Source organism: Theropithecus gelada, chromosome 4, assembly GCF_003255815.1.
Source record: "Theropithecus gelada isolate Dixy chromosome 4, Tgel_1.0, whole genome shotgun sequence".
In the NCBI taxonomy this organism is placed as follows: Eukaryota; Metazoa; Chordata; class Mammalia; order Primates; family Cercopithecidae; genus Theropithecus; species Theropithecus gelada.
In genome coordinates, this window is record NC_037671.1 from 95,843,066 (window position 1) to 96,419,781 (window position 576,716).

Sequence of the window (576,716 nt, forward strand, 5' to 3'; positions counted from 1 at the left end):
CCTGATGCTGCTTGCGTTTCTGCCTTGGTTATTCTTCCTCATTTCCAACACAATCATGAGGGTCTCATCTAGGCGCCCAGAAGACTGAAATAACTAAAAGCCAGCTGGGGCCCCTAGACCGACCCCTGAAGGTGTCCGTGATGTGTGGCAGGGGAGACTTGCCAGGTATCCTTCTTTCTCTGGTGCTCTGTTCTCTTCCAATGGCCAGTTGCCAGCTGGCCTCCCACTGGATTTCTAAAACTATTCACTTTCATCAACAGATGGGCTGTAAAGATGCCAAACAATTCATGAAGACCCCCTAGAAAAAATACCGCCTTGAGACAGTGGGAAATGCTGCTTTCAGTGACAAGTGATATTTTCAGCTATTACCAACATATGTGATCATTACTGAGGCCACAGCCTCCGGTGGTGATGCCCAGGAGGCTCCCAGCATCAGCAGCTATCATCACCCTAGGAAGAGACCACAGCAGCAGTGGGCATGAGCAGCAGAGGGTTGCTACTATCCACGTACTTGTTTTTCTACCTCATGGTTCCAACCCTTGCTTCTTGGACCTATGGGTCTTCAGCATAGTGTTGTGCCGTTTGTACTCTGCACTATGTCTCCTGGCTCAGGAGGTGGGCAGGCAATTTGGGGTTAAGATCTAGCTTGGGTTCCAGAGCACCAGTCCTAGCACAAAGCTCAGAGAGTGGCATTTCTTCATTCACACAAAGGCACTTGCATGGGCCATCACTACCCTGAGACTGGACTAGAACATCTCAGTTCTTTGTCTCCTGCCACCTACAGCTGTGAAACAAGCACTTGTGTTGAACTTGAAGAAGAAGGCAAGAAGAGACTATGCAAAAGGTTGGAGAAACTTCTGTAACCAGATGGAGAGGAAATAAGCCCTGGGCTCTAGAAAAGCAGGAGACATGATCTTGCCTGCACCAAACTTTTAAGATGGAAAAAGAGATTATCAGTGAGAAAAAGTGAAGTCAGGATAGTTGGATGTGCCCGGCACACAACCCAAACTGAGTTAGCAAAACCTACAGCAAAGGGTATTGGAATTTATTGGCTCATATGTTTATAAATCTCACAAGTAGAACTGGCAAACACACACACACAAACACACACACAAACATGTTCTTAGAAATCATTTTTTCTCCTCCAGATGCTCAAAAAGCGTCAGGACTCAATTTCTCTCCCTGTCGTCATTGTGCTTTCATTGCACTGGTTTTATTTTCTCTAAACAGAGGGAAGACCTACATCTCCCGTCTTAACATCCAACCTCCTTAGCAATTAGTTGCATCAGAAAGAGAGCAAGCTGAAGAATGTTTCACCAGACCCATGTGGATCCTGCGCTCATCTCTGAACTAACCATTGTAACTATGGGACGGAATGCACACTGCCAGGCTGGGGTCATTTGCCTGTAGCTACAAAAAGGTCAAGGGAAATAGCTGTATGTACCCCTCATATATACCCAAACCACAGGGACCGAGTAGAAAGAAAAAGGTTTCCCAAAGGAAAATTAAAGTGTTGTTAATAAAGAAGGAAAGAGAATGTTGAGTAGATAAAGACTATAAATGCCCACTACAATCCCCATTCCCCAGTATACACACATCACCACCACTGTCACAAAGGGGACTGACAACCTCTTTGGCTCCTTTACCATAGTCTCAGAATCAGAAGAATGAGAATGCAGATGGTCATGGAGGTGCTAGTGATCGAGCCAACCAGCCTCCAGAGCCACTGAAAAGATCCTAAGTGATTTTTGTGACATTTCACAAACTACCTGTAAACAAACAAACGATACATAAACCATAATTGTATTCAATTATTTTTGTCCCTAAATAATAACCCTGCCTCCATGTACCTCAAGCCCACATTCATTGTTAGGCCTTTTTTAGTTCTGCAATCAACTCAGTTTGATAAGAGCTCATAGAAATTCCCTGATACATATACACACACATACCATATGTATACACACACTGTATATATATACACACACACTGTATATATACACACACACATATATGTATATATATTCTTTCAACTTAGGGGGGAAAAAGTGGCCTACAAATAATCACATTTCAGTATCCAAGTGCCAAAGAACCCAGCTACGTTTTTAAACTTCAGTAACTTTATTTTTTCGGAGATAAAGATGTTGTCTTTATCTCTGAAAAGGTGTTTATATTTTGCCTACCAAAAAGTGACAAAAAGTTTCGGACGTTTTTTGTCTCATACAAGAACTTTTCTTTTACAGTAGTTGCTAATAAAAAAAAAGTTTTGTATTTTTTCTTCATTTGTGCATTTTATAGAAGTCCTCATATATCATAGAAATATAGACTAATAAACTGGAAGAGACTTTAGAATAATAGAACATTTCAGAGCTGAAGAAACGAAAGCTCAGAGGTTGACTTGTGTAGGGTACATAGCTGTTTTTTAGTATCTGTGATGTGTCTAACACACATGTGCTTTTGTTAGACATTTCAAAGGATATAGAAGCAAAAACATAGAATGTAGTCACTGTCAAAGAGACATAACTATCTAAGATATAAGACAATTATAGAACATCACAATATATCATATAATTTAGTATAAAAAATGTGTGATGATCTCTTATGTGTTAAAAATAGACATCAGAAGAGGAGACACCATGGACTGGAATAGTCTTGGAAACACTTTCTAGCGAGGAAGCAATTAGATGGTCTTTTTTAAATGCAGAGAAAAAAGGAAAGATTTTTCCAAGCAAGAAAGCAAACAAAATGAGAAGGCATTGATGGGAAAAAGATCTTGCCACTTGCAGGAACAGAAATGAAACCTGTACTGTCATGGTTTAGAAGAGTGTTTCAAACTCCAAGTTATGAAGTCATGTTACTGGGTTTTGAGTATTATTATTATTATTTTTGTTTAATTAATATTATACTTTAAGTTCTAGGGTACATGTGCACAACGTGGAGGTTTGTTACATATGTACACATGTGCCATGTTGGTGTGCTACACCCATTAACTTGTCATTTACATTAGGTATATCCCCTAATGCTATCCCTCCCCCCACCTCCACCCCATGACAGGCCCCGGTGTGTGTGATGTGCCCCATCCTGTGTCCACGTGTTCTCATTGTTCAGTTCCCACCTATGAGTGAGAACATACAGTGTTTGGTTTTCTATCCTTGTGGTAGTTTGCAGAGGATGATGGTTTCTAGCTGCATCCATGTCCCTACAAAGGACATGAATTCATCCTTTTTTATGGCTGCATAGTATTCCATAGTGTATATGTGCCAAATTTTCTTAATCCAGTCTATCATTGATGGACATTTGGGTTGGTTCTAAGTCTTCGCTATTGTGAATAGTGCCGCAATAAACATATGTGTGCGTGTGTCTTTATAGCAGCATGATTTCTAATCCTTTGGGTATGTACCCAGTAGTGGGCTGGCTGGGTCAAATGGTATTTATAGTTCTAGATCCTTGAGGAATTGCCACACTGTCTTCCACAATGGTTGACCTAGTTTACAGTCCCACCAACAATGTAAAAGTATTCCTATTTCTCCACATCATCTCCAGCACCTCTTGTTTCTTGACTTTTTAATGATTGCCATTCTAACTGGTGTGAGATGGTATCTCATTGTGGTTTTGATTTGCATTTCTCTGATGGCCAGTGATGATGAGTATTTTTTCATGTGTCGGCTGCATAAATGTCTTCTTTTGAAAAGTGTCTGTTCATATAGTTTGGCCACTTTTTGATGGGGTTACTTGATTTTTTCTTGTAAATTTGTTTAAGTTCCTTGTAGATTCGGAATATTAGCCCTTTGTCAGATGGGTAGATTGCAAACATTTTCTCCCATTCTGTAGGTTTCCTGTTCACTCTGATGGACGTTTCTTTTGCTGTGCAGAAGCTCTTTAGTTTAATTAGATCCCGTTTGTCAATTTTGGCTTTTGTTGTCATTGCTTTTGGTGTTTTAGACATGAAGTCCTTGCCCATGCCTATGTCCTGAATGGTATTGCCTAGGTATACTTCTAGGGTTTTTATGATTTTAGGTCTAACATTTAAGTCTTTAATCCATCTTGAATTAATTTTTGTATAAGGTGTTAGGAAGGGATCCATTTTCAGCTTTCTACATATGGCTAGCCAGTTTTCCCAGCACCATTTATTAAACAGGGAATCCTTTCCCCATTTCTTGTTTTTCTGAGGTTTGTCAAAGATCAGATGGCTGTAGATGTGTGGTATTATTTCTGAGGACTCTGTTCTGTTCCATTAGTCTATATCTCTGTTATGGTACCAGTACCATGCTGTTTTGGTTACTGTAGCCTTGTAGTATAGTTTGGAGTCAGTAGCATGATGCCTCCAGCTTTATTCTTTTGGCTTAGGATTGTCTTGGCAATGCGGGCTCTTTTTTGGTTCCATATGAACTTTAAAGTAGTTTTTTTCCAATTCTGTGAAGAAAGTCATTGGTAGCTTAATGGAGATGGCATTGAATCTATAAATTACCTTGGGTAGTATGACCATTTTCACAATATTGATTCTTCCTATCCATGAGCAAGGAATGTTCTTCCATTTGTTGGTGTCCTCTTTTATTTCTTTGAGCAGTGGTTTGTAGTTCCCCTTGAAGAGGTCCTTCATGTCCGTTGTAAGTTGGAGTCCTAGGTATTTTATTCTCTTTGAAGCAATTGTGAATGGGAGTTCAATCATGATTTGGCTCTCTGTTTGTCTGTTATTGGTGTATAGGAATGCTTGTGATTTTTGCCCATTAATTTTGTATCCTGAGACTTTGCTGAAGTTGCTTGTCAGCTTAAGGAGATTTTGGGCTGAGATGATGGGGTTTTCTAAATATACAATCATGTCATCTGCAAACAGGGACAATTTGACTTCTTCTTTTCCTAACTGAATACCCTTTATTTCTTTCTCTTGCCTGATTGCCCTAGCCAGAACTTCCAACAGTATGTTGAATAGGAGTGGTGCAAGAGGGCATCCCTGTCTTGTGCCAGTTTTCAAAGGGAATGCTTCCAGTTTTTGCCCATTCAGTATGATATTGGCTGTGGGTTTGTCATAAATAGCTCTTATTATTTTGAGATACGTCCCATCAATACCTAATTTATTGAGAGTTTTTAGCATGAAGGCCTGTTGAATTTTGTTGAAGGTCTTTTCTGCATCTATTGAGATAATCATGTGATTTTTGTCTTTGGTTCTGTTTAAATGATGGATTACATTTATTGATTTGCATGTGTTGAACCAGCCTTGCATCCCAGGGATGAAGCTCACTTGATCATGGTGGATAAGCTTTTTGATGTGCTGCTGGATTCAGTTTGCCAGTATTTTATTGAGGATTTTTGCATAGATATTCATCAGGGATATTGATCTAAAATTCTCTTTTTTTTGTTGTGTCTCTGCCAGGCTTTGGTATCAGGATGATGCTGGTCTCAAATAACTAGTTAGGGAAGATTTCCTCTTTTTCTATTGATTGGAATAGTTTCAGAAGGAATGGTACCAGCTCCTCCTTGTACCTCTGGTAGAATTCGGCTGTGAATCTGTCTGGTCCTGAACTTTTTTTCGTTGGTAGGCTATTAATTATTGTCTCAATTTCAGAGCCTGTTATTGGTCTATTCAGGAATTCAAATTCCTCCTGGTTTAGTCTTGGGAGGGTGTATGTGTCCAGAAATTTATCCATTTCTTCTAGATTTTCTAGTTTATTTGTATAGAGGTGTTTATAGTATTCTCTGATGGTAGTTTGTATTTCTGTGGGATCGATGGTGGTATCCCCTTTATCATTTTTTATTGCATCTATTTGATTCTTCTCTCTTTTCTTTATTAGTCTTGCTAGCGGTCTATCAATTTTGTTGATCTTTTCAAAAAATCAACTCCTGGATACATTGATTTTTTGAAGGGATTTGTGTCTCTATCTCCTTCAGTTCTGCTCTCGTCTTAGTTATTTCTTCCCTTCTGCTAGCTTTTGAATGTGTTTGCTCTTGCTTCTCTAGTTCTTTTAATTGTGATGTTAGAGTGTCAATTTTAGATCTTTCTTGCTTTCTCTTGGGGCATTTAGTGCTGTAAATTTCCCTCTACACACTGCTTTAAATGTGTCCCAGAGATTCTGGTATGTTGTATCTGTTCTCATTGGTTTCAAAGAACATCTTTATTTCTGCCTTCATTTCATTATGTACCCAGCAGTCATTCAGAAGCAGGTTGTTCAGTTTCCGTGTAGTTGAGCGGTTTTGAGTGAGTTTCTTAATCCTGAGTTCTAGTTTGATTGCCCTGTGGTCTGAGAGACAGTTTGTTATAATTTCTGTTCTTGTACATCTGCTGAGGAGTGCTTTACTTCCGACTATGTGGTCAATTTTTGAATAAGTGTGATGTGGTGCTGAGAAGAATGTATATTCTGTTGTTTTGGGGTGGAGAGTTCTGTACATGTCTATTAGGTCCTCTTGGTGCAGAGCTGAGTTCAATTCCTGGATATCCTTGTTAACTTTCTGTCTCGATCTGTCTAATGTTGACAGTGGGGTGTTGAAGTCTCCCATTATTATTGTATGGGAGTCTAAGTCTCTTTGTAGGTCTCTAAGGACTTGCTTTATGAATCTGGGTGCTCCTGTGTTGGGTGCATATATATTTAGGATAGTTAGCTCTTCTTGTTGAATTGATTCCTTTACCATTATGTAATGGCCTTCTTTGTCTCTTTTGATCTTTGTTGGTTTAAAGTCTTGTTTATCAGAGACTAGGATTGCAACCGCTGCTTTTTTTTGTTTTGTTTTCTATTTGCTTGGTAGATCTTCCTCCATCCCTTTATTTTGAGCCTATGTGTGTCTCTGCATGTGAGATGGGTCTTCTAAATACAGTACACTCATGGGTCTTGACTCTTTAACCAATTTGCCAAACAGTGTCTTTTAATTGGAGCATTTAGCCCATTTACATTTAAGGTTAATATTGTTATATGTGAATTTGATCCTGTCATTATGATGTTAGCTGGTTATTTTGCTCCCTAGTTGATGCAGTTTCTTCCTAGCATTGATGGTCTTTACAGTTTGGCATGTTTTTGCAGTGGCTGGTACCGGTTGTTCCTTTCCATGTTTAGTGCTTCCTTCAGGCACTCTTGTAAGGCAGGCCTGGTGGCGACAAAATCTCTCAGCATTTGCTTGTCTGTAAAGGATTTTATTTCTCCTTCACTTACGAAGCTTAGTTTGACTGGATATGAAATTCTGGGTTGAAAATTCTTTTCTTTAAGAATGTTGAATATTGGCCCCCACTCTCTTCTGGCTTGGAGAGTTTCTGCTGAGAGATCCGCTGTTAGTCTGATAGGCTTCCCTTTGTGGATAACCTGACCTTTCTCTCTGGCTGCCCTTAACATTCTTTCCTTCATTTCAACTTTGGTGAATCTGACAATTATGTGTCTTGGAGTTGCTCTTCTTGAGGAATGTCTTTGTGGTGGTCTCCGTATTTCCTGAATTTGAATGTTGGCCTGCCTTGCTAGGTTTGGGAAGTTCTCCTAGATAATATCCTGAAGAGTGTTTTCCAGCTTGGTTCGTTTTTCCACATCACTTTCAGGCACACCAATCAGACATAGATTTGGTCTTTTCACATAGTCCCATATTTCTTGGAGGCTTTGTTCATTTCTTTTTACTCTTTTTTCTCTAAACTTATCACTTCATTTCATTCATTTGATCTTCAGTCACTGATACCCTTTCTTCCAGTTGATCGAATCGGCTACTGAAGCTTGTGTGTACGTCACATAGTTCTCATGCCATTATTTTCATCTCCATTAGGTCATTTAAGGTCTTCTCTATGCTGGTTATTCTAGTTAGTCATTTGTCTAATATTTTTTCAAGGTTGTTAGTTTCTTTGCAATGGGTTCGAACATCCTCCTTTAGCTCTGAGAAGTTTGATCAACTGAAGCCTTTTCTCAACTCGTCAAAGTTATTTTCTGTCCAGCTTTGTTCCGTTGCTGGTGAGGAGCTGCGTTCCTTTGGAGGAGAAGAGGCACTCTGATTTTTAGAATTTTCAGCTTTTCTGCTCTGGTTTCTCCCCACCTTTGTGGTTTTATCTACCTTTGGTCTTTGATGATGGTAATGTACAGATGGGGTTTTGGTGTGAATGTCCTTTCTGTTTGTTAGTTTTCCTTCTAACAGTCAGGACCCTGAGCTACAGGTCTGTTGGAGTTTGCTGGAGGTCCACTCCAGATCCTGTTCGCCTAAGTATCACCAGCGGAGGCTGCCGAACAGCGAATATTGCAGAACAGCAAATGTTGCTGCCTGAATATTCCTCTGGAAGCTTTGTCTCACAGGGACACCCGGCTGTGTGAGATGTCAGTCAGCCTGTACTGGGAGATGCCTCCCAGCTAGGCTACTCGGGGGTCAGGGACCCGCCTGAGGAGGCAGTCTGTCCGTTTTCAGATCTCAAACTCTGTGCTGCGAGAACCACTACTCTCTTCAAAGCTCAGTTGGAAATGCAGAAATCACCCATTTTCTGTGTCGCTCACGCTGGGAGCTGTAGACTGGAGCTCTTCCTATTCAGCCATCTTAGAACCTCCTTTCTAGCACTAGTATTATTTTAATTAAACAAAATAATATATCAGCATGCATCATACTTAATAAGTATTATTTGTTAAACTTGTGTTTCATTATCATGCATGTTCTGAGTTATGACATGAATTCAATGTCTTACTTTGGTTAATGTTCACAGTAAGCTCAAAAGCCTCTGGTTCTAAAGCTAAATAGATGGTGTGAAACTGTTTTGAGGCAAGACATTGAGCAAATAACATCTCTCCAAGCATCAATTTCTTTATGTGCAAGACATTTTCTGCACAGTCCTCTTCACACAGTAAGATTTGTAAATGCTATGTCTTATTGACTAGATTTGGTATTTTCAACCCTGACTGCACATTAGAATCACCTGAGAGGTTATTTTTTAAAAATACCAAAGCCTGGAGTGCATCCTCAGAGACCCAGATTCAATTTTGGGGTTGACTGTGGGCATCAGTGAGATTAAAAGCTGCCCAAGTGATTCCAATGTACAATCATGGCTGAGAACCCCTGGGTTGGACCCATAGAACACATCTAGCACCTGAGGAGTGTGTCTCTTTGTTCAGTGAGTAAATTGACTTTCATAAGTTACATTTCTGTTTCTTCCTATAGATAGCATGCCAGATAGTCGGCAGAATTCTAACTAATTTCTAATCTGCCTTTGCCCCTGAAAAATCTTCAACTGTGGTGCAAACTGCTCATGGTTCATCTCAGTCAGTAACACAGCATGAATCCTGAGTCATAATCTCTCATGTGTCTCTCCACATGTACATTTTATGGTCAGTTATCAGCATACAGTCATTTCTGGAGGTGTTAAAAGGCAGTAAAAATACCACCAAAAACTCCCTAAGGTAAAGGAGAAAGACTAGAAGAGGCATTAGAAATCCATAAGCTGAATAATTAGCAAATGACTCATTAAATTCCAGCTATTTTCATCCTAACTTTTAAAAGTGTAGTTTCTAAACATAGTAATTAGTGATGTGCTTTTTGTAATTTTACATTCAGTAATCCCACTTAAGTGTTCATAACTTATAAACTTTTTCCCCCTATTAAGTCAATCCCTTTGAGTATGAAAGAGTAAACATTTTCAAATATAACTTGTCCAAGAAATTCAGAATCCAGACCACTAGTATTTTGACTGATTGTTTTGTCTGTGTAAATCCAGACTTTTCTGAACTATGGCTAGAGAAAGATAATAAAGGTAGTATAAATTTAAATTCCCCCAAAGAGACATAGCAATGAAGATTGAGGGGAGAAAACACTATAAACTACAAGTCTGATAAGCAGATACCATGTACTTCATGATATGACAAGAACTGAAGAACCTGGAACCACTGAGAGGTTTTATTGCCTAAGCAATGGAATCTGAGTCTAATCAAGCCTCTAGACCTAACAGGAAATACAGGGGACAGAGGATCAAGTTAGAAATCATCTGAAGGAAGCAATCCATCAAATCCAGAATGTCAAACATTCAATAAGCAAAATGACCTGATTTCCATATGGAATCAATGACATGAAAAAACAGGGGTCAGACTATAAAAGAGTAAAAGAGATTTAAGGATCATAATTAAATGCAACGTGTGAACTCTATGTCCTGTTTGACACAAACAACCTGTGAAGATAACCCTTGAAATAATCAGGGAAATCAGATTATTGACTGAGTATTAGATACTGTAAATGAATTATTGTTAATTTTGTTAGATGTGGTAATGGCATGACAGTTATGTATAAAACAAATATGTCATCGGGGTGTAGATTGAAGACTTTTATAATCCTCCAAAAATAATGTAAGGAGAAACAGGTGAAAAAATGACTAATAATTTTTGAAGCTGGTGGATGGAGATTTATTACCTTATACTTATTATTATTGAGTATAATTTGGAAAGCTCCATAATGAAAATTTTTAAAATTTCTATTTGATGTTGAGCTAACCTTTTATTCAAATCTTTCTCTAGGTGTTGCTAATAGAACAGTGATAAACATGTGGGTCTAGGCCTGGTTGATGTCCAGTATCCTGAGAAACAAGCTTTAAGTTTCAGAACTCTTTCATTATAATATTTTTGGCCAATATTTACTGGTTACATTCAAACATCTTTCAACTCACTGTACACTGTTAGAGGACAAGGCTCTGTACACTTGTTAGAGGACAAGGCTCTAATGCCAGTCTCTTTGCTAAAGGAACCCTCAGTGGCATAGGATTGGGCCAAAAGAGTGACCAGTGAGGGACTCTGTAAGGAGCGCACACTCCATCCCACACAGCTGCCTCTCTGCACTGCAGTTGCTTACTCTCCAAGTATCTCTGGGCTCCCATCTTTCTCAGGTGGCTGGTATCCAGTGACTAGCTCTGGCTGCCTCCACCTTGGGATGTCCATGGCGAAGTCTGTGGTTAAGTTCATAGGGACTAACTGGTTGATGTTTCTGTTCTTTTTGTAAGCCTTAGTAGAGACATGGTCTCTTGGCCAAAAACCTTTCCCTCATCCTACTACATCGCACTATTTTCTACCCCTCAAAGAAGACACACAAGTGTGTACGTGCACACGCACTCCCTTGCACACACACTCCAAGAAAACACTGCAGTGGTAAATAAGATCCAGGAGGCCAAGACCAATGAAGGAAGACAGAGAGCAGCCATTCAGCCTGCTTTTAGTCTATGCCTTAGTCTGTTGTTTTTCCAACACTGGTATCTGAACCATTATTGGCACATGATTAAATTTTAGGGTAGGGTAACTTTTAATATGTCTATTTAATTTATCAGGAATTAGAAAAATAACATATCAATCTTATTTCATGGATATTACTTCATAGGATGACGCTAGATTTTTTTTTTAATGAGTTCATTTTTGGCTGGGAGCATTGGCTCATGCCTATAATCCCAACATTTTAGGAGGACAAGGCAGGAGATCACTTGAGGCCAGGAGTTTGAGACCAGGCTGGGCAACATAATGAGACTCTGTCTCTACTGAAAAGTAATTAATTCAAATGAGTCAATTTAATAAAAATGTTAAGTTTATAAAAGTGCAGCTATTTTGAGGATATGCAAAATTCAAGAAGGTTTTTATATATAACTGAGGGTTTTGAAACTCTGCTTTTATCTACAGAAGCAGAAGGAGTCTTCATAGCTCACACACTGCCAGCCCAATTCTGAAGGGGCTTAACTAGAAAGGCAAGATAGTTAAGTGAACGCTTTGGCATATAAAAATCACAAATTATACTTCTAGTTCCACCATGACATAGGGAACTTCCATTCCTTCTTGAGAAAAATTCTGATGGTGGTTGTTCAGCTAATCATCCCTTTTCTCTCCCTCAACCGTTTCTCATACAAGTTAGAAACAGTTCTTTATTTTTCCCTTCCTCTAGTGGGCATTGTTATTATCTTTTTGACTTACCAAAACAGGGATTCCCAAATTAATTTTTTATGTTTCATAATTTTATTCTCTTTTCTTTCTTTCTCTATGTGGCTAATACCTTTAGTCCTCTCTTATAGGCAGTCCTTTCTGCTGGTCTCTGCCTTGCTGTAACCATGCATGCCTTTCTTAAAGTTGCAGATGGCTTCTCACTGTCCTGCAGGTACTGTACATGATGATCCTGTAAAGAAGCCTACCTGATTTGCGAAAAAGAATTACACATTAACTCCTTGTGGCTTCCCTTGACTGGCTATGCTATAATCTCAGAGCTTGAAGACCGGTTCTTTGAATCAACTCAGTCAGACAAAAATAAAGAAGAAAGAGTAAAGAATAATGAACAAAACCTCCAAAAAATGATATTATGTAAAGAGACTGAATTTATGACTCATTGTTATTCCTGAAAGGGCAAATAAGCAAGCAACTTGGAAATACATACTAGAGGATATTGTCCACAAAAATTTCCCCAACCTTGCTAGAGAGCCCAACATTCAAAATCACAAAATGCAGAGAACCCCTGAGAGATACTATATAAGATGACCATCCCTAAGACATATAATCATCAGGTTTCCCAAGGTCAACATGAAAGAAAAAATATTACAGGCAGCAGAGAAGAGGCTGCTCACCTACGAAGAGAACCCCAATAGGCCAACAGCAGATCTTTCAGCAGAAACCCTATAATCCAGAAGAGATTGGAGGCCTATATTCAGCATTCTTTAAAAAAAAAAAAAAAAGAATTCCAACCAAGAATTTTATGTCCAGCCAAACTAAGTTTCATAAGCAAAGGAAAAATAAGATCCTCTTCAGACAAGCAAATGCTACAGGAATTTACCACCAGACCTGCCCTACAAGAGGTCCTTAAGGGAGTGCTAAATATGGAAATAAAAGACCATTACCAGCCACCACAAAAACATACTTAAGTACATAGACTACTGACACTATAAAGCAACTACACAGTGAATTCTGCATAATAACCAGCTAACATCACGATAACAAGATCAAATCCATACATATCAGTATCAACCTTGGATGTAAATGGGCTAAAGGCCCAAATAAAAAGATACAGAGTGGCAAGTTGGATAAAGAAGCAAGATCTAACTGTATGTGGTCTTCAAGAGACCTATCTCAGAATGCAGTGACACCCATAGACTCAAAGTAAAGGGATGGAGAAAAATCTCCCAAGCAAACAGAAAACAGTAAAAGCAGGGGTTACTATTCTAATTTTGGGAAAAAAACAGGCTTTAAATCAACAACAATCAAAAAAGACCAAGAAGGGCATTGCATAATGCTACAGGGTTCAATTCAACAAGAAAATGTAACTATCTTGTTGTTATAAATATATATGCACCCAACCACAGGAGCACTCAGATTTATAAAGCGTGTTCTTAGAGACCTATGAAAAAACTTAGATAACTACACAGTAATAGTGGGAGACTTCAACACCCCACTGACAGCATTAGATCATCAAGGTAGAAAATTAGGCCGGGCGCGGTGGCTCAAGCCTGTAATCCCAGCACTTTGGGAGGCCGAGACGGGTGGATCACGAGGTCAGGAGATCGAGACCATCCTGGCTAACACAGTGAAACCCCGTCTCTACTAAAAAAATACAAAAAAAAAAAACTAGCCGGGCGAGGTGGCGGGCGCCTGTAATCCCAGCTACTCCGGAGGCTGAGGCAGGAGAATGGCGAGAACCCGGGAGGCGGAGCTTGCAGTGAGCTGAGATCCAGCCACTGCACTCCAGCCCAGGCTACAGAGCAAAACTCCGTCTCAAAAAAAAAAAAGAAAAAAAAAAAAAAGAAAATTAACAAAGATATTTAGGACTTGAACTTGACACTTGACCAAATAAACCTAACAGACATCTACAGAACTATCCACCCAAAAACAACAGAATATATCTTCTACTCATGTGCACATGGCACATACTCAAATCAACCACACAATTAGCCATAAAAGAATTCTTGACAAATTCACAAAAACCAAAATCATACCAACTGCTCTCTTGGACCACAGCACTATAAAAATAGAATCAATACTAAGAAAATAACTCAAAACCATACAATTGCATGGAAATTAAACAACCTGCTCCTGAATTACTTTTGGGTAAACAAGAAAATTAAAGCAGAAATCAATAAATTCTTTGAAACTAATAAAAACAAATACCAGACTCTCAGGGACACAACTAAAGCAGTGTTAACAGAAAAGTCTGTAGCACTAAAGGCCCACATTAAAAACATGGAAAAATCTCAAATTGACAATCTAACATTCCACCTAAAGGAACTAGAAAAACAAGAGCAAACCAACCCCAAAGCTAGCAGAAGACAAGAAATAACCAAAAATAGAGCTAAACTGAATGAAATATAGAGATGTGAAAAACATTCAAAAGATCAATGAAAGTAGAGATTTGTTCTTGGAAAGAATACATAAGATTGATAGACTGCTAGCTAGACCAGTAAAGAAAAAAGATCCAAACAAACACAATGAGAAATGACAAAGGGGACATTACCACTGACCCCACAGAAATACAGAAAGCTCTCAAAGACTGTTACAAACACCTCTATGTAAAAAAAAAGAAAAAAAAAAACTTAAAAAACCTACAAGAAATTGATAGATTTCTGGAAAGATACAACTGCCCAAGATTGAACCAGGAAGAAACTGAAACCCTGAACAGACCAATAACAAGATCTGACAAGAATTTGTATTTCTGGTTGGTAGTAATAAAAAGCCTACCCTACCAACCAGAAAAAGCCCAGGACCAGGGAGATTCACAGCCAAATTCTACCAGCTATATGAAGAGCTGGTACAATTCCTACTGAAATTATTCCAAAATATTGAGGAAGAGGGACTCCTCTCTAACTCATTCTATGAAGCCAACATCATCCTGATACCAAAAACTGGTAGAAACACACACACAAAAAAGAAAATTTCAGTTCAATATTCTTGATAAGTATAGATGCAAAAATCCTCAACAAAATACTAGCAAACCAAATCTAGCACCACATCAAAAAGTTAATCCACCACAATCCAAGTAGGCTTTATCCCTGGTATGCAAGGTTGGTTCAACATATGCAAATCAATAAGTGTGATTTATCATGTAAAGAAAACTAAAAGCAAAAACTACGTGATCATCTCAATAGATGCAGAAAAGGGTTTCAATAACATTCAACATTCCTTCATGTTAAAAACCCTCAACAAGCTAGGCATTGAAGGAACATACCTCAAAATAAAAATAACCATCTATGACAGACCCACACCCAACATCATACTGAATGGGCAAAAGCTGGAAGCATTCCCCTTGAGAACTGGAACAAGACAAGGATGCCCACTCTCACCACTCCTATTCAACAGAATACTTGAAGTCCTAGCCAGAGCAGTCAGGCAACAGAAAGAAATAAAAGGTATCTAAATAGGAAGAAAAGAAGTCTCCATTTGCAAATTGATATGATTATATATCTAGTAAACCCCACATGGTCTCTGCCCAAAATCTCCTAGATCTGATAAACAACTTCAGCAGTTTCAGGATGCAAAATCAATGTACAAAAATCAGTAGCATTTCTATACACGAACGATACCCAAGCTGATAGCCAAATCAAGAATGCAATCCCATTCACGTGAACCACAAAAAGAATAAAACACCTAGGAATACAGCTAACCAGGGAGGTGAAAGATCTCTACAATGAGAATTTAAAAACACTGCTGAAGGAAATCAGAGACAACAAACAAATGGAAAAACATTCCATGTTCATGGATAGGAAGAGTCAATATCGTAAAAATGGCCATACTTCTCAAAGCAATTTATGCTATTTCTATCAAACTACCAATAACATTTTGCACAGAATTAGAAAAAAATTACTCTAAAATTCATATGGAACCATAAAAGGGCCTGAATAGCCAAAGCAATCCTAAGCAAAAGGAACAAAGCTGGAGGCATCACATTACATGACTTTATACTACAAAGCTACAGTAACCAAAACAGCATGGTACTGGTAGAAAAACAGACATTAGACCAATGGAACAGAATAGAGAGGCCAGAAATAATGCCACACACCTAAGACATCTGATCTTTGACAAAGCTGACCAAAAAAAAAATTGGAAAAAAAAAAAAAAAAAAAGCCCTTATTCAATAAATGGTGCTGGGATAACCAGCTAACTACATGCAGAAGATTGCCACTGGACCCCTTCCTTACACTATATACAAACATCAACTCAAGATGGCTTAAAGACTTACATGTAAAACTTAAAACTATAGAAACTCTAGAAGATAGCCTAGGAAATACCATTCTCAACATAGGTCCTGGCAAACATTTCATGTCAAAGACGGGCCAAATGCAATTGGAACAAAAGCAAAAACTGACAAATGGGACCTAATTAAATTAAAGTGCTTCTGCACAGAAAAAGAAGCTATCAACATAGTAAATAGACAACCTGTAGAATGGAAGAAAATATTTTCAAACTATGCATCCCACAAAGGTCTAATATCCACAATCTATAAGAAACTTAAAGTAACAAGCAAAAAAAAACCCCATTAAAATGTGGGCAAAGGACATGAACAGACATGAACACCTTTCAAAAGAAGACATGCATGCGACCAAGAAGCATATGAAAAAAGGTGGCTGGGCACGGTGGCTCATGCCTATAATCCTAGCACTGTGGGAGGCTGAGGCGGATGGAATGCTTGAGCTCAGAAGTTTATGACCAGCCTGGGCAACATGATGAAAGTCCATCTCTAGAAAAAAATACAAAAAGTAGCTGGGGACTGGGTGCGGTGACTCACGCCTGTAATTCTAACACTTTGGGAGGCCGAGGCGGGTGTATTGCCTGAGCTCAGGGATTGGAGACCAGCCTGGGCGACACAGTGAAACCCCGTCTCTATTAAAAATACAAAAAATTATCATGCGCCTGTAATCCCAGCTACACGGGAGGCTGAGGTAGGAGAATTGCTAGAACCCAGGAGGCGGAGGTTGCAGTGAGCCTGAGCGGAGATTGTGCCACTGCACTCCAGCCTGGGCGACAGAGTGAGATTCAGTGTCTTAAAAAAAAAAAAAAAAAAAAAAAAAAAGTTTAGCTGGGCATGGTGGTGCATGCCTGTAGTCCTAGCTAGTCTGGAGGCTGAAGTGGAAGGATCAGCTGAGACCAGGAAGCAGAGGTTGCAGTGAGCCAAAATCATGTCGCTGCACTGTAGCCTGGGTGACAGAGCCAGTTCCTATATAAAAAATATATAAATAAATAGTATAAAAAGAAAACATGCTCGACATCACTAATTATTGGAGAAATACAAATCAAAACTACAATGAGGTACCATGTTATACTAGTCAGAATGGCTGTTATTAAAAAGTCAGAAAATAACAGATCCTAGTGAGGCTGCAGGGGAAAAGGAATGCTTATTCACTGCTGCTGGTAATGTAAATTAGTTCAGCCACTGTGGAAAGCCGTTTGGTTATTTCTCAAAGAACTTAAGACAGAGAAATCTCGTTATTGAATATATACCCAAAGAAATATAAATCATTCTACCATAAAGACATATGCACGTGTGTGTTCATCACAGCACTATTCATGATAGCAAAGACATGGAATCAATCTAAATGCCCATCAACAGTAGACTGGATATAGAAAAGGTGGTGTATATAAACCATGGAATACTATGAAAAAGAATGAGATCATGTTCTTTGCAGCAACCATGGATGAAGCTGGAGGCCATATCCTAAGCAAACTAACACAGGAACAGAAAATCAAATACCACATTGTTTTCACTTATAAGTGGGAGGTAAACATTGAGTATACATGGGCACAAAGTAGGGAACAATAGCCACTGGGACCTACTTCAGGGTTGAGGTTGGGAGGAGGGTGAAGATCGGAAAACTACCTGTCAGGTATCATGCTTATCACCTGTGTGATGAAATAATCTGCACACCAAACCCCCGTGACATTCAATTAGCATATGAAACAAACCTGCATGTGTACCCCTGAATCTAAAATAAAAGGTTTTTTTTTTTTTTTTTAACAGATCGAAACTAAAAGTTCTTCTTAGGTTTTTCTCTGGATACATTATACGTATCTTTTCTTTTTGAAGTAGAGCCTTATAGCTTTGAAAAGTAACTTTAAAGCCAGATCTACTTACTTTCATCTACCCCAACCTCTCCACTATCAACAAGCAGAATCTTGGTGAGGTAAGTTTTAGAATTAAACGGTAATTTTTCTTTTTCATATATTTTCTTTTCATATATTCAGGGCTAAGCACCACTGGAATTCAGCGGTCAAAACTCCTGCCTTCAGGAGCTTACTTTCAGATATACACAAAATAAATAAGTAAAATATATGGTACATTGGGGGATGAAAATTACTGTGAAGAAAAAGAAAGTAGGGAAAAGAGAGCAAGAATTTTGGAGGAGAATTTAACAATAAAATCACCAGAGTCATCAGGGAAATGCATTTCTGGGGGAAAGTGCCCCAGGCAGGAGGAACAGCAAAGACAAAAGCCTCTGGGCTGTGAGCCTGGAATAAAGAACAGCAGAGAGACCCGTGTGGCTGGAGAAAGGGGAAGAGGAGTAGATGAGGGCAATGTTTCTTAAAGTGAGTTCCAATGGAACCTTATTCCTGTTCTTACTTTGGGAAATGATGTACTCTGTTGCCCTTGGAGAATTACAATATCATTCGCACATTAAATGTTCTAAGAAATCCTGCCAAAGGCAACCTATTTGATGTTTATATCCCAACATTTCCCAGTTTTTCCTGACCACAAATCTCTTATGCACAGATCACCTGTTTTTTGGAATACACAGTTTGAGAAAGATGCTTCTGGCTTATGAAATCTTAGAAGGGAATACACAGTTTGAGAAAGATGCTTCTGGCTTACTCTTCTTTGTATCTGGTTAAAAACATTCTCAGTAAATATTTGTGGAATGGATCAACCTCATTAAGCCACAATTATCTAATGCACACCGTCCTTGTACCTTAAAGGAAGAAATCAAACCAATTATTTCTGGTAGGTTGTGTTCCTGTGGGCAGTGGGTACACCTTCAGCCTTCTGTGTAAACCTGGACATTCTCCTCTGCTCATGTCTGTGTCCTCTACTGGGTAAGTTAGGAAGCCCAGCAACCTAAATATACTAAGTTCAAGTACTTAGCAGATTCCGCTCTCACTTAGCCAATTCTATTTTTACTGTAGTCTTGACCTGAAGTATAATACATGCTCCTAATTATTAATAAATGAATCCATCATCATTTCCTGATTGGGTTAGCCCCTCTATATACCACTCTATGAACAAGGGGACCCCAAAGGTGAGAGGGATAAGTAGTGGAACTTGGGGAAACTTCACACAAACAACAGTCATCCCTCATTCATTTAAAACATGGGTAATAGTTAACTTACTTACACAATATATCTACATATTAAATATTACTAATTTATAATAAAACAAGCAGTGTTTTCAAATAGCCTATGGAGTATATGTACTGTTTTTATTTCTAAAGATACTACCATAGCATTTGTTCCTGAATATTTAAGAAATCCATAAAATAACAGAAAATAAGTCCTGAAGAATGATCTGTGTTAAGATAGTGCTGTGGCTTGGATATCGTTTGTCCCCACCAAAACTCATGTTAAGTTTGACCCCCAGTGTAGGGAGGTGGGACCTAATGGAAGTGTTGAGTCATGGGGGCAGATCTTTTATAAATGGTTTGATGCCATTCTCTCTCTGGCAAGACTTGATTAGTTCTCACAGGAATAAATGACTACGTTGAAAGCAGGTTGTTATAAAGCCAGGGCACACCTCAGGTTTTACCTCTTCACGTGTGTCTGCTTTCTTTTTAACTTTTGCTATGTCATGAGGCAGCACAGAAGCCCTCACCAGAAGCTTAGTAGATGCTGGCACCATGCCCCTTGAACTTCCCAGCCTCTGGAACTGTGAGCTAAATAAACCTCTTTTCTTTACAAACTACCTAGTGTCAATATTCTGTTCTAGCAACAAAAAACTAAGACAGACAGCCATTAACTCCATGAACATTCTTAAAGCATCTAGGGCTAGACCATGGCTCCTTAACTAACAACTGGTAATTATTTACTAAGACTATACTATTGTCAACTACCTAGGGAATCCATGTTCCCACAGGGAACTGCACTCTTCAGCTGGTGTCATATATACATAGCTTATAAGAAAAGCATCAATTAGTACAAACTTCAGTAGAAAATGTCATAGATATTAACAAATTATCACTTACATGAGTATTCTGTTTGTTTCAATGCCAAAACTAAAACTATGAAGAATAAAAGGTTGAGAAAAAAATAAATAATTTAAATGGTAGAGAGAAATTCTACCTTATTTAATTTTCGTCTTCCCTAAAATAAATTTGCCTTTGTAATTTTGTTTTTCCACCCCTCAAGAATACAGCAGACACATAACCCTATGGCAATTCTTTCTTTGACATTTAACGTTTGATTCTAATATCTCTTCTTCAGTTGAGAATATACTCAAATTTGTCAGGTAAATAGAAAAATTTCAAGAATTTTAGTGCTTGTAAAATGGAAGCTGAAAATAATTGATGAGGAAAGAAATTCACTAAAGTTGAAAAGTAAGAAAATTGCTACAATAAAACAGATTATGTGATCATATTTTTGACAAATCTTTACCATTATTATACTACTGTCCATTTTCAGATGTATAGTTTAAATGATAATCAGATATCTATATCTCTGCATTTTTGACAAAATAAGACTCAATTTCAGAACTGCAGACTTAGTATTGGTTACACTAATACTGGTTATAATTTTGTTAGATACTGTGCATGAGTATGTGTGTGTGTTTGTGTATAAAAGAGAAAGTGACAGAGACAGAGAGAGATGCAGGCAGACAAATGCATAATTTTAAAGTGAAATAAAATCTATTCAAAAATTAGCTGTTTCATTAATATTTGTATTCTGGTAAGATTAAGAATCCTATTTTAAATTCACCTGCATATATGTTCATACATTTATACATGAAAATATGCTCCTATGATATACCCTGAGCACTCAAAATGCACAGAAATTTTAATGCTTACGCCATTGTGTGGATTGCTGGAAGCCAGTGGGTATAATTTTTTAAATTCCCAGAAAGCATTCATAGGTAAATTGTCAGCCTCTTTTCTCTTGTCAGCCACTGCTAGACTTCTGAATTTTAGAACATACCATACAAAAGTGATTTAATATCAGGCTTTTCACTTAATAAAATACATAAACGAGAGAACTATTTGGAATATGTAGGCCCACTCAGAAGGTAAGCTCTTAAAAAGTCTAACCATGAAATGAATAACAATGTAAAAATAAATTCCAAATGGACTAACAATCTTAAAGTTAAAAAACACTATAGACATGATAAAATAAAATTTAGGAAAATGTCCATATAGCTTTGGTGGGAGAGGCTTCCTTAAGAAAGAAAATATGAAAGCCTGAAAGATTGATAGTCTTTTTACATAACATAAAAATGTATGGGGAGCACCGCTCCCCACTCCTTGTGTGTGGGCTGCACATAGTACTTCCTTCCAAAGAGTACAGGATGTAAAGAGATAGAAAAAGAGTAACTTTACATTGAAGAAACCTGACCAATACCACTTCGGCCAGGTGATCAAGGTTAAAATCAACAGTCATAAGTCATGTTGATAATATGTACCCTCTATATGATGTGATAAGAATGGCACTTTATGTCTGTGGTAAACAAAGACAAATTCCAATAGAACTAGGAAAAACCTGACTAATACTCTTCAAAACTATCAAGGTCATCAAAAGCAAGGAAAGTCTGAGAAACTCTCACAGCCAAGACAAAGATAGAAGACATTGATGATTACATCTAATGAGGTAATGTGTACAGGGCCCTCAGAAAAAGGATGTTAGATTAAAAACTAAGGATATCTGAATAAAGTGTAAACTTAATATGATATCAGTATTTGTTAATGAGCATGGCAAAGGTACTATACTAATATAAAGTGCTAATAAAAGGGAAGATAGGTGTGGGTTATATGGAAACTCTGTTTTATCATCTCAATTTTTCTGTAAATTTAGAACTGTCCTAAAAACTAAAGCATATTAAAAATATGCTTTATATGGTAAGTGTCTTAGTTCATTTTCTGTTGCTATAACATAATACCACAGACTGGGTAATTTATAAGGAAAAGACAGTTATTTCTCACAGTACTAGAAGCTGGAAGTCCAAGAGTATGGTGCTTGCGTCTGGGAAGGAACTTCATGTTCCATTATAATATGGCAAAAGGTCAGAAACACAAGTGAGCACTTGAGACATAAAGAAGGGAAATTGGGCCAAACTCATCCTCTTTATCACAAGCTCATTCTCAAAGTAACTAAACCACTTCCACAATAATGGTATTAATCTATTCATAAGAGTGGAGACTTGATGACCTAATTACCTCCTATTGGTTCCCCCCTCCCGACACTGTTGCTTTGAGGATTAAGTTTCCAACACATGAACTTTTGGGGACACATTCAAACCATAGCAATACACGAAGTCAAATTACAGAAAAAGTACTTGAATTTGACGGAAATTATTTGAATACAAATGAAGAAAATGTCTGGATATTATTAACGTTCCAGTTATCTTTGCTATGTAACAACCCATCCAAAAATGTACTGCTTAACACAATAACATTTTAATTTTACTTTCTTTCACAGCTATGAACATAGACTGGGCTCAGCTAGGTGTTCTCACGCAGGGCCTCTCACATGTTTGGCTCACTCTCCTGTCTGGTGGATGGACAAGAAAGCCTCAACCAGCTGAGGGCTGGAACATCTGGGAGTCACCAGGCAAAGCTCCATGTTTCTCTCTGTATCTATTTTTCTCCCTCCTCTCTCTCTGTTTTTCCTGTACTCAGTCTCTCTAGTCTCGTAATTTCAGGGGAACTGGACTTTCTATGTGATGGGTTAGAGCTCCAAAGGCACATGTCCCAAGAATGAGATAGCCAGAATCACCTTCTATGAGCTTATTGTCTTTATGAGCTAACCTGAAATCATGCAGCATCATTCCCCTGCATTCTATGCATCTTGGCAGTCTTCAAGGCAAGAGAAGGGGGAATAGGTTTAAGGGGAGTGGCGAAGTTCTGGATGAGTGTGTGGGTCCAGAAATATATTGCCATGACATTTTTGAAAAATATAATCTGTCCCAATTAATACACATAAACCTACAAATTGAAAAAAGTAGGCAAATATACATATACATATATATGTGTGTGTGCATATATACATACTAGTAAAATAAACAATATAATTATGCATTTCACTGAAGTTGATATAAAAAGGCAATCAACATACAAAAAGAGATTCTACCTCACTGCATTTGAAAAAAATCACATTAAAATTATTTTTATACCTTACACTGGAAAACATAAACAGAGCATCAAGACTGGAGAGGGTATAGAAAAATGGGTGATTTTAATGCAATTGTAATGAAAATATATCTCATTGGTCACCTCTATCAACAAGATAGGCTGGAAATGTAGTTTTTTCAACTGGGCACATGGCCCAGCGTCTATTCCTGAGAAAAGAGGTGAGAAGCTTATTGTTTTCAGGAAGTTGGATTTGCTACCATAATCACTAAAAATATACTTGTTTAAATGTATTGCTGTAGCTATAGTAAATTAAGTTCACTCACCTAAGGTTGTATTGCACATAGCAGCATTGTGAGAATTAACTCATCAGCTGTGATTTTACTGACTTCATTTTGTAACTTTACTAGTATGTTTATATGTGTGTTTGTATGTGTGACATATAAATATATATATACACACACACACACACACATATATGTATGAAAACATCAAGACTCTTTATTAACTTTCTGATGGAAAAGCCTTTGCCTCTAAGATAATTACTTATAAATAAAAACGGGAATTTGAGGTTTTCTCCATCCATAAATCCTTGATAGAAATTTTCATAGGTTCATGGAAGGCGTATATGAGGATGCTGATCATCGGTTATGGTAGCAGGAAGTCGAAGGCCACCAGGTTACCATGATTTGGCCAATGGATGAGTTAAATGTAGTCAATACATGCAATGAATTACCATGCAATGGTGATAAATATATGAAAATATACTGTTAAGTGAAAAACAGTAGAAATAAGTGTCAGACAGGGATCGGATCCACTGGGGGTCCTCAGGCACCTTTCTTTATGTAGTCTCTCTACATAGTCTATTCAGCATGGTGACATCAGGATGGCCAGATTTCTTACACAGAGTGCTTTCGGAGGCTTGCTCTGGGTCTCTCCTGCCATATTAAACATCATTTGATGAGTCAGAGAATGAATGTAAAGATGCTACCATTTTCTGAATGTACAGCATACACCCACCCCCACTTCTATGCAGTTTTGCTTTCTGTGGTTTCTGTTACCTGTAGTCAACTGTGGTTTGAAAATATTAAATGAAGAATTCTAGAAATAAACAATGTATGGGTCTTACGTTGCAAGCTGTTCTGAGTATTGTAATGAAATCTTGCACCATCTGCTCCATCCCACCTAGGACGTGAATAATTTCTTTGTCCAGTGTATCCGCACTGTCTATACTATCTGCCCACTAGTCACTTAGAAGCCATATTGGTTATTAGATCAACTGTGGTGGTATTGCAGTGCTTGTGTTCAAGTAATTCTTATTTTACTTAATAACAATGGCCCCAAATGGGCAAGAGGAGTGATGCTGGTATATTGTTATAATTATTATTAGTTACTGTTGTTAACCTCTTACTGTGCCTAATTTATAAATTAAACTTTATAACAGGTATATATGCATAGGAAAAAACATAGTATATATAGGGTTCAATACTATCTACAGTTTCAGACATCCACTGGGGGTCTTGGAACATACCTCCTACAGATAAAGGGAATTACTATATCTGTTTTCACTACACTTAATAGGATTGGGAAAATAAACAAAGAATGGCTCCACAGTCCTCCTGTACACTTTTGAAATGAGACATGATTGACCCAAGATTTTATCTACCATCCGGTCTTCATAAACAACTCCTCTTATTGGTGGGACACTCTGGCATTTGGAGTCTCCAGGAATTAAGAACCATTATTCAATAACCCTCAGCAGGTCTGAATATTTACTTCCTCATTGTATAGTCACACGTTTAAATAGACAAGTTCCCTTAGGGAAAGCTTTCAGGAAGCTTCACAGTACCAACATATACCTGTGTACATAGTGCAGAGTCTTTAGAACCTGGCTATTCCCTCTTCGAAGGTGAAAGGTCTATGAACTATCTTAAACCTGAAAACTGGGAATGATCATGCATCTCTAACACAATGACTGAAGTTGAGTCTCTGCCACCAAGCCTGAATTTTTTTGCCTATATTTTTCAAGCAGTGCCTTAGAGGTTGTCCATTTGTTTTATTTCTAGAAAATCCATGATCCATTAGTCATCACTGTAGAATTTTGTAGATAAAAATACTGTAATCACTATTCTGTTCTTATAGCTTATTGTGGTATTTGTTTCCATCTTGTCCCTAAAGCTTAAATTCCACCACCCAGTTTCTACCCCTCTGGGATTCTATTTTTGTCACTGATATCAGGGAACCCAATTCCAGTGCAGCACCTTCTACCATTGTTTGTGGCTTACTAAGGACAACCACCAGAGAGCTTATGAAGGATGACAATACACCCTGATCCATGCATTTCTTAATGCCATGGTGACAAAAAAAAATCCTGCAGGCCCAGAAGTAGATGGTAACAAGTGGAAATTTTGGACATACACCTTTTGTTGATACTGAAGCACACATTACAGGAAAGAGCTGAACTTTCTCTTAGCCCAGAGCAACAAACACATGAAAGTCAGAAGTCTCATTAACATAACATTAATCTTTTTTTCCAGTGAGGTAAAATAAGACATAAATGCACATAATTATTACCAGCTGATCTAAAGTCAATAAAACATTCTGCTTAAGTGTTTTTCTTACAGAAAAAAAATCCTCCAGGCCCCATGGAAGGATATGGTTAGGGGATAGCTGAGAATATTGCATACACCAGAAGCATTTCACTAATTCCATCTCACTTAGCCTTCAGAATCCTTTCCTCCATAGCTCTAGTTTTCGAAGTGTAGTTCTAGGACCAGCAATGTTGGCATCACCTGGGCACTTGTTAGAAATTCAGCTTCTTGAACCTCAGTTTGACCTACTGAATCAGAAACTCTAGGGTTGATTCTAGAAATCTGGATTTTTAAGAAGCTTTCCCAAGATTCTGTTGCATACCAAAGTTTGAGAACCAGTACTATACAGTATGACAGGGAAAATCTATCGTTTATACTTCATTAATAGTAGGCTTTTGTTGAATCCAGGCTTTCACTGGCCAGTATAGCTGGCTATCAATGCCATTATAAGTATTTGAACCAACACATTAAATTCAAAATTCCATGTGAGCACACCCATGAAGTAATTTTAATTCAATCAACCCTTATAGTTCATCCTCTTTGAATCAGACCATTAGAATTCTCTCCCATACATGTTTCTTACACTTCTGACAATATTTGGTGCTGTCTTGTAACTCTTTTAGCGTAAAGACTATGTCCTGACATTTTTGAAATCTAGATCCTGTTAGGATATAAATCGTAAATTAATCCAGAGGCAATAAAATGTAGTGAGAAGATAGGTACTGAGAAAAATCAGTATCAGCTTGTGAGATCGCTGCCCAAGGTATACTTGTGGAAAGTCTTCAATTCACAGGAAAGCTGACTTCCTGAGGGCAGGAGAGGGTTCCTTGGACAAGAGAGATCCTCATCATTTGGGATATCAAATTTCTCAGCTTCACACATGTCTGCCCAAATATCTTCATTCACTCCCTTCCAGCAGTGCCTTTAATTCACTATAAGAGCTCAGTAGAAAAGAGCATTTCATTGATGTTCCAGTTCTGAAGAACTTCCAGTCAGGCCATAGGCTTGGGGCTCAGCCATATCTACCTTGCAACTTACAGGAGAGGAGGGACTCTTTCAAAGCTGCCATGGAGGCTCTTTTGATTTTCCATGTGTGTTCTTAACTAAACATTGATAGTTTTCATTTCTTCTTTCTCTTGTTGTAGATCATTTAAATCAGAAGCCAGCTGATGTCCCTATATTTCCATTCTTGTTTCTTTTTGTTTGTGTAAACATGGCTTTATTTCACTGTTATCCTTGAAGGATATTTTCCTCAAATATCCTTGATAGTATATAATTCTTTTTTTAAATTTTAATAGTTACTGGGGTACAGGTGTTTTTGGTTACCTGGATAAGTTATTTAGTGGTGATTTCTGAGATTTTGTTGCACCCATCACCCAAGCAGTGTACACTCTACCCAATATGTAGTCTTTTATCCCTCACCTCCCTCCCACCCTTCCCTCCCAAGTCCCCAAAGTTCACTATATCATTATTATTCCTTTGTGTCCTCATAGCTTAGCTCCCACTTGTAAGTGAGAATGTACAATATTTGGTTTTTCATTCCTGAGTTACTTCATGTAGAATAATGGCCTCCAGCTCCATCCAAGTTGCTGCAAAGGCCATTATTTCATTCCATTTTATGGCTGAGTAGTATTCCATAGCGTATATATACACCACATTTTCTCTTTTTTTTTTTTAATTATACTTTAAGTTCTAGGGTACATGTACACAACGTGCAGGTTTGTTACATATGTATACATGTGCCGTGTTGGTGTACTGCACCCATCAACTTGTCAGCACCCATCAACTCATCATTTATATCAGTTATAACTCCCAATGCCATCCTTCCCCCTGCCCCCCTCCCCATAATAGGCCCATGATGTTCCCCTTCCCATGTCCAAGTGATCTCATTGTTCAATTCCCACCTATGAGTGAGAACATGTGTACACCACATTTTCTTTATTCACACAGTGGGTGATGGGCATTAGGTTGGTTCCATATTTTTGCAATTGCAAATTGTGCTGCTATAAACATGCATGTGCATGTATGTCTTTTTCATATACTGACTTTTCCTTTGGATAGATACTCAGAAGTGGGATTGCTTGATCAAATGGTAGTTCTCCTTTTAGTTCTTTAAGGAATCTCCATACTGTTTTCCATAGTGGTTTTACTAGTTTATATTCCAGCAGTGTAAAAGTGTTCCCTTTTCACCACATCCATGGCAGCATCTATTTTTTTATTTTATTTTTTTACTTTTTAATTGTAGCCATTCTTGCAGGAGTAAGGTGGTATCTCATTGTAGTTTTAATTTGCATTTTCCTGATAATTTGTGATGCTGAACATTTTTTCATATGTTTGTTGGCTGTTTGTCTATATTCTTTTCAGAACTGTCTGTTCATGTCCTTTGTCCACTTTTTGATGGGAATGTTTGTTTTTTTTTCTTGCTGGTTTGTTTTCCTTGTAGATTCTGGATGTTAGTCCTTTGTCAGAAGCATAGTTTGTGAATATTTTCTCCCATTCTCTGGGTTGTCTGTTTACTCTGCTGATTCTTTCTTTTGCTGCACAGAAGCTTTTTAGTTTAATTAGGTCTCATTTATTTATTTTTGTTTTTGTTGCATTTGGGATCTTAGTCATGAATTCATTGGGGTCTTAGTCATGAATTCATTGCCTAAGCCAATGTCTAGAAGAGTGTTTCCATTGTTATCTTCTAGAATGTTTATGATTTCAGGTCTTATTGTCTTTGATCCATCTTGAGTTGATTTTTGTATAAGGTGAAAGATGAGGATATCCTTCTTCATGTAGAGAAATTTCATTCTCCTACATGTGGCTTGCCAGTTTTCCCAGCACCATTTATTGACTAGGGTGTCCTTTCCCCACTTTATGTTTTTGTATCCTTTGTCAAAGACCAGTTGGCTGTATTTGGCTTTATTTCTGGGCTGTCTATTCTGTTCTATTGGCCTACACACCTATTTTTATATCAATACCATGCTGTTTTGGTAACTATAGCCTTGTAGTATAATTTGAAGTTTGGTAATGTGATGCGTCTGGATTTGTTCTTTTTGCTTAGTATTGCTTTAGTTATGCAGGCTCCTTTTTGGTTCCATATGAATTTTAGGGATTTTTTTTGTTAGTTCTGTGATGAATGATGATGGTATTTTGATGGGAATTGCATTAAATCTGTAGATTGCTCTGGGCAATATGGTCACTTTCACAATATTGATTCTACCCAACCATGAGCATGGGATGTTCTTTATTATCATTGTTGATCATACATAATAACATTGTCTTCATATTGATTAATCACTACAATATTCATAGCAGGAGAAAAACTAACAAAGCAAACAGCAAATGTCTATGGAGGCAAGAGGAGAATGGATGAATAAATTTTGGTATATTCATATAATGGAATATCACACAGATTTTAAAATTCAGCATTAATTTTTCTTGGAAACGTTGTATTGAGCACAGAAAGAAAGTCCAAGAAGACTACTTACAATATGATACTGTATTTCAGGGCTCAAAAACAAGCAAAATGGAACAATATATTTAAAATATTAGATTTAGATGAGTTAAAACTGTATTAAGAATTATACAATTCACATATTTTTACATATATAATAACACCTTTTTAGAAACAATAAAGGGAAAAGACTTGTAACAATGTTCTGTGGAGATCTGTGATGCTTCCTAGTAGCTAAGGAGAATGAGTCACCCAGTGCTTTGCATGGAAAAGTAAAGAAAGTCAGTGGAAAAATGGTAATGGATTGTGTGGGGGATGGAAGAAAAGGAGGTGGGTATGTATTGAACTAAATTCTCTCTATCAAGTCCATGGGTAAAATCTAAAATTGATAAATTAAGTAATAAACATGCCAATATTTTACTTTGAGAGAAAGACTAAAGAGAATACAAGAAAAACAGCTCAAAGTTAACATAGTTGTATTTGTAGTGTGGGCTAGAAGAAATCTGGATCAAAGACTTACTGCTTTTCTTTCTAATCCTTTTTTTGTATTGTTTTAATAACTTTATTTGTAATGTACCTTAATAAATATTTTAATTATGTAAAAAATTATAAACTGCAAAGTTATCAAAGGAATGTTTGGACTCACAGTTTAAAAACCCTCAAGACAATTGGGAGTTACTAGAGAACAGGAGGACCCAGGCAATAGAAAGCTTGGAGGTTAATCTAATCTTGACTCTGCCACCAAGGAGCTGGGTTATTTTGAGTAAGTATGTAAACTATTCGGTCAGACTACCTCATCTGGAGTTTGACGAGGTCACCATAAAGTGCTTTCCAGCTCTAAAGTTTAAATTTTCTACTATTATTACAGTGTGGTATTAACTTGTGATTATAATTATTAACTCTTAGCACTCATTCAGGCCCATTATCCCTTTGCCACCATCTCTGTTAAACATCCATGCCTAGTGGCACTGGGACATCTGCTGGGGAAAAGTTCCCTTTACACTGAAATATCCCGAGTATTAAGGAAAGGCTCTCCTGTGTCCCCTGCTCTATCCCCCCTCAAAAACTGTTTGTTTCTGAGAGGGAAGGACAGGGTTGCAGAGACAGAATGCTGCACAGAACTCTATTTCTCTCCCATTTCTATGACTCAATATTAGAACTCTTTTATCTTGTTGGCAGAACAATTTATGTGCCTGTTCCAGACCTTCATGCCAAGACTGTACACTTCAAACTTCAAAGCTTAAAAAAAAAAAAAAAATAGCACATCCTACATAAAGAATTTTCTTCGTTCTGCCTTCCAATTTCTGGAAGATCTGCTTACTCTGATTTCCCACACAAAAGCATTGGTATCAGCCTCAGGGGGGTAGATTCTGACAGCCTAGATCAGTGAGCACACCCAGACACCACGTGAAACCTTGTTGAGCCAAGAAAGCCTGGGCCACAATTTATCCTGTTATTAACTGGCTCCTTACCACCCTCATGCTCCACTTGTAACCCATCTTCAAGACCTACATTCACATGAATTTTCCTAAAAAACAGGACATCAACTCTTCTCAAAGAAAATTGAGGGCTTGAGTTTTAAAACTAAGCAGTCAAAGCCTTTTATAACTGTATTCCTCATGAAGAGTCTGCTGTTAAACCATGTACTGTCCTGTTTATTGGTTATGTGTATCACTCTAATCGGTATCCTTACCCTGGGTACCAATAAAACAAAATTGTTTCATTCAGAATCACTCCTGGCAATTTTAACTCAGCCTCCTTGGATATTTTGTTGTTTTGGTGGTTGTCTTCGTATTTCTAATCCCATTAGAGGTTATGATTAAGTGTGCCTGTCTAGCTTCTATTTCTCTTTTTTTATAACCATGTCACTTAGAGTGGTTTTACTGATATATTTCTCCCAGTGAAATTTAATTATATGGACTCAAGATTACAGTTTAGAAAAAGCTCATCTGAGTGGCTAACTTCAGCCAAACTACCTTGGGAGTCATAAATCCCTACAGCCTGTGCTAAAATCCTTAGGTTAGCAGGGGGGAAAAATCATTGGTTCCATTTTTATTCATGCAGTTTGTACCTCATTGTGTCAAGTCTACAATACTTACAATTGCAAGATAGTAGGGATCTATTGTGTTTGAACATTAAGCTGTAATGATTTTGACTTTGTTTCATTTAACACAACAAGCATTTATTTGACACTTGTACTCTAAAGGATATCAAAGTGAGTAGAGCAGGATGGATGCTCTTCCAAGAGGGAAGTTTTCTTTTAAAGCAGATAGAAGCAAGTACTATAGAGTAATAAAACCAAACACGGTGGCAGGGTGGAAGAGGAAAAGCTTCATTTCACTTCAGGGGTCTTAGAAGGCTTTTAGGAGGAAAGAAGATTTGACCTGGCCCTTAAAGAATTGACAAGCAGCCGGGCGGGGTGGCTCACGCCTGTAATCCCAGCACTTTGGGAGGCCGAGGCGGGCGGATCACAAGGTCAGGAGATCGAGACCACGGTGAAACCCCGTCGCTACTAAAAATACAAAAAATTAGCCGGGCGCGATTGTGGGCGCCTTTAGTCCCAGCTACTCGGGAGGCTGAGCCAGGAGAATGGCGGGAACCCGGGAGGCGGAGCTTGCAGTGAGCCGAGATCGCGCCACTGCACTCCAGCCTGGGCGACAGAGCGAGACTCCGTCTCAAAAAAAAAAAAAAAAGAATTGACAAGCACTTCAAAGGAAGATATGGACCTGGGACAAAAATATACTTAAACAAAGACAAAGAGTTAATATTCTTAATATAGCAGCACATATATACAAGGCAAGTCATAATATATGTCAAAAATATAATAAAGTATCAATGTCTTTAATATATAGTAAGGTTATATGATGTGTTTAAAAAACACTAAAACCTCCAATAGAAAAATGAATAAAAATATTTACAGAAGAAATGTATGTGCCTACTAAACATGAAATATGTTCAAGCTCATAAGTCATCAGAGAAATACAAATTCAAACAATTGCAATTTTTAAACCATATGAAATCTAGGAATCTGTTATGAGGAAATAATTGAAGTACAGCTAAGGTTTATGTGCAATGATTTTCAACATAAAACATTCTTTAAAAAGCAGATTGGTTAAATAAGTTATGGTATGTACTTCTGATAGAATATGCAGTTGATATGGTTTGGCTGTGCCCCCACCAAATCTCATCTTGAATTCCCATGTGTGGTAAGTGGGACCTGGTGGGAAGTAATTGAATCATGAGGACGGGTCTTTCCCATGCTAATCTCGTGATAATGAGTAAGTCTCATGAGATCTGATGTTTTAAAAATGGGAGTTTCTGGCTGGGCGTGGTGGCTCACGCCTGTAATCCCAACACTGTGGGAGGCCGAGGGGGGCAGATCATGAGGTCAGGAGATCAAGACCATCCTGGCCAACATGGTGAAACCCCATCTCTACTAAAAACACAAAAATTAGCTGGGCTTGGTGGTGCATGCCTGTAATCCCAGCTACCTGGGAGGCTGAGGCAGGAGAATCACTTGAACCAGAGTCAGAGGTCACAGTGAGCAGAGATTGTGCCACTGCACTTCAGCCTGGTGACAGAGCGAGACTCCATCTCAAAAAAAAATAATAAAAATGAAAAAGGGAGTTTCCCTGCACAAGCTCTCTTCTCTTGTCTGCCACCATGTGAGATGTGCCTTTCACCTTCCACCATGATTGTGAAGCCCCCTAGACACGTGGAACTGTGAGTGCATTAAACCTCTTTCTTTTATAAGTTGCCCGGTCTTGGTTATGTCTTTATGAGCAGCATGAAAACAGACTAATACAGCAAATGGGTACCAGTAGAGTGGGGTGTTGCTGAAAACATACCAAAAATGTGGAAACAACTTTGGAACTGGGTAACAGACAGAGGTTGGAACAGTTCAGAAGGCTCAGAAGAAAACAGGAAAATGTGGGTAAGTTTGGACCTTCCTAGAGACCTGTAGAATGACTTTGACAAAAGTGCTGATAGTAATATAATTAAGATCTAAGCTGAGGTGGTCTCAGATGGACATGAGGAACTTGTTGGGAGCTGGAGCAAAGGTGCCTCTTGTTATGTTTTAGCAAAGAGACTGATGGCATTTCTCCCCTGCCCTAGAGATTTGTGGAACTTCGAACTTGAGAAAAATGATGTAGGGTATCTGGTAGAAGAAATTTCTAAGCAGCAAAGCATTCAAGAGGTGACTTGGGTGCTATTTAAGGCATTCAGTTTCAAAAGGGAAACAGATCATAAAAGTTTGGAAAATCTGCAGTCTGACAATGCAATAGAAAAGAAAATCCCACTTTCTGAGGAGAAATTCAAGCCAGCTGCAGAAATCTGCATAAGAAAGGAGGAGCCGAATATTAATCACCAAGACAATGAGGAAAATTTCTCCAGAGCATCTCAGAGACTTTGTGGCAGCCCCTTCCATCACAGGCCCAGAGGTGTAGGAGGAAAAAGAGGTTTCATGAACTGGGCTCAGGACCCCATGCTGTGTGCAGCCTAGGGACTTGGTGCCCTGCATCCCAGCCAATCCAGCAGTGGCTGAAAGGGACCAACGGAGAGCTCGGGCCATGGCTTCAGAGGGTGCAAGCTTCAAGCCATGGCAACTTCTACATGGTGTTGAGCCTGTGAGTGCACAGAAGTCAAGAATTGAGGTTTGGGAACTTCTGCCTAGATTTCAGATGATGTATGGAAATGCCTGGATGCCCTGGCAGAAATTTGCTGCAGGGGTGGTGCCCTCATGGAGAACCTCTGCTAGGTCAGTGAAGAAGGGAAATGTGGGGTTGGAGCCCCCACACAGAATCCCTACTGGGGTACTGCCTAGTGGGGCTGTGAGAAGAGGGCCACTGTCCTCCATACCCCAAAATGGTAGATCCACTGTCAGCTTGCACCATGTTCCTGGAAAAGCTGCAGATACTCAATGCCAGTCCGTGAAAGCAGCCAGAAGGAGGGAGGCTGTACCCTGCAAAGCCATAGGGGTGGAGCTGCCCAAAACCATGGTAACCCACTTCTTGCATCAGTGTGACCTGGATGTGAGACATGGAGTCAAAGGAGATCATTTTGGAGTGTTAGGATTTAACTGCCCCACTGGATTTTGACTCGCGTGGGTCCTTTAGCCCCTTTGTTTTGGCCAATTTGTCCCATTTGGAATGGCTGTATTTACCCAATGCCTGTACCCCAATTGTATTTAGGAAGTAACTAACTTGCTTTTGATTTTACAGGTGCATAGGTGGAAGGGACTTGCCTTGTCTCAGATGAGATGTTGGATGGTGGACTTTTGAGTTAATGCTGAAATAAGTTAAGACTTTGGGGGACTGTTGGGAAGGCATGATTAATTTTGAAATGTGAGGACATGAGGTTTGGGAGGGGACAGGGGCAGAATGATATGGTTTGGCTGTGTTCCTACCCACATCTCATCTTGAATTCCCACGTGTTGTGGGAGGTACCTGATGGGAGGTAACTGAATCATGAGGGTGCGTCCTTCCCGTAATATTCTTATGATAGTTAATAAGTCTCATGAGATCTGATGATTTTAAAAATGGGAGGTTCCCTGCACAAGCCCTCTTCTCTTGTCTGTCACCATGTGAGATGTGCTTTTCATCTTCTGCCATGATTGTGAGGCCTCCCAGTCACATGGAACTGTGAGTGCATTAAACTTCTTTCTTTTGTAAATTGCCCAGGCTTGGTTATGTCTCTATCAGCAGTGTGAAAACAGACTAATTCAGCAGTCATTCAAAGTATCTGTGAAAAACTTTTAAAGACATGGCTAATGATTCACTTTTGAGTGAATAAAACGGAATATAAAACAGTATCTACAGTATATTCCAGTATATATCTGGATATATATTTATATGTATGTGTGTGTATGCATATGTGTATACAGAAAGACTTGTAGAAATGCACCAAAATGTGTATAGTAGTTTTTTCTGGATGGAACTATGGTTAATTTTTTTCTTTATGTTTCAATTTTTTATTTCTTCAATTGATCATGTACTACTTTTATCATTAGGAAAAAATAAGCCTTCAAACAAATTTGGTAACTTCTGTCCTTCCCCCATCCACATCTGAGTCAACAAATGTTAGGAACAGAACTGCATATCTGCAACAGTTCTGGGCTCCACCCTGGAATCTGCTCTTCCTTTGGAAAGCTTTTAGCACTCTGTGGCACTTGCCCAGATCAAATTCATATCTGCTCTCTGCTGCTTCTTACTTGATAGACATTTCTCTCAAGGCAAGACCCCTGAATTATCACAGATTTAAGACTTTACTCCTCCACATCGTGAGCCTTTTATCTGAGCATTAACACAAAGCAGAGAAAAATCAGGCTTTGACATTACTTTATAATCAGGAAGTACCTCAGCCGAAACTTTTTCCTTTAAATTCCAGGTTTCTGTTTATGCAAAACAAATCCATTGCTTGTATAAATCTGAGTTCCACATATCCAGACTACTTAGAAGGAGAGACATCTAAAATTTGTGAGTAAATGCACTGAAGTCTGACCCTATCAAATAAATTTATCATATATATCAACACCTAACCCTTTTGAACCAGAATTAAAGAAATGATATGTAGGGGTACTTCCATCTATTTGGGGGAAACATGATATCTTGCAAATCAAGGCTAATTTTACTCACTCTCAGTACAGCTGCTTGATTCCATAAAGGGGGGAAAAAAGCAGATGTTGAATTCCAAAGGGAAGAAAACACACTTCCTACAGAAGGGTGCACCTAAATTATATTACCTTCACAGAAAACAAGAGCAGATGCATTGTTAGCATTTGAACAGAGGCCAATATTGGGAAAAACTGTGTAGCTGGTAAGAAAGTCAGTATACAACCTCAAGCATAGAAGAAAAATCACTTAATTTACTTTATTTCAACCAAGTTCTGCCTTAGATTCTATCCCACTGGAATTAAATTCTATGTGGGTCATTATTAGGCTCTTAGTCCCATCCCAGAAACCAGAAGGCATCCGTGGTGGCTGAAGAAAGAGAAAGATGTCTTATATCTCTTTTGTCATGGGTGCAGCAGGCATTTTCACTAATTAAGCCTGACATGGTCTCCTAAACTCTCTGCTTGCATGCCTTGAGTAGGACATGGGGATCTCCCAGGAGGTTGGCAACTCTGGTATCCAGGATCTCACCTCTCTTGGCTCATTTTCATGTCAGGCTAGAGAAGTCCCTCCTTGTCTCACCTTATCTGTGCTATTCTGCTTCTTTCCACAAACCCTATACTCCCTCTCATTCTTTCACAATGAACTGTGAAGGCCCATTATAGACAAGAGCTGAAATCTTAAAACTAGGCTTCCCTTTCCTTGAGGTCAGGAAGGGTTGACTCTTCAAAGTCTCCTGGATGGTGAGAAAATTATTTCAATTTCTATTTCTATGGCAGCAAGTAGAAGATAAAACAAAGCATGAGGTGTCTAAATTGAACAAGTCAGATCGTTCACATTCTGTTCTGTCCACTTTATTTTGTTCAATCTTATGTTTTTACATACTTCACAAGCACACTAGTTCCATGTTATCTATATCCACACATTCATTTGCCTTCCTTAAACCATTTGCAGGTGTCTGAAGTATACATACCTTCATGCCCCTTCTTTGCTTAACAGTTGAAGCAACTTCAAAAAGAGATATTATTTTATATTTTATCCATATAAATTTCACATTATTTTTGTTATTCTAAAATCTTGATTTCTCACTCCTTCCATTCTCTACTTTCTCTTTTCTTTTTCTAAAAATTGTATATATTTATGGTGTACAACATGATGTTTGGATTATATGTATTAATTAACTCTGGCTTCTTTTGAGCATCTTATGGAAGTAGGAAGTGCTGTCAGGGTAAGAGATCTGGTTAGGCAGATGTCTCCCTGCCAGTATTTGTGTCCCAGAATCTTTCCAAAATGCCCCAGAATTCTTCTGTTGTACTCATGGGATCAACTCCCTCGATCTAAGGTAGCAATCAATGGGCCAACAGAGATATGTGCCTTCTCTTACCCTGACTGTACTGTGCCTTCCTGTAGTAACCCGCTGACCTCTCCCTACTCTTAGAATGTTCTCCTTCACTCCTGGGTATACAGGTCTGGGCTGAAAATGCTACAGCTGAGTATTAGCTCCCCTCCCACAAAACAATTCTCTGCTCAGCCTCAAAAGGCAAACAAATCTCAGCGCTTGAGTGTTTCCAATACACTACTGTCTGCAAAAAGGATGTCATAAATTACATGTTTAAGACTTTGTTGTTTTTCATATTATTTATAACACTAGTTAAGACTACTTTAGCTGCAAGTAACAGAAACCAACTAAAAGCCAGGTGTAGTGGCTCACAGCTGTATTCCCAGCATTTTGGAAGGCCCAGGAAGGAGGATTGCTTGAGGCCAGGAGTTTGAGATCAACCTGAGCAACATAGTGAAACATCACCTCTACAAAAAATTCTTTCAGAAAAATTAGCCAGGCTTGGTGGTGTGTGCCTGCAATCGTAGCTACTTGGGAGGCTGAGGCAGGAGGATCACTTGAAGTCAGGACGTTGAGGCTGCACAGAACCACAATCACGTTACTGCCCTCCAGACTGGGTGACAGAAGGAGACCCCACATTAAAAAAAAAAAAAAAATAGTGTGGGGACAGGTGAAGACAGAAGCCAAGAATCAGCAAACACCCATTAATCTCTTTCATTCCCTTCTCGGCTTTGTCAGTGTATCTAATGACTTCTTGTGTCTTGGCACAGCTTGTTTTTCACTTTTTCACTCACAGAAGCTCTTATTTACAGAAGTTGTGGGGTTTTTTTCTTCTGTTTTTGGCTGCTGTTGTTTGTATTAACAGAATCTAAATAGTAATTTTTAAAGATTCTTGCTTAAATACCACATTATTCAGAAGCATTTGATGTGCTGAATCAAGAAGAGTTCAAATTTGGAATCTTAAATAATTTGTTCCATTTTTCACCAAAACTTTTAGAAATGAAAACGGAAAAAACAAACAAATCCTCAAATGCAGCAGCAATAGGCTTGCATTTGTTTCTTCCACCCATACTGAATTCTGAACAAAGAACACGCGATTATACAGGCCAACTCCACAGTGCTTTCATATAGATGACCGATTTCACCATTATTAAATGGCATAAAGAAGTGAAATGATCTAACTAAACAGGGGAAACATAGCTTTGATTGGCACCTCTTATTAGTTCAAGAAATCCAAACAGCGGAATCAGAGGGAAGCCAGCTCTCCATTAAAAGCAAGTCTTCTCCCTCCCAGCTGTTGCCAAGAGAAGAGGAAGATGCCCAGAGCAGGAGGGAGCAGCCTGTTGAGCACTGGAAAAAATCTTCGGGAGGATTATTTTTCTTCCTCACATTCAATTACTGTGTTCCCAGGCCTCTTTTTGTTTCTTTACACAACCATCTCAGAACGTGAAATTTGCTTAGGGGTCTGGAATTTAAATATACCCCTGAATATCCCAATAAGCTCTTCCTGGGCTGAGCTGTAGAGAGCCTGCTGCAGCACAGGGCTTGGTGCAAAGCAATAATGAGGATGCATCTTATGAACATTAATTGGAGGAAAACACAGAGTAAGATGATTTATGTGAACAGAGAAGACAAGGAGAGAGAATCTACACTGTGCTATTGTGTGAAGAGACCAAGGGCATGATTTAGAAACCAAGGTTGAAATGCAGCCTGAAAGGGCTTTCACCCAAACTCCTGAGGGCAGCTTTAAGGCCACATCATTCGTCCTTTTCCACTTGAGTGTCACATTCAAGCAGTTTCTTTGCATCCTGTGCAATGTTATGAAATAGAAAAGGCTATATTTCACAAATTTAAACTTCAAATACCTTTTGAAAGATTCTAAACTAATGTATATTAGATGTTTCTATCAACTCCCATTTTCTATTCATGCACTCGAGGTTTCCATGGCAAGTGCTTACAGACTTCTCAACATACAAGCTGTTCTCTCTGAGCCACGTTGCAGGTGGGAGGCTGCTTAGCCAGTGGTTAGATCTGTAGGCTCTGCAACAGGACTGCCTGATTCACCCGCCCAGATCCTTCATTTAACCAAGGTAATATATCTGAACTTTCTGTGTGATAGTCATGTCATCTTAAAAGTGGGAACAATAGTAGTGCCCAATTCACAGGATCAAATGAATGAAACAATAATTTCTTAGACAAGTACCTAGCTAGCATACTAAAAGCTTGTGATGATCTTGGATAGTGCTATTATAATGCTTATAAGATTAATGGGAGTTTGACATCTCTGAGGAAAATTTAAAGCCTAGATAGTGCAGAAAAAAAAATTGGATCTTGATTTTGAAGCTAAAGATGGCCTTTCACAAGTTACTCTGCAGCACAACCTGGTCAGATTAATATTTGAACTACCTTCAGGGCCATCTTAAAGAAAGCAGGAACTCTTGTCCTGCTTTCAAGGTCACTGTATTTTAGCAAAACAAACATCTTGGCTTTCTGCCTTCCATGGCCCCTACTTCTTGTAGCCTTGAAAGACAGGAGGAAGCATGCCTTTCACCAAGTCATCTTGGGTCTCTTGCCTCAACAACTCAGTTCTGCAGCTGGTCACAAGCCTACTATTTTTTTCCTCGCTTTCTTAGCGAAAAGGTATCTGCTGTGCTGATAGCGTATAAAATTTCAATTTCCTTCAGTATTCAAATACTTCAGGCTTGCAAGAATATAAATGACATGTTTTTAAAAACAGAAATTCAGAAAGCATCAAGTTACTGTATCCAAAAAGAAGGAGCTCCAAACACCCGTAGTTATCCAAAAACCAATAGATTCTAGATTTGAAAGGTCTCTTGCCTTTTACAGCATAGAATTAATGAAGGAGTATTTTCATGAGTTAGGAAGCCATGTGACATGTAAATTCAGTAAGAGTAAATACCAGAGAAGGAATTTGGAGTAAATCCACAGAATCTCCACATGAAAAACCTGAAACCATGAGAGAAAATGATATTTATTAAGATTTGCATCTTGGTCATGAAATATGAAATTTAATTTCTAACATAATAAAATAAACTATTTTTTACATTATACTAAAATTTTTTAAAATTTCAGTTATGCACAGGCAAGAACTTAAAGAGAACAGATAAAAGTGAAAACATTAATATTTTCGAGGGAAAGTTTTAAGAGGACAGTTTTCTGCTTTTTGTTAGATTTTGTCAGATTTGGACAATAAATTTTAAAAACAAAACTATAGGAAAATATTGTTTTCTTCTTATTAAGTTGAATGTTGCCTAAGGCATTCCATTATAAAGAATTGAATTTACCTTTAATTATAAACATTTTAATGACGATCATTAAAACCATTCTAATTGAAAACAGAACTAAGAACTTGAAATAGTACTGAAGAGTTCAAAAAGTACCCTCATAAGAGTTAAATTTAGCTCATTATTTTAGTGGGATTTTTTTTAGGCTGCAAGTACCTCCAGGACTCTAGCCATTCGAGAAAAAAAGTGGCCTGTCAAAAGTAGAAGTGCATCTTAATTGCTTCAGGAATAGAAATAACTTATAAAATAAACATCTTTGGTTCCCAGCTATTAACATTGAAACATCTATTTTAAATGCTCTAAATTGCCATGTCATTGGTCAAAGCTGTTATTGTCAGTAAATAAACATTGAGAATAAATACAATACATTAAGACTTCAGAAATATCAATCCACTCAAAAGCATGGGAAACAGCCAAGAGATAAATCATACATCCGTAAAGAAAAGTGATTTTGTCTCTTTCTCTTACATTGAAATGAGCCTTCAGCCCTGGACTTCTTTCTCAACCACATAGTAATGTCTTATATCAGAGTCTTCAAGCCTGCCAAGGATGAATGGGAAGATTAGTGAAAATATATGATTACTAAATAAATTAGAATGAGTGCTATCCATTGAATATTATCAGCATGTTATTGCCATAACTGCAATTGTCAGTGTTGCACTGCAAAGACAGTACCAGCTCTATCTGGGGACTCAGGTAGACCTCAGAGCTGAGTTGGAAAATGGGTTTCTTCCCATATACCAGTACCCCAGATGATGGTTGCTGGAGGACTCTGTTGAGAGGAATTGTGAGGTCACCTCCATAATTAATTGGTGATGCTTGCCGTGAGCATGAGGTAGCTGTGTATATGTAGTGGAGGGAGGTGTAACTATGGCTTAAGGGCACATAAGGAGAAGGCGACATCTCCTTCAACCAATGCCTACCTACAGTTCCCCCAATGTACCCTGTTCTTTATCATCTTTGTGCCTTCGCTTGTGCTATTTCCTTTGCCTGATACATCCTCCTGGGTCTGGCTTCACTGCTGAGTAGCTCTGTGAGTTCCAGGTAAAAATGGAAATGTGAGTAGAGACACACAATTCTCCCATTTCTGATCCAGTTCAAAACATTTAAGGAAATGAAAACACAGGGACAAAGCATATATCAGCACTGGAAATGAGACTTTGAATGACCAGGAATTTCATCTGGTATATAACTGTCAGATACAAAAGTAAGATGGGTCCAGATTGAAGGACAGCACAGAGTCTGAATATGCAACTCATCACACTACTTAGTGTGATTTTTCAGATGATTAGTTAGAAAAAAGCCTTACATGTCACTCCTTGGTTGGAAAGGCAAAAGCAGGCTATGCAAGAGATGAGAGAGGTTGGAGAGACATTTCAGTCTGTCTTGTTTATAGTGTTGCATGAGTGGGTGGTTGCAGGGTGGTGGAGGTAACCCAGGCTAAGGGCAGCTCTACTGAGCAAAGAGCCAGCAGTGGAAACGGTTGCACAAAGCAACTAAAGCATAGCTATTATTTGGGCCAAGCTATGTTGAGGGGCTAGGAGCCAAGCAGACTGGATCTGTATCAAACTGTGACACTTGTTTATTTTTCCCCACAGAAAACTTCTTGTTTAAAAATAAAAGTACTATTAAAGTTAAGGAAAAGCAGAAGTGCATAAAATAGAAAGCCCCTCCCATTCCTTGTTTAGCATACACATGTACCTATGCAATAAACTTTCCAAAGATCATTTTTTCATTGTCTTATATTACTCCAGATGTTTTGTGAATATGCAAATCTATACTTACATATTTATTTATTTTTCCTTCATGTGGTGTAATATATTCACGTATTTAATAGATGGGTTCATACTATTTTGGAATCTGGTGCTTTTACTCAAAATATTCTTTGGAGAGCTTCCCTTGACAGCACATTTGGATCCTTTTCATGACTGTAGAGTATTTCATTGCATGAATGTGCCATGATATAACTAATTTCTTTTTTTTGTTTGTTTGTTTTTGTTTGTTTTTTTGAGACAGGGTCTCACTCTACTGCCTGGGCTGGAATGCAGTGGCGCAATCTCAGCTCACCACCATCTTGACCTCCATGCTCAGATGATCCTCCCACCTCAGCCTCCCAAGTAGCTGGGACTACAGGCACAAGCCACCATCCCCAGCTAATTTTTTTTTTTTTTTTTTCATAGAGACAGGGTTTCGCTATGTTGCCCAGGATGGTCTCAAACTCCCAGACTCAAACAATCTGACCACCTTGACCTCCCAAATTATTGGAATTACAGGCATGAGCCACCATGCCTGGTCAATCTAAGTAATTTCTAGTTTTTGTATGTTTAAGCTGTTCCCAATGTTTCCTCAAATGTCAACAATGCTGCTGTTGTATGTGTGTGATTATTTCTAATACATGTATACCTAAAAGTAGAGTCGTTTGCTCAAAGAGCATGCACATTTTAAATTGTAATTGATATTGTCAAATTTGTATCCTCATTCACAATATACACAATATAGGAGAGACCTTTTCCCACACCATTGGCAATACAGGAATATCATCAACCTAAATGTTTAATAGCAGAATACTGCTTAAGGTAACTGTCATACCTGTGTGAGGAAATACATGCAGCTATCTAAAATTATGATGTAAAAAATACTAATACAAGAATACACTAATGATGGATTAAGGAAAATAGAAAGATGCAAACAATAATATGTGGTATAATACTGTTATTATAAAAGCTTTCTGAACTTTTGTTTCTTCATTAAGAAAATTAGGATAGTAATGCCCATCCTAATTTGATAAGAACAAAATAAGATCGGCCGGGAGTGGTGGCTCATGCCTGTAATCCCAGCACTTTGGGAGGCAGAGGTGGGCGGATCACAAGGTCAGGAGATCGAGACCATCCTGGCTAACATGGTGAAAACCCATCTCTGCTAAAAATACAAAAAAATTAGCGGGGCGTGGTGGCGGGTGCCTGTAGTCCCAGCTACTTGGGAGGCCGAGGCAGGAGAATGGCCTGAATCCGGGAGGCGGAGCTTGCAGTGAGTTGAGATAGCGCCACTGCACTCCAGCCTAAGCGACAGCAAGACTCCGTCTCAAGAACAAAATAAGATCATTTTCATGAAAATAGGTAAACTGTAAAATGTTTGACAAGTATAGAATGCCCTAATTGAAACTAATGCTGCCATTTTCCCAAAAGCTCTATGTCAATGGCATAGCTCAGACCAAACCCACTGGGCTTTGAACATATAAGACCACCCAGAGGCTCAGTCAGTGGAACACAGTTTTCACTCTGTGCACAGGCTGCCTGACAATACTGGCAAATGTGGGGACCCTGAGCACTTCCAGCCACCATATGGAACAATCTGCACAGATTTGCATATGGTGTGAATTTTTTTCCCAAGAGCTCTCAAAGCCGCCTTTTCCTCTCATTTTCAACATACCACTTCTACCTGCTCACCTTTTCCATAGAACTTACCCCTGACAATCCAAATCTGGAATTGTTTTCTCTTTTCTAGCATTCATCTATACACCTGAACTCTCAGTCACCCAATGCTTTGCACAATTATGTTAACACAGGATGCAAATATGTCAGCTTTGAGTAAGAGAGAGTCAGTCAAAATCTCTGTCCTTCCGGGGTCCCATTTAACCTTTGTAATCTTAGGCTATTTAACCTCTCTGGGTCTTGATCTCTTCATCTGAAAAATGGGGATAATTGAATTTATCTTAGAAGATAATGAATGTAAAATACTTTACAGTGTCTGACACAGTGTAAGATTGCAATGTGGTGACATTGTTATTATTATTATTTCTACTAGAATATATGCTTCTTATAGGCATTGACTAGATCTTATCCTCACAAGATTCCATACATAATAGTTATTTCTAAATAAATTTATCTAGATTGATATGTCTTTTATAACTTGACCAAGCATTATTTTATTCAGACAGCAACTTTCTGTGTAGGTTCATAAACTCACAGTAATATGATAAAACATAAAAGATTACAAACGAGAAAGCAAATATTTCTTTGGGGCTACATGGTAGGAGGTGGAAAGTTGAAGTAGGAGGGAACATGTAAAAGGAAAAGAATACATATGCTTCTCAAGAAAAACATGCCCAGACTTAAGACATCATTATCCAGGCTACAGAGTATAAGACAGAGAAAAAAATAACATTTTTACAGCAGAACATAAAACATCAAGGGCTGATATATTTTACATATATCATAATCATATGTACATATTTAACTTCACAGGAAAAAAAACTCAAGTTGAACACTTTGACATTTGTATCATATTATGAATATTTCCCAGATATTGTTCTTCCCTCTCAATCAACTGAGCAAGTGTCATTCAGAGTTTAGGTCTGAACAAAATGTCTGGACTAAAATTTAACTTAATGGTGTCCTCGAGTCTCAAAGCAGTTTGCACTGAGTGAAGCAAAACACCACCTCCGGTCTCCAGGGTTTTAATACTCAGAGGAGAAGTACTGAAGCACACAGTAAAATTTGCGATGGAGGTTCTCAGTTTACAATTAACCCCAAAGACATCCTTTGTTTCATACAGTTCTACTTACATGTTTTTAGCCCAATCACAGAAGAGACAAGTTGCCTGTTATAAAATAACATTCCTCCTTTGTGGCTGGTAACAAGCTGCATCTGGGCAAGGCTGTTAATTGGCAATTTTAAAAACATGTGGGGCCAACAAGGTCTCCTAAGCAGTGATCAACAGACATGATGTATAATGGGAAAGAGAACATTGGGGATTAATAATAGAATGTGTCTATCTTATCATATTTTTAATGAGATGCATTTAAGAGAGTAAACAACATAAACATTTCGTCTCCTTACTCACAAAAAGCACAAACTATGTTGTAATGCTCTGTACTTAATGTGAAATAAGTTTTGGAATATATAGCATATTAAGTTATTTTAATCCCACTAAATACTTTGATATGAAACTACTCAAGGAATTTAAATTCATTAAGCTTATTGATTTTTTTAGTTTTCTTAGTTAAATGATGTTTTAGATGTAGGAAAAACTAAATTTACAAGTGACTTATAACAGGATTTCAACACCACGTTGGGTAGGGACTCAATATTTGAGTCCCTAGTTACTAGCCAATAATCAACTGTAAAGAATACAGATGATGCACTCTGGTTACACTCAAAAGCTTCATTCTTCCTAGTAAGGGCTGATAACCTTATGGGGAAGGAGCAGCAGAAAAAAGGAAAGCAGAACCCTTCCACTCCATAAGGAGTCAGTGGTGACACGCAGGCTTAGCGTTCCTCATACCACAGTATGCCTGGGTTCAGCTGCTTGGTAACACTGCTGCCAAAAATTTCACAGCCTGAACATGATAATGCCTAGAAAAGTCATAGGATAGGAAAGGTTATACACCCACCATTCAGAGCCATTCTGGCTTACCGAAGGTGTTTGAGTAGATTCTCCTTTCATAGAAAACTCTTGGGAGACAATTATAAAGGAGGAGCCATCTTTGCAGCTAGGATCCTTTTGAACATCTGAATCTATAAAACCTCAGCAGTGGAAGCAAAACACTATCCATTGCCTGAGGGGAAAATTTGGGGTAAGGATGCATTTTTATTTACATTAAACATTTTGAAATTTAAAAATTCATTTCAAATGCATCTAAGATTTTCATAATTGATCCACATAAACTTCATTTTGTTCTAAAATTTTTAATGGTAATTTTGAAGGCACATTATACACAAAGCATTTATTTGTGCTAAAATATCTAAAGGAAAATAGATTCAAATCAGAGATCACTATTTTTACACTTATCTATTTCCTGTAGGTTTATTGCTCTACAAGTGAAATTTTATGAAATCACATTTAATATTCATATTTTAAAACTATGCATCACATTAACTTGCAGGATTACAATTTTGTATAGTCAAGATTTAGAGAATAAACATCTTTACTTTGTAAATTCACTGCTTTCTGCTCTCATTTTCTTATCACCTAAATATTGAATATAATTATGTTTCAAGGTTAACAAAGTTGAAGTTGAAATTGAGCTATTTCAAACATAACTAAATTACGAATTAAGTCTACCCATGAAGTAACATTTGGCAGAGACTGTACTTGATAAAATATTTCCATAGTCTGCACTTTAGAAAGTTTCAAGAGAATTCATGGCTATCCTAGAGAGTTCAACAATTTGTCTGCCTGTATGTATAGAATCCTGTGGGAAGTCCTTTAAGGATCCTTTTGAGCATCTGAATCTATAAAACCTCAGGAGTGGAAGCAAACCATGAATTTCTCACATCTATTGGGATCACATAGCACAGCCCATGTGTTAATTAATACATTCAATCTGGCCTTCTCATCATAATGGGGAAGTCTCTGAAAAAGCCAGAAGCTTTCAAAACCTATTAATAAATTAGTATTTGATGAGTTATATGAAGATAGTATGATGCTATGTACACAAGGTATGATGTTAGGTGCCAGAGGGCAGGAAAGATGGATACAATTGTCATCCTGAAAAAGCACAGATAGTGGAAAAAAGATTAATAAGTACCTCTTTCAGATTTGCTACAAGAAGCAAAGAGCTACACAAAAGGTATCAATATAAAACAAGCAAATTTTCTCTTTATACACATATGCATACAATATATGTGTATGATAGATCTCCAATCTATCATAGGAGAAAATTGAGTTGAAACTACAAAAATAAACAGCTACATGGATCACACACACACATATTTATATGTGCGCAAACACACACGTGTAGAAAACACAACAAGAAGGCCATATGTTCCCAGTAGAAATATAAAGTTGCTTTTTCTTTATATTGCCATACTTTATAAATATTCAAAATTGGCTATTAGTCTATATTGGAAAAATCATTATTAAAATATAAAATAATCTTAAATCTGGACTTCAAAATTTTTTCATATTTTTAAAAGTTCATCTGTCATTAAGGGATTAGAAAGCACATTTCTAGTCTAGCAATCAAACAAAAATGTGTAGCTAGTAGAATAGATCCTGCATTTTTAGACATCATATTTAATCTATCATATTAACATGATAGAAGGAAAACAGAAGATAATGTTACAATTTGTATTCTAGCCTAAAAACTTTCTGGGCTTCCAGACACTATGATAATGAATACTTTAAATGCATGAATGAATCAAAATTTAACGTAAAATCACAAGTGCTTCTATCACAAATACAACCAGCTGTGTTTAGAATTTATGCCTTGATATTTTCAAAAACCAACAAATTTAAATGTACTATAGGAACTAATTACTTCCACAACCCATTTCCCATGGCCAGTGACAAAGAAACATTTGCAAATAAAGCCAGTTTTATTTACTCTTATTGTCTTATTCAACAAACCTTTAAAAATAGTTGTTAATTGCCAGTCACTATGCTGAACATTGGGTATTCAAAATGTTAAATTAATGACAAGTTAATTCAAAATGGTAAATTAATAAGAAAAGAATCTAATTTTTTAAATATACAAAACATTTCAAGAGACACTTTGCAAAAGTTATCCAAATGGCCAACGAGCAAACGAATAGGTGTTCAGCATCATTCTTCATCAGATAAATACAAATTAAAACTACAGTCCAAATCTATCCAAATGGCTAAAATAAGATTGGCCATACTAAGAATAGGTGCAGCTGTGGAGCAACTGCAACACTCATTAATGGTGAGAGGGAGAGTAAAATGCTGCAACAACCTTGGAAAACTATTAAACTTTTTTTTTCCTTTTCTTCTTCTTCTTTTTTTTTTTTTTTTTAAATAGAGACAGGGTCTTGCTATGTTGACTGGTGTGGTCTTGAACTCCTGGCCTCAAGCAATCCTCCTGCCTCGGCCTCCCAAAGTATTGTGATTACAAGTGTGAAGCACCACGCCCAGCCAGCAGTTTATAATAATGTAAAAACTGTGCACACTTATGACTCAGCAACTTCACTTCTAGGTATACACCCAAGAGAAATGAATGTATGTGTCCACAGAAAGACACATATAAGACTGTTCCATTTACATGAAGTTCACAGGCAAAATTAATCTACCCAATAGAAGTTAGAAGAGTGGTTGCCTGGGGCGGGGCTGAGGCATTACTGACTGCAAATTAGCATGAGGGAATGTTCTGAGATGATTGAAATGTTCAACACCTTGCTTTAGGTAGTGATTACATGGGTATATACATAAGTAGGAAGTAACTAAGGTGTACACTTGTAGCTTATGTATTTTTCTGAATGATAATAATACCTCAATTTTTAAAAAATAACATGGTTAGGTCCCTACCTTCAAGAAGTTATAATACGAGTGAATTAACAGCCATACAATGTGATATGAGCAATGATATACTTAGTGAACAGTGTCCATGAAGCTCAGAGGAGGAAACAAAGAATTCCATCTGGAGAATGCTCAAAGGCACCATAAGTAAGTGTGGAATTGGTGTTTAATTATGACCTTTATGCCAGGAAAGTCTCTCAAGAATATCACCATTTTCCTATTCACTGGTATATTGGAATCATTTAAAAATATTAACTGAATATTCATTCTAAGCAGCCCACCATTGGCATTGTAGGCATTATTGCTAAATATTTAATCTTCACTCACTGTGTCCTGTCACACAGTCCAATTTACTCCAACATATGTCTATCAGGTTCTTAGCACCCCTGACTTTGGGGTGATAGGACAGGCACAGAGAGAAGTAAAACAAAATTCTGGCCTTCAAGGAATTTGTAATTTTTCAAAATACCTCTAATATCCATCTTTTCTCCATTTCTACTGACACCATTTAAGACCAGTTCTTGTTCCTGCAACAACTGAACGAGTCAAAATAAATTACTACCCCATCTTCCTGCTTTCCAGCACTTTCCCAGCCCCAATTATCCCATGCATACTATTCTCATCAATTATTTTCGATGTTCAGAATGGCTCAGGAGCTTCCTGGGGCCTAATGCATCAATTGTAAACTGTTCAGCATGGCTTATCAAGTCCTGCACAATTTGGTTCCCCCAATATTGCTCCAGAAAGAGTAACATCTACTGAGTAGCAGTGACACTGTAAAGACACTTGAGAGAAAAACAATTCTTAGCTTACATGTGCTTTGAACCACTTCATTTTTAATGGGACACCTTGAATTTATTATTTAAAATGTGTTATATTAATTGTAGTATGATACAGGCTGGATTCTGTCTATGTGGATCTGCCATGATCTGGAGTGTTCATTTATTCATTCATTCATTCAAAAATCATTTACTGAGCCGGGCGCCATGGCTCATGCCTGTAATCCCAGCAATTTTGGAGACCGAGGCAGGCAGATCACAAGGTCAGGAGTTCGAGACCAACCTGGCCAATATGGTGAAACCCTGTCTCTACTAAAAAGTACAAAAATTAGCCAGGTGTGGTGGCTGGCTCCTGTAATACCAGCTACTTAGGAGGCTGAGGCAGGAGAATTGCTTGAATCCGGGAGGCAGAGGTTGCAGTGAGCCGAGCTTGCACCACTGAACTCCAGCCTGGGTGACAGAGCAAGACTCCAACTCAAAAAAAAAAAAAAAAAAAAAATCATTTACTGATCAATTTCTCTGTGTTCTATATTAATGAAATACAGAAATATAAAAGACTAATGTATTGTCAAAGAGGGAAATACGAAGATCAAAAACATATACATAGAGTTTTTCCTTTTTTTACTCTTCATAAAATCCTTCTTCCCTACAGGGGTACCCACAATAGCATTCCCTGGGGCAGCTGCAATTTCTCAAAAGAGATACATACAGTGGGATGCTGAAAAGTGTCCTGAAACAAAATGTCCTTGCATTATAAAATGCTAAGAGAAAAAATAAGGCAAAAACTGGAGTCAGTCTGGTGCTTTCCTCTGTAGGGCCTGTGAGGATACATGTTTCTTTCCTCATTGAGTCAGATTTTATGATCATAGTGCCCTCAGATACAAGAATCAAATCATTTTTAAGAGCCTAACATCATTATTTTAAAACAAGGCATTGCCATTTTAAGCAAAACAGCTTATGTAAATGTCAGTATATTTAAAAATAATCTAATTTCTCTTTAGCTAGGAACCATTCTGTAAGAGTCTTTTTTCAGCATCTAAGGTTGGTATTGTTGTATACTAGAGAAGCCAAAATACAGTGACCAGGTTTACTTTTCTGCTAAAAAGGCTGATTATTTTTATACATTCCTGATCGACATTTTGCATCTCTTTTTCTACTCTGCATTTGAGTTGCAGCCTTCTGGCAATGTGAAGATGTTTTCCAGCACAGATTCGATATGTATAAGCCATCCGTTTTTCTGAAGATTTATAATCGGTAATTTTAGAAGGATTCCGTTCTTTATCACATCTTAGGTTAATGAAACATCTATGCTAGTATTTTCTAAAGTTCTTTTGGAAACAAAATCTCCTGAAAGATTTTCCAGCCTGTGAAAATGAAAAACTCATTTAAATAATCAGTTCAGAACAACATTTCTGTTTATGTTAAGAATGCTGCTCTGATATTTAAAGTGGTTTAAGAAATCCAACCAGTGAATATAAAATTAAGCATAATTTTCTCTCCTCTAAGAGAGCACGGAAGCTCCAGAGAAACTGGCAACTCAGAAGATGTGTGGCACTGTGCCTGCTCCAAGGAGTAATGCTGAATGCTTTTGCATTCAGGTTTTGCAAAAACTTCATGCACTTCATAGCCCATGCTTACTAACTGAATTTTCAAGCTTCTCTTTTCCCCTTTCTTGTGGAAGCCCAACTTCCTGTGCCATCATTGATCATACTGAGAGGCTCCTTGATCTTTCCCGAAATTCTACTAATAAGCCAAATACACAATTTCAAACAAAGAAAGCCATTTTCTGGTCCCAAGGTTAGAGCTTTGAAAGTACGGAAAGTTCAAAAGCTTAAGTTGTGTATTTTGACTCATTTTGGCTCAAATGTTGAATGTTCATTTAATTATTTAAGAAAAATGTATCTTGTGATTTCAGGGGGTAAAAAGGGAACTTCATGTGAGACTCAGGAAGACAATACCCAAGCAAATGCCTGGGCATTAAAGGTTGGATACAGAGAAGGATCTTTCAGAACACCTAGAAAAGCTCTTAATTTACTGATGCTCTGGTTTCACTCACCAAAGTACCATTTTCTGGGTCTCAAAGGGAAGTGCAGGTTGGAGAGGATGTGGGCCCAGGCCTCGCTGATACAGGGATCACCTTCCTTGGGTTGCTCTACTTCCAGGCTAAAACTCCCATCATCTTCGAGGGTGGAAGGGTTTGGGACAGGGTGGATCCTGCGGGGTCAGCTCCTGGGTTAAAATGTAGGCTCTGCTTTGGGGCATCCAACCTCATCTTTATGACAGGTTTTCTTACTATGGAGTAGGAGATCTCATACCAGCAAGGACAGAAGTTTTGCTTGTTTCTTTCACAGAGGAGTATAGTAGGGTAACATCAATGTTTTTCAGCTGTTTTTCCACATTTTTTAAAAACCACAGTCATCTTTTTGTCTTACATCTTTTTGCTTCACCCACATTTGTTGAAAAACTTTAATGGTTGGCCAGTACAGCTATAAATTACTCTGTTTCTTAATTCCATTTTCTTCATAAAATTCAACAATGACTCATTATGGTTTGAAATGTTTATTCAGGACTGGTGAGAAATTACAGCTGGTTGGACAGCCAGAGGGCGTTTTTCATTACAATGAGACATAAACATTGAATTCTGAGAGTAACAAGCCATGTACTGCCTTGAAACAGGCATGGCATGAATCTGATTTCAGCAAACTCTGAAGCCCGTATTCAGGTTAAAGTGAACCAAAAATGTAGCAGCTCAGGGCTGTGTGCAATTTTAGATCGAGTGTCCTCATTATAGGGTAAAAATAGAAATATCTAGGTAATATTACTGTGTTGTTCTGAGGTAAAGCAAGGAAATGAGCCTCTGTGACTTCAGTTTCTTCTGGAATCCTTCTGAGAATAAGATGTTTATTAAGCTAAGTATACAAAATGATGAATGAGGAAGGATAAATGATCGGCTAAATTGTATACTACATTAAAAAAAATAAACACAAAGTTGGAATTTCGAAAAAGGAAAATTAGATTGCTGGGAAAGGGAGGAGTTTGAGTCCTGGAGGAGGAAAATAGCTTTACCTCCTTTCTCCATCCTCTCTGCCATATCAATGAAAGTAAATCAAGACTGCTGCAGATATTTGCATTATTTTAAAACCTTTTTAGCTGTGTCTTCATCCCTGGCTTACCCTGCCTCAAAATTATCATTTTCCTCTTTTATTTTTAGAATAAGTAAAAGTATTAATATATGCAAATAGGATTCTTGAAAATCCAAGGAAAATTCAAACCACCTTCCTCAAATTCTTGACAACGTTTTATGTCATCCTTTTCAAAAAGAAACCTACCTTCCTTCTCTCTGTGACAATGGAGAAGGACCATTGTCAGAAGATAAAGGATAAACTTTTGCTGCTCCACCTTCACCTTTTGACCAAAGATGTTTTTAATATTGCTGTGTCCAATTGCTTTGCCTCATTCTTTGATGTTTCAAGTAGGCCAGCACAAAATCTAGGCCAACCCCTCCCAGCTTCCTTCCAAATCCTAAATTAATATAGCAGGGAGTGTGGGGGAAGCTATTTTTCATTTTTCATACCCATAATTGTTTGAAGGGGCACTGTATGGCCTCCAAGTTCTGACGGATAGGGTATCTGTTTAAAAAGACATTCTATCAGACCGGGCGCGATGGCTCACGACTGTAATCTCAGCACTTTGGGAGGCCAAGGCAGGTGGATCACCTGAGGTCAGGAGTTTGAGACCAGCCTGACCAACATGGTAAAAACCTGTCTCTACTAAAAGTCAAAAATTAGCCAGGTGTGATGGCCAGTGCCTGTAATCCCAGCTACTCGGGAGGCTGAGGCAGGAGAATTGCTTGAACACGGGAGGCAGAGGTGGCAGTGACCTGAGACCCTACCATTGCACTCCAGCCTGGGCAACAAGAGCAAAACAACATCTAAAAAAAAAAAAAAAAAGACATTCTATCACAATCAGCTGGGAAGGAGAGAGTTCAGGAAAGCCCCTATATGACGTCTGGTCACTAAAACCCTCTCACTCAAAACTGTTAGGTATGGGGTTGGGGTAGCATGTACATTTGCTGGAATCTTAGGTCTCTCTATGAGACCAAACCATTAGGATTAGTTAATTCTGCTTGAAGTCAAAGTCAGTAGAAACAATATTTGAACTGACATTTAAGAATAATAAGGGTTAAATATGATTAAATATTTACTCATGTTTTAATTATTATTGTTAAAACCAGACATGTAAGTGATAGAACTGGAGAAATAGTTTTGAAAACTTTAAGTGCTGTTAACAAAGAGTAGAATAGAGGTAATGTACCAATATGGCCTCCAGGATGGGACTATAAATGCAAGTTAAGAGGTTTAAGTGATGGCAGGGGCTAGTTAGATGGAACAAAACAAGCACAGATGTCACATTCCTTTTCTTATGTTTTGAGGATTCTTGGGTGTATTTATTGTGTACAGAACATGTACCAGCATCATAGATATAGGTGGCATGATAGCCAAGACCATTTAATGAGAGTGGACTTTGGTATAAGATGCCAGAGCCTACTACTTCCCTCTTCTTAAAGCAAAACCTCCATTGCACCATACATGCTCAGCCTCCTCTCCTTTGCTATCACCATAACAACAACAACCAACATGCCATGAGAAATATAATAAGATGTTGTCCAGAGAAGTGAGAGCTTTCAGTGCCTGACTTTAGGAGCCTCCTATAGGGGCTGACCTTCTTTCTCTGAGTCAGTGAAATGCCTAAATTATGAAGGTCTAATTAATCTGCATTTGAAAGCTTCCATCAGCATCCCATCACCAAGGACACCTCAGAGAACCATGAGTGTGCCCCTCAAGGGCCAGCACTGATTCACCAAAGATGAGGCAAACAGCAAGACTGCATAAGAGTCTGGAAATGGAAAGATACTCCCCAGCAATACTAGATAGTCTAGGTGTTTGAAGCCTGTGAAAGTAATCAAACACACAGTCCTTGGTAAGGAGCAGAATAATGTGGGACGAAAGAAGGCAAGGCACACCACTGACCCAGATTTGGGTAAAATAACTGGTCATTCCCACATTCTCTGTCTCATCTCTACACATTGCCACATGCATCCCCTTTAAACTAACGTTTCCTCCACAGTGAATTCCATTTCTCCTTTTATGCCATACCCAATGACCACTTCCTCGGTAAGATTCACTGTGATATATCATATTCCTTTGAAATTTATCTCTCTGGGAATCTTTGATTGGTCATATTCATTCCTGGTCTCAAAGTTAAAAAGAGTCTCCCTTGCTAGAAATTGAGAATTACCAGTAGAATACAGGTGTAGTAGTTGTGAGGCAGCCCCACCTCCTACTGTGGTCAAGATCAGGACTTTGGAGAGGAACCATACCTGGGATAGCCCCTCCCCCACTGACTTCCAATGCAGCCTTGGGTCAGATAAGTACTTAGCACTCTAATATTCAGTTTCCTCATCTGTAAGGTGGAGATAATAGAAGAAACCACCATATAGAATAATTTTGAGGATAAAATGAAATAAGGAAAGTACTTAGCATGATGCTAACAAACACTGTAAATATGCACCGTGGTAATATTGTTATCACCATTATCATTATAAACCCAATGGTTCATATACTGATACTATCCTACAAAGGAATAAAAGGTTTCACTCCTGGGTTTCCTACAGATTATTAGTTTCATTAAAAACTTACCATCACTGAAGTAAAATTTGTCATAATTGATTTGAAATCAAGCTAGCAAAAGGGAAAACTGCACTAATGACAAGTCTCTGAGCTATAGCATACTTTTAAAGGCATGCAGTTTTATCCATTGTAAATTCACAGGACAAACAAGGATGTATAAACTGGACTTTCTAAATAGAAGTCCAGTTGAGGAAATAATAATCATGGCATTTGTAATTAGCATAATTTCCTCAAATACATAGCAATATACTAAATTCTTTAACTTGTTGTGGAGAATAAGTTGCTTTTAAAAACTCAAAGCAATTTGAGTTTTTAAACTCAAAATAATTGCTTTCTTAGAGATCACTTTTTAAAATGATCTGCTTCTGTCCAGTACAAGCAAAAAAAAAAAAATTCCAAGTGATGGAGTCTGACTATATTACACTATGTGTCAAGTTAAATAATTATGAATTAATCTTCTCTTCAATGTCTTATATCTCATACTCTCATGATCTATTATCACAAGTCAAGTTTGACATTTCTTTTAAATTAAAATATTATGTTACAGAATTCTGCTCTTTCCTTCTAATTAATTAAATTCTTACACGGTAAAATCACTTTATTTTATACTGATAAAGCATACTATGGTTTCTGAAAAAAATTCAAAATTGTAATACAAGTTTACAAACTGGGGGCATACCTGAAATAGAGAGGATTAAGTTTACAAAGCCATGAAGATAATAATAGCTACAGAAGATAATTCTATACATCCAGAAATCAAATTTTTATCATTATCGCAATTATGGTAGGGCAATTTCATTGTTATAATAATGTAGGTTGTGTTTTATTCTGCAGATCGTGAAGTTCATACACTTATTTCTGGTTAGTTTGATATATCATCACAGCTATATAAATAGTGGGTGACCTTTGTTGGTGGGAGAATGAACTTGAGAGTGTTTAAATAACTTCCCAGTAGTGGGAAAGCTGATATCTGAACACAGATGTGCCTTGCTAACATGCTCTAAAACCTCTAATTCACTTATGTAAATACTATAAATATTAAATATGAGTTGCAAATATATTCTAAGCACCAGAACACAATTAGAACTCTTACACCAAAAGCTATACCTACTATTGATTTTATTTCTGACGACAAGAAAGAAACTCTGAAGTCATCCAGCATCTCCAGATCATATTCAGGAAATTAAGTGTTATTACAAGGTAGGTGAAACATTGCATGGTGGATCAGGGAACAGGATGCTGTATTCTAGACTCTGCTTTTAACTGTTTGAATTTAGACACCATACCTGACCCTGCAAAATGAGGGAACTAGACTTGATTTTGATTAAGATACCATCCAATGCTATACAATGCTTCAATGAGCAGATGTCCCAATTATCATTAACAGAAATATTGAGTCTCAATTGCAGCATAAACTAACCCGAAGTTTTTGCAATGAAAAAATGGACCAAGATCAACTTGTGCCCTTAAATAAACATATGCAGCTAAAATCTGACACAAGTTGGTGTTATGGGCTGAATTGTGTCCCTAACTCCTCAAATTCATCTGTTGAAATCTGAAACTCTAATTCCTTAGAATGTGCCTATATGTGGGGATAGGGCCTTTAAAGAGTTAATTAAGGTTAAGTGAGGCCATTAGGGTAGGCTTTAATCCAATATGACTGGTGTTCTTATAAGAAGAGGAGATTAGGATATAAGCAGGCACAAAGGAAAGACCTGTAAAACACAGGGAGAAAAAAACGGCCATCTACAAACAAAGGAGAGAGGCCTCAGAAGAAATCAACCCTGCCAACTCCTTGATCTCAAACTTTCAGCCTCCAGAGCTGTGAGGAAATAAATTGCTGTTGTTTGTTTAATTTACCCAGTCTGTGATATTTTATTCTGCAGTCTGAGCAAGTTAATGCAGTTAGCTCTTCTATAGCAGCTACATAGTCAAAGGATTCCAATGCACATAAATATAAATAGTAGGTATTAAAAGAACATTAGGTGTCTAATAAAATGTGAAGCTCTGAGATTTTGCTAGAGGTCACACCTTCTCTGTAAACGTTAAAGAGGGCTGTTTCAGGATAACAGACTCTGCACAAAAGCCCCACAGTGAGCATCAAGGTGGAGTGCCAGCCTCCACTGTACCAGCCACAGCAGTGCTCTGCAAGAAGAAAATCAAAATGCTAACAATATCCACCAGCATAGGAAAATCAAAACCACACAAAGGATGAATACTTACAATAGCCTCTCAAGAACTGGAGTATATTCACAGGGAGTGGAAGACCTTCCGCACGCATAGTCACCAAATACACCAGCCACACAAAGGGACTAGGCTTGCCGGGAACCTGAATTCTTTGGTGAAGTAATTACTTTTGTATTCTTTTTCCCCTTAAATAGCAGCTCCATTCATTTTTTTCTTGGGACAGTTCCATTAATTCAGGCAAATAAGTCATGCTCAACAGGGCTTTCATCTCTCACACCTTTGATTCCCCATCGCATTGTGTTTATACTTACAGCACTTACTAAATTTTGCCCTGTAATGGGGTAATCTGCACACTTCTCTTGTCCCAACTAGCAAGCAGGGACTATGTTTATTCTTTATCATGACTCTTACATAGTTCAGAGCCTTACACCGAATTAACACTCAGTAATATTCACTAGCTAGAATTGAACTAAACTGCCATTCAATAAACCTCTGAAGTATTATTTTGCATTTTAGTCATAGGTAAATACATATCTTGGTAGGAAACTTAGGAAAGCTGGAGTTCACATTGAGAAAGTCGTGAGAGATGAGTTTGGAGAGATTAAGCAGGCACGGAGTTCCTTATAACGTAAAGAACTTGGATTTCATCCTAAAATGATAGAATGAATTTATCACAAAGGAGCAGCATTTTCATATTTGTGTTTTTGGAAAAATTAGCCTGAGTGCTAGTTGAAAACTGAATTATAGAGCGTCATTACTGAAGCAGGAAGCTGGTGGCGGGGGCAAATTAGAGAACAGTCAGGGTGTCTGAGTTTTGCAGTCTTTGTAATTGGGAGATTAGTGGGATCACTGTCCAAACAACCTAAGGACGTACAACAGGGCAAGGTATGAAAGTAAAAATGGTGAATTTAATTTTTTAATTTTTTTCTTTTTTATTAAAGTATTAAGCACAATATACTAAAGTATATAAAATGCTTTATTCTGAAATGTACAGCTTGATGTATTTGCACTAATGCAATGGCTACCAAGATCAAGATTGAGAACACTTCCAGAGCTTCTCATGCCTTTTCCTAAGCAATAATTTATTAACTACAAAAAATAGTAATTTTATAGTGAAAATCTGACAGACACTACCTTAGCCAAGCTATCAAAGTTAACATCATCAAAATGAGACAAATTGACTTCATGTGTTTCCCGATATGATGCACTGCAAAGGGCAAAGATGGCCTCAAGTTCTTTGAAACGTTTCCCATAGTGTGGTTTATGTTCCCTACACTTGAATCAAGGCAGACTTTGTGACTACTCTGACAAATGGAATAAACAAGTGATGCTCTGCCAATGTCAAAGTCCAGGCCTGAAGAAGCTGACAGGCTGGGCGCAGTGGCTCATGCCTATAATCCCAGCACTTTGGGAGACAGAGGTAGGTGGATCACCGGAGGTCAGGAGTTTGAGACCAGCCTGGCCAACATGGTGAAACCCTGTCTTTACTAAAAATACGAAAAATTAGCCAGGTGTGGTGGTGGGCACCTGTAATCCCAGCTACTTGGGAGGTTGAGACAGGAGAGTCACTTGAACCTGGGACGCAGAGGTTGCAGTGAGCCGAGATTGCACCATTGCACTCTAGCCTGGGCAACAAGAGCGAAACTGCATCTCAAAAAAAAAAATAAATAAATAAAAGCAGCAGCAGCAGCGGCAACTGACCTACCTGACAGTTTCACTTTCTTTGTTCTGCAGTGTTTGTTTTTGAACCCAGCCAATCACCATGCTATAAGAAACCCATGCCATATAAACAGACTGCCTATAGATGCTCCAGTCTATAGCCTTAGCCGAACTCTCAGCCAACAAACTGTATCAAATGCTGCCGTAAGAGTAGGCTATCTCGAATGTCCCACCCAGGTGAACCTTCAGATGACAACAGTCCCAGCTGCAACTACATGAGAGATGCCAAGGGAAAACCATCTAGCGGAGCTTCAATGGTTCTTCAATCTGCAGAATCATGAGAGATAATAATAAATTGTTTTAAGTTGCTAGGTTTTGAGATGGCTTATTATGGAGAAATAAATAACTGAACAGCAGCTAACAGTATAAAACTTAAGCTCCATGAGACTTGGAACTTTGTTATCTTCCTTGCAGTATCCCCAGCCTCTAGATAAGTGCCTGACACATAATACTTATATCAATAAATATTTGTGATGAAGGAACAACTGGTAATATTACTGATTTGAGAAAAGAATTTGAGAAGCCACTTATCTTTTAAACAGCTATTAAGCAAAGTTGAAATGTTTGTCTTCTTTTTGCTTAAAAACTTGTGCAAGCAGAGACAAGTTTTACAAAATGCTATTAATCTTAAATCTACATACAGAAGTAGATTGCACATTTGACCTACCTAGAAGTGGGTCTCTGAAAAAAATAGAATGTGGTGACCTAAATATTTAAAGGCTTCATTACGAATGTTGTTTCGAGGCTTTACAATCTCTTAAATTGGGTCTTTAAAAAATATTCTGTCTTACCTTTTATTATTCCTCCAGAAATATCAGGGTTGGTGATGAAAGAAAAAGATGCAACAAAAGAACAATTTAAGAAGAGACAAGGTACTCTTTTGCTTTGGTGGTATTGTAGGATTTCTGAGATATTTGTAAAGCAAAATATAATAAAACAATTCTCTCTCTCTGTCCCCCTTTCTTTCTACAAGATGCATTTTAAGTGGCTTTTCCCCATTTCTATGCTCCTTATCTGAAGCCAAAGCATCAGTTCTGAGCCAGCACCAGAAGGAGAAAGACTGATACAGAAATGAATGAATAATGAATGCATAATGGCCTAAGGAGCAATAAGTAAAGTCAATCAGAGTTGAATACTCTATGACTCTATGCAAGGATTTCCCTACACCTAAAAATAATGTGAATAATAAATAAGAGCTCATTTGTATTGTTTCTTACATGGGTAATTAAAAAACAGCATCTGTTTCGATACTCGCCAAACCATATAAAGATATGTCAAGTCATAATGCCATATACTGAAAACAATGAAAAGTAAAAAGTAAAATTTAAATATTACACAAAAATATACTGGTATGTTACACACAAACATACAAATCACCTGGTTGTATAACAGGATCATTGAGAAATGAAAGGAAATTAAAACTAATTCTAAAATAAATGTAGTAATCATTATATAGTTCAGTTAAAGTATTAGGTGATTTGTGTTAATGCTTACCCTGAAATGCAGGAAGACATTCAGAGAAAATTTTGGCTATGATATTTCCCATACAAAATGCTATCAAGCAGACAAACATGGCAAAATTACTCAAATATCATTAGCTCTAAATGGAATTTTTACTACCAAATATGTATGTATTAATCAATATTTATTCTTCTGGAAATAAAAAAGGCCCAAGGCTTACTTTAGAAACTGATCTATTTTTCCTCAGTGGCCCCTTGTATTTCCACACATGGATGTCAATAATCCTACAAATAAATTATTACTTTGCTTGCATTTGAACCATAACCAGAGTTGATTGTCAGTCAGGTAACTTTTCTGTTTAAGACTTACATAACCTTTCCAAAGGTTATTATCTCATGTAACTGAGGAATTTTCCTGCTCATCAATTGTACTGTTATCCATTTCATCTCAGGGATTACTTCTCAATTCCCAGGTACTGGCTTATCCCATTTTAACTAAATTCTTATTCCCAAATTATTCATCTTTACAATGACCTCCTTGTTACCTTTTTCATCACAGGCAGCAGAGAAGGAACTAATTTTGATGTTACCTACTATATACTTTACAATATCAATACACTGAAAAATCACAGAACTCCAGTTCTGCTCAGGATTCTACTCTTCTAACTAGTGAGCCACTCTTCTACAATTCTATTCACAAGTGCTCCCAAGATTTAGGTTTTTTTGTTGGGGCGTTCACAGTGGCAAAAAAAGCAAACAAAACAAAACAAAACAAACAAACAAAAAAAAAAACCCATGGGAGTACATGGAATTCGTGACCCAAAAGCTCTGAATTTAAAGCATAGGAATTTATACCTAATACATAGGGATTTTTACATAGGAATTTATACCTAATAAGTGCTTCTGATTTTCACCATTTCTCTAATAAGCAATCCAGTCCTATTACTCCTGAAGCAGAAGAAATGGAGCATCCAGGCTATTAAAAAAAAAAAAAAAAAAAAAAAAAAAAAGACATTCCTTCTCTCAAACTGTTTCATAGATTGGTCTTTGTCAGGACAAGACAGAGTAGTTATCAAACAATGAGTGATGGCTATTTGAGGTGCATAAAACCATTTTAATCCTTTATACTTGTTCTTTTCTTGTATGTTTTCAACTTGTACCCAACAGGCTATCTTCAAGCACAGCCCCAATTCAGGGTGCTTTGAGCCCTTCAGTTCAATCACTTCAAGTATGGGTACAGAAGCCTCCTCACACTAAATGCTCAGGGCTCCACTCTCCTTTTCTTGAGATTATGGGTGTTTTAAGGGCATTGAGTGAATACAGAAGAGGGAATGTCCATGCACGAGTATTTGGGGACGAAGCAAAGCCCTCTGGCACAGACAGGAATCGTTCCTGAGTGATGGTGAGATGCTAAATGTTGGCAAGTTGGAGCTAAGATGGTTACATCCAGCTCAGAGGTGACCTTTAAATCCTCCAACAGTGGCTCTTGTAGTTAGGATTATCAAACCTTCTAATTTGTCCAGGACATTCCAGTTGATGCCTATTGTCCCTATTATCGTGATATAATTGGTGTCCCTTTTCAAGTATCTTAGTTTGGGCAAAAAATTATATGGTCACCCTATTTATTTATGGTAGAATTTTCCCAAATCCACCCACTTTTCTGCAGAAGGGGTCTCCCTTCTTGGGGGCTTTTCCTCTATCAGCTCCCTGGATCCTGGCTCTCCTGCCCAGCCCATTAACCTCCTTCCTTCCTCTCCTGACCCTATCCCCAAATATTTGAATCTCCTGAAATTTTCCTTCTCCCTTCCATCGTCTGGAAAGCTTCCTTTCTCCAAACTCCTTTAAGGCCACCCTTCTGTCTATTCCCTGATCCTTATCTTCTTTCACAATAAACTTTAGACCAGAGAATGCTATTTCACCTGTACTAGTGATCAGCAATTTTGAACATGCCGGTGGCACTGGTCATAGATATTTTTTAAACACCCCTTATCCAGAATCCATGAACCCAGGAGTCTCCCAGACTTACTACACCAGCCTCTCATAGCAGACATCTGTATTGTCCCAGAATTCTACAGGTGATTCTCATATACAGTGGGCACTGAGTAGTCTTGGCCTCATATGTCCCAGGCACTTTGCATGACACCTCATTAATTCTCATAATCTTACAAAGGCAACATAGTGTATCAGTTAGAAGCACATGGTTCTGAAAACAACCTAACAGGACTAAATCCAGGCTTCAACACTTACTAAAGTAATCTTTGCAGTTACTGAAGCTCTCTGTGCTTCTAAAATGTGGCTACTTATCCTTGTACCTATGGTAAATATTAAGCAAGTTAATACATGCAAAGCACCTCCATCAGACCCTAGTACAGTAATTACTTTTAAAATGCTAGATGGCATGGCTAGTGGTGATCCTGATGTCTAAACTCACGTTTTCTGAATCTAAATTCCATGCACTTTCTGACATCACTGCTACCAAGTGCTCTCCTATATATAATAAAAGGCAGTATACTAGGACTGATGAATGGTATGGGAAGAAGTCCTTTATTTTATCATGTCACACCACATAACAGCTGCCTAACCACACAATGTAGATATGAATAGAGAAGATGGCTCAGAAACAGTGTACTAGTATTAGTGACTCAGCTAATGACCATTACAAAAATAAAATTTTGAGTTAGTTTTAAAACGCATTTTATATTGAGTAGTTATTTCATGTTTTCATAAAACAATTACTGAACTAAACTAGGTAGTTCATTCACATAACAAATCTACATTTAAAGACATGCTTACAAATTTCCACTTAGTCCATTTTTCCGTTCTTAGCATTATTACAAATGCCTCATTCCGTCATCATGTTGAATTCTTCAACATCTTCTATATCATTTCCAGGGGCATCTCTGGGAAGTAGTGATGCCTATCTTCCCTCAGAAGCACTGATAACCCTGATATACCCACAATTCACACCTTTTCCCTTCTCTGAGGTATGCTGCTTTAAGACAGAAAAAACACACTACTAGGATTTGAAAAACTAAATTCTGGGACTGGTTAGGTCATAAACTACAGAAACTTAGGTCATATATTCTCCCCAGGCACTTGTTTCTCCACTACAAAAATAATTCCCATTTGCTTGGTCCTTTGTAGTCCTTTATTATTTATCTTCATGATAACCCTTACATTTAAGGTAGCATTATGTTCATTTTATAGAAGAAATTCAATCTCAAAGAGAATATAGTCTCCCAAAGATCCCACAAGTAGTAATATATTAAGCAGAGCTAAACTCACACACTCTCACTCAAGATCCTAGTACTGGTACACGCTATGCTAATAAGTTTGCTAAAATGGATGAAGCGGCAATTTCTAAGGTCCCTTCCAATGATCCTGTTCTCTGCTTCTACTTTCTATTTTTTTCTCTTCTCTCAACTAGCATTAACATCCGAAACTGTATGTAATCACCAAATTTCATTTACCATGGTTTTTTGATTTAATTATTCTTTAAATTTTTCTCTATTTCCACATTAAGTCCAGAGAAATGTTACTTTTTTGAAAGTTTCTACTGCTGCCTGCCTCTCTGAAGGCCATGGGACTTACCTATTTGTCAAAGCAGAAATTCCCAACATTGTGCAAACACCCCTAATTACTTTTTATAGCTGTAAAGACAATTATTCCATACTTAAAATCAAGTAGTAATTTTAATTAGATTCTATTGATTTGTTTTCTCCTGTGTGCCTTTATTTGGGAAATACTGTTAGTCTACCTTGCTATCGAGTCTCTTTCCCTAACAAGAAAATGTCAGTCTTAAGGGTCAGGAAAGCTTTTACTTTCACTATCACATATGAAGAATGAACTAAACACCTAACTTGGAAAGTAAAACTCAATTGAGGGATTGAGGACATTTCCCAAGGGGTAATAAGACCAATTTAAAAGTTGGCATATGTGCCTAAAATAACAAATTAACTCTTTCACCATAATAAAGGTACAGATGTGCCGATTAGTCATGCTGACATGCACATATGAAATATGCCTAAACCAAATTAAAATAAAACAAAATACATTCTATGGCAATCTTGAAAAGTCAGGGAGCTCAATAAATATTAAGAATATGGCCTCATGATGAGAGCATTAAATATTTGGTAATTAACATAATTTAATATGCAAAAACCGAGAAAATATACAGGATGAGGGATGAGGAGTACACATAGGAAATTTTTGTGATTTTCTTCATTTTGATTGTATTGCCTTCTTGTCTTCAGGAGTGAAGATTTTGACTTCAAAAGTAACAAAATACTTAAGAAGAGAATTCACATCTTTCTTTTCTAACTGGTATTCTTGCACTATTTTCTCAGCAGTCCAGGTTTCTGGATAAAGTTTATGATTATTGAGAAGTGTCAATGCTTCTACAACGGAAATTTTGCCTTTGGGAATGCTCTTCATATTTATCATATCAAACTGATGGCCTTTCGGTAATCTGAATTCCTTTGGCTCTTGACATGTTTCAGCAGCTTTTACCTAGTATCAAAGAAAAAAAAAGGTTTTAGGATGAGAGAAAAGATTTGACATCTACTTTCATACTTCTCAAATCTATACTATTCCTCTGATATGGTTTGGATCTGTGTCCCCACCCAAATCTCATGTCACCAAATTGTAATCCCCAATGTTGGACGTAGGGCATGGTGGGAAGTGACTAGATCATGGGAGCGGATTTCTCCCTTTGGTGCTGTTCTCACGATAGAGTTCTCACCATATATGGTTGTTTACAAGTCTGTAGCACCTCCCCCACACCCCACTTCTTCTTGCTCTGGCAATATAAGCCATGCCTGCTTCCCCTTCCACCATGATTATAAGTTTCCTGAGGCCTCCCCAGAAGCAGAAGCTGCTATTCTTCCTGTATGGCCTGCAGAATCGTTAGCCAATTAAACCTCTTTTCTTTATAAACTACCCAGTCTCATGCATTTCTTAATAGCAGTGCAAGAATGGACTAACACAAATTCTATACACGATTTTCCAAACTTCATTTTCTTATTATAATGAGCTATAGTTTAATAGTACTTTTGCCACACTGCCCTTTCATAACTATAGCGCTATCGTTATTAAGAAATGTAGGTAGCTCTAGAAAATAATAATCAAATGTATACCATCCACTCACCACATTATTTCATGTGTTTTAAAAGAACAATGAAAATAATTGATTAAAAACTACACCTGTTTTTAAAGGGCAGGATTCCGATGCCACCCTAACAGCTGGCTTGATAACATCTATTCTGTTTCCCATCTTTGTTGTATTTCATATCAGCGCTCCCAAACACCTTGAATGAATTCAAATATTGCTAGTGATCTTGTCTCCCCTGAGAAAATAAACTAATGCCTCCAATACACTCCAGCATAAATAAAACAACCTATGCACACCCATCCTTCCATCTAGCCGTCCTATCCCAGCTTAATCCTGGCGTGTGTGCTCTGCATTCCATTCTCGTTTCCCAGCTATGCCTAACATTCTTTCTTTTCTTTTCCTTTTTTTACTGCACCGTGCCTACTGCTGCTTTTTGGTCAAACATATAAATGCTATAGTTACTACCTTTTTTAACATGCCCACCAAACCCGAAGCCAACACCTCTTTTATGACCAGTTTCCTTCTCTTCAGGTAATGTTTAAAAGAAATAATGCTTGCTATCTCTAATGACTGCCTAGTTGCTTAATTCAGAGGACACATTTTAGACCTCATTTGGACTCACTACAGTATCTCACTATATCTGATACTACTGACCACTCCAATGTACCTATAACTATCTTCCCCCTTGGTTTCTATGCCACCCCCTCAGTTTTCCATCAGTTTTTTCAGTGGGTCCTTCGGGGTTTTTTTCATGGACCCTTTTCCTTTCGCTTACCCTTAAATGTCAATGTGTGACATTTAAGAGTGCCCAGGCCTTCTTTTCACTCTACACATTCCTCCAAAGTAATCCCGCACACTCCTCTAACTTCCATTACTGCCTACAAGTTAATTACTTCCAAAGCTGTGATGATAAACCAAGACCTTTTCTTGATTTCCCAATCCAAATGCTTAACAGGTATCTCCACTTAAATGACCGACATGCTCCTCAAATTCAATATTATCTGAAACTAAACCTATCACCAGTTCTACTCCCATATCCTCAATCTCAATGACCAACACTGCCCACCTCTCATGCCAAAAACGAGATTATACCTGCACCGCCCTCTCCCTCACTCATTACACCAATCAATGACCAAATCCTGTTGATAATGTATCATATGTCTCTCTCGAACTCACTCACTTCTCCCCCATACTGCTAAATCACCCTAGTCCAAGTCAATGTCTCTTGCAGAAATGACTGCAAATACCTCCTATCTGGTCTCTTCTAATTAGATAAAATGTACTCTGTTCCCCCCCACCAGGCTACTTTCAAATCTAACATCACTTTTTGACCATTAACTCTTTAATAACTTCCCATTGTCTTCAGAATAAAACAAAACTCCTTAGCAAGAAAAATAAGGGCCTTTATGATCTGACCCCTATCACTCTCCATCCCAACTCACTTCTCCCAAATCCACACTGCACATTTTCCCATAACTGCAGTGAACTCTAACCATTCTTCAAAGGCATCACACACTCTTGTATCTTTATATTGCAAACTAGGCCTGAAACACTCTTCTCAATTTCTTCACTTTCCAAATCTCAAAGCTTCTCTCATTTTCCTATTCCCAGGTAAGGAAGATCTTCCTTCTACTCCAAGCACGTCTGTATTTAGATTTCCTTTCTAATTAATAGTAAATATTAAAATTAATAATTATTTGACACAAAAAAAATCTAAGAAGATTCAAAAACCTCTCGACTGGAAAAAAACAAACAAAAAAAAACCTTAGGAAACTAAAAATAGAAGAAGATGTCCCAAATGTGATGATATAAGTATTTTTTCATAGAAAACAAGTATCATTCTACTATAATTAATGCTGAAACATTTGAGACATCCTATGGAAGGAACAGGTGAGAATGCCTACTTTCACTGGCATGTTAATATATACAACACAATAAAAAAATTAAGTATAAATACTAGAAAGAGAAGTTTTTAATTCTACATAGATATGAGAATATATTTAGAAAAGAGAATCAACTGAAAGCCTAACAGAAATAATAACCTAGCAATATGGGTAGTTACACTATAAAAACCACTCACTTTCTGATATATAGTAGTCCCAGGCTTTATCTACAGTTATCTGAAGTCAACCACAGACCAAAAATATTAAATGAAAAACCCCAGAAGTAAACAATCCATAAGGCTCAAACTGCAAACCACTCTGAGCAGCATAATGAATTCTTATGCTATCCATTGCATTCTGTCCAGGATGTTAATCCTCCCTTTGTACAGTGTATCCACACTGTACAGGCTACCTGCCTGTTAGTCACTTAGTAGCCACTCTGGTTATCAGACTGTGTGGCATCACTGTGCTTGTGTGCAAGTAACCCTTACCTTACCAAGAATAGCCCCAAAGCACAAGAGCCGTGGTGCTGGCAACTCAGTTATGCCAAAGAGAAGCCATAAAGTGCTTCCTTCAAGTGAGAAAGTAAAAGTCATTGACTTAATGAGGAAAAAAAATCATATGGTGAGAGTGCTAACATGGATAATAAGAATGAATCTTCTAATCCTGAAATTGTTGCAACTGTTCCATTTTATTAGTTGTTAATTAAACTTTATCACAGTATAGATTTATAGGAAAAAGCAGTATATATAGGGTTCGGTACCACCCTCAGTTTCAGGCATCTACTGAGGGTCTTGGAACCTACCTGCTGATAAGGGAAGACTACTGTATTAGCAATAAACAGTTCAAATTTAAAGTGAAAAAAGCTCTCATCACAGTAACAACATTCCCTTTACCCCTCAAAGACTTTTATTAAAGAACCTGACAATTTCATCTGGAAAAATATTAATGTGTGAAAAGAGACAAGAAACTTTTTAAAACAATGAGAGAAGACTGTAAGAGATATCAACATACATTATAAAGCTCTATTAATTAAAACTATGGTTCTAGTGTAAAAATAGAAAAATAAGTAAAACTGATGAGTCCATAAATAGACCCATATGTGTATCTAGAGATGTGTATCTAGAGATTTTAAGTAAGTGGAAAAAGGTCTGGGCTATTCAACAAATTACATTTAGACAACTAGCCATCTGTTTGAAAAGAGTTCAACTCATCTATTCCACACATCAAAAACCACATTTAATGCCAGATAAAGATTTTAATATAAAATGTAGTTATAAAACTACTAGAAGAAAACACAGAAGAGTTTATTTGATGGTAGAGTGGGCCCAGTATTCCTTTATCACAAAAGACAAAAAGACTGAAATATTTGACAGAATTTTGAATAAATATGTTAAAAAGTGAGACAACAAATAAATAATTTGCCATATGAAAGGCAGAGTATCAACGATGTCTAGAGGCACCACAACTATGAACTGCCAGAAGGAAAAAAAGGAACAAAGAACATAAACAAAAGGCAATTCCAGTTTTCATTATCACTCTCCCTAAGGAATCTATTTAGACTTTTCCTAATGTCCCCCTGAAATTTTAGTATCACTATATACATATCTCTTTATGCATTCATTATATGTATAACTGAGTCTTCTACATACAAAGCATTAATTTTTTTTTGCTCCCAAGAGTGAATTTGCAGATGCATAATTAAGTAACACGAGAGAAAGAATACTTGGGGAGTATTACTCAACACCTATTTTAAAATAACATAAAGAACACAGACATTAACCCTATACCTTTTTAATGTGAGCATTTGGTGATAACTGAACCCTACAATTAGTATGCACAGCGATTTACAAATCATTTTATTTCTCCTCTGTAGTGAAAATTATATTAATAATTGTATTTGTGCAAATATCCAGAGACAGAGAGACAGTATTAGAATATTTTAGAGTGAAAAAAAAAAAATCTGGAAGTTGTTGGCACTTCCTTGTCCTTTAATCAAACTTTTATCCCTAACTAGAATCTTCCTGCCCCCCAAAACTCATCTGGTTAACTCCAATTGATCCCTCAGGCCTGAGCATTTAACTATCACTTCCTCAGAAACCATCCGTGATCCTCCAATTTCAAAGAGGTCCCTCCAATATACTCAAAAGTGCCCATACTTTTCCCATAATTACGGTCACATCGTTGCTCATCTGTTCAATGTCTGTGTCCTTCACAGCATCATAAGCCCTGTGAGAGCAAGGACTAGTTTTGTTCATCACTATATACAAAGCACTTGTGCCCAGGACTTACATAATACAGCATATGGATTTACACATAGGTTCCCATTCCCAATGTATTCTTTGATCCTTCTCCTAATTTTAAATATCCTATCTGAATATATCCTTAAAAAAACAAACAGAACACCCCAAAAAACCAACCACACTATTGGAGTCTCTGAGATTAGATCATACCTCAATCCACAGAAGAATGAGAAAAAAATATTAAAGCTCTGCTTTTGTCACTCAAATGACAACCACTGGAAGTAATGCCTGACAAATTCTGAAATACTATGAATAATTCACACAGTTGCTCTGTATCAATACTTTAACAAGTTATTTTAGAATTCTGGTAAATATCCAATGAACCAAGGCATAAGTGTCTTACTGTCTTAGACCACTGTGCTTAAACTTTGCCAAGGCGTGTAGACCGATCACAACACACACTTGCAGAGCACTCTTTTTACGACTTGCCACACTTAATCATTTTCCTGAAGCCCCAAAATAAGTAAATTGTGTGTTCACTTAACTAAACACACATCTACCTGCAAGGAAGACACAGGATCTTTGGAATCAACATACACATCTTTTAGAAATGACAGCAGCTTGTCATCTTTACGAGCAATCTCTCCCTTAATTTCTGGATAGTCTAAGGAAAGGGAAAAAAGTCACAATATTAAAATCAAGGAAAATTTCCTGTAATATCCTAAACGCTTAACACAAACCCTTTCTTTTTTTTCTTTTCTTTTTTGAGACGGAGTCTCGCTCTGTCGTCCAGGCTGGAGTGCAGTCGCGTGATCTCGGCTCCCTGCAACCTCCGCTTCCTGGGTTCCAGAGATTCTCCCACCTCAGCCTTCCGACTAGCTGAGATTACAGGCGCGCGCCACCACGCCCGGTTAATTTTTGTATTTTTTGTAGACACGGGGTTTTGCCATGTTGGCCAGGCTGGTCTCAAACTCCTGACCTCAGGTCATCTGCCCGCCTCGGTCTCCCAAGGTGCTGGGATTACAGGCTTGAGCCACCGCGCCCGGCCTAACCGCTTTAATTTTTTTAAAAAATAAACATAATCATTTGGACTGTTTGGAAAATACTTTAAATGGACATCAAAATTCCAGGTCAGGCTCGGCGTCCATCGTCCAGTGAAGACCCCTAGAGAAAGCTCTGTGACCCTCTCGGATTTTGACGCCCGGTATCAAGTCCCTCACAGGAGCCGGCGAGGGCCGCGTTAGCGGGGACACAGGCCGCTGCCTCTGGGACTCGGAAGTAGGCGGCGCGGCCGACCTCACCGCGGGCGCGGAGGACAGTCTCAATGTCACCGGCCTAGCGGCTCCCCCTTCCAGCGCTCAGCCAACACGAGCGGCTGCGGCCGAGCAGACTGAAGCCGGTCCCCCGGCCTCCGGGCCCACAGTAGGCACAACCTGTGGGCAGCCCCGGGAGTGGGCAGCCCCGGGAGTCCGCGCCCCCGCGCCCCGAAACGCCCTCGCACCACTCACGACTAATCTGCTCTTGCAGGAGGTTGCTGGTAGAGGGGTGCCTGGGAGCGACAGAGGGCTTTATCTTGCTGATTTCCCTTTCCGCTCGGTTCTCTACGTTGAAATTTCTGATACCGCGAATCACTAGGGCCCCCATCTCCTCATAGCATTATGTCCGCAGGTTCAGGCCGCACGTGGGAACACCGGCTCAGGAAACCTCCGGGACGACCGGAGGATGCGCACATGTGAGGGGAAGCACGGCCGCGGGCGCTTAAATGCGTGCCCGTCGCCCACTAGCGGTCGGGAGGCCACACATCGCTTCTCTGCCCAGGGAATTTAAAAGGGAGCCCCTCCCTTCGGGGCGAGCGACCGCTCCCACCGGGGCTGCTTCCGGTGGGAGGCGGCGGGACTTAAGTCCCCAGACACACGGTTGCTGTCAACCGTGGAACTCCGAGGGAGTCACCCAGGAAGCTCTGCAAAGTTCCGTGCCGGGCCCTACCCCAGACTTTCTGATTTAATTCTTGTGGAGTGAGGCCCAGCATTGGATAAGACTTCACACGTGATTCCAAAGTGTCAGTGAAGAGTTGAAAATCAAAGTCGTAAGGAAATTGACCTTGAAGTTGTTTCATAGGGCAGTGCCACCAAAGAGCTAGCCGATAAAAATGGAACTTATTGCACCAGGGTCAAACTGGGCTCTCAAGTTGCCCTTTCCTGCTTTTTAAAAAGGAAAATAATGAAAGGATGTTCATTGTCGATGAATATTTGTTCTCAGCCGCTCTAATTTAAATGCCTCTTATTTTCCTGTCCCCCCACCTGATGCATTTTCAAGCCACTGTGTTCTCTTTTTCCATTATTTGTTACATCCCGTTCTCACTTGACCTAATGGTATCGATTTTAGTTATACTTTCCCTTATCTTATTTTTGCTACTAATTTGCTTCTCCATTCTACTAAATGCTGAGTCATTCCCTCTCCTATTTCTCTTCTCTCTTGTCTTCATTCTTTTTAAGCCTCTGTGTAATTTAATGAAAGGAACAGCCAATAAGAGATCAGAAAAAGAAAACAACAACAAAAAACGAGTGTTACATTCACCTTCTCTCTGTCTCTCTTCATTTCCTGAATAGGTTACTGTAGTGCTGCTTTTATTTAAGACCCTTTAGAAATATTGTTATTAATCTATAATAAACCCACCAGGAAGGAAGTAGTAGGATTTCCGAAGTTACAGTATTTCTCTTACTGTGGTTGCAAAATCTATTTTTAGTGTCCTGATCTTTGCTTAGCAAAATGAAGTAGAGTGGTTGTTTTTAACCAGTTTAAAGTAAAAAAATATTGATGTAAAGATAATCGAATAGAAAAAATAATAATAATAAAACAAGAATCAGAGAACCAAAATGAAGAAAGGGAAATGTAATCATTAAATATAATGCTTAATCAGAGCAAAAGCACTGCAAGGAAGACGTCTTCAGCCACTCTAATTTAAATGCCCTTTATTTAATTATACTCAACATTTTTACATGGATTGGTATTTGAAATTTGTAGAAGCTGAAATCAGTGATCTCTGATAGCGTTAACTGGGAAGTTATCCTGAAGGTGGCAGGCTGCTCCAAGATTTCTATCTTTGATATTTTTAAGGGCTTGTGATTCAGGGCTTTTTAGCCACGGTATTTCTATTTCTATGGGTGCTAAGAAATTTTAATCTGCTTCATTATATCTACGTGCTTTAATCATGGTAGAAATTCGACTCACTGCCTGTTAAAATATTTTAAAAGTGAAAATCTTATTTTCATAGAAATTCCACCGAACTTCGGGCAGCATGAAAAAGTAATGTTAGAAGTTACTATCGGGGCAGTAAGGATTACAATATGAAATAATTCTTTGAATTCACACATTCCAATAGAGCTTGGATTCAACATTGAAAGAGCTTCCAGCATGTGTCAGCTGCTTTGCCTGATACTGGCCCAGTGCTGCTCAGACCCTCAAATTGCAAAACAGAAGGCAGATGCAGTCCATCAGAAACTCACAATTGGCTGTCATCCTTTGGGAATCATGGAAATAAAACCTGAACCATAAGTGCATAATTCCAGCTCTTCTTGTCAAAACATATAAGTTAACAGGAACTCTAAACTTAAGAACTCCTGTTGGGCTTATGTTAAGGATTGAAGTCAGATCCCCAAGGAAAGTATAACTAGGATGCTGCTTAGAATGAAGCTTCCATCTGAGTGGAGTATTATGATGCATGTGTATGGCTGAATATCTTAAGATACTAATAAAATAAACCCAGGGTCTTGACAACACACTAGAATGTAAATTCTGAGGACAGAACTTTTGTCTGTTTTGTTCACTGCTGTATCCAACGCATTTAACAGAGCTAGTAAACAGTAGGTACTAAACAAAATATCAAATAAAGGTCAAATGAACTGAAAGACAAGTAGGATCCCTGAGCTGGCGTCCAGACTCTGGGCAAGCTCTCTCTGCCTGAATACTAGCCCTGCTTCCAGAAGTGAGTCCTTATGCAAGTAACTTAATGTGGTTGAACACACTTTGCTCATCTTAAAATTGGGATAATAGTAATCACCTAAGAGGTTTTACACAGAATAAAAATATCTAGTACAATGTCTAGCACAATGCCCAGTCTAGTACAATGTCCAGTACAAATGTCTCATACCAATGTCTAGTACAATGCCCAGCTCAGAATCTGATGTTCAATATTTGCATTGTTTTTCATTTTTCAGAGCAGAAGGGAGCAGTTTGGAAAAGGACACATTTTCTGAAGCTCTGGTGAATAGATGAATGAAAGTGATAAAAAAACAATTTGAGATTACAGTAAGACTCATGTTCTTCAATAATTTAATTTTTAAAAAGTAAGTATGCTAAATTTGATTTTTATTTGCTGGTTAGCGTGCTCAGCACACATGGTGGCATTGTTGGATTTCTTAAGGTTGGAATATGGGTGGGAATCATTAGCTCTGGGGCATAAAATGCCACCTGCCTGTGTCTGGCATTGGCCACAGAAATAGTCCCCACTTTGTATCCCTCTGCCCTCATGTCTTTCTCTCTGCCTAGACTTTTACCATTGGGCACTCCTTCTTTTGAACACAATTCAACAGCATTCTGCGTTCTCCAAAGGATTTCAGTAGCTAAACCCAGATGACAGTTGGCTCAAAGGGCCCAGGACAGCCCTCAGAGGTTTCATCAATCGAATCTCAACCACTAGGGAGGAGCACCACAGATTTATGGAGGAATGACTTATTCTGGCAGAGGTTCTGGTGTTCAGGCAGAGAGAACCTCTCCAGGGCCTGGATTCCAGATTAGGAACCAGAGAATTTGTAGGAGTCCAAATGAGGTAATTTACAAGGTCCCCAAGCTTGGCCAGTTTCATAGTGATGCCGTGTTGTGGGTCTGTAAAACCTAGAATACTGGGAGTGGGGGATAGTGCCCCAAACACAAAACCAAAACAAACTAGGCTTTGTGCAGATCCGGTATTCATATTGGGGAACACTGGGTCTCAGGTTAGAGATTAGAATGATCAACCAGCAATTATGCCCAGATGCCTGCTTTGTGGTTACTGCACTTATGACTTTTGTCATTGTATTCATTTCCCATTGCTGCTAGCAAATTACTGCAAATGGCTTAAAACAATTTATTATCTTACAGTTCTGGAGGTCAGGAGTCCAAAATAAGTTTTTAAAGGATAAAATCAAGGTGTCAGCAGAGATATATTCCTCCTGGATGCTCTGGAGGAGAATCTTTTTCCTTACCCCCTCCTTTTTTTTTTTTTTCTCATGGGGAAGAGGTTCTTCTAGAGACTTCCCTCATTTCTTGGCAGCCAGCAGTTGCATCACTTCATTGTCACATCTCCTTCTCTGTGACTTTCCTACTTCCCTCTTTCCATTGTAACACCCTTATGATTACATTGGACCTACGTGGATAATCCAGGATAATCTCTCCATCTCAAGATCCTTGATTTAGTCACATTTGTAAAGTGCATTTTTGCTACGTAAGGTAGCATTAGAAGGTTTAGGGATTAAGAGACAGAGATTTTTGGAAGGCTGTTTTGTTGACTACAGTCATCAACTTTAGATGATGGTTTGCTGCACAGATCATCCCATCACCCAGGTATTAAGCCCAGTATCCATTAGCTCTTCTGCCTGATTCACTCCCTCCTCCCACCCTCCGACCTCCAACAGGCTCCAGTGTTTGTTATTCCCCCTCCATGTGTATATGAGTTCTCATCATTTAGCTCCCACTTATAAGTGAGAACATGTGGTATTTGGTTTTCTGTTCCTGTGTTAGTTTGCTGAGGATAATGGCCTCCAGCTCCATCCATGTCCCTGCAAAGGACATGATCTTGTTCCTTTTTATGGCTGCATAGTATTCCGTGGTGTATGTGTTCCACATTTTCTTTATCCAGTCTATCATTGATGGACAGTTAGGTTGATTCCATGTCTTTGCTATTGTGAATAGTGATGCAATGAACATACACATGCATATGTCTTTTTATTAATAATAGAACAATTTATATTCCTTTGAGTATATACCCAGTAATGGGATTTCAGGCTTGAATGGTATTTCTGCCTCTAGGTTTCTGGGGAATCGCCACACTATCTTCCACAATGGTTGAACTAATTTACACTCCCACCAACAGTGTAAAAGTGTTCTTTTTTCTCCCCAACCTTGCCAGCATCTGTTGTTTTTCTGACATTTTAAGAATAGCCATTCTGGCCGGGCGCGGTGGCTCAAGCCTGTGGTCCCAGCGCTTTGGGAGGCCGAGATGGGCGGATCGCGAGGTCAAGAGATCGAGACCATCCTGGCTAACATGGTGAAACCCCGTCTCTACTAAAAAATACAAAAAAAAACTAGCCGGGCGAGGTGGCGGGCGCCTGTAGTCCCAGCTACTCGGGAGGCTGAGGCAGGAGAATGGCGTGAACCCGGGAGGCGGAGCTTGCAGTGAGCTGAGATCCGGCCACTGCACTCCAGCCCAGGTGACAGAGCGAGACTCCGTCTCAAAAAAAAAAAAAAAAAAGAATAGCCATTCTGACTGGTGTGGGATGGTATCTCATTGTGGTTTTGATTTGCATTTCTCTAAGGATCAGTGATATTGAGCTTTTTTTCATATGTTTGTTGGCTGCATGTATGTTTTATTTTGAGAAGTGTCTGGGCATGTCCTTTGGCTATTTTATAAGGGGATTGTTTATTTCTTGTAAATTTATTTATAGATGTTGGATATTGGACCTTTGTCAGATGCATGGATTACAAAAATTCTCTCCCATTCTGTAGGTTGTCTGTTTACTCTGTTGATAGTTTCTTTTGTGTGCAGAGCTCTTTAGTTTAATTAGATTCAATTTGTCAATTTTTGTTTTTGTTGCAATTGCTTTTGGTGTCTTTGTCATGAAATCTTTACCATGCCTATGTCCTGAATGGTGTTGCCTAGGTTTTCTTCTAGGGTTTTCATAGTTTTGGGTTTTACATTTCAGTCTTTAATCCATCTTGAGTTGATTTTTGTATATGGTGTAAGGAAGGGGTCCAGTTTTAATTTTCTGCATATTCTAGCCAGTTCTCCCAGCAATATTTATTAAATAGGGAATCCTTTTCCCCATTGCTTGTTTTTGTCAGGTTTGTCAGAGATCAAATGATCATAGGTGTATGGTCTTATTTCTGGGTTCTCTATTCTGTCCCATTGGCCTATGTCTCTGTTCTTGGACCAGTACATGCTGTTTTGGTTACTGTAGCCCTGTAGTATAGTTTGAAGTCGGGTAGCATGTTGCCTCCAGCTTTGTTCTTTCCATTTAGATAAATAAAACAATGTATTTAAAGGACTGAAGGTAAAGCAGAAATCAATTACATAGAAAACAAACAACAACAACAACAAAAAGTTGGTTCTTTGAGAATGTAAAATCTGACAAATTCAAGTGAAAATAAAAGAACAAATAAAATATATGAAGAATTTTTTGGAAAGAATGTGATCATAAATATAAAGAAATTTTTTAAAATTGAAAGAAAATATATATAAACTTATATACAATTATAATACTTAGTCTCATTCCCTTGTGTGACATGCTTCTAGCAAATACAAATATAACACAATAGAATAGAAACGAATAGAATAAGGCATAGATACAGAATAGAATAGATTATGGTCACTCTCATGATTACTTTACATTGTATAAGGCTTCACCTTAGGAGATAAGGGTGAGGGATTCTCCTGTTGGCTTTGAAGAAGCAAGCTGCCATGTTGTTAGAGGGTCTTTGAGAGAACCTGCAAGGAAGCCACATGGCAAGAACTTCAGGACTTTTGGGAGGTAAGAGGAGGCCCCATGTGACAGCCCACACGAAACAGATATCTCAATCCTACCAGCATAAGAAACTTAATTTTGCTAATGGCCTAGTAAGTCTGGAAGAGTACCCCTGAGCTCCAGAAATTAAGGCAGTTCAGTCAATCCTATGTAATCATTTCAGTGGATTCCCAGTACAGATTTGGTTAAATTCAACACCCATTACTAATAATACATTTAGCTAGCATGGAATAGAAGAAAACTGCCTTTACTTTACAAAGGGTACAATTCAGAAAATTATGGCAAGTATTGTATTGATGGGCTAACAAAGAACAAGAAAAGAAAATAAGAATTATAAATGTTATGTTATTTGTTCCTTTGCAAAATCAGTACTTCTGTCTGCCTAGAAAATTAGAGAGAATCAGGCAAAGACTATTAGATCTAATAAATAAATTTAATAGGTAGCTGAATAGCTAGCTATCCTACCCATCAGTTAGAAAACATAATGGCCAAGGCCCAGGGCAATGGCTCACCCTGTAATCCTAGCACTTTTGGGAGCCTGAGGCAGGCAGATTACCTGAGGTCAGGAGTTCAAGACCAGCCTGGCCAACACGGTAAAACCGCATCTCTACTACAAATACAAAAATTATCGAAGCATGATGGTGCACATTGGTAATCCCAGCTGCTTGGGAGGCTGAGGCACGAGAATAGCTTGAACCCAGGAGGCGGAGGTTACAGTGAGCTGATATCAGGCCACTGTACTCTAGCCTGGGAAACAGCAAGACTTTGCCCCCCTCCCCGAAAGAAAATATAATGGTCAGAAAGTTTCATGGATGATGACCACAAAAATTATTATGCATCTCGAAATAAACTTAGAACTATGTGTAAAACTCAAACTTAGTAAACCACAAAAATTATGAAAGAACATAAAGAAACACATATGGCTAGACATAGCAGGTTCCTTGATGCAAAGTCTGAATAGTGTAAAAATGTCAATTGTTCAAAAAAAATCAATTAATTTGATACACTTCAATTTCAATTAAAATTGTAATCGCATTTTTAATGAAGCTCGATCACTGATAAAGTTCATCCAGAAAAGAAAATATGAAAAAATAGCCAATAGATTTTAGAAAAACAGCAGTTAGTTAGGACTTACCCTATATCAGAATGTGATACAAAACTTTATGGTATGGTATTGATACCGGAATAGGCAAATAAGCCAGTAAATATAATAGTGACAAGACAGATGTAATTATGTACAGGACAACATTTAAAATCACTCTGTGATGTAAGGATATAATTCCTTCCCCATAAACAACTGAATTTCCAACATCATTTATCTGTTTGCCTTTTCCCCTTGCTCTCCATTCCCATTTATAATGATTCCCTGTCTTCTTTCTTCGCTCCAGCTTTCCCTGCTGCATCAGTTTCCTTTCATAGTGTATCTGTCCCTCCATGTCCCCATGGACTTGCTTTATATGGAAGTAAGGAACACCTCATCATAGCGGTTTTGGTTTGATTCCAATGAGATCTTTTTTTTTCCATCCATAGCAATTTAATGAATATAACAGTTGTCCGCCTTGGCCCCAGCTACAGAAGGTACTCTTGAGAATTTGGCATAGGGAGAAAAAATAAAGTGGAAAGCTGAAAAGAACAAGCAAATACTCAAGCAATCATTTTCATTTCAAAGATTATGAAAGATTATGAAAACAAAGAATATAGAACAGGGAATTCCAGAAGGACCCCAGAAAATATGTGAAAAGCAAGTTGTCACCAGGGCATTTTACCTTAACTGGTAAACCCAACTCAGTAATTCCAGAGTAGGGTCTGTGTTTGTTCTCTCCATGTGTCTGTTCCTTTCTCCCTTTGTAACTGTCTCTGATTCTTTTCTTAGCAGCCATGGTGTAACATAATGATTACTAACAGGCTTGGCATCAGACAAACCTGCATCTGAATCTGGGTTCTATCACTTCCTGACTGCATAATTTTGTGGTAAGCTCTTTAAATTTTCTGATATTCAGTTTCTTTATCTGTAAAATGGAAATATAACAAAACTACTTATTTCATAGGGTTGTTGTGAGATATGATCCATTTGAAAGCATAAAGCTTGTCATACAGTAAACATTCAAAAACTATTAGCTATTATTCTTTTATGTAACAAAATACTAATATAATAGGAAATATTTTAATAATTATAGCTTAAGTTTGATTGACACTTTATGGCTTAGAAGTTAGTATCTTCAGATTCCTTATTTCATTAATACATTATTGCAATACTCTGTAGTATTATACCCGACTACATATGTTTAAGAAAACCATTTAGCTGCCTGAGGCTATTTGTAAAATGGTGAAGGATACTCTGGGAAGTATATGAGGTGTCCTTGTTCATAGGCTTTTTGGGTTAGTTTCTTATTGTCAGTCCATGACCTTGTGGGCACAGCTCTGCCTTTTCATTCCGGTAGTCCCACCTTTTGTTGGCTTCTGTCTCCATTGTCTCTAGAAATTGTACACCGTCACCCCTAAGCATCAGTGCACACAACCCTCTGCTGAGTTTCATTTCTGTTGGATGTGACACTGTTAGGTAAGGCAGGGAGGCAGGTGTGGTAGACAGAAGTCTATGAACCCCAATGGCCCTAAACAGGGAACCCAGTTAAGCCTGCTTTGAACTTCTAACCTACAGAACCATAGAATAATAAGTAGATATTGTTTCAAGCCTCTAAGTTTGTAGTGATTCGTTGTGAAGCAATAGAAAATGAATACAGCAAGTAGTGTGAGAATAAGGTTGGGGATTAAGAGGGTGGTGGAATGAAGAGGGATGGGTAAAGAGATCGGGAGAATGGGATGTAGCTATTATAGAAGTCATTGCAGGTCAGGTGGAAGTAAAGGTCTTAAAATGATGGGACAGAGTCTGGTTTTTATTTTCTATGAGTGAAGGCCCCTTGAGTGGAAATTAGAGAGTCATAGGTCTCTCTTAGAAAGATGATTGACAGCTACATAAAGGATGATTTAGAAGAAAAAGAGACACTAGGTAAGATACTGTTATTCTCATCCATGTGGGAGTTTAAATTTTTTGGTCCAATTTTCTTAGGGATTCTATTTGATAAGAGGTCTTTGTAGTGGCACTGCTTAGATATGACTTCCACTTGAGTTGGACAGATAGACAGCAACAGTAACCTAAATAGTGGGACTTGAGATTCAGAGGCTGAATAAGTATAGTCATTTATTTTAATATTCTTATTCCACTCTTGGTGTAATTAATCATTTTTAGAGCTTTTGATTCCATAGAAGCTCAGGATGTACGGATGCAATCTTGTTCACTTAGAGGTTCCCAACCCACAACCATGGGTACAGTAGCTCTTATACGTCCAGAGAAGGCTTCCAGAGAAGTCTTCAGAGAAGGCTAAAAATATGAGGTCTGTCTACAGCTCTCAGCAGTGTGATCTAGTAAAAGAGTATGTGAAGTTCCCATTTTTATCAAAAAGATAATTCATGTACCTAGCTAGCTGCCTTTTGATAAGCAGTTTTAATATATTTACTGTAAGAAATTGTAAGTATTTATGTAAGTCGGAGAGAATCTTGTTATTTAGCAGTGTAGCTTTGTTAGAAATCTAATGGTAGTCTTTCTAAAAAATAACTTTTGATTATGAAAATTTCAAACACATTTAAATGGGTAGAGTTTAGTACAACAAATCTCCATGTACTCTTCATCCAATATCTGTAATTACCAATTTATGGCAAATCTAATTTCTTCTATATACTTTCCCATTTTCTACCTCCCTAGTCATTATTTTTAAAATATCCTTCTTTTAGTGATAAATATTATTATTCTAAGGACATCTTACCAAAGACAAGGACTGCTCTTTTAAAACGTAACCCACAAAATAACATTAGCCTTGTTCAAAGAGCTGTGAATGAGAAAAAGGTACAGATTTTTGGATGGGTTCACACTCAGAAATTTTTTTATTTGTTTTCAGTGAATTTGAGCAATAAAGCCATAATGTAAATGCTAAACACTTTATGTATAGGAAGCTCTTGAAACTGTATTTGACCCTATTCAGCACACTGCCTGTGGGCTTCCCTTTCACCAGTTTCTCACCCCTAAAAGGCCACATTGTTTGCTGCTCATCAGAAGAGTGACTCTGTGATCTTAGGATGCCAAAACTTAACTCGCCCAGCTCATTTCTGCATCAATTCCTGCTAAAAGGTCATTTTTGTTTTAACTGGCTGGTTGAGTCAGATAAGTGACATATGATTCATGTGTATAACAGCTTCCCATCCCTGCTCCCTGGCCAGCCCCTACCTCCACCCCTGAAATCAAAGATTTGCTTAGCGCTCAAGATGTACAGCTAATATCTCTTCTTTGTATGTGAATGACTAATTAATTCTCCATCTTCTAACTCAGAGACCAATAGAACGGACCAAAGATACATGGACTCATAAATAGTGGACACCTGGGGGAAACAGTTCTAGGCCAAGAAACTACAAAGTCTCTGAGGCAGAAGCGTGCTTGACATTGTACTCATGTGCACTGGTGTGCCTTCCATAACAACTAAACCAGAAAACCCCAAAAGGATCACAGGGCAGAAAACCTACCAATGGTAGAGTTGTGTATCTGAGACTCAGAAAATATACTCCTTAGTAGTGTACAAGGGAAATAGGAGGAAATATCAAGATGAGTGAAAGGTTTCTTATGTCATGGTAGCCCAGGGTACGAAAGTACAAGCTGATGTTAACATCAAGAAATATTCCTGGAAAAGAAGTATATCAAAACCTTGCCACACACAGAGGTGTTCAAGAATAAATGTATACTTATAATGATAAAACTGGGCTCGCCTAATGATTTGGCAGGATTCATTTGTGAGGCACATAAAAAAATGTCACATGAATGTTATTAACAGGGTTCTGCCACATGCACACCCCTCTGCATTTATAGTAGTGAATCAGAACGCTTGGAGTCATACATCATCCTACACTTCTGGATATTCCCATCCACTAGATTCTTACCAAAAAGCAAGACCAAAAGAGAAAAAGACCAAAGTTTCTTCCTCTATCTCACTTAAAACATGGTAATAATAAATTGGGCCATGGAGTTGATCACTTTGAATTATAGGATGCTAATTAGAACTTAGACATCATCTGGGATAATCAGCTCATTTTTCAATGAACAACTGTCCACTGTCCGCACCCCCCTCCCTTTACTGCCCTATCCTCTCGCCACTGTCCTGCCCCCTCCCCTTCACCAGTTTCTGGTGCTGACTCTAACATGCCTCCTGCTTGCTCCTAGCCAGCTCTCCCGGGATGCATTCTGCTGCACAAGAAGACCAAAGCTTCATACTTGTGCCTATTTGAATTCTAGCGTTTGGGGATATGCTTTGTTCTTTTGTTGAAACCAGGAGAAACTGAATGAACACTGCAGCAAAAAAAGAACGTCCATTTCAAGGGTACAGAGACCTTAATAAGGAAGTCCTGACCTTTTACAAGGGCAGCTCCAGGGATCTAAGCAGCAAAAGGGCTAAGATGCTACCATTCAAGCACTGAAGACCAGCTGACTTCTGCTGCTGGATTTTTTTTCTGCTCCAGATTTAAATTATCAGACAAGAGGGATACCAATTGACCTGCATTGGGTCAAGTACCCATCCTTTGGTAGGGATAGAGAATTCGGCATCCCTATCAGAACCTCATGGAAGTGAGGATGGTAAAGATAGACAGAAAAAAGATAGAAGATAGAAGAGAAAAACACTTCTGTCAACTCCTAAAATTAACTGCTCTGTTCTGGAATTTTGCATGTGTGTCACGAAGGCTTATTTTTGGACCTTCTTTCTGTCTTGGGACCCAGTTTTTAGACTCAACAATCTTGTGTGATTGGTCTTGATTTTGGTTCTGGACTACGCTTTGCAACCCTGCTTATCCCACAGTTTTAGAAAGAGCAAATCTACTGCTACTCTGCTCACACTGTTGCGGGTTACTCTTTAGCAAAGGCAGTCAAAGGCAGTCCCATCTCTTAGCTCCATAATGGACGAGCTGAGCAGAAACAGACTCAGCAGACATAGGGGTAACTTTGCCTAAGATGCCTAAGATGCTACAGATGGCTACAGGCAGGTTCAGGACTAGAACTCAGGTATACTGATTTCCCATACGTTGCTCTTTCTTTCTGTAGTAATTATTTCCTGTCCAGCATTTGAGAGCTAACCAGAAAAGGAGAATATAGTTATTGCCAGAACATCAGCACATTCAGAAGAGTTAGAAAGTGTGTGCCTTTTTGTGTGCAGGGATTGTGATTTGAACACATTAAAAATTAGAATGTCAGCAGTGATGTCCTGCTGGTATTGTAAAAAATCTTAAGAAGACAGATGGTAGTTTTGAAATAGAAGATTTAAAGAACTTTGTACTTTGCACTTTTCCATACATGTGACAGGTGGGAAAGGAGAAGTGGCAGGAGGAAGACTGTCATGTGTTCAGAGACAAGGTTTGCACAGCTAGCTTTGGAGTTGAGCCAGGTTACTGGACTGCAGCTCTATTGTGAGATGTCACTTTCTCTAGACCCATAACAATGCCTTTCACTTTGGGAGTGGGTGATGTAGCTGGCTCCCACATTTACCATTGACTGCTCCACTATCTGCAACGCACCCTATTGTGGAATCTCCTTTATTTGGAACCAGGGAGTGGCACAGGGAAGTCCCACATATGACCTCCCTGTTTTTAATAACCCCGTCCCCAGGGAAAAAGAATGAGAAACATTCCAACAGAAGATAAAGCAAAAAAAGAAAAAAAAATAGACAAAATTTACCTCTCTCTGTGGCTATGTCAGAGAGGACGCACAAAGGGAAAGATGTGTTTACGTGATGGAGGAAAGAAGGGCTTGCTCCCTTGTTTATGAGAGAAAATAGTATCTGCAGCATTGTGTATGAGCACTCTAATTTGTGTTTATTATTTTTACATTTTCAGTCTTCCCAACTACATTGTAAGAACCTGTGGAGCAGTATCCTTATCACTTGCCTCCACATATCTACAGCACTTCATATGATGATTGGCAAACTGTATATGCTTAATTGTACTTAATTTGCAAACTGTACATGCCTGTTGCTGAGAATAAAATACAAGTTTAAAATTTTTGTTGATTTTTAAAATCAGTTGTATCTTATTTTTATTTTTATTTTTTTTTTTGAGACAGAGTCTCGCTCTGTCGCCCAGGCTGGAGTGCAGTGGCCGGATCTCGGCTCACTGCAAGCTCCGCCTCCCGGGTTTACGCCATTCTCCTGCCTCAGCCTCCCGAGTAGCTGGGACTACAGGCGCCCGCCACCTCGCCGGGCTAGTTTTTTGTATTTTTTAGTAGAGACGGGGTTTCACCGTGTTAGCCAGGATGGTCTCGATCTCCTGACCTCGTGATCCGCCCGTGTCGGCCTCCCAAAGCGCTGGTATTACAGCCTTGAGCCACCGCGCCCGGCCAATCAGTTGTATCTTAATGGAAGTTACTGAGTTACTCCTCAATTTCTGTTGCATTTCCACACATAATCCCTTAAGCCTTTTAGGTAAATCCTCAGTATTAATAAGAATATGATTTAAATCTGGATTACCATGAGGCAATTAGATTTGGCATGCAGTTTGTTGATAAAATCAGAGAATCATAAAACTAGAAGAAGCACAAGCTTTGACCCTCAAGGGAGTATTTTCCAGGATAATTAATTGCCAATTTTATTTTAAATACCATTATTTACCAAAGTTATAGTTATATTCAGTATATATGGTAAATTCTATGTGAAGATGTATTGTAAAATGAATATAGTTAATTGTGTAAATAACATAATACATATCTATATTTTAAGTATCTTTTTAAAACTGTGCAACTAGTGCTTTGATATTCTGAATTAGTTTTCTAGTGTTGCTGTAACAAAGTACCACAAACTGGGGGGTTTAAACAACAGTGAGAGAATAAACTCACAGTTCTGGAGGCTGGGAGTTCAAGATCCGGCTGCCAGGATGGCACAGTTCTGGAGTGGGCCCTCTTCGGAGTTGCTAACTGCAAATTCTCTTTGTATCTTCCACTTTCCTGAGAGAAAATCTTGACGTCTCTTGTGTAGAAAAAGAACTCTGTGCACATACAGGTTACTGCATCCTGCACTACACTCAGTCCTGCAGCCTGACGCATTCCACTTCCTGAGGGACCTAGAACCAACTCAATCATTTTCAACTTCCCCCCATGGTTCTCACTGGTTTTAGCTCTTTACAAACAATAAGCTTCTCAATCAGTTGTCTATTCTTTGACCTTTTATTCCACAGTTTTTGCCCACCAGCACTTAAGTGTGGTAAAACCTTCTTCAGTGCTGTCTCCTCTACCTTCTACCCTGAATCTCTTCTCCTGTCAAAGTCAAACTTCTTGAAATAATTAATTATTATTTCCACTTCCCTGCCTCCTATTTACTCCTCACCCTGGGGAAAATAGCTTTTGATTTCTACCACTTTAAAGAAAGTACTGCAAAGCACAACACAAAGCTCACACTGCTAAATCCAATAAACATTTTTTTTTTGGTATTTTTCTTACTTACTACTCAGCAGTATTTGATAATATTGGCCATGCCCTTCTTTTTGAAATGTTCTTTTCCCATATATCTCTCTGGTCGGTCCTTCATTTTTTTTTTGTGACTGCCACTCCTCCATTTGCCCCTTAAATACACGCTTTCCTAGCATATATTTCCTCCACGCTTTGTCCTAGGCTCTTGGCTTTCCTCACTCTGCACCCTTCCTCTGAGTAATCTCTTCCTGTTGCTGGCTTCAATTTTCATCTTATTTTGATGATTCCCAAATCTATCACTCCAGCCATCTGCTTTATAGACATGTCCTCCCACGCGTCCTACAGGCCTTTCAGATGTAATGTTCTGAACCTGAACTCATCATCTTCCCCCCACAAACCTGCTCTTTCTCCTGTGTCCCTTAGCTCAGTGGTGGCCATCACCTCCTCCCTAGGTGTCCAAGGCAGAAACCTGGCAGCATCCTGAACTCTTAACCCCTTCCCATTCCTGACTCTCATCTCCTTCCTGGATTTTATCCTCCTCACTGGCTTTCCTCCCTCTGCTCCCATAAGGAGGCTGCAGTGGTGCTTTAAAGTAAGCCAACTTGTTCATCACCCTGATTAATGACCAAACAAATAAACCCTGCTTCTCAGTTCGTGCTTTCTCTGTAGCTTCCATATTTCATCACTCTCCCCTTGCATCTTTAGTCAATAAGTTTCCTCTTTTTCTAGGACCCATTGTGATTTTTCCTGTGTTGCTCCCTTTACTGGAATCCTCTTTTCTCCATTATCCCTTAAAATGGCAAACTCCTACTCTCTCAGCTCTTCCCCTGGCTGTGAGACTTGGGGTAAGTTAACTTAGCTATGCTTCAGTTTCCTCTTATGTAAAATAGGAATAATACTAATAATATTTGCTCCATGGGTGTTAGAAAAACCAAATGAAAGAAAATATGCTTAGGACTTAAACTGAAACATACAAGGTACTCAATAAGTATTAGCTATTATTATTATTATTACTTATTGGACTCTGTTTATATGTCACTTTATCCAGGACTCCTTGCCTGACCTGGGAAATCTCAGTGAGGAGACCCTCCTAACTACTTCCATGATCCAGTTCCTCTGCATTGTAATTGCTGCTTGTTTGTCTGTCTGCTCCTCTCCCTACTACCTGCACGTACACCCTTCTCACCAAGGTAGCCTGTAAGCCCTGTGGGAGAAGGAACCGTAACTATCAGTTTTACTGTGGTATTTGTATTCCTAGGAGAAGCTCACAATTTTTTGTTGTCTGAATGAATATAGATGCAAAATTATTTCAACGTTTGATTGCTGTCTGTTTCTGCTAAGTCACCACTTTCTGAACCAGCTCTGAAGTGCCTGAACTCTTATCAAGCATGGAATTTGTGGCTATCTATAATCTTGCTAAGATTAGAAAGAACTACTAATGAGGTATAGCCTTTTGAGACTACTGTCCAGTTTAGGTATATCATAACTCCAATTAACCTTGGCAACACCCCAGCGACTAATAAACTGAATTCTGCATCTCCTACTGAAGAGCAGAGGCTAATTAGACAAATTATGGTCTATCTGGTATTGGCATTTGTCTGGGAGACCCAGACTAACTGCAATAACCAGTCACTGTCTTTGAAACATAATGTAGGTCGCAGCTTGATTGTTGGCAGCACTCACTTTAAACTCATACATACCAAGTGGTTTGCTGGCACATATTTAATACCTGGCTCTCAGGGGAAAAGCCCTAATTTTAGTGTTTGCTCATTTTCATGGTGTAAAGAGTCCTGCCTTGACTGATGTCAATGTGACATTGACAAATTCCTGAAATTTTACCAATAACTTTTTGCAAGTGGTGCAAGCAGGCTCCAGCACCCTGCAGTCTAGATGGGTTGGTAGGGAGACTAGGTGAGCTTTACTTTCACGAATAAGAAATTATCTTAAGAACATGAGAGTTAACTGTTCATAGTCGGAGAACAATTTTGAAAGAAAGTAATGATTCTGAGAGTGGCCTGGATCAGAATATTGCCAGGCCTTCCCTTAATGTATGTGCACCTCAATAACTAGGGCTCTCCTCCTGCAAGCCAGGCTGGCACTGTCGCCTCCGTCATGTGGGAAGGGTGTAGTAGGCAGATGTCCATGTCCTAATTCTTAAAGTCTATGGATAGATTATATTACCTGACAAAGGAGAATTAAGGCTGCAGATGGAATTAATGTTGTAAATCAGCTGGCTTTAAAGTAGAGAGGTTATCCTGGATTATCCAGCAGATTCAATGTAATGAGAAGCATCCTTAAAAGTGGAAGAGAGAGGCAGAAAAGGGAGAACAGATAAATGGCAGCATGAGAAGGATTTAGCCTAATGATTCTGGCTTTGAAGAAAGAGGGGTAACCCACAAGCAAAAAGTGTGGATGACCTCTAGAAGCTGGCAGGCAGCACAGAAACAGGGTCACTAGAGCCATCCCAAAGAAAATGAGCCTGGCTGACATCCTGATATTAGCCCAGTGAGACCCATGCTGGATTTCTAACTACAGAACTTTAATATAATACATTTGTATTTGTCTTGTTTCAAGACTCTGTATTTGAGATAATTTGTTATGACAGGAAACTAATACAAAATGGTATCACTATTGACCAATACCAAAAATCCTCTGTACTTGTTAAGTTCTTGTTTAACTTTGACTTTTTATCTAGTGAGCTCCACATCATTGGCTCTGAAGCCTTAACTATAATTCTGCCTCTGGTCCTTTGGTCTTAGTAATTGCATTTGATGTTGCTGGCATTTGAAACGTAGCTTTACCAAACAGATTATGCTTTGTCTACCTCCCTGTACTATTGCCCTTTTAGCAGATCCCCAGACAAGTCACCCTTCATTGTCATGAGGGAGAAGGGGATTTAGCTGGGCATAGCCGCAACACTGTTCCTCTCCTTTCCATTTCCATGGCCCTCACTGTATGCCATGTTCCCAGCACTTAAATCCTAGACAATTTCTTTTTCTTTTATTGTTTTTTTGGAGACAGGGTCTCACTGTGTTGCCCAGGCTGGAGTGCAGTGGCTATTTATAGATGCGATCCCACAACTGATCAGCATGGGAGTTTTTACCTGTTCCATTTCTGACCTGGGCTGGTTCACCCCTCCTAGGCAACCTGGTGGTTCCCTGTTCCCAGGAGGTGACCATATTGATGCTGAACTTAGTGCAGACACCCAATCTGCATAGCACACTACAACCCAGAAACCCTGGGCTCAAGCCATCCTTCCACCTCAGTCTCCGAGTAGCTAGGACTATAGGCACATACCATTGAGCCCAGCAATCCTGGACAATTTCAATGACCCTTCCTCCAACCCATTAAGAAGGTCAACCCTCCTAAAGAGAAACAACAAGCATCACTTGTGCCTCCTGACTTAAGTATGAATACTTTGGATTAGCATTTACAGCTTCCCATTATTTTGCCCCAGCTTCTTTTTCTGAAGGTATTTCTCCAAATTCTTCTACTGAAATTTATAATTCAATCTCAATGGTACCTACAGCTGTTTTGTATCTTCCTGCTTCTTAACTCATATCCACTCACTACCCACCATCCAACAAATATTTAGTGAGTGGTTGCTGTTTTCTAATAGCTGTTCTGGGCATGGTAAAAGGCACAAAAAAGGATAAGACCCTCCAAATGGGCAAGGCAATGGCTATGCTATTGCAGATCTCACAACCTAATGAAAGACACTGACATATGAACACAAAAGTTCAGTAAAACATGGCAACAGATGATAGCAACACAAGCCAGGTGCCCAAGAGCTCAGTAGAAGGAATGGTGTGGCTGTCTTCTTTGTGATTCCCTCCTCAACTTAGAAGCAGCTGTGAGTTAGAGGAAAGAGCACTGATCTTGGGAGATAAAAAGCTGGATTTCAGCCAATTAATTTCTGCAATTAATTTATTGGCAAATTCAATAAATTGATAAGGTTCTATTCATGAAGAAAAAAAAGAATGGATAATACTCATAGAATTGTATTAAGATTGAGAATTAATAATGTTCTGTAATTGAAAAAGTACTATGTATATAGGATTCCATGTTCACCTATGAAAAAAGTTAGAATGTGCCACCCCAAAATATGCCACTTTGGCATAAGGATTATTTTGAGCTTAAGGCAATTAAAAGCAGAAAACACAGAAAAAACTCTTTGCCCTCCCCCATCGGCTTAAAAGCAGGACATAAATTTCCCTTTGTAAAGGTGTTCCCCTTTCCTTTCCCCAAAAAGAAAGAGATCAACTATTATCATTAGAGACAGAAAGTGTTAAAAGAAAAACTTCAGCTGAATTAAATTAAAAGGAGTTTAATTGAGCAATGAATGATTCACAAATTGTGCAGCCTCCAGAATCACCGCAGATTCAGAGAGACTCCAGAGGTGCCTTGTGGTCAGAACAAATTTATAGACAAAAAAGTAGAGGGACGCACAGGAATCAGAAATGAGGTACAGAAACAGCTGGATTGGTTACAGGTTGGCATATGCTTTATTTGAACACAGGTTGAACACTCAGCAGTGTATGAGTGGTTGAAAATGGCTGCTGGGACTGGCCAAGACTCAGCTATTGTTACAGGCACATACTCCTAAGTTAGGTTTTCAATCTTGTCTACCTATTAAGTTAGGTCGCAGTTCATCCACAAGGACTCAAATATAGAAGTACAGAGTCTTTCTCAGGACATATTTAGTTAGCTTTAACAAAAGTCAGCACCAAGATGAGTCTGTATGAACAAACCTTACTAAAGTAACCCTTACTTTCCATTAGTTTCCCTTGTATGTTACCATCCCACAATTTACTGTCTCTTGAAGCTCAAACCTATATTTCTTTGTCTTGTCACTTTCTCATAATTTATCACCCTCTGTTAAAATGGTACATGAGTCCTTGGGTCAAACTGCTTCATTGGTTCTTCCATTCTTTTCTATGAAGCCTTCTATATACACAAAAATTAGAATGTTAACACAAAAGTGTTCATATGCCTCTTCTCCTGTTAATCTGTATTTTGTCCATTTAATTCAAAGGCCCCAGTGAAAACATAAGAGAATAGAAGAAATGTTTTTTCCTCCTCTACCCTTATTTAGTTATTTAACTAACCCTTATTAGTTATTTAACTAAAACATATGATTTATGACCCAGATTATATACTATTTATTCTTTCCTTCCTATGCATGTTTATAGTGCTATTTTTTGGTGCTCATCATAAAGGAACTGTTTTTCCATCTAAAATAATGTGTGGTGAAATATAATCAACCTATGAAAAAATGTATAAAACACAAATATACAACCTAATAAACTACTGTAATAGGACCAACCCTGAATCCTTTCTAGAGTCAAAAACATAACAAGAAACTTAGGAAAACCCTATGTACACTTTATATAAGCACTTTTCACATGCTGTTTTATCTGCCTTATTAAATTGCAAGGATTTTGAAGAAAGGCATATTAGCCAAGATTCTTGTGTTGGAAATGGTAAAACCCAAATTAACCAAACTTAAACAGAAAATGAGAAATTTATTGCACACAAAATTAAATGCCGGGAAGTATGCAGTGGAGCTGGACTTAGGATAACCTAGGATGCAAGCACTATTACTTCCTCCTTGTCACTTCCTCTTTTCTCCTTGCTTTCCATCTTTCATGCTGCTCTCTGCATGATAGCCTCACTGTCACAAAATGGTTCCCCTGGAGACTCATACCCTGTAGTTCTCAGACCAGAAAAGAGATTCTCTTTACTCAGCTTGAGTTTAGAAGTAAAACATCCTGGGAAAGGTCTATTGTCTGTCTGACCTGAGGTCCATTCCCCAATCTGTTATCAGAAGGAGGATGAGGTCAGAGAGAGATGCTGGCAACAGAAAACAACAGCTATGACAGAGGCACCATCTCTTGTTCAATGCCCCAAATGATCATTACATTCTTCACAGAGGAGGCAATCCTATCTTTAATATTGCAAGGAACTTCAGCAATATTAAGCAGGAACTTCAACTGGGCCTCCTCTGGTATTCAGGCATGTTTGGGTTTGTCAGGAAGACTGCAGTGTGTGGTTCTCCATGTGTCAGGGATCAATTCCTGTGACAGGCTTAAGAGACTTCAGGGAAAAGAACATCATCCTAAGTGAAGTCAGAGACGAGGAGTATCTTTGGTGTAAGAACATCAAAGGACTGTTGACTTTTGAGGACAGAACATGTTTTTTACTCAAACTGTCCCCTAAGCTACCTCTTTGAGACTGAGGTCTGTGCCTTAAAAAGGGTTTTTAACAGTTTGGGATCAGATAATTTGTTGTTGCAGGGGCTGTCCCGTTCATTATAGGATGTTTAGCAGCATCCCTGGATTTACCCTCTAGATGCCAGTAGCATTCTTCTTTTCTAGGCATGCAAAACAGTAATGAATCCAGACATTATGTCCCCTGAGGAACAAAATCACCTTTTCTTGAGAACCACTGGAATCACTGGCCTAGAAGGAAGAAACTATAAAAAGGAGGAAAAGGAGTAAATAAAAACGGAAAGAGCTGCTGTCCAAGGCAGCCAGGTAGTCTCACTTGCAGTATCTACAAAGGGCTATTTCTTGTGCTAGCAAGGATGAGCAGGGTGAGTTAACAGAGCTCACAGGTAAAATACCTTTGAGAGAACTTGAAATAAAATTTGGGGAAGCCAGGGATGCTAGTTTCTGTTAATCAGACAGACTAAAGCTGTAGAAATATTTTTGTGTTATTTTTGACAGTTCTTATGACCTATTTTTACCTTCAGGCTGATATGGCTTGGGAAACATTAAATTTGAACGAATGGATGATTTTAATGAATGAGGTTAACAATTTTTTTTTCTTAATGGCATACTTAAATTCACACATTACTACTGTGGGGTTAGAATTTTAGAAGTGTCGGGTACATTAATCTACATTATACTACTGTAAAATAGTGATGAACTTTCTGTGAAAACTGATCCCACACAGAGTTCTAAGATTAGAAACTAAAAATTTGATGTATCACCAAGTGTTCAATTTAAATTCCATGATAAGTGGCCTAAACATGAAAGAAAATTTTCAAAATAGGCTACTGTGAGACATCTTCACATTCAGTGGGTTACTCATCACTTTTTAAACGAGAATTTATATCTTTAAAACTTGCATTAATTTGTTTTAAAATATCAATTCTGATTCTACTTGAAATGTGTTTTGAAGCAGTAATGGGGCAGGAGAGGATATAATAAAAGAAAATATTAAAAGGAAGTAATAAAATTCCTCAATTAAGTCTACTTTTAAAAAATGGAGAAAATGAAGAGCCATCACTCTGCCTGTGCAGTGTAGCATCCCTTTCCCCTGTGGAGGTAAGAGAACTTCACTCTTCCCTGGGGAAGTCTTCCTTCCCCATTTCACATATCCTGTCCTCCCCATCTCTCTTCTCGCTGTCTCAGCACAGTGAGAGGTTCATGACCTAGACTTGACCAATTAGATTCTCCTGGGAATTTGAATCTTGGATGGAGTGGAGTTATTTGGGTTCCTCGTTTTACTAAAAGCTTGGATATTCAGGTTTTCCCTCCCAGTCCCTCAATTCTATGAGCCACTAGTATCCTTCCAATTAAGTATCTCTTCACTGTATTTCCAGTAAAGTAATCAGGTTATCAAGAATCAATTTCAGTTGCTTAAAACAGAAGCAAAGAACTGTAACTGATACAGGAAACTCTGATTAAAAAGTATTGTGACTCATTTGTCACTATGATTAAAGAGAACAGGAAACGGTCAGGAAAGAATATGGAATTAGAACTGAAAAGTAGATTTCTTGAGTCTATGCAGACCAAACGTTGAAAGTATGGGATCTATTCATATGTGTTTCATTTGTTTGTTTTTTAATCTTCTACTTCTACCAGGTTTATATATAGGTGTAGTTACGTAGTTGCCAATGTTGCTTGATTAATTTTAGGATTTCCAGAGTATTTAAGCAATTTTTTTTTCTGACTGTGATGCTTACTATTTTCCAGTAATGCAATTAAAAGTGTTTTAATAGCCACTTTTATAAATTGATTCTAAAAAGTAATGCTTTAAATTTACAAATGCATTTTAATATAAATATTACTCATGCTCATCATAAAAATAATAAACAGTACAGAAAGGTAGAAAATGAAAAAGAAAAGAGCCACATCATCCCCTTTTTCAGAGAGAAGCAAATTTTCTTACTTCAGATATTTCTAGCTATAACTGATATGCCTTTGGTTCCTGGTGTTTTCTCATACTTGGGCTCTTGCCCATTCAACCAAGTAGGCATTTTACGAAACTTGCCTCAGTGGAGAGATAACATTAGAGACCACAGGTTAAGAAAACCAATCAACCAACCAAATTTGCTTCTTTATTTAATGAGTTTCAAAAGACCAGTCCTCAGAAGAAAGGCAGGGTCTATTCACACAGGAACAGAAACAGTTTCAGGGAAAAAAAACACGGTGACGAAGAGTGAATCTTGCTAATTGGGAGGACTGGATAGGGTTCCCTGGGCTGGGATGATGGGAAGATCATGACTACTCAGTAAGGGAGCATGGTCTTTCGGCTCAGGGAAAGGGGCCTGGTTAAGGGAAATCCTTGGAGAGTAGAGTCGGCATCACAGACACCATCCTCTAACACTATGAGCACTGCTGGTCACCTCCAGCACCTGTTGACAGCCAGTCTTCATTCAACTAAGACCAATACAACTGTTAGTTTTCCTTTCCATGGTATCCCACCTTCCAAAATCCAGGAGGAGAGAATATGTGCCCTAAGAGGGGCCTATCCTGACCTTTCAGATGGCCTAGGACATGTGTGAGTTCCCCGGGTTACAGAGTGACACAGAACATCGATGGTACTGAGGTGACATGGAAGGTCCAGCACCTTGATGTCTATGGCACTGAACAGAGCCAGCTTCAGATTCACGCCTCTCCTCCTGAGCCAGTAAAATGTAAAAACACACAGTTAAACACACATCTCCCTCCTTCTCTTCCTCTACTTTTACACAAACTACATCACAGTATACCTATTGATCTTCCACTTGCATTTTTCACTTAGTGATATAGCTTTGATATCAGTCTGCAAGGATCTACTCTGTTTTTTAAATGGCTACTTGGTATCTTCATAATTTGACTGGTCCCCAAATGATGGACCTTTAGTTCTCTCTGTCCCTCTCTCTCTCTCTCTCTTCCCCCTTCTCCCTCCCCTTTTCTCTCTCAAATATTACCAAGCTATCATGAGTATCCTTTCACATAAGGCTTTGAACTTTTGTGTGAGGTAACCCTAGGATGAATTCTTAGAATTGGAATTGCTGGACCAAAAAGTATGAGCTTTTAAGAAAAAAATAATGAATGTAAATATTGACAAGTTGTTTTCCAAAGTGTTTGTATTGACTTAAATTCTCATAAGCTCTTCTTTATCCATATTCTCTGAAGCACTAGGTATTATAATCTTTTTACGTCTTTGCCAATCTGATACATGAAAATTACAATTTATTTTTAAATCTGCCTTATCTTAATGATGACTAAGAATCCTCTTTATATTTTGTCGAACCTATTTAATTGTGCAATTACAATATTCTTTCTTATAGGTAGGGGCTATTTTCTATTCAGCACTGTATATTTTTACAAAGCTCCCATTATGTGTCTAGTTGATTATGTTGAATTAGACTGAAAACAACAACAGCATTTGATATCAAAGAATGTGGCACAGAAAATGTAAACATGAAATATTTTAACAGTAAAAAATTTCCTGTGGCACTAGTTTTGAGTTACACTGGCACTGGCTCCTGATGAATAGGATGAATTAGCTACAAAATGTACCCATAGGTAACTGAGTAAAGTGAAGTGTTAGCTAGAGTTGTTTTGTGTTATCCACTTGAAAACTAGAGAATACCAGCCAAAAATCAATTTTGCTTTGGGATAATTAATATTGATCTGTTCTCTCGAGTAGTACTGTAATTAGAAATATGGCTCAGTGATTCCTCAATGTCACTACTGGTTTGTGACAGAAAACCACGACAGTGGCATTAAGAATGACAATTTCCTCCTTATTTGCTTCGGGAGGAGGCAGCTATCAGGAATTTAACAAAGAACTATGACATAGCTCTCTTTCAGGATGTAGTTTTAGCTAGAAATCTGATCTGTCTAGAGACAGTTTCAAATCTGATTCTCCCAGAGCTGTTAGAATACAGACTTTATAAAAACTCACAGCACTAGATTTATGCTACCCTCCTATATCTTGGCTCATGGACAAGTTGATGATAGATGAAAATAATGCTGCAAAAATTTGTGTTCCAAGATGCTTTCCAAAGTATATTAAGAGGCAAGCTGAAAAAAAAGAAAAAAGTGTTACATACTCAGCCAAACTCTAGGATACTTGTTTAAGAAAGTGAAAGAGGTTTCTTTTATGTAAGGCCTCAGTCTTTAATATACCAATGTGACAGGAACCTACTTTTCAGTGTTTCCCCAAATTATCTGACCTGGCACCCTATTTCCTATAGTGAGTATATGCTATTTTCCAGCCACCCGGTGTCCACTCTTCTTTTTAAATCTAGTGGGGCTATAAGCAGGGGTCCCACACTACCACAACTGAGGGACAGACCAATGCTCCAGGCTAGGACAACTAGAAGCTGCAGACTACAACTGGGAGTACAAAGAGCAAGCCATTGGGGCTCACCCATTTCAGCAATGGAAGACACCATCTTACAACATTCCTGTCCTGACATTATCCTGTTGTCACTGCTTCTGTGCCCTTTGGAATTCTCCTGCTGGCTTTCTATTCCGGGTATCCAGCTAGGCTTTCCATCAATTCTTAGAGCTCCTGATATCCTTCTATTAAGTTCCTTCTTGCCTAAATTGGGCAGAGGGTTTTCAGTTGCAACCAAAGACTCACATTTTAAAAAAAAAAAACTTCTTCAGTTCATCTCCCATAACATCACTAGATTGAAACAGGAACAATGTATATTTATTGACAAAAGATCTACATGGATTACACCACCTAACACATTTTAGGAGCTCAAAAAATTGCTGAACAAATAATGAGCATTCCAGAAAACAGCTTTTGGGGAGTATAATTTTAAGTCGTTTTCTTAATAAGGAGAAAGACTATATATAATGGTACCTAAGAGAGAAATGGTGCCTAATACCTAGTTGCTCCTCTAGGAGTGGAGTAAACTGCAAAATATTTCTGTTGAATTTTGGTGGCTATTGAATAAATTAGTGTCTCTTATTTTAGAGAAATAAAAGACTTAAGACAAAACATAAACTTTAAATCAATACTAAGGAACCATTTAGGAAAAGCTTGCCCTCTCTGAACTAGACGTTTTACTAGGCATTTGACATCCAAACCTCAACTCCATGTGTCAATGAACAATATTTAGTGAGCTGATACTATGTGGCAGACATTGTGCTAGGGCCAGGAGACACCATGACACACCCAGCTTGGGCAGTAAGATATTCTTCTACAGTCACACAGATGGTGAGTTGGTGGTGTAAATATTCTTTCCCTGTGTAAATGCAATTATAGTCTTTGCTCTATTTAATTATACTAAATAAATAGCTTCTATTTATTCTAAACAAACAGATAACCCAATCGACATAGATGGGCTTAAAATTTTAAGTATCCTCACTTTAGTGACAAACACCTTGGGAATCTTAAAGGAGTGTTTTATTTATTGATACCCGTCACCGTCAATAATTTTGGTTCAAAGACGCTTTCATATTTGATTTTCTGATAGAAGACAACACAATCAAAACTTTCAAGTTGCTTATGAAAAATTCTTAGGATGACACTGCACCTAATGTTTGTAGTCAGTTGTTTGTCATTCTTTCCTCTGTATCTATGCTGTGTCCAGCACTGCTAGAGAAGTAGGTACCCAACATCCTAAGGTCCAAATATCAGGACCATGAAAATGAAGCACTAGAAGCCAGACAGATAACCCCCAGAGGGAGCAAACGAAAAAAACCCCAAATCTTGTGGATCTAGAAGTAGAAAATAATCGCTGAACCACTGATTTGAGAACATTAAGGACACCTCAAAATAGATCAGGGCAGTGTTCCTAGCCCAACTCTGTGGCACAACATAAACCTGCAAGAAATAGGATTAACATACTATCTCTGCAGTAAGTTAAATCCTGAACTTCTACAAAATACCGTTTACTCCAATTTAGTTACATTCTTCCTGCTTCCGGTGTCTTACCTCCACGTTGGACTGAGGTTTTCAATTCAATGCTGAAATATTTACCTATTAAAATTACCCATTTTGCTTCAGTGTGAGTTTCTCAGCATGTTTTACACAGGAGTGACCTGAATGACTCGCAAGTGGCACTAGAGTGTGCCAGGCCCTGGAATTTAATGGTATGCTTCTGCCGGGCGCGATGGCTCAAGCCTGTAATCCCAGCACTTTGGGAGGCCGAGACGGGCGGATCACGAGGTCAGGAGATCGAGACCATCCTGGCTAACATGGTGAAAACCCATCTCTACTAAAAAATACAAAAAACTAGCCGGGCGAGGTGGCGGGCGCCTGTAGTCCCAGCTACTCGGGAGGCTGAGGCAGGAGAATGGCGTGAACCCGGGCGGCGGAGCTTGCAGTGAGCTGAGATCCGGCCACTGCACTCCAGCCCGGGAAACAGAGGGAGACTCCGTCTCAAAAAAAAAAAAAAAAAAAAAAGGTATGGTTCTGTGGTGGTTGTCTGTTTGCGGTTTTATTGCTGAATTAGCAGTAACCACAGTAATCATACCCTTTCTCATTTCTTAGGCTTGGGAATTTCATCCACCTCTAGGGGTTTGGTCCCCCGTCATTTCTCAAAGTTACTGTGAATTTGTTCTGGTCAGTACCATAGAGTGTATTATCCTGAGGAGGGCTACTGTAGGGCCGCTAGGACTAGAAGCAACTTGAACTTCACAAGTTAGCAGAGGAAGGACTCCCTGGCACACCGACTTAGGGCCACGGCATCTGTTCGCTCAAGTTGCCCGCCAGCCCTGGGAAGACAGTCTGGGGGCAAGCAGGCTGGGTTCCGGGTCTCAGTCGCCTCAGTGGTGGCTACAGACTGCGCATGTGACCCACGGGCCGGCGGCGCAGGTGCTGGAGAGCGAGGAGGAAGGCGGCGTGGAGGAGGGGACTTCCGGGACCAGCGAGAGCGCGCTGGCTGCTCGCCGACGGCGGGGGCGGGGGGCGGCGGGGGAGCGAGCTTGCTGGCGGCTGGCGGCGGCGTTGAGCGCCGGGCAGGGAAGGGATATGCGCGGGATCGCAGGGAAGGGGGAGGGGAAGCGAGCGCGCGGGCTCGCTGAAGGCGGGAGGAGGCGGAGCCCTGTGGCGTCTGAACCCGCCCCGGGGGTGCCAAGGTGCGTCTCCAGTCTGACGCGACCGCCTGGGGCGGAGCTAGCGGGACGTGCCACCTGCAGTGCTGGCTAGGGCTTTTTATTTACTAGGGAGCAGTTTCCCCGCGCGACAGTCCGGGAGCGCGCAGGCACTCGCGCGCACACATATGCACGCAGGCACACACACACACTTTTGCACACACAAACACTGTAGGACGCTCGTCTTCACTACTGCATCCCTGAACCAGCAGAGCGAAGCTACTGCGGGTTCTCTTAACCTCAGCATCGTGGGGCGAAGCAGAGCCATTGTGCATCAAGGAGAGGCCGGTGCCTGCGCTGCCGTCTTGGGCACCTAACCCAGCAGACCGCTCACCCCATCGGGTAAGCCAGTCTCTCTCCTTGTAACCTGTTCTGCAGACCCGAGGAAGAGGGTGGGAGGCTGCTGGTGCGCCAGTGGGGGCAGACCCGGAGTTGACATTTCAGGGGCTTGCAGCCCATGCAGCCTCTGCCCGTGTCGTCTAACGGGAGCAGCCACTACTCAGATTACTTATGCTGCCAGCCCTGGAGTCGCTCCCCACTTCTTCCCTTCCCCCGCCCCCCCCCCCCCCACAGCCCAATATGTACTGTGCTCCTTGGTTGCCAAGGAGACTTGCTTAAACATCAGCCCTGGGACATCTATTGAAAGAACTGGTTTCTTAAATGATGCTGTTATTTATTTTGATATTTAAAATAAAATATATACTGAGGACCTTGTGGTAATTTGGCATTCGTTAATCTGTATTCAGGTGGAGGTTTCATTCAACTTCAAGAAAAGCCGTAATTGCACTATATGGTATGCTTTAAAAAGGATTCGTCAGATGAATTTTTCAACGGATTGTGTCTTGAATCATAATTTACTCCCATTTTGGTGATCTTATAAAGAAAGCTGACTCCGGTTTAGATCCCTTCTTCCCCTCTATTTCCAGTTTTATTTTGCAATTCACTTAGTCGTGGTTATTTTAAGTTAAAAGCAGATGTTTTAATTGTGGTTCCCCACACAAGGATGAGCTTCTGTTGTGAATTAAGCAGAACAGGAATACATGTTTGTGAATTTGTAATGTAAGAAGGTAGCATTCATGACATACATCTTTGCTAGCATTTTTATATCCCCTGCATCAGTATTGAAGCGCAGTTTTCTGCACCTCTGCTCATTTCTGAGAAGATTCTGTTTTCTTTAAAATCTCTTATTGATTTTTTTAAAGATCTGTCTTATCTCTATACATGTACAGAGATAGATATAAAATATGTGCCATGGCTTACGAGAGCTTATATGAAAGTGCAGTTGTTTTTGTTTTGTGTTTTTTTCTGATGGGACTGGGTCCTCTACTAGAACACTGATAGGCCCATGGAAGAGGTCAGTGCTTCTCTTTCACAGAAGCCCCTAATACCTGGGCTACCAGTTTTGTTTTGTTTTGAGGCCTCAGGTGTCTATTGGGTGAACTTGTAACACAGTACTTGAAGGCATCAGCAATCCAGTAATTACATTTTGCACGAATTTCATGCCTCCCTCACAAACAAATGGCCCAGTAAAGATCCACTGGTATTCAAGAATTCATTTTGTTTTCCTTGGATCTTTGTTCATCTTTTCTACTTCTTGTTAAATGACACAAGAAAATAAGTCAAATTCTTCTAATGTAGATTTTAAACTCTGTCATAGGAAGTGTAATAAATAATGTGAGGAGCAAGTAAGCCAAATAATGACTGAGGTAGATAGAGGGGATTTATGCAACTCACAGAGCATTGGGAGGTGAATGATGACGACAAACATTTTACATTACAGTGTAAAAAGCACTTCTCATATACTTCTTTTTTTAATCCTCACAACAACCCTTTGAGGCCAATAAATTACCTTCCATTTAAAGCTGAGGAACCCAAGACTCAAACCTTGCTGAAGGTCACAGCTAGTGAATAGGGAAGCCCTTTCTAGATCCAGTCTCCTTGCCCTTAAAAAAAGTTGTGTGTGCGTTTCAGATGTGTGCAGGGATCTGGCAAGTGATATAAAGGAGTGGGGCAGGCCTAGAGAAGACACGTGGGAGAGAGGGTAGGGAGTGGAGCGTGAACTGTGGCCTCTGGAACTTGCAAACCACTGTAAAGGAGGCAGCTCCCACTCCACTGTAGCTGATTGTTATTGTCCAGGCTCTAAAACATGACAGGTTTTTAAGGAAAACAGAAGCGTCTAGATTTTTTATATGAGGTATCCTTAATTTTAAAAACTGTAAGGACCACATTAAAAAATGTATCTGGGTCGTATCTGGCCTGTGGCCTGCTAGTTAGCAACCCATAACTACTGAGGTCTCACTCAATTTTAAGTTTTTATTCTCTAACAAAATACTGATGTGAACAAATACATCCATCACTGCGAATGATCAGTTTTTTATTTCAATATTGAAGTCTAATAAATGCTCTACCTTTGTTCTTCAATAAACTAGTTCAAAAATTTTTTGAGGTTTCCTAGATCTCTCTCTTATATCTCAGAAAATAAAAGAGCATGAAGTGCTCCAAAATAGGAATTTTTGCATCTGGTGAAACAAAAGCATTTATAGTTTAGAACTTATGTTCCTGGCTTAATGTTTTTTTTCTTGCCGTAAAAAAAGTTGAGTGCTTGTTATAGGAAGACGTAGGATTGGTCAGCAAATGGAGCATCCTGAGCCTTTAATGAAAACGTCTGATTAAAGTGTTACGTAATTAGTTAAAACCCACCACTGAATACTGCAAGATGCCAAAGGAGCAAAAACATAAGTGGGAACTCAGAGACATTAAATCCCAGCACACTGGTATATAAAATGTTTACTCCTTAAATAACTATCTTGTAGTGAGGTAAATACATTTTAAGAAGCTGCCATTTTCTCCCGTTTCTCCTAGAGCTACAGAGATGCTAGTGGACTTCACTGAAGTAGGTAAGTAGTCAGAAAGGAGTGTCATTTTATTTACATTGTCTCTTTGGTGGATCCAGAGAGGGTGTAGTTAAAAGGAAAAGCCAAAAAATTTGAACAGTGACTTCTAAAATCCCCCTCTGGAAAGATGCTTTAACAGTAAATAAAGCCATTTCAGTTTTCCTTTTGTGGAAATATGTTGCACCCCTAGTAAGGAGCTATGCAGGTGTGTGTTAGTAATGTTCTAACAAAGTCCTGGCTGAGTGCTGTGGAGATACCGTCTCTGCCCTCAAGGATTCAGAGCAAACACACTGCTCCTGGCAGTGTCTACTTTTCGAGCTCTTCTGTGAGCAAGCTACTTCCATATTGGCTTCACAGTGACTCTATAAACTGGGCATCTTATTTCCATTTTACAGATGGAGAATCTAACACTGCGAAGTCCAATTGGACCAATGAAAGAAATCTTGCAACCTCAGCTGCTCTTCTCTCTTCACATTCCTTCTTCTCAACTGTTATCTAATGCAGGTTATAGACATGTACATAATTGTGATTTTGAGGGAGTTATGTGTTAAATGTTACAATGGAAATATAAGATTCCGTAGAAGCTCAGACACAGGGAAAAATTTTTAAGTGTTCTGATTGTGGAGATCAGGTCAGTCCCTATGTAGCAGGGGAATTAGTGATGGAACTTGACGGCTGGGTGTGATTATATTAAATGAAAATCCTTATAGCTGTTGAAAGATGGGAGTCTCCACCAGACAGTCTGTTGGAAATGTGGGTTAAGAGGATGATGCTAGTGATACCTGATATTGATGAGCTTATTGTAGCTGAGCGGGTGATGAAAGCTTTGGAAGAACTATGGTCTCGAAGACGGAGTGCAGCAGAAGATGCAACTGCGGATGGGTGGGAGGGGATGGAGGAAGACAAATTCGGGAGGGAGACTAGGAGAAGAGTTGTAGCCATAGAGGAGAATCTGGAGAATGTAGTACTGATTCTTCTAAAAGACTGAACATAAAGGCAAGGGACAAACCAATATTATATTCTCTATACAGAGACTGGCACGTGATAAATACCCATAAACCGTGATGACGTGTCTATATTTTTAATGTTCGGTGGCTGGTACATAATTTCTTCTCATGATATCACTTTTCTATAGAAAAAGCATACACATATTTTATATAAATTCATTTGGAGTGGATAAATATATGGATTTTCAATAATGGGAAAAGATTCTGGCAAATTAGATGATAAAAGATGTAATCTTATTTTTTTCTAGAAGAGTCATAGACTTGGAGGCTAAGGAAGCTCTTACAGATACAGATTTTAAGGTTGCATATACTTTTGATGAAGTCTCGTATGTTTGGGACAAGTAAAGGAAAAATGTGGGGTGTATGTTAACCATTTGAAAAGCTATACTCAAATGCAGACAGAAGGCTTTGGTGACAGATAAATGTACTATAATCTTGATCCTGGTTGGGTCAATGTTTTTATTACATCAGTATAGATATGAAAGAAATGTGACAAGCAAGTGGGAGCGAGACTTGCATTTAAGTACTAGATCTTTGGTGACTGGGTGGGAGAGCTACCTGTTAGAATGTTCAGCACAAGGTAACAGGATGAAATAAAATCGAAGGCGACATAGCTAGAGTCTAGCACTGGGGATATTTGTCATGATAGAAATTTACTTTAAAGTTGGAGGGATTTTAATTCCTATCAAGTACAATATAAGCCAATTATGATGATTTGCTCTTCACAGATACATTTGGCAAGTAATGGAAAATATTACGAAAAAATGATACTGTAAGGAGCCCATCTTTCTTAATAAACAAGGGGCGTTTTGGTGACAGCAGAGATAGATGTGGCTATGTCTCTGTGTCAGGCAGTGTCTTACTTCCCTTCTCTGCTTATATGACTGCTTATTATTTCGGAATTGTTTTCCAATTTGTAGAGTAGAACTTAAGACTTTATCCTAGAACATTTTACTTTCTGTCTTGTTGGGAATTAGTAAATGGAATTCATTTTGTTCACCTTTTTCCTGGCATTTCTAATCAGAACCTTCATTCCCAGGCCCTTCTTGTCAAGATCTTTACCTAAGAGGAGCTGAGCAATGTGAAGTGCTCAACTTTCTTCATATTTCTTTTGTTCTTTCCCTATTTCATATGCACATTGCAATGCATTAATGTATTTAATTTAACTTGATTTTGACATATGGCACTATAAGTTTTGGTGAGATTTTTAAACGAACTATGTAGAAAAAAAGTTTTGCAGACTTGACTTGGAGTCAGATTAGTTCCACATATGGCAAAAAGCATTGAAAGCTATAAATTTGTCTAAAATAGCTTCTTCCCTTGCAAGGTTGAAGTCACCAACCTGGTAAGATAATTTGTAAGTGAAGAAGAAATGTCTTTGGCAGTTTTCATGGACTCTTGACAACATTTTCCTACATGTTTATTTGAGGCATAATGTATTCTGCTTTCCATGCCAGATGAGCCAGTTCCAGTTACTTAGAAGCAGGGCTACCCCCTCCCTTCCCCACCCAGATGATACAACCAGTTTGTTATACAAGATATTGATGGAAAAAGAAGTCCCATCTAGCTGATTGCTTCAGTGAGAACATATTTGATGCTAATGGCACAGACAATAGAGCAGTGGAGGAGGCATTTTGCAATTTTTTATGACACAAATTCTGATACCTCATTTAAAATCATTACTTAGAAACCTTATTATTTATGATTTTTAGTTCTACAATTGAAAGTGCAAGGTAGCATGGCACAACCAGAAGAACCTGAGCCTTGGAGCCTGGATTTGAATACTAAATCTGATACTTCTTGGTTCTGTGACTCACAGTGCAGTTACATATCCCCTCTAGCTCTCATTTTCCTCATCTGTAAAATGGGAATTCTGTTACCTAGATTATGGAGTTGTTTTAAGATTAAATAAGATATGCATGGAAACATCTAGTACAATGTTGGTGTATAATAAAATCTCAGTACTTATTAATTCCTTCCCTTTGCCTCTCCTTTCCCCACTCCTTTGCCTTCCTCAAAATGATGGTGGAATTCATTTAAATTTCCTGAGCCATGTAAAATGTCTTAATCTGGTGTGCAGACCTTGGAGTAGAGCTACCCTAGTTATGCTATGGAGCTTTTAGTGATGCAGTATGCTGCTTACGTGGGCTCTCCCAGGGAGAGGGATGCATAGCTTGGACTCAATGATGTCTTTTCTCTCTGACAAGCCACTCTTCCCTCTTTTATGCAGCTCCTGGAGCATCAGCCTGGTCACAAGGAAAAGGAGGAAGGGTCAGTCAGTTTCCTTCTACCCAGGCAGCTCTCTGGGGTCTATCATAGGATCTCTTCAGGGGTCCACATCTGCAAAAAGCACAGAGCTGCCCCTTGTGTTCTCTATAGAATTAATAGTGGCAGCATCAAGTACCTGGCGGGTACAGACCTCTTAGCCTTTCTGTAAGGTCAATTTCTAGAGCCCACATCTTTCTTGACAACTAGAAGTTTCCCTTCATGCTGAATTATGTAAATTTTATGGAAAGGTCAAAAGCTCACCAGGATTAAAAAAAAAAAACCACTCCTCAAATTTCAAGTCAGATACGATTAAAATCTTCCCAAACAGAATACTTTCTAGTTAAATCTATTTTTTTCTTTTTCTCTGCACCACGACCTCACTCATTCCCTGTTCCCACCAGCAACTCCTTCTCCTGTGTTGAAATATCATGTGGGTTTCAGATGACCCAGGAGTGCACATGAGATTAGTACGACTTGACTCTTTTCAAAGTCACCCCCAGCCCATGGGCTTAGGGAGAACCTAGACAGCAGAAGGAACTGCTAGCAGCCTACCACACTTGTAGGAAGTTAGCCTGAGCAGTATATTGTAGGATCCCATAGACCAAGCTAAACTCTGTTTTCATCATACAATGGATTATAAAGCATGTCCTTAAATAAAATACTTTTTCTTGTGCTAAATGTGCTCTGCTTATACCTGGTATGCATGTAAGCATATATTTATATATTTCAGTATTTATAAAGATATAGTGCAATTTCATAATTCAGATGCATTTTTACTAGTTGGTAACATTACTTGAGATGCCTCAAATAAGAAAGACAAGTTTTGTGATTGTTAAAGACAGAAAATCCTTTACTCATTTCTTTATGGCTCCAGAAAAGAATATGGTAAAAAATGTTTTGTAATGGAGATTGATTATAGTCAGGTGTAGATTCTCAGCTGAAAAATATGGTAGCCGATATGACATCAGTGCCAGGTCTTGTGTCTGCATCACATTCGCAGACCAGCACAGTTACAAAATCATTACAAAAAAAAAGCCTACTCTAAATGTGAAGATACCGGTTTATTCTAAACCACTCCCCAAGCAATAGTTATGGTTATTATTTTGGAAATTTAGGTTCATAATTGATATAGATGTCTGAGTGGAGGAGATTTATTTTGATAGAGTCTCTCATTCACTTGCTTCGTCATCTACTCTGCTTGACATTTTCTGAAAGGAGACTTTCTTTTTAAACAAAATGTTGTTTTTGTGATAGGCAGTGGTGTAGATGTAATCAGATGCCCCTTTGGCTGCGTAAAGCTTCATTAGTCTTTCCTAGCTTGATGTCCTTGAGCTGATAGAACTGACTGGGTTGTTTTTTTTTGTTTTTTGTTTTTTTTTTTTTAAGACTTCAAAGCCTAAAGAAATATGAAATCAATGTTTTGTTTTTTCTTCCACGAAAACATTAATTACCTACACTCTGATTTAATTTTGCTGTAGCTTATCTTCTTTAGCTTTAGGCCAAAGCCATTTATCATTTCTTGGAGGTATTCCAGATCACCTACAGATGGGACCTTCTAATACAGCAAAAGTCATTTAAGAAACTCATGCACAGCCCTTAGGCCTTTCTATACAGCATTTAACTTGACTTTTTTTCTGAAATCCCTAAGATTTGTGAATCTTAGTGTCATCTATAGGGTTTTCTGATGTTTCCCTTCTCTCACCTTGTACTGTTTCACAAAGTTGTCATTTTTTTTCCTTTTTTTTGAGACAGATTCTCGCTCTGTCACTCAGGCTGGAGTGCAGTGGTATCGTCACAGCTCATTGCAGCCTTAATCTTCTGGGCTCAAGCGATCCTACCACTTCAGTCTCCCTTGTAGTTGGGACTATAGCTGTGTATCACCACACCCAGCTCATTTTTAAAAATTTTCTTTGTAGAGATGGGTGTCTCACTATGTTTCCCTGGCTGGTCTCGAACTCCTGGGCTCAAGTAATTCTTCCACCTTGGCCTTCCAAAGTGCTGGAATTATAGATCTGAGCCACTGTACCTTACCAAGTTGCCAATTTTTGATTTCTGTGTTTCATGCTGTTTTTATCAATGTTACCCATCAGAAGCCTGCAATTAATTATTGTCATTACATTTTGTTAATTGCTTTAACATCGAATATTAATATATTCTGTATATGTAACTGCCAAGGGGTTTGCAGATGTGGGTGGAATTCTTTGGGCAGCACATTATTTTCCTAGTGGCTAAGGGTTTAGTGGTTAAGGATTTCACTAGTGTGGAATTAGGACAGGAGGAATTAGTTACATGGTTTATCTGTGCAGGAGCATCACCCCTACATAAAGCCTTTGAAAATAACGACATATTTTACTCCTGGACCTAATGAGGGATGAAATTCCCATACCCCTCAAAACATGTGCCTTGATTGCTGAATTTTTCCTTTTGGGCATTGTATTCTTGGAATTCTGCTTCCTCTACTTTGACCTCTTTCAGGAAATTTATATCCTGTGATTGCTTCAGAATTCTGTTGCCATCCATTCTTTGTTCATGTGGAAACTTGGAGTGCCTCAGTCAGCAGCTATCGGTGTATGACTCCTTTGTTGGATGCAGGGACAAGGCAAGTTCGGAAAGAGGACTTCTTGCCTCTCAGCATTAAGTGAGCCCTTCACATCAGTGGCCAACTGTTGGCCAAGATGTTTAAGAAACACAGGTTATCATTACTCTCAAGAACTTCCTTAGTTCTTAGATGTAATGCATCTCCCCTTTGTATCTGGAGCTCCACGGTTGAGCTCAGGGATGGAAGCATATTGACAGTTTCAGGAGAGAGTCTTTCTATGTGGTGGTGTAGTACCCACCATTATCTCAGCTGGGACAGAGGGTCATCTCCCAGGAACCAGCCACATGTCCCTCTTTGGCCAGTTTTGAGGCCTCCTAAGAACAGTGCCAGGGTTAATAAGGCCTTTTCTTTAGGCAGCACTCACTTATGGTGGCTCAAGTCACACATCAGTATTGAAAATGTCTCACTCTTACTGTTTCTGTGGATTACGGTTAGGCTAGTGGTCGACACAGTAAGTGGATTGGGAGAGCAAAGGCAGGCAGAATCAGTTTCCTTGAGTTTTCACTCTGTAGGGAGTTACCTTGACTTCAGAACTCTGTGCCTAAGTCTCTTTCTATATAAATTGGGATAACACAAAGAATCTCACTTTTCTCACATTGTCATCCATGAGATAAAATTAGATACGTTAAGTACTTTATTTGTATTAAGAGTGCTCTGGTATTGGTTTTGATTGGGCATTGTAGGACTTTGCATCAGAAAATCATATATTTACCACTGTCCTGCAAATATGTGCACTCTAGAGGTTTGCAACCAGGCTGGTCCTCAGAATGACCTGAGATTGTTTCAAAAATATAGATTACTGGATCTTCTATACTTACTGTGTGAGAATCTGCATTAGTACCGAGACATTTGTGTATTAAGAAACTCCTGTTGACTGATTATGGTGACAGGTCTACTTTGGGAGATGTGGTCTAGAGTGCAGTGAACTGCTCACACTCTGCTTCTTATTCCCACCTTCCAAGGACCAGCCAGACCGTCTGGATCTGGGCCTCAGCTTTCTTGTCATTCACACTTAACAACAACAAAAAATAGCAGGTTAAATCAGTTCTGAGGTCACTGCTCTCCAGATACTCAGTGGACATTTAAACAACACAGACAATTCTCTACCAACCAGGTGCCCTGTCTGGGTAGAAGTCTTGATGTGTGATTAACATCTTTACTACCAAAACGGAAGTTATCATTTTCTTCTAAAATTTGTGTACAACTAATTAGGCAGATTGCTGCAGAGAGCAGCTAATATCCTCATAGTTGTCCATATGGCACTTTGGTTGATTAATAACATACGTTTCTGCGTAAGATAAAACTAGGTGTGTTTTTATTTTATATCTTTTTAGATTTAGAGCATTGATAGTGATTACATGGCATTATGTAAGCCAACTGGAGAATGCCATTTCCACCGTGGATGACATCTTATGAGTCATTGATTAACAGGTTTGTAGTGAACTGCTGTAGGGTAGTATGGATATAGCAGGATTTGAGGAGCAGAGAGGCTACAGTTTCAAATTGTAGCTTGATCTTTATTTTTGGGAAGGCTCAAAATGTGCTTTTGAATATTAGGTATTTTGAGGAGATATGCAATTGTTAAGCACCAGTATACAGAGAAGAAGAAAAAAAACCTTGCCATTAGACAACTTGAAAGGCATAAATGAATTGCCGACATCTACAAAAATGATCAAGGTTATGCCTGATTGGATGTGCTTAATTGTAATTTTAAGATAATTCATTTTGTGGAGTGTGACTAGCTGAGAGAAAGGCAGACCTCATACTTAGGTTTACCTGTCTGTGGCAATTTAATTATTATTGACTATTGTGATGGTTTTCTGATACTGAGTTAGGTACAAGCCTGCTTAATTCCTATTGCAGGAAACTTTTTAATGCTTAATAATATTTTTGACTTGAAGAAAAAGTCTTTTGACCTGAAGAATGACCATTTCAGGACTAGAATTGTTTTATCAAGTTACCTTTTCACCCCTATAAAGTAAGGTAAATGCTGTCTGTGGAACTTTGGCAAATTAGATTTTGGTTGGACTCTTCTGCCTTTTTTGTCAAGGAAAAGAGGAGGGGTCCAGGAGGAAAGAGGGAACATTAACTGTGAAACCACGTCTATCATCAATTGATTTTGAAGTTGCAGCCTCATTGGGTGGTTAGTATTGGACCATCCTGCCAAAATCATCTCTTTGGCCATCTGTGCCAAATTATAGGGAGTAATAGCCTTGGGCACAGCTGCTGAGTCTAATGTGTATTTCTAACTTGTATATTAATGATAATGACTGCATAGAGAAGTCCAGTGACCAAATGTGCAGAATAAATAAGAAGGAACCAAATCTATGTAAATGTAGAATTCAAACAAAGAAAAATCTCTGTTTTACATCAGGAAATGACAGTACATATTTATTTAAATCTCTATACAAGAATATGACCTTTTCCTACTCCATCTCTTCACAGTTTCTCCTAAGGAGAAATAAATCTCAGACTGGCCTCGAATTTTGGTCCTTCTATGTGGTGCTTCTTGAATTTGCTCTGAGATAGGACGTGGATTTTATTACTGTATCCCAACATTGATAGGGCCTTTTCTCAGCTCAGCCTGTCCCTTTAAGGGAATCACTCAGGAGTGACTGACTGCCTTTGGTGTCACTGTACTTTTTGTTGGTTGGCTGGGGCCAGCAGTAGGACCTTTATAGGCAGGCTAAGTGTAATGTCACTAGGAATATAATTAAGAAATTATTTAAGAAATGAGATATTCTGCAATCCAATGACTAAGGATAAAGAATGCTAAGAATCAGGATTTTAAATAGACATGTCTACATTTGCATGACCATTCATTTCTCTAAAGTATCTTAACTAATCAATGTATTGGAAGGACACCTACCTTATAGTGAAGGAAGCCTTTAAAAAAGTCACCCAAAGAATGTGAAATGATTTGGCACATAGAACTTAGTAGCATAGTTCCCTATACATGCTTTACAATTATTTTTCCTTCAAGCCTACCTCATTCAGAGCCTTCTCATTTTTGGTTGTTCAGCACCCAAACCTTGGAAACATCCTTAGCGTCTTTCTCTCACAACTTACATCCAAACAGTCAGGAAATTCTGTTGGCTCTACCTTCAAAGTATACCCAGAATCTGACCATATGTCACCACTTCCCACTACCATTCTCGTCCCAGTCAACATTACCTGTTGTTTAAATCATTGCAGCAGATCCCCAGAAGGTCTTCTTTGCCTCCTATAGACTGTTCTCAACACAGCAGCCAAAGTTTTTATTTTAAAACCTGAATGAGGCTATATTTCTTTGCCCAAAACTGCAGCAGCTTCCATCCCAAGAACCAGACCCTGTATACCATCTACCCCCTCTTATCTCCCATTGCCTTGCCCATTCCTGCCTTAGAACTGGTGTCTCACAGTTGGTAATACCCTCGACCTGGAATGCCCTGCCACCTGCCTACCCGCAGGCGCACTGTCTTACCTCCTTCAGGTCTTTGCTCAAATGTCACTTTCTTAATGAAGCCCACTGTGATCACTGTGCTTAAAATTGCAACAACCCCTTCACTCTCAATTCATCTTAACCTGTATTTTTTTTCCCCCATAGCTCTTACCAATTAAAAACAAACAAACAAAAAAAAAAAGTTTTTACTGAGGGAAAACTGACATATCATTAAAGTTCACCCATTGTAAGTATGTACAGTTCAGTAGTTTGTAGCAAATGTATAGCGTTCTGTAGCCACCAACACAATCCAGTTTTAGAACATTTCTGTCACCCCACAATGTTCCCTCATGCCCATTTGCAGTTATTCCCCACCCCCTCTCCATCATAGGTAACCTCTGGTGTGCTTCTACACCTATACATTTGCTTTTTCTAGACTTTGATGTATTTGTCTTATTTGCTTAGTGTTTAGCATGTGTGGTCCAAAAGATGAAGGAGCTGCATATTTGTGTAAAATTTGGATATTATCCTATTTCTTGTGTATGTGCACTTATTTGCAGATAACCAGTGTCAGGACATGGGGAAGTTGGACAGAAATGGGAGAGAGATGTAGGGGTGCCTGTGCTCCATCTGTGTATGTCTGTCGGGCAACAATCCTGAGGTTCTCTGGGTGCGCCTCCACTGCCCCGTCCTCCTCAGGGAGATGAGCTGACTCCTCACACGTTTTCTATTAATGAATGATTCCGTGATTTCTTCATTCAGTTATGGAGGAGAACATGGAATCAATGTGTACTCCTGCCTCAATATTCGGTTATCAGGGGCTCTCAGCCTCTCCTTCCACTTCCTCAGGTGTCCTCCTCTACCCTCTGTCCTCACAGCTGCTCTTCTGCCTTCAGCTTCCTTACAGCTTCCCTGTGCCACTTTCTTTATCCTTCTGTCACTTCCTAGGGACTGCTGTCACTAGTATCTTTAGAGATGTGGCTTCCATCGTGTCACTCTCCTTTCTAAAAACTTCTGGCAACCTTTGAAGGCCCGTGGCTTGATTGGTCTCAAAAAGCATTTCTCCACCTGCCTTCTAATTCTTCCCAATGTGAACCGTGTCTCTTTCTCAGACTCTGTAAATAAACACACTCTCAGGAAATATCGATTCCTTGACAACCTTTAGTGTTATGTATTTCTGATTCCTAAGCCTCTTTGTCAAGTAATGAATAATTTAAAACAAACAAACAAACAAACAGAAAAACCCTTAAGGCCCCTAAGAGTTGATTATTTGAAGAAATCTGGTAACTTATCTGTGTATGTTTTCCTAAATCTGTTATTCTCAAAGCATCACAGCTCCAAATTTGCTGTATATTTACCAAGGGTGTCTCTGGCCACCAGTGTTGTGAAGTTATAGTTACAAGATAATTCCATAGTAGAAAATAAAACAAAACATGTATGGTTCAGGTGCACCAGCATCAGGACCAGACTTCACTTCCACTAGGTCCACTGTTGTTCCCTGCTGGAGGGTCCTGGCGGCGCTGGTACTGGGGCAGGGCTGGGCCCCACAGTGGACACCTTCGCTTCTGGGCTCCAGCCTTCCCACATGCTTCTCGTGTCCTGCTGATACCTCATCGGCATTCTCTGTGCTGCTATTGCTGCTTCTGTTTGCTCTGGTCCTCCCTGATGACCAGTGGTGTTAAGGCTGCCTGTGGACCACACTGTTCACTAGCCGCTGGCCTCCTCCACAGCCAGTGGGCTTTGGCTGCTTGTAGCTTCCTTTCTTTCTTCCTGCAGCAGGAGCAGCACCAGGGAATACATAGATGGAATGGATTTGGAAATAGACAGGCCTAAGCTTGAATCCCGGTTCTTTCATATACGAGTTATTTAGTCTTAGGAAAGTTACTTATTTCTTTGAACCCCAGTATTGTGCTCTAGGGACAGTTACACCCACCCTGCAGTATAATCATGTGACCCACATGCAATGATGTATGTAAGTTTCATTGTCCAGTGCCTGACACAGAGTCAGCACCCAGTACGTTTTTGTTATTGATTGTTACGATTATTCTAAAGTGAACTTCAAGGGCCCGGGAAGCTAATGGTTGCTCCCCTTTCTCTGAGGACAGCAGGCCTTTCTTCCCAGGATTACTGCTCTATGGGTGTAGGGTAATGTGAATGTAGGCAGTCTTTTTTGACCACCGTCTACATTTTCCAGTACTCAGTCTCTAAAGCTAGCAAACAGCTGTGAGACATGGGCCACACCTTATTGGCTTGTGTGACCCGCCCCTCCCCTTTTCCTGCCATGCTGTCATTGCAAGATGAAAGTTAGAAAACACCGGAGTCTTCCGTGTTGTTATTGCTTCTTACAGCTGCCGTTGGTGTTTTTGCTTATAAAAGCATTGCCAGTTTTCTCAGGAATACTGTTTTACTCTGTAAAGAATGCTCATTCGGCACACAGTTACTGGGCATCTGTCAAGTGTCAGGCATTATGCCAACGGCTGATGAGTCAGTGGCGAGGAAGACAGTCAGGAACTTGTCATCTCTGAGCTGACACTCTATTGGAAGCATTCATCTCATGGTCTCACAAATGAAAGTGAGATTACAATAGAACTAAGTGCTGAGGAGGAGAGGTTCATGGCATTGTGAAAAGTATAAAGTGGGGAGCTTTGACCTGCTCTGGAGGCTGATGAGGAAGCCTTCCCTAAGGGGGTTTGAAGGACATGAGGCATCAGTGAGGCGAAAGGGAGGGGTTGGAGAGTGTTTCAAGTAATGGGAAAAAATCCTAGGAGGAAACACGGTGTCAACAAGGTAGAGTGGGGTGCAGAGAGCCAAGGGCAGTGAAGGGGGAAATGTGCTGGAGGACAGTAAGAGAAGGACCGCATGCGGGCCTATAAATATATCTATCTTTATCAGAAATGCCGAGAAGCCATTGAGGAACAATTGTAATGATGGAGTGGCAGGAAGTGGAAGGCTAAGATGAGATCTGATTACAGGGGAACAGTAATCAGAATAGGAGGGCACTGGAGTCCATTGATCTGATTCCGATCAAAAGTAGCTTAGCCTAGGGAGGTGGGAATAGAGAAGGAGATAAATTGACTAAGGACAACTCAGGAGGTAAAATTTTCAGGGCCTGCTGCTGGATCGAATATTGAGGGTAAGGGAAGAGAAACCTGATGACTCCTACATGTGCGCAGGTGGAGGTGTCATTCTATACAACTGCAAGTGCGAAGGTAACATTCCACGCAACTGCATTAATGTTGGTGCCGTTTGTATGGGTTATAGTACTAATCCATACAGCTGTGTGGTTATGGCAATATTAAATTTGAGCTGTCTTTAGGATGTTGAAATGAAGATATTACATAGGTTCTTATACGTTTGGAGCTCATAGAAAACATTGGACCCATAATATGATTTTTGATTGAGATTGAAATTGCCTAGGGATAGAGTAGATCAATTAAATCTCAAGGAACTGTAACTCTTAATGATTAGGTAGAGAGGGATAAGCAAAAAGGAAGGAAAAAAAAAAACAAGTGTAGCCAGAGAGGAAGGAAGAAAACCAGGAGAGACTGGAATCGTAGAAGCCAATGCAGTGGTGTGATTGAAGGAGAGAGCATTTACTGATGTGGAATGCTGCTGATATCCAAAAAGTAGAGGAGTGAAAGTGACAACTGAATTTGATGTTGGTCAAGATAAAGCATGCATGGTGACTCAGAGACCAAAGGCAGCCTGCAGCCCAGACCTCATTACTATGCCACTGCACTAAATCCCAGAACCATACTATAGCCCTGCTTAAGCAGCCCCAAGAAGGCAGAGCTTCCCAACTGGTAGAACAGATAATAAGCCGAGTTACAGAAAAAAGGCAAATGAACAGTTTCTTGCACACCAGACTTTGTAGTAAGATTCGTGCTTACTCTCTAAATGCTGTATACTCATTCATTTAGCAGACTTTATTGGATGCTGTATATAGAAGTGAGGTGAGAGGCACTCCATGCCCTGAATACATTCGCAGAACAGCAGAGAGGAAAAATACAACAACAATACACCCATAATTGTGATGTAGGCATAAGGTAAGCATCACTAACACAGGTACAAATTGTTGGAATTCAGAGAATGGAAAGCGTAATAGATGATGTGAAATGTACAGATCAAAAATAGAAACTTGAAGTGCATAGTCATTCAAAAATCAAGCATACCTCAGGGTAAGAAGCCTCCTGGAAATCAGATAATTAACACCTTAGGATTTACTGTAGAGTGGCACTGATAGCTCATTAGTCTTTCTGAGCCATTATTTCTTCCTTTGTACTTTTGTAAACAAATTTTCAAGTCTTTTCAAGGGTTTACAAGGTTGAAATTTTAAAAAATAAATTTCCTTGAAAATGCTTTAAAAGGTGTAACTTCTATGATTTGCATGTTCAAGTCAGCACTACTTTAATAAAGATAGTGAAAAAGGAATTTTTTTTTTCTTTTTTATACTTTAAGTTCTACGGTACATGTGCATAACGTGCAGGTTTGTTACATATGTATACTTGTGCCATGTTGGTGTGCTGCACCCAATAACTCGTCAGCACCCATCAACTCGTCATTTACATCAGGTATAACTCCCAATGCAATCCATCCCCCTTCCCCCCTCCCCATAATAGGCCCCGGTGTGTGATGTTCCCCTTCCTGAGTCCAAGTGATCTCATTGTTCAGTTCCCACCTATGAGTAAGAACATGTGGTGTTTGGTTTTCTGTTCTTGCGATAGTTTGCTGAGAATGATGGTTTCCAGCTGCATCCGTGTCCCTACAAAGGACACAAACTCATCCTGAAAAAGGAATATTTTGTTCTTTCCACCTGGGTTGGCACTAGTTTCAAAAATGTTAACTTTGAGAAATATTCCTAACAAATTCCTACAAATACTAAGACTTCTCTCTAGGAAGTGGTGAAACAAACATGCATTTTGATATTTGATTTAAGAGATATCATGATTCTTACTTATCATGTATTTTCTGAAAACCTGTTGTTATTCCCATTAAGAATTAGCCATACTTAATCTGATTTAATTCTTTTTTTTTTTTTTTTTTTTTGAGACGGAGTCTCGCTCTGTCACCCAGGCTGGAGTGCAGTGGCCGCATCTCAGCTCACTGCAAGCTCCGCCTCCCGGGTTCACGCCATTCTCCGGCCTCAGCCTCCCGAGTAGCTGGGACTACAGGCGCCCGCCACCTCGCCCGGCTAGTTTTTTGTATTTCTTAATAGAGACGGGGTTTCACCGTGTTAGCCAGGATGGTCTCGATCTCCTGACCTCGTGATCCGCCCGTCTCGGCCTCCCAAAGTGCTGGGATTACAGGCTTGAGCCACCGCGCCCGGCCCTTAATCTGATTTAATTCTTAAATAAGTTTCCTGAGTGACTTACATTTTAGTCAAATGAAATAATAGCTCTGAGAAGCATTGGTTTTATTAAGCAGAAGAGGTTTGATATGATTCAGGTAAGACTAGATGTTGTAGTCAACTTCACGTAATCCACGAAAGCCCCTCTTACACCACTCTTGAAAAAGTGAGCCTGAGAAAGTATCCTCTCAAGCTTCCCCTCTTGAGCCTCTGCTGCACAAGAGGTTCCCTGCTGCACAAGGATCACCTTGTTTGGTGTCACGTAGCTGCTTTTTTTCTGTGATTTATCCTTTACTGATCTGTTCCATCTAAGCAATGAGAAGACCCCCAAGAACAATTTGGAATACTTTCTTCTGAACTCTTACATTTTCTCTGTTGTGTGTAATTGGGATGACGAGTCAGGTGCAGAAATTGGTTGTCTCATAACTTTTTGAGAATAGAATAAATGGTCCAGATCCTTATTCCTGTGCAAAAGGCATGTATGAATATGGTCTCAGAGAAAGAATGCAGAAAAAGATTGGCATATGTACTGTATATATAGTAACTTAGGTAAGGTCTGTTTGTGGAACCCCGTTAAAACCCTCTGTTCTTAACTATCCTGGGCTGTGATCTGAAAGAGTTCCCTGAAGCACATGTGTTGCTCAAACATTCTTCTGCTTTACAGCCAGCGGTTACTCCACAGTCACTGTTTGTTAGCTTAGGCTTCGCTGCCTTTTGCAGCCCAAGATCTGCTGGCCCCACTTGTCTGGGTCAGCCTAGTCTGCTGCTGCCCCCGTACTACTGCTGATCCCCTCACCATCCTTTCCAGCTACTCCTGCCACCTCACACCTGCCAGATCCCCAGCATGCTTCTTCACCTCGATCTCAGTCCAAAATCTGTGCATCAAGCCGTCTGTGCTCAATACCCATTTCCTCCATGAAACTGTTCCTGATTAGCTCTACCATACAATAATTTCCCTTGTTCTAGACATCTTCATCTACTCTCTCATTTAGCTGTGGAGAGTTGCCTTTTGTTGTTCTCTGGTTATTTTATGTGTGTTTTCTTAATTTGAAAGTATATGAATGATAGAAGCTGTGTCTTAAAGTGTAAGGGCTGGAAAGGACATTAGCATTGAAATCCTCTATCTTTTATCCCACTTCAGGAAATCAATAGCAGTGACTTGCTGCAGCTGTGGGGTGTGTGTGTGTGTGTGTGTGTGTGTGTGTGTGTGTGTGTGTGTGATTCAGAATATCCCTTCAGGGTCATATTAGATTCTCAAGGAAGAAGAGAGAGGGGAGAAAGCATAGAGAGATTGAAAAAGACTTTCCCCAGGTTATTCTGATGCCACCACCTCCCTTTCTGCCTCCATCTCTAGTTTTTATTGTCCTCATTCTGCAAAGAATCACCCCTTGTGGCAGAGTGGCTTGCCATCAAGCCTGAGTAATGTGTAGACAACCTGTTTCACCTCTCTCTTGCCCACATGCCATGGTTAAAAATTAAATTAAGCGTTCAGGGCTACAGATTTAGAGGAGGGACTGTAGGCTAAAAGGGAAAGAGAAATGAGATGGATGGTTCACGCTCCCTCTACACACACACACACACACCCCCTATCTGTATGTATACACATATATGCACATACATATACACACATACACACACCAGGACGTAGACACATATGCACACACATATATACACATACATCCACACACATGCCTATGCATACACACATACATTCTCACAACACCTATCCTGGGGTAAAGGACTGTGATAGGGCCATTATTCTTTTCCTCAAAATGGATTTGGCTTATGGTAAATGCAGAGTTCATATTCCTCTAGAACCAGCTCTTAAAGGGTTGGTCTCTTGGTGTCATTCACTCAAGACCTGTGCGGTAATATATTTACTTCTATTTCCAAGAAGAAGTGAAAAAAACTATACTGTTCTACCAAGGAGATTTCTCACCCACACATAGGCTGACACCTGTTTTACTTATTACTGCTGACCCCCGATGTTGGATAACTTCACATCAGCTGCAAAGGACTCTCCCACAAACTGATTTAGTTGGATTCCTCCGCATTTTGTATGAGAAAGCAGAAGCCCAGGGAAACAAACTGGCTTGGCCAGCAAAAACCTTAGTAGCAGAGCCGCGACCAGGACCCAGGTCTCTGAGGTCTTGTCTTTACTAGTTGCTCTTCTTTGTCTTTATGGCCCCTATAGTGCCTCGCACAAACACATTTCATAAGCCTTCACTGCTTCCTTTTCCAGTTAAACACTTTGAGCTTCCTGCTTTTTTCTTTTGCCATATGCACAGACACTTGCCCCAGCCATCTGGGGAAGGGAAAAGTCATATCTGGCAGGGGAACGAGTGTGCAGATGCATTCTTTTTATAATTACTGAAAAGAAGGTTGTTGGAGGTATGATTTATTTAGCCAGCTTCTTCAGATCTAGATTCAAAAGCTGTTCTCATGTTCAGAAAATATTTTATTTTGTACAAAACTCTCAGGACATTAATTCCTTCTCAACCCGCGGTCTCATTTTTCAGCATGTGCCTCTCACTGAAAGCTAGTTCACCGCCAGCATTAATTTGACCCCCAGCTGTATTCGTTCCCTGTCAGTTCTTGTCCTCCAGGCTGTTGCTCATCGTTATATCAAAGATGGGAGCAGCTGGAATTAGATGCCTGTGATTATTAAGACGGTAATTACTGATTGTACTGACACCAGTAATATTAACTTGTGTTTAAATAATTTAAAATGTTACCTATGAGGCATGCATGAATTCAAGGTATCAGAATAAAAGGCAGTATCTAAAATAGCCCGGGCAAGAATAAAATATTTGTTTTTGCTTTATTCAGATATTCTGGCTTAAAATACTATGCAAGGATGATGGACTTTCTCTAGTTTAAACAGTTGTTTTTAAGTTTCTTTACAATAGACCTAGGTAATATGATCCTAAGGAGTGCTGTTTGCAGGAAACAAATTAGTTTTATTAGATTTCTCAAGTTTTTAACATAACTTAATAACTTAATATTCTACTACCATGGCCCCATCTGCCATGGTAGTAGAAAGAGTTTGATGATGCTATATGTTCATATTGTACTTCATAGTTTAGGAAGTACTTGCAAACTCATCATGTCATTTAGTCTTAACAAAAGTATTGTGGAGGATGTAGGTTTACCCCTGTCTTAATGGAGAAATAAATGTTGGCTCAGAAAGGCTGTATTACTTGCTCAGATTACATGAGTGATAAGTTGTGAGGTTAGAAGAAGAGATTTGTCGGTGACTTCACAACACTTTCCAAATCTGTGAAGTGGCAGTAAACTATACACCATAGCCTTGCTGTACTTGGGAAAATAAAAGAAATACTGTCTTCTTTGGTGGAATCTTCTGAATCCACTCTTCATTGAAGAACAAACAGTTGTAGGAAGGAAAAGAGCTTTTCATGGACTTACAGAGCTTTTCTTTATTGGAAGAATGATCATCTTTACTCTTAAATTTATGATTCTAAGAGTATACCATGACTTTGACAACTCTTTATTTTTATAGATGATTGAAGTGTGTGACTTCTGCCATTTATGAGATAATTCCAATGTGCTGTGCTGAATTTCTAGGTCTCTTGTCATGAACTACTTAAAATATTTTTGTTTTAATTTGAGAAGCATTTCCTTGAGAGGTTGGATGCAGCTTCCGTTACTTCGTTTTTATTTATTGTTGTTTTTAAACATCATCATTTAATCCTAGGACATGACTGTGCCAGCCCTTCATGCTAATTGTGGATAGTGCATGGCAGGGCTAATACTAACACTTTCTGTTGCTTACCATGATGCCACATAACTCACAACCATGCTTCTTTTGAAGAGTTGGAAAACCACATCCAACTCCCTTAGAGCAGAAATCCCAGCCTGGATCCTAAGATTGGGGCATGCCTGTGGGGTAAGCCCTTTCAGAGATCACAGACCTTGTGGAGAGAATAAAGGTGCACACACTTAGTTCTAGCCCAGTGGGCCAGCATCAGAGCAAAGGTTTTATTTCCAAGTGCAGCACAGTGTCTACCACTCAATCGTCCCTTTGCCCAGGTCCACTCAGACTCAAGACCAAGCCCTAGAAAGAGAGAGGTACTTCAAAAACAGTAGGGAAAAAAATGTTAAGCATTGTTTTCCTCAAACCCCTACGGGATCCTGAGTGCACAACGTTGGTGACTTGGGCAGCACTGGCACTTCAAATTTTGGTCATTGTAGGAAATGGCATTCTTGGACAGTGTCTTCTTCAGAGAAGTGGTTGGTGGCTTTCTGGGGGAGTTACAGGCTTTAGAGCCAGGTTCAGTGCTTTTGGCATGAACCTGGGCCCCTTTGGTGTCTACATCAGTAGATTCAGAGGCTGGCATTGTTGTACAGAGTGAAATAACGATAATGTGGAGGCTGACAGGGTGATTATGGTTTTGAGAGTCAGTGAGACAAACCCTGGAACTGAGGAGCTGGTCTTCCTTGTGTAGTTGAAGTTTCTGCAGTTATGGGTGTGGGGTGTAAGGCCAGATAAGGAATGGTTTTTAACGTTTTCTGGGGTCTTAGCTTTCACTTAAATGGCTGGAATATAAGGGTTTACGTGAATGATAAGATGAGATTCATCTTGTTTCATGGAAAATTATTCATTTTACCAAAGACGTATCAACAGGATTAGTAAGCTTTTGGATATTTAAAATATGAGTTTATTTAGAACAAAAATATTTTAAATGTTTTGTTTTAAGTGATATCTGCTTTTAGACCAATCTAACCATTCAGAATAGATATGTAATATCTATTTTCAGTTTCTGGTAAAAGAATTTTTTAACATGAATCCTTCATCTGGATCCCATTTATGTTGCTCAGTGTTTTAAAGCACTTATTATCTCATGGCACACCATATCACTTACTTATTTGCCACGTTTATTGTTTATCTGTCTTCTTGTGTAGAAAGTTAACTCCACAGGGCAGGCATTTTATCTGTTCTGTTCACTGATATGTCCCAATAACCTAGAAGTGCCCGGATATGGTGACCACTAAATAATGACTTGTTGATTCTTTAGTCAAGAATCTGTCACTTCACTGCTGTGAGCTAGGAATTATTGTAATTGTTTCGTGAGGAATAGGTACTGAGGAACAGGGATCTGGATAATTATTTTATAATATTGATAATTGGACAAAGTATGGGAGAAACTATGGTAGTGGCAGGCCACTTCTGAATTTGTAATTTTCACCTTATGTTTTTGCCGTTTGTGCCAATCCTGCTCCAACTAGTCCCTAAAGTAGATCCTAATGAGATAACAGCTCATATATTCCCATCTTTCCCTTTTCTATTCCTCTAGATTGGCTGATTGTTTTATACTCTGGTTACTTAGCGGAAAAAAAGTGTAAGGGTTAACAAATGAGAAATGACTGGTAAAAGAAAAAAAGGGAATGGCCATAAAATGAGCTGTGAATAGTAGAAAAATGTTGAGTTCTATATACTTAAGAGTGGGTGCATATTTAATTCTAAACTTCCTTAGTAGTCATTGTGAAAAAAGCAGCTTGGTTAGTTTCTTGATTTAAAGCATTTATAAATGTTAAAAGAAATTTATTTGGGAGGCCATTAGGCTGAGATGGCTCTAGCACCTTGGGTTCCTACCTAAGTAAACGAAGTTTACCAGTGTTAATAGTAAAATGAAACAAACATAATCAGCTGAAATCATCAACTAACCACTAACTAGGGACCTTCCACCAATCGTATCCAATAAGGCAAACACCCAACTGTAGCCAATCAAGTAATTTCTTAGTTTTGCTTCTGCATTCAGCCTATGTGAGCCTGCAGCTCACATTGCACAGCTGAGTTCTCTGAACCTCCTCTGGTTCCAAGTGATGCCCAATTCATGAATTGTTCATTGCTCAAATAAACTGTTATATTTAATTTGTCTAAAGTTTTTATTTTAACATAAATAAGATACAACCACATGTTAGGAGCATAAATACAATTTATTTCTTTATACTAGGACCAAAAATAAATCCCTCTCAAGGATTCTCATGAAAAAGACACTGTGATAGATATCATGAGCAATGTCTTCTAAGCATCTTTACAGGGTTATCACATCACTTCTCTGATGCTTTCATTGATGGTAAACCTCAGTATATACAGAGATGGTAATTTGGGAGTACAGATGGGAAGGTATATTGCCTTTTGTACTCTGGAATAATAATGATTAAAACTTTCATGGATTTTATGCTCTTTGCATTGTTCTTAGTAATTATATTGACTCATTAAACTCTTATAAACATGCTGTGAGGTAAATAGTATTATATTAATCACATTTTATAGAATGAAGAAACTGAGGCAGAGAGGAATTAAGTACTTGTCACACTGGTAGTCGGTGGGGATTTGAAACTAGGCAATTTGATTACAAAGTTTGCACTCTTATCTTATGCCAAAAGGATACTACACAGTGTCCTTTTCATGAAAATCCTTGAGAGGGACTTCTTTCTGGTCCTTGCATAAATAAATGAATTGTATGATGCTCCTAAATGTTTGGTTTTGCTAGATGCCTTTCTGGAATCCAAGGCTAGATTTTAGAGGATCCAGAAGAGAAATGAACATTTTTTCCAGAAAATTGTCTGTTGTAGGTTACTTAGAAGTTATTGGGCAATTGTGAGAGTTTTTGCCCTCTAGAAAATCCCTGAAGTCTAGCTATTCTGTGTTACTAATGCTAGAGGCAGCACAGTGTACAATGAGGGGTGTGAATTTCAGTCAGACTTGCCTGGATTCTAATTCTACTTACTAGATTGGTGATCTTGGGAAAGTTACTTCACCTTGTACGTCAAACTTGAGGTTTGGTTCGTATCCTCTGCTTGGTACATCATCATAGTTGGTATTCCTAGACATTTCTCCAGAGAGACCAAATATTTTGTTTTTAATAATGTGGTGAAAAAATTCAACCAAGACATCAGATGATTCCTGAGACCTACAGAAAACTTTTGTGATGTAGGTGTGTCCTTATGTGGGCAAGTCTATTTTTTTTGTGTGTGATATAGTTATTGAAATCATAAGATATACTTTGGGTCTGTTTCTTCATGAAATAAACATGATAGTTTTACTTTCACTAATAGTATTTAGCAGTTTTAAGTACAGGATATAACAAAGGGCAATAATATCTCGGTTAGAGAATATACTTTTTTAAAAAACATTATGTGATCATAGATTTTGTGCATTGGGAAAATTAGGATTTATGAAGGAAGGATTTGACTTCAGTCACTGAGATGGATTTGACAGCCTTTTTCCCCTCCACCTCCCCCACGCAATTCTCTCTGAGATTTATCCTCCCACTTGTCAGGCTCACCCAAGCCTATTGACTGAGCCAAGAAAACATACTCCACTCTCCTCCTCCTTTTCTGACTCATGCCAAAAAGTCATGTAGCAATTCAAACATCTCTGAAATTACAAAACATAATGTAGAAAACTTTCTTATCTCCGACTTTAAAATCTTTTTTATTATTTTGATATTTGCATAAGATTTTAGATTAATTTCATTTCTTCAGAGACTCTCCCTGACAACTCAATAAACACCTGTTGACTTAATCACATCACAATGTTTTATGCATTTTAGCAGTGTTTGTCTATTTACTGTTTATTCTTCTTAGAATGTAAGTTCTGTGAAAATAGGGACATTACATGCCCCTTTTTTTTTTGAGACCGAATCTCACTCTGTTCCCCAGGTTGGAATGCAGTGACTGGATCTCGGCTCACTGCAAGCTCTGCCTTCCAGGTTCACACCATTCTCCTGCCTCAGCCTCCCAAGTAGCTGGGACTACAGGCGCCCGCCACCACACCTGGCTAATTTTTTGTACTTTTAGTAGAGACAGGGTTTCACCGTGTTAGCCAGGATGGTCTCAATCTCCTGACCTCGTGATCCGCCCGCCTTGGCCTCCCAAAGTGCTGGGATTACAGGCGTGAGCCACCACGCCCGGCCGAATGTCTTGTTTTAAACTGTGTCTCCTAAAGGTAATGGCACATAGTAGGAATTAATAACTATTTTCAAATGCATGAGGCTTTCTAAAATCCTCATGCATTTTACTTCATTTAAATTGAGTCTTCTTAGTTCCAGCTCTGATATTCTAGTTAGTCAGTTTTCTCTTTGTGCCATTCTTTTTGCCATCCTTCACATTTGCTCACATGTTATCATTGTTCATTTACCCAGATCCAGTGTCTCTGGGTTCATTTCTAATGTTGCCACCATCTTCCCCCACCAGTCTTTCTTTCCACAGGTGTAGACTTGCCACCATCTTTTTGTGTAATGTTGACTGAGTTAGTATTTGATAATCTTATTTTTATTTTCTTTAAATTGTGAATATTTTCCATTTGACTGACTCATAGTGGGGTTGTACAGATTATTAATGACATCTCTTATTTATTTTCATAAGATCATATCTTCAGAGTTCCCTGTTGAGATTAATGATTTCGCATTGTTTAAATATTCATAGTGTCATTGGTACTGTGATTCAGAAAACATAACTTTTTTTCTCTTTTTTTCCCTCCTAAATTTTAGTATTTCACAAAGGTATTCAGTGGTAGTAGAACTAAGGAAAGGAAATTCAGTAGGTAAATGGTTTGCCACTAATAATTGGAATTAAATATACTGACTTTAAAGTTTTTTACTTAAATCAATATTGTTTTTCTTTTTTAATAGTAAAATTATGACTAGTATTTTGAGTGCTCATTATATTTTCAAAGTGCCTCATCTTGCTGTTCAGTTACTCTGTAAAAAGCAGGACAATGTAATATTGTCTTAAAACTGAGCCACAGTGTATTTTTCAAAGCCAAGGTTTTAAAGTGATATTAATTTAAAAATTAAAGGGAAACTTTGATTTATTTTGGGTCTTGATATCTCAAAGTTTTTAGAATTATGTGCATATTCTGTAAAAGACTTAGAAGCACATTTTCAATGACAGAGGCAAGTGTTTTTGGAGGTGTCTGAAATTTCTACATTTGTGGTTTAAAAAAAGACCATTAGCTCTGTAAACAAGAACAATGTATAAACAATACATTTATTAGTAAGTGTTCCAGGAACATAGCTCATTCTAGCATAAAGAAGAGTGGGATGTGGTCCCTGCCCCTATAATTCATAGTTAAGATGTCAGTTAACATGAAGTTCAACCCAGCTGAAGGAACTTCACCTCATGCCCACGTTTTTTCTTCTACCTTACATCTCTTTTTTAAAAAAGAAAATTATGCTCTAAGTGATAGCTTTTATCAGTTGTCACGTTAAAAAAAAATCCAGACACTTTGCTTTACAAAATCATTTTAATCTTACTCCTTTATATGCATTCCTGGTGTATGGTAAGTGCTATTTAAATATTGAATGAGTTGAGTGAGTGAGTGAGTGAATGAGTGAATGGTTGGTGAACGACTAGTTATAGTAAATTCTTTGTTATTCAACCTGACCAGATGTATTTTCATGGAAAACCAAATATTTTATCTGAGAAAATTAGCGTGTTCATCACACCAATTAACATAACTAATTGAATAGCTGAGGGTTGTCCTCTTTGCCGTAGACATTGATATTAGTAACAAGACAAGGGCATTTCACATACTACTCTTGCTCTACTTTGATTCCACAACAGAAGACATTCTTAAATCTGAGAGCCCATGAGATGATAGTGAGAAAATGCAATTTTGGGGTAGACATTTTCATATAGCTGTCATTGATTTCTTAAACTTAAGAAAACCTTGTAATACAAGTTTGAACCAAAAAAAAGTACTTCTCACAAAACATGTAATTCTGAATGTTTTATAAGTTAGATTAGAACTGTGACCTGATCTAAACATAAAGTGGTTAAATTTCTAATTTAAAACATGATATTTAAAATTTTATTATTAATAATGGAAAAATATACATGAATCAGACTCACATGGTCTCTGTTTGATGATAAGGGAGACTTCAACAGGCTGAGTAGGACTGGGAAGAAGCAGGACCAGCTTGGGTTCAGGCAAAGGAAACAGACTGAGCTGTCTGCGTGAGAGGAGATGTCAGCAGCCCTATACACCTTGTTCCTGTAGTATTATGAATTTGGGCTGCATTTACCTGGTGTCAGTGGCTAGGAGAAGTATTTTGAGCATTTTTTAGAAGAAGTTTGGTGACTTTTATGACCAGAAATATGCCATAGGAACTTAACTCTTGTTTTTATGAATTAGCCTATGGTAAAATTGAAACTGCCTTTGCAAATAATATGACAGCAAGAGAAATTTGTGGTGGCTGACTCCATCTTGCTTCTAGTCTCATGGGCTGGCTGGACTCACTTATTTCTAGGTGTAGGCCCAGCTAACCGTGGGAGGAATTTAGCTAAAGTCTAACTTTGAAGCAAGGATCATAATTGCCACTCACTAAAACTGACGCTTCCTTGTTCAGGGACTGAAACTACCTTTTGTAAGACTAATGAAAGCCCAAAAAACTAGGATTGTGAGACGGGCCTGAATTCTGCAAAGAGGTAAGCCTAACTTGCCTTTCTATAATCGTTTACTGCACTGCAGTAAATGTATCACCACAAGGTGATCACAAGATTTGTGACTTCCCCAGTTGTTCCCATAGATAACATCACTATTGTAGAACCTAAGATTGATCTTTTGAGATGTTTTTCAGTCCTTTGTATTCTGGTGACCAATTGACTCCACCAGGATCCATGACTCATGACTCAGCCAGGCCTATGGCCCCCACCCAGAGACTGTCCCAGCACATAATGACTGTTTTCCACAACCCTGTGATTTCATCCTCAACCAATCAGCAGCACCCATTCCCTGGTCCCTTGCCTGCCAACTTATCCATGAAAACCCTAGCCTCTAAGTTCTTGGGGAGGCTGATTTGAGTAATAAACTCCTGTCCTCTCACTTGGCTAGCTCTACATTAACTAAACTCTTTGTCTACCACAATACTGCTGTCTCAGTGAATTAGTTTTGTCTGTGCAGCATGCAAGAAGACCCCATCAAGTGATTACAAATTTGATTCATTATACATTGTTTCCAAGAATCTATCAACAATGTTATGTGAGAACTTACTTTATTTACTTCCATATTTCTCAGTAACATGCTTATGTTACCAGTCTTGGTTTTTGATGTTTGAGTTGCTTGGTTTCCCATGAAAAAAGATGAAAATTTAGCTTTCTTGCCAGGCATGTTGGCTCATGCCTGTAATCCCAGCACTTTGGGAGGCTGAGGGAGGAGGATCACTTGAGGCCAGGAGTTTAAGATCAGCTTGGCCAACATGGCGAAACCCTGTTTGTACTAAAAATACAAAAATTAGCTGGGTGTGGTGGCACATTACTGTAATCCAAGCTACTCAGGAGGCTGAGGCAGGAGAATTGCTTGAACCTGAGAGGTAGAGGTTGCAGTGAGCCAAGATTGCACCACTGCACTCCAGCCTGGGCAACAGAGTGACACTCCGTCTCAAAAAAGAAAAAAAAAAGAAAGACAATTTAGTTTTCTTCATTCATTCCCTAAAATCACCCCATCATACATACAGGCTTCCCATCCCTCCATTCTCTGAATTAGTTACGCTGATACTTTGGTCGGATCATTATTTCATTTTTATATGATTATGACAATGTAAAGGTTATTTATATAATCAAAATATGATTACTTTTCCTTTCCTGCACTACTTTTGTTTTTCATTAATAGTTGTCTTTTTTTTTTTTTTTTAAACTTAGGTTTTTTATTGTTATCAACAATTCAATCCTCAAACTCTCCTCTAGCTGTAAATTGGTAGAAACCATGTTAGCTTTTCTGTCTGTTTCACCTGGTCAGTCTCTCTGGATCTTTCTGAACTCCTCCAGTTTGCCTGTTTTTAATAATTGCAGTTTGGGAACTTCCTTCACTATCACCCAAGAATTCCTATCATCTCTCTCTTGTGTTGAATCCTTGGTCTCCTGAATCACATGTCTTCCTTTTCTCAATATATACTCCCTTGTTTAGGTGGAAAACATCCTTTAAATAACTTCCTGGGAAACAATGCCTGGGAGATAATTGCTCGTACTTTGCAAGTCTGGAAACATCTTTATTCTATTTTTAGACTTTAAAAAATTGATAATTTGTTTGGATATGGAAGACTATAGTGGAAAAAATTGTTTTAGTTTTCTTTCCTTCATTTTTTTTTTTTTTTTTTTTGCTTAGATAATTCTCTGTTCTTTTTAAAATTTTGGTGATGCTTGGGTATTCACTCATATTAAAGAGAAAAAAAAAGCTGGCTGGAAGCTCTGAGCACATGGGCAGGCTTATTATGTAGCGATTACCCCATAAAGTGATCTGGTTGAGCCATTTATTTGAGAAACCTATGATGTCAAACTTCTTAGGTTTGGTGATGGCTTAGTTGTATTCCCCAGAGAGTAATCTTCTAATTTCCCTGGGTGATATAAACCTAGCTGCTGGCATTCTGGAAGCTGAATGGAACATGAAAGCTTAGGGGCTCCACGTTTTCTGTGTAAACTTTCCCTTTCTTTGTTTTTCAGATGGCACCTCCTCCCTCCACTGAACCTGGCATTCCTCAGTCTAGAGATACTTATGTTTTCTCCAGAGAGCAAATATCCATTCTGTCACTGGGATGACACGGACAGTAATCATGTAGTGCAGATTAGGGGAAGGGACCTAGGAGTTCAAACTGCTTTTTAAATAGATTTTTTTTTCTCCTAGTTTTTCTATTGTCAACTGTCTTAGCCAGCTTGGGCTGTTATAACAATAACAAACTACCATAGACTGGGTAGCTTAAAAAACAAACATATTTCTCACAATTCTGAAGCCTAGAAAGTCAAAGATCAAGATGCTGGCAGATTCAATGTCTGGGGAAGACCTGCTTCCTAGTTTCCAGATGACCATCTTCTTGTTGTATTCACACATTGTGGAGAAAAGAGAGGAGAAGCAATCTCTTTTTTTTTTTTTTTTTGAGATGGAGTCTCACTCTGTGGGGCAGGCTGGAGTGCAGTGGCGCCATCTGGGCTCACTGGAAGCTCCGCCTCCCGGGTTCACGCCATTCTCCTGCCTCAGCCTTCCCAGTAGCTGGGACTACAGGCGCCCGCCACCACGCCCGGCTAATTTTTTGTATTTTTAGTAGAGATGGGGTTTCACCGTGTTAGCCAAGATGGTCTCGATCTCCTGACCTCTTGATCCGCCCACCTCGGCCTCCCAAAGTGCTGGGATTACAGGTGTGAGCCACCACGCCCGGCCTTGTCTCTTCTTATAATAGCACTGATCCCGTCATGAGTGCTCCACTGTCATTACCCAGTTACCTCCCAAAGGCTCCACCTCCCAATACCATCACATTGGATATGAGTTGGAACACTTGAATTTTGGGGGAGAGACATTAAGTCCATAGCATGAACCTCATGCTCATACCATTGGTTCCTGAGTCTTTTAGATATAAATTCCTTGATGCAAATTGAGTTTTTTCTTTGAATTGCCCATTGCCAGACTGGAATTCGCCTTTCTTATCTCCTGCTGAGTCAGTTATTATGCATCCATCTGGTCTGTTCTCTATCTTCAATAAGTTTTATGTTTTAAATTTCTTCTGTTGTTCTCTTTGATCTTGGGAGTTTATTGTTGTTTTTTCATCTCTTTACCATGGTTTTAGTGCGGTTATTTCCTCAAGAGAAAGATGAAAAAAAATGTTTTAAATTAACGGTTCCTTAAATCAGGGTATGTGTTGCATTCAGTGCAAACATTTGAATGGACATGTGTTCAATCTGCCATTTTAACCAGAATCCTTTTGGTAAGTGTATTAGTCCATTTTTACACTGCTGATAAAGACATACCCGAGGCCAGGCATGGCAGCTCATGCCTGTAATCCCAGCACTTTGGGAGGCCGAGGCAGGTGGATCACCTGAGGTCAGGAGTTTAGGACCAGCCTGGCCAACATGGTGAATCCCCATCTCTACTAAAAATATAAAAATTAGCTAGGCATGGTGGTGGGAGTCTATAATCCCAGCTACTCAGGAGACTGAGGCAGGAGAATTGCTTGAACCTGGGAGGCAGAGGTTGCAGTGAGCCAAGATTGTGCCACTGCACTCCAATCTGGGCAACAGAGCAAGACTCTATCTCAGACAACAACAACAACAAGAAATATAACCCCCCAAAAATTGTCTGGGCAATTTACAAAAGACAGAGGTTTATTGGACTTACAGTTCCATGTCACATGGCTGGTGAGGCCTCACAATCATAGTGGAAGGTGAAAGGCACATCTCATATGGTGGCAGACAAGCAAAGAGAGCTTGTGCTGGGAATCCCCCCTTTTAAAAACCATCAGATCTCATGAGACTTACTAGCACAAGAACAGCATGGGAAAGACCTGCCGCCGTGATTCAATTACCTCTCAGTGGGTCCTTCCCACAACACTTGGGAATTCAAGATGAGATTTGGATGGGGAAACAGTAAACCATATCAGTAAGTTTCCTTTTTATAACGCTTTCACTAATTAGGAAATTGAGGTGTGGAGAAATGTAGTAACTTCATGAAGGTCACATAAGCACTATTGAAGCCAGAATATAAACCTCTTCCTCCAACAGTCTTCTTCCAGAACCCTCTCTTCTTACCTGTATACTATGCTGCATCTCCAGGTAGTACAGGTTTCTCATTTTACGAAAGTATAGCTTGGAGGTCTCCATATCTTTCAGTGTGTGGTGCTTCTCATTTGGAAAGCTTTCTCCTTTCTCTCCATCCTTTAGTGCTCCCCTACTTGGTCTTTACCCAGTATTCTAAACCACATGCCTCTCCTTTGGTAGGGTAATGTGGTGCAGCAGAATGTAAGAGCTGGGTTTGAGTCTCAGCTTCAGCAGCTGCCAGTTTTACCTTAAGCATTTCAGCTTGCTGAGCCTCTGCTTTTTCTTCTGGGAAAAAAGCTCATTTAATTCTTACAATGCTCGATAGTTGTAAGAATTAAGTGTAATAGCCCGTGTGCATACATAGGCCTAGCCCATATGTAGGCACTTAAAAAACAGTGTTTCCCCAGTTCTAATGTTTCTTGCAGATATAAGAAGCACATCAGGTTTTTCGAGGCAAAAAATAGTAGCACATTAAGGTATATAGTGATTTAAAATACAACTCCAATTCTAGACATTCTAAAATGAGGAAAATGTGTACATCTCTCGAAAGAAGAAAAGCAGAATGTCTTATACTGTTAGAGTAACTGCAAATGTGGATGTTATGCTTTTGATTATAAGCTCTTTGATTTATGCCAAAGATTATAAGTTCTTTGAAGACAGAGACTATTTTTAATCTTTTTATGTCATTCCTGATATCTAGTTCAGTGATTAATGGAAATGTATTAAGTGCTTAGCACATATTTGATGAATGAACAGTCTATATATTAAAGCCTGTAATCCTAGCACTTTGGGAGGCCGAGACGGGCGGATCACGAGGTCAGAAGATCGAGACCATCCTGGCTAACACGGTGAAACCCCGTCTCTACTAAAAAATACAAAAAACTAGCCGGGCAAGGTGGCGGGCGCCTGTAGTCCCAGCTACTCGGGAGGCTGAGGCAGGAGAATGGCGTAAACCCGGGAGGCGGAGCTTGCAGTGAGCTGAGATCCGGCCACTGCACTCCAGCCCGGGCGACAGAGCCAGACTCCGTCTCAAAAAAATAAAAAAATAAAAAAATAAATTCAAAAGTAAGAGCATTTCTGTATTTGAAAATGGAGTCTGGATTACATCTAGATCATAAATTTGGGAACTAAATCGCATATTTTCTATTTGCTAGAAGGCAAAAATTAATCACTGGAGAATGGTCATTTGCTATTGGATTAAGAACTTTTTAATATAGGACTTTCTAATTAAGTAAAATAATTACATATATGTAGCATGCTGATTTTGTCATATTATAAAGTAATATTTATCATACAAATAATTTCTGTACTAGCAAAACACTCAAGATCTACATTTTGTCATCTGTAAAGATGAAGATGAATAATTTAATTTAATTTTAACTGGTGTGAAAGCTTTAAGAAATTCCTCAATAAAAAATTTTTCATAGCAATATTTTTAAAAAGCACCTCAGGATGTTATAATTGCAGGTTAGGTTATTTTGACAAGACTGTGTAACCGATCCATGCATTTTATGTTTCTATTCATAGAGGAGTGATGGAGCTAAAAATTAAATTAAAATAAGAGCTGAAAAGGTGTGTGCTAATGTGACTGGAAGAACTTACACATTATATTTTAGTTTGGTTCCCAAGGTCTCCAGCTGTATTCATGAGGGTGACTAGATATCTTATCCTTATTCTTATATAAAGAAACTTTTAATATTTAGTGTAACATTATTTTAGGGAATAAATTTCATAATACAAACTAAAACATCATGATTCAATATATGCAAATAATCTGTCATGCTCCTCATTTTTAAAACAGAATTACGTTGTACTTTTACTTTATCTGCTTTGGAGGATTTTGTAAGAATAATGGTAATCCTTGAGGATTTAAAACAGTGAGCAAGATAGATGTGGGTCCTGCCCATATAGACAGGATGGCCAGATAATTTATCATCCAAACTGGGAAACAAAAGAGAACAAATGGGATGTGATTAGTAAATTGCACTGGGACAATATGCAAAACGTAACCATTCCAGAATGAATGATCACCACACTTAAAGAACTTATTATCTAGGGAAGGGTTACGGGTAGAAATGAAACTAGGGCAGTAGATCCCCCGCCCCAACAAGTAATAATATAGAGTGCTGATTATGCTGTGGGTGGGGATCTATAGGTACTATTGGATCATATAGGACAGTAACTAACTGTGACCTGGGAGGATCAGGGAGGGCTTCCCAGAGGAGGTGACATCTGAAACCTGCAGGATGAATAGGGGTTAACCAGGCAAAAAGGAAGGGTAGAAAGTTCTAAACAGTGAAGATGACAGTTACTGGTACCCTGAGGGGAAAGAACAGTTGAGTGTGATGGATATGTCTATATGACTGTAACCAGAAGAAGAAGGATCAAGTGGTAAAACACAAGGCTAGAAGTGTTGGCAGGGGTACTATTTTAAGAAGTTCGACTTTATCACAACAGCTTTAAGCAGGGCAGTGAGATGATCAAGTGGGCCAAGAGCTATTGTCTGTATTCATTTGACCATCATGTATCCAGTTATCTTGGCTAGAACTGGACCTTCACATCTCCAGCACATGGAGTTAGTCAGTGTTTCCCCTTCCCTCTGTGGGTAGATCCAGCAGCAGGACTGCACTGGAAAGAATTCAGAAAGGGTCATGTCTGACAGACTAGTGGGTTACCCATGGAAGGTAGCTTGGTAGAAGGAGTGCTGAGGGAAAAAAAATCTCCCTAAGTTATACAGAAGGCATGCAGGTGCACACACAGCTTGGCCTCAGGGATGGAGTGTTGGGAGGTGATGGTGCTTCAAGCACATAGCTGTGTGTCTACACTTTGGACCCTCATCCCTCTCTGCTTGGGCCCCCACAGTACTTATGAAAGGTGGAAGGGAGTGTTCTGGTAAAACAAGCAAACTATATGCCTGGATGTTGAAAGCAACTTCCCAGAGGAAATTTCCTGCAAGAGTGGTGGGGTTTAGTGCCTAGAGAAAGAGGAACACTGATTGGAAAGTGAAAGCTGGGGGCCAGATGCTCCGAGAGGACAGTAGTGGAGAGGCCACTGTCTCAGGCCCCAGGAGGCCTCCACCATCATGGATTGCTCAGCATGCCTGTGGTCCAGCTTTGTCTGAGCAGAACACAGACCATCCCAGATCTGGAGGTAGTGTGGTCTGCAGGCCTGGCACAGCCTCTGAGCCATAATAACTTAGAAGAGACTGGCAAGGGGCTGCCATAACCAAGTACCACAGACTGGGTGACTTGAACAACACAAATTTATTTTCTCACAATTCTGGTGGCTACAAGTCTGAGATCAAGGTGTTAACAGGGTGAGTTTCTTCTGGGGCCTCTCTCCTTGGCTTGCAGATGCTGCCTTCTCCCTGTGTCCTTATGCGGTCTTTCCTTTGTATTTGCGTATGTTTTCATCTCTTCTTTTATTTTATTTTATTTTTTTAAAATTTATTTATTTAGTTATTTATTTTTATTATTATTATACTTTAAGTTCTAGGGTACATGTGCATAACATGCAGGTTTGTTACATATGTATACTTGTGCCATGTTGCTGTGCTGCACCCATCAACTCGTCAGCACCCATCAACTCATCATTTACATCAGGTATAACTCCCAATGCAATCCCTCCCCCTCCCCCTTCCCCCTCCCCCCTCCCCGTGATAGGCCCCCGTGTGTGATGTTCCCCTTCCCGAGTCCAAGTGATCTCATTGTTCAGTTCCCACCTATGAGTGAGAACATGCGGTGTTTGGTTTTCTGTTCTTGTGATAGTTTGCTAAGAATGATGGTTTCCAGCTGCATCCATGTCCCTACAGAGGACACAAACATCCTTTTTTATGGCTGCATAGTATTCCATGGTGTATATGTGCCACATTTTCTTTCTTTTTTTTTTTTTTAAATGTAAAACATTTTATTTTCACAAAGAGAACGATGGAAATCCTCAGTGTCACGTATGGAGAAGACAGAGTTAAGGCTTCTGTGGGTTTCAGCTTTCTCATCTGTAAACTGGAGATAATCTGTAAACTTGAGGATTTTAGATAGGAGTTATTAATATCTGATGTTGTTGTATGCATTCCTGATGCTTTTCATAATTTTTAGTCTGTGATATGCTCCCCCTGCCTCAAGAGCAGTCATTAGAGGCCAGAGAGTTTATTAACTTTGGAGTACATTTTTGGGAACTGAATTTTGATCTCCCAGGCTCAAGTGATTCTCCTGCCTCTTTTTTTTTTTTTTTTTTTTAATTATACTTTGAGTTCTAGGGTACATGTGCATAACGTGCAGGTTTGTTACATATGTATACTTGTGCCATGTTGGTGTGCTGCAACCATCAACTCGTCAGCACCCATCAACTCGTCATTTACATCAGGTATAACTCCCAGTGCAATCCCTCCCCCCTCCCCCCTCCCCATGATAGGCCCCGGTGTGTGATGTTCCCCTTCCTGAGTCCAAGTGATCTCATTGTTCAGTTCCCACCTATGAGTGAGAACATGCGGTGTTTGGTTTCCTGTTCTTGTGATAGTTTGCTAAGAATGATGGTTTCCAGCTGCATCCATGTCCCTACAAAGGACACAAACTCATCCTTTTTTATGGCTGCATAGTATTCCATGGTGTATATGTGCCACATTTTCTTAATCCAGTCTGTCACTGATGGACATTTGGGTTGATTCCAAGTCTTTGCTATTGTGAATAGTGCCACAATAAACATACGTGTGCATGTGTCTTTATAGCAGCATGATTTATAATCCTTTGGGTATATACCCAGTAATGGGATGGCTGGGTCATATGGTACATCTAGTTCTAGATCCTTGAGGAATCGCCATACTGTTTTCCATAATGGTTGAACTAGTTTACAATCCCACCAACAGTGTAAAAGTGTTCCTCTTTCTCCACATCCTCTCCAGCACCTGTTGTTTCCTGACTTTTTAATGATTGCTATTCTAACTGGTGTGAGATGGTATCTCATTGTGGTTTTGATTTGCATTTCTCTGATGGCCAGTGATGATGAGCATTTTTTCATGTGTCTGTTGGCTGTATGAATGTCTTCTTTTGAGAAATGTCTGTTCATATCCTTTACTGCTTTAAAGTTCATATGGAACCAAAAAAGAGCCCGCATCTCCAAGACAATCCTAAGTCAAAAGAACAGAGCTGGAGGCATCACGCTACCTGACTTCAAACTATACTACAAGGCTACAGTAACCAAAACAGCATGGTACTCGTACCAAAACAGAGATATAGACCAATGGAACAGAACAGAGTCCTCAGAAATAATACCACACATCTACAGCCATCTGATCTTTGACAAACCTGAGAGAAACAAGAAATGGGGAAAGGATTCCCTATTTAATAAATGGTGCTGGGAAAATTGGCTAGCCATAAGTAGAAAGCTGAAACTGGATCCTTTCCTTACTCCTTATACGAAAATTAATTCAAGATGGATTAGAGACTTAAATGTTAGACCTAAAACCATAAAAACCCTAGAGGAAAACCTATGTAGTACCATTCAGGACATAGGCATGGGCAAAGACTTCATGTCTAAAACACCAAAAGCAACGGCAGCAAAAGCCAAAATTGACAAATGGGATCTCATTAAACTGAAGAGCTTCTGCACAGCAAAAGAAACTACCATCAGAGTGAACAGGCAACCTACAGAATGGGAGAAAATTTTTGCAATCTACTCATCTGACAAAGGGCTAATATCCAGAACCTACAAAGAACTCAAACAAATTTACAAGAATAAAACAAACAGCCCCATCAGAAAATGTTTTCATCTCTTCTTAGAAGGATGTCAGTCATTTTGGATTACAGCCCACCCAGTAACCTTTTAACCTCGATTATCTCTTTAAAGGCCAAATCTCCAACACAGTCACATACTGAGGTATTGGAAGCTTCAACACATGAATTTCGGGGGGACACAATTCAGCCCACATCAGGGCCTCCTTGGGAGACACCAGCATGCGGTGGTTGCAGGTTCTGATCCTTGGCCTTTGGTTTCTGTGGATCAGGAAGGCCTAGGAACATTTGAATCATCTTCAAAACAAGGCCAAGTCTGTTATGGTCCTATTTTTCACTTCTAGTGACAGAGGTATTACCTTACATAGTCAGTGTGCATCTTAGATTGTTGGAAACCTCCTTTGTACTGATTCAAAGTTGCCTTAACTCACCTGTCCTGGTACTAGGTGCCTGAGGCTGTTGGTCTTTGGTCTCTTTAGCACTTCAGGGTATAACCGTGTCCTGGAATAGGTTCCCTTTTTTACTATTAGGTGTGGTTAAGGGTATGGACTCTGGAGTCAGTCTGTTGGATTTGAAGCCTGATTTCACTATTCGTTACTTGTGTGTCTTTCAGTAAATTCCTTGACCTCATTATGCCTTATTAGCCAGATCCAAACAGAATGGGGATAGTAAATAAGGTAGGGAAAAGTGTCCACTGTGCTGGACACTTATTACGTGTTTAATTAAGGTCCTATCATCTTCATCATTGTTATAGCCATCACCATTGTTTCCTTTTTTTTTTTTTTTAATTTATTTATTATTATTATACTGTAAGTTGTAGGGTACATGTGCATAACGTGCAGGTTTGTTACATATGTATACTTGTGCCCTTTCCTTTTAACAAGACACTGAGAAAGGTCTGCTCTGCCACTCATATGAATACCTGTGCAGGAGGAGAAGGACTAGCATTTTCCCTGTTCTTACTGAACAATTCTTGTTTACCATACTTTTCCTGGTCGTCTTCCCATAACTTGTCTTTCCCATGTAGAAGCCCAAAACCCCTTTACCTTTGATTATCCTAAGATCGTATGTAAGGCCAAGTTCTAACCACTCCTTTGAATTACTCATCACTGGGGGCTCCCACATGTATGTATGTTGAACATGTTAATAATAATTTGTTTTTCTCTTTAAAAATTATAAGGTATTATTGGAGTATTACACTCAAACATTATTAAACAAATATGTGATAATAGCAAGAATAAACCAGTGTTGGCAAAAAAGTGTCAAACTCTGTAAAATATTTTGAAGGGATTTATTCTGAGCCAAATATGAGTGACCAGTGGCCCCTGACACAGCCCTCAGGAGATCCTGAGAACATGTGCCCAAGGTGTTCAGGATACAGCTTGGTTTTATACATTTTAGGGAGACATAAGACATCAGTCAATACATGTAAGATGTACATTGGTTTGGTCTGGAAAGGTACGACAGCTGGAAGCGGGGGCTTCTGGGTCATAGGTAGATTCAAAGATTTTCTGATTGGCATTTGGTTGAAAGGGTTTAATTATTGTCCAGAGGACTAGAATCAACAGAAAGGAATGTCTGGGTTAAGGTAAGGGGTTGTGGAGACCAAGGTTCTCATTACACAGAAGTAGTCCCCAGGTAGAGGCTTCAGAAAGACTACATTGTAAGTCAGTTGTCTCCTGGATCAGGAAAAAAATGAAGGGCAAGGAAGGGGATTCTCTTCAGACTGTAGATTTTTGTCCACAAGAGTCAGCTTTGGAGGACTGTTTCAAGATATGGCAAAGAAAATGTATTCGGGGTTAAAATATTTTGATGTCTTTCTTTATCTGCCATGTGATGTTATGCCGGCATCAGGTTGGAAAGCAAGCCACATTATATAGGGTTAAATAAAACCCCTTGGATGAGACTTTATGGTTTGTAGGGCATGACTCCCCATACCCCTTTAGATAGTAATTTGGGCAAGAGAAGAAAAAGGTCAGAGTTGAGTTCTTCACCAGTCTCTTATATGTTGGTAGGATTGGTATGCATCCACATAATTAAGGTAGCTTAATTTTTAGTATCTTATGTTTATTGATTATATTAAACTAACTTAGCTTGTCCTTCTTTCTTTGTATGTCATCAAGACCTATAGGACACTTACTTTTTTCCTCCCCGTTTTGTTACTGGCCAGGCTTGTTCTGCCTGTATGCAGCAAGCCAATCACTGTGGTGACCTATAGGACACTTACTTTTTTCCTCCCCGTTTTGTTACTGGCCAGGCTTGTTCTCCCTGTATGCAGCAAGCCAATCACTGTGGTGACAGTTTTTGCAAAAAAGAAAAGATTTTATTCACAAGGCTTCAATGTGCAGGGCCAGGGAAATAAATCTGAGACACACCTCTCTGAAAATAGGGCTTGGAGGTATGTGTGTGACAGAAAGTGGGGTGGTCTAAAGTGTAGGGAAAGATGATTGGTGAGTTGGAAAGGTGAGGTAATTAGGGCTTCTGCACAAGGGTAATTAAGCTGTATGGTTCTTCATAGGATATATGTGCAGAAAATGGTGGCACTAGCGTAATCTGATAATGGAGTTTTTGGCTCTCTGATATCAAGAAGTTCCCTCTTCAGGCAGCTGTTGCAGGCCCAGCCTGTGCAACCAACTTGTGAAGGTCTCGTCTGGCTTGAACTAGACAAAAGCTGCCCCCTAGTTTCTGAAAAATAACTATAAGCACCATTACTACCGTGACCCATAGTCAGAGATGTTACCCATAAGGTAGCGAGTGGGAGTTTAGTTATGTATTGTTCAGTCATGTGACTTGCTAGTGGGGGTTTTAAGATCAACTAGAAGTAAGTAATTAAAAGCTAGCCAGCTAGTTTGGAGGGCTTAATCATGTTTCACTTGCTCACTATTACTGTTTAATAATATATTTATTTTGTCTGTGTCAATATATTTTCAAGTTTGACTTAAAAAAATCCCAAGTGAGACTCTACCAACTTTGAAACATTTTAATAAAAATAAAGACTATAAAGAGGTTAGATCCCATCAATCCTATGTACCAGATTATATTTGAAGAGACTTACCAGAAATGGAGGACATTCCACTAATGAACATTTCCTAAGGGTGAGGGTGGTAAATAATTTCAATTATGTGAAAAAATCGCTATATTTTAAGAAATGTTTGCTGTGTTTCTGGGAGTAAATGCCCAGCTTCCTCTGGAGAGCTTGGAGAGGGGGGTCTGAGTCTTCACCAGCTATAAAGTTGTCTTGAGAACAGTCCTTGAAGGATTGCTGCTATACACATTTTTGGTATTACAAACACTAGTATTTGGCATACGAACTACATTACCAAAAAGTGAAACAAAAGAAAACATTCAGAGATTCCTGTCACTGGATCAAATCACTACATGATTCATATTTGTATTCTATAACAAAAGAAGACATACAATGATGTTTACTATGACCCTGTGATGTGTCAGCCGTTGCACTAGGTACGCTACATACACTATAAGCCCTGTGATAAGGTGGTATTATCTGTATTTTTAGAAAATGAAGAAATTGAGTCTTGGAAAAGGTAAGAAACTAGCCTAGCCTAGTTGCACATCGATATGTACAAACAGCTTCATTTTGTAAAATGTGTGTTTTATTTTTGTTTGCAAGCTGGATTTATTTGGTTGTATTTTTAATCACAAAGACTGAAATTTGTGGTACTAGTCTTTTGGGGGTCATTTCTCACTTTGAGAAGTTACTACAGTAGCTGAACTTTTACACTGTTAAATGAAAACCACGATGCCTGTTGTAGGGGAGGGGGTAAAATCTTTCCTCTATCCATCTTAGATTTTTCAGCAGGGCCTCTATATTTTTAGACCACCAAAGACAGATTAGCAAGAGAAAAACAAACAGAAATTTATTTCCATGTTCATCACAGATACACATGGGAGCACCCAGTGATGACTAACCTAAAGGAGTGGTTAGAACTTGGCCTGACATATGATCTTAGAATAATCAAAGGAAAAGGGATTTGGGGCTTCTGGCTGGGAAAGACAAGTTACAGAAAGATGACCAGGAAAAGTACTGTAAACAAGAATTTTTCAGTAAGATTTATTGTGCAGATTGAAGTCAGTACCTTCTCCATTGATAAGAGTTAGGAGTCCTCCTCTTCCTGGTCCAGGAAAGGAAGAGACCTTTTACGAAAAGAAATTATGAAAATGTTCTTTATAAATGTAAATTTTCTTTACAAAAGGACAACGGTACCCTGTGTTTAGAGCTATTCCTGCATCTGCTGGTTCTCAGTGGCTTTTAGGTCAAAATGATCCATGTGCTAAGAAGGCATATTTTGGGGTGGCTATTCTGGTACCCTCCATGCCTTGTTTTTTTATAGTAGTTATGCAATAGAGGCAAATCCCTTCCTCCTTCCTGGGTTCATTAAGCTGAATGGAAAGGCTGATGGCTACTTAAAATTTTAACATGTTTTCTTAACTATTTTTATATATTCCTTGTCTTTAAGTGTTTAGTAAAATCAATAAATTGTCTGTTCACCAAAATAATATTTTCATTATTCAGTAGTTGACCACAAAGCTCCTGAGGACATACCCAAGGACAGGGCCTACTTGAAAAAGATCTCAGAGGAGTCTGTCTAGAGTTTGGTCTAGAAGAGAATCTTTGTCATGCCAATGGCTCAGAAGATTGTAGATGGTCACAGTTGAAAGAGATCTCAAAGGTGATCACTCTTAAGTGACAGAAAAAGAGTCATCTCATTTGCTTCCAGCCCCACATAGCACTCCTTTGGGATTTGTGATAAATGCAGTTCTGTCTCTGAGAGTGTGTGAGAGCCCTAAATGTTGGCTACCTGGAGAGCAACTCTGGCCTTTCTTCATATTGCTCTGCTTCCTAATGCTCCACTCAGCTGGCTCAGCTCTGATCATTTCTGTATTCTGAGGAGGGGAACTGCAGGAGACTGGCCTGGATCTCCCTGGGCTGTGGGAGGGAAACAGCCTCGGGCTAATCTACGTACTAGGCATGGGAAAAAGTGCAAGGAAGTGGGAAAAGGGAGAAAAGGTGTCTGGCTGGAGCTTACAAGTAGCCATGTTGTTCACTCTACTTATGGTGAGGGAAACTTTTTATAAAAACAAATGTATTTGCTAACAAATTTTAATTCAGTATATATATATCCAATATATAAATATAGAGAACATAGGGAATAATAAATAGTAAATAATATGTAGTAAAAATAGTAAATAATAAACCTTTTCCAGTGGTGATTAATCCTTAACTCATTTTAACTCACCTTTTGAAAAAAATAATTTCAACTTTTATTTTGGATTTAGCAGGTACATGTGTAGGTTTGTTACATGAGTATATTGCATGATGCTGAGGTTTGGGGTATGGATGATCCCGTCACCCGGGTAATGAGCATACTACCTAACAGGTAGTTTTTTAGCCCATGTCCCCAGCCTCCTTCTATTTGTCCCCAATGTTTGTGGTTCCTATCTTTATGCCTAGGGATACTCAATGTTTAACTCACTTATAAGTGAGAAGAACATGTGGTATTTGTTTTTCTGTTCCTGTGTTAATTCGTTTTGGATAATGGCTTTCAGTTGTATCCATGTTGCTGCAAAGGACAAGATTTTCTTCTTTTTTGTGGCTATAAATACACAGTGTTCCATGGTGTATATATACCACATTTTTTAAATCCAGTCTACCACTGGTGGGCACCTAGTTAATTCACCTTTAAAATGGTGTCCAGTTTCCTAAGCTTTGTAGTATATAGTGGCTTATAATTCAACAATTTTAGAAAACACCTGATTTAGTGAGTTGGTCTCCAAACGATAAATGTCTGTAAAAGAAAATTTCATCTATCTTATTATTTTTAATGATCATGTTTGAAATGAAACATATCAAGTTAGATGTGCCATTTAATTTGAGATTATTTTAACTTTAGGATTTTTGTTCTCCATTCAGTTGTTGGGAGTATTTTTAAAACATTGGACTTTCAGAAAGATTAAGGTGTTACACCTCCCTGTAGTATTAAATATTCTTTGCAGCTTTAAAGCTCAAGTATCCATGCCTGTTGGAGTTTGTGTTAGGCGACAAAAGACTGGAGTTTATAACCTAGATTCTGAAAGGACACTGTAGCAACATTAGGTTGCTAAGCAAGTCTCTTGGCTAATTAAACAACGTGCCTTGAATTACTGTGACTGCCCATGCTGCTCAGTCATAATGGGGCAATTAAAAATGACACTCACTTTTAGGTTCGTCAAGACTTAAATTAGAAATAAATGAAAGTAGAGACATACTATTTTTAATAATTAAAGAAAAGAAGAAACAAAAATATAGTTGTATGAAAAATATTCAAAGCAACCCAGCAACCTAATGTTCAATAAAATGGAATAGTTAACCAACGATGGTATGCTATGTGAAGTATTATGCGGTCATACCAATTGAGGGTTTGTATACAATATAACAAATATTGTATTTCGGTCAGATTGTAAATCGTAGCTCTCTCTTTTATACAAATCAGCAGAAATAGGCACAGCTTAACATATTCCTTTCATAAGCATTTTCATCCTGTTATTGCTTTTCAAAATAAAATTGAGACAGAAGGAAGCCTATTTAACTTATCCAGATTCTAATTAATTTAGCCACTTGGGTGCATTAGAAAATGGGAGCTAGAACCTCTACTGAGGGTTGTAAAGTGTAGTCATGGACCAGGACCAAGACTATTCAAATAATTTATTTTTCTAGTCAGAGTTACTCCAATGATGAAAAGCAAAGACGGGGAATGGAGGCAGGGACTAAATGAGTAAGTGTGCTTGAATAGCCAAGGAGCAGTTTCAAGCCTGACAACTGCATCCTGTTATATATTTCAATTACGCAATATCGAAGCCTCTATAAGAATCCATTTTTCATTTCCTACTAATTTTTATCTTCTCTATGTTATTTTTTCCACCTACTTTTCAGAAATCTGCTTCTTGAATAGAAAATTGTATTTCTATAGACACTTAGCCATGAGGTACTTGATTTTAATTTAATTCCACTAATCATATTTGGAAGGAAAATGAAATCTCTATAAATGACAAGTCAACTAGTATTTGTGGTTTAGATTTGTGGTTTATCAAATCTTAGTTTTTTCCTTTGGCCATCCCATCTGGTGTTTTAATTTTTACTTTAACACTTAATTACTATTGTTGATTCTCAAACATATTTTACTTCCTAGTCCTTGAAGCTTCAATAAAGTGAAAAAACTTTAATGTCCAGAACAATTACTTGTTTGTTAAAGGAGCATTGTGTCAGAATGTTTTATGTGGACAGTAAAACTCTCCAAGCTGCCTCCCTGGAATTCAAAAGCTTTAGCATCAGGAAGACCCAAAGTGTGCTTTTCTGCATTTAGCTCAATGCACCCTTTTCTCTTGTCTTTTTATTCAGCTGGAATGCTTGCTGATTCCTCTGCACACTTCTAAGGCTGAGAACCTGAGGAACCCAGCTGGAAAATGCCGTCTGAACGCTGCCTCAGGTATGTCCTGCAGGATGTGTCTTTGCATGCTGTAGTGAGCCCTGAAATAGGTGCATTGCACGTTGCAGGATCAAGCACAGAGCAGGGACTTAATGCATATTTAAAGGAATCAACAAACTAGTCAGAGCTTTTGTGAATTTACTATGGTAGCACAAGGACTAACTGCTGTGACCTAGTTATTTGTCAAACCTAAACATGTTTCCTGATTCTTTGAATCATACTGCTTTTTAATATTTTTTTCTTATTTAGGATGCTTTCTTCAGACAAAGGTATGCTACTATAAAGGTATATGACATAAAAAAGAATAAAAAAAGTATACATACGTGTGTGTGTGTGTGTGTGTGTGTGTGTGTGTATATATATATATATATATAGAGAGAGAGAGAGAGAGAGAGAGAGAGCCTCCTTTAAGGCAATCACTTTGGGGAGTACAATGCTTATTCTCAAAATGCTCACAACATTTCCTTTTAATAATTCATTTATTTAATAGATATTAATTAAGCCAAGTACTCTGTTTGGTGCTGAGGACACAGCTATGAATAAAACAGATAAGGTTCCTTCCCTCTTAAAATGTATATTCTATGGGGGAAACAGTCATTAAACAAATAAGCACACCAGTAACGATGCAAAAATAATTGTGAAAGTGCTCTGAAGGAAAAGTGCAGGATAGATAGAGCAAGAAAATGCCTTCCTGAGACAGGCTGTATACCTGAGATTTGAAGGGGGGCATACCCTGAGGCAGGAAGGAGCTTGGCACATTCCAGAAACTGAGGGGCAGCCAATGAGAAAATGCATGGCATTCATTTGAATAGTCTCACTGGAGGTAAATCTGCATCATCCTCTGAGGGAACAGTCAAAATACCTTCAGAGCAAATAATAAGAAAGATGATAAACCTGGGGAATACATTTTTCTTAAGAATTGGGTGTTTGTTAAGTAATGAGACCAGTTTCTTTCCGTGACTCTGAAGCTATTAGAGGTGATTTGTTCCAGAAATGTGTTGAGAACTGGTGACATTGCTGTAACAGGTGTAACGCCTCTGCACTCCCCATGTGAGTCTTTTGCTCTCAATCAGTGATTCTCAATGGTGGATGATTTCACCACCAGGGTACTTTGTGCAATATCTGACAATGTTTCTGGATGTCACTGGGACTGTGGATACAATTGGCATCTACTGGGTAGAGGCCAGGAATCATTTTAAACATCTTGCAATGCATAGGGCAACCCCCTACAGCAAAAAAACATCTAGCCCAAAATGTCAGTAATACTGAGGCTGAGAAACCCTGCTCTAGACCTGGCATCCAACCAATACAGCACATGGAGACCATGGTGTCTGTCTGCCACCACCTCAGCCAAGCTATTTATTCCTGGCTACCAGGATCAGTGTGCATACTTAAAATAAGTTTTTACTTTTAAGTCTGCCATCCCATTCTTATTAATCAACTCCCATTCCACGGTCATCTGTCTTCCACAGTGCAATCATCTCTATAATGTTGTCTCCTTTTCTGCTTCAACCCAGAGCCCTCCCTTCCCCACCTCTCACACTCTCTCACTGTGCCATGTGGAAGTGTCACAGCACAACCACACCTTCTGCTGTATCATCTCCTTGTCCTGAAAAGCTCTGTTCGTCTCAGACTTCACTGAGATCCATCCTCCTCTGAGGACCGTTTCCCCTGTAGTCCTCTCAAAGTACTGGCATTGTTATTTCCTCACATCTCATGTATGTCAAGGACAGGTAGACAGATTGTCATCATCCCAGGGCATGGTTTTGCTTCTAGACCGTTACTCCACAGATTGATTGATTGAGAAAGCACAGCCACAAAAACAACATCTCTTCTGAAGATGGTGCTCTCTATCTCTCTCAGGCCCTCCTCTTCCTAACTGTGGTCGGGGTCATTGTCTTTTATTCACTGAGTATTTCGGCACCTGGCTTGCAGTCTTCCTCCTCATCACGAACCCCTTACTGTACCCCCAGGGCCCTCAGTGTCAGCATGGAGGATGTGTCTGCTTCATGGTCCTTGGACCTTCAATCTGCTTGTCTCCAAAGACCTTCTCCCTGCACTCAGCTGCCCAGTTTCATGGCCACACCTCAGACCTTGTCATCCTCAGTAATTACTCTGTTTCTGAAATCACACTATCCATCATTTTACTCTCACCGCAGCCTCCTCTCCTTCTAGCTTGCTGATTTACCCCTGTTATGGTCATACTGTGACCTCACTGTAATGTCTCATTTATTGGCCCTGCTACTTTCTACCAACCCATCCAGTCTTTCCTTTCTTCATTTTCCTTCTTAAGCAGTTTAGATTCTATCACTGTTGCTAAACCCTTAAGTTCTCTCATTTCCTGTATTTTTGATGCATTTGCTTGAGAAAACCCCAATCTGGATGAACTGAGCTATTCATATTTCCATGCCTATATTGTCTAGTAGAGACTAGTTCCACAAAAATCTTTAGATTCAACAAGCCAAAAAGTGCCCAGAGTTTTAGTATGTGTTTCTGGTCCACTGACTCCCTGCCACTCCAGAGGCAATCCTTTCCCACAACTAAGCCCAAACCTGCCTCTGTGCTTCAAATCGATCTTTCATATATTCTCAGCAACCTTTGACTGTTGCTTGTTTCTCAGCCATGTTCTTGAGATACAGCTGTGTTGTCACCTTCCCTATGCAGATGAGTTGCAGATTTACATTTCTAGCAAAGACTCCTTTCTGAGCTCCAGATCCATGAATCAAGCTACATATTTGACATCTGTGCTTGGATGTCTTAAAGACAACTCAAACTTAACGTGTCCCAAACCAAATTCATCATCATTCTTTTCTACAATTCTGATCCTCTTTCATTTGTTTCCTATTCTGGAAATACCAAGTTGTATAAGCCAGAAATGTAGGCGTCTTCTGGAAATCTTCCTCCCACTCACCTCCATATATAATCTAACACCAAGACCTGTAGATTTTCCCTCTAAATAACTTTTAATCCCATTCACCTTTCTGAAACTTCATCCGAATGCCTTTGGGCTCCAAGGTCCAACTCCATCACTCACCTGAACCATAGTCACAGGCCGGGTTTGCTCTAGTCTGGCCCAGTCTCCCCTACTGCTCTTGGTACTACAGCTTGAGTGACCTTTTCTGTGACTTCCCATTGCCCTTAGGATACCCTGGCCCAGAATTCCTGCACAAGTGGGCTCAGGCTTCTGCTGCTCGGGGCTTACCTGCACCACGTTCTTCTTCATCCCTAGCTGTTAACTTTCTGTAGACACTCTGTAAGGGCCATGCTCCCTCCTGCCACAGGATCATAGCATTTGCTGTTCTCCTGCCTGGAAAACCTTCCTTTTTACCAGATTAACTTGTTCTCATCCTTCAGCCAGCAGCTCAAGTATTATTTCTTTAGGGAGGCTAGATTATTTGATTAATGTGTAACTGCCCCACTGTACTGAAAGTTCCATGAGGACTGCTAAGGACTGCTACTACATATGGTTTGCTCACCATTTTATCCCTGGTACCCAGCACAACACCTGGCGCAGGCTTAATAAATATTTGCTGGGTAAATGAATGAGGGAAGGAAGGAAACAAAATTATTCATTTATAATTACGTTCCTTTCTACAGAGTTTTCATCATTTAATAATTGTCTAAGCATATTGTATCTTCTTTGCTTATTATTATGACCATTGTTATTAATTGACCAAGTTCATTTTAAAGTGTTTATAAATTATAAAGTGTTCTATAGAAATAACATTATTTTATTACAGGGTCCTTTAATAGCCTACCACCTTAAATAGAATTTTAAAAATATTAATGTCTTTAATTTTCATGAAAATATTTTGACTACATAAAGTGATTTAAGACACTTACTTGATAGTTCACCAATAGACTGAATTGAGATAATTATGCATAATTATTACTGTCAGACTTTTTGTCCAGTCTTTTTCTTTCTTGTATAAAGTAGCCTACTTAAGAAATGAGAATCTTTATGCCACTTGGTTGTTTTTAATATGTAAGTATGTAACACCTTATTGGTAGTGTTACTTAAAAACGACTACATATTTTTTGTATATACAGGTTGTAGGTAAACACTGACATAGAAATTGACTTGGATTTTAAAATTTGAAATGCAGATGTTTAAAACCATATAGCTGTTTTTAGAATTTACAACTTTAAAACTGACTGAACTTCATCAAAATTCTTTCCATGAACATCAAACCCTATAGGATTTCTGTGACCAAAAATGTTAACTCTATGACCTTGAAGTAGCAATTTGCACTAAAGCAGTGATTCAGTATGAGTAGGGAATATGATATAATGAACATCATTCTCTGCATTTGATTTATTAGTTTTTGTGATCAATTCCAGAATGAAAGTTAAAGGCTTAAAGTTATGAATAATCGTCTTTCCTGAGACCTCGTTTATTTATTTCCCCATTTCTGGATACTGACATATGATACTAAAAAGCAGTCTTCTGCTCAGAGAGTCTGGGGCTTTCCACTATTGCATGAGGGCCTACGTGGGGCCCTGTGAAATACAGGAACAGCAGTTTGCACAGGCAGTCTGATAGGGGTTGCCTAAAGCCCTTATAGTGTTCAGGTGGAATAAAATAGAGGGACATATATCCCTGGGAACTCATACAGTATCCAACAGAACCATAATGAGAAGCATATCTATAATTTTAAAATTCAGGTAGCCATATTAAAAAAAAGGTAAAATTTTTTTTTGTTGTTGTTGTTGAGACAGAGTTTCACTCTTGTTGCCCAGGCTGGAGTGCAGTGGCACGATCTCGGCTCACTGCAACCTCTGCCTCCTGGGTTCAAGTAATTCTTCTGCCTTAGCCTCCTGAGTAACTGAGATACGGCATGTGCAACCACACCCGGCTAATTTTTATATTTTTAGTAGAGACGAGGTTTCACCATGTTGGCCAGTCTGGTCTTGAACTCCTGACCTCAGATGATCTGCCCGCTTGGGCCTCCCAAAATGCTGGTATTACCAGTGTGAGTCATCATGCCTAGCCCTAAAAAAGGTAAAATTAATTTTAAAAATACATTTTATGTAACCCAACATACCCTAAATATTATAATTTAAACATGTAATCAGTACAGAAATATTGAGCTATTTTGCTTTCTTTTGTTCATATTGTCTTTGACATCCATTGTGCATTTTACATGTATGGTACATCTCAATTTGGACTGGCCATATTTCAAGTACTCAGTGACCATGTGTGGTTAGTGTCCACTGTATAGATGTATCCCTATAATAGACTATTACTATTGTATTGATACAATACAATACAATACAATAGAGTATTACTATAGTATCAATATAGCACATACTCTTTTGTATTGATGCAGTTCTAGGGCATCTCTGAGAGAAAGGGGTTGTATTGGGGAAGCCAGGACACTCTCTGCACTCACTGATGAATTCTGAGGTGGCAGCATTGCTTCTGTGGGAGACCTTTTCCAGTTTTAGGATGACACTCACATCTGTGTTTCCTTGAGAAATATGGCTCTTGCTTTCAGTCTTTTTTCCAGCAATTTAGAAGTTTTAGGATATACTTTTCCTTCCTTTTTCTTTATTTCTCAAAAAAATTGAGGGACATTGCTCTAAGTTGAGAGGCTTAGTTTGCTAATTTGATATATGTTCTAGATGCTGAGGGAGCTGTTTGCAAGCATGTGTCAGCTCCCCATTTTAATTTAGACATAGTGCATTACAGTCTTTGATTTATCTCCTCCCTGGTTTATGACTATTGACTTGGTGAAGTGGGCCTGCTCCCTTCCAGCTATGTTCTGTGGCCATGTGTGCCTTAACATTTAGAGGGTTGAGATGTTTTACAAATTTACATCCAAGAGTTGAGTGGGAAGTTACTTTCAGAATACAATAATGATTTGTTGATTAAGAGGCTTTTATTTCTTGCCAAATGTTAGAGTATTTGTTTCTGCTTTTAAGGATCCCTAACATATTGGTTCCAAAATATTTGGGATCTTGTGCCAACTGTTGTCTTAAATATTTAGCTTGTTGTTTTCTTGAAGCTTGAATTTTCAAGCCCAGCTGAATGATCCTGTGAAATTGTGCAGCATCACTATTGTTTCAAAGCCGAGTCTTTTATTCTTTGCCAAATTTCAGTTTACAGCTGCTCTTTTTCTGGTAAGATTTATTCACTCTCAATAGACATATATAATGCAAGTACCAATTCAATCTTAATAATAAGGACAGGAATTGTGGCATTATATTTGGAAAATGAGTAAGGAAACATTTTAAGGCAATTATCTTAATATATTCTTCTGTTCCACTACAAATGAAATTTTGAAATACATTTATTTAACATTTAAGGTAATATAAAAATGGAGAAAATAAGTTATGAATGTTTCAAATATATTTTCTAAGGTTATAATAATTAGAATCTATTTTCTATGATTATAATAATTAGAATCTATTTTCTATCCCAAAACTTTCAGTCACAGTATGAAGATACATGTTTTTGAAGCAAAATTTCAAATATTTCTTACTGCTTTGTCATGTTGTTCTGTTCATGTATATTATTCTAAAAGGCTGACTTTGAGATTCATTATACATAATATAAATATAAAGTTAATAGGGACTTTCATGATTTTTCCCCTTAAGCATAGATTTTTCAGCTCTTCTACAGATTGTATGTGTGTGTGTGTGTGTGTGTGTGTGTGTGTGTATATATATATTTTAGACAGAGTCTCGCTCTGTTGCCCAGGCTGGAGTGCAGTGGCATGATCTCAGCTCACTGCAACCTCCACTTACTGGGTTCAAGCAATTCTCCTGCTTCAGCTTCTTGAGTAGCTGGGATTAAGGTACACGCCATCACACCTGGCTAATTTGTGTATTGATGCAATACAATACAACAGAGTATTACTATAGTATTAATTAAACCCCAATATGGGATTTCACCATATTGACCAGGCTGGTCTCAAACTCCTGACCTCAAGTGATCCACCTGCCTCAGCCTCCCAAAGTGCTGGGATTACAGGCATGTGCCACCACGCCTGGCCTCTTTTTTTTTTTCTTTTTTCTTTAAGTAGGAGGAGGAATTACATTATTATATTCTTGGTGATATGTTCTCAAGATACCTGATCTTGGACTTTCAGTTTTTCTATCTATAAAATAGAGATAATAATAGTACCTGCTTCATGGTGGTGTTGTGCAGATTACATGAACTAGTCATTGTAAATCACTAAGAATAGTTCATGGGACATGGTGAGCACTATGTGTTTCTCAAATCTATTAAAAAGTCATCCTTTTAGGAAAGATTTTTCAAAGACTATCTTACAGCTTTACTTGGCTGATACAATGTTTCTATTACTATTCCATTTCTTGATTTGAGATGCTAATTAATTGAGTGATGCTAATTAATCTCCATTCTAGACTTTGCATAGAAATTTGCAAAAAATTATTTATGCTTCTGAATGAGGTTTTTAATTACTGATTTTAAAGTCTGCCTATGGCTTGAGCTACTAGATGAATATTCAATGACAGTAACCATTTCAAAACTCACTGCTACATTTCAACTGAAAATAATCCTCCCACCTTCCCACAGGAACTTCCTATATCATCACCGTCTGTCAAGTTTTTTTCTTTCCATATTTCTGACATTTCTGATGCTTCCCAGTCAAAACTGTCCAATAAAGCTTAATGACTGCCTTCTGGCATTTCACAGGAAGTATTTGGTTAATTTTAAGATAGTGATTTGTACCTAACTGTAATTTACCAGCCAACTGGCACCACAGGCTGAGCAGAGCCCTGCCAAATAAACCCACCATGCAGACTAGGCTGGTGACAACTCTGGCTCCCCTGAGAAACTCTTTCACACTCAGAGGAAGGGGTTGGATACAGGAATTACCAACATGGGAGAGGCAATGCTCAATCATCCCAACAGTATTTTTACTCAGCTTTGAGATGAACCTGCTGGCCAGAAACAGGACTTGATGGCCCTTGTTTTCACTCTGGGAGTAACCTATTCCTGGCAGATCACCCATCTTAGTCCAATACCGGTTCTGAGATTTCAGAGCACTGTGTAGATTCCCATTGGCGTAAGCTGAAAATATCCATAGCTGTCTATAAAGTGAAAGTTTGCATTTTGTGTTTATGGCATTACTTCTGTATTATTGTAGAATGATCTAGAACTTCACCTAGGACTTTTGAAAGGGCGTAAGGATAAATGTCTTAGGTTAGTGTAGAGAGTGAAGAGGTAAGTCTCACAATGGGTAAAATTAGCAATCTCACAAAGTAGAAACAAAAAGAAAATTATATAGTCATTCATAAATCTAGTAGAATGATCACACATAGAAACTAAAGGCTGATAATAGATAAATTTTACTTTCAGCTTTAAATTTGTTATCATTTACAACGCATTCCTTTTGATGCTCTTATGGTGCACAATTTCCCAAGTTTAATAGTAAGCTTCTTTGGTTTAATTGCTTTTTACATGGAATGGTCACTTGCAGCCCTTTTTGTCCTGACTAACATTTGCTCAGTTTTCTTGTATGTGTTAACAGTCTTGTGTCCTGTGGGAGACATGGTAAGGTACAAACTTGGGGAAGAAATCAGGGAATTAGAGAGAGGGGACAGAGTGGGAAGGGTCACACACACACATGTACACGTGCCCAGATACACATCCAGAGGAAGTTTTGCACTCAGAGATGTTCACACACTGAAGGGACGGGGCCCAGAAACAGAGGCTTGCAGGTCCAGAGACCTGGGTCAGTATGCAGCCACAGATGAACACACACAAACACAAATGCAGAAAGAGAGGCACCAGTAAAAAAGAGAAAGACCCTGCAGGGAGGGGAGCAGAGAGAATAAGAAAAAGGGAGAACAAGAGAATGGTGGAGAGAAAGAAAATGAGGGAACAGATGGTCACACTCATAGAGTGCACTGGAACCCGTGTTACCTTAGTCAATGTTCAAGGAATGAGAGAGCAGCCGGCCCACAGAGCTGGTAAAAGGAAAAACGTTGACTTGATTGTTCTCCTTTGTAGTATTCAAGAAATGCTGACAGGCCAGAGGCTGTGCCACTCCGAATCTCACAATGACAGTGTCCTGGCAGCATTGAATCAGCAGAGGAGTGATGGCATCCTCTGCGACATCACCCTGATTGCTGAGGAACAGAAATTCCATGCTCACAAGGCCGTCCTGGCAGCATGCAGCGACTATTTCCGGGTAAGTCACCATAGTTTGTTTGTTTCTCTTAAAATATTGATAAAGAGAGGATGACAGTGCTTCCCAAACTGTCACTAAACCAGGAGCCAATTATGTGGTACCCCCAGAGCTGAATGGTGGGGGCTTTTGTTCTTTCCTGGGTAGAATGTGTCCTGGGGCCCCATTGGGTCCTCTCTGGGCAGGGCACCTGGATGTGCCTCCAATGTAGAACAGACCTCCCCTCGCATCTGAGCCAAGGAGCGCTTGGCACTTTACCACCATGAGACAATGTGCTCCTGTGGGGGTGCAGATTGGGGTGAGAGGTTGCTTCTGGATTCAGGATCAAAGACCAAGCTATAAGACAATTTGTTAAAATTTAAAAATCTTTAAGTATATGTAGTGTTTCTGATTTATATATATATACCCACACACATATATACACACATATATGTATATATACGTATATATACCTCTGTGTGTGTGTGTGTGTGTGTGTGTGTGTGTGTGTGTGTGTGTGTGTGTATATATTTTTTGAGACAGAGTCTCGTTCTTTCATCCAGGCTGGAGTGCCAATGGTGTGATCTCGGCTCACTGCAACCTCCACCTCCTGGGTTCAAGTGATTCTCATGCCTTAGCCTCCTGAGTAGCTGGGATTACAGGGACACGCCACCACACCTGGCTAATTTTTGTATTTTTAGTAGAGACGGGGTCTCACCAAGTTGGCCAAGTTGGTCTTGAACGCCTGACCTCAAGTAATCCACCTGCCTCGGCCTCCGAAAGTGCTGGGATTATAGGCACACACCACCACTCCTGGCCTAATGCTTTCTAATTATTTGCTCCAAGGACAGAGATTCATTTAAAAAGCCTAATGGACCTTCATGGTCAGTACATGTGGCTAATGAAAACACATCTTGTTTACCAGAGCTTTGGGGTTGATTTCCAACAGCAAATTATATGTGGTAATAAGATTGCTGTTTTTCTTGAAGATGAAAGTACACAGTATGGTGAAGCTGATTAAATGCCACTTATTTAGCACTTCTTGTGATTCACATGGTGAGCAAAGGATTTTATATGCATATCTCATTTAATCCTCACAACAACCCATTGTGCACATATATATACATACTATTAAAATCACCATTTTGCATATATGGAAACAATAACAAAGACTAAGTAATTTGCACTAACTCAGAGGATAAGGGTCACACAGTTCCTAAATGGCAGATCTGGAATTGAAATCCATGTTTGACTCTTAATGAGTGTGATAGTCTGCTGCTTATATGGACATAAAGTAGCAAAAACCTGGACAATTATTAGCCAGAATGTTTTGAAATATTAATTTCTAAATATACATTATTTCAATGCCTATTTAATATTCTTTTCAATGCTATTTCAGTTAACTAGTGACTAACACTTTTGAAACATAATGGTATGAATCTCCATATAAATGGGAATATAAATTAATTTAATTGTGTTGTGTTGTTTTTTTAATTTTCCCCTGTAAAGTCTCTAAATGTTACAGACACCAACTTAGGCCCATGGGCAATTTGTTGATTGGTTTGAATATTTCTAATAATAATGTTGCTTTTGTTAGTTAAGAGACAATATCAACTGCACTTAATTGCCAACTAGCAGTTGCAGAGAATTTTCAAAGATGCCAAATCATAAAAGACAGCCTTTTTAAAAAAGCGTATTAAATGTGATGAAACTGAGTAATGTAGAAGATGAAGAGGTAATTACTTGAAATGGCTGTTTCTGAAATAAAAAGTAGGATTTAATTCTAAACTACAAAGATGATACAGAATATCTGTAAAGTGGCCTTTTAGTTCCATTAATATAATTATACATTTCACACACCCTCACTCACATTGTCAGGTATTCTTCTTTCAGAAGAGTCATATTATTCAGAGGGGCTTTTGAATCAGCAAAACACTTTAGATTGTATGTATATTATGTAATAGGAATTTTGTCTTTTTATGGACTGTAATATAGCCTTCTTGGTGTTAACTTCTCTCTACTTAGGTTTCAGCATTTCAGTATCGATTTTTTTTTTTTGAACTTTTATTTTAGGTTCAGGGGTACATGTGCAGGTTTGTTATATAGGTAAATTATGTTTCATGAGGGTTTGGTGTACAGATTATTTCATCACCCAGGTAATAAGCATAATACTCAGTAAGTAGTTTTTCAGTTTTCTCCCTTCTCCCAGCCTCTACCATTAAGTAGGCCCTAGTGTCTGTTGTTCCCTTTTTTGCATCCATGTATTCTCAATGTTTAGCTCTCACTTATAAGTGAGAATATGTGGTATTTGGTTTTCTGTTCCCATGTTAGTTGGCTTATAATAATGGCTTCCAGCTCCATCCATGTTGCTGCAAAGGACATGATCTCATTCTTTTTTATGACTGTGTAGTATTCCATGATATATACATACCACATTTTCTTTATCCTGTCTACCACTGATGGTCATTTAGGTTGATTCCATGTCTTTTTTATTGTGACTAGTGCTACAGTGAACATACACATGCAGGTGTCTTTATAGTAGAATGATTTGTAATACTTTAGGTCTATACCAAGTAATGGGATTGCTGGGTTAAATGGTAATATTGTTTTAAGTTCTTTGAGAAATTGCCAAACTGCTTTCCACGATGACTGAACTAATTTGCATTGCCACCAGCAGTGTATCAGCATTCCCTTTTCTCTGCAACCTCTCCATCATCAGTTATTTTTTTACTTTTTAATCATAGTCATTCTGACTGGTATGAGATAGTATCTCATTGTGGTTTTGAGTTGCATTTCTAATGATTAGTAATGTTGAGCACTTTTTTATATGCTCGTTGGCTGCATGTATGTCTTTTTTTGAAATGTGTCTGTTCATGTCTTTTGCCCACATTTTAATGGGGTTGTTTGTTTTTTGCTTGTTGATTTGTTTAAGTTCTTTATAGATTCTGGATAGTAGACCTTTGTCAGATGCATGGTTTGCAAAATATTTTTCCCATTCTGTGAGGTGTCCTCGGTGATAGTTTCTGTTGCTGTCCATAAGCTCTTTAGTTTAATTAGGTCCCATTTGTCAATTTTTGGTTTTGTTGGAATTGCTTTTGGTGTCTTTGTCATGACATATTTGTCAGAGCCTATGTTCAGAATGCTATTTCCTAGATTATCTTCCAGGGTTTTTATCATTTTAGGTTTTACATTTAAGTCTTTAATCCATCTTGAGTTGATTTTTGTACATGGTGAAAGAAAAGGAGTCTAGTTTCAATGTTTGACATATGGCTGGCCAGTTATTTCAGCATCATTTATTGAATATGGTCTTTTCCCATTGCTTGTTTTTGTTGGCTTTGTCAAAGATCAGATGGTTGTAGGTGTGTAGCTTTATGTCTGGGCTCTCTATTCTGTTCCATTTGTCTACGTGCCTGTTTTTGTACCAGTATCATGCTGTTTTGGTTATTGTAGTCTTGTAGTATAATTTGAACTTGGTTAATGTGACTTCAAACTATATTACAAACTATACTACAGCTTTGTTCTTTTTGCTTAGGATTGCTTTGGCTATTTCGGCTCTTTTATGATTCCATATGAATTTTAGAATAGGTTTTTCTAATTCTGTGAAAAACATCATTGGTAGTTTGATAGGAATAACATTGAATATGTACATTGCTTTGGGCAGTATGGCCATTTTCACAATATTGATTCTTCCTATCCATGAGCATGAAATATTTTTCCACTTGTTGGTGTCATCACTAATTTCAATGAGAAGTGTTTTGTAATTCTCTTTGTAGAGCTCTTTTACCTCCCCAGTTGGCTGTATTCCTAGGTATTTTATTCTTTTTGTGACTATTGTGAATGAAATTGCAATCTTGATTTGGCTATCAGTTTGGATGTTGTTGGTGTATAGAAATGCTACTGATATTCATACATTGATTTTGTATCCTGAAACTTTGCTGAGGTTATTTATCAGATTTAGGAGATATGGGGCAGAGACTATGTGGAGTGTTCTAAGTATAGAATCCGTCATCTGCAAACAGGGATAGTTTGATTCCTCTCCTCCTATTTGGATGCCTTTTATTTCTTTCTGTTTCCTGATCACTCTGGCTAGGACTTCCAGTACTATGTTGAATAGGAGTGCTGAGGGTAGACATCCTTGTCATGTTCTAGTTCTCAAAGGGAATGCTTCCAGCTTTTACCTATTCAGTATGATATTGGTGTGGGTTTGTCATAGATGGCTCTTATTAGTTTGAGGTATAGTGCCTAGTTTGTTGAGGGCTTTTAACATGAAGGGATGTTGATTTTTATCAAAAGCCTTTTCTAAATCTATTGAGATGATCATGTGGTTTTTGTTTTTAGTTCTCTTTATGTGATGAATCACATTTATTGATTTGTGTGTAGTGAACTAACCTTACATTTCAAGTATAAAGCCTACTTGATTGTGGTGGATTAGCTTTTTGATGTGCTTCTGGATTTGGTTTGCTAGTATTTTGTTGTGGATTTTTGCATCTATGTTCATCAAGGATATTGGCCTGAATTTCCTTCTTTTGTTGTGTCTCTGCCAGGTTTTGGTATCAAGATGATACTTGCCCCATAGAAAGACATAGAGAGGAGTTTTTCTTCCTTAGTTTGTAAAAGTAGTTTTAGTAGGAATTGTACCAGCTCTTTTTTATATATCTGGTAGAAGTCAGCTGTGAATCCATTCGGTCCTGGGCATTTTTTTCAGGTTAATAAGTATATTAGTCTGTTCTCATGCTGCTAATAAAGACATACCTGGGACTGGGTAATTTATAAAGGAAAGAGATTTAATTGACTCACAGTTCTGCAGGGCTGGGGAGGCCTCAAGAAACTTACAATCATGGCAGAAGGGGAAGCAAACATGTCATTCTTCACGTGGTGGCAGCAAGAAGTGCAGAGCAAAGTGGCAGGGGGAGGGGCGGGGGAAAGCCCCTCATAAAACCATTGGATCTCATGAGAACTCACTCACTATCACAGGAACAGCATGGAGGTAACTGCCCCCATGATTCAATTATCTCCCACCAGGTCCCTCCCAGGACACATGGTGATTATGAAATCTGTAGTTCAAAATGAGATTTGGGTGGGGATAAAGCCAAACCGTATCAGTAGGCTTTTTCTTACTGATTCAATTTTAGAACTTCTTATTGGTCTGTACAGGGATTCAATTTTTTTCCTGGTTCAATCTTGGGAGGTTGTATGTTTCCATAAATTCTGTAAATGAATTTATCCATTTCTTCTAAAGCATAGCTTGTGCGCATAGAGGTTTGCAGTTGTCTTTGAGGGTTTTTTTTTTTTTTTTTTTGTATTTATGTGAAGTTGGAAGTAATATCCCCTTTTTCATTTCTGATTGCATTTATTTGGATTTTCTGTCTTTCTTTTATTAGTCTAGTTTGCTGTCGATTTATCTTATTCATTCTTTTGAAGTACCAACTCCAAGTTTCATTGATTTTTTGCATGGTTTTTGGAATCTCAGTTTCCTTCAGTTCAGCACTGATTTTCGTTATTTCTGGTCTTTTGTTAGCTTTGTGATTGGTTTGCTCTTGTTTCTCTAATTTTTCTAGGTATGATGTTAGATTGTTAACATGACATCTTTCTAACTTTTTGATATGGGCATTTAGTACTGTAAACTTCTCTCTTAACACTGCTTTAGCTTTGTCTCAGAGATGCTCATGTGTTGTATCTTTGTTCTCATTACTTTAAAATAATTTTTTGACTTCTACCTTAATTTTATTGTTTACCCCAAAGTTATTCAGGAGCAAGTTGTTTAATTTCCATGTGATTCTGTCATTTTGAGTGATTTTCTTAGTATTGATTTCTATTTTTATTGCACTTTGGTCTGAGAGTATGATCGGTATGATGTCATTTTTTTTTTTTTAATTTGCTGAAGATTGTTTTATGGCTAATTGAGTCATCAATTTTAGAGTATGTGCCATGTGCATATGATAAAAATGTATATTCTGTTGTTTTTGGATGAGGTGTTCTGTAGATATCTATTAGGTCCATTTAGTCAAGTGTTGAGTTCAGGTCCTGAATATCTTGGTTAGTTCTCTGCCTCAGTGATCTATCTACTAGTATCTAATATTATCAGTGAGGTGTTTAAGTCTCCCAGTATTATTATGTGGTTATTTAAGTCTCTTTATAGGTCTCTAAGAATTCTCTTTATTAATCTGGGTGCTCCTGTGTTGGGTGAATATATGTTTAGGATAGTTATGTCTTTTTGTTGAATTGAACCCTTTACCATTAGGTAATGCCTTTCTTTGTCTTATTTTATTGTCATTGCCTCAAAGTCTGTTTTGTCTGAAATTAGAAGAGCAACCCTGCTTTTTTCCATTTTGTGTTTGCTTGGTAGATTTTTCTTTATCCCTTTACATTGAACCTTTGGGGGTCATTGCATGTGAGATGGGTCTCTTGAAGACAGCTTTACCATTGGGTCTTTCCTTTATCAAACTTGCCACTCTCTGCCTTTTAATTGGGGCATTTAGTTCATTTGCATTGAAGGTTAATATTGACATGTGTGGATTTTCCTGTCATTGTGTTGTTAGCTGGTTATTATGCAGACTTGATTGTGTGGTTGCTTTATTGTGTCAGTGGCCTATATACATAAGTGTTTTTGTGGTAGCTGGTAATGATGTTTCATTTCCATATTTAACACTCCCTTAAGTGCCTATGTTAAGCCAGGTCTGTTGGTAATGAATTCCCTTAGCATTTGCTTGTCTGAAAAGGATTTTATTTCTCCTTCACTTATGAAGCTGAGTTTGGCTGAATATGAAATTCTTGCATGGAATTTTTTTCTTTAAGAATGCCGAATATAGGCCCCCAATCTCTTCGGACTTGTAGGGTTTCTTTTGAAAGGCATACTGTTAGTTTGATGGGTTTCTCTTTGTATGTGATTTGCCCTTTATCTTTGGCTGCCTTTAATATTTCTTCTTTGATGTGAGCCTTGGAGAATCTGATAACTGTGCATCTTGGGGATGGTCATCTTGTATAGTATCTTGCAGAAGTTCTCTACATCTCCTGAATTTGAATATTGGCCTCTCTAGTGAAACTTGGGACATTTTTCTGGGTAATATCCTCAAATATGTTTTCCAAGTTGCTTTTTTTCCCCCCTCTCTTTCAGGGATACCAATTTGTCTTAGATGTGGCCTCTTTACATAATCCAATATTTCTTGGAGGATTTACTCATTTTTTTTAACTTTTGGCTGACTGAATTACTTCAGAAAGCAGCCTTCAAGCTCTGAGATTCTCTCTTTAGTTCATCTATTCTGCTGTTAAAATGTGCGATTGTTATCATGAAATTCTTGTACTGTTTGTCAGCTCTATCAGATCAGTTTGGTTCTTTCTTATAATGGTTGTTTCATCTTTCAGCGCTCGTATAATTTTATTGTAATCCTTGGATTCCTTGGATTGGGTTTCAACTTTCTCCTGAATCGCAATGATCTTTATTCTTATCCATATTCTGAATTCTCTGTCTGTCATTTCAGTCATTTCAGCCTGGGTAAGAAACCTTGCTGGGGAACTAGTGCAGTTTTTGGAGAAAAAAGACACTCTGGCTTTTTAAGTTGCCAGAGTTTTTGTACTAGTTCTTATCTCTGTGTGCTGATGTTCCTTTAACAGTTGTAATTTGAGCACATTCAGTTAGCTTCTTTTCTGGATGTTTTCAAAGGGCTGAGGCTTTGTGCAGGATCTTTATTTGCAGCTGATTTCTTGTCCTTGTTTTTATGCGGAGTGGGGGGTATATTAGCAAAGTATTTTTGGTGTTGAGTTTGGGCTGTGATCCCGTAAATGGTGCTTAAGCATAATGGTAGGTTCTTGGTCAACCACGTGGCTCCTCTGTATTTCTTCTTTTATTTTTATTTTTATTTTTGAGACGGAGTCTCGCGCTGTCACCCAGGCTGGAGTGCAGTGGCCGGATCTCAGCTCACTGCAAGCTCCGCCTCCCGGGTTTGCGCCATTCTCCTGCCTCAGCCTCCCCAGTAGCTGGGACTACAGGCGCCCGCCACCTCGCCCGGCTATTTTTTTGTATTTTTTAGTAGAGACGGAGTTTCACTGTGTTAACCAGGATGGTCTCGATCTCCTGACCTCGTGATCCGCCCGTCTCGGCCTCCCAAAGTGCTGGGATTACAGGCTTGAGCCACCGCGCCCGGCCATTTCTTCTTGATTTCAGCTGTGCTCCCTCTTAGTGCTCTGAAAGTGTAGTTTCTTCTCCCACTCAATTTCTGGCTGCAGATCTTGGATTGGCACTCCCAGGGTGCACACTGCAGCTCAGGGTGAGCTCAGGCTTTGTGTGTCCTCTCCAACTTGGAGGCATCAGAGGGAGGGACCTTGGCACTGGCTGTGGCAGAGGGCCATTCACTTGTCTCTTGGGGCTCCAGCCCAGAGAAATAGAGAGCTGCTTCCAGTTGGTGTGATTGGCCCAGGGTTGGGCAGCTGTGTTACGGGCCCAAGCTGGGACGGTGGTGGGGGCGTGGGGGTTGGTGGGGGGGGCTTGCTTGGTGATGAGCAGGGAGCACTGGAGGCTAATGGGTGAGCTAGACTGGCCTCTTCTCTTTAAGATGGCTGCAACTTGCTGGAGGTGTAGGTAAAGCACTCAGGGTCTTTTTTCCTTCCTGAGTCCAAGGGCAGCAAGGGAAGTACCACTGCAGTGGCAGCGGCAGAGGGGCTTTCGGTTTTGTCTGGGAGCTCCACTACAGAGAATCACAGACCTGTTGCTAATGGAAATGTTTAGTCGGGGCTTGTGGTGACTGCACTACTGGCCCTGCTTGGTGAAGCGCAGGGGGTCAAGGCCTCATGGGAAGGAGAGACTGGGCTCCCTCTCCTTATGGCGACTTTGGTGCTGGGAATGCAGGTGAAGCCCTCAGGTTCTTTGTTCCTTCCCCAGTGCAAGGGCAACAAGGGCAGGACCAGTGCACTGGCAGTGGCAGAGGGACTGTTGGTTGCCTCTGGGAGCCCCTCCCCAGGGAAACTTAGAGCCACTAGCAGTGGAAGTGCTCAGCTGGGGGCGGGGTGGCTGCTCTGCAGTTTGAGCTGAAGGGTCCTTCCTGGGGAAGAGTACAGAGTGGGAGCTCACAGAGAAGAGACACTGGGTTTCTCTCCGTATGGTGGCTGTGTTGTTCTAGGGATGTCAACATAGCAACCAGGCCCTTTGTTCCTTCCCCAGTGCAGTAAGGGTGGTACCATCGCAGCTGCAATGGCAGAGGGGCTATGAGTTGTCTCTGGGATTTCCCTCCCAAAGAAACACAGAGCTGCCACCAACTGACATGTTCAGGCCAGGGCAGGGCGGTTGTGCTAGGAGCCCAGGTGGAGAGACCCTGCCCATTGAGGGGTAGTAGAGTGGGGACCTGTGTGGAAAACTGGCCACTTTTCTGTAAGGCAGCTCTGCCTTAGTGCCTGATCACTGTGTTCCCTCCCAAGCCCGGGGGCCACAGGAGCGAGGGCTTCAGAGCAGCAAAAGTAGTTGCCTGCCTGTTACCTCCGGGAGATCCCTTCCAAGAAAGTGCAGATATGCTACCATGGAGAGCCCTAGGAGGGAGTGGTCAAGGTCGCAGATCTAAAGGCCCTGCCCAGTGAGGAGTAGCGGGGATAGGGACCGCATTGAAAACAGGCTGCTTTTCCAGGTAAGGTGGCTGCCCTGTGCTGGGGGTCTGTGATAGTCCCTAATGACTGTGCTCCCTCGCCAGCCTGAGGGCAGCAAGAGCTAGGGCTTCCGAGCGGCAGAAATGGCGGCCTGCCTGCGACCCCAGAGCTCAGGCAGGGCTGCGATGGCCGTGGTAGAGTCTCAGGCGAGTGGGCCATGTCTGGCGAGGTGCAGTGGAGGTGAGCGTGCACTCCATCTGCTGCTCAGCCCTGTGGATTTGCTCCCATCCTGAGGGGCCTATGCGGGAGCCTGACCTCTCTTGTTGCCACAGCTGCAGCTGCGGGTGTCCGGGTACTTGGGGATCCATGGGACTCCGGGACCTAGGGTTGCAAAGGTCCATGGCAGAAGTGTGGGTCCCCAGAGACTCTCACTCACTCACTCACTGTTTCCCGGCCGTCGGGGGGGCCTCCCCTGGCTCTTCGCCTCTCCCAGGTGGGCAGTTGTCCTGTCTCACTCTTCTCACTTCTGTGTGGACTATGTTGCTTCCTTGATGAATGTGTCCACTTGGATAATCCAGTTGAAGAGCTAATGTTTACTCACCACTCTCTTCCCTCTCTGAGAGCGATGCGCACTCGCTGCTTCTAGTCAGCCATCTTGGCTGGAATCCCGGTTTTGAATTTCATTTTGGGAAATGATTTGATTTCGCACATTTGTGTATATGTGAGAAAGAGGGGAGAAGGTATGATGAGTACGTGCGCGCATGTGAGTGCAAGAGACCATTTCACTTGTTGGTATTTGACAGTGTTTGCTGCTACTCCCAGTTTCTCATCTATTCCACCACAGTGCCCCTCATACTCTGATAGGTTATGCACAAAGAGTGCCTCCTTTGTAATACCTATATTATAAAGCCTCTGGAGAAGCTTTATTATTTGCATTTTGCAGGTGTGGAAACTAAATTACAATATGTTTAAATAATTTACCCAGGGACTGCCAGATATTAAGTAGAGGAGCTGATTTTCACACATCTGTCTCTCTCAGTACCAACTTGTACGTTTTCCACTTAGGCTTTGTGCTCTGCTGGATTCATGTGCAGTTCCTTCAGTCTCATAAGCTGCTTGTAAGGTCATTGAAAGTCAATGAAAATTCACTGTCTTGTGCACTGATTGTTCAGATGGAGAAAGCCAAATAAAGTTGGAGCAGTTGGCACTTAACTGTTATCTGGGCAGTGCGAAGTGCTGGAGTTATGGTATTTAAGGAGACATAGGCTGAGCCCTTTGGAGCTTGTAATATAGATATCATACTGGAAGTAATTTTTTCCTTATACTCAGTAATTTTTTTTAGCTTTTGCTGCATAACAAAGTACCCCAAAACCTAGAGGCTGAATTGTTCTTCTGGTCTGCCAGCTCAGCTGATCTATACTGGATTTGCTTTTGCGTCAGTGGTTAATCAAAGGGTTGATTGGGGGCTAGTGATCTAAGTTGGCCTTGTTGACATGGCTGGTGATTGGTAGGCTGTTGGTTGGGGTGGTAAGGGAAGCTGGGCCATGTATTTGGAAGACTAGCCTAGGCATTTTCACATGGCAACTAAATCCTAAGAACGCAAGAGAGCAAGCCTCAAGGCACAGATGCTTCTCAAGCGTCTGTTTGGGTCTTGTTTGCTAATGTCCCCCCTGCTGGCCGAGCAAGTCACATGGCTAAGTCCAGAATCATCAGAATCATTTTAAGAGGGTGTACAAAAGGGCATAGACGCAAGTAGGGGAAGAATTTGTTGCCATTGTTGCAACCTTCTCCTGTCAGGAACTATGAAAATTCTGAGATTTTTACCCTATTTGCAAGCTAACTAGTTAGGCAGGCTACCACACTGTTATAGATGCTGGTAGAAGACATAAGTCTCCTAAATCAGAAACAAAATACACTTTATCCTCATAATGGCAGTAGTAATCAAGTCTCAGCATTTTTGCACCTCTTTTCTGAGCCCAGATTCCCACAGGATGACATGAAGAGGGCCAGCTTGTGTTACTACACACAGAGTGAGTTGTGTTATGGGAGAATATCATTGAGGTTAGGGAACTGAAGTCTTTTATCATGAGTAGCAAACATGTCTACCCTTTGCTCTGGAACGAGATATTATTATTCTGGACAGTAAGCATGCTAGCCTTTGCTTGACATAGAGATACTGTATCTTCCAGGATTGTAAGCAAACCTACCCTTTGCTCTGGAGGGAGATACTACTCTGTCTTCCAAGGCTGTTTGCTATAGAAACGTCCTTGAAAAGAGAGTTCAGAGGCCAGGCGCAGTGGCTCACGCCTATAATCCCACCATTTTGGGAGGCCGAGACGGATGGATCACAAGGTCAGGAGATCGAGACCATCCTGGCTAACACGGTGAAACCCTGTCTCTACTAAAAATACAAAAAAATTAGCTGGCGTAGTGACGGGCGCCTGTAGTCCCAGGTACTCGGGAGACTGAGGCAGGAGAATGGTGTGAACCTCGGAGGTGGAACTTGCAGCGAGCTGAGATTGTACCACTGCACTCTGGCCTGGGCGACTGAGTGAGACTCTGTCTCAAAAAAAAAAAAAAAAAGAAAAGAAAAGAGAGTTCAGAACAAAAAACAGTCGTCTCATTCACAACATATGCCAAAATGCAAGAAACTCATGGAGAATTGTCTCTCAACAGTCACATGCCCACCAGAATATTTGTTTTCCTTGTGTCTTACACTCTATCAAACTGAAACATTGGAAAGAGTATCCTGTCTTAGTAATTTGTGCCTCTCACAACACTTATCATGTTACCTCATGTTTTATCAATGCTCAGTAAATATTTATTAAGTTTTTTATTTATTATATTTATTAATAAATATTTATTAAAAATGAAGAAATGTTTTCTAATTTTTTATAGTTCCATTTATATGTCAATTCTTAATATCCTAAAAATAAAAATATATAAATTATTTATGTTTCTTTTCCTTTTAGTGTGATATGTTCAAGTTAATTAAGTACTTTGGTATAAACTAGATTTTTGTGCTCTGTACTCTGATATTTGGCAGTTTATTTTGAAGCTCAAGTCATTGTTGTTCTGATTCAGGGAAGGTGGGACTGCAAGAGTAAGAAGGCTGAAGTTTTGATGGATCTTTTCCTTTATATTGGTCTGTGAGTTAATATCAGCTTTTCTTGCTTAAAATATGATTAATGAATGAGTAGTTACACACAAAGTACTATGACTTCCTGTGATCGTCACCATTTTAAAAGCAAGTGACAAAACATATTTTTCAGCCAAATAATAATGCTTTTAAAAATAATAAGAATGTTAGGCTTAATTTAAGCAGTATGAGCACAGCATAGCATTAGCCAGATGCTCTAACAGTCAGACTAGGACTTCTTTCATCAAAGTGCAAAGTAGTTGTGGAAAGAAGAAAGGGATGAGCTTTTGAGTCAGATCTGAGTTTGAATCTAGCAGCAGGGACCTAATCTGTCTGTTCTGTTCACCATTGTTTCCAATGCTGCCTGGCAAATAGTAGACACTATTTTAATACATGTTTGTTGGGTTACTCATCTTCTTCACTATCCATTCTATGACCATAGCCAAGTCCTGTTACTTCTATGAACCTATGTTTTTTCATCTATAAATTGATAATCACCAAGCATAGTTCTCTGGATGGGTTGATACAGAGACTTAAGTGAGATATGGTATATAAAGCTCCAAGTATAGTATCTGACACTTTCAATAAATGTGAGCTGCTTCACTTCTTAGACTAACTTAAATTCCTGGTCATGTTCTGCCTGGGTGTTACAGTGAAGAAAGGCCAGTTAGTTGTTAGGCTCAGCTACTGCAGGTTCACTCACTTTTTGATGGGTCAGAATAACTTTTTAATTTCATCCTTTCCCAGCTTTTCATTTTCTGACTCTGTCACCACTTTGCCTCGTGCATAGAACATTCCAGTAGCCATTTAACTTTTCTCCTCCTCTGGCTGTTCTTTTTCAAACCATTGTGCAGATGACTCCATAACTAACTTTCACTTCCTGCTGAGATGTTCCTGAGCCCCTTGCTTCCTGTCTACCAGGCTCCGGGAATGGCTTCATGCTGTCTCATCATCATTCACCCTCCCCTTTGTTCCTTTGTCTGTTTATCCAGTGTTGCAGCCACACTGTTCTCCAAACATATTCTTTCCACTTCAGGGCCTTTGCTCTTCTCAGCTTTGCTAGTGACCATTCTTTCCACCTGTAACTTCCTGTTCAGCTCTTAGTCTACCCTGTCCATCTTCCAGGTTTCTCACAACCAACAAATATGATGTCTCTCATGAAGCCCTATTCTGACCACCCTCTGCCACCACCTTAAATTCATATGTAAGGTTCCCCTTTTCTGAAATCTTAATACTTTCACCTTGTCACCTTCAAGGAATTAAAGATTATGTACTATGTGTGGCAGCCCCCTTACCAGTAACATCTCAGAGAGATTGTGACCAACCAAACACTAGTGAAGTCCATCAAACAAATAGTGTTGAACACTATTAAGTGAGGAAGTATTGAAACAGAGATAGCAAGAGAAATTAGGGGCCTTGAGTGGTAGGGACAAGTCAGCCTCTTCTCCCTACTTCCCTGGAAGCCCCTCTGACAGTGGGAACACATAAGTTACAGGGCCCAGCGTGGGCAGCCCTGGGCTGCGGGCCACTCTGTAGGTTCTGGAAGCTGTTGTCTAACATTTGCTATCTCCAGCTTAAATCTCCATGAACGCCTACACTTTCTGGCCAGGGAAACAGATGTCTTGACTGTCTAACATAGCTTCGTATATGTGTTGGTAAAGTGATTCAAATATGACATTTTGGAAAATTAAATATTTGAGCATCTTTTTCTGTTAGAGGCTGGGCGTGCTCCTGCCTATGTAATTTTTAGAATTGAGAAAAGGGCATAAATCCCATGATTTTTTAAAAAAATCTGTGTTTCATGTATTTTATAATCCTACTTTCTAGTGCTATTTGATTAAAATTACATAAAAGACTATAAATGAGTATAATATGTAATTAGAAATAAACAGGTTTTTAAAAATTCAATAAGTATTTGTTACATACCTACCATTTTCTAGACACTGAATGAATTCGTAGTCTGGTAGGAGTTAGAAACAAGTGAGCAAATGACTGCAATATAATGTAATTGGTATACGGGTTTTGGAGTGGTATTTTGGGCTCAAACCTTATTTTTATCCCTTTTCCCCTCTTCAGCATTCTCAGGTAATAACAATAATAACAAATTAATATTAAATAATAATTATTTGAGCACTTACTGTTCTCAGGCAGCTATTCTAAATGTTTTATGTGTATTAACTCATTTAATCCTCTAGGGAAACTTATAAGATGGGTATTATTGTCATCCCTATTTTAAAAATAAAGAACAGGAGGCCCAAATTTTAATAATTCACATTAGGGGCATGAGAAGTGGTTAAGTAAGAGCTGATGATGGCCTGAAGTAAACAAGGAGCAGATGGCTGGAGAGAAGAGGGTGTGTTTGAGGAGCGGGTTGGGAGGTAGGTAAACAGGACATTGTGATGGACAGTGAGGGGGAGGAAAGACAAGAGTGAGTGTGGTTGAGGGTCAGGGAGCATGGGAGCAAAGGCATGTTCATGCTGACCAAAGGCTTGAGGTCTGGAGAGTGTTGGGAAAAGAGCAGGCCCAAGGCATTTGGAAAGTCTGCACCATTGAGCAAGCAAACGAGGAAGGCTGTGTGTATGAAGATGTCTGTCCTCTTTGAGGCTGGAGCCAGTGTGTTTTCCTTTCTGATGTTTGTACCCTAGAACCCACAGTGCCTGGCCCACACAGACCGTCTTCATTCTCCCTGTTGCTCTCTGCCTGGAATAGTTTCTTACTGTGTCATGTGGGTGGGCCCTCCCAAACCCCTCTTCAGAATTTATCCCCTAAAACCCACTATGTATGCATTGGTTAAGACATTCGTTTGTCTTATTTCCTGAGAAAGTGTCCTATAAAGACTTGAAGGTGGCCAGGCATGGTGGCTTATAAATGTAATCCCAGCACTTTGGAAGGCCCAACGGGGAGAATTGCCTGAGCCCAGGAGTTTGAGACAAGCTTGGACAGCATAGTGAGACCTTGTCTCTATAAAAAAAATTAGCTGGGTGTAGTGGCATGCACCTGCAGTCTCAGTTTCTTGAGAGGCTTAGCAGGAGGATCGCTTGAGCCCAGGCTGAGGCTGTAGTGAGCCATGATTACACCATTGCACAGGAGTACACAAAACATACAAACAACCATACAAACCATAAAAAAGTACAAACAAACCAACCAAAAACAGCTTGAATGTAATAGTACTGCTGATTTAAAAATATGTAAATGTAATCAATGTTGGAGTCACGTTGTTTCCTATTTGGTTGGTTTGTAGACTCTTCATTACCATTTCTGCTTCTCAGAAATCACATGTAGTGACACGTGGTGTTTATTATATAAAGGATAAATGGCAGCATAACATTGACAGTTATTTTGCTTCCAGCCCCCAAGACTGTAGCCTTCTGCCTTATTCCTAGCCTGCCCCTCAACCTCCACTGAGTCTGTAAACCTCCAGTATACTTCCAGTAAATTATCCTTTTGCTTAAAAAACAAAATTAAAAATAAATATACTTTGTAAACTGTCAAATACTGTATGAATATTAAAAGCCTTTTAGTAGTCAGTTTCAGTCTTTCATTCAGTCATCCATGCCACAGCTTCCTTCTGGGCACATACTAAGCAGTCCCTGGGCTTGATGCTGTAATTAGAATCTGCTCATTTGATCTGCAGGAATATTGTCACATTCTGATTAAAACAGTTCTCAAAAATTAAATTTTAACTTGAAACAACATACATGAAATCTCTTTTTCAGAAAAAAATTAATAAAAATAATAGTAAAATAACCCCAAGTCCTTTAATGCATACAGTGATTATTTTTAGTTTAGCTTTTTGATGGTTACTGTAAGCATATAAATATATACTACTGTCCTAAATAGCAAAGCATTACTCTGCAGTTATCTAATTGGTGCTTGAATGTCACTAAAATTAAATCTCATGATGTTCAATATTTTCCTTAGTCAATTTTACACTGGCCTGCCCTGTGATTAATTACTTTGCTTGAGGCCAAGCAAGTACTACCAAGTCCTGTGATAAGTGATGTTTATGCCAAAAACAACAGCATTGCTAATTCTTGCATTTTTGCACATGTTGTATTCTTTTCTTTCTCTGACACCTGTATTTCATGTATTGATCATAGAGGCACCAGAGTATCATTTTTACAGTATATGAATTATGCTTACATGGTAAACTGATCATTATTTTCCATCAAATGAATACTTTTGGCTTACACTTAATTTTATAAAATCTGTTTATAGAAATCAAGAAGTGGAACAGCGTTAGTTAGAAATTGAAGAATAGGGCTAAAGAATTTATTACTTTGAAGATCTTGTGAATATCCTAAGAAGAAAAAATTTTAAGGAGGCATCTAATGGGCAGATTAACAAGGCTGTGGGGAAGTGATACAAATGTATGCTGCATTCAAAAAGTATATTTCCCTTGGGTGTGGTTACTCATGCCTGTAATCTCAACACTTTAGGAGACTGAGGCAGGAGGATCATTTGAGCCCAGAAGTTTGAGACCAGCCTGTGCAACATAGGGACATCCCATATCTACAAAAAATTTAGAAAACTAGCTGGGCATGGTCACACACACCTGTAGTCCTAGCTCCTCAGGGGGCTAAGGTGGGAAGGTCATTTGAGCCTGGGAAGTCGAGGCTGCAGTGAGCCATGACTGTGCCACAGCACTCCAGCCTGATTGACAGAACAGGACTCTGTCTCAAAAAAAAAAAAAAAAAGTTAATTTCCATTTTTGTTTGAACTTTAATATCAAAAACATCAATAAAATAATTTATTTGCAGATTATACTCACCTGTTTTCACCATATTTGATGGAATTTTGAAGTGAACAATTCCTGACAGTATAAAAAGGTAAAAATTCAGGTATTAGGACCATTTTTTTCCCTGCTATTTTATTTCTCTGATGACAACTTTCTTTTTCTCTGTGAAGCTATAAGATAATTTGCCTCTAATATTTGTATTTTAAATGTTTTTCAAACATTTGAATTTTACTTTTTTAGATTTTAGTTAGTATTAGTATTTTATCTTATTTAATATTTTTATTACAGTAGCTATTGGTACTTCCTGAATAAATGTGCTTCTTAATTATAGTTCTTAATGTGGTAAGAACAAATAAACCACATGCATGTAATTCATCATTATCTCAATTTCATAGACATTTACTGAGCATCTACTACATGCAAAAAGTTTGTGCTGGATGTTGCAAGGACTCCAAAAACACCACCACTATAGCTTCTGCATAGAGATGATTGTTGACACTTCAGGAATAGAGACTGTACATGAGGAGGGAAAGAGAGCAGGAAAAGAATGTCTGTGATCAGAACCTAAAGGATGCCTTTACTTGGGTGGTGGAAAAAGAATGCAAAGATGGCCAATGGGACAAAGAAGGAAAAGTCAAAGATAAAAACATAAGCAAGGTGTACATTTTAATCAGAGCCAGAAAAGGAAAGGGTTTCAGGAGGTTGACGTATTCTGCAGAAGACCGAGGAGGACTCAGAAAAATTCAACAAACTGGTATCATTAGAGAGCTGGGAAAGGAAGGCTAACTCTAGGGGTGTTACATATTAATTGATGCTACTCAAAGTGTGGTCCATGGACAAGTGCCAGTCTTCAAAATGCCTGTTAACTATCTATGCTGATGACCAAAGGATGTAAATGAGCTACATTGTGACATACCGTGTCAGTTTAATGGGCATTTTTTGATGGAAAGTCTTTCTTGAGGAAGCATGCAGTAAGTTCATTTGTGTGCTGGTAAAGATTTCTGATCTTGTCCCAGATGTTTAAGGAGCAGTTCACAGACAAACTGCTTTGAGGAGCACTGATAGAAATACAATACAATGTAGACAAACATGATTTCATTTTTAGGTAAAATGTATGACTTTATTGTGAGGTAATAAATATGATTATAATTTCTATTGAAAATACTTTTGCCATTTTCTAGACATCAAATAAAACTTGCAAGAATGGGTTTGTTTCTAATAATTCCTGTCACTATTGCTTTGGGATACATTTTAATTTTTATTCTAATTACTCGAAAACATTATCTAAAAAATATTGCACATAATTTCCAAAATGTGGAGCAACCAAGATGTCACTCAGTAGGTGGATAGGCAAACTATGCTATGTTCATAAAATGGAATATTAGCCTGTAATAAAAAGAAATGAGCTATCGAGTCATGAAAATGCATGGGGGAAACTTGAATTTATATTACAAAGTGAATGAAGCCAGTCTAAAAATACGGTGTATTCTACGAATCCCACTATATGACATTCTGGAAAAGACAAAACTATGGAGACAATAAAAGGTCAGTGGTTGGCAGAGACTTGAGAGAAGTAGAGATAATAGATGGAGCACAGGGGATTTTTAAGGCAGTGAAACCATTTATATGATACTGTAATGGTGGATACAAATAATCTTACATTTATAAAAACCCATAGAATGTACCAAACCAGGAGTGAACCCTAAGATAAACTTTGGATTTGGTGGATAATGATGTGTAAATGTTGATTCAGCAATTTTGCCACACTGGTGGGGCATGTTGATGGAGTAGTCTGTGCTTGTGGTGGGTGAAGGAGCTATGTGGAACTCTCTATACTTTCTGCTCAGTTTTACTGGTGAGCCTAAAACTGGTCCAAAACATACATTTTATTAATTAAACTTTTTAAATTAAAGAAAAAATATTGTAGGTACCTCACAACTGTCTCATAATCGTTTTATTGTTTTCAAGAAAGGTGGCCTTCCAATGAAGCTTTTTTGTTTTTTTTTTTTTGGGTTTGTTTGTTTGTTTGTTTGAGACAGGGTCTTTGTTACTCAGACTGAAGTGCAGTAGCACAATCATGGCTCACCAAAGCCTCAACCTCCCAGACTTGAGTGATCTTCCCACCTCAGCCTCATGAGTAGTTGGGACCACAGGCGTGTGCTACCACACTTGGCTAATGTTTCTTATTTTTTGTAGAGATGGGGTCTCCCTGTATTGACCAATACTGAACTATTAGGTTGTAAAAACAAAATGTATTTCTTCGAAGAACAGATAACAGTCATGATCTATCAGGTCTTAGTGTCAAAGTTGAGTGATTCTAAGATAACAAAAGTAGATATTTTTAGATGGAGAGTAGCACTCTGAAGATGATCTGACTGGCTCTTTTGTTAAAGGTTGTTGCCATTCATCTAGACATATGTATATATGTACTTCTTGTAAGGCAGATCTTGTGGTAATGAATTCCTGGACTATTTGCTTGTCTAAAAAGGGTCTTACTTCTCCTTTGCTTATGAAACTTAGTTTGGTTAGATATGAAATTCTTTGTTGGATTATTTTTCTTTAAGAATGCTGAATATAGGCCCTCAAACTCTTCTGCTTATAGGGTTTCTGGTGAAAGGCCCACTGTTAGCTTGATGGTGATCTCTTTCTAGGTCACCAGCCCCTTCTCTCTGGAGGCTTGTAAGAGTTTTTCTTTCATGTCTACCTTATGGAATCCGAGGACCATGTGTCTTGGGGATGATCATCTCATATAGTGTCTCATAGAGGTTCTCTACATTTCCCAAATTTTAGAGTTGGCCTCTTTAGCAAGGTTGGGGAAATTCTCATGAAAGATATTTTCAAATACGTTTTCTAAGTTGCTTGTTTTTTTCTGTCTCTCTTTTAGGGATGCTAATGAATTGTAGATTTGGTCTCTTTACATTATCCTATATTTCTTGGAGGTTTTGCTCATTCTTTTTTACTCGTTTTTATTTATTTTTGTCTGACTGAAATATTTTAAAGAAGTGGTCTTCGAGTTCTGAGATTCTTTCTTTGGCTTCGTCAGTTCTGCCGTTAGTACTTAGGATTGTGTTATGTAATCCTTGAAGTGAGCTTTTCAGCTCTATCAGATCATTTCTTAAAGTGGCCCTTTCATCTTTTTGCTCCTTTATCATTTTATTGTACTTCTTAGATCTCTTGGATTGGGTTTTGATTTTCTCTTGAATATGGATGATCTTTGTTACTATCCATATTTTGAATTCTATGTGTCATTTGAGCCATTTCAGCCTGGTTAGGAACCATTGCTGACAAACTAGTGTGGCTGGTTGAAGGTAGGAAGACCCTCTGGCTTTCTGAGTTGCCGCAGTTCTTGCACTGGTTCTTTCTCATCTGTATGGGCTGATGTTTCTTCAGTCTTTCAGGTTGCTGTCCTTTGGATGAGGTTTTTTGCTTTTTCATCTTTGATAACCTTGAGAGTCTGATTGTGCTGTAAGTTAGGTGCAGTCAACTGGCCTCATTTCTGGAAGATTTTATGAGGCCAAGGCTCAGCTTAGCACTCCTGGGCTATGTGCTCTAGCTCTGGGGGCTGGCACTGGTGCCCTAGCTTTGTTCTCTGACAAAGGTTAGGAACCTGCTGCACTGGAGGGACGAATGTGTTCCCAGTCTACTGGCCACATCACTCTGATGAGAACTGCCCACTAAATCACTTCATCAAGGTGTTGGCAGTGGAATTGTTGCTCCCTTGCACATGCCAGTGACTGCAGCAATGTGCAGTGTGTATGTGAATTGCCTGGGGTGTGGGACCAGTGGAAGCAGAGCAGTGGCATTCCTGCACCTGCTGATGCAGGTGGTTGCGGTAGTGGAGGCATGACAGGATCAGGGCACTGGGGGAACAGATTGCCTGGCATTTGTGCTGGTGGTGGCGGCACGGGGTTGGGTTTCAGGATGTGCTAGCACCAGCAGAGGGAGGTTGTGGTGGGGGAAGGCCATGGCAGCTCTGTGTGTTTCAGCTGGTTCTAGTGCACTGGAACTCTCTGACAGTCAGTTGCAGTCTGCCAGTAAAGGAGCTATGATAAAGTTTTCTGGGAAGCACCCTGTTGGGCATCTGAGGCTGCACTGCAAGTGGGTGCTACCAGTCTGAAGCCCTAGGAGAGGCTAGAAGACAGGGTAGTGCTCAGATCGGACTAGCCCCATCTCACAAGGAAGACCACCCTGCTGTGTCCAGATCTGACAGTCACCCCTAGGCTAATGTCTCCTAGAGGAGCATAGGTGTCCCTGGCTGTGCTCCACTGCAGCCGCTCCCATGCCAAACCCTCTGGGCTGTGCACAGGCTGGAGTCCTGCTCCTGCCATCTCTCCAGGCAGCTCTCCCTGCCACGGTAAGTGTCTGTGGAGGTCATGGGGTCTTCTGCTGATAGGATTCTGGAGGTCCACAGTGAGAGCAGGCCATACCTTGCCTGTTCATCTCACTCCTTCCCCAGGAGATGCTGGGACCCAGGAATGAGCCCCTTGCTCAGCAGCCCTGTGCAGGGTTCCTAGCATCCTTCCCTTTCAGCCCAGCCTCTGCGTCTTCCTCATTGCCTTCTCTCCAAAGATCTGCTCAGAAAGTGTTTCAGTCTTCCCCATGTCCCTGTCTCTCAATGGGAGATGTTCCTCCTGGCTGTGTTTAGCCGGCCATCTTGGCTCCCCAGCCGCATTTTTATAAGATAATTAATTAGAAGGGCAGTATAGTTTTAGACCAAGACCAATCTAATTTATGACATCTCTGTTCACATACTTTCTGGCTGTGTATATTCTTGGGCAAGTGGCTTTATATCACTAAGTTGTATATTCTTCTCCAATTGTAAAAGCAGATGAATTGTCACTTCCTGGGGCTAATGTAGAAATTAAATAAGATAAATGTCAGTTGCAAACCAAGGGTTTGAAACATACTAGATGTTAAATTGATGGTTTACTAGTATTGGTGACGGTATCTAGTTTTCAAGCACGATAGAGCGGAGTTTTGGTTTATAAACCAAAATTCTGTTAAGAAACAGTATTTTTAAGGATATTCAGCAGAGACAATTTTTACCAACTTCATCTGTATGTTAAATGTAAATGTTTCTCTTATTTTGAAATAATTTTTCCCAAGGCTTTGCTTTTCAAATGTAAATGTTTAATCTTTTGAACACATTGGCTCTCTGGGCACCTAAAACTCTCTTCACTGTCGACATTTTAGGATTTACTGGCCATGTTGCTGCTTCTTTTTTAATTTGCAATCAAGCACTTGTATAAATGTAATTTGAAATGTTTGGAAAGTTGTGTATGGGATTGGCAAAATGCATGTGAGGTGTTCCTTTGCTTTGTATATTGTGAAAGGGAGGATTTGTACATGCTTTGTTGTTATCGTTACATATGCTAGTTTACTGTTTTGAACATAATTTGTTCACCGCTTTGAATTCCCTATTTGATGGAAGTGAAATGGGATCTTGCTGGACAGTAGAAGGAAAGACTGCCTGTATTTCAAGCTCATACCTACCAAAGCATCAGACTGTTTCATATTTCAGAGCAGCTCAAAAAGCATGTGAGGGACTTCTTGATTTTAATTCTAGTGTCTTAAAAATGTATGTGGAGATTATACATGTTTGAGACCCTATAATTAAGGTCAAGAAGGGAGGTAATTTGCATTTCCCCTGAAAGAGCTTTGATACCAGCTCTGGAGACTGAGGGGCATTGTCAGTGAGAGGGCCCCACACAGAGGCTTCTGTGTCTCCAGCCTGCAGCCTGGAGGACTATGAAGACTTCTACTTAGCCTCACACAGAGGAAGGCAGAATAACAAACTGAAATGGCCCAAACAAGCTACTGAGGTTTTCCTTAGACTTAGAGTAAGGAAAAGGATCAGGCACTGGTTTTACAAAAAAAAAAAAAAAAAGTGAGCATAGAGAAAAATATTTATAGGACACTCTATGCCATGCTCCTGGTTCCTTGCAGATTATCAATCAGTGGAAAGTGATAGAAGCAATGGGAGCATGAGCAGAATGGGTACAGAGGTAAGACAGCAGTTGCCGCAGCAATGGTGCTTGGCTCTGGCAGGGCTCATGGAGCAGGGCTGATGTATTAGAAGAGTCAGGACTTGTTCGTGTGTCTGTCTCTCCCTGTCCCCCAGATCGTAGCTGAATACTCAGCCCTGGATTTACAGATAATAAGTGTAGCAAATATTTTTTTAAAACATTTGTCAACATCTTTTAAATTATTACAAAAGTTTATAAATTGAATCCTATATAGTGCATTGTTCTCCTTAACTATTTCTGATTATATATCATCTTTGGTTATTTTAGATATTGAAGAATTTATCCCTCATCTCTCCTCAATTTTGTGTGTGTATGAGTGAGGAACTACAAAAGTGTTTTCCTAAAAAAGCACTTGCTAATATTCTGCCATGTGTTATATTTTGGTCTTAATGTTGAAAAACAAATATCCTCAAATGACCTCAAATCTTGCTACCTAGGGAAGGAAATAGTGACTTTTGGGAAATAGAGAACTTTTGAATCTAACAAAAGTACCTAGAAGAATAAAAGCCACATTCCTTTATATATCTTATTATGCTTTTTTCCCCCTAAGTAGTAAAACAGTCATTAGTTTCACTGAGTATTTTGGACAGCATATTAGAAATTTGGAGTACCAAGTTTACTATTCTTTACTGGAGATTGTCCAGCAGAGGAAAGCAAATACCAGTGGATATGTGGAAGCGTTTTCTGAACTTTAATATGTACACCTGCTGTACCTAACAGCCTGCTCAGAAGAAGGTTCTGTTTCTAAATGGTAAATGAGAGCTTCCCAGTGGACCATTATTGTATCATGAGTGGTAGTGGGAGGAGGGATAGTGTTTGGACATGAGGGAGTTATCATATATGCCATGATATCATTGCTAAGTCATTCATCTCTTGTCTAGCCAAGTTCACATTAAATTCTACTAGGTTAGCACTTGAGGTCATTTAATAAAACTGCTGTTTTTTAAGAATAGGAGACATGTTCTTTGAATCCTGCGAGAGGTGGTTGCTGAAAATAATGGGAACCATATCTTCATATTTTAAGCAAAAGTCACTTAAGAAGCTTTGTGATAAATCACCTAGAGAAGCCAGTGAATTATGCCCTAATGGTTGGAATGAGACAAGTTTTCTAATAGTGATGACAATTATTAATTACTAATCGCAAGTATGTATGTGGTGGGAGTGAATCTCAAAGCTATAATAAAAGGAAATCTGTGCCTTTTTGCATAATGAATGAGAAGAGTATCTTTAAAAGGGCAAAGAAAACTATTAAATTATAAAAATGTTGAATTTCCTTGTCACAGCCTTTAAAAACTGTATAAACTCATCTAAAACCCCAATTCACTGTAGTGTGAAAAATAGATACATATTCAGAGTGATCATTTTCTTGAATTAAAATTAAGCATCCAAGTCATTGCAAACTTATCTCCTGCTTATGTACACACTGAAATAAAATTATTTAAAACTTCTTAGTAGAAAAGGATATTCATGATGCAAGGATAGGCCAGAAAATGAATATACTTCTCACTAAGGAAATAATGATTGTTATTTAAGCTGCAAAACCTAAGCATGCAAAGGAAGGTAAATTGCCATTTATTAAAAATCTTTCTTTGTTTGCTAACCTCAGTCCTAGTTGTATTCACATTTGCTACTTTGTTTAATCCCTCCAGTAATCCTTAAATGTAGATATTACAAAAACTTTACAGATGATGAAATTAGGTTTGCTAAGCATTGAATAATTTGTAATCAATCACATAACTGCTGAATGCTAGAGTCTAAACCCTAGCCTAGGCACACATGCCTCCAAACCCCCTCCATTTTCCATTATACCAAGCTGTGTGGAACTGAGTACTCCCTGTTCATGTCTGCCATTAGCTATTGAGCATTATAGTAGGCAAAATAATAAACCCCCCTGCCCAAAGATGTCCATGTCCTAATTTCTGGAGCCTGTAATAATGAAGTGATGGACCTTGAGGTGGCAATACTATCCTGGATTATATAGCTGGACCCAATGTAATCACAAAGTCCTAAAGATGGAAGAGAGAGTCAGCAGAGTCAGAGTCAGAGGAGTCAGGACAGAAGCAGAGATTGGAATGATGTGATTGCTGGCTTTGAAAGAGAAGACCATGAAACATGTGACTTCTGTAAGCTGGAAAAGACAAAGAAGCAAATTCTTCCTAAAGCCTCCAGAAGGAATACAGCCCTGCTGACACCTTGATTTTAGCCCAGTGAGACCCATTTTGGACTTTCGACTTCCAGAACTATGAAATAGATTTGTGTTGTTTTAAACCATGAAGTTTGTGGTACTATCACAGTAGCAAGGAAACTAATACAGGCATCTTAGCATTTGCTAGCTGCGGTGAATTTTTCCTTGATAATTTTTGTGAATTTTCAGATGTGACTTTGCTTACTATCATTTCTGTAATCCTGGCCTCATAGGTGCCACCTGAAAGTGTTGAGAATTGTAATTTAGTCATAGGTTTCAGATTTGAAGAGCAATTAAACTATATATAGGGGTTCTCATATAAGAAGTAATTGGGTTCCTTTATTTCAAAGCAGAATATCAGAAGAGAGTCAAAAGGATTTGACATGTTTGGTGTAGAAAACTTTATTATTATTGTTATTGTTATGGTTGTGGTTATTTTTCACGGCGCCTTCCTCAGCACTGTAAGTCCGAAAGAGCCCTTTTGCAAAATTTCATCTTTTTCTTGTTACTAATAGAGATCACTGTGCCTCTAAATGGTGTTTGGTCAGTGAGTTTTGTAGTCTTAAGTGGCAGAAATGTCATGACATGTAATTTTGTGAGAAAAGGATACTTACCCTCTGAGCCTTTACATAAGTGAAATATAGTAAATGCTTTTAAAATAACTGCGCATTTTCTCATGAGAAATAACATTCCTTGTACTTTATGAGAAAAATATGTGTAAAGTTACACATCGTGGAAGATGCAGATTTTAATATCCAGTGTATTTCAGCAGTTTGGTATCAGAAAAGTGCACTGAGCTAGTGTTAAATCACTTTTTATTAGAATATCCTCTCTATTTTTAAGTTGCCACATTATATGAGGAAACTCACTTTAGTTTTTGTGCCTTGGTTTCATTGTTGTAAAATGGAGAGAATAGTACCTGTTTTGTTATTCCATTTTTAAAATCACCTGATAAAATATAAGTGGCAGTGCTTAGAAAGGAATAAAAATAGTTACACCAATTCTAGGTGGTGTTTTTGTTATTGCTAAGAAAGTCCCTGAAGTTACCCTCCTCTCTTCACCACATACGTACACAAACACACACATACACACATGTATACATGTCAGGTCTAACAATGAAATACTCAGTTAAGGCATTTTGATTCCATGAAAGGATAAAATAACATTTAGTAAACAGCCTAAGTATTAATTAAAAAGTTATTCAATCTTTTGATATAAGTTCCACAAATATCTTCAGTCAGAATTTATATTAATTTTTCAGTGTTCCCAGAGCTGAAATGATTATCACCTACTGAGGCAAAGGAAGAAAACAGCGTATTATGGGAGTCAAGCCAACTTTGCAACTTGCTGTGACTTATTATATTGGGTTATTTCCCCTGTTGCCACAAACAATATTTGTCAAAAGGGATAAATGCTCATTTTATAAATTTGTTGTCATAAAGTTTAAACTGAAAAATTAACATAAGTGCAGTGGTCTCTGAAGTAGGGGTTTAGGTACCCCTGACGGTGCAGGGGGAGGAAATTTTCTCTCTGTAAATGTTTCTTTTTCACTATCTGTAAATTATTATACCAACTTTATATCTGCTTTGGGTTTGTTTTATAGTATATATAACAAATTGGTATATGTTATGTCTATATAATTTATAATTTATAAATATATAAATATTAGGGCTACTAATCAACAGTATAATAATGGTGTTTGCACAGTGAAAAAATGTTTCAAGAATACTACAATAGTGAAACAGTACACAGAATTTTAATATGACTTCATAGGCACTACTACTGAAGTTTAGAGAAAAAGAATTCATTGACCCATTTGACAAATTCTGATTGTCTACTATAAGCCAGATAATCTGCATTTTGTCATTGACCATGCAACAGTTCTCTGAGGCAGGTATCTTAATTTTGTGTTCATGAAAACTGAGGCTTAGGGAAGTAAAGTAACCCAGCTAAGGTCACGTAACTCATAAAGGATGCATCCAAGGCTCAAATCCTTGTCTGTTGGTCTCCAAAGGTCAAATCCCAATCCCATTCTCATCTGCCTCCTATTCTGCTGAATAGCTTAGTATTAGAGCAAAGGTTGTGATACGGTTAGGCTCTGTGTCCCAACCCAAATCTCATCTCAAATTTTAATCCCCATAATCCCCATTTGTCAGGGGAGGGACCTGGGGGGAGGTGATTGGATCATGGCGGTGGTTTCCCCCATGGTGTTCTCATCATAGTAAGTGAGTTCTCAGGAGATCTGATGGTTTTATAAGGGGCTCTTCTCCCTTCACTCCCTTTTTCTCTCCCCTACTGCCTTTTGAAGAAGGTCCTTGCTTGCCCCTTGCTGTCTGCCATGATTATAAGTTTCCTGAGGCCTCCCTAGCCGTGTGCAACGTGAGTCAATTAAACCTCTTTTCTTTATAAGTCACCCATTCTTGGTTATTTCTTTACTGCAGTGTGAGAATGGACCAATACAGGAAATTGGTACTGCAGAGAGTGGGGTACTGCTATAAAGATACTTGAAAATATGGAAGCAACTTTGGATAGCAGGCAGAGCTTGGAACAGTTTGGAGGGCTCAGAAGACAGGAAGATGTGGGAAAGTTTGGAGCTTCCTAGAGACTTGTTGAATGGAGTTTACCAAAATGCTGATAGTGATTTAGACAGTGAAGTCCAGGCTGAGGTGGTCTCAGATGGAAATGAGGAACTTCTTGGGAACTGGAACAAAGGTCACTATTGCTATGCTTTAGCAAAGAGACTGTTGGCATTTCGCCCCTGCCCTAGAGACCTGTGGAACTCTGAACATGAGAGAGATGATATGAAATTGGATCCTATGTTTAAAAGGGAAGTAGAGCATAAAAGTTTGGAAAATTTGCAGCCTGATGATGCAATAGAAAAGAAAAACCCATTTTCTGGGGAGACATTCAAGCTGGCTGCAGAAATTTACGTACGTAACAAGGAGCAGAATGTTAATTGCCAAGACCATGGGGAAAATATCCCCAGGGCATGTCAGTGATCTTGGTGGCAGCCCCTCCCATCGGAGGCCTGGAGGCCTAGGAGGAAAATATGGTTTTGTGGGTTGGCCCGCTGCTATGTGCAGCCTTGGGACTTGGTCCCCTGCATCTCAGTCATGGTTAAAAGGGACCGATGTACAGCTCAGACCATTGCTTCAGAGGGCACAGGCTCCAAGCCTTGGATGCTTCCATGTGATGTTGGGGCTGCTGGTACACAGAAATCAAGAATTGAGGCTTGGGAACCTCCCCCTAGATTTAGAGGATGTATGGAAACACCTGCATGTCCAGGCAGAAATTTGCTGCAGGGTTGGAACCCTCATGGAGAACCTCTGCTAGGGCAATGCAGAAGGGAAATGTGGGGTCGGAGCCCCCACAGAGAGTCCCCACTGGGGCACTGCCTAGTGGAGCTGTGAGAAGAGGGCCACCATTCTCCAGACCCCAGAATGGCAGCTCCACTGACAGCTTGCACTGTGTGCCTTGGAAAACTGCAGACATTCAATGCAAGTCCATGAAAGCAGCAAGGGGGACCGTACCCTGCAAAGCCATAGGGGTGGCTGCCCAAGACTGTGGGAGCCCACCTCTTGTATCAGTGTGCCCTGGATGTGAGACATGGAGTCAAAGGAGATCATTTTGGAACTTTAAGATTTAATGACTGCCCCATTTGATTTCAGACTTGCATGGAACTGTAGCCCCTTTGTTTTGGCCAATTTCTCCCATTTGGAATGAGTGTATTTACCATTTTATCTAGGAAGTAACTAACTTGCTTTTGATTTTACAGGCTTATAGGCGGAAGGGACTTTCCTTGTCTTAGATGAGACTTTGGACTTGAACATTTGAGTCAATGTTGGATTGAGTTAAGACTTTGGGGGATTGTTGGAAGGGAATGATTGTGTTTTGAAGTGTGAGGATGAGATTTGGGAGGGGCCAGGGGCAGAATTATATGGTTTGGGCTGTGTCCCCTGCCAAATCTCATCTCAAATTGCAATCCCCATAATCCTGGGAGGGACCTGGTGTGAGATGATTGGATCCTGGGGTTGGTTTACCCCATGATGTTCTCATGATAATAAGTGAGTTCTCACAAGAACTGATGGTTTTATAAGAGGCTCTTCCCCCTTCACTGTCTTCTATCTCCTGCTGCCATGTGAAGAAAGTGCTTACTTCCCCTTTGCCTTTCACCATTATTGTAACTTTCCTGAGGCCTCCCCAGCCGTGTGGAACTGTGAGTCAATCAAACCTCTTTCCTTTATAAATTACCCAGTCTCAGGTATTTATAGCAGTGTGAAAATGGACTAAATACAGATTGGAAATGTTAAATGGTTTTTAAAGTCAGTATGACTGGAATTTGGTGAGCAAATTAGCATGACATTTTATAGATGTTAATTTTGAAAAGAAAACTCCTGGACACATCTGGATGGGTTATCCCATGCCATGTCCTTGAGATTTAGGAGATTAATAAGCAGAGCCAAGCTGGTGCATCTAAAAGATTTGACTTGAACTCAGAGACAGATAGCATAGCTAATTTCAGCTGGAAGCTTCCTGATCTCCAGGGTTCTTATCCAATGTTTTGGGCACCATAGGGAATGCCCTCATCATTGGGAGAGTTGCTGCCTTTCTCTACCTAGTTTAAGGTTTGCTGGTAGCATTCCATTCTGGAGAGGGTCTGATGGAACAGATAATGCCAAATACAGAACAAAAGCCAGGAATCAGGCAAGGGTTAGGTGAACAAAAGGATGGAAGACAGAGAAAAAGGGTGCCATGCAAAGGGGCTAGGGTCTTCTAATCTTGAAGTTGTGATAGACAAGCCAGACTATTCTGGAAATTATAGAAACAAGAAGGTGGCAGAGATGGCCAGACAATTTAGGTTTCTCTTTTGGGGCTGGGGCTTGGAAATTCTTCTCAGCCAGTGACTTCACTTTCCAGTCCCATTTGTATCTAGGTGGGGCCATATGACTAGCCCTTGCCAGGAGGGTATGACTAGAAGGACACAATGGTTATGAAACAGGTACTACAGGCTCTCTTTCCCATCTACAAGACAGATGGAATGGCAGCAGAGGACCTAGAGGAGAGCAGAGCCCCATGATGAAGGGAATCTGGGCCCCAAGTGATCATGTGGATGATGGCTTAACTAGGAATACACACACTGGGCTGTGTCATGAGTGAGTGAAGCCACTGGGAATTTGGGTTTTATCTATTATAAAACTACCTAAGATTTTAATGCCACATTACCTTAGTTAATACAAAATCATTAAGAGACTCAACAAGTGGTTGAAACTATGACAGTGTGGAAACTAGTTATTGATGCAATCAAAAAGGGTACAGTAAGTATAATTAATATTGAATCAAGAAAACTTTTTTTCAATGCTACATACTTCTGAGGAGAAAAAAAGGAACAGAGAAAGCATGGAATGTAAAAACACAACGTAAGATTACAGATATTAGACCAAATATTTTAGTAATCACAAAATATGTGAACTGATCAAAGGCATCTATTGAAAGATACAAATTCAGATTTATTAAAAATATCAATTTGGCCAGGCATGGTGACTCATGCTATGCCAGCACCTGGAGGCCAAGGCAGGTGGATCACCTGAAGTCAGGAGTTTGAGACCAGCCTGGCCAACATGGTGAAACGCTGTCTCTACTAAAGAAAAAAAAAAAAAAAAAAAAAAAAAGTTAGCTGGGCATGTTGGTGCACTCCTGTGATCCCAGCTGCTCAGGAGGCTGAGGCAGGAGAATAGGAGAATCTCCTGAACCAGGGAGGCAGAGGTTGCAGTGAGCCAAGATCGCACCACTGTGCTCCAGCCTGGATGACAGAGCAAGACTCAGTCTCAAAAAAAAAAAAAAAAAATCAATTTATTTATTAATAAAGAAATGAACCTCAGAAAAATATATTAGTCAGATGCTAACAAAAACATATGTGTAACAATATTAATATGCTATAAAGTAGAATTCAAGATGAACAGAATTAGAAGGGATAAAAAGTAGAAATTCTATGCTGACCAAAGTAACAATCTATCAAGAAGATTACAGTTATGAAGCTATATTCACTTAACAAACCTTCAAAATACATTAGGAAAATGATAGAATCATAAGGAGAAATTAACAAATTCTCAATCAGAGTTGGAGATTTTTAACACTCTTCTCTCTGAAACTGACAGATCCTGTAGATATTTTTTTAAACGTAGACGGAGGATATGGTTAGTACACATGCTCAGCACACATGAAACAATTATAAAAATGGTAGTTAAGTAGGTTGTTCTGATCAAGTATGTAATTAGGACATAAAGGACTCATTAAAATCAGAAATCTGTAACAAAATTGATAATCTAGCCGCCTATCATATGCTTGCAATTGTAAAAAAAGACTCTTAAAAGTCTATGAGATAAATGGAAAACGAATATAGAAATTACAAAACATTTAAAACTGAATACCAAAAAAAAGCAGCATTCTTAATATGGACTTGAAGAAGGATAGTTACAGTCTTTTTGCAGTTTGAGTTCATTGGGAAGTAGACTCTGAGACAGAGATGAGTGTGAAGAGCCCTTGGACCCAATACCTGCAGAAGGGAGGTAAAGAAGACAGGAAGGTTAAGTTGGTCTTCAATGCAAGCCCAATGACAGCCTCAGTGGACTCCACAGGGAACACAGGAGCTAAAATGTTTTTCAGAGTTGCCCAGTGTGATTAGGCCTTTATATTCTTGCAAGGATTAGTCACTGGATGTGGGCCACCCCGGGGAAGGTGTGGGACTTTGGGTGAAGCACTCACAGTAGCTGAGTCAATCCCTGAAAAGGCTGGCAGGTGAAGTCAGTCTGCCCACAGTTCTCTCAGCAGCTCGGAATGAAGAATTCTTCATTAAAGAGGGATCTGAGTGGCACATCAGCGTCCTCTCCAAGCCTTGGTGCATTTATTTAAAAATAGGAAACATCTAAAATAAGAGCTGTGCTTTCAACCCTAATAAAATAATTGGAAGTAAATAAGCATAAAAGCAGACATTCATGAAACAGCAAAAATTTTTTTTTACTTTTTTTTTTTGAGACGGAGTCTCCCTCTGTTGCCAGGCTGGAGTGCAGCGGCGCGATCTTGGCTCACTGCAATCTCTGCCTCCCAGGTTCAAGCCATTCTCCTACCTCAGCCTCCCAAGTAGCTGGGACTACAGGCACCCACCACCACGCCCGGCTAATTTTTTTTTTTTTTTTTTTTTTTGAGACAGAGTCTTACTCTGTCCCCCAGGCTAGAGTGCAGCAGTCTTGGCTTACTGCAACCTCTGCCTCCCGGGTTCAAGCAATTCTCCTGCCTCAGCCTCCCGAGTAACTGGGATTATAGGTGCCAGCCCCCGCGCCTGGCTCATTTTTATATTTTTAGTAGAGATGGGGTTTCACCATGTTGGCCAGGCTGGTTTCAAACTCCTGACCTCATGATGCACCCACCTCGGCCTCTCAAAGTGCTGGAATTACAGGCAGGAGCCACTGTGCCCAGCCTATACTATTTTTTAAAAATATAAATTATTTAGATAAACTTTGACCAAATTATTCAATAATTTCAAAAAAGGAAATACAACATAAAAATGATAAAGGGTGTTATCTAGAGATGAAAAAAAATGATTACCAGAAATACTATAGAAACTCTATGCCAATAAACTTCAAAACCTTGGTAACAAGTTTATAGAAAAACATAATTATCAAAAGTGGGCCAAAGAAAAGAGAAGATATAAGAAATATGGGTTGTTGACAAAATAGCCACACATTTTGTCAGAAAGGCAATGGGCCCAGATTTTTTTCTTACTAGTACTATCAACTCTTTACTTAATAGCTGATTCCTATATTACATAAAGTCCAGAAGAAGATGGAAAGCGACACACCTCATTTTATAAGACTAGCATAATGAGAACCATATCCCAATATAGATACAAAAATTATAAATAAAATACAGCCAAATTCAATAATCAGTTTCCAGTCCTTATTTTCCTCAACGCATCGGCATCTCAGTCACTTCCTATTTCTTTCTTGAAACACTTTCTTCACTTGGCTTTGTTCCGCATTCTCTAGGTTTTCCTCCCACTTGCTGGCTGCTCCTTCTGAACCTTCTTTGCAAGTTTTTTCCAATCTCCCCAACTTCTTAAAATTGCAGTGACCCAGGCTCAGTCCTTCCATCTTGCTGTCTGTATTAGCTTCCATGGTGATCTCATCTCACACATACATGTATTCCTGTATGATGATGTATTATATAGGGTAATATATATGTATTCCTCCTATGTGATAATGTATTAGAGTCCTCCAGAGAAGCAGAACCAATAGGATGTATATATAGAGAAAAAAAGATTTATTATGAGGAGTTGGTTCATACGATTATGGAGGCTGACAAGTCCCTAGATCTGCATTTGGCAGGCTGGAGACCCAGGGGAGCCAATAGTGTTGGGTTTTTTTATTTTTACTTTTACTTTAGGTTTGGGGCACATGTGCAGGTTTATTACAAGGGTAAATTGTGTGCCACTGAGGTTTGCTGTACGAATGAGCACATCGCCAGGTAGTGAGGATAATACTCAACAGGTAGTTTTTCAACAATGGTGTAGTTTTACTGTCAGCCTGAAGGCCTGAGACTCAGGAGAGCAGATGATGTAGTTTCTGTTGGAAAGGTGGCAGGCGTGAGACTCAGGAAGGGCTGATGTTTCCATTCAAGCCTGAAGATGGCATGTCCTAGCATGAAGACAGTCAGTAGAAGGAATCCCCTCTTTTTCAGTCTTTTGATTCTATTCAGGCTTTCAATTGACTAGATGAGTCCTATCTACATTAAGGAGGACAACCTGCTTTATTCAGTCTACTGATTAACATGTTAATTTCATCCAGGAACACCTTCACAGACATACTAGAATAATGTTTTACCAAATATCTAAACACCTGTGGCCCAGTCAAATTGGCACATGAAATTAACCACCAGAGATGATGACTGACAAATTTATATTTCCAAATTGGACCTTCCCTAAAATTGTGAAATCATATATCCAACAGCCTGCTTATCATCTCTAGTTGGATGTTTAAGAGGCATCACAAATCTAATGTGTCCAAAATCAAACTTCCAGTTTTCTCCCACAAAACTGCTTATTGCGTGTTTTTTTCCATTTCAGTTAATGGCAACTGTACAGTTAATGCAGGCCCCAATTATCTGTGTCATCCTTGACTCTATTTTCTTGCATCCAGACTGCTGGCAGGTCCCCATAGCTGTACCTTCAAAATATATCCAGACTCCAGCCACTTCTAGTACTACCACCCTGGTCTAAGCTACCATTATGTGTTGCTAGAGTTTTACAGTATCTTCCTACTCTGTTTTCCTTCTTCAATTCTTGATCCTTTAGAGTCCGTTTCATACTGCAGCCCCAGTGAACCCATTGAAAACACAAATTGAATTGTCACTTCTGCTCAAACCCTATGACGGTTTCTACTCTCATGCAGAGTAACGGCCAGCGTCTTTCAGGGTACTTGATTCTACATCATCTGTCATCCCTCCTACAACTCTCAACCTCCCTCCATTCTGGTCACACTGCCCTTCTTGCTGTTCCTCAGATGGGCCTCTCACCTGAGAATCTTTGCACAGCTGTTTCCTCTGCCTGGATTATTCCTCTAGATAGCTACATGACTTCCTCCCTTGCCCTCTTCAGGTCTTTGCTCAAATACTGTAATACCTTCTCAGAAAGGAGGACTTTAATTTTACCTGTGATAACACTTAATTTTTTTTTTTTTTTTTTTTTTTTTTTTGAGATGGAGTTTCACTCTTGTTGCCCAGGCAACAAGGAGTGCAATGGTGCGATCTCAGCTCACTGCAATCTCTGCTTCCCAGGTTCAAGCGATTCTCCTGCCTTAGCCTTCCAAGTAGCTGGGATTACAGGTGCCTGCCACCATACCCGGCTAATTTTTGTATTTTTAGTAGACATGGGGTTTTGTCTTGTTGGCCAGACTGGTCTCGAATCCCTGACCTCAGGTGATCCACCCACCTCAGCCTCCCAAAGTGCTGGGATTACAGGCGTGAGCCACCACGCCTGGCTGATAACCACTTTTTTTTTTTCTTTCTTGAGACAGTCTTGCTCTGTCACCCAAGCTGGAGTACAATGGCGCGATCTTAGCTCACTGCAACCTCCGCCTCCCGGGTTCAAGCGATTCTCCTGCTTCAGCCTCCTGAGTAACTGGGACTACAGGCACGTGCCACCACGCCTGGCTAATTTTTTGTATTTTTTAGTAGAGATGGGGTTTCACTGTGTTAGCCAGGATGGTCTCAATCTCCTGACCTTGTGATCCGCCCACCTCAGCCTCCCAAAGTGCTGGGATTACAGGCATGAGCCACGGTGCCCAACCCTGATAACCTAATTTTTAAAGAAGACTTGTATTAGTTCATTTTCATACTGCTATAAAGAAATACCTGAGACTGGGTAATTTGTAAAGGAAAGAATTTTAATTGACTCACAGTTCCACATGTCTGGGGAGGCCTCAGGAAACTTACAATCATGGCATAAGGCAAAGAGGAGGCAAGCACCTTCTTCACAAGGTGGTAGGAGGGAGAAGAGAGCAGAGGAAACTGCCACTTATAAAACCATCAGATGTTGTGAGAACTCACTCACTATCATGAGAACCTCATGGGGGTAACCACCTCCACAATCCAATCACCTCCCACCAGGTCTCTCCCTTGACAAGTGGGGATTCTGGGGATTACAATTTGAGATGAGATTTGAGTGGGGACACAGATCCAAACCATATCAACTGTATTCACATATTACTAAATACATATAATTTAGAAATTGTAAAGACCAAAAAGCTACCATTTAGGTTTTTTGAAACATTTGAAGGCATAGGACTGATTAGCAAAGATCTTTCCCCTCTGGGGTTTTGGATCATATTTTTTTAGCATTGACAATCTATAAACTATAGGCTGACAATCTATAAACTGAATTTATAGATACATTTGTAAATATAAAACTGATCAGTGTAACTTCTTTTACTTTCACAAGTAGAAGTGATTTTCTTTAAAACTAAATGTATATTTTTTGTTTTTATCCTTACAGAAGCTTCTTTGGGGGTGGGCAACACAAGGATGGCTCAGAAAATTTGGGTCACTGTCTCTGTTTTCTTTCTACACGTGACAGTATGGCATTACTGATGCTGAGATTCACTTAAAATCTAGGACAATAAGGATTGCACCCGTTCCTTAACATAGAATTTATTGGATTCTTAGTGGATGCATACTGCCAAAATGGAGATTTAAGTGTAAGTCCCAAAGACTTGTCACCCAGCAGACTTTTCACTGTTTTCTCAGATCCAGCTGGCCTAGTTCTACATGGATAGTATTACCTGAAGTCACTAGGGAACTAGGGGCCAGAAAAATCCTTGGCTGACTAATTGCGAACCTGATGGGGTAACTGTGGTCTCTCTTCCCTTCAACTTGTAACACTCTGGAGATACTAGAATCTCGTTCAGAAGAGAGTCCTGAAAAGCTGCAATAGGCTCTTCTTGTCTTGTCTTAAAGCAATTGCAACTTTGGAAAATATATGAAAAAATATAGTCCAAGGAGCTGTAGAAATTGACCAAAAAATCATGCAGAGATGAAAATGTGCTCAATTTCTCACCTACATCATATTATACTGTTGTCTGTGAGTGGAAGTTGGCATTGCTCACTTTGTATCTGATGATTAATCATTTAGTTAGTATCTGTTAAGAAGAGGACTCAAGAAATAGCTTTTAATTTTAGTTAGAAAAAGTAGCACCATTAATAGCGGCCTTGACATTCTGCAAAGCCAAATTAAGCAGTCAACCTGGCATTTTATAGACAGCCTGTTACAGAGCCTCACATCTGATAGACATTCAATAAGTATTAATCACCTGGCTTAGGACTAGGAGCAGCCACATAGCTGCTGTAATAGAGGTTGCACATTTTGGTGGGACAAGGCTGATTTTGTTGTACTGTAAGACAGGACTTGTGAACATGAAGAAGTGTGTGGGTTTTTTATTTTTATTTTTTTCCAATTAAATGACTTCATAATTTTCTTTCGAAACTGAGCACATTTTATTACAAATGGATTTCCTTTTGTCAGTTCAAGGTAAGGTACCAGGTAGCAGTGATATTGGTCAAATGTTACTTCTTTTGTAAATAGAAAGCGGAGTGCCATCTAAAGAGCCATCATCACATTCCTTTGTAAAATTATTTGAATCAATGCCAGAGAAATCCTTAACATTTCAGAGTCATTCATTTAATGTTAATTTTCGTGTTTATAGTTAGTTTATTGTGTTTATTATAGTGAATGGATGGATAATGGTGAACTCTGGTCTGCATTTTATTCTTTTATTTAAAATTGTTCACATCTACTAAATATAAGTATTATGAATCTAGAAAAATAGGTTTAAAGTAATAATAATAGCTAACATTTTTATCATTTACACTGTGATAGTCATTGTGCTAAGCCCCTTTATATATATTCATTTCAAATATATATTGAAAGGTCACTTTATGTTTCTGCCGTATCTTTTCTATGCTTTTAAGATTATAACTTTTATGCTGTTTTATTTAAAATAAAATTTGCATTCATGCTTATTTGTTCTCAGGTATACGGTCAACCTCAGCTTCATCCAAAAGAAGAACACATGTTTAAAGGATAATAAAGCTGATGAAATTTTTAAACTCTTAAAAATTAGTATGGAGTGAAGGCAGATGTTTGTAAAAGAGGTGAAGACATCTGATCATGTGAACCTGATGGATTGGTATAAAGAATTATTGGAATCTGTAGAAATGCCATGATTCTGCTTATTGTCTTTGTAAAAAACTGCTTTGGAATGAATTGTCCATAGTGTGGGATGATCCAGCTGCTTGTTGAATCAGTTGCTTTTCATTAGCCCATCTGATGTTGATTGGAGTCTGGGCTTGCATGCCTGAACTCCTGAAAGACTGAATTATTAGTATGCTTCTCACACAGAGAGCTGTGACTCTAATGAGGGATTTTCATATCAAATCATTCATATCACTTTATAATCACAATACATGTATTAGATGCTTTCTGATCCTGCTGCAATCATGAGAATTAGCTAACTTCGTGTGAGATTCCAGTAATAGATAGTAATGCATTTCTCAGGTAGGCAGTGAATATTCATCCTTCTAAGGTCAACAATGGTTGGGAGAAGTGGAGGAGAGGAGGTCTGTAAGTCTAAACACAGTCTGATATCTGTTTGTCTTTCTTTGAATTGAAGGGCCTACTAGTTTCCCAGTTTATCTGGCAGTCTCTCCAACTTGAGAGGGAGGCACATGAGTAGGCGCAGAAGAATGGTGTTGAAGGGCATGGATTCAAGTCCCGACTCTCCCTCTTACCAGCTTTATCACCTTGAACTATTTGCTTAATTTCACTGGGTCTCATTTCTCATGTTTAAAATGAGGTAATAGTAGTACCTGACTTCACAGAGTTGTGAAAATAAAACTTTAATTCAAGTAGGACTCTGACACAGGGCCTGCCACATGGTAAAGGCTGGGTAAACATGAGTTGCTATTGTCATTGTTCTCATTATTACACTGGAGCTATAGGGAGGCCCTAGAAGAAAAAGCTATTATCTTTCTTTTAATGATTGAGCAGAGCTCATTTCACCCAAAAGAAGATGCAGATCAAAAAGGGTAATATGTAAAATATAATTATATAAATTTTGAGAAATAAATACATTTTATATATATATAAATTTCATAGGATTAAAAGAAGTCCATCTAATTATTTTTTAAAAGGTGTTTGAAGGCTCATGGATGATTCCTAAACCCTTTTGTTTCCCCATTTTATAAGATGTAGAGACTTTGTATTAGCCTGCATGGACAAAGCATCAAATGGGTTTGCAGAAAAAGTGTGCTTAATGGGAGGATTCCTTGAGCTCAGGAGTTTGAGGTTGCAGTGAGCTATGATCATGCCACTGTACTCTAGCCTGGGTGACAGAGCAAGACCCTGTCTCAAAAAAAAAATGAACTTGAACATTTGGGAAGACCGAACACTTCATATTCGTTGAGCTCACCTGTTCTTAGATTAGGAAGGTGCCAGGGAAATTGTTGCTTAGCAACTAATGGAGTTAAATGAAACAGTCTGTTAGCTGGGCTCTTGCCCTCATCTGTGTGCATGCCTAATAAAGGAGATGGGCTCCAGTGTGTATTGCTTGACTCACAGCTGTCAAACAAAAGTGATGAATAAAATGCAAGATGGAAGGGAGGGTCCACACCTGGACTGGGCATCTATATTTATGGTCATATACACCTTCCTTTATGTTAGATGTTGAAAAAAAGTTATTAAGAGAGGACATTAAAAACAAGAGAGGGACTGTTGAAATTGAGGGTTAAATTTTTAAGAGTGATCATTAGTTTGCATTGAGTTTTAAGAGACTAAGATAATAAGTGATAATTGAGGAAATTCCACACTATTATCTTCAACATTCTTCTAAAAAGTTCTCTATAGAAAAGGGATAACAGGGTTGGGCACAGTGGCTCACACCTGTATTCCCAGCACTTTGGGAGGCCGAGGCAGGCAGATCATGAAGTCAGGGGTTCGAGACCAGCCTGACCAATATGGTGAAACCCTGTCTCTACTAAAAATACAAAAACCAGCTGGGCGTGGTGGCATGCGCCTGTAGTCCCAGCTACTTGGGGGCCTGAGGCAGGAGAATCACTTGAACCCAGGAGGCAGAGGCTGCAGTGAGCCGAGATTGCACCACTGCACTCCAGCCTGGGCAAAAGAGGGAGACTCCCTCTCAAAAAAAAAAAAAAGAAAGAAAAAGAAAAAAAAAAAAAAGACAAGGAAAGGGATAACAGATCTTATGGATGACATGGTGAATTCTAGGGCAGAAATTGTGTGTTTTAGTACTTGTCTGCTCCTGGTCCCTATTTATACCCATGACAGACGTTATGACTAGATCCTGACCACTCTCACTTGAGCTGGATGTGGCCTTACAGCCCTCAACAGGGCTCCAGGAAGCCATTACCAATATCATATTGGGCAGGTAAGAAACTTCCTTGTCATTCTTTATGACAAATTGAAACTTGTTAAAAACTTCTACTTTTTGAATTCCATAGGAATATTCTGAGTGATTTGTGTCAAAAGCAGCTTTGAGGTAGCCACATGAAATTCCTCTTAAGGAAAATTGTTAAGAAGGAAATAGACCAGAGAAAATCAACCAAAGTAATTGGGGGGAAAGGGAGACACTGTGAAAGATTTGCCTGAAAGTTCTTACCACTGCCACCATTCAGGAGCTTAGGATGATTTACTCTTTCAAAGACTATGTCCTTGAATCCACTTTCTTTTGAAATACCTTTCATTTTCTGTATAGTAATCACTCCCACCCCTCCATATCTAGGGATCAGTCCTCTCATGCTGGGATTTGGACTCAGACCTTCTGTTCAGCCTACAAAACTTCGAGCATTGGCTTCAAGCACTAACATTTTTATGACTCAGAGAATTCGAATTAGATACTATTTCCAGTAGGAGACTCTAGAGCTGTTACTATATGTATTTGAAAGGCGGTTAAGCACAAAAGAGAGTGAACACATTGACCTTCTCCTATGGCCAAGGGGAGAAAGTTATCAGGAGTGTGATTAGAAGTCAATATTTTGAAGGTTTTACTAATATTTTTCCAGCAAGGGACAGCCTGTCATGAAAAATATTAGGTGTCTCATCACCTCAAGTATTCAAGTATGCAAGGAGTGCTGCAAGGGGGAGAACTGACTACCCCAGCTCTGCTTCTCAAACATTTATGTGCATGTGGTTCACCTGGGGCTCTCGTTAAAACTCAGCTTTCCCATCTAGTAAGTGTGGGGTAGAAGCCGAGATTCTACATTTCTTACAAGTTCCTTGGCAATACCAATGCTGGATTCCAGGGACCACACCTTAAGTAGGGAGGGGCCAGTGATCTCTAAAGTATTAAAATTCCAAAATTCCATTTGCAGAAGAGAGACTAGAGTTTAGTCTTGCTTCTTACACACACCCAGCACAGCTTTGAAAACCACATAGGAATCTCTTGTGGTCTTAGAGAATTCCCCCTGAATTCCTATCATATTTTCCTTAGTAAAGAATACCCTGCTCTGCCTCCTCAGTTGCTTCACTTCTTTTTTTCTCCAGGCTTTCAACCTTTTCTGATGTCACTGTTCTCTAAAAAAAATTTCCTTTTTTCATGCTTTCTCTGATCCACGCAGACTCTAATCACAACTGCTCAGTCATTCCTTCATGCAAGTCCCAAATTCTGTCTTAGGACAGCTGTCAAAATGCAGGAAATCTAGGTTATGTCTCAGTCGGGGTGTCCTTAGAAGTTTGTGAAAAGCAGGATTGTGCCATTGGCTGCCATATGAGGGAGATCAAACAGCCTCTTCGATTAATTTGATTCATTCAATAATGGTTTAGCAAATGTATTCATTAAGAAAGAGTAAAAGTGCCATCCCTAAACATCTGAAAAAGGCAAATTTGTGACAGATTAAACAATGGACTTCTTTGTATGGTGGGTAGGACTGTATTGTGATCCCATGTTCAGGGGATACAACTGGAAAGTAACAGAATCACCAGAGGAATAAGAAGAACCATAGGGATCTGAGAGGGCAACCCAAGGCTGAAGTCAAATGTGTGGATGCCGCTTTCCAGAAGATGGAAAGACTGGCAAGGACAAATTTTGTGAGTTACCCAACTGCATGGTGAGCAGCAGTTTCTGGCCTTCACAATTACCATAACTTTGGCTAAGAAACAACTTGATTTGTGTCCTTTTTTTATTCCACCCTTTTCTCTCCCAGAAGACCCAGGTCGTTGAAACATGGCCACATTCAGGAGGAGAATTCTAAACAGACAGGATAAACCATAATGATGCTTGTTTTGAAGGGCTCATTATCACTGTATAGTTAATTTAGGAAGCAACTGTGCCAAGAGCAAAGCTGTGAAACGCAGCTAGATCCTTTAAATAAACAAGCTGCATATTTGAAGATTTTAGAAAAAAACAATATGTAACATAATTTTTAGCACATAAGATGGATCTTTATTTTATGTGGTTAAGGTGAGGGAAAACTATTTTAGAGATATTAATTTTTGTTGCCTAATTATATTTATAGTAATATAATTTTACTGTTTTAGTTTGTCTTGTGTTATTTTATTCTCTGAGAGTATTATTATACTATGGCAGGAAAAATTAAAACAATTATAAAGAGGAAGAAAATCACCAACCAAACATCCTCACTCTTTCAGACCGTTTAGCTCCCCAGATGGATTGAGTTATTTTATTCATTTGCAAGATAAAGGAGGTAAATAGTCCAATTTGACTGTGAGTGGGACCCTCTTCTCCCTAATGGAAGGGAATGGGCTATTGCAGTTAATTGAATGGTCTCATTAACTGAGATTTACTACCCATTCTGTATGTGAGGTGTAACCAAAATGTAATAAAGGCTAATAACCATTAACACTAAATTGATCAAAATGTAATCTTTGTTGATTCAGAAGTTCAAATCTCTGTAATGCCTCATGACCATTGTAAACATCACTATTTATGTAACAGTGGGCATATAGAAGATGTAAGATGTAATGGATATACTGTCATCATTGCAAGTTGCTCTTTTCAATGACTTCCTTAGACATGTCTGTTTACTTTCATTTAACTCTGTTTAATGCTCATAAAATGTAAGGGTTGAATGTGCCTCCAAACAGTTCAGTTATTTCACCTGTAAGATTATATGTATTTTTGATAAAATGGGAGTCGCAGTGGTTTTGCCTGTGTTCAGTGTAACTCCAAAGCTGGACATAGTTTGCCAGGTAAAAAGATCATATTTTACCAGATGCTTTAAAAAGTCTATCATCTGTCATTTTACTTATCTATGAAGATGTAGTAGAATTTTTGTCAGTTTTGTGTCATAAGGTACCACCCTAAAATGTAGCTGTAACTAATCTTGTGTCTGCATGACAACTAACATGACTCAAGAAAACTTCACGGCCGGGCGCGGTGGCTCACGCCTGTAATCCCAGCACTTTGAGAGGCCGAGACGGGCAGATCACGAGGTCAGGAGGTCAAGACCATCCTGGTTAACACGGTGAAACCCTGTCTCTACTAAAAATACAAAAAAATTAGCTGGGTGTGGTGGCGGGCACCTGTTGTCCCAGCTACTCAGGAGGCTGAGGCAGGAGAGTGGCGTGAACCTGGGAGGTGGAGCTTGCAGTGAGCTGAGATTGTGCCACTGCACTCCAGCCTGGGCAACAGAGCCAGACTCCGTCTCAAAAAAAAAAAAAAATAGAAAACTTCACGTACTGTGATTTTAGGACTCAATTTGCGTCATTTCTGTGTGAAATAAAGAGGGAATAACACATCATAAATCCATACCTCCCTCTGTGGTAGGCACTTAAAGTGGATTATATACTCACAAACTAGAAAGGTTTGTGTTGGTGGCAGCACGTTATCAGCCACAAATGAGCTGTGATGACTGTAAATCTCAGCCTGGCTGAGGCTCTCCCAAAGACAAAATCTTGTGAACCAAGCATGAGTCTGTGCAATGCTTTCATATTTCTAAGCAGAACTTTATCCCATGCTTTGGCAGAATGTTGTGACTTGATAGAGAACATTGACATATGTTCTTTTTTTTCTAAGTGTCTAGCTTTGAACTCACTTGTGTTTCTCAAATGTTTAGCTTACAGTGAATGCTCTTTCTCTTTAGTTATGATTTTACATTTTGGTACCTAAAACACCTTTCATGCAGAACATTCTCTGTTACATAGAATGAATTCTTTTTGTTTATGACACTGTAGGGTGGTAGGACATCATCTGTAGATGAGTTTTGAAGATCATGTTGGTTGATTCATTCATTTGCTATATTTATTGCATGTATGTACTCCTAGGATCTGGGAGCACCACAGTGAGAAAAGGAGATATGGCACCTGCCTTCATGGAGCCTGCAGTCTACCTTTTCAAGATGTTATATGCTTAAAAATATTACTGTTGGTCTCATCACCTCTTTTGCTGCCAAGGAGACTTTGGCCTTCCTCGTGGTCTCTAGCAGGTTTCTGGACATTGTTTCACTAGCTCGGATAGACTAGGCAACTGGTGTTTCACTGTGCCAAATGGCCAAGTTCTTCCTTATCACCAAGTGGTATCCAATGAGGCTCTTCCTAATTGAGATGTCTTTTAAATTTATTATATCCAAGACATTGACCTTGATATAATAGTTCCCCTTTTTTAATCTTTAGGTTAATTATGGTTTTTAAAAATTGTGATAAGCATTAAATTTTTAACATTAATTTTTTTTTTGAGATAGAGTCTCACTCTCTTGCCCAAGCTGGGATGCAGTGGTATGATCATGGCTCACTGCAGCCTCAAACTCCTGGGGTCAAGCAATCCTCCTCCCTCACCGTCTTGAGTAACTGGGAATACAGGTGCATACCACCATGCTCAGCTAATTTTTTTAATTGTTTGTAGAGATAGGGTCTCCCTATGTTACCCAGCCTGATCTCAAACTCCTGGCCTCAAGTGAACTTCCAGCCTCAGCCTCCCAAAGTGGTGGGATTATAGACATGACTCACGGTGCCTGGGCAATGTTAAATTTCTAAACAGTATGATGTGATGTCAAAGTGGAAGTTCTGTATTTATAGAAGTGGTGGTGATGATTTTTATAATGGGGTCATTCCATAAAGTAGAAGTCTAGGAGTATGTTGCAAAAGTGAAGTCCTGAAGCCAGAGATAGGGATTTAGAGTGAGACTGTCATTTGGAAACTATTTGAAATGAATGGATTTAGTCAGCAGTTGAGTGGAGGGTGCTGTTTCTCAGCTGTCGTTTCAGTTGGAATCAAAGGGAGACATGGGACAGTGAGACATTCAACCTGGATTATAGCAACAGTTTCTACCTATTAAACATCTACTGTGTGCCATATATTATGCCTGACATTAAGCATAATTGTATTTAAACCTATGACAACCCTGTGAAGTTGGTATTATTCCCATTTTACAGATAAAGGGCCTGAGGCTCAGAGAAGGTAAAAAATTAGCCAAAGTTCCAAGATAAATTGCCCACATGACCAGTAGGTTATAGAACCAGATGTATCTTCCTGCATAGTTCTGAACATTAAAAATAAAACCAAGTTTTTAAAAGGGAATTGTTTGAAATTCATAAGTAATACATGTTCATTGCAATGATCCAAAAAAATACTTATGTAAACAGGATAAAATTAAGTCTATTTTTTCCCTCTACAATCATACTCTATAATATAGCAATTATAGATGCATTTAATTGTATTGATATAAAATAATTACCAATATGGTGTCTCTTTATTGCACATACAAACGTGCAAATATAGATATACACTATTTAAGGAATTGTGTTTTCCTCCCAACTCTACTAACCCTCTGATTGAGGATCCCTATTCTATGCCAGTGTTACCCTGATTACTTTTGAAAGACCCTAGAAATGTAGATTTTTAAAACTCCTTTGGCAGCCTATTTTATTTTTTTAACCTTTGTTCTTAGGAAGTTTTTCCTTTTCATTAACCCAGAATATTCTTCTGCAGTTTAAGCTATTTGAGTCCTGCTGTACATACGGGATTGGTGGCAAGCAGGTGGTCAGCACATCAGGTGCAATTACAACTGGAAGATCTGAAAAAAGAACTTGGTTGGTGTGGGGAGTGTTAAAAACTTAACCACCCATGTAATAAAAAGCAGACACTGAAAACAACTGAAATTTCTTTCAGGTTCTTTTCAAGAAGTTTAGAAGCAAATTCAACATTTTATAAACTAAAGGTTTTTATTTAACTGTGATCTATTTTTTAATTTTGGAATTTCAGGTAATCTTCTACAAATGCATAAACAAAATCTACTTAACTCTAAAGATAATTTCCTGTTAGCCTTTTTTATCTATAGCCACACTTGATTAAAAAACAACAACAACAGAAACTGGTGCTTCTCCTAATATATTAGTCCTTTAAACCAGGGAATACTTAAAAGAAACTTCACTACATTTTGTTGTTACCACAAAATATAAATTTTACTAAGAGCTTGCCATATGTCAGGTGCTCTTCACTTTGTATGTATACTTAATGGACCACAGTATAGTGTCAACATAACTTTTATATGTACTGGGAAACCAAAACATATGTATGACTCATTGTGTTATGATATTTGCTTTATTAAGGTGGTCTGGAACTAAACCCACTCTATCTCCAAAATATGCCTATATAAGTGAGATCATTCAATATTTGTCTTTCTGTGTCTAGTTTATTTCACTTAGCATAATGTCTTCCAGGTTCATCCATATTGTTGCAAACGGCAGGATTTTCTTCTTTTTTAAGGCTAAATAATGTTCGTGTGTATGTGTATATCTCACATTTTCTTTATCCATATATTCGTTGAGGGACATTAAGATTGTTTCCATATTGTAGCTATTGTAAATAATGCTGCAATAACCATGGGAGTGTGGCTATCACTTTGAGATACTAATTTCATTTTCTTTGCATACATACCCAGAAGTGAGATTGTTAGATCATAAGGTAGTTCTTTAAAAAAAATTTTTTAGTACCCTCTCTACTGTTTCCCATAATGGCGGTACCAATTTACATTCCAACCAATAATAACAAGGATTCCCTTTTCTCTACAACCTCACTAACAATTATCTTTTGTCTTTTTGGTAATAATTATTCTAACGGATGTGAAGACACCTCATTGTGGTTTTTACTTACTTTTCCCTGACGATTAGTGATATTGAGCATCTTTTTATATACCTGTTGCCCATTAGTATGCCTTCTTTGGAAAAATGTCTATTCAGGTCCTGTGACCATTTTAAAGTTCAGTTATTTATTTATTTATTTTGCTAATGAATTTTGTGAGTTCCTTAAATATTTTTGGATATTAACGATATGGTTTGCAAATATTTTTCCCATTCTGTGGGTTGCCATTTTAATCTGTTGATTGTTTCCTTTGGTATGCATAAGTTTTTAGTTTGATGCAAGGCCACTTATTTTTGCTTTTGTTGCCAGTAGTTTGGTGTCATATCCAAAAAATTATTTGACCAATGTCAAGGAACTTTCCCCTACACTTTCTTCTTTATTGTTTTAAATCTTACATTTAAGTCATTAACACATTTAAGTTAATTTTTGCATATGATGTGAGATAAGGGTTCAATTCTATTCTTTGGCATGCAGATATCAAGTTTTTCTTGCACCATATATTGAAGAGCCTGTCCTTTCCCTATTGTGTGTTCTTGGCACCCTGTCAAAGATCAGTTTACCACAGATGCATGGATTTATTTCTGGGCTATTCTGTTAGTTGGTCTATATATCTGTTTTTATGACAGTACTATACTGTTTTGATTACTGTAGCTTTGTAATGTATTTTGAAATCAGGAAGTATGATGCCTTCAGTATGTTCTTGTTTAAGATTTCTTTGGCTATTCAGGGTCTTTTGTGGTTCCATTTGATTTTAGCATTTTTTTTTCTATTTCTATAAAGAATGCCACTTGGATTTTGGTAGGGGTTGTGTTGAACGTATAGATCACTTTGAGTAGTATGAACATTTTAACACATTGTTTTTTAATCCGTGGACATGGATGTCTTTCCATTTTATCTGTGTCTTTGATTTCCTTCACCAGTATTTTATAACTTTCAGTTAACAAGTCTTTCACTTCTTTGATTAAATTTATGCCTAAGTATTTTCTTTGTTCTTTTAAATGGGATGGTTTTCTTAAATTTCTTTTTTATTACTTTTCTGTTTGTGTACAGAAATACCACTGATTTTTGAATGTTAATTTTGCACCAAAAAACTTTGTTAAACTCATTTCTTAGTTCTAACATTGTTTTTTGGTTGAATCTTCAGGGTTTCCTACGTATATAATCATGTTATCTACAGAGATAATTTCACTTTTTCCTCTCCAGTTTGGATGCTTTTTATTTCTTTTTCTTGTTTAATTGCACTGGATAGGACTTCCAGTACTAAGTTGAATGAAAGTGGTCTCTCATCTTCTCTTGCTATCTTCCTTTGTTATTTGATTATTTTTGTAGTATTTGTTTTGATTCTTTTCTATTTATCTTTTGTATATCTATTATAATTTTTTTTTTTCCTGTGTGGTTACCTCAAGCCTGGCATAAAATGTCTTGTAGTTACAATGGTCTATTTTAAGTTGATAACTTAACTCAACTGCACACAAAAATTCTCCACTTTTACCACCTCCCCCAAACTTTATGTTTTTGCAGTCAGAGTTTACTTCTTTTTATATTGTGTATCCATCAACAAATTTTGGTCTTTTATCTTTTAAATGTTGGGATAAAAGTAACTTACACACCACCATTACAGTGTTACATTATTATGTATTTGTCCATATCTTTACTTTTGCCAGTGATATTTGTGTTTTCTTATGCTTTCACGTTACTGTTTAGCATGTTTTTGTTTCAATTTGAAGAACCCCCTTAGCCATTTCATGTAAAGTAGGTTTAGGAGTCACAAACTCTCTCAGTTTTTGTTTCCCTGGGAAAGACTTTCTGTTTCATTTATTTTTAAAGGATAGTTTTGCCAGATATTGTATTCTTGGCAGTTTTTTTCTTTCAGTATTCTGAATGTATCATCCCACTCTCTTCTGGTCTGCAATATTTCTACTAAAAAAATCCACTGATTGTCTCATGGAGATGGTTCCCTTATACGTGACAAGTCACTTTTCTTTTGCTTCTTTCAAAATTCTCTGTCTTTAACTTTTGAAAATTTAATTATAATGTATCCTGGTGCAGATCTCTTTGTATTCAACTTATTTAGGATTCTTTGGGGTTCATCAATCCAGATGTCCACTTCCTTCCCCTGATTTGAAATGTTTTTGGTAATTATTCGTTTTCAATAATCTTTATTCTCCTTTCTATTTCTCTTCTTTTTATTAAGCTTTTATAATATAAATTGGTTTACTTGATACTGTTTCATAAAAGCCATAGGCTTTCTTTACTCCTTTTTACTCTTTTTTCTTTTTTGTCCTTTGACTGGATAATTTTAAACGACCAGTATTCAAGTTTACTAATTCTTTCCTCTGTTTGATCAAGTCTGGTATTGAAGCTCTCTGTTGCATTTTTTTGTTTCATTTATTGTGTTCTTCAGCTTCAGAATTTGCTTCATTTTTGTGGTTTGCATTTCTCTAATTTTCCCTTTCATTTGTGTATTACATAAAATTTACATTTCTCTAACTTTCCCTTTTGTTTATGTATTATTTTCCTGATATTATTGAGTTGTCTGTGTTCAATGATAATTTCTTAAAACAATAACTTTGTCAGGCAATTCATAGGTCTCCATTTCTTTGGTATCGTTACTGGAATTATCATTTCCTTTAGTGATGTTAGGTTTCCCTGACATTTCATGTTCCTTGTAGCCTTGCATTGGTGTCTGAACATTTGAAGGAGCAGTTCCATCTTTCAGATATTACAGACTGGCTTTGGTGGGGAAGACTTTCACCTGAGGTGTGATGATATCTGAGGTGTGATGATGGGTGGGGTGTGTGGTGGTTCTTAAATAATCACCTGAGGTGTGAGGATGGGTGGGGTGTGTGGTGGTTGTGGGTCCAATGCAAGTTCTGAGGGGTATGCAGGGGCACTGGTTTTGGGGATTGTGTGACACTGTCATGGTGCGTGGGGTTGCCAGGTCCTGGTGCAGGTGCAAGACAAGTGACATCACAGCCAGGTGTAGGCTCATGTGAAGCCATACCAGGTGCAGGGTGCCAGAGTGACCCCCTTCAGCTCCAGGGTATGCAAAAGCATGGGCTCCAGGCATCTCTGTCAGCTGGGGTTTGTGTTGGTGAAGACTGGCGATCTTTAGCAGCAAAGACTGTAGGAGTCCTCCTGCTCTTTTCTCCTACAGGGGGATATAGTGGTCAAGGCAATTTCTCTTGGCACTAAGCTGTACTATGTGGAACATCCTAAGTTCTAAAAAATGTTCAATTTTTAAAATTTATGATAAATTTATGAAAGTTAAATACATTATGAATGTTAGCTTTTTAATATATCAAATATAGTTGAATATATTATATGTTAAATACTCCCAATAGCTTTAAGATATTCTGAATGTTATTTTATTTTTTCAAATTGTATTTAAAATCTATTTTGGAAAATTTCTTAAATGGCAAGAGAGCAATAATTTAGTGTTTCTAACAGTAAAAAGTTTAACCATAAATTAAGCTCTCAAAAATAATCCTTTTCATTATGAAAACGTAAAACTCTCTAATGCAGTGAGATGAAAATGAATATCTCTACAAGGAATAATGGGTCATCAGTTTATATTGTTCATCTTATACATATTAATTTAAAATGTATAGACTTGTGAGGATAAAAAAATACATTTGTTAAAATAAAATCCTATTAGTTCAATAGTACAAAGAATATAAAATACCTAGGAATCAATTTAACCAAAGAAGTAAAATATCTAAACAAGGAAAACTATAAAACACTGATGAAAGAAGATGATGCCAAAAAAAGGGAAAGATATTCCATGTTCATGGATAGGAATAATGAATACTGCTAAAATAACAATACTACCCAAAGTAGTTTACAGATTCAATGCAATCCATATCAAATTTCCAATGACGTTCTTCACAGAAATAGAAAAAATATCCTAAATATAAATGGAACCACAAAAATCCCAAATAGCCAAAGCCACCCTGAGCAAAAAGAACAAAGACGTTACACTATCAGATATCAAAATGTACTAAAAAGCTATAGTAACTAAACCAGCCTGGTACTGGCATAAAAACAGACACATAGATCAATGGAATAGAATAGGGAACCCAAATATAAGTCCACACATTTACAGACAACTTATCTTTGCAAAGGTGCCAACAACATACAATGGGGAAAAGACAGTCTTCTTAATACATGGTGCTGGGAAAATTGCATAACTATATGCAGAAGAATGTAACTACACCCTTATCTATAACTATACACAAAAATCAAATCAAAATGTATTAAAGACTTAAATCTAAGGCCCCAACTATGAAATAACTAGAAGACAATATTGGGGAAATGCTACAGGACATTGGTCTAGGCAAAGGCTTTTTGGGATTAAGACCCCCAAAACACAGGCAGCCAAAGCAAAAATAGACAAATGGAATTTCATCAAGCTAAAAAGCTTCTACACAGCAAAGGAAACAATCAACAAAGTGAAGGGCAAACCCACAGAATGGGGACAAATATTTGTAAACTACCATCTGACAAGGGATTGATAACCAGAATATATAAGAAGCTCAAACAGTTCACTAGCAAAAAAAAAAAAAAAAAAAAAAAAAATCCAATTTAAAAATGGGCAAAAATAGGTATTTCTTAAAAGAAGACATACAAATGTCCAACAGACATATGTAAAAAAAATACTGAAGGTCACTGAGCATCAGAAGATGCAAATCAAAACTATGGTGAAATACCTCACCCGAGTTAAAATGGCTTTTATCAAAAAGAGAGGCAATAACACATTCTGGCAATGATATGGAGAAAGGGGAACTCTAGTACTCTGTTGATGGGAATAAATTAGTACAGCCACTATGGAGAACAGAATGGAGGTTCCTCAAGAAACTAAAAATGTAGCTTGCATATGACTCAGCAATTTTACCACAGGTATATATTCAAAAGTAAGGAAATCAGTATATTGTAAAATATATATTATATATCCAAAAGAAAGGAAATCAGTATATCTGCACTCCCATGTTTATTGTAGCACTATTCACAATAGTCAAAATTTGGAATTGGGCCAGGTGCAGTGGCTCATACCTGTAATCCCAGCACTCCAGCACTTAGGGAGGCTGAGGCAGGTGGATCAATTGAGGTCAGGAGTTCGAGACCAGCCTGGCCAACATGGTGAAACCCCGTCTCTACTAAAAATATATAAATTAGCCGGGTGTGGTGGCACGTGCCTGTAGCCACAGCTACTCGGGGGGCTGAGGAAACAGAATTGCTTGAACCCAGGAGGTGGAGGTTGTGGTGAGCTGAGGTCATGCCACTGCACTCCAGCCTGGGTAGCAGAGCAAGACTCTGTCTCAAAAAAAAAAAAAAAAAAAAAAAAAAGGAAAATGGAATTAACTAAGTGCTTATCAGTGAATGAATGGACAAAGAAAATGCGGTATATATACCCAAATAAATGTTATAAAAAAATGAAATCCTGTCATTTGCAGCAATGTGGATGGAACTGGAGGTCATTATGTTAAGTGAAATAAGCCAAGCACAAAAAGACAAATAATGTATGTCGTCACTCATATGTGAGAGCTTAAAAAAAAGTGAATCTCATGAAGACAGAGAGTAGACTGGTGGTTACCCGTTACCCTACCCAGTAGGCTGGGAAGGGTCGTTGGGAGGGGGAGGATGATGGGGATATTGAATAATGGGTGCAAATATACAGTTTAATAGAAGAAATAAGACCTAGTGTTAGATCAGTAGAGTGACTATAGTTTACAGTAATCTATTGTACACTTGAAAATAGCTAGAAAGGAGCTGGGCACGGTGGTTCACGCCTGTAATCCCAGCACTTTAGGAGGCTGAGGCAGGCGGATCACAAGGTCAGGAGTTCGAGACCAGCCTGGCCAATATGGCGAAACCTTGTCTCTACTAAAAATACAAAAATTAGCCAGGAGTGGTGGCAGGCACCTGTAATCCCAGCTACTCGGGAGGCTGAGGCAGGAGAATCTCATGAGCCTGGGAGGCAGAGGTTGCAGTCAGGCAAGATTGAGCCACTATACTCCAGTCTGGGTGATAGAGCAAGACTCCATCTCAAAAAAAAAAAAAAAGAAAGAAAAAAGAAAGAAAAGAAAATCACTATAAGAGAATAATTTGAATGTTTCAAGCATAAAGAAAAGACATTTTTAAGGTGATAGATATCTCAAATACACTGATTTGGTCATTAAAAAGTATGACTATATTAAATTATCATATGTACCCCTGAAATATGTACATTCCTTAGGCATTGATAAAATTTAAATAAACAAAATTTCTAAAAGATGAATATTGATACACTGGCAAAAGTAAAAAAAAAAATCACATTTTTTAAATTAAAAAAATTCAGCATGGACTAAATACCACATAGTATAGTGAGGTGTTTTTGTTTTTGTTTTTTTTGCTACTATAAAGTTAGCTAAACTGCAGAATCTCAGGGAACAGTTCCCACAAGACTTCTCTCATTATCAGTAAACAAAATTGAATTCTCTTTATATTTCTTAAGTCAAAGATTAACAGTGCACAAATTAGTGTCGGGTTGTTTTTTTGTTTTTTTGTTTTTGCCTTTTTAAATTTTTTTTTTTTTTTTTTTTTTTTTTGAGATGGAGTCTCGCTCTGTCACCCAGGCTGGAGTGCAGTGGCCAGATCTCGGCTCACTGCAAGCTCCGCCTCCTGGGTTTACGCCATTCTCCTGCCTCAGCCTCCTGAGTAGCTGGGACTACAGGCGCCCGCCACCTCGCCCGGCTAGTTTTTTGTGTTTTTTAGTAGAGATGGGGTTTCACCGGGTTAGCCAGGATGGTCTCGATCTCCTGACCTCCTGATCCACCTGCCTCGGCCTCCCAAAGTGCTGGGATTACAGGCTTGAGCCACCGCGCCCAGCCGCCTTTTTAAATTTTTTTATGGAAACTCATACATTTGTTTAATTTGGCAAGTTTTTGTTTTTTTAATTTCAAATTTTCATTTGACATATTGATTTGCAATAAATTGGCCATTTGGAGAATTGGTTGGGGGCAAATTCACTTGCACTGAATAGCTTAGTGGTTCTCAAATTCAAGTGGGCATAAGAATCACCTGGAGGTCCTATTACAATACAGATTGCTGGGCCCCACTTGGAGTATCAGTTTCAATAAGTCTGCAGTGGAGCCCTGAGAGTCTGTACTCAAACATGTTCCCAGGTGATGCTGATGTCTCTGGTCCAAGGGCTACACTTTGAGAACCACTAAAATGGAGTGTGTGACACATGGCTTTGTATTCCCACCCAAATCTCATCTTGAATTGTAGTCCCCATAGACCCTATAATCCCTGCATGTCAAAGGAGAGACCAGGTGGAGGGTAATTGAATCATGGGGGTGATTTCCCCCATGCTGTTCTCGTGATAGTAAGTGAGTTCTCACAAGATCTGATGGTTTTATAAAGGGCTCTTCCCCTTCACTTCTCACTTCTTCTTTCTGCTGCCTTGTGAAAAACAATCCTTGCTTCCCCTTCACCTTCCACCATTATTGTAAGTTTCCTGAGGCCTCCCCAGCCATTCTGAACTGTGAGTCAATGAAACCTCTTTCCTTTATAAGTCCCTAGTCTCAGGCAGTTCTTTATAGCAGTATGAAAATGAACTAATACAATGGCAGATGAGAGGAACTAGCTGTTTCATTGGACTGAGGCAGAAAAAAGCAGAGAAGTCAGGAGATGAAGGCTTTTCGTGTCCTGTTGGGCAGGATATTTGGGACTGCTGCATATAACTTGGTAGCTATGAGAATCCAGGACCAAGAGAAAGAGAGTTCGGTGAGCCTAAATACCATCACCTCAAAATGAGACTGTGTATTACATATGGAAGTACTGTATATAGTGAGGAGTGCCATCCTGTGTGTGCTGTTATTGTAACTGTTCAGACATCAAGATGATTTGCAGTGGTTTGTGTCAATGACACTTTGTAGAAGCATTTCAAAAATCAAAATCAATTATTAATTTGTAAAACTTTGTTTTCCCTAGTCTCTGTAGAATTTTGTCTTGCTCCCTTGCTTTCAAAGTCTCAAAACTGTCTTTCTTTCTTTCCTCACCTCAGGCAATGTTCAGTCTTTGTATGGTGGAAAGTGGAGCTGATGAAGTTAATTTGCATGGTGTGACCAGCCTTGGCTTAAAGCAGGCTCTGGAATTTGCATACACAGGACAGGTATGGTATTAAACGTGATCTGAAAGGTTTAATATTTTAGCTACACCTAACCAAAGGAGATTATCCTTGAGGTATGAGATTTAGTTATCGTTCTTGTTACTCATTTTGATGTTAAAAATAAGATTCACATCCACTTAATTTTATGACTAAAGTTATTGAAAGGTAAGTAAAGCAATTTGATTTTTAAATATGATACAGTGAACATAGTATTATAAATTGAACTTAGTGCTTGCTGGTGTAATTTTTTGAATATCTTAAAGAACTATCATAAGGGAAAGAGTTTGCAAGATAATGGATTCTCATTGTTATCACTGAAGCTCAGTGACTCAATCATGGCTTTATTGTCTTAAAAACAAAACAAAAAATTTAGAGCCCCCCAAATTTATGTCCAACATCTTGGTACCGTGTCTTCCACATACCTCAGAGTCAGAATTGAAGGCATTTAGATTACTAGATTTTGATGGTTTGAAATCCTAATACATTCATGACTAAAATTGTTATAGGATTTATAGGACATCAGAGGATATCCATTTACATTTGAGAACTACTCAAATAAATCAATTCAAATACAGACTGGATGTTTAGCTCCCCTTTTATAAATTTTTGTTCTTTAGCACCATTTCATCCAACTTGGATTCATTATCCTCTATGCTAAAATGAAAGCGTCTTCTCTTGAGAGGCTCGCATCCTAATGAGAGAAAGAGAGGCATACATGATTAAATATATAATTAAAATCCTCACTGGTGTTAGAGTTATAACAGAAGCAGAATACAAAACAGAGTGGGAAAAGGATGCATGTGGTCAAGTGTGGCTACCAGTACAAAATTTTAAAGAGAGGGTGGTATTTGGGTCTTGAAGAATGTGTGGGAGCTCATTTATCTACTGAATTTTATTTTTGTTTAATTTTATTCTTAATTAGCAAATAATAATTCTGTATACTTATGTGATGTAAATGTGATGTTCTGATATATGTTTACAATGTGGAATGATTAAATCAGACTAATTAACAAATCTGTCACCTCACCTACCTATTTTTTTGTGGTGAAAACATTTTAAATGTACTCTTCTAGCAATGTTGAACTATATAATGCATTATTATTTATTATAGTTACCATTCTGTGAAGTAGATCACTACAGCTTATTCCTGCTGTCTAACTGAAACTATATACCCTTTTGATCAACATCTCCCCTTAGCCCATCCACCCCTGCTACAGTTTGGATGTTTGTCCTCTCCAAATCTCATGTTGAAATTTGATCCCCAGTGTTGGAGGTGGGGTCTGTAGGTGGATGTTTCGGTCATGTTGTTTGATTCTTCATGAATAGACTGATGCTCTCCCTCAGGGTGTGAGTGAGTTCTCACTGTTAATTCCTGAGAGAGCTGTTTATTAAAAAGAGCCTGGCACCTCCTTCCCACTCTCTTGCCTCCTCTCTTACTATGTGATCTCTGCACATGCCAGCTCTGCTTCCCCTCTGCCATGAGTGATCTCTGCACATGCCAGCTCTGCTTCCCCTCTGCCATGAGTGGAAACAGCCTGAAACCCTCACCAGAAGCAGATGCTGGAGCCATGTTTCTTGTTTAGCCTGCAGAACCATGAGCCAAATAAACCTTTTTCTTATATAAATTACCCAATCTCAGGTATTCCTTTATAACAACACTAAATGGACAAGAAAACACCCTCCCCTAGTCTTTGGTTACCATCATTCTACTTGCTACTTCTATGAGTTCAACTTTTTTTAGATTCAACATGTAAGTGAGATCATGAAGTATTTGTCTTTCTGGGCCTGGCTTATTTCACTTAACATAGTGTCCTCAAGGTTCATCCATGTCATTGCAAATGACAGGATTTCTCTACTCCTTAAAGCTAAATAGCGGTATGTTGTGTGTACATACCATCTTTTCTTTCTTTATTCACCTGATGACAGACAACTAGGTTGCATTCATATCTTAGTTACTGCAAATAATGCTGCTGCAGTGTGCAGTGAACATGGGTATATAGATATCTCTATAGCATAATAATTTCAATTCCTTTGGCTGTTACCCAGAAATAGGATTGATGGTTCATATGATAATTTTATTTTTACTTTTTTGAAGAACCTCCATACGGTTTAACATAATGGCAGTATTAATTTACATTCCCACTAACAGTGCACAAGGGTTTAATTTTCTCCACACCCTCACCAATACTTGTTATCTATTGTCTTTTTATATAGTAGGGGTGAGGTGATATCTCACCATGGTTTTCATTTGCATTTCCCTGATGACTAATGATGATGAATTTTTTTCACATACCTGTTGGCCATTTGTATGTCTTCTTTTGAGAAGGGTCTATTAGGTCATTTGCCAATTTTTTGATTGGGTTATTTATTTTCTCATCTTCTTGTGATGGCTCTAGCTTTGTTCTTTTTGCACAAGATTGTCAACTATTCAAGTTCTCAGTTGTGGTTTTTTTTTTTTCTTGTCTAATTTCTCTGGCTAGAACTTCCAGTACTATGTTGAGTAGAAGTGGTCAAAATGGGCATAATTGTCTTGTTTCTGATCTTAAAGGAAGAGCTTTCAACTTTTCACCATTGAGTATGATGTTAACTCTGGGCTTTTCATGTATGGCCTTTATTGTATTGAGACACATTCTCTCTATGCCTAACTTTTTCAAAGTTTTTATCATGATAGGATGCTGAATTTTGTCAAATGCTTTTGCTGAATCTAGTCAGATGATCATATGGTTGTTGTCTGTCATTCTGTTAATATGGTATATTACATTTATTTATTAATATTTGCATATGTTGAATCATCATTGCATCCCAGGGATAAATCTCCCTTGATCATAGTGAATGATTCTTTTAATCATTCACTGTGCTGTTGAATGTGGTTTGCTAGTATTTTCTTGAGGAGTTTTGCATCCATATTCATCATGGATATTGGCCTGAAGTTTTCTCTTTTTTTTTTTTTTTTGAGACGGAGTCTCGCTCTGTCACCCAGGCTGGAGTGCAGTGGCCAGATCTCAGCTCACTGAAAGCTCTGCCTCCCGGGTTTACGCCATTCTTCTGCCTCAGCCTCCCGAGTAGCTGGGACTACAGGCACCCGCCACGTCGCCCGGCTAGTTCTTTGTATTTTTTTTAGTAGAGATGGGGTTTCAACGTGTTAGCCAGGATGGTCTCGATCTCCTGACCTCGTGATCCGCTCGTCTTGGCCTCCCAAAGTGCTGGGATTACAGGCTTGAGCCACTGCGCCTGGCCTGGCCTGAAGTTTTCTTTTCTTGTAGTGTCTTTGTCTGGCTTTGGTATCATAATAATGCTAGTTTCATAAAATGAATTTGAAAGTGTTCCTTCTTCAATTTTTTGAAAGAGTTTTAAGAAAGATTGATATTCGTTCTTCTTTAAATGTTTGGTAGAATTCTGTGATGCTATAAGGTCCTAGATTTTTCTTTATTGGGAAATATTTTTTATTAATAGTATTGATATAATCTCCTTACTTGCTATTGGTCTGTTCAGATTTTTTATTACTTTTTTATTCAGTCTTGCTAGGTTGTATGTTTCTAGGACTTTATCCATTTCTTCTAGATTGTCCAATTTTTTGGTGTGTAATTATTCATAATAGTCTCTTGTCTTTTGTATGTCTGTGGTATCTGTTGTAATATCTTCTCTTTAATTTCTGATTTTATTTATTTCAATCTTCTCTCTTTTTTCTTAGTCTGGCTAAAGTTTTGTTGACTTTATATTTTCAAAGAATGAAGTCTCACTGTCATTAATCTTTTCTGTTGTCTTTGTAGTCTCTGTTTTTCACTAAATTTTCTTTAGAGGCTTATTAAAATGTATGATATCATTTATTCTCTTTTCTGGAGTCAGTAGAGTTGAAGATATGTGTCTTAGAATAATTGAGGCAACTCTAGCAGCTAGAAGAAACTACTAAGTATAAAGGAAATAAGCCATCAATCAAATAGAAAGTATAACAGGAGAAAGAAAAGTGGTGGATCACAAATTCAGGATTAGCCCCGCCAAATTTCCAGCCTTAGGAAATTAAGGCAGGCCATTATCATTCACAGAGTTGCCAAAATATATTCCTAGTGAGGTGAGTAAATCATGTATTTTGTGTTTTTTGGTTTACGGGTATGAAGAAAGATACCATCTCTAAATTGTGTCTTATTATTTCTCTTTTTATACCTGAATTACATGTGGTCACACCTGTATTTGCCCATCTCTAGAGTGAGATTAAAAACCCATAGCTCTTCATAGGTGTGCCATGGAGATGAAATAGTAATTTTTTATTTTTTAATTTTTTTTTTTGTAAAACTACCCGAGTAAATAGTGTCTGCACTCAGCTGCATTAGCAACTGAACGGTTTAAGCTTAGAGGCAATGGTCTGTAAAGCATGTTTGAAGTATTGGGAAACTCAAGAGTACAAATTCCTGGGAAGGCTGAGTTAAAATACACGTGCAGATATATGTGGCTGCCTTATTGCTTGCTTGATTGCTTTGTGATTTCCTTCAGAATGTCTAAGTTGATGCCTGTGTGTGTGTACATGCGTGTGTGCATGTAATTCCTATCACACAAAGGATCTATGAAATGTGAACTGAAGTGAAGATAGCAGAAAGGGACCTGACTTTTTGAAGACAAAGAAACCTACTTAGAAAGCAGGAAGGTATTTGCAGAAGGGCAGCCATATCCCATTGCCCAGGAGTCATATGCCTCAGGTGCTTAAATTCTACTTTTCTGAGAAAACAAAAGCCACATGAGATGAAAATATATCTGGTGTAAGTGCCTTTAAAAAGGAAGAAAGAAAAGCAAGTCCTAGGGCCAGACCTGGGGCTGCAATTATTCTGTCCAAACACCAGAGACTTATTCTGACTGTGCATCCACAGAGGCATATGACAGCCTGTGGCATACAGCAGTAATTCATCTGTTCAAATTGTGTGCTGAGGGGACAGGAAGGGGGCTGACATTTCCTGGTGCACCCTCTGAAAAAGCCAGGGGACAGCACTAGGCACTTTATGCGTGCTGTTTAAACCAATCTTTAAAACAGCTCTAAGGAATGCTGTGACCCCACTTGAAAGATGACAAGCCCAGGGAGATGCAGTGAATTGACTCAGATCATTCTCTCAGATATTTTGGCCCAGTTAGGCAAACCCAGTACTACTAATTTCAAGTCTGTTGTTCGTTTTCAATTATACTCTGTCATTAAGAAAAGATTAAGTTGTATTTGTTAGACTTTGTTGAAGGAGGCAGAAAAGTGTTTGGGCATTTACAGAGTACACTATCTTGGTGGTTTTCTCAACTTGGAAACTGTGCCTTTTCAAGTCAGTCCATGAGGGCTTGGACTTGTTCTCTCTGTGTGATCACTCTTTGCCACAGAGTAGAAGCTGATACCTCTACAGCCTTTCTTGAACAACATCCGAGAAATTTTGGTTCTTAAACATCTTTAATTTGTAATAAATCTATTTTCCCTTTGAGACATCGACACAGCTGATGGCAAAAATAATGAATTGTAGTTTCCTGGGATAGGTGAACAGCTGCTTTCTCTTACTATGGAACTGACATTAACATTAAGCAAAAAGGTTGCAGCATCGGAATGTGAGTGAAAGCATAATTCTTCAGTTCCTTAACTGTTATTTACTATTAGGGACATTCAATGACATGAGTCTTTAGCCTTGATATGTATATAGATTTGTAAAAACTCAGGGTTAACATCGAGTGTATCTGCCTATAGCTATTTCTAACAGTTGATTATATGTTTAGTCAGTTGTAATATGCATAGTATGAAATGTACGTATTTTAAGTGTCTGGAAATTGTTGCTGTCTTGGAGAGAAATTGGAAGTATAGAGTGGGAGTGATGAATGAATGCCTCTAAGTGTAGCAAGATGTGTGTGTGTTCCTCCTACACATTGCTCTAAAGTGTAGCCTTCTTAAAATTGGCCTACAGATTTCATCCAGGAAATTTTAAAGACAAAGCAAATTTTCCTCTTAATGCTAATACATATTCTGAAAATGCATGCATTTCCTATTGAGTAGCAAACAGGTCTGCATAAGCATTCACTCTGCCTTTGCACTCATGAGAAATGTGCCCTTCATCTGGGCACACCCTGCTTGGGACACTGCTTGAATAGAGCTTGTGATGCAGTGCAGCCGTCGTGGGTGTCCTTGCACAGCCATGCCTGGAGGCCATTATTACAGCAGAGCCAGTGGTGGAGGGCATAGAGGCCAGGCTGCTGTTGCTCTGCAGGGCTTGTTTTGGGAGCAAGGTTGGAAGCAAATGGTGACATAAACTGACTCTGGGCAGATCTACCTTAGAGAGAAAAGTATAAAGTGAATCTAAGAAAATACAAACTCCATTTACTCTGGTGGGCAAGAGGGCCCATCCTGTTACCCTGGCCTCCCTTACTCTCCTCACTTTGAAATGCTGGCCAAGTTTATTAATGTTTGAGACCAGTCCTGAGTAGAAGAGGCATGAGGAAGAAGGAGGAAAAATACTCTGATGGAAATGTTGCCTGGGAGATGGATCCCAGTCCAAACTAGACAAGAGGTCAGCCACCCAGGAGCAGGCAGGTGTTTTTAGAAAATCAAAAAGCAAAAATGAAAAACCCCAGAAAACATCAAGATCCTTTTTATAAAAAGAAGAGCCCTTGCTTGGAAAGTAGAACTTCCAGCACCAATGGCCTTGGGATAGGCCTCTAGAAATTTAAGTACCTTAGGACCCAAAGGGAAGCAAATAGGACTGAAAACCACAATAAAGTTTATTGTTTGACACTCTGGCTATGATGACGTCAAGGAATATAGACTATATGCCAAGCACTGTGATAAATACCTGACATGTAGTGGAGCAAGGGTTGAAACCTAGTGAGCTTCCTCTTAATTTCCAGAGAGCTATCCTCCTGTTCTGTCCCTTGGAGACTGATGAAGAGATTCCAGAAACGCAGTGGAGAGAGAAACTCTGCATCAAATGATAGTGACATTTATAGTCCCCTTTACAATTCTCTACTTCCAGGCACTGCTAACTCTGTCAGCTGTGAACCAATTATGTCATATCTAGGCTTCTGAAGAAGGATGCCTTAGGATATGTGTTCTTTGCATTTCTCTTTATTATTCAATAACTCCAGCCCTTGGCTTCTCAAAATCATAGAAGAACCCATCTCTTGGGGGGTATTCACCCTAACTACACTTCTCTGACCCAGAGAATGCTTCAGTACAATCTTTACAAGGAAATATTGTATAACTATTAGTATTCATATTTGAAAGCCTTTGGAAATCAAGAAAACTATGATACTCTGTTAAAAGGGAAAATTATCTTAAAAATACTCATTCAGTCAGAGGTCTCACATAGTAACTTTTTCTTACTGATTGTCATTTCGTTCCCTAGTAATTTCACATGACTTTTTGATATAGAGCCCTGATGCTGCAAACACTGTGCATTACATTTCGATGATCGTTGAAACTGTATTCCCCACAGCAGAATACTTTTCTTGGGAGACCTGAGCATCAGGCCAGGCAGCAGAGTGACAGGAATCTTAATTGGATCTGCTTTCTCATGGACCATCCCTTCAGGGGCAGAAGTGTCCATTTATATGGAGAAAGTCCCTGTCAGATTTACTCATAAACATAACCCAGTTGAGCTAAAGTAGCACATGGAACAAATATGGGAGAAAATTTTTTAAATGTTTCTCTTGGGAGTAGTGTTAAGACTATTCAGTGGTTTAAATATTTTAGCCTCACAATCCTTTCTGTAGCTGGCAGTACCTACCTGGCAAGTAAAAGGCCGCCGAGGCACCTCCACTGTGCCCTGGGCTTTGGGGGGTACAGAGAGAAATCCACATTCTAAGGAATATAGCAGCCCCTCCTTACCTGCAGGGGCTATATTCCAAGACCCCAATGGATGCCTGAAACCTCAGATAAGTACCAAACCCTATATATACTATGCTTTTTCCTATACATACACATAGTATGTATACTATATATACTATGTTTTTATATATACTATATATATTATGTTTTTTTCCTATGCATACACACCTGTCATAAAATTTAGTTTATAAGTTAGGCACAATAAGAGATTAACAACGATCACTAATAATAAAGTAGAGCAATTATAGCAATACACCACTTCTCTTGCACCTTGGGGCCATTATTAAGTAAAGTAAACACAAGCACTGAGATACTGCCACAGTGATCTGATCACCCAGAGGGCTACTAGGTTACTAACAGGCAGAGAGCATCTACAATGAGGATATGCTGAACAAAGGAATGATTCATGTCTTGGTGGGACAGAGTGGGATGATTGAAGATTGCATCATGCCACTCAGAATGGTGCATAATTTAAAACTTATGAATTGTTTATTTCTAGAATTTTCTGTTTAATATATTTGGACTGCAGTTTACCATGGGTAACTGAAACCGTAGAAAATGAAATTGTCAATGACAGGGGGGACTACTTGATTTTGAATTTTGCAGAAAGTGACATTTCTCCTCACCTTCTTGTCAGAGCTGTGCCTGAGTCCATAACTGGAGTGTTGACATGAAAAGTTTGAGAAGGGTGAAACAAAAGAGGAAGTTTGAATTTCATCAGGGACTTTTTTGCTTTTTTAGATCTTTTGAAACTAGTTATTTGCCTTGGGGGAGATTTTCTCTTTTATCAGTGTATTATTGAAACAAACAAGTAGATTAGTCTGCTTCCTGTTTGGGGGTGAAGTCATAAAATATGAACAGCTTTGTTGGTCCCAAGACCTGTCTCTTTCTCACAGAGAACAGCTGTAGTCATGTAGGATGGCCTCCCACCTGTAGGGCAGGGCCAATTCTAAGTGACAGTCTCTGCTTCACGCCAGTCTGTTCTCCTTTATTAAATGTCTCTGTGCTGTCCAGTCAGAATGTGCTCAGAGTGTAGTTTGTGCTGCAAAAATGTATAAAGCCATTCGTTCAGCAGATTCATGTCTAAAATGTCTCTGTGCAAAGAAGTTTGACTGTGGCCACCCTGCTAAGGTTAGCTTTCCAATTCAGTATGTTTTGATTTTTGAAAAGTGTATTCTTGTTTTTCCCAAATAATTTACAAATTTCTGTCTTCATTGTCTTGCAGTCACTTGGCAGAAATAGAATGCCCACCCCCCAACCCAAAATCTGATTTGGATGTTGAGACTGATAATGCAACATACCCCAACAGAATGTGAAAAAGTTTATTCCTCACATAATGAGGCTTTCTGGAGAGAGCAGGGTGACTCCTAAGCAGGTGCAAAAATGGCTTGAGAGAGCACGGAGGTATAGCTGGCTTTGGCTTTTACTGTGGGGCAGGAGCAAGGACTACCCGCAGGCAGGCTTTGTATATTTTGGAGAGAGTTTTCAGGCTTTTTTAAACCTTTGCTCAGATGTAGGGCAAGCAGGGAAATAAGGAAGCGTGGGGCTTGAAAGTCATCAGGAGTGAAATAACAAAAATAGGGGCAGACTCTATTACATTAGTCTAGCCTTCTACTTGAGTAATAGTCACATTTCAGGCACAGACATTTTCCTTTGGGATATTATTAAACTCAGTCACCTAATGAAAACGCAATGTGGGCTTGGATGTGGTGGCTCACGCCTGTAATCCCAGCACCTTGGGAGGGCAAGGTGGGCAGATCACCTGAGGTCAGGAGTTTGAGACCAGCCTGGCCAACGTGGCAAACCCCGTCTCTACTAAAAATAAAAAAATTATCCAGGTGTGGTGGTGGGCACCTGTAATCCCAGCTACTCAGTGGACTGAGACAGCAGAACTGCTTGAACTCAGCAGGTGGAGGCTGAGATCACGCCACTACACTCCAGCCTGGGCAACAAGAGCGAAACTCCATCTCAAACAAACAAAAAAACACATGTGTTTGAACAATATTCTTGCAGCATTATAATCTTCTCTGGCACCAATTTTGTGCTGAGGAACCCACTGTGGGCTAAGGTGCCTGAGGTCATATGTACAGATTATGCACACTGATAACACTGTGAGGGTCTCCAGATATCTTAGATAATATTAGATGACAAGGATGAGTGTGGCCCCTTCTGTGTTTTAACCATATCTCCCTTATGTAAAAATCCATTCAAATGAGCTGAATTTCTTGTTCTTTCCTCCAACTCTCCTTCCAACTCTCAGCACCTCCCACCCTACCCCATTGCCAGTACTGGGAATAGAAAAAGAAATATTTCCTTTTTGCTTTTGATAATGGTTTTATTGTCATAGGTGGGGCAATAAACAGTCTTTCTCTGACATTCTCCAAAGTAGAAATGGCGAGTATCCAGTAACTCCAAACAGTAGATCAACCCTCCTAGTTAACTCAGTGGGTTTTGCACTTCTGTGCACTTGTTTCTTTTGAATGTTTCAACAGAAAGTTCCATTGCTACACATTTCATAATTCATGGTGTGCATCTGAGATTTTTTCTTTGCCATGGTGGGTAAACAGCACAGAAATCATTACAACTTTGTTCCTCCTTGATCATAGGAATTTCTGAGTGTTGGCTGCACTCAGAATCATTTCCTAAAAAAAATTTCGATCCTTCCTTTAGGTGCTCCCTCAAATCATCTTAGTGAAGCGAGGTTAATCATTTATGTAGTAGGGAGTCTCGGTTAGTTCCTTAAATTTCATAAGAAGATATCAGCCTATTGATGGATTTTTAAAGTACATGAACTTTTTGTCTTATTCAGAAAAAAAGAACAATTGTACTCCAGCCTTATCCTGTTTTCTGGACAACTCTTACTAAAAGTTCATTTAGGAGAAATTTTACACATAAAGGATGCCCAAAAGATATGCAGTCTATTCATCTGGCTTGGTGGTTCTCAATCTCAACTGTCAGTCCTTAATATAAAAAGACCACCTTACTATCCTAAAGTGGAATTCCTAGACAATATAACATACTTACACAAATTACTCTAAGCACCGATAGAATTTCCTAACCATATGTAAAAGAACAAACAAAAGAAAAGAAGTTTGTGTTTAAAATCCTTTACATTTCAGTGTGTACATGCTGGGGCACAACCCTTCCAAAAGACATGATGAAATAGTCCCCTGTCTGCACCTATAGGGAGAATCGCCGTGATTGGGACAGCAGATGCAGATGCAGATGCAGATTGAGACCAGCCTGGCCAACGTGGTAAAACCCCATCTCTACTAAAAAATAAAAAAATTAGCCAGGTGTAGTGGTGGGCACCTGTAATCCCAGCTACTCAGTAGGCTGAGGCAGCAGAACTGCTTGAACTCAGCAGGTGGAGGCTGCAGTGAGCCGAGATCACGCTCACTGAATGAATGTTGTACTGGCAACTCAGATACCACAAGGACAGATCCCAGGTGGCATGTGACATGATTTTCCAAAATAATGAACAACCCTTGGTATTGTAAAATTCTAAACAAAACAAAGTAACAGTCTTCTCTCTGTTTTTATGGTGGTAGCATTCCTGGAAAAGCCAGTGTGTTTTGACACAGAACAGCAAAGAATGTGTTAATATGTAAAACAGAGTTAGGTCCGGGGCTTCAGTCTGTATAAAAAAATGTTTCACTTCTGTGCACACCCAGCAGGGCATTCCAGCATGCAGGCTATAGGTCAGTCCTTGTGGTTGGTGACCGCCCTGTGTGTTGCCTGCCATCTAACCTCCCAGCCACTGCCCAGTAAAGGCCAATATTGCCCACCCTTGTGGGAGGACCAGAAATATCCACGCAAATTTCCAAATTTCCCTGAGAAGGTAGTGTTGACTCCATTGAGAAGGACTTCTAAATATTTTAAATTTTATACCTAGATCAAGCCAGAAAACCAGAAAACTGGATGTCTGGGTCTTAAATAATCTTGTTATTAACCTTCACTTTGTATGCAATGTTCTATAAAATATACTTCTGATAGTATTATTAGAAGTATTATCAAGCAAATCATTCAATAACCCTCTTAATGTCTGCTGGGAAATTTCCATTACACCTCGGGGTCTGGAGAAGCTAGAATTCTCCCTAGTATTTTCACCTTTTAATCTTGCATTAGGTTATATTTTTTTTTCGGTTTTGATGCTAGGAAGCATAGAGCCACATTTGTGACCCACTTATAATAGTTATGAGGATGGATAAACACACACACATACACACACACACACACTCCTGACCTCATATTGTTTCCTCTTTTCTCTTGCTTTGAGTTATTTTTATTCTTAATATTTAAATGCTTGTATTGATGCCTCAGATCCTTTTTGAAATGAGGAAGAGAAGATAATAAGTAAATAGACAGAATAAAAAGATTTGAGACCTCTTTCTGAACGGTTTTGAAATCCCAGAGGGATCTTAATGTTAGTTGCAGGCATGAATAAAGTGGTGCTACAGCCCATTAGTTCTGCCTATGAAAATGAAGTGCCTCCAAATTCCCAGCTTGCTCCATAAATAAATCATTCCACACACTTCCCAAATTGTTTTCGTCCTTGTTTCAGCACTAAAAATAAGGATACTGCAAATTCTATAAAAATAACTTTTTAATCTTTGAAAATGAAAAAACATGACCCACATTTTTACAAAATTATTAATAAGAATAAAGGTAAAAAAATATTTTCACTCCAAATTCTCACTTACTTACATGTTATATGTTATCTTTCTGCTTTTTTTTGGATGCCCATTTTCTTCAGATGCCCATATGTCTATGTGATTTTATAAAGATTTTGTGATTATAATTTACTCTAACTTCTTTTCTGGAATTAGATAAGATGTAAGTACATTTTTTATTTATAGTCTATGCATTTACATGTTATTATGTTATATTAATATGCATATTATATTATATGCATAGTATATAATAAATGTATTAAATTTATTGTATACTATGCCTTTTATTTATATACTATGCATTTTTATTTATATACTATGCATTCATACATAGACATTTTGCGGTCTGTGTATATACTACACATAGACTACAGAATACATAGACTACACGTAGTATATGCATAGACTACAAAACACCTTATTTTCTTTCTTTTCTTTCACTTTTCCGTAAATATTCATAATAAGGAATTCTTTTTTCCTTAAAATAGAATTCTTGAGCCCTCTGCTGGAAGCATTCAGTATTTGTATGAAGCAGCAGTGTATGGGAGTTTTACAATTCTAATTTAAGTTTTTTAAAAAGAAAGCAACTTGATAGCAAAAATATATGGTCATTGTAATTAATATCAGGATAAATAATTTGCTAAACAATACTTTTAAGAAGATTTATATTGGAAGTATATATTCCATTTGAGTAAAATAATGATGAGAACATTCAAATGAAGGCATAATTTGAATGTATTGAATACTCTAACTTGTGAATATTTTATTTTTGTATACTTCATAAAAACCATCCATTTATATTTTATTCTCAAATTGAGATTCATTAATTCAGCAAATACTTAATGAGCACCTACTATATACTAAGGATTTACTAGGTGTTAGGGGAGGCATTGATGAGAAAATGCACATTGATGCTTTCTCACAGTAGGTCAAACTGTGATTGGAAATGCCAGATCAACACACCATTGCATCTTTAAGAAATGGATTAGCAGGGATCTGAATTATTTGCATATATAGCATAGAAAAATACCTGAGTATGTTTGATGCTTCAAAAGTTACACTAATTCAGGTAGGAGAATGGATAATTGAGTTGTAGTACTTTGTCAAGGAATGCCTGAAAAATAAGACAGTAATTTGCATTATACTTTGCAGGAAGAAAAAAATAGCCATTTATTCTATAGTAATTGAATAGATAGATACAGTACCTTAAAAACTAATGATGGCTGTTCATCTCTATGTATCATGTATCTGTCAAAGTAGGAACAACTTGGCACAGCCCAAAGAATACAGCCTGTACTCCCAGCTAGTCGGGAGGTTGAGGTGGAAGAATTGTTTGAACCCAGGAGGCGGAGGTTGCAGTGAACCGATATCATGCCACTGCATCCCAGCCTGGGCAACAGAGTGAGACCTTGTCTAAAAAAAATATATACAAGGGAATAAAAATTCCCTGCAGCCTGTGGCATCTTTGGAGAATTATTGGTTGAATCCAACTGTAAGAATCAATTCTGCTGGTTGTCACTGGAGAAAGTCACTGTTTTCACTTCAAATCCAGGACCCCAAATCTCAGACAGATACCCAATGCCAGGCAATGTTAATTTGTTTCCCTCGTAAATTTGCTTTCCTCTTCTTGATGAGTTTCTCACTCCCTCTCTTCTCTTTTTAAAGGCGTTCCCCTCACTAACCCACCTCCAGTACACATATCATAAGGAAAAGTCACTGTCTGTTGAGAAAATAGAAACAGAAAGGAAGATCTTCATCATCTTACCATCAAATTCTCAACCCTCCCTGTTTCTGAACTTATTCTGGGTATATCCATCTTTTACGGTGGGAGGGGTATCCCTGAACTGTCAGAGACTAATCTCCCCATGTAGGGTCCAGATCCACTCCCTCCGACTCTGTCCGATATCACTCCTGTCATCCTGCTGAGTCTCTTCTGTCATCAGTTTCTCCTCTACTGCATTATTTCCACAGCATGTAAACACTCTCTATTGCTCACCTTTAAAAATTCCTTTCTTGCCAGGTGTGGTGGCTCATGCCTGTAATCCCAGCACTTTGGGAAGCCGACACAGGTGGGTTACTTGAGGCCAGGAATTCAAGACCATCCTGGCCAACATGGTGAAACTCTGTCTCTACTAAAAATACAAAAATTAGCCAGTTGCAGTGACACGTGCCTGTACTCCCAGCTAGTCGGGAGGTTGAGGTGGAAAAATTGCTTGAACCCGGGAGGCGGAGATTGCAGTGGGCCAATATTGTGCCACTGCACCCCAGCCTGGGCAACAGAGTGAGACCCTGTTTAAAAAAAAATCTCTTTCTTATTTCTATATTCCCCTTGAGCTACCATTTATTTCTCTGACTCTCCTCACAGCAGAGCTTATGAAAAGTATTACATAGAGTTACTTTTCCTCACTTTCACTCATTTATCACTCACTTTTCCACTCCAAGTCTGGAGGCTTTCATCTTCATCATTCCACTAAAACTGTTCTTGGCAGTCACAAATATCACCAAATCTAATTAAATACTGTCATATGTGACCTCGCAGCTTCATGCAACATAGCCAGCCTGACTTTTCTCTCTTGGCCTGTGTGACACTGCTCACTGTGGGCTTTTATTCTGTGCCACCACCAGCCTTCCCATCACTCCTTTCCAGGTGGCTTTGCTTGCTCCTCCCCACTCTGTAGGCTTCAAATCCTTCCTGCTTCAGAACCCTCCTGTTTAATCCAACTAGCTTCTTTGGTGATGTCATCCAGACCCAAGTGATTTGGTATTGACAAATAACTTGCTATTTTCTTATGCTATTGACTCCCAGCCCCTACCTATACTCTAGACCAAGGATCAGCAAACTTTTTTGTGAGGGGCCAGGTAGTAAATAATTCAGGCCATATAAAGTTTCTGTCAGAGCCGGGTGCAGTGGCTCACGCCCATAGTCTCAGCACTTTGGGAGGCCGAGGTGGGAGGATCGTTTGAGCCCTAGAGCTCGAGACCAGCCTGGGCAACATAGTGAAACCCTGTCTAAAGTAAATAAAGTTTATTTTGAAACTACTCAACTTAGCTGTTGTAGCATGAAAACTTCCAGAGACAAATATGTAAATGAATATGCATAGCTATGTTATAATAAAACTCTATTTATACCAAAATTTGAATTTCATGTAATTTTCATGTATCACAACATATTATTCATCTTTTGGGTGTGGGGGACTGTTTTAAAAAGTTAAAACTATTCTAAGAAATCAGTACCCCCAAAATTAAACAGGTATAAATCTAACAAAATATGTACAAAAATGCAGTTTTCCTATGTGAGCATCTTTTTATATGCTTATTTGCCACCTATCTTCTTTGGTGAGGTATCCACTCAGGTCTTTTGCCACCCCCCCCCATTTAAAAAATCAGATGGTTCATTTTTTTTATTGTTGAGTGTTAAGAGTTTTTTGGTATTTTAGATAACATTCCTTTAGCAGATGTATCTTTTGCAAATATTTTCTCCTAGCCCATGGCTTGTCCTCTCAATTTCCTAATAGTGTATTTTGTAGAGCAGAAGTTTTTAATTTTAAAAAACTCCAAATTATCAATTATGTCTTTCATGGACCATGTTTTTGGTGTTGTATCTGAAAAGTCATCGTCATACCCAAAGTTATCTAACTCTTCTTCTGTGTTACCTTGTAGGAGTTTTCTAGTTTTGCATTTTACTTTTGAGTTTATTTTTGTGAAGGATTTGAGAGCTGTGTCCAGATTCATTTTTTTGTATGTGAGTGTCCAATTGATCCAGCTTCATTCTTGAAAAGATTATCTTTTCTCCATTATTATTATATTAACTATAGTATAATATTATCAGTGCTCCTTCATTGACCATACTTATGTGAGTCTGTTTCTCAGCTCTCTGTTCTGTTCCATTGATCTCTTTCTCTCTTCTTTTGCCAATGTCACACTCTCTTGATAACTGTAGTATTTTTAGTCTTGAAGCAGGTATTGTCAGTCCTCCAACTTTGTTCTCCTTCAACATGGTGCTGGCTATTCTGGGTCTTTTGCTTCTTCATATAAGCTTTAGAATCTGTTTGTTAATACACAAAAAGTAACTTTGTGGGATTTTGAATAAGATTACATTGAATCTATAAATCGAGTTGGGAAGAACTGACATCTTGACAATATAGAGTTCTTTTTCTTCACAAACATGGACCATCTTTCATTTATTTAATTTTTCTTTGATTTCTCTCAGAGTTTGTAGTTTTCCTCATATATATATGTGCTAAGTCCCATGGCCAATGCCCTGATTGCCTACCCCACATTCATTTCCTCTTTTTTCTTTTTCTTTTTTTTTCGTTTTATACAGTTTTTCTTTCCAAATTACAAAAATAGTGTTTCAATTCAGTGAACGGCTTCACCATAACAAAATCTTTTATTATTATTATTATTATTATTATACTTTAAGTTCCAGGGTACATGTGCACAATGTGTAGGTTTCTTACATATGTATACATGTGTCATGTTGGTGTGCTGCACCCATTAACTCGTCACATACATTAGGTATATCTCCTAATGCTATCCCTCCCACTTACACCCTCACCACAATAGGACCCAGTGTGTGATGTTCCCCTTCCTGTGTCCAAGTGATCTCATTGTTTAATTCCCTTTGTTCTTTTGGCTTAGGATTGTCTTGGCAATGTGGGCTCTTTTTTGGTTCCATATGAAGTTTAAAGCAGTTTTTTCCAATTCTGTGAAGAAAGTCATTGGTGGCTTAATGGGGATGGCATTGAATCTGTAAATTACCTTGGGCAGTATGGCCATTTTCACAATATTGATTCTTCCTATCTGTGAGCATGGTATGTTCTTCCATTAGTTTGTGTCCTCTTTTATTTCACTGAGTAATGGTTTGTAGTTCTCCTTGAAGAGGTCCTTTACATCCCTTGTAAGTTGGATTCCTAGGTATTTTATTCTCTTTGAAGCAATTGTGAATGGGAGTTCGCTTATTATTTGGCTCTCTGTTTGTCTGTTACTGGTGTATAAGAATGCTTGTGATTTTTGCACATTGATTTTGTTTCCTGAGACTTTGCTGAAGTTGCTTATCAGCTTAAGGAGATTTGGGGCTGAGATGATGGGGTTTTCTAAATATGCAATCATCTCATCTGCAAACAGGGACAATTTGACTTCTTCTTTTCCTAACTGAATACCCTTGATTTCTTTCTCTGATTGCCCTAGCCAGAACTTCCAACACTATATAGAACAGGAGTGGTGAGAGAGGGCATCCCTGTCTTGTGCCAGTTTTCAAGGGGAATGCTTCCAGTTTTTGCCCATTCAGTATGATATTGGCTGTGGGTCTGTCATAAATAGCTCTTACTGCTTTGAGATATGTTCCATCAATACCGAATTTATTGAGAGTTTTTAGCATGAAGGGTTGTTGAATTTTGTCAAAGGCCATTTCTGCATCTGTTAAGATAATCATGTGGTTTTTGTCTTTGGTTCTGTTTATATGCTGGATTACATTTATTGATTTGCATATGTTGAACCAGCCTTGCATCCCAGGGATGAAGCCCACTTGATCGTGGTGGATAAGCTTTTAGATGTGCTGCTGGATTCAGTTTGCCAGTATTTCATTGAGGATTTTTGCATCGATGTTCATCAGGGATATTGGTCTAAAATTCTCTTTTTTTGTTGTGTCTCTGTCAGGCTTTGGTATCAGGATGATGTTGGCCTCATAAAATGAGTTAGGGAGGATTCCCTCTTTTTCTATTGATTGGAATAGTTTCAGAAGCAATGGTCCCAACTCCTCCTTGTACCTCTGGTAGAATTCGGCTGTGAATCCGTCTGGTCCTGGACTTTTTTGGTTGGTAGGCTATTAATTATTGCCTCAATTTCAGAGCCTGTTATTCGTCTATTCAGAGATTCAACTTCTTCCTGGTTTAGTCTTGGGAGAGTGTAAGTGTCCAGGAAATTATCCATCTCTTCTAGGTTTTCTAGTTCATTTGCACAGGTGTGTTTATAGTATTCTCTGATGGTGTTTATAGTATTCTCTGATGGTATTTCTGTGGGGTCGGTGGTGATATCCCCTTTATCATTTTTTATTGCATCTATTTGATTCTTCTCTCTTTTCTTCTTTATTAGTCTTGCTAGTGGTCTATCAATTTTGTTGATCTTTTCAAAAAACCAGGTCCTGGATTCATTGATTTTTTTGGAGGGTTTTTTGTGTCTCTATCTCCTTCAGTTCTGCTCTGATCTTAGTTATTTCTTGCCTTCTGCTAGCTTTTGAATGTGTTTGCTCTTGCTTCTCTAGTTCTTTTAATCGTGATATTAGGGTGTCAGTTTTAGATCTTTCCTGCTTTCTCTTGTGGGCATTTAGTGCTATAAATTTCCCTCTACACACTGCTTTAAATGTGTCCCAGATATTCTGGTATGTTGCATCTTTGTTCTCATTGGTTTCAAAGAACATCTTTATTTCTGCCTTCATTTCATTATGTACCCAGTAGTCATTCAGGAGCAGGTTGTTCAGTTTCCATGTAGTTGAGTGGTGCTGAGAAGAATGTATATTCTGTTGCTTTGGGGTGGAGAGTTCTGTAGATGTCTATTAGGTCCTCTTGGTGCAGAGTTGAGTTCAATTCCTGGATATCCTTGTTAACTTTCTGTCTCGTTGATCTGTCTGATGTTGACAGTGGGATGTTAAAGTCTCCCATTGTTATTGTATAGGAGTCTAAGTCTCTTTGTAAGTCTCTAAGGACATGCTTTATGAATCTGGGTGCGCCTGTATTGGGTGCATATATATTTAGGATAGTTAGCTCTTCCTGATGAATTGATCCCTTTACCATTATGTAGTGGCCTTCTTTGTCTCTTTTGATCTTTGATGGTTTAAAGTCTGTTTTATCAGAGACTAGGATTGCAATGCCTGCTTTTTTGTTTGTTTGTTTTTCATTTGCTTGGTAGATCTTCCTCCATCCCTTTATTTTGAGCCTATGTGTGTCTCTGCATGTGAGATGGGTCTCCAGAATACAGCAAACTGATGGGTCTTGACTCTTTATTCAATTTGCCAGTCTGTGTCTTTTAATTGGACCATTTAGTCCATTTACATTTAAGGTTAATATTGTTATGTGTGAAGTTGATCCTGTCATTATGATATTAGGTTGTTATTTTGCTCGTTAGTTGATGCAGTTTCTTCCTAGCATCGATGGACTTTACATTTTGGGATGTTTTTGCAACGGCTGGTACCAGTTGTTCCTTTCCATGTTTAGTGCTTCCTTCAGGATATCTTGTAGGGCAGGCCTAGTGGTGACAAAATCTGTAAGCATTTGCTTGTCTGTAAAGGATTTTATTTCTCCTTCCCTTATGAAACTTAGTTTGGCTGGATATAAAATTCTTGGTTGAAAATTCTAAGAATGTTGAATATTGGCCCGCACTCTCTTCTGGCTTGTAGAGTTTCTGCTGAGAGATCTGCTGTTAGTCTGATGGGCTTCCCTTTGTGGGTAACCTAACCTTTCTCTCTGGCTGCCCTTAACATTTTTTCCTTCATTTCAACTTTGGTGAATCTGACAATTATGTGCCTTGGAGTTGCTCTTCTCAAGGAGCATCTTTGTGGTGTTCTCTGCATTTCCTGAATTTGAATGTTGGCCTGCCTTACTAGGTTGGGGAAGTTCTCCTGGATGATATCCTGCAGAGTGTTTTCCAGCTTGGTTCCATTTTCCCCATCACTTTCAGGCACACCAATCAGACGTAGATTTGGTCTTTCCACATAATCCCATATTTCTTGGAGGCTTTTTCATTTCTTTTTACTCTTTTTTCTCTACACTTCTCTTCTCGCTTCATTTCATTTATTTGATCTTCAATCGCTGATACTCTTTCTTCCAGTTGATCGAGTTGGTTACTGAAGCTTGTGCATTTGTCACGTAGTTCTCATGTTAATGGTTTTCATCTCTATCAGTTCTTTTAAAGACTTCTCTACATTGGTTATTCTAGTTAGCCATTTGTCAAATCTTTTTTCAAGGTTTTTAGTTTCTTTGTGCTAGTTACATAGTTCCTTTTTTAGCTCTGAGAAATTTGATTGACTGAAGCCTTCTTCTCTCAACTCTTCAAAGTCATTCTCTGTCCAGCTTTGTTCCGTTGCTGGCGATGAGCTGCGTTCCTTTGGAGGGGGAGGTGCGCTCTGATTTTTTGAACTTCCAGCTTTTCTGCACTGCTTTTTCCCCATCTTTGTGGTTTTATCTGCCTTTGGTCTTTGATGATGGTGATGTACTGATGGGGTTTTGGTGTGGGTGTCCTTTCTGTTCGTTGGTTTTCCTTCTAACAGTCAGGACCCTCAGCTGCAGGTCTGTTGGAGTTTGCTTGAGGTCCACTCTGGATCCTATTTGCCTGGGTATCAGCAACAGAGGCTGCAGAAGATAGAATATTGCTGAACAGCGAGTGTTGCTGTCTGATTCTTGCTCTGGAAGCTTCGTCTCAGGAGTGTACCCAGCCGTGTGAGGTGTGAGGTGTTGGTCTGCACCAAGTGGGGGATGTCACCCAGTTAGGCTACTCAGGGGTCAGGGACCCACTTGAGCAGGCAGTCTGTCCATTCTCAGATCTCAACCTCCTTGCTGGGAGATCCCCTGCTCTCTTCAAAGCTGTCAGACAGGGACATTTACCTCTGCAGAGGTTTCTGCTGCTTTTTGTTTAGCTATGCCCTGTCCCCAGAGGTGGAGTCTTCTTTTTTCTTTATGAAGAAATCTACTTTGATTTGGGACAATTGTGCATCTAGCCATAAAAATTTAATTTCCCAGGCTCTTTTACAGCTATGTATAGCCACCCAGCCAATGAGATGTATGTGGAAGTCTCTGCAACAGTGTTTGTAGGAAATCTATTGTTTTTCTGATAAACAATGCCAGACTCAGCTGGCAAATGTTTTTTGTTCTTTGCCCTCTCCTTTCTTTCTGCTTTGAATGTAGATGTAATGCCTGGAGGTATGGCAGCCAATTTGAGACCATGAAACCACAGCCTAAGATTTGCCAAGCAGGAAAATACAAGGAAGCTGGTTGCCACTCTAAGCTGCCTAATCCAAATGTTATTGGAAAAGTAACCCTCATATTTGTTTAAGCTGTTTTGTTACATATAGGCAACACAACTGTAATGATACGCAAGCATTTTCTTGGTCCTTTAAAACAGTTTTTGAGGTAGACGTCATTACTTTCACTGTACAAATAAGAACACTGAGGCACCTGGATTTGAGCTGTTCTCCCAAGTTAATTCTATCAGCAAAGGTAGGAGCCAGGATTTGAAAGCAGACAGTGTGACCTGGAACACATAGGCTTAGTTCCCCAGACATCTGTAGAGACCCAGGATGAGGTACGGGTGGGGAGAGATCTTGCCAAGCTTTGTATAAGGAGTGGATTTAGAATTGAATCTTGAAATGAGTAGGATTTTGACATATGGAAATTAAAGAAATGAGGAGGACATTGACGATGGAGAAAAAGGTATTGCCTGAGTGTAGAGACTAGTGGATTACTGGCTTTAGCAAAGGAACCAGAAGGTCATGAATTGGAGAAAAGTTTTTAACAACAGGTTGGGGCTACATGGTGACGGTTTCCAAATACAAGCCTCAAAAGTTTGAATTCTCTGATTTATAGAGAACTACTGAATTCTAGCCAGTATTGCTCAAATGGAACACTTCAACAGACATATTTATGAACATTTCCCAATATGATCACAACATTTAGAAATTGGAATTCATGTGTTCTATTATCCTTACTTGAACTATGTTTTTCTTTCTTAAAAATAAACTTCAGGTGTCAGATATAGATGTGCAGTGCATGATTCAATTTAGAAAATTCTTTTCCTTTAAATGGGTGCCACCTTGTGGATACAAAGTCCTTAGTGCAGTGGTTTTGAAACTAAAAGAGATTGGTGGCAATTTCTCATAGCTAGATAGATCTTGTGTTTCATGTTCCATCTGTGAGAATTCTGTCATAAAGAACTTTATGCAAAACATTTTATGTATATTGAATATATGATCATTTAAAAGCTATTTGTGCTGTTGTATCCAGTTCATTTGATGATTATAAGTTCAAGATTCTGATAATTTGCCATTCTGTAATACTGTATAGAAAAAAAAAATCCCCAAGAAACAAAATATGAAGAAGGGAGAAAATGCATTCATTTATTCTCATAAATGATATTAGACTACTTTAATTTGCAGTTGTGCAAGCGCTTGTTTTGCTTGCAAAAGCATGTTGTTCATTTGCACACATCGTATGTGTGTTTACTAAAGACCTTAGTTGTCTGACTTTAACATGCTTAAATCCTTCAGTCTACTCTACACGTAAACCAAGAAGCAAGTAATTTAAAAATCTCCTTATGCAAGAAATGAAGAAGATAGCTTTGAAGATCTGAAAATACAAAATTTTCTGAAGATGCCAACTCACTTGTTCACAGGCAGGAAAAAAAAAAGGTCACAATGAGACTTACCATGGCTGTTAAAGACAGTCACTACCAGTGACCAATCCAAGAGGCAAGGTAAAAGGGAGAGGGAAAATAAAGAGAAAAAGAAGACAGAATTGAGAGAATAGACACCTGATGATCCAGGAGGATGAGCTGAAGAAGGAGGGGCAGGGATGCCGTGGGGACTGTGGGGTGTCCCTGTTCCCACTGTTCAGTCCCAGTTCCACCCTCCCAGAACCCTCATGTGAGGTGTGGGCACTGACTGAGGTAGCCCACATCATCATGCCCTGCACAGAATCTCACCTCAGGTCCCATTTCCCTCCTCTTTCACCAGATTCTGGCACCATATTCTTCCTGGAGACCAAGAATCCCAGTCTTATTGCAGTTTAGAGGGCCTTCATTAGAGATCATGCAAATTCACCTGTCTGCTACCAACCTTGCTTGGATTGGTGAGCAGAGGACATGTTGGCACAGAGTATTCAAGCGTGCCTCCTACCAGCAGTGTGATTGGGCCACCCCATGACTGAATTCTGACATAATTTCTCCTACCAGGTACCCATCCCCTTCTCCTGCACTTGCGGGTTTTACACTATTACTTTGCCACATCGTTCTGTGTCACCCTAAATACAGCCACTGGTCAGTTCTTATGCCTGCCAAAATGAGTGTAGAGTGTAGAGTTTCAGCATTTGGAATGGGAATCAGCTGTGGGCTTCTTATTCATATGACCTTGACTGCTACAAGTTGCAGGAGGGATTCCTGGGTCGGTTCCTGATCACATCTCATTACTTGGTGAGGTGAGGCTAGAGATGACCTCCCTGCTAGCACTGTCCAGCATCCCTCATTTGTGAACAGCCCATTGTGTTCTGCCACCTGCAGGTCAGGCGGGGAAAGAATCCTTTATACAGATAGTCCTGTGAACAAGAAACATTCATACCCCCACCTAAGTTTGCTCCTGGTTGCATCAAAACCTGTTTGCAAATCTGGAGAGGCCCCAGCTCTACGGGTGAGCTCCACCCAAGCAAGTGAGCATCACTGGGGGGTAGAGGCAACGCCTAGCCTAGTTTGGCCTCTTTTAGGGTTTCCTTTTCCCCCAGTCCCCCTTCCCACCGCACTCCCCCGCCACTGGATTCTGGAGCACTTGGCTTTATGCATCTAGCATTTTCTTGATCTCTTGTTATTAAGACATTGTGTCTTGTCCACTGTTTATGCCTCTAGCTGCGATATGCTCCTCCAGACTGATGAGTGACTGGATGTGTCAGGCCACTCACATTAGCTCCTATTCCCACTCTGTGTGCTTTCAGATCTTGGGGAACATCTCTTCCTTCCTGCAGGTGGTCCTTGAGTGACCCTTCTTCCTGTTCATCCTGGTTTGAGTGTCAGACTGCATGTTGATGGGTATGTTTCAGAAATACCTAAATATAATGCTTGGCAGAAGTTAAATGCAGCTGTCTTAATTGTTCTCCATAAACCTGTGTGTTTGAGATCCCCTTTTTCTGCAGAGGTTGTTCTTTTGGCCAGTCCTTTGAGGCAGGTGACAGATAAATTCACCACACTGTAAATCATGAGGAGATTGGACCTTTGATTTTATTGCTGGCCAAACACAAATTTCCTGGAAAAATATATTTGAACGGTCAGTCACCAAAGAGCAACAAAGCTGAATTAAAAGTCTCTGGTACAGTGAGGTTTGCAAACACTGGTTCTGTTTCCGTAAGTGAGAACAGCTGTCCTGGTAGGGTTTCTTTCTCCACCCCTTTAAGAGCACTTAGAGATTTTCTCTGCTAAAGCATATTTTAGAAAACTTATGTTATAATGAGTGGAAGGAAAAAACTACAAAACAAAAAAATTTTAAAAAGACAAAAACAATCGCCATATGGCTTTTTCATGTGCAGGCTTCTGGAAGTCTGCCTGCTGGGTGTGTAACACATGCTATGGAATATTCATCTTGTCTCTCTGTGATCTCTGTCTTTGTGTTTGCTATTAGTGAGCCTTGGAGGTTATCACAAATACCAGTTGTGTGAAATGAGCACAACTGGCAGGATTTAAAGGCTAAAACCAACCTTTCTAATCCATCTATTCCCCATTCTCCTCCTTAGGCCTTGCCTCTTCTGCAAGACTATATGACATCCTTGCTCCTCTGATGGGAGCTACAGTAATTTCCTGAATGTCAGTCAAAGCCTCCTTCCTTGAGGAGTTGGAGAAATTCGGGTTTCTCTTTCTGACTAGATGGAAAAGGAGCTATAAAGACTTTTCAGAATAAGATGAGGGTTGGTATTTTTGCCACATGTGCTTGACTTTTTCACTTCTTTGCTAGCTTAGAAATATAGAGTCCTTTTTTCTTTCTTATAAAATTAGTTAAAATTGATTCTGAATTAAAAATATGTGTAGAGATCAGTTATTACATCAAAATAACTTCATGAATATTGAGCAACAGCTATGTGTGCTGGACATTGTTCTGAGTGCTGGGGATACAAAATAGATTAAGTCCCTGCTCTCCTGAAACTTATAGTGAGCAGAGGAAAATAAGCAAATAGGCAAAAAGATATATAATGTGCGGTGGTAAGCACTATGGTGAAGAATAAAACAAAGTTAGGAGCTAGGGAATGATTGCTGTTCAGGGGTGGATTACTGTTCTACATGGGATGGTCAGGGAAGGCATCTCAGGTAAGACAATATCTGAAGGAGTGGCCCAGGCAGAACAAACAACTAGTTGTAAACACCAAGGTGCTCAGCATATTCAAGAACTTTTTAGGTTATAGTGAAGACTTTTTGGATTTTATTTTCATTGAAATGGAAAGTCTTCAGAAAGTTCTGAATAAAAAGAGTGACATGATTTCATTTGTGTTTTTAAAGAACCAGTTTGGTTGATATTACTAAAACAGATAGTGTGAGTGGACAAAGGAGAAAGAGGAGAAAGCAGGGCAACTAGCTAGGAGGTGATTACAGTTAAGTTTAAGAAGAGGAGTTGACTGGACTAAAGCAGTGATGATGGAGTCATGAGCAGTGATCAGATTCTGAAACTATTTTGAAGACAGAACCAACAGGTCTGACTGATGAACTGGATATAAGGCCTAAGGAAAAGAAGAGTCAAGTATGACCCTGAGGTTTTCAAACCTACCATCCAGTAGAAAGAGAACCTATAGTGATGCAGGAACAAGAGGGGACAGTTGCAGGCAGAAGGGGTTGGGATCAAGCACACAAGTGGACTGTTGGGGAGAGCAAAAGGTACTGATACAGATGTAGGTAGATGGGTTGGTAGATTTGGTGGTAAGAGGTTTTCAAGGATCATGAAGTGAAAATCCGGTGGCAGAGGAGGAGTTGGAGGCTTGAGAAAGGAGTGTGGCGAAGTAGTAGAGTGGAGGGGTGAATTGACTAGTGCCTCCCTGTGCATCAGAGTCACTCAGGACACTTGTTAAAACACTAGTTGCCTCACCCTGAAACGTACTGATTCAGTACATCTGGGAGGCGCCCAAGAGTTTGCAGTTTAGTAAGTTCCTAGGTGATGCCAATGCTGCTGGTCCAAAGACCAGACTTCGGGAGCCACTGGGCTGGGGAAATGGGTTAGAATGGAGGGCTGGGGCATCACTAAAGGCCTCCTTGCACCTGGCAGTGATTCATGTGAATTTTGTCAACATGGTCGTGTGCCTTTTTTCCAGCCCTGATCAGCTGCTCAACAGCTGGCAGCAGGAGGTAGATAACTGGACTTAACAAAATGAAGAATTGGTATCACCAGGATACTTAGGAGGCATTACCTCTATGTGATGTCTTTGTATTCTGAAAATACTAGTTGAACATCCTTTATTTTAAATAGAAAGGATAAGAGAATCTGAGACTGAGAAAGAGGAAAATGGAAGTTTGCGGGTAAAGCTTACTGTTGTAGGACTTAGAAGTAAAATGGAGGTCGGGCGTGGTGGCTCATGCCTGTAATCCCAGCACTTTGGGAGGCCAAGACAGGCGGATCACTTGAGGTTGGAGTTCAAGACCAGCCTGGCCAACATGGTGAAACCCTGTCTCTACTAAAAATACAAAATTAGCTGGGTGTGGTGGCACATGCCTGTAATCCCAGCTACTTGGGAGGCTGAGGCAGGAGTATCGCTTGAACCTGAGAGGCGGAGGTTGCAGTGAGCCAGGATTGTGCCATTGCACTCCAGCCTGGGCGACAAGAGTGAAACTCCATGTCAAAAAAAAAAAAAAAAAAAAAGAAGTAAAATGGAGTAATATCCACCTCTGGTCTCATATGGCAAGGAGAAACATATGCCCCTTTCCCTAACATACCTGTTTCTGTGGTCTACTAAAGAGCAAAATTCTGAAATATACTTTGAAAAACTAAAACTCAGTTCTTTTGTATTTTATAAGATTACATCACAGACTGAATTTTGAGGGTTATGTTGTTCTTTGAAAATGTTTATACCCTCCTACAAAAAAATAAGTGGTTAACTGCAGAGCTTCACACACAGAAATGATATCAGCACATGTGGTAAAGAGAAAATCGGCTGTTAGAGTAAGGGCCACAGCTCATTAATGAGAACAGGAAGAGAAGAACTGACTTCCATAAAAAGAAACAATATTAATTGAAATAGAATATGTAAAGCAGAAATTTAAATATACTATGGTATATCTACATATTAAGCGCATTATATTTTTAAGTGTAACTGATAGTTTTCTTTTTGTTAAAAAAACAAAACAGATTTTGCTGGAGCCAGGTGTGATCCAGGATGTGCTAGCAGCGGGCAGTCACCTACAGCTGTTGGAGCTTCTCAATTTATGCTCCCACTATCTCATCCAGGTATGTGAGCTTGCATCCTGCTCATACACCCTTGGTATTCCTTTCCCCGCAGTCATAAGCTGGCCCCCACCAACTGGAGCTGAATGACAGGTAAAGTGGGGGTGGGGTGTGGGCTGTGGTAGTAGAGTTTCTCCAGGACATAAGCTGAGAAGCTCCTAGGAGGGCGGCTGCTGCTCTTGCGTCCAATCACGGATGGAAGCAGGAGTTTTCCTCCACTGTCCTGCCCACCTTAGGTCTCCACGACCCCTGAGCAGCCGATTAACTCAGTGACCATGCACAGGGTTCCCTGCAGGGGCCCGGGGAGGTGACGCTGAAAGGAGTCCTAGTCCGAAGCAATATTGTCTGGTTATGGAAATAATCACAAATGTAAGAAAAGTCTAATAGTCATTGAATATTTCAGGAACAGTATCTAGTAAATCACAAAGTCCTGTGTAATTAATTACCATGTGAACTTCCCAGGCAGTAAATGCTAGAGAAGGGATGAGTGATGTTGGTATTCCTGCCCTGATTTGCTGGTCAGGAAAGGCCCCATGAGAACGAGGGAGAGAAACCTCCCCAACACCACGCACTGACTGTGTGTTCACAGTTGTTGCCCAGACAGTCCTCACAATAACTTTGCCCGTTTTTATAGATTTAAAAAATCAGAGACTTAAAATGTATCCAACTTGCCTGATGCAATATGGCTGGTAGGACTTTCTGATTCCGAAGACCATTTCTTGGTTGGATGAAAACTCCTTGTTAGATAGGAATCTATGGGGCATCTTAGGCAAACAGTATGGCTATGAGTCTCTTGGACTTTATAGAGTGTAACTAACTAATTTCCAATTTTAGGATCCTCCCATTTCCCCCACTGGTATCACCTTCACTTGCATTTATTATAGCATTAAAAAAATAATTTGAAGAAATAATAAATTCATCACACAATTTAATGCCACTATCTTTGTGCATATGACATGATATGAGTGAGCAGAAAAGTTTTGTTTTCCTGCCCAATTACTTTATTTTCCTTTTAAATCATTTTCTCTCATTTTAAATATATACTTTTATCATTGACTTCCATTACCTCTTAAGTAGTTTACAAAGCTCTCTCTCATCTAGCATCTTATTTAATCTTCCCAACAACCCTGGAAGATAGGAACCAGCACTTCCCAGGGAGACAGTGTGAGGAAGGTCAGCCATGTTCACCTGAGGAAAATTCAAATACAGTATATGGAATTCTTATGATTATTTCAGCACATTTAATCTAACAGTAAATGGTTAATGATTTTTTTTTTTTTTACCTTATTTTCCTTTCTTTTCCTCTCAATATTGTTAGGTGGTATGGGAAAGCTATTTTTAATCCCTTTCTGCCTGTAGCAAATGGGAATCATGTAGAAAGGTTATAAGACTTCAAAAGTGTGTGTTTGACTTGTGAAATTGAAATTACTTTTATTTGACATTTCTACATCAAATATTGCAACTTGGGCTTTACGCATCATCACCTGATTCACTTTCCCCATGGCAGACAGTAATCAGTGATGCATGTTGACACAGTTTGGTTATAGCATTAGTTATCATGATACACATTATAAATGCTGCGTATATGCAGGGGTGTGTGGGTATACCTAAGTCTATAATTTTCTGTAAGTGAGAATTCCAGATGAACATTAAAGGTTCATGAGTGTTTCCCCCTTTCCCATCAGATAGGTGATTTGTTGAGATACTAAGTGACTTGTATACTTTGGAATTTAACTTCTGCATTTCATTATTGCGCTGAGGTAAAAGTGTAGCATGCCTGCATGCTTGTGGACAGTTATTATTCAGGCTTCTTCAATAGTGGTTGAAATTTTCACTGTCTTTTCACAAATGTTTTCATTTTGTCATGTAACTTTACTTCTACTTTTTACCTGTGATTATTGCAAGATGTCAAACTTGTAGAGGGAAACTTTGACTACATGAGTACCAAAATCATGTCGATGTAGAAACCTTCCTTATTTCAGCCTTTTAAAAATATATACCCTGCTTCTCTCTTAGGATTATAAAAATCACAGACTGGGTCAATTCAATCTACTTTTATATTTTGATATAGTCTCATAGCTATATCTGTTTGTAATTTTTTGGTAATATTGTTCAACTGATTTTTAATTTAATGTGGGACTATTTCATTGAGTATATAAAAATAATATTTTCTTAATGTGAAAAATTCCCAGTGCTTAAAATGTACCCAGGAATTGTGCCCCTTCAATCAATGCTGATATATTCTCCATCTTTGCGTGATACTTTGTCAACTAGGAGTTTTTGAAACCACTCTCTTCACTCAGATGTCTGGTGTTGTTTTGTTGTTCTCAAACTGCCATTCTTTCTTTGACTTCTCTGCCAGAGGAGTGAAGGGCAGACCAGCTCAAATATACCATTGCCCTCCAGTGCTCATTTCAAAGTATCTCCAAGGGGAACCGGTGGACGCTCCCTGAGCCTCACCGTCATTCTGCAGTTCCTCTGAACATGTAAATGGTGCTGCTGCCCTCCTGAAAAGGAAAGGAATACCTGGCACTGTGTGGGCTGCTTTCTCTTGAATTTCCTCTGTTAGGCTGCTGAGAGAAGGAACCCCAAATTGCAGGAGCAGTGCTCCTCTGTGTCAGTGCGGACAGCTATTGAATTAGCTGCCTAATTAGCCTTCTCAGAGGTTCTCAAAGCATGTGTGTGGGAAAAAGGAAAGCTGGGCAATGAACTTGATGCTAATTGATGGGGAGGTGGAGTGTCTTGCCTTTCTTTAGGCTCCCATTAATCTAGTCTATAGGTTATAGTAGCCTCCTGAGCAGTCTGCTTGTTTCTAGCCTCAATCTGTGGTAACCCATGGTCCCTAGAACATCACTATCTTTTCCCAAGAAAGGGAACCACATATATTGAAGGCCTATCCATGCTGAGTGTTTTGCAGGGACTCCCATTTCCACTGTTAAGTCACCCCTTAACACTGGTGGGTTGTTTTCTTTTTACAGATGGAGAAACTTAAATTCAGAACTAGGATGTTGATCTGGTTTGAAAACTTTCATTAGCTACCCTGATCATCATTCAAGTACATTATTTCTCCCACAAAAGTCTTTAGCCTCATCTTCAAGGCCCGGCCTGTTCCTCCCTGGCCTCATCTCCAGCCACAGTGCCTTTCCTAGCCTGTTTTGTTCTGGGCCCTAAGGCAGAGTTTTCATGTTGGGACTTGCCATTAGGGGAGAAGATTCATTGGTAGAGATTCTCAGTGGCAGGCAGAGCCTCTCTGTCCCCTTTAGATTGTACCAAGGGGTAGGAGTGGGGAAAGCTTCATACAGACACACACACACACACAAACACACACACACACCCCATCGCCTCTGCTGATACACAATGCCATAAGATCAGGAATATCGGCAACTGAATTTTGTGTTACATCCCCTGCAAGTGATGCATCAGAAGCTTTGATGAGATGTCTCTTTTTTTGTCATTAACTTTCCAAAAAAAAAAAAGTGTATACATTTTGTATCACCTTTCCCAAGTATATTCTATTGTCTTATTAACAATCATTCTTTATATTCACCAAGTATCATTGTCTTTTTAATAATATGCAATTTAAATGTATTGATAAACAGAACCATCACATAGACTTTTCAAATAAAACCACCAAAGTACTGAATACGCAACTCCCTTTTTGATAGGAATATAGGGCTAATATCTATTGCTAGACAGCAGGTGGCAGTGTGAATCCACCAGAATTCAGTAGTTAATTTAAAGCAAAAATCAGAAAAAAAAATGAAAAGAAAAATTATTTATTTTGCTACATATTAGTCTTCTGACCTAATCAGTAAAAAAGTCATTATTCACACCACACTGGGCAATATGCATTGTAATTTTTAACAAATAATAGGAAACTGTTAATGTGTTCACAGGAAATACAGTTTTGTCTTGGGCTGCTGTGGTCATTTATCAGCACACTTTGTGAAATCACTCATTTGTTCTAATTTGAATGTAAATGACTCTAAGGTTTTACAAATAAGGTGACAGACTCACATAAATGTAATTGCAGGGTTCATCTCCCTCTTTTTATATATCACTCATTAGGTTATGAATTAAATACATCGTATTAAACCAGGGGCATGTCCAATGATGATATTGTAATGGCAAATTACTCTATGCTATTAGAGGTGTATTTTTTATTCATGGACATTAATTTGTCATCAAGCGGCATTAGTTTAGCACTTTTATGTGAAAGACGTGACCTGCAAGAGGAGGCGTGCTGCTGGGATGTGAGAGGCTGGGACACAAGGGCTATAGATAGAGCATTTTATCATTGTAAGGGAAACAGAGAGGGGGGGTCTGTTGTATTTGTTTTGTTTTCTGTTTTTACAGCATGAAAGATCATTTCCCCAGATTGAAGGCGTTGTTCTGTTTACAGTGTGTACATGTGGATCATCTAGTAAAGCAAAGCCCAAATTCTTACTATTCTTCAGTCAGAAGCCAAGGAGGAACATAAGGGGAACAGGAGGGAGAAAGGGTCCTGCCCTAAATCTCCTTCTCTGTGACTGATGTTTACTCAGCATCCCTTGTCTTCATTAAATTTTACACTAAGTGGGCTATGGTGAGAAGTAGTTCTTTTCTCTCTTCAGTTAAGGTACAAAGGTTTAAAAAATGCTATTCTCTCACGGAGGAGTTAAGGAGAATTCTGGGTGATTTTCTTCCTTTTTTTTTTTTTTTGTACCAATGGCGATTTCAATAAGAAACTATTTTTCCACTTTCATTCTGAGAAGCACTAGATTCTTGAAATACCTACACCAGGGCTGAAGGTATCTGAGTGCTGTTTTTGCATCATTCTGCACATGGTTTAATGTGGTTTGGAAAATGTCTCACCACCTCCAGTTACACTGTGGGGCTTTTGAGCAGAGGGATCACACCTTATACTGATTTTATGCCTTATCCCCTCCCTGCCTTCACATTGTGGAAGTTCATTATGTACTGAGGGATTGAAAGATGCCTCCATTCAGTAATTTTTCTCTGCTTTTTAAATATCAAAATTCATGTTATAGTAGGAAAAATATACTACCAGTCTTTCTTTAGTTTTGCCCACTGAATACATTTTTTTGTTAAAAATCTTTCTTTGGGGATTAAATTTGACACTGAGGAGCTTACATATTTTACAGTATTATAATAGATTATCATTTTTAACCAAGTAATACTACAATGACTTATAGGAGGTTATCTCTTCTAAACAATGTATTATTATAATTTTAATTATTAAATTAAGAGTATCACCTAAATACATAATATATAATGAGTGTTCTGAAGACAATAACTTATCCTCAAGATTGAGGAGAAGTTATAACTCATGTTCATTTTTCTGTAACACTGAACCATTTTTTCCCACATTAGAGAAGACAAATGATTTTACCAACATATATATTTAATATACTCATAATCAAATGCACTGAGTGCTGTTCTATAGTTCACTAGAGCTGAGACTTTTGTGTTTGGAGAAAGTTAAAGTACAGAGTTTGGAAAGCATATTACAAGTGGTTTAATCTTTTGGATTATTTTTAATCAGCAAAAATGATCAAAAAGGGTGGAAATGTATCAGACCTATTAAATCATAGCCAACTAGTAATTATTTGTTCTAATCAAGAGTATTTGCTTTCTGGCATGGGTAATGCAGAATATCATATTTGCCAAATAACATTCCTATTTGGCTCTGAAATGCATCATAAGATCTGCAGTAGCCATTTTAGGGTCCCCATTAATTTTTTTCATATGCTATTATGTTGGCTTTTATTCCCTAAGCCCACACTAAAGGATGTCAGGAAGCGACAGCCCAGAGGCACACTGGCAGGCCAGGCAAGTCATTTCAGCATTTTAATCTGTTATGCGGATAATGTAGGATTGACTGTATCTTCTTTGTTTGTGAGGTTTTTAAAGAGGAGAAAGATTCTCCTGAAAGAATATCTCTTGCAAGAATTCACTAATAATTTTAGTCATTTCAAACCTAAGCTAACTGTTGTCAGCTGGATGATTTTAAAATCACTTTCAGTATGCATTTTTCTTTTTAAAAATAAAGTGTTTCCAGTATTTTATTCATGCTAGAGTTCAGAATCAATAATCAAAACAAACAAACCTCAATTTCACTGAATTCCATTATTAATACTTGGAAATTGGTGGGGGTTGTGTAAAAGAAGATCTGTGTTTCATTTGAGATATTTATTCTCCCACCCACCCATCTGTAAATATTTCTAGTCATGGGGAAATGTCTCTCCTCTTCCCTGAAGCTAAACTACCTTTCTGCTCCTTATTCCATCAGTTACTCCCTGTGTTTCCTGTGGTTTTGATTTCTCCTACTTTACTGGCACTTTTCTTTCAGTTTATAAATAGGATCAATAAGACGGGAGACACTCTTCTTCATCTCTCATTACCGCAGCTGCTCCTTGACCTCACTCCCCAACCGTACCCAGTGTCGGCATTCCTTACCTCCTGTTCATTCTTCAGGCCCATTGAACTCAGTCTTCTGCCTTCATTACTCCTCAAAAGTTCTTCCAACAAAGGTCACCAAAACCTCCTTGTTGTCTGATGCGGCAGGCCTTTGTGGTATCCTAAAGTGACTCCTCTACAGCATTTAGACATTGGGAGCTGCATTCTTTCCTGCGCCTCTCTTTCTCGGGGCTCTCTCCTATTCTCCTCCTACTTATTTTCAGTACCTTTACAAGTGTTCTTCCATTAGCTCCTTGACTGTCCCTCAAAGCATGGGAGCTCTGCATGGGCACCCTTCCCTTCTGCTCACTATCACTCTCTTTCATGTATCTGTGGAGGGTTACTCACTCCAGCCCTCTCTCCTGAGTTCCAGCCCTGTATGTTCAGCCAGCATTTCACTTGGTATCCCACATGCCGCCCAAATCCACCTTTGCCCAGTCTCACACACCTGCTCCTCCTCCTCCTCCCTGTCTTTGTTAAGGGACCATCATCTTTTTAGTCACTCAAGCCTTGGCATAATCTTACACTGCCCACTCCTCAGGTATTCCACTAAATAGTGTTGGTTTAGCCGTTTAAGTCATTCTCAAATATGCTACCTTCTCTGTCTCCTCATTATCATTGACATCATTAGGGTCGGGACTATTTTTTCTCGACTGCCCTGCAATAACTCAACTGGGGTCCCTGCCTATAGTCTAATGCTAATCAATACTGTACAATCTAAGTTATTTGTCTGGTGCACAAAATAATTTCGTTCCCTAAAACCCAAGCTAGCTTTCCATCTTTTAATTGCAGAACCATGTCCTTTCTCTTTCTTGTCCCTATAATGTACCCTATTCTGATTGTACCCTATGGACAGCTTGTCTTAGCTCCAAGCCAGCTGCCTAGTCTACACTTTCGCTTGGGTATTTCTCAGGCACGTGACCTTTCTGAGTGTGAACCCAAGCCAGAAAACCAGGAGTCATCCTAGAATCACCCATCTCCTTGAGCCCCACATACACTGACACAGAGACCTTTCAGCCCCACCCCCTTAACTTGTCAAATCTCTCTCATTGTCTCCCTTTCCACTACTACTGTCTTCATTCAGATCCACATTACTTATTTTCTGGACTAAAGAAACTTCTTGCTAACTGATGAATCTGCTTTCCCTCTTGCCCCATTCCAGTACCTCCTCCAAAATTCTGTTTGATAGATTTTGAAAAGTTTTTTTTAATCCATGAAAAATTCTGTTTGATTGATTTTTTTAAAAAAATCACAACCTGATCATGTCACATTCTTGCTTAAAATTATTCATTATGATGAATGTGGTTCACAGAGTCTTCAGGATGAGGTTCACTCCTTTTAATTTGGAACACAGGGCCTGTCTTTATTATGAAACATGCTATCTCTTTAGCTTTTTTTTTTAAAAAAAAAAAACAATTTACTACCCATGTGCAATGCCTGTTCCACAGTCATTATGAACTTTGTGCATTTTCCTGTACCTAAACCTCTTCATACGAAGCCTCCTTTTCTGTGGATTATTTTTCCCTCACTTTGTTACCTTCTGAATTCCTATTTAACTTTCAAGTACTTGACTTACGCTGTCTCCTCTTCCAGAGTTGCTTGATCAATCCACCCAGTTGGAATTATATTTTCCTGCTCTTCTTTAATTATGGGCAATCTTCTGGGAGACGGATCACACCATATTGTTTGTGTTAATTTACTTATCTGTCTCCCCAAGACATAGGTTTATGTCCCAAAGTTGTGTGACATCGCACAAGTTACTTAACCTCTTTGTCCCCCAACTCCTCATCTGTGAAACACAGATATGGTATCCTATATACAGTCTACCTTTTAGGGATGTTGAAGGATTCAATGAGACAATGCATGCAAAGTATCTCACAAACACACTGTCCTACATCAGTGAGTGCTCTATAAACCAGAGCTGATATAATGTGGTACTTCACTTGTGAATTCCTCTATTAATTCCACAGTTATCCTCCTACCCAACCCCTCACCCCTGTCTTCCCTCATTTCTGCAAAGATCAGCAACTTTGCTGCCTACTTCCAATTGACAACCTATTGGACAAATCTGTTTCTGAAATTTTGGGGAATAATCACCATTCTGTAAAAGATATTCTTCCACTTAGCCACTTCTCTTTGATTTTGCTGAAATGCATACATTGTTTTTCAGAAGTCACAAATAATTAAATGAGCCGTCACTTTCTCTCTGCCTCTGAAATTTGAAAACATCATACTGAAATTGTACTTTAATAAATAATAAAATAATGCTTTGACAAAAGCAACAAAATACATGGTATTGACACTTTGTAGACAGAAAATTTTGTTTTATTGTTTCCCCTGCCCTTTCTATAATTAAAGCATCTTTTTCCATCCTGGCATACAGAATCCAAGAAACAATTGGAAAAGTCTTTCATCTCTAGTTCTAGTGCATGGTAGGTACTTAGAAACACATATTGTCTGATTGAATTCCTCTGCATGTACCATAAGAGCTCCTGGTGATAGAAACTTTGATTATGAAGTTGCATGATATCCTATGCTTCCTGACTAGGGGACATAAAAGCTGTGTATTTATTTAAAATTAAAAAAGAAATCTGAATTATTCCTTACTGGGAGAATGCTATCCATGTGTCTCACTTCCCTCCATCTGTCTTCCTTTCCTCTGGCTTTCCTTCCGGAGGAAGGAAAGGGGTGTAAAGGGGTGGAGACTTCTCCTCCACCCCTTTCTCACTGTCTATCCACAAGTATCTTTTAGAACAGGCTACCAACCTTTATCCTGCTGCAACCTTTATCATGCTACAAGCCCTAGGAAGTGGCTGCTTGTCTGTGTCATGGACTTGGCTCCAGATACCCTGGCCTCAGTCCCACACATTCAGTATAATGTTTGCCTGCTTCAGAGGTACAGTTGAAGGGCTTGGGTCACACAATTTGTTTGCTGCAAGAGTATATTTATGCAGGACAGAGTCATTCCTGCCTTCACTGAAATGCATACTCCAGAGTAACGATTCCTAAACTTGACTATGCAAGGAATCATCTGTATGATTTAGCCATCTGTATGATTTAGCCATCTGTATGATTTAGCCATCTGGCTAAAACAGACTACTTGGGCCCCACTCCAGAGTTCCTGATTCAGGAGGTCTGGGAGGGGCCTGAGAACCTGTATTCTAACAAGTTTTGAGGGATGCTGATGTCTGAACCAGGGAGCACAGTGTGAGAACTCCCACTCTAGATTCTCTTGCCACACTGCTTTTTATCAAGTACCTGACTGTTAAATCACTGATATTCAGATTTTGAAAGTATATTTGTCACATTTAGATAAATTTGAATTGCTCCTAGTAACATAAAGATATTGATGCTGTGTATGCTTCATAGCATCCAAAAGATAAAAAGTGAAAGTAATGCAAATCTGAAACAAACAAACAAAAAACCTTCCAGGTCTCACTCTTATTCATAATAATGATTAAGACAGTCTGTAGGTAAGTGAGGGATTTTTAAAAAAAACTACTTTATTAAGTTATGATTGACATACTGAGGGTTGATTTAAAGTGTGCAGTACTGGGCTAAATTTTCAGCAATCTGACTTTGTGTACTAGAGCAAGTAGGGAAACATATCATAATGACTTCTATACTATTCTTTTAAACATTTTTTAAACTGATTTTGCCTATCCTGGTTCAAAAAGTATAGTTATTGAAATTTTAGGTTTAAAACCCTAGTTGCTCAGATAAACTATTCTCAATTAAAAGAAAAATATATATATTAACTTCCCGTATATATTCCATATTCATTGGCAATCTCCTTATGTTATGAGTCAGGTTTAGTGAACTTTGAAACAGCATTTTGCAGCACATAGTGACTGTGGCCAGAATTATTAGTTATTGTTGATGGCTATGTTTCACTTCCTCCCTACTAGATTTCCAGCTTACTAGAGAATTTCCCAAGGAACAATATAAAATTATTCATGAGCCTTGGGTATTATGCAAACAATTGATTATGAAAATGTACTAGTAACCTAATTGTAGAATTCCTCTGTTATACAGCACAAATATATTTAAATAGGTCTTGCAAGACTCCAAAAATTAGAGCATGCTGGAGTTTTCCTTGTACTTTTGAATTGCTGCTAATACTTTGTTTTCATTTAATCAAATTGTATCGTGTACATATTCATATCAATATATGAATAGATCGTTACATACAGTTGTCCATATATTTTTACATATTTATATACAAAATATACCTATATCTCTCTATATGTTTATACATATAAAAATATCTGAGTTTGATTATTTTATCATATTACAAGTTATCTGGCCTGCATTGTCAATGAATTGCTCATTTTTTCTTCTATAACAATTAGACAGTTAGACTTTATCCTATCAGCTCTATGACAGTGTTGAGAAAATTCATAGAGCCCTTCACACGCCCAATAAACATGATAACTTTTTTCATATATAGCTGATCCCAAGGCTATTAAAACGTTTGGATTTTGTTTATTCATTGGTTTGTTTCAACCTGTACCAAAGGCCACACCTTCACCGCACATCTACACCAGCCCCCTTTATGTTGCTTTCCCTACTCCTGGAGTACCAGCCTTTCCTGCAGCACCAGGTTAGGTAGTCACATAATACCTTGATTTACAACTAGGTTGTAATCAAAATAGGAAACAGGTGGAATCACAACTGGGTATGGTGCCTTGGATATTAATGGCTTGGCTCAGCAGTGGAATTTCTAAGCCATGTACACTTTTTTGTCTTAATTATGCATTCATTAAAAGCTTTTATACCCAACAGAATAAAGTAAATATTTTTTGATCTCCATAGTGTGCTCCCAGACTGTAGATTTGCACAGCAGGGTCTTGATAATCTGAATAAATTGTATTTCCCCAAGGAGTTTATCTTTCAAATAAGGTCATAAAGAAATGCGGCTCCCCCATTCGTAGATTTCTCCATGTGCCTTTTCTGCTATGAGTAATATAGAGCCGGGGAACCAGAGTATATTATAGTAATACATACTTGCTTATGGTCCAGTATAATGTCTCTATCTATTCTCCCTACTTATCTCTGGTGAAGTATTTTTTAAGTACAAAAGAAGTGAATGATTTTATGTGGCAGCCATGGTTTTTGCTGACACTCAGAAAAACAATGTCCATATTAGACATTCAGTGTTTTCTTCCCTTTACCCACTCAGTGAGTATGGACTATGCAAAACTATAGTTTGATTACTGTAAACAGCATTTGTAAAAGGGAATAATGATAACTACTGTATGTTGAGCATCTACTATGTAGAAGGTACTTTACCTGCACTTTTGAGAATCCTTATCACAGATCTGGAATGCAGTGTCACTTTTCCCAATTTTTAGATGAGAAAATTAGACTTGAAAAGATTAACCACTGACTGAAGCCATCCAGGTGGGTCAGCTCCAAATCATGTGTTTTTCCTACAACTCTAAACTAAAGACGCCACCAGGACCTTGTTCCCACAGCTTATCACCCAGTGGAGGAGACAGGGAAACTGTGAAATTAGGAACCTAAGTAAATATGCACAATTAGGTGTACTTACAATATTTCTAAATCATGAAGAGTAAGATGGCAACACACTTCATGGTGCATACATATGCTAAAAGTAGCACACAGTTCTGAAAAGTTCAGGCAATAGCTTTTTCCCATATTTTTAGGTTGCCATATTTATCTCCAGTGCAGCTAACATTTCTAGGCACGTACCTTTATTTATTTAAATATTAAATATATGCATTAATATTTAATAAATTGTTTACATTGTAAACTTTTTAAATATTTTTAGAGGAGCAGAAAAATCTATGTGTTTACCATGAACTAAGAACTAAAAGCAATACAAGTTGCAATTTTAAAGATGTAGTATTTTTTCTTGCCTACCCACTGTATATCAATCAAAACTTGCTAGGTAGCCACTTTCTGAAGACAGAGAGGAAGATCTAAAGATCTAAAGATACTATCTGCACCTTTATGCACGGCTGGGGAGAGAAGAGTCGAACAAATGATACAAGTAGCAAGTATAATTAAAAGTCAGAGGAGGGAAAGTCCTCCAAGTTGGAGTGGCCTGCCTTTCCCTGGAGATGGAATCTGATCTGGATTGTCCCATAGAGGGGAAGGGCATTTATATTACAGAACTTCCCCTTTCTCACAAGCTTTTTAAAGGCTACTGAAGCAAACGATGTCTTCAAATCCTTCACAAATAATAATCATTTGTGACAAAAGAGTCTCAAAGTTCTGCTTATGGTCTAAAGGAAAATTAATGAGAATTCATTTGATTATATCTGGGTTTTTTTTGGCAGTTTGCACATTTATCTTTTTCTGATCATCACTAAAAACCAAGAGAAGTAGGCTTCTTTTTCAACATTCTGGGGAAACGCAGAAAAATCTAACATATAGAAAACAAGGAGACCCAAGCAAGATTCATTGTGGAAGTCAGGCCTCATGTATCTGGTACCACAAGTGGGCATTCCATTATATTGCCCAGTTGTATGAAAAAACCCGACACCTAGTTAGCATCACAAGGGAATTTCTGAAGCTCAGATCAAGTACTTAACACTTTTCTCAGTTAATTGTGGGAGAGCTGTTTATTTTGCCCAACTGTTAAGTTATATCTATAACCAAGCTATTATTTCCTCTTTCCATGTAAAGTCATAGATGTGCCTCACAACTGTTTGCTTTTTTTCATTCTTGATCCAACAAATACTTCTCTGTTGCAATCTGTGAGAAAGACATTATGATTGGCATTGTGCAGAATACAAAAAGCATGTGATGCAAAACCTACTTTTTACTAGTTTACTAGGTACATTTTTAATAGTTTGAAGATAAGCTACATGCATGAATAGCTTAGTGGCAAGCTTATTGTGTATGTGATAGGAGACTTGAAGTGGGAGACATTAGAATTCATTCAGTGATAAAGAGCCTTATACATACCATATCCTACTTGCTACTTTGTCCTTAAAAGCAGCTGATAAAATTTTTAAATTTCACTTTGAGTTAACATTGTTAAAAATCAAACCATAGTGATTTTTATGTAGAGTGGTTTCTCAGGCTATTTGGAATAGATTTGGGAGTGGTTTTAAAAAGAGAATTTCTTGACTTACATAGCCAAGGATGGCCTTTCATTTAGAGGAATTTTCAAATTGTGATATAAAATCAACATTGTATGTAAGAACTTCTTGTATGCTACTACATCATGGGCATAGAAACCACTATGTCTCCTGCCTATCTTTATCTGTAGTAAAGTATCGACATGGGATAATTTAGGTGACATTTCGAAGGAGACTTGTCTGAGTGAAGTGCATCAATAATTGGAAATGAAAGATTATAATTACATTGATGAAACAAAGCATTGTTAAAATAGCCACATCTGTTGAGTGTTATTACCCAGAAAAATCTGTAACCCTGTTCAATTTGGACATCTTAGAGGGGGAAAACTTGGGAAATCAAAATGACATTACTCTTGTTTTAACCTTGAGAGGAGTTTATTATTATCTTTAACCCAAGTCGTAGTTTTCTATACTGACAGTACTTGATGCTTATTTTTCTTTCACAAGTCAGTGGCATTCTCAGAACTAGATGAGACAACAAGAGAAATAGGTGTTTTTAAGGCTTTGTTTTGAAGGGTGCCTCATCTAGTTCTAAGAATGTCAGAACACCTATTTTTAAGATGACTGCATCCACTATAGACTATCTCCATTATCTCCCCCACAAACAGATATCATATAATTATGTATAATGTGTATAATTTCTGTGCCAGAGGCATGATTAAACTGCAGTGTGGATGGGCAAGGGGTTATTGACGAGCCAGGGAGCCACGGCGGTAGCCAAAACTAAGACTACGTTTCAGAAATTCAGATGATTGAGTCTCAGCTTGTATCATCATTGGCACACAAGACACAGCTCTTGAGCATGACATCCCTAAGCTAGGCTGTGGGTTGTGTGTGGTAAATACGCCGACTCTAGGTATAAGGCTAATGGTTTTCTCTCATTCAAGAAGGTATAGGAGAATACAAGTGAGTCTGGGTGGCATTATTTCAGAGATAGGCTTAAATCTACTCTAAATTATAAACAAAGTACTTCTTGTATGAACTTTGGTCATTTATTAGTAGTACCTTCCTAATTGAGATATTGAGAGACACCACAAAGGTGATGGCCACTCTGCTGTAGATGAGACCTGCCAGGGGACATCAGTGAGACCAAGACTAGTTGTTCTCTTGCTGCCTTCACTGGTTTGGGAAGGGTGGGCTGCAAGGCCACAGGGTCAACACTGTCCTCAGACTGCTCTCCTTCCTCCCACTCATGTCCTAACTGCTTGATAATTGCCTTGCAAATGTAATTACACTTGAATATAAACCAAAATAAAAAAATATTTGCCTTTCCCATATTTTTACCCCTACCATATTTGGTAGTTAATCTCGGGAATAACCATTGAAGGAACCAATTAGGGGAAAAGGCCACACAGAAAGACTGAGTTTGAGGAATATATAAAGTTTAAAAATTATTGAACTTGAAAAATTAGTGTTTATTCCATAGCTAGTGTGATATTGAGGACACATTTTATGGCTCTTCTTCTGTTATTTAACTTGTCATTCACACTATGAGAAACAAATAGAAGGAAAAAGAGAAGCCAAATAGCCCTAAACCAAAGGAAAATAAATACTGTTTAAAAATATTCCCCAAAGAACAACAATGTATGCACCATAATTCTGAATAGAAACTAAATTTCAAGTGAGAAGCAGTGTGACAGAAATGAAACCTTTTTAGAAAAAAAAGAGAAAGATTTTCTTTTACTCAAGAGAGTTTCTTGTTGCTGAGCTGTAATTTCCATTCAAAACCACTGCTGCTACCTGGGTACTCACATTTTTAAGTCACAGAATGTAGGAGAACTGAAACAATCTCGTAATTAGGAAAAAGTATCATTTGAAAAGATATTAAAATCTTTTGATCTAAGTAGCCAATTGATAGAGGAAATAATTCTCTGTTGGACTGAAAAAGAAATTTGGGGTGGATTGATTTTTTTGTCACAGAAGAATGATTATGTTGTACTTGTTCAGTAACACTTTCTTTTTTTTTTTTTTTTTTTTGAGACGGAGTCTCGCTCTGTTCCCCTGGCTGGAGTGCAGTGGTGTGATCTCGGCTCACTGCAAGCTCCGCCTCCCGGGTTCCTGCCATTCTCCTGCCTCAGCCTCCCAAGTAGCTGGGACTACAGGCGCCCGCCACTGCGCCCGGCTAATTTTTTTGTATTTTTAGTAGAGACGGGGTTTCACTGTGGTCTCGAACTCCTGACCTTGTGATCCGCCCGCCTCGGCCTCCCAAAGTGCTGGGATTACAGGCGTGAGCCACCGCGCCCGGCCAGTTCAGTAACACTTTCAACTCTAGTCATTATTACCAATTTTCCCACACAGAAAACAGAATGATCACTGGCTTTACCTTTATGTGTATGTGTCAGAAGGCCAGAAAGAGAAAGGGACAATCAGGGAGGCCTGTGAGGTATGAAAAATGGCCTGATTTGGACAAGGTTCAGAATTGGATAGACATATTGGAAAGACATGGGCTATTCTGTTTTTGCCTAATTATAAGCAAACAGAAAAAGCTCATGGGCATTCTTTCATTAAACATACATGTATTAAGCATCTGCTCCCTACTGGATACCAGGGACACACAAGGTGTGAAACACAATCTTTGCTTCCAAGAAGCTTAGATTTGGTAGAGAGAGATAGATCTGCAGTCAAAGGCTGCTTGCAGTGACAAGTGATGTGCTAGATATGTTTGCACGGGGCAGAGTAGAAGCACACAGGAGGAGGTGGTCAATTTGACCTGATCCAGGGAAGTTGAAAAGATGATCTGGTTTCTTCATTCAGCAAGTGCAGCTTGAATGTGCCTGGCATTGTTCTAGGCTCTGAGGATACAGTGGTGAACAAACCAGCAGCTCCTTCCTCCCACAGAACTTACTGGGGGATCAGGGGAGGAGACAAACACATTATAAACAAATAGGCAAATAAATGCTGGAGATAATTATAGGTGGTGACAAACTCTAAAACAAATAAGATTGAGAAATGTGACTGAGGGTGACATGGAGAGGAAGGGAGATGTGCTACATAGGGTATTCAGATGAAACAAGGGAAACACAAATCCTCCCCCATAGGAATTTTGCTTATGCTGCTTCTTTGGCTTGGAGCATCTCCCTGAAATCCCACCATCATCCTGCTTTAAAATGTAGGTTTTGTTATTACTGAGTTATGGTGAGGCCAACAGATCAGGAGACAACTCCCATTGAAAACATGGTTTGTTTCTGCTCCAATAAGAGGGCACAGACCACACCTCCAGGACCACATAGGGAAGCCCCAGGGTTGGTGAGGAGGTAGAAAGAGTGAGGGGGGAAAAGTGGATCAGAGCCTTTATAGTGGTATCTGCAGGAAGGAAGTGGGCAAGGCAGGGTTAGCAGGCTTATGATTGGCTAGTTTGAAAGTTTCCGTGGGTTCTAGAGAGTAGGGGCTGCCTTTGGTTGTCTGGTACTTGGCCCTGGGATGATGGGGACAGAGGACTATTGCCTTCTGGAGTGTAGAAGCCACATAGAGGAGGTGGTTTAGAGTAATGGTTCTGGATTGGTTACTTTGCATATGAAAGCCGTTTGCTCTCTCAAAGAATTGGCTAGCCCTGGGAGGGGCAGTCTCTTCCCAGTCAGTGAGACCCCAGGTGCCAGAACACAGAGAATACAGAAATAAAATGTTGTTAATATACATCCCCATCCTACCCTTTGCCAAGTGAACAAAGGGTGCTTTTCCTTCAACTCTCAGCACCAAACGGCTTCTCAGGGAAGCCTTTACTAACTTTCTACACCAAGTCAACTCCAAGTTAGCCCTTTACTAATTCCAAGTCAAATCCCTGTTACGGACACTCAGAGTCTATATTCTACTCTTCGTAGCTTTTACCTCAATTATAGTTTTCCATGTAATTGTAAGGTTTTTAGATTTATGGCCTTCTCTTTCAGTAGACTATATATCCCATAAGACCTGGGGATTGCCTTTGTTTGCTCATCTGTGTTGCCAATTCCTGCTGCAGTCCTGGCACATAGTGTGAATGTGTAGGTTGTTGTCATGGCTAGAGCCAAGCCAGGGTGGACAGGGTTGCTGCACTGTAGGATGTGAAGATCGCAAAGTCCGGGTCATGGAAGGCTATACAGTGTTACTGAGTTTGGACTTTTTCCCAAAAGCAAATCGGAACTTATTAGTGGGTTTTAAACAGGTAATAAATATGGCCAGATTCTTGTGAAAAGACAGGATGGAGAGTTTGCTACTGGAAGCAAGAATGGTAATTTAGGACACCGTTGCAAGAAGTCCAGACAGGGGATGATAAGGGACAGAACAAGAAATACTAAAGAGGAAAAAGAGACAGGACTGGCGATTGACTAGATAAAAGGGAGGAATATGGGCCAACTTTTGGGTTCTTGATGTGGGTGTCTAGATGTGACTGTTATCTAAGAGAGGAGATACAGGAGAAGATGCAGGCTATTATAAAATAAGCTCAGTTTAGGCAGAGCACAGTGGCTCACGCCTGTAATCACAGCACTTTGGGAGGCTGAGGTGGGCAAATCATGAGGTCAAGAGATGGACACCATCCTGGCTAACACAGTGAAACCGTGTCTCTACTAAAAATACAAAAAATTAGCCGGGCGTGATGGCAGGCACCTGTGGTCCCAGCTACTCGGGAGGCTGAGGCAGGAGAATGGCGAGCACCTGGGAGGCGGAGCTTGCAGTGAGCCGAGATCGCACCACTGCACTCCAGCCTGGGTGACTGAGTGAGATTCCGTCTCAAAAAAAAAACAAAAAAACAAAAAAACAAAAAAAACAAAAAAAAAAAAACCAAAACTCAGTTTGGACATGATGAGTTTATGACTGTGGGATACCCAAGAGACAGCATCTTCTTATAAGCAGTTGGGAAAATGAATTCAGAGCTTAGGAGAAAGATGTGGGTTAGTTGTATAGATGTGGCAGGCATTAACTTGCAATTAGTTTTTATCTTAATTCTGTGGTTTTTATTTTGGCCACCCCCTCTTTCCCTGAGTTAATGGTGTGCCTTATTCAAGACTTGAATATCTAAAGAAAACACATGCTTCATTTTGACCTCCTTGCATCTGTGGTTAATCATGGTTTATGGATCCCAAACAACAATCCTCAAATATACTTTATTGTTCTTGCTCTCCCCGGCAACCTACTGTGTACTTTCCACGTGCCAAACTTTTATGGTAAGTGCTTTTCATACGTTATCTTTATGCCAACCCAATGAGCTCGTTGAGCTCTTAAATTTGTACTTGGGGGAGGCCGGGTGCCGTGGCTTACACCTGTAATCCCAACACTTTGGGAGGCCGAGGCAGACGGATCATGAGGTCAGGAGTTCAAGACCAGCCTAATCAATATGGTGAAACCCCGTCTCTACTAAAAATCCAAAAATTAGCTGGGTGTGGTGGTGTGCGCCTGTGGTCCCAGCTGCTCGGGAGGCTGAGGCAGGATAATCACTTGAACTTGGAGGCAGAGGTTGTGGTGAGCTGAGATCGTACCACTGTACTCCAGCCTGGGCGACAGAGCAAGATTCCGTCTCAAAAAAAAAAAAAAAAAAAATGTACTTGGGGAATAACAGAGATTCAGTGACTGACCCAAGACCCCAGCCAATGGTGTGTCAAGCTGGATTTGAGCCGAGTCTGCCTGCCTCTACCGCCCTTGCTCTTCTCTGCCTGCCTTGGTTGCCTCCAAGTGCCTGTGGTGGCTGATGGTTTGTTTGGTCCTGAATGCAACTCTTCTCTTTTTTCAACATATAAAAGACTTATTTTTTAAAAGTCTAGAAGTATATATACAAAAACATTAATAGTGATTATCTCTGCATGGTGAAATTATGACCAATTTTTGTTTTCCATACTTTGTATTTCCTGAATTTTATGAAATGAGCATTTATTACTTTTTATAACTAGAAACGGCACTCTTTCTATAACAACAGTATTTTTTGTTTCCCATCCACAGTACTATTGTTGGGCATTTAATGAAGTGTATTGCTTCCCACCTTCCCCCATTACATTAATGGAAAGTTTAAAAGCAGCATTATTGGTGCTTGTTTTGCTTACACATGGTTTAACCAAAAGGACGAGAAGCAATGGTTTTGCTTAAGGCTTACAGAGCCCATCTGCCCCAAAAGGAGGAGTGCGTGCTATGTTAGCATTGCCTTGGGGTGAGTTTTCTTTTTCCTTCAGCTCCCCGCTTTATACAGTTATCTACTGAGGTGCGAACTGTGCACCTCAGTATAGAGTTCTTAATACTCTTAGATAACTAGAAAGGGAGGAAAGTATATTGAAAATTACTTGGATTTATAGAGTGAAATGGCTCTCTGATAGCATTCTGCATTCCTCAAGTTATTGGAAAAATATTGCTCATAATTATATTAATACTTGTAAGTTAAAAGTGAGGGGAAAGTAGGAAACAGCCCACTCTCATTCTACTTGACATATGTAAATTTTCTTTCAACAAGTGTCCTGTATCTCTGATTTTTGTGGGGGTACAGTGACAAAGGTACAGTGGAAGCTGTGACTCTCTGGAGGCATAATTGTAGAGCCCTGGCTATGAGCTTGAGACTGCAGGTAAAATCCTCCCAAATTTGAAGCATTTCTGCAGAAACTCTTCAAAAAGGTGGAAAAAATGGAATGTTTGAGGCTGAGAAAAAAAACAGAACAATTACAAATCATCCATCTTAGGTGGATTCAATACAGAATTATTCAAACAGGAGTCTTTTCTGTGAGATTTCCTCATTTCTGGAGACCTTGTATATAAAACTCTGGGTTTTAGTGAAGACAGGATGGGTTGTTTTGACTTAAAGACCTACTTAGTTTGAAGTTTTAGAAAAAGAGCAGAGTCAGTCTGTCTTCATACAGTTTATGTCATCTAATCATGAATCTCCGTTTACCTGCCCTTACATTATCTTTAGTAGAGAAAAAACTGTAAAATATGGTAAGGGTAGAAAAATCAATTGCCCTCATTAGTAAAATGTCTCTAGAATGTTGCAAAATAACATTTCAGCCCTTGAAACCAGAGACCCCTTTCACTCCTTTTATTAAGATGTCTTTAAATATACGGGTTTTGAGAGGAGTAAAATGAGGAAAAATTATGAATTCTAGAATAGCTGTTCTCTACGCAGAGCCTTATAATTGTGATTTCTGGTTTTTTTTGTTTTGTTTTGTTTTTTTGGTTTTTTTTTAACACTAGCCCTCCCATTTCTCCCACCTCTGTGATGAGAACCTTGGTGAGTCCATCTGAATTTCTTGCCTGCTCTTTCTTGGATTGATTTCTAAGAGATCTTTTTTCATTTTTATTTTTTTGGCACCCAGGAATTAAATAGCTTTAATTACTTGGATCTGTACAGACTTGCTGACCTCTTTAACCTCACTTTGTTGGAGAAGGCAGTGATCGATTTCTTAGTGAAACATCTCTCTGAACTCCTGAAGAGCCGCCCGGAAGATGTTCTAACGCTTCCCTATTGCCTGCTTCAGGAGGTGCTGAAGAGTGACCGCCTGACCTCCCTGAGCGAAGAGCAGATCTGGCAGGTAAGGGCGCTGTGCACGGTCCTCTTCTGGCACTGAAAAGGCATGCCATGATTTTAAGTTAAAGGATTGAGGAACAATTACCACTATTTTAGCAGCTTTGGTCCTCATGGAGTTGTTTTAGAAGTCATGCTTCCTTGATGGACAAGTGATTGGAGAACACTGGCCCTTGAGGCTCAGAGCCCTCAGCGGACTCTACAGCTTAACTCAGGGAATTGCAGGGGCGATCCATGAGACCCTCAATGTGGCTTCCCAGAACCTAACATGGTCACATCTGAGTCAAGGGATTTTTTTTTTTTCCTGATAAAAATTGTTTCTTAAATAAAATATGACCAAAAAATGGATTGTAAAGTGATATATATGCATATTTAAGACCAGTAGAATCAGAGTAAATTTGGGCCTTTGCTGTAAACAATTCAGAAACATTTCTTTGTTGCAATAGAGAGCAGCTTGGATCTTGAATGAAATGAAGCTCTTCTTGCATAGCAGTGGAAAAATCTCCATCCTTAGCTCATTCTGCATTCATTGCTATTTTCCTAAGCCCTGCCTTTTCGCCTGACATAGCATTCTTTTCACATTGTGTCATTCCTTTGTCTAGAGGACAGGAGGATGTTTTGTGGTTTGAAGTTGATTATTCAATTTAAATCCTCTTCTGCTCATCCCCAGTGACTATTCCTTGAACAATCCACATGGCGTCTTTGGGGAATATTCAGAGAGCCCATCTTCCTCCTCCCTATCACAGCTTGTCTATCTCACTCTCTGAAGCACTGGCTAGCCATTTTGTTACTTCTAAGGTGCCATGCCTCCAAGATTTCACGATCATTTGAAAAATAATTATATACAGACTACTAGGGAAAATTTAAAGTCTTCTATTAGCTGATTAAACAGTGAATCCCTGGTATCTTATCAAGTGATATTTAGAGAGTATTTTAATTCTGGCCAAAATAGTCATATAGGTAGCTATTAATTATTCAGTAGCTAACTCTACTCACTAATTTTTTTCCTGATACCTTTCTGCCTTATTTCATTATTCGTGTTATTTTAATCGGTAACTTCCCTCTTCATTATTGCTTCCACCAGAGGGAATTAAAGAGCTGCAGTGTCCTGAAGGCTTCTGGGTCCCAGGCTCTTTGCAAACTTATTGACAGCAGGCCTGAAAGAATGGCTATTATCACTGCATGTACCACATGAACAAAATGAGCCTTCTGTGCCTTACTCAGAGTCACAGAGCAGAGCCAGCCTTCAAATTTAAGTCTGCTAACACCAGACCCCACATCTTCACTATTGCACACTGTCTTGATAAAGAAAATATAAGGACCAAAAAGACACTAAAGAATAAATTTTCGTGACTCCTTGGGTATTTTTGGTAATGTTTGTTCAGGCAGAGGTTGAATAGGTTGGCGAGGATCTGTTTTTGGTAGAAATTTCAATTATCTGTGGCTCTCTCTTATAAACACAAATCAGCAGAATTTACTTTGGTCAGTTCAAAGTGGGAAGTAGCCAAATTTTCTTCACTTCCCAAGGGAAAAAGAAATATTTGGAATGAATCCTGCATTTAATTTTTTCTAACTGAATTGACGTCTGAGGCTAACCATCCTTGTGGCTTCTATCTCTTTTTGTGGTGCAGTTAAGGGCACTGCCAGAGATCGACATGGTAATGTGCAGATGGCTGAGTGTCAAGAAAATTCCATACTGTCCATTTAAGAGTTATCATAATTGCCTCTCTAAAGGTTACTAATATTATAATGTAGAATTTTAAAAGCTGGTTTCTGCTGCAGGCAATAATTTTTTTAATACCTGATCCTCAAGAAAGAATTAAAAGACTCACATAAATATTATCAATTTAGGCATTAAGCAGGCAATAAGAAACTGTTTTTGCTTTATCTTAGTAAATAAGTATTTCCCTCATATTCAACCCCATAGAGAAAAATCAAATCAGACCAGCTATTTTGCCTCAAGTGTAGTTAAGTTCATCATTTTTGCTGAGGTTATACTAGTAATGCAATATACCATGGAAGAATCTAATATTCAGCCCAGGGTAGAGATTGGGTATGCCAGAGGATTAGTGTCAGGGTGCTTTATAGAAGTGAAACTTGATGGACAGGCTGGAGACAGATCTACAGAATCTCATTAAATTGCTGAATTGTTCATTACGGAACGTTCTCACTGTAATAAAGTGCTCATTGACTTTAACAAATCCCCATCCCGTGTCTTAAAGAAGAAGAGTGAAGCAAAGGGTGTTGGGGAGGAGAAAGGAAATTGGCACAAGGTAGGACAGGTTATAGAAAACTGGATGGAGGGGGGCGTGCTATTTGATTAATATGTGCAACCAGTAACTTAGGTGAGAGCATGGTAAACACACACACACTTAGGCAGCTGGCTCTTCTACTATGTCCTGATAATGTAATCTGGGACCATTCCATTTTTGGTGAAAGATCTAATTTTCATTATTCACCAGACTTCATGCAGTCTGGCTCTGAAGACCTGTCATAAGAACCTTCAGATTATCCTCACTGAACCAACTCTTTTTCACTTTTTCCTGCTGTTCCTTACTCAGGCCCTTTCCTCAACAAAATGTGCTGTATGCAGACCACAGTAATTATTCTGTGGATCTGCGAATCTGTAAAATACCCCAAGATGATGCCTTGGAACTGTTCTTTTTTTTTCCATCTGACCTTTTTAAGCTTTATTCTGAGTCTTTTCTCTCACAGAAATCTTCTTGGTCCCTCGTAGACAAATTTTTATCCCTTCCATTTCAAGTCTGAAATGACTTGATCTGTTGGTTAATTTCACTCTATATTTAGAGGTAACAGAGAGAGTTGTACACATACATACCTTAGAATGGATAAGGACATAGAAGTTCCCTGAAATATATTGTTTTTTAAAAATTTAGTCCAATTCAGCTCAACAATTTGGTTTTAAGTTTCAAGGCCAGCAATTTATCAGGTTCCAGATGAAAGACACCAAATTGGCTATTGGGTTCAAAGAAAGGAGACTAAAACCGAACAAATCAGCTGAAATGGAAATATGGGACATGAGGTCACTTGCATTTGTGACCTGGCAAATCTCTATCCATTTGATTTTGCTTTCGGATTTTAGCTCCCAATCAGAACTTCGTTTCAGTAGGGCCCTGTTAAATATCTTCTGTTAGATTTTGCATATATTTTCATACTGTTGAGCCAGCGTCTTGCCATAGGAGCTGGGGAGTGCAAGAAATGGGGAGACGTTGGTCAAAGGGCACAAAACTTTCAGTTAGAAAATAAACAAGTTCTAGGGATCTAGTGTAGAGCATGGGTTCCAGGGATATGTTCATTAATTTGATTGTGGTAGTCATTTCCCAGTGTATATGCATATCAAATCATCATGTTGTACACCTTGAATCTATACAATCCTTCTCTGTCAATAAAATATTTTTAAATAAGCCAAAACATGGCAATTCTTCATTAAAAAAACTTAGAACAACACATAGAAATAATTCCATATCATTCTCATGATTGAATCTGTTTTCATTTTCATAGGAAGTGCTGAGTAATCTCTGTTTTCTTTTCAGGAACATGCATTTCCTGCATTTTCTGCCTTTAGGTTCTCTTTCACCAGAGTGAGAGGGAGATTACTGTTTTCCATGGCAGTACAATTTATAGAAAAAGCCTGAATATAACATCAGTTCTTATATACAGTAGCATAGGGAGAAAATATGGCTGCCCACCCATCAGAATGTACTGAGCACCTACTAAATACCCAAAATTATGCTAGAGTGGAAGGAAGGCAGAGGACAGGTCTGCCAACTCCGTTTTCCTCTCCCAGGCCTCCTCCCAAATGGAGAGAATCCTTCTGATTTTCAACCATAAGTACAGCTCTCTGAATTTTTATTTTATCTCCAAAGTAGCCGAGACAAGAAAGATATTTAAAAATGAAAGAAAACAGCTCTGGGTGTGGTGGCAGGCACTGTAATCCCAGCTACTCCGGAGGCTGAGGTAGGAGAATCAGTTGAACCGAGAGGCAGAGGTTGCAGTGAGTGGAGATCGCGCCACTACACTCCAGCCGGGATGATAGAATGAAACTCCATCTCAAAAAAAAGAACAGTACTTTTCTTACTTTATTAACCTTGGGGTTGAGGACACTTCCTACTTGTATTCTGGGTCTCACTTTGCCTAGACTTAAGTAGATACTAAGACCAAAAAATTCACTGGCTATGTGAGTGACGTCAAACAAGGTGAGACCTCAGCAGGGAGGGTTGCCTTTATTCTATTAGGTTGGTGCAAAAGCAATTGCACAAACCTAAATTATGTCCTATTTTAGTGTGGCAAAGAGGGACCATGTAACCTGATTTGGGGCTGGGGCAATCCTGTTCATATTTGTCCGTGATTATCCATCCCTAGAGGCAGAGGCTGTGCTGTAGTGTTTGCATTACCTACTGCCATGTTCTTTTGCACTCTATTAATAATAAACAAAAACAATAATGTAGAGTTTCCATATTAAAATGTATTGAATGGATAATAACACATCCTACTATTCCTACATAAGGCTGGATTTATTCTAAGAAAATTGATATAGAAAATGAGTTTGGCCTGCGTTTTTCCTTATATTTTTGTTGGAAATTTGCTTCCCTAAGTCATACTATTAATTACATATTCATTTTATATCTTGAGAGACATAAGCCACATATTGTTTAGTCAACAATCTCAAATGCAGTGGTTTGTTGACATGCTCCTCCTGGGCTTTTATGTCTACCACACAATCAGCCACGTTACAGTTTGAATTAATCATTTTCTTCAAAAGGAGTCCCAGAAGTGAACCCAAACAAAAAGCTACTATCCCTTTATAGTTGGAAAGTAGAGGAAACTAGTGATGTACTCAGCTTTCATCTTTTATCCTTCGATGATAAATTGACCCAAATGTACCTCTGGCCAGGAAGAAACAAGGACTTTAAATAGTACTATATGTCAAACAATACTATTAAAATACTTCCAATTTGAATATCACATCACAGTTTTGAGAACGCATCTGCATTTATTATTGCTTTGTTCTCCTGTAGTACAAAAGGGGAAACTGAGGTAACATATCTAGGAATCAAACTCATGTCTTCTAATTCTTGAGCTATGTCTACTTTGGTCTATAGCTTCTAAATTTGTAATAGAAGCTCAGAAATACTCAGGCAATGGGCACAGAGGTGCATCCAATTATTCCTATGACTTTAACAGGAATTAAGAAGGCTTGATGAGCTGGGCACAGTGGCTCATGCCTGTAATCCTAGCACTTTGCGAGGTTGAAGCAGGCTGATCGCTTGAGCCCAGAAGTTTGAGACCAGCCTGCGCAACATAGTGAGATCCCTGTCTCTATGAAAATATTAGCTAGGCATGGTGGCATGCACCTGTAGTCCCAGCTACCCAAAGGGCAGGTTCACCTGAGTCCAAGAAGTTGAGGCTGCAGTGTGCCGTGATTGCACCACTGCTCTCCAGCCTGGGCAACAGAGTGAGACCCTGTCTGGAAAAAAAAAAAAAAAAAAAAAACAAGAAAACAAAAACAGAAAAAAGAGCATGATCATTCTAGTTCCTTTGGGTAGTGCCCATGGATTGAACAAATCATGGCCTCTGTGCCTGCCTCCATGTCTGTGTCATGTTGCTAATTCTAATTCTGTTAGATGACATATGCCTCATTCATTCTTTCATTCATTCCAAATAGTTATTGAGTGCCTGCTCTGCCCAGCCATGTCCTGTGGGATACTACTATTGCCTGCCATATGACGGGTTCTGGACAGTCAGTAATGGGAAGGACCAACAGGGTCCTGCTGTCGTGGGCCTGACGGTGTCTGATGTGGGGCTTTCTGCTTGCTGCTGTTTCCCACCTGCCCAATTCCTTCCTAGTGAGGACTGACCTGTACCAAATAGCATAATGATTTCTTTGCCAAGTTGGGGCACCATAACGTTGAAACGATATGGGTACAATGGAGATGACATGCTTTTGACTGGATGTTTCAATACCAACCAGTGTCCTTTCACCTTTTGTTCAAGGCTTTGCTTATTGTTAACTCTCAATTGTTGTATGCACCCTCTAAACAGCTTCACAAACATTTGTCAATCCATGTGATGCAGTCCAAGCCTCAAACACATCAGGCTGTGGGTAAATATTTAATCAAAAAATTCTACAAGCTGTGTTCATGTTTTAATATATGGACCTTGGTAACTAGAAATGGAATAAAATACTAAGAACTCTTATCCTCAAACAAATTATAATTTTTCATCATGTTCCTGCCCTTCTTCAATTCTCTTTCATACATGCATGTGTTGTTACTATTATTTTCCCAGATAGCTACTTTCTGGGTATTATTATTATCTAGGTTTCTTCACAATATCTCCTATTTTTAAACTTACCATTTCTTAAACTCATGAAATTCGTACGTGTAGTCCCAACTTACAAATTTGTACCACTTCTTAATTTTCTTTCTGAAACTTCTTATAGTTTCTCCCAACTACGTATAGTTTTTTTCTAAAAATGTGATGAAGGTATCTCCGTTTCCTTCTTCTTAGATGTTAGTGAAGAGAATAAACAGTGGCTCCTTTGCGTCCCAAATGTTATGCCCAGAGGATGTTTTATCCTTTGAGGGGCCCCCAGCTGGACATGGAGTAATGCTGCTATTTCAGGGATTGGTTCTCCTAGTTGCCAGAGCATATATTCAGTCTTTCCTCCTGATCTACATGCGGCTAACTCCTCTGTGAGGGTGCATCCTCCAGTAACTTGACTCGTGGCTTTGCTGCTGTTTGTCTGGGGTGTGTGCCTTTGCGAGACGCATGACATGTTCATTTCAGAGCGGCTTTGCTCCAGCTAATCCTCAGTGCTAGAGCTGTGCATTGCTGAGTAGCTGTGAGGGGCAGTGATTATCAGAAATTACAGGAGACCCAACTTGTGTTCATGTGCTGCTGTTCTCATGAGTTAATAGTTTTTTTTTTCTTTCCTTTTTTTTTTTTTTTAAAGAATAAGCACAACAGAACAAGGTGATTTATGAGATATGACATATTTATGTTCTCTGCTTCTAATTTTCATTGTGATTCATGTTGTTTCCAGACTGATATTTTTGTTGTTGCTGCTGTGAGAAGGAAAGAGATGACTGGAGAATATTACTTATGCATTGGTGGCCTGCAGTAATATTGCTGCTACCTGGGTTATCAGGGATTTAAAAGTAAAACCCAACTATAAGCCATATACAAGGTAGAAACCCTGAGGCTAGCATAGAAGTCCATCAATAATAATACCAACAATAATAATTCTTTGCAAGCCTAGAGAGCTTTATATTTTAAAACATTTCACACACATAATTTCTCGTGAGTCTCTCATCAGCCTTGTTAAGGTTGATAAGGCAAGTATGATCCAAATTTTAACTAGTGAGAAAACTAAAGCCTCTGGAAGTTCAATAGTTGACTCACTTCACAGTATAGATTTCAATGGAGCTCTCACTGTATTCTCTTAAATATACCAACTCTTTAAGAAAACAGAACCTGAAAGTGCCTTATACATCTCATAAGTCAAAGGTTTTTATATATTACTCTATAATGAGTGAACCAGAAGTAGACGTTTCCTAATAAATTACCAGTTTTCATTTTCACCTGTTGTGAGACTTTGTGGGAAGTTGCAAAAATGTCTCCAATAAAGTAGTACAGGAAAGTGTTGCTGAGGGTCTTTTTTGATCAGAGCCCAGAAACTCGGGCTCTGGATGGTTTGATAAGGAAGAATGCATAGAGATTTCTGGCAGAGGGAGGGAACCATCTTTTATTCCTTCAGAGGACACGATGGTGTAGTATAAAGCAGGAAATGAAAGACGATAAGGGAGGATCTCTTTAAAATCTGATCAAGAGACATAAATTAGAGTAAAAAAGAACCTGGAGTGCCATTATTTCTGCTGCAGTGACACAGACCATGTGGGAAAAAGTCTGTAGGCTGTTTTCCCTATTTGAGACCAGAGATTGGAAGGAACAAATGGAAATGACTGATCATTCCATCTTCATTTTATGCCCAATATATTGAAATTTTAGAAATGTATGCAACAGAAATTGACAGCGGGGTGATGGTTTAGATATGGGGCTTAAGAGAAAAGGTGAAAGATATAAATTTCTTGAAATTGATAAATGTTAGTCTCTTTCCAACACAAATGATCCTATGAATCCGTTTTCTTCAGTGTTAGGCCACAATCATGCTGATTGGCTGTGTCAGACCATAGAGATTTGCTGTTCTGGGAGTTCTAAAGGAGAGGATGTAAATTTACTTATAAAGTGACCCAGAGGCTCTAGAATTATTTACATTCTAAAGAGATGTCAGGAGAAGCCTCAACATTTATTGTTGAATACTGACTTCCTTAGAAGTGCTTCTCCCACCCTTGCGTCCAAAACTTCTGCTACAAGGAAAAATAACACCCTAACTCAACACACCTGGAGGAGACAAGTGGCCATTCTGAGATCATAATCAGGAGAAGCATTCATACATCATTCTTGGGCTTTTCTTACGCTCATAATACAGAGTTATGCATTCGCCATGGTGAGGATCCACCCCTTCGTCTGACCACCTCCTCCTTGTTACGTGCGGTGGCATGTTGATGAACTACAGACCTATTTTGATATTCTGGTAGGGAAAGCATAACCAGGAAGACAAATTCAGGGGAAAAAAAGTCAATGAATGATTCTAAAGTTATGTATCAAAGATTTTGTGCATTGTTCTCCTTTGTCTATAGGAAGAGTTACAAGTCAGTATTGGTAAGTGGCACGGTATTACTTATGCTTCAAGAACAGGAGCTAAAAAGACCCCGCACACCAGAGGCTGAGTGCACATATCTTCTTTGTGTGTGTTCTTGTTGATGAGGAATGCCCACATGCTACCTTCTCTGGCCACACAAGGAAATCAGGTAATTAAAGGAGTGATGGATGGTGTGCTAAAGTTTAAACGTTTTAGGAGGACCTATCTTATTAACACTTTAAAACAAGTGAGCATAATATCATTAATTTTGATTAATTCATTTGCTCTTAATATAGCTTTTAATTTGTAATTCCATGTGAATTACAATGTAATTTGGCATTAATTATACTAAATTGACTATAAGTCAGCCAATCACAATGGAAAATTACTCACAGCTGAAACTAAAACTAAACCTCTTCATCCAGAAAGGACGACGCTTAGTTAAGTGGCAAATACACTTTAGGCATCTCTCTCTTTGGCAATGAGAATGACATTGGACCTGCTGAGGACTGTAATCAATTCCTTATTCTGCCCACTGCTAGGACTATGTACTCTTTGGAGTGAAGCCCCATATCAATCCAATAAAGTGTAAATAATAAAGTAAACAAAGGGGTTGACTTATCAGGTTTGCCAGGTACCCTGAAGAATCTTTTTGCTCCTCTCATCTCATGTAAGTTTTAGGCAATGTAGAGGGGCTGTGTAGTGCTTTAGAATGATTAATTCCACACCCCTTGGATTCTGGGAGTTAGAATAGGCACTTACCCAAATTGGCCTGCTTCTCGTCTTCATGCTCGTGAAACAGCCAGGAAATCCTGTTTTCAACCCCATGTGTAGTCAGTATCCTGAAGCCACTCCTATTTGACCTATACACAAACTGCCTTCTGGGCAGAAGGAAGTCATGCCTTAAAAAGCCAGCACCACACTGAGAGGACTAAACCCTCAGGAGATGATGGAGCATGTGTCACTCATTGATAAAGCTTGTGGAAGGTGCCCGGGAGCACACAAAAAGTAAAGTGATCCGCTGAGGAATGCAGCACTGAGAAAGTGTGTGAGAGTGAGGATGGATTTGGAAAATACATGTGTTTGAACTACCTCCCAGATAGCTTTCTTTGACAACTGTCTTCTGAAAAACAAAACAAAAACTCTGAGATTTTGCAGAAAGTCATATGCAGGGTTTGGCAATATTCTGCTTGAAGTTCATTTACATATAGGTAGAACTACATGAATTTTGTACATTCTGGATACATTCATGGTGAGCAATTGGCTCATAAAATGAGACCTGGTTCAGAGGCAACAAATTTTGCTAAATATTGCATGGAAAATTCAAGGCTGTTATTTTATAAGTCTTCTTTTTACCTTGTTAGTTATATATCCCATCTCATCATTCTCACACCCAATCTAGCTAATAAAATGGCCTAAGTTTTATATAAAAATTTTGAGTAAAGAGGTTAAAAACTACCCTGGATTCTGAGCCGACAGCCGTCCTGTCCTCTATCACTTACACATATGCAGGTGGGATTCACACAGTACACCCACTTGCAGGTAGACACACGCATACATATTAGATGCATATTAATCTTTGCAGCTAAAAGACTTTCCTTTGTTTTGCAGCACTGACCTAAATCATAATACTCCCATGATTGTCTCGTTGGTCTCAGCATTAAAGAAAATAGAAAGTAGAAGCTTATTTTTATCACTCCAAGTGTATATTCCATTCATCACTAAACTTTTTAAGGATGTTAATGCCAGTAGTTTGTTAACAGAAACAGCTGTATAGATACAGCTTTATGGTGTTTCAAGTCTCTCCAAATTCTTTTTATGCTAGATTTAGCGTGGCCTATTGCAGAATTTGTTATTCCTTTTCCCCAGATATTCTTTTTGATATCCACATTGGATTTCTGGGTTCCAGTCCCTTTCCTATCACTTGTGGTTCCCACCATAGCATCAAGTTCTTAAGGAAAAACAGCTCCTGTTTGAGGCATGCCCTCTGATGGATGAGCTCTTTTGAGCTCTTAATGTTCTTACTGCTTTTAGAGAACTCTAAGGATTTTGGGGCAAAGGAACTAATACTGAAGTAAGCAGAGCAGTGAGACTGGGAGAAAACATTTACAGGATATTCCTGCCCTTGGTTTTATCGTCTCATCATTTAACAGCAGCAGAGTAAATGGGTCTGCTAATGAAACAGCACTGAGAGGTTAGGTCATTGGAAGCCTTTTTAGTCATTTTGTGCTTTTCAAGAGCGAATTTGTTAGAATTATGCTGAATACCCACTTAAAGCCTCAGCTGATAACCCTACCTGTGTTTTATAACTCTGCACTGTCAGAACTCATAATAAGTCAAACATTCTTTCAGTGGTGCTCATAAGGGAGGGAAAAAAACCCCCACAAATTTAAGAGTAATTTCAGATTGTAAATGAAAAGGAGAGGCACGACTGTTCATTTGCACCAATCATGCCTTCCTTTCATCTGCTCTGATTAGGCCTGGTGCGGTTTCATCAGACTCCTCCATCACCGAGCTGTCACTCCAGCCGTCTGTTGATTGAAAACAATCAAGGCTCTGATGGCACAATTATTCTGACCCTTTAACTAGAGGCTGCTGTGATAATGAAAGGTTGATTATGATAGTTTGTGCCTCTTTCAGTTTGCCAAGAAGGTTAATTTGGGCATCAGACGGATGTTTAATGGGCGCTTGCTGGCTACACTGAGGTAAATGAGAACGTGCAGTCTTGGATATTGCACGGATATAGTTTGGCTGTCAATCATTGTCATTTGGAGTTTGTGCCTCACACTCTGGAAATCACATTTTATTTTTTCCTTGGGATTTAATTTATTCTGTGCCCTGAGGAAGTTCTTTCACTCGGTGACCTTCACAGCAGCTTTCTCTGCCTTTTTTTTTTCTTTTTTCAAATGGAGCTCAAAGGCACAACACATCTAGAAGAGCATTTTTCTTTCATTTTCACTTAAAAATGGAAACTTTAAAAATCCATCCTTATCACTGCCTTCCAATAGAGCAAATGTTTCCATTCTGATTGTGCGGTGGGGAAGTATAAACGACAGGGATACTTCAGCCAGTTTGCTAATGCAGCAGCTCACACAGTTGTGTCCTGTTTCGCACAGTAACCAGCAAATGCAGTAAATTTAAAATGGGCACATATATGAAAGTGAAGGCTCCGTTCTATCACTAGCATGTCTCACAACAGTTTGTGGAGTTCCTGCTTCCAAACACAGCATCTTACTCCTGTTACCCTCCTTCTTGGCAAACATAGGGAAGGGGTTGAGGAAGGAAGACAGATACTTGTCTGTGGAAGCACTAAGGTTATTAAAAGTTGCAAATTTCAATTTGTATAAATCCAGCACCTAATCTTGTAGCTATTTGAAGTATAGGCTAAAAACGATACAGACATCTAATAATGCTGGTATATACAATGTGCAGCTCACATTGTATTATAATGAGCTTTGTACCTCTTTCATGCATACCCTTTAAAAAGAAAAATAGAGGAAAAGAAAAAATAAAGGAGAACCTTTATTTCTGTCTCCAAGATATGCATAGTGGTCTCATTATATATTAGGCACCTGAGAGCTAGAATCGTTTTGCCTTTTTTTGTTTGTTGTCTTTATTTATTTATTTTTTTCCTCCAATGAACATTCAGCAGCATATTTTTACCTAGTCTGGGACATTTTTTCTCACATATCAATTGGAAAACAATTAAGTCTATAGATGTTAAAGTGACAGCATCATAATGATTATAATTTTACTTCAAGTGTTCTATTTTCACATTATTTTTTTCTTGTTTTCAAAAAACCCTATTTGTTTTTTAATAGTAAGAGAGTCATTAGGTGATCATTCAGTCTCACCAGAGAAGGCTCAAAATTGAATTAAGTCATTGAATCCAGTTGCTGTTTTAACGTAGCCCTTATTTAATCAACAGTTCTGTTTAAAATGCTTATTTAAAAAAGAAATGAGAATGGGATTGTGTATATATGGTCTCACAAGATTCCTCACTGCAGTACACCACAAATGATTATTTTTTTATCTCTATAAAATAGTAAAATAGACCTCAGGGATGCTTCTTAAAATTATTGCTTAGTTGTGTCTTGTTTTTGTTTAATCAATGGGAACTAAAAAGATAATTTGTAGAGAAGTGCGTCAATCAAGTCAATCAATAGTTTTTACTACTAGAAAAGTAATGCGTGGTTTAATTTTCATATTAACTTGTGGAATATGTGACAATGAATTATTTTATTTTATAGATTCACTATGTTTTTAAAGTAATGGGACTCAAGCAAAGTCCGTTTCATCTTAAAGAAAGCATAACTCATTCTGTCAAATTGTTTCTGGTCTAAGCCTGACGGAGTTCAGAGTTTCCCCACGTGTATACTTTTTATATCAAACTCATCTCCAACACAGAGGGCCTTCTGCCCTCATACACTCGGATGACACGCCTGCCGCTGTCCTGCTCTCACGCAGACTGTCCACCCAGACTGCGCCCCTCAGCAGTGATGTTCCCGCTTAGGGCCTCTTGCCCTTCACTGCCTGCCTGTGCTGGCCGTGCTTCTGCTACCAGACTGGACCTGGTCATGGGGCCCAGTTTCTTTTTCCTCTTCAATGTGTCCTTCGCTATCTTCAGGGTTCAGCTTGCTCTTCCTCCTAACCTGATAAAGAATGTCTCAGACCTGTGATTTCCCCAGATTGGACTCCTGCGTTCTTTCATTCAATATTGACGGTTCTCAGTGAGGCTGCAATACAGTCTTTCTCTCAACTATCCTACAGATTCTCTTTTGCAACAGCTAGTGCCTTCTACTCATTCCTTCCTCCTCCACAGTTCCCTCTTCTCTCACGAGTCTTCTGAGACTATCAGGCAGCTGGTTCTCCACCACAGGGCCATCTCTCTACATCTCTGGTTTCTTTGCATGACTGCCACAGGCTGGGCTCTCTAGGCCACTTCTCCCACCCGAACTAAGCCCTGTCCCCCTCTCTCGGCTGCTTTGATTCCTTACATGCTTGATTTCTGTTTTGAGACCCATCTGACATTTATTGTTTGTAATGATCCTTGTGTAACCCAAATCCTTTGATATGACTACCTGGGCATTGGCCCAAATCTTCTCTGAAATTTCTATTTGGATTAAAAAAAAATCTGTGATCACTGTGGTGAAGAGTGTATCTTCTTCGATAAAAATATTATTTGTATGACCAGCTTGGCCAACATGGTGAGATCCCATCTCTACTAAAAATACAAAAATTAGCAAGGCGCGGTGGTGCACACCTGTAATCCCAGCTACTCAGGCTGAGGTAGGAGAATTGCTTGAACCCAGGAGGTGGAGGTAGCAGTGCACCAAGATTGTGCCAATGTGCTCCAGCCTAGGTGACAGCGTGAGTCTCCATCTCAAAAAATACATATATAAATATATGTATATATGTAAAATATATGTGTACTGTACTCACAGGTGTTGCAGAGTAGAAATAGAGGATTCATAGTTCCCTAGTTTTTTATACTATGATGAAATGAAGTTAGAGAATGCAGCGCAAAGTATGCTCTTTAAACATCAGTAGCCAGACTGAAATTCACCTAGTACAGGTAGTCAGTGGTGCCATCACATTGTGTGTATCCTTTGCAGCTCACTGACTGTGTAGACCCTGGCTCCCCTTCCCCAGCTAGCTGGCAGTGCTCCTTGTCCTATCCCCCTGACAGTAGAGTCTGGCCCTGACAGTGTTTAGTCCTGTGCTGCAGTTTGTGGGTTCCCCCATGCCAATCTCTACGCCCCATGGCTCTAAAACATGTTTAAAGTTACCTTTGACTATTCTTTTGTTTTTGTTTGGAGGCTTCCAACATTAAATCCTTAAATGCAACTTGGGTACTTTCTGGACATCTAAACTCATCATAGTACCACTCGCTTGAGGGATTTGACTGTCTCTGTGTCAGTGACCTGAGGCAGCTACTTGAACCCCTGAGGTCCATTTGGTCATAATATTAAAGATTTGATTTCAGATGGTGAGCATATTTGCCAGTGAACCTGCTCTTGTGCTCTTGGCTCATTATTCTTTTTTTTTTTTTTTTTTTTTTTTGAGACATGGTCTTGCTCTGTAGCCCAGGCTGGATGTAGTGACACAATCATGGCTTACTGAAGCCTCAAACTCCCAGGCCCAGGTGATCCCTCCACCTCAGACTCCCAAGTAGCTGCGACCATAGGCATGTGTCACTGCAGCCCAGCTTTTTTTTTTTTTTTTTTTTTTTGGTAGAGACAGGGACTCCCTATTTTGCCCAGGTTAGTCTTGAACTTCTGGGCTCAGTCAGTCCTCCCACCTCGGCCTCCCAAAGTGCTGGGATTACAGGCATGAGCCACTGCATTCAGCCAAGCTCATTATTCTTGAATCAATTCATGAAGAAATATTCAAAGGCTTGATGCTCTCAGGATGCTCTAGGGCATGTTTACAAATTAAACAGTTTTTTAACCATAAAATGTATAAATGTGCCAGCAACATTTAAAACACCAATGAAATGACAACATAGAAAGATGGTTCTTGTGTGTTTCTGAAAAATCTGTCTACAAAAGGCTTAAACTTCCAGATTTGCAGGATTCCCCCCCGACAATTCCAAATTTCATTAGAATATTTTACAGGAACATATCAAGACACTCAAAATCAAGAATAAGCATCGAGTTTTATGGTATTAATGGAAGTGAATGGCAAATGAGAATGTTGATATATACTGATTAGAATCTTCTTTGTCACCAAGTTTCTGACATAATGGACACTTAAGAAATTGAGAAGTGTTTGTAATGGGAAACCCAAGCCAAGTAATGAAAGTGACTTACATGTTGAGTGTTGTACAAAAACAACTGGGTTTAAGTCTGTCTCTCCCTTTTCATTCATTCATTCATTCATTCATTCATTCATTCATTCATTTGGTCATGCTTCTCCAACATTGAATTTAACAAAGTCACAGAACTTAAATTACTGGATTAGAATTACTGAGTTTGTGTGAAATATGGTTAATCATAAGAGCTAGTTTATAATCTGTCGTGCTGCCATACTTTTATTATTACTTTAAATATGTGAAGTATTTAATACTATGTAGCAAATTTCTTATCAACTATAGCAATCTCTCAAAATTTACATCACTAACACACAATATTGTATTACATAAAAATGGTCTGCATGTGATGGCTTTATCAAGAATTCAAAAAGGGCTGGGCACGGTGGCTCACGCCTGTAATCCCAGCACTTTGGGAGGCCGAGGCGGGCGGATCATGAGATCGGGAGATCGAGACCATCCTGGCTAACACTGTGAAACCCCATCTCTACTAAAAATACAAAAAAATCAGCCGGGCGTGGTGGCGGGCGCCTGTAGTCCCAGTTACTCAGGAGGCTGAGGCAGGAGAATGGCATGAACCTGGGAGGTGGAACTTGCAGTGAGCGGAGATTGCGCCACTGCACTCCAGCCTGGGAGACAGAGCGAGACTCCGTCTCAAAAAAAAAAAAAAAAAAAAAAAAGAATTCAAAAGGATAATTATATTGGGGAATACCTTCATCTCTTGGAGGCATATTGCCATCATATAAATTCTGTACATTGTCTAAATATCAGTTTACCAAGCACCTTCACATATCTTATCGCATTCAGTCTTCTGTAGAACCCTATGACATAGGTATTACCATACTTGTTTTACAGAGTATCAGTATGTTGATAAAACTGAGTATCAGTATGTTGGTTTTTCATAAATGCACAAATACATTAGGTTGCAGAAACAGATCTTTTGACATCAAGTCCTGTATTCTTTTCCTTGTGTCACATTTACCTCTATAAGCATATACCAATTCGTGACAGAAAAAAGCATCAGGATTTCCCTAGCCATTTCAGCTGACTTCACCCTGGTAATGCATCCCTATTGCATGCAGTAGCTAGGAAACAATGGGGGGAGTTGTGACCCACGTAAGGTCACTCTAGTCCCTATTGCCAATATGATACAGAAGGGTTTTCTTTTATTGATCAAATTGGTTTTCTCTCATTTTCCAGTGTTGTTCTAACAATATTAACTGAATATCTCAGTGACCACATGCAAAGTTCCTTCAATATCTAGTAGGACATGTTATATAAATATGCAGGAGCTATCATTTTATTTAGAAGTTTCAATCAATCCAGCATTGAGTAATGCTCTGATGCAATCCCAGCCATCAGTGACTAGATGGATGAATATTGTCTTTTGGCTCAGATACTATGATCAAACCATTGAAGGGAAGTTATAGGGTGTTATTCTATAACTGTACATGTGTTTTGCTCAAATATGAGGAGACCAAGAAGTTTCATTTTTCCTACAACATTATTGGCAAGGGTGGTGCTGTTTTTTATTGTCCTGTAGGACATTTTTGCCATTTAAAAGTTTTGTATATATTAGATATGGAATGGGAATGGTATATATACATATAAGTTTTAGGTTTGGGGGTACACGTGAAAGTTTGTTATATAGGTACACTCATGTCATCGGGGTTTGTACAGATTATTTCATCACCCAGATATTAAGCGTAGTACCCAACAGTTATTTTTTCTGCTCCTCTCCCTCCTCCCACCCTCCACCATCATGAAGGTATATTTACCTCTGTGAGATAAATATAAATATACCATTATATATAAATAAACATATATAAATATGCCATTATATATAAATATAAATATACCACTATATTACCTCATGGAGTGAATGGTGCATTTAAAGACAGTCCAGAGGTAAAATGTATATGAACAATTTACTGAAACTTCAATTTATGTATAAGATCTCTTTTTTTTTTTTTTCTTTTTTTAGATGGAGTCTCACTCTGTCACCCAGGCTGGAGTGCGGTGGCACTATCTCGGCTTACTGCAAGCTCCGCCTCCCAGGTTCATGCCATTCTCCTGCCTCAGCCTCCGGAGTCGCTGGGACTATAGGTTCCCACCATCACACCCGGCTAATTTTTTGTGTTTTTAATAGAGACGGGGTTTCACGGTGTTAGCCAGGATGGTCTCGATCTCCTGACTTCGTGATCTGCCCGTCTCGGCCTCCCAAAGTGCTGGGATTACAGGCGTGAGTCACCGCGCCCGGCCATGTATAAGATCTTATTCTTGGATTCTAACCAATATTTCCTTGAAGCAGTCACCTTAATAAATTTGAAATTTTTATTATTCGGCACAAATTTTATTTTATTTTTACAAGAGATGGTATTATTATTCAATTTCATAATATAATCTGATCAAAGTTGTTCCTAGGGAGAGTGACTATGATGTAACCCACTTCTCTGCATGTGGCCCCACGTGCACGTGCACTTTCATACATGCAAACATTCACGCAGACATTTCAGCCGAGCAGAGTTTAGACAAAAAAAGTCACCTTGGTTTTCAGAAAAGGGATTTATCAAAACTATCTGTGCTACAGAAACCTGTGACTTGGATACTAGATTAATATTGATTGCTTCTACCACCTGTAGGAAAATTAGAGAATTCTACTTTACAAGATTTCTGGTGGATCCATAGGTAACATATATCCTAGAGAAGGAGGACACTCTCTCATCAACTAATTTATTTTACAGATGAGAAGCCAAATAACGGATCCAATATCAGCCATATACTCACGTTGCCCTTTTAATATTGGCTTTTCAAAGATCAGCTTACACTGGTGGCTGAATCTCACAGGTAAAAGGGATATCATAGGTTATTAACTTCACCTCTTATCCTATCTCGATTTTCTCTTCATCTTGATATAAAATTTACCTTTTAAACAAATCCTCTTTTGTTATTGTTATAAGATTGAGCAAAGGGACAACTCGGGTCACTTTTCGTGCACCCCCTTAAATATCTGGAACTTACAGGTGGCAGGTCTCAGGGTAGTTTTTGTTGTGCTTCTTCCAGTCCTGTGTGTTTATCCCCATTTGTGGGAAAGAGATACCTTTAGTTGCAAGGGCTTTTTGCTTTTGGAGTTCTGAAGTATGTACTTTAAAAAATATGTTTAAAGATGATTACCAGAGAACAAATCATATGTTAAAGGTGAACGTAATAGCATTTACCAATCTTTCAATTTCACAGAATTTTAAAGGAACAATGAAATAATGTATTATTATCATCTGTGATACACTGAATATTGCTTTAAAAATCTGTCAGGTTTATTTTTTCTTACAGTATATGAGCCCGGGGCCTCATCAGATTTGCTTCTATTATTTCTTAGAAGAAAAAATAGCCTATGTGTCTTACATAAGTCTGTAGTCAGCTATAATGGTTAATGTGCAATCTCCCTTGAAAGATCTGTATTACAAGGAAAATGTTGACACAGTTTTAATTATAGCACTCAGGTGAGCACTGTTATAATTTTTAATATTCCTCCATGGTAACATTTTCATTGTTCTGGTAAAGGAAAATGCTCTGATGCTGAGTCCCTAGTTTCTGGTGATTTTGGATTTTATGGGAAAGTTGTCTTTTTGAACTGAAACTTTTCATTCGGTCTCAAAGAAGAGAATGTAACTATAAGATCTGTCGCATTTATTTATTAGTATATACTTTTCTCTCTATGGCAGTTGTTATTCTGGTTTATTACATCATTATTTCACCTTACCTGACTCACGTTACAGAAGTGAGCTTCTGTGTAGTATTGCATGGCAAATCGCGACACTTGCTCACTTGCATTAGGGAAACATCACATTTTTAAAGAAACTGTATGTAATATTAAAACAGTAACATGCTAAAGTTTTGTCTTCATTGGAATTCAAGGTGTTATAAAGTGACATATAAAACAATGTACTTTAATATAGAACGATCACTGAACTCTTCCCTTTGAGAACATAAATTAGAAGATAAAGAGCATGTTCGATACTCTGTTTAGAAAGGAAAAGATTCGTCGATGCATCATCATCCATTCTATTAAAACATGCTTTCCTGGCTTCCTGCTTCTTGTTGCCCAAGAGCTCGTCACCTTGCCCTGCTCTTTGATGGAGGTTCAGGAGTGAGTTTTTGACTTGCTCCTGTGCCCTTCCTTTGTCTTTTTCTGAGTTTGAAGAAGTGTGGAATTTATGCTGCCTTTTGTGCACTGAGGGGAAACTGGTGCCCTGGCATATCTCAATGGGATGACAAGACTGGTAAGGATATGGACACTTGTGCCTCACAGCGTGGGATTCTGCAAAGAGGAGGACTTAGTGTGCACCTTCAGCAGAGCTGTCTGCATGCAGATTTTACATAGGAGCACAATAATAGCTGCCCCTGGTCAAGGAGCAGAATAAAGGCTATCAGCAAAAATACTAGTCATTGCTTACTCAGCTCTTCATGATGAAGTAAAAGACAATATTTGTAGACCAAGACAAAAAAATACTTGTTACTTTAAGGCAATGTCATAGGGCTTTATTCTTTGTTAGCATTGCTTAAAAGATTTGATCACTCATCTGATGAGAACCTGCTTTTTAAGGGCACTTGTATTTATATGTATTTGCAAGATATAAAGACAGTTCTGTGGAAGAGTGCAATGATGTCTATTCTTGAATTTGGAATGACTTCATAATTAATGTATTTTCTGGAAATCTGAGAATAATATCTTCATTGTTTTGGCATTCCTTTGGGGTTATAGTGTATAATATATATGGATATATACAAACAGAATTCAAAACATCCACTTCTTTAAAAGGATCGGGAATTTTAGATGTCAAAATAGCAGCTTCTGAGTGTGTTTCACATGAACAATAAAGGAATTAGAATCACAATATGAGGACTTGATAATGTTAGGAATATAACATTTTTTCATATAATTGATACATTTCTGAAATACATATGAGTAAATTCCATATTTTAATTGCACTAGGGCAATATTTGTAGCATTTAGGATTATATACTATTATGTTTAGGATTATATATCATATATTCTACTCTGTAGAATAGCAATCAGTAGGGATATGCTGAGAAAACTAAAGGGAAGGGATTAGGGAAGGGATTAGTTGTTCTGTATATTTTTGGGCCAACTTTAGTTAACAGGAAATAATCTAGAATTAAAATACATTTAAAAAATAGACCGGGTGCAGTGGCTCACACCTGTAATCCCAGCACTTTAGGAAGCCAAGGCAGATGGATCATTGAGGTCAGGAATTTGAGACCAGCCTGGCCAACATGGTGAAACCCCGTCTCTACTAAAAATACAAAAATCAGCTGGGTGGTAGTGGCGGGTGCTTGTAATCCCAGCTACTCGGGAGGCTGAGGCAGGAGAATCGCTTGAGCCTGGGAGGCAGAGGTTTTAGTGAGCCAAGATCGCACCCCTGCACTCCAGTCTGGGCAGCAGAGTGAGACCCTGTCTCAAAAATAAATAAATAATAAATAAATAAATAAATAAATAAATAAATAAATAAATAAATGTAAGATATATATTCTCATAAAAAGTGAAGCAATAATTCAAGATTCCAGACATGTCCTTTTCCCCTCAGTATTTGTTCTGTAATTACAAACTCTTTAATTGGTATCATAAACCTATTGTCTTTATTTCTGAAGTAATCCATAAATGAGGCTCATTGAAAAATACTGCCAACCTATTTTGAAGCAAAGCATTCTTATTTTTAAAGCAGAATTTTTCTAATTTATTGAATATAGAAGTTATGTTTGGACTTAGTGCATTTGCCTGGATTTTCCCTTGAAATAATTATTGATGGAAAAATAATGACAAGTAGATATAATAAAAAATACATTGTATAGGTTAAAAACTTAGTTTCTAGTTCTAGCTTTTCTGCTAATTCATTATATGACTTGGGTTAAGTCGGTTAACTTGTGTGGATTTGATTTCCATTTGTAAAATTGAAAAGCTTGAGCCAAATGGACTCAACTATCTTCTTGCTCAAATATTTTATAAGTTATGTGAAGGTTTAAAAGACTACAGTGCCTATTGCCTTGCCAAGAATCTCAAATAGAAGTGGCCAACACCGGCCGGGCGCGGTGGCTCAAGCCTGTAATCCCAGCACTTTGGGAGGCCGAGACGGGCGGATCACGAGGTCAGGAGATCGAGACCATCCTGGCTAATACAATGAAACCTCGTCTCTACTAAAAAATACAAAAAAAAAAAAAAAAACTAGCCGGGCGAGGTGGCGGGCGCCCGTAGTCCCAGCTACTCGGGAGGCTGAGCCAGGAGAATGGCGGGTTCCCGGAACCCGGGAGGCGGAGCTTGCAGTGAGCTGAGATCCGGCCACTGCACTCCAGCCTGGGTGACAGAGCGAGACTCGGCCTCAAAAAAAAAAAAAAAAAAAAAAAAGTGGCCAACACCGAACATGTGAGGGAGGAAAACAAGGGCTTATGTATCTATGTTTAAGGCACTGAATGCTGCAGTGTGGAGCCCTGAGGGCTTATAAAGGCCTTATTAAGAAAGCCATAAAGATGAGATAATAAAATAGAAAACTGAAGCCTGTGATAGATAAATATGTGTGTGTATGTATGTGTGAATAAAGAAATTGATACTATTTGTTTAAGAGAATGTGAGAAATAGCCTAAAAACAGGATTTTCCATTTATGCAACAAATATTTATAGCAAACTGTGGGTCGGGTGCTGTTCTTAGCAAATATCTGAGGATCAATTGGGTTGAAGTTGGATTAAACTGTACTTAATGTTCCTTTTAGGAAGGAACAGTTCTCCATTGTGGTCAGGTGAACTGGGTAAGGCAGGGTGCTTGAGAGGCCTCCTGTTGTACGTGGAAATAACGTCCACTGTGTTGCAGGTGGTTTAGGAATTGTCTTACCTAATGGCCATGTTTCCTAAACACTCTTTTGTAATGTCCTCCTAAACTGAATCTGTCATTTCCTTTCCACTCTTGCTGGCTTGGCCACCAAAAAGGCTGCCTGCTCCATTTTCTTCCCGATTAAATCCTAGAATTTAGGGTGATGGGGATTTCAGTATGCCAGAATAAATAAGCTAGAATAGGATTCAGCTTACCCTGAGTTGTGCTTTCTCAGTGTAATGTCATTATTTTAAAAGCCACCAGTTCCAAGAATAATCTTTTTCAAGCTTAAGCACCAAAATATACCACAAAGCTAACTGTTGTCTTTGGGTTCTATGATGCCGCAATGATAAATCAGCTTTCTTCTTGCTGTAGTCTCTAAGCTCCTTAAATGGGCTCCAGGATTCCCTCCACCAGCATGGCAGTGAATAGTGTCAGATGAGGTTCACAACACAAGGTGATTTTGAAGTGGCCCATTGTTTTGAATTTTCTTTGCCATTTTTAAATTATTATTTGAATAAACAAGAGTTATCTGTGATTTCAGTGGGGTTTTTCCTTTAGATTCTTATGAATGTAAAAACAGAGCACAGTAACACTTTTACATTTATGTGTTTATTATTGCAAAGGCAAAAATGCAGAGTGTTTCTATGGCTTACTTTATGTTATCAGAATCAGCCATCAATTTATAGACTGTATAGAACCAAGGTCTCAAAAAATGCTACCTCATCTGTAATATTAAGCTAATTAAGTATCCTATATCATAACCTAAGCATTACTTCAACTTCATTGGATTTATACCTGCTTAAATTTAAAAAAACAGAGTGAATTTTCTCTGATAAGGCAGCAATTTACCATAGTGGATGGAACAGTTAATATATACAGCTTCCTAGAGTAACTAAATTCATGACAGCCTGATAGGAGAATACTGTTATGAATGGAAATCTGTCCAAAGCCTTCCTGTTCAAAGTGTGGTACGTGGGCCAGTGGCATATGCAACGAGGAGCTTGTTGGAAGTGCAGACTCCTCATCCTCCAGTCCACCACCTACTGAATCAGAGCCTAGATTTTGACCAGAAACCTCCGTGTAATTTGTGTACATGTTAAGTTTGTAGTTGGCGACAAGATAGTTAGTTGTAAATTAGATTCACCTTTGATCTGGAACAAATATAAACCCAACAAGTAGGGATGATGTGTATAGTCTGAAAATATTAATAAATGATAAAAGTTGAAAGTTACATGAAATCTATGAGAAGTTAGAAATGTTGGAAAGAAATAAGATAAAAATATCTCAGAAAATGCAAACTAATAGTTATGCAAAAAATATTCTGTAATACATAGTATTTGGAGAAATTGAACATGGAAAACATCACGACACATGTGATGTGGGATGATGGTAGACTACAAACCAGAAATTAATCAGTAATAGATCACAGTGGTCACTGTTCTATGGCCAATTTTATTCTTTAGAGATTTTCTTAAAAGCATAGCATAGTTGAGGCTTGTGTGCTTCTCACGCAGTTAGTAATACTGTTTGCTAGAAAGATAAACCAGAGGGTGTTCAGAGATGGGCTAGAAGATTGATTATGGCATAGGAAGAACTGATTTATGATGAGAGAAAAATAATTAAATGGGCAGCACTATGCTATAAAAAGAGCCTATGGAGACATGGATATTTATCTAATGTCTCTAGTGCTGTTTCCCGTAGTATCTATATGAAAGATGCAGAACTGTAAGGATATAAGAATGCCAAGAAATTGGTTGCAGAGCAAAGCAATATCAGCTAGAATTACTTGATTAAATTAGGAACAATAGCAAATATTGTATTTCAGAAAATTTTACCTGGTGCCTAAGGAATGACCTTGAACCAGATGACTTTATCCCTGAGAACTTTTGCAAAACTGTGGGCAAAGAGTGGAAAATTATTTATCAAGTTGCTGAACAGTCTCCCCAGAAATAATTGGAACCCCATCTCTTGAAAATTCCAAGATTAGGGTAGAGAAAATCTAGGGTGCGGCATGTGGGAACTGTCTCCACTTCTGGCAGAGACCTGGTGATTGATGAGTACCATTTTTCCATATCACTCATTTCTTTTGCAATATCTTTGATTATTGCAGATATTACCATACATAGATAATTTTTTTTTGTCAGGTTGGTACCTTATTTAGTTAAAAATGCTACCTTCTATAAAAGCATCTAGAGTGTATCGCTTGTCTGACCTCTACCGTGTCTGCCTCCTTGGCACCTAGCGACATTCCTTTTTCATTTCTCTCAGTCTGTCACTCATTAAGAGATGCAATTCATTACATTGCAGAAGTGAATTCACTTCCACATTCACTTGATTCAGAAAACAAAAAAGACAAGCCCCAAATGCATCTCGACTTTTGGAACCCTTTTTCAAATAGATGCAGAAACTCTGAATGTCCGAAATCATCCAGCGCCTTAGAGAGTTTAGTGATTCTTTTCACTAGGATGAAAACCCAGTTTGTGTTTGCCAAGGAGCAGTGGTCTGAGAATATGACATTTCCTTTTCCCTCCCTCAGTACACTTCCCCCCCATCCCCTAGTGAAATCTATCATATGAACAGGGAAGTCCAGAATCCTGATTCCATGGTTCAAAAAGGAAGTAAAGCACAATAAAATTGAAGCAGGATATTTTCCTTGACATCTTTGCAGGCGGGAACTGGAGCACAGGTGATGGAGCTAGCTGGCTATTTCGGCGCTGGCAGGGGCAAACTCAAAACAGGCACCTCCTGCTGTTGGTGTGGGGGTGGTTGTGGCACCTCTAAGAAGAGATGGAAATCATATTGTTCTGAATTGCTTATCTGATTGCTGGGCCAAATGCTCATTCTACTTAGTAACATTTCTGCAGTTTGTAGCAAAACCCTTAACATTATAAAATAACAGATAGGAGCCATTTCAAACCATAAAGGAAGAAAGGAAAGATACCACAGAAAAGTCTGGACGCGGGGTTCTTAGCCAACCACCCATTAAATCTGGGACTGGGTCCAGTCCAGGGGCCTTCCAGCAACACTGAGGAGTGGCCTTGGCCCGATGCCTTCAGTTGCCCCAGGACTTTATTCTGGTCCCACATGGTGACTAAACCTCCATGAAGGGAAATAGAGCCAACATTCCTTTCACCTGAGGGAAAGAGAGAGATGGCAGGGTTGCATCCTGTCCTCTGCAAGGGTCATAGCTCAGAGGAAAGTCTGAGGACAATAAGAAACAGATCTGCATTTTACTCACCCTTCTGATGTATCCTAGGCAGGTTCCCAGAGGAAGATCCTGGGCGGGCCCCCAGTTTCCCTGACCCCTTCATGGGCGGGAACTGGAATGTGAGTGCTGGAGCTAGCCAGCCACTTCAGCGCCAGCAGAGGTGAACTTCACTCACTCGAACCAGCTGCACCCAACCCCTCATGGGAGGGAACATGCAGGTGAGTGGGTGCAGGACCTGGCAAGTGCTTTTGGGCACTGGCAGGAGCAAAACTCCATGCAGGCCCCACCGCAGCATTTAGTGGGGAGTGCCTGTAGCCCCCAAAGCCCTAGAAGGAGTGTTACAGTCTGTCCTCTTTTATCTTTGCCATCTGTGGGTGGCTTAAATATTAACAGCTCAGTGGAGGGTCACCCTTTTGGCACCTGAGTTCTTGTCTGGCATTCAGGAGGAATGAAGTCACACAAACAAGTTGAAGATGATAATTGTGGGGGATTTTATTGCCAGTGAAAGTGGCTCTCAGCAGAAAGGGGAGCTGGAGAGGGGATGGGGTGGGAAGGTAATCTTCCCCCGAAGTCTGGCCGTCACCCACCAGACTCCTTTCTGAAGCTATTCTGTCAAGCCATCCCTCTGAAGTCAAGCCACTTCTCTCCAACTGTAGTCTCTGACATCTAGCTGCTGCTTCTCCTCTTGATGTTCAACTGCTTCTCCCCTCTGCTGGCTGGGTCAGGGGTTTTTATGGGTACAGGATGGGGGGTGGGGTGGGTCATGGGTGGTTTTGGAAAAGTCAACATTCGAGCATAAAACAGGAATGTATGTTCTCACTTTGGGCTGCGGTGGCAGGCTTGAGGGTGGGACCCTCACTGGGACCCACCTTGTTCCCAGAATTTCCTGCCTCCTGCCCCTATCAAAATTATTTAATATTCTCTTTCTTTGCTTCATTTTTTTCTGCTAATTCCTTCAGACTCACATTCACATTGTCTGGGAAATCTACTTTAAGTGCTGCTAAGAATAATTCATATCAAATACGTTGACTGAGATGTTAGATATACTTCATTATGCTGGTGTCTGGGAAGGTTTGCCAAATGTAACTATTAAGTCACACTAATTAAAATAATTTAGGTGCTCCATAAATGAACTGTGCTTTTTTCGTTGATGATTTTTTTTTCCCCCGAGATGGAGTCTTGCTCTGTCGCCCAGGCTGGAGTACAGTGATGCAATCTCAGCTCACTGCAATCTTCACCTCCCAGGTTCAAGCAATTCTCCTGCCTTAGCCTCCCAAGTAGCTGGAACTACAGGCATGTGCCACCACGCCCGGCTAATTTTTGTATTCTTAGTACAGACAGGGTTTCACCATGTTGGCCAGGCTGGTCTCGAACCCTCGACCTCGTGATCCGCCTGCCTCGGCCTTCCAAAGTGCTGGGATTACAGGCATGAGCTGCTGTGCCTGGCCCTGATGATTTTTTTTTAATTAAAAAAAAAGGAGAATTTCTTAAAACTAAAGCAGTACATTGTCATAACAAAATTAACAATAATTTTTATGTAATAATAAATGTGTAATTTTATTTATATGATTTTATTATAAATAAAATTAAACAATAATTTTTATTATTTATGACAATGTACCTTCTTTAGTTTTAAGAAATTCTCACTGCTGATATCAAAATGTTATAACTCCTTTCCTTCTTAAAAGAGATCTGAAAGGAATAAAAAGGTTAGGATTACATTCTGCTATTATGTACATAATGCAAAGATGATCTCCTCTATATTCTGTTTTTGTGAAAATGACTCTAACAAATTGCCAATATCTTACATGTGCAAATAACAACTGTCTTCAAGGTAAAAATTAATTGAGGGAAAAAAATTAATAGGTTAGAATCTTACTCTTTCTTTTATTGCTTCCTGACTGTTATATCTACTAAAGGAATGTGGGGTGGTAGGGGGAGTCTTTTTCTTTCTAAATCATTCTACTAGTGTTATATTGATTTTCTCTCAAGTACACCCTGTGGTCTCAGATGATCACATATTTTCTTACGTTACTCATATTGATACAGCACCTTGGCTTATGGGTTGACATATATTACTTGAGCTATGATGACACTGCCCACCATTGACATTTCCTGGTGGTGGGGTGTACTGATCCTCTTATGCATGAAACATAAGGGAACAGGCTGTTTCACAACAGTATTTTCGTTCTTTGAAAATCAATTATTGTTCACCCCAAATGATATCTGAAGCCCCCGTCAGTGTTGCTTCACATTGTTTGTTACCCCTACAGCAATGTCTTGAGTTCTTTTGTGTCTTTGCTGATACAGAATAAAAGTTACTCATCTGGGCATCAAAATATTCCAGTTATACTGTTTGTAAGAAAGTCTGTATTATTCCCTGCCTGGAAGAATACAGGTAACCTACCTATATGCTGTTGCTTTCTCTCTTTCTTTCTTACCTTTGTATCTCTTCTCATCTCGCTTCCCTCTGTTTCAGCTAGCTGTGAGGTGGTTGGAACACAACTGCCACTACCAGCACATGGACGAGCTCCTGCAATACATCCGCTTTGGCCTAATGGATGTGGATACTCTCCATACAGTTGCCCTGTCCCACCCCCTTGTCCAAGCAAGTGAGACTGCAACAGCCCTTGTCAACGAGGCCCTGGAATACCACCAGAGCATCTATGCACAGCCCGTCTGGCAGACTCGCAGGACCAAACCACGGTTCCAGTCAGACACTCTGTATATCATTGGTGGGAAAAAGCGCGAGGTCTGCAAGGTCAAGGAACTTCGGTACTTCAATCCCGTTGATCAGGAGAATGCTCTCATAGCCGCCATTGCCAACTGGAGTGAGCTGGCTCCCATGCCTGTGGGAAGGAGCCACCATTGTGTGGCAGTCATGGGGGACTTCCTGTTTGTGGCTGGAGGGGAAGTTGAGCATGCCAGTGGCCGGACGTGTGCCGTGAGGACTGCCTGTCGCTATGACCCCCGCAGTAATTCCTGGGCAGAGATAGCACCCATGAAAAACTGCCGGGAGCATTTTGTGCTGGGTGCCATGGAGGAATACCTCTATGCAGTTGGGGGCAGAAATGAACTACGCCAGGTTCTACCTACAGTTGAGCGATATTGCCCCAAGAAGAACAAATGGACTTTTGTTCAGTCCTTTGACAGATCCCTTTCATGCCATGCTGGATATGTGGCTGATGGTCTTCTTTGGATATCAGGTAGAACACACCTCACGTTGGATTTATCAAAACACACTTTCATTGTGGTATACATTTAAAAGTCAAGCTTGAATAGTGTGGCCATGTGTAATTGAAAGATTGAAACAAGCGTGCCATTTTAGCTAATTAACATTCATTTATTGAGCACCTACTCTAGAGAGCAATGTGATTGGAAGTAATGCGACTTTCTGTGACTTTCTGAGTGATTAATGGAATAAAAATTCAAGGTGGAAATTGTTGGTCCATCACAACTGTTTTTTTCTACCAGACCTTCTCCTGTCAGCTCTTGATTATTCATGGATTGTATTGCACAGCTTGTGGTTTGTCTAGATCCTTTGCTTTTTCTTTCACCCCTGGCTGCCTGACTAGAGCCATTTCATCAAAGACAAGGCAAGAGAAGTAAAAGCCCAGTTAATCAATTTTTCTGGGTATAGCAATAGGTATATATCCAAATAATCACTATGCTGTGCATTGAGGGAGGGGATTTAAGTTAACAAAACAAAGTTGTTGTTGTTTCAGATAGGGTCTCACTCTGTTACCCAGGCTGGAGTGCAGTGGTGCCATCTCGAATCATTGCAACCTCCACCTCTCAGGCTCAAGTGATCCTCCCACCTGAGTCTCCCAAACAGCTGGGACTACAGGAGTCCAGCACCACACCCAGCTAATTTTTGTATTTTTTGTCAAGACAGGGTTTCACTACATTGCCCAGGCTGCCCTCGAACTCTTGAGCTCAAGCAATCCACCAGTCTTGGCCTCCCAAAGTGTTGGGATTACAGGCGTGAGCCACTGCGCCCAGCCTAAAACAAAAAAATTTTTTAAAATTATCTGTGAATGGTAATTACTTGTGCTGTTCTAACCCTTCATTCCAATTTACTCTCCCATTTTTACTGATGGTACAGTTTGAGCTCTAGTTTACCTTTCATCTCTTGAAAACCTTTTGATTATGGAAAGAGTAGGGAGACTAGAATAATCAACCCCATCTACCCACAACCCAGAATCCACAGTTAACTACTCCTTGCCAATCTTGTTTTCTCCACACCCACAGACCCTTCACACCCCTCTGGGCTGCCTTTTTGCTTATACAGAAGGAGTCTGTGAGGCATATGGCTATCAACATCACATTATCAACCTGTGTTTTCAATCTTAGTTTTGAGAAGGGCCCCAAGTGTTCTCCTTTGAAAGGTTTTTCTATCAGGAAGAAAGCTGAATTTTCTCCCAGTTGGAAGATACTCGTATTGTAACCCAAATGGAGCTTGTTGGATTTCTATGTCATCAAGCACTAAGAGGAATAGAAAGGGTAAAAAACTTAAATATTAAGAATAATCCTGATGTTTGTACTTAGAAGAAATCATTACCTTTAAGTACACCTGCAAAGGCTTCTCAGCTTTCCTCAATAATCATCTCTAGTGTTCTAACACCTGCTCTGACAAAATTCTCCCTTGCACTTCTTTAAACTAAATTCATTTGGACTTTGACTGTTTGTTCTTCTGCTGTCCTCAATAACCAGGAAGACAGTCACAGGCTCAGCTTCTCTGAGTGGTGCCTTAGTTATTGGCAACTCACTGATTTTTATTGACAGAACCTAGCTCACATCAGAGTTTAAGTGCTCAATAAATTAATGAATGAAGTGAAGACTAGGACTAAGGAAGCAGATAGATGAAGAGGATCCAACATTTACTGGCTCTATACTAAAGAAACATTAGAAACAAGTATGTATGTTAGTATATGTAGATATATTTAAATTAAAACCTCATTTATCTAATTACTGTTCCTTTTTCTTTAAATATATATGTCAGGAGTTAATAACCACCAGGACTATATTATTTTAGCTGTGCTGAAGAAATTTCAAGCTAGGCAGCAAATAAGTCTTTGCTAATAGAAGGAACAGATCTGTACTTGTCTTGGATGGCAAAACAACGGTGGGTTTATGAAATCAATGCCATTTATGTTTTCTCCCATTGAGATTCCTTCCATTGACTCATTTAGTTTCACATATTATTAAAATACTGTATTCCTAAATTTTGCACTGCATTTTCTAAGTTTTGTATGAATTTCTCGTAAATATTTGAATAAATATTCCTTGTGTTTTGGCTGTAAACCTAGCTTGTAAAAGAATGCTGGGTTTTCCCTTACATAGTCTTAAAGATATCATGATTTAATACCTTCTTTAGTGAGGCCTTAAGAAAGCACAGAAGCTCCTCTTAGACTCGCTAGATCCGTTGTCCTGGTATCAAGTTGACTTCCCTTTCAATATGGGTCTACATGTTTCCTTTTCCATTTTATTAAATCTATCAACTTATTACAGATCCTTATTGCTGTCTCACTTTGTTTTTCTCCTACTGTGAAAGGAAATACATTTTCTTTGTTCTTGTTTTGCACTAATATATGCTGCTTGTGTTAACCATACTTAATGAAAACAATCACAATTTTCTCAGGTTTGTTTCTCCCTACTGTGTACTTGAGATGAGAAACTCACTTTGCTGTGTACAGTACAATACCTTTAATTGGAAAGAAGAGGAAATCGCCAGTGACATTTCTAATGCCTTCAGTCGTCTGCCTCTTTCCTCAGGCCCAGCTTATAATAAATCAATTGTGAATCTAACCATGAATAGGGAGGGGTGACTAGATTTGCTAATGGGCCCCTTAACAAAAATACAGGTATAGTTCACCCTGCCTATCACTGAGTTGGGAGTGTAACCTGATTTATTGGAGCAGATGCAAATGTTTGAGGCTATTCCTTATCCTTTACCAAATAATCATGTATTTCCAATTTAATTGATGGGGGCATCCTTCTGGTATTTTGCAAACTTTGCCTGAGGTGGGGGTAGTATGGATTATAGAAGGTGGATTTTAGGGTCTTGGTTCTGTTCTCTAGAACACAGAATGAATGTTTCTTTAGAGACTTGACATTTCCAGCATGCTCATTCCCTCTCCACACCTCTCCCCCGTTTCAGTCCATTTTGGGGTCAGGAAATCTTGAAACCTGTTTATAGTTTTTAAAGTATGACAAGCAGAAAGGAATTCAGAAAATCATGCTGTATGTACATATCCATTAGCATTTAATTAAAGATGTTAGAGTCGAATTTTACAGGCTCCTGTAGCGTTTGACATTGTGACCCAATTCACAAGTGTTCCGTACCATTCTGATTTGAAATTCACAGTATCAAAGTAAAATAAGCACTTAAATATCCTACAGCTGTATTTTTAAAATATATGCTCTCTGTTGGAAGGTATACTTTGTGAACTACTAAAAAACCTTTTTTTGTGTGTGAGGGAAAATTAATACTGAGCTCATCTTGAAGAACAGCTTATTTTTTTCATTTTCATCAAATGATAACAAAATAAGAGGCTAACTGCAAAGTTAGTGCTTTAAAACTATAAAAATAAGACAAATGTTACTGCATTTGCTCAAAAGCAATATTAAGTGCTTTCTTGATTCTCTTGGTGAGTGTCACACCCTTGTAAAGGATAGTGCTGAGTCACAGATACATGAAATTCATTTAGCAAACATACTTCCTGCCCTCTAGGAGCTGGCAATCAAATAATTTTTCAGATATTTCGTTAATGAAAGGACATTTGTTAAACCTTCTTTAACTCCCTAGAAGCTATGTGTATTTTCATCTTGATTAAATTTATATGAAGTTTGCATTGCCCCATTTTAAATAACTTTAATTTATTCAAAGCTACTAATAGGACTTGGGTTTTTCTAGTATTAATTAAAATAATGTAAAATTTTATTAACATTTAAAAATAGAATTGCCTTATCTTTATGCAGATATTGTTTTACTTACATCTTGAGAACTGTAGACAAAGCCGGGTGCAGTGGCTCACAGCTGTAATCCCAGCACTTTGGGAGGCGGAGGAGGGGGGGATTGCCTGAGGTCAGGAGTTCAAGACTAGCCTGGCCAGCATGGTGAAACCCCATCTCTACTAAAAATACAAAAATTAGCCGGGCGTGGTGGCAGGTGCTGTAGTCCCAGCTACTTGGGAGGCTGAGACAGGAGACTTGCTTGAACCCGAGAGGTGGAGGCTGCAGTGAGCCAAGATCATACCACTGCACTCCAGCCTGGGCAAGAAGAGCGAACCTGTATCTCAAAAAAAAAAAAAAAAAAAAGAATTGTAGACAAAATATTGGGAACTAAAAGCAGGCATAGCAGAGCCTGAGTTGTGGTGCACTGAGACCACAGACTGTGGTCACACACAAAAAGCTTGTGCTGCATTTTTTATCCATCATGAGATGCTGAGCTAAAGTTCCTAACCTCTCCAAGTCCTGTTCCGGGATAGTGCTGGAGCATTAAAGTAGCATATAGTAGAGGGAACAGACTTTCAAACAGGTAATTAGAGGGTGACAGCAGAAGTCTTTCCAAGGTACAAAAGTAGTGCAAAGCAGGGAGTGACTATTGCAGAAGGCATGAAAGGTAGCACCTAAAATAATTGAGGAATTATTTTAACCCTGAAGGTGCCTAACTTAGCTTCAGGTCCATTGGCTACTTTCTATTATCCATTAACTCCTCCCTGTCCTCATACTTGAACTTCATGGTCCAATCACTTCAATAATTATCTTGTCCTCTGGGAAACATGCAGTGTTTGACAAACCCAGTGATCTGCTTGGTCTGTGTCTGTACCTAGGCAGCTCCGCCTGTGGGAGGAGGACAATCAGCAGGAAGGCTTGATATGGGTATATTCTCAGCACATCATGCACAGTGGCACTCTTAGCCCTCTCTATACCCTACTGCTGCTCTCTCACGCCTTTCCTTCACTGGCTGGAACTTCTTCACTTTCCTCAGAACCCCCTCTTCTCAGACTCAGAGAGAAGATCTTGCCTTTGGTTTCTCAGAGCAAATGTAAGTGAGATAATAGGAGGAGGAGGAGGCAGAGAGTGTGACAAGAGAGATGGATAAGAGTTTGTCTGGAGAGGAGCTAAGGGCAGAAGTTTGGGAAACAGTAGCAAGGAGGGTGCAGGGTTAGCAGGTACTAAGGAAGGAGCCTGAGAATGTGGAATGGGCGGGGTCAGAGGAGGAGGAGGAGTGTCACAGAAACCAAAACCGAAAAAGAAGGTGCAGTGAGAGCTGTTCAATACTACAGGGATATTAAGGTCCAAAATATTTCCACTGCATTTTTTACTTGGGAAAATTTTAGTGAAAGCAGTTTCAGGGGATTGGAAGAAGGTGGAAACTAGAATACAGTAGTTTAAGGTATGATAGAAACGTGAGGAAACAGAAACCCCAGGTACAGATTACCTTGGCAAAAAGTTAGGATAAAGCCCGTCTTAGTCTAATACTAATGAAAAAGCGTATTATCTAAACTTCAATCCCCGAATCTGAGCTTCTCAGACAACTTTCCAATTAAGAATCTGGCTTCCTGTATACATATAGGGAGAGAATGTGCTGTTTTTAGTTATACACATATTTTAGTTCATGTAACAGCCTCATTTTTTCACTATAAATTAATAAGCATTTTGGCTTTAGGAAGAATAAACGCGATTAAGAAGGAAAGAAAGGAAGGAAGAGGGGAGTTTGGCTGAAGAAAGGAAGGAAGAGGGGAGTTTGGCTGAGTAGTTAGAAGAGGAAATCCAGAGGTGAAGGAGGGATTTTGTTTGTTTAAGGATGCAAGTGCACTAAGCATATTTGTAAATAAGGAAAGAGAGTGAAATTGAAGGTGTAGGGAGGAGGGGCATCCATTTGGCTGGTAAACGCTGAGAGCATTTCCCAGGTACCAGGAACAGTGAAGAGTCCTGATGATACAATATTGACAACAGACACAGAGTCCTGAAAGGCAAGAGGGAGCTGGGCAGGGGTCAGGTCTTGAACTTGAGAAGGGAGGGACCCTTAAGCCTGGAGGGAAGGAGATAATTATGGGTGTGAACCTAGGTAAGCTCACAGGTGAAGGGCAGGAACCTGAGGAGTTTCTTGTAGATTGATACAAATGAGAAACAGGTCTGTCGAGATTGTGCCTGTCCGGACTAAGTAGAGGGCCTGAGGAGAGTGACCTTGGAATAAGCCTCTGAGAGAGAACAGAGGGAATTAACCGGTTAAATAAAAATAGGTGTACAGAATCCACACTAACTTTGGAAACCACAAAACTGTAGTGGCTCTGTTTTCAAATTTCTGTCGTTTTATGGTGCTCAGCAGAGGACTGAAGAAGGCAGGTCTGTGGATTCACTCATGATGAAAGATTTTGAAACTGGAATAGTCCAGAGGATCCTCCTGGAAGGAGTTCAGCAAGCTAGGATCCCAGTTAAGTGAGAGGCAAGGGCTGACGGTTTGCTCCAGTGTGTGCTGCGGGAGTAAGGAGTAAGAGAATGCTCCTTGTTGTCGCTGGAGGCAGCCATGATGTGAGGAAGCCACTTGCCTGATAGAGGTTTGGAGCTGGGTAACTTGGCGCATCCACTTAAAAGTTCCTAGTGAATTGGAATGTCCATGAATAATTAAATCTTCGTTGCTTTAGATGCTAGCAACCAGTTGCCCCTAGCAGTTACTTTTTCTTTTTTTCACTTGTGCCCCAATCTTTTCTACCCCACATCTGAAAGAGATGAAAAGAAAGCCACTGTAGTATTGAACTGAGGTGGAAACCAAACAGAAATGTAGTATTCTACAATGCTTGTTAGAGAGCTAATGATTTAAAGGAAAGAAAGCAATCAGATCACCTACATTCTCCAAATAATTAACAAAGTTTTCATCCTAAACTGTCTTACCTGTATGCCAAAGAAGTTGTACTTTGTTTATTTACCTTCACATCACTGCCCAGGAAATGGGGCTTGAAAAGGTTAAATGACTCCCCAGATCACACAGCTTAAACAGCTGACAAGAGTTAGAATTTGAACTCTGTGTCTCTGGTTCTTTAGACCATGCTTTTCCCACCAAACCACACAGGTTACCAGTTGTTTATCATGACAGTGAAGGTCTGCAAAATAGATGCTTAAATTGTAAAAAGAACTTCCAAATGGCGTAAGACTGAAAGTAAATGATACACAGAAGCAGAGTGCTATCTGGAGATTTGTTTAGAATCAACAATCATTGATTGTCCTTAATTGCTTAACTGTCCATCCTTTACAGGGCAGAGAAGAGACACATAATGTCTCTCTGTGATTTTACGGTTCAGTTTCTAAAACATAAAGTTAAAATGTAAAGAGAAAGGTGATAACATGGATCTACTCTAAAATACATTGGTGTAGATTAGAAAATTGTTTTCTGAAAGGGTTACGTACTACAGGAGTCTAATGGCCTTTAAAATTGGTATTGTAAGTTTTTTTTTTTTTTTTTTTTTTTAATGTCCAAATCATTGGCTACAGAACTCTTCTCATGGAGGGAACCGCTCTTGTTTAGATGATTCATTTGTGTCTAACTAGTGGGTCTAGTAAAAGATGGTAAACTAAATGGTGAGCTGTATTGTTCTACCAAAGAATATTTGAACGATATCATTTGCTTTATTTCCAAGAGGAAAGAAGATGGTTAAAGCTAGGCCATAGAAGTAGGGAATGGCTGAAGAACTTGGTTGATGGTGGAAGGGAGATAAAAGATCCAAGAGCACATCAAAGCTGGGACATTAAAGACAGACAGAGGTGGCCTTGAGAGTTTGACCCTGCTGGGAATGTGCAAAAATATTTGGAGGCAGGATTTCAACTTTCTATAGAATGAAGAATGGGGGTTAAAGTGAATATTATTGAGATTATAAAGAGCAGGTGAATCTAGTTGATATCTGCATTATGGTTGATTTCACCCCCATTTTATCATTTCACTCATTAAATAATACATAATGCATATTTTACATATTTCTGGGTCAAGTTTGTACCTATTTGCTCTAAATGACATAATTTATATTTTCAAATGCAGCAACCCTGCCTTTATAGGTATTTTGTAAATTAGAGACTTTGCAGGTTTTGAGTATATTAAGTACCCATCATCTGTGTGGGTTCCTCAAGTATGACAGAAATAATATGGATGCTAGTTTTAATTTAATGCATGGATTATGTATGCTTCTAGTCAAGATGCTAATTTAGTAGAAAGATTCTTGGCTATAATTGTTTAGTATTATAAATGTCCAGAAAATATGGACAGTCTGATGTCATATAAAAATAGATAATAAGTTTGGTTTTGCATTTATTATAAATATTCCTATGATATTACTTTTATCAAGGGCTAACAATGAGTGTAGCCCTCTAAACAATGACTAATAGGAACTCGCACTTAATGGCAGGTTATTCTTTAGGTAATTAAATTGTAAGCGTGAAGTTTTAGTCTTTCAAGAACTGGAGAAAGTTTATGGAAGAGAGAGGCTTAAACTATTAAAGAAAGAAAAGGGCCTTGACTACTGAAAAAAAAAACAAAACCCTGGTAACTCTGGTTATTAGAAAAAAGAATTATAAGAAATCTGTTTCACACTATGCAATTCATTCATTCATTAATTCAGTATTTCACATACAGTCATCTGTATCTTTTATGGAAATGGTAAGAAATTTTTATAAACAGCTACAGGATTGTAGCAAACTTCCCTCTGTAGATTGTCTCTATGCCATGCACTCTAGTTCATCTGAAACCTATGAGGAAGTATCATCATGTCTGTTTTGCATATGAGGAAGCTGAGCGTGGCTGTGTTAAACGGCTTCCCCAAGGATACAGTCATAGAGGACCCATGTTAATGCCACAGCCTGTCCTGAAACTCTTCCCTTAGACTAGTGTGAACCTGGCCACTGCATGTCTTCAGGACAGTTGCAGAAAACTTGAGATGGTTTTCCTCAATCCTGAATTTGCTGGCAGAATTCCAACCTGGAGCATGCTCCACCCTGTGTGTGGGGATCAGTTCTTTGCATCCCACTCTGTCCTGGTTGTGCATTAGCACTGCATTGAGAACCATAGGCATCTACTCCTGCAGTTTACTCTATTTAATCAACAGAGGTGTTTTCTGTCATTAAAAGAAAATTAGCAGAGCCATCAGACTTGACCCAGTCTGACCATGTACCATGAGAGCAGTTTTTCTGTACACTCTATTTTATGAGTACTGTCAGCATTGACCAGTTGTTGCTTTTGAGTAGAATATGAGTTTGAGAGTCAGTGATCTCAGTAGCAGAGACAAAGGTTGCTTGTTTGGCAGTCACTTGTCATCTCTCCAGTATGCACTCATCCATTTGTCACAACATTTTGTGGCGAGTTGCACAGGGAAGCTTAAGAAAAATGCTTTTCCCCTGTCTTGATGATAGAAAGCATTTCTCACTGCTGGTAGCATGGTGGTAACTTTTCATTCCTTCTGGCAGTTTTTAAAGACTTATTTGACTTTGGGGGAACCTGCAGTATATCTTTAAGTCACAGTTCAAAAGTATAAGACAGGGTTGCTCATTTTCAATTTTGGCTGAAAAGTCTTAACTTTCACTGTGGCACTTCAAAGTTAGAGAAAACTTGGTTTTAAAAATGGATGCTGATATGAGATGGCATATTTAATGACAGATGTATCTATAGAAAGCTGTTAAGATGCAGATTATCCCCCCTGGGGTGGGGGAGGGAGATCAAAACTGCCAATCTATAAAATATACTCGATAGAGGAAGGCATGGAATCTATCTTTGCAAGTGCTTTGATTGCAGGGGACAGTATAGCAGCATGTGGCATCGTAACCCAGAGCAGACAAATCAGCTTGATGACTTTGAAAGCCAGGAATACTGCTGCAGGCAAGGGTACTCCAGTCTAGGAGAAATTAAAACATATAGAGACTGTTATTAATTCCATATCTATTTTTGTATAGTCAAATCTGTATGCAAATCCTTAGCATCTCATTTCAGCAGATTAATCTAAAAGTGAAGAGTGTTATGTGAAGGGAATGTAATGATAAAGCCCTGCAAATGAGTAACACTGCTAAAGAAATGTGGGCTGCAAACTTGGATGCTTTTTTAAAATGTATTTTAGTATTGAAAGAAAAATGGTTTTTATTTATATGCTCATTTGTAAATTATTTCAAAGGGGAAAGCAATAGAACCAGTTTCCAAGGTTTTTCTTTGCAATCCTGACTTGGCAAAAGTTGCAGCACTAGGTTTGTTAGGCACCTTCTGTGGTTTAACATTCTAGAGGGAATCTATTAATATCACATAACTGGGACTTTAATTTTTACTCCCAACTAGTAACTTAATATCTCATTTCTAAGCATTGTCATGTGAGTGAAAATTTGTATGTAAGGGTAAAGAATCTAATTACTGAGTGCAGATTAAGAAGAAAATGTATTATAGATGCATTTGTGGAAGATAGTAAATAATAGTTCTGAAAAGCATGGAGATAAATTGTATGCCCTGCTTGGGAGAGGGGATGTAATAGCTACATTCTAATCCATTGCTTGTATGTTTAATCTATAATGGGCAGAGTCTGATACATAGAGTAGTGTAAGTATTTTCAAATAGTGTCATAAAACAGATAGTTTACTGCAGTAGATATTAATTCTGTCCCATATTTCTAAAACAAGTAGAGAAACTTTTGAAGTCTTTAAATGATGGGTGGAGCTTTGCCCTCTGTTCCCTTTCAGTTAGAGAAGTGATTGTAGGCAAACTGGACATTAATCTGGTGGTTATGGCCCAGATCAAAAGCACTAGCAATTATTTTAACCCTGAAGACTTGTGAAGTCTCAAGAGATTAAATTATTCTTGTGTGGTTATGCTGAGAAAGAATTATTGAACATTCTGTTTTTAATCACACAAGAAAGGGAAGGTTGGGTGTGAAAGCAAACACAACTCTATATTTTGACACACATCCTGACTATATAGGCATTTCAGCCTTAGCTTTCTTAAGTGTGTTTTCCTTTCCTCTGATTTCATTTTTAAAATGAGATGTTCGATGAGAAATCCAGAGAAGACTTTCTTTGAGGGCAGGAAGCTCATGTCCGTGTTCTTTGTGGATTTCTCTGCAGACAAAGCTTTCGTTGATCTTTAAAATCTTAAATCTTCAAGCTTCTGAGAGAATTTTAAAAATAGTCCTCTAGTTAAGAATATCCAAAGCCAATTATATGAAAGATATAATCTCCTTCCTGGGGTTGAGTGAGAGAGTAATGATTGGCCTGGATAGGTTCCTTCCACTTTAGGTATCCATTAGTTTTGATTGATTATTCCAGCTCAGTTAAGGATTAGACACTAATCCTCTGGATTCTCATTGACTTGACTCCTAGCCATGTAGTTGATGGTGGTTTCCTACTCAAAGTATTTGAACTGTCAAAGCAAAAACTGCACCACATAAGGTTAAACAGAGAAAGAAGACTTCATTCAAGACTATTGCAATAGGAGAGAGAGATCAGAATGCAGTTTGAAATCAATTCTATTAAGCAAAGTTTTTAAGAGGAGGGTTTCTAAGCACTGGGGTGGTTTAGTAGAAAAGTACTGAAGAACACTTTGGGGGAGCTTGATTAATGGATGTGTTGTACCCATGCAGTTATTTCTGAGTTGAAAATTTTGGTCTCTGTGATTAGGCCATCTGTGTTTGGTGCTAATTGGTGCCTATCAAAGTTAGGGTCCTTGGGAGACTGAGGTTGCAGTGAGCCAAGGTTGCGCCATTGCACTCCAGCCTGGGCAACAAGAGCGAGACTGTTTCAAAAAAAAAAAAAAAAAAAAGTTACCATCCTACTTTCCCATAGAGGCTGCGATATAGGGGACTATCTTCCTTGATGATTACATTTCAAAGGAATGGCTCTCTGGACCTTAAGGAAGATATTATTGGGTTGTAAAACTGGCAAGCAGCTTTTAAAATGATTTACATCTGAAAGAGGGAGAGAAAGAAATTATGATTACAAGTTTTCTAAAGTAAGTAATCTAAGAAAAGGGAGGTCAAAGGGCCTAGAGTCAGGAAACAGCCTTTTTAAGTTTAGTCAAGCTAGGGGAATGTTAAGGCCATCTTGGTCAGTATCTTAACAGTATATGTTTTTTAAATTCAAAAAATTCCAATAAAAAACTTTTTTAAGTTTGGCTTAATTTTATATCTTTATTGAAAAATTAGCTGCTTCTTTGTGACACTTATTAAAATAAGAGTTTTATTCATTTTATACCAGTGCCTAGAATGTGTAAGGCAATATTTCTAAAGATAGACTTCTTTGGTCCCATATCCTTGATATTTTATTATCTAACATTTAATATCTACTGGTGATATTTTCTTACTATGCTGTTTTATGTATTTTTTTTTAGAGTTTTTCCACTTAATGGTAAAACTTAAAGCAAAATGTATAACTTCTGGGTTTTACAAGGCTCAGTATACACTACAAGTATGAAAAGAAGTATGAGGACAAATAAGAGAAACTTAGCTGGACGTGTGATTATTTTTTTAGTGGTTCTTGATTAGGTGGGTCTCAAGTCTCTTAGATCTTAGCAGTTGTCAAGAGGGCTTCAAAAGGGTTGATGACAATAGCAATTGCACTGAAGAGCCCTAGATTTGTGCTGCCCAATGTGGTAGCCATTAGCCACATGTGGCTTATTGAATCCTTGAAACATGGCTAATCTGTATTGAGATGCGTCGTGTCAAATATACACTGGCTTTTGAAGAGTTACTATGAAAGAAAAGAATATGAGATATATAAAAAATCTTAAGTTTTTTGTTGATTTCATGTTGAAATGATAATTGTGGCTATATTGGGGTACATAAAATTTATTAAATTTAATTTCACTGTTTCTTTTTACTTTTTATGTGGCTACTGGAAAATTTATCATTGCATATGTGACTTGCATATGTGGCTCTTATTCTATTGGACAGCACTGGCTTTACGTCTTTTTTTGATAAGTAATATCAAAAGATATCAAGATATCACTGTGTTAGAGTACAGAGGTCCGAGCTTTAAAATTGACAATTTAGTGAAGGACAAGATTTTTCCGTTTAACTATGTCCCTGGCATAAATTGTATAGAGATTTGTCTGTGTATAGTATGTTCACTCTCACTCCCTAATACTTTGCCCCTCATTCTGGCCATGCAGAACAGCTTGTCAGAATTGGGGCCTTAATGTCAGCATACTTGTTGCTTGCTCTTAACTGGATTGCTTCTGAAATGTTTCTTGAAAATGAAACTGCTTCAACAATAAGCTTCTTAATTATGTCATGGGCTCACCATGAGGGTATACAAACAGATCCTCAGCAGTAGTTAATTTTCCTTTAATTGTATCTCATTCTTATGTTGGAATATCCTGTTTCTTATTCATGAAAAGCTCTAACACATGTTACTCCATTACAGGTGGAGTAACTAATACGGCACAATATCAGAACAGGCTAATGGTATATGAACCTAACCAGGTAAGAATCATATAAGAACACCTCATTATTTTAATTAAAATGAATTTTAAAAGATTCCAGAGTAATTAGTAATTGGAATGCCAAGTCTACACACACAGATATGCATCTTGAGCTTATATAGAGAAAAGGAAGCATCTTATTAAACTGCTTTTTGGTTCAGTTTTTTGTTTTGTTACTCAAAAAATTTCAGCTCCTCTAGTTTTGTGCTATACACAACACATCACCCTTTCAGAGTTTTGCATAATATAGAAATGATTTTAACTGTCCTATTGCAATGTCCTTCTGGAAGGGGCTGCCATTCTAGGAGGGAATCATGCTTATGGTTTATTCTAAAACACAAGTATTAACTTAATATAGTCCAAATGACCTGAAACAGTATCTAGGACAACTCTAAAGAAGTATATGAAGAGTTTGAGAGATGGGAAGTATCTGAAGAGTTTTCATCTAACAGCTGGGGGTTGAATATGCATTTGGATGGTGCCTGTACCTTCTTTTGTCTACTACTTTTCATGTACACCCAAATACTATTTTTCCCCCAAAGGAAATATTTTTGTTCTCTTTTCCATATACCAAAATATGTATGAACCTTGGCAATTGTGTGCTGAATTTTGCCATTTCTATGATTTTGGTAATGTAAATATTTTTGATTATGACAGTATTCTGAAATGATTTGTAGGTTTAATATTCATCAGTTGAAGGTAATGGGATATGACACAACAGGTTGGCTTTGGCAGTCTGGGTTGGGACTGGTCACCAAATTTATGTCCATAGTGGACTCAGTGTATTTGGTATCTTTTTATTTTAGCAATTACTTGATTCTGTATTTAATGAAGGCATTTCTCTCTTTGCAAAGTGTGTTTCCTGATGTCATTAGAAGCTGTAGATTTCAGAGACCAAATGTCCGTGGGTCAGCTGTCTCAAGAAGGATCATTAATTGCAGTTGCTTGAGTTTGGTGCACATGTGGTTAAAGAGGAAGAAGGTGTTAACATTTCTCAAATGAGTTCTGTTTCATGTTTGTACACACATGCTCTTTTAAAAAATTCTGCTGGCATATTGTTTACAGTGGGTACTGGCAAACATCACATCTGCTTGCATCTTGCTCAGAATCTCAATAACTCTATCATTCGGCCCTGGTGCTTATTTCTCTTCTAGGCCTTTGTGGAGAGTCGATAATGCCTGCCATCTGCCACAGAGCACATTGCTACCTGCCAACAGGCAGGCTGGGGTGACCTCTGCTTCCCCACCACTGATTAGTATTCACACGCTAGCTTATTAGGAATGACCCCACCAGGCCTCTCTGTTTCTTTGCCTTTGCAGTGGTTGGCGGCTCACCTGGCAGGCACTGCAGTGAAGGAAGCTGAAGATATAATCAGGGGATGCAGGCAGGCTTTGCAAACCAGATGGCATCCATAGTCTGGTGGCAGGGGACTGGACTGCTAATGCAAACATTGATTCCTAATACTGTAATGGGTTGTATCATAGAAAACACCTAAGAAAAGCATCCTCAGAGTTTTGAGTTAAATATATTCATGTGTAATGTATTATAGATATTAGCAAAATAGCTGAAAGGCAGGCTTGACTCTTTTATTAAAGAAGACATTTGATTGGAAGGAAATTCTTATGATATGTTCGAATGGGGGAACAGATGAATGCAAGCTTTTCAAGCCGTACAAATCACTTCTTTTCTTGAGTGTATCTTTAAAAGAGAAATTAGAAATGAGCTAGTCTATATGCCTATTAGAGTGGATCAATTTTTATACAAAATGTTTATTGTTGTTGTCTTTTGCTTCTTCCCTTACAGTTTTGTGAAATGGTGAAATTCTATGTATTCAAAACATCATATGACTTTTTTTTTTTTTCTGGCCAAAATCCATTTTTTTCTTGGCAAAAAGGAATCTGGGTTATTCCTGTATGCTTAGTGTTTAGGTAGAAAGAAAACTGTTATGTTTATTTACCTGTCCATTACTTTCTTTACTTACCTGTCCATTACTTAGTTGAGATTTAAAATTAAAGTCATGTTTGGTCTTCATTTAATTTTACAATGAGAGCCTTATTTTATGAAAGGTTGGGCATACTCTTCTCATTACTGAGGGTGAACCAGAACCAAATATTGGAGGTTTCACCATTCCCTAAAGTTATCATATAAAACTTAGTCTTCCAGCAGGGCATGGTGGTTCACGCCTATAATCGCAGCACTTTGGGAGGCTGAGCCTGGTGGATCATGAGGTCAGGAGTTCGTGACCAGCATGGCCAACATGGTGAAAGCCCATCTCTACTAAAAATACAAAAATCAGCCAGATGTGGTGGCACATGCCTGTAATCCCAACCACTTGGGAGGCTGAGGCAGGCGAATTGGCTTGAACCTGGGAGGCGGAGGGTGCAGTGAGCCGAGATCATGTCACTGCACTCCAGCCTGGGCAACAGAGCGAGACTCTGTCTCAAAAACAAAACAAAACAAAACTTAGTCTTCCACCAAAACAAATAAATGTGTGCCTAGAAATAACCTTTCCCAATTTGGCAAAAGATGTGACTGTTAATATATTAAAGGAGGCTGATAAAAGGAAGTGTGGGTGGTTTGTTGCTGAACAAAATCTTAGCTCTTCCACTGTTCTCAGGAGGTTAATTTTGGAAAGAACAGCAGAGCCATTACCCTATCTTATCTAGGGGCCTAAGGTACCCAGTGATTATCATCACATCATTTTGAAAAAATGAAGATTCATTGAACATTTTTCATGTGCATTTTTCTAAGTGCTTTATGTATATTAGCTCATTTAATCTTCACAATAGGCTTATCAGGTAGGCATTATTATCCCCATTTTACAGATGAGAAAACTGGCACAGAGATATTAAGTAAATTGCTTAAGATCACATACAAGTTATAAACCCAGGCAGTCTAGATCCAGAGACTGTTTTCTCAATCATTGCACCACTGTGTAAGGTATACCTAGCCATGTGCTTTCACGCTTAATGTATTTGCATGAATAAATTCTCTGAATTGGGTGAGATAAACATCATGAAAATTTCAATGTTCCCCTTATATAATTCAAAATGCGCTATAAAATGCAATGCAAACTAGCAGAGATGCCATGTGTAAATCGCAAAAAACAATTGGAATATGTGACTCTTTTGTACTTGTTCTCATGTAAGAAGCACATACCTTTCAACATATATAAACAACATCCAAACAGAATGTTTGATAAACATTAGGGTTCCCACTACTTATGAGGCACTCATTACTGTTTTCTGACATGGAGGTCTCCTACTAACAGAATTCACTTAAATTTCTTTTTTCAGAATAAGTGGATAAGCCGTAGCCCCATGCTGCAGAGAAGGGTCTACCATTCCATGGCTGCTGTACAAAGGAAGCTTTATGTTCTTGGAGGCAATGACCTAGACTACAATAATGACCGGATCCTTGTGCGCCATATAGATTCTTACAACATGGACACTGACCAGTGGACACGCTGCAGTTTCAACCTGTTGACTGGCAAGTACCTTTGATTAAGTAAATCAGGAAAAGTAGATTCAAGGAGTCACCAAACATGTTTCATAGATATCTTTAGGGCATCACTAAATATTAAGTGCATAGTTGTAGAAGAACCTGCATTTATTAACCAGAAAGATGTGTATCATTTATGTTCTAACAGAACTGGACTCATTTAGGTAGCTGAGCATCTGATTTCTCAGGGCCTATATTACCACCATTATGTACATCCTCATATGGCTGAGAGGCATGTCAAGTCCATTATCATCCATCAGTATTAACATGGAACTCTGATACAAATAGGAGGAACCAGACACTGAAAGATTTAATAACTCTTTACAGAAGGAATTTACTGTTACTTCTCACTGCTTTTAGTCTTATTTCTTGTGAGTTCAGGAGGAGCATGGTCTTCATTATTTGTCACTGTCAAATACTGTTTCTGGGAGTATTCTCCTAGAAATGAAACCCTTAAGTAGTTCTGTGCACAGGAGTTTAGCGGCATTTCTGGCCACAAATACCCATCCAAGCATTTACCACAGGGCAACATTAGGTATGGACCATTCTCATCCCAAAAAAGGATGAAGGTAACATGGTGAACAACTTACCCCTCATGTTTCTTTATGGAGTTAATAACTTTTCCCCCCTTGTCAGCTTGCATTGTTAACATCTATAAGTGATCAGATCCCTTCCAGGTCTGCTCAAATAATAGGAAAAATCATAAACCGAAAATGGTAGGTTGGGTTGAGACATTTTAGTATGCTGAGTGGGCACTCAATCCCTTGCAGCTGCTGCTGGGGGAGGCAACACTGGGAATCTAACCAGAGGGTTAGACGCTTGTATTGAGCTCCTGTTTTTGCAAAATGATTTTTGAGGCCCACTGAACAAGGACTTAGAAACTCGGGCCCTCGATTCTGGATCTGTGATTCTGCCTGCTGTAAGATCCAGCTTATTTATTACCCCAGTCAATCCTGTGTCAGCCCATCAATAAAAAGAGACTCTTTCACTCTCTGATGGCCTCCAGGGAAGAATATGTGGTAGTGAGTTATTCTGTCTTCTTTTTGAAATGGGAGGGGAAACCTTTCATCATTTTGGCGTGTCAGTATCTGGGGATTATCCAGGCTGGTCCCAGCTCAGGAACTTTAATATAATCTTTAAAATGTTGGGTATGTAAAGAAAGGTAGGATAGCAAGTTGATCAATCTTTTCTGCCGTTTGTCTTCATTTGGGGCATGCTAGGGGCATGGCTCTGCTTTATTGGCTTCTTGGAGTTGCAGCTGTTACTTTACAAATGTAAGCACTTGCCTAAAAAGCATTTGTGGGTACTAGAAGAGGTGTTTGCATTTCTATAATATACCTTATTTCCACCACTGTAAATTAATGGCATATGACATAGTATAGAATTCAGTTCTACATGGCTTACTATTGCTGTATTTAATGCTGTATTTACTAACTTGGCTGGCTAATAAGTGTTTTGGCCTGGTTCTGACCCGACACAGATTCATTCTCTGAGAAATAGTGCTTAATTTTTCTGAGTACTGGGAGGCAGTGATTAGTTGTTGCAAAAATCCCATGGAGTATACAAATGTGCCACAGGGGAAAATTGTATCCCTCAGTGGCAAAAGGGTTAATTAAAATATGTAAGAAATGGATTTTTTTTTTTTCCTTTTTATTCAATTCTCTTTACTTTAGGCCAAAATGAATCTGGAGTTGCTGTCCATAATGGGAGAATATATTTAGTTGGTGGATATTCAATTTGGACAAATGAGCCTCTGGCTTGTATCCAGGTGAGTGGTTGAAGTTCCTTTTGAAGTTTGTTCAGGTGGTTCAGTGAGGTTACATTTTGTAATGCTGCTACTGAAGAAAGAGATATTTATGTTTAGAAAGAGGCTTAACGTCTCCTTTTTGTGTGCAACTAGTTCAGCCACTAAACTTCATCCTGTATCCTAAAAGTGATGCCTAAGTAAATTATTGAGCCCTATTAAAAATAAAAATGGGGATGAGCTTTGAAAAATATATGTAATATATATTGGAAACTGGGAAATTGGGATAGCTTTCCCTTTCTCATAAACCAAACACTTCTAAAAATCTTTGGCAATAGTTCCTTCACATCCCTCAAGTTTTACAAATACTTCCTTTCCACACCATTGCCTTATTTTCTGTATTACACTTCATTCATTCCCATACAGTTCATTCAAGTCCCTGATAGGGACAGCCTCTGTTCCAAAGAATAGCTCTGGTGCATCAGCGTATGAGGAGCCCAGGCTGGGCAAGTTGCCAGCTGGGCCTTTCAGAAGAGCAATAGCCCTTGTTGATAGACACATTCATAGTCTTATTCCTATTATTATTTTACAGTTATTACCATAGTTTTCTATTTTACATGTTCTCTGATAAAATATTGACATGTATTAGCCCTGACCTTTCTTCCTGACCTCCAGAAAAGTATATCCTTATAACTACTTTTATTATCTAATCTCATCTTTATGGGAAGATTTTTAACAACTGCATCAATATCTTTAATAGTTGCTGAACTGTTCAACCTTTTTCTTTCTTTATCAGTCACATCTCATAAGGTACGTATATTTTCAAGAAACTTCCATGTTTTCTAAGTTTTCAAAATTGCTAGCATATAGTTGTTGTGTTATCCTTAGTTATATCTCCCTTTACATTCATAATATTGTCTCTTCTTCTCTTGATTTGTCTTGACAGAGGTTTGTCTGGGGAATTTAAAGTACTTCTATTATTCATATAGATGAAGTTTAAAAAAGTCGGCAAGGGTAAGGTAGATAAGGAAAATATAATTAACAAGCTTGTCTGAATGGATATGAGTTCTGACTGAGCAGTTGGAAAGAATATATTTTTCTTAGCATACATGGAACATTTACAAAAACCAGTCATGTACTAGGGTTAGGGTTAAGAAAACTTTAGTTTAAAAAATTAAGTATTATATAGTATTATGTATCTCTAATACAATGTAATTAAGTTAGAACTTAACAAGAAGAACAAAAAAACCCTACATAACTGGAAATAATAAAACACATTGCTATATAACTTATGGGTTAAAGAAGAAATCATAATGGAACTCAAAAAATTTCCCAGAACTGTGATAATAAAAACAATACACAGCAAAGCTTGTGAGATATAGCTTCGTAAGTTAGAAAATGAACCAAAAAGTAATCCCAAAGAAAGTAGAAGGGGAGAGATGATAAAGATGAGAGAAAATTAATAAACTGGGAAACGATAATACAGGAGAAAATAATTATCAAAGCCACACACACACGAAGAACCACATAAGACTTTAAGGGAGTTCACTGAAGGCTGCCTTGTACTGGTTTTAGTTAGTTAATGGAAAGCTGCCTTAGACTAGAGCTTCGTCCTGTCTTTCGAATAACAACAAATGAGCAAACTTTTCTCCAAAGAGTGCTTCTAGTCTTCATCCAAGCATGTATTTGGTAGTCTTTCATAGTCTTTCAGGTTTCTTTTTAGTTTTTACTTTTCAGAATTGGTAGAACTTAGAACTGGGCAACAGTTCTCTGTGGTGCTGGAACGCTGTTTTTAAAGTGGCTTTGGGACCCTCATTTGATCACTTTTGCACAATAGAAGTAAGTTTGGGTTTCTCATGAAATAAAATTGTAAATTTTAAATACATTTATGAGCATTTGTCTACTAATTTTAGTATCAGATTAGCTCAAGGAATAGAAAATGAGTGGAAATCATAACATAATGAAGAAATAAAGAAAACGCTGTACATATCAAGTATAGGAGACCAGAGTGCTGCCATAGTGCACATTTTTTCCACATCTAATATTTTGTTAAGAGTCTTGAATGTTAGCTTGTAAGACATAGAAACTTAAACTTCGTAGTCACATCATTTGTTTTTTGTCACCAAAGAATTTTTCTGTAGAATGATCACTAATCATATACACTAATTAATTGCTAATGACATTTGACTGTTTTCAAACAAATCCATCCACAAGAAATGAAGAGTTATACAAGTGCGTATTTTAAACCACTGAGGATGTTTGAGAGTATCCTCATGATTATGGTGATTCTCAAAGGGGATTCAATTGTTTTCTTAAATCAATACCTGTATTAGTAGGATAAGTTTCACCTCTGAGATTGTACAATAATATATTCTAATATATTTGCTTTTAAATAAAAGTCAGCATGATGGGTATTTCTGTGTTCCAGTAGCCATTTTGATGAACAGAATCAATCCTTTGGCAAATGCTGTTTATTCCTCTGGCTGGCACACTGGTCCGACAAAGCACAGACAAATTTGTTAATTTTTTTTTTTTTTTTTTTCCTGACAGTGTGTTGCTCTGTTGCCCAGGTTGGAGTGCAGTGGCGCGATCTTGGCTCACTGCAACTTCCGCCTCCTGGGTTCAAGTCATTCTCCTGCTTCAGCCTCCTGAATAACTGGGATTTCAGGCGTGTGCCACCATGCCCAGCTAATTTTTTGTATTTTTTAGTAGAGACAGGGTTTCACCATGCTGGCCAGGCTGGTCTCAAACTCCTGACCTCATGATCCACTCACCTCGGCCTCCCAAAGTGCTGGGATTACAGACGTGAACCACTGCACCTGGCCCATTTGTTATTTTTAGGAGCCTTTACTATTAATAGGTAACAAGTATCGCTATAAGCATATGGATTATCACTTAAAGAGATGTTTGAAATAGAGGTATTCAAGGATAGTCACATGTATCTTTCATTTTAGTTAAATGACAGCTGGTTACAGGCTATATTATTCATTCTGAACTAAAGCTCAATTTTTTTTTTTTTTATGTTATGGATGACTACAGAACAATTTGTTTCAATACATTCACAGTAATAAATTGATGGTTGGAGAGAATAGCTACATGTTCAAAAGTAGGCCACTTCTTTACTACTTAAAGAATATCCAACAGAGGCAAGATGATGGAAGACTGGAATAGTATTTATGAGAAAACGCTTAACAGTGGAAATTCCTAAGTATGTCAGTGGGTTGAGAAGTACAGAAGCATGGTGGGGAAAATCATATACATACTAAAAATATAAAGGTTTAAATTTTTTGTGTCATCAACCACAAATCTATATAATGTTTGATCTAAGATTAATCCACAAATCATTAATCCAAGAGCATGGCTGATTAATGGAAGTCATACTTAAATAGTTCTGAGATTGTTCTATTAACATTTGGAAGTACTAATTGTTTTTTGCCCTCAAAAGTACCAGCTGATAATTTCTCATTGAACTGTCCCTTCTGGACCCTAATCCAAGCTCATTTAACTGTGATTTGTAGGATTCAACCACAGTGGGATGAAGCATGTCCAATGTTGAAAAAGCATACTTTATTTCCTGCTACTACTCTGATTTAGCACAGACTATTTATCCATCAGAAGGACAACCCAAACAAGAGAAAATCAGAGATACTCTTAGATTGAGATTTGGACTTGTTATTAATAAACACTTATGGAAAATACTAGATTACTGACGAAAGTGAAGGTGTTGTTTAGTGGGTGTGTAAACTAATGTCTGTCACAGAGGTTTGACTCTAATCTTGTGTGCCATGGATGACAAGTGGCACATAAAGGAGCAGCTGCGTAAGTGTGCAAGTGATTAGTCTATGTTTCTAGATCACCTCTGCTGTTCTCTTCATTTACTATTATTTCTTTTTGGCTGGAGGATACAGTGCCAGCTTGGCACCACATTCTCTCAAACGCCTTCTTTCAGCCAGTTTACAGGGGAGTGTTTTGGAGAAAAACTGCCAATGCTTCCTTTTCCCTTCTCAGATTAAATACATTACATCTGCTTAACATATGCAGTCTCTGTTGGCCCAGGAAACCAGACAAAAGCTCTCTGGATGATTATCTCATTAGTATTTTGCCTTCTAAAAATGTTTTCAGTCAGAAGGGAGAGCACACAATCCTTGCTCTTTCTGGGTTGCATCCTGAGCTCAAATACTGGCTCCACCCCTTGCCGTGTGACCCTGAGAAAGTCATTTAATTTTTTCTGGTATCAATTTTCTTCTCTGTAAATTGAAGACAATACTTATCCTTATAGAGTTGTGGTAAATACTAAATGACCTCTGATTTACTTTCTGTATCTAATGAAATACTGGCCAAAATCCCACCGGGGTTTTCCCTTTTCTCATGGGGCGAAGTAGTCAAACTGATCTTGAAAGTTTCTCTAGGAAAGTAAATGTGTAAGAATAATCAAGAAAATTTTGAAAATAAATGGAGTCTTGCCTTACCTAGTCAAAACAACTGTAAATGTGACACTGAAAGAAAATACGTCAATTAACAAGAGAACAGAGAGAACGTTTGTATTTAGTATATGAGTTATTTTAAATTAGTAGTGACGGGGTATATTGTTCAATAAAGAGATTGGGACATCTAATTTCCATTTAAGTTTGTTTTTTCTTTTATTCTAGGACTTAGTAATTTCCTCCTTTGTGAACATGGATTCCCAAATTTCAAGGGCCCATTTCCTGTAAAATAATGCGTTATTGCAGTTAAAGTCTTTTTTTTTTTTTTTTTTTTTTTTGAGATGGAGTATCGCTCTGTTGCCCAGGCTGGAGCGCAGTGGCGCGATCTCGGCTCACTGCAAGCTCTGCCTCCCGGGTTCAAGCCATTCTCCTGCCTCAGCCTCCAGGGTAGCTGGGACTGCAGGTGCCTGCCACAACACCTGGCTATTTTTTTTTTTATTTTTAGTAGAGACGGGGTTTCACCGTGTTAGCTAGGATGGTCTCGATCTACTGGGCTCGTGATCCACCCGCCTCGGCCTCCCAAAGTGCTGGGATTACAGATGTGAGCTACCGCGCCCAATCTATTGCAGTTAAAGTCTTAAGATTTATCCACACAGGTGATAGATGAAGGTGATAGATGAAGATGGTGATAGATGAAGGCATGAGAGTGGACTAGATCATTAAAGAAGGATACTAAGAGGTCTGTGATTGAAATATTGGGAAACACCTACATCCAGGATGCAGATGAAGGAAAAGGGACCCAAGGTGGATTGCGATATGACAATGTCAATGACAAACTTTCATTTTTTTAAAACACTAAATCCAAGGGAGGCAAATGTTTAAATAGAGAAAAGTCAAATGAAGAGGGATTAAGATAACAGAAGACTTGAAAGAGCCGAATAGGTTTGACAAATCGGGTGAGAGCAGCTTTCCTGAAGAAAGAATTTTCCTACTTCGAAGATTCAGCCAGGTTCAGTTAGGAGACAGCAGGCACTGACTAACAAAGAAGCTGTGCTATATAAGAAGAGAGAGGCCAGGCGCAGTGACTTACACTTATAATCCCAGCACTTTGGGAGGTTGAGGTGGAAGGATTGCTTGAGCCCAGGAGTTTGAGACCAGCCTGCGCAACATGGTGAGAAACCATCACTACAGAAAATTTACAAATTAGCTAGGTGTGGTGGTGTGCACCTTTGGTCCTGGCTACTCAGGAGGGTAAGGCAGCAGGACTGTTTGAGCCCAAGAGATCAAGGCTACAGTGAGCACCACTGCACTCCAGCCTAGGTGACAGAGCAAGACCCTGTCACAAAAAAAAAAAAAAAAAAAAAAAAAAAAAAAAAAAAAAAAAAAACCTCCAGCATGACCAGGAAAGAACTGGGGAAAAACTTCCAGAATCAACTGAACTAATTTTGAACTTGCTACTAAGCTGTGTTATATTCCACTACCTGCCAGACACTGAGCTAGATGTCGTCAGTTTTCACAACAAAGCTACAAGGTCTTGTTTTCTTCATTTCACAGATGAGGATGTTTAAGCCAACATGATGACAGACCACCTACTAACTAGTTTGGGCAAGTTATTTAACTTGTCTAAGGCAGTTTTCTTACATGAAGATAATGCTACCTACCTCTAATTGTTCTGAAGATTAAATGCTTATAAATATACATGTATGTATATATGTACATCCAGAAACATACTACCATAGTGTAGCATTTAGTAGGAGCTTAATAAATATCTCTGGTACCATCCAAGCAAGAAAAAGAATTCCTAAGATATGGTGATGGTAGCATAACTAAGTTCAGAATTTCTTTTATGTATACATAGCTTTATTTTGAGCAGTCATCTTTGATGTACAGGCTGCTTCTCTTCCTCTTTTGAAGGTACTGGATGTAAGCAGAGAAGGCAAAGAAGAAGTATTCTATGGACCTACACTCCCTTTTGCTTCCAATGGAATAGCAGCATGCTTCCTTCCAGCTCCATATTTCACATGCCCTAACCTTCAAACTCTTCAAGTGCCTCATCACAGGATTGGCACCATCTGAAAAGCCAATGCCATCATGAACAGGAGGAAAACATAGCCCTGACTGTTGGATACTGGGCATGAAAAGACTCAGTGCTCAATGCTTCCTTGTCTTGCTTTATAGGTCTTGTATTCTGATAAATTTAAGCAAAAAATGAACAATTTTCTAAAATACATTATTAAAAACTCTTGTCACCCTTCTCAGTGTATGTCAACATGCAATATGTATGACTTTTATTGTGGTATAGCTTAGTGCCAACTTAAGGTACATTGTGTCCCAAGGGTCTTTAGAGCATTCTTTGTACACTTTTTCTAATCAGCACTGTCTTAAGACAACATAACACTGTTAGTAAGGCAATTTATTGGACAAAATGGCATCGATGATCTTAAAAAAATATATAGTCTGTACTTAATCCCTTTATTATTTAAAGCGGGGCTTGTAATTTTTCTTTTTAAAATTTAACATTAAGCAGCCCTGCTCAGTAGAGACTCAGCATTATGACATCATAAATTTTTAAATACCATATTTTATTCAAGGTGATACGAATAATAGACATACACTGGAACAGCAGTTGAAACACCCAGATTTTTCACCTTGGTTACGCTGACCTTGGGTCAGAACCTAACTTTACAATGCTTCAGTTTTCCCACCTTTTAAGGAGGATAATTACTGATTTCCATGTTAATTTAAAAGAACATCATAAGGATTAGGCAAACATTTTGAAATACTTTGCCCAAGAAAAAGAAAAATGTTACTGAAATTACAAGGTATTTTACTGTCTTTAGAACCTTGTAAATGAACAGGGAGATTATTTTTGAAGTTTAAAAATTACTAGATAGAATTTGGAAACATGTTATGGAATAAATGATTCTAAAAAGCATGTGAAAGAGACACACAATTAGGAAATAGGGAGTTTATTAAAATCAAAGATATCTAAACTTGTACAGATATCTAAACTTGCCTCAAGTAACTCTCAGATGTCTCATTTAAAATCATTTAGTGAAAAATGACATTTAAAGCTAAAAAATAATTTAGTTGTACTAATTATGGTACCATAAAGTGCTTTGACATAAATTTGAACCTAGAATTGGTAGTTCTAATAAAAGTTTTTCCACTTTGTTAAAGGTTATGTCAATCTTGAGTGCTTGTGGGATTCTTCTCCACCACCAATACATATTTTATTACTATCACTTTTAATAATGCATAGGAATTCTTTTTTAGGCTAGTTTTTGAGTTTGCTTTGTCTATAACAAAAAATAAATACAACAACTTAATAATCACATTTGAAAACAAATTTAACAAGTATAATGTGAGTTTTTCTTTTTTCCTAACTTCCTCAGGACCTAGGTCACCTTTATTAAAAGGAAGAATTCACTCTTTTTTCCTTGACAGTTTAATCATTCAGCAATCCCTCTCTTAAAGGAAATTGTTATTTTATTCATGTAACCATTTTTTGTAATCAAGAGTGAATAAAAATGATCTTTTTGTCTCACAGAATTCACTAACTTCATATATCATTATACATAAAACATAGAAATAAATATATGGTTTCTGGTGATTCAGATTTAAAGGGCAGGAAGGAGACTAGGGAGAAGGAAAACAGGTAAATTTTTAAAAGAATAGGAATTTAGTATAGACTAAATTCCTTAGTATACTTAGTATATTTCCTTTAGTATAGACAAACCACTGTTGAGGACAGTTCTCAACAGTGAAAATTGAAATTGACAATTGATATTTAGAATGAAGACAGCTTCTTTAAATGGTTTAAGCCATCTAAACTAAATTTTAAAAATGCCTTACCAAGGCAGGAAAATGAACTCCAGTATTTCAGAAATCTTTTCAACAGGGACTTAAGTATTCAGCTATATTAATTTTTCTACTTGGGACATGAATTTTCTCTCTAGCAGTTTTACCTAGTAAAACTATGAAAATCTATTTGTATTCCCAGGCCCTACATCCAATCAATGAAAGGGAAAGCTCTAAAAACAAGCTTACCCAACTAATGGAAAGGTAGCCTGAGACTACCCTCATTTCTGTATATATTTTTAACAATTCATATAAAACAAATCAGCATATATTATCAAACCCCTCCTAAGTGATCTTTATAATGTAATATTCACTAATATTACAGAACTGAACTCAGAATTTTAAAAAGTTTTACCAGGTTCAGACACATCCTTTATAACTATAGCCAAGAGTAGTACAAAAACATAACATCTCTTCCCTAAAAGGGAAAAAAACCTAGATAAGTTATAATTAGATCCTTTTATTCAAGGTTATCAATAATAGAATTCTATTAAACTATGTCTGGTCATATGAGCCAAATTTCACTGAAACTATTCAAATATACATTTTCGATTTAAGTGAACTACCCTACAGTAATTCATCTTCCATTTCCATTTTTATTCTTCAAAATTAAAGGTTATATTGTATTTGTAATGTAAATTATTATACTAATGTGAATTTCTATAGGAAGGTCACGAGACTTGCAAACATTTAAATATCACTTCAAGTTTTTACTTTAAAAGAGAAAACAAAATACAGTACCACACAGATGATAACAGATATTCTTGGTGTTAAAGGAAAAGCCAGCAAAGATGTGAATTTCTAAAATCATCTGTACAATGCAATAACACTTCTTAGATCCTTAATAACAAAATAGCAATTAGGTAATGATTACGGTACTTTTCATACTTTTTCCTTCATATTTTCTTCACACTTTAACCACATGTACATCAAACTCTTTCAGCTACCACGACATCGGAAAACCTAACTTTCTATAGTTTTACCACAAATACAAAAACATCAGTAATAAGATAGAAATTATTCCTTCTGGTAACATGGCTCATTTTTACTTTAGCTTCCACATAATGAATCTGTTATAAAAAGGAAGTTTTCAATAATCAAGGGCACAATGTAAGTTAAATATATACTTTTATTACTATATATAAATTTTTATCATATGCACAAATAACTCATAAATATGTATATAAAATTAAAATGTCCACAATTTTTCTAGAAGCACAATTCACAAATGCAATGAATTGGACGCCATCGGCACAACAAAAATTTTAATAAGTATAAACTGGTCAATTCCAACCATTTGGTAATTTACAATGCAGGTTATCACACTATCAAAATACACATATCTTATTACATTTGTGAAGAATATGCTACGTTGCTAGCTTCCCAAACCAACTGTTTCTATCCAAATAAAGCATATTATTTATATTGGCATACTATACTCTTGCCTGACAAGGCTATATTTTTAACTCTAAGAGGGGTAGGCAAAAGATCAGTTTTTTGGAAAATATAAGATTTATATAAAAAGTCTGGATAAAAAAGCAGTGGTTTAGTACAGATGATTCAACTTTTGGTGAAGTTTCTGTATCTATTTACCTTTCAGACATGGGGAGACATGAGTGGTATGATAACATGTACGGTTTGGGGAAGGCAGATTTCTAAAGGCTTTTCTCGACTGTAGAAGCTTGTCAAATTTTTATATAACACATAATTTTAGCTGTCAAAGATTCTGTGAAAGTACATGGAAACAAGTCCATGTAATTATTTAAGAACAAGGTAGTTTAAAAAATTTGTTGTAAAGCATGGAAGAAAATAATAATAGGTAATGAAAACCCACAAACATCTGACTCACAAATATTACATAGATGCTGAGGTAGAAAAAGTCGAATATGCTTAAGAAGAAAACATACGAAGGACAGGTATAGATATACAAGTTTTAAACTATGAAATTCTTCTAATGCAAATGAACTCAATACTGAATGACTTTTCCACAATCCTCCGTGCTTCCTTCCTCGCCATGGAAACGTTCTAATTAAATTGAAATTTAAATCATAACCAAATCCAAATGCCTAATAAAGTCCTTTCATCACTGTTGTCCTTCAATCGTCTTTTATACTCTATCTGGTATTGTATAGATATTATTTGACTGGAATACTCATGTCTCCAAATGTGTATTTTAATTTTCTTCCTATTTAAGTGTCTTCAATTTCTATAGGAAACAGGTCCTATACAGTTTCCACACTGTAAACTGAATGAGGCTGAGTGTAGGATGAACATGGCAATCAGAGAAAACTACTAAAGGAGCCTCTTGTTTGGAAAGAGATAAGCTTGAAGATAAAAGGTACAGTCAGATAGGTAGCAGAAAGTCTCCAGACTGAAGGGTTTGAACATCACCTTATAAACAATGGGCAGTTATTGGAAGTCCTTGAGCAGAAAAGTAACAAGAGGAAAACAGTATTTTAGGAATATACATTTCAGAACATAAGATGTAGGAGAGGACACCAGAGGTAAGGAAATAAGTAGTGCCCAACAGAAAAAACAAACATCAAACCAGTGGATGCAAGGCATTGCAAAAAGAAAAAAAGAAGCCTAAGAGCCTGTAATGGTAATCAACTGAAAGTGGGAGAAAAACAAAGAACCTAAAATGCCTCTGACATTTCAAGGCTAAATAACTTGGGACAATAGTGTATTCCCTGGGTAGAAAATCAAAGCAGGAGGTAGTCTGAAATAGAAAGTGACATGGGTAGCTTGACATGTTGCCTTGAGATTTCAGGAGACTCCAACTACAGAGGTTTAGAGATAAATTAGCACTAGAAAGAGATTTAAGAGATAAAAGGTGGAGCTATCAGTTCACCACTAACAGAATGTTGAGACAAAGCAGATGAAGGGTCATATCTTACACTGGGGACAGGAAAGAAGACCATGAAGGTGCTCTCAAGATACAGTGGTCATTTCTTGGTATGTCTGGGGATTGGTTCCAGGATCCCCTGTGCATACCAAAATCTGCACATACTCAAGTCCCGCAATTGGCCCTGAGGAACCTGCCTATACAAAAAGTTAGTCCTCCATATACTCAGATTTTGCATCCCACAAATACTGTATTTTAGATCCACATATAAGTGGACCCGCACAGTTCGAACTTGTGTTGTTCAAGGGTCAACTGTATATGTAGGAGGGAGCAGCATCATTGTGGAACTGATGGGAAGATAAAAGACAATTGTCACAGAAAGGACAAAGAACATGAGAAAGGAGAACAAACTCAGATTTGACCAAAAAAGAATGGCTTATATTACACTGGTAGAAGAAGTAGCCTCCGAAATTACAGGGTATTTAGGGAAAAGTGGCTATTAAAGAAGCAGGTATAAGGGACTCCAAGTATGGGAATAGAAGAAGGCAAGATTGTAGTAGTAAGTGAAAGATCAGTGAAGATTTTTTAAAAAAGGAACTGAGCCATAAATTTTCTTCTTTCGTCAACTAAAAAAAAAAGCTTTAAAAAAATTTTACTTATACATAAATACAAAACATATAATACACATACATATTGTTACAGACTTTGTTGTTACCATTTTTAAGTACAAATTTTAGTTATTCTTAGTATCTACAGATATATGTCCTAAAGCATGATTCAGTAGCAGCTTTTCCTATCCTTTAAATGTTTCATACTCTAAGAAGCAAGATTCTCAAACATATCTTTAATCAATCTCCTTTGGGAAAAAAAAAAAAAAAAACACATATATATACACACACACACACATACACATAAATAACCTCTTTAAAGGCATCACCTTAAATAGATAAAACTCCTCAGTAACTGCTGGAACTTGCCAAGCCATACATTATTTGTTTAGTAAGTCACTATAATGATGAAAAGCAATTCAGTGTTATGAAGTCTATTAAGCAGCCTTAAGCTTTCGTTTATTCCATTTGATGAAGTTGATTTGAGAGAAAGACCATTTATATGTTATGAAAATAACAGACACTCCTTTGGATTTCACAGATTACAATTAAGAGAGAGCTATTAACTATAGAATGCTGATTGCAAAGTATTTCTTTTTTAAAGATACTCCTTGAGCCACAGAAGGGTTGAAATGTTTTCTTGAAGGAAGAGTAGAACCACGATAAAGACTATAATCCCAAGAAGGAAACAAATTACTTCAAAGTTAGAAAATATGATGTAAGAAAACATTGGAAAGTGGGATCATTCATCTGGGACATATCATTAGAGAAAGATAAAATTGAGAGGTGTTCTTTGCCTTAATTGTGCATGAGTAATAAACTAATCATGTCTGTACATTTCCTAACAGAATATGGGCCACCAAATGTTTTCACATTTATCCCATTGATTCTCACAATAACATTGTCAAATAGTAAATGGATTCTTCTTTTCTTCTCCATGAAGAAACTAGACTGAGAAAGGTTATGTAACTAGCTCAAGATCATAAAGCAAAGCTGAGTTTGAGACCCAGGTGGGTTCCCAAAACTAGGACCGGAATTCTTTCAACCAAATAATGATCGCTATGAAAAGGAGTCAAGGACAAGATCCAACTGGTAAAACAATCTGGATGAGGTAAGAGTTCAAAAGTTGAGAAACAATGTTGTTAAAGGAAACTAAACAGGTTTCTTGGATAAAATGCTAAGTTATAAGAAGCTCTGGCTAAAGAGCAAGAAGATAGATCAGCTGACTTCTCAGACCACTACTGTTACTACTTTTCTAGAATATTTTTATTTATTCTCCTCTTAAAGTCTCCTTTATTTCCTCCTCCTGATATGATTTTTTAAAATGACAACTGCAAAAGAAATCATAAATAAAGAAAAAATTTGGCAACTCTTGGAACCTAAATATAAACCCTGTTGGCATGTTTACACTGTTTTTGGATATCAGCTGTATAATCCTTTAGCCAGATTCAGTCTCATTCCTAACACAGTTAAGTGTGCTTTGTAAGGGTTTTATTTATTAACTTGCCTCACACATATAAAAAAGAAAAACAAATACACAGTCATATTTCCCAACACCTTTCCCCCACCAAAAAAACAGTATAGGGTAGCCAGTATAATGTATTATTGAAAAAGTATCATTTTAAAACATAACTACTATCGTAAAAATAAAAAATAAACATGACAAATCAGTCACAAGGCAGAGAGGTAGGAAGTCATATTACAACAAAAGTCCATGGATGAAGTATCTGCTTAAGTATCTGCTTAATACTCATACACAGAAAACACTCCCAGTTAGAAAAAGTTTCTTTAATTTAGTTTAAAATTTCATCAAGGTAGAATGCAGTTTTGCAAAGTTCCAAGGATCCTATTACATAGTTGCTAATTAACCTTTAGTTCCTTATTTATACATTTTTTTTTACTTACAGATATAAAAGGGAAAAAATCCTAGAAATTATTTTAAACAGAACATTATACAATTAATTAAAAGTAGGAATTGGAGTGGAACAATGTGGCTTTAGATACTGATAATCAATAGACAGAATGAATCACAAAATATATTAAGTATTATCATTTTCCAGTCTCTGCATCTCATCTTGTCCCACCTGTCCAAGGTGAGACAAAAGTTTGCTATATGCTTCCCTGTTTAAAAAAAAGAAAAGAAAGCAAATATATTTATTACCATTTTCATTATTTTTCATTTAAGTATTTACAAATTAAGTCTGGCTGTCCATCATCCATCCATCTATCCAGTCATCTGTCCAGCAGGCTTAGCAGAACACTTCTTAAAAAGTAATGTTTTATATCTATTGTGAGTAAACCTAGATGTTAAGATGTATTGAGTTTAAGTGTGATTTTTATATATAAAATGTGTGCTAAAAAAAGTAAAAGTTCACTAACCTTCTGAAATATTATAATGGTCACAGGTAATAAAATACGTTCATGGAATATTATTTAAGGACAATGATGGTATGATTACAATGGGAATACTTGTATCACAAACCTAAGTATTAAAACAAAAATTCTGTAACCATAAAATAGACCTGTGTAGCAATTTCAGTATGTATCCCATTTTCTTCTTTTAACCTCTTATAGGTAACGACGTTTGAAAATAAAATACTATCTCTCCTCCTACATTCTCTAGTATGTAGAGAATGTAACTGGGAAGTGTTTTAGATGATTTACTGTGCCTAGCAGTTATCTCACTAGTCTAAATACCTGTTCTATTCAGAACCTTTAAAACCAACCTTCTTATGGGCCTGCACAACCACACAAGGTAGTAGGCCTGAATATTTGTTTTAACAACATACTGCATTAGGGTGGTTCACACATAGCCTCTCTAGTTTTTTCATTCAAATTTGAAGACTGCTCAGAGAAGTCAGATGTGAGACATGTCTGTGCATGAGCTTGTTTTGTGACATGACAATAAACACCACTTCTTCAAACTACAATTTGAAGTGATTCAATCTTCTCTCTCTAGAAAACCATAGGAGGCTAACCAAGTCCCTATGCAGAAGAAAGGAGATGTTCCATTCTGGCACACAAAAGCTTTACAAGGATGATCTCTCCAGTCTGCCCCTCCGCCCCCCGTGCCTTTTATATGGTTTTCATTTACTGTACTGAAAAACTGGATTCCATTAGTTCGCTAAAGCTATAGTCAATATAGTCATGTCTCCAAGAAAGATCTCATATATGACATTGTTTAATAAAAAATTTTCATCTAAAAATTGGAATATGCATATTCATTAGACTGTGTATTTGTATAGATACATATACACAGACACATGCATATGATTATAGTCATGCACTGCATTAGCAACATTTTGGTAAATGATGGGCTGCATTCTGGTCAATGATGGGTCCCATTAAGATTATAATGGTACTAAAAAATTCTTAATGCCTGGTGATGCTGTAGCCATTGTAATGTCTTAGTGTAATGCCTTTCTCATGTGTTTGTGGTGATGCAGGTGTGAACAAACCTACTGTACTGTCAGTCATATAAAAGTCTAGCACACACAATTGTACACAGTATATAATACTTGATAAGAAACAATCATGTTACTGGTTTAGTTTATGTATTTACTATACTTTACTTTTTATTGTTATTTTAGAGTGTACTCTTCTTTATACTTATAAAAATAAAAGATAACCGTAAAACAGACTCAGGCAGGTCCTTCAGGAGGTATTCTAGAAGAAGGCCTCCTTATCAAAGGAGATGACAGCTCCATGTGTGTTACTGGTCCTGAAGACCTTCCAGTGAAATAAGATGTAGAGGTGGAAGACAGTGATGTTGATCATACTGACCCTATGTAGGCTCAGGCTAATGCGTGTGTGTCTTCATTTTTTACAAAATAGTTTAAAAATAAAAAATAATTTAAAAATAGAAAAAAGGCATTCAAGAATATAAAGAAAGAAAATATTTTTGTACAGCTATACAATGTGTGTGTTAAGCTAAGTATTTTTACAAGAGTAAAAAAGTTAAAGAAAAAGTTTAAAAGGTAAAAAAGAGTAAGCTAAGGTTAATGTATTATTGAAAAATTAAAAATTTTGAAAACAACTTTAATGTACTCTAAGTGTATTGTTTATAAAGTCTACTACAATAGTGTACAGTAATGACCTAGGCCTTCACATTTACCACTGCTCACTCACCGACTCACCCAGAGCAACTACCAATCCTGCAAGCTCCACTCACTGTTAAGTGCCCTATATAGGTGTATCATTTTAAAATCTTTGCTACCATATAATTACTGTACCTTTTCTACCTTTTCATATATTTAGATACACAAATACTTACCATCATGTGACAACTGTCTGTAGTATTCAGTACAGTAACATGTTATACAAGTTGGTAGTCTAGGAGCAATAGGCCACACCACATCGCCTAGGTGTGTGGTAGGCTATTCCATCTAGGTTTGTGTAAATATACTCTATTTCATGTTCACAAATGATTAAATTGCCTAACTACACATTTCTTAGAACCTATCCCTGTCATTAAGCAACACATAACTGTATTTTGATTCTTTAATAACCTTTAGGACATAAAAATTCCACTGTGAGTACTGACTACTCTAAAACAATTTCTTTAAGAAATAAATACAGGCTTATTCCCACAATGTTGAGACTCGAAATAGTCCAGCACTATTTTCAGTTGAGTTATGAGCCTATAAAAAAAAGTCTTATTTCCTATTTTTGACCAAAACCTATATTGTCTAACAGGGTCACTTATTCACTAGACATATGATACAGCTGACTAAATAAATCAAGCATCCCTCAAAGGGTTATGATTTGCCATCATAAATTTTATTTAAAAAACAAGACATCCAAGGCTATGAGGTCCACTTCCCAATGAGGAACATGGAAATGCGTTTTGAGCAACAGCAGCAGTGCTGAAATATACAGCTTTCTAAAGCGGTCACGTTGAAAGGAAAAACATGCAAATGTATGTAATTGATTTTGCTGAGTTTGTTGATAAGCCATGCTACTACTATTCACACTTTGTAAAACTGATAACAATCACAGTACTGAAACATTTTTCATCTCAAAAGAACACACCCAAATTTTGGGGAATAAGAAAATAAATCATTTCTATAAGATGAAATATAGATTTTATAATCACTGCCCCCCCCGACCAAATGTAATTAAATTATCAAACATACCTTTGTGCTATATTCCTGCCAAGGCCCCATTTCTGCTCTGAATCCTTCAGAGATTGAGTGAGGGTAGAAATCAAGTGGATGACAACCTGCTGGTCCAATGTTGCTACTGTTTCTAAAATGCTGTAAACCTGATAATAGTACCTCATGCCATAATCCTGGATAAACTGCCTGAAAATAAAACAGGTATATTTAGGATTACTCCTGGGGCAATTCCTTGTGCTGGTATCTACATGACAATCAACTATGAACTGAACATAACAAAGATCATTTCATATAAGATTATTGTAAGAATCTGGATGCAGTATGAAAACTATTTAAAACACTTTAAAATAAAGAATTGAACTGGCTTATTTAAGTTGAGCCATGACCAGAGTGAAAGCACTGTGGGAGGAGCGGCGAAGGGAAGAGTTGGAAGCTTGGGAGGGAGAAAAAGGGGTAAAAATCTAATCCCAGGACTTTTTTGCAATATTCTACACAGTGAAATCTGAGTGGAAAGGATATGGGAGACAGTAAGAGAAAAAAGTCAGATTTCCTAGTTACTTTTTAGTTCTTTGTAGCCCTACATAAATCAAACAATATTTTTATGAGGAAAGCAAGTTACTCCTAATATATTTTTATGTTCCTTAACTGAACAAAAGACTTTAGACCCATAGAAGGTCTTTATAAATAAAAATTCTATGTTTTAGCCTTAAAACCTCTACCCTCCACTACCAAGCAACAAAATAAAAGCCACCTAGCTTAGTAAATTATAGAAAACATTCAATCTTTGATCATATAAAATCCTTTTCTCCCCTCCTAGGGCTTCACAATTTTCACCAATCACTGTTACTGAATGATCACAATTTAAATGAACTATAAACACTTGACAGGCACTAATTATGTGATGAGAAAAATGGAGGTACCAAAGATCCAACATAGAATGAAGGAAACGAACACAAATTATTTATCATGGTAGTGGTAGGACAGACATAGGAATAATAAAGGTAAACTGGTAGAAATCTTCAGAAAGAAATACAAAAACATACTGCCCTAACAGCACAAGACTCTAAAGGGAACAAGAGAGGGAAGAAAAAGAAAATATGCCTCAAGTTGCACTGTTATTCTTATGAACAATAGATCTACTTCTATAAAGTCCATGCTTCACAAACTAAACATAACAGAGCTTTCTGGAGCTACTCTTAGTATCTTAAAGCAAGTCAGAGAAGCAGTGACATGTACTTCTACAATCCTGAGGAACATGTTTGGCAAGGTCTGACAGCCTGTGTACTCGTCATCATGACTCACATTTCCCACTTTACCCTCTCAAACCCAGTCTAGGGCCAGGTAATGACATTTCAGTCAGTGACAGATAGCATATACAATGGTGGTTCAGTATAAGAAGATTAAAATACTGCATTTTTACTGTACCTTTTATGTTTGGATACATTTAGATACACAAATATTTACTATTGTGTTACAACTGCCTACAGTATTCAGTGCGGTAACATGTTATACTGATTTGTAGTCTAGGACCATTAGGCCATACCATATAGTCTAGGTGCATAGTGGGCTAAGACACACTAGGTTTGTTGTATAAGTACACTCTATTTGAGGGTCACACAGTGATGAAATTGGCTAACTATACATTTCTCAGAACTTATCCCTATCATTAAGAGACACATGACTGTTCATGCAAGATTCTTTCTTACTAAATTCACAGGTAATTTTAAGTCCCTTCACTTATCTTTTTCACTGGCACTTTTATTTTTCAATAAAACATCACAATGTAACAAAACTACTGCCAAAAATACAATAATTGAAATACTATAAACAAGTAGTAACACATTATGTTTTGGATAATTAGTTATTTAAAAAACATGTTGGCTGTCAAATGGCTGGCAATAGTCTCCTTGCCAGTTGGCATATTTTCCAGTTACCTAAACACAGAAGTCAGCTGGGCGGAAGGTTCTTCTTCTGACCCCACTTGGCAGGCTTTTACCATGTATTGCAGGTTCTCTGTGGCCAGCCTTTTAACTAGAAGGAAAAATTATAGCATTACGCATTGTGTCTGAATTGACCATCTGGATCCTCATTTTTATGAACGCTCTTGATTTAGAAAAATATGTTGTTTTCTTAAAGTATGTACATCCTTTTTCTATTTTTCAAAATGAAATAGTTCTAAGTTTTTATTTTATTCTAAAGTATACCTATCTTCCATTTTAAGAAAATATAAAAGTTTAAAAGTTTTTTTAAGTCTATTTTTCTCTTAGAAAGGTGCCCATATTCAAAAACATTACACCATCCTAATCCTACAAACAGTAACATACCGACAAAAGAAAGCCTTTAAAAATTCAGCTGATTTACAGACAAGCAGATTGATTTTTTAAAAATTCATAAGCATATTCCTCCCACCCCCTCACAAACATATAAGTAGCAAACTAGATACCATGAACAATTTCTTTTCACTTAAAATTAGTCAAATGTGTATGCAAAAATGTTGTTTGTGATGCTATCTTCCTTTCAAAGGATAACAAAGCATAAAAAGAATACTTACATTCTTTAAATATTTAACCAAATCCTTTAAAATTGTGTGCTTGTACACAAAAATAATGCAAAAATACCAAGAAAGGATGTCGAAAACGCAATATGCTCTGAATGCTACTAAATTCTTATGTTGTTTTTGACACATTAAATATAAGAAACCAGAGAAAAAAGTGCTTTTTCCAAGAATAAAAAAATGTTCAGAAACTGTAACCCATTATAGCAGGAACACAAAATATATGATGAACATCAACTTAATTAATATTAGGTAGTAGAGAATGTTTTCCACGCGATGAGGCTAGTGGCTAAGGAACATACAGCATCCTTGCCTTTTACTTGAAAACGTTTGACAACTTTTTAAAATAACTTCTCATTTTAGATGCAGTTTATTTTTGCTTTAACTGAACTACCTTTAAAAAAAAAAAAGAGTGTTTTTTTTTTCTTTTTTTTTAAAGAAATAGAGTCTTGCTCTAACATCCCAGCTAGAGAAGTGGTGTGATAATAGCTCACTCTAACTTCCATCTCCTGGGCTCAAGCAATCCTCCCACCTCAGCCTCTCAAGTAGCTAAGACTACAGGTGCATGCCACCACTCCTGGCTAATTTTTTTTAAAAAGCTTTTTGTAGAGATGGAGTCTTGCTATGTTGCCCAAGCTGGCCTTGAACTCCTAGTCTCAAGTGATCCTCCCACCTTGGCCTCCCAAAGCACTGGGATTACATGTGTGAGCCACACCTGGCCTTTTTATTTGTTAAAAGAAGAGCTTTATTATCATATAATTCACATACTATACAATTTACCCATTTAAAAGATACTGTTCGATGGTTTTTAGTATATTCAGACTTGTACAACCATCATCACAATTTTACACTATTTTCAATATCTTGAAATTCCATACTCTTTAGCTATCTGAGTCCTTCTAAGCAATCACTAACCTACTTTCTGTCTCTACAGACCTTTTTTTTTTTAACTCTTTTTTTTTTTTTTTGTGACGGACTTTCCTTCTGTTGCCCAGACTGGAGTGCGATGCCACGATCTCAGCTCACTGCAACCTCTGCCTCCCGAGTTCAAGCAATTCTCCTACCTCAGCCTCCCGAGTAACTGGGATTAAAAGCGCATGCCACCATGTACGACTAATTTTGTATTTTTAGAAGAGACGTGGTTTCACCATATTGGCCAGGCAGATCTTGAACTCCTGACCTCAAGTGATCCACCCACCTCAGCCTCCCAAAGTGCTGGAATTACAGACATGAGCCACCATGCCCAGCCCCGTCTCCATAGATTTAACTATTCTGGATATTTCATAGAAATGAAATAATATATGACTTTTGTGACTGGCTTCTTTCACTTAGAATGATGTTTTCAATATTCATCAATGTTATAGCATGTTTCAATATTTCATGCTTTTTTATAGCCAAACAATATTCCATTGTATAAATGTATCAAAATTTTTAAATTGATCCATCAAATCATAAATGTTCTACTTTTTGGCTATAATAAACAATACTGCTATAAAAATTAATTTACAAGTTTCTGTGTGGACTTATGTGTTCACTTATCTTAAATATATACATATTTCTAGGGGTGAAATTGCTGGGTCATACAGTAACTCCATGCTTAACCACTTGAGGAACTACCAGACTATTATCCAAAGTAGCAACATGATTTTACATTTCCTGGGGCATTAAATGAGAGTTCCAATTTCTCCGCATTGTCCTCAATCTTTTTCATTGTCTGATTTCCTCATTATAGCCAACCTTGTGGGTATGAAGTGATATCTCAGTGTAGTTTTGATATGCATTTCCCTGGTGACTAATGATGCTGAACACCTTTTCTGGTGCTTATTAGTCATTTGTTTATTTTCTTTGTAGAAATGTCTATTCAGATTCATTGCCCATTTTTAAATTCAGTTATTTGTTACTTATTCTTAAGAGTTCTTTATATATTACAGATGCACACTCCTTATCATCACATACAATTTACAAGTGTTTTTTCCCATTTTGTGGGTTGTCTTTTCACTTTCTTAATAGTGTCCTTTGAAACACAAAAGATCCTAATGTTTGATGAAGTCCAATTTATCTCTTTCTTCTTTTGTGGTTCATGCTTTCAGTGTCATAGCTAAGAATCCATTGCCAAATCCAAGGTCATGAAGATTTTACTCCTATATTTTCTTCTATGACTTTTACAATTTTAGCTCTGACACTAAGGTCTATGATTCACTTTAGGTTAGTTTTCGTATGTGGTATGAAACAAGGGTCGAACTTCATTCTTTTGCATGTGGCTATCTATTTGACCTAGCAAAATTTGTTGAAAAGACTAATTTTCCCCTATTAAATTGTCTTGGCACTCTTGTCAACAAACAAAAAAACCCCAATTGACCATAAACATGAGTTTATCTCTGAACGCTCAATTCTATTCTATTGACCTACATATCTATCTTTATGCCACTATCACATTGTCTTGATTACTGTTGCCTTGTAACATGTTTTAAAATCGAGAAGTATGAGTTTTCCAGCTTTCCTTTTCTTTTGCCAAGATTGTTTTGGCTATTCTGGGTCCCCTGTAATTCCATATAAATTAGTAATTCTTATGGAGCTATTAGTATAGTCACTTAAGCTTTCTGTGGTTGCTGTTTGCATAACTATCTTTTCCCATCTTTTTACTTTCAATCTGTTTATATCTGTGAATCTATACTGTTTCCTGTAAATACCATATAGGTAGATCTTGTTTTTTTAAAAAATCCACTGTGATCATCTCTGCCTTTTCATTGGACTGGTCAATCCTTTCACACAGTATTATTTTAGATATAGTTTGATTTACATCAGCATTCTTACTTTTTGTTTTCTTAATGACTCATGTGTTTGTTTCTTTAATCTACTTTACTGTTTTCTTATTGCATTAAGTGAATTTTTTTTTAATGTAGCCTTTCAAATCTTTAATGATTTTAAAATTATTATTATTATACTTTAAGTTCTGGGGTATATGTGCACAATGTGCAGGTTTGTTACATATGTATACATATGCTAAGTTGGTTTGCTGAACCCATTAACTTGTCATTTACATTAGGCATTTCTCCTAATGCTCTCCCTCCCCCAGTCCACCACCTCCCGACAGGCCCCGGTGTGTGATGTTTCCCTCCCTGTGTCCATGTGTACTCACTGTTCAACTCCCACTTGTGAGTGAGAACATGTGGTGTTTTTCTCTTCTTGTGTTAGTTTGCTGAGAATGATGGTTTCCAGTTTCATCCGTGTCCCTGCAAAGGACATGAACTCATCCTCTTTTATGGCTGCATAGTATTCCACAGTGTATATGTGTCACATTTTCTTTATTCAGTCTATCATTGATGGGCATTTGGGTTGGTTCCAAGACTTTGCTATTGTGAACAGTGCTGCAATAAACATATGTGTGTATGTGTCTTTTTAGTAGAATCATTTATAATCCTTTGGGTATATACCCAGCAATGAGATTGTTGGGTCAAATGGTATTTCTAGTTCTAGATCCTTGAGGAGTCACCACACTGTCTTCCACAATGGTTGAACTAATTTACAATCCCACCGACAGTGTAAAAGTGTTCCTATTTCTCCACATCCTCTCCAGCATCTGTTGTTTCCTGACTTTTTAATGATCGCCATTCTAACTGGTGTGAGATGGTATCTCATTGTGGTTTTGATTTGCATTTCTCTAATGAACAGTGATAATATTTTTTTCATAAGTTTGTTGGCTACATAAATGTCTTCTTTTGAGAAGTGTCTGTTCATATCCTTCGCCCATTTTTTGACAGGTTGTTTGTTTTTTTCTTGTAAATTTGTTTAAGTTCTTCGTAGATTCCGGATATTAGCCCTTTGTCAGATGGATAGATTACAAAAATTTTCTTCCATTTTGTAGGTTGCCTGTTCACTCTGCTGATAGTTTCTTTTGCTATGCAGAAGCTCTTTAGTTTAATTAGATCCCATTTATATATTTTGGCTTTTGTTGCCATTGCTTTTGGTGTTTTAGTCATGAAGTCTTTGCCCATCCCCATGTCCTGAATGATATTGCCTAGATTTTATTGTAGGGTTTTTATGGTTTTAGGTCTTATGTTTAAGTCTTTAATCCATCTTGAGTTAATTTTTGTATAAGGTGTAAGGAAGGGATCCAGTTTCAGTTTTCTGAATATGGTTAGCCAGTTTTCCCAGCACCATTTATAAAATAGGGAATCCTTTTCCCATTGTTTCTTTCTGTCAGGTCTATCAAAGATCAGATGGTTGTAGATGTGTGATGTTATTTCTGAGGCCTCTGTTCTGTTCCATTGGTCTATGTATCTGTTTTGGAAGCAGTACCATGCTGTTTTGGTTACTGTAGCCTTGTAGCATTGTTTGAAGTTAGGTAGCATGATGCCTCCTGCTTTGTTCTTTTTGGTTAGGATTATCTCGGCGATGCACACATTTTTTTGGTTCCATATGAAATTTAAAATAGTTTTTTTTCCAATTCTGTGAAGAAAGTCAGTGGTAGCTTGATGGGAATAGCATGGAATCTATAAATTACTCTGGGGAGTATGGCCATTTTCACAATACTGATTCCTCCTATCCATGAGTATGGAATGTTCTTCCATTTGTTTGTGCCCTCTTTTATTTTATTTCATTGAGCATTGGTTTGTAGTTCTCCTTGAGGAGGTCCTTCACATTCCTTGTAAGTTGTATTCCTAGGTATTTTATTCTCTCTGTAGAAACTGTGAATGGGAGTTAACTCATGATTTGGCTCTCTGTTTGTCTGTTATTGGTGTATAGGAATGCTTGTGATTTTTGCACACATTGATTTTATATCCCGAGACTTTGCTGAAGCGGCTTATCAGCTTAAGGAGATTTTGGGCTGAGACGATGGGGTTTTCTAAATGTATAATCACGTCATCTGCAAACAGAGACAATTTGACTCTCTCTTTTCCTAACTGAATGCACTTTATTGCTTTCTCTTGCCTAACTGCCCTGGCCAGAACTTCCAATACTGTGTTGAAGAGGAGTGATGAGAAAGGGCATCCTTATCTTGCACCAGTTTTCAAAGGGAATGCTTCCAGTTTTGTCTCTTCAGTATAATATTGGCTGTGGGTTTGTCATAAATAGCTCTTATTATTTTGAGATACGTTCCATCAATACCTAGTTTATTGAGTTTTTAATACGAAGTACTGTTGAATTTTGTTGAAGGCCTTTTCTGCATCTGTGGAGATAATCATATGGTTTTTCTTGTTGGTTCTGTTTACGTGATGGATTATGTTTATTGATTTGCTTATGTTCAACCAGCCTTGCATCCCAGGGATGAAGTCAACTTGATCGTGGTGGATAAGCTTTTTGATGTGCTGCTGGATTCGGTTTGCCAGTATTTTATTGAGGATTTTTGCATTGGTGTTCATCAGGGATACTGGCCTAATATTTCCTTTTTTTGTTGTGTCTTTGCCAGGTTTTAGTATCAGGATGATGACAGCCTCATAAAATGAATTAGGGAGGATTCCCTCTTTTTCTATTGATTGGAATAGTTTCAGAAAGAATGTTTCCAGTTCCTTTTTGTAACTCTGGTAGAAATCGGCTGTGAATCCATCTGGTCCTGGGCTTTTTTTGGTTGGTAGGCTATTAATTACTGCCTCAATTTCAGTACCTGTTATTGGTCTATTCAGAGATTCGACTTCTTCCTGGTTTAGTCTTGGGAGGGTGCATGTGTCCAGGAATTTATCCATCTCTTCTAGATTTTCTAGTTTATCTGCGTAGAGGTGTTTATAGTATCCTCTGATCATAGTTTGGATTTCTGTGGGATTGGTGATGATAACCCCTTTATCATTTTTTATTGTGTCTATTTGATTCTTCTCTCTTTTCTTCTTAGTTTGGCTAGCGGTCTATTTTGTTGATCTTTTCAAAAAACCAGCTCCTGGCCGGATTCACTGATTTTTTTGAAGGTTTTTTTGTTTCTCTATCTCCTTCATTTCTGCTCTGATCTTAGTTATTTCTTGTCTTCTGCTAGCTTTGAATTTGTTCGCTCTTGCTTCTCTAGTTCTTTTGATTGTGATGTTAGGGTGTCGATTTTAGATCTTTCTGCTTTCTCTTGTGGGCATTTAGTGCTATAAATTTTCCTCTACACACTGCTTTAAATGTGTCCCAGAGATTCTGGTACATTGTGTGTTTGTACTCATTGGTTTCAAAGAACATCTTTATTTCTGGCTTCATTTTGTTATTTATCCAGTAATCATTCAGGAACAGCTTGTTCAGTTCCATGTAGTTTTGCAGTTTTGAGTGAGTTTCTTAATCTTGAATTCTAATTGGATTGCACTGTGGTCTGAGAGACAGGTTGCTGTGATTTCTGTTCTTTCACATTTGCTGAGGAGTGTTTTACTCCCAATTATGTGGTCAATTTTAGAATAAGTGCAATGTGGTGCTGACAAGAATGTATATTCTGCTGATCTGGGGTGGAGAGTTCTATAGACGTCTCTTAGGTCTGCTTGGTCCAGAGCTGAGTTCAAGTCCTGGATATCCTTGTTAATTTTCTGTCTCGTTGATCTAATATTGACAGTGGGGTGTTTGACAGTGGGGTGTTAAAGTCTCCCACTATTATTGTGTGGGAGTCTAAGTCTCTTTGTAGGTCTCTAAGAACTTGCTTTATGAATCTGGGTGCTCCTGTATTGGGTGCATACATATTTAGGATAGTTAGCTCTTCCTGTTGCATTGATCCCTTAACCACTATGTAATGGCCTTCTTTGTCTCTTTTGATCTTTGTTGGTTTAAACTCTTTTTTATCAGAGACTAGGATTGCAACCCCCGATATTTTTTTTGGCTTTCCATTTGCTTGGTAAATCTTCCTTAATCCCTTTATTTTGAGCCTTTGCACATGAGATGGGTCTCTTGAATACAGCACACTGAAGAGTCTTGACTCTTTATTCAATTTGCCAGTCTGTATCTTTTAATTGGGGCATCAGCCTATTTCATTATTAATTATTTTTGAACTATTTCCTTTGTGGTCACTCTAAGCTAACCATATATACCTTATCAGAGCTTCAAATTTATACTAATACAGAAACATAAATCCTATGCACTGCATAGCTCTATTTCTTTCTCTCCCTTTTTGTGATACTGTTATACCTATTATATAATATCTACAATTTTAAAAGTTAAAAATATACTGTTATAATTTTTACTTTATATAAATTTATGTCTTTCAAAGAAGCTAAGAAAAGACAGAACAGCAAATACATATCTTAACTTCTGCTATATAGGTCCAGCATTCATAATCCAAAGATCCAAAATTCCAAATGCTTCAAAATCTGAAAGTATTTGACAGCTGACATGATGCCATAAGTGGAAAATTCCACACACGACTTCATGTGACAGGCTGCATATACAATTTATAAATATTGTAAAAAACTACCTTCAGGCTATATGTTTAAGGTGTATATGAAACATAAATGAATTTCATGTTTAGACTTGAGTCCTGCTGCTAAGATACCTCATAATATATATGCAAATATTAAAAAATCCAAAAGAATGTGATACACAAAACACTTCTGTTCCCAAGCATTTTGGATATGGAACACTAATCCCGTATTAACCTTCTTATTTATCTTTTCTTTTTTTTTTTTTTTTCATTTATTCCTGGGTATTTGAGTTGCCATGTGGAGTCCTTTCCTTAGCCTAATACTGTTTTGCTCTCACCACCTTCTTTGTATTATTATTGGTAACTATATTTCTATATGTTATAGGCTCAACAATATCATTTTATACAAATGCTTTTTAAAAACCAGTTAAGAGAATAAAAGTGAAAAAATGTGCATTTATACTGTCTTAATAATAATATGATAATCTTTACTAGAATTCTTTTATGTGTATGTGGATCCGAATTACTGCCTGGGGTCAGTCTCAGTCTGAAAAACTTCCTTTAGCATTTTGTTAAAAGGTGGGTCTGTTAGCAACAAATTCTCTCAGTTTTAATTTATTTGAGAATGTCACCTTCAGTTTTGAAAGGCAGCTTTGCTAAAAAAAGATTCTTGGTTGACAGGTCCCCCTCTACCCTCCTGCTTTAAATCCTCTGAATGTCATCCCACTGTCTCTGGCCCCCACTATTTCCTCTGAGAAGTCAGCTGTTAATGTTACCAGAGTTTCTCATAGAGGACGAGTCATTTTTCTCTGGCTACTTCCAAGATTTTCTCTTGGCCTTTAGCTTTTGGCATCTTTACTATGATGTATCTGTTTGTGGATCTTTTTGCATTTACCTTACCTGGAGTTAGCTGAACTTCCTGAATGTATAAGTTAATATTCTTGAATAAACTTGAAAAAATTTTAGACATTATGTATTATTTTAGGTTGGGCGTGGTGGCTCACCCCTGTAATCCCAGCACTTTGGGAGCCCGAGGCGGGCGGATCATGAGGTCAGATCAAGACCATCCTGGCTAACATGGTGAAACCCCATCTCTACTGAAAATACAAAAAAATTAGCCGGGCGTGGTGGCGGGCACCTATAGTCCCAGCTACTTGGGAGGCTGAGGCAGGAGAATGGCGTGAACCCGTGAGGCACAGCTTGCAGTGAGCCGGTGTCATGCCATTGCACTCCAGCCTGGGGGACAGAGCGAGACTCCGTCTCAAAAAAATATATATTTTATATATATACTTATTTATTTATATTTTATTTTCAATATTTTTTGCTTTCTCCTGGTTCACCTGTTATATATATGGTGCACTTAATGGTGTTCCACATTTCTCAACAGCTCTGTTCATTTTCTTCATTTTTTTTTCCTCTGTGCTTTAGATTGTATTATCTATATTGATCTATGTTCAAGTTTGCTAATTCTTTCTTCTGCCAGTTCTAATCCACTAATGAGTCCCTCTGGTGAAACTTTTAACTCAGCTATTGAACTTTAACTCCAAAATTTCCATTTGGTTCTTTTCATAAAACTTCTTTCCCTATTGTCACCAAACTTTCCTTTTCTTCATTTATTACACATTCCTTTAGTTCTATGAATATATTTATAATAGTTACTTTGAAGTCTTTGTCTATTAAAGACAATATCTGACTGTTGTCACTGGCAGTTTATGTTGCCTGCTTTTCTTCTCAGTATATGGATTGTACGTGTCTGTTTCTTTGCAAGTCCTGTAATTTTTTGGTGAAAATTTTGCTTTTCAAATAATGAAGTCTACTCCTCCTCTTGCCCTCTCACTGTCTGAGATGTTGCTCCTGAGGTAGTGTAACCTCGGGTATGCCCACAGTCTCCATGTGAAGACAATGGTTTTGGCAGGACTCTCTTTGACTGTCCCTTTCCCTGATCACACTCAGATGTTAAGCTCTGCTAATTAATTTCTGGGTGATTGCTTTAATGTTTTTAGTAATACCCTGGGGCATAAATTGCTTTAAGGACTAATCTAATCAAATTCAGGCTCCTTTGAGGTCAGTGACTGAGATTTGTTCTGAACTAAGAGCTCTATCCCAAAGTGCTGGGATTACAGGTATGAGCCATTATGCGAGGCCAATAAATGTTATTTTAAAGCAATCACTAGAAGTAAGGTTGATGAGACTGAAAACAAAAGGAAAAGAATCAAAGGACCCCTACCAGTTTGCCCCAAAAATCAGCTTAGATATTTCACCAAAAACCTGAATAAAAAAAGTATGATGACCTCTCATTACTTGATATTTAACAAATTGCCTTTAATACTGAAGTCAGATTGAACAAATATTCTTTGAGAGGTTAACAAATCTAATCAAAGGAAGTAGCCCTTAAATAAACTATTTGCCTCAGGGAGGAAAAAAAAGCCAAAACTAAAATGGACCAAAAACATCTCACTTTGTAACCATTTTATCATACCTAACCTGAGCTCCTAGCTAGAGTTTATTCTTTAACCATGACCCATATCAAGAGATATAAAAGAATCACATACATTTTGTAACTATCCATTAAACTGATGGGAAACAGTAGTTTCTTAACTTGTAAAAAGAAAATGGTAACAAAAATAACCTTACAAACTAACCTTGTGGTTCACTGACTAACACCAAGCATTTTAAAATGCCAGGGAGGAGTAGTTCGACTTCATAAATGTCTGTGTTAGTTTCCTTGAAGAGTTGGAGGATGAAGGCCAGAATGGATGCTAAGCGAGGAGGAGGTGAGGACCCCTTATACTCAAGGTAGGATTTCCTGAAAAGAAGCAAAATTTTGTTTATTCTCTTCTTAAAGCTTCAATAGAGCAAGACCAAATGGCACACACTTTAAAGATACTGGCAAAATTTACCCCCCAAAATTAATACAGTGACACTTTTATTGTATATCTTTTTGGTGTGCTCTCAGGGCCAAAGCACAATATAGTCACAAACGAAATTGAAAGCAACCTTGTTTTACAATGAACTCAAAATCTAAATGAAAGCCTAATTGTTAATTTGTGGGTTTTTTTTTCCCTTTCTAATACAAGTTTGATCTCTTTATGGGTCCTCAATGCTGCAACATTTTCTCTAATGTTAAATTTGCATAAAGAAATCTCTCTTCATATCTATTTATGTAAGGACTTGGGAGGAGTCTTATTTTTCCAAATAAACAGAGGACTGTCCTAGGAATAAGATAGGACATTCAAGCTTTATCTCTTTCCTTCCTCCAGTAAGTTAAAGACTCAGAACTAATTTAGGATTAAGTATTATCTCTCAAGACAAGATAAAATTTAGTATTAGAACTCAAGAGAGATCATAAGGATAATAATTTGACTAATCTTTCTTTATTCCCACCTCTTAGAACAGGTCCAGGCTCATAATGAGTGTTCGGTATACATTTATTAAGTGAATAAATAAAAGTTGGAATTGCTTAGTTTCTGCAAATGTCTAGACAATGTGAAGATCTGTCAAATACAGCTAAATATAAAGTAGACATCTATATATATATACACACACACACATATATAAAATATATGTTTGTAAAGTAATAATAACCATAATGAGGAATAGAAACCACTAAGTATTATAAACATAAGGATAGGAACTATGTCTTAGTAATTATTTCTATTCCCTACAGTGACTTCCAACAAATACTACATATTAGAAAATTCATTATTTGAGGTTTGCCTAATTTTGTTTACTGCGGAATTCCTAATGCCTAGAACAAACATATATTGGGCACCAGTGGAATGCCAGGTACATGTCTAAGAACAAGAATATAAAATTGAGTAAAATATGGTCTCTGAGAGCAAGAGGCCCACTATCGAGTGGAGAAGTTAAATAAGAAAAAGAAAAAGATGATTACAATATAGCATAATGGTGCTTTTGACAAAGATAAGTGCAGAATTCTCAGGAATTCAGAGGAAAGAGCCCTAACTCAGATGAGGGAGTGCAAGAATAGAGAAGCATGGCATGGAAGAGTCATAGGAGGCAATCTCTGTATATTTCCTGAGTATTTAAAAAAAAAAAAAAAAAAAGTTACATTTTTAAGCCTTCAACTATAAAACATGAGAAAAACATTTTTACTGTATGTTAAGTAAATAGGAAAGTCAACTAATCCTGGGATCCTAAACACTGGGGTTTTAAACAGTTTTACAGATTCAATTTCACTTCAGCATCTGTCATTTAGATTGTACTAAAATTACTTATGCAATATCTCAAACACTGTGGTAGGTTACTATAATCCTGTTGGAAATTCAGATACAAGTAAGGCAAAACTATCATAATTCGGCAAATTGAGCTGTACAGGGCCTATGATTTCAAAAAAGGAAACATACACGGTACACTGACATATCAGGTGTAGGTTTTACAAAGGATAGGTGGGATTTAGCCCCAAAAAATGACATTTTAATGGAGAAAGCAGTTTGAATAAAGCTGTGACATAGGGAGGTATGAGGCATTTTGGAGGGGCAATACGAATCTTATTAGGGGTTGTATGACACCATATGTAATACATCTGGAAACGTTAAGTGATGGACAGAGAGCTAAGGAGCATGAAATTTATTTCACAGGCAAAAAAGATATTGCAGGTTTAATGGCAGGAAAGCTTCATAATGAAAGAGTATTTTAGGAAAAGTAATCTGGGGGCATTTTTTAGGGTGGACTAGAAGAAAAGACTAGGGATGCAGAAAGCAGTTAGGAGATTCTGACAATAGTTTAGGTGTAATGTACTAAGGGAAGAGAAATAGGAAAAGGAGGACAGGATTGCCAAAGGATGGTCAAGGATAGGAACCAAAGAAGATAAAGCTTCCAAACCTGAGTAACAGGACACTAGGAACTCAAAACGGTGAGAGGGGAGACAGATTTTGGCATGGAATTCTATAATGAGAGGTAACAGATATTATTGGGTCATTAAAAAACACAGAAAACTAATACTAGATAAGAATAACATATATTACCATAGCATCTTAAAGTTTAAAAACTAATTTCATATAAAAATAAATACTACATGAAGACAATGACAAAACATTTTTTATTACTGAATTTCCTAATGTTAAAGTTAAAGGATATGGAGTTAGTAGAATATTTAAGAAGTTTCATTTTTTATTTGCTTAATAAAACTGAGTTAAGAGTAAACTAACGAAATAAGATTTCAGGGTGCTTCATTTCCAATATTAGCATTCATTTTTTCACTTAATTATCTTTATAAAATATAATTACTATATTTTATGTTTTTGAGATAGTGTCTCGCTCTGTTGCCCAGGCTAGAGTGCAGCAGTGAAACGCCAGCTCACTGCAACCTCCGCCTCCCAGATTCAAGCAATTTTCCTGCCTCAGCCTCCTGAGTAGCTGGGATGATAGCCATCCGCTACCATGCCAAGCTAATTTTTTTGTATTTTTAGTAGAGACTGGGTTTCACCATGTTCGTCAGGCCGGTCTCCAACTCCTGACCTTAAGTGATCCACCCACCTCTGCCTCCCAAAGGGCTAGGATTATAGGTGTGAGCCACCACACCCAGCCATATATAATTACTGTGTTTTTTACAGTATAAAATACAAATATTGTTTATCTGATGAAAAACTGAAAAGCAAAAATGTACCTTTAGGACATATATAAGGAAGGTAATCGCTACACAGAGAAAAGAGAAGCAGTTTAAAGGGCATTGTCTTAGGCTGCCATAAGCAAATGTCATTTTAATAAATTCTTAGATAATGTTTCTCAGGGAAAAAAAAAAGTTTCTGAACTTCTAGTATCCTAAGGGTTGCCAACATGTTTGAAATGCCACTTCATCACTTTTTAATAGAGCTTAATAATTTGTACATACCACCTATATTTAATATTTAGATGTACCTTATGACTTGTACAACGCATTTCTTAAGAGATGATATTGGCGGAACAGTGGCTGTGTTTCTCAATGCCAGTAAAACAGGATGTTGTCCAAGATCTGAAACATATGGTGAAGCTGGAAGAAATCGCCCAATATACTGCTCAATAACACTCCCTAGCAATTGATTCAAATAGGCATTCGGATTTTGAGATTGACAACACACGATACAGATGCCCTACGAGGAAAAAAAGTAAGAAATACTAAGAGGTAAAGTTTCAAAGAACAAACTACATTTAGAAACTCACTAATGAAGTCCCCAGCATTAACATTCACGTGAGAATATAACAATCAAAAAGGATACCTCACGTAATCAACAGATAATGTACATACGAATTACAAGGAGTTAAGCCTGGGCAACACATATGATATGGTATCTATGATATGGTATCTAACTAAGCATGTATGTCTTTGAGGCATGGACAAAGGAAGCAGGGGAGAAGTGTAGGAAGACAAAGGCAGATTCTTTTCCTCTAATCTCAGAACACTTGAACATTTTGCTCATCAACTACATTTATATGTACTTAAAAAGTTATAAAACATCTTTAGGTCATTTTTTTCTACATACCGGTTATTTTGTCTAAGACTATACAATTTTTGCTAAAAGTCTTCCATGCTAAAAATCTGAAAATTTTTTTAAAAGTAGTAACGAAGGGTAAAGAATATGGAAATTAAGACTCGGAATAACAATTTACTTAGTTTTCCTATAACAGGCACTGTGCTGTGTGCTTTATATTCACTATTTCATTTAAATTTCTCAAAGAACCATTGAGTTAGTAATACTGTATCTCCATTTTACAGCTAGGATAACTAAGGTTTAGAAAAGTGAATAGTTTAATAAAGCCACACAGAACTCTTGATATCTTGTTGCATATCTGTTTATTTCTCTTCCATTTGTATAGCAGTTAACAAAATACTTTCATATATATTACAGTATTTAACACTTAAACAATTAAACCAATACCCTGAGAGAAAATGTTTTCTGCTAGTATTACTAAATATTAAATGCTACTAAATATAGATAATCATATAATAACCAACACAGCAATACATTATATTCTAAAAGTTAACTCTTAATTTGGTACTTGGTGACTCACAATGTGTTTTCCAAGAGAAATAATTTAAAATGTTTGAAGTCTCCATTTTAGCTGTAAACAGGTATTTACCCAATAAGAAATTCTGAAAGTTTATTTGTAATGGAAAATAGCATACAGCTATTAAAACTGTACCAAATAAACAACTGAAAAAAATGAAACAATGAGGCCCCCCAATCCACCCACCACCACCAACTCTGTTTCTTGAATGGTTTAAGGAAAAGTACATTAAATTAGAAGAAAATGAAGTAATAAATGAATATTTTCTGAAAATTCCAAAGAGGAGAGCTGGGTACCATGAAGAAATTAAAGACATAGCTCCAGTTCTGCCAAACAGATAATACACCAAATTTTTAAATTTACCACTTACGAAGCTTATGAGAATTCTTATTAAAATGGACTGTTTGGGTTTAAGAGGACCACATGGAAGAAATATTCCAGACTCTCCTGCTACCCACCACTCCCCTCTAATCATCTCTCCCTCTGTGGGATTGGCGGTTCAGTCTATGGTGTGGCTGCTTCCCCTTTTTACCATTCTGTTTAGATAACACGCTAAACTTCATTTTAAATGCTATTATGAATAAAAATTAGAGGGAAAATTTAAAACTTCTCAGAAATCTTAAAACTCTGTTACGAAATACATCTTTGAAAAGAGATTGTTATGTAATCAAAATCCATTTTCCCTTTCCTCCTCAGCTTCCCTTGTTGGACCTCAAATTAAGAAGCACTTATCTTCAATATCAGACACTAATGAATAATAAAGTACATCTCCAGCCTCATCCTTTCCTGAATGGCATATGAATATTTCCAACTGCTTACCTCAAACTAAAGCTGCTCAGAAACCAATCCTTACCTTCATCCCGACATCTCCAGGATTTCCCACGTTAGTGAGTAGAACTACTATCTACGCAGATAGTCACTCTGGAATCCAGGAAGTATTTCACTTCTTTGAGTTCCTCCACAACGCTCACTTAGCAAGTACTCTTAATTACAGCTCCCAAATGTTTTTGAAATCTGCTGTTATAGGTTTTATTCCCACTGCCTTAGGTCAAAACCTTCTGACAATATGTAGATTATTACAATGAACTCCTCACCACTGCTTTCCAAAACCTCTATACCAACTATCTTGCATACTGCCACCAGAATCATCTTTCTAAAATGTAAATATCATTATGTCACTTCTACTTCTCTGCTAAAAATTCATCAGGTTCCCATGTAAATGATAAAGTCCAAACTTCTTAGGATGGAATATAAACCCCTCCATTACATGGCTCCTGCCATATCAATCTCCAGCCACAACAGAACCATTTGATTTTCCTCAGTGTGCCATATTTTCTTAAAGCTCATGCCCTTGTACATGTTGCTCCCTCTGAAATGAAAAGCCCTCCAACTCCCACCCATTTTGCTCTTTTACCTCTAATGTTCTCTATAGTGTATTCTCTTATATCTCCCACTCCCTGTCTGACTGATAGATGAGGTCTGAAAAAAAAAAAAATACTGAGCACACTACCATAAGTGTCTGTGCTCATCTACCTCCTCTCTCAACTTTAAGCTCCTCTGCTTTTTCATTTTTGTTTCCAAAGCCAAACATAAAAGCAATCTAAAATATGTTCAACAAATGTGCCACACAATCACTTGAGATTATAATGTACGGTTTTTAAATCAGCATTTCGTAAACTATGTTTTTAAGGCAAAGTTTCCATTTTTTTTAAACTTTTAAGCAACCGCACATACTATACCTGGAGATACAAAGGAAGACTTTTCTGAATTGCTGACAACATGGGTGCAGGCAGTTCCTTCTCTTGTTGTAATACTGTATGTGGAAGCAGTAAACAATCTATGATCCGGAATAGTAATTTTTGGGCTTTAGAGGTGGCAAAGATTTGTGCCCATGATTTCACAAGAATTCCTAACAAAGAAGAGAAGTAACAACATGTTGTTGTTATTATCTGACCAGAACATTTTGTCATTTAATTTAAAAATTTGTACTGAAAGCCCACGGGACCAAATTAAAATAGCAAATAGGAAGAAACATATAGTAGAAGTAACAAATACTTATGTCAATTCATATATTTCACTGAAGAGATAAATTTTTCATAGAGTTCTGGGCCAAGGAAAACATACATTTTCTGAGGAACTGGCATTTAATATATCCACAGGTTAAGTATTCCTAATCTGAAAATATAAAATCTGAAACACTCCAAAATCCAAAATTTTGTGAGTGCCAACATGATGATCAAAGAACTGTTCATTAGAACATTTCACATTTCACACTGTTGGATTATGGGTGCTCAACTGGTTAAGTATACTGCAAGTATTCCAAAATCCAAAAAAATCTGAACTCCAAAATACTTCCAGTCCCAAGAATTTTATACAAGGGCTATTCAATCTTTTTACACTCACTTATACAGTAGAATATATTTATACATTATGTGACTACATTCGCTGAATGTTGAAATTATTCAGATTTCTCTTTTTGTTTTCCCTCTGAGTTGCTAGGATGCCCAGATGCAAATTAACAATCCACCTTTTAAAGAATACTGTAGGATTATGCATTATGGTTTTCTATGCATACTAATTTTCCCTGGGCCTCATTATGAAACTTTACATTTATTTTTTGTACCCCTATTTCTTCATATTTTAATCTTACATATAATTTTATAGGTGGCCTCAATTCAGTCTGCAGTAGAAGTACAATTAAATTTAATTGTTAAAATAGGGAAAACAGGATTAGCTATAAGCTAATCACTTAACCTCCACGAACTCCAGTTAATCTCCATGAACCTCAGTTTTTACACCTTTTAATTATTTAATATAAACAAACAAAATTTTAATTCTGAATGAAGAGAAACAGATTTCTTTGCTACTTGAAATATATTATGGCTTCCTTGGTGCTAGAAGTCTGTTAATTGCCACATCTGATGATAATAAAACTTAACAAATGAGCACCCTTTGTTTAATAAAGTAATTAACAGCAGATATATAATTCCCATTAGGATATATTATTGCTATTGAGGACTTCTTACTGAAAAATGGATTTAAAAACAGATTAAGTGCTTATCCAAAAAGCACAGAGGTACATCTACTGCATAAACTTTTATATTTTATTCCATCTTAGAAAGCAAAAACGATAAAATTCAAAGTCATTTCCATTAAATAAAAAGTTTAAAATTTAAGCTCTGAAAGAAAAAAAAAAAAATGCTTATGGAAGAGTAAGTTAAAGAAAAAAACTCAACCAATTATCACTTCCAAGAACAAACAGCAACATTCATCTTTTGCTATAAAAGGAAGTACAATAATCAATCATAAAGAAACATGTTCACTTAGCAAAGTTTTAAATAATGCTGGTTTGCTCCTCATTTCTTCAGTTGGTGGAAAATTTCAGTATGACAGCAATATAAGAAGAACTTATATTCTAATAACATTAATATACCCATCAGGGAAACTGCTATCATCACTGGCATATGAAATGATTCCTATTACTCTCAGGTGTCATACAGGTATGTTTCACTTTCTAGTTACACTTTTTAGTTACCCTTGGTATAGGTACCACATGGTATAGTTTAGTTACTTGCGAGATAGGGTACCATGTGGTATAGTTTAGTTGCCCGTAGTATAGGACACCAATAAGATAGTTTGATGAGGGTGTGGGGAAGGCAGTCGGAGAGACACAAAGTTCACATAACTTTTATTACAGTCTATTGTCACAACTGTTCTATTAATACTATTATTAGTTATTATTGTTAAACTCTTATTGTGCCTTATTTATGAATTAAACCTTATCATAAGTATGTATGTATAGGCAAAAACACAGCATACATAGGATTGGTACTATCTGCGGTTTCAGGCATGCACTAGTGGTATTGAAACATATTCCCCATGAATAAGGGGAAACTACTGTATTTCATTTTCTGCAACGGTTAAAACACTTTGCTGAAGACTTTAAGCTTTAGGAGTTCATATAAGGTAGAGATATTTGTTTTACTGCTTGCTATCAGACGCCTACTTTTTAGGTTTCAGCAAGGAATATTTGTGTGTGTGTGTGTGCGTAAAATGGAAATATAAAAATATTTTTAAAGTAAAAAACTAGTAAAGGTTTAAATACATACAGTACCTTTGTAAAAACCTAAGGTTTTTTTTTCTTTTCTTGGCTATAAATATATTATTTATTAACGAATAAAACTGAAAATACAAAAAAATTTAATACGATCTCCCCATTCAATGATAACCACTATACAAGCTCTTGAGTATTTACTTATTTTCTATCCTCTGTATTTTCTACCCTACGTAACAACTGGGATCACTACAATATATATTTTTAAATCTTTATAGTTGGAAAGTAATTTTGCTCATTTAAGAACATTAAAGGCTGCATACAGTGGCTCACACCTGTAATCCCAGCACTTTGGGAGGCTGAGGCAGGCAGGCTACTTGAACTCATGAGTTCAAGACCAGCCTTGGCAACATAGTGAGACCCTGTCTGTAGTAAAAATACAAAAATTAGCCAGGCATGGTGGTGCACATCTGCAGTCCCAGCTACTCGGGAGACTGAGGCACGAGAATTGCTTGAACCCAGAGGCAGAGGTTGCGGTGAGCTGAGATCACACCACTGCACTCCAGCCTGGGTGACAGAGAGAGACTCTGTCTCAAAAACAACAACAACAAAGAAAAACAAAAAAGAACATTAAAAAACACATTATGTACTATTGCTAGGTTAATAAAGTTATTAAATTCCAGAAATATTTATATAGTATACATACACTATCTCCTACTTTGGAGCTCTTTAATATATCTCTTACTCTCAATCCAGCGCCTGATACATAATAAGTGTTCTTTTTTGTTCAAAATACATGATGATGGGAATAAAAAATTCAAAAGATACGGCTACTACAAGTTTGAAATTTGGTGGAGGCATGTTAAGTACACAAGTAATAGTAGCAAATGGCACACTATAAATAATATCATGTCATAAGAAAAGGACAGATGAAGTACAACGAGAGAGATGATCAAGTCTACTTGGGAATGTGGGAAAAGTGGGGAAATCTGCGCTTGGCACTGAAGGGTCATGACTTGAATTTCAATTACAAAGCAAAATGGGGAAGAATGGCCAAAGAGGCAGGGATGATTGAAAGCCTTATACATGGAAACAGAAAAACTATGAGATATGAAGAATGAGAAAAACCAAACAAAATTTACAGAGGAGAGAAGTTGATGGATCCACCCTGCCTTTTCAGAAATAACTGAGCTACAATTAAGATCACAGATGCCTTCTCCTTAATATGAGGGGTGATTTCATCAACAGTTGTGTGCCTTTCACTAGCAGTCTTGCAACCTTGTAAGTGAACAGGAGAGGTGTCCCCAGTTAGGAACTGTCAAGGTAAATAAAGTATAATGTTTCAGTGGGTAACTCCTTCCCTCAAATGGTTATGCTATCCCAATCCCAACATTTTAAAACACCTTGGAGTTCTCCCAAGTTTATACTTTGCTCTTTCTCTGTTTTATTCTAAACCTTTAACATGAAGAAATCTTTAAGTTACCTATCCTAATTTCTAACAAATAAATGGGCAACATTGTAGCAATATACTCTTCCTAGTCTTTGAAACCTAGACAAAAAGAAAGAATACAGATCTGCCATTTAGTCAAAATTCAACAAGACAGCAAAGCAAAGTCCTCAATTTTTCCTAAGTAGAATTTTGTCCCACGTCTATATCAGATATTTAGCTTGGCAAAAATCTAAATCTGGAAACAGAAAACTTTTGTAGACACTAATAAATTATAAGCATGAATGACAATATACTTATTAATTTGTATTTTACTATTAAACTTATAAATTCTCACATTTTTCTCTAAAATTAAGATGCCTGAATTGCTATAGCTTTTACTATAATTTACATTTTCTATATTTACACATTTTCACATTCGCCTTTATCTTTTACAACAAAGATAAAAGGTTTCAGACAGCCCGAATCAGGTTTATTCATACATTCATAAGATTAAAGGGAACAGATAAAAGGTTTGACCACAGAGAAATAAAGGAAAAAAAAAACCCAAAAAACTTAAATTCTATATAAAAGTTTCTAAGGAAATCTTTCTCATTTACCTTTATCCAATTCCTAGTTTTGGTTAGCATCACAGTTTTAGTAAACAAAGATACGTTAATTACTGACTTCCTAAAGAAAGATAAACTCCATTGTTATAGAACAGGCATAGAAAAAGATTTCTTTTTGAAAAGAGAAGAGTATTGTGAGAAACAAGATTTGAAGCATAAATATTTTTAGTGCTGTATTAAATCCTATCTCCTTCATACAGAGCAGACCATAGAAATAGATGTAAGTGACAGTTTTCTGATGTTTTTAATTCTAACAATAGATCAGCATTTTTTTAAAAAAAGATCCATTCTAGTTATTCAGGTATTGAAATGTGACTCATGACAGACTACTGAAAGCAACTGGTGCTAGCATATTTTCTGTATTGATCATAATTTTAATATTAAAACAATCAAAAGTGTTGAAAAGAGATAGAGCAAGACAGAGATTTGAAGGCCAGCATGAATTATTTTAAGCAAAATCACTGTATTTCAGATTACTCTTATGATTGTATGGAGAGTAGTGATTTAGCCAATATATACCTATCCATCATGATAGTATAGGCCCAACCTAAGGAAATGTTACTAGCAAAATGTCAGGAATACATACCCATCATTCCATAAGTCAGCTGCAGCCCTGCACTGAAAACTTTTTTTCCCAAATAAGGCTTAATATATTTTAATACTTCACCAAGGTATTCCAAGGACTTTGTGACCATGGCAGATTTATCAGAAAGTATCTGGAGATTCCCGTAAGTTATACCAACAGCCTATAAAGAAAAATATCATTTAACTTTCCAAGTTTTATACCATAAAGATTTGGAACATAAATATAATTTTTCTCTCTTTTTCTACACACGCACCCACAGCCCTTTACATTGAAGCCTTCATTTGTAAACTTCCAATAAAGATTCATAGCAATTAAAATACAAGTAAAAAGAATTAAGTCGTCTTTTATTATTAAAATAAAGGTTAAAGGAAGAATTTTTAAAAACTCACCAATAACTACTTATAGAAGGGCCACTTAGCAAAATATCAGTGAAAAAAATGTGAAACTTATGTACACATATCTTGTAACTAAATCACATCACGATTTCCAAACAGGTTGGCTCACCATACTTCCCAGTAGATTACCAGGAATTCAAAATCCCTAAATTCCCCTACAAGGAAGACCTATAAGTAATGCCAAATTTTTACAAGCAAAACCTCTAAAAAGTTCAGCTTTACGATATGAATTCACTTTTCTTCCTAGAATTTTATGAGCCATCTGATGCCAGCTTAACTTCTCAGAAAAAAAAAAAAAAAGGATGGGCAGAGAAGGTAGAGATGGCAAAATGGAGAGTGGTAGAGAGAAATGTGAGGTGAATCAGTAACAGAAAAACAGAGACATGAGAAGAAGAGGAAAGGAAATAAATGAGAGAATAAATTGAGGAAAGGTGAGAACAAGCAAGGGGTGAAAGGTCACAAAAGAATCAAGAGAAGACTGGCTAAGAGATGGGTTAGAAAGTTTAAGGAGAGTGGCCGGGTACGGTGGCTAACGCCTGTAATCCCAGCAGTTTGGGAGGCCGAGGTGGGCAGATCACGAGGTCAGGAGATCGAGACCATCCTGACCAACATGGTGAAACACCGTCTCTAGTAAAAATACAAAAATTAGCTGGGATGGTGGCGTGTGCCTGTAGTCACAGTTACTCGGGAGGCTGAGGCAAAAGAATGGTTTGAACCCGGGAGGTAGAGGTTGCAGTGAGCCGAGATCGTGCCACTGTACTCCAGCCTGGAGACAGAGCAAGACTCCATCTCAAAAAAAAAAAAAAAAAAGAAAGTTTAAGTAAAGTAGTAAAATTTTCAAACCATTTTTGAGAACTTATAATGAATTCCAATGACCCAAATTGGACCATGAATGGCACCAATACAAACAGTTCTGTGATTTCTCTTCTGCAGCACTCAGCATGTAAGACAAAGTAGAGATAGGTGGTTGCACTGAACCAAGGTTGAGGGTTTGTAGGTGTGACCAAAAGAAAAAAGATCCAAGATTGTGAGAATGTTGGTAAGAGTAGTGGAAGTAAGGCCCCAAGGGGTCTAATTACGGTGAAGAGGGAAGGAAATGAGGCCTTGGGAGAATGTTGTACTAGGATAACAGGGAGGGGAAGGTTACAATGTGGTCATTCATGAGTCGGAAGGACAGGTGATGGTAGCCAATGAGTTTTCAGATGCTCCAAGGATTCCACTGCTCAGGGTTTAGTCACAGAAGTGGGTAAAGGAAGTAGGGCAGAAGTGAAAGACTACTTCTTTCACTGAAAGACTGAAACAGTACTACAGAAGCTTTGAAATGAAAGCTTAATGGAAGTTATCCATGGTGACATTAAAGATGGACATGTTGACAACAAAACGTGAAATGAAAAAAAGACAAGAAACTCAGTGAACGTAAATGAGTGACTGTGAGATCAGTAGACAAGAACAAGAGATACACATGACTAATCCCTTTCCTCTCTATTTAGCTGTCTGCCCTTTGTTTTCTACACTTCCTTCCCTTGACTAGATGTTTGCAAACTCTTTGGTCTCAGTTCCCTCTTGCACACTTAAAAATTGAGGATCTTGAAGGGCTTTTCATTATTTGGGTTATATCTATCGATATTTATGATACTATAAAATTTTATTCACTAATTCATTGAAAAATAATAATGAACATTACATGTAAGTAACATATTTTAGTAAAAGACTATTTTCCAGACAAAAAACAAATTTAGTGAGAAAAGTAGTATTTTTTGACATTTTTACAAATCTCTTTTATGTCTGACTTAATAAAAGAGCTCGATTCTCGTATCTGCTTCTGCATGATTTATTGTGGTATGCTGCAGATGAAGAAAATACAGCTTCAAAAATGTATGTGGCTGTAAGAATAAGAAATATTTTGAAAGATTTTTCACATAACCATGAGAATTCCTCTTTGCTATTATACCAAAACTTGACAAGTGGTATTTCCTACAGATTAGTTGCAACTAAACCATGGAGTCTGAAACCATGTCAATGAACATTTTATACTCTGTTAAATTAAAAGCCATTGGTCAATCTTGTATTTTGAGTGAATCTTTTACATTCATGAATGCTTTTTAAAGCCTGTATTCGTCATTTGGAAAATTGTGGTTCACTGAGTTACACAGCTTCCCAATGTTGACACACTTCATTATTTATATCAGGAAAAAAAATCACACCTGTTAATACCACCACCATTCTCATCGCAAAATAAGTATCGGAAAGCTCTCAAGATCACGATGGCAAATACAAGTTTCTCAAAATTCTAATCTTCTTGAAAGCCTGAATTATATTATTAGCAACAAATACTGTCAGTTGTTTGCTTTGAAGTGATAGGCTCACTTCATTCATTTTTTGAGAAAATGTCTGCCAAATAGCCAAGTCTGAATAACCATACTTTGTCAGTTGTTCTTTTAAGATAAAAGCAGTCAGTTCAGCTTGCAACTCAAATAATCACACAAGTGCTTTTCATTTAGACAACCACATTGCTTTGGTATGCAGCAAAAGTGCTTTAAGTGCACTTTGCATTGTCATTCACAGAATACTGAAAGTACATGTACTCAAGAGTCAAAACGTAATAAAATAAATAATTTTACTGCTTCATTAAAGATATTCTTAAGTGAAACTGGCTTTTTCTTCTGTAAATGCATGGCAGTATAAACTATAATGAATACAAGGATAATCTTGGGCCACAGTGTTGATTCATGTAAAATATTTTACACTATTTGTGCAAATATTAATACAGTTTTGAGCAGGTGGTATCAGTAATTCCCAAGGGTCTCTGGACTACACTTTTGAATACCAGTGCCTTAGACTTCTCAATATTTCTCTATGCTTAGGCTTAACCTCCCTAGCCTAAAAAACATGCATTTCTCAGTACCTTGATAATAATAACTTAGATGTCATACTATCATGTCTGTACAGAAAAGAGTTAATATAGCAGACCCAAGACTGCCACTCTTAAAATGTCCTGCTTGCAAGGTTGGGTCTTGGCTGGTATTTGGGGTCTTAGATTTTGAAAAGCTTCCTACAATTCCTTGATCCTAAATTGGTCTATGCAAACAATATGGTTTATGCTGAATACCTGCTTTCCTTCTGGAATTGGAACTCTCTAAGTATGAGGCAAAGAGGGCATACGTGACCAGTCGCCAATAATAACCATGGGCACTGAGTCGCTAAGGAACTTCCCTGGCAGATAGTATTTCACATGTCTTGTCACAATTCCTTGCTGGAAGAATTAAGCATATCCTGTGTAATTTCACTGGGAAAAGAATCTTGGAAGCTATGCCTGGTTTCTTCAGACTTTTCCTCATGCATCTTTTCCTTTTGCTGATTATGCTTTGTATCCCTCTGTTAATAAGTCATAGCTGTGAATACAACTGTATGCTAAGTCCTGTGAATCACAGAACCTAGGAATAATCTTGGGGAGACCTGATACAACTTAAAAATGAGTAAATTTAAAACTGAATTCCTCACCTACTTCTCTGTCACCCTAAATCATGATGTTCCTATTTCTCCTTAAAGTATCATCACTCTTTTAGTCAAACACAGCATTTATTTCATATCCATTCAGAAATCCGACAACCATTCAATCTTTGATTCCTTCTAAACCTCACTAGTTTTTGGCCAATAGTTCTCTGCACCCTTAATTTACACTATTGTTACTTATTTTCATTAAAAAAATTATTTAACCAAATCATATCTACTTAAAAACTTACAAAGCCCTCACACTCTTCACAGGATAAAATCCAAACTTATTATACCAAAATGCTGTAAATTCTTTTTTTTTTTTTTTTGAGACGGAGTCTTGCTCTGCCGCCCAGGCTGGAGTACAGTGGCCAGATCTCAGCTCACTGCAAGCTCCGCCTCCCGGGTTCACGCCATTCTCCTGCCTCAGCCTCCCGAGTAGCTGGGACTACAGGCGCCTGCCACCTCGCCCGGCTAGTTTTTTGTATTTTTAGTAGAGACGGGGTTTCACCGTGTTAGCCAGGATGGTCTCGATCTCCTGACCTCGTGATCCGCCCATCTCGGCCTCCCAAAGTGCTGGGATTACAGGCTTAATGCTTTAAATTCTTTACCTACTGATTGATCTGTCAACCAACTGGCATTTAGCATATAATACCTTGTGTTACTATTTTAGTCTTTGTGTATGTCTTGTATACACAGAGAAGTAAAGGCTATCTGAGATAAAGAACTACTTCTTTTGGTTTTTCAATACTATCCAGCATTCAGCAAAAAACCTCATTTTTTTAGTGGTGAAAGAACAATTAATTTGGGCTAGATGAAAACTATCAATGAAGAACTTGATTTCTAGCTCCATTTCTGATCCATTGTAGCTCCCAGTATACCACAGGCGTTTAATTGCAGGTTCAGATCCAATCAACAACTAAATAAGGGTCCAAATGGAATGTGTATTTTACATCTGCATTTACTATTATCAAATATTTTTAGAGATTGCATGACATCTCTAATTGTCGTACAACTGTATTTTAACTTAACAGAAACCAATGGAAGAATTAACATTTACGAAAAGAGGTTATTGATTTTAATTATTTTCACTGCAGCTAATACCAACCACTCTGTGGGAAAATAAACCAACTTTTACAACTAATAGCTTACAAAAGACACTAATCCAAACACATTAACAACTTCAACTAGGTTTGTAAAACAAACACTCTCACATAGATACATTTCTGTAAAATTAATAATTAAAAATAAAATTTAGAATGGCACGGTTCATTATCGAGACAAAACAAAACAAATGAATTGGATGTTAATGCTCCAACTACACTGTCATATGAAGTAGATGGTGCTTATGCCTACACTGTACACTACAGGGTGATAAACACTAAGATGGGAGTATTATGGAATGTTTACAAGGATATTCAGTTCCCAAGCATCTGAAGAATGCGGTTGTCCAGCAACTGTGTCAATATTCCTACAATTTAGATTAGCCTTAGAGTAAAGCTTTTTTGTAGTATTCTTTAGTTTCATTATTCTTCATTAATGTAATTTTTCTGCTGTCCTTAAGTGTGAATTGTACTATACCTTAGATTCACATTTTTCTTCCTCTAGAACTTTTCAATAGCAGGCAATCAATAATATGATTTAACCTATAAGAATTCATTTTATAGAAAAACTTTAAGAACACTTAAGGTTTTTCTGAAAATTAATTGTAATTAATCTGGGCAATTATAATAATAAATGAAAAATACCTCAAAGAATCGAACGAGTGCTTTTTTAGGGTCTTCTGAGATGGATAAATATTCAACTTGGGCCTTTGAGAAAATACTCTTTACTTCTGAGAGTTTAAATAGTAACCTTGTCAGTTTGACCAACTGTTCCATGTACTCTTTTTCTGTTAAAATACAATAGTATTTGCTATATCAATTTATATAATAACATACTATATACATAAACACACACACAACATATATATAATGTATATATGAGAAGTAATACAGCATTCTTCACTTATGACATGCTTTGTTTTAAAATTCAAATTTCCACACAAGGACTTCAAATTAAATTTCTTTCACTTATGAACATCCTTGCCCCAAAAGTTATTCATGTAACAGCAACTGATATAATAAAATATTAAAGTAAATTTGGAGGATTTTTTCAGGCCAACCTTCCTGAAATTAACAAGTGGCCATAAACAATAGCTTTGGGAAAAGGCATGCCCTACAGACAACAGAACTGCATGGGACATTTTTTAAAAAGTACAAATATCACTCAATGACTAGTTGTAAATCAGAAGAAAGGCAAAATATCTAATATAAAATGGGAGAGAATTATTCATAATTGGGTATTTTTCTTTTTAGGGTGTTCACAGTGTGATATCTGGTTATTAGCTTCAGAGTTCTACTTTTTTCGTGATCAGTTTCTTTAAAAAAATCATTTGTCACCTGAGGAGCAAATTTCTGTTCTTGGCTTCCAAGGAAACAAGTTCTTTTATCCTTTATAGCAGAGAAGTTTGTCATATATAGTAACAGGAAAATTGAAAAAAACAAAAGCAAAAACAAAGAAACAGGCTACAAAAGGAAATAAAGTTCTGCTTGTATTCACACCCAATTATGAATATTTTGTATATTTTCTATTAATTTACATAACAAATGATCTAGATAGTAAATAGCTTTCCACAGATACCTCCATCCTCCCCAAAAAACCTACACTTACTTACCAACTCCCTGTTCAAGATTTTTATCTAGGAGCAAATCATCAGGCCCAGAGAAGTTTTTAACATACATTTGCAAAACACAACGAATCCATGATCTTATGGTTAAGGCTTGAAAAGATACATAGCCTGAATGAGAAAGTGCTTCAGATAATGTGCTGTAAAAACAAATTGACAAATATTTTTAAAACAAAAACAACAATGTTTCCTGAGTATATAGATTAAGAAGTAAAGAAAAACAGTCTAACATCCCCGCAACTCCTTGGCCTCATTTATTTTTCAGACAAACACAGCAATGTAGACATGCATTGTTGAAAATGAATACTACAAATAAACCCAAAAAGATACTAGACAAATATCTTTGTTTTCATTTTTAATGTTCTAATTTTCAATTTTCCTTTTTCCACTGATGACATATGTGTAGGTTTATGTTAAGGAAGAAGACAAGAAAGAATGTGGCTACCAAGGAAAAAGCAAGGGCTTATTATAACTAGCTAGGTGAGATAATAATGAAGGAAGTGGCGAGTAGAATAAAAATCAGTGGCCATTAGAATAAGTAAACAGAGAAGTAGTCATGAATGTGTATGCTCTCTCACTATACGGAGAGTTGTTACTAAAAATTACCTTGCAAAATAGCATTTGCCAGATTTAAAAAATAATTGTTTCTATGAAGACAATGGGCTGGCTAAACCTGATTTATTTATTTATTTATTTATTTATTTATTTATTTTTTAGATGGACTCTCACTCTGTTGCCCAGGCTGGAGTGCAGTGGCGTGATCTTGGCTCATTGCAAGCTCTGCCTCCTGGGTTCACGCCATTCTCCTGCCTCAGTCTCCTAAGTAGCTGGGACTACAGGCACCTGCCACCATGCCCGGCTAATTTTTTGTATTTTTAGTAGAGACGGGGTTTCACCCGTGTTAGCCAGGATGGTCTCGATCTCCTGACCTTGTGATCCACCCGGCTTGGCCTTCTAAGGTGCTGGGATTACAGGCATGAGCCACTGCGCCCAGCCACTAAACCTGATTTCTAATCCATTCATTAGTCAGGGTAGAGAGGACGGGGATGGTCTTAACCTAAATATAAAATGTTATGTAAAGTCCAAATTTTTTAAAATTCATACAAACTCTAAAAATGTTGTTTTGAAATACTTTGAATATAAGTTGTCATAAAAAAGTAGACAATGAAGAAGAACACAGACTGGTCATTTACAACCTTACAACGTTCCCAAAGCTATATAACACCTCTGCATTTCAGTTACTTCAAATGTTACTAATACACTAACAATATTATTTTTTCAGTGGAAATTATTTCAAACTATTTCAGCAAGTCTTTAATACATAATATAAATGTTCATTACTATTAAAGAATTATCAAACTAGAAGTGACTGTAAAAGTAATCCAACTGACATTAACTCTGTTACTTTACAACAGAAAGCTCAATGATAAAATGTATACTTAATGATACTGCTTACTGAGCTTCCTTAGCAAAGACTTAGCTCACCAACTACATCTCTCTTCATTTCCACTGACAAAAGCCTGGACAAAAACTACATGAAGATGAGGGAAAATAAAATAAATATACAGGCCTAAGAGGACTAAGATCTCATAAACCTACGTAGGTTTATGCTAAGGAAGAAGACAGAAAAGAATATGGCTACCAAGGGAAAAGCAAGGGCTTATTATAACTAGCTAGGTGAGATAGTAATGAAGAAAGTGGCAAGTAGAATAAAAATAAAAACCCTAGAAAAAGTAAACAGAGAAGTGGTCATGAACATATGCTCTCTCAATCTACAGGCAGTTGTTACTAAAAAGAGGACTAAGACCTCTTAGGCTTGTATATTTATTTTATTTTCCCTCATCTTGATGTTCTTATTCAAATCTTCCTGATCACTCTACACTATTTCTATTGTAACTTTATTTATTGTATTTTTTTTCAAGTGACGTTCCTCAGATCTTTTGTGTAATGTGGCAGGAAATACTTATAGATAAGGAAGACATTGTTCAGGTGAAGTATCTTGTTCATGATTTCATGAGTTAAGAGTGAAATCTTTAAAAATCTAGTAGTAAAAAGGAAAGCTATCATTCAAAAACTGTAATAAATACCATTGTCTTACAGATTCAGTAATAATAAATGTGTAATTTCTTTCACAGTGGGATGTGTAGAAAGGTGACTTCAGGATGATGATAAGGCAGTCTTACAAAAACAGTTTCTTTTTTTTTTTCTTTTTTTTGAGACGGAGTCTCGCTCTGTCGCCCAGGCTGGAGTGCAGTGGCCGGATCTCAGCTTACTGCAAGCTCTGCCTCCCGGGTTCACGCCAGTCTCCTGCCTCAGCCTCCCAAGTAGCTGGGACTACAGGCGCCGCCACCACGCCCGGCTAGTTTTTTGTATTTTTTTAGTAGAGATGGGGTTTCACCGTGTTAGCCAGGATGGTCTCGATCTCCTGACCTCGTGATCCGCCCGTCTCGGCCTCCCAAAGTGCTAGGATTACAGGCTTGAGCCACCGTGCCCGGCCACAAAAACAGTTTCTTAACAAACAACTTCTTTTTTTTTTAAAGCAGGCCACAAAATATAAATTAGTGTTCTTACTTTTACTATTGTCGAAAGGCTGATATAACTGAAAGCAAAAACCTGATAAAGTGAGAGTATATGTAGTAGAGATCAGTCCTCATTTTTGAAAATTCTTAGCTTCCTAGGATACTGATCTGTCACAGGTTTGCATTAATGTGTATGCCTGAAAGAAAAGCACGTACCTATTTTGTAAGACATGACTTAAATATCTTGCTACGACTTGAGGGCAGATGATATCATCCCAACCAAAAAGTTGAATAATTGATATAACTGGCTGAGGCTGAAAATCTGATGGAGCTGTGCTTGGCATGTCCATTGCTAGCAAAGTAAAGTCTAGATTTAAAATGAGAGAAACTTAAGGTGAGGAATCTTTAAAAACCATTTTTGACCCACACACCCATGGCCAATTATAACAACAGCTTTTTTTTTTTTTTTTTTGAAGTACCAAAAAATAAAATTTTCTATTTAGAAATGTAGAGCAAACAAAAAGCTAAAACTGAAAAAATTCATGTTGTCATAGAAATTTCTGTAGCATCTTGATCTCCAAGAAAGGCCTAGAAGAATTTATCTCTGCATTATCATTACAGATCTATAATGGCTCCCTCTAATTACAAATTCTATGCCTGAGGTTTTGGCTAATGTGCCTCCACCATTCCAAAGACCTATTTATAAAATATGCCTAGCATCTAGTCTTCCAAGGAAGCAAATTTACTTGTCATCTGCCACAGGTGAACAGTTCTCACCTTACTCTCTTCTATTAAACAGAGATCTCCTACAATCAATGACACTTCACTTCCTTTAGAACCCACAAAGTCTAGGAACTAGAATTCCTTAGTTAACCATGCTAAACAAATATGTTTTATTTTGTGGTTTTTCTTGGGAACCCATAAACTCATTTTGTACAATATTGTTTGTCAAATACATTATTTATTAAGAACTCCTATGCAGCTTTCTGAAATGGTGGCTGTCTATTCTCCCACTCCCCCTATACCACTTGATCTACCAATAGGGTGAAATTACTCCTTGGTCCACATTGCTGCTTCTAGACTATTCTTCCTTCTTCCTCCCTAAAATTCTAGCTTTGAATTTCATATCTTCAGGTTGTACCAGTCACTATCTTTGTTGCATTTACCTACTACTTTCTAGTTCACCTCCTCCTCTCATTCTTTGTAGACTGTAGCTCACTATCATGCTCTCCAACAGCACTCCTGCCATAATCTTTTGTGATTATTTTTCTCCAGTGTCATGAACTCTCGATTTCTTGAACAACTCTGATTTAATCAATCTATCTTCCATTCTACGTCAGCCATTCACTCCCATGCTGATACCCAGAGACCTTGGCATTACCAGTAACTACAATCTCTGTAATTTCAATTGTAAAGTACCCCAATTTTTGACTCCAAACTAGCTTTCCAACTTTCCTCTTTTCCCCCAACTCCAACAATTCTTTGATTCCATCAGGACCTACAATCCACTCATCCTACAACCGTTTCCTCATCCCTCCTTGTCTCCATGCCTTCTCTGTCCCTCTTTAGGAGGCTTGATTGCATGGTCCATTATTATACTAATTCATTTATACTACCAACTCTTGCTCCTTTCCTGATATGTGTACTTGCCTGGAAAAATCATCACCTGTTTAACTCAAACTCTTGGCCTTTTCTCCATATGTACCTGCACCTGTACCAGTATTAAATGGCTGGAGAAGAACCATGCTGACTGATACCACTTTACATTTATGACTACAGACTTCAAGTAGGCTCTTAGAATTGGCCAGCATTCCTATGACATTTCCCTAGTCCATTCAGTCTTTTATTCTCTTAAGGTACAATTGCACATCTTCTCTTCACTCTTCATCAACAGCCAGCACCTTCTGCTCCTTCCTCATTTTCAGCTGATGGACTGACTGAATGCTTCACAGAGAAACAAGAAACATCAGAAGAGAACTATTACAAGCTGCTACCACATTTAGCCAGTTGCCTTCATCTGGGCTCACTTATTCTGCCTTCTCTTCTTCTACTAGAGATGAACTGAGGCCAAGTTCTCTATAGGATCCCATTTTCTCTTGGCACTAAAACAAAAGTGACTTTGTTTGTACCACGCAATTTTCCTTCACTTTAGAGCATTCCTGTAAGCATTTTAAATATATTGAAATTTCTCCCATGTTATTTAAAAACCATACAAAAACAAACCTTCCTCTTTGACCCCTCTAGCTATTATCCCCATTTTTCTACTTCTCTTAAACAGTGATATTCAAAAAGATTAATCTAAATTTGCAGTCTGCAATTCCTCTTTTCACATTTCCTCTGGAATCATCTTCTATCAGGCCTTTGCCTCTTCACTACATACAAACTGCTCTTTCAGGTCAACCATGACTTCCCTCTTATTAAATCCAATGACTAATTCTCAGACCTTACCTCACTTGATCCATCTGTAGAAACTGAGCTGTTGATCACTTTCCTCTCCTTGGGCTCCAGGGCACCAGACTTCCCTGGTTTTTCTTAACTTACCTTCATTCCTCTCCAGTCTCCTTTCTTGTTTCTCCTGACTCTAACAAATCTGAACAGAGGAATACCCTAAGGCCCAGTCCTCAAACTTTTCTTTTCATCCATACTTACTCTATGGGTGATCTCATCCAGTTTCATGGTTTTAAAGACTTATTCATATGTGGATGCTTTCCAACTTTAAATCTCTAGCTTGGACCTCTTCCTGAACTCTAGGATCATTATCCAAGTGCCTACTTAACATGTCTACTTGGATTTAATGAACATCTTTTAAAAAGGTCCAAAATAAAAATGTTAGTCTTTCCTCATAAAATCTGTTCTTGCCTCAATCTTCCTCATCTCAGCAAATGTCTATAGTTACCCTTAATTCCTCTCTTTATCTATTTGGTTACCGTATCTTACCCACTTAGCAAATTCTGTTAGCTCTACCTTGAAAATACTTTCTTCAGATGGGAAATAAGACCACTTCTCACTACCTCTATTGCCACTACCACTCTAGCCACAGCTGCTCATTTTTGGGTTATTACAGTAGTTCCCTAACTGCCTTCCTGCTTCTCCCCTTGCCTAGTCTTCCTATAAGTCTAGCCTCAACCTAGCAGCCAGAAGAATCTTATTACTCCTCTGCTCAAAACTTTTCAACAGTTTCCAATCTCTGAGTAAAAGCAAAAGTCTTTATAACCACTTACAAGGCAGAACACAAACTAGCTCTCCATTACCTCTTGATCCATCTCTTAGTTCTTTTTCCCTTTCTCATTCCACAAGAGCCTTTACTGCTTCCCTATAGTTTATTAAACACACTAGACATGTTCTTGCCTTCACACTTCTGCAAAGCATGGTCTCTCATCTCCTTCAGTTCTTTGCACAAATATTACTTACTTGGGCTTTCCTGACCACTCTATTTAAAATTACAACTGGCTCTGGCCTTCTGTATTCCTATCCTATACTTTCACTCTTTCCCACAGCATTTACCGCCACACATTACACTATTTATTCATTTAGTGGTCTTCCTATGCCCCAACACTAGATTATTAGCTCTATGAGATCAAGTATTCTTGTTCTTCTATTCCACTAGTATCTCTCCAATGCCTATTAAAGTAGGTACTCAGTAACTTTTTTTAAATGAAGAAAATAATTCTCTCCTAAACTATCAAGTCTTTATTTCAAATCAAAGCCAAAGCCCACATATTTTGCTTTCTATTCATATACCATTTATCTTCAGCATCTTAGACAGCACTGAGTAAACTGATGCATTATTATTTTTGTTGACTGACTGGCAGTTGGGATGATGCATGTACACAAGGTAAGTTATATCATCTATTAATAACTACTTAGATTAAACTGATGGAATATCAATATTTATTTTCATAGACATTACAGTAGTTGGAAAACTGTTGTCCTGTCACAATTCTTTAATCTATCATTGTAAAGTCTTAATTATAGAAGTGTTATCAGAATTCAAAATCTTTTCAAATTTAAATCATTCAGTCTTTTACACAGTGCTTTAAGCTCAGTTTTCCTCGCACACTAGGATAAATGCTGGTTTCCATCTTAGGTTTTTAAAAGCATTATTTAAAAATAAATTAAATACCTTCAAATGAACTTCATTCATTTAAGTACATGGAGTTACCACACTAATCACTGTCTATTTCAATACTTCTTAACATACTTTGAGCAAAATACCCCCTTGAGAAGATAATGGTCTCGTCTTAGAAATGGCACATATGTACATATATTCAAATTCTTGCCTATAATTTCATGAGATCCAGAGTCCCCTAAAGCCTAAGGACATGTCTTTAGGTTAATAATCAAATTAAGTAAAAATTACAACTTAAAGTAGAATCTAGTAGAAATCAAAACAATATTCAATGTCATTCTGATCTCATCCTCTTGGGGTTGAAGTTGTATTTATTTTATATTCTTTTGCTCTTTTCACAAATTAACTTCATCTTATACCTATATACCTGCTCATACAATTCGAAAATAAACTACTTGAATCACACATAATCAAATGCTAGTTTACCTTCCAAAATATTACATGTATAAGAAAAGCTTATGTACATTCAATATTTTCAGGATAGAAAATTATCTTATTTTTAGCAAATCATCATTTAATTTTTAGTAATAAGTAATCCAAAATATCCCAATTTATTAATATGTAATTAGTTTCATCTTTCTGGCTGAAAAAATGTTTGCTATACAAGAGTTTGTTACTAAGAAAATAAACGAAAATACTGACAAAGAGTCTGCAAAAAGAGAAATTAGCAAATTAATAATTAATGCTGACCTGCAGCTGCATCCGCAAGTTGTGAGAAAGGCACTACCTGTGACATTCTCTGACTCTTCAAAAATGAAAAGAAATGTCTCCAAAGTGCACTGGCAACTGCAGCAAGGTGGCGCTCTTTAGCTGATAATGAAGACTGTACAAACAGGTCCACATTGTCCCTTTGAAGTTCCTGACACAATTGTTGATGCATACTCCTAAAAAGAAATAAAAATACAGCTAACATGCTTGACAAATGCTTACAAAAATCTTCTTAAAGTACATTTTGAGCTTTTTCCATTTATATCATATGAGAACCATTTTATATAATTAAAACCTTTATGCCAAGACATCATGCATTTCTGGTTGTTTGATGGATGAATGATGGCATATTAAGCATCATAAAGTTAATATTAATTACTAATGTCAACCATTAATTACATGCTTTTTAATATGTCAGATCCAAATGAGAAAGAGGCAGCTTCAGAGTGAAGGTCTGCATTTTGCAACTCACACATGACAAATGATTTTTACTTAAAATCTAGACATGAAAACAACTTTTGAAACCATTTTCTCCTGAGGGCTTTAGAACATGGATGTACCAAGAGGAAGGTAAGAGTATCTGGCTTTTGTGTGTTATTTTAAATTAAAATACTTTCCTTGTTTAGAAGACACAGGCCTTGTGTAGTAGACAAAACCATGCTAGATACAATCTTAGTACTTTGGTCCCAAAAGATTCATAATCATTCTCACTTGGTAGGCAATAATATACAATAACAAGTTACTCTTCATAAAATAATAAAACACAATTTGATATTGCCTCAAATTCTGTCTCATCATTTGCTCATCTTTGCTGATTAATTCAACCGAAAATTTAGGTATCTCTAGACCTTAATAGAAACTTGTGCAGGAAACTGAGGTTACCAAAGAGAGGGAAATAAGAGATCTTCTTAGTGATGTGAAATAGAAGGTATTTATGTTGTGCACCCACTGATAATATGATTGTTTAAAACTAAATGTGCAACCATGCTATTATTCCTGTTTCTGTTTATATTACTGCCAGATCAACTGAATAGACATAAATGCATGGATATCATCCTTATATCTGCTTTTTTTTTTTTTCCCAATTATACAGAAAGCAGCAAAAAACAACCAGTGGAAATGATGGAGAAGAATTCCTTTAACAGAGACAGCATTCCACTAAGAAAAATAAGTACTTTAAAAAAGATGTTGGATGTTTTTAAACAGTTTAGGGGAAGTGGATACATGAAAGAACTATACAAAATATAGAACTAGCACATGTATCTAAAGCAATTCCACAAAAAGATCAAGCTGGTTATAAGACCACATCTTAGAACATTTCACATAACTACCCAAGACTGAGTAAAAATTCTAAGTATAAATTGTGTAACATTAGAGCCTTCAGCCTCTTTACACTGGAATTCCTGGATAATTATGTGATGTTACTTAATACTACCTGAAATATTGAAAAAACAAGTGCACGAATGGCTGGGGAAAGAGTATACAGTAAGCAATTCTCATAAAAGCTAACCAAATATCTGCTACGTCCTCTCTGTAAAAACTTGCCTGAGACGCTTTCAACTTGAACTAGTGGCTAGAGAACCATTTCAGTTCCTTTATCTTAGAGTGAGATAAGTAACACACCACTAAAATCCATCTGGCAACTAACTCAACTGCCTATATCAACATAGCAAAGTTCAGAGCACATTTCTACACAGTGGAATCCGTGTAAAATAATACCACCATTTTTACTACCCTTTATAGCTTTTTCAAAGTATACTGGTTCCAAAAGACAATAAATATCTTATGGTACTTGAGCAGGATGGATTTTGCTCACCATTTCTAAAAAAGCCATTTTATTTACTAACTAAAACCTATTCCCTAGGAAGGAGTAACATTTCTGATTGACCTCTATGTATGTGCTAGAAATTCCTTAAATTAATTAAATTCTTTTAAAATCTGAACAACTCTATGAGATAGGTATCATTAATCTTCTTTATAGATGACGAAGCTAACAGTAGGAAAGCTAAATATGCCCAATGGCCACAAGGCTACAAAGGGCTAGCCCCATCATCTGAACTTAAATCTGACTCTGAAGCCCATTTTTCTTTTACACACTAAGACATGCACCCTTATGCACCTACACACACACAAGTTTTAAGAGAATTAAACATTGTTGATTATCTTCTCTTTTGACTTAGGTTAAAGAAATTTCACCTCAGCACTTTGGGGGGCCAGGGTGGGTGGATCACTTGAGGCCAGGAGTTCAAGACCAACCTGACCAACATGGTGAAACCCCATCCCTAATAAAAATACAAAAAAATTAGCCAGGCATGATGGTACACGCTTGTAATCCTAGCTACTCAGGAGGTAGGAGAATTGCTTGAACGCAGGAGGTGGAGGCTGCAGTTAGCCGAGATTGTACCACTGCACTCCAACTTGGGTGACAGAGCAAGACTGTCTCAAAAAATAAACAAACAAACAAAATAAAGGAATTTCAGAAAGCTTAAGAAAAGGGGCTGGAAAAGCCACATGTAGTTGTGTCTTTTGAAGGGCCAGGAGCAACACCAGAATTCTAACACTAGGAAAGACTACAAGAAGAGATGCTAGAAAACATGCATTCAAGGCAATAACGAGAAAGGCCAACAAATGTGAACCACCTTTGACCTCTCCAGAACAAAATTGTTGAGGTATGAGGGAGTGTAACTAGGAGCTAATGTGGGGATATGATTCAAAGTTCTGAATCCATTAGGTTTAAAAAAAAAAAAAAAAAAAAAAAGAAGGCCGAGTGCAGTGGCTTACGCCTGTAATCCCAGCATTTTGGGATGCTGAAGTGGGTGGATTGCCTGAGCTCAGGATTTCGAGACCAGCCTGGGCAACACGGTGAAACCCCATCTCTACTAAAAATACAAAAAATTAGCTGGGCGTGGTGACACGTGCCTGTAGTCCCAGCTTCTCGGGAGGCTGAGGCTGGAGGACTGCTTGAGGCAGAGGTTGCAGTGAGCTGAGACTGCACCACTGCACTCCAGTCTGGGCAACAGCGAGACACTGTCTCCAAAAAAAAAAAAAAAGAATATTTAATAAAAAAATAAATAAAACCATTGTGAGGTAAACAATTTTAAAGCCACCGATTACATTCTCCAAGGTTAAGTTAAAACAGCAAAGATAAGTTTCAATTAAGAGTACAACAATGACCCCAAACCACACTTGTTTTGGAAATGTGCACCCACTTAGTGTTTTTGGATTTGAAAAGAAGCTAATATCCCTGGGAATACGCAAAATGCTTTCTGCTCAATAGTTTGAACGTTCAAGCTTTTTCAGTCTGGATAAGAAGAATGATTACCTGCTATTTTTAAACCAGAACAAAGTTGTCTAAGACCTTACAATAATAATTTATTTAAACATAAAGAAATAAGTGACAAATACAGGAAATGCCAAGGGTGTACTGTAATGGAAGTCTGAAGGAAGAACCAAATTTCTGCACTATAACCAAAGAGCTAGAAATACCCTTTGCAGTCACTGGTAATTTTTAAAATCACATGTTTGGATCAGAAAACTAATTATACAGACTACTGAAAAATAAATGTATTATATTAGATGTGACCACTGCGTATCTGCTGAAGGTACATTTACAAAAATGCAAATATTAGAAGAAGCTTTGTCACTAGAGGTAACAATGTAAAAGAAAACACAAAACATATATAAAATATTATAAAGAATGTAATATAGTTCCGGGTGATGGCCGTTTTATGAAGCATTATCTACCTTCTTCAACACAAACGGTAGAAATATGAAAGTAGATTTTTTGCATAAAAGGAAAAATATGTGATTTCTTAAAAGGCATAACACAAGGATGTAGGATCTCCCAACACTTGGCAATTGTTTTATTTGAGTAAAGATAGATTTCACGTTAACATTAGTTTGGAAATATACACATGTGGAAATAAACACATGTAACTAGCCCTCTTATATTATACAAGATACAATATAATATAGTAGAAAAATAAATTTGCTGAATGTCAAGTTATTCAAATTGCAGCTCTCATGGTGGAAAAAACAGAAACGTCCAGCATTTATTGGTATTTACTATGAGACCAGCACCAGGCAAAGTGTTTTATAAGCATTGTTTCTCATCCTATGAGGTAGACATAATTATTATTCAAATCTTACATATGAGAAAATTGAGACAAAAGGAGTAACTATGCTGCATAATAAACATGGCTATTAGCATAGCTATCCAAAGCTGTGTGACTTTGGAAAAACAAGTAACCTCCCAACTCGCTGTTTTCTTTGGAGTCAAGAATAGGAACAATTGTTGTTATATCCACCTAACAGGGTTACTGTGAAGACCACATGAAATAATATTCTAAGCAGTTTTTAGAAGCCTATCATTACACTATATAAACACCCACATTTTCACATACCAATTATCTAGGTGTTCTTATGCTTCTATTTTAGCTCAGTTACCCTGCCTCATTTAGCTTTCCTCATTATCTTCAAGTATTTTCCTGATTCTTTCATCTGACTGCTCTTTTGCCCCACTTTCCAAGATTTCCTGTTTTTATCAGTCTGCTACTTCTTGCTTTGATTTCATATGTTCACTTATCCATTTTGCCCCCACCTCTCTACTCCCACACAGATACCTTAGGCCCACAGACACACAAATTTATTGAGGCATCTGTCATATGAGAGGCATGGAACCCTGTACCTGAAACTTCTACCTGCCAGTCTGGTCTCTCTGTTTCTGCTCCTCCCCAGTAACTTAGGAAGGCTTCTGGGAACACCTATTGGACCATTGCTTATAGTTATTGCTTCTAATCTTGGCATACCATTGTTTCTCCTGTAACTGTTATAGAATAAGGTATGACAACCTATATATTACTTTCCCGGTATTCACAGTTGTATATTAATTATTTCTAATACACGATGCCTCAAAGTTTAAGGAAAATTAAAATTGTCTATTGATGGGCTTTGCATCACATGGAAAAAGCATAATATAATAAATATGACCAGTAAGGATTAAAAGCAACAATTGAATTCCTCTTCTAACTCTACTGCAAACATGGTAACTTAAAAAAAATCTGTATTAGTGAAAAATATAATGGAAAGTTTTAGGTCAAAAAGTTGTTCCAAACCATTATGAGTAATTATTTTAAGTATCTTATTGATCTAACTGATGGAAAACTAAATGGGCATCAGGACACTCTATAACCATTTTTAGCTTCAGCTAAACTCACTAAAAAACCTTGGACACTGAATCCTCTTGTCATACTTGTTTGTATCTGTGAAACGGCTCACTCTGCCTTATTATCTAGGAAGAATATAACATAACTAAGGTAATGGCATTAGCCATTAGGAAAACAAAAAAACCCTGAAATTTAAACAGTGGAAGTTACCTGAAAAATCATCTAATCCAATCCTGTCTTCAAAAAATTGAGAAAAAACAACAAACAGCTTCTAGGTATGAAGAGACTTTTATAAAGCCTCAACTTGAGATAATGGTAGCTTCAATCCTGAGCCGCAATCCTGTGCATGCCCAAATTATCAGGGAGAAGCAATAAGCCAGAAACCAGGCTGGCAAGCAGCAATTCAAGCATACTTTGCAATGCCTCCATGTAACAGATGCCCCAGTACATCTGTGTGTCTGTGCATATGTGGAGGAGGGGTGAGTAGGTGGTAGATAGATGGACGGATGGATGGATGAATGAATGAATATGTGAAATCAAAGCAAAGAGTTTGTTGACTGTTTTGATGATAAAGCACAGCAGTGGTAATGATGCTTACCATCACATATAATTACAGAGAAAAATAAGGGTTCCTTGAGATGCAAGGAGAATTCTTCAAATGAACTCTTTTCTAAGACAGAAAAGATCAGCTTGTGACTCTGGAAAACTACTAAGCCTCAGTTTTTCATCTGTTAAATGGAAATAATGCCCTACTATCCTCTATGGAGCTGCTAAAGCATTAAGGTCACAGCATTTAGGTAAAAGTACTTTGTAGACAAGGCAAAATAATACGCACTTTCATTGACTGCAAGGCAAGACAATATGCATTACTGCTTCTAAATCCCAATAAACATGTTCTTAGATGCATTTGAGCATCACTAGAAAGATACAGAGACAGACATACTAGAGTATATATCCTATTTTGCCAATTAGCAGTTGGATGGTCATTTCCTCATCTGCTGCAAGAATTAAATAAGACGTATTCAATGAAGAGTAACTATTATTGTTGGCCAGAGAATTAAAAACTGTTTAATGATAATATATGCACTAACCCTATTCTAAGTGTTTGACCTTTAATAACGAATTTAATTTGTAGGTACTTTATTGTCCTCATTTTATAGACAAAGAATCTCAGTACAGAAAGGATAAGTAATTTGCTTGGGTCATGCTGTTAGTAAGCAGCAGAGCCAGGATTTGAACCCAAACAGTCTAGCTTCAATGCCCCAATTCATAATCACTATGCTACCGCTGCCTCAAATACCATTTTACTACACAGATAAATAATACATGTTCCAAATGTCACATTGCTGTATTCACTCATTCATATGTAAGTTCTTAATAAACGTAGTTATAAAGTAGTATAACAGCCAATCTCAGGTGATATACCAGATGCATACACATTAAAAGTTTAATACTTCTGGGGAGTGCCAGGCTCTATAGGAATTCCAAAGGTCAATGATGTGTGATAATTTAAAATTTTCCTATGCCCCACAATTGAGTTAATTTGCAAGACTGGGAAAGAACAACAAATCAGGAATCCAGTGATGAACCTAGCAAACCAGGCATGCCTATAATAATGCTGTCTTATATACAATAACGGAGGTGAAGTGCTTAAAATGAAGTTGCTTGCCCATGTTCCAGAAACAGTAACTAGCACTGGTATGAAAACACACCAGTAAAAAGTCATCAATTTTAGAATTTACCCTCATATTTTCATTAGTCTTGACTTTATAGATGATTATGAGTATAAAATTAGTTTTTTGATTATGTTTCACTGTATTTTACAACACAGTAGTAACAAGGATCCACTTCCTTTTTATTACTGTAAGTAGTTCCCAATGTTGACTACCACCAAAATCATCTGTACATCTTTCTACAAATACTAATGTCCTGGCCTCATTAAAGATCTTTCTGCATCTTCAGCATTGGGCCTAATCATAATATTTACTATTTGTTTTTAATTCCTGACGCAGTTGGCCTGAGGGTCTACATTCATTTGTTTATTTTTGAGACAGAGTCTTGCTCTGGTGCCAGGCTGGAGTGCAGAGGCGCCATCTCAGCTCACTGCAACCTCCACCTCCCAGGTTCAAGCAGTTCTCCTGCCTCAGCCTCCCGAGTAGCTGGAACTACAGGTGTGTGCCACCATGCCGCACTAATTTTTGTATTTTTAGTAAAGATGGGGTTTCACCATGTTGGCCACGATGGTCTCGATATCTTGACCTCAAGATTCGGCCACCTCAGCCTCCCAAAGTGCTGGGATTCGAGGTGTGAGCCACCGTGCCTGGCTGAAGGTCTACATTTCTATCAGGCAGATGCTGCTATCCCATGGTGGACCATATTGTGGGTAGTCACCTTCTTGGCTTTCCTCATCTAAAAAAAAAAGGGATAATAATAGTACCTAAAGAATTAAATTAATAAAGCTCAAACACTTAGAATAGATCTGGCATATGTATTTTCAATAAGCAATCTTTGATTTTTCTGATCAATAATTACTTCATTTATTGAATAGGCCCTATTTAATTCCTGCAACAGGTAAGGAAATGGCCATGCAACTAGCTGTTCATAGACTAAGTAACAAGATCGTACATAATTCTGTCATGGAGGAGGATTGAAAACTACTCCTTTATAGGTATAAGTGCAAAACAAAGTAAGATTGTTTTACCAATTCAGAGGAGAAAAACCTTTGGGGCGAAGCATAAGAAAATGGGCATGGAAGTGATTCTCAAAGGATAGGTAAGGAGTGGTTAGGTGAAAAGGAAGAAAGTAAAAACACAAAGGTATATAAAATCAAATCACTTACTCACTAATTCAACACATACAGCAAACTTTCTAAGCAGTAGGGTACAAAACGAGCAAACAAAGTCTCTGCCTTCTGGGAACTTATATTCTAATGAGAGACAGATAATTAAACATATAAACATGTAATACCTCAACTTGTGGTGAGCTTTATGTATAAAAAAGAAATCATAGTATGGGGATGATGACTGATAGAAGCTAATATTTCAAGTACAATGATCAGGAGACACCTTTTAAGAAGGTGACATTTGAGTAAAGACCTAAATAAGTAAGGGAGGGAAACACATAGGTATATGGGGAAGAACATTCCAATGAGAAGAAAAAGCAAGTGCAAAGGTGCTGGGCTTGGCACAGTTGGCAGGGTTCTAGATCACGTAAGATCTTGTAAGCCATATAAGGACTTTGGATAAAATCAAAGTGGATAATAAGCCACAAAAGCAGAAGGGTAATATAATTTACATCTTAAGAGGAATATATAAAAGAGCAAGGTGTTTGAAGAATGAAAAAAAGTAACCACTTTGATTATAATGGAGAATTTTTATAGTAGCATTGGAAGGCAATAAATTTAAGAATAGAAATGGTGTTCCATTTGTTCAGTCATATGTTCTCTTCATTCACTTCAGAAGAAGTTACTCAGTGCTAGTCACTATGTCTGATGCTAGAATACAAAAATGGTTAATCCTGCTGTTAAAAGAAAAATCAAGACTTCATTCTTAAAGTGGTAAGAAGACACTGAAGGATTTTGAACTGGAGGGTGATATAATGAAAAAAGTGCTTTGGGAAAGATTAATCAGGTAATGGCAAACAGAATGGGTCAGAATAAGAACTGACTAAAGATAAAAGAGACTAATTAAGAAGCTTCTGTAAACATCCAGGTAAGAGCTAATGTGCAGTTTGAGTTACGTTATGAAGGAAAAAGCCAACATTAATTATTTCGCATTTTGTGAGGGAAAGGAAGGAGAAGCCTGTCATTGCCAAATTCTGGGGGAGAAAAACTGAAAGTTATGAGGGACAGTTAATTATAACAGGGGGATATAATTTGATATGAAAACAGAAAATTGAAGTAACACTATCAAAAATGTTTTCGGAAATCTGAACCTAGAGTCAAAGAGTACAATCAGACTCAAGAATCACTCTACCTAATAGTTCAGATCATCTTAATGAACATGTCAATGTCTGTTAACTGCATGAGGCATTGTATTAGATGTTATCAAATATAGTACTTCCTTTCAAAGAACGTACAGTTAAGTGCTGACACAGAGGTATGTAAACAGTATTATAATCCGCAAAACAACAGGGTTCAAAGGAGACTTCCTGGAGAAGACATGCCGTTACCTGTCATAGAAGTCATATTAGTTAACTGAAAAAATAATAGAGTTGCAGAAAGTTAAAATAATGAGTAAAGCATAGTGACATGAAATTGCATGACTTGCATGAAGGGATTCACAAACAGTGTGGTATTACTAGTACATGGTATTACCTTTGGTCAAGTGGCAGTAACTATAGTATTGATAAGGAACTGTAGTATTGATAAGGAACAACGTAACTATACATTTGTATAATGTAACTATAGTATTGATAAGGAACAGGTCATGGAGGATTACGTCATCTCAAAAAGTTAGAGCCACAAGTAAACAGTCTTTAAGGTAGCTGGAAATGAGAGAAAACCAACTTATATACCCAACATATATATTCCTTATGGTTTGTTTCCAGATAATCTAATGCTTATAAGGATTGCCTAATACATTTATACACTTAAACATCCTCTTTAACTGCACCACGCTAATGTTATAATGCTAGTTGTTTCTGAAATATTTTCATTAAAAAAACCCAACCTGATGAGTAGGTGCAGTGTGACTTTGTACATATACAAATCTATATAACTACTCATTACAACATACTACACATATATAGATATATATCTATACATTTGTATACCTATATCTATACATTTTGCCAGTGCTTGAGTGTTATCTTATGCTCTTATCTAATAAAAGTGAGCATGGGCAGATCTACCCATAAACATCAGTGCTGATCCATAAGCATCAGCTTCACCTCCAAGTGTCAACATTATGACCAACAAGTTATAGTCCTGAAGTTAACACACACACAAAGTCAAATAAAAATTTTCATGCTGGATGTTAAAATTTAAGTTTTACAGCATCACAAGATGCCTTCAAGGAAATGGTTGAGGGTAAAGGCCACAATTAAGGCTTGGGTACATCCTTTGGCATTGTAACTATAAGGAACTACAGACGTCATTGTAGGTTAGGAATTTCTAAAAGAACAGGAGAATGATCATCATCTGATTATGACAACTTGCACTACTTGTATTCAGTTACGGCTCCCATTTCCAGGAACTCATCCTCCAAATTTAATAGCAAATGTGTGGGTACAAGGTAATGGATGAAAGTAAAAGAGAGGGAGATTATGGCTGAATATGAAGCTCGTCAGTCTCCAAGTTTGTCTACTACCAGAGTATCATGTGGGTAGGACCACTAGTTAAGGTCGAAGATCTTTGTCCTTGGGGTTAAAGGCACTCAGAGGTGAGATCATCTCTGAAAACAATGTCACAACAAAATGTACATGCCTTATGAAGTATGTGAAGTTGTTATACTGTCTTTGGGATTTCAAATGCAATTATCTTCCTCTTCAAATGTAAATGGATAGGGTATAATGGAGTAAGCACACACGCAGTGGATCTTATCCAAAATGTTATGTATCAAATTATCATAGAAGAAAAAAGAACAGGGTCGGGCAGTGGCGGTGGGGGGAGGGGCAGTTAGGAACTGGTGACTAAAAAATAAAATTAGAATACAAGCAACAATCAAAGTGAACAGAATATTTATGGAATATGCCCTCATTTTCATTTTGGAAGAGACCACCAATCTATCTAACTTAGCAGCACTGGAGCCAATAATTACTGTGATATTAAGAATATCTCACAATCCTTTTCTTCCTCCTCTCAATCCTCCCCCACCCATCTCTAACTCTGTCTTGCTTTGGCTATTCCACCATTTGCTGAAAAACGTGTAATTTTTAAAACATGGCCACAAATTATCTGACACTTCTTGATTCTGAGAGATCTTGTGACTGATTTGACCAATAGAGCACAGCAGACATGATACTATGTGGCTATAAGGTTTGGTAATAAAAGGCCATAAAGTTTCTGCCTTGTTTGCTGGGAATACTCACTTTTAGAGCCCTGAAATGCCATGTAGGAACTCCAATGACCCTGAGAATACCCTGTTCGAGAGGCCACAGGCAGCATTCAGGTCAACAGTTCCAGCTAAGCTTGTCCACCAGCCATTCTAGCTTAGAAACTAGATGTGTTACTGAAGAAGAAGCCATCTAGGAACTGGATCCTCCAGCAGTTGTTCTAGTCTCGGCCTTTAAAGTTACTCACAGACATTGAATTAGAGTTACTTCCAGACATTGAATCATTCTAGCTGAGGCTCCAGACATGGTAGAGCAGATAAGAGCTGCCCTTGGCTTTTCAAAGTCCTGACCTACAGAATCTGTAAGCATAATAAAAGGTTTGCAGTTGTGGTGTTTTACCCACTATGTTATTACATAGTTTATTATGCTCTCAAGGGCATGTAAGAAGCACTATGTAGGAATTAGAGAATCAAAGATGAAAAAGATGCAGACCTGACCTAAAGGAATTCACACTTGGGAAGGCTGGGGTGGGAGGTGGGAGGAACAAAGAATTTTATTAGAAATATAACCAAAGGGTAGTATCTACAACAGTACAAAGGCAGACTAAGACAAAATAGCTGTTTTAAGTCTCCTAGAAGCCATTCCCAACAATCTAAGAAATTCTGGACTGGTTTTAAGACAAATGAATTTCAGAGATAAGGGTAATTTTAAGAAAAACTATTTTTCTACTTATCCAGCACAGAACACCTATATCAAACATATGCTGACACATTTTATGTATATTATCATATTTACTCTCAAACTTTATTCAGTTCTTGCTGCTTTCAAAAGTTTCATTTTAGATTTCCCTAGATGTACGGTATTATGTTTATGAACCTGTGGAGACCACCTTTTAAAGCTAATTAATAAAACTATCCTCTAAAAACTAGCTTAGCTCTCACTATCCCAGCAGTCTTTTTTGAAAACAGTAGTACACAGTCACTGCTACCCTCTAATGACAACTGCAGTCATTCTACCACATTTTACATGTGGTTAGTTGCTATATGCTATGTGGGGGAGTGTGTGTTGTTTCAAAAAAGAAATTTGGAGTCATTTTATTAAAAGTAAAGAGCCAAAGATTTTTGAGGTCAACTATTCCACAGTAAGTAAGCTAGGGCTGAATTCCATTTGCGAGCATTTTTCCTAATTGGTGATAATAAATTTTTATAAATAAAGGGTCTAATGGTAATGTTGACTGATTATTAACTACATCAACCCAAATGTTCCTGTCACAGTGAAATTTGCCCTATAATTTACCTTAATGGACTATGTGTATCAATAAATATTGAAAATGTCCAGTCTCTTCCCCCGACCCCCATTTAAATCAAATCCAATTCTATGTGAACATATTGTACCAATGTATAATTACAATAGCTAATGCACTGGAAAAAGTAGTGTACTTTGATAAATAATTTTTCTAAAACCTCTTAAGCATTCTGCATCTTCAATATTTCTCTCACACTCAAAAAATGCAGTAAATTATACAACCAGAAACTAGTGACCATTGCCAATTGTGTTAATGGATCTACAAACCTCATCATCAGCTCCAATAGTGACTTTTTTTTTTTTTTTTTTCAAAATTCAGTCAAGTAAAAGTCAAAAAGTACCTAGGGATATTTTAAAAAATGTTTCTTCACCAAAAGTATAACAAAACTCTAATGGAAATAACAGTCTGGTCACCACTGTAATATAGTGCTAAACCTGCAGTACATATATAATCTTTAGAAATCTGCAAACTCCTTGAAATTATGTGTAAAGTTTTGTGTATCCATAAATGTGTATAGCCCCATTCCCTTTCTCCTACTTTCTACCACTTTATAAATACCTCTAAGGACAAGCTGAATGCCTCCTCTCAATTTCTCTCCCTGACTCCCCTTCTGCCTTATTTTGATCTCCTCACTCTGTGCCTCTGTTGTACACAACAATCCAATTGTAACCTCATGTACGAAATGCACTAAGTTAGGAGGAATGCTTAATATGAATTCTATGTAGAAAAAGCAGTGACTAGTACATGTTTAAGATAAATTATGAAAATCATCAAAAAGTATAAGCTTGTTTAGAGTAATCTCACATTTAGCAGTAAATACATTTCTTAATTTTAAATTATGGTTTTCCAGATACATAGTTTCATACCACATATATTCCCTATAGAGATGCTACTTACCACTTTTACTGCAGTTCTTCAAAAGGGAGGAAAAGAGGAGGGGAAAAAGTTTTCCTAAAAGATTATCCACTGAGTCAATGATCTGTGGGGGTTTATTATAAAGCTCCATTATTAGGGCTGAGAGCCTCAAAGGCTTTTATTACAGCACTAATTTCTTTTTGCAAGGCTTCAGCAAATGAACTGATTTATCTGGTTCTGCATGCTTAGGGCTTGATACATGCTATTTGTACATGACAGGTTTCATCTGCGTAGCACCATTGATAACATTTATCTGCACATCAAAAAAGCTCATCTCCTGATGAAAAAAAAAAATCCATGAATATGCTGGGATAAGAAATGTTAAAGTGGTGAGTAAAAGATCTGTAATATCTCATAAAATGGAACAAAACTACAAAAAGATCACCAATTCAGTATGAATTTGCAACAGTGCTACAGGAGCAGATAAAATGTCAAAAAAGGAAGAACTGGAAAGATACCTACTTACACTGACAAAAGAGTAGGGCTTTGTTACCATCCTGTGAATTTTAACTAGAAATTGGAAAAAATAATTTACTTTCAAGTAAGACAAAGTTTCGTAAAGCTTTATGAACAAAGCAAAAGTAGTTCAAAATAAATCTTAAAACAGTACCCACTGTTTGTAACTGCCAGTAGAAATTAACCCCTAAAAGTTACTCTTATGGGAATAAAATGTTGAGATTGACTGCTGCTGTAGTTCAAATTTAAAAATCTTTCATAAAGCTTAAAGTCATTATAAGAAAGTAACTTTAGAAAACACAGAGAAAAAAAGATAACAAAAATGTAAACCTGCTTTCCTTTCAGAAACAATAATCAGCTTAAAACATCAGTGTAAAAGACTGTGAGAGGTGGACGCAGCCTACATATTTGAATAATAATGTAATAATAAAGCATTTCCAACAGATAATATATAATACATTCTTTTGAGAAAAGTCAGTGTTTTTCTTTATGGAGAAGGTATACACTGAGTTAAAGAGCTTGTTCCTATAATTTATGATCTTTCAGAACATGTGGTTACATTAGGCTTCAATCACTTCTTACTCTTACTCTTCCCAGCATTTGGTAATATAGACAGTGGAGCTAATTTTCTGTCATTCAGGAAGAACTGCTGGATCACTAAACTTGTATCATCATCACCTCTGAAACACAGTAAAAATCACTGTTAGAACCAACAGTTTATTAGATCGAACCCACCAATGACAATGTCAACTCTGCCTGGTCGTGTTAACAGGAAAATGTTTTACGAGTTCCACCACTGGGCATCAATTTAACTTCCAGCACCAGCTATGCTGTAAAACCGTGAATGTAATTTATATGGTGACCCACGTGTGTGGGAAGCAATATCTAGGTGAAACTTCTCACAGTCTGACAAAATGCTTTGATTTGCACCATTCAGATGATTGAGCAAAAAGAGTTTAAGCAATCACCACCAATAGCCTTTATCTCCAAATGCACTAAAAATTTATTACTCTATGAGTGCAATCTATTGCTTTAGAACCTAGATTGATAGAATAGAAATGATTGGATAAATATTACATTTTCAACTGGTACACATCTTGTCCATTAGGTTTAAATATTGGACAAGCTATGTGTTTATACATCAGTCTTAGTTGATTCCCTCACACAATACTTTTAGAACGCCTATAAATGTTTCCATAGTAACATTTTTGTGCTTACATATAGCTGAGGACACATGTTCACTGCCAATTAGGAGAAAGTAAACCAAGAGACCACTGTATTCTTCTCATAACAATATACCTTTGTCTTTTACTTAGCACTTAACACAGATGACAATATTTACGCATATTGTGCTGTGTACGAAACAACTGAGTAATCACTCAAGCTGGAAAGGACATAAATAGAGCTCACCCACCTATCCTAAATAACAGTTTACTATTCAGGTCTTCCTAGGAATTTTAAACTAGCATAGATTTCATACAGATGGCTTTTCCAGTAGCTACTTCTGTGCATTAACAGAAGGGTGTTTACCTGGCAACCTCTCTATCCACTTGCCTGAGATCATATACCTTTAAATATGGCAATGGATGTTTCAGATCTATATATATATATGGAGCAAAGTTGCCAAGATTGCTGCAACACAACTTTTAAATATCCTTTCTAGCATTATGGGAGGGATCCTACGCATATAATCTTCAATGCCTTTGGGCTCCTGAGCTACTACTACCTTAGCGTTGACTAATCTGATTAGCTCAGTACTACTTTCTACTATTTTCTAATTTGGTTTTATTAGATACTGTAAAGTAAATAATATTATCTACAGTTTGGTGATGAAAAAATGGACTCAGAGGTTAAATAATTTGACCACTAAGTAACAGAAATGGAATTATAACCCAGGTGTATCTGACTCCAAAACATTTTTCACTATAAACCATCTTTGTTCAAGATTTAACTGTAACAATCAAAATCTTACACTTGAAGGTTTAAAAGAGTACCTAGTAAAATAGTAAAATAAGACTAAAGCACACATAAATTATTTCTAAGAGGTGTATCTTTATAATACCCTTAATCACCAACCTTTGTTCATTAAAGAACTATACTACTAATCAAGGGATCATCAGGTAAGATGACTGCTGGTCATTAATGTTGGCAGTTGAGTTCTTTTCCTTAAGGTTTCCAGCCTTGTTTTTATGCATTTTGTTTGCCACATCAAAAAAATAATTGCTTTGTACAAAAAGGAGATAAAAACAAAAACTTACTACTTAGAAACACATCACCCATATTCCATATACAAAGCTTTTTGTTATTGCACCACTAGAAGAGACTTAAGCATTTAACTTGGAATGCCTAGCAAGATCTTTTAAGCTGTTTTTCTTATCTTGTTCTTCAAAATTCGAAACTAGAAAATCCCACTTGACTAACAAGGCAAAAAAAGGAGGTTGCCCCTTCTAGGGTTAACAGATGCTTTTTGTAAGATTTTAGGTAAGATTAACCTTTTGCTCACAACAGGACTGGTTATTTTATTTATTTATTTATTTTACTGTCTTTAACTCAGGTAAAAATCAATATAGAGCAAGACAAAGGGCTCTAGAGGGTCTGGCTACACCAGCTTTTGGTTTGGCTCCTGCACAATTCTACAACATGCTGAGGCTGGGAAGGATTAGCCTGCTTGTGTTGAGTAAACCGATGATACTCAATAAACAGTTTCTGTTGTAAACCCCTTAGGACGTGCAAAGCCACACTAGTTGGCAATAGACCAGATAAGCTGCAGAACCAGCTGTAATCTCATTTAGACCTGAGCTGATCCTCCTGTCCTTTCATTCCACAGGATCAAAGCAAACCACTGAGGAGGCAGCTGTATTATAGCAGCTCTGCTTGCTGGATGCAGCAAACATTTCATAAATTCCACTCCTTGAAGCAAGTCTCTACCTAATCTACCCAGAGCTGGGACAATCAATGAATTCCTGAATTCATTAGACTGATTATTACAGGGTAACCATTTTTTCTTTGGAGAAATATGATGATTGTATGCCAACTTTACAAAGCAGCTGATATTTCCGACCATCTCTTTTTTCTGGAAGGGCCTAAATTTTCCCCCACAATATTGAATAAAAGTGGTTTAAAACTACTTAGCTCATTATATTTAATGCAGATTAACAAGAAAACAATATATGATGCTAAATTTCTCCAGCGGTAGTGGCTGACTACCACTTAAAGGCAGCCAAACTTTAATAGTGGCCCATACTTTCCATGTTCAATGACACAGTGAGGAATGCCAAACCCTACCATAACACAGCAACATAGATTAACTGACGCTCTGAAAAAATTTATAGAAAAAGTTTCTGTAGTTTACTAAAGAATATTATTTGGCAAGTATTTGTATTTTTTTAAAAAACAACAAAATTTTCAAAGTGTTCCAAACTGACAGTGTTAAGTATTTCAAAGTCAGTCAAGCGTTTCATCCCCGTGCTTCCCCTTCAATAGAACTGACATCTCAGTATCTAATGTTACTGGGAACTACTTTCAGTAGAAACCTAAATTTCAAGTTATGAATCTTCAGAAAACAGTTACCATCCCCATGGTTAAGATAACATTAACTGGATATATAATGGACACTGAAGAGGCAGGTATTAGGCATCATATCACAGATCACTCTAAATAGTGAACGTGAAAGAAATGAAATCCAAAACAATTGCACAGAGCTATACAACATTAGCATTTTTAAAGAATCAACTAGGGCCAGGCAGAGTGGCTCATGCTTGTAATCCCAACACTTTGGGAGGCCAAGGCAGGAGGATCACTTGAGCCCAGGAGTTTGAGACTAGCCTGGTCAATAAGTGAGACCCTACCTCTAAAAAACTTAGGTGGGGGATGGGGGTGGGCATGGTGGTGTGCACCTGTAGTCCCAGCTACTCAGGAGCCTGAAGTGAAAGGACCACTTGAGCCAGGGAGGTTTAGGCTGCAGTGAGCCTTGATCACGCCATTGCACTCCAGCCTAGGTTATGAAGTGAGACTCGGTGTCCAAAAAAACCCCCAAAACAAACAACAACAACAAAAACAACAACTATAATTATAATTTAATACTGAATGTCAATTGAGAGGAGCCTTAGAGAATATCCAGCCAGAGAGCTGGCAACTTTTTTCTTCTTTTTTAATATTTGTGCTTTGAGGGCCACATACAGTGTCACTATTTTTTTTTTTTTTTTTTTGAGATAGAGTCTTGCTCTGTTGCCCTGGCTGGAGTGTAGCAGCGCGATCTCAGCTCACTGCAACTTCCACCTCCCACGTTCACATCATTCTCCTGCCTTAGCCTCCCAAGTAGCTGGGACTATAGGTGCACACCACCATGCCTGGCTAATTTTTTGTGCTTTCAGTAGATGGGTTTTCACCATGTTAGCCAGGATGGTCTTGCTCTCCTGACCTCGTGATCTGCCCGTCTCGGCCTCCCAAAGTGCTGGCATTACAGGCGTGAGCCAACACGGTCGGCCACATATTGTTTTTTTAAGAGACAGGGTTAAGCATTTAAGTCTCACTATGTTGCCCAGACTAAGTTGCTGGGTCTACAGATGCAATGCCTGGCTCACATATTCCTCCTGTTGTTTTACAATTCTTTAAAAATGTAAAACATATCCTAAGCTCTACGGCTATACAATAATGGGCTATGGACAAGATTTGACCAACAGTGCCTTAGTATGCCAATCCTTTCTAGTCTAAACTACTCATTTTTCAGATGACACGACAAACTTTCAGGAACATGAATTGTTCTGCATAACTAAGCAGCAAGTGTCAGCATCAGAATTTAGATCTCCTGAGTCCCGCTGAGTCTCTCTACTGTTTCCTAACATTTATCCCAACACTGCTTTTCTTAGAAAATGGTGTGAAGATTCTACTATAATTCAGAAACACTTGAAAAACCAACAATGAAAAGCACAAAACAGTTTTAAAGAAGAATGCCTGTGACATGTCAATGCACACAGCATATAAAAATGACCACACATTAGCTGACCCAATCATTTCCAAGCTAACAAATGCTACATTATAATAATGATTCACCTTCCCTCCAATCCCTTCTTCAGACATAAAAGGGTCCCATTTAACATAATCACCTAATAACAGCAAAAGTGATAAATATGGAAACCTTAACTCTTCTGTTTGCAAAATCCAGATCTTTGTAATAATAACCCCACAATAGGAAACTGCAAAACTGTGTAATTATACTTTAATTGTATTGTGAGGTATGCATTAATCACAAAGTTTAAGTACCAAGGATAGAATTATAATAATTCTGTAAAACAAATTTAAGCTAGCTAAGTAGGTCAGAACCACTAACATGCAACAGGAGACCTCTGGGAATTTATCAGTTAATGGCTATTTATGTGCAAATGAGTGCCCTCCAACCCTCCAAAATCCTGTGTAGCTGAAGGGTATTTCTGTTAACCAGGAGCACTACTTAACTGCAGAGGCATAAATTAAAGCATTTTATTGAAATGATTTTTAATTTCTCTACTTTACTTTGCCACATTCCTTCCTACCTCTTTCGAGAAGCACAATTTATAGCACATATTTAACAAGGAAAAAAAAAAAAGGTAAAGGTTGCTGGAGAGTATTCAAAACTGATTTCTCCTGAACCTCGCATGTACACACACATTATACCTTCAGTAAAATTAAAGAAAAACATGTCTCACATTAAATTTAAAAACTTCAATATAAGCACTAAATTAACACGCTTTTTACAATGAACGATATAAGAAAACAAAATTCTGTTTTATGTTCGTATATTCTTATCCTACAGAAAACAAAGAAATTCAATGGTGTTTGTATCTATCATAATTCCTGCCCTGATAGTCAAACAATATACCTATCAAAGGTACACTTAGAGAAGTGGGGAAAGACTTTTCTTTTTGTTAAAAAGAAAGTCTCTAAGTGTCTCGTTTCTGATTCGCCTTAAAAGAAAATGAAACATTTGGATGTTTTTTGAAAGGGGTAAAAGAAAGGCAGAATACAAATTTTCAATATGATCTAAATATGGCTAAAAGAGATACTAAACGCCCATCATAAGGACCATATCAAATTTACTCAGTACAAAGGTGGCATAAAGCTAAGTACTGTCCAATGTTTAGATTTTAGGTAGAATAACAGTTATCTAAAATTACTGTTTTTAACGATTTAATATAGTGGCAATTTAAAAGTTTTAAATTATGTTAACACTCCCTTGGAGCTCTTTCTTTCCCATCATTAACTGAAACAAAATATAACTTAACGCTAAGTTAAAGATAAGTAAAGACCAAATTAATCATATAACATCTTTAAAATTGTAACACTTTTTAATGTAGTGAAACCTCAGCACTTTAAGCTACAGTCAAAAAACTAAAACGTTTGTGAGAATTCTCTATTTTTAATATACAGGTAATAAAATTTTGCGGTAAACCCTTTTTCAAAAAGATTTTAATGTTCCACTCACTTTTCCATAATTGAGTTTTCCAGAGTTGTAAGTAAATTATAGCAGAGCAAATGATTCTATCAAGTTTGCTTCTGATTAGTTTGCTCCATATCACTCCTGAATTCAGAGGGCAATAACTGAAGGAATCAAGTGCTCCTCTGGTCAACTGTGTTTGTACATGAAATAGGGAACAGAAGTCTCTGGCCTAATGCTGTGTGTTATACTTAAATATACAAAACATATAAGTCATAGGAATTAAGATACATTTCTGGCCTAAAAACATAATTTCATTACAACTATTTGTTTTTAAAAAAATTATCACATAAATGTAACCATCTGTTAAAGGCCATCACCCTATTTCAAAAAGAAACTCTCAGAAGCTGTAAAGCAAGGGCTCACTTGAGGCTCTCCTCTCTCTTTGGTCAGGGGAAATACTGTGGTCACATCAGTCTTCCAGTCACAGGAAGATTCTAAGTCAGATCTCTGTGTACCAAGCACTGCACTAAGGCTTAATTAACCTTGTTCATAAAAAATAGGACCTTCTCGTGCTGAAGAGACAATAGATACACAGTCAACTTGCTGAAGGAGTACAATTAAGAGGTATGTCTCATATTTGGACTATACCCTCCAAAATCTCTTAACATTACACATGAACTATGCAAGCATATGGAAGTCCTTGGAAATTTCCAACCTCTGCATTTATATGGCTGAAACTGAAGAAAGAATGAGATGATATTAAAGTGTTTTGATATCCTTAGGGTGACGAGATCAAGAGCACCAATGAGAGAAATCTTAGACCACAGGAACAGTGAAACATTTTATCAGTAGTTAAACATAAGTAAAAGATGTATTTAAGTATAAGAAGCTATTAGGTCTAAGCCACAATTCCTAAAATTTCCTAATTGCTGAAAATGCTGGTTAAATATTATTGCCTGACTACATACAGGACCAACCTGAGTCATCAGATCATTCCTTTCCTTTATTCCCTTTATCACTCAGTCCCAGTCATGACTTCAAAACTAATGTACTCTCCTACCTTTACGTATTTTTAAAAATTACTTTGGCATTTTTGTATTATTAGCCTTTATTACTACAATGATTTCCTACCTAGTTTCCTTGCTTAAAGTTCTCTTTCAATTCATTGGGCATATTACTGCCAGAACCATCTACATAATCATCATTCAACAGACACATCATGCACTTTTAGCTGGATACCTAAGTGCTGAAGTTATAATTATGAATAAGACAAATTCCCGGACCTCAGTAAGTACCAGTCTAGTGAAGGAGATATTTCAAGTGGTAAATGTTCTCGGTGATACAAACATGAACAGGGAAAACAAGGACAACACTTGCCTTCCTGGGGAACCTGGAAACACTTAACAGGGTAAACTGTATATTTTACTTACATTCGAAAGGAAATAAACCTTCCAGGCAGGAAAGAAATCAAAGAGTATTTCAAGCAGAGAGATTAAGGGAAAAGAAACAGGTAAGGTCTTTCTCTCAAGGATCTTATGATTCAGGGGGAGAGAACAACATATGGAGGGTATAAAGAACTGCTCTCATCACATCCCTCTACTTAAAACCTATAGTTCTTGCTTTCCTCCTCACCCAGGTCTATACTCTGGCCCTAACTTCAAAGTCCTTCATAATCTGGTATAACTTTCTACTGGCGCATGTATCCTCTGTATCCATCAGATTAGTTTATATTGCTACCTAAAAAACATTTCACCCGTCCCAACTTCCAGTTCTTAAGTCACTCTCCTGTTTTAGCATTTTTTTCCTCACTTCTCTTCTTCAACAACTTAGGTAACTGCACTCACATCCAACCTCTTTCAAGAGGCTCTCCCTATCCCTCCTCCTTCCTTACCACAGGTATAAATCCTACTTCTTCAATACCCAGTTCAAATGCCATCTATTTCAAAATATCTTTCCTAATTCTTTCTTTCCACCATTTTTCTTCTTACTCCTTCTGATGAATCCCCCAAATATCTTCAAATGTTCATTATTCATTAATTTTCACTTTACACTACACTGGTTATACACATGTATTATTTACTAAAAAAAAAAAAATTCCCCAAGAACAGAATCTAATCCTTATTGCACACAAACCAAAAAGCATTTTGCCCTAATAGCACTCAATAAGCATTACTGAATTCCTACAGCATCCCACTAATACTTTTTAACATTCTGTGTGCTATCATGTACTCCAACTAGAGAATATCTTGTGCTTTTCTCATATCCTATCTAGTACCAGTAAAAGAGTAAGTCCATACAAAGCACCCAAAAAATATTTGCCTGGGTACTCTTCTACCTTCAGTGAACTTAAGCTATCTACAATTACAACCAATTTATTTGTAATTTTCTCTTCAAATCTCTCCCCAACCCAAAGCAAAAGAAAATGAGAACTTGAACTGCTTAAGGTCTCTGACATACAAAAGGCCCTAAGCAAATATGCTGTTTAGTAATGAACTATGACATAGTTATTATATCTCTATCGAAAAAGATTTCTTGAATAACACAGCTATCTCAGTATTTTTGACTAAATTATTTAACTAATACATAACTAAAAATCACTATCAGCCAAAGTAAAATATTTGATAATATTTGTAGCACTATAAGTTGATGCTTAAGAAAAGTCTTTCCTATGTCATTTTTTTTTTTGGAATTTTATTTTATGCATGCTACATAAAGTGAGGAAAAGCAGCTCTATATAAGCAGAAAACTAAATAATGGTAATTTAGTAAAATTTAATTTAATCATGCTGGCAGTGTAAATCACATTTCCATTTCCTATATCAACTTTAAAGAGAAAAGCAAATTTGCTTAAAAATGTTAAAATATTCAATATATAATTGATATAATTAGAAACACTAAAGTAGTCTAATCCAATCCTTTATCCTTCAGATGAAAGAAGTAAAATATGGGGACCTGCCTGAGGTCCCACAGAGGTAGAGCTGAATTAGGTACAAAAAGGTCTTTCCATCACTTCACATCCAATCCTAATTTGCTTCTTCCTAAAAATCTTATATATCCCTAAACCAGTGGTTCTTGCTCCTAAAATAAATGTAAATACTGTATTAATGAATAACCAAGGAGATATACAAAGTGCTTAATATGCAAGATAATAAGTGAACATAACCAGGTATCAATTTTAACCCAGCTCCTTCACTTCGAATCTTTGTATTAAACATAAATAAAAGAACTAAAACAAACAACAGGGTGAATAAAGGATGCTCTAACTTCAGGGTTTCCAAAATAAATACTATAAAAAACAATAAGAGAAAGGATTCATTTATGTATATGAAATTTAATCTGACTCCTTCCCCCACAATCATTATTCCAATGAGAATAAATACATCTATCCAACATGTAAACAAGTTCATATATTTAAGTTATTCAAGTTCCTAGTGCCCACCAGTACATTCTAAATGACAAATTCAGAAAAGCATACCAAAAGACAAGACTTGACTGTATTAGTCTATATAGAAATCATGCAAAGATTGAACTCTGTTGTATTAGTCCATATAGAAATCACGGAAAGACTGAACTGTGTTGAATCTCTAAATTAGGCAAAATACACTTGCCTTCTGGGAAATAAGGGATATTTTGGTTACCTTTTCTCACAAAACTTCTACTGTAATATAATTCTGAAATAGCTGGACCATTAATTCAACCTAATATATGTAATTTCTTATATTCCAGAGGCCACTTACCATCTTCTATGAGTAGTCTGCAGAATGTAAGAGATTTCATATTTTGTATCAAATTAATGGTCCAACCATTTCAGGATTTAAAAAAGAATGACAATGGAGACATAAAAACTTGGCGGCATTAAATGGCATAATAGTATAAATGCTTTCTACTATACGATAAGCTCTACAAGCCCAGGAACATTTTCATGTACACAAGCATATTTACAAGCACAGTTCTGGGACACAGAAGTATTCAAAAAACATTTGCTGAATTACATTGGAATTCCTCTTAGGAAACCACAATTTAAAAACTGTTAACTGTTTACTTTTGTGTGTGTGTACATAATTTTTTAAGATTATGACATTTATATATAAAAATCCCTTAAAACTTTTTCACATCCAAAAAATACATAAAAGGCAAATTTCAAGTTGGGCCAATATATTTGCAACATACGTAATGTATATAAGACTGATGTATTTAATACAATTTTGTGGCAAATTAATATTAAAAGAAAAAATAGATTCCTTAATAAGAGGGTATCAGAACAATCCACATTCTGTGTTATAGGCTTTTCAAAGCAAACATATCAAAAGATTTCTTCTTCTTGGCTTAATCTTTCATTTCCCTAATGTAAACATCTTCATCTTCTAGTAGTATATCTCAAAAGTGTAACGCATTAAAAAAAAGGAAGCTGCACAGCTCTACGTAGCATCCGTGTTACATTAGCATGTACATAAACTTTTAAAACGCACAAAGCAATACTATATTGGTTTTAGAGTCTATTTTTTTCACATTAAAATATCAGTATGCTGTCCTCAAAAGAGCAAGAATTTGCAGAATATAACAAAAGTCAGGGGAAAAGGAACATTAGGTGTCAGAAAATGGGAATAGAAGAAAAGTAGATGTCAGAAGAAAGAAATGTGGCAAAGTGTATCAGTAACACAGTGCTATAACAACAATTCACTAAAGACCTTAAATATGTGTACAAGTAGCAAAGTTAATTATTTTTATTATTAATGGAATGTGTGAAAGATGTCAGAAAAAACTTTAAAAACTTTTTGAACTGCTATCTAAATAAACACAAACTTCTAAAGACTTGTAATTCCTCCCTTCTAATATTTGCCACCTATCATCTGTATGACATAGTGTAGCTGACTTACTGCCACATAATCACGTTTTATTTTATGTAGGGCAATCTCAGAAAATTCTGTAAGTGACATGGAAGTTTTAAGAAGAGTCTCTTCAACATCTGTCTATTATTCTATCCATCACAGTGTATTTCATTTATTTGTTTATACGTCTATCTCACTACACTGTGGGGCACTTGAGAGTAGCATTCTGATTTTATGCATCTCTACTTCCTCCAATACCAGCACATAGTCTGTCATGGCAAGTACTTGATGGGCACTCAATAAGTGTATTGGCTGGAAAATATAGACATTTCTGTTTCATGCATAAGCACAAAATAAATACAGCAGAATTTTCTCCAAAGACAGAAGAAAAATAAAAGGGGACAGAGATGTGACCAAGAAAGTAATTTATGTATCTACTTAAAGCATAAATAGTATTCTTTTCATGGAATAGCTACCATTGTACTGATTCAGAATGGAGCCCTAAAAAATCTTAATTTAGAATGGAAAACTCTGTCTAATATACATTCTCTCACTTTACTTCTCTGAAACCAACACACAGTAATGATTACAAAAGCAATCACCAATAGGTACTCTGTTAGACATGACATATATTATCTTTTTTATTCTCCAAATCAGCTCTTCAATATGTATTACTATACACATTTCACAGGTTAGAAAGATTGAGATTCAAAGAAATGACAAGACTTGTTGAAGACTGCAGTGAAAGAGCAGAATCAGGATTCAAATTCACATTTGTAACATTTGAAAAATACGGTAATTTTTTTTACTATAAGCAAAAGACTATTCCATGTACAATTCACACATATGAATTTCACACTGAAGTGAAAATTTGCTCAAATGGTTTTGACACTGGATATATTAATGACCCACAAAATTGGACTACAGTGAATATCCCAGTTAGATAAGCTAAGCAAATCAAATTTTTAAGCAGCTAAGATCTTGGAAACAAGAGCCAAGCCAACTAAAAATTATGTACAGTTCCTAAACATTTACTGGGTTAAATGACTTTTGATTTATATACATGAAGTTTGAGATATTACACAGCCTTAAACAATGCATGCACACATTGTGTGCGTGTGTGTGTGTGTGTGTCTGCAGACAGACTAACATGTCTTTGATATTTTTTCTGTGAAGAAAATGAGGTTGTAGCTGGGCGTTGTGGCTCACGCCTATAATCCCAGCACTTTGGGAGGCCAGGGTGGGCAGATCACCTGAGGTTGGGAGTTCAAGACCAGCCTGACCAACAAGGAGAAATCCCATCTCTACTAAAAATACAAAATTAGCCAGGTGTGGTGGCACATGCCTGTGGTCCCAGCTACTCGGGAGGCTGAGGCAGGAGAATCACTTGAACCCAGGAGGCGGAGGTTGTGGTGAGCCGAGATCGTGCCATTGTACTCTGGCCTGGGCAACAAGAGCAAAACTCCATCTCAAAAAAAAAAAAAAAAAAAAAAGAGGTTGTAGAAATTTCCATAGTATAATCCTACTTTTGTCCCACCAACCTTCAAAATAAAAGAGGTGGTAAAGGAGACAGTGTAGATAAAAGGAGAAGCAATAGCAGCTGGGAAGAATATTCTCCAAAGTGTTCATAGTGGCTCCTTTGTTGATGAAGGGCAGGGTTTAGGAAACGAATGAGTTTCATCTTCTACTACATATAATTCTGCATTATTTACATTCTTTGCATGATACGTAAATTTGATAATATAAAAATGCAAAAGAGGCATTAAAAACTCTCTAGAGCCTTCAACTGCTTCAGAAATTATATTGAAAATGTTATTTGATATTTGATATTAATAGTAAGAAAGAAAGGCTTAGAGAAATAGTGGGGTACCTATACTAACAAGCGTAGGGAAAAAATACTAATTCTGGAAAATAAAAGTTAATTTATTAATCCTTTTACCTATCATTTCATCACAGGCTCTAGAAGCCTCCTATCTCTATTCTTCCAACCTACAGAACTACAGCTTTGTTCTAAAAATCAGGAAAAAATTTAAAACTTTTTTCTAGTCTAAAGTTTTTTACTAGTTAAAAATTTGCATCTGTTGGATATATGTAATTGTGTATGTTGGTGTGTGTGTAAATCTTGAACATACGCCATGGCTCCCATTCATTTTTAAGAATTACATCTAAGGTTCTATTTTTTAAATCAAATCATTAAAAAAATACCTTCTACACATAATCAAACAAGTCTATAAAGATCAAAGCCTCATTTACAATGTTGTGAATGGTACCCTTAAGGTTATGCAGCACACAATTTGTACAATACCCAAGAGCCCTGCCAAGATACACAGGAGCACATTCCCCACAGCCTTGTATCTAATGGTGAAAAATTCAAAATAGCAAAAGTTTTCACAAATAAGAAATGGTTAACCCACACCATGGAATATTACGGTATATCTATACAATGAACACTAGTAATAATGTAGATGTTATCAATATGGAAAGCTGTCGATATAGTAAGTGAAAAAGGCAGCCCAGTAAACAGCATTTAATCCTACTTTTAGTTTTCAAAAATTATATGAATAGAAAAGTGTAGAATATAACAAAATACCAATAGTAGTTCTCTCAACATGAGTTAAATAACTTTTTAAAAATCCATCTACATTTTCTAAGTTTAACACCAGAAACATATACAAAAGCAGCCTAATATTGATTTCTTAAAAAATTACAACTGTAGGAGTAAAATGAAACAAAGAGATCTTATATCATAGGACTTTACTTTTGTTTTTTTTTTTCAAATCATTTGACTTATAGGAGAAACATTTTTCTTCCATCCCACTTCCTCCTTAAAAGAGAGATTTATGCAGCATAAGCCACATAATCAGGGGCATTTTTTACTGTGTATTTTTATCAGCTGCCTTTCAAACTGTGCTAACGCTGTGGTTTCTGGATTTTAAAGATTAGTTGTTTGCACAGTCCTGTTATTGATGATGAAAAAAATACATAATTAAGAGATCAACCAACCCAGTTGAGGCCCCCTGAAAGAATACTTTTCCAGGAAGGGTGTACAAGGTTTCTTGCCCTGGGAGTTTCACTTCATAAATGGATTAACCCTTGGTTCACTAGAAAATTCTAGAACAATCAATTTCCTAATTTCTGATTTTTTCTCACAATTAATCGTGTTTTATATATATATATATGTATATATATGTTTGCATTGTTTCACTAGCAGCTTTTCACCACTAAAGAGCTCAAGATTCCTTGAAACCAACAAGGAGGCTTTTTTCTTCATTATATTTTACTAGTTTCCAGGAAAACTGCCAGTAGGAGGCAGCAATGACTGGCTGTGGCAACAGCAGCGGCTCTGCTCTGCACAGTAGTTAGCTGCTGACTTCATTCTTCTGTCATTATATAAGCAAGATGACACTGTTCTCTAATCCAGCCAAAGCTGATAAGTACCATCAACCTGTCACTTCCTACATTTCAAATTCTAACATCACAGCATCAAAGAGTTTTTACATTTCGATTTCTTTTGCTGGCAGCAGCCGGTAGCCTCTCATTCTCCCACGGTGTTCTAATGCTGCATTTGCACACCGGGGTTACTCCCAGACTGAATAGCAGGTCATCCCCTGCTCACTGAGCTCATCTGTGGCCCATGTGCTAGGCAATTTAGATCCAATCAGCCCTTATTTAGCTCAAGAGTAATGAGCAGCATAGTGACACAGACTTAAGCCTGACCCTCAGGACACTGCTCATCAAGCAGTAAAACTGTGACAAAATCATTCATCTTCCACCCGCTGGCAAGAAATAATACTCGTACTCACTGTATTACTTTTCAAGATAAAAAAAAAAAAAAAGTCCTGAATTTTCATGATGTGAGACATTAATTTGCAGAAAGCTGAATTCCCTTAAACCCCCCTGTTGCTATGAGCTCACCAGGGGGAAACAGGCCTTAGGAGACTGAAATGGAATAAAGAAAATTGCTCCAGCTTTCTTTTCATTTTAAATAAGCCTTAAATCTGACAAGAGATACCCTAAAGAGAGAAAAATATATATCTTGTAAGGTAAAGAAGAAACAATTGAAATTAAGAGTTTCAAATGCTAGTTTCACTCCTTGTTTGTCCTCAATTTCTGTAAAATATAAATAAAATTTGAAACAGCAGTTACTCACCTTTTTCCACAAGGCAGATGAAGAAAGCTAAGAACTGTTTCCTACAGACAATATGGTGGCAACAGTAAATTCATATCATAAAACATGTACTCTGATGTTTTCTACAAAACACATCTTAAACAAAATAGCTTTAGGGTAACAGTAAGATGGTGAGAATAGCTAGAAATATTTTAAAACTATAATGAATCTATTTTTTCCACAATTTATACTGCCTTCTGAGGTTTTATTAATCCAAAAGTAATTAATTATGGGGATAATTAAGATTCGTTTCCTTCCCTCACTGTCATATCACATAATTAAAAAAAAAAAAAAAAAGTCTGGTAGCTTATTCTAGTGCATTTTTTGAAGATGAATGCAATTTTACTTGCTTCCCAAGTACTTCTCTTTTATAACCAAAAGCCACAATACCTATTTACCTTACTGAGTTTCTTTAAACTAGGTCAATGTACCGAAGTCACAATTTTGGGTGTTTTTAAGCTATTCCATAGTTGAAGAACAGTTAACTTTAACAAATCTGTCACAAACGGGATTTACTAGTCCTCAATATACTTATTATGACAGCATGTCTTTGGTTTAAGAAACAGCACTGTGTGGTGCCATGTAAGAGCACAGTAGTGATGCCTTCCTACAAACTCACTGCTGAATTTCAGCTAAAGCTTCAAAGATCTGGGTGGTCTAAACACCTATAGTGAACCACGGGGTTCAGACTAGGAATCACAGTGACATAAATAAGATTGGGAAAAGTAGCTTTTGCCTCATCCCAACATCTTTTGATTTATTGCCATTTGCTAAAGAGAAATATTCCAGTGGCTGGTAAAGAAAATAATCATGGCACTTCTATTCCCTAAACAACTGAATTGATCCACTTTCAAAGGAATGAAATGCTTTCTTTACAGATTATATTTCTTTTTGCCTTATCCTTTTATCCAATGTTCTTCACTCTAGCTTCTGTTTCACAGTGTTATTTCTCCACCCTTATGTTTTCTTTTTTTTCCTCTGCAATAATGAGAAAACAATTTTTCTGGGTTTCATTCTAGAAAAATCGTATTATTGGTAACTTCAAATTTTGGTAATAACTACAAATGAGAAAGAAATCATAAAGCTCTATTCATCTGCTTCTTCAAAGTAGGAGTAATCTTGCAAAAAATCTAATATATTTTTATTTTTAATTCATTATTTATTTATTTTTTCTTGAGATGGAGTTTTACTCTTGTTGCTCAGGCTGAGATCTCGGCTCACGGCAATCTCTGCCTCCCAGGTTCAAGCGATTCTCCTGCCTCAGTCTAAGAGTAGCTGGGATTACAGACGTCCACCACCACACCTGCCTAATTTTTTGTATTTTTAGTAGAGGTGGGATTTCACCATGTTGGCCAGGCTGGTCTCAAACTCCTGACCTCAGGTGATCTGCCTGCCTCAGCCTCCCAAAGGGCTAGGATTACAGGTGTGAGCCACCACACCCAGCCAGATAAAATCTAATATAAAGCTTCATTCACCTCCCACGTTAATTACATAATTATTAGGAACTGGGGTTAAATATCAGCTCTGACCTAGATTATAACTACAGATTACAAAACCAGGTGCATAGCAAATAAAAAACCAGAAGACTAACAAGGGTGAGGAACATTTGTGGAAGCTTTGATATCTTCTCTCTGTAGCTAGTATTTTGAATTTCTCACAGATGGGCCCTGCTGTGATTCTATTTTCTTATGTTGTGCTAGAGTCACTCAATAGGCCCTTTCATTAGAGAATCTTCAGTTCTGAGAAATTTTCTTAAATTGTTTTGTTGATTATTTCCTTCATTCCATTTTCTAAGTTCCCTCTTCCAAATGCCTTCCTTCCACTCTAATCCCAATATAGACAATCTGTACTTGTAGATTCAAAGTGTTCCTGCAGACCCAGCCTTGACAGAGACTGGTTCCCAAATGTCTCGAAAGGAAGGTAAAGGCTAAAAGACCCCACTTGCTGCACCTGTTTCCATAGTTCAGTGGAAAAAATTCAATGACAACTACTGAATTAGAAAGATAAAATAATAATAGTGATCCAGAAAATACTAAGGTAAACACATTGAATTTTTCAATAACACCGAAAACCTTTCAATTGGGAAGAACAAACTTCCTATCATCCTCTAGAGGTCCCTTCTACCCATGGGTACTTAGGAGACAATAAACAAAGAGATGAAATTCAGATTATGCGTTAAATTCATATCCTGACTGCATGGATACTGTTGTCTACTTTCATGTGGACACTGGCAAGAATTGTTGGATAAGCATATAAAATTTCAGGAGAAGTATAAACCATTATCTAGTACGAAATGGTGAAAAAGTGATGGTTTAAATAAACACAAGTTTCTTTGTCCTTCCTCTCTACCATCTTAGTCTTTCACATAAAAAATACATGAGTGCATACCACATATGCTTCATGTGACTGGTTCACTCATATCCTAAGTGCCTACTATCATAGTAGGCATTCAAAAATACTAGTTAAATTTCTCGAATAAATTTTTTTGCATGAATATGTCTCTCCTTTAGAAAATAATTACAACACAAGGTAAAAAACAATAAAGGACATTAGAGATTTAGTAACTATTCAGGAAATTCAAAGGGAATAGAGATTATTCAAGACTGGTGTATTATTCCGTTTTCACACTGCTATAAAGAAATACCCAAGACTAGGTAATTTATAAAGAAAAGAGGTTTAATTGGCTCATAGTTCCCCATGGCCAGAGAGACCTCAGGGAACCCAAAATCATGGTGGAAGGTGAAGGGGAAGCAAGGACCTTCTTCACATGAAAGCAGGAGGGAGAACTGCTAGCAGGGAAAATGCCAGATGCTTATAAAACCATCAGATCTCGTGAGAACTCACTCAATATATTACAAGAACTGCAAGTGGGAACCACTCCCATGATCCAATCACCTCCCTCCACTGACACATGGAGGATTATAAGGTCTCTCCCTGGACACATGGGGATTACAATTTGAGATGAGATTTGGGTGGGGACACAGAGCCAAACCATATCAACTGGTAACACATGGATAAGCATACATTTCAAGAGAAGCTTGACATGAAGGATAATATTATTCACATAAAAATGAAGAAAAGATAAATGAAGAAAACCAACACGTATTGAACATACCGAAAGCTTATTATGATTCATGTTCTGGATAGGTGCAGCATCAAAGTCCATGCTATCCGTTGGCAAGTCTTTCTGCTATCCACTACATTATCCACTAACCAGATATAGCTACTGAGGACTTGATATATAGCTGGTGTTATGGAATAGTTGATTTTTTCATTTTATATTCATTAACTCAAACTGTCACACATAGCTAGTGCTACCCTACTGAGCAACAGAAATCTAAGCAGATGTTCGTCGAAATCCTATGAGGTAGATATTATTTTACAAAGATGCAGCTGACTTAGAAAAGATTAAGTAACTTCCTAAGATTGCACTGCTGGTAAATGAAAAAGGGTGATTTGAACTCAGGTTTACTGACCTTAAAGCCCCTGCTTTTCATACTATGCTTTGACAGCAGCAACTATCAGGCACTACTAGAGGTTCCTTAAGAAGCAAAGGCAAAAAGCACAACTTGTTGTGTGCATAAGTCTCCTGCCTGGAATACTGGCTCCTCCCATATATGATGCTCTTTAATTCCATCTCTACCTCTCATCAACATACTACTAACTTCTGAAAACACTTTCCATTCTCCTCAAATACCTCTATATAGTTTTTTTTTCTATACTCTGCCATCTCACCCCTATAACTACTACGACCAACACTGACCACTTCTGACTCTTGATTTTGACAATTACTTTCATTCCCCCAACTTAACCTTTTTCTAAGCAGTGACTCTCACACAACATGGTTATTCAGTCCTCAGTTTCAGCTCTGCAATCTTGGTCATTGCTCTGCCCTGAACCCTCAACTGGTTTTGACAAGAGGTCAAACTTGTAAACTTTGACCCTCGACTTCGTTGGACAAGAAGATATAAATAAAGGTAGAAAGACTTGGGGATTTCTTGAGAACTAGTAGCTCCATCTGACTAAAGGAGAATCACAAGAAAAAGTTGCAGATGGGCCGGGCGCGGTGGCTCAAGCCTGTAATCCCAGCACTTTGGGAGGCCGAGACGGGCGGATCACGAGGTCAGGAGATCGAGACCATCCTGGCTAACACGGTGAAACCCCGTCTCTATTAAGAAATACAAAAAACTAGCCGGGCGAGGTGGCGGGCGCCTGTAGTCCCAGCTACTCGGGAGGCTGAGGCCGGAGAATGGCGTGAACCCGGGAGGCGGAGCTTGCAGTGAGCTGAGATCCGGCCACTGCAGTCCAGCCTGGGCGACAGAGCGAGACTCCGTCTCAAAAAAAAAAAAAAAAAAAAAAAAAAAAAAAGTTGCAGATGAAGGTAAAATAAGACTGTGGATGGCTTTGAAGACCATGATAAGAAATGTGAAATTTTCTACTGTGTCTATTACGGTGTCACTAAAGGTTTCTTTTCAATGTAATGAAATGTTCTAAAATTGTGGTTCTGGTTGCAAAACAACTGTGAAAACACTAAAAACCAATATATTGTATGGTGTGTGAATTATAACTGAATAAAGCTAGCGAACTCTATGATATCTGAATTGTATGTCAATAAAGTCATTAAAAACGATAATCTGAGGAAGGAAGGCATTGGAGGCAGGGTGATTAGGCAAGTAGTATTAATATTTTAAAAACAGAGGTAATGACATCTGTGAGAATAAAAGAAAGAAGATAAAAGGAATTCACCAAAGATGACACATGCTCCCCACCTTACCAAAAGAATCAGCTGGATATAAAAAGAAAGGGTATACATATACGTCACATTTGTACCTTTAAAAATTACTTTTTTCTACAGCAGCACTCAGTAACACAGCATTACAATTTCCAATGGGTCCACTGCAGTGAGGCAATGTTGTTTCCTACAATTCTTTGTTTTTAAAGAAAACGATTCATCACACACCAAAACAACAACAACAAAAACAACAACAACAACAACAACAAAATTGCTCAATGGCCACTATGCTAGAGGTATTACATTAGGAATGGGTAAAAAAAAATCCAAGATAAGACCCCTGACACACACACACACATATCCATTCATGTTGCCAGGCATAAATCGTAACAAAGAAATGATTATAAGTTCTTTTGAAAACAATACTTATGATAATGATAGCACTATCTAAGATTCATTGAACACTTACTAATATGCCAGGTAATTTGCCAACTGCCTTATATTCATTATTGCATATAATTCCCAAAACAATCCAGTGAGGTAGGTGGTATTATCCTCATTTTACAAATAAGTTAAATCAAGATTTTGGCATATAAGTTTTTCCTCACATTATTTTAAATGAATCACTTTACACTTATTTAAGGAAAACTCATATATCTATGTACCAGATTTAGATGGGGACTGAAAAAGTGATCCAAATACTAATTCCTATGAGTGAAAAACTAAGGAGATAATCTATGTTTCAGCAAAAGACAAAAAAGTGGAACTCAGCAAAGCTAATATACTGAGTAGTTTACATTACTGCATGGGATTCTAAAATATGTAATAGAAATACATTATGCAAAATTCAAGCCTGGTAAAGAGTAAATAAGGTGAAAATATTAATTTATAGTATATATCTAAATACTCAGTTGAAAAATATGTAAAATAATTAGGAAAAGTTTTTCTTTATATATTTTATACATTCCTGAAATACTAAGATTTATACTGTATTCCTTTAGAGATAACCATGCTTTCTCTGAAGGAACGAAAAATGCCAAAGGATCACTCCTAGTAAGCGACAATATCTCTACTTGGTTTTTCAAATAAAAACTGGTAATAGATTTTATTTATTACCATGGGGGCATACTCATGTGTTTCCCAAAAATTATTAGAACACTGCCCCAAAACTTCCATCAAATTATATATAATGAAACAGCAGACATTTTGAGCAAACTACAGAAATAACTCATTTGATTAAAAATCCTATCCAGTTTCAAATTTGTTTGTTGTAAACTGTCAATAATTAAAAGCTGTAACCCATTCATACTAATAGAACACCCAATAACAAAAGGAAGAAAAAGCTTGCATGCTGTCAAGAGTATCATTTCTATTTTTTCTGAAATATTATGTAAATAATTTGGCACACAGCAGTCCCTCAAGTGAATAGTTCCTCTTGTACCTCCTTTTTTGCCTAGGCAATCCCCAGTTCTCTCACAGAAGCAAACAAAAACCAGAAATCTCTGTGGAGAATAAATAATACCATACCAATAAAACTACTAAGCATAAAAATATTTGAAGAGAATAATAAACAGTTTTTCTCTACATGCTCATACACACACACTTCAAATGTCAAAACAGTTATATAACAAGCAGACGATCTTCTAGCCTTATAGGGAGAGAAAAAAAGGAATTTAAAAAATATATATATTTTCAAAATGTATTTTGAAGCCAGGGAAAATAACCTTAATCTTTGAAGAAGTTGAAGTTCAGCACATAGCATCTCAAAAAGGTAATTATCGCTTTTGAACTATTTCTTAGTCTCAGTATTTAGCATTTTAGGCAAGTTCTCAACTGCCTTTAGACATCTTTGAAACTAGTCTCTTGTTTAATACAAAATAGGATGTCAGTTGATCAATATCCATTTGGCTTAAATTCGTAAGTCCACAACCTCCCTTAAGTGGTAGAACAAACAGGTACAAATCCTGAAAATTTATTGTTTCTTTTTAAACTCCAAATGATATTTGTAGATGCCAAAAGGCATTTTGAAATCACTCACCCTTACTTCAGTAAAAATGAAAAAGGGGGATGGGGAGGAGGGAGAATCTCATGAGGCCTTGTATGTCAAGTTTTTGCCCAGAGCTAATTTTCATAGCTGTGTTATAAAACCCTGAAAATGGAGGTTTATAATGGAAGTGCTGACAGACCCTTAACTATAGCAGCATGAATGGATATAATTAAAGGAAAGCTTTTGGCTACACCTAACTCCACAAATGAAAGACTGCCATTTTTATATTAACCTCAAATAACAGCAAGTGAGAACTAAAAATATGATTCTAGAGAGGTAATGTGAAATGTTAAAGATGACTGCTAAAACTATTTGGCATTCGAAGTTTTAAACATAGGCATTTAGTTAACATAACCAAGTCAGTATTTTCAAAACGCTACTTAATCAGCAATAAAGAATGCTCTGGTGAGCCATCAGCTCCAGTTAGCAGAAAGAAGCATATGAAGTTATTATTTCTTAACAGCCTAGAGGGAACTGCTTTTCTCTTTAATCAGTGATCTTAGCTCCTTCCTATAATTTCTGTCATACAGTTATAAAACTATTACCCAGTTCAACACACACACACACTTTACACACACTTTGCACACACATTTATGCAAGGACTGGTACCTATTAACACCTGAATTTGAAAACAGAAGAGATGGCTAAGGTATTTAATTCTTTCCCTTGTCAGAGATGCAGCCAGGAATAAATATCATCAATCTATATAATCCATCTTCCTTACCCAAACCCAAATTCAAATAATTTAGCTCTGTTCTTAACTAAAGGCGGGGAGGGGAGTTTATGCTTTAATTTTTAGCAACTATCCAAAATATTTTTGACCTAACAGTATTAACAGTATATGGCACATCTAAAAAACTACTATCAAAAAATCTTCAATGAAGTTCCAGATTTGGGATTAAGAAATTAGGAATACATCTCCATAACTGAATACTTAAATAACTTTTTCTTGTTTCCTTTCTTACTCTTCCTCCCTTCTTTCTTTACTTTTAAGGTAAATAATCCTGAATGATCTCTCGGGCCCAACTCCAATAAATCCCAAACTAAAAGCTGGACGGCCTTGATAATATTTGCCTGGGAAATGTTAAAAATTGATGGGATAAAATGAACCTATCCAAGTCACAGTTCCTTTTATTACACACAGTAATGTTTGCAAATTACTAGAGTATGTTAGTACCTAAAATACACCAGCATTAACAAAGACTTGCATATTGCTGCACTATTTTTATTCATACATTGACCTTATACTTCTATCTGTTAAAACTGCTGATTTGGGCAATATAAGCTGAACTTGATTTGATGGGTTTTTTATGGCAATTGTTTTCAATCATACTTGAAAGCATATGACAAAACCAAAACAGACATTTGTGCAAGGAATCAAATGTTATCAACATAAACATCTAATCCTTTTTGCATAGGCTAATCCTGAAGGCCAACAGCACAACCCCCTATCACCTACTAGCACTCCAGAGGATAGCAAACTACAAATTGAATCCAGGTGCAGTTAAAAGAAACTCTTCCTATCAATGTAAACTTACTGTCATTTTATATAATTGTCAGTCTTCATCATCCTTTTTTGATTTCTACCTCTGTACTTCTGAATAGTGTCCCATAGACTAACAGAGATACATCATAACTTACAATATATTTGCAAGAAATATTTTTCCAACACTCCTGAAATAACTTTGGCCTTAATGCTAAAAGATTTCTACTAAATTGAATTTAAGGAGCAAAAACTTGTCTTTATCGCAAGAAGTGAAATTTAGAAGGTTGGAATAGTGCTAAAAAATCAAAGACAAATTATTACAAATAAAATGTGATATACTTGTCTCCACACCTCTCATTTATTCCAACTGATTAAAAAAAAAAAAACTTGCAAAATAATAAAAACAAAGTAATCAAAAGTTGCCAATAAACAACTACCCTAATTTTTGTAGCATAAACAAAATGCAAAAGCACTCAGAATTATACAAATAGTAGTAATAATTTCAGGTTTGCAAATAAGTTTGCAGATTTCATTCATTCAATTATCGCTAGTCTTTCTTTTTTTTTCTTTTTTTTAAATGTAGTGGTATGGTTAGTTTTGATTTAGTTACCTGTAAACTTATAAAGACAGTATAAGCTATTCAGATGATAGTGACACTAAAAGCCCAAATTTTACCACTACACAATACATGCATTTAACAAAATTGCATTTGTAACCTCTAAACCTGTAAAAATAAAAAGAAAAGAAAATTAAATAAGTTAATTAAAAAGTTAGTGCTAAGAAGGCAGCTGTGTAACAGTGGGTTAAGAGTCTGAGTGCCAGTTCTGAAATTTACATGTGTTATTTTAGATAAGCCACAAAAAAATCTCCATGTTTCCATTTTTTTCACCTATAAATAGGGATGGCAGGATTACTAAAGAATAAAGAAGACAGTATTTATAAGCATTAAATCTTTCAAGAATATAAGAATTATTCTTGTGTTTCTAGTTACTACTTTTAAAGAATTACGTACCAAGAAAAGTTCGTTAGGAGATTCAAGATAAGATGAAGTTGGTGAATGAATGTGAAATAGAGAAAAGAGTTTCTCTCTTTTTTGCTTTCTTTGTATTTTTGTTTTGAATGCCTATCCAGCCTTCAAAATAAGTCTAATTCGTCTACTACCAAGCTTCAACTGACATTGTTAACAAACTTCTGTGTTTCATTTCTTACCTTTTTTTTTTTCTTTTTGAGACTGAGTCCTGCAGTGGCGCGATCTTGGCTCGCTGCAACTACCCCCTCCCGGGTTCAAGCAATTCTCCTGCCTCAGCCTCCTGAGTATCTGGGATTACAGGCACACGCCACCATGCCCATAACTTTTGTATTTTTAGTAGTGATGGGGTTTCACCATGTTGGCCAGGCTGGTCTCGAACTATTTTTTTTCTTTTTTTTTGGAGACGGAGTCTCCCTCTTTCTATCGCCCAGGCTGGAGTGCAGTGGCGCAATTTCGGCTCGCTGCAAGCACCGCCTTCCGGGTTCACGCCATTCTCCTGCCTCAGCTTCCCGAGTAGCTGCTACTACAGACACCCGCCACCATGCCTGATTAATTTTTTGTATTTTTAGTAGAGACAGGGTTTTACCGTTAGCCAGGATGTTCTCGATCTCCTAACCTCGTGATCCGCCCACCTCGGCCTCCCAAAGTGCTGGGATTACAGGCGTTAGGCCACCGCACCCAGCCTTATTTCTTATATTAGAATGCTTTTCTAAATACACTCCATACAATGATCTAAAAATGAGAATGGAAGCTTTTTCATACATTTATCAATGAGAGTAAAAACTGGTACAATCAGCCGGGCGCGGTGGCTCATGCCTGTTATCCCAGCACTTTAGGAGGCCGAGCCGGGCGGATCGCGGGGTCAGGAGATTGAGACCATCCTGGCTAACATGGTGAAACCCCGTCTCTACTAAAAATATATTTTAAAAAAATTAGCCGGCCGCGGTGGCGGGAGCCTGTAGTCCCAGCTACTCCGGAGGCTGAGGCAGGAGAATGGCGTGAACTCGGGAGGCGGAGCTTGCAGTGAGCTGAGATCCGGCCACTGCACTCCAGCCTGGGCGACAGAGTGAGACTCGGTCTCAAAAACACAAAAAACAAAAAACAAAAAAACTGGTACAATGCGTTTTTTTGGTATGATATTTGGTAACATCTATTCACATTTAAAATGTGCATACACCAATTCATCCTTAAGAATTAATCTACAGGTATACTTCCACAAGTACACAGAAATACATGTACAAAGATGTTAAATAAACATAAACTGGTAAACAATACACATTTCCATTATTAGCAACTGGATAAAGTTTGGCACATCTATATAATGAAACAGTAAGTAGTCATTTAACAGAATTAGGTAGGTTTTCATGTTTTAACATGAAAAGTTGTTCAGGAAATATTAAATAATACAAGGAAGTTACAAAACAAAGATCATCTATTTTGTGTTTTAAATATACCGTTGCGCGCAGTGGCTCATGCCTATAATCCCAGTACTTTGGGAGGCCAAGGCGGGTGGATCACCTGTCAGGAATTCGAGACCAGCCTGGCCAACAGGGTGAAACTCTATTTCTACTGAAACATAAAAATTAGCTGGGTGTGGTAGTGCGTTCCTGTAATCCCAGCTACTCGGAATGCTGAGGCAGGAGAACTGCTTGAGCCCGGGAGGCGGAGGTTGCAGTGGGCCAAGATGGTGCCACTGCACTCCACCCTGGGTGCATAGAGCGATATTTCGTCTCAAAATATATATGTATATATTCTCTATACACATATATGTATATATGTGTATATATATATAGTGTGTGTATATATATGTATGTAGGTAAGAGGAAGATTTCTGGAAGGTTCTATAGAAACCATTTTATTTCTGTGGATTAGAACTAGAGCAATGTATCTCAACCTTAGCACTGCTGAAGATGGTTCAGATAATTCTTTGTTGTAGGAGCTGTTCTGAGCACTGTAGAGTGTTTAGCAGCATTTCTGACCTCATCAGTGCTGTTCCCCTAGTTGTGACAACCAAAAATGTCTCCAGGCATCCAAATGTTCCCTGGGGGAAAAACTCACTCCCAGTTGGGAACTACTGAACTAGAGAATGAAGAAGTGAAGCTGAGGAGAGAGATGTAGTTGTCACTTTATATCTCTTTTCTCCCCCATTCCTACCATGATAATATGTTACAAAAACAATATAAAGATAATTTTAATAAAAACCAAAGATTGCCAGAAATTTTTCATTAACACATTAAATTTAAAATACTTGTAGGATATGAACCTTTGAGGAAAAAAAAAGAACTATGTAAGAAGCAATATAATTGTTAAAAAGAATTAAAAAGGACTTATCTATCTTCAACAGAAAAGGCAGAAAGATATATGGATTCTGCCACTTTTTTCCCATGACTGCCTCTTCTCAAGATGTCCATACTCTTTCTTCCTTTCTTATTCCTATGCTCTGAAGTCTTTTGGGGACTATAGTTCTCCATCACCAGGATGGCTTAGACCAATACCCTCCTCTTCCTTCTTGTTTTGTATATTCAGACAAATACACAGAGACAAACCAAAACTGACATTAGAAATGTAAAAATTTCTAATTTTCCCAAGAAGCACAGGGAATTACTTAACATTTATTTAAAAACTGAAGAAATAAAACAAAGTTTTCATTTGGAAGAAGTATAAAACCTGCCATGAAAACACAGCGTAGAATAAAGAAAATTAAGGTAGTAATAGAAATAAATTTGATAATGAATAAATTTCCAAAATTTGGAAATCCTGCCAAGCTTAGTACCTCTGAAAAACAGATGCAAAATTTGTAACATGATTATTAGGAGGAGGGAAGCAGTCTGTTTGTTATCTTCGGACATGATTTCAAATACAATCATTTTCTGTGACAGTGAGTAACTATACTGAGTGGTAGTATTTAACTTCTTAAGAATATGTACTTCAAAGGTAAAACTGCTATGTGAAAAGGGCCTAAAGGCAATAAATATCATAACCATTGTTCTTATCCACATCAAGTTTGTGTCTGAGTGTATTTAACATATCTGCATAATTTCAGTGGATCTGAAAATAGTAAGTTTTGTATAGGTGATTGATGTTATTAATATAATTCTCTATGTTAATTTCAGAGCAAACTGGTCTATTTCGAAGAATTTGACGCAGCTAAGGCTATGACTTTGCTGCAAAAATTTAAAGAAAGTCACTTTTTAAAAATGGTGTGGGGCCGGGCGCGGTGGCTCAAGCCTGTAATCCCAGCACTTTGGGAGGCCGAGACGGGTGGATCACGAGGTCAGGAGATCGAGACCATCCTGGCTAACACGGTGAAACCCCGTCTCTATTAAGAAATACAAAAAACTAGCCAGGCGAGGTGGCGGGCGCCTGTAGTCCCAGCTACTCGGGAGGCTGAGGCCGGAGAATGGCGTGAACCCGGGAGGCGGAGCTTGCAGTGAGCTGAGATCTGGCCACTGCACTCCAGCCTGGGCTACAGAGCGAGACTCCGTCTCAAAAAAAAAAAAAAAAAAAAAATGGTGTAGTGTGGCCAAAGATTCCTTATGGGCACAAAATTACAAATGCTTCAGTAAAAGCCACCTCAGACATGAGCTCATGATCTTGCTCTGATATCTGTAACGTATCTTTGGTAATAATACACTTTTCAGAGAGGTAGCAGGGGAAGGAAGGGCTAAGGGAAAGCATGGCTCTCAGACTGCACTAGAGCTGCTCTTGAGTTTAGTTCTGCATCTTGTGTTTGCATATAACCTTTCTTTTGAAAAGCTATTGTTTGCAAAACAGCTTGAAAACTACAGGTTGAGCATCACTAATTTGAAAATCCAAAATCCAAAATGCTCCAAAATTCAAAACTTTTTGAGTGCCAACATGACACTACAAGTGGAAAATTGTATCTGGCCTCATGGGATGGGTTGCAGTCAAAACTGTTTCATGCACAAAATTATTCAAAATGTTGCATAAAATTACCTTCAGCCTATGTGTATAAGGTATATATGAAACATAACTGAATTTTATGTTTACACTTGGGTCCCCTCCTCAAAATATCTCATATCTCATTATGCATATGCAAATATTCCAAAATCTAAACAAATCCAAAATCCAAAACACTTCTGGTCCCAAGCATTTCATATAAAAGCATTTTAGTACACAGATATACTCAACCTATAGTGATTTATGCCCATGTAGTAGAAAACTAAATCCTTCCTCTACATTTGGATTTCATGTGTATTTGTATATATGTGTGCATGTGTATATACATATAACTTTAACATAAAATTCACATAAGTGATTATATAAAACAAATCATAAATTAGCATATGACTGAAAACCATACCTGATTCTGGCCAGAACAGCTTGTAGAAAGCTCAATACTGTCCTAAGTTCAGATTCTCGGCACGCTCGCAGAAGCATACTAAAGCCATCATTAAGCAGTTTTTCATGGGAAGGATACAAGCAATAGCTGGTCTCAAACACTTCTTGAACACCATCAATGTATATGGAAAGAAGTGTCCAGAGAGTCTGTCTCTGTACCATTTCCTCATTCTTAGACACCAAGAATTCCTTTGCTTTCTCCCGGAAAGCACATGAAAACTTCTCAGCCAAAACACCAATGTCCACATTTTTCTGGGCATACATCAAGAGGAAGGCCATGTGACCCTTCCAAATGAGGGCTCTCTGAGACCTTATAAAAGCAGGCTTGAGGAAATTCAGGAGGTCTAAAACATGACTTGCAACATCTTCTACCTCTGCAACAGCTGCTAACAGTAGAAAAAGGCTAAAAAAGTTCTGTAGACCAACTTCAGTTAGTTCTTCCATTCTTTTTCGATGGAATTTTGAATATATCCTGTAAAACATTAAAAATGCTTTAATAAAATTGTTGCATTCACAAAAACTTGTATCTCTTAAAATGTGCTTCAATGCTTATGACAATCTCATTAAATTTTAAGCTAATTCTTCATTTTGATGCTGCCTTGTCACTTTGTTTACTTAGAAAGTAAACTCACATAATGGCCCTACCTTGAAATTTCCCAATGATGAGGCAAATCACCTGTAAGTGAATCAAAGGATTCAGTGGCTTTCCCCAAAGACAGTACAAATGTTTTCATATAGTATATGGCTTTTCCTTTTATTCAAGTCCCCCATCACCCTTCTTTTCTTATTTTTATTAGTAAATAAGAAAGAATATATAATATTTTAAGTACAATGTGATATGCTTTTACAGAAATCTTAACAGGACAATTTTACATAACAATTATCCTTAAACTCTCTCCCTGCACCCCTCACAAAGACTCGTTCTTATTTTACCTATACCTTTAGACAATGCAAGGTGTTAGAAAAATTATTTTTAGCCACCTGCAAAGAACTAGGCATATAAAAATCTCTCATCAATACTATTTAATACAATAGTTGACACAATAGTTAATACACTAGATAATAATATAGTTAATAGTTGACATACTTTTCTCTCATCAATTAAGAGATTAGAATTGAAAACAATTCATCTGAATTCCTACTTACAAATTAAGTTGTTTTTTTGTTTTGTTTTGTTTTTTTCTGAGACGGAGTCTCACTGTTGCCCAGGCTCGAGTACAGTGGCACAATTTTGGCTCACTGCAGTCTCCGCCTCCCAGTTTTAAGTGAGTCTCCTGCCCCAGCCTCCTGAGTAGCTGGGATTGCAGGCACGCACCACTGCGCTTGGCTATTTTTTTTTTTTTTTAGTAGAAACAGAGTTTCACCATGTTGGTCAAACTGGTCTCAAACTCCTGATCTCAAGTAATACGCCCGCCTCAGCCTCCCAAAATGCTGGGATTACAGGTGTGAACCACCACACCTGGCCTTAAGTTTTGCAACTTCTATAACTGGTTTATTCAGGACAGAAATGAGTAATGCTCATGAGAGTTAAATGTTTATAAGTAACTACTTGAAAGCTGACAAACTCTTAAAAGTAAAGATCTGTTTAATTATCTTTGTATCATCTACTACTATCTCCACTATAGTGTTTGACATACAGTATGTGTCTAATAAACAGAATTGTTATTGAATAAATTCCAATGACTTCTTTCAGCCATAAAGTTCTGAGTATTATGTCTTCCATAAAATTCCTTAAGATTCAAAAACAAACTGTCAAATAGAACAAAAGAAAAAAACTGTTTGAGCCATGTGATTCTTGAAGATTTAATAAAGAAGCTGCCATTTAAAACAGTATATAATAAATAAAAAATCCAAACCATATCACCAAGCGCTTATAAGAATTACTCACTGTGGGACTCAAACAGGAATTTCATTAAGTGATTCTTGAGAAGTCCCTACCTAGTATTCTCTTCCCTGAGAGGTCTCAACAAATAATCTGAGCAAGTGGTAGATGGTGGTGTATTGCACAAAGAAGGCTAAGAAAAGGGCTACTACAGGCAAAGGCAGTAGAAAAAAGAAAGACAATTTAAAAGTGTACTCACTGAACAAGCAAAACTCTCAAAAGAGAGAGAAAGAAAACAATGGACTAATGTGACCACAGTTTATTTTATCAGAAATGAAAATAGCATAGTTCCCAAATGAGAACATTAGTTATCTGGTTCTACTATCTCTGGTCAGTTCTCATTAAAAAAACACAACAAACAAAAAAAAACAGTGCTTGTGAACTGCTGGGCTCAAAGAACACAAAAGTTTTATATGTTGAAACTATCACCTACCAATGTGCAACCTGAAGATGTTTGTTTCTATAACTTTTAATCAAATGCATATAATGGATTACCTAGTAACATTATAACTAATTAAGACTCTAGCCCCAAGTAAACTTAACAAAATACAAAGAGTAACACTTATCCAAAGATATCAGTGCACATTCATGACAAAAGATACTGCATATACCTTCCTTTGACTTGTTTCCAAGGATGAGGGCCATTGCTCTTCATTGCTTTCTTAACAACTTTTGCCAGAATGCAAAGAAAAATTGTATAACTACTGCTGGATTTATACAGATCCTGATCTTGTTTATCGCAACAGCAAGTCTTCACCATTTCAAGCATCGACAAGGGTGACTTCATGGTATTAGCAAGGCCTTTAAAAGGAAGCCAAGAAATACTGAAGGAACTATTCTAAAAGGGGGGAAAAAGGTAGAAAATAATTATTAGTCTCTCAGTAAATAAAATGGTAAGCTGCAAATCCCAGTTAGTTGGTTCATCAGAAGTCTGACTCATCTTCATCACAAAAACTACATAAACATGATCCCCTAAAATAAAAATTCCATGAAAGAACAGAGCATCAAGAGGTGTTCAAATTTTGGATTGTCCCCAAAATGTGTTTTTAACAGTTGATTTGTCCAAATTAGGATACAAACAAAATCCACACATTGCATTCAGCGATATGCACAGCACTTTTGGCTCTTTGATTCTTTATGTTTCCCAATGTTTTTGTTATACCACTTGTTTTTAATATCAGGTCATTTGTTGTATAAAATTTCCCATGTTCTAAATTTAGCTGCTTGTATGGCTCTAGTGTTACTTAATCTTTTATCCCCTATCTTTTCTGTAAGTTGGTCACTATATCTAGAGGTTTTATCCGATTCATGTTGACTTTTTTGGCAAGAATCTTTCATCAGTAGTACTGAGTAGTTCCTATTGCATTTAGCAAAAAGGCACATAAGTTCTGGCTTTTTGTGATGTTAAGATTGGTCAGATTATCAACCTGGTCCACCCATTTTAGTGGTCCCACCAGCCTTTAACTTAACGTTTTAGTAGCATTGATGATCATTGCCCAGATGCCTTATTTCATTAAATGTACAAACTGGTGACTTCTAATTCTATCATGTTTTAATTAGTTCATCAGAAATTTGATTACTCTAAAATATAGTTTGTATTTTCTTTACAGTTTTCAGAATTAGGTGTTGTTTTTTTTTTTTCCAGAATAACTTTTTACAAAGAAGCATAAATTCAGAGATTTAAACATATTTAATATGTTTTAATTCACTGCAGTCATAATTCTTTCTTATGCTCAAATTTTCCCATTCTCTGGGCAATGGACGTTCCTTCAGGTTGGCTCCTGTGTCCTTCTGACATGACTCTAGCTTACTTTGATACCTTCCCTGGTTTCTGGTATGACAAGACACCCCAGACTCACCTTGTACATATCCTGCCTCAGGATTATAATCAGTCATTTCTCAACTAGCCTAAAAATTATGCTTCAGAGAAGGGTATTTTTCTAATTTTTTAGTAAGCTCCATTATCCACAAATCCAAGCTTGTTATTTACTTGTAAATCTTCCATTACCATTTTCTATTTTGATTGAGAGGTTCTATACACCTCTCAATCTCCTCTCTATACACAAGGTATAAATCCTTAAAATCTACCTTTAAAATTTTAATCTTCCAAACTCACCCTCTCCTTTTGAAATACATTGTCCCTATTTCAGTTCTCAGCGATAGTATTTTTGCTCATACAACTACAATAAACCACTAACTCGTCTGTACCCAATTCATTTACACCACTTACAGAAAAAAAAAAACAACTTTCTCAAACACATACCTAAGTCACATCCTTGCTACTTAATGTCTCCTGAATAAACCAGAATTAATTGTACATTATCTTCAACCCTTCATAGTCTAGTCCCAGACTGCCTTCTCTAGTCTCCTATCTTCAGTCTCTCCATAGTTACCCCAGGCCTATCATTCAGAACCGTTGACATGGTAGGAACAGACCAAGCTTTTTCATATCTCCATGTATTTGTCTATACTGTTCATTCTGCCTGGATCTTTTTCTTCTGTTCTTAGGAAATTCTACTCATTCCCAAAGCCAAGTTAAAAAATTATGACCTCATAAAGTCTTCCACAAATACAGATACCAGGTTAGACACCCCCTTCTCTGGAGTTCCACAATTACAACCTTTTTCCCACAATGTATGTATTCCCACCCACTAGCCTATAAGCTACTCAAATGCCAGGATTGTTTCTTACTCAGGACAGCAGTGCCTGTTCAATGTGTCATGAGCAACCAATTATTATTAGAAACATTTATAAATGAAGATTTTATAAATATCTGCTACATTTTAGCTACTTTGTTTACACTTGCTCTGAAGAGAAAAAGGATACCAAATGCTGTCTCCCTTATGACAAAGCTCTACAGACAATGTTAAAGATAAAACTATTCATGAGCTACTCCAATCTACTCTGAAAAAAAATTAACTTTTTAAGAAAAATCCATAACTATTCATAATTAAACCATAAAGAAATTCCTCAAATATGAACAAATTATTAAAATTCCTGGAGCAAAATCATATTCTATTCACTCACCAGGTTCTTACTATAATATTCCCATAAAATGGTAACAATTGCAATGTTTGGCTCCCAGAAATCACAAAGCGTCAAACAACAGTGAAGATACATTCGTAATTGTTCTTCTAGAATACTACCCTAAAAAATAAACTGAAGTTATGAGAAGGTAAATGGGCTCTGGCAATATAAACATTTTCACTTGATATTGTACTGTATAACCTGCAGCTAAAAAGAAAATAAATATATATCACCCAATCATACCCATTCTCACATTCAGACTAGGTCTAAATCAACATAACACATACTTCCAAAAACATGTTTTAAAGACCATTAACATATTCAGATAACAGAAATCACATAACTCGACTTTTAATTCAATTAGTTAAAAATTACAGGTGTTTCATAATTGAATGGTACTGGAAACCCAGAAACCAGAAAAGAAACCCAAACCAGAAAGAAGTGGCAAAGATGACCTAATAATTAAGATGTACACAAATCCAGAGGGCTTGGTCATACTTAAGTACTTGATTAAATTTTTTATAGTATTATAGGAGTTGTTCTTTCTAAAATCAAAGGATAGGCAGAGTACTTCTATTTCAACCTTTTATGAGATAACAGGAGGAAAAGGAAGTAGAAAAAACATAGATGCTTTTTCTATGACAATATAACCATGCATATATTTTTTAAATGACACACCCTGAATTCCAATCATTCAACAATTGTACTTAAAACTTACCACATACTAGGCACTGTTTTAATGTACTACTCATAGGACAACAAGTCAGTCAGACATGGCACATGTACTGGTAGAGCTTACATTTTTGGAGAGGAAAGAAGAGGATTCTAAAACAATATAAATTTGAACAGAAATAACTGCTGTGAAAAACGAAACAAAGCAAAGTAATGTGAAAGTAACTGGTAGAGGATGAGCATCACTATTTTATCAGCTGCTATGAATGGAAAAGCCTTTTGAAGGGCTGCAGTTGAACTACCTGATTAAATGAAAGTCAATAAAGACTTGGAAGAAAAACATTCAAGGCAGAGAAAATGATTGGAAAGTTCCTCAATTATTAGTAGGCTTGGTATTATTTCCAGACAGGAAAACATCATATCTCATTTGAGGCTTTACTGGTCTTGGTAAGAAATTTGGATTGTATTTTAAATATGTTGGGAAGCTACTGGAAGAGAGTAAGCACCGAAATGACATGATGTGATTGTTTCAAAAACACTGCTCTGGATTATACATAAAGAATGAATAGAGGGGATAAGAAGAGACACAGGGAGAACAGGTAGGAGGCGATTGTGTGAAACTATAAGACTGAAACTTTAAAGACATGTTTGGAAAAACATTCAGTGGGATTTGCTGGTAAACTACATTAAGGTATGAAAGAAAGAAGTTTCAGGTTTTGGCATAAGGAAATAGGTCAATGGTGCTATTTCCTGAAATGGCAAAGACTAAACGAGGAACTTATGAGGTGAGTGTCCAGGGTATCCAAGTAGAGCTATTAAGCAGACAATCTGACCTATGGGTCTAGAGTTAAGGGATTAAAGTCAGAGTTGTTGACATAAATTTGGGTCAATGATAAAATGATCCATAACTGAGAGCCCTTTGATATTACAACATTTTGATATGAAGCAAGTGGAGAATACTCTATATGCAAAAACAAGTGTTCAATGAAGCAAAAAAGAAACCAGGCATTGCGGATGCCAAGAGAAGTATTTCAGAAAAACGACAACGGTGAATAGGATTGACCTTTGCTCAGAGGTTACAAAAAGAAGAAATAAGAACCCTTGGAAGAAACAATATGGAAGTCATTGACGGCGTTGCCAGAGCAGTTTGGGGCTTGGTGAAGACTATGATGAAGAAGCTCAACTATGGATGGCTTATGACATCTAGGAGGTGAGGAAGTAAAGATATTTAAGTGAAAACATATAAACAATAAAGTCTTTGAACAAGTGAGAAGAGTTAAGATCCAGTGTACAGGGGAAGGAATTAGCTCTTGATAGAAAAAGTGACACTTCCAATATAAAAGAAGAATAGTCTGAGAGATCAATATGAAGCAGATGTATTGGGAGCTTTGAAGGTGTAAAGAGAGGAATTTTTAACTGACCAATTCTACTTTTCAATAATTTATGAGGCAAGATGTTGAGCTGAATGGATTAGAGAAGAGCACGTATTAACTTGTACGTCAAAGAGAAGTTCTGGGCCAGGCATGGTGGCTTACACCTGTAATCCCAGCACTTTGGGAGACCGAGGTGGGTGGATCACCTGAGGTCAGGAGTTCAAGACCAGCCTGGCCAACATGGCGAAACCCCATCTCTACTAAAAAACACAAAAATTAGCTGGACTGGACGAGGTGGCAGGCGCCTGTAATCCCAGCTACTTGGGAGGCTGAAGCAGGAAAATCACTTGAACCCAGGAGCCAGAGGTTGCAGTGAGCTGAAACTGCTATTGCACTGTTGCACTCTGGGAGACAGAATGACACTCTTTCAACAACAACAACAACAACAACAACAACAAACAAAAACAAAAAAACCACCACCAACAAAAACAGAAGTTCTGAAATAAGTCACTTTGGAGAGTAGAAAAGCAAACATTCTAGAGCTGACAGCCATTTAAGATTATGATCAAGAATTTAAAGTCAGACACCTTAGTAAAAATGAATGTATGATATTCTCCCACAATATTCAGTTGTGGGTGGTGTGGGAGATAGGAGAGAAAAAATGTTTTTTTCATGGTTAAAACAAGCAAAGGGCCATGGAATTAAAGATGTTTCTCATGGAGTAATTAAAATAATGGGTTGTATACATTGTTTAAGAAAGAAAGTGAGGAAATGGAAGAGGACAGAAAAATGAAAAGGTCAATGGTAATAGGCAAAATGAAAAGAAAAATGAAAAGTGAAAAACTGTAGAGTATAACCATGGGAGGAAGCAGATGAGGCAAGTAAAAGAAAATCTAGTAAGTAGTGAGGCTATTAAGAAACTGAAAGCACAGTTTGATTATACACAATAACATCAGGGTCACTAGCAGAAATGGTGTACAGGTAAAGAAGAACACAGTGACCTTAGTATAAAACTTTTTCAATGAAAGAAGAGTAACCCAAACATGGGTAAAAAACAGCAATGCACAATTTTTTTTTTTTTTTTTTGACAAGGCCTTAACTCTTTATTCATTATTTAAAATACACTTCAGACTACAAGTTCTCCAGAAGACTTCCTAACTCCCCTAGTAGATAAGTGGCCTTTCTTTATGCTTTTATGGCACACTAGGCATACCTACATCATCATACTTACCATGTTAAGTTTATCTGCTTTCAAGTATCTAAGAGCTCTGTGAAAGACAGAATAATGCCCACATGGTGTATACGCCACAGTGCCTGTTTCACCAAAAAGCCTCCATAAATGATTCATGAACAAAACTGAGATCTGGGTTCTGATGCTTCTTCCCAACAAGTAGTTATGGCTTAGGGAAAGACATTTAGCTTCTTGAGTAAACAATTAAGCTTATTTAACCAAAGAAGGCAAGGTTCTGTCCATCATTAGCCTCTAATTTTATTAAGAAAATACTAAACTAGATCCAGGTTCATATTGATTCCTATGGCACACTACTGAATTGAAATAAAGCATACTAATTTTATCATGTTTATAAGGTTAAAAAGTAGATTATGTTATCAAAGTTAATATTGAAGGGTTTTGTTTTATTTGACATCTGAAACTCATTTTACCATGTAAAATCCACAAAAACATATTTAAACTGTAAAAAATATGCAAAGTTTGGGAAAAGCAAAAGGATGAATGCTAGGTACCAAACAGTGGAGTTAAACATATATGAAAATTCAAATCTCAGCTCTGCCATTTCCCAAGCTAGCTGTGTGAACCTGGACAAGTTCTTCAAACATTCTGGGCCTCAGTCTGTAAAAGTGTAAAATGGAAACAGAAATATCATCACTACACAAGACCGTCCTAAGTATTACGTGGAGGAATGTGCAGTAAGTGTTAAGTACAGTGCTTGCACAGGGATAGCTGTCGTTTTATCTGCAGGAGAGAAATGCACTGTTTTTAGACCAATGCTACTCTTTTGATGATCAAATAATAAATGCAACAGGTTCACAGTAGTGTTCCTTAAGATGATACATATCAATTTTGTCAGTTTTAAGCAAACCCTACCTAATCACAGAGACTTGACTAAAGACATGTAATTCCATGCCCTCTGATTAAAGATTGTTTTTAATAAGCCATAAGGCCTGTGGGCCTCTTTTCCACACAGCCTTAAACCTGACTGGCTCAAGGAGTACTACTCATCTCCCACATTTTCAGAAGCCCTTATGGGCTCTCAGTGTGTCTCATCTCGTGTGTGTGTGTGTGTGTGTGTGTGTGTGTGTATGAGACAGGGAGAGAATATGAACTATTTAATGAATATTCCAATAAGTCCATTAAATGAATATGCCTGCTTCTAATCTCTGCTTTAGTCCTTTTTTAAAGAATGTCTTATCTTTATTTTGAACAATCAAATTTAGGCATATTACATTTGGGCATACTACATAGGTCAAATCTTTAATTGAACTAATAATAAGCACATTCACTCTTTTACCTTAGTTATTATATAGAAATGGCAATTTAACAACTGGTTATTATATATAATTTAACAAAAGCTCATTTATTCATGCATAACGAATCTACCTATCAGAAATCATCATCAGAAGAAAATTTATTCACAGTCTAAACAGCAACTGTTACCAGAAGTTTCCCTAATTGGATTTATTTTTAGGAGTGAATAGAGTTGGACTTCAATATCCCAGGTAAGATCCTTCTACTCAAGAAACACTATGATTTTTAGTTAGTTATTTAAAGACTATTGTCCCACATTATTTAGATCTAATCACATTCTGAGTTGTTTCTACTCCTGGACTCTCCAAATTAATGTGTGTTTAAAAAATCAAAATGATTTTTTAAAATCAAGTTTACTTTTTAAATACCCTTCCATAACCTTTATAAAACTAAAATTACTTCTGTGATCTCAGAAAACAATGAGGCTTTTAAAAAGCAGGTAGCAAAAGATGAAAAATATTTTTTTCATATGAAAACAATAATGCTGTTCCAAAGGCAGAACACATTTACAATTAGCATTCACAAATATTAAATAGGATTACCTCTAAAAAACTGTTTTTAAAGCACTTTACTATTTGTACCTATGTAAGTAAAATTGAGCAATATATGTTCTCTTTACTAAACTAAAACTCTACCTGTTTCTGGCAGATCCTCTCTAGCAAGAAAAAAGAATTTGAAACATTATTTGCTTGATTAAAGCTGTAGTGGTGGGCTGGGTGCGGTGGCTCACATCTGTAATCCCAAGCACTTTTGGAGGCTGAGGCAGGAGGATTCCTTGAGGCTAAGAGTTCAAGAACAGGCCGAGCAACATAGCAAGATCTGTCTCTATAAAATGAAAATATTAGCCACACATGGTGGCATGCACCTGTCCTAATGACTCAGGAGAAGGAGGCAGGAGAAGTGCTTGAGCTCAGGAGTTCAAGGTTATAGTGAGCTATAACCACACCACTGTACTCCAGCCTTGGTGACAGTGAAAGACCCTGTCTCTTTAAATGAAAAATAAAAACAAAAAGTATAATGAAGTGTAGACTAATTTTATTTGAAGGCTGCTGTATCTTTGGAAGGTTTTTGTTTTTAAACACAGCAAATGGACTCTTTCACCACTGTCACTGTTGGAGATCAAGTACACGACCATGGTCAGATTTCAATTTACCTCAATGGGAGGAAAATAGATATAATCAAACCAATAGTTCTATCCAAATATATTATTCTTTACGACTACCTACTACTGCACCCACAAAATTGGTTTCCAGAAATTCAACACATAGTCCTATACTACTTGTAGAATATAATTTGGTACAATCAAGGAACACTAAAACTGAAGGAACAGCAGAGAACCATAACACTACTTCTTCCTAAATATTATAATGGCCTCTTTTCCCATAGGAAAGATATTATTTTGACTTGACGCTAGGCCTAAATTCATAGAGCATGTTTCTTAGGTTAGTCATATTATTCCTACTTCCAGGGTGACTAACTCATCCTGGTTTGCTCAGATCTTTCCTGGTTTAGCACTGAAACTCTGGGCCATGCAAACCAGGATGGTTGGTCACCTGACCTACTTTTCTTCCCCCCGCCAATAGTCTTTGGGGAACAGGTGGTGTTTGGTTACATGAATAAGTTGTTTAGTGTTGATTTCTGAGATTTTGGTGCACCCATCACCTGAGCAATATATACTGTACCCAAAGTATGGTCTTTTTTTTTTTTTTTGAGACAGAGTTTTGCTTTTGTCACCTAGACTGCAGTGCAAATGGCATGATCTTGGCTCACTGAAACCTCTGCCTCCCAAGTTCAAGTGATTCTCCTGCCTCAGCCTCCTGAGAAGCTGGGATTACAGGCATGTGCCACCACACTCAGCTAATTTTTGTATTTTTAGTAGAGACAGAGTTTCACCATGTTGGCCAGACTGGTCTTGAACTCCTGACCTCAGGTGATCCACCTGCCTTGGCCTCCCAAAGTGCTGGCATTACAGGCGTGAGCCACCACACCCGGCCTGTACCCAAAGTATAGTCTTTTATCCCTCACCTTACTCCCACCGTTCCCCTCAGGCCCTCAAAGTCCATTATATCATGCTTACATCTTTGTGTCCTCATAGCTTAGCTCCAAGTTATAAACGAGAACATATGTTGGTTAGTTTTCCATTCCTGAGTGTCGTCACTAAGAATAATGGTCCCCAACTCGATTCAGGTTCCTGCAAATACCATTATTTCATTCCTTTTTAAGGCTGAGTAGTATTCCACTTTCTATATATAACAAATTTTCTTTATCCAGTCATTGATTGATGGGCATGTGGGCTGGTTCCATATTTTTGCAATTGCGAATTGTGCTGCTATAAACATGCATGTGCAAGTGTTTCATAATGCTTCTTTTCATCTGGATAGACACCTAGTCGTGGCACTGATAGATCAAATGTTAGATCTTCTTTTAGTTCTCTAAGGAATATCCATAATGCTTTCCATAGTGTTTGTGCTAGTTTACATTTCCACCAGCAGTGTAAAAGTGTTTCCTTTTCACCAAGTCCACACCAACATCTATTATTACTTTTTGTTTTTAAATTATGGCCATTCTTGCAGGAGTAAGGTGGTTTCGCATTGTGGTTTTGATTTGCACTTCCCTGATCATTAGTGATGTTGAGAATTTTTTCATCTGTTTCTTGGCCGTTTACATATCTTCTTTTGAGTACTGCCTACTCATGTCCTTAGCCCACTTTTGGATGCAATTTGGGTTTGGTTTGTTCTTGTTTCTCTAGTTCCTTGAAGTATGACCTTAGATTGTCTATTTGTGCTCTTTCAGACTTTTTGATGTAGGCATTTAATGCTATGAACTTTCCTCTTAGCACTGCTTTTGCTGTATCTCAGAGGTTTTGATAGGTTGTGTCACTATCATCATTCAGTTCAAAGGATTTTTAAATTTCCATTTTGATTTCATTATTGACCTAAAGATCATTCAGAAGCAGATTATTTAATTTCCACATATTTGTGTAGTTTTCAAGGTTCCTTTTGGAGTTGCTTTCCAATTTTATTCCTGTGGTCTGAGAGAGTAGCTGATATAATTTCAATTTTTTAAAAATTATTGAGACTTGTGGCCTATCATATGGCCTACCTTGGAGAGTGTTCCATGTGCTGGCGAACAGAATGTATATTCGGCAGTTGTTGAGTAGAACATTCTGTAAATATCTGTTAAGTCCATTTGTTCTAGGGTACAGTTTAAATCCAGTGATTCTTTGTTGACTTTTTGGCTTGATGACCTGACTCCTGTTGTCAGTGGAATATTGAAGTCCCCCACTATTATTGTGTTGCCATCTATCTCATTTCTTAGGTCAAGTAATTATTTTATAAATTTGGGAGCTCCAGTGTTAGTTGTGTATGTTCCCTATTTAGGATTGTGATATTTTTCTGTTGGATCCTTTTATCATTACATAATGTCCCTCTTTGTCTTTTTAAACTGTTGTTGGCTTAAAATCTGTTTTGTCTGATGCAACACTCCTGCTCGCTTCTGGTGTCCATTTGAATGGACTATCTTTTTCCACCCCATTACCTTATGTGAGTCCTTATGTGTTAAGTCTCTTGGAGACAGCAGATACTTGGTTGGTGAATTCTTATCCATTCCGTCATTCTGTATCTTTTAAGCGACACATTTAGGTCATTTCCATACAACGTTGGTATTGAGATGTAAGGTACTATTCTATTCACTGTGGTAGTTGTTACCTGAATGCCTTTTTATTTTTCATTGTGTTATTGTTTGACAGGCCCTGTGAGATTTATGCTTTAAGGAGGTTTATTTGGTATATTTTGAGGTTCAAGATTTAGGTCTCCTTTCAGCAGTTCTTGCAGTGCTGGCATGGTAGTGGCAAATTCTCTTAGCATTTGTTTGTCTGAAAAACACTTTATCTTTTCTTCATTTATGAAGCTTAGTTTCACTGGATACAACATTCTTGGATGATAATTTTGCTTAAGGATGCTGAAGATAGGACCCGAACCCCTTCTAGCTTGCATTCAGCTGAAATATCTGCTGTTAGTTTGATAGGTTTTCCTTTGTAGGTTACCTGATGCTTTCTGCCTCACAGCTCTTAAGCTTCTTTCCTTTGTCTTCACTTTAGGTAACCTGATGACTATGTGTCTAAGTGATTACTTTCTTGTGATGTTTCCCAGGTGTTATTTGAGTTTCTTGTATTTGGATGTCTAGACCTCTAGCAAGGCCAGTAAAGTTTCCCTCAATTATTCCCTCAAATAAGTTTTCCAAACTTTTAGATTTCTCTTCTTCCTCAAGAACACCAATTATTCTTAGGTTTGGTCACTTAACATAATCCCAGTATTCTTGGAGGTTTTGTTCATTTATTAACAAATTCTTTTTTGTCTTTATCGGATTGGATTAATTTGAAAACCTTGTCTTCAAGCTCTGATGCTCTTTCTTCTACTTGTTCGATTCTGTTGTTGAAACTTTTCATGCATTTTTCATTTCTCTAAATGTGTCTTTCATTTCCAGAAGTTGTGATTGTTTTTCATTTATGATATATATTTCTCTGGAGATCTTTTCATGCATATGTTATTATTTTTAAAATTTCTTTAATTTGGTTTTCACCTTTCTCTGTTACCTCCTTAAGTAACGTAATAATCGACTTACCTTTAGAACTCTTTTTCTAGTAATTCAGAGATTTATTATTGGTTTGGATTAATTGCTGGTGAGCTAGTGTGATCTTGTGGGCATGATAAAGAACCTTGTTTTGTCATATGACCAGATTGTTTTTCTGGGTCCTTCTCATTTGGATAGACTATGTCAGAGGAAAGATCTGAGAACCAAGGACTAATGTTCTTTCGTACTGCAGAGTGATCCCTTGATGTGGTGTTCTCCCCCTTCCTGAAAGCCAGACTGCAGTGATTGTTACTGTTCTTCTGGGTCTACCCACCCAGCAGAGCTACTGGGCTCTGGGCTGGTACTGGGGGGGGTGTGTCTGCAAAGAGTCCTGTGATATGATCTGTCTTCAGGTCTCTCAGCCGTGGATATCACCACCTGTTCTGGTGGAGGTAGCAGGGGAGTGAAATGGACTCTGTGAGGATCCTTGGTTGTAGTTTTGTTTAGTACACTGGTTTTCTCAAATGTTGGTTATGCTGCCAGTGAAGTTGTCATGTGGACAGACTCAGGACCTCTGGTTAAACAGGATGTTACAGTTAATGGAATTAGATGTTGTCTTCTCCTTCCTTGGAGCAGGGCTGTTCTGAGTTGCTGTAATGGCTTGACTTGGTTGGCCTCCAGCCAGGAGGTGGCACTTTCAAGAGAGCATCAGCTGTGGTACTATAGGGGGGATATAAACTTGCCCTGAAATCACCTGCATAAGTATTCAGGTTTATCATGTGATGGATGGGGCCATGGAGCTCTCATGAGTTTATGTTTTCTATCTTCGGCTACCAGGTAAGTAGAGAAAGACTGTGTTAATACTGAGTGTCAACTTGATTGGATTGAAGAATGCAGTATTGATACTGGGTGTGTCTTTGAGGGTGCTGCCAAAGGAGATTAACATTTGAGTCAGTGGGCAGGGAAAAGCAGACCCACCCTTAATCTAAGTGGGCACAATCTAATCAGCTGTCAGCTCCACCAGAATAAAAAGCAGGCAAAGGCCGGGCGCGGTGGCTCAAGCCTGTAATCCCAGCACTTTGGGAGGCCGAGACGGGCGGATCACAAGGTCAGGAGATCGAGACCATCCTGGCGAACACGATGAAACCCCGTCTCTACTAAAAATACATAAAAAACTAGCCGGGCGAGGTGGCGGGCGCCTGTAGTCCCAGCTACTCGGGAGGCTGAGGCAGGAGAATGGCGTGAACCCGGGAGGCGGAGCTTGCAGTGAGCTGAGATTCGGCCACTGCACTCCAGCCTGGGCTACAGAGCGAGACTCCGTCTCAAAAAAAAAAAAAAAGCAGGCAAAAGAACATAAAAAGACTAGACTGTCTTAGTCTCCCATCCTACATTTTTCTCCTGTGCTGGATGCCTCCTGCCCTCAAACATTGGACACCAAGTTATTCAGCTTTGAGACTCGGACTGGATTCCTTGCTCCTCAGCTTGCAGGTGGCCTATTGTGGGACCTTGTGATCATGTGAGTTAATACTCCTTAATAAACTCCCATATATATATTAGTTCTGTCCCTCTAGAGAACCCTAATACAAACCATAAGGTGGAGGAATGGTTAGGCATGTCTGAGCTCAGATTCTCCTTAGGGAGGGCTTGATGAAAACACTGTGGAGTGGATATGGGTGGGGGCAGTTCTCAGGGCCATGAAATTATATTCGAAGGGGAATTATGGCTGCCTCTGCTGCTTCACACAGGTCTCCAGAAAAGTGGGGGAAAGCCAGCAGTGGCAGGCCTCACCCAGCTCCCATGCAGCCAGCAAGGTCAGTCTCACTCCTGCTATGCTCCCCCAACAGCCAACAGAGCTGAATTTATATCCAGACCTCTGGTGTGCAGGGCTGAGATCTATGTAAATACATATTATATATATATATATATTTATCCATATAAACCTTTAAAGCTTCCTAAGAAATATTCTGTAACTTAAAACCAGCTGAGTGCAAAACCATAAATTCATACACTGTTAGAGTTGAAAGGGAGTTTAAAAATTGTTAAATACAACAGAAACATGGGTCAAGTAGAAGTAAATTTAAAGGACACAAGCAGTTACAACTTAATTGGAAATTAAAGCCCCTAGTTACTGACTCAGATTCAGTAACTCCCAACAGAATAATGTTATCCAGACTTTGCTGAAATTCTTTGGATTTGGTTTTAAGTATGCTATGTTAAAGCAGTAAGACTGAATTAATAACTGATACAAATGACAATGACCACTGTAATATGCATCTTATTTTACAACCACTTTTTAGTAATTCCCTTCATTCCGAAATAAAAAATATACATTAAAAACTTTTTAAGTTACTAAATCAGTATGTTCTCAAAAAAAAAAATGAGGAAGACCAATGGATATGATATAGGAAAAAATATAATAAAAACTTTTCCAGGGATTGTGGGAAAGATTATAAAAAGATAATAGATCTTTTGTTTTTGATCCAATTTATGTATGCAGAATTCTTTGGCATTCTAAGCTAGAATTTTTAGTTCATAATTAGATGATTCATATTATAACTAAATGCCTTTATGTTTCCTAAAAAAGTAAGAGTTAATGCAGATAATGGGTAAAAGAAAATTTCAAGCAATTAAAATGTTTTCCAAAGACATAGCTACTACACACACACACACACACACACACACGTATAAAGCAATATTATACTATATTTCTTTTATTCCTCTTCAAGTTTTAAATAATCTTTATTTCTTAAATGAAAAATATTTCCTAAATTCCAAAATATTCTTTATTATAATTTTTCATAAACTCTTACAAAAATGATAACATATTACAAAACTTTACAGGGCTTCCACACAATATGTTTAAAAATGTGATGAACAGTATGTTTAAAACTATTTTAAAAGGAGGTCAAGTCTGACCTCTAGGCCATGAAGCACTACATTAACAGCTCTGCAGAAAGGAAAATGATAAGGTATGAAATGAATGCTCAGAAACTAGGACCTTATCAGTTAGAATGTGATTCAAGCCTGTAAGACAAATTGCTCAGCAAGGCAAGTCACCTTCCCGCTGTGATGAGGATATAGCTGAATTTTCAATGCCAATGACTATCTCCCTCATTGTGTCACCTAGTTTGATATCATACAGTCAAGGAATGGCATACACTTCTGAAGCATCTACCACTTATTTTGAATACATTTTGTCAAAGTCACCAACTAGGATATTATCTTTGTCCTTTAACTGACAACTTAGTGTTAAAAATCTTTAAAGAATAATCACTAAAAGAAACTACTGTGAGTTGACCCTTCAAAGCATGGAAGTTATTTGTTATCTGAATCATTTTAACAGCTTGCTAAAAATAAAATGTATGGCATAAAAATTAAGCAAAGTCCACAAACTGTCTTACTTTAATTGCATACCTGAACACTGACGGACTTTTTCAGCAGTTCTTCTACAAAGTTCCAATTTGATTCTACTTTTCTCTAGAAAGGAAGTAAACAGTAGTGTATCAAAATTATTGCTCTCGATTATGCCCATATTTAAAATTAGAATATAGCAAATTAAGTGTGCAGTACATTTTCCTCTATCATTCAGCATCAATGTAATTTCTTGAATTTCTAATATTGTTTTGGTAAAGAGTTAACAAACTTGGCAGAAAAAAATATACAACTATTCCAATCCAATACAAACCATATCAGGAGTTGTAACAGTAGTGCTTTAGTAAGATTATAAATATTCTACCAAATATTTCATTTCTGCTTTCAGATACAAAATCCAACAGAAAAAAAAAAAAAAAAAAAACATTATATATCTACATGTATTTTTGGGTTTTTTTTTATGCTGAGTAATCATCCCTATTTTCCACTTTAATCACTAGAGCTTTTTCCTTCATTTTATGAACAATAAACCTGAGACCATCTACTTTAGTAAACAAAGTGACTAAAAATTTTATACAGAAAATAAAGAAAGTTTTACACGGTCCTACCTCATATAGCTAATGGCCACCTATTTGACAACCTCGACTATCTAGAATGATCTCCATGATAAGGAAGAAAGCTAAAAAGGACTTTCACAAAGGCTAGGTAGGAACTTAAAACAATTCCACATTTCCAAAAGGAAAGCCTGGATGACATTCTCAGAGGACACTCAGTTCACTTAATGTTCAGTTCTTAAAGTTCTGGATATGTGGATACTGGACAAAACCAAAAGCAAAGAAAGCATTTTAAAGAATAAGCAAATAATAACCAGTTTCTAATGTGGAGGGAGAAAAAAGGTATAAAAAGTAATCATGGCCGGGAGCAGTGGCTCACACCTATAATCCCAGCACTTTGGGAGGCCGAGGCAGATGGATCACGAGTTGGAAAGCAGCCTAGTCAACATGGTGAAACCATGTCTCTACTAAAAATACAGAAATTAGCCAGATGTGGTGGCGGATGCCTGTAATCCCAGCTACTTGGGAGGCTGAGGCAGGAGAATTGCTTGAACCCGGGAGGCGGGGGTTGCAGTGAGCCAAGATCATGCCACTGTGCTGTAGCCTGGGTGACAGAGCAAGACTTCATCTCAGAAAAAAAAAGAAAGTAATCATAAGACCTCAAAAAGAAAAACCTGAGGCCTTAAAAAGTAGAAGACCTTCATCATACCCTTCTTATCACTGTTATAAAGAATATGATGTTCACAGGTATGAACTCAAATGATCAATAAAGTGTTAAATCATAGTGAATACTCATGATTTTAAATGGCTAGACGATATTCATATAAAATGCAAACTATAGTAAATCACTAAATAAATATTTTCTTAATAAAGAGCATACTGAGTATGGCAGTCGGCCTCTAAGATGTCCCCCAATAATCCTTGTCTCCTGGAATTTATACTTTCTACAATCCCCTCTCATACTGTACTAGGGTTGGTCACTAACAGACTACCAATACCAATATGAGTGATAGTATGTCACCTCCAAGAATAGGTTACAAGACACTGAAGCTTCCATCTTCATGATACTCTGACCTGTTAACTTAATGTGTTGTGAACAGCACATATGATGAGAAACTGAAGCATTCTGCCAACCAAAAAAAATAAAGCTGAAAGCAAATTCTACAGTTCCAGTTAAATCTTCAGATACTGAAGCCCTGGCTGATAGCTTCACTGCAACCTCATGAGAGACCCTGAGCTAGAACCACCCAGCTAAGCTTTTCCTGAATGCCTGACTCAGAAATTGAGAGTGTGAGATAATAAATTTTTGTTTTAAGCTGATACTTTTGTGACACAGCAATAGATTACTAATATAATGATTTATTTTTAGCAAAATTATTGACTTTTTGACATACAAAAATAAAGTGAACGCAAAAAAACATTTATTGGGAAAAAATGTGGAATAAAGAATTTGGCCTTGCCCAAAGAAAAGACCTGGCCTGCTGGGCGCAGTGGCTCACTCCTGTAATCCCAGCACTTTGGGAAGCCGAAGCAGGCGGATCACTTGAGGTCGGAAGTTTGAGACCAGCCTGGCCAACATGGTGAAACCCCGTCTCTATTAAAATACAAAAATTAGCAGGGTGTGGTGGTGCGTGCCTGTAATCCCAGCTACTCAGGAGATTGAGGCAGGAGAATTGCTTGAACCCGGGAGGCTGAGGTTGCAGTGAGCCGAGATCACGCCATTACACTCCAGTCTGGGCAACAGCGGGAGACTTTGTCTCAAAAAAAAAAAAAAAAGATCTGGCCTTTGACCCTAGCTTTCTGGAGGTCATCTCTGGGTCCTGGGAATGTTATACCTGATCGTAGCATCTTTGTTTGACTAGGGTCCTATGGTCATACTGGATAATCTAACAATGTGATAGAGAGTGAAGGTTGGACATATCCACATAGTCTTAGCTTAGGGTCTGGTCATGCCCAACAGACAACAATGTGACTCAGGCTGGGGTCTTTGAGTCAGTTGACTTGGAAACTGAAATCAGCCATGTGAGCAATTCAGTAGTCCATGCCTACATAATGGAACTCCCATAAAAACTATGAACACTGAGGCTTGAGTGAATACCCCTGTTTTGCAACACTCCCTGCATACTGTCACGCACTGATGCCAGGAGACGAATGTGGCCTGACTCCATGAAGAGAAAACAATAGAAGGTCCACATTTGGTACTTTTGGACTCTGGCCTATGCTCTTCTTCCCTTGGCTGATGTTAATTTATATCCTTCCCCTTTAAGAAAACAAAATAATAGCTTTCAGTGAGTTCTGTGAGTCCTAACAAATTATCAAACTAAGGTAGTTTTGGGAACCCCGAGCTTGCAACTGGTGTCAGAAGTAAAGACAGTATTAGGGACTGTCCCCTGAAACTTGGTAGTTGGCACTAAAAGTCTCTCTCAAAAAAAGATCATTTTCTTCTATCAATACTGTATGTCCACTGTGTCAGGTTCTTGAAATATTACTTCCTCAAAAAAATTTCCCCATTTCACAGAAAACATAATTAAGTCTCAGAAAGGTCATGTATGTACAAGTCAAAGAATGAATTCAAATCCAAGGTTATCTGGTACTAAAGCCTATATTTCTTCTATTATAACATGTACCAGTAATCAATTTTTTTTTCCTTAGCATGCCTTCCCTCAGATTTCAGCAATTCATTTTTGTATCATTCTTTATTAAGAAAATGTCACCTCCAGTGCCAAGTGAGAAGGGCCATGACAGGGTTGATATAATTTAAGTTTTAGCTTTATAACTGGATAGTGTTGAGTATATTTCAATCATTCAGTGTTATCAAAGCATTTGAATCACAAGAATTACAGAAAAACAGTATAATTCTCACCCAAGGAATTTCAACTATATAAATCAGTTTTGTGGCTATAATCTAAAACAAAAATAAACTGCAATTCAAATAAAAGAATGGCAACTACATCATGCTCAAATCAAATGTAAGAGAATATGTATCAAAGAGATATAGATTTTTCTTGCACAATAAAATTTCACTTTGGAAAGCTACAACATTTTTTTTTCTACATACCAAGTTAAATCTGCTGATAGGAGGTAGAATGTCATCAATCTGAGGCTACATTTTATATTCCTTATCTCACCATTAAAACTAAGACACCCATTTAAGCTTTAGTATAGGTAGGATCTCTACCAGACATGTAAAATAGATCCTCCACCCTCCACTTCCAGCAGACTAGGTAGTCTGGTGCAGCTCTCATTTTAAGGTTACATTTCACACTTTTATCTGGTTACTATTTCAGATGTTTCAAAGACAAGCATCAGCTAGCCTGACTAATTGCATTATGTTCTGGGTACAGAAAACACTGTTAAAACTGACCCCCTGCAATGCCCAGAAGTGATTTTCCTCTTTAAACTGTATTTGGTTTTAAAATAGATGACTACAATTGTGAGAGAGTAACCCACTCTCATCTTGGCTGAGAGAAAAGCATTAAACAGAAATGTATGAATATTTAATGACTCTAATATAAAAAGTGAGATCCCAAATTTTTCTTATAGGCCAACACTAAGAAATGGGCTAGCTTTGTGAGTTAAATCCATTATAGCTTTGTGATTTAAATCCACTATAGGTTTACATTTTAAACCTATTTAAAATGTAAAGATTTCACATTAACCTTCAGGGCAAAGCAGTTCACTTTTAAAAACAAACATCACCACACTGCCACAAGATTATAGATATTTCTCTGGTGAAGAACATATGACTAGCCATTATTACTTCATATCATCTCTCACTCCAGATTACTTATTAGAATAAAGCATGCTTACTGCACAACCATTTTCTCTATTGTAGTTGGTTATATTAATATATATCATAAGGATAAAAAAAATTTTCAAAATTCTAAATAGATCCCAGACCCAAATTAACATCTTATATAATATCTCAGAAACAATACATCAATATGCCTTTATGTTCATAGATTAGAATTACTGTCTGTCAATTAAACTGAAATACTTTGAGGATAAAAGGAAAAATTAATCAGGATAAATGGACAATAAGGTATAAAGTAGGACTGTCTGTACCTGGCAAAATGGAACACATGGTTACCCTACCAAAGACCTATTCGTCAGAGGCAATCCTTAGGAGAACTCTAATATCAAGTTTATCTAAGAGATAAAATAGGGGTGGTATTTAACCACTGTGTATCTCAATTTCTTGACCTGTAAAATGAATATATTATCCTCTCACCTACTTTGGAATATTTCACTGAGATAATACACAGTCACTGTGAAATATTAAATACGTTGCAAATGCAGCATATATTTTACCCCAAATGAAAACTATTATTAACTAGAGAGCTTGTTTTTCTTTAAAAGCCTTTAAGAAATCCAGAAATATTTAAAACTCTTTGAGGACTCATATATAAAGGCAAAGTTTATTTTACATGTGCATATACACATACATATTTCACATCTTCATCATTTTTATCATATCCTTTTTATAATAATTACTAGGGCCTTTGTTTTTAAAACCTTCTACATAAAATATGTGATTTTTAAAAATCTTGGCAAAAGAAAATCACACAGGAACTGCTGACAAATATAAAAGACATGAGTTAAGCTATATTAAACACAGACAATTCATTTACTATCTTGATTCAGAGCTAATAAAAGCAATAATCTCCTCTGGAGTTCTCTATGAAATAGAAGAGTAGGGCTGGGCACGGTGGCTCACGCCTGTAATCCCAGCACTTTGAGAGGCCAAGGTGGGCAGATCACGAGGTCAGAAGATCAAGACCATCCTGGCTAACACAGTGAAACCCCGTTTCTACTAAAAATACAAAAAATTAGCTGGGCGTGGTGGCGGGCGCCTGTAGTCCCAGCTACTCGGGAGGCTGAGGCAGGAGAACGGTGTGAACCCGGGAGGCGAAGCTTGCAGTGAGCCGAGACTGCGCCACTGCACTCCAGTCTGGGAGACAGAGTGAGACTCCATCTCAAAAAAAAAAGAAGAAAGAAATAGAAGAGTGATTTCAGCACTGCAACCATGGGTGGTTATATCAGTGCAATTCAATATTACAATAGCAATAGCAATGATATATATTAATCTGACTAGATTGTCTACCACACTGAGAATATCTGGGGGGTCAATATCAACTAATATTGAAATATACTATGCATTCAAATAACTGTTTATACAGTTCCACCAAGTATTAATAACCTAAAAGCATGTTCCTTGAAGCAAGAAGTAGTACAATCTGGCAGGGCGTGGTGGCTCACACCTGTAATCCTAGCACTTTTCAGAGGCCAAGGCAGGCAGATCACCTGAGGTCAGGAGTTTGAAACCAGCCTGGCTAACATGGTGAAACCCCATCTCTACTAAAAATACAAAACTTAGCTGGGCGTGGTGGTGTGTGCCTGTAATCCCAGCTACTTGGGAGGCTGAGGCAGGAGAATCGCTTGAACCCGTGAGGCAGAAGTTGCAGTAAGCCGAGATCACGCCACTCCACTCTAGCCTGGGCGACAGAGTGAGACTCCGTCTCAAAAAAAAAAAAAAAAAAAAAAAAGTAGTACAATCTATTTCATGTGTATCCTCTGATAGGCACCTAGTATTATGCTAATACATAACAGAAACTCAGAAACAACTAATTGCCATATTTACTTACATTGATTAAAATGAGAAATATATACTTGGAGGAACTAAAGTTAAAAAGGAAGAGAAATGCAAATGCTTATATTATGACCTTAGAATTACAGGTAAATTTTCTTTTTTTTTTTTTTTTTTTTTAAATTTATTTATTATTATTATACTGTAAGTTGTAGGGTACATGTGCATAACGTGCAGGTTTGTTACATATGTATACTTGTGCCTTGTTGGTGTGCTGCACCCATCAACTCGTCATTTACATCAGGTATAACTCCCAATGCAATCCCTCCCCCCGCCCCCCTCCCCATGATAGGCCCCGGTGTGTGATGTTCCCCTTCCCGAGTCCAAGTGATCTCATTGTTCAGTTCCCACCTATGAGTGAGAACATGCGGTGTTTGGTTTTCTGTTCTTGTGATAGTTTGCTAAGAATGATGGATTCCAGCTGCATCCATGTCCCTACAAAGGACACAAACTCATCCTTTTTTATGGCTGCATAGTATTCCATGGTGTATATATGCCACATTTTCTTAATCCAATCTGTCACTGATGGACATTTGGGTTGATTCCAAGTCTTTGCTATTGTGAATAGTGCTGCAATAAACATACGTGTGCATGTGTCTTTATAGCAGCATAATTTATAATCCTTTGGGTATATACCCAGTAATGGGATGGCTGGGTCATATGGTACATCTAGTTCTAGATCCTTGAGGAATCGCCATACTGTTTTCCATAATGGTTGAACTAGTTTACAATCCCACCAACAGTGTAAAAGTGTTCCTATTTCTCCGCATCCTCTCCAGCACCTGTTGTTTCCTGACTTTTGAATGATCGCCATTCTAACTGGTGTGAGATGGTATCTCATTGTGGTTTTGATTTGAAGGAAGAGAAATGCAAATGCTTATATTATGACCTTAGAATTACAGGTAAATTTTCTTAATTCCTTTAATATTGTTCTAATATTCTAATAATTAAAAAAAACTGAAATCACATTAACTCCACAAAAACGTTTAATAAAAGCACTACTATAGTAATAGTGGCAATTGCTAAAATTTATTATTTGCTCTGTATTAGCATGGTACATAATCATGGATATAAGCAAAAAACACACAATTCTTTTCTGTGAGAAGTTCATTGACTTTTCTCAATAAATTGGTAGAATACTCAAATACACTGATATTGGGCTGTGTGTGAACTCCTCAGAGCAATTTCTGACTATTTCACTGTATTCTGGGATCTCCTACAGGACCTTTTATTATTAGAGGAATTATTTAGAGGACTTTTTGAGACCCTTTCCATTTCTATGATACTAACTAACCCTCAGATTCCATGAATGACTTCTCAAAGCTGGGTCTATCCAATATTCCAAAGAGGAAAATCTATCAAGCCTATCAAAGAATATGTTTTATAAAGCAATGGTTCCCAAACCTCATAGAGGATGAGAACCAAGGAACTTTTTAAAAATCAGGATTTCCACAGTTAAGATCTAGGTATCTGGATTTTTTTTTTTTTTTTTGGATGTTGTCTCACCCTGTTGCCCAGGCTGGAGTGCAGTGGTGTGATCTCGGCTCACTGCAACCTCCGTCTCCCGGGTTCAAGCAATTCTCCTGCCTCTGTCTCCCAAATACCTGGGACTACAGGTGTGTGTCACCATGCCCTGCTAATTTTTGTATGTTTAGTAGAGACAAGGTTTCACCACTTTGGCCAGGCTGATGTTGAACTCCTGATTTCAAGTGATCCACCCGCCTTGGCCTTCCAAAGTTCTGGGATTATAGGCATGAGCCACCGCAGCTGGACTAGATACCTGGATTTTTTAAAACTCACAAGTAAGTCTAATGATCAGCCAGGTTTGGGAACCACTGCCATAAAAAAGACCAATTTTGCAAATACAGACAAACTGGCTTCATGATTCTAGATGTTTATTCTACGGAGCTGATAGGCTGATATAATAATATAATACTATTAATTTCTGAATATGGTAGAAATTGTATAAAAATAGGTCTTCAAAGTATACATCTATTAGCTGACTTTACTCATGGGGTTTTAAAGTAACACTGTAAAAAATGTTTCTAATGAGAAATTAATATATTAGTTAAAATCTCTTCCTATTAGAAGCAAACTTCATGGTTGTTTAATAAATTATCTTAGCAAAAAGCTTCACTAAAGAAGTGCTATTCTGCAGTACTTTTACTAAATTATTCACAAAAATAAGTAATTCATTCCTCGAGAAATTTATTTGCCAATCATAACAGATTTTAAAACTACAAAGAACCTTTGTGATAATCCAATCCCATGATTTTTTGTTAAGGGAAAACAAGACCAGAAAGGTTTAAGTAATTTGCTCAGGGTCACACAACTGTTCAGCAGCAGGGCCAGGACTACATACCAAATCTTCTACAAATTATTTTTTTTAATTAAACAATTAAATCATGAACTTTATAATTTTTCAAGATGTTTACAGAAACATTATACATGGATATAAATAATTTATCTCTGTGATTGTAGTCTGACTTTTCTTGTTCCTGCTCACTTATCTTCTAATTTGTCCAAATAATTACGTATTAATTCACAATATAAGAAAGTTTTTAAAAAAATGAAGTCTTACCATTTCATCTGGTACTCCATGGCGATCAAACTGGTAAAATGATGCTACATGAGTAATAATCCACCAACTAAAACCTAATGGATCCCTGGACTGGATTACAGGCACAGAGGGTCTTCTCTGGTCACTTGATTTTTCAAGCAGTGTTTTAAGTAGTTTATTCCACCAGTTCCAAAATGACTATAGAAACAGAGGTAATTTGATTCCATTAAATTAAGACAGTTCCAAAATGACTATAGAAACAGAGGTAATTTGATTCCATTAAATTAAGACAGTTTCAATAACCTTTGATTTAGTGGTTTTTCTCCATTTTTATAATGAAGCATACATACAAAAGACAAAATATATATATGAAACTTAAATAATAAAAATACCCAGGTTAAGAATCAGAACATAAATAGTACTTTAGAAGTACCTTACATGTCACCACATCTTCTTCCTCCATGCAGTGGTAACAATTTTGCTGACTTTCATGATAAATCATTTCCTTGCTTTTTTGTTTTGGCACACAGGTATACCAGCCTATATTACATATTGTGTGGCTTCATCTGTATTTTGTTTTTTTTAAATGCATGTCTGTATTCTCAAGCAGCTTATTTCTAATTCTTTTGTAACTTGCTTCTTTTGGTCAACGCTACGTTTCTGAACTCATCTATATTAATGAAAACAGCCATAGCTCATTGCAATATTCCAGTATATGACTATATGATAAAACAGTTATTCAATCTACTATTGCAGAACATTTAGTGAGTTTTAGGTTTTTCTAGGTATTTCATGTAAATGTTCAGGTTATTAGACATAAAGTTGTCGACAGTATCTCTTACTTTTCTAATGTATACAGAAACTGAAGTCATGTTTCTTTTTATATTTCTAGTATTGAGTATTTTTGTAATTGTAAATAAAATTGGCCAATTTTAGGTATCAATTTGAGGACCCAACTTTTGGCTCATTTTATCTTTTTCATTGTTTTAATCTCATAATTTTTTGTTAATTTTTAAATTGCATTCCTTTTACTTTCTTTGGATTTACTATGAAGGGCTTATTGCTAACATCTTGAGATAAATTCTCAGTTCATTAATTTTCAATCTTTTTCTCCTGTATTTGCATATAAAGTTACAAATTTCCCTCTAATTATAACTTTAGCTGTAGTTTCAAAACTTAAGTCTACAGAATGTTATTTACTTCAGAATATTTTATAATTTCCATCATCTCTTCTTTAATCTATGAGTTATTTAGAAATATATTTCATTATTTCTATGCATGTGTATTTCTCTTTAAAAATCTGTCCATTTTAAATTGCTATGGTTAACACCATGTTATTAGCCACTACAAATTTAAATTTATATTACTGATAAAGTAAACCTTTCATCACTATAAAGTAACTTAATGCTTTTTTGTTTTAAAGTCAAAATTTTTCCAATATTTAATACGTCACTTTCTTGTATCTTTTCTATCCATTTTGAACCTTGATATATTGTTTTAGATATGACTCTTGTAAACCAGCTTACAATCTATCCTGACAATACGTCTTTTAAATGGAGCTTTTAGTAGTACCATTGCAGGTAATATAATGACTAATACATTTAGTTTTAAATCTACAATCTTATTGCATATTTCTATTTGTATACCTACTGTATCCACCAACACCTCCTTCTCTAGGGTTGGATATTTATTTTTTCCCCATCTACCTGCTTGGAAGTTAAAAAGTCCAATTTTCTTCTTTTAGTGATGATCTAAGAAATAAACAGCATATATCCAAATGTCTTAGTAAGTTAATATAGACCTTTCTCTTAGAACAAACAAGAACCTTAAAAGACTCTAGCTCATTTATGCCCTACTAACTTTAGATGCTACTATTACTATATGCTTTAGCTCTATTTTTTAATTCCAATAAATTATATTACTGATTTATACAAAACATGTACCACTTTCTTTGCTCTTTATTTCTTCTACGTGTCAGAATTCCCATTTTGGCATCAGCATTTTTCTGCCTAAGGATTCCCTTCGATCTTGCTTCAATGAAAATAGCTTTATTTTATCTCACTTTTTAAAGATATTGATAGGTAAAGAATTTTAGGTTGACAAACATTATTTTGATACAATAAGGATATCATTCCCACTGGCCTCCGTTGTTGTTGAAAAGTCAGCTGTCCATTTGATTGTCACTCTTTTAATAGTGCTATATTGGCCAGCTGTGGCAGCTCACACCTGTAATCATAGCACTTTGGGAGGGCAAGGCAGAGGATTGCTTTGAGACCACCCTGGGCAGCCCAGAGAGACCCTATCTCCACAAAAAAATAAATTAGCTGGGCGTGGTGGCATGCACTTGTACTCCCAGCTACTAAGGAGTCTGAGACAGGAGGATCGCTTCAGTTCAACGGGTTGAGGCTGCAGTGAGTTGTGACCACACCACTGCACTCCAGACTGGGTGACAGAGTGAGATCTTCTCTCTTAAAATAAAGTAACACATTTCTCTGTCTGATGCTTTAAATTTCTTCTCTTTGTCTTTGGTCTTCTGTAATTCCACTGTGATGCATCTGGGTGTATTTTTTCTTTTTATTTACCCTATGTGCGTTCCTTGAATTTATCTGACTAGCTTTCATTAACATTTGAAAATTTTCAAGTCATTTTTTTCTTCAAATATTTTTGTTGTTCCATTTCCTTTTTAACTATAGTTAGAAGTATATCAGACATCCTCTCTATTCTTAATGTCTCTTAACCACTCTTTCATGTTTTCCATCTTTTTATTGTGCATAACAGATCTTATTCAAAATTAGTCTACTATACCATTATGCAGTAATCATAAGATGCATTTAGCTATCACATCATTTAATCTGTTAGTTTCTTCAGCTTCCTTTAATCTGTAAGAGTTCCTCAGATTATACCATTCATAAGGTTGATATTTTTAAAGAGTATATCAGATATTTAGGTTTGTCTGATATTACGCATTTTATTCTTTTTTTTGTTGGGGGAGAGGGTCTTACTCTGCTGCCCAGGCTGCAGGGCAGTGGTGCAAAACTCTGGGCTCAAGTGATCATCCCACCTCAGCCTCCCAACTAGCTGGGACCACAGGCATGCCACCACCACACATAAGTAATCTTGTTTATTTTTTGTAAAGACGAGGTCTCTACGTTGCCCAGTCTTGAACTCCTGGGCTCAAGCAGTCCTCCCACCTAGGACTCCCACAGTGCAGGGGTTACAGGCGTGAGCCACCATACCTGGCCTATTTTTGTACTTTCAAGGCATCATACTGGTGTCACATGATATCAACCGGTCCTATTAATAGTTAACTTTGATTACTTGATTAAGGTAGTACCTGCCACATTTTCTGTACTATAAAGTTATTATTTTCCCTTTTATAATTGATAAATATTATGTAAAGATCTTAGCAAACTATGTACATGTGCTATTTTTCATCAGTTTTGTCCACTCCTTTAAGCATCCATTGAGGATTCTTGCCTGAAACAATTACCATGGAGTTTGTCAAATGGTGATTTTCCAATTCCATGACTCTACATCTATTAGGAAGAGTTTCAATTTTCCCAATTTATTTATATCGGTAGGGACTCACATATTCCTACTGAACAGATTACAATCCCTTACTATTTTGTAGCTCAACAGTAATGGAGACCAGTGGGAATGATATCCTTACTGTATCAAAACAGTATTTGTCAACCTAAAATTCTTTACCTATTAATCTCTTTAAAAAGTGAGGAAAAATAAAGCTATTTTAGCCTATAGACCTTAATGCTGACTCTAGTGTCCTTTTGACATGTACTCATCATTTTTTGAGCACTTCCTTAGTTTCTGGTACAAGATGTTTCAGGCTTATGTTTACTTTCCATGCTTCATCCTGTAATCAGCCCTTTGGTCAGACTCTTGTTTCCTTTCACTACAGAATGGTTATTTTGAAACTAAGATATAGCTGCAATATGTATACTATTACTCAGGATCATTGCTTGTAAGCCCACCCAGTGAAAAAGGTAGGAAATGGATGCATGCACACACACATATACATTTATACATGGTCCTATATATTAAAAAGAAGTATTTCACACTATATCAAATTCTAATCCAAAATATTGTGGTTCATGCTGGCTTTTCTTCTTTCCATATGTATAACTCAATTTCCCAACACAGACGAACCTGACTCCAATTACACACAATGTATTTATTAATTTGTCCAGTCCAAGAATACAAATAGAATAGATTTTAAATTGCTAATCTTCACATAACAATGTAAAAAACAAATCTCCTAAGTGAAATATTTACAGTTCTTTATGATTCTTTTGTCTTTAGCCTTATAGTAGTGTCAAAATAGTACATTCTAAAGTTACCTGGGTTAGTACTGCCAATCTCCACAAAGAGTGTTACTCATTTAAAATACATTTAAGTTCAGTTGTTTCTGTTATATTCCACTGAGTGCACCTTTCATACAGATTGATTTAATTTGGGGGCATGTGAAACATTAACATGATTCTAAAGTCAGAACTACCCAAATAATTACATCAAACCCTTCCACTCCATTTTCACCCATCCATCTTCATTTCTACCCACCAATCTCAATAGTTTGTCTTTCCAGTATTTGTGCACAATTGAATACATATATACACACATATATACACACACACACATTTCCTTTTTCCTAATTTCTTATACAAAAGGTAACATCATCCTATATTGTTTTGAACTTTGTATTACCTAACAATACATTCTGCAACTCACTCCACATCAGTTCAGATGTCTTCCTCATTCTATTGCATAACTATAAATAGAATCGTTAATTTTATGTGTCAATTTGAGCAGGCCACAGGATGCCAAGGTATTTGGTTAAATATTATTCTGGGTGTGTCTATAAAGGTTTTCTGGTTGAGAGTTACATTTTAATTGGTAGACTGAGTCAAGAGATTGCCCTCTCTAATATGGGTGGGTGCCATCCAATCCATTAGTGGCCTGAATATAACAAAAAGTCATACTGAGGGTAGAGAAGACACCCTGTGCTTCATACTGAAACACTGTTCTTTTCCTGCCTTCAGACTTGGACTCAAGACTGGAAATTACACCATTGGCCTTCCTGATTTGCAGACCTTTGGACTGAGACGGGAAATTATACCATCAGCTCCTCTGGGTCTTCAGCTTGCCAATCTCAGATTCGGGACTTCTTAGCCTCCAAAACTCTGTGAGCCAATTCATTATAATAAATCCAAAAATCTATATATCCTATGGGCTCTGTTTCTCTGGAGAACACACACTAATACAGAATAATACTTCAGAGTACAGATAGACCATGGTTTGCTCAACCACTCTTTTATACATGAGAATTTAGATAGTTTCTACTATACTACTATAAAAACAATACTGCAATAAATAAACATATGCATATGCATTTTAATTTTGGAGGGTATACATTTAGAGTAAATGCCTGGAAGTGGGAGTGCTAGCGTCAAAGTTACAAAATCCTTGGCGCACACTTTTTCATTGAGTCATTTTAAATGCTGCATTCAGACCTTGCTTTAAGTTGACTTTGCAAGTCTAGTGTCAATAAAATTATTTTGCTCTTATAAGTTGTTTGGTCTTTGTGCCTAGAGAACTTGGAGATTTTTTTCTTTATGTTTAAAGTGAAACAGTTTTAGTAAGACCTGTCTTTGGGTGGATTGCTTGGGGTTAATCTTTCAAATTATCCAGTAGGCCTTTTCAAAATATAGATTTAGATCTTTTATTTCTGGGAAGTTTCCTTTGATTATAGTTTTTAATATTAGCTATATCACATTGTTTTCTAGGGATTGCATTTATATGTACAGTTATTTCATCTTTGCCTATCTTCCACCTCAACCATTTTCTCACTCTCTTCATATTTATCTCATTTTTATTCCCTTAGTTGTTTTTCAACCTTTCTTCTATGCCCCTTATTAAATTTTCATTTAAGTCTATTCCCCTTAGTCATCTCGTAATTTAGTCAATTCTGATATAATTTTCCTCTTCCTATTTCTTTCCTACATGCAATGTATTCTTTCCATCCAATCCGTTTTCTGTCCATTTGTTTTTAACATTTGAGTATCTTATTCAAGGTGTTTTTCTATACCCCCAGATGTAGTCTGAACAGACAAATTAATTCAATCTACAATGCTGTCATTTTTTTCTGTTTTATACAGTTGTTTCTGGGGGAGAGGATGCCATCAAGTAAAGTATATCAAATCTGTTTTTTTCTAGTAAGTTTATAAGGGTCTAGTTTCATTCCGTTCATTTTGTAGATTAGGACTAGCTTAAAAGATTCTTAATTCAGGGGCACCTTCTTTTGACAATGCACCAAAGTCCCATTTTCCCATTTCTTTACCGAATTTTTTTTTTTTTTTGGGTGGTGGGAATGGGTATGAGTCCTTTGATTTATTCTTTTTTTTGGTGGTGGTGTTTTAAGACCTTAAATTCTCTGCTTTCTCTTCTGGTGCTCTTCATCACCCAATCACCAATGGGTAGGTACCATGACTTATTTTCATATTTTTATTCTACAGAAACTCCATGTAATATGGACACTTCTATGTTTCTTTCTTATCATCAGTTTTCTGATCTATAAGAAAATTTTTTCAGTATCTTCACATTCTGGCAATGATTTTAAAATATAACCACTGTTAGTTCTCTTCTCTGAGCAGTTTTTCTCAGACTGCCCTGCCTTATTAGAAAGGCTTGTGGTAAGAGCTTTAGCGGCTTTCTGTTTTTAAAACTGACGGTACTAAGCACTCCCATTTGCAGTTATATAATATGCATGTTTTTGTATACAGCTGACGTTTGAACACAGGTTTGAAATGCATGGGTACGCTTATATATGGATTTTCTTCCATCTCTACCACCCCTAAGATAGCAAGACCAACCCCTCCTGTTCTTCCTCTTCCTCCTTAGCCTACTCAACATGAAGATAAGGATGAAGACCTTTATGGTGACCTACTTCCACTTAATGAGAAGTAAGTATATATTCTCTTAAGGTTTTCTTAACATTTTATTTTCTCTAGTTTATTTTATCATGAGAATACAGTATATAATGTACACAACATACAAAATACATGTTAATTGTTTCTTTATGTTATGGGTAAGGACTGCAGTCAGCAGTAAGCTACTAATGGTTTTTTGGGGAAGTCGAAAGTTACATGCAGCTTTCTGACTGCATGTTGGGGGGAGGGTCAACATCCCTAATTCCCACATTGTTCAAGAGTCAACCGTAGATATATTTGATTTTGCTGTTCTATATTTTGTTGGAAGATTATGTAGGCAGATGTGGGTTTAGGCATCCATCCATTTTTCTTGGCTACCCAGAATTCAATGGCTTGAATTTTTTTTTTTTCTTTTTTCAAGACAAGGTCTCACTTTGTTATCCAGGCTGGAGTGCAGTGGCACAATCTTGGCTCACTGTATCCTTGATCTCCTCGGCTCAACTGTTTGAAATTTTTAATAAAATCTAGGTAACATGAACTCAGTCTGTAATCCCACATAAGGGATAGAATACAACAAAAAACACACAGACGCAATTTTAAACTTCTGAAAAGCACCATGGTTAAAGATAGTCAATTGTCCTTTCAGATCTAGTTGAGTTTCTAGTTCATCTTTCTGAGTGCCCAGTTTTATGGATAATTGGTGTAGTTGTAGGCTACCAACTTCATCAACTCTGAACTGTATCTTCTATTCTTGTACCCCATAATGCCTGAAAGCCAAAGTTCAAGTTTACGCAATTCAGCAACTGCTTCTAAGTTATGAAAAAAAAAATTTTAACTCAACAAAGATATATTAAGTTTACACTTATTTGATGCTAAAGTAATAATTCAAAATAAATACAGTACTTGCAAACCTACAAAAATAAGAGTTGTTACTAAAAAAAGACAGCAGGCCAGGTATGGTGGCTCATGCCTGTAATCCTAGCACTTTGGGAGGCCAAGGGAGGCAGATCGCTTGAGGTCAGGAGTTCAAGACCAGCCTGGGCAACATGGTAAAACCCTGTCTCTACCAAAAACGCAAAAATTAGCTGGCCACAGTGGTGCATGCCTGTAATCCTAGCTACTCAGGATGCTAAAGCATGAGAATTGCTTGAACTGGGAGGCGGAGACTGCAGTGAGCCAAGATCATGACAAGGCAGAGGCTGTAGTGAGCACTCTAGACTGAGCAACAGAGTAAGACTCTGTCTCAAAAAAAAAAAAAAAAAAAATAGCAGCACCCAAACCCCAAATTACAGAAAACTGGAAAATTTTTAAATCCATAAAAAATCAAAAGTACCCTTTCATATAACATAAACCATTTTTGATATTGTTTTACAAGAGACTGTTTACTTCTACCTAGGGATACTTCTCTTTTTCAATAACTTACAGTACTTGAAATAAAATAAAGCCCTGTTCTGAAGACATGACTGAAAATGAAGTGAAAGTAAGTTTCTCATCTTCCCTTTTCTGCTTCTCTTCCTCCCTCCTTGAAATAAGATAAAATTGAGTAATAGAAACCTGTTTTATTTCTCCACATATCTTCTAAACCTGCCACATTTCCTGACTAAAATGTTTTCTAGGTTACTAATGGGTAGTAAATACCTTAGTCTAAAAGATTTCTGATAGAACAACAACAAAACTTGAAAAAAAAATAAGAGTTGAACCTTGTACTGCTCTTAGATTTTTCATATTACTAACTTGGGGCTAAAAATAATTAGGGTTAAAAATAAAGTAGATATTCAGCACTCAGTTATTGCTCTATTTGGTGGTTATCATTGCCTTATTATAAAAAAGGAAGCTAAGATTTTCTCAGTCAAAACCATTGGATTAAATCAATATAAAGGTTAGTAACAATAACTAACATATCAATTTTCCAACTTACTTCTGAGACAGACCATTTACTTCTGTGGTCTAGAAGATGAATAAGTAGAACCCATAATTCTTTAATGCATAAACATGGACACTGGTCACTCATTAATGATTCAGAAGGCCTCACCTATAGAAAATAACCAAAATGTGTTATTTATAAGACAGCAGCAGAATTTTAAATGCCATATATCTTTCAAATACTTTTAAAAGAATGATTTAGATGACTAAGAATTTATTCTCAATTAGATAAAATTATTGAAAATGTGCAATTTCATTTAATTTTTGAGATAAATTTCCATTTTAAAACAAAAAGTACAGATTAATTTGATTTCAACTTAAAAAAAAAACTTTTAATCATCTAGTCCCGTGGTCAGCAAACTTTTTCTATAAAGGGCTAGATAGGACATTTTTAAGAGTCTGTTGGCAATACAGTCTCTGTCACAACTACTGAACTCTGCCATTTCGGTACAACAGCCACAGATAATCAGTAAGAGAAATGGACCAGGTTATATCCCAGCAAAACTACATTTACAGAAATAGGTAATGGGCTAGATTATACCTCAGGGCCAGTTTGCTTATTTTGCTCTGAGTCATCTACAACAACAAAAGACTTCTAATTAAAAGATTAGAAAATAAATTCTGATTCACTGTAAACACAGTAAAAATTCTGCAAGACAATAAATAGTTATTAGAGATTTATAATGATTAAGTAATTTCTAAATTACTTACCGTTTTTTAACAAAAAAATCCTCAACAGCCCTAGATAATGCACAGAATGTACACTATATTTGCAAATATAGCTAGGCTTCTTAAATTCATAATATATGCAATATTTTACATAAGCTATGCACACATTTCTAACCTAATACAAAGTAAAAAAATAGTATTAGGATATTAATAGAAATCCTAGCCACAGCAATTAAGCAAAAGAAATAAAAGGCATCTAAACAGAAAGAAATAAGTTAAAATTGTTGCTGTTTGTAGATAACATGATCTTATATATAGAAACCTCTAAAGACATCATCAAAAATTATTCAAATAAATAAATGCAGTAAAGTTGCAGGATACAAAAATCAACATACAAAATACCATAGCATTTCTATACAATAACAACAAACTACCCAAAAAAGAAATCAATAAAACAATCCCATATATAGTATATACCCACAAAAACAAAAATACTTAGGGAAAAATTTAACCTAAGAGCAAAAGGCCTATACACTGAAAAATATAAAACACTGATGAAAGAAATGGAATACAACCCATATAAGCAGAAAAAATATCTTGTGGTCATGGATTGGAAGAAATATTATTAAAATGTTCATACTACCCAAAGTGACCTACGGATTCAATGAAATCCCTACCAAAATATTTAATGACACTTTTTTACAGAAATAGAAAAAACAATCCTAAAATTGGTAGGAAATCACAAAAGGTCCTGAATAGACCAAGTAATCTCTAGCAAAAATAACAAACCTCGAGGCATGACACTACCTGACTTCAAAATATACTACAAAGCTATAGTAATCAAAACAGTGTGCTGCTAGCATACAAACAGACACAGAACAAAATAGAACAACTGATTTTTGACAATGATGAAAAGAGCATAACATGGGGAAAGGACAGCTTCTTCAATAAACAGGTTGGGACAACTGGATATCCACACACAGAATGAATTTAGGCCCCTGTTTCACACCATACAGAAAAATCGACTCAAAATAAAGACTTAAATATAAGACCTGAAACTATAATACTAGAAGAAAACATAGGAGAAAAGCTATATGACAATGGTCTGGTAAATGATTTCTTGGATATGACCCCAAAAGCACAGGCCACGGAAATGAACAGACAAATGGGATTATGTCAAAATAAAAAGAAAATACTTGCATAGCAAAGGAAAAAAAAAATCAATGGAATGAAGGGAAAATCTCGAGAATGGAAGAAAATATTTGCAAAACTACATCTGATAAGGGATTAGTATCTTAAATATATAAGGAACCCAAACAACTCAATAGCAAGAAAACAATCCAATTGCAAAATCGGCAAAAAATATAAATAGACATACTCTTTTTTGAGACCGAGTCTTGTTCTGTCGCCAAACTGGAGTGCAGTGGCACAATATCAGCTCACTGCAACCTGCGCCTCCTGGATTCAAGCAATTCTCCTGCCTCAGCCTCCTAAGTAGCTGGGATTACAGGCACGTGCCACTATGTCCAGCTAATTTTTCCTATTTTTAGTAGAGACAGGGTTTCACCGTGTTAATCAGGATGGTCTCGATCTCCTGACCTCCTGATCTGCCTGCCTCAGCCTCCCAAAGTGCTGGGATTACAGGCATGAGCCACCGCGCCTGGTTGACATTTCTTAAAAGAAGACATACAAATGGCGAAGCAGTATATGAAAAATGCTCAACATCACTACTCATTATGGAAATGCAAATTAAAACTTGATGAGACATCACCTCAAACTTGTTATAATGGCTACTACCAAAAAGACAAAGGTAACAAGTGCCAGAGAGGAAGTGGTGACAAGAAAACCCTTGCACAGTGTGGTGAGAATGTAAATTGGTACAGTCATCATATAATACAGTATGCAAGTTCCTCACAAAATTAAAAACAGAACTACCACATGATCCAGCAATCCTACTAGGTATATTTGCAAAGAAAATGAAATTAGTATGTTCAAGAGATATCTGCATTCCCATGTTCACTGCAGCATTATTTACAAGAGCCAAGACATGGAATCAGCCAAATTGCCCATCAATAGATGAATGCATAAAGAAAATCTGGTTTATATACACAATGGAATACAGTCACATGTCACTTAACAGCAGGACATGTTCTGAGAAGTGCGTCTTTAGGCTAACATGATTTATTGTACTTAAAACTTTTTCAGACTACTACTGCACACCTAGGCTATGTGGTATAGCCACCTTGTATATGTGGTCTGTCACTGACTAAAACTTTGTTACACAGTGCATGACCCTACTATTCAGCCTTGAGAAGAAGGAAATACTGTCATCTGTAACAATATAGATGAACACGGAGGACATTATATTAAGTGAAATAAGCCAGGCACAGAAAGACAAATAACACACAATCTCACCTATATGTGGAATCTAAAAAAGCTGAACTCATAGAAGCAGAGTAGAATGATCCTTACCAAGGGCTGTGAGGAGGATTAGGAGGGAGGCGAGGTAGATGTTGATCAAAGCATACAAAATTTCAGTTAGATATAAGAGGAATAAGCTCAACATGATGACTATAGTTAAAAACAATGTACTATATTATATTCTTGAAAATCACTAAAAGTATAGATTTTAAGTGTTCTCACACAAATAAATAAGAATGTGAGATAACATATATGCTAATTGGCTATATTTAGTCATTCTACAATGTATACACATATCAAAACATGATGTGTACGATAAATATGTATAATTTTGTCAATCATCAAAAATAAATATTTAAAAGTTATCATTCTATCATATCTGGTTAATCCACTAATACACATACACACTACATTGTAAAAATATTGATAATGCATAAAAAATCTAAATTTTGAAAAATTATAAAACTCCTTTTCCCTAAATCTTGATTTCCCAAAAATAGTCTTCATGCTTGTAATCTAAAATAACAGATAATACTCTAAACATTTCTACTACTTAAAAATGAACATGCTCTGTAGCACCTTTAAATCACTACCTCCATTAAACGCTCTATGATACACACAATTTAATAAAAACACATAATTTCACCCATGATTCGAGACCTTTTATGAAAACAAGCAAGAAAATCCTCTCTTAAAACGTGTCAAGTAACTTTAAGTAAGCATTTATTTTATTATTACATTACAGCAATACAATACATTATTAAAGAGCTGGCCTCTACTATTTGGATAGAAATTAGGCTTCCAATGATTTCAGTAAACATCATTTATTTATTTTTGTCAAAATAGAAAAGGCTGTTTTTCTTAAAAAAAAAAGAAAGAAAGAAAAAGAAAAGCTCTAAAATACCAACTCCAGCCTGTTTTAGATGTTTAAACAAAAATTGTTTTCCCTTTCAGGTCCCAGATAATAGCAACAAAATATAAAATTAGAACATATAAACCATTTTAGATTAAATTATTACAGATTAAACGACACGTATTAAGGACTGAATATTGTCTTTAAGTCTCAAAAACACAAACAAACTCTTAAAGCATTACCTTGTCATACCTGTTGAGTGACAGGCTTATTAAATCACAAAGCAGAGTTTCACAATGTTCTTCAAACAGGCTGACATTGGTTAAACTGTCACTTGCCAGATTCATAAACTGATGACCATATACAACTTGTTCTGAAAATGTAATAAAAATAGTTTTAAAATACAGATTTTACTAAATCATAAAGGAAAAAGTGACTGTACGTCTTTAAATTATAACAAAACTAAAACATACAGTTTTTAATTTTTTTTTGCAAATAAAACGTGAATTTGAGAACAACCTTCTCATATGAGCACTGATAAACATTATCTTCAAAAGTTTCTTTTTTTTTTTTTTTTGAGATGGGGTCTCACTCTGTCGCCCAGGCTGGAGTGCAGTGGCACGATCTCAGCTAACTGCAAGCTCCGCCTCCCAGGTTCATGCCATTCTCCCGCCTCAGCCTCCCAAGCAGCTGGGACTACAGGCGCCCGCCACCACGCATGGCTAATTTTGCTTTTGTATTTTTAGTAGAGACCGGGTTTCACCGTGTTAGCCAGAATGGTCTTGATCTCCTGACCTCGTGATCCACCCACCTCGGCCTCCCAAAGTGCTGGAATTAGAGGCGTGAGCCACCTCGCCCGGCCCAAAAGTTTCTAATTCTTCCAAGTAACATCTAATAAACTTCTCTTTTCCTAATAAGTCTATCTTTGAAAAGTATTAATGCAACACAACTTTAAAAAAAGAGAGAGAACAACATAAAATCTGCATCCACATTTCTAATCAACAAAGCCTTTAAAACATTATTCTTTTAACAAATACTGATAAACTGACCCCATGCAATGGTTTTGTGGCATAAAATAGGGCAAACCAAGGTAAAAGATAACCAAAATTTATACCTATCAGAATAACTCCACTTAAGTATTACTCTAAGAATATACTAATGTGAAATACAGAGTCCACGAGAGGAAATTATATACTGATGTACATCTTTGTATGTTTCTGTGTATGAATATATGTAGGTATATACATATATAGACATATGTATTTATTTATTAACTGAAAAGCAGGTGTAGGAGTAATAGACATCTTTACAACCTAAGTGACAGGTTGCCAATGGAACCTAAAAATGTCAAAGAGCAAGATCAAGAAATAAATGGGCAACGTATCCATAAGGATAAAGGATATTTATCCATAATATAAATAAACTCCTACTAAAAAAAGGAAAATTTGCAAAATATAATGAGTAATTAATAAAGCAAATACAGACAATAAACTGTAAAGATGTTCAACTTCACTCGTAACCAAGAAATTGCAAGATCAAAAAAATTTCATTTGATTTTTCACATATTAGTTGGCAAAAAATAAAATATAATTGATAACATCAACTACTGGCAAGAGTATGAAGTAAAATCACACTACAGTTAATGTCTATAGATCAGTAGGACTTACTATTCAGCAAAACAGCAGCATATACATATTAAAACTACAATGTGCCACTCTACTTCTATGAATATTTTACAGAATTAACTTGTACACAGATTAAAGATATATATCTATACACAAGGGTGTTCAGTGAAAAATGATGTGTAAAATCAAAAAATGAAAGTAACTTCAATGTTTAAAAATAGACATGGCTAAATATAGTAGAACCATAACATGCAGCCTTTAAATGGATAAAGTAGAACTATAGGTACTAACATAAACAGATCGCTAAAACAGTGATAAATGAAAGATCACACTGAACAGTATGATCATATCTGTGGTTAAAAACAAAAACAAAATTTTACCTATGAGTTTTTATATATATACTAACAGATAGAATGTAAATATGTATACTAACAAATAGAATGTAAATATGGAAAGATAAATCAAGCTGTTCCCAGTAGTTACCTCTGGAAAAAAAGGAGTAAAACTTTTACTTCTTACTTTGTTTACTATTTGATTTTTTTTAAATATCAGAAGGCACTTATTACTTACGTAATTTTAAAAAGCAATAAAAGCTTTTAAAAAGAATATAAATCATAAATCCATAAACTTACTCAATTTTTCACCCAGCATGTAAAGAATTTCTAGCACCAGCCAATGTATATCCAAGTGGAGATGTAATAAATGCCATGATGGTGGAAAAAGCTGTGGATGACATTATCAACTGTGATTGAGAATTCATTAATATTTTACTAGGTGTTTCATAGCATGTCACAATATTCCTCCATAAACACAAGGATAAAGACCCAATTAACCTACCACTATTCAAAAGCTCAGGGAAAACCTCTGTCTTGTTCATTAGAGGATTCCTTCACTGAAGATCTTTGAAAGCAGTAAATATTTTCATCTGTTGGTTTAAGACAAACCCACTTTGGGGCTGCTGAATAGACTTGTATAGTAAAGGTACCTTCCAGCCAACCTCTGATTCTACTATAGCTGCAAGGCAGTAAAAGAATTTTTTTAAACACGTGTTTTCACAATTTTGTTTTAGAATTTAGCTAGGAAATTTTTTTTAATGTATGAGTACCTAGGAACTCCTATAAAATATTTTAACAAAAGAACTTTAGACTGTCATGTAGACATTACTGTCATCTCATTAAGGAACAGAAGTAAAAAGAGGTGAAAAAATTTCTCTCTCAATTCATGTATTAGGATTCAAACTCAATTCTATCTGAGTCAAAACCCAGCACTTTCAAGTACTGTGTTATACTGGGTTATCACTAACCTTCCTCCTGTCAGAATTTAGCATCACTATAAAAATAAATACTATAAAAAAAAAAAATGACGTAACATGTTCCATTAAAACAAATAGAATGATGAAGAGCAGACCTGCGTTATTAGGTATACAAACAAAATAAAATGCTACACTGACAAAACCGTATTGGGACAGAAATAGATAACAAAGAGCAAGAACAGAGAAGACAGAAATGAATTTATGTGGCATCTCAAATCAATGGGAAAAGTATGGGTCATTCAATAAAAAATAAGAGTTTTAACTTATGCATTTGCAAGAAACTACAGTTAGACTTCTCACCTCAGTGCATACTTAAAAATAACACGAATTAAAGATAAAAGCAACAATCAAAATATTTTAACAGCATAGATAAAACAAAAAATGGAAAAATGTAACTATCTAAAAAATTCAAATCTACCTAGAAAGTCAGCTTACTTAATGAAAAAGTAAATAAAATATTTGCAATACATAATTCCCAATAACTAATATATATCTAGAGTTCCTAAAAAATAATAAAAGAAGCTCAACTGGAAATACCAATGAAAACAAAACATTTCCTATACAAGATTGTTATAACAAATATATAAACATAGTCTTGAAAGATGCTTTCTATTATGTTTTTGTTTCAGAAAAGAACAGTATTTTAGTGTGTGATATTTTATTTTTTGAAGACTATAAAGTTCCCCTGCTTTAAAACTTTAGTCTTCTGAGCTTCAAATAACCTATCTTTTCAAGTCTGCCTAATTAAAAAGCCTATGAAAGGTAATACCTAGTTTGAGGACCCTAGTGCACAAATTTTATTTCTGCTGCTATATAAATTATTCATTTTTATTTCTTACGTATTTGATGGATAACTAGAAAATAAAAACCAGTCCAATTTACAGAGACTAAAAAGGAAAACATCCCTCCTTCAACAATCTACTCATGAATCTTTTTATTAAATGACATAATTAAAAGCAATTACCTATTTGTTTTCTATGGATTAGATATACTAACTTGTAAATTCAGTTAGAACTTTATTTGCTTTTATTATTACATATATTGATCTCTGATAAAAAAGCCAACTTGCTTCTGCTACATTTCACAGAAACATGTAAACATTTAATTCTATTTATTTTATTTATTGAAATAGGGTCTTGCTCTGTCATCCAGGCTGGAATGCAGTGGTGCAGTCATGTCTCACCACAGCCTCGACCTCCTGAGTTCAACTGATCCTCCCACCTCAACCTCCTGAGTAGCTAGGACTACAAGGTATGTGCCACCACCCTGGGCTAACTTTTTAATTTTTTGTAGAGATGGGGTCTCGCTATGTTGCCCAAGCTGGTCTCAAATCCTGGATTCAAGCACTCCTCCTGCCTCAGCCACCCAAAGTGTTGGGATTACAGGCATGAGCTACCATGCTCAGCTGTTTTTATATTTTAACAAAGATATGTTCATAAAGAGTAAATATTATTCAAAATGGTAAAGTCAAATATAATGAAAGGGGTTGAGACTTCAGGGAATCTCACTGTGAATTACCATAATTTGTTATTCATACAAGCTCCCATTTTCATAGGGAGAATCTATTACTTATCTATAAGCTAGGCATGGTAACAATATAAATTTTTAAAAACCAAACTTCAGAAGGAATGATTATCACAGGAAGGAAAAAAAGGGCAGAGTCAAAACAATCTTAATCACTTTCCAAAAAGGCCTCAAAAATCAGAATACACACAATGATGTGGTCTTGGAAGTTTTTTTTAATAAGCTGATCTTGAATCTTACTGCAATATATGATAAAAATTTTAGAAAACAAAGATTATTTCATTTGCTTTAAAATCTTCAGACATTTACACTGTCATAAATCAAGAGAATAGCTACTGATTCAATGAATATTATGTTTTAATAACTTCATGTATATTAATTTATTTAATTCTCCCAATGATTCTAGTAAGTTATAAGAATTAAACAGATGGGGAGGCTGAGGCAAGAGATGTCATTTGCCCAAGAGCACATAATTAATAGAAGGAGGATGGGGGGCAAGAATTTCAACACAGGCAGTCAGGTTGCAGAGCTGTAATTTTGACTAATTTCTCTCCTTCTTGAATGAATATTCCTTGTGGGGAGAAAAAGCTGATAATTTAAAAATTAAATGAAACAAGTCAAACCTTAATCTGGTTTTGATTTACAAATGCTCCTATATTAATACTGGGAAGTTCAGATAGGTGTCCAATATACAAGAGTAATCCATGAAGCTCATCAATCAACAGTGAGGGAAGTTGAGCCTCCAAAGCCTCATAAGGATGGACAGGAACATGACTCTCAGCATTGTGTACTTTCAGATACCTAAAAAATAATTAGATAAAATAAACAATCAGAGTCTATATGAATACACACAGAAATTCATGCAGTGATCAAAATACTCATCTGATATCCTACCTGAAGATGAAAACTTTAACATAATGGAGAAATAGTACACACTGCTGTCTGATATTGTCTGCTTTGCAGTGCAGAGTTGATACCTTCCCTGAAACCAAAATAGACAATGTTGATAATTCAAATAATTATCATGGGCAGTGACAAAAAATGTTGTAAGCCATACCAGCAGCAATTCTCTATCTTGTAACATTTTATGTTAAACATTCTCATATGGTTTTTGCTCCCCACTACTCCTCAAAAAATGCTCTTATTAAAGTCACCAATCAAACCCACATTGCCCAATCTAACGGACAATGCCTACCCTCAAGTAACTTGCTCCCACAGTAGCACTAGCTATACCTGGCTTCATGGTGCCACATAATGACGGTCTTCTTTCTTCCTCATGTGTCCTTTGTCCTACCCATCTTTTATTGACTCCTCCTCCTCAATTCTATTATTAATATGGCCTCTTCAGGACTCAGTCCTGAATTCTCTACTCTCTGTATATCTCTTCCCATATGCATGATATCATCAGTTCCTTTATTAATAAATGGTAATGACTCTAAAGGGGTTATCTACAACCCACATCTCTCCTTTGCACTCCAGACCTTGCATGTTAAACTGCCTAACACCTATACTTGGATTGCTCAGACAGTGCAAATAATACATCCTTTGATTTCTTTCAAAACCTGTTCATGCTGCCCTTGTTTTCAGCATTTCATTAAGTGGTGTCACCAGTAGCCTATGTAGTTCTTGATTCTTCCATTTCCTTTAACCTCATATCTAATCTTTCAGAGTCCTATTAAGTTTATAACCAAATATACATTGAAAATATCCCTTTCCCCTATAAGCACTTAAACACCACAATAGCACTCTTCACAGGTCTTTCCATGCTCTCTTTTGTCCCCCTATACACCAAGTAAAAAATCTGCTTAAAGTGTGTATCAATTTATCTTGTTCCCAAGTCAAAACTCTTGAAAGAATACCTACTATATTTAGAATAAAATAAAAACTCCTAATAATAATTTATAAAGTTCTGAATGACCTTTTAACAGTTGCTGTCTTTCTGCCAACCTCACTCCATGTCAGCTTTCCCTCACTTACTTCAGCATTTATATCAGCAATAATTATCTAGGTAGTTACCATGGGCAAAACACTGATAATCATTATAGAGAGAATGAGTAAGAGACAATCTAGTAAACAAAAGCAAAGAAAACATGATGAGAATTATAGGCTACAAATTTACACCCATACTAAACATAAAACTGAAGTTTAATTCAAATGAACAATCATGGCCACTACTTTGGCAGAGCAGAAGCATAAGTGTGAAGTAGTTGTGTAAATACCTCCATATTAAGCTGCATTTCTATGGCTGTATTTCACCCATAAAAAGTTGTATCATCCCAATTTTCATAATTCCCAGCCCATAAAGGCAGCACTCTCTTAAAAATAACTGCAATGAACATCTGCATCCAGGCAAGATGGAGTAAAACAATCAGATTGCTCCATCTCCCACTGTAAAACTGAAAACCATAAAAATTACATCAAGCACGTTTTCAGGCTCTGGACACAAGACAATATAAGATTTTGCTCTCCCAGAGAGAAACTGAGCCCTACAACTGCACCAGCTCCCCACCTAGAGACAGTCTCCAGGCTGCAATATGAGGAAGAGAACCCAAATACAGCCCAACTCACTCTCTGAGATGAGGAGATATGGGATCCAAGTTTCAGGAAGTCCAAATTTGCAGGGCAAAAGTACCCAAGAAGAAATAAGCTATACAAAATAGAGTTCTGGAAGGGTACAGAAGGGTCCCTCTGAGATTTGACTAAGTACTGATCTGTTCAAGCATGAAAAATATTACCCAAGGCCAGGGAAAAACACCAGAAAACAATTCCCTATAAAGAGTACACAAGCCAGGGAATAGTTCAAGTTCTCACCAGCAAGCATGAAAAAAAAATCTCATAATAGACTAGGCATAAGAAATAATTCTCAAAAGCCTTACTAGGCTAATTTACTAGGCTAAATTAACATTAAAGCCTGCTTTTTAAAAGTCCTACCAAAATTTAAAGCAAGCCCCAAAAAGAGCCACTGGACTACAACTACACAATAGCGAGCCAGAACAAAATTCAACATCTAGTTTAAGGAATAAAAAAAATCCAGAAAGCAACAATGTGAAACCCATAATGTTCATCTCACAACGAAACATTACTACATATTCAAAGAAGCAGAAAAATATATCACAGAACCAGGAGAAAAACTTATAAATACAAACAGTTTCAGAAATGACAGTGATAAAATAATTATTGGCTGGGAGTGGTGGCTCACACCTGTAATCCCAGCACTTTGGGAGGCTGAGGCAGGTGAATCATGAGGTCAGGAGACCAAGATCATCCTGGACAACATGATGAAACCCCGTTTCTACTAAAAATACAAAAATCAGCTGGGTGTGGTGGTATGTGCCTGTAATCCCAGCTACTCGGGAGGCTGAGGCAGGAAAATCACTTGAACCAGGGAGTCAGAGGTTGCAGTAAGCTGAGATGGCACCACTGCACTCCAGCCTGGTGACAGACCGAGATTCCACCTCAAAAAAAAAAAAAAAAAAAAGAATTATTAGTAGCAGCAACAAGGTAAAAAACATTGGTTATAATATACACTCCATATATTCAAGATGGATGAAAACAAGCATGCAGTCAGAAATGGAAGACATTTAAAAAAATCCGTAAGGAATGTCTAGAGACAAAAACAAACACAATAGCTGAGACAGGGTAACACCAACAACCATATTTAAGAATAGCCCTTGGCTGAGTGTGGTGGCTGATATCTACAATGCTAGCACTTTGGGAGGCCAGGGCGGGAGGGTCACTTGAGCCCAGAAGTTTGAGACCAGTCTTGGCAACGTAGTGAGACCCTATCTCTACAAAAAATTAAAAAATTAGCCAGGCATAGTGGTGTGAGCCTGTAGTCTCAGCTACTTGGGAAGCTGAGATGGGAGGATCTGCTTGAGCCCGGGAGGTCAAGGCTGCAATGAGTCATGATCACGCCACTGCACTCCAGCCTGGGCGACAGAGTGAGACCCTGTCTCGAGACAGAGAGAAAGAGGGGAAAAAAAACAGCTATCAGCAAAACATACGTTATTATGTATGTTATTCTGCCTCAACTGGAAATTAACCCTGGAAGCATAATGATTAGAACAAGAACTATACTCATCTGGCAGTAAGTAACTAAGTAACCCTACATAAGGACTTCTTGGGACGGCTGAGGGCCAAGGGTACCTACACAAGTTAACGAACACAGCTACATGGCAGGAACAAGTTCATGTATAGATAATATTTAACACTACTAACTTGTGTCCAAAATCTATCATTAAAAGCTTTTTTAAGCAACAAAAACAGCCAAAATGTCAGTGTAACAACCATCTTAACAAATAGTCCACTGCAGTGGTTTCAGGTTAATAAGTGTAATAATAATAATCTATCATAATAAATGCCTTCTATGAACCCAATTTACTTAAGTCATTCTATGTAAAGGTATTCTGGTTCTTTCCACTACAATCTTTTAGTGGTTCCCCAGGAGTTCCAAAATAAAAATCAGACTCTTTGTCATGGTTTACAAAGCCAACTCTGCTTTCACCTCTTCCAAATTCATCACTCACACACATTCTGATCCAACCATATGTAATTAATATTTACTCCATGCTCTCTAAACTTTTATGTTTTTACACACATCACGTCTTTGTTTATAGGTTTTTTTCTTTTTTCCTGCCTGGAATTCTTCCTGTCCAAAGACCTTTTCCCGAATCTTTTGCCTAGCTAATTCCTTCCCATCTGTGAAGACCCAGATCTGGCATCATTTAGTGATGAGCTCACAGACAGAGACAAAGCCCTTGGCTCCCACAGCAGCTTGTACATTCCTTTATCACAGTACTTCTTCATTTACCAAGCTGACGTATGCTTGCATGTCTTTGCATGTCTTACTGTCTACACAACTGCAAACTCATCAGCAGCATATTTTTCCTCTTTGATTCATCAGTACCTTGCACAGTACCCAGCATGAACCAGGAACTCATCAGATGATAATGAAACAATAATACTTAACATTTACAAATCACATAACATGCTAAAAAAACAAAACATATAAAACAGCCTAAAAGCTGATAGCTAACAGGTAGGCCATGGTATTCCCTACTGAAAATAAACGATTTTTGTAAAACAAAAATAGTCCTGACGTGGTGGCTCACACCTGTAATTCCAGCACTTTGGGAGGCCGAGGCAGGCGGATCACAAGGTCAGGAGTTCGAGACCAGCCTGACCAACATGGTGAAACCCCATCTCTACTAAAAATACAAAAATTATCCAGGTGTGGTGGCATGCACCTGTAATCCTAGCACTCAGGAGGCTGAGGCGGGAGAATTGCTTGAACCGGAGGTGGCAGTGGGCCAAAATCATGCCACTGCACTCCAGCCTGGGTGACAGAGTAAGACTCCATCTCAAAAAAAAATAATAATAAATAACAATAATGATACAGGGCCACTCCATTATTATAGTGAAACAAGACAAAAACAAAACCTCTGTAACCATGTCTGAATACAAAACATGGCACTATGCAATCACATACACCCCAAACAAAACACACACAAAAAAAAAGAAAAAAAAAGAAAAAAAAAAAACACATCCTCCCTCTTCCAGTGACCAGGACAATACTTCTTTACTAATTAGGACCCTCCCTTTGTCTCACCTCCTAGATAAAAATTAAAATACCCACTCTTCAAATTGCCCCTGCTAATTAACATCCAATCCAGAAAATAGCCTTATCCCCCTTAAGCCCTACCCAAAATTACCAGAATGAGCCCCAAACATATCACAAGTCCCTTCCTACTCCCTCTTACTGACAAGCCCCAGCTTTTCCTCATAATCTATATTTCTCCTTTTTTCATAATCTAATAAACTTCTGTTTGACCAAAAGTGTTCCAGGTAGTCTTTGGTTGCTAGGCATCACTAATGATAGACATTGTGTTAAGCACTTAACATGCTCAACAATGTTACAACTATTACTTGGCATAAGACCCACAATTAGCTAGAGTTGGAAGCCAGGGTGACAAGGCCATAATTTTAAACCCTGCACTGCACCAAAATTACTAGAAAGGAGAAGCAGCCTGCGCTAAAACACACTGACCTTCAATTCCCTTTACTACCTTAACTGTACACACTGTGGCTCATGCCTGTAATCCTAGCACTTCAAGAGGCCACGGCGGGCAGATCACCTGAGGTCAGGAGTTTGAAATCAGCCTGGCCAAAATGGCAAAATCCCATCTCTACTAAAAATGCAAAAATTAGCTGGGGGTGGTGGCGGGTGCCTATAATCCCAGCTACTTGGGAGGCTGAGGCAGGAGAATCACTTGAACTCGGGTGGCAGAGGTTGCAGTGAGGTGAGATCGCGCTCTTGCACTCCAGCCTTGACAAAAGAGCGGAACTCCATATCAAAAGAAAAAAAAAAAAGAAATCAGTAATCCATTAAACACCAAAAGCAAACAAAAAAGCAGAAAAGAAAATCAAGAAGAGAGGATGAGGTCTGACACTTTTTAGTTCTTATTTAAGTTCTCTATCCCACTCCCTACCTCCAAAACAAGCACTAATTTTCTTCAGAGAAGTTTAGCTTCCTTAAGTTGGTTTTACCTTTAAAATCTACAGATTTGGGAAAATACTATATATCTCAGGTACAACAAAATTTAAAGTCATACTTTTTCTGCATACTAAGTTCATAAACTTCTGGCCTAATGCTTCCTCCATATTATCATGATATCCCAATTACACCATCATGGACCCATATGCAACTCACTATAATGCAGCACCATTCTCTTTTGCCATTAAACACACGTTAAACTTACCAAAATCACAACTGGACTGTAACAAGGTTTCCAAGTTGTACAGTTGTTGCCTAATTTTAAAAATGTAAGGTGAGAGTTAATTTTAGAACACTTTATAAAGCATGTAACAATTACATGGATAATGTTTCCAAATCTATTACACAGCTTCAATACCTTTTTTATTTGGGGATGATGATTAATACCTTGTGACTGTTAATTAAAGGATCAGCTTCAGGTAATGAAAACTTTAAGAAAAGATAAAATACATCCTTGCCCGACCTTCCAAAAGTATCTATTAAAGGCTGCATATATTTCAAAAATTATTACAAATACCACAGACTTCACCATCAGCAAGATACTGTGTATATCTTTAAGCAGTTTAAGACAGGGTGCAGTGGCTCACACCTGTAATCCTAGCACTTTGGGAGGCCAAGGTAGGTGGATCACCTGAGGTCAGGAATTCAAGACCAGCCTGGCCAGCATGGTGAGACCCTATCTCTACTAAAAATACACAAAAATTAGCCGGGCGTGGTGGCGGGCCCCTGTAATCCCAGCTACTTGGGAAGCTGAGGCAAAGAAGCGCCACTGCACTCCAGCCTGGGTGACAGTGTGAGACTCTGTCTCACAAAAAAAAAAAAAAGAAGTTTAAGATACATAAAACATTCTACGTTAACAGTTACATAACAAAATTTTAAACTGTATCATACAGTTAAACAATGGAAGTCCAAAAAAGGAATAATGTAGACTAAAGTTATCAGGGAATGCTGTTTTATGATGTTCCATCTTAATTCCTGATAGTAATTTCTTGCTATTCTTCCTAGTTGATTTCAAACTCTTTAAAAATTAACCCACATTTATAACCTATGTCCTAAAGCCTCGCTCACTCAGCCTGTTCTCTCAATAAAATGTATGACATGGCATAGATACAGTTAAGTCTCTTCAAAAGATATCATGGGATGATAGTGGGAGGATTCCTTCCACCTCTCCATTTTCCTTTAAATGTATCACAGAGATTTTTACTGTGTTTTGAAATAATTTGGTTTCAATAACTGACTCCTGTTTAAAATTACCTAAAATCTGAATATGAATTGTGTCTTAAGTGATAATGAAGAACTTTAATTTTTATTAATAGAGGTTTTTTTTTTTTTTTTTTTGAGACGGAGTCTCGCTCTGTCGCTCAGGCTGGAGTGCAGTGGGGCAATCTCGAATCACCGCAGGCTTCGCCTCCCAGGTTCCAACAATTCTCCTGCCTCAGCCTCCCGAGTAGCTGGGACTACAGGCGCGCACCACAACGCCCAGGTAATTTTTGTATTTTTAGTAGGGAAGCGGTTTCACCATGTTGGTCAGGCTGGTCTCAAACTCCCAACCTCGTGGTCGGCCCGCCTCGGCCTCCCAAAGTGCTGGGATTACAAGCATGAGCCACCGTGCCTAGCCGTCCTCATCATTTTTAAAAAGCCCATATTTTTAAGAAATTCATACTCAAGTATTTATGGGTGAAATGACATGATGCCTAGGATTTGCTTACAAGTAAGTCAAAAGAATCAAAAGAAGAGGAGACAAGACATATGAAGGAAATGTAATAAAAAATTGTTGTTTACTGCAACTGAAGGAGGGTATATGGATGTTCATTATATTATTTTGTGTATGCTTAAATTTTTTCATTAAAAAAATTTTTAATGTTGTCTAAATAGAGAATTAATATTTCTATTACACAATCTAAACTATTTATTTGGAAAGACCATACTCTAAAGATCACTGAAACACTATGGCTGTTGAACAACAAAAGTATTTTAATTTTCTTCCAAAATCATAGTTCAAAGCCTTAAATATTTGTCAATACATGAAGTCAAATGCAAAGAATAAAGATTCTGAAAATAAAACACAACTCATTAAAACCATTATTCATCAGGTGTTGCTGCTTGATTACCATTACTGGTAAGATAATCAAGTGAGCAACCTGCACAATTCTCCTGGTCTTTTGCAGTATCAGTATTAGAAGCCACCCAACAATGTAATTTACACAAGTGAACAACACCTACACTCACAGAAAGTTAAAACGAAGAAATACCTGAATAAATGAAAGAGCTCTCTAGATGAATTCACTAATGCTGTTTCAGTAACCCACTGAATGCCAAATATTTCTAAGGTGTCTTCTTCAAAATTAGTTGGTAAAGGATCAAGATTCAAAATCAATCTGAAATGAAAATTATGTTTTAATCCCATTAAAAAGTAAACTAAGTACCATACCTTTACATTATTTGAATCCATATTATACATGACATGTATAAAAAGTCAGAAAATGCCTTGGTACTTTACACATTCAAGATTACAATAGCTAGACTGTATTAAAATGTCAATCTTCTATATTGATAAAATGTACGACTAAAGTGTAATGTAAGTTAAGAGGAAAAATCAACACGGGTTCTAAAACACATATTTCTGCCTGTCTTCACCAGTAGTCTTCAGTTGTAGAATTTTATCCTCCGAGGGGACATTTAATTGTTGAAACTGCTAACAGTTACTCTGAGCCTTGTCTGGAGAACAGTATCCAATTAATGAAGTTGGGTATTCTATTTAAGGTCTCTCACAACGTACAACTATAAAGTCAACAAAAACAGTTTCCTGACTGAAACTGCCTCAGCAGGTATTACCAAAATATTTCAAGAACAGCAGTTTTACTGTAATATGTATGTACTTGCCCGAAGCAAAATTAGGTAGAATTAAAAGGAACGGGGCAATAAAAAAAAAGTTTGTCTTTCTTAAAAATTACTGGAAAGCTCTAGAATATTATCACACCCTTTAGAAGGAAATACCATTTCAAAAGGCTCAGATAGTTAGGAATTCACTTTAAGTAAAAGAAAAATTAGCGCCCAGCTCCCTACAGTAAGGGAACATCAGTTACCAAGGAAGTTTTCCCTAATACCCCAAATGCTTTAGATATGCCCTTACCAAGAAGCCAGCAGCAGAACTGATAATCATTTGTACCCTTATGATATACTAAGCTGATTTATAAAACATGATTTGGTGAACACCCAAGTTAAATGGGCTGAAATAACTAACATTCCTAAAAAACTGGCGAATAATCAGATGAGGGAAAATGTCTCTGAGCTTTACCTACCGCTTAAGGGCTCCGCTGCAGAGGTAGGATTCTCCAGAAAAATGTTTTCCTTCTCCTTTGTTGTCAACAGCACAAGAAAAGTAAGGAGGTTTGCACCATTCTGTGGCCAGCTCCAGCTCTAAACTGTCAGTCAGGAACGTCGATGCGGCAGAACAGTTTTCCATTGTTTACTTCATGTTCTGAAATGTTTGGGGTTCGTCGTATCATTAAGGGCTCCAAAGAGAAGGTGTGAAGAAATTCCTGTAGGTGGGGGCCGAGAGACTGGGGGTTACTTCAGAAAGTTCCCAGGACGTCCGCCAGCAGCAAGGAAAAACGAACAAATCCAGAAGCCAAATTCCTAATCCTCCCCTGCCGCTCCGCCCCTCAAGGCTGCCAGAACTTAAGACAAAATGCACAACCAACTGGCTGTGGCAGGGACTTCAAAATCAGCCCACTAGGTCGGACTGTGCAGCCCAGGACAAGGTGAAAAGCAAAGAAATGTCTGCAGAACAGAGCGTCCCGGGCTCGCCTAGAACTTCGCCCTCCGCAAGGTTTCTAAACCACTCTCCGCCCGTTTCCTAGCAGCAAGGTGGAGAACGCTCCCTCCCCGGCTCCGGGTGGAAACCAGGAAACCAGTCCCTAGAGCCAACCTCAACCCTTCAAGGAGGAGGCGAGACCCACCAGGCCCATGCCCGGCAGCACTTGGGCGGAGAAGGCCGGGAGCCAGTATCCCGGCACCCGGCTGCAGCAAGGACCCGGTGCGTCGGTTACCCGAGGTGCCTGTCGTACCTGCTCACACTTCCAGCTCCCGAAATCTACCTCCGGTGACCCATACCACCACTAGGAATCTGTGGGGTCTAAACCGCGAACAAGCGAAATTCCCGCCACCGCGCGCCCGCGCTCCGGAAAGGCGGGGCCACGGCGCAGCCCTCCCCCGGCTACCAATCGCCTCGCGATATCTGCGCGGAAACAGTCGGAGCTCCACGAATTCTCGCGAGAGTCAGTCAACCCGGGACAAGGTACAGATAAACTTTTTTTTTTTTTTTTTTGTACCTTTAATTGGTGCGTTCGACTGGAAGGAGGGGCCTAGTAAAAAAAAAAAAACGGAACTGCTGCTGAGGCGGAGGAGGGGAGGATTTAAGGACTACGGGTTTATCCCCTGGCTAAAGGGAAGAGATTTACTCCAGTGAGTGCGAAGTGAGTGCCTGGTTCACACCTACAGTCGCGCCGTCCCCTCTTCCCGCTCTGGGGCCAGCAACTCTTGTTAGAATGCAGGATGCCTTTTGTCCACGGACTGTGGGGCAGGCAAGTGCAACAATGAATTTTCTCTGTAACTGATGGAACAAGTAGACAGAAAGTTAGTATGAATATGGAAAACTTGGAAAGCGCTATTAACTGACTTGACCTAATTGACGTTTATAGGTAACCAACCCAACAATAGCAGAATACACACTCTTGGCAAGTGCACATGAAACATTCACTAAGCGAGACCACATTCCGAGCCATAAAACAAACGTCATCAACTTTAAAAGGACTTAAATCGTACATAGTCTGATTATAATGGCGTTAAACTAGAAATAAAAAAATAGATAACTGAAAAACTCTAATTTTGGAGATTAAGAATCATGCTTGTGACTAACCTATGAATCAGGAAAAATCACAGGAAAATTAGAAAATACTTTCAATTAAAACGAAAACATTAAAATTTGTAATAGTGCCTGGTTACATTAAAAAGAAGAAAGAGGCCGGGCGCGGTGGCTCAAGCCTGTAATCCCAGCACTTTGGGAGGCCGAGACGGGCGGATCACGAGGTTGGGAGATCGAGACCATCCTGGCTAACACGGTGAAACCCCGTCTCTACTAAAAAATACAAAAAACTAGCCGGGCGAGGTGGCGGGCGCCTGTAGTCCCAGCTACTCGGGAGGCTGAGGCAGGAGAATGGCGTGAACCCGGGAGGCGGAGCTTGCAGTGAGCTGAGATCCGGCCACTGCACTCCAGCCTGGGCGACAGAGAGAGACTCCGTCTCAAAAAAAAAAAAAAAAAAAAAAAGAAGAAAGAACTCAACTCAATAAACTTTTGTCTTAAGTAACTAGAAAAAAACCGCCAGCATATTGAAACCAAAGCAAGCAAAATGAATGAAATAATAAATAGTTGAAATAAATGGAAGGAAATAAATGCAACCAAAAGTTGTTTTTTAAAAAGAGCAATATAATTGATAAACCCTCTACCCAGACTGATAAAATAAACATATTATCAGTATCAGGAATTAAAAAGGTTTCATCACTATGAAATTTAGTCATTAAAAGGACAAGGATATTAAAAAACATTATGAACATTTTTATACCAATAAACATAGGTGAAATGGACAAATTCCTTAAAAGACAGAAACTCAAAACTCAAGAAGAAAATTTGAGTATCTCTGTATTTATCATAGTACTCAGAATCTTTGGTTAAGCCTCCCCCCTTCTCTCTCTCTCTCTCTCTCTCTCTCTCTCTCTCTCCACACACACACACACACACACACACACACACACACCCCACTTCTTATAAGAAAACTCCAGGCCAGAGCAGGCACAGTGGCTTTGGGAGGCTGAGGTGGGTGGATCCCTTGAGACCAGGAGTTCCAGACCAGCCTGGGCAACAAGTTGAAACCCTGTCCCTCGTCTCCACAAAAAAATACAAAAATTAGCCGGGCGTGGTGATGCTCGTCTGTACTGCCAACTACTTAGGGAGACTGAGGTGGGAGGATCACTTGACCTGGAGAGGTCTAGGCTGCAGTGAACTGTGAGTGTGCGATTGTACTCCAGCCTGGGCAACAGAGCAAGACCGTTTCTCAAAAGCAACAAAAGAAACAAACAAAAACTATCCAGGCCAAATGGCCTTACTATTAAATTCTCCCAAACATTTAAGGAAGGAATAATATCAATCCTATACTAACTCTTACAGAAAATAGGAGATTGGATGCTTGTCTTATGAGGCTAGCACCACACTGGTATCAAAACTTGACAAAGACAAAAGACAATTACAATCCGATATCCCATGCAAACTTAAAGGCAGAAATGTTAGCAAGCAAAATCCAGCAGTACATAAAAAGGATAACATACGATGGCAAGGTGCTGTGGTTCATGCCTGTAATCCCAGCACTTTGGGAGGCCAAGGCGGGCAAATCAGTTGAGGTCAGGAGTTCAAGACCAGCCTGGCCAACATGGTGAAACCCTGTCTCTACTAAAAATAGAAAAATTAGCGAGGCATGATGCCGTGTGCCTGTAGTCCCAGCTACACAGGAGGCTGTGGCAGGAGAATCACTTGAACCCATCATGCGGAGGTTGCAGTGAGCTGAGATCACACCACTGCACTCCAGAGCAAGACTCTGTCTCAAAACAAACAAACAGCATGACATATGACAAGAAAATTAGATTCATGTTAGGAATGCAAGGTTATTCAAATTTCTACAAGTAATCAGTTCATTATATCAAGTCTATAAAAAGAAAAACTGTCATCTCAATAGATGCTGGAAGATCACTTGAGATATTCAACATCCATTCATGACAAAAACTCTCTGCCAACTAAGAATGGAAGAAACTCCCTACCTGAGATGTGATATCTATGACAAACCTGCTATTACCTTCATACTTAGCTATACCAATGAATGTTCTTGGAATAGGATTATATTCCAAGATAGCATTAGTAGATATACCTAATGTAAATGACGAGTTAGTGGGTGCAGCACACCAACATGGTACATGTATACATGTGTAACAAACCTGCATGTTGTGTACATGTACCCTAGAACTTAAAAGTATAATCAAAAAGAAAAAAAAATGGATGTTCTTTCCCTAAGATTGAGAAAAAGGCAATAAAGTCCACTTTTTCCACTTCTCTCAACATTTAGATGAAATAAAACAACAACTCAACATTCCAACACCTAGTACGCCACTGGAAGTAACTAGTCAATGCAGTAAGGAAGAGGAAGAAGTAAATGTCATATACATTGGATAAGAAGAAGTAAAACTGTCTTGATTTTCAGATGACATAATTATTCATATAAAAAATCCTAAAAACTCCCTACAAATATCTACAAAAACTGTGAGTTCAGATAGCTGGTGGGGCTCAGTGATACACAAAAATTAATTGTATTTTATAGACATGGAATGACAATTTGAAAATCAGAATTTAGAAAACAACACCATTTAATGACATAAAAATATTTAAATTTAACAAAATATGCATCAGATTTTGTTTGCCAAGGATTCCAAAATATTGCTGAAAAAAATTCAAGAATATTCAAGTAAATAGAATGAGATAGCATAATCATAAATTGGAAGACTCAATATTATTAAAAGTTCTCCTAAAATTTATCTATGGCTTCAAAGGACTGCCAATCAAAATCCTAATCGTAGAGAACTTTCTGTTGTAGAAACTGACAAATGCATTCCAAAATCGATATGGAAATGCAAGGGCCTAGATTAACCAAAACAATTTTGAGTAAGAATAGTATTGAAAGATTTCCAGTACCTGATTTCAGGACTTACCATTAAGTTACAATAATCAAAACAGTATGATTTGATCTAAGGCTAGACATAGCCAGTGAAATAGATTAGAGACTCTAGTAATAGGCCTCTATACACATTTGATCAACTGCTTTTTGGCAAAGGTAATTCCATGATGAAAGGATAGTCTTTTCAACAAATAGTGAGAGAACTATTGGATACTGATACACTTATAAATGAACTTACCTCATAAAATTTAACCCAGTAAGGATCATAGACCTACCTGTAAGAGCTAAAACTCTGAAAACTTTTAGATGTTCAGCTTGCTAGTAATCCAGAAAATGCCAGCAAAGAAAAGCAAGAAATAAGGCTAATCCAAAGGAGAAAAATCAAATGTGTGTGGTATGGTATGATGTCTGTCATGAAATCCAAGAGATGTATTTTGTGAAAGAATGGGTAAGCTATGTCAAATAGTGCTGATAAGTGAAATAATAAAGGAAGACAAATTAATCATTGGTATTGACAAGAAATAGGTCATTACTAATGTTGATAAAAGCCGTTTAAGTTGAGTAGTTGGGGAAAAACATCTGATAGGAGTGGGTCATATAGAAAATGGGAGGTGAATCAGCAAATATCGAAACTTTACCCAGGAATTTAATTGAAAATAAAGCATAAAAATAGGGCAGAGGGACATATAGGGATCAAGAAATGGTATTTTGGGGATAAAAGATGTTAGAACATGTTTGCGAGGCTATGGCAATTATTAAATGGAAGGAAAAAAGATGCTCAGAAGGGGAATAATTGCAAGAATAAAGGCATTGAAAAGATGAGAGGGGATAATATTCACTACACAGATGACATATCAACCTCTGATAGGATCAAGAAAAATTTTTTATCGTAATAGGAAGTGTAAAAGGTATACAGATTAAGATGGCTGGAGGTGGCGTACTAGGTGTTGGAATGTTGAGTTGTTGTTTTATTTCATCTATTTCTCTGTGACACATCAACTGGAAGTGAGAAGAAGGAGGAGTTACTGGAGATTAGAGAAGAGGTGTGATATTGTCATATTGGTGAGTAGAAAAGTATATTTACTAGGGAAAGATAATAATGTCTGAAAGTGTTGAGTGATCGTTTGAGATTTGTGACAAAAAATTAGAGTTCAGTCATCATGATTTTGTCATTTTCTCCAGCACCATTCAGCTACTTGGTAAAAGAGGGGAGGACAGACCAGTCACGGTGACTCACACCTGTAATTCCAACACTTTGGGAGGCCAAGGCAGGTGGATCACTTGAGGTCAGGAGTTCAAGACCAGCCTGGCCTACATGGTGAAACCCTGTCTCTAAAAATACAAAACTTAGCCAGTTATGGAGGCACACACCTGCAGTCCCAGCTACTCGGGAGGTTGAGGCAGAAGAATCGCTTGAACCCGGGAGGCAGAGGTTGCAGTGAGCCGATATCGTGCCACTGCATTCCAGACTGAGTGACAGAGCGAGACTCCATCTCAAAAAATAAAATAAATAAATAAATAAATAAATAAATAAATAAATAAATAAAAAGCCAAAAACAACAGCAGCAACAACAACAACAAAAACCAGGGAAGACATATGATAGAATTTGAATGTTGTATAATAAGTGAACCCATTCTAACTTACTGCTTTTTAAAAAATATACCCACAAACCATCTATTTGATAATATATTCTTGTGTTTTCAGATATCAGAGTCAAAGTCAAACAATTTAATATGAATGTCATGTTTTGTAGGAGGGAAACTTTTCACAAATTCAACTTAATATGATATATTCCACTGACTAAAAGGTCTCAGTTTCAGAAAAGTTACGATTTTAATTGAAATCTTATTTAAAGTTTAAGACTGTTACTTCTTATCCCTTAAATGTAAACGAAGATCACCTTACCTCTTTATAGTAACTGCTCTTAAGTCTAGAATTGGATTCAACATTGTAGCAATATCTGATCAATATTAAATCCAGTTCTAGTGATCTTATTATTACAGTTGGCCAGTATTGAGGATACACTGAGATAGCTCAACTTAGATATGGCTTTTAGTTCTGTGCTGTGCTATTGAAAATATTAGGTTATCTCCATGAGCTATCTATTGCAAATGTTTATACAACCTACCATAAGCTGACTTTCTGTTGACCCACAGTATTTTAATGCACTAATTTTGTGCAACAGATAATGAACTCTTAACCTCTCAAGTGCTACTCCCTGGCACGCATGTTCTGATTTAAACAACTACAGAGAAATGTAGTTGGTTAAGAAGGAACAACTTTCCTATAAAAGGAAAAGGACTTTTCATACAACTGTTCAAGGCACTTTGTCATTAACAAGGGAATACACCACATAGAACCTTGAAAAAATCTACATACAAGAAAAACTCCATTATTGATCCTCATTCATTTTTCTATAGCTTTAGCATCTTTCCCTCCTGCATGTGCTCTTAATCCATTTTCTTTTACCCCCAGGAGCTTGATCCTTCGGTTACCACTATTTCTTCAATGTTCAACCACTCCCTCTCTCCTATCTTCTTTCCCTAAGCCTACTGTGATAGGCATCTTCTAAGACGACTGTCAGTAATATCTGCCAGTATTCATGTCCTTGTGCAGTCTTCTGCCCTTGAGTGTGGGCCGAACCTAAAGACTTGCTTCTATTGAATAGAATAAAGCAAAAAGTGATGAGATATCACTTCCATGATTAGCTTACAAAAGACTGTGATTACATCTTGCTAGAACACTCCCTCTCAGTAGCATTCTTACCCTCTCAGCTTCTTGGCTAGTTCACTTTGATGAAGTAAACTGCCATGTTAGAGAGGCCCACATGGCAAAGACTGAGAGTAGACTCTGGACAATAGGCAGTGAAGAACCATGGTCCTCAGTCCATCAGTCCACAAGGAACTAAATTCTGCCAACAATCATCTGAGTGAGTTTGGAAAGCAGATTATTCTGCAGTCGAGCTTTGAGATGACTAGGCCTGGGCAAGTATATAGTAGATAATTTAATCTTGTCCAAAAAGGAGTCTGGGCCTTTGCCCTTGGCTTATGAGAGGTAATTTCTAAGCCCCTGGAATGTTGGGGCCTAGGATCATACAGGATAACCTAACAATGTGATTTGGGCTGGCAGTTGGCCATGCCTGAAAGATCAAAAATGTAATTTAGGGTGGGTCTTTGAGTCATGTGGTATCAGTCAACCTGGAGACTGAGATCAACCATGTGAGTAATCACGCTAACATGCTTGCATAATGAGGACCCACTAAAAGCTCTGAACACTGAGGCTCAGGTGAGCTTCCCTGGTTAGCAGCATTCTGTGCATATTGTCACAGGTTGACACTGGGAAAGTAACACATCATGACTCCACTGGGAAAAGAAAACAGAAGTTTCACCAAACAGAAGTTTGATACTTTCTTAGACTCTCCCCTATGTGTTTCTTCTCTTGGCTGATTTGAATCTGTATCCTTTCCTTGTAACCATAATTGTGAATGTAATAGTTTTCAATGAGTTCTATGAATTTCTCTCGCACATTATCAAAGATTAGGGTGGTTTTGAGAATCACCTAATGTAGGTCCAACCGCCCTTGGACCTACAATTGGAGTGAAAATTGAGGTCAGTCCTAGTGTGGACTGTCTGCCCTTTCACAGTTGACTAAACTCTTTTAGCAACATTGCTGCCAGCTAACCACCCACAGTGAGTGACAACTTGACTACACCTATAAAAGTCCTTGAAGCAGGGGATTCAGTTAGGCCACCTCCAGATTTCTAGATGAGATAATAAATTTTACTAATATAATAAAATTATGTTATCTTGAGAAACTATGAGATAATAAATTTGTTGTTTCAAGCCACTAAGTCTTGGTATAACTTATTACATAGTAATAGATCATTAACATAACTAATAACATACTTAAAAAAAAAAAACAATAAAGCTTGCTTCAAGCCAAGAGTTCAATATCAGCTTGGGGAACAAAGCAAGACCCTGTCTCTACAAAACATTAAAAAAATTGGCTATGCATGGTGGCACATGCCTATAGTCGTAGCCCTTTGAGAGGCAGAAACAAGATGATTGCTTAAGCCCAGGAGTTGGGGCTTCAGTGAGCTATGATTGCACCACTGCACTTCCACTTGAATGACAGAGCAAGACCTTGTTTCTGAAAAATTTTTAAAAATTAAAAAATAAATAAAGCAGCCAGGCATGGTGGTTCTTGCCTGTAATCCCAGCACTTTGAATGGTGCAGGCAGGTAGATCACCTGAGGTCAGGAGTTCAAGACTAGCCTGGCCAACATAGTGAAACCCTGTCTCTACTAAAAATACAAAAATTAGCCAGGTGGTAGGGTTGCTCGCCTGTAATCTCAGCTACTTGGGTGGCTGAGGCTGGAGAATCACTTGAAACCAGGAGGGGAGGCAGAGGTTGCAGTGAGCCAAGATCGGCCACCACACTCCAGCCTGGGTGACAGAGTGAGACTCTTTTATCAATCAATCAATCAATCAATAAAGCAAAACCTTGTTTTCTTGTATTTAAATAGTAACATTGATTCTGAATCTAACCAAATGATAATAAGCACCTTTCAGGGCTCATGCTCTCTATATATCTTTTAACTAATATCCTTATTTTTGGAGCATTTTTAGGATTATCTAAAAAGTTTTTTTCACATTTCATTTTTACAGATGGAATCATGCTATGTTGCCCAGGCCGGTCTTAAACTCTTGAGCTCAAGGGATCCTCTCACTTCAACCTCCTGAGTAGCTGGGACTATATGCACATGCCACTGCACCCAACTTGAATTTTTAGGTTTACAGAAAAATCGAACAGAAAGTACAGACAGTTCCCATGCGTTCCCTTACCTTTCTTTGTACATAAATTACCTTACCCTTCTTCACACTCTATATTTTTTCCTAACCAACCTACTCCAGACACATTTTCTATTACTAGTTCCATGCAGATTACTCTAAAATTTATATCTCTATCCAGACCTCTCCTCTGAGCTGCAGATCTTTAAATAAAACTGCTTGCTTAATATCTCCTCATGGATGCCTCAAAAAAACCTTCAAATTTGATGTCCAATAATGAATGCATTATTATTTGTCCTAAGCAAATGCTCTTACAGAAATGGCCATCTTTGTAAATGGTACCACATTCTTTCATGACAAAAATCCTAAAGCCTTAATAGAGTAGCCTGTTTTGACAATCTTATCTCCTCATCCTCATGTTTACTTTCTCATCAAATGTTTTCAATTTCACTTAAATTCCTCAGAACCCAGCCACTTATCTCTATCTATATCCTTACCATCTAAAGTAAAGCTGTGAAGAGCTATGAATATTTCTCACCAAGAACTACAATAGCTTCCTAACTTGTCAACCAACATTCACTCTGCATGTTGACCTATCCACCCCATGCTTCTTCACACTTCATGCAAAGTGATTTTTTTCCCAAAATGCTAGCATGATAACATCATTCTCTCCCATTTTTAAAATCAGTGCTCTTAAGATTCAAACAAATCATAATAAAGCCTATAAGACACTGAATGCTCTTTTTTATTTTTATTTTGTAGAGATAGGGTCTCACTATGTTGCCTAGGCAGCATACCTACTGGTCTTCCAAACTCCTGACCTTAAGTTGTCCTCAAGCCTTAGCCTCCCAAGTAGCTGGGATTACAGGCTCAAGCCACTGCACCCAGCATGACACTGAATGTTTTGACTCTTAACTACTCCTACTTAGCTTGCACAGAACCAAAATCACCCTTATCAATGTGAGTCTGCCATACTGGTCTCTTTTAAGTTCCTCTCACCTTCCCTTTTTACATGCTCTTCTCTCTACCTACAATATGCTTTCTTTCTCCTCTTAGCACTGCTACCCATTCTTCAGATCTCTACATGCATCACCTCCTCAGGGAGGCCTTCCAAGACCTCCCTAATAATGCTAAATTCCTCTGTTATGGGTACCCACATTGTTCATTTTGGAAGTTATTGCCACAGTTATAATTTTCTATTAATGTATGTAATTATTTGATAATAGTTATATCCTGCAGTACACTCTAAGCTTTAAGAGGAGAGGAACCATGTCAGCTTTTTTTTTTTTTTTTTTTTTTTTTGAGACGGAGTCTCGCTCTGTCGCCCAGGCTGGAGTGCAGTGGCCGGATCTCAGCTCACTGCAAGCTCCGCCTCCCGGGTTCCCGCCATTCTCCTGCCTCAGCCTCCCGAGTAGCTGGGACTACAGGCGCCCACAACCGCACCCGGCTAATTTTTTGTATTTTTAGTAGAGACGAGGTTTTATTTAACATCATACCTTCAAAGCATAGCACCTTCATCTTGAGGATGCTGAATAAATATCTCCTGAATAATTGGGAATGTTTTTATTGGGTAAATTGATTTTTATTTTATTTTTTTATTTCAATAGGTTTTCGGGGGAACAGGTGTTTCGTTACATGAATAAGGTCTTTTTTTAAATTTTTTTTTTGAGAAGGAGTCTCACTCTGTCTCCCAGGGTAGAGTGCAGTGGTGTGATCTTGTCTCACTGCAGCCTCTATCCCCTGGGTTCAAGTGATTCTCCGTCCTTGGCCTCCTGAGTACCTGGGATTACAGGCATGTGCCACCACACCTAGCTAAATTTTGTATTTTTAGTAGAGATGGAGTTTCACCATGTTGGCCAGGCTGGTCTGGAACTACTGGCCTCAAGTGATCTGCCTGCCTATACTTCCCAAAGTGCTGGGATTACAGGCATGAGCTGCCATGCCTAGCCATCAATAAGCTGTTTAGTGGTGATTTCTGAGATTTTGGAGCACCCATCACCCAAGCAGTGTACACTGCACCCAATGTGTAGCCTTTTATCCTTCACCCACCTCCTGCCCCTTCCCTTGAGTCTCCAAGTTCACGGTGTTATTCTTATACCTTTGCATCCTTATAGCTTAGCTAACACTTATGAGTGAGAATATATGATGTTTGGTTTTCCATTCCTGAATTACTTCACTTAGAATAATGGTCTCCAATTCTATCCAGGTTGCTGCGAATGGCATTATTTCATTCTGTTTTATGGTTGAGTAGTATTCCATGGTATGTATGTGTACATTTGCTTTATCTACTCATTGATTGATGGACATTTGGGCTGGTTCCATATTTTTGCAATTGCAAATTGTGCTGCTATAAACATGCATGTGCAGGTATCTTTTTTGTATAATGACTTTTCCTCTGGGTAGATACCTAGGACTGGGATTGCTGGATCAAATTGTAGATCTTCTTTTAGTTATTTAAGGAATCTCCACACTGTTTTCCACAGTGGTTGTACTAGTTTACGTTCCCACCAACAGTGCAAAATTGTTCCCTTTTCACCATATCCATGCTTAGAAATATACTTAACAAAGGAGGTGAAAGACCTCTATGAGGAAAACTACAAAACACTGCTGAAAGAAATCATAGATGACACAAACAAATAGAAGCAAATCCCATGCTCATGAATGGGTAGAACAAATATTGTGAAAATGACCATACTGACAAAAGCAATCTACAAATTCAATGCAGTTCCCATCAAAATGCCACCATCATTCTTCACGTAACAACAACAACAAAAATTCCTAAAATTCATAGGGAACCAAAAAAGAGCCCACATAGCGAAAGGAAGACTAAGCAAAAAGAACAAATCTGGAGGCATTACATTACCCAACTTCAAACTATACTATAAAGCCATAGTCACCAAAAAAAGCATGGTACTGGTATAAAAATAGGCATATAGACCAATGGAACAACATGGAGAACCCAGAAATAAAGCCAAATACGTACAACCAACTGATCTTCGACAAAGCAAACAAAAATATAAAATGGGGAAAGGACACCCTATTCAACAAATGGTGCTGGGATAATTGGCAAGCCACATGTAGAAGAATGAAACTGGATCCTTGTCTCTCACCTTATACAAAAATCAACTCAAGATTGATCAAATACTTAAGTCTAAGATCTGAAATCATAAAAATTCTAGACGATAACTTTGGAAAAACCCTTCTAGACATAGGCTTAGGCAAAGACTTCATGACCAAGAACCCAAAAGCAAATGCAACAAAAACAAAAATAAATAGATGGGACTTAATTCAACTAAAAAGCTTCTACACAGCAAAATAAATAATCAGCAGAGTAAACAGACAACCCACAGAGTGGGAGAAAATCTTCACAAACTATATATCTGACAAAGGACTAAGATCCAGAATCTACAAGGATCTCATACAAAACAAACAATCCCATCAAAAAGTGGGCTAAGGACATGAATAGACAATTTTCAAAGGAAGATATATAAATGGCCAACAAACATATGAAAAAATGTTCAACATCACTGATGATACAGGAAATGCAAATCAAAACCACAATGTGATACTACCTCACTCCTGCAAGAATGGCCATAATCAAAAAATGAATTGGTTTTTAGATGTGGTAGGGAAGACTCAGGATGGTTTTGCAGACAAATCTGATTTCAGAAACAAGCCACTTTACCTCTCTTGGGATCTTCTTTTTCCATTTGTACCTGTCTGGCTTGTTGTGGTAATTACATTGAAAAGGCTGGGCACAGAGTTCGAGATCAGCCTGGGCAATATAGTGAGACCCCATCTTTCCAAAAATAAAAATAAAAAATTAAACTTATGGGTATGGTGGCATGTGCTTGTAATCTCAGCTGCTCAGGAGGCTGAGGCAGGAGGATTTCTTGCTTGAGCCCAGTGCAATGAGCTATGATCACGCCATGTCTCTGCACTCCAGCCTCGCTGACTAGCAAGACTCTGTCTCTAAAAAAAAAAAAGTTAAAAATAAGTAATCTGAGTTGTCCATTTCATGTCCACTTGAGTCCTAATGGCTGGTATAAGACAGGGGATGACACACTTATAAAATGTAAAAGAGAGAATAATTTATAGGAGAGAAACCTGTGGTGATCTGGAGACTATAAACTCTCCTTTATAGAGGGTTGCATATATATTTTAGTAAAAACCAGATATGCATGAAGAAAAACACATTAATAGGCCAAATTAACCTTCTGGCTGTCAGTTTGCAAGCCCTGAATTCCATCCTATATCAGAATATCACTATGCAAATAAAGATGGGTTGATAAATGCTTATTTTAAATAGGTAAAACTGTTCTGTGTCCTTTACCTTCTGTTTCTTAACACATCTGAAAAGTTACCTGTAGATTTGGAAAAGGGATGGGAATAGGATACCTGAATTGACAGTCACTCTAAGACAATGGGGAATGAAGGAAGAGTGGTTCTCCAAAGCAAAAGCAGAATGCTATTGCCAGAGGAAGGAGGATGAGATGCTGTACGGCTAAGGCAGCAGATGCCCTGTGTTCCTGTCCACTTCCTGCCTAGTAGAATTTGCTTACTTTCCTGTATACAACTTAATATCATTCTTTCTGTGATGTCACGTCCTATCATAACACCTCCACATCGAGAAAAGTAAATTATTCTCTCCTTTACATTTTATAAGCATGTCATCACCTATAATGTGCCACAGGTGAAAGAACTGGAATATATCTGTCTGCCTGTTAGAAGTAGCTTCCTTCAAGGGAGAAAGATTCTACCACACAGGTAGCATGATGCACTGCTTCCTGCCCTGCTTCTAGTCACAATCTCTTGCATTTTTCCCTCAGTTACCTGTTTTCCCCCTTATCCTGCTGCGTTAACAAATTACAGATCCGTAGCTCTATTTTTGACTAAGACTTCAATAATTTCTTGCTTAGCTCAAGATATCTTCTGCAACCTGCTTGCAAACTCCTCAACTTTGGCCATCTTCCAACACTCTACTTCTCTGAACAAGATCTATACTGAAGGCCCTCCTAATGTTTTATAGTTCTTTCCTAAACATTCTGGGTTACATTTTTGCATCATACAATGAGTACCTGTAGGTTTTTTACATGTACACACAGATAATCATGGCTATGTCTGTTTCCTTACTGGACTATAAAATTGAGATTTGTTTATTGTTGTGTCCTCAGGATTTAGGATAGTACCTGTATATATGGTAGGTCCTTAAAAATATTTTTAATTAAATGAATAGAATGTTGCATTTTGCATTTAACTATTGATAATTATATCTTAGTTTTGGAAATCTTTTTGAAAGATGTTATTATGTCACTTTCTTTGCCTCAGAGTTTCTGCTGAGGGACAAACCTGAGAAAAATAGCTGTAATGTATCCAATATTCTAACTGAGGTGCTAGATCAGTATTGCAAAGGAGGTGGCCAAAATTTGCTTTTATCAGCAAATTTGCTTTTATTAGCTCACTCTGTGTATGTGTGTGTGTACAAAATAATTCACTAGGGGGATAAAGTTTCTAGAGTTAGGATTTCTTTAGAGACTAAATATGGAAAGGTGCAGTGTTTTCACTCTCCTTTAAGCTAAACAGGGGAACTACAGAGAGTCACTTTGAGAGGCTTACATGTATCTTCTGGCACTTGGAACACACAGAAATTGATCCCTGTCTGGATGCTGACAAATCTGAAGGCAAAAGGTTGGCTAGAGTGGCTCTTGTTGGCAGGAAAGGAGTAAGTGCTGTGGAAGGAATACGCTGTATTGCCACTGGGGTAGGGAGCCAGACCTGGGTTGTCTTGGGAGGGAGTTTGTCCAAGAGGACAAGAGGACTGCTTGCAGGCATGGGGTAGCATCAACAGGAGACTGGAAACCAGGTGCTGAGGGGCAGTCAGTGGCAGCTGGCAAGGGAAGGCACAAATTGGATCAAACCTCTTTGCTTAAAATCCTGCAGTAGCCTCCTATTATACTTACAGTGAAATCTATGCTCCTCACCTTTGTGATTTGAGCCCTTCCCATGCACACAATCTTATCCTTTACTACTCTCCACCTCTCTCACAAAATGTCAGGTACATGGCCTTCTTTCAGTTCTTCTCATACACTGTATTCTTTGCTGCTTCAACATGTTTGCACAAACAGTGCCTTATGCCAGGACAGTTTTTTCTCTTGCTTTATCTAGGCTTGGCTCCTTTTTGTCCTTGAGATCTTGGCTAAATTTCCTTGCCTCTTAGAGACTCTCATGGACCCCTCAATTTAACGTAAGTTTTCATAATAATTTGAGTTTGGCAAAGTTGCAAGTGGCGTAAAGCTCAACATAACCATAACTTAACAAGAAAAAAGGTTTCTGTCCCTCTCAATGTGAGTCATGTACTCAGTCTAGATCTGGTAGACCTGCATGGTGTCAGTATCCAAGGATCCTTAATCCTGTCTTCAGAGTGTGTGGCCTCTACTTTAAGTTTACATCATTGTCTATGAGGGCTGTTCCTCCTGCAGCTAGCACATGTATATTCCAACTGGCAGGAAGGGGAAAATGGAAAAGGGCATGGGCCCTTCTAAAGTCAATTCTAGAAGTTGCTCATACTACATCTGTTTACATACCACTGGCTTAAACTTAGTCACACACTCCCATTTAGCCACAGGTTAGACAAGCTTGGAAAGATGATCTTTATTCTGGAGGTGGCCACATGCCTAACTAAAATTAGGGGACAGGTTAAAATGCATATATGGGACTACTGATAGTTGCTCCCACAAACACCCATCAGTTCTGTTTTCTCACAGTACTTAAGTTATAGAGGCTAAAACTTTTCTCCCTTGTAGAAGCTTTCTTTGATCACTCCATCTAAAACAAATTTCTGTAATTTACTTTATTCTTTAGTTACTTTAATCCCACCAGGCAGAGAAGGGGGTTCAATTGCAAGTGACAGAAAATCCAGTTTTAAAATGACTTAACAAGAAAACAGTTTCATTCCCATTCATGTGGAAGTCATGTAATCCTTCTAGGATTTGCATAGTACTCTCTGGTATCCAGAAAGGGAATGAGTTAAGTTACATCAGTCATCAAACTGTAGCCTGTGGGCCAAATCCGGGTTACCACCTGGTTTTGTAAGTAAAGTTTTATTGGAACACAGCCACACCTATTGGTTGAAGTATTATTTATGGTTGCTTTCTCACTATTTCTAACTTATTGCAGAGTTGAGCAATATAGCCCACAAAGTCTAAACTGTTTACTATCTAGCCCTTCAAAGAAAATGTTTGCCAACCCCTGAGTTACAGTAATAGTTTTGTTGAATAGCATGTATTCAAAAGCATTACTCTCCTTGGAACTGTAAGATTTTTTCCTTAGAAAGCCAGTAGTTGTAAGAAAAAGTGTTTTAAATTTGTTCCTACAACACCCCACCAAACCCCCAATTTCTTCTTTAATTTCTGTTTTCTGTGGGAGGTTAGTGAGATGAAGACTCTTTTCTCCCTTAGCATTGTTAGCTGTCTAATCCTCATAATATTGCCGTTCTAAGAATCAGAGTACCAGAGCAGGAAGGTGCCATATGTGTTACCCTATGGGGCACTCTTTTGTGCCACCTAGATTCCCCCTCCAGAATAAAATACTTATTTCCCCAGCAGCTGAAGTGTTGTCAGCTCTTAGCTGTTAACCCTTTTCAAAATTGCTTTGGGTAAAGAGAACCTACTTGCTCAAAGTGAGGCATCTGTCATTCAACTGTTGGCACAAAGGTATGAATGCCCAGTCTTCTCTATTCCTCCCCTAGCTTGGGATACCTATGAAGGGCTATCTCAACTTCCAAGCTCCTATTAGATGGCAGAGGCCTTACTGAGGTTCCATTACAGCCCAGCATTTCCTTCTATCCAATTATACTTCTCTTCTCTTCCTTCCACAAGTTGTTATTCCCAAGAGTATACCTTGATACATTTCTTGCATATTAATCTCTACCTCAGAGTCTTCCTACAACCCCAACAACAAAAATAACCTAATCCAATTTTCTGATTTTTAGGAAGCTGAATCTTGTGGACTTTCCAAAACATAGAGATGGGAAGAGGAAGAGCCAGAATTTTGGAGCCCAAACGTCTGTGCCCTTTCCACAATAATATTTTTAACTCATTTAATCGCCAGAGAACTCTGATTACTGTGTGATCCCTTGAGGTTTTATAAAAGCAAAACTTAAACAATCTATGAATTATTTTTGCTGCCACTTGATATTTTGATATTACAATGTCAAGATACTATATTAATTAAGCTTCACTGAAATCTTTTCACTGGGTTATGATGGATGAGGTGGAGTGAAGATTGTTTAAAGATCAACATACCTGAGTTTGATTCCCATGGATCAACATACATGAGTCTGATTCCCACACTCTGCACTTTCTAAATTGTATGATCTTGGCCAAAGTTCTTAAACCTTCTTAGTGTCAGATTTATTATCTGAGAATTGGATGTCAACACTACTTATTAGAGGCATAGGGGACCTTCTTCTTATTTTGTTAATTTAGTTTATTTGAGAAGTATCATCCATTCTATTTCATTGCATTCTATTCCATGAGGAATTGCTGAGAATTCTAAGACATTTCCATCAATATCATAGTTGAAGAAGAATGAGAACTCATGATTCTTGCCTTCAAGAAATCTGTAATTCTGTCAGAGAGACAAACTTGAAACAAAACAATTAGAGAAATATATAAGGCAGAAACCAAATCCACATGATATGGGATGGACAGTGTGTAATGAAATGAGGATCAAGATGCTTTTAATATAGGTAAGCTTTCCATGCTACCACTTTATAATTGTCCTCTGAAGGATCAGTGGGTCAAAGGAAACTGAATTACTGTTTCTCAAATTGGAAGGATGAACGGAACATTTCCATTTCATTCTATACAATTGAAAGGATAACAAAAGTATGAAATTTTTTTATTTAAAATTTTTATATAGTAAAATTTACTCTCTTTAGAATTCAATTCTATAAGTTTTGAAAAATTCACTATGTCCTAATTAATATACAGTATAGTTCTGTCACTCCCCGCAAATTTTTCTCATGCAGGCATTTTATAGTGAAACCCTCTCCCCTTCTCCCCAAAGCCCTAATGAACACTGATCTGTCTGTGCCTATATTTTGGCTCTTTCTAAAATATCACATTCCTGGAATTATGTAGTATGTAGCATTTTGACGTGGCATTTTTTAATTGGCATAATGCATTTGAGATTCATCCATGTATGAGTAGTTTTTTCCTTTTTGAATTGTTTCCACTTTTGGGGTATTACGAATACAACTGCTAGGAACACATCTGTACACGTTTTTTGTGTGAATATATCCTCCTATTTTCTTTAATAAAAATGGAGTAGAAATGGAATTGCTGGGGACCTAAGGTAAATTTTTGTTTAACATTTTAAAAAATTGCACAACTATTTTCCAAAAAGGCAGTACCACTTAATATTTCTACCATCAATATGTAAAGTTTCTAGTTTCTGCATATCCTTGTCAATACTTGTTACTGTCTGTCTTTTTGATTATGGCCATTGCTGTCTATGTGAAGTAGTTTTAATTTGCATTTCTTTTATGACTAATGATGTTAGGGCATGTTTTTATTGTGCTTACTGGCTATTCATATGTTCTTTGGTAAAATGTCTTATCAGATATATATGTTCTGATTATTTTCTCCCGGCATATGGCTTTTCTCTTTTCAATTTTATTAATTTTGCATCTTTATTATTTATTTCCTTCTGTTTGCTTTATCTTTAATTTTCTCTTCTATTTCTAGTTTTTTAAGGAAGAAGCTAGATTGTTGATTTGAGACTTTTCTTCTTTTGTAATAAAGGCATGGTCAGGCGCGGTGGTTCATGCCTGTAATCCCAGCACTTTGGGAGGCCAAGGCAGGCAGATCACCTGAGGTCAGGAGTTCGAGACCAGCCTGGCCAATATGGTGAAACCCTGTCTCTACTAAAAATACAAAAATTAGCCGGGCATAGTGGCATGCGCCTGTAATCCAAGCTACTCAGGAGGCTGAGGCAGGAGAATCACTGAACCTGGGAGACGGAGGATGCAGTGAGCTGAGATCACGCCATTGTACTCCACCTTAGGCAACAGAGTGAGACTCCGTCTAAAAAAGAAAATGCATTTAATGGTATTGATTTTCCTCTAAGCAATTATTTAGTTGTATTGCACACATTTTGATATGTTGCATATTCATATTCACTTAATTAAAAATATTTTCTAATTTCTCTTGAGACTCTTTTTGACCCATGCATATAGCAGGTCTTTGAATAACATTGTTTTTCTTAACATCATTTTATTATAACATTGATGAGGAAAAAAAAGAGAACAATTCCCAGCCAGGGCCGCTATTTTCACCACATCTGCATGGGCTTTCTCTGGATACTCTGGTTTCTTCCCACATCTCCAAGATGTGCGCATTGAGTGAGTTGACATGTCTGTCTACATGGTCGCAGTGTGAGTGAGCAAGCGTGTGTGTGTGTGTGTGTGTGTGTGTGTGTATGTGCACTCTGCAACGGGATGCCATCCTGTTCAGGTCAGGTTCTTCCCTTGGCCCCTGAGCTGCCTGGATAGGCTCCAAACATCCACAGCCCTGAACTGGAATAAGCAGGTAAATAATTATCTTATTTGTTTTTATTAATCTGTGTTAACTGTATGTGTAGCTCACATTTATTTCAATGTTTAATATTAGAAGTGTTTTGGACTTTATTTAGAAGCTTGGTAATGCTTTTGTGACCAGAAATATGCCGTGAGAACTTAATTCTTGTTTTTATCAATTAGCCTGTAGTAAATTTTTTTTTTTGTAGGTCGTTTAGCTCAAAGTTGCAGTTTACAAGAACCTATTGATAATATTAAGTGAGGACTTACTATATTTAGTAGTGTGTTGCTTGATTTTCAAATATTTGGGGCTTTTTCAGATATTTTTCTGTCACTGATTCTTACTCATTTCATTATAGTCCAAGAACATACTTTGTATGATTTCAGTCCTTTCTTTTTTTTTAATTATTATTATTTTTTTTTTGGAGACAGTCTTGCTCTCTCATCCAGGCTGGAGTGCAGTGGTGCAATCTCAGCTCACTGCAACCTCCACCTCCTGGATTCAAGCAATTCTCCTGCCTTAGCCTCTTGAGTGGCTGGGACTATAGGCACATGCTGCCACACCCGGCTAATATTTTGTATTTTTAGTAGAGATGGGGTTTCACTGTGTTGTCCAGGCTGATCTTGAACTCTTGAGCTCAGGCAATCTGCCTGCCTCGGCCTCCCAAAGTGCTAGGATTACAGGCTTAAGCCACCATGCCTGGCCAGTCCTTTTGTTTTTGTTGTTTGTTTTACCACCCAAAATATAACCTATCTTGGTGAATGTTTCATGTACACTCGAAAATAATATGTATTCTGCTGTTGTTGGGTAGAGTGTTCCATAAATGTCAACTAGGTCAGATAGTTGATAGTGTTGGTCAGGGCTTCTATATTCTTGCTGACATTCTCCTTGTTCTAGTGATTACTGAAAGAAAAGTGTTGAAATGTTCAAGTATAATTGAAGATTAATCTATTTCTCTTTTCATTTTTAATCAGTTTTTACTTTGTGTATTTTGAAGCTCTGTGGTTAGATTCATACACATCTATGATTGCTATATCCTATTAGTAAATTGAACCTTTTATCATGATGCAATTTTCTTGTTTATTCCTAGTAACTGTCTTTGTTCCAAAGTCTACTTTGTCTGATATTAATATGGCAACTCCAGCTTTCTTTCTTTTATAACCTGCAATATTTTTTTTTTCTTTTTTTCTGAGATGGAGTCTCACTCTGTTGCCCAGGCTGGAGTGCAGTGGCGTGATCTCGGCTCACTGCAACTTCCACCTCCTGGGTTCAAGCGATTCTCCTGCCTCAGCCTCCTGAGTAACTGGGATTACAGTTGCCTGCCACTGCGCGCGGCTAATTTTTGTATTTTTAGTAGAGACAAGGTTTCACCATCTTGGCCAGGCTGCTCTCGAACTCGTGACCTCGTGATCCACCCGCCTCGGCCTCCCAAAGTGCTGGGATTACAGTCTTGAGCCACTGTGCCCAGCCAGTAATTTTGTTTTTAATCTATCTATAATATTATATTAAAACCGAGTTTCATGTAAACAGCAGGTAGTTGGCCTTTTTTTTTTTTTTTGGATGGAATCTCGGCCTGTTGCCAGACTGGAGTGCAGTGGTGCGATATCGGCTCACTGCAACCTCCACCTCCTGGGTTCAAGCGATTCTCCTGCCTCAGCCTACCAAGTAGCTGGGACCACAGGCATGCACCAACATGCCCGGGTAATTTTTATATTTTTAGTAGGGACGGGGTTTCACCATGTTGGCCAGAATGGTCTCTATCTCCTGACCTCGTGATCCGCCCCCTTGGTCTCCCAAAGAGCTGGGTTTGCAGATGTGAGCCACCGCACCGGGCCAATTTTGCTTTTTTATTCAACCCAGCAGTCTGTCTTTTCAGTGGTGTGTTCAACCCCACAGTCTGTCTTTTCATTGGTGGTTACATTTTAATGTAATGTAATTATTGATATGATTGCATTTAGGTCTTCCCTTTTATTATTTTTCTGTTTGCCCTATAAAATAAAATAAAAGTAGGCCCCTAGGCAAAACAAAATGGACTCCTTGAGGCAAAAAGACACCCCTGAAAACTTTAAAATCAGATTCCACAGCTTTAACAAAGCAAGAGGTCAGTTACGCTTCAATATTCACTTACCTTACTAACTACCACAAGACGTTCATTCCCATAACTAAACAGAAGCTAGTTACTGAAAAAAATGTCTGGGAGATTTCTCCTCCAACCTCAACAGACCACCTGATGTTGTGGCCAAACTCCTTTCCATCTTCGTGGTTTCACCATGACAGCTGACCAGCATTGTGAAGCATTTCTTCCTGATAAATGACCACCAACTACAGACTGTTTCTGGCCAGACCACAGAAACTGCACAAGATGCCTTTGTGCCCTGTGTTTACCTTTTGACGTAAAGAACCCAATTGAACTTCATGTTAATGTTAAATTAGTGTCCCAAAGTGAACATGGGATGGATATAAAATATTAATATATGTTTACTCATTGAGCATGCATTTGGTTACCTCCATAAATATTCAGAGATTCTCCTATAATCTGCAAAATGTATATGTTATACCTAACCCCCTCAGACATAGATCCCAACTTCTCTCCTTTATCTTTGAAGCATGTACTTTTTTTTGTTTGTTTTGGCTGGAGGCTTTGTTTCTGAACCAGCAGGATATAACCCTTTCTAGGAAAAAAGCTCTCCTTTTTTATCCTCCATAGCAAGTGTCTTTTGTTAACAGGTCTCTGGGTTTTTGTTGTTGTTGTTGTTTCCATGTTCCCTCTTTTTTGTATTCTTTTAGATTATTTTGTAGTCTGCTGACTATTTTTTAGTATTCCATTTTAATTTATCAGCTAGCTTTCTGGCCATATTCCTTTGTAGGATATTTATAGTGATTTATCCAGGGATCACAATATACATGCTTAATCTCTCAGAATATGAGCTAATATTTATCACCTCAAATAAAATGTAATCTTACTACCATACAGATCCCTTTACCCTCCCCTTTTATAATTGTCATATTATTATACCACCTATATTGAAAAGCTACCCAAACATCATGATAATTTTTTATTTCAAGAGTCATAAATACTATTACTTAAATTATTTGTTATATTTTCCCAAATATTTACTGTATAGGTTACTCTTCCTTTATTTCTGAAGTTTCAGATTTCCCTCTGGTATCATTTAACTGCTGCCTGCCTGAAGAATTTTCTTTAGCATTTCTTTCAGACTAAGAGTGCTGGCAATAAATGTTTAGTTTTCCTTCATCTGATGATGTCTCTATTCAACTGCATTCCTGAAGGGTATTTTCAGAAGATACATTATTCTGAGTTGACAATTATTTTCTTTCAGCATTTAAAATATGGTGTTCTACCATATTCTAGCTTCAATGTTTTCTCATAAGAATCTGCAGTCATTTAAAAAATTATTCCTTTAGTATAATGTGTCATTTTCTCTAGTGGCTTTTAAGATTTTGTTTTGTTTTGTTTTAATCTTTGGCTTCCAACAGCTTTATTATTTATTTATTTATTTATATTTATATGTTTTTTGAGATGGAGTTTCGCTCTTGTTGCCCAGGCTGGAGTGCAATGGCGCCATCTTGGCTCACCACAACCTCCGGCTCCTGGGTTCAAATGATTCTTCTGCCTCAGTCTCCCAAGTAGCTGGGATTACACAGGCATGCGCCACCACTCACAGCTGGCTTCCAACAGTTTTATAAGTTTGAGTGTAGTCATAGTTTCCTTTAATTTGTCCTGTTTGAGGTTCATTGACCTTCTTGATTCTGTAAATTTATGTCTTTCACAAAATTTGAGACATTTTTAGACATTTCTTCTTTAAATATTTTTCTGCACTTCTTATCTCTTTCTTATTTTCTTCAGGAAATCCAATTACATGAGTGTTAAGTCTTTTGATATTGTCCCACAGGTCCATGGGGCTCCATTTACTTTTTTTCAATCTTTTTTCTCTTGTTCAGATTGTACAATTTTTATTGATTAACCTTCAGGTTCGCTAACATCCCCTTGTCATCCCCATTCTGCTACTGCACTCATCTTGTGAACTTATTTTAGATATGGTGTTTTTTGGTCTAAATTTTCTCACTGGTTCTTTTTTACTTTCTATTTTTTTGCGGAGAATTTCTATCTTACTATTTATTTCAAGAGTGGTCACTTTTACCTTTTGGAGGATGGTTATAATAACTGCTTCAATACCTATGTGTGATAATCCTAATATTTGATCATTCCAGGGTTGGCATCTGTTGATTGTATTCTCCCTTAAGATTTGGTCAGATTTGCTGATTTATTATGTGTCTAGTAATTTTGGATTACATCCTCTGCATTTTCAATTTGTGTTGTAATACCTTGTTAAAATCCTTCAAATTATGTTTTTTAGGGGGAGGCAGGGGATGGAGAGAAGGGTTGTTTTAGGAGTTAATTGGTCTAGTTAGTTTCAGGCTGTTAGTTTTGTTTCACTTTCTGTTGATGAATGTCTGTCTTTTCAGTTATCAAAGCATTTATTATGTTCTTTGGGTCTCTCCCTCACATATGCCATTTAAGTGTTAGTTTGGGGCTTGGGCAGTGGTTTATTAAAGCTTTTACTATGCTTCTTTGGTTATGTTTCATGCATGCATAACTTGGGGGTGAGCCAGGGACTTGTGTTGATTCATATGCAGAAATGGGTCATCTCTTCCAGCTCTATCCACACCAGGATTTTCCCCAACTCTCTGGCTCCTAGGGACTCTTCTAGTTCTTCCGAATAGAAATACAGGGTTTTTCAGGTGAAGTCCTCTTGAACTGCCATTTAGTTTCTTGTGATAAGGCTTCTCTCCAGAAAAAGTGATGAAAGTAAAGAGGAAACAAAAATAAAAACATGGAGATCTTTCCCCGCAACACACACTGTGCAACAAAGGCATCTTTTTCTGCTACTTCTATACTAAGATGGTTTTTTCTAAGTTTTAGGTGCCCACTCCACCTCCATCAGTTAATGCAGCACCATGACTATGCCTGCCCTTGGGGAAAGGCTGGGAGAGAAAAAAGAGAAAACAAAATGAGGGTTTTTCTCAACACTCTCCTGTTTGAAAAGGTCCCTTTTCCTGGTCCTCCAGCAAGAAAGAGAGGTTTCTCTTGGAGATTTTGTTGTGCATGCTGACAATGGAGTTACCCAATTCAGTCTACCCTGAGTCAAAACTGAGAGATAGAGAGAATTATAGAAAACTCATTATCACCATACCAGTCATCCTTTTAATTTTGAGTTTCCCTACCAATTTGGTGTTCTGTAAGCTCCAAAATCCTCAGCTATTTGTTTTTTTTGTTCGTTTTTTAAAATCATCCAGAGTTTTTAGTTGTAATTGATGGGAAAGATAGACTCTAGTGGGGTTACTCCATTTTGGCCGGCACTGTACCATAGGTGAGTCTATCAAACATAATTGTCACGATTGTTGGATAGGAGGATGCAAAGACTAATCAAGAGGTGAGTAGCTATTACCATAGGAAGCCACCTGTTATTTGACTTCTGTCTCTTCATTTATTAGAGATAATACCACCTTGCTGTGACTTTTTCTAAGGTGTACTTTAAGTTGCAGCTTAATATATGTGATATGAACCCATTTATGTATCACAACAAAAGTTGTATGTGTAAGGTTCCACAGAGATTACACATAGAACTAGCTACTAGTTAAAATTGTGGAAGATGGGAATGAAGGCATACCTTTTTAAAATGCTATATGTGTCTGTACTGTCGGAACATTAGAAATGTCCAAACCAGCCTACCAAAGTAAAGAAGAATCCTCCTTATCCTAAAACTTACAGTGTCAGCTTTCACAGATTTCAGATGATTGATGTCTGATTTCTAGCTGCAGTAGAAACGTTTGGTGGGTGTCTGCTCAGCTCATCACAACTTTCTCTCTTTCTTTAAGAATCCGCCTTCCAATACACACTTCCCAGAAGGCCAGGCCCTTGGCAGCCATGTAGATAGTAAAGACCCAGTCTTCCTGGCCAACTGAAGGATTCTGTCTCCTGAAGATTTATAATGGGAACTGAAGGGGCTAGCTTATTCTGGACTGTACACTTGATCTGATGTTGTTCTGCTTAAGGAGCTGTAGGACAGCTACCTTCTACCACACATGTCAGTAAGTAGAGAACTGGTCACTGTGGCTAATGTCTATAATCCCAGCACTTTGGGAGGCCGAGGCAGTTGGATTGCTTGAGGCCAGGAGTTTGAGACTAGCCTAGGCAACATGGCAAGACCCCATCTCTACCAAGAAAAATCTAATGTGCATACCTATAGTCCCAGTGTCTCTGGAGACTGGGGTGGGAGGATCGCTTAAATCCAAGAGTTCAAGGCTGCAGTGAACAGCTATGATTGTGCCACTGCTCTCCAGCCTGGGTGACAGAGTGAGACCTCATCTCTTAAAAAAATAAATAAAATAAGTAAACCATTTAGCAGAAAGAGGAGGAAAAAAAGCACAGAAAATTGCAAATAAAAAAACCAAGTGGTCAGAGAAAAAGAGATAATTAAACATAATGAGAATTAGATGGAGAATAAGCAAAAAATAAACTGTTCAGAAGAGCTGAATTATTCCTAAAGACTTTTAAATTTCCTAGTTGTATTAGTCTATTCTCACATTGCTAATAAAGACATAACCAAGACTGGGTAATTCATATAGAAAAACAGGTTTAGGCTGGGTGCAGGGGCTCATGCCTGTAATCCCAGCACTTTGGGAGGCCAAGGCAGGCAGATCACCTGAGGTCAGGAGTTTGAGACCAGCCTGGTCAACATGGTGCAACCCTATCTCTACTAAAAATATAAAAAATTAGCTGGGCATGGTAGTGCACGTCTGTAATCCCAGCTACATTGGAGGCTGGGCAGGAGAATTGCTTGAAACTGGGAGGTTGCAGTGAGCCTGTATCGTGCCACTGCACTCCAGTCTGGGTAATAGAGGAAGACTCCATCTCAGAAAAAAATAAAGAAAGAAAGAAAAAGACGTCTAATGGACGCACAGTTCCACATGGCTGGGGAGGCCTCACAACCGTGGTAGAAGGCAAAGTAGGAACCAAGGCACGTCTTACATGGCAGCAGGCAAGAGAAAATGAGAACCAAGTGAAAGGGGATCCCCCTTATAAAACCATCAGATCTTGTGAGACTTACTACCACGAGAATATCATGAGGGAAACCATGATTCAATTATCTCCCACCAGGTGTCTCCCACAACATGTGGAAATTATAGGAGCTACAATTCAAGATCAGATTTGGGTGGGGACACAGCCAAACCATATCACTAGTTCCACTAACTTTTGTGGCCTATCAACATTATTATCATTTTATTCAAGGAAATAATCATGTGTTTTTATAATAATTATTCCATTTTCCTTAAACTCTCTGAACTAAGACATTATATTTCTATCCCTAAATAGAAAATCAACGTTACAGGAAAACCGTGACTTAGATTATGATTTACTTATTGTTTTGAGAAGAAAGAGACGGTTGAGATTGTACACATATGAAACAGCTCTAAGAAGGCATAGTCCAGTATGCTATCACTATGGCCAGATCTTATCTTAAATGGAGAGCATAGCAAGAAAAACATTGTATAGTAAATTTGGGAAAGGGTGGGAGCATGTGGATTGATTAGGAAAAAACAGATTTCTGGCCATCTTGGAATGAACAACTATATTAGTCAATTCTTGCACTGATATAAAAAACTACCAGAGAATGGGTAATTTGTAAAGAAAACAGGTTTAATTGGCTCACAGTTCTGCAGGCTGTACAGGAAGCATGGCTGGGGAGGCCTCAGGAAACTTACGATCATGGCAGAAGGTGAAGAGAAAGGAGCCACATCTTACATGACTGGAGCATGAGGAGGAGAGAGAGGGGAAGAGGTGCCACACACTTTTAAACAACCAGATTTTGGCCCAGCACAGTGACTCAGGCTTGTAATCTCAGCACATTGGGAGGCTAAGGCGGTCAGATCACTTGAGGCCAGGTGTTTAAAATCAGCCTGGTGAACATGGTGAAACCCTGTCTCTACTAAAAAAAATACAAAAAATTAGCTGGGGGTGATGGCGCCTGCCTGTAATCCCAGCTACTTGGGAGACTGAGGCAGGAGAATCACTTGAACCCCAGAGGCAGAGGTTGCAGTGAGCCGAGACTGTGCCACTGCACTCCAGCCTGGGCCACAGAGTGAGACTCAAAAACAAATAAATAAGTAAATAAATAAATGACCAGATCGCACGATAATTCACTTACTATCACAAGAACAGCAAGGGGAAAATCTGCCCGCATGATCCAATCACCTCCCACCAGGCCCACCTCCAACATTGAGGATTACAATTCTACATGAAATTTGGGCAGGGACACAAATCCAAACAATATCAATAATTTACTCAGAAAAAAATTACTTGTATGCATTCATTCAACAAATATATTTTGTTCAACCACTATATCCCAAGTATCGTACATGCTGGAGATGGAGTAGTGAATAAAACAAGGCCTTGCCCACATGGAGTTTATGGTCTAGGGACAAGGAGGCAAAATAAACAAATATGAAATAGGGGTGATGGCTGCGATGTTTGAAAATAAAGTGGGGATTAGATAATATCTTGGCAGGTATGCTACTTTGTATAAGAAGACCCAGGGAAGCCTTGCTGATAAGGTGGCATTTAAGCTGAGACCTGACGGAAGTTTGGAAGCAAGCCAAGCTGATCTCTCCAGAGCATGGGTGGCATCTTTGAGCAAGAGCAAGATTTCCTGTGTGAAGTATGAAAGGGAGAGGGTGGTAAATGACAGGACCATGAGTGGACATGTCATGAAGAGGGCCAGATCATTCTGGCCATAAGTACTCTGGTTTTTACTCTGAGCACAGTAGGAAAATGTTAGAAGGTTTTGGGCAGAGGGGCAAAACAACTAAATTCTTAGTAAATCACTCTTACCGCAGTGGGAAGTATAGACCCTATGGGGCGAGTCTGGATGTGAGGCAACAATTAGTAGGCTCTTAGAATACTCAAGGTGAGAAAATTTAGTAGTTTAGACAAAAGCAGAAATGATGAAATATAGTCAAGATATATTTAAGGTGCTGCTGACAGGATTTGCTGATGGGACAACTGTGAGTTGTGTGAGACAGGAGATATATATATATATATACACACACACACACACACACACACACATATATATATAGGTGTATCGGTAAGTTTTTGGATTAAACAGCCAGCTGGCTGGAGATACCATTTACTGAGATGAAGAGTCACAATTTTGTGTATGGGGTTGGGGAGAAGATGCAAACGCTCTGTTTTGGGATGCCTATCTGTAGCTAACAACATGCCATGTGTCTGAAGACCAGACATGGTCATAAGACATGCTTTAAATCTGTTAGCTTGTTTAAGCAATCATCTGAGGTAGAGTAATAATATTGAGCCATTTTGATTAGGAAACTGGGCAAAGAGAAGTCACATATCACTTGCCCAACTGCAAAGTTAGGATCTAAATCTAGGGAGCCTAGCTCCAGAATCTGCACTCTTATCTATCTAAATGGATATATCAGCAGGCAATTGGATACAGTCTTCAGTTCAGGGTATAAGTCAGGTCTAGATAGAGATATATAATTGGGAATTATTAGCACATTGGTGGTATTTGAAGCCACAGTACTGTTTGAGATCATGTAAGGAGAGAGCATGGATGGAAAAGACAATCAGTTCAGGGGCTAAGTCTTGGGATATTTCATCATTTGGAGCTCAGAAATGAGAAGGCACCAGTAAAGAAAAAAATAGTTGGCCCAGCATGGTGGCTCACATATGTAATCCCAACACTTTGGGAGGCTGAGGAGGGAGGATTGCTTGAGCCCAGGAGTTCAAGACCAGCCTGCGCAACATGGTGAGACTTTGTTTCTATAAAAAGAGGAAAAAAAAAATAAAGAAAAGAAAAATTAGCCGAGTGTGGTGGCATGTGCCTGTAGCCCCAGCTACTTAAGAGGCTGAGCTGGGAGGATTGTTTGAGCCTGGGAGAGTGACGCTGCAGTGAGCTATGATCATGCTACTGTATTCCAGCCCGGACAAAAAAAAAAAAAAAAAAAAAGACAAAAGAGAGGACTTGCCCATGTAGTAGGAGGTAAATCAAGACAGTATTGTGTGTGGGAAGCCAAACATAGAAACTAGACTGGGCATGGTGGCTCACACCTGTAATTCTAACACTTTGGGAGGCCAAGGTAGGAGAATCACTTCAACCCAGGAGTTCGAAAACAGCCTGGGCAACAAAGTGAGAACCCATGTGTAAGAAAAATTTTTAAAATATATGGGCATGGCGGTGCATACCTACAACACCAGCTACTCAGGAGGCTGAGACTGGAGGATCCCTTGAGCCCAGAAGATTGAGGCTGCAGTGAGCTATGATCATACCACTGCACTCCATGGGTGACAGAGTGAAACCCTGTCTCTAAATCAATCAATCAGCAAACAAATCATATGCATTGTTTCAAGAAGGAATGATCAGCTCTGTCAAATACTGTTGATAGCTTGAAAAAATGATGACTGAGAATTGACCAATAGATTTGACGGTATGAAGGTCATTGGTGGCTAAGCATTTTCAAGGAATGATAGGGGCAGAAGCTTGAGGGAGTGTGTCAAGGAGGGATAGGAAGAGGGGAAATGGAGATAACTAGCTTGGACAACTTTTGAAGATTTTTTTCTAAAAAAAAGGAAGCATAACTAAGTTCTCTTTTCTTCTCCCCTAGTGACTCTCCACTGACTCCTCCAGAATGTGACACTCCATTTTCACCAAACTGGTAACTCCCAGAAAAGTTATATCTGGGGGCCTTACAAATCTCAGTTGTCAGAAACACACTTGACCAACAGCCAATCATATGCCCATTTTCACCTCTGCTCTTTTCTGGTTCATGGGCCAGTTATCAACCTAGCATCTGGTCCTATTAACCCAGGTGTCTCCCTCAAACTCTGCCTCTCAACAGCCTTCCCAAACTCCCAGACTGGGTCAGGATCTATAATCATGGGATCCTGAACTTTGCTCTATGGCGCTTATCACAGTTTGTAATTATACACATTTTTGTATGATTATTTTATTTATGTTTATCTTTTCTACTATGCTGTGCTAAGAAACTGGGCTCTGGAGTCATATCGCCAAGGTTCAAATCTTGATCACATGGACTAGTTGGATTGGCAAGTAATTTAGTCACACTGAGACACAGTTTTCGTATCTGTTAAATTAAAGTAGTATTCACTTCATCCAATTTTTGTGAGGCTGATACTGTGTAAAGGGTCTAAAGACTAGTGCCTGGCATTCAATTAACCTGAAAATCATTGTGAATATATTAAAGTAGAAAATACATATTTTAATATAGCCAAAGTAACCCAGAGCTAATCTGTTGCTTTCCACCTACTCTTCCCTTCTTCCACTGCCGCTCAGGCTCACTGTGTTATATATTAGGCACATATCCTTTTTTACCTTTATTATACCCAACTGCAAAAACCATCATCTTACTGAATTTAGCAACTAATAGAATTTTTAAATGGTAATTATCTAAAACGTTATAAGAAATTCCGCCATTACGTTTTCTCTATGGTACAGAAGCCCCTTTGTTATTTTGGGGGAATACCCAACAAGTAAAAGGCACTGAGTGAGTTTTCCAGTTATCTGTTACTCCATAACATCTCTCCACCTAGTGTCTTAAACCAACCATTTGTTATGTTTTATTATGGTCTGGTGGGTAACTTGGGCTCATCTGAGTAGTTCTTGCTTGTCTCTATCATGCTATTGCAGGCAAAGAGAGGCTGGAGATAAAGTCATCTGTAGGCCTCACTGTGCTGAATGTCAAATGTGGTTTCTTCACTCACATGTTTAGGTGGAATGGAGTGATGGAACAGCAGCTGAGGACTAGGTGGATCTCTCTCTCTCTCTCTCTTTCTCTCTTTCTCTCTCTCTCTGTGTCTCTCTCTCTCTCTCTCTATCTCTCTCTCCCTCCCCATCCCCTCTCTTTCTCTCCTCTCCATGGTCATCTCCTTGTGGTAGCTCGGCTCTTTAATAGTATGGAGATTTCAATGTGTTCACACTTCTTGCATAATGACTGGCTTTCCCAGAATGAGACCTATGTGGAAACTACAAGGCTTCTTACTTTGGCTCAGGAGTCACACAGTGTCACTTCTACTGCACTCTGTTAGTCAAAAGCAAGTCACAAAGGACCAAGCCAGATTCAAGTGGCAGGGAATACACAAGAGTATGAATTCTGAGAAGCATGGTTCATTGAAGGGCCATCTTTGAGGACTAATGACCAAAGTGAGCCTATACACATATACAATAAAACCACAAAGACTCTGTCTTTAAGAAGCTTATAGTATTGTGGAGGGCAGGGGTTTTTAACTTTTGCACTAGTGACTCTTTTTATTAAATACATTTTATTTTTAGAGTAGTTCTGGATTTATAAAAACATTGCAAAGATAGTACAGTTCACATATACCCTACATCCAATTTCCCCTATTATTAACATCTTACATTGATATGGTACATATATTACAATTAAAGAGCCAATCAGTTGACATATTATTATTAACTACAACTACAGTCTATACTCGTATTTCCTGAGTTTTAACCTAAAGTCTGTTTTTTGTTCAAGGGTCCCATACATTACATTTAGTGTTCATATCTCCTTAGATGCCTCTTGGCTGTGATAATTTCTCACACTTTATTTGTTTTTGATGGCCTTGACAGGTCTGTTGTTGTTGTTGTTGTTGTTGTTGTTTTTTCAGATGGAGTCCCGCTCTGTCACCAGGCTGGAGTGCAGTGGTGTGGTCTCAGCTCACTGCAACCTCTGGCTCCTGGATTCAAGCAATTCTCCTGCTTCAGCCTCCCAAGCAGCTGGGATTACAGGTGCACGCCACCACACGCAGCTTATTTGTGTATTTTTAGTAGAGACAGGGTTTCAGCATGTTGGCCAGGATGGTTTCCATCTCTTGACCTCGTGATCCACCCACCTTGTCCTCCCAAAGTGCTGGGATTACAGGCATGAGCCGCCACACCTGGCCAGGTTTTGTTTTTTTTAGAGATAGAGTCTTGCTCTATCACCCAGGCTATAGTGCAGTGGTGCGATCACTGCTTACTGCAGCCTCGACCTCCTGGGTTCAAGTGATTTTCCCATCTCAGCCTCCCAAGTAAGCAGCAGTGTGAGCAACCATGCCTCACTAAGTTTTATATTTTTTGTAGAGACAGAGTTTTGCCGTGTTGCCCAGGTCAGTCTTGAACTCCTGGGCTCAAGTGAACCTCCTGCCTCGGCCTCCCAAAGTGCTGAGATTATAGGTATGAACCACCACACCTGGCTCCTTGGCAGTTCTGAGAAGCCCTGGTCAGATGTTTTATCAAATGCCTCTCTATTGGAATTTGTCTGATGCTTTTCTCATGATTAGATTGGGGTTAGGGCACACACACTATCAATATGACTTACCTTTGTTGATGTAACTTCTGACTACCTGGCTGAGGTAGTGTTTGCTAGGTTTCCTCTGTAAAGTTACTCCCCCATGAAACTCCTCTCCCACCTTCTACTGTGGAAGTCAGTAAATCAGCCCACACTTGAGGAGGGGAGAATTATACTCCCTCTCCTTAAGGGAGGTTATTTATATAAATCATTTGGAATTATTTGGCAAGGAAGATTTGTTTCTTCTCCTCTTATTAGTTATTTTTGAATAATTTACTTACATTAATATAGACTCATGGTATTTATATTATACTTTGAGTTATAACCCAATACTACTTTGTGTATTTTGTTGTTTAAATAGTTCTAGTTTTAGACATCAGGAGCTCTTTCTGATGGTTCCTGTATCCTTTTGACATACCCCTAACAATGTGGGTTTTGTTTTGTATTCTGAGCACTTCCTATTTTCTAGCACTACAAGATGCTCCAGGCCCACTTTGTATATTTTCTGCCCCAGTCCTAGAGTCAACCTTTCATCTAAGGACCCCTAAGTTCCTTTTTTTAGAAGCCAAAATTTGTGGGGTGTTTAACAGCTTCCTTGGCCTCTGCTTATTACATGCTAGTTGCAACCTTTCTCCTGTAGTCATGAAAATCAGTGATGTTTCCAGACATTGTCAGATGTCTCCTGGAAGGCAAAATGGACCCAAGTTGAGAACCACTGCTATAGAGATAGACCTGCTGAAAATTACATTAAGATAATATAATGGAGAGCAGTGGGAGAATTCCAGAAGAAGCCTCTGAACCTGTCAGCAGATATTGCTGAAGGATTCAGAGGAGGTTTGCCAGAGAAAGTACCATTTGAACTGAGAATTGATTTGCAATTCTCAGTTTTATTGAGCAATTATCACAAGCCAGACATAAGGTAATGTTTTACTTTCATTATTTCTTATAATTCCACCCTTAAAAAGCAGGTATTATTGTCACTTTACAGCTGAAGAAACTAAGGTTCAAAGGGACAAAATAACTTGCTTAGGGTGCTTGAGCTGGTCTTGAAAGACCCAGCTGTGCATGTGGATGGAAAGTTACAAGGGTACTGACATGTGCCCACAGTGCTTAAGTCAAGACTATCTCAACTACTTTCTTTGTTTATAAACGTGCAATACCACTTCATTTTAAATTTATTTTTTCCCATTGAATTCTGGGTTCTTGAGAGCAGGAACCATGCAGTGTTCATCTTATTTCTAGCACATCTGCTTTCTAGCACAATGTTTGCAGTGATGGGTGTTCAATAAATGTTTTACAAGTGAACTAATATTAGTCTGTGTCAACAAATTCACCACTTATAGCTTATGGAATTAATTCACAGTTCCTTCTGGTCAGATCACTATCCTGGCAGTACCTCTGGTAGAGTACCCATTGCTGGACACACCAGCCAACCTCCAGGAGTCTTTTAGTCGTTCTGTCTCATTGTTTTACTCTCAGCATCCCACAAGGCTAGTTGGCTGGTAATGTGACTTCCTCAAATGATTATGGTATGTGATCATAGTATGTTGCCATGGGTTAGAGCTGCAAAACAGGAGTTCTGTAAGGGAGAGAAAAATAAGCTACATCTCTAATATTAAAATGTCAGAATGTATTGTTACTAATTTCCACATGTAACCCCAATTATATATATATGTATATATATGTTTATGTGTATATTCTTTTGAAAATTCCTTTATCTTGATTGTTGTAGCATTTTAAGAGGAAATTTATGCAGATTATGAAAGAGGTTTTTTTCCTTTCTTTAAATTCCTTACCATTCTCTTAGTAATTTCCTTTTATTTAATTTATTTATTAATTTTTGGTGTTTGTGAGGATGGAGTCTTTCTTCTTGTTTATTAAACAAAACAAGGGGAGAAGTGTCCTTTTTTTGTTCCTTTTCTTTATTCTACAACTTTTGGATCTGCTATTTGCAGTTGCTCTGAAATTTTGTCCATTGAATTAGAAGTTGCTCTCTGGTTTCAAGACTCTTTCTTCCTTTCCTTTGCTAAAATTTGGTCTAATTAAAAAAACAGTAGATCATAGTTAAATAAAACTGTACCCAGGATAACCCTAATTTCCATATGCAGATTTATCTGCACTGACAGCCACCCCCCTTACACACACACACACTCTCTCTTTCTCATTCTCCTTTCCCTCCTCTCCATCTCCCTATTGCATTGTGTATGACTGATTTTCAGAGCACCTTCGCTGTTTCCCCCTTCTCGTTCCCTTCCCATAAAATATCTAGACAGGAAGGAGGTGGCTGCAGAGGCTGAACAATCTCATATTCTGCCTGCAATGTCATCGTTTCTTTCCCCCATTTTAGGGGGCTGAAGTTGCCCAGCAAGGGATGCAGAGGAGCTGGAAAGGAAGGGGGGAGCTCTCCAGAGGCAGCTGCGGTCAGGGGCAGGGACTGCCGCCAGATGTGCCTGCCTTTCTGGGCTTTGATGCGAAAGGGGCAGCAGGAGGAAATATTGGGAGACAAAAGCCCCGGTTTAAATGATCATTTTCTTTATTTAACATGGCAGCAGACACTCTCTGCGTAGGATCACCATGCCGAGCATAAACTGGACTTTCCCACTTGCCTGGCAGGAGTCAGACAGATCCCTGTGTGCTAAATGAACATCTGAGGTAAGACCCACTGTTTCAGATACTTGCTTTTTTCCTAATCAATTAATTTTCTTAAATATATGTTTCAGCCTCAACCACAAACAGTATAGTGGGGGCAAATCTGTGTTCATGTGTATCTAAAAAGCCAAGAAAAAGCAGAGGTGTAATAGATTCAAGTCAATTTGGGGAGGTTAGTTACTTTGTGAATTCTGTGTATGCTGTTTGTTTTTTAGGAAAAATATTTGGTTTAAGAATAGACTAGTGTCATTATAATCCACCACTGGTGATAATACTGATGTTCAGACTCTTAAAAAAACTTTGTAAAAAGACAGTGAGCTACAGATGCATGTGTTGTATTTTTAGCTCACATACAAATATTAGAACTCTTATTAAAATGATAGGTTTTTTTTTTTTTTTTTTTTTTTTTTAGCAAAGAAGGAATGAATGCTGCATAATTAAGTACAGTATTTAATTTGGCTGTTGTGAAGCAAAAGAATAAGGTAATAATTTTTATTGTACTAATCAGTCTCAAGATGTTCTCTGTGTTAATTGGGTTAAAAAAATTGCAGTACTTATTAGAAATTCTAATTTCACAATGCAGCACTGACAATAAGCTCAGCCAGTGAATTATTCACATCTTTAATTTGCTCACTTAATGACAGTGTTCTGTAATCAGAGTGCAGAGACTGCTGCCTATGCATTATGTATGATGCTCAGGACTTAAATGCAGGACATTATGAAGCTCTCAGTGGTTCAGTAATTAGTTTTCCACAAGACAGGATTTAGATATTCACAGATAAAAGTCCACAGTTGGATAATACTAAGGTTGCAACACAAAATAACAAAGGAAAGGAAGCTCAAAGTTTAGACTGAAACTTTGTCTCTAGGGCCTTGTCCACCGTGGAAACAGAATCATGCCACCTGAAATAGTTGCCTAGCTCTGATCACATGTTTGAAAACTGTTTTTGAACAAAGTTGTAGCAGGCAAGGCATTTGAACAATTTCAGTGGACCAGAGGGGAAAGATAAAACCTTTTTAATTAGTGTTCACAGAAGCCCTGCAATATATCCTCCTACCAAGTCTGTAGTATGCATAGCAGGCATCCTCAATGTGCTTTGTAACTTAGTTATTGCAAATGCAAATCAGGTTACAATAGTGTTTGGCTGTAATTGTGTTTGTAAAAGGGTTACATGCCCAAATGGAGATTGAGCTTGCTCATGGTTTTGTTCCAATTGCTTCTGAGGGAAGGTTTGAAAATCAAATGAGATATTAAGTAAATCTGGGCATGAAAGGAAGTAGATCGGAATTGTCAGTGCAACTTTGGAATTTCTTACACTTGTCAGTTTGGAGTTGTCAGTTTTTCCTTAATGATGCTAAGGTTGTTCTGTCATAATTATGTAACTTTAATGGATTACCCAGCCCATTAGCAGTACTTTAAAAATGTATACTAGGTTTCAGAAAACATGTCACAGTATCATTTCTAAAGTTTAGTAAGTAACTTGAAATCTTTAAGTGATTTTTTAAAAAGAAGAACATACTGTTATGGTAGACATATAGGGTATTTTTGAGAACTTAAATATTAATATTTACTAATAAAATATCACTGCTTTATCATTTATCAGTCTAAGATTTGTGCTCATTTTCAAAATCCAGGAGTTAGAATCCTTAGTAAAAATTGGTATCCAACATTGGAATACACAGCAATACTTGGTAAAAAATACCTTTTATAGGTTAGAGCATTATCTACAAGAAAGTTGAGCTGAGAAGTCTTATAAGCAAATGTAATGTTTAGTAAATAATGAAGGGTCAAATTTCTGAAAGTTACATTTTACCATACATTTGAAAAATTCAGAATTAAAAAATTTAAGTCACATCTCCAAATTTGACTTCTAATTTCTAGAACTAAAAAGTTACTTCAAAAACCAAAAAAAAAAAATTTTTTTTCCCATAAATGTTTAGGAAGCTGTTGCCTGTGTGATACTTAGAACATATTCTTTGGAAATGATGTTTGGTTGGAGCAGAATTAGGATACTAAGCAGCTGAGCAGGTCACCTGGCTTTGACTTGGGTTTGGATACAGGTTAGCATCCATATATGGGTAACATGTGGCAATCCAATCAGATGGTAGTCGTGGTGCTGGTGGTAGCTGAACAGAGTTTAATAAATAAATAAATAAATAAAAATAGAGAAATGGTTGAGAATTAGGAAACTTCAGTTCTATTCCCATTTTTGCTACAAAACAGCCATAAAGTTGTTATAGGGATAAATGAGGTAGAAGCAAAAGTTTTTTTGAAGATTATAAAGCAGTAGATAAAAACAAGGGAGCTATTTAACATAAAACTAAATGTATTTCTTTGAACCTGTGTTATTCATTATGGCGGGGATTGCCATCCACATTTGCAACACTCTATAGTGCTAAAATGTCAAAATATTCTCAAGCATATCAATTTAAATGTAATTAAATGAAAAATAAGCCATGAGGGGGAAAAAAAGTATTTTTCTTAGGTATTTGGGGGAGAATAAGAGCATTTTGAAGTCTCATAAATATCAATTTGGTGTTACCACTCCAAAAAGGTTAGCAATCATCATGCTTTAGAGAGTTCTTCTACCCATAACTTAAGAGACACTTGCATATTAATATTCTAAAAAGCCTTATGCATGAAATGTCTGCTAATTACTAAGATTTTAGCCATCTTTTTCATTCTAGATTGTATGATTGAGATTGAAATCATTTATATGACTAGAATTTTGGAGCTCTTTTCCTCACTAAAAGTCAATTTATATATCAATCAATCAATAATTGGCTATCGGCTGGGTGTGATGACTCACACTGTAATCTCAGCACTTTGGGAGGCTGACATGGAAATGGAAAGCAAGTTGATCAGATGTGTGTTTCACTTGAGGTAAGGAGTTTGAGACCAGCCTGGCCAAAGTGGTGAAACCTCAACTGTACTAAAAATACAAAAATTAACTAGACATGGTGGTATGGACCTGTAGTCTCAGTCATTCGGGAGGCTGAGGCAGGAGAATTGCTTGGATCTGGGAAGTAGAGGCTGCAGTGAGCCTGTTGTGCCACTGTACTCCAGTCTAGGCAACAGAGCAAGACTCTGTCTCAAAAAAGTGTTTTTTTTTTTTAATTGGCTATCCATTAATTATTTTTTCAGCACCTACTGAACACTTGTAATGCTAGCAAAAATAACATGATAACTTCCTGTCATTCTTGAGAGGCAGTATCCCCATATTCCAGGTGAGAAATTGAAGCCTAAAGAAGTTAAGTAACTTGACAGCACAACAGAGCTGGTGAGTGGAAGTTGGAATTGAACGAGCTTTAGGTCCTCAATTTGCAGTGAATAGACTACATTTTAAGTTTCCAAGGCCTTCTCTAAGACTGAAAGAAGGTAGACTGAAAGAGGTTCTTGTCCTCAAACTACTCACAGTGGTAATACTTGAATTTCTTCTGCCTGGCTCAGTTGTTGGCCAGGACTCTTGCTCCTCATGGTGCAATCCAGAGACCAGCAGCATTGGCATCATCCAGAACTTGGCTTGGCTGCTTCTCAAACATTAATGTGGACTTTGAATCACCTTGGATGTCTTTACAATGCAGACTCTTATTCAGTAGGTTTGAGATGGGGCCCGAGATGCTTTTCTGACAAGTTTCCTGATGATGCAATGTTGCTGTTTGGGAAACCTCCATTTGGTGAGTTCTACAATTTGTCTTGTTTTTCAGTGTGTCTAAGGTAGGCCCAGTATTCCTAACTGGGTTCCTCACTGAGTCATAGCTTTCCTCCAATTCTGATGTTCTCTTGATCCAAATAGAAGAGCTTTCACTTTGACTTCTTGACTACAGCCCTCTGCTGCCCTGGATGCCAACCCACATAGCTATGACCCTGCCTTCCTGCTTAGCTCTAGCTTAGACTTTCTTTTGAGTCTACACTCCCAGTTACAGTGATGTTCTAACATGATCCTGGTTGAGGATCTTCATTTATTCCTCTTCATCAAAACCAACTATGAAGTCCATTAAAAACCTGCAAGCCTTCTAGGTCTACAACCATAGATTTTAATTCTGGGGTGAGTTTTTGGAATTGTATTTTCTTTTACAAAGTTTTATAGTTGATTCTCATGGATGTCACATACAGAGAACAACTTTCCTAGAGGCCCCTGCTATGGTCTGTCCCGATGGGAACACCTTAGAAAGTAATATTGGCATGGCTTTGGTTCAAGTTTGCAATACACTGACAACCTTTTGTCTATGCCTCTATGTTAGCAATGAGAGCACAGCATGGAGAGAACTTAAAACTTTACTGAACTAGTTTCAGAAGGCCTTGCTGAGTGATTGGCATTTGAATTGGATAGCCATTGAATGAATAGGTCCTTTGTTCAGGCCAATGGGGTAGCATATAAAATGATAGTTAAAAGTCAGAAGTGTCTTAAGTAGACATCCATTTGGACAAAAGTGTTTTTTTAACACATGGAAAGGAGAAGTAGGAGATAAAATTATAAAGGTAGGTAAAAGCCTCATTTTTAGAACTTCATGTGTTACACCAAACAGTACGTGCTTTATTCTACATATTGTGAGGATTATCAGATATTAAGATGGAAAGCAAGCTGATCAGATGTGTGTTCCAGAAAGATAACCTTGGCATTGAGGCAGATGAATTCAGTGAGGCTAGACTGAAGACAAAGAGACCAGTTAGGTACCTGTGGTAATAGAGTGTGAGAGATGGAGAGGGATCCTTTCCTTGTGCCATATACCTGGGCCCTGAACCTAAGTTCCTCTGTCTCAGACACAGACGATGTTTTGTTTTTTAAACTTACATTTCATAGCAATAGCCTGCTAAGCCTCTTAGACCTTATAAATGGCATGGCCTTGAGAATTCAGGTAACTCAAAGCTTTTATGAGCCATCAGTAGTTCTTACTTCTCCTGATTATTTTATTTTATAGTGCTGAGACAGCTAGCTCTAGGGTTCTTCCCTTAGGAGATACTTAGAGCTTTTAAGGTAATTATTTAGGAGAAAAATCTACTAATGGCCTAAGATAAATTTGAAACCAGTTAATGAGCAGCTGTATGAATGCCAATGGTTGGGAGACTTGTGTCTAGGCCTGTTGAATACACTGCTTTTGCCCTAGCTTTGGAGAGAGACTGTGTTATCCTTGACCTAGCTTGAGTTTTTAGGTCCTGCCTCTGGATTTGTTCCTTTTACAGTGAGAGCTCCAGTCAGATGCCTTTTAAAAGTGAGCGTAGATGTGGCTGGGTGCAGTGGCTCACGCCTGTAATCCCAGCAATTTGAGAGGCCTAGGTGGGCAGACCACCTGAGGTCAGGAGTTCGAGACTAGCCTGGCCAACATGGAGAAGCCCCGTCTCTACTAAAAATACAAAAATTAGTTGGGCATGGTGACAGGCGCCTAGAATCCCAGCTACTCAGGAGGCTAGGCAGGAGAATCACTTGAACCCAGGATGCTGGGGAGGTTGCAGTGAGCTGAGATTGCGCCATTGTACTCCAGCCTGGGTGACACAGCGAGACTCCATCTCAAAAAAAAAAAAAAAAGTAAGTGTAGATGTATTGCTTCACCAGACTTCATTTACTCACCTCTACATGGAAAGCTCACTAAATTCTAACAACTACATAAATTGTATCATAGACTATATTTTGGAGACAATAATCCTCTCAGATGTACTTAGGCATTTCAACAAGTTTTTGACCCAGCCTAGTTTCTTCTGATTTCCATTTCTGTTCTGTACTTCCTTGTTCTTAGCTCAACTCTGTCTTCCTTTGTGGGGTAAACTGAGTGTCCCCCTCCCACGAAGATTTCCACTTCATAACTCTCAGGGCCTGTGAATATGTTACTTATACAGTAATCCTCCCTTATCTGAAGTTTTACTTTCCATAGTTTCAGTTATCCATGGTGAATCACAGTCTGAAAATATTAAGTGAAAAACTCCAGAAATAAGTAATTTGTAAGTTTAAATGCTGTTCTGATTAGTGTGATGAAATCTGTCACCATACCACACTGTCCTACTCTGTTCCACCTGGGTGTGAATCATCCATTTGTCCAGTGAACCCATGCGATAGACACTACAGGCCCATTAGTCACTTAGTAACTGTCTCCATTATCAGATCTACTGGTGAGGTATTGCAGTGCTTGTGGTCGAGTAACCCTTAGTTTACTTAACAATGTCCCCAACGTGCAAGAGTACTGATGCTAGCATATTGTTAAAATTATTCTGTTTTATCATTAGTTATTGTTGTTAATTTCTTACTTTGCCTAATTTATAAATTTTATTATGGGTATGTATGTATAGGAAAAAACAGAGTATATATAGGGTTCATTATTTTCCTTGGTTTCAGGCATTCACTGGGGGTCTTATCTCCCTTGAGAATAAGAGGGGGAATACTCTATGGCAAAAGGGACTTAGGAGATATGATTAAGAATTTTGAAATGGGAAATTATTCTGGATTTTCTGGGTGGGACTTGTGTAATCTCAAAGGTCTTTTTTAAAAGGTAGGCAGGAAAGAATCAGAGAAAGGAGGTGCTACTGTGCTGAATTTGAAGACAGAGGCAGGGACTATGAGTCAAGGAAGGCAGGCATCCTGTAGAAACTGCAAAAGGATGGAAACAAATTTTACCATACAGCCTCCAGAAGGAACCAACCCTGCCAGTATTGGACTTCTTATATCCAGAACTCTAAGACATCAGATTTGTATTATTTTAAGCCACAAAGTTTGTGACAATTTGTTACAGCAGTAATAGAGTATTAATATAGCATATGGTGTACCTTTAACTGATTTGTTTCTTTGCTCAATGTATCCTACTGATAACATTTTTATTGGTTCATCGTTGCTCTTTTTTGACTACTTCTCTTTTATTGAGTCAGCACCCTTACTTTTTCTGGGCATCCATTTCCTCACTTAATGACAATAGTGTTATCTAGGAGATGAGTGACTGCTGGCACTGTTCTGAGGTGAGTGAGGTTAAGGCCAGCAAAGCACGCCACAGTGTCTGCTGTACAGCAGGAGTGTAATGGATGCAACTGCTGTCCCTTCGTGGGCTTTTGCCAACCTGATCATTGGGGTTTTACTCACAATCTTGGAGAAATTTAAAAGCTGTTTTGCGTATTGGCAGCTTATAGGATAAAAAAAATTCATTTAGAATTTAGATTAGTAAGTGCTCAGTGCTAATAGCATTTCTAGATTAATTTCATTTTCTTCAATCCATTTCAAATCTCATTTAAAAGATATTTTAATTTTGAATTATTGACTTTTGTGGTAAAATACATCTCATTTGTGGCCATGTCTACAGTTTACGTACTGAACTAGCTAAAGCAAAGCAGAACAGAGTTCCTCCCCACCCCTACCCCCCCAACACACTAGAGTCCACAGTACATTTAATGTCCTACATAGATAGAGGCCTTAAGGGTTAAGTGAGAATGTGGGTGAAAGTACTTTGTCAGTCTTTTGCTGTGCAATATAATTTGTTGGTACATTGTTGCATTTATAAGGTTATGAGCTCCTTGAGACTAATACTGTGTATTATTTCCTTGGATCCCCAATGCCTTACAAGATTTATTAAATAAATTACTAAATAAGTTAGAAAATTAGAGTGGGGGAAGGAAATGAAGAAGAGATGGAGAAAAGGAAGATAAAGAACTGGATTTGGTAGTTCTTTGAGTAGGATCACTCACTAGTTGTCTTGAAAATGGCTCCTGATCCCTGTATTTGTGCTCTCACCCACTAACCTATACACAGCTGGTGTGTAAACGCTAAACCCTCCCTCACATGAACTTGTCTCAGTAACTCAGACTGCCCAACTAGGGTGGGCATGTAAAGCAACCCACTCCTTATATGAGTTTACTATTGTTGCCATAAGCAAGAACCATAAATGAGGTGGATTAAAATGACACAGATTTGTTATCTTACAGTTCTGTAGGTCAGAAGTCTGGTCCAGAGTCTTAGCTCTCACCAGGCTAAAACCAAGGTGTCAGCAAGCTGTGTTTCTGTCTGGAAGTTCTAGGGGAGAATCTGCCTTGCTCATTTGAGTTGCTGGCAGAATTCAGTTCCTGGTGGTGGTGGGGCTGAGACCTCACTTTCTTGTTTACTGTCTGAGGGATGTTTCCAGCTTCTTAAGGTCATCCACATTCCTGGGCTCATAGATCTGTTCCTCCATCTTCAAAGCCCACAATGGCAAGTCCAGTTGCTCCCTCACTTCAAATTTCTCCTCCTCTTTCTTCCATATGATCTTTCTGGCCCATTCTTTTGCCTCTCTCTTTCAATTTCCAAAACTCATGATTACTTTGGATCCACATGGATAATCCAGAATAATCTCCCCAGCTAAAGATCCTTAACTTAATCATACCTGCAAAGTCCCTTTTGCCTTTAAGGTAAAATACTCATAGGTTCCATGGATGAAGAGGTAGAACTCTTTAGGGCATCATTATTCGTTTATCATAGCCCTTAATTTATAACATTTGTCTATATTTTAATTATTCCACATTTTGTTTTCTGATTTGTGTAATAGAATTTTTTTTTTTTTCTTTTTGGAGACAGAGTCCCGCTCTGTCTCCCAAGATGGAGTGCAGTGGTGTGATTTCAGCTCACTGCAGCCTCCACCTCCTGGGCTCAAGTGATTCGTGTGCCTCAGCCACCTGAATATCTGGGATTACAGGCATGTGCCACCACACCTGACTAATTTTTGTATTTTTAGTAGAGACAGGGTTTCACCATGTCGGCCAGGCTGCTCTCGAACTTCTGGCCTCAAGTGATCCACTCACCTTGGCCTCCCAAAGTGCTGGTACTACAGGAGTGAGCCACCATGCCCGGCCTTGATTTGTGTGATAGTATTTTTAGTTTCTCTCTAAACGTCAGTTATCCATTCTCAGAACTCTATCAGGCATCTAGTTCAACTCTGTTGTCAGCTCCATTTTTCTGCAATATAAAGTCATTTTTACCCCAGTTTGTTTCAATCCAGTTAGATTCAATTCAATTCAACAATAATTTATTGTCTGCTGGAAACATTCCTAGTATGATAAAGTAAGGTATAGAGTTTGTAATCTGCTTGTAGAGATAAGATGTATTCACAGGAGATAGAGAAAAATCAAGACAGAATACAGACATCTACCAACCTACCATGTGTATATTACAGACAAGGGAGCTAGAAGAGGAAGATTAACATGCATTGGTGGGATTAAGTAAACAAAGTTGTGATTATGCCTGGCTGAAGTCACTTATATGCTATGATTTAAGGGACAATGGGAAGGTCCTTCTGCTTGAAACTACCTCCATACATAGCCTGAAATTTGTTGCATCACTTTGTCACTATTATATCACATCCATTTAGTTTAACAAGCATTCTCTTTTATCAAGGCATCCTGCAAAACTCTTGCTCTTCATATAAATATTCTTTTTTTTTTGAGACAGAGTCTCGCTCTGTCATCCAGGCTGGAGTGCAGTGGCGCGACCTTGGCTCACTGCAATCTCTGCCTCCCGGGTTCAGACCATTCTCCTGCCACAGCCTCCGGAGTAGCTGGGAATACAGGCACCTGCCACCATGCCCAGCTAGTTTTTTTTGTATTTTTAGTATAGACGGGGTTTCACCGTGTTAGCTAGGATGGTCTCCATCTCCCGACCTTGTGATCCGCCCACCTCGGCCTCCCAAAGTGCTGGGATTATAGGCGTGAGCCACCACACCTGGCCAAATAGTCTTAATTTTTAATTGAACCACTGTATACTAATCCCTGTACTTTAGTTTGAATCAACTTTCTGTAGATTTTTTTCTTTTTTTTTTTCTCTTTTTTTTTTTTTTTGAGACAGAGTCTTGCTCTGTTGCCCAATCTGGAGTGCAGTGGCGTGATCTCGGCTCACTGCAACCTCCACCTCCTGGGGTCAAGCAATTCTCCTGCCTCAGCCTCCCGAGTAGCTGGGACTACAGGCATGTGCCATCATGCCTGGCTAATTTTTGTATTTTTAGTAGAGATGGGGTTTCACCATGTTGGTCAGGCTGGTCTCGAACTCCTGACCTCATGATCTGCCTGCCTCGGCCTCCTAAAGTGCTGGGATCACAGGCATGAGCCACCACACCTGGCCACTTTCTGTAGGTCTTTAAAGAATATTTCCCTTCTAAATTTGTTGTCCTGATAACTTGATAGGGTTTCTAACAGCAGACATTTTGAGACCTCAGTAATACATAAATGAAGTAAGTCAGGACCAAATGAGAAAAAGCCTTGGAAAACTGATCTAGGCCAGGACACCTTTTATTCTCTGATGATGCCCCTAAGAGAAATTAACATGGCAGTAGTGCTGACTCCCATGGAGTGTGGCCAGGAGTCCATATTCCAGTGTTCAAGGGCAAGTAGTCCATCTGAAGCAAACTCCTATTAACATCATAGAAGTTCTTAAAATGTTAAGTAGTGATGCAGCTATAGAAGTATTTGGACAAGAGTAGATAATTATAGTCAAGTCACGGTAGCTTGTTTACAAAATGCTAGATCCAGAACCTTAGCTAGTGTCTGAGGATACAGATCTAAGTTCCAGCTCCATTAGGGAGAGGTAGCTGACAAGAGGTAGATAAATTCGGATTCCAAGCAAATGGCCTAGAGTTCAGAAAGGAGGCTTGAACATAAAGTGGACACCATAGCTGAATCCCAGAATAGAATGGGACAAAGGATTGAGCTTGGAGCTTGGAGCACTAGTGTCATGGGAGACATGGGCTTTGGATGACAGGACAAATTTCCGATCATTGGCATCATGACTGTAATATCCAATGAGGCCCTATTCTCTTTGGCTCTGGCAGGACAGGATTCACTGACTGTTGTTCTTCAGGACTTGTAACGGCACAGGCCATTGTAGGCTCTAACTGTCAGCCTTAGAGGAATAAGAAGAGCACAGTCAGTTACCACTAGGGGCTTTATGGTAAAAATAACATCACAGGCATTTGTCCCACCTATGTAGTAGAGTTTGTCTTATGCCATATGACTCCAGTCATGATTGAATTAACAAATTATTCCTATTAAAGTGTTATTCTAAATCTAGACCTTGGTCATTAAATTATTTGTTCATTTTGTTCATTTTCTAAGCTAAAAATGTAGGTTGTATTTTAGCCGAATAGAAGAAATGAATTCTAATAGTTCAAGTTCTCTGAAGATGAAATGAGAGGCCATGGGCTCCCTGAAACTGGAAGGATCAAAACATATATTGGGTGACCATTTGGCAGATGAGATGCTGAGGGATTAAACGATGACATTTAAGGTCCCTCCCAATCTTAAAACCCTATCTAAGCCAGGATGATATAAATATACCTAGGGTTCACAGACATTATTTTTATTTACTGAACACCTGGCTTCTTTTAAATATTAGAAAACACTTATTAATTAGAAGAGATATTAAAATGGAATAATTTTCATTAAGCATGCCTGGCCATTTTTAATTACTTTCTTCAATTTAAGATCCCCTTAATACACTGATTACTTATTAGATAAACCAATAATCTTCTATGAGTTGCAGTAAAATGCAAATTTATGCATAAATATTTAAATGTTACAGATAGTCATATACAGTGAGGATCCTCCTTTTTTTAAGCATAAAATTCATACTGGTATATTTTATTATATAGTTGTTTATTTGAATCCTGAAATAAAACCAAAGTTTGCCTTCTAGTTACACTGAATTTCAATGGCCTTTTAAATTGTAATTTAGCTCAGAGTTCTTTTAGAAGAAGGGCCTATCTGTACCTAAGATGTATGTTGCCCTAGGTAAGGCTGTTACCCAAACAATCCCTGCTGTACCTGGCAGTCTGTGAAGAAAAAGTCTAAAGAAATGGTGTGTGATTTTGGAATTGGTGTCTATATCTAGGAATAGGGTCCTCTGAGAAAGGCCTTTTCTAAATTTTTGCTTTGGTGCCTCCATTTCAAGTCTGGAATTACCAAAGTTTTGTGCTTCAGAGATCATTAGTGATGACGTTTGCCTCACTGAGTCACAGTGAGTTTGAGTGCCTTATTTATTCATCTGTTGTACTTAAGAGTTCTCTAAGCTCCTTTACTTCCAATTTGACAGTGACTCATAATTTCATTTATGGGATTCAGTGACATGTACAAGATCACATTGTCAGTAGATTGGAGTCGTGTTACCTCCTTTTGTGATGCTGGGCTACAGCCTTCACAGTACTTCTTTCCATTTTTATATCTCTAATGACTACAAGGTGACTAAATCAAACCTTATTTGTCTGATGGTAGGTAAAATAAGGTTACAATCTAGACCATTAAATATAATTCCTATTTACTGAAAAATAATGTTTGTAAGATTTGTAAGTACTTAGCTTTTTCCTAAGATATTTTCTAAACCTTATCATGTGTAGTATATATTTTACAAATAATATAGATGTCAATCATATGTATTAAGATATCAGATATTTACAGGTTTCAGGATACTTAGCATTTTAAAAATAAATTGCTACTTATACAGTAATAGTTCACTTGTTGCCTTGTGATTGTTCGTCTTAATGAATATTGTTATATGTAGTTGGAACAACCAGGAGCAGAAACTTGATCATGATTCAGGCTGAAAGTTATTCTCAGAATTGTAATTTCATAATGTTGTACATTATAAATAACTGACTTGATTTCTCTTGATCTCTATGTGCTGATTTTTAAAAAAATTCTTAATTACATGTCTAAAACTAGAGGTAGGCAGGAATTTTGATTGCAGCATTCTTATAACTTGTTTCTAAGAATTTGCTTTTCCAAAGAAAGAGCACCTTCCTTTTTCCCTCCTTCCCTCCCACCCCCTCTCTTTTTCTTTCATTTTTCCCTCTGACCTTAGATGTGATACTCCCCCAATTTCTCTGTTGTCATCACAAGAACTCTCTAGCATAGGGAAGATGTATCCAAGTCACTTTCCCTTGACCTTCATGACTGTACCTAGACTCACTGCTCGGCTCTTCACAATATGCCATCCCTTAAATGTTTTCATTTTTATTTACTTATTTTTTTTGAGATGGAGTGTCACACTGTCACCCGGGCTAGAGTGCAGTGGCACGATCTTGGCTCACTGCAACCTCCGCCTTTTGGGTTCAAGCAATTCTCCTGCCTCAGCCTCCTGAATAGCTGGGACTACAGGCGTGTGCCACCACGCCTGGTTAATTTTTGTATTTTTAGTAGAGACGGGGTTTCACCATTTTGACCAGGCTGGTCTCGAACTCCTGACCTCACGATCTGCCCACCTCGGCCTCCTGAAGTGCTGGGATTACAGGCATGAGCCATCACACCTGGCCGCCATCCTTTTTATTCTTACAACATTCGTGAGAGCTAAGCATTGCATTAGGATTGTCCTTCTATAAATGAGGGAACTGAGGTTTCAAGAGGTTTATTGTGTCCAAAACTCATTCAAGATACCCTTTCTACCACACCCAACTTCTTAATTATATTTATTTGTTGGGGGAGAGACAGAGAGTAAAAATAAGATTAAAAATGGCACTTCACATCTGTAGACCACTTTAGAAATTTTTCTTTGTCTCCTAGCCCATTATGTTTTATATGTATGTTACAGTGTTCTCTATAGAACTAATGTGTTAACGATAATAGTAGTATTTGTTTAAAACTTGCTATATGGCAGGCACTGTGCTAAGTGTTTCATATACATTATCTCATTTCATCCTCACAGCAATCCTACGAAGTAGAAATTATCCTCATTTTTAAGATGAAAAAATGAAGCTTGGAGAGATTAAATAGTTTGCTCAAGGTTACTGATGTTTAAACCAGAGCAATCTGCAAATTTCTATCCCCTAAGCACTCGTCTCTGCTGCTTACACTGTACCTAAGGCTCTTCCTGTTTTGCTACATTTCTTCTCTTTAGGAAAGGGTTGCAGGGGAATGACTTCTGCACTAGCAGTATGCTATTAGGAGCCACTGCTACTGACCAATGCTCTCAAATTTTAATGTGTATGGAAATTATCTGTTGTTTTCTAAGGCAAATGGTCCTAGACATTTCTGAAATTTTCATATTAAACTAATTATAAAATTTAAATGAATTAGGGTTGCTTAGTGGATAAAACTTGATATTGTCAATAAATACCTAAAGTAAATAATCATTTCTCAACTTATTTTTTATATAAAATCACATTTTGTAAAGTCAATTGCTTTAAGAATTTTCTTTCTTTCTTTCTTTCTTTTTTTTGAGATGGAGTCTTGCACTATCTCCCTGGTGCTGCATGGTGCCTTAAGCTTGTAATTCATATAATTGTGGGATTTAATCAGAAAAGATCTTTGTTTTTATTTCTCTGCCCCTTTAAATTTCTTTACTGGCCTTAGCTTGTCTGCTACTGAATGGAAACATGGGCAATTCTATCACTTTACCACTCTCTCCTAGGATCCTACAGTGTCTGTATCTAACATACATAGTCTCAGTTTAGTAATGAAAAGTGTCCACTCCCATGTATTGGCAAACACTTCCATCTTCATTCAAAATATAATTACTTCCTTACCCTGGCTGAAAGTTTTTGCTGGTGGGAATCCAAGTGGGGACTGTGGGCCTTCCTTTCTTCTTTTTTTTTTTGAGACAGTTTCGCATGTCGCCCAGGCTGGAATACAATGATGGAATGTCAGCTCACTGCAACCTCTGCCTCCCGAGTTCAAGCGATTCTCCTGCCTCAGTCTCCCAAGTAGCTGGGATTACAGGCGCCTGCCATGACACCCAGCTAATTTTTGTATTTTTATTAGAAACGGGGTTTCACCATGTTGGCCAGGATGGTCCTAAACTCCTGACCTCAAGTGATCTACCCGCCTTGCCCTCTCAAAGTGCTGGAATTACAGGCGTGAGCCACCACACCTGCCTTCTCTTTCTTTTCTTTCTTTCTTTCCTTCCTTCCCTCCCTCCCTCCTTCCCTCCTTGCCTTTTTCTTTCTTTCTTCCTTTCCTTTCCTTCCTTCCCTTCTCTTTCTTTCTTTCTTTTCTTTTCTTTCTTTCTCTCTCTTTCTTTCTTTCCCTCTCTCTCTCTCTTTCTTTTTCCTTCTTTCTTCTTTTTAAGACAGAATCTTACTCTGTCTTGCACAGCCTGGAGTGCAGTGGGCCAAGTGATCACGGCTCACTGAAGCCTTGCTGACTACCTGGTCTCAAGTGATCTGTCTGCCTCAGCCTCCCAAGTAGCTGGGACAACAGGTGGGATGACATGCCAAGTGAATTTTTGTATTTTTTTGTAGAAACAGGGTTTGCTTTGCCATGTTGCCGTGGTCTCGAACTGGCTGGTCTCGAACTCCTGGCCTCAAGCAAAGTGCTGGGATTATAGGTGTGAGCCACCGCGCCCTGCCGGGCCTTCCTATTTCCCTATTTCAGTGGTTCTTAAAACGCATGATCCTGTGAACCAGTGGCATGAACAGGGAAATTGTTAGGAATGCATATCCTTGGTTCTCACCCAGACTTACTAAATCAGAAAATCAGGATGAGTCCAGCAATGCATTTCAACAAGTACTCTAGGTAACTGATAAACATCAAAGTTTGAAAAACACTGCCCTATCTGACACTTATTTCCCTCCTCATCTTTCTTGGTATTCTTAGTTTCTGGGACTAAAGCAAAGGGAGTGAGGATAGAAAAGGAGCCAAAAGGGTTATTATTCCTCTGGTATTGTTGTAAGATAACTTCTTGCATTAGGGCCTGGGTCTTATCTATAGTTGATGCTTTCTCTGGTGGCTGCTTTTTCAAAGACCTTGGCTAAGAATATATGTTATCCCTTTTCTTCTCTTCCCCTTTTTTCCATAACCTTCTTCAATGTTAAAGGATCTCTCTGTTGGGGTCTTACTGTCCTCTCAGGGCTCAATCCGAATGACCTTAGGAATGCTTTTATTTGATATAGTTTACGGAATACAAAGTTGTAAAATAAAAAATGAGTCTGTTCCTTTATGAACAAGATTTTCTTTTCTCCCACTGACCCCCTGCCATTTTCCAAGTGTAAAGAAGTTTATGAATTGATTGATCTGGGGCTTCCTTGATAATATTTTGAGGTCTCTCAGTCCAGAGTAATGAGAGGTGACATGACAGCAGCCCTCGCTCGCTCTCGGGGCTTCCTCAGCCTCCGCGTCCGCTCTGGCCTCGCTTGAGGAGCCCTTCGGCCTGCCAATGCGCTGTGGGGCCCCTATCTGGGGTTGTTCCAGGCTGGAGCCGGCTCCCTCTGCTCGCGGGGAGGTGTGGAGGGATAGGCGCGGGCTGGAGCCGGGCGCGAGTTCCAGGTGGGTGTGGGTACGGGGCCGGGGGGCCGCAGTCCGCGCGGCCTCCCAGCACCTGCTAGGCTTGATCCGGGGACGAGCTACCTCTGTACTGTCAGAGTGTCCAGGCTGGGTGCCACAGAGTCCGGCAGCCAGCGCAGGTGAGAGGTGAAGCGGGCTGGACTTCTGGGATGGGTGGGAACTTGGAGAACCTTTGTGTCTAGCCAAGCCAAGGGATTGTAAACGCACCAATCAGCACTCTGTGTCTAGCTAAAGGTTTGTAAACACACCAGTCAGCCCTCTGTGTCTAGCTAAAGGTTTTTAAAGGCACCAATCAGCGTTCTGTATCTTGCTAATCTAGTAGGGACTTGGAGAACTTTTCTGTCTAGCTAAAAGATTGTAAATGCACCAATCAGCACTCTGTGTCTAGCTAAAGGTTTGTAAATGCACCAATCAGCACCCTGTCAAAACGGACCAATCAGCTCTCTGTAAAATGGACCAGTCCGCTCTCTGTAAAATGGACCAATCAGCATGATGCGGGTGGGGTCAGATACGGGAATAAAAGCAGGCTGTCCTGTCCCAGCCAGCCCAGGCAAACCGGTGGGGTCCGCTTGCACTGTGTGGAAGCTTAGTGCCTTGACTCTTCACAATTAGTCTTGTTGCTGTTTACTGTGTGGGTGGGTCTGCACCGCCTTTATGAGCTGTAACACTCAGGGCGAAGGTCTCCAGCTTCACTCCTGAAGCCAGCAAGACCACGAAGCCACTAGAAGGAAGAAACTCTGAACGCATCTGAACTTTAGAAGGAACAAACTCCAGACACACCATCTTTAAGAACTGTAACATTCACCCTGAGGAGCCGTGGCTTCATTCTTGAAGTCAGCGAGACAAAGAACCCACCAATTCCAGACACAGTAAGATCATGAAACTAGACAACAGTCACAGATTAGGTTAGCACTGCCTGATCATTACCTTCTGAACTGGACCCCTTTTGTACACCATTTTACATCATCTTGTCCTCACTTATTTCTCTAGTGATTGCTATAGTTACTAGGTCTAGAGAGACTTGACCAGTGATGTAGGTGCAACATGACAATGCCTCAGCCTGGGCCAATTACATCTTGTTTCCTGCCTTGTGCTTTTCTGGTCGCCTAGTGTCTGCTGGGCTTTCACGCATGATCAAACAAGAATTGGGTGCAAGGGAGTTAATGCCTGTGTCTCCATTCTTGACTAATAGGGCACACATTTACCAGATAAAAGCTTCTGCCTTTTAATGCCAGGTGGGAAATTCTGAAATGCATGTTAATAAAGCTTCTCAGAACGTTCTAGTGTTGAGTAATTATTGCCTATATAAGTTTCCAACTAGATAATGCATTTTTGTGTTGACTTTCCCTCCTTCCTCACTCATTCTCTCATTCCTCGCTGCTGTTCTCTGATCACTTCCTAAATAAACGGCCTGCTTACAATCCTTTTTCGCAGTCTTTCAGGGGGACTCAGGCCAAGACACCAATATGAACCTTTCCTATTTCCTATCTTTTGAAGACTGTGCAGAATCAAAGATTAAAGGTGATACATTCATTTGAAACAGGATATCTGCAAAAGGGAATGTCTGAGATTTGTTGGCTTCAACCGAACGATTAGTCAACAAGAATTGAAATTACCCGTACATGATTCATGAAATACTATCAAACTGCCGTCGTTTCTGGAGGCAGAGAACTACTAGATAACATCTTTGAGAAACACTGAGGATTTCAGTGACTATAAGAGGGAGGCTCTTAGTTTTTTTTGTCTCAGGAAGGTGTCAAAAAATCTTGGCATTTATCAGGGCTCACAAGTGACTATCCACTAAAAGAGATGGCTTACAGTTTGCTTTAATTTATAAGGAAGACATACTTATCACAATTCAGAGTTTTCTTGGGTGACAGTGATGCCAGTATTACCTCCACTTGCCTTTGTGCTACACAGAAGAAGTCATGCAAGTGCATTAGCTTTCTTAGCCTCAGAAACTACTGTGGTTGTATGCTAAGCTAGCCAGTGGTTCGTGAATTGACTATATTGAAATCACTAGGGAAGCTCTTTGAAAATACATGTTTCTGAGTTCTATCTTTGGGTATTTGGATTGGGGCTGGTGTGTGGGCAGTGGTGGCCTGAAGCTGGCTGTGAGAATTGATTGTGCACTTCTCTTCTTTACTCTATGTTGAGGGACTTTATGTCGGTAGCTTGAAATCAGCTCTAGTGGGAGTATTTATACCATGGAAATTGGCAAATCCTATAACTTAGCAATTTATTCCTCTAGAGAGCTGGTTATAAAACATTTACTAGAACATCACTAGATTGAGTGTGAATCCAGTGCAATCTTCTACCCAGGTAAGGAATCTGCCTTTCAGGCATGTTCATATTTTTATTTCTTATTTAATATGAGCTATTCATATGTCAGTACAATTAGTCCGCTATCCATTTTTTTTTTGCAAATATAATGTTTAAGGTAGATATTAACCTTTTGTATTTGATATATTATTGAAATTACTTTAATAAAAATACCAATTTGACTTGTATTACAGAAGCTAATGTAAATGACCTCCCCTTTGTACCTGATTGGATTTTCTAAAGGAAAACCAGTCCACATTAATTTAACTCCCTATGTGATACTGTTCTACAAAATTAAAATATTTATCTGACCTGGTTTAAGGACAGTTGTTAGAATAATTGTTTTAACAGAAACTTGGACAATACATTCTCACACATATACTTTAATGAACGATTTCTGTGCTAAACTGAGTAGTTATCATTGCAAGATTTTATCTGGAATTTGGAGAGGTGGTTCTCCTCTTGGTACCGTTAATTATTAATATTAAACGTTAGACATAGGTTGGAGAATTCAGTACATATTAACAAGGAGAAGGAATAATAATTTTCAACACAATGCCTATGTTTCTGTACCTGGCAATAATGATTTAAATACCAGTTTAGGTCATTTATGCCATTTCTAACAGAGTTTACACTGATAAACTTGAAATACAAAAATCACAATGTGGTTTTAGCATGAAGTGGAAATATCAAATTGTTGGATATGGTATAGTATTCTGAAAATTGAATTAGATGTAAGGAAGTTCATTCTAACCTCAGCTTCATCATTTCCTATTCAAGTGCCATGGGTCAAGTCACATAATCATTCTCAACTTCAATTTCTTATTCTTGAAACTAGTGAATTTATACTACATAGTTTATTCTGAGGATCAAATAAGATAGTGCATATGTGAGCACTTTGAATATTCTACATTACTTTTCAAATGTAATGTAAGAAATTATTAATAGTTTTTATTTCAAAGACTTAGGAAGGATATTATCTTTTTATTAAATATGATTCAATCTAAATAGATATATAATGTATCTAGTGTTGATAAATCCCTTGTTAGAACTTTAAATGACAGGATGAATCTTAATTTGCCATTGACAGATGTGATTATCTTCTTTTGGATGTGATCTGCCATTGACAGATGTGGTTATCTTCTTTTGGATGTTATGAAATGATTCTCAAAATTTAAATAAATCTCTTAATAGCTACAAGCATTATTTTGCAATTATTTCATGGAAGAAGAGTTGTATTGCTTAAAATATTTCTATCTTCTGTGAAGGTAGTAGTATAAATAAGAAAAATAATAGCTAACTTATGGAGTTCTTACTGTGGGGAGGAACTAGGCTATAAAGTAGAGCAGGTATTATTAGTATCCCTTTTTTTTTCAGATGAGAAAAGTAAGGCTAAGAGAGAATAATCCATTTTTCCAAGTCTAACAGCTGTAAGATGATAAACCTAGGACTCAGAAATTGTTCCACCTGACATCCAAGCTCAGACTGAAACAAAATGCTAATACTGTCTCTCGGATTGTTCACCTTTGCCTTTATTCTCACCTTACCCACTATATATGAATGTACATATTGTATATGTATACATCACTATACATCCTCATCACTATATATAAATGTACATACAGTATGTAAAACTGTCAAGTAGACCTTCAAATTTCCCTCAAAAGACACTTACTTAGTTTATTATGGGAAAATAATAATAGGCACAATTTTTGTTATTTGTTAAGTACCTAGCAATTTGTACTTATAACCCTTACTATACACGTAGATATTATAATCCTCATGTTGCAGATGACAGACTGAGATGGACAGCACCCTGCCGGAGGTCACGCAATAGCTTAGTGGCAGAGCTGGAGTTTAAACTGGACCCCAGACTCCCTAGCCCATCATTTTCTCACTAACAACAAACACGTGGCACACCATGTGTGGAACACCGGGGGGATCCCGTTGTTAGAATTGGTCGTCTCTAGATGCTAGTGTGATTTCAAAGCTTTGTTGACTGAGGGGGAAAAGTTAATTCTGTGCTACATTTATGATTAATTAGCAAATAGAGGGTAGAACTGTTTTAGTTGTTCTCAAGATAATGTGGTTGGGGTCCAAACCAGAGATCTCTAAGAGGATAAATACTTTAAACTCATCCTCTGGAATTGTGATTGATATGATGTAAATAACATCAAAATTAAAATTAAAATTTTGATGTTATTTAAAATTATGTCTGTAATTTTTAAGGTTCCTATAAATTAGAATTTAGGTGGTAAAGAATGCTGTTTGCACTAGAGATCTTGAAAATGATAAGATCTTACATTTTGTTTGGAAACCACCATATTCTAAATTCAGGCAATGAGTTGGAGAGGGAGCATTAACCTCTTTTTGTTCATTATCGTGTAAGTTATATTATGCAATCCTCAAAATAAGCTTTTAGGCCATTACTCAGATGGAAGAAACAGATTTTGTTTTATAACTAGAGGATAATATAGTACATCTCCCATAAAAACAAACTCAAGTCTTCATATTCAGAGACCTATTTTAGTTTTCTAATTAAAAAATGAAACAAACAAAAAATTGTTCTAGAATTACAAAAAAACTGAAGAAAATATACTAATTAAAATATCAATTTGGCAGAAACTTTAAAAAAAGAATTGTGTTTCTCAAGTGTACCAAAGTTTTAAATAAAATCTTACAGGGGATTTTATTCATGTGTAGGCAGTCATAAAATAGCTCAAGTTGAATGGGGGCGGGGAGGCATTCTTAAAGTTAGTGTTACTTTTGTGGGACAATTCTTTCTGAAATTTTAAATTTATTATTTATTTATTACTTTGAACCTGAAAAGCTTTATTTATTTATTTATTTATTTATTTTGAGATGGAGTTTTGCTCTGTCGCCCAGGCTGGAGTGCAGTGGCGCCATCTCTGCTCACTGCAAGTTCTACCTCCCAGGTTCATGCCATTCTCCTGTCTCAGCCTCCCAAGTAGCTGGGACTACAGGTGCCCGCCACTACGCCTGGCTAATCTTTTGTGTTTTTAGTAGAGATGAGGTTTCACCGTGTTAGCCAGGATGGTCTCGATCTCCTGACTTCGTGATCCGCCCACCTCGGCCTCCCAAAGTGCTAGGATTACAGGCGTGAGCCACAGTGCCTGGCAAAATCTATTGTAATTAATTAATTAATTTCTACTTTGAACCCTGAGAAGCTATTTTAAAAATTTAATTTAATTTTTAACTTAAATATAGCTCTTTTTTTAAACTTTTTTTTCTTTTAATTTTTTTCTTTCTTTTTTGAGACAAGGTCTTGCTCTGTTGCCCAGGCAGGAGTGCAGTGGTGCAAGTGATTTCCACTCACTGCAGCCTTGACCTCCAAGGCTCAAGTAATCCTCCCACTTCAGCCTCCCAAGTAGCTGGGATTACAGGCATGTGCAACCATACCCAGCTAATTCAGAAATTAATTCATATCTACACTCATATGTAGTCCAGAGTGTTTAGGACTTACATATCTTAATATGATACTTTTTTTTTTTTTTTTTTTTTTTTGAGACGGAGTCTCGCGCTGTGTCACCCAGGCTGGAGTGCAGTGGCACGATCTCGGCTCACTGCAAGCTCCGCCTCCCAGGTTCAGGCCATTCTCCTGCCTCAGCCTCCGAGTAGCTGGGACTACAGGCGCCCGCCACCACGCCCGGCTAGTTTTTTTCGTATTTTTAGTAGAGACGGGGTTTCACCATGTTAGCCAGGATGGTCTCGATCTCCTGACCTCGTGATCCGCCCGCCTCGGCCTCCCAAAGTGCTGGGATTACAGGCTTGAGCCACCGCGCCCGGCCAATATGATACTTTATGTAAAAGAATTTCAAAGTTTAAAAACTATAAGCAAACATAGGCTTTTGTTATTATTTGGGCATTTCCCCTTCTTAATCAGTAAATCCTTTTTAAATCCATAGTATAAATCAAACACTGTTAGGTGCTGATATTGTTTGGCTCTGTGTCCCTACCCAAATTTCACCTTGAATTGTAATAATTCTCACGTGTCATGGGAGGGACTTGGTGGGATGTAACTGAATCATAGGAGCAGGTTTTTCCTATGCTGTTCTCGTGATAGTAAATCTCATGAGATCCAATGGTTTTATAAAGGGGCGTTCCCCTGCGTATATTCTCTAGCCTGCCACCATGCAAAACGTGACTTTGCTCCTCATTCGCCTTCTGCAATGATTGTGAGGACTCCCTAGCCACGTGGAACTGTGAGTCAATTAAATCTCTTTCCTTTTATAAGTTACCCAGTCTCAGGGATGTCTTTTTTAGCAGCATAAGAACAGACTAATCAGTAAATTGGTACCAGTAGAGTGGGATGCTGCTGTAAAGATACCTGAAAATGTGGAATTGACTTTGGAACTGGGCAACAGGCAGAGGTTAGAACAGTTTAGAGGACTTAGAAGAAGACAAGAAAATGTGAGAAAGTTTGGAACTTCCTAGAGACTTGGAGTACTCAGAAGACAGGAAGATATGAGAAAATTTGGAACTTCCTAGAGACTTTTTGAATGGCTTTGACCACAATGCTGATAGTGATACGGACAATGAAGTCCAGGTTGAGGTAGTCTCAGATAGAAATGAGGAGCTTGTTGGGAACTGGAACAAAGGTGACTTTTGCTATGTTTAACAAACAGACTATCAGCATTTTGCCCTTGCCTTAGAGATTTGTGAAACTTTGAACTTGAGAGAGATGATTTAGGGCATCTGGCAGGAGGAATTTCTAAGCAGCAAATTATTCAAAAGGTGACTTGGGTACTGTTAAAAACATTCGGTTTTATGTATTCACAAAGATATGGTTTGGAATTGAAACTTATGTTTAAAAGGGAAGGCAGAACATAACAGTTTGGAAAATGTGGCTGGGCTCAGTGGCTTATGCCTGTAATACCAGCACTTTGGGAGGCCGAGGAGGGCAGATCATAAGGCCAAGAGATTGAGACCATCCTGGCCAACATGATGAAACTCTGTCTCTACTAAAAATACAAAAATTAGCTGGGCGTGGTGGTACACGCCTGTAGTCCTGGCTACTTGGGAGACTGAGGCAGGAGAATCCCTTGAACCTGGGAGGCGGAGGTTGAAGTGAGCCCAGATCATGCCACTACACTTCAGCCTGGCGACAGAGTAAGGCTCCATCTCAAAAAATAAAAAATAAAAAGTTTGGAAAATGCGCAGCCTGATGCTGCAATAGAAAAGAAAAACCCATTTTCTGAGGAGAAATTCAAGCTGACTACAGAAATTTGCCTAAGTAATGAGGAGCCAAATGTTAATCAGCAAGACTGTGGGGAAAATGTCTCCAGGGCATGTCAGAGGTCTTCACAGCAGCCCCTCCCATCACAACCTGGGAGGCCTAGGAGGAAATAATGGTTTCGTGAGTTAGGTCCAGGGCTTTGCTGCTTTATGCAGTCTAGGGACTTGGTGACCTATGTCACAACAATGGCTGAAAGAAGCCAACATATAGCTCAGGCCATAGTATCAGAGAATGGGAGCCCCAAACCTTGGTGGCTTCCACGTGGTATTGGTGCACATAAGTTGAGAATTGAGGTTTGGGGGACTCTGCCTAGATTTCAGAGGATTATAGAAACACCTGGATGTCCAGGCAGATGTGTGCTGCAGCGGTGGAGCCCTCATGGAGAACCTCTACTAGGGAAGTGCAGAAAGGAAATGTGGGGTGCAATCCCCCTCACAGAATCTTCACTGGGGGACTGTCTAGTGGAGTTGTGGGAAGGGGGCCACTGTCCTCCGGACCCCAGAATGGTAGATCGACCAACAGCTTGCACTGTGCAGCTGGAAAAGTCACAGACCCTCAATGCCATTCCGTGAAAGCAGCTAGGATGGGGGAACCCACCTCTTGCATCAGCATTACCTGGATGTGAGACATGAAGTCGAAGGAGATAATTTTAGAGCTTTAAGATTTGATTGCCCTGCTGGATTTTGGACTTGCATGGCCTGTAGCCTCTTTGTTTTGGTCAATTTCTCCCATTTGGAATGGGTGTATTTACCCAATGCCTATATCCCCATTGTATCTACAAAGTAACCAACTTACTTTTTTTTTTTTTTAGACGGAGTCTCACTCTGTTGCCAGGCTGGAGTGCAGTGGCGCGATCTTGGCTCACTGCAAGCTCTGCCTCCCAGGTTCATGCCATTCTCCTGCCTCAGACTTCTGAGTAGCTGGGACTACAGGCACCCGCCACCATGCCCAACTAATTTTTTTTTTGTATTTTTAGTAGAGATGGGGTTTCACTGTGTTAGCCAGGATGGTCTCAATCTCCTGACCTCATGATCTGCCCACCTTGGCCTCCCAAAGTGCTGGTATTACAGGCATGAGCCACCGTGCCTTGCCACCAACTTACTTTTGATTTTACAAGCTCATAGATGGAAGGGACTTGCCTTGTCTCAGATGAGACTTTGGATTGCAGACTTTTGAGTTAATACTGAAATGAGTTAAGACTTTAGGGGACTTTTGGGCAGGAATGATTGGTTTTGAAATGTGAGGACATGATGTTTGGGAGGGACCAAGATCAAAATGATATGGCTTGGCTCTGTGACCCCCACCCAAATCTCACCTTGAATTGTAATAATCCCCATGTGTTGTGGAAGGGACCTAGTGGGAGGTAATTGAATCATAGGGATTGGTTTTTCCTGGGCTGTTCTCATGATAGTGAATAAGTCTCATGAGATCTGATGGTTTCCTAATGGGGAGTTCCCCTGCACATGCTCTCTTGCCTGCTGCCATGTAAGACGTGACTTTGGTCTTTATTTGCCTTCTATCATGATTGTGATGCCTCTCCAGCCATGTGGAACTGTGAGTCTATTATGCCTTTTTCCTTTATAAATTATACAGTTTTGGGTATGTATGTCTTTATTAGCAGTGCGAGAGCAGACTAATACAGGTGCTGTGAAAGATTTATAAAAAAGTTTTTGAATGTATATTTTAAATAATCAAATAGTTTACAATTTGAAAAGTAAAGAAAGGAACATAGTGAAAATACCTTGAAAGTTATTGTTTGATTCTTATTCCTATGCACAGAAGCAACAAATATTACATGTTTCTTGTGTATTCTTACACAGATAATTTATGCAAATATAAGCAAAGCAGGGATTGTTCTTTCCTTCATACCTGTTGTGCAGCTTACTTTACATACATGGTAGTAGATCCTACAAATAGTTCAGAATCTTGCCTCCAGCTCCGTCCCTGTTGCTGCAAAGGACATGATTTCATTCATTTTTATGACTTTTATAGTATTCCATGGTGTATATATACCACATTTTGTTGAACCAAACAACCATTGAGGGACACTTAGGTTGTGAATCTTGCTTTTTCACATGCATATCTTGCAAAGTATTTCAAAGCCCAGGTCATAAGCTTACTCATTCTTTTTTTTTTAATGGCTGCAAACTATTTCCTTTTATGGATGTTTCATAATTTATTTAACCAGTTATCTGTTATTGACACTTAAGTTATTTCCAGTCTTGCTATTACAAATCATGTTGCAGTGAATAAACTTCTTTATAGGTCTTTTCACCCATAAATAGCTATGTCTTTAAGGGAAGTCCTTGAAGTAATGTTGTTGGATTAAATGTATGTGCTTTTGCAACTGTGATAGATACTGACATATTAAACTGCATAGAGGTTGTGTCAGTTTACACTTTGGCTAGCAACATATGAAAATGCCTGTTTCTCTAGCCTGGCCAACACAGTGAAAGCCCGTCTCTAATAAAAATAGAAAAATTATCCAGGAGTGGTGGTGGGCACCTGTAATTCCAGCTACTCAGGAGGCTGAGGCAGGAGAATTTCTTGAACCCGAGAGGCAGAGGTTGTAGTGAACCGAGTGAACACCACTGCACTCCAAGCTGGGCAACAGAGCAAGACTCCATCTCAAAATAAATAGATAAATAAGTAAATAAATAAAGCCTATTTCTGAACTATCTGGCCAAACAGTATTATGAATTTTTTGTATCTTTGCCCATCTGCTAGATACAGAATGATGTTAGTATAGTTTTAATTATCATCACTCTTATTCTTAATTCATGTATTAAAGAGTTATTTGTGTTTCGCTTCCTTGAACTATCTGTGCATATAGTTTTCTTATTTTTCTATTGGGTCATTTATTATCAAATAGTAGGTATTCTTTACTGTTTATTGGTTTGTGATATGAATTTCAAGTACTTATCCCAGCTTGTCATTTTTCTTTTGTCATTGCTTATTGTGGTTTTTGCTGTAAAGATTATTTAAAATTTTTTGTGTTGTACAATTTATCAGTCTTTTGATTTATAGCTTCTGTGTCATATTTAAATGGGCCTCTCCTCTACCAATATTATAAAGATACTTCTCCCACATTACTTCTAATACTTTTAGGCTTTCAGTTTTACAATAGTATCTTTCCATTTGAAATTTTTCCTGATGTAGAGTATGAGGCATAATGCCAATGTTATTTTTTTTCTAGATAACTACCCCGTGTCGTCTTTTCTTCACTTATTTGAAATGCTGCCTTAATATGTTTTGTTATATTAATAATTATGGTGTACACCCTATGAATAAAGCATTGTGTCAGGCACTGTGGGAAAATTTATAAAGCGTAATATAGTTCATGCAGCCGGAAATTGCTATCTAGTTATAGTTACAAAATTAACACTTGGGGAAATAATCAAATGGTGGGTTGTATCAGAGAAGATTTTATGGAGGGGTCATCATTAGTTCTCTAACAGTTGTAAATGGATTTAGAGAATAAAAACACACAAAAGAGGCTGGTGCAGTGGCTCATTATTTAAAAATTTTTAACAATAGAAGATTTAGAAACCTCTATGAAGGATGATACAATTACATGTATTATTTTGTTATTGTTTTTCAACTTAATCTTTTTTAAAAAATTGAGATATAATTCACATGCCATTAAAATTCACCATTTTAGGCCGAGCATGGTGGCTCATGCCTATAATCCCAGCACTTTGGGAGGCTCAAATTCCTCACTTGAGGTCAGGAGTTCGAGACCAGCCTGGCCAACGTGGTGAAACCCTGCCTCTACTAAAAAATACAAAAATTAGCTGGGCATGGTGATGCGCACCTATAATCCCAGCTACTCAGGAGGCTGAGGCTGGAACATTGCTTGAACCTGGGAGGCAGAGGTTGCAGTGAGCTGAGATCCCACCACTGTGCTACACCCTGGGCAACAGAGCAAGACTCCATCTCAAAAAACAAAACAAAACAAAAAACCAAAAAAGTTTGCCATTTTAAAGTACATAAAGTGGTTTTTAGTAAATCCACAAAGTTGTGTAATCATCACTACTATTTAATTCCAGAACATTTCCATTACCCTAAGGAGAAGCCCTGTATGAGTTGGCTGTTACTTTTATCATAACCCAGTCCCCAGCTCCTAACAGTTACAAATAACTACTTTCTGTCTCTACAGATTTGCCTATTTTGTACATTTCATATAAATGTAATCATACAATATACAGCCTTTTGTGTTTGCCTTCTTTCATGGAACAGTGTTTTGAGGTTCATTCATATTGTGAATTTCATTGTACTTTTAATTTGCACTTCCCTAACAACTTATGGTGCTCAGTGTCCTTTCATGTACTTATTAGCCGTTTATATATCCCTCCTTAGGGAAATATCTATTTAAATGCTGTGTCCATTTTTGAATTTTGAATTGGTCATTTTGAATTGATCATTTTATTACTGAGTTTTAGATTTTTTTGTATATCATGAATACTAGAGCCTTATAAGATATATAATTTGCAAAGAGTTCCTCTCATTGCTGGTTTGTCTTTTCACTTTGTTGATAGTGTCCGTTGACACACACAAGTTGTTTTGTTTTTTGTTAAAATTGTATTAAAAGCTTTTGTTCATTTTTAAATTTGAAAATGAATCCAAGTTATCTTTTTTCTTTGATTACCTGTGCTTTTTTTTATAACTAAGAAACTTTTGCCTAACTCAAATTCATGAGGATTTACTCCTGTGTTTTACACTTAGAGTTTTATGGTTTTTAGCTTTTACATGTAGAAATTGGATCTATTTTGAGTTATTTTTTATGTGGTTTGAAGTAGGGGTCCAACTTCATTTTTTTTTTTTTTTTTTTTGTATGTGGATACTAGTTGTCCCAGTGCCATTTGTTGAAAACACTATTCTTTCCTCAATTAATAATCTTGCCATGCTTGTTGAAAAATAATTGACCAAAGATGTAAGAGTTTATTTCTGTACTCTCAATTCTATTCCACTGATCTAGATGTCTATCTTTATGCCAGTATCACACTATCTTGACTATTGTAGCTTTGTGGTAGATTTTGAAATCAGGAAGTATGAGTCCTCCAACTTTATTTAAAAAAAATTTTTTTTGGCTATCATGGATCACTTGCACATCTATGTGAAGGTTAGAATCCACTTGTATATTTCTGTAAAAAAGAAATTTAGAATTTTGATCGGGATTGCACTGAATCTGTAAATCAGTTTGGGCATTCAGTGTTTCCAAATAAGTTGATTCTACTATTTTTAAAATATTCAAATATTCTTCTCTCATATTTTTTTCTAATATCTGATCTAAATTTTGGGTTAATATTGAATTTATTCTCCTAGATCTGAATTTAGTGTTCTTTCCAAATGGTTACTCTTGTCACATGCTTATTTTTGCAGCTTTTCCTCTGGAAGAGTATTTTGTTTGACTTGAACCCACTTCATGATGATCCTGGTGGTAAAGGTGCTGATGCATGTAATACTGGTTTTAAAGATACCAGACATCAGGCAACAAGGGACATTTATCCCTAGTGAGAGTCATATGATTTATGGTACAGATTAAGCAAAGGTTTTGTTATAGTTTGAATAAAGAAAAGTATGGGAAAACTGAGTTATCATGTGAAATATAGTAGATGCATGGGCAGGCCAAATTAAAAAGAATCCTCAATAGCTGTCTGAACCATATTCACATTGTAAGCAGCATTTTTTGTTTGTTTGTTTGTTTTTGAGACAGTCTCTCTCTGTTGCTGAGGCCGGAGTGCAGTGGCACCATCTCAGCTCACTGCAACCTCCATCTCCTGGTTTTAAGCAAGTCTTGTTCCTCAGCCTCCTGAGTAACTGAGATTACAGGTGTGTGCCACCACGCCTGGCTAATTTTTTGTGTTTTTAATAGAGACAGAGTTTCACCATGTTGGCCAGGCTAGTCTCAGACTCCTAGGCCTCAAGTGATCCACCTGACACGGCCTCCCAAATTGCTGGGATTACAGGCTTGAGCCACTGTGCCTGGTCTGTAAGCAGCAATTTAATTTCAGGGAAATATCATGTGTTGGCTTCAATTAATATTATTCATTTGAATTTTATTAATTTTGGAGTTTTTGAGTGATTTTAATTTGAAAATTTGCTTTGCTTTTACAATTAAGTAAGAGCTATAAACAATAACAAATATTTATGCTAACTGGAGTTTATAAGAATTTTTTAAAAATATTACATTAGAGATTCTCAACCTTTTTGGAACCAGGGACTGGTTTTGTGGAAGACAATTTTTCCAGGGACACGGGTCGGGTGGGGGATTGTAGGGGATGGTTTCAGGATGAAACTGCCACATCACATCATCAGACATTAGATTCTTATAAGGAGCACAGAACCTAGGTCCCTCACACACATAGTTCACAATAGGGTTCCCACTCCTATGAGAGTCTAATGCAGCCGCTGATCTGACAGAAGGCAGAGCTCAGGTGGTAATGCTTGCTCACCCACCAGTCACCTCCTGCTTAGCAACCTGGTTCCTAACCTGCCACAGACTGCTACCAGTCTGCAGCTTGGGGGTTAGGGATCCCTGTTTACATGATTGAGAATTTCTGTTCTTAGGCAACTGTCATCTAGCCTCCTATATTCTTCTAAAATACATATGTAGGTGATGCCCATATCTTCAGTCTACCTCTACCTCTTCTTTTCTGGCCACACGGTTTCACCCTAGTGCAGAATGCTAACAATTTGTTGTCTAGATTATTGTTCTAGCCTTCTAAGTCTTCCTTCCACTCATTTTGCCTCTCAACCACCTCTTATATACACTTCTATAAGATTAAGTCATTTTTGTATTTTCCCATGCACAAACACCAGTTTTCCAATATCATGATTCTACTAAGCCAAGTACCCCTTACACAATCCTACTCTTTGCCCCTACCTTGTTCTTTAAATTTTTCTTGGATATTCTTGGCCTGAATTTTAGGATCAACTGATAAAAGTTTTTTAAAATCTGTGCTGTGGCATTGATTAAAATTTCTTTGAATTTATAAATTATATGGGAGGGAAATTTAACTTTTTAAATATCCAATCTAAAAATATGGTATATTTCACCACTTATTTACAATTTATTTTATGTTATACAATTTTTAAAACATTGCCTGAGGTCTTGTACATCTTTTGTTAAATTTATAAATTTATTATTAGTTACCTTAGAATTTTTATTACTGTTGTCAGTATGATTTTCTATTAGTTTCCCGATTGTTTATTACTGGCATATAGAAGCATTTTTTGATTTTTGTACATTTACCTTAACAACTCTTATTAGCATAAAATTTAATCTGTAGCTGTTTTTAGAATTTTACTCAAGTCAACTGGGCACGGTGGCTCACGCCTGTAATCCCAGCACTTTGGGAGGCTGAGGTGGGTGGATCACGAGGTCAAGAGATCGAGATCATCCTGGCCAACATGGTGAAACCCCGTCTCTACTAAAAATACAAGAAATTAGCTGGGCGTGGTGGCAGGTGCCTGTAGTCCCAGCTACCTGGGAGGCTGAGGCAGGAGAATCGCTTGAACCTGGGAGGCGGAGATTGCAGTGAGCCGAGTTTGTGCCACTGCACTCCAGCCTGGGCAACAAAGTGAGACTCTGTCTCAAAAATAAATAAATCAATAAATCCAAGTAAACAGTCCTGTCTCATAGAAGTCTCTCAAATATTTTTTGACTAATTATGACTAGTTATAATACTGTTTTCTCAACACGTACTCCAATTTTTCTTTCATTTATTTTGGCATATGATTAGTTTTTCTCCTGTTGCTAATCTAGTCTTTTAAAGGATGTCTCTAAATCAAAATTCAGTTGCTTTATGGCAAAGAAACCCATATGTGTTCAATCACACAAATAAACTCTCTATTATTAGGGCCTTTTATAAACTATATAAACAATTGTGTTGCTCTTCATTTTAAAATGCTAGTTTTCTGTTGTTCTGAACTTCTGTTTAACAATGTATTACTATAATTTATTTTCTCTTATATATTTTGCCTTTTGCCAACTAGACAATAAGCTACTAGAGGCAGGGAACATGTTCAGTCCTTTGGACACCTGTGATGTCCAGTAGAGTGACTGAGCAGAGTTTGAACTACTTGCACAGTTGTTTTCATTGCAACTGAAGTCAAGAAACAAAGACAAAAAGAGCCAAATCAACTAAACATTACTAAAAATGATCGTCATGTCTTTATAACAGACTTGGTGAAAGAAGGATGTTGATGTTTTTAAGAAAGTGGTTTATGTGTTTTGTTACAAAACTTTCCAAATCAGCTCTGTTCATTGAGTAAAATCTATTGTTCATGTTATCACGGTTATAATGGCATGGCCTTTGTAGCTGATTAACCTGTGTAATTTAAAGCCTTTCAGGACTCCTGCAAAATATATTTGATATGGAGAGACACTAGAATTACATTTATGTTATGGACTGAATGTTTGTGTTCTCCCCGATTTCCAATTTTGTATGTTGAAACCCCACCCTCTAATGTGATGCTATTATGAGAAGGGGCCTGTGGGAGGTAATTAGGATTAGATAAAGTCTTGAGGGTAGAGTCCCCATGAATGAGACTAATGCCCTTATAAGAGTCCTGAGAGATCTTGCTTCTCCTTACTCTCTGCTACATGGAGATACAAGCAATCGGCAGTCTGCAACCCAGAAGAGAGCCCTTGCCAGAACCCGACCCTGTTGACAACCTGATTTCAGAATTCCAGCCTCCAGAAGTGTGAGAAATACATTTCTGTTGTTCATAAAACACCCAGTCTGTGGTAATTTGTTATAGCAGCCCAAACTGACTAAAACACCTCCTTTTAGGAAATCTTTTACTTTCTTTAAGGAAAAAAGCACAAAAGTAAATGTTTTAACATTCTAGTAGGGTTAAGATCTCAGTTGGATTAAAAATATAAATTTGTAAACAATGCTCTTTCAGCAAATCTGATGGCAAATTACTTTTTCACTATTATTGAAAGAGATGTTATTACATTACAGCATTTGTGATATGCTGAATTTATTTGCGGTGTTTATAATATCTCTCATATTTTATGGAAGAATTTTAGTATGTGTTTATCAAATTAAAAATTGCCTCTAAGATTGTTCATTCTGTTTTTAAACTTTATCACTGATTATAGATACAAGGCACTTCTATCATTTATTTTAAAGACTGTTTATTAACTTGTCTTTAGGCTAGTTCAGATTGCATATTGCTAAGAAATTAAGTGCTTTGGACAATCAGTAATTTGCATAATTATTGTTTTGGAGATAATTCTGTAGGGAATAGTCTGCATCTATGAATATTTATAAACTATCTGATTTATAAGCATAGAAACAATAAGTATAAGGTATTGTTGTTTAGTTGTTTGAAAGATAATAAAATATCCACAGAGAAAAAGTGTATTATCTTTGATATGGCCCAAATAACTTTATCACTAATCATATAATAGAAAACAGAGTAAGGGGAAATTTTCCATTATTTAGATTATTCTTTCACTTTCAGAACACAGTTCCTGAAATACTCAGTATAGTACTTTGTATTCAAGTGTGTGTGTGATGATACATATGTAACATGTCTCATGATGTACAACATATCTTTGTATGATGAGATTTAATCTAGATCAAGATCCAACAAACTTAATGCCTGTGAATTGAATCAGGCCTCACAGTTTTTGTGTGTAAGGTTTTGTTGGAACACAACGATGCTCATTCATTTGCATATTACTTGTGGCTGCTTTAATGCTCTGTCAGCAGAGTTGATCATGGCCTGTAAAGGTGTGCCCTTTAAAGGAAAAGCTTGTGACCCCTCACCTAGATATTAATTATATAGATTCAACTGACCCTCATGTCCCAGAAACACTATGTTGCTGTATATTTAAGTTCTGTAAATGCGTTTCTTTCTAACATACAGGAAAACCAAGGACAGTCTACAGGTATCAACTTAAACAAGATCCAATAAATCTTTTTGATTCTCATCTTGCTTCTATATTTATAATCCTAAGCATTCAAAGTAAAGATATATAAAACACATTAATTAAAAAAACAAAGATTCTGACATAAAATGTTGTAAATTCTGTTAGTGCATTTTGAATACGCAGGAATACCTGATTAATAGCTTGTAAAACTGAACACAAAAGGTATCATACCCTTGATAGTATGCATTGTGACCCTCCAAAGCCACTCCTTCCATCACAAGAATAGTTTCTAACAATTCTCCTCCCTCATTTTACAATTGAAAAAAAAATGAGGAAAACCAATTCCAATGTAACTATAAGAATATTTTATATCTTTATTTAAAGACTTACAATTTCAATAAAAATAAAGTATTGAGTCAAATGACCTCAAGTGTTTTCTTAAATTTTAAAATCTTACAGTTTTTTTCAAGGCAATGTAAGATTTTATCAAACAAAAACACATTTATACTTTTAAAGAACCAGTTTAGTTTATTATTAGTAATAAAAATGACTGTTTTTCATAAACTCATTCTCTGTAGAGATAAATCATAAGAAAATAACTGCAGGCCAGGTGTGGTGGCTCATGCCTGTAATCCCAGCACTCTGGGAGGCCAAGGCAGGTGGATCACTTGAGCCCAGAAGTTAAAGACCAGCCTGGGCAACGTGGCAAAACTCTGTCTCTACCAAAAAAAAAAAAAAAAAAAAAAAATTAGCCAGGCGTGGTGGCATGTACTTGTAGTCCCACCTACCCAGGAGGCTGAGGTAGAAGGGTCACCTGAACCTGGGATGTTGAGGCTGTAATGAGCCATGATCATGCCACTGCACTCCAGCTCCTGGGTGATGGAGTGAGAACCTTTTTCAAAAAATAAAAAATAAAAAGGAATAGAGAGATATACCATGTTCACAGATTAAAACTGAAGATTGTTAAGATGTCGTTTCTTTATAAATTCCCTAGACTCAATAAAATCCCCAACAGTATCCCAGTAGGCTTTATCTTTAGCAGAAACGGGTAAATTGATTCTAAAATTTGTATGGAAACATATGGGACTTAGAATAGCCATACATACAAAAATCTTGAAGAAGAGCAATGTTGAAGAACTCAAACAACTTGACTTTAAGACTGAATTTGAAGCTGTAGCATTAAGGACAGATCTGTTATTGGCATAAGGATAGGCAAATAGATTTTTTGAATAGAATCAAACACATTTATGGTAGTCTGTTTTTAAAAGTCAAATCTACAACGAATAGTCCTAGAACAATGGGAAAATGAACTTTTCCCCTTACATTACACATAAAAAAAAACCATGTATCATAGATGTAAATTTAAGACCTAAAAGAAAAGGCTTCTAGAAAAAAATATGAGAATATCAGTGTGGTTTTGGATATTTGACTATTCCCGAGACAAGAGCAAAAATTCTCAACCACAAAAGGAAAAAATAGATGAGTTCTCAACCACAAAAGGAAAACATAGATGATTTTATAATAATTATTTTTTCTCATCACAAGGTACTATTAAGATAACAAAAACAAGGTAAAAACTTGAAGAAAATGTTTGCAATATTTACATCTGTCAATCTATACATATACATAAATAATATATGTTCCAGAATAGATCAGTAATCTTAAAAATCAGTAATAAAGACAACCCAATAGAGCTAATAAACTAGAACAGATACTTGAACAAAAAGAATAAAATGAATGGCCCATAAACATATGAAAAGGTGCTAAACATCATAATAGAGGTGAAAACTAAAATCACAGTGAATTACCATTTAATAATAAATATCTAAAACTAAAAATTTTGACAAGAACAATGATGAGAATGTAGAAAACTGGAACTTTCATATTGCTGACAGGTTTATGAAATTGTACAACTACTTGGAAATCATTTGGCAATTTCTTATAAAATTAAAAGTAGGTTTATCTTATAATCCAACAATTTCATTCCTAGATATTTACTCAAGAGAAATACAGATACAAAAAGCATGTTTATATTTGTTTGATTCATAGTAGATAAGAACTGAAAATAGCTCAATTGCTCATTAAAATGACAATGAATAAATAAATGGTGGTATAGTCATACAACATAAAACTACTGGGCAATATGAAGGAGCAAATGACTGAAACCTAGAACATCATGAATGGATCTCAAATTTTATGTTAAATGAAAGAAAGCAGACACAAAATACCACTAACAACCATATATTTCAATTTATATGAAGCTGAAGAACAGGCGAAACAAAAAAACTGAAAGCAATCTAAATGCCCATCAGTTGCATAAACAAAATGTAGCATTTATACAATGAAATATTACTCAGTTAAAAAAATGAACATCTGACATAATTAATTGATCCATCTGATACAACAGGTAAAGCATTATGCTAAGTGAAAGAAGCTAGACACAAAAGACTACATAGTGTCTGCTGGGCACGGTGCTCCCGCCTGTAATCCTAGGACTCTGGGAGGCCAAGGCGGTCAGATTGTTTGAGGTCAGAAGTTCGAGACCAGCCTGGCCAACATGGCAAAACACCGTGTCTAATAAATATACAAAAATTAACTGGGCATGGTGTCACATGCCTGTAAGTCCCACTACTCTGGAGACTGAGGCAGGAGAATCGTTTGAACCAGGGAGACAGAAGTTGCTGCAAGCCAAGATGGTGCCACTGCACTGCAGCCTGGGTAAGGGAGTGAGAGTCTGTCTCAAAAAAAAAAAAAAAAAATTGCATAGCATCCAATTCATATATATGTGTGTGTGTGTGTGTGTGTGTGTGTATATATATATATATGGAGTTTTTCAGAAAAGCCAAATCTATCCTGACAGAAAGCAGATCAGTGATTACTGGGACTGCGAGTGGGAGTAGGGATTGACTGCAAATGGGTATGAAGGAACTTTTTTCTTTTTTTCGAGATGGAGTCTTGCTCTGTCACCCAGGCTGGAGTGCAGTGAGGCAATCTCAGCTCACTGCAACCTCCACCTCCTGGGTTGAAGTGATTCCCCTGCCTCAGCCTCCTGTGTAGCTGAGATTACAGGCTTGTACCACCACACCTGGCTGATTTTTGTATTTTTTTAGTAGAAACGGGGTTTCACCATGTTGGCCAGGCTGGTCTCAACCTCCTGAACTCAAGTGATCTGCCCACTTTGGCTTCCCAAAGTGCTGGGATTGCAGGCATGAGCCACCGTGCCTGGCCTGATTTGGGTATGTTTATAGTATATAAATTATACCATAAATTAAAAGAAAAAGTCATTACCAATTTGAACTTTGTTGACTTGGAAAAAAGTAGCAGTGGGAGCTACCTGGATTAAACTTTGCTTGATTCTGAGGCATGGAGGAAACAGACATGGAAGAAGATGATGACTGTTAATTTTATCATATATGAAGTGATTTCTGAGGCAGTTAAACACGCAGAAGCTTGAGGAGAGAGAGGTGATGTCGACACAGAATTTATTTGCTCCTAGATACACATGATTAGCAAAAGGAAGTAAAATTTAGCATCTTTTATTTTTAAGAAGCCACATTTCTGTAGCAGAGACCATTGTCACTTTTTTTCAAGCCAGTACTTTAAGAAGTTTGTTAGGCACATGGAGCTCTCCTCAGTTTATAACTAGAAACACTATGAATAAGATAAGGTAAAAGTTTTTTGAGGAGTAATGAAAAGCTCATGTTTAATTGAGTAGTAATGAATAAAAGGTGCATAGTTTACACCTAGATTTTTTATTTATTTGTTTATTTTTATTATACTTTAAGTTCTAGGGTACATGTGCACAACGTGCAGGTTTGTTACATATGTACACATGTGCCATGTTGGTGTGCTGCACCCTACACCTTGATTTTTTTAATCTCATTTATTATTCTCTATTGGATGCTCTAGAGGCAGAGCCTGAGACAGGGATTCTTGTTCAAGTGCCTCATTGGAGGAGTGTTCTCTGGGAAAGGAGAGTGAGGGACATAGGGCAAGACAGGGAATGTGTCTCAGCTGGAGACTGGTTTTATTCAGATCCTATTGGGAAGGTCTGGGATGAAAATTACACTGAAAAGCTGGTCTCATCGTGAGGTAAGTGGGTGGCCTTTTTACTCTTCTATCAGTTATTGTCCGAGGTTTCAAGGGCGGTGGTGTTGGAAAGTGTAGCCTTCCTGGTGTGGTAGCTTTCTTTGGTGATTGTCTTAGTCTGTTCAGGCTACCATAACAAAATACCTTAAACTGGGTAATTTATAAATAACATAAATATATTTCTCATTGTTCCGAAGGCTGGGAAGTCCAAGATCAAGGCACCAGCAGATTCACTGTTATTATCTGGTGAGGACCTGTTTTTCACAGTGGCGCCTTCTCTATGTCCTCACTTGACAGAAGAGGAAAAGGCAGTTCCCTTTAACCTCTTTTATAAGGGCACAAGTCTCATTCACAGGGCAGAGCTCTCATGACTTCATCACCCCCTAAAGGACCCACTTTTTAATATTTTTGCATTGCGGGTTAGGTTTCAGCATGTGATTTTTTGTGTGTGCGTGATGGGTAACAACATTCAGACCACAGCACTCTCCAGGGAATGGAGTCGTTTGTGAACTATTCTCAATCTACACTCACAACAGCCAGAGGATGAGAGCACCTGCCTGAAAAGAGGTAGGTCCCACAGTGTCCACTACAATATAGTATAAAATACGTAACTCTGGAAAGTTACTTTCTAGGGAAAGGTTATGTGCGTGTTCAATTAAGTGTTTTAAAACTCTTTGCCCCTTATGCTTGGAAAAAGCTGTTTTCTGAATCAAAACTCAGGATATTTTGTCAAATCATGTATCCTGACTTGGGATTTAGAAATGTATTTCTCTGATACTTTATTTTTATGAAACATATGATATATAAATTTAACGAATATTTATTGGTATACTTAAACATTAAAATAATAAATAAAGATGGGCATTGGGATGCTTTGGAACATAAAAGGCTTATTATTCCCAAGTATCATATACAGAGTCTCAAACCAGATTTAATGGACAAAATTTCTCATTTGCTTTACAAATCTCAATTCCTTTTGTCCCACCCAAACATCTATTCAAATTTTCTCTTTCTTTAAATATTTCTGTAATTTAAGTAACATCTTGTTTCTATTGGCTTATTTTCTTTCCATAAGTCATATTTATTCCTCTTTTGCTTGCTTTTCAGGGCATGGCTTGAAGTTTCTCAGGAAACGTATTCTTTTCATCTAAGCTATTATATCTATTAATTGTTATCTCTATCATCATTTTTTTCACCTCGTTGACTTATTATTCTCAGAGTCAAGCAAATGGGAATGCACTTAAGTGTACAGGAGAGAAATAGTAAAATGTTGACAATGTGTAATAGTGTTTTATTGCTATCATCATCTGTTATAACTCCTCTGACACCCATTACATATGTTTATGAAGAGCTAGGTTGGAAGAACATGGAGTCTGCTTTTGGGAAGGCATTTGAGCTGTCTCCAGCCTGATAAAGAGTTTAGAATGGTTACCCACTCATCCCCAGATGATAATTACATTACCTTTATTCAATATTTTCTTATGCTAGACATCATTTCATGGTAAAAGCCAGATAAAATTTTAATTGTGTTTGGAACCAAAAGTGTTGCAGATTTCATTGTCTTTTAATTTTTTTCTGCCTTACTTTGCATTCCTTATAATCCTAATATTCTGATTGTCTTGATTTTTCTCCTGTTCATGAATGATCCTAAACATGCTCAAGCTGCTTTTCTATTTCTGAACCATGTTTAATGCTAAAGCATACTGCCCAGAAATCCTGTTATCTTGTAATCGTCCCCACTTCCTCATCAAGACCCTCTCCCTGCCTACAAATACATTGGCTTCACCCAGTTGCTAAAATTTTCATCCAAAGACCAGAGTGGGAGCTGCCGTTGACAGTGCTTCCCAAAATGCCCTCTCAGGGATCCTCTGACTACCACAAGGTCTTCTTCCCCTTGTGCTCTTTCAAAACCTAGTTTTTTTGTATTTTTGTTTTTTCTTGCTTTTGAATTCCGTGGACCTCAGATTACTTCACTACTTCTGAGGCAACATGAACATCTCATTTCCTCAGAAGCAAGGCCCCACTTTTTTTTCATTTCCATTTAACAGTTCTTGGTCTTTTTTTCATATGAGTTTTCATGTGGCTTTTATAAGACCAACTCCTGGGACTTATTTCTCTTCTACCCGCTCAGATCTGGGACTCTTTTGGATTTGAGCTTCTTTCTCTGTCTCTCTCTTCTTTTTTTCCTCTTTGTGACAATTCTTACCTTAATGTCAAAATCAAAAACAAAAACAAAAAAACCCCAAAACTTTTAAAACCCGGTTTTTAAACTGTTTCTATGGGAGTTTCTGTTTCCTTCAAAAGCTCTGGCAATTGTTTCTGTGTATTTAATAGCAAATTTGTTTTCTGGTTTGGGGTGTGTGTGTGTGTGTGTGTGTGTGTGTACTCTGTTTTCTGCTGCTGTAGCACAAATCAGGTTCCTAAAATCAGTGTTTAGGCACAAGACCAAAAACACCTTCTTACCCTGGAAATATTGCACGTCTCCTCTCTGCTTCCAGAATTCATTCTTGCTTTTTCATGTCTTGTTAAACTTCACTTTGAATAATCCTGCACTCTGGATTCTCAAAATTAGTGACAATGATTAAATCTTAGTAACATACCCCTCCCTTCCCTCTTAAAAAACAAGATTAAGAGGGAAAAGAGTGAGCTGGAGTAATGAAATCCAACTCACATATTAAAGCAAAGGTAAAACTGCATCTCAGATTTCAATCTATTTGAAACAAATCTTTCCTGGCTTCCAGAATGACTTCTTACCTCCTCCACAACCAGATTCTGCATGCCTCATGATGTAGGTCCACTTATGAGTGTAGCTACTATTTATAGAGGCTTCACTGAAACCAGACTGAATCTCTATTCACTCCATCTCAGATTCCTCCTATTTATTATCTGCTGTATGAAATATCTAAATCCTTGCATCTACTAAAGTTTTAGAGTTTTGAGATACATGGCTTTAAAAGTATGATTTTTTATAGTAATCTCTTTTCCCAATTAACCATCCACTATGAAATTATCATCAGACTGCAGTGTTTCTAGCGGAGGAAAAATTACCTGTGAACATAGATGCACAAATATCCCTACAACCTCACACTGTTGTACATTGCCAAGATGCATAAGCATGGGAGACATTCTTTAGGTAAATGCTCTGCACACATTATTACTAGCTGTGGTTTGGATCTCAAGCTTGTTTAAACTGGTGGGACTAAATGTAGTCCACCAGAGCCACATATTTTCTTCTAACTTGAATGGGTCAAGTGACTCCATTCTCCTAGGCCTATTTGCTGATCTAATTATTTTAGGCTTATCATCAATTTTGGAAAGGGAAGTAGACAAAATGGAATCCAAGAAAGTAATACCAGAGACAGAGCTAGTCAGAGACAGAGCTCACCTAAACTATCTCTTCCATGTCTTCCTCCTTTTGGAGCCCATCCAAGTCCATTATACACAGTACCTTTCATAAGATTGAGAGATTCAAGATAAATAGAGATAATAGATTTTGGTGGGAAGATAATAAAGTTAATTTTCAATAATAACATCCTTCTAAAATTCTAGAAAGTAGTTTGAAATGCAGGACGAACCTGGGAGAGGAGTTAGGACTGGAAAAAGATTTTGAAGTCATCTGCATAAAGTATTTAAGGCCATGGGAGTAGGTGGAAGATTGTGTAAGTGAATGAGAAGTATAATAGTATATATCTGAGATCAGAATGCCTAGGTTTAATTCTATCTCTGTCACATTTTAACTGAAATCTTGGGCAAATTACCATCTGTGATCCTTGGTTTTCTCTGTTTGTAATGGGGTTTGATTTAGGTTATCTTTAAGTTTCCTTTTATCTCCAAAATTCTACCGTTTTAAGAAATTGTTAAAGATGAAAATGCAGAGATAAAATATAGAGAACCTATAAGTACATAATAGCATTGAGATTTAAGGTAGATTTCAAAGCTGAGAACAACTTAAGAATGTGCATATTTGAATGAGATTATTTGTTTCCTGATTAACACATGAACTTTTTTTCCCCCCTGGTGGGTATTAGGACCCAATTTCCATTAAAATTTCCTTTTTAAAAGGTAACATGTAGTACTCTAAGGAGATTACAATAACTGAGACTAATGATGGTTTAAGCATCAAAAATTAGAATAAAACAAGTGCATTTTAGGGATGATGTTTCAATGATAAAATAGCAACTGATGACAACCTGAATGTGGTGTGAGAGAAGCAAAGTCAATTGGTTCTAAGATTGCACACTATTTGATACTATAATTGAAGACATAGCATAAGGGGAGATGGAAATTAAGAAGTTGTAATCATATGGGTGCCTTTATGAGGAGGTCAAAACACTTTGCAGACATCAAGTGTTAATCCTTAATATATGTTAAAGAGGCAAGTAAGAGAACGGGTATTATTTTCACTTAGAAATGGATGGCTTGTGTTTATGGGGTAAGCACGTGACACATGCAGAGGCAGCCAGGTGTCACCACTAAAAGGATGTGCTCTGCATCACAGGGCCTGCACTTAACTCCCCAAAGCACCACCCCACCCATCATGTGTCCTGGGGCGAGTTGCTTATTTGGGCTTCAATGTTCTTGCCTATGAAATGGAAATAATAATGGTTATTAGTAGTTGCTAGGTTTAAATAATACGTGTAAAGTGCATCTAATGGTATCTGCCACATAGTAAATATAGTCAATATAATTTACTACTACTGCTATTACTGCTACAATGACAATCAGCAACATACAGTGAGGTTTTGATACATGTAAAGGGAAATTAATGTTTCTTCATTCTTATTTTGGGGCTTCCATTCTGTAAGTGGGGACTGGGGAGAACAGGGACTATGAAGGTCCCTGTGGCAGTTCACAGCATGGTTCCTATTAATATTAATATTAATATTAATATTAATGATACCACAGTGCCTTCACTTTTTTGAGTACAAAACTTGTTTGTGACATTATGTTGAAGACAAATGGAAGTTAATAACAATAGCTTTTTCTTTTCCCATTAATTTTGTGTTTTTAATGGAGCAGGAATTGGGTTAGAGGCATAATTTGTTTGAAGGGTATTTCTTCTCATGAAAGGGGTCAATGAAAAGCAAAAGCTTAGGAGATTTTGTGCTGGAGTATAACCACAAGATAATAAATTAGTGATATTTTTAAAAAGATAGATGAGAAAAGTCAGACTAATAGCCTGTTGCATAGTCTTTCAGATTTTTCTACTACCCCACACTGCTTCAGGATTTATTTCTATCCCATTCTTTTAGTTAAGCCTTCTACCCTCTGAAAAACTCTCCTTCCTTAGCTCATTAATCCATGTCTTTTTGATCCTTTAATATGTGATTCAAAACATTCTGATTGTCTCCCCTACTTAGATCACCCACTGTGTCACCTCAGTATACATATATTATTTGCACTATTTTAATTTGCACTAATTTATGCTTCTTTGGAAACCCTATTTTAGTCCATTTATATAGCATGGATAATCAGTACTATTGAAAGTTCCTTGATGTCGGAACCATATTTTCTATTTCTATTGCATCTCCCTAGGGTACCTGTCATAATGTTCAGAAACATCTATTAAGTACCCAGTGATGCTTAATGAATGTTAGTGATGACAAGACTGTCATGCAATTGAGATAGCAATACAAACATCTGAGAGATTTCTGGGAGACAAGCAGAGAAACAGAGGCCAGAGGTGTACAGATTTGAGTTGTATCCATGTAATGAGAGTAGTTGCACTAGACAGAAGTTCCCGTTTTTCTTAAACCTTTTTTTTTTTTTTTTTTTTTTTTTTGAGATGGAGCCTTGCACTGTTGCCCAGGCTGGAGTGCAGGGGCGCAATCTTGGCTCACTGCAAGCTCCACCTCCTGGGTTCACAGCCATTCTCCTGCCTCAGCCTCCTGAGTAGCTGGGACTACAGGCACAAGCCGCCACGCCCGGCTAATTTTCGTACTTTTAGTAGAGACGGGGTTTCACCATGTTAGCTAGGATAGTCTCGATCTCCTGACCTCGTGATCCGCCTGCCTTGGCCTCCCAAAGTGCTGGGATTACAGGCGTGAGCCACTGCGCCCGGCCTAAACCTTTTCATTCACCTAAGTGCTCCATGTCTTTTTAAGCATTTTAAATGTCTTTTTTGGTATACTCTTACAAAATTTGTATGCCCTTTCTCTGTAAGGAAGATGACCTTAATTGATTGAAAGGTGAAAGAATGCCATAATTTATATAATGGCATTTCTTTCTAATGACTTTCTTTCTAATATTCTCCAATTATGGAGAGCTTTAAGATTGTTCCTGTTAGCTATGGGATGCCATAGCTATAATCATGTACTATGCCATGCACTATAATCTTTAAAATGAATTCATTTTTGACATTTTTATTTTCTTGTGACATAGCATCATCAAATTTTCAATAGTATATGTGACTAGTATATGAAAACCTAAAACAAATCATACTTTCTTTGAAAACTGTGGAGTAAAAATAAACTACAAATGTAATTTGGTATATATCTTAGCTTAAAGTGGAAAACATTCTAGGAGATATTTTATATAAGAAGAAAACAAAAGAAACCTAATATTCCCCTTTTTAGGATTTCCAGAATTAGTGCTATAAATTGCAGAAGAAAATAGAAAATTATATAAGCAATGCAATATATGTTGAAGATACATTCTTGTAAGGAAACACTATGGTACATAATTGTCATAGTATTAATAATTCTTTACCTTGAAAAGTAGTCAAATGATCTTCACTTCAGACAAATCATAGGACCATAAGTCAGGTATAATCACAATATAAATATTCATGTATAGCATATATGGGAATATATATGTGTGTGTAGTATATGTGTGCATATGTGTGTACACGTTTATCATAGGTTCTGTTTAAAATATAGAAATGGAGAAAACTTTTGAGACAGTAGCTTTTAAAATAGAAATCTTAAGGAAAGAAAAAGAAAAATATTGTCACAAACCATGAAATTTACACAGTGTAGTACTTTTTATGGCTACTGTCATTGATAATCATGTGGTCATCCATGGACTGTAGTGTGCAAGGAGGACAAGAGCAGTGATATCAGCAAAACAGTTTCGTCGTGGATGTAAGCTCATGTCTGATACATAAAACAATACACTCGATTTTAGCCAAAAGGCTGAGAAGTGCTGGCATATAAATGACATATAAAATAAATTTGGTTCTCTCTACTAAGCATATTAGGAATTAGCATCAATTAATTATATTTCAGGGGCTAATATGTAACTAAGGTTAATGAGCCTTGGCCTCAGTGCATTCAGTTATTTTTATAGAAAGTACCTTTCACTGCAAGTGCCAGATTAAGGTAACAGTCTGATAACCAGCACATGCACTAAGAATACATGAGGGTTTATTTGCCTCAGAGTGGTTGGAGTGACTTCTTTCATTTGTTTTCATCTTGCTGATCTCAAGCATTGTTACTTTTTGTCCCTTCTCCAGATGAACAAGGCATAGGTCTACTAGCAAGAGGGATTTCTGTTGTTCCCAATTATAGCTCATTTTGAAGGAAATGTGTATTGGACTTTTTGCGAAGAACACTGGTAGCCTTAAGCTATTGAAATGCAAATACAAAATTATCTAATTGGAACATTTTTATGAATAGCTAGAATAACTTTTACATATTTTTAGAAGATATTACAAGAGTCTTTAACATTTTAGTAGTAGTTCTATTACTCGAATTTAGTGTTTTATAGAAAAAAAAAGGTAGGCATACCTTCTGCTTTTAGGCATATTTAAGTTGAGATTACAAGGAAAATTAGTGTCTCTTTTCCTGCATTCATTGGTGTATTATGTGCAATTTTGTCAAAGTCATGATCAGTAAGTAACAGAAAGCTGTGTAAATGAAAAGCAGAACTGCAAAAATCGGTTGCACTAAAGGTTTATTTTTCATTAATAAAATTTTCTAATTCCCAAACAATCTGGAATCTGACAAATATACAGTAGTGTAGTAGTTTCATTAGGCAGGTTTATATGAGAGAAAAAAACAACAAGGAAAAGGTTTGCTTAAGCATCTGAAAGCCACTCTGATGATATCTGGTGTTTGAAATAGCTGTGCTTTAGAATTGTGCAAAAGGGAATCAAAGGAAATGCCTTAAAATTCTACCCAATATGTTGATTATGGAATATCTCATGGGAGTCACATTGAAACACACACACACACACACACACACACACACACACACACACACAAACAATAACTCATCCAAAATTGTTCAAATTGTGAATAGGTGGCTATCTGGCAAAAACATGCATATCAAACTCTGAAGAATGGTTATAACTATATGCAATTGAGCAGTGTAAAATAAAACTCATAAAAAATTTAAAACATTTGTTGTTCTAGCCCAGCACTTCTCAAATGTCATGCCTAGAGCTGCAACTACATAGACTAGATTCTGACTTAATTTGTCTTAGGTGGGACTCAGGACTGGGTAATTCTTTCAAGCTCTCTTAGTGATACTGGTATGAATACATGGTTGATAAATACTGCTTTGCACCATGGATCCTTGAGAGGAAAGCAAAGACTTTAGGGTGGATTGGCCCTCTGTTGAAATCCTGACTCTGCCACTGGCTTTGTGGCCTTGTATAGGGAACTCTCAGAGGCTTCCTTCTCAATCATATGGGAAATACAAAACCACATGATTCCTATGAGAATTATATTTGGTAATGTTCTTAAAGCCTTTCGTATGGATCAAAAAACACTTCTTTTTTTTATCTTTAGTGCACTTCTTAGTCTCTGCTAATCCCAGGCGTAAGGTCACATTGTCTTAGAATATTAGGTAATATTAGTGTTGCTACCCCCAATATATTATCTAGTAAAATATTCAGCATTTTTGAGGATTCTTTGGGGGTGAGGTTAATGCATGTAATTATTTTTGGCTTTTTTTTCCTGCTTCTTAAATTCACAGTGTCTACCTCCAATTTTGCTGCTTGCTTCTAACTCTATTTTTATTTTGTAATGTATCACTGGACAAGGTCTCTACCCCTTTGCTATCAAAAGTATCAACTGCAGCTAATTTTAATGAAGGTTTGTGATTCAGCAATCTAAAATTGTATATCGGATAGTCAATTTCTTAAAAATACCGCAACCATTTCTGGTTCTGAGGAATTTTTATTGTCTCTTCCACTGGGGTTTTGACCCCATTTTATGTTCCTGTTCTCTCTTTGTTTCTTTTTAAATCTCCATTGCATGTTTTCCTAGATGTTTTTGCTTCAAAATCCCCAAATGGCTAGTTAGTCCTCAGTTCTCCATTGGGCTTGCTTTAAGGCAGTTCAGTTATATGCTGATTAATGTCTTTTCACCACAAAGTTATTGAACACAATATTTTGCTAAATAAAAATTCTTCTTGCCTCAAACAGGAGTTTTTCCATTCATGAGAATGACAATTTTCCTCACGATTGTGCAATGTTGGCACAACTGATTTTTCTTTTTTATTTTTTAAGTCTGTATAATTGCCTGAACAATGACAGAGTTGAGATAGCAGAATACCTTCCAAAGATTGTGTCCTGGAAAACTAAATTTTGTTTGTGAGTTAGTCCATAGCTTTGACCTTAACTAAAGTTAAGAATCACTCCATTTAATATCTGGTGTTGAATGCCACTGTCTTTATGTGTCTTTCAGGATTATGCAAAATGGCTGAGAGTATTGACTTAGAAGTAAAATAATTCAGTGGGTCCATCTGAAAGTTGAAACATACCTAGAATTTTTTTATTTTTTGGTATAGTTAATACCTGGGTATCTATTTCTTAGTTCTTCTCCCTCTTTTTTGTAATGTATTTTTAAAACTTTTTTGTATACACAGTGATATTTGTCTGTTTTAGAAAATCTAGAACTTAAAACAAGTAGAAAATAAGAAAGTAAAAAGGATCTGCAATGTTACAATTCAATAATAAACACCACTGACATTTTCGTTTTAATCTTTCTTTCTTTTTCTAACACAAACATTTTTGCCTACTAGTAAAAAGGAGGTTAATATAAATACAATTATGTAATTCACTTTATTCAACTTAACATTAGGCAAACATCTTTCCACGCCATTAGATAGTTACTTATACTATTACTTTTAGCTATATATATATATATATATAGTATATATGTGTGTGTATATATATAGTATCCCATTATATGGATACACTAATAATTCATTCAATTTTCTATTATTGAACCCTTAAGGTTTTTTCCCTTACATTTTTATTATAAACAACATCCTAGTGAAAATTATTTTAATTAAATTATTGCATATATTCAGGATAGACTTCTTAAAATACTTTACTTTTTAGAGCAATTTTAGGTTCATAGCAAAATTGCAAGGATGGACAGAGATATTTCCTATACCAAGAACTCTTGGATAAGCGTAACCTCCCTTACTATCAACATCCCTAGCAGAGTGGTACATTTGTTACAATTAATGAACCCACACTGACACAACACTATTATCCAAAGACCATAGTTTACATTAAGTTTCACTCTTGGTGTACATTCTGTGGATTTGGGTTTGGACAAATGCAAAATGACATGTATCCACCATTATGGTATCATACCGAGTATTTTCACTGCCTCCAAAATCTTGCATTCTACCTATTCATTGTTTATGGTTATAAAACAATAATTCCATCTCATTTTTAGAGTAGTACTTAGTTTTACTCTAATTTTAAAAATAAATCTTACCTTTGTGGAAAATTGCAAAAAAATATGAAAAGGAAATAAAAATCAACCTTAATTTTAGCAGCTATAAAAATTAACATTCTAGGTATATGCTCCTTTCTGTGTATGTTTTTCCCTCAAATTATAAAGTAAGATGTGTTAATCATTGAAAACATGATAGTAGAGAAACCTACAAATAGGATAAAATTTTATTATCTCAGTTTCCTGAAGTGACCACTGTTACAATGTAGATATAATACATACCTTTATTCTTTATGTTTTTATTTATTTAAGCACATATTGGATAGATAGATTTGTGTTATGATTTCATTAACTTTCTACTGTTGTAAAATAATTTCCCAGCGTTATTAAGAACTCTAATTTTTAATACTGCTTAATAGTCTCTTTTGTGGAAATATTTTCTATTATTTGGCAGTTACCCTATTATTTGATAGCTAGTTTGTGTTAGTTTTAATATAAATATTATGAATACTGCTGCTTTGTGTACACTAATGCATTTTTTAATGTACATTGGATTATTTTTATAAGATTGGTTCTTCCAAGTGGAATTAGAGTGCAAATGTTATGAACTTTATTTCTGCTGTTTCTTATGTTTCTGGTTAACTGATGCTGGTAAACTTACATCAGTGCCATTAAAAGGCATGTTCATCTTCCTATTTTCTTGGGAAGGGTAAACGTAATTTTCAACTTTTGCAAATTGTTTCTATACAAATGAAAAAGAGAATCAAGAGCAAATATAAATATAGTGGTGGATGTAAATGTTTTCCTTTGTTTTTGTGTCTTAGAATTCTCATAAATTTTCTTCAAATGTCTCTTTTTAAATTAACAAATTGTGTGAGAAAATACATACTAAATGTTTTTAAGTGATTGATATGTTAATAATGGTTATTCATTAATCAAGTATTTTTTTAAACTCCTATGTACCAGACATGTTACTAGGGGTTTATCTTTTCTCTTTTTAATGTATTTAATTCAATGAGAAACTGAATGATTGAGGAGATCTAAGTAGATTAATTCATTTAATGAATACTTACTCCATACTTTCCACGGCATGGCAGTTAAGTACTGGCAGTACAGAGATGAATAAGACATGATTCCCATCCCTAGGAGCTCCAGGTCTAGTGGGGGACAGTGGATCAACAAGTGATTGTAATTCAAAGTAGGAGATGCAGCAAGTTGGTGTGCTTGCTGTCCATGGGTGCAAGGAGTGAGCAGTGACCCTCTGCAGGGGGAGATGATCAGTGGAAGCTTCATCTAGGAGAAGGCACTTAAGATGGTTCTGGAGGGATTAAGGAGTTTGGCTAATATGAGAGGATGGAAGGTGAGGGGGTACTTGCTACCCTAGTCTCAAGGTAAAGGGAAGGATTGAAGACGTATAACAGGTTATGAATGGCATTAGCCTTGGTGAAGTCAACAAAAGCCTTATGGGTCAATTAGACAGTCATTTTGTGAAATCAAGCTTGAATAACATGAGACAGCTTTGTGTCGTGCTTAATTAGTAGATATTTACATGTTTTATAATACAATTAACTAAGACAAATCTTTTTGCATTAGTTATATTTTTCTGTGTTTACAAACTGTATATTTGCTCATTGAAAAATTGTGAAAATATAGGAAAAAGAGGAAAATAAATGTTATTCAGGCATAATCACTGTTAACATTTTAATGGACATGTTTTAGAAATTTTTTTAAACATATAAACATCCTTCAAAAATGTAATCATATAATGCTTATGGCTTTTTACCTGTTTCTTCTCAGATAACATATCATGAACTCTTTCTCAAAATAAACATAAGTTAATATTTCGTATTAACATATTCTGCTATATGGATATGCCATAATTTGTTGAACAAATTCACCTATTCTAGCACATTTGAGGTTATCCTTTTTTTCTGTTAGAAAAATGCTAAGGTAAACAGTCTTTTATAGTCATCTTTGTTCACTTCTTTATATTCTTAGGAAAAATTACTGGGTTAAAGTATTTATGTTTCAAATGCTGCCAAATTGGCCTCTTGAAAGTTCGTATCATTGCAATTATATTTTCACTAAGCAATGTAAGAGAATATAAGCAAATCTTACTCTGATTCAAATTGCTTTCCTTGTAAAAGTAACATTATTCTGCTCAAAATAAAACCATCGGTGCCAATATGCTTCAATTAGGCTTGTGATTAAATTATAAATAAATTAAGAAGAGATCAATACCTCTGTGCTTCTGAGTAAAGAATACTAAATAAAAGTGTAACAGACAAAATTGAAGATAAATAAATTTTCTCCAATGAATTAATAGACATTTATATTTAAGTCAAAATTTGAAGAAACTGAAGAAATTTATATTTTGGGGATGTCTTCAGACTGAGAAGCTTCACGTTTTCAGTTGTGTTCTATTATTGAATAATAAGATCATCCAGATTTTTGTACACACGAGCTAATGTTCTTTGTCTTCAAAGAAATTCATAGAATAAGTTATGCTAACTTAAATAACTTTCCCGGCCGGGCGCGGTGGCTCAAGCCTGTAATCCCAGCACTTTGGGAGGCCGAGACGGGCGGATCACGAGGTCAGGAGATCGAGACCATCCTGGCTAACACGGTGAAACCCCGTCTGTACTAAAAAATACAAAAAACTAGCCGGGCGCGGTGGCGGGCGCCTGTAGTCCCAGCTACTTGGGAGGCTGAGGCAGGAGAATGGCGTGAACCCGGGAGGCGGAGCTTGCAGTGAGCTGAGATCCAGCCACTGCACTCCAGCCTGGGCGACAGAGCCAGACTCTGTCTCAAAAAAAAAAAAAAAAATAACTTTCCCTTTCACTAGAGTGAATTACTACTTAATTCAGTGTTCTAAGTTAACCCCTAGTAATCTCAAAGAATTAAGACAACTTTTCAAAGTATACAATTTACCACTGGAGTGTTTTAAAATATAAAACAAAATGGGCTGGTCACGGTGGCTCACGCCTGTAATCCCAGCACTTTGGGAGGCCGAGGCAGGCGGATCATGATGTCAGGAGATCGAGACCATCCTGGCTAACACAGTGAAACCCCGTCTCTACTAAAAAAACAAAAAATTAGCTGGGTGTGGTGGTGGGCACCTGTAGTCCCAGCTACTCCGGAGGCTGAGGCAGGAGAATGGCGTGAACCCAGGAGGCAGAGCTTGCAGCGAATGGAAATTGTGCCACTGCACTCCAGCCTGGGAGACAGAGCAAGACTCCGTCTCCAAAAAAAAAAATGTATATATATACACACACACACACACACACACACAGATATATATATATAAAACAAAATTAAACAAATCTACAGGTTTATGTGTGCTTTTATTTTTATTTAATATTCAAAGTTTAAAAAGTTACATTAACTTCCTAAGATTTAATAGCAGCTCAAAGTCCTGTATTAATATATTGATCGATCTTTATAATTACTATGCATCAATAGTTTAGGCACCCCAAATTCCTGGTGAAGGCATCATTTTAGATAGCCATTTTGTAAATAATAGAATTCCACCACGCCACTAGGAAATAGAAATAGTTCAGAATTACCATTTAAACTTCCTTGCCTTATTTAAGCAAGCCTCAGGTAATTATTATGTACTCTACTGCTCTGTTGACCTCAGGGTCTATTGAGTTTTATTTTTGCCCATGCTAATTGATCCCCTGTTTCTTTGCTGAAAATTCTTGTGCCTGCTTTGTACTTTTCAGTCTTCTTATGCTATTTGTCAGTTGTCATATTTTTCTGTCAGTGTATCTACTTTATTTAATTCTAATTTGCTGATGCTAATCTGGCATAAATAACTATGCTTGTTAAGATTGTATAAAGCGAAAGCAAATGAGAACTGGGAAAGGAAATGACAGCTTCTTTTTGAGCAAAGAACAAGCATTTTCCTTTATAAATATATATCTTATTAATATACTGACTGGCTCAGGAGTCAAAATTACTAATTTCCTACTCTGGCTAAATTTTTAATAGAAAAGCTAATTTTCTTACTCTAAGTGCCCCTCTTGACCCAAACTAAATGTCAAGCAAAAGGGAGTTTTAGGGAAGGCAAAGAAAAAAACTGTCATGGATTTCTCCTACACTATCATCAGATTAAGGTGCAGCTTCACCTTAAATTCCACCAGCTGTAGTGTCTGTGTGCAAATTTCTCTTTTTTCTATGTTCTTCTAAAATGAGCTGACTTCTGCTGTGAGGTTCCGTAAACTTATGAACATCAGCTCTTGTTTTCACCCTACTTCACCCACTGTTCTCAAATCTGCTTTGATTTTTTTTTTCTTTTTGGTAAAAATAAGAGCAAGTTCCAGGGTGTTTTAGTTCATTTTTAGCAACATATGCATTAGAGAAGAAGAACTAATCCTGTTGTGATTCAGGAAAAGTAGACATACCATATATTTAGGGAGTGTCTGGCCAGAGTTAATGGATTAAATTGGAGTTAAAGTCTTCATTTGAGTTTGACAGTGTTTTGTAATCTAATATGCACTGAAATCTTCCTTGGCCTGAAAGCAAGTTAGAAGTGGCTGGGCAATACAATTAGAGATGAGGAAAAAAATGTTCAGAAGAATCATTGATAATGAACACAAAGTTTTTAAAAAGTTAGAAAGCAAGTCTAGTGATACAAGTTATCATAAAAAATAGATTAAAATAGAAATGTAATCTTCTATTTAATATTTGATATTGTTTTTTGTTACCTAACTTAGGGAACACAATTATGAAGTAATTCAAAGGAAATAATAGCTTTAGGGAGCATTAGAAATGACATATAGGTATTGTGCTTGACATGGAAGCATCTGAGAACGTGCCACCCCTTTATTTAAAGACAATGTGGCTAAAAATAAGTAGATTATTTTCTGATATGTATGAAGTTTATTGTTACTGGAGAACTCCTGACTAATTTGCTTCCCATTTTTATGAAGAACAGAATAAATCATATGTAATCTATCCTTTATTCTTCTAGAATTCTTCTAGAATGTACCTATAAGAGGCAGGGGACTCTAAGAGCCTCATGATTCTATTTTTAAAAGACCAACAAAAAAGGATGGAAAGACATGGCATTTTCTCATTTAAATGATACACAAAGAGGAAGATCTTGCTCAATTCTAGATTAAAGATGTTGGTCATTTTCTTCCCATCAGCTGTGCTGCTGATGGAGAGCACTGACCTCAGGCTTTCTCCTTCCCATTATCTGCAGATAAGTCACTTTTCCATTTCTGAGAGAAGTGCTTAACATATTATATGAAACTATCACAAAGACATTGCCGTGACTATTTTTAAAACAAAATTATTATATACATATTCATGTAGTTTTTGAACTTTTGTATTTCAGTTTTACTGCAGTTTTTAAAACTATGAAACACATGCTTATATGATAAGATGTAAATTTTTTTAATGAGAGAAAGGCTGATGGTCATGTTTTTATCATTCTTCTTACCAATCTCTTCCATGAGTAGCTTTGACAAAAGTGTATGGCAATTTATTTTTACTAGATATAAATTACACATTGTGCAAATATTTCTTTTGTAAATATGCTTAACTAGGATGACTTTTAAGAACATTTTATGCACTAATAGGCTTGAATAATTTTCAAGACACTTACACAAACATGGTCACCTATCAGATTATAAAGCTCAAAGTGTTTTCAAATATATCTAAAAACTGTAGAATTAACTATTACAATGCAAACATTGATTCTAAATCCTCAAATTATTGCCTATTCAGATAATGTAGCCACATGAGTAAATCATGTGAAATATTCTTCCAAAGCATGTGTAACTATAAAAAGACACACTGAATTGGATTTGTGGCAGCAAACCTTAGGGATAAAGAGCACAGAGTGCAAAGTCAGACTGTGAGACCTTGTTCTAGTCACTTTTCTAGTCTGTGCCTCAGTTTCCTCTTCTGTGAAAGGGGTATTAATAATAGTACTTACCATGTAGAGTTGTTGAGAGGATTGAATTAGTTAGTCCATGCAAAGTGCTTAGAACAGGGCCTTACCCAGGTAAACTCTACAAAAGTGCTGGCTGTTGAATGATTATGTAAGTGAGAGTGATCGCAACAATAACTATGGAATACCTGTACATTTCTGGGCACCAAGCCAGGTGCTTTATTTATTCAGATCCTCACAACAATCCTTCAAGGCAAATAGTATGCACGTTTTGTAGATGAAACTAAAATTCACAGACTAACTAATTTGGCAAGTCATATTGCCAGCATCTACTATAGCCATGATTTAAGCTCTGGTCTGTTTGAGTTCAAAGCCCGGCCCCTTTCTACTAAGTCATATTGTAGCTATAAGCTTTATTATCATCCTAAAATTATATGGGAATAGGAGGACACTTTTTCACGCACAGAATATACTGAATATTAAAGTAGCTACATCCTCTACAATTGAAAAAATCATTGCAGTGGCTCATGCCTGTAATCATAGCACTCTAGGAGCCTGAGGTGGGCAGATCACCTGAGATCAGGAGTTCGAGACCAGCCTGACCAATATAGTGAAACCCTGTCTCTACTAAAAATACAAAAATTAGCTGGGTGTGGTGGCACACGCCTGTAGTCCCAGCTACTCAGGAGGCTGAGGAAAGAGAATCGCTTGAACCCAGGAGGTGGAGGTTGCAGTGAGCTGAGATCACGCCACTGCACTCCAGCCTGGGCGACAGAGCTAGACTCCGTCTCATAAAAAAAAATATATATATATACACACACACACACAAAAAAAAAAACATATAGAATTTTTGTACAAATAGAATTATATTTCACATTATATATTGCAGTTTTGCCACATCGGCATATGTAAATAGACCTTATTTTTTTGTTGTTGAATAGTATTTTTCTAGTTTTCATTAACGATAAAAAGTGCTTTGATGAACATGACACAGAAGTGCTGTAAGTTTAATACTGCACTTGTTTTGAATTTAGCAACCTTCTGTTCTTCGTGCGTGTAACTGATTTCATTTATACTTCCTGGGGAAATGTCTCCATTATTATAGCAGATCACCACAAAGAGGTCCTTTTATTCAATTTTGGGGCTCTTTTTTCCTCAGACGTCCCCGTTATTTCCAAACAAATTCTGCCTGTTACCTCCTCTTTTGTGGTTCACAGTCTCTCTTTCACAAGCAGAATTCTGTGAGAAAAGACTCCCTGGTTTCTCACCTTTCTGCTCCTTTATTTACACTTTATTCTGCCCTGCCTCCAATACCATGTCTGATTTTTGGCCCTCCTCTTAGTTACAGAGTAGGAATGAAAGCAGAACAGGTACAAGGAGTTCGGGGTAAGGATAAAGTCATGAATAGTTGTGAATTTAATGTGTTAAGGGAAGCAGTCATGATAACAATAGTTGTTTTTTTTGTTGTTGATTTTGTTGTAGTTTTGAGATGGGCTCTTGCTCTGTCACCCAGGCTCCAGTGCAGTGGCATGATCACCACTCACTGCAGCCTGGACTTCTGGGCTCGAGTGATCCTCCCTCCTCAGCCTCCTGAATGGCTGGGACTACAGGTGTCTGCCACCATGCCTGGCAAATTTTAAATTTTTTTTGTAAAGATGAGTTCTCACTATGTTGCCTAGGCGGGTCTTGAACTCCCAAGCTCAAGTGATCCTCCTGGCTTGGTTTCTCAAAGTGCTAGGATTACAAGTGTTAGCCACTGTGCCTGGTCATAACAATAGTTTTTATCTATTTTGTTAAAAATGTTCAACTGTGGCCAGGCGTGGTGGCTCACGCCTGTAATTCCAGCACTTTGGGAGGCCGAGGTGGGTGGATCACCTGAGGTCAGGAGTTCGAGACTAGCCTGGCCAACATGGTGAAACCCCATCTCTACTAAAAATACAAAAATTAGCCTGGCATGGTGGTGGCAGGCGCCTGTAATCCCAGCGACTCAGGAGGCTGAGGCAGGAGAATCGCTTGAACCCAAAAGGCAGAGGTTGCGGTGAGCTGAGATCGTGCCATTGCACTCTAGCCTCGGGATAAGAGCGAGACTTCGTCTCAGAAAAAAAGAAAAAAAAAAAAAACAGTTCAAATGTTTACTTGAGACTGCTAGTCTTTAGCAGTCAGATTCTTCAAACAAAAACTTAGTTTCAAAGGGATGAAAATTGTCTGTGTAGTTTCTGATACCAAAAATTTCAGTTTAATAAAGAGGAAATATTATTTTACATCTACTGCCAATAACAGCATAATAGAGTAATGGATACATCATTAATTTGATTAAGTAGTATTTCTGATCTAATGATATGGGAAGGTGATTACATATGTACATGGAATAATGTTTAGTTATATATTACAAACCAGGCAAAATGAGTGCATATAATTAGAAAGTGAAGTTATATCATCACAAAATATCAAGAAGATGTTTCATCAAGACTAACACTATTAAATAAGGAAATATTTATGGACATTCATTGTTTAATATATGAGTTCTGTGAGGGGAAATACATAAGGTAGACAATGTTATGTGTAAATAAATCCAACCATTAAAATAGAATATTGGAGCTATATAATTAGCTGAATGTTTAATATGCTGATAGTGAATGTTTCGCTCATCTTAATTCTGTGTCAAAGTGGAGAAAATCAATTTAGAAAACAGAGTTTTAATGGTCTTTATGCTCCCCTTTTTTTGAAGACATATTTCTTCATCGAGCACTTTTGATTCCCTTTGGAATGTTTGTGAACATTGAAAAGATTCAAACTGTGATTACTACATTAAAAACAAAGGTGTAATTCCTTTGCAAGCAATTAGACTCTATTAACAGAAGAACATGAGTTTTTACTTTAATCTCTGGTATTTTGTGAACATTTCTTAAAACACATAGATATGTCATTAAGATACTATTTGCCATAGAACAAAATTCTAAGCCTAGTCTTTTTTGAATGTTATATTACAGGCTTTAGATGCTGAATTATCTCGTTATAAGGGGCTTTACTTAAGGCAACATGACATTACAAATTCCAATAATAGTTCTATAGGAGACTTACAATAATAAATACATGCATATAAATATTCATGAATTATACACCAATATACATGTATATGCATTTATTTACATAGATACCACGTCTGATATCCTTGTGGGTTGTTTGGAGCAGCACTATGTTAAGAAGTTAACGTTATCAGTTAAGTCTTGGCCAGGGGCTGTTTTTGTTCCAGATTGCTGGATGGTCATAAGAGGGACAGGGAAGGAATTGGTTCAGATTTATTGCTTCACCTGGTAAATTTTAAGCTAATGCCCACTATTTTCCAGAAACTATAGGTAATAGGTATATGATTATTACAGGAAAATAGGTAAATGACTATTACAGGAAATTACTATTTTTAAATTTAAATAGGTAAATGCCTGTTACAGGAAAATTTTTTGTATATACCCTAGTAATAATTTTTCAAAAGTTTTTGAACATTTATAATGAGGAAAGCTGACCTACATGTATTTTTTTCTGAAACTTTTGATCATGGTGCTGTTGATATATTTGTATAACACCAATGAGTGAACAAAAATCCTTTTCAGCTTGAGCATTCATTCATTCAACGATTTTTTAAAAACACCTTTATTTGTGCATTAACTTAAGTGCATTAACTTTATTTGTGCATTAACTTAATATGTAGTCAAATTAATCTTTTTCTTTATCATTTTCTCCATTACTTTTGGAGAAAAGCCTTTTCCTCTCAGAGTTCAGATAATTGTTCATACGTATTATCTTTAAAGTTTCCTTTTTTGACTTTTTGCATTTAACTCTAATCAACTGGAATGTTTTGAAATATGTGTAAAATTGGGTACTAATACATCCCTAATCTTATTATAAAAAAGTAGAGCTGTATATATGGTATTTGGCACAGAGCACTCTGCTAAGCTCATAACTGGTGCTCAATACATTTTCTGAATCCACCCATCTACTTTCCCAAATCCAACCAGGGAATATACTCAGTCAGTGTCCCAGATAATAAACATCTGACCTAAGAAGGACCCAGTTCTTGATGCCAAGGCACTCACCAAAAAGAAGAGGAGATGCAAACAAATGACTCTAATATAACTTTGGCGAGACAAGAGGACAGAGAAACCTTCAAAGGGGGCATTCAACAATGCTACCTGAGATATGAGTTGAAGTTTATGAAATGAATGGAAGAGAAATGACTGTCCAGGAAGAATGTACCTAAAAGAGTCTGGTGTGTTCAGGGGCTTCTCAGAAGCACAGCAGGATGCTGACATGGCTGACAGGAGGTGGAAGATGGAAAGAAGGCCTAGGCCAGGTAATGAAAGGACTGGCAAGCCATGCTGAGGATTTCGGTCTAGAACTTCTTGTATATACTAGGATGCTGGTAGCATAGTTCATTCAGACCTTTTGATTCTTACATTTCTAGTACAGTTTTTAGAGTGGATATAAAATATCTTTCATGCAGTTTTGATCTGAACCATTAACAATTCATAATACTCTAGGTTAGTCTGAAATTACTACAGTACCTAATTTATAGTAATGCTTAGATCATGTGGGTTAGAAAAATTTGCTTGCCTTCCCCCATTGATATTTTTACTTATGTATGGGTCTATTTACTTAAATATTTGGGAGGACTTTTGTAGCATACTCATGGAGTAGAAATATGGTTTTGCAACATGGGACTATGCCATATAACTTGTTTTCGCTGTGAAGCAGAAAACTATAATGAACTGTACCAAGACCATTTTACTTTATTCACAGGTTTTACAAACATGCTTGACACCATTAATATTTATTAAGCATGCTTGGCCAACCATGAACTTTGTCAACAATCTAAGTATTACTTGGGCATATCTGAATAATGGGACTTCATCTAATTTGTTCTCATTAACAGATGGAATAAGGAAGTTTTCACCTTTAATATGTATCTACTATAAACAAAGAGTATATTTATATATACGTAGTTTCTGAAGATTGTCTACTTATACATTTGCCTCAAGATAACACATGATTCATTGTTCCAGTTGAATCTTATTAGAGAATGAATCATTATATTTGCATGAGTTGTTTTGTTTTTGGGCTCTGAGGGTTTTTCTGTGAAAAGAGCACTGACGTTCAAGTAGGCATGGCTGATGCACCGTGTTAGAATGGGGGAAATGGGGAAAGTTGAATGTTAAAGAGGGACTCCAGGAAGCCTGGGAGAAAACACAAGTTAAGGGAAGAAAGTTTGGAAGAAAGAGCTGCATTGAAACAGAAGGGTGGCAGAGAGTGGTTCTAGGGATAAAGTTATTGCTGTTATTTAAACTTGCTTCAACCCAGCTATTCCTCTCCTTAAGAGAAAGTCCATGAGCATGTAAAACTAAACGATACTGCAGCCTAGTATCTCCTTATGGGCACCTCTAAAAGAGCCTGACATAATGGAGAGAAAGCCATTTTGTTTCTCATTTCTTGGTAGAATGATAGGTAGGTCTTGAGCAGAGTAGTGGGCTAGTATTAATGATATGGGTAGCTGCCTGAACACTGGACAAGATTTCTGCCCATTTATGGGCCTAGGAAGGGAGTAGACTGTATGGAGTGGTTCTGGAACCCTGTAGCAGAAATGGTATATTCAGATGCTAGAATGTGGCCTGGAAGTGGTGGGTCACTGGAGTGGTACAAATGGAACCTCTGATGTTTGTGAATGGTGGTCTACAATAACCAATGATGACAAAGCTGCAAATTGAACTTGCCTGATTTGTGACTGAGATATTGGGAACTGATTCTATTGGGAATTCTGAAATAATTGAGAACTGAGATGAGAAATACATTCAAACTGTGAAAACTGGTATGGCATATTGATATTATCTCATTAGTAACCCTGTGCTGATGAGGGCTTGGAATACTTGGGTCACACGCTGATTTGACCGTTATCTTTACAAACGTCAGTTGGAGTTTTCAGTCAATGGCTAGGCAGACATAAATAACAGTATAAATCAGCGAAGGTTTATTTGTTGCAAAAAGTGCTTTCCAACCATGTTTACATGATAGGATGCATAGAAGATGATGTATTTGTTTGGTATCCAGGAGCAAAATGGAGGAGGTTTAGAAGAGCATTTCCATGGGGCTTGGTTAAGAAAAAATTGTTTTCTTTATGTTATATAACAATGAAAGAAGAAATAAATAAAAAATATTAGGACAAAATTGCATGTATGTCTAACTTTCAAATACATTTTATTTAACATTTTAATAAACTTGACTTGCTTTAATGAACTCATAGTTTCTCATCAAAACATTTAATGATAATTTATTTAATACTTGATACTTACTATTAATAAAAAAACTGTTTTAAAACTATTTTTTTCAACAATCCAAATTTTTCAACAGTTACAATGAGTATTTGAAGAGTTCTACAGCTCTTCTTTTCTTTCAATGTCAAATGTAATGCTAAACTTTCTTGTGAATTCAAATGGACTTCAAGTCCGACTATACTTTTTTATGTCCAAGACTTCAAAAGAACAGTCAAACTCTAACTGCAGAATATACATACATTTTTCCTCTGTTGTCAGTTTGAATGCCCCTAGGTGGCCACAAAGTCATAAACTCACAAAAGTATTGGATATATGGAAACACAGAAATTTGGAGTCAGATTTAAAGCTGCATCGTTCAGTAGTTCTCCCAGCCCAGCTCTGAAAAGTGATCCCTGAGCTCTGTTTCTTCACTTCTGGAGTGTGAACTCTTTTATCAGCTCCATAGGCCTCTTGAGCAAGGATGGTGGTAATTTGGTCTGCCCCAGGCTGCTAAAGCAGATATCCACGTAATAGATCACCTCCCTAGGGAAACTCATGATGCCACAGAGGAGCAATAAGTGCAGCATATGTCATTTCTTGTGCACCCATCTGAGGGTATCATAGGGTGAGCCTAACCCTAACCTCTAACTTTTCTCCAAGAAGTCCTGGAAAATGCTTATTGAGGTCAAAGCCGTCCAATGAGGAGCTCCAGCCCCAAGGCCCAAGTGGATCAGGCTTTCTGCATACACTTGGAAGCCACAGAATGCATATCAATGTTCTGCAGTTCAACAGGTGGGAAACTAATCTAAATCCTACATACGAGAGTAACACAACAGAAATATCAGCAATTATCTCCAGTGACACATTGAGATGTTTCTGGGTCTCCCCAAAATACTTCACACAATTGCAGATGATAGGTCTGGGTTAAGAAGAGTCAGTTTAGAACTTGAAGAAGCACAAATGCACCCCTTTATGGCCTGACTTTAAATACAAAAGGATAAAGCGTTCCAAAAGACAACTTTGCCAGAACATGGGCCCCAGCACATTAATCTCAGAATTACAGGCCAGACACCATGACTCACACTTGTTACCTCAGCATTTTGGGAGGCAATGTCTCTCAAATAAAAAAAATCTCAAAATTGCATACATAATATGTGGCCCACAGTGTCCTTGACCCTGAGTATAACTCCTTGGCCATTGTTCTCAGCCTCCTAGTGGGACCCAGATTGGACCAAATACAATTAATTCTGTGGAATTTGAGCAAGTGGCAGCAAGGTTTCTGGGATTCCTTTTCATGTGTTGTGAGACAAGCCAAAGGCCAATTATGTCCAACACATGATCTGTACGATTTCTGGAAAACATTTCAAAATATAGCTGGCACTGGCTGTCATAAAGATTATTGTATGCAGTGTTTGGTAGAATTTTCTGGTCTCTTAAATATCCTGTATTTTTCCTCTTTTGTGGACACAATGAGAAGAGGGGGAAATGTGAAGATTGAGATATCTTTTTACTTAATATTTCAATGCATAGATTTAATTAAGTTTGATTATTAAGATGTAGACAATGTCAAGATGACTTTAGAAGCAGTGGATTATGTTAAATGTGCGTTAGTCTTTCCATAGAAATGGCTACTCACAGGACATTGAGGAAACTCATTTCCTGAGGAGACAAAAAATAGTTTGTCAAATGTCTTATAAATGTTGGTGTCTCAAATCTGAATGCAGCCAGGAGTTGCTTCTGGCAACTGCAAGATTTTAACATCACTTGTCTATAAAGTTGGCTTATGCCCTGGAGCCAAGGCACATTCTGCTTCCTTGCTCCTCTGAACTTTCCAGGTTAATTAAAAACTATCATTATCACTGTTTCAGCAGCTGGCATGCTATAAAATGAACTTTAACAAGTGATTAATTGAAAGGTAGAGGGTTATTTCAAAAGTCTTAAGAGGGAATATACCTCCTGCACTACCAAAATGGTACAAAAATTAGTTCACACGGGACAAGCGTAAGTGGGCCCACAGATGTGTGCCAGTCCCCTTGTCTTGGAAAACTTGAGATCCATCCTTCTTCAGACCAATTCCTTATTTTGATTCTGACCTCATGAGCATCAGCCCGATAAAGGAATCACTAAAAGGTGCCTGGGATTCTGCAAATAGAGTATAGAGCCTCATAGTGCCCCTAAGGTAGAAGGATCAAAGTGTGGGCCCTTACTCACATCATTCCCTTGCCCTTCTCCCCACTGCAACAGCAGGTAAATCCTACATTCTGAGAATGTGCTGGGGTTTTGCTCTTAATTGGCAAGTGGTTGTTATTTTTGAGACTTATTTAATGTTCCCAGGGTTTGTGAACTGTTCTTTTTGCTTGGTGGGGGACAATTCTAATGTCCATCTTTTCCCAATCAAACCGAACCTAAATGATTTGTGTTAGTATACTATTACAAAAAATTACAAATACCTTTCAAATAAAAATTTCTAAGGACAACGGCATCTCCTTTGATAGAGTAAATTCAATTTGAAGGGCTTTTCATCATTCTGATTTCAGATCAAATGTTTCTTTTCTGTGAACTCTTTCTTAACTCTCCAGATAAAGATAATTGTCCTTGCCTCAGTACTCAAAATCTTGTCCCTTTGTACATATTTCTGTAATAATCTTTACCATACTAAACTGCAGTGATTTTTTAATATTCTTTTTTGTTTCATTAGGCTGTGAACTCCTAATGGGCAGTACCTTGTTTTTCTTTGTATTTTCAGGGTCTAGCACTAGAGAGGAATAATAAGAGCTTAATTAGTGAAAGAAAGAATGAATAACCAATCTGTAATGAATCCTAACCAAAGAATTTTAGCTACTTAGGTGCTAAATAACTACTTTAAAGTTACCAAGGCATGAAGTGTAAGAACATTGCTCTATCAATGTATCAGTATTTTGCTTATAGATTATAAATTTATATGCCAAGGAAGATGTTAGATCCTTAAGTTCCTCTCCTACTTTCTATTTCAAACACTGCAATTCTTATATCTTATTTTAATGATTATATTAGATTTAGGACCTTGAATGATTTTCTGATATGCAAAGTAATGCCTGAATATACTGTCATCATTGGACTTACATAGGAGATAATGTAGGGCTTAGCACTTGGGATTTGATAGATTATAATTCTAATATCAAGTATAGTAAAAGTGGACTACTAATCTGTACTTTATGTAATTTGGTTAAAATTACTTTATTAAGGGGGCACTGCAAATCAGAATCCAAAAATCAGTTTTTAAGAGTTTATTCTGAACTCTTTCTGAAAAACTAAGCCATAAGCTATATTATTTTTAAATAATCCTAAGGAATTACTCAGAATACAGATAATAAAGAAAATAATAGTTTGAGTTTTTTCTTCCCCTTTCTCTGATATTTGTTTTTAAGTAAGATCTCTCACAGATAACTAAATTGTTTTTGAGAATTGCCAAATAATAGGGGAATTGATCACCTATCATAGTCATGATATAGGCTGAAGCTTTGTATTTCTTTAGGCAAAAATATTATTCCTAAAGTGCTCATGCTTCCCTTCTCCTGACATTATGTGTTTACAAATATGATTTTATTTTCCATTTGGTTGGATAATAGTTGAATCATATATTCAGATTGAAGATTATAGCATGAAATCAAAAGCATCTGCAAATACAAGCAAGACAATGAATAATTAACAAAAGGAGAAACCTTGATCTTCAAAGTGCTTTCAAGTAGAGATTTAAAAATAAGGCTTTACTTATAGAAAGATGAAGCTGAACTACTACTGTGGAATCTCTTTATTTCAAAACCTCAAATTCAGGTTATTTATTTTTGGAAAATCTTTTTTTTTTTTTTTTTTTTTTACTTTTTGCCATTATTGAAATTGAATTATTATGGTATAAATCCTCATGGTGGTTTATTCTTAGGTTCCACATGGTAATAAGGAGTTCCAGGCCTATATACTCCTAGGTTCAAGTTCAGCTGGAAGAATCACATGCCTCTCTTTTGGTATACATAGCAAAATCCACAGACTAGATCCCATTGGCTCTGAATAGGTCATGTTCCATTTCTGAGCCAGCCTGAAGACCAAAGGAATGGGCTCCTTTGACAACTAAGATCAGAATTATATGCATCATCCCTGGAATTAGTAGTAAATTCACTTCTACAAGAAGCATACAGATTCAAGCAGAGCAGTGCATGATCCCTCATACAAAGATCAGAATTGTATAACATCCTGGGATTACCAGAAGGTGAATGAGACATTACATAGAAAATACAATAGATTCCCACTACAAAGAGATTACAGGTATGCCTTGCTTTATTGTACTTCATAGATTTTTTTTAACTGATCAAAGAGAGATTTGCAGAACCCTGTGTCAAACAAGACTATTGGTGCCCTGTTTCCAAGAGCATGTACTTACTTCATGTTTTTGTGTTATATTTTGGTAATTCTTGCAATATTTCAAACTATTATTATTATTATATCTGTTATGATGATCTGTGACCAGTGATTTTTGATGTTGCTATGTAATTATTTTGGAGCACCACAAGCTGCACCCATATACTATGGCAAACTTAATTAATAAATATTATATGTGTTTTGACTGCTCTACTCACCAGCCATTCCCATATCTCTCCCTCTCTTCAGTTCCCCCATTTCCCTACATACAACAATATTGAAATTAGGCCTATTAATAGCCCTACAATGACCTATAAGTGTTCAAGTGAAAGGAAGAGTCACATATCTCTCATTTTAAGTCAAAAGCTAGAAATGATTAAGCTTAGTGAGGAAAGCAGGTCAAAAGCCGAGATAGGCTGAACGCTAGGTGTCTTGCGCCAAATAGCCAAGTTGTGAATGCAAAGGAAAAGTTCTTGAAAGAAATGAAAAGTGCTACTCCAGTGAACTCATGAATGATAAGAAAAGGAAGCAGCCTTACTGCTGATGTGGAGAAAGTTTTAGCGGTCTGAATGGAAGATCAAACCAGCCACACTACTCCCTTAAAGCAAAAGCTAATCCAGAGCAGGGCCCTAAATCTCTTCAATTCTGTGAGGGCTGAGAGAGGTGAGAGAGCTACAGAAGAAAAGTTGGAAACTAGCAGAGGTTGGTTCATGAGGTTAAAGGAAAGAAGCCATCTCTATAATATAAAAGTGCAAGATGAAGCAGCAAGTGCTAGTGGAGAAACTTCAGCATTGTCCGGAAGATTTAGCTAAAATCATTGGTGAAGATGGCTACGTTAAACAACAGCTTTCAATGTAGATGAAATAGCAATGAGCCTTCTATTGGAAGAAGATGCCATCTGTGACCTTCATAGCTAGAGAAAAGGTAATGCCTGGCATCACATCTTTGAAGGACAGGCTTACTCTTATTAAGGGCTAGTGTAGCTGGTAGCATTAAGTTGAATTTAATGCTCATTTACCATTCAAAAAATTCTAGGGCCCTTAAAAAGTATGCTAAATCTACTCTGCCTTTGCTCTATAAATGGAACAACAAAGCCTGGATTGCAGCACATTATTTACAGCATGGGTTACTGAACATTTTAAACCTACTATTGAGAGGTACTGCTTAGAAAAGAAGATGCCTTTCAAAATATTGCTGCTCATTGGCAAGGAACCTAGTCACCCAAGAGCTCTGATGGAGATCTACAAAGAGATTAATGATGTTTTCATGCCTGCTAAAACAACATTCTGTAGCCCATGGATCAAAGAGTAGTTTCAACTTTCACATTTAATTGTTTAATAAATACATTTAAAAAAAACTTTTAAGGTCGGGGTACATGAATTTAAAATGTTATGTGGGTAAAGTTGTGTCGTGGGGGTTTGTTTTACAGATTATTTTGTCACACAGATGTTAAGCCTAGTACTCATTAGTTATGTTTCCTGCTCTTGTCCCTCCTTTCACCCTACACCCTCTAGTAGACCACCATGTCTGTTGTTTCCCTATATGTGTGCATGTGTTCTCATTTTTTAGCTCCCAACTGTAAGTGAGAACATGCAGTATTTGGTTTTCTGTTCCTGCATTAGTTTGCTAAGGATAATGGCCTCCAGCTCTATTCATGTTCCTGCAAAGGACATGATATAATTCTTTTACATAGCTGCATAGTATTCCGTGGTGTATGTGTATCATATTTTCTTTATCCAGTCTACCATTGATGGGCATTTAGGTTGATTCCATGTCTTTGTTATTGTGAATAATGCTGCAATGAATGTATGTGTGTATGTGTCTTTATGATAGAATGATTTATATTCCTTTGGGTATATACCCAGTAATGAGATTGCTGAGTTGAATAGTAGTTCTGTTTTTAGGTATTTGCGGAATCGCCACACTCATTTCCACAATGGTCAAACTAATTTACTCTCCCACCAACAATGTGTAAGTTTACCTTTTTCTCTGCACCCTTGCCAGCATCTGTTATATTTTTTACTTTTTAATAGCTATTCTGACTAGTGTGAGATTGGTATCTCATTGTGGTTTTGATTTTCATTTCTTTTATGATCAGTGTTGAACTTTTTTTTTTTTTTTTTGAGATGGAGTCTCGCTCTGTCGCCCAGGCTGGAGTGCAGTGGCGCAGTCTCGGCTCACTACAAGTTCCGCCTCTTGGGTTCACGCCATTCTCCTGCCTCAGCCTCCTCTCCTGAGTAGCTGGGACTACAGGAGCCCACCACCACACCCGGCTGATTTTTTTGTATTTTTAGTAGAGATGAGGTTTCACTGTGTTAGTCAGGATGGTCTCGATCTCCTGACCTCGTGATCCACCCGCCTCGGCATCCCAAAATTCTGGGGATTACAGGCGTGAGCCACCACGATGTTGAACTTTTTTTCATATGCTCGTTGGTTGCATGCATGTCGTCTTTTGAAAAGTGTCTATTCATTCCTTTGCTTACTTTTTAATGGGATTTTTTTTTTTTTCGTGTAAATTTGTGTAAGTTCCTTATAGATTCTGGATATTAGACCTTTGTCACATGCGTAGTTTGCAAAAATTCTATACCATTCTGCAGGTTGTCTCTTTGTTGATAGTTTCTTGCATTTCTCTTATGATCAGTGATGTTGAACTTTTTTTCATATTCTCATTGGCTGCATGTATGTCTTTTGAAAAGTATCTATTCATTCCTTTGCCCACTCTTTTATTATTATTATACTTTATAAATTCTAGGGTACCTGTGCAAAACGTCCAGTTTTGTTACATAGATATATATGTGACATGGTAGTTTGCTGCACCCATCAACCTGTCACCTACATTAGGTATTTCCCCTAATGACATCCCTCTCCCAGCCCCCCACTGCCCGACAGACCCTTGTGTGTGATGTTCCCTTCCCTGTGTCCATGTGTTCTCCTTGTTCAACTCCCACTTATGAGTGAGAACATGTGGTGTTTGGTTTTCTGTTCTTGTGATAGTTTGCTGAGAATGATGGTTTCCAGCTTCATCCATGTCACTGCAAAGGACACGAACTCATCCTTTCTTATGGCTGCATAGTATTCCATGGTGTATATGTGCCACTTTTTCTTTATCCAGTCTATCATTGATGGACGTTTGTGTTGGTTCCAAGTCTTTGCTATTGTGAATAGTCCTTTGCCCATTTTTTAATGGGATTGTTTTTTTTTTCTTATAAATTTGTATAAGCTCCTTATAGGTTCAGGATATTAGACCTTTGTCACATGCATAGTTTGCAAAAATTCTATACCATTCTGCAGGTTGTCTCTTTACTCTCTTGATAGTTTCTTTTGCTGTGCAGAAGATCTTTAGTTTAATTAGCTCCCATTTGTCAATTTTTGCTTTTGTTGCAATTGTGTTTGTCATCTTTGCCATGAAATCTTTGCCTGTTCCTATGTCCAGGATGGTATTGCTTAATTAGCTCCCATTTGTCAATTTTTGCTTTTGTTGCAATTGTGTTTGTCATCTTTGTCATGAAATCTTTGCCTGTTCCTATGTCCAGGATGGTATTGCTTAGGTTGTCTTTCAGGGTTTTTATAGTTTTGGGTTTTACATTTAAGTCTTTGATCCATCTTTAGTTGATTTTTGTATATGGTGCAAGGAAGGGGTTCAGTTTCAATCTTCTGCATATGGCTAGCCAGTTATCCCAACTTACTGAATACAGAGTCCTTTCCCCATGGCTTGTTTTTCTCAGCTTTGTCGAAGATCAGATCATTGTAGATGTGTGGCCCCATTTTGGGGCTCTCTATTCTGTTCCATTGGTCTATGTGTCTGTTTTTATACCCCATACTGTTTTGGTCACTGTGGCCCTGTAGTGTAGTTTGAAGTTGGGTAGCATGATGCCTCCAGCTTTGTTGTTTTTGCTTAGGATTGCCTTAGCTATTTGGGCTCTTTTTTGATTCCATGTGAATTTTGAAATAGTTTTAGTTCTGTGAAGAATGTCATTGGTAGTTTGATAGGAATAGCATTGAACTTATAAATTGCTTTGGGCAATATGGCCATTTTAACAATATTGATTCTTCCTATTTATGAACATAGAATATGTAATATTTCTATTTGTTTGAGATATTTGTTTGAACAAATATTTCTATTTGTTCTATTTCTAATTTATTTGAGCAGTGTTTTGTAGTTCTTATTGTAGAGATCTTTCACCTCCCTGGTTAGCTGTATTCCTGGATATTTTATGCTTTTTGTGGCAATTGTGAGTGGGATCATGCTCCTGATTTGGCTCTTGGCCTGATGGCTGTTGGTGTATAGGAATGCTACTGATTTTTGTTTGTTGGTTTTGTATTCTGAGACTTTGCTGAAGTTGTTTATCAGCTGAAGGAGCTTTTGGGTCAGGGCTGTAGCTGCCATAGTGATTCCTCTGATGGATTTGGTCAAAGTAAATTGAAAACATTGTGGAGAGGATTCATCATTCTAGATATCATGAAGAACATTTGTGATTCATGTAAGGAGGCCAAAATATCAACATTACTGATGTTTGGAATAAGTTGATTCTAACTCTCTTGGATGACTTTGTGGGGTTTAAGATTTTAGTGGAAAAAGTAACTTCAAATATGGTGGAAATAGCAAGAGAACTAGAACGACAAGTGGAACCTGAAGACGGCACTGAACTGCTGCCAATCTCATGATCGAACTTGAATAGATGAAGAGTTGCTTCTTATGGATGAACAAAGAAAGTGGTTTCTTTGAGAAGGAATCTACTCCTGGTTAACATTGTTGAAATGACAGTAAAGAATTGAGAATATTCCATAAACCTTACTTGATAAAGCAGTGCAGGATTTGAGAGGATTAACTCTAATTTTGAAAGAATTTCTACTATGGGTAAAATGCTAAAAAATCAAACAGCATTGCACACTGCAGAGAAATCTTTTGTGAAAGGAAGAGTCAATTGATGTGGCAAACTTTATTTTTGTTTTATTTTAAGAAATTGCCACAGCCACCCCAACCTTTTGCAACCACTATCCTGTTAAGCCAGTAGCCATCAACATCAAGGCACAGTCTGCCACCAGCAAAAATATTACTACTCACTGAAGGCTCAGATGATCATTAGTATTTTTCAGCAATAAGGGATGAAAAAATTTTTTTTTCTAGAGTCAGGGATCTCACTCGGTTGATTTTAGGTTGGCTGGTTTTGAACTCCTGGCCGCAGGTGATCTTTCCACTTTAGCTTCCCAAAGTGTTGGGATTACACGCATGAGCCACCATGCCTGGCAGCAATAAAGCATTTTTAATTAAGATGTATACATTTTTTAAAAAACGTAATACCATTGTAGACTTAGTAGACTGCAGTGTAGTGTAAACATACTTTTTAATGCACTGGGAAAAGAAAAACTTTGTGTGACTTGTTTTATTTTGATATTTGCTTTATTACAATGGTCTGGACCTGAACCTGCAATATCTCTGAGGTGTGCTTGTATAGTCATTGTTACAAAAATAGCACATAAACTTGCAAACATAGAGCAATTGTTTTAGGCCTGTAAATGTTCAAAGTCAAATGATAGTATAGAAAATACACTTTAGACCAAGAAGTACTCACTGGGAAGGTCCAGAGAAGACTTAGGCTTTGACTGGGAAAGGGACTTAATGGGTGTATTAGGTACTTTATTACTCTCCTTTATTCTACTCTTGAAAATACATAGTAGAATATGTTACTTCACTTATATAGACGACAAACTCAAATTCAGAGAAGTTAAGTAACTTAATAATGGTGGTACATATTTATTAATGTTTTCTATATGCTGGAAACTGATAAGGGCTTTATTTGTATATAGTATCTATCTATCTATCTATCTATCTATCTATCTATCTATCTATCACTATCTATCTACATCATCATCATCACCAATAATCCTATATTAAAGATAAAGAAATGGAGAATTAGAGAGGTTAAGTAACTTAGCCAGGGTGGCATACATGATAAATAATAGCCCTGGACTTTGAACCTGAAGAGGTTTAGTCACTAACCAGTAGGGTCAATCTGTACACTGTGACTTAGTCAAGGTTACATTGCCAGTAAGTGATGGAGCTGGTATTCCTATTCCTGACTTGTCTAACTGCCAAGTCTATGATCATTTTCTCTGTATCATTGTTTTTGGTAAAATTTAGATAGGAATTAAATATTTGGTAGAGTATTTAAGTTAAATTATTAGGGCTGTAATGACCCAACTAATGTTCCCAAAGCAAAGGATCCTCAAAAGAGGGCATATAGATGGAAAGGCAGTTATATATATATATATGTATGTGTGTGTGTGTATATATATATATATCTTGTTAAGTGGTTTGGCCATTATTAGCTCCCATTTCCCATTTTGATAAGCAGGATCTTCCATTTTATGTTTCTTTCCATATATTTGTCTTAGACCTGCCACAATTCTAGACAATTCTTGCTCTGGTTTTTACCAGACATTGGATTGGCACTCTTTCTCCTAATACTATGTTTCTACTAATCTAACTTCCTTGTTTCCAATCTTTTAGCCTCAGGTTCTTTATATATTCTTGGGGGACCATTATTCTATCTAATAAACCAACATATGACAGAGCATTCATGGAAAATCTGCCTGGGTAGATATTTTCTCCATTTTTGTTTTTAGTTATAATCTGTCTAAGGCCAGTGATTCTAATGGTGAGAATTTCAAACTTGGTAGAAGAGAGTAATTCCATGGAGCAGGTCTCCCTTGGTGAAACCATCAGTTCAACTGCATCAAATTTCACTTTATTCTTGATACCCTCTATGGATTTTTAGGTAATAAACTTGAATATCAGAAGTGAGCCTGAGGCCGGGTGCGGTGGCTCACACCTGTAATCCTAGCACTTTGAGAGGCCGAGGCAGGCAGATCACGAGATCAGGAGTTCAAGACCATCCTGGCCCACAAGTTGAAACCCCGTCTCTACTGAAAATACAAAAATTAGCTGGGCATGGTGGTGTGTGCCTGTAGTCCCAGCTACTTGGGAGGCTGGGGCAGGAGAATCGCTTGAACCCAGGAGGTGGAGGTCAAAGTGAGCTGAGATTGAGCCACTACACTCCAGCCTGGCAACAGAGCGAGACTCTGTCTCTCTCTCTATATATGAAAGAAGTGAGCCTGCTTTGCTTCCCTGCAAGTCAAGAACTAAAAATAGCTTAAGAGTTTTAGGAAATGAGAGTATCTGTGATTAAAAGGTGACTTTGCCTTAAATGATATTTTCTCAGTAAATACTGTTCAATATATCTAAATTATCTCATATTGAATTGTATTATAATTCTTTGAAATTTGCTAACGCATCCATACTTTATATGCACCTTCTATTAACCAGAAGGGGAGATTAACTTACTGTTGGGCCATATTTTGTTGCAAATTGAAATACTGATTTTTTTCATTTTAAAGTTCCATTTTTGTGTTCATTTATTGGTTCATCCTTTGAGTAGATACAGCAAAACAAATTTAGATGTGGCAAAGCCAATTTAAAAGATACAGTTTTTAACTTAAAAGCCTTTACAATTTAGTTGAGAGTATGACACAGAAATATAAACATTAAATTATAGTAGAAGAGAACCGTACTATTTTGTGATTATAGTTTAGATATGAAAGGACCACTAAAATCTTTAATCCATTGTTTTTCACTTGGTTTTTTTTCAGAGGCTTCTTAGAAATATTGTTTTTAGAGGTAGAGGAAAGAGAGGCTAGAGGAAATGGAACCAGCCTGCCAGAGAACTACCCTTCTCCTTATACTTCAGCTATAGATACTCTACTGTCATCTATATTATATAAGGTTTGATTTGAACACAGAATTGCCGTACTAAAAATGTGTGAGAGTCACTGATCCAATATAATTTCTATTATTTTCAGATGCGATAATTGCTTGAAGCCAGCATAGATTATAGGACTGTTCTAGTGAAGAGTTTGGAGTTAAAGGAAGGGTTGAAACTGGTTCTGTTAATTTCCTAGTATTGGTCTAGTGTTATGCTATTTGTGGATGACCACATTTTAGTAGCAGATATAAAATATTTTACATCAATTTGACTTTATTTTTAACATCCATTATATAAATGTGCTTATATATATATGTAGACCACTCTTCTTACATCTAATAAATTAGCATGTAATTTTTCACTTTTCTTTCTGGTCTTTTATGTGTAAGTAATTTTTATGTAATTATCATTCTACAGATATATATTTCTATGAATTTTTCAAGCTATTTATGATAAATATTTTTCTTTCACATTCATATTCATATTTATAAATTTTATATTTATAAATTTTAATTCTTGTACAAAGTCCTATTGGTTGATATAGCATACTTTATTTAATCTTTTATATGTTATTGGACATGGAGAATATTTTTAATTTCTTTGCAATTTTGTTACATCCATATACCTTTCCTTTCTTTTGGAAAAATAAATTGTGAGGAGTAAGCTTAATGTATCAAATGGATATAAAAAATTTTGTAAGCCTTATATATTTCTTTCTCCAAAGGGTTATATAAGTAGCATTTACCATGCCTCCCACCTGTAGGTATTATCAATATTTTGAAATGTTCTTAGTTTTTGTTTGTGCTACCACATTGATTTTTTTTTTTTTTTTTTTTTCCTGAGGCAGAGTCTTGCTCTGTGGCCCAGACTGGAGTGCAGTGGTGCAATCTCAGCTCACTCTGTCCTCCACCTCCTGGGCCCAAATGATCCTCCTGCATCAGCCTCCCGAGTAGCTGGGATCACAGGTGTGCACCACCATGCCAAGATAATTTTTTAATTTTTAGTAGAGACAGAGTTTTGCTGTTTTGGCCAAGCTGGTCTCAAACTCCTGGCCTTAAGTGATCTGCCTGCCTCAGCCTCCCAAAGTGCTGGGAATACAGGTGTGAGCCACCATGCCCGGCCTAATGTTTTGATATTGCGTTTTGACTATTAATGAAAACTGTTATTTTTATCATTATACTTACATGTCAATTATCATTCTTCGGATGAGTGGATTGCTGAATTGTATACTTTTTTCTTTTGTGATTCTCTTAATTTGTAAGAGCTCTTCATAAATATACCATTTTGCTAAAAATACATTCATAGTGACCTTTTAATATTTTTGACCAGTCACTTTCACATGTCTAACTCAATTTCTCATTATCATTGATGCTTTTAACTAGATTTTAAAAATATACATTGAAACATTTCTTTTTCCTTGTTAGAAACTGTCCTATTTTAATAAAAATGAAAGAATAATTTTTATAAAAGAATTGGTTGCAGTATCTAATATATACAGAAGATTAACTTTTGGCTGGATAATTTGGGCAAATAACAACATTTGTAAAACTCAAATCTTAAAACACATCTTCACAGCTGGCAGTTGTCCTGTTTTTACTAGCAGATTTCCTCTTTGTAAACCAATTCAGATTGCTGACAATTCTAATCTTATACTTTTATCATTTATAATTTTTGTCTTCAAACTGTCAGAATCAATGAAATGCTTTGGTCCAACATCTCTCAAAGAACAATTCACTTGTTATGCTTATTTCTATCTAAATAAAATAGAAAAAAAGCAGAAAACTGTATAGTCCTATGCAGGCAATCCTTAAGTTCCACATTTGAGCTGGTAAAGTTGAGAAGGATTCTTCTTTATTTGGGAATGTTCTTATGAATGCATAAACAAGCAAGCACTACCGGTGGTTTTTATTGTTGTTGTTCCCTTAACCCTACAAACAAACAAAAAAGGATGCTTTAAGAATTTGACACTTGTGCACGTATTTCCCTACTGGTGTTTCAGAGCTTCTGGAAACATCAAATACGGTCAGAGGATGTTCAAAGCCGTGTTAGCTTGCTACTGCAACTGGTATGGTGAACTAATTTTTCTGAAGTGATTGGCCCCTAACCTGAATTTCTCTTCAGCTGCCTCCATCAAATGGAGTTAGAGTCTTTTCCATTGCTGTGAGGTTAATAGCATTTTCAGATTCTAATCTAGTCTCTGGAAAATTGTCTTTTAAAAATTAATCAATAATACTCATTTTTATATCAGTATGTCAAACAAGGCAAAGTCTACCACATCAGGCATTTCTGCCACTAACTGTACTATCAGTAGATATTCCTACATGACAAAAGTCAATAAACTCACCATGCTTGCAGTGTTGCCATTTGTTCATGCTTTTAATTCACTCATGTATTAAACTCAGCCTGGGAGCCTCACAGGCCAAAGACATTAAATTCCCCTGAAGCAAATAATTTCAGGAAAAAGTCTTAAATACATTTTCGTGTGTATATCCTGACTCTTTCTCTTCAGAGATACTGGACAAATGCTCTCTGAAGACAATTTATGTGTACTGCCACAAAATAAATAATCAGTTAATGAATTAATTTCCAAAGTGACCTGGAGGTCGTATCAAAGCAGATCTATTGAATAAGAAATGAGGAAGAGTTGTTTTAGGGATTTCATTAGATAATCATATAAAAACATATAGTCTTATGCCAGAAACATAATAAATAGTTGATATTAGCAATAATAAGCATTAGCAATTATTACGTACATTATATTAAATAACAATCACAGGTTATAATTGGGACTCTGTATAGGGCAACATTAAGCATAACCATTTCCATCATTGGTCTTACCATGGTAAAACATATTGAGTGCTGTGTAATGGCAATATAAATACAAACCAGGAATAGATTTGTTTCTTTTTCCCAAGAGAACCAAACTGGCCAGAAATAGACTAAAGTGTTAATATAATTACTCATGGAAGAGATTGAGTATTAGACTGGTTGTGGCATAGCACTTTTAGCTCAATTCAATTGACATAAAGCCTGTACTATGGGTCAGACGTTATACTACAGGTATTATTGTATCCCATAGGGGTATCAGATGTAACTTTTAGTTCCTGTCTTAAAGGAACTGTGTGGTAAAGTATGGGAGACATGAATGTAAATTAATTATATTACACTGTGGTAAATGCAGTAATACAACAGGTAAGATACAGAAGAGGACACAAAGTGATTATGTGATTACTAACAGGCAAGATTGGAGAAGGCTACCTGGAGGAATATTAGAGCTGGATTTCGAAAGAGGTAAAAGTTAGGAAGCATGTTATGACAGAGAATAAAGTTGCACAAAAGCTTGGAGGCCGGAATAAGCACGGTTCTTAAGGAAAATTTAACATGGCTGCAGTAGTAAATGTGAGAGGAAGATGAATGGAGATGAGGCCATATTTTGAAAAGGTTTATAACTATGGAATTTTGACATCATTTCAAGGTCATGAAATAGAGCCAACTGATCATTCTTAATATTATAAAGAAGACTTTAATTCTAAAGTCTTGTGAATGGGCATAGTGGCGGGCACCTGTAGTCCCTGCTACTCGGGAGGCTGAGGCAGGAGAATCGCTTGAACCTGGGAGGTGGAGGTTGCAGTGAACCAAGATTGCACCGCTGCACTCCAGCCTAGTGACAGAGCAAGACTCTGTCTCAAAAAAAAAAAAAAAAAAAAAAAAGGATTGCAAGAGGCAGGAATAAAGGCAGGGATTTGTAATTTTGGACTTCATTCACTGCTATAGAAACTTATAAATCCAAACATGATGAAAACTCTTATTATCAAATTAATGGTTTGAGGTGGTGGTAATATGTATATTTTGTATTTTCATCTTTGAAGACTACCACTGAGGTCTCTTTTGGTAAGCTGGGCTCATACTCTAGGTTTATTTTCTGATTCCAGGAGTTTATGTCAATATTAAGCTAAGAATAAAATATATTACATTGAGGACAATTACACACACACATGCACACAATTGTATATTTTGTATAATATAATCCATTTAGGAAGTCAGGAGTGAGGCAAATGAGTATGGAACAATTTGATGAGTCTGATTTCTGGTTTGTGACGCAGGATAATCTGAAGAGAAGAGCAGTTCTGAAGGATGTGGAGTTGAAGGGTGGAGAAGATTCAGCATGGACTACTTTTGATTTGGAAGGTCACTGGGAACCCAACTTTCTTTTAGGGCTGTCTGATGATCCCAAGTTCAGGACTGGACACAGGTTATACACAATATACATATGCTAGACTGTGGATGAAGGCTAGACTAGACCCTTGGTGCTGTTCAAACCTCGTTATAGTCTGGTCTAGTTCCAGGGAGGCGCTGGAAACTGTCCCTATTTCTACAGGAGAAGGTTCGGTCTTCTTATTGGAATAGTCTTCTATGCCAGTTATTGTTTGTACAGGTTGTATTGGCAGCTGGTGGGTTTCTGAGTTAAATATTTTGTACTACTTGTAAGACTGTTCAGAGTTTTATGTCCCCAATTACAGATATAGAACTTTAAGTACTCAAGTTTACCAGACTTGCATATATATATAAGCACCTAAGGATAAAGGTGAATGGGTTCTAATGGACAAGTAGTTAATTCGGATCTAAAACTGAGAGACTCATTTCAGAAAACCTTTTAGGACTCAAATTTCAGCTGTGTTAATAAAAGAATTTTGAACTTCAATCAGAAAGTTAATAGGCTTTAATGACCTTTATTTCTCCTTTACTAGGCTTCTTGTTTATTGGATTTGGAAATTTTCTAAATTTTAAGGACTAAGCCAAGATTTTGCCTTCCTCAGGGAGCATTTCATGCTACATCCTCATAGTCCTTTTTTCCCTCTCTATCCATCCTTTATCTTTAATCCTGGCCTTTCCACATCATGCAGCATTATAATTATATGTTTATGTATGTTCTATCAGACTGTGAGCTCCAGTGGAGCAAGCCCTGTCTTGCTCCACTCTGTTTTCTGGGCACCTAGCAGAATGTCTGCATAAGAAAGAAAAGAAAAGAAAAGAAAAAAAAAAGATGGTAGATTTAATGAATGCAGCAAGTATTGCTGTCTTTGTTTACGTATTAGATTCAGTGACTTCCATCTATACCTCAATTTCTAGAGATATGACAGGCACTTGGGATTCTTCATGTTTTCTTTTTTAAAACCATTCACAAATAGCATCAAAAAAGTAGCCCTAGTAAAAGCATGTATTTGCTTAAATCCTATGTTCATGTAAAACACACGCACACATACACACACACACATCAACACACACACACAAAGTATTTTAAAAAGCATGGAAGAAACTAGTTCAGCATGGTGGTCATTTTGATGGGAGAGAGAAGTATTACCAATGACTGGACCCTGGAGCCCCACTATATTGGTATTGTTTTATTTTGATCTGATGATACATAAACATATGCTCATTGGGTTCTTTATTCATTTTTGCACATCCTATTTTATGCATATGAATAGAAGCTAGTGTAATCTTGAACAGAATCTTCCCATCATAGGACATCTTGTATTAAATGTTTTAAATGAGAATTAGCAGATTTCAGGAACTATAGAGGCTTTTTGATTTGTTTTACCTATAGGAATTGCATTTTGGACTCAGATTTTAATATTATGTTAAAATAAATAGTCTAATCAACATTTTCCCTAAATATTTTATAAATACACAAAATTTATCAAAGTGTACTTGTATGTAGATCTTTTGGCTATATATATAGTCTCTCTATATTTATATAATATATTTATATGTATATATAAATATACATTCATATATTTATATGTATTTATATAATACATATATAGTTAAAATATCTACATACATAAATACATGTATAAGTATATCTATCTATAGAAATATAATAAATACATTAATATATTTCTTAAATTTATCTTAAATATATATAAATGTTTATATATGTATATATACAAATGTTTATATATAAATATATAAAACTGATTTTATATATTTTAAGAGACAGAGTCTCACTTTGTCACCAATGCTGAAGTGCAATAGAGTGATTATAGCTAACTGCAGCCTCAAACTCGTGGACTCAAGTGAACCTCCTGCCTTAGCCTCTCAAGTAGCTGGGACCACAGGCATGTGCCACCATGCCCAGCTATTTTTTATTTTTCCTAGAGATAGGGTTCTCATTTTGTTGCCCAGGATGGTCTTGAACTCCTGGCTTCAAGCAATACCCCCTCTTCAGCCTACCAAAGTGCTGGGATTACAGGTTGAGTCACTACACCCAGCCACTATTTTTATACATAGCTTTAAAAGTTTTGAAAAATTTTCCTGGGGGACTGATATTACTAAATGTCTATCTTTTCATGACTCCTGCATGCATAAAATATAATTAAGGAAATGGAAGGGCTAATTTAATTTGTAAATATTTTAGTAATGATAAGATATTAAAGAAAACAGAAGGACAAAAGGAAGGAAAACTGGGTCAGGGTCGGGGGATAAGGAAGACTTCAGGGAGAAAGTAAATGAATTGGGCTTTGAAGAATGAATAAAGGTTTGCAAAAAGGCTGTGGAGTGTGGGGTCAAAAGCATTCCAGACAAGAAAGAATTTCATGCAAAGTTCCAGAGATGTGAAAGGATGAATCATATGGGTAGAGAACTTGGGTTAATTAGGAATCGCTGGATTTTAAAATGCAGGTGGAAGACACTATTCAAAGGAAGGTAGAGATCAGAAAAGAAAGAAACGTATTTCATTCTAAGGAATCTGGGATTTATTTCTAAATGATGGGAATTCTGAGGACTTTTGAGTGATAGGACTAGATTTCTGTGAAGTTAAGTTTAGATTAGTGGGATGAGATCATAGAAGGAAGGGAGTTAGGAGGTCATTAAATGTTTGGGGCAGAGATAATGAGGTCTTAGGCCCAGACAGGGCAGAAGGTTGAGGAGAGAGAACTGAGAATAGAGGCTTAGAAAGGAAGAGGGAAATGGATGTGGGAGCAAGAGATGGGGAGGGAAAATGACATAGAGTAACAGAAGTGGGTTAAGGAAGTCAAGCATCCTGAGAATTCATTATTAACTTGTATACATATATAGGCAAATAATGTTTTGTTGCAGACATTTGTTGTACAAAATAGAAAATAGTAAATCTGAATCCCATTCATTGTATAGATACTCATTTTTAAATATACGTCACTCAGATGGAACACTCAAAGACATAATGGTGAGTGGATAATTTTCAAAAGGAAACCTCTCAGTAAGGAAAATCACAGATTGCTTGCTGTTTGATTCAAAAACAAAAGTGTTAATTGAAAATTGTCATTTATATTTGTCTAACATCTCATGACACTTTTATGGTCTACTTATATTAAAATGCGGATAAGTATGATGAAGTAAATTTTTGCCACTTTCTAAACTTCTTGTTATTCACTCTAATTGTTTAAAAGTATTGAATTTCTTTGTCCTGTTAAAAAGTGTCTTGTTGCTAAATGGTACAACTGCTAGATCTGTTAATTAGTAGCTAATTTTATTTATATTTAAATGAAGAAGTTATTGATGGAGGGAGCAATGTCAAAAAGAAAATTAAAGTAAACATTTTATGTATAAAAATTAGATAAACGGTTCCTTTTGAGTGGGAGAAAGAGGGACCAGTCCAGAAAGGAAGAAGGGTACTTCCTTGACCATAAACGCTTTTCTTATGTTTTTGATGCCTTGTTATCTGAAAGTAGATTTGAGGTGTGTGAGGTGAACAGCATTAGTGGAACCATTAGAGAGGTGTAGACCACCTCTTTTGCTTTGAGATCTGTTTCTTAAACTGAGAGAATTCAGAGGGATGACTAACCCAACTAGGGGGAAATTGTTCTTAAAGAGTCCAGGGTGAAATACAGTAAATTGCATTTTGGGGTCTGTAGAGTTAGAGTAAACTGCTAATTGGACAGCTAATATGTAGTGAGGTAAGGTATCAATAATGTATCATAGAATTCTAATTTCTTTTAAATTTAAAGTATATTTAGTATTTGTTCACATAATAATTACATTACTTTTTGAAATAATTTTTAAGAAAGAAATTATCTCTGACTAAAATACTGATAATACACGCTTTTAAATCTATGAGGAATTGGGTACAAAGAACCAGCAGCCTAAAAAAGAGACTTCTGGGTTTGTTGAATGAATGAATGCTTCTTGGATATCAACACATCGAGGTGTTCTGGCTGCTTACACTGCTGCACTGAGCACTACTCCCACCTAGTGGCAATCTACCTGTAGTGCATGGGTATTTTAAAGGAATGAAAACAAGTTCTCTGGAAGGGAACTGTGTAATTTGACCCCCTGTCAATCATACTTCAACATTATTAAATTTATTGAAGGAAGAAGCTTTATAAAATTCAATTCTGAATTTTCTATAAAAATGTAGTTGAAGATTTTGTTCACCAAATTCACGATTCAATGTAGCTTATTTGAAAGAACAGTGTTTTAATAATTCCTAGAAATGAAAAAATAATTTACAAATAAGAAAAATATAAATTGCTAATATATGGACATATTTCAACCTCATTAAGTAACAAATAAATTAACATTTGGATACTATTTCTCCCGTCAAAATAGCAGATTACACGAAACAAGAATACTGTGCTATAAGGAAGAAATAAAGGAAGTATCTTCAATAATTATTATTGGTGGGTGGGTAAATTGGAAAAATAATTTTATTTTAACTTTTAAACTTTTTACTTGCAAATAATTTCAAACTTATAGAAAAGTTACAAGAATATGATTAATACAAAGAACACCTGCATTACTTTTACCCAGATCTATCTATTATTAATATTCTAATCCATTTGCTTTATAATTACCTTACAGACCATTTGAAGCTAAGGTACATAAATCATGACCTCAACACTTCCGTGTGTATTTCCTAAGAATAGGGATATTCTCTTACATATCCACAGTACAGTTATTGGCTTTGGTGAATTTAACATTGATGTAATGATGTTTATTATCTAATCTACCATTCATTTTATAATTTTGTCAATTGACTCAATAGTCTTTTATATTGATTTATCCCCCTTCAGTACAAGATCCAGTCTAAGATCAGCTATTGCATGTAGTTGCCATGTCTCCTCATCCTCCTTTAATCTGGAACAGTTCTGCAACCCTAGTTTGTCTTTTATGACTTCGACTTCTTTGAAGAATATAGCTGCTTTCTTTTTCTTTAATATATGATTCTACGTGATCTAATGTTCCTCCTTAGATTCTGAGTATACATTCTTTGTTGAAATGCTTTTTATATGATGTTGTGGCTTTCTCAAAGCATCACATCTGGAGGCACATGACGTCCATCTGCCCTTCCTTGGCAATGTTCGTTTCATTTACCTGGTCAAAAGTGGTCTGATTTCTTCACTGTGTAATTATCTTTTTTCCTGTGTAGAAACACTTTAATAATATAAAAATATTCTACTCTTCATAAAATTCTCCTGTAACCTAGCACCCATTGATCATTTTGTTAGCTCCTATCTTTACTATGATGGTTGTAGAATGCTGATTTTCAACTCCAGTACGCCCTTTACATTTATCAGTTGGCCCTAAGCATTCTATTGTAAGAAACTGCCTCCCTTCTTCCTCATTTGTCTGTATAGACTCATTAATTCCAATTTTTTTTTTTTTTTTTTTTTTTTTTTTTTTTTGAGACGGAGTCTCACTGTGTCTCCCAGGCTGGAGTGCAGTGGCGCGATCTCGGCTCACTGCAAGCTCCGCCCCCCGGGTTCACGCCATTCTCCCGCCTCAGCCTCCCAAGTAGCTGGGACTACAGGCGCCCGCTACCGCGCCCGGCTAGATTTTTGTATTTTTAGTAGAGACGGGGTTTCACCATGTTAGCCAGGATAGTCTCGATCTCCTGACCTTGTGATCCACCCGCCTCGGCCTCCCAAAGTGCTGGGATTACAGGCTTGAGCCACCGCGCCCGGCCCAATTCCAATTTTTAAAAATAGCTTATAATGCATTACTGTACTCATTGTCCCAGATTTGGCCAGTAGAAGCCCCTTCAAGATGACTCCTTCTAGGTAATAAAGAAAAATGAGAAAAATGCACATATGTGATCTTGCTTTTTTTTTTTTTTTTTGAGACAGAGTTTCACTCTTGTCATCCAGGCTGGAGTGCAGTGGCACAATCTCAGCTCACTGCAACCTCCACCTCCTGGGTTCAAGTGATTCTCCTGCCTCAGCCTACTGAGTGGCTTGGATTACAGGCACCTGCTACCACGCCAAGTTAAATTTTGTATTTTTTTTTTTTTTTTTAGTAGAGACAGGGTTTCACCATTGTGTCCAGGCTGTTCTCAAACTCCTGACCTCAGGTGATCCACCTGTCTCGGCCTCCCAAAGTGCTGGGATTACAGGTGTGAGTGCACCTTGTTTTTTAAATCTACCAAAATATTGTGGAAGTTATTCCATATCAGTTCATAGTGATCTTCCTCATTCTTTTATGTAGCAGCATACATATCACTCCAAGGATTGTCTCTTAACAGCAGGATCTTTAAAATGTTTATACCTATTGATCAAGTAGCTTCAATTTTAGAAATATTTTTTAAAGGAAATTGTCAGAGATGCAGATAAACGTTTCTATACAAAGATGGTCAATAAAATACCATTTATAATGGTACAAAATTATGAATGATCTGAAGAGCTTACATTAAAGTAATGGCTAGTTTACTATATCCATGTAATTAAACATTATGTAGTCATTAAAAAGGTTCATGTTAAGCAAAACAAACAAATCTCAAAATTATATACTTGGAACTAAAGTAGGTAGAATGCATAGAAAAAGGTAGGAAGGAAATACACTGAAGTGATAAAAATGGCTGTTTCTGAGGGCAGGATTTCTGATTTTTTTGAAAAAATATGTTTTATATTTTTGTACTCTCGAATTTATCTTCGATGTATATATATTCATATTATCTTCAAGAAAGTTGAAATCAGTAATCTAGTGTTATAAGAAGCTTTTCTCTCTTAGAAATTGGAATGCTTCTTCACTGCGGACTATAATAGTGTTTATTATATTGCATTTCTCTTTATGCTCTGGGTGCCAGGAACTAGATTTAAAGGTCAAGCACAACAACTTGTAAAGCAGACACTTAAGTTCTCTTTTTCTTAACTTTTTAATATCTGTTTTTTTAACCTTGTTATGACATCTTGTTGAAAACTATCTCAAATCAGTTTTTAAAAGAGGTGGGATATAAATAGATAGAATCTAAATGAATTTCTACATAACGATTGTCCAAAAACTGCTGAGGTAGACATTATGGATATGTAATAGATTTAGTTTTAATATTTAAGGTATTTTATCATATACTGTAGTAATAAAATACTAGATTTCTCTGATGGTTAGTAGGTGGAATTGGAGAGAAATTTACCCATATTTCTATTTTCTGGAAGAATGAAAAAAGAAGGAAAAATTAAATCCATGATACTGAGTTGACACTGTAGAAAATGTACTCAAAAGCAGATTCAAGTTGGACCTTAAAAAGTTATATTTTTAGAATAGCAGATGTCTCCATTCAAGACAGAATCCACTTGGTACTTCTGTTCCCAGTCGTCCAACCCTACTAATGTTAAACATATGCTTGCCGACCCGCTCTACTCTTTTCTGCCTAGTATTTAGGAATTGTCTAACCCAAATCTTCCATGTTCTTATTTAAGCCAATTCCTTGTGGCGTTGGCCTCTGAGGACATGTAGAACAATTGTCTAATTTCCATGTGGTGTTCTTTCATAAAAATGAAGACAATTGTTAAATTCAGCTCCTCTTTCTCTGTCCCACTCTCTTTCAGAATAAATTTAAATGAGAGATTGTAGATCCTTTTACGTAACTATAGGGAAATGAACACCAATAAAAGTAGCAGGGATTTCTGGATTTTGAAAAATCAGAGTTTATTTTCACATATCCACACAATTTCAGACACAAAAGAATGTCACTTCTTATTCAAAGAGTTAGGGAAATAAAATTTTCTATTTTTTGGCAATCAATTATTTAAAAAGTCTTACAATAGGACTTCCCCCCCACAAATCTAACTGTACCTTTATGCTTCAACTTGAGCACTTGTCCTCAGTGGAGACAGAAAGAAGCAGAACTTACATAACT

General features: G+C 37.7%; 3 protein-coding genes across 19 annotated transcripts; 1 reads left to right on the forward strand and 2 right to left on the reverse strand.

Moving 5' to 3' along the window:
• Positions 1-63,092: 63,092 nt before the first annotated feature.
• NDUFAF4 (NADH:ubiquinone oxidoreductase complex assembly factor 4) lies at positions 63,093-71,570 on the reverse strand. The gene is made up of 3 exons (XM_025384222.1): positions 71,309-71,570; positions 70,361-70,464; positions 63,093-65,073 (listed from the first exon to the last, which is right to left on the reverse strand). Exons 1-3 carry the CDS (start codon positions 71,442-71,444, stop codon positions 64,786-64,788), a joined length of 528 nt encoding a protein of 175 aa, XP_025240007.1. The 5' UTR covers positions 71,445-71,570; the 3' UTR covers positions 63,093-64,785.
• A 155-nt stretch (positions 71,571-71,725) lies between these two features.
• Positions 71,726-313,307, forward strand: KLHL32 (kelch like family member 32). 17 transcript variants are annotated; one of them, XM_025384099.1, is made up of 12 exons: positions 99,247-99,742; positions 100,147-100,193; positions 144,609-144,696; positions 153,680-153,860; positions 209,200-209,307; positions 236,882-236,980; positions 257,811-258,026; positions 286,127-286,853; positions 300,031-300,089; positions 303,385-303,577; positions 305,263-305,357; positions 311,672-313,307. In XM_025384099.1, the coding sequence occupies exons 3-12, from the start codon at positions 144,674-144,676 to the stop codon at positions 311,831-311,833; spliced, it is 1,863 nt and encodes a 620-aa protein (XP_025239884.1). In that variant the 5' UTR covers positions 99,247-99,742; positions 100,147-100,193; positions 144,609-144,673; the 3' UTR covers positions 311,834-313,307. The 17 variants fall into 17 exon arrangements, 16 of the variants coding, with proteins under 16 accessions (XP_025239899.1, XP_025239884.1, XP_025239883.1 ...); XM_025384098.1 differs by lacking the exon at positions 100,147-100,193; XM_025384108.1 differs by lacking the exon at positions 100,147-100,193 and having other exon boundaries at positions 286,131-286,853.
• A 5,087-nt stretch (positions 313,308-318,394) lies between these two features.
• Positions 318,395-456,805, reverse strand: MMS22L (MMS22 like, DNA repair protein). Its single transcript, XM_025382898.1, has 25 exons — positions 456,617-456,805; positions 455,957-456,196; positions 454,907-455,032; positions 452,860-452,909; positions 446,996-447,083; positions 446,725-446,902; positions 443,898-443,988; positions 441,883-442,013; positions 437,693-437,806; positions 428,855-429,031; positions 420,115-420,177; positions 407,539-407,658; positions 405,123-405,349; positions 402,592-403,101; positions 359,708-359,901; positions 355,105-355,255; positions 352,358-352,509; positions 351,390-351,532; positions 345,755-345,914; positions 340,799-340,968; positions 337,932-338,143; positions 334,694-334,857; positions 324,123-324,219; positions 322,207-322,374; positions 318,395-319,192 (listed from the first exon to the last, which is right to left on the reverse strand). Exons 2-25 carry the CDS (start codon positions 456,118-456,120, stop codon positions 319,111-319,113), a joined length of 3,732 nt encoding a protein of 1,243 aa, XP_025238683.1. The 5' UTR covers positions 456,121-456,196; positions 456,617-456,805; the 3' UTR covers positions 318,395-319,110.
• Between the last annotated feature and the right edge of the window lie 119,911 nt (positions 456,806-576,716).

Excerpts from the sequence above, each read along its gene's own strand:
- NDUFAF4 (XM_025384222.1), bottom strand. The coding sequence starts at position 71,444 with ATGGGGGCCCTAGTGATTCGCGGTATCAGAAATTTCAACGTAGAGAAC. Across the intron at positions 70,465-71,308 it reads CCTGCAAGAGCAGATTAGTC|ACTATCCAGAAATTAAGGGA; the intron begins GTGAGTGGTGCG and ends CCCTTTCCTTAG. Across the intron at positions 65,074-70,360 it reads ATCCTGTGTCTTCCTTGCAG|GTAAAAGCTGCTGAAACATG; the intron begins GTAGATGTGTGT and ends CTTTGATACTAG.
- KLHL32 (XM_025384099.1), top strand. The coding sequence starts at position 144,674 with ATGCCGTCTGAACGCTGCCTCAG. Across the intron at positions 144,697-153,679 it reads CCGTCTGAACGCTGCCTCAG|TATTCAAGAAATGCTGACAG; the intron begins GTATGTCCTGCA and ends TCTCCTTTGTAG. Across the intron at positions 286,854-300,030 it reads TGGTCTTCTTTGGATATCAG|GTGGAGTAACTAATACGGCA; the intron begins GTAGAACACACC and ends ACTCCATTACAG.
- MMS22L (XM_025382898.1), bottom strand. The coding sequence starts at position 456,120 with ATGGAAAACTGTTCTGCCGCATCGACGTTCCTGACTGACAGTTTAGAG. Across the intron at positions 407,659-420,114 it reads AAAAGTCCGTCAGTGTTCAG|GGTAGTATTCTAGAAGAACA; the intron begins GTATGCAATTAA and ends TTTATTTTTTAG. Across the intron at positions 322,375-324,122 it reads CAGCTGACTTCTGTGTTTAG|GCAGTTTATCCAGGATTATG; the intron begins GTAACTGGAAAA and ends TTTTATTTTCAG.